The sequence below is a fragment of the Castor canadensis genome, chromosome 17, assembly GCF_047511655.1.
Source record: "Castor canadensis chromosome 17, mCasCan1.hap1v2, whole genome shotgun sequence".
Taxonomy (NCBI): domain Eukaryota; kingdom Metazoa; phylum Chordata; class Mammalia; order Rodentia; family Castoridae; genus Castor; species Castor canadensis.
The window spans coordinates 47953300-48530015 of record NC_133402.1 but is presented as its reverse complement, the minus strand read 5'-3'; the positions used below and the strand labels follow the sequence as shown (position 1 = coordinate 48530015).

The 576716-nt window shown below is 41.5% G+C and overlaps 7 protein-coding genes, 6 non-coding genes and 7 pseudogenes across 35 annotated transcripts; 8 read left to right on the top strand and 12 right to left on the bottom strand.

Moving 5' to 3' along the window:
* Positions 1–3540: 3540 nt before the first annotated feature.
* Positions 3541–5711, bottom strand: Camp (cathelicidin antimicrobial peptide). Its single transcript, XM_020183496.2, has 4 exons — positions 5399–5711; positions 4728–4835; positions 4515–4589; positions 3541–3731 (listed from the first exon to the last, which is right to left on the bottom strand). Exons 1-4 carry the CDS (start codon positions 5594–5596, stop codon positions 3594–3596), a joined length of 519 nt encoding a protein of 172 aa, XP_020039085.2. The 5' UTR covers positions 5597–5711; the 3' UTR covers positions 3541–3593.
* A 12430-nt stretch (positions 5712–18141) lies between these two features.
* LOC141418744 (U1 spliceosomal RNA) lies at positions 18142–18305 on the top strand. Its single transcript, XR_012443388.1, has one exon. It is a non-coding gene; the product is annotated as a U1 spliceosomal RNA (small nuclear RNA).
* A 23752-nt stretch (positions 18306–42057) lies between these two features.
* Cdc25a (cell division cycle 25A) lies at positions 42058–62849 on the top strand. 5 transcript variants are annotated; one of them, XM_020183488.2, is made up of 15 exons: positions 42060–42671; positions 43525–43601; positions 45475–45517; positions 45604–45640; positions 46876–46974; positions 49598–49717; positions 50071–50205; positions 50666–50740; positions 53273–53446; positions 55063–55161; positions 56782–56844; positions 56941–57039; positions 58600–58730; positions 60449–60560; positions 60814–62818. In XM_020183488.2, exons 1-15 carry the CDS (start codon positions 42502–42504, stop codon positions 60952–60954), a joined length of 1575 nt encoding a protein of 524 aa, XP_020039077.2. In that variant the 5' UTR covers positions 42060–42501; the 3' UTR covers positions 60955–62818. The 5 variants fall into 5 exon arrangements, with proteins under 5 accessions (XP_073915008.1, XP_020039079.2, XP_020039078.2 ...); XM_020183487.2 differs by having other exon boundaries at positions 46873–46974; XM_074058907.1 differs by lacking the exon at positions 60449–60560 and having other exon boundaries at positions 42058–42671; positions 46873–46974; positions 60814–62849.
* On the bottom strand, positions 48675–48950 carry LOC109703098 (barrier-to-autointegration factor pseudogene; annotated as a pseudogene).
* Positions 62850–66493: 3644 nt separating the features above from the next.
* LOC109703099 (small ribosomal subunit protein uS15 pseudogene) lies at positions 66494–66986 on the top strand (annotated as a pseudogene).
* A 5243-nt stretch (positions 66987–72229) lies between these two features.
* On the bottom strand, positions 72230–72330 carry LOC141418668 (U6 spliceosomal RNA; annotated as a pseudogene).
* A 29355-nt stretch (positions 72331–101685) lies between these two features.
* On the top strand, positions 101686–269558 carry Map4 (microtubule associated protein 4). Its single transcript, XM_074060345.1, is given in 23 exon segments — positions 101686–101789; positions 154365–154597; positions 168656–168724; positions 202458–202580; positions 217329–217442; positions 218958–219092; positions 219744–220760; positions 221394–221504; positions 222873–225045; positions 225047–225087; positions 225090–226208; positions 229730–229759; positions 246667–246773; positions 247714–247929; positions 252051–252234; positions 252888–252947; positions 253028–253320; positions 255798–255911; positions 258286–258378; positions 264833–264914; positions 266766–266878; positions 269001–269190; positions 269315–269558. Coding segments are annotated over 22 exon segments (6606 nt in total). The 5' UTR covers positions 101686–101789; positions 154365–154383; the 3' UTR covers positions 269323–269558.
* On the bottom strand, positions 114798–114923 carry LOC141418732 (U6atac minor spliceosomal RNA). The gene has a single exon (XR_012443378.1). It is a non-coding gene; the product is annotated as a U6atac minor spliceosomal RNA (small nuclear RNA).
* LOC109699207 (large ribosomal subunit protein eL6 pseudogene) lies at positions 197080–197951 on the bottom strand (annotated as a pseudogene).
* On the bottom strand, positions 203192–203600 carry LOC141418632 (ubiquitin-conjugating enzyme E2 C pseudogene; annotated as a pseudogene).
* On the bottom strand, positions 256907–257025 carry LOC141418718 (small nucleolar RNA SNORA51; annotated as a pseudogene).
* A 2409-nt stretch (positions 269559–271967) lies between the features above and the next one.
* Positions 271968–304591, bottom strand: Dhx30 (DExH-box helicase 30). Of its 15 annotated transcripts, none has more exons than XM_074060354.1 (24): positions 304439–304591; positions 302304–302426; positions 301327–301433; positions 300906–300994; positions 300175–300229; positions 292917–293012; positions 285435–285565; positions 284429–284539; positions 280214–280512; positions 279607–279727; positions 278781–278930; positions 276237–276389; positions 275120–275956; positions 274803–274878; positions 274613–274717; positions 274255–274430; positions 273791–273997; positions 273619–273700; positions 273354–273547; positions 273079–273238; positions 272814–272971; positions 272613–272716; positions 272397–272536; positions 271968–272291 (listed from the first exon to the last, which is right to left on the bottom strand). In XM_074060354.1, the coding sequence occupies exons 5-24, from the start codon at positions 300200–300202 to the stop codon at positions 272038–272040; spliced, it is 3582 nt and encodes a 1193-aa protein (XP_073916455.1). In that variant the 5' UTR covers positions 300203–300229; positions 300906–300994; positions 301327–301433; positions 302304–302426; positions 304439–304591; the 3' UTR covers positions 271968–272037. The 15 variants fall into 15 exon arrangements, with proteins under 15 accessions (XP_073916455.1, XP_073916447.1, XP_073916448.1 ...); XM_074060346.1 differs by lacking the exon at positions 300906–300994 and adding an exon at positions 291805–291833; XM_074060347.1 differs by lacking the exon at positions 300906–300994 and adding an exon at positions 291805–291833 and having other exon boundaries at positions 302304–302398.
* LOC141418648 (U6 spliceosomal RNA) lies at positions 284205–284311 on the top strand. The gene has a single exon (XR_012443315.1). It is a non-coding gene; the product is annotated as a U6 spliceosomal RNA (small nuclear RNA).
* Positions 304592–304760: 169 nt separating the features above from the next.
* Smarcc1 (SWI/SNF related BAF chromatin remodeling complex subunit C1) lies at positions 304761–495958 on the top strand. 3 transcript variants are annotated; one of them, XM_074060362.1, is made up of 28 exons: positions 304761–305071; positions 330010–330129; positions 347794–347879; positions 352933–353014; positions 354516–354608; positions 358811–358880; positions 388135–388204; positions 393841–393916; positions 395690–395815; positions 397474–397595; positions 400608–400732; positions 401756–401815; positions 407039–407076; positions 411199–411320; positions 412676–412747; positions 415807–415920; positions 417118–417271; positions 418376–418489; positions 423637–423696; positions 430405–430663; positions 431614–431775; positions 452850–452905; positions 454487–454601; positions 456606–456760; positions 468670–468804; positions 479062–479323; positions 490992–491168; positions 493500–495958. In XM_074060362.1, exons 1-28 carry the CDS (start codon positions 304976–304978, stop codon positions 493592–493594), a joined length of 3216 nt encoding a protein of 1071 aa, XP_073916463.1. In that variant the 5' UTR covers positions 304761–304975; the 3' UTR covers positions 493595–495958. The 3 variants fall into 3 exon arrangements, with proteins under 3 accessions (XP_073916463.1, XP_073916462.1, XP_073916461.1); XM_074060361.1 differs by lacking the exon at positions 304761–305071 and adding an exon at positions 323089–323337 and having other exon boundaries at positions 456609–456760; XM_074060360.1 differs by lacking the exon at positions 304761–305071 and adding an exon at positions 323092–323337.
* On the bottom strand, positions 316953–317054 carry LOC141418736 (small nucleolar RNA U13). Its single transcript, XR_012443382.1, has one exon. It is a non-coding gene; the product is annotated as a small nucleolar RNA U13 (small nucleolar RNA).
* LOC141418683 (small nucleolar RNA SNORD28) lies at positions 348683–348757 on the bottom strand. Its single transcript, XR_012443341.1, has one exon. It is a non-coding gene; the product is annotated as a small nucleolar RNA SNORD28 (small nucleolar RNA).
* LOC141418661 (U6 spliceosomal RNA) lies at positions 440850–440957 on the bottom strand. The gene has a single exon (XR_012443327.1). It is a non-coding gene; the product is annotated as a U6 spliceosomal RNA (small nuclear RNA).
* Positions 495959–502007: 6049 nt separating the features above from the next.
* Positions 502008–516886, top strand: Cspg5 (chondroitin sulfate proteoglycan 5). Of its 2 annotated transcripts, none has more exons than XM_074059033.1 (5): positions 502008–502231; positions 502878–503988; positions 507218–507406; positions 509378–509534; positions 516372–516886. In XM_074059033.1, the coding sequence occupies exons 1-5, from the start codon at positions 502135–502137 to the stop codon at positions 516531–516533; spliced, it is 1716 nt and encodes a 571-aa protein (XP_073915134.1). In that variant the 5' UTR covers positions 502008–502134; the 3' UTR covers positions 516534–516886. The 2 variants fall into 2 exon arrangements, with proteins under 2 accessions (XP_073915134.1, XP_020019243.2); XM_020163654.2 differs by having other exon boundaries at positions 502014–502231; positions 509378–509453.
* A 23021-nt stretch (positions 516887–539907) lies between these two features.
* Positions 539908–540429, bottom strand: LOC109686377 (ferritin light chain pseudogene; annotated as a pseudogene).
* Positions 540430–562776: 22347 nt separating this feature from the next.
* On the top strand, positions 562777–575779 carry Elp6 (elongator acetyltransferase complex subunit 6). Of its 2 annotated transcripts, XM_020163381.2 has the most exons (7): positions 562777–562932; positions 563972–564050; positions 565562–565632; positions 567879–567997; positions 570124–570325; positions 572115–572261; positions 573315–575779. In XM_020163381.2, exons 1-7 carry the CDS (start codon positions 562879–562881, stop codon positions 573441–573443), a joined length of 801 nt encoding a protein of 266 aa, XP_020018970.1. In that variant the 5' UTR covers positions 562777–562878; the 3' UTR covers positions 573444–575779. The 2 variants fall into 2 exon arrangements, with proteins under 2 accessions (XP_020018970.1, XP_073916562.1); XM_074060461.1 differs by lacking the exons at positions 562777–562932; positions 563972–564050; positions 565562–565632 and adding an exon at positions 565687–566053.
* Positions 575780–576716: the final 937 nt, after the last annotated feature.

Genomic DNA, 576716 nt, shown 5'->3' with positions numbered 1-576716 from the left:
GGACAGAGGGAGCCTGGAGGATGCCTCCCCATACCACTGCTAACCTTTTTTATTTATTTATTTATTTATTTATTGAGGCAGGATCTTCCTATGTAAACCCAGTGGTCTCAAACTCAAAATCCTCCTGCCTCAGCCTGGGAACAGGGTTGCACCGCACCACACCTGGCAGTGCTGACCTTTTTTTTTTTTTTCCCAATAGTACTGGGGTTTGAACTCAGGGCTTCATGCTTGCAATGCGGGCGCTTTGTCACTTGAGCCACTCTGCCAGCCCTGTTTTGTGTTGGGTATTTTCAAAATAAGGTCTCTCTAACTATTTGCCCAAGCTGGCTTTGAACCACAATCTTCCTGATCTCTGCCTTTTAAGTAGCTAGAATTAAAGGCATGAGCCACCAGCACCAGGCAATGCTGACCTTTTAATGGTCAGATGGGGATGGTCTAGTGGGGAGGTAGGGAGCGACCTCTGGACAATGGCCAGGTTTATACTACAGAGAAGTCTGGTCTCGAGAATGATGAAGCAGCTTATTTAGCTGGTCTACTTTGATGAGTTCTCCATCCCTGCCCTGACAGATATCCCCTGGCACTATATCCTGAGAGTGAACCACACTAACTCATCTCCTTTGAGCTCCTCATCCTCTCCAATTCAGGTTCAGGCCTTACAGTGTCCTTTACCTTCTCAGATGTCTCTGTCTGAGAGGAGCAGAGGTCAGAGTCTCACAGAACTTTTTGTTACCTGTCATGCTTGCTGCTTCTTTCTGGCAGAACTGGGGTGTGAGGTCAGTGTCTTGCTCTTACTAGGCAGGTGCTCTACCACTTTAGTCTCTCCCCCAAACCTCTCTCCACTCCCCCCAGCCCTTTTTGCTTTAGATATTTTTCAAATAGGGTCTCATGTTTATACCCAGGCCAGCCTGGACCTTGCTCCTCCTATTTATCCTTCCTACCTAGCTAGGATAACAGGTGTAAACCGCCATGCTCAACCTTATAGTGGTTAAAATGGGTGTCATGAGATTTTTCCCTGGCTGGTCTCAATCCTCCCAACTCAGTCTCTCCAGCACCTAGGACTGCAGGCTCTCAGGCTTGCTTCTGTTTGGTGAGCAGGTGTGTTTGATTTCAGGCAGTTTAGAGGAACCCACCACACTCCCCACTTCATATCCTCACAGATTGAGATAAAGGAAACCTAGGAGGACGTGTTGTGTCAGAGCCAAATTTTAAGTTTTCCAGAATTTTTTTAGAGCTGGGTGCTAAGTTCTTGGTGACTGGAAATTGACCATGGTGGGGGGGTAGTATTTATACCAGGAAAATTTGCAGATTCTACAAAGCAGCTCCACACCCCTGCCCAGACTGAGAGAAGAATCACTCATAGAAAAACAAGGGGCTTTGCTGATGGGAAATTTTAGATTTTCTCCCTGAATTTCTCATTCTGGTAGCATGGCAACTGTCTATACTCCCAGCACAGCCTTACTCTTTGATATTCTATATGGACATTGACCAGATGACCCTCAGCAAGTACGAAGCCATCAACATACATACCTGGCCACGGATACCATAAACGAATGAATGATTCCATCTTTGCCATCTCACCTTCAATCATGGTGCTATAATTGGCCCTTGGCAAAGAGGTCTGCAGGCCTTGTCAGTGCCCTCTAAAACCTGAAGCTCTGGATGGTGAGTTCCACAGGCAAGTGGTGCCAATGGTGTTATGCGAATGCAGAGGAGGGAACCCCAACCCAGCATGGGGGAAAAGAGGGTATTCCAGGGACAGAAAACAGCATAAGTAAACACAGGGTAGACATGGTGGATGAGAGAAGTGACACTCTGTTTAGTATCCAAGGTAGGCATGCAAAGGTTGCTCCTGAAGAGCAATAAGAAACAAGCCATAGTCTAGCAAAAGGAGATTAGATCCTATTGGACATAGCTTAACCAGATCAATGGGTGGGGGGAGAAGATGGGGAGGGAGAGCAGCAAAGATGTGTCCCCAGGTTAGTGGTCAAAAGGGAAGGAGGGAAGATAGACTAGAGGGAGAGTTAGCCCAGAGGCTGACAGAGTGTAGGCTGACTGGAATGGGATTGTCCTAGAGAGGAAGAGTCAGGCTGTCTCTGAAGGTGGTGGTTGCCCAGTGATGGTCATGAATGGGGCAGATTCCTGGTGTGGTATGAGATGAGGGTGGAGGGAAGATGGCAAGTTCAGTTTTGAACACAGTAACTCTGAAGTGCCAGTGGGATGTGGGGGAAAAAAAAAGTTCCCTGAAGGTCACCTCCTTTGAGGTCTGTAGAGTTAGTTTGTGGGGCTCTACAGAGGGGACAAGGTACTTCAGGTCAGTATCAAGAGGGCAGAGGAAAGAAAAGTCTAGAAGTTTGGGAGCTTGTGACTGTGTGGCCCCAAGCAAGTGAATTGACCTTTCTGGCTCTTAGCTTCCCCTTCTGTGAATTGGGAACAACATTGTTCTTACTGAGTATCTTAGTGAGGTTGACCTAGAAGTAGGCCTAAGGCAAGGAGTCAAAATGGAGTATTTTATTTGGGAAGTGACTACAGAAAGCCCCAGCAAAAGTATAGCAAAGTGAGTACAGGGCAAGAAGGAATTGGAAAAGGATGTGTTCAAGAACAGAGCATTGCTATGGGCAGCAGGAGCACAACCCAGCTTCGGACACTGGGCAATGAAAACCTGCCCTCAGAGAGGGTTTGCACAAGGGGCAAAGAAGACAAGATATTTCTACCAACTCCTACCCACTCTTGGTTGAGGCTGCTCCCTGAAGTGCGACCTTCCTAGTATTTCTAGTCTTTAACCCCATAGCAAAGAGCTGCAGATAATTCCAGTCGACTACAGAATAGCCAGTGGACAGGACACCAATGTGTCTGAAACACCTGTGCAACAGAGATGGGACCAGGCTGTCACTCTGCATGTCTCTCCTAGCCAGAGCTCCTAATCCACTGAGCAGGATTCTTGTGTTTAAGGGTACAAACTTTTGGTACCATTTTATCCCTAGTCACCAGACCACAATTTAAATCTGCTACCCAGCCAAAGAAACAATGTTGTGTCCCAATGCCAAAAGGAAAATGAGAGGTAAGATTTTCAAGAGGAAGTAGAACTTTATGGGAATTGTGCCAGCAGGCCAACCATCCCATGAACATCCAGCTACTCAGAAAGTCAGATTGTGTCTCTGTGAATGTAACAAAACACCTGGCCCCTCCCTTTAATGTCACCTGTGTGAGCAGGAGCAGCCCCACAGCATCACCACCACCACTACATTCAGGAGATTTCAAGTGTGTGCAAAGAACCTGGAGACACCCCTGAGAATGGAAACACTGTCCTGGACCTCTTGGCCTGCTGCTGCCTCTCCCCAATGCCTCCTGGATGGAGCAGCTGCCCCTACCCCAGTGTCTCTCCCTCTCTCTCTCTCTTTCTCTCTCCTCACACCACACACACACACACACACACACACACACACACACACACACACACATCACACATACTTGGACTCAAGTTGAAGACTTGGTCATGTTGAGAGGGAAGAGACAAGACAAGTGAGACAGAGGCCTTGGGAATTTGCTTTCACAGAGTTTATTCTTCAGAGTTCAGAAGCAGGGCAAGGTAGACCCTAGGACTCTTCCATGGGTGCAAGATTCTGAAAAAAATCCTTGATTTTCTGGCCAAGTCTCTCAAGCTTTTCACCAATCTTCTGCCCGCCTCTTTGGAGAAAGCTACCCAGCTGGGCAACTTTCTTGAAATGCTGGGGCTGTGTATCAGGAAGAAACAGGGTCCTTGTGGGGCTGGATCTGTGGTCAATCCAAGACCCCTCCCCACCTAGACCTCTCCTTCTGGGCACCACCAGGAGGTTTGTGGTCCCAATTCAGCCTCCACATGCTTTGGAGCATGTGTTGAATCCCTACACCCAATAAAAGGATGAAGAAACTGAGGCCTGTAGCGGGCAAGGGGCTCCCCAAAGTCCTGAGAGCTCATTACTCTAAGTCAGTGCCCTCAGTCATCACAGGAGTCAGAATCCCCAGGTGGGCTGGTTAAATAACACATTGCTAGGCCCTGTTCCAGAGTCTAATTCAGTAAATCTGAGTCAGGTCTGAGAATCTGCATTTCTAGCAAGTTCCCAGATAAGACCAAATTTCAAGAACCACTGTTCCAAAGTAATACTGAGCTGCCGGGCACCCGTCATCCTCGCTACTCAGGAGGCAGAGATCGGGAGGATTGTTGTTCGAAGCCACCCTGGGCAAATAGTTCCATGAGAACTTATCTTGAAAATCCCTTCACAAAAATAGGGCTGGTGGAGTGGTGGAGTGGCTCAAGGTGAAGGCCCTGAGTTCAAGCCCCAGTACCTCAAAAAAAAAACAAAAAAAGGAATACTGGGCCAGCACTGCACATGGGGTTCAGGCTGAGAGAGGAGCCCAGGGGAGGGGAAGAAGGAGCCCAGGAGAGAGAAAGGAGGCTTTCTCTGCCCTGGGTGAGGCAGGAGCTAATCAATCTACAAGATCTATTCAGCCCCTGCATCCTACAATAGCCCACTCACCACCACATCACAGGTGATGTCAAAGGAGCCCCTGGCCTGGTCGAGGGTCACTGTCCCCACACACCGTCTCACCAGCTGGGAAGAAGAAGCTCAAAGTCAAACCAGAACCCCTTTGCCATAACCCCCAATCCCCACCCCAGTGGATGGAAATGTTCCCCACTGTCCCTTTGTTTAGCTGTTCAGGCTGCACCACCCAGCCCCACTCAGCCTCACTCCATCCTTCTTGAAGTCACACTGCTGCAGTGGCTGCTGTGTTGTCTTGGGACACACTGTCTCCTTCACTGTGAACCTCACAGGCTTGGGGGTATCTGGGTCCTCATCCTGATCAGAGGAGGAATTGAGGAGAACAAGAATGACTCAGGTACATTCTTGCCTTCTCTGATGAGTCACCTTGACCCCCACTAAGACAACAGTCTTTCATCAGTGAGTGTGGACAGCCCTAAACAATCTCTAATGAGGACTGCCTCTACCTCTGGGATGAGGACAGGGAAATCAGGGACTTCCTGAGGAACCAGACACATCCATTGGAACCAGACACATCCAATGGAACCTGAAGGCTAAGCAGAGTTCTTCCTTGTGTTGGCATAACAAGGTATGGAAAAGACTTAGACTTAAAGCAGGGGAAGTCACCTCTTGTCCCTGAAGGTATCAAGTGTCCCTGCAGCCTTTGTGGGATGAGATTGAGAGCCACCTCTGCCATTGCTTAGATTCTAAGGATGAAAGCTGTCATGCTGGGATGGAACACAGTTCTAGGATGTTTGCCTGGAAGAGGAGGGCCACACTAAAGGGGGAAGTGCCTTCCTGGCAGAAGGTGTAGCAGGAGCACATTGTGACTAAATATGTCCAAGCTTGGTGGGAGCAGAGCCTGCCCTTCCCCAGCTCACCTCAGGGGGCCTGGATTCTAGAGTCAGGAGGCGGTAAAGATTGTCATCCAAGGATCTCTGGTTGAAGCCATCCACAGCACGGAGCACAGCCTCCTGGTAGCTGAGGGTTTGAGCAGTGGCTGGAGGTATCAGCAGGCCCAGCAGCAGCAGCAACAGTGACCACTGCCCCAGGAAGGGGCCATCCCTCTGAGTGTACATGGTCCCCAAGACTGCCTTCCCCAGCCACAGAAGCCTCCTTTATGTCCAGCCTGAGCCTGATGCAAACACTCAACCAGAGCCCTTCCTGATCCACCCTATCAGTGGATGTCAGTCAGGCTGTGGGCTGGGGCTTGCCTCAGCCCTTGTTGTTGCCTCATGAGAGGGTGGACAGTGAACGAGAGCTACCAGGTGTGAAAGATGAAGAAATAATTTCTCCATCTCCCTGAGATGGCCTTGACCTCTCCTGGACCCCCCAAGAGATTGTCATAGAGGATTACTCAAGAGGGTCAAGTTCCCCAAGACAGGAAGACAGCCAGCGCCTAGCCTATGTCCTTCTACTCTTTGAGAATCCAGGTGTGGAATTAGTGTTCACCACTAAAACTCCATCTTGAGGCACTGCCTGACCCTCAGTGGACACTCACTGAGTGAGTCTAGACCCAGTCCTTAGCCAGTTCAGAAACTTGGCTCATATGTTTTTCTCCCCTAGATTCTTCTCAGCTACCTTTCTCAGTGTAAAAATGTCCCCAACCCCTTATAGATATGGCCTTTGGCCCTGACTCCTCCCTGAGGAAAAGCCCTTTACTCTGGTTAAGCCAGTTTTTTCACTCTCTCTCCAAGGCTGGCCAATCATTCCTAGGTCCAGTGACCATTCTCAATTCTTGATTTAATACAGGTGCAAGTGACCATTCAAACCCCCATCTCCCCATATGCTGCCCTCCTAAGTCCCTGCCTCCATATCCTCCAAGTACCATCCTCTCAATTTGAAGCTTTGGGGAGTTGCCTTGGGCTGCTTTCCCTCAGTCTTCAGTCTTCTTGGGGACATCTCCTTTCAGGACATCAGTTACAATGAACAGATACCACCTGATTTGTGTCTCTAAGTTCAAGATCCCATGAATGCCCTTGGTTGTCCCCACTGGGCCCCATTGTCTTATCTGCTGGGTATACTCTGCATGAACTCTAAGCCAAAAGTCTGAAGAACAACCCACCTTCTCCTTTTTCCTCCTGGGGACACTCCCCTGCAACCTCTCCCACCACCCTTCCTGGTTCCTGCCACTTTCTCTCCATGAAGCACTGCCAAAACCTCCAGACTCCATCTTCCCCAGGTTCCAGACACCCCCAGGCCACAATCCACTCTCCACACCATTGTCCAGGAGCTCCTTTTGACCATTGGTTTGGCCATTTCGACTGCCTTTGGAAGCCCACACATACCCTGCCAAACATGAGGGCCTGTAGTCTTCTTGCTTCTGCACCATAGCTCTACACACCCCAGGAGCCAGATACACACCAATCACTTGGGCTCATTGACCCTCCTGCCCTTTCTCTGTACCCGGTCCCTCTGGCATGCCCTTTCATCAGTGAAGCTTTTCCTACCCTTCAACCAGATACAGCAACTCTTTTTCTTTGTTCTTACAGCCTCCAGAATGTCTCGATTGGATCTCCAGGCTAAGGTGGCTGGACTGGAAGTGGGGAGAACACAGTTGGAAGAGGGAATGGGTCAAAGGAATGAAGGGTCTAGAGACCCTAAGGTAAATTCTGGACCCAGCTCCTCTGTGGACTGGCCATATGGCCATGAGACCTGGGGTAACTCTTGGCTTCAGACTGTGTGGAACTCTTGAGGGCTTGGACAGGACACCCCCTGGAGGGTGGTGGCCTGGATAAATGTCACTGATTGCACAATCGGTCTTGGGAGGAGGAAGAAGAAGTGGGCTCCTCTGCAACTTAGTTTCACAGTCCAGGTGTTGCCCCAGTGGCCTCTTGGTCAAGCAGAACTTGCACATCAGGCCCTTTATAGCAGCTGGGGGAGGGATCTTCCAGGGACAAATGACCCCTTAGGGCTCTGCTGGTTCCTTTGCCTTCCTTACTAGCTTCAGGATCTCTCAGAAGTCAAACCAGGAGAGAAGATGTTCTCAATGTTAGTCCTCAGGCCAGGATGAGCCCTGCCCAGTTCTGCAGTCCCCTAGGTCAGATCCAACATCCTCTGGGCCCCTTCCTGCCTGCCTGAAGGGGTCCTTCTACCTCCTCCAGTGCTAGACTCTTCTCTGGCTTGGAATCAGCCAACGCCCCAGCAGTTGACACAAGTCCTGTGATACAAGTCAGAAGTCTGGCCTCAGGAGCATGTGCTTCTCTGTCTGGGCCATGGCATACAGTCCAGTCTTCCAGGTTCTAGGAGTGAGTCCTGTCCAGAGCAGGGTATATCTGAGTTGGCATCTATCACATAAAGTAATGAGGCTTATCAAACCCTTAGAACCCATAGCTGACTCTCCCTCTTAGCAAAGAAGGAGAAAGACTTGCACCACCTTGCCTTTTCATATGTCTCGCCCACTAACAGAGTAATTAGGGGATTCTGTGAGAGGGCAGAAATGGGTGGGGAAGCAGTGAAGCTTTTTCACATTGAGTCTTAAGAACTGAACAATTGTCCCTTCCTCCTCAACAATGATTATTCGCAAAGGCCTGGGTAACTACTGGCCCTCTGACTAGGTCTTTCTCTGAATCTGCAAGCCCCACCTTTCTAAGTAGGTCAGTCAATGGTCCCTTTCATCCTGTAGATCCAGAAGACACAACCTCTGCTCGGTATGATCAGGGAACCTGGGTCACTGAGGCTGCTGAACATTCTGGGAGATTTTCAATAGGTTAGTGAATGCCAGAGCCCTCCCCTCCACTATGAATCCCTCCCTCATAGGGGAACAAGGATCACCTTTGCCCCCTTCTCTAGGTTCCCTCCCTGGCTCCTCGTCTGTAGCCCTGGAGCCTAAAAAACAGTGGTTGTCCTGAGCGAGACACCTACCGCTGGGGCCTACTTGCCCAAGACAACTTCCATCAAGATGGCCAGATTATCTGAAAAGTATAATCTGGTGCATCCATCCCTTCAGAGAGCACTGGGAATGAAGTCCTGGGATGTGAATCCCAGAAACTGTACACAGCTTCGGTCTCTGTGGGCAAGCCACTATCCCTCTCTGTATCCAGATACAGAGTCTACAGTCAATATCACAAAGAGCCCAGGGTTTGGCAGTCTAAGAACTCAGGACCCCACTCCAGGCTGCATAGGTTCAGCTGTGATGTAACCAGCTATGTGGTCTTGGAACCATGACCTGCACTGCCTCTCAGTCTCATCATCTGAGGACAGGGATAGTAATTACAGAGCCCTGTTTATAGAATTGTTTTGTGAGCCAAATGTAACACGGCATGTGGTCAGTACATGTGAGTTGCTGTTTAAGTTGTTTGTTTGTTTTTTGGTGGGACTGGGGTTTGAACTCAGGGCTTCACTCTTGCAAAGTAGGCACTCACAAAACAGGCAGTCTATCACTTAAGCCACATCTCCAGTCCCTTTTGCTCTGATTATTTTTAGAGATGGGGTCTCTTGAACTATTTGCCTGGACTGGCCTTGAACCATGTTCCTCCTGATCTTAGCCTCCCAAGTAGCTAGGATTATCGGTGTGAGCCACCAGCACCCAGCTGTTTTAGTTGTTATTGTTAATACTTCAGGAGTAAAAATGGAGCCCTGGGGATAATGAAATTGGGGTGACTCAGCCATAAACTGATGTCCCTCAAGAAGTCATAATCCTCTAAAATGAGGGTTTTTACATAAGGTGATCCCTAAAAGTCTTTTGTATGCATTTTTACAGGATAAACCCAGACAAATAAGGCTCTAATGATGGAATTTCAAGGGCCAGTTTAAGTACAAATTTTATTATAGAATCCCAAATCGTAGTGGTATTTGGGGATAGAGGGTGGTAATAGCTCCTACATCCAACCACTACAGGAATCTTCCCACACCAAACTGAATAAAGGGACACTTAGACCCCTCCAGGGAGAGCAGGGAAGTAATCAGACATCCCAACTTGTTCATTAATTAGTTTTTCTTTTTTTTTTGTGGGGGTACTGGGGTTTGAACTCCAGGCCTCATGTTTTCTTGGCAGGTACTTTATCACTTAAGCCATTCCACCAGCCCTGTTTTGTGTTCAGTATTTTCAAGATAGGGTCTTTTTTTTTTTTTTTTTTGTGGTACTGGGGCTTGAAATCAAGACCTACACCTTGAGGCACTCCACCAGCCCTTTTTTGTGATGCGTTTTTTGAGATAGGGTCTTGAGAACTATTTGCCTGGGGCTGGCTTTGAATCTTGATCTCTGCCTCCTGAGTAGATAAGATTAAAGGAGTGAGCCACAGCACCTGACTTAATTAGCTTGTCTCTGAGGCCATGTTACTTAACCTCCCTGTTCCTCACTGTGCCATAAAATGGCACAATGAGATCTACCTGGAAAGCTGCAAGGACTACAGTGACAATGAGTATGTATGCAATACCTGACACATAGTACATGTACACAAAGCACCTGAGCAGACAGCCTGCCCCTGCAACAGACCCAAGGTGGACCCCTAACTCTGCAAAGCTGCTGAGTGAGAGTGTGCAGCAGCCTGGCACTGGCTGCACACTTGGCTCAACCTTTACTTCTGGCAAGTTGCCTCTTCTCATTAAGTCTCAGTTTTGTCGTGCAAAAATTGGGGACAATAACCCCACACCTGCCTCTCAGCAATGCTTTGGAATCAGATACATATTCAGAGACAGAAGTTTCCTTCTCTATTCCTGGGGTATGAAGCTGAGTGTGCCTACACCCTATGACCAACAGAGGGTGCCACCCTCAGGCTCTGCCCCGACTCTGAGCAATTCTTCCTTTCAGGCTTTCTGCTTCCTTTCACAGGCAGGACTATATTGCTAACAGACCTAGGGTGGGGAGGTCAACAAGCAACATCATTTTCCAGCTGCATAACTTTGAGCAAGTTGTTTTGGTTTCCTGGAAATATCCTTGTCTGTAGGATGGGAATGACATGCCTTACAGTGTTTGTGTGGGTGCAAATGAAATAGTGGGTGAGAAAGTGCAAGTCCACTGTCAAGATCTACGTTCCAGGGCATTTTTGTGAGTGAAGTCATGGTCAAGTCCCTTTGCTCTGCATTGCCTTTGCCCAACTGTCTCCCAACAGACACATAGGCACACATAAATGTTTGGGAACAGGTTTGGGAATGCCAACACCATCCACTGTTCCAGGCCCAATCACACTGTCACTCAGAATCAGTCTCTCTAGTAACTTAGCCCCAACATTGCCTCCAGACAGCATCCTCTGCAATTCAACCCCCAAATCAAGGAGATGGCTTACCAACCCCATTTTTAGTTTAGAGCTATGTTTATCTGTCAGGCTAGTCCCCAGGGTGCTTCCTCAGACAAGAGACATAAAAATCTTGACTGTTGGGCTAGGGATATATAGCTCAGTGGTTCAGCATTTGCTTCACATGCATGAGGCTCTGAGTTCAATTGCCAGTACCACAAAAAAAAAAAAGTCTTGGTTGTCTTCACACTAGAACTCCCAAAGTTATCCCTTCTGTCCAGGCTCTCAGTGAGGGGGCTACACCTCCTCCCCAGGCCAAGAGCTTCTCAAATATGACAATCTTGTCTGTCCCTCAGACAAAAGCAAGACCCTGCATTCCCTTTAGCACATAGCCTCCCCAGGAGTCAGGACCCTTTACCTCTTTGGGCTCCTCTTAGGACCTGGCACTGGGCTCTGCCCTCAGAATGATCCACATTGGTAAGGAGGGCTGCTATCAGGTAAAGACACAATCAGGAATCATTTGTCAAAAGAAAAAACACACCGTGTTGAGGTAATTTCTGGCAAATATGCCTTTGTTTTTCTGAAGTGATTTGGGGTTGGGGGGGAGCCTGAGATGTGGTCTCCAGGGAGGAAGAGGTTCTGTCCAGTCATAAGGTAGAGAACTGGGTATTGCACAGATGCTCTGGCTCACAGGACCCCCTGTCTGCCACTAGTGGTGGGGGGGTGCAGGGAGAGGGGGAAACTGTCAAAAACACAACTGTTCTCTCCTGGGGAGGACCAAGCCTGCTTCAGGAAGTTACTTGCTGTCCTGTCCAGGAATACCCACCAGGGCCAGGGATTCATCACTTAACCCATGTTTCCCAACCCTGAACTTTCAATTAATGAGAAAGACAAGACCTAAAGCTTTTTTTAATGATAAAACATATTAATGTTTTATTCACTCCAGCTTTAACAAATCTTAGAATTTATACAATTGAAGACATTCATTCTTTCCCCTCTCTTATTTTTTTTAAATTCTTATTATCATATTATTGTACTGGGGTTACATTGTGACATTTATAAAAGTACTTACAATATATCTAGTTAAATTCACCCTCTTGGAAGATTCCAAGATGGTGGCTAGAGGGAGGAAGCAGAAAGCGTGCTTCCTAAAGTAAAATCTTGGAGAGACACTGGAGATACACATTAGAGGAAAAACCACTGAGAAGAGGTAAAACTTTGACCCTTCCACACCCCCACCCCACGCATAGCATCCCCACTCCACATTAAACAGAGAAACCAGGAGGGCTCCCTCACAGCCGCCACATGCCAGTGCCCAAAACACTTGGGAAGACGCAGACCACAAGGTGAGCTAAGCAGCATGTGGTACTTCCACAGACAACCCTGGGCCAGATCAGCATAGCCCCCTGGACAGACCAACCCCCACCCAGGGAAAAAAGAAAAAAAACTGAATAATAAGCAATAACAACAAAAAAGACATGTAGCAAAGAGGGTGGGGCACCCTGAGCACCGAATGGGGGAGAGGGGCAACCCCTCATGGAGCTGTAAATAAACAAGCGGGCCAGAGAAGGCAGGAGCGGTGGCACACGCCCAGCAACCAGGAATGGGAACACTTGTAAAAGTGGTGGTGGGAGGAAAACTCCACAGGAGAGGAGGGAAGGCCCACTTCCCATGTGAACTGTAAATAAACATGCAGGCCTGAGAAAGTGGGTACAGTGTCACCTCCCCCAGTGTGCTTGGAAAGGGGAAAGCTTGTAGCAGTGGCAGTTGAGCCCAGGAGAACTCCAAGTAAACAAAGCCTGTGGGGCTAGGTGAGTGCTAAGCTCACTTCTGAGATCTGCATAAATAAAGCCTCCAGGAACAGCTGCCTGACAGCAGCAGGCAGGTGAGCCACAGCCTCAGATAGCCATTCACAGAACTGTCTCCAGACTTTTTTTTTTTTTCTTTCTCCCTTCCTTTGATGAGACAACAACCGAACTACACCTGCATGCTGAAAAACCTACTGAAACTGTATTGCATTTGAACTTGGGACACTTTGTGGTGTTTTTTGTTTTGTTTTGGTTGGTTTGGTTTATTGGTTGTTTTCCCCTTTGATGAGACAACGACAGAACTACTTCTGAGACACCATCTCCAGGACTGGAGACTGAGGGACTAACACCAAAATTATTAAGACTGAAACTTCACGAATAGCCAAGGCAATACTCAGTCAAAAGAACAATGCAGGAGGTATCACAATACCTGACTTCAAATTATATTACAAAGCAATAACAATAAAAACAGCATGGTACTGGCACAAAAACAGACATGAAGACCAGTGGAACAGAATAGAGGACCCGGATATGAAGCCACACAACTATAAGCAACTTATCTTTGACAAAGGAGCTAAAAATATACGATGGAGAAATAGCAGCCTCTTCAACAAAAACTGCTGGGAAAACTGGTTAGCAGTCTGCAAAAAACTGAAACTAGATCCATGTATATCACCCTATACCAAGATTAACTCAAAATGGATCAAGGATCTCAATATCAGACCCCAAACTCTTAAGTTGATACAAGAAAGAGTAGGAAATACTCTGGAGTTAGTAGGTATAGGTAAGAACTTTCTCAATGGAACCCCAGCAGCACAGCAACTAAGAGATAGCATAGATAAATGGGACCTCATAAAACTAAAAAGCTTCTGTTCATCAAAAGAAATGGTCTCTAACATCATTCTGAGTGAGGTTAGCCTGACCCAAAAGACCAAAAATCGTATGTTCTCCCTCATTTGTAGACATTAGATCAAGGGCAAACACAACAAGGGGATTGAACTTTGATCACAAGATAAAAGCGAGAGCACACAAGGGAGGGGTGAGGATAGGTAAGACACCTAAAAAATTAGCTAGCATTTGTTGCCCTCAACGCAGAGAAACTAAAGCAGATACCTTAAAGCAACTGAGGCCAATAGGAAAAGGGGACCAGGAACTAGAGAAAAGGTTAGATCAAAAAGAATTAACCTAGAAGGTAACACACATGCACAGGAAATTAATGTGAGTCAACTCCCTGTATAGCTATCCTTATCTCAACTAGCAAAAACCCTTGTTATTTCCTATTATTGCTTATACTCTCTCTACGACAAAATTAGAAATAAGGGCAAAATAGTTTCTGCTGGGTATTGAGGGGGTGGGGGGGAGAGGGAGGGGGCGGAGTGGGTGGTAAGGGAGGGGGTGGGGGCAGGGGGGAGAAATGACCCAAGCATTGTAATGCACATATGGATAATAAAAAAATAAAAAAATTAAATTAAAAAAAAAAAGAAATGGTCTCTAAACTGAAGAGACAACCCACAGAGTGAGAGAAAATATTTGCTAGCTATACAGCAAAGAACTGATGACCACAATATACAGGGAACTTAAAAAACTAAATTCTCCCAAAATTAATGAACCAATAAAGAAATGGGCATGTGAACTAAACAGAACTTTCTCAAAAGAAGAAATTCAAATAGCAGAAAAACACATGAAAAAATGCTCACCATCTCTAGCAATAAAGGAAATGCAAATTAAAACCACGCTAAGATTCCACCTCACCCCTGTTAGAATAGCCATCATCAGCAACACCACCAACAACAGGTGTTGGCGAGGATGCGGGGAAAAAGGAACCCTCTTACACTGCTGGTGGGAATGTAAACTAGTACAACCACTCTGGAAAAAAATTTGGAGGCTACTTAAAAAGCTAAACATTGATCTACCATATGATCCAGCAATACCAGCCCAACATAGTGGCTGCTTAACAACACCTTAAAAGGCAGTGGTGGGGAGGGGATGATGGCTCATGCCTGCCCATAATCTTAGCTACTTTAAAGGCTGACATCAGGAGAAATGTGGTTTGAGGCCAGCCCAGGTAAATAGATCATAAGACACCATCTCCAAAATAACCACAGCAAAAAATGGACTGGAGGTGTGCCTCAAGTGGTAGAGTACCTGCTTTGCAAAGAGAGAGACCCTGAGTTCAAATCCTAGTCCCACCAAAAAAAAAAAAAAAGGCAATAGGGACTGGAGGCATGGCTCAAGTGGAGGTCCTGCCTAGCAAGTGTGAGGTCCTGAGTTCAATATCCAGTACCATCAAAACAATAATACTAATTTTAAAAAAAAGCATTGAGGCTATATAAGAAGAGCAATGAGAGGTGGGAGCCAGCTGAAGAAGCCTCCAACACCAGGCCTTGTTTGGACCAGCAACTATGGTCTGATTCAGCAACTGTGGGTATCATGAAGCACCTCTGGAAAACACATAGTAGGCACTTCCTTGGTGGGATTTTATAACAAGAGCATTGCCCTGCCTACAGTAAGGGTACAGTTTCTGGGAACCCCAGAATCGTGGCTTATGAGGATCTATCCTCTACTCCCCATATCCATGATCACTTCTGCCACCCAGTGAGAATCTCTGCTTCCCTTAGATAACTGGGGAACAATCTTTCTTTGGCTGTAGGTGAGGTCAGTAACCTGTAGCACGGGCTGGAAGAGCTAAGGGCTTTGGAGGCCAGGCCCCTCTGAGTACCATTTTTGAGCTGGGGATGTGTCGTGGCAATTATTTCCTCTCCATCCTGAGGGCACACAGAGTCCTGAGGCCACCTCCTGAGTATTTTAGTCCTCTCTGTCTCTGATGTGAATTCTGAGGTCCTAAATAGGAAGAGGCTTGTGCCAAGGTCTCCAAATGAGTTCTGGGCAAGTGTCCGGCCATTTCTAATGCTGTTCAAGGAGCACATGACCGCAGCAGTTGGCCTTCTCAAGATCTGCATGTCTGTAGGGCTGTACATCTGAAAAAGGCTTAAGGGAGTTAGTTAAGGATTAGGCAAACAAAGAGCAATAGGAACAACCACCACCTAGAGCCTGTGGCCAAAAGACAGCACCAATTCTGGACACAAATTTCCCTTCCCTGAAAAAGGGCTGCAAGAGAGGAAGGCTGACTTGATCAGAATTCAGGAAGGGGTAGAAAGCCTGGGTAAAGCATTTGGAGCATGCGCCCACTAAATGCCCAGTAAGGGCATTGGGAAAGACTGAGATGCAAAGAGGTGTGAGTCTATGTCAGGGTCGGTGCAGAATAAAGAATACATAATCTTGACACTGGGTTATGGAGGGAAGAAAGGAGGCTCTGTTCCATGGCACTACCACCGGCTCTAGGCACTGAGCTCTGACCAGAACTGTCTATGGGGGAATGTGACCATGGGAAGCAGCTGATGCAAAAGAGGGGTGCACTTGGGTCTGTCAAGGGACAGTTGAAGGGTCAGGGTGCAGGGGGAGGAGGGGAGGCAATATCCAGAAAGAACACAGCCCCCTGTTCAGTCTCCTGCTCCCAGCCTTCCCCTCCAGCCCTGGTTTCAGGGAGTCTCACAGAATGATGTGACTATAGTCAGGACTGCCACTCCAATGCCTGTCACCTCAGTGGAGGCAGATGTTTGCTCCGAGATCAACTCCTTTGTTGTAACAACTTTATTGAGACACAGTTCACATACACAATGGGATACAGTGGGTCCCAGCTACTCAGAATGGAGGGTGGCTTGAGCCTAGGAATTCAAGACCAGCCTGGATAACATAGTGAGATCCTATTTTGAGAAAAAAAAAAAGGGGGCACCAGTGGCTCACACCTTTGATCCTAGGTATTTGGAATCCTGAGATCTGGAGGTTTGCCATTCAAGGCCAGCCTAGAAATAGAGTTCTTGAAACCCCCATCTCAACTGAAAAAAGCTGAATGTTGTGATGAACACCTAGCATCCCAGCTAGAAAGCATTAAATAGAAAGATCACCATCCAGGCTGGCCTGGACAAAAAGTGAGATCATATCTCAAAAATAACCAGAGAAAAAGAAAAGGCTGGGGCTAGAGACACATCTCAAGTCATACAGCACCTGCTTTCCAAGCATGAAGCCCTGAGTTCAAATTCTAGTCCCACCAAAAAATTAAATTAAATTCAAATAAGAAGCTCAATGTTTTTAGTATATTCAGAGATCTGTGTAATCATCACTATAATCAGTTTTAGAACATTTTCATTAACCAAAAAAGAAACACCCCCTCCTCACATTAATGATCACTCTTCTTTTCCTCCAAAACCCTACCCTCAGTCCTAGGCAACCACTAAATCTACTGTATGTCTCTATAGATTTGCCTGTTCTGGACATTTCATAAGAATGGAATCATACTGGTAGAGTGTCTCAAGTGGTAGAGCTCCTGCCTAGCAAGTGTGAGGCCCTGAGTTCAAACTCTAGTACCACCCAAAAAAATGGAATCATATCAGTATTCTCTTTCTTTTTATAGCTGAGTAATAGTCCACTGTATGAATATGCCACATTTTGCTTATCCATTCACCAACTGATGACATTTTACTTACACATTTTGGTTCTAATTGAAAAGGCTTTCATGCCTGCCACTTCTCCAGCTTTCACTCTAGGAGCAAAGTTTAACCTTCTAGCCAAGCACTGAAGATTGTCAGTTATCGCTTAAACTCTCCACCCATCTCATTTCCTGTTCCTTCACCATCATTAAAACAAAAAAAAAAAAGCATTATATTTCTGGATATGCCACACTAAGGTTTGGGTGTCCTAGATTTCCTATACCAGTTTAAATCCTATCCCTCTCTCAAGGTTAAACTAAATTCCATCTTCTCCAAGAAGCCCTCCTTAACCACCCCTAATCTAGAGTGAATTCTTCAGTCACTCCCTGGAGCCCTGAAGTCAATGTGACTTATGTTGGTACTTCATTTCTTTTTATAGCAGACTAACTGTGCTGCTCCTGGCCAGTCTCATCAGTGGTGACCATTGACACTTTATCGTTTCCCTAAGTCAAGGGGGAATAAAAAGGAGATGATTAGACTAGAATTAATTATTTGTACACTTAAAAATGAACAATGCAGCAGGACCAAGCATAATGGTGCACATCTGTAATCAGAGCTACCCAGGAAGTAGAGGTAGGAAGATCACAGTTCCAGGCCAGCCCAGGCAGTTAGTGTGAGACTGTCTGAAAAACAAACTGCAAGCAAAAAGACCAGGAGCGTGACTCAAGTGATAGAGTACTTGCCTGGCAAGCTCAAGGCACTGAGTTCAATTCCCAGTATTGTAGGAAAGATAAAAGGAAGGGAGGAAGGGAAGGAGGAAGGAAGGAAGGAAAGGAAGGAGAAAAAAAAAAAAAGGAGCCAGACATTGGTAGCTCAAGCCTATAATCCTAGCTACTTGGGAGGCCGAGATTGGGAGGATCTTGGTTGGAGGCCAGCCAGGCAAATAGTTTGCAAGACCACATCTCCTAACCAGAATGAGCAAGAGGTGTGACTCAAGCAGTAGAGTTCCTGCTTTGCAAGCACAAAGCCCACAGTTCAAACCTCAGTCCCACAAAAAAAAAAAAAGTCTAGCAGAGTGGCCAGTTAAGAGTGCTTGCCTAGAAAGTGTGAGGATCTGAGTTCAAATCCCAGTGCCGCAAAAAATAAAGAAAGTATACTTACCTGGCAGGGGAAATACCATGATCACGAAGGTGGTTTTCCCAGGGTGAGGCTTATCCATTGAACTCTGGATGTGCCGACCCCTGCGATTTCCCCAAATGTGGGAAACTCGGCTACATAGTCTGTGGTAGTGGGGAACAGCATCCGTGCTCTCCCCTTTAAAAAAATAAAAAAGAAAGAAAGAAAAAATTAAGAATTTATTTTAAAAAAAAGTCAGACGCTATAATACCAGCTACTCAGGAAACAAAGATCAGCAGGATCATGGTTTGAAACCAGCCCCAAGCAAATAGTTTGAGAGACTCTCTCTTGAAAAACCCTTCACAAAAAAGGGCTGGCAGACTGGCTCAAGGTGTAGACCCTGAGTTCAAACCCCAGTACAGAAAAAAAAGAAAGAAAGAAAAGTCAATGCTAGCTGCCAGAGTCTGCAGCAGGAAGATCATGAGTTTGAGGCCAGCCTGGGCAAAACAGTGAGACCCTGCCTCAAAAAAAAAAAAAACAAAAAAAAACTCAGATGGTAAATTTTATGTTATGTGTATTTTATCACAGTTTTAAAAAATTGGAGCTGGCAGAGTGGCTCAACTGGTAGAGTGCCTAGTAAGCATGAGCCCCTGAGTTCAAACCCCAATATCACCAAAAAAAATTGGGTTGGAGGTGTGGCTCAAATGGTAGAGTGCCTGCTTTGCAATCGCAAAGCCTTGAGTTCAAACTCCACTACCATTAAAAAAAAAAAAAGTTAGGTGCTGGTGATTCATGCCTATAATACTAGCTACTCAGGAGGCAGAGATCAGGAGCATCAAGGTATGAAATAGTTCGAGAGGCCCTATCTCAAAAAAACCCATCACAAAAAAGGGCTAGCAGAGTGACTCAAGTGGTAGAGCACCTACCTAGCAAGTATGAAGCTCTGAGTTCAAAGCCCAATACCAACAACAACAACAACAACAAAAATCAATAATATGAACTGAACATGGTGATATATGCCTCTAATTCCAGTTCTCAGGAGATTTGCAAGTTTGAGGTCAGTCTGGGCTACAAAGAAAAACCCTATCTCAAAAAAAAGGAATACACAGAGTTACTGGGTATTTGGTAACCCTGAACCCCTCCCTGTGCTTTCTGTGCATATGCTGAGCCTTCTCTCTGGAGTGCCCTTCTCCACCCTTCTACATGGTTGTCCCTGCTCCCCTGTATCCCTTGGAGTGTCCCCTAGGTCCTTAGACTGCTACTCCTTTGATGGGGGGATGCCTTCAATTCCCATTGCATTTGGCTTTCCACGATTTCTCCTAAGAGCCTGTCAGAGTGTGTGTTGGGGTTCTTTTCAGGAAAGAGACCACAGCACTTCACCCTACCCAGATGTGTCCTGTACTTCACATCTGGTCTGTGGGAAATCATCACATACCCTTTATCCCAATAGGTGCAGGGAGTAAGAACTGATTGTGTATGGTTCCTCTCCTTGTCCCTCCAAGTCTTATCTCCTGCCCACTAGACTCCTGGGAAAGAGACCTGGACCCCAGCCTGCTGTACCTCCAATTGTGGGGCACTTGATGAAAATGAGGCCCAAGGGTTAAATCGCTCAAATATGGTTCCCCATCCAGAACAAGGACTTGGACCCAATACCTCTCACCCACCTACCATGCTATCCTTATTATGGGGGACAAGAAAAGAACTTCAAGCCCTGCACTCCTGTCCTCTGAAGCAAACTGGGAAGGCAGACATGGGCTGCTGTGGGCGTGGACATTTTAGCAAGGGTCAGGACCCTTTACTAAGCCTCAGTTCCCTCTTACCCACTTAGCATTCCATGTGGCCCAGTGAGCTTGGGGAAAAACCAAGAGGCTGAGTATTCATTGCAACCCTAGCAGCCAAGCTGGGATTTTCCAGGGATGGGCCTAGATGGAGGAGACCAGCTGGTGGGAGAGCAACCCCAACCCACCCAAACAGGCATAAAACCAAGTAGTCCTTTGCAGTCAGGTGAGATGGTAGGCACCACAGTGGCCTGGCTCTACTGCTCCTGGGTCTGGCTAGGGCGGGACCTACTTCCTAGACCAAGAACAGGACACCAGCCTAAACGACATCAAAGCTCTGGATGTAATCATCAACAAATTTAACTAGCTTAATGAGAAATATGTCTTCTGTGTTCTGGAAGCCTAGTACCACCAAGACTGGGTGAGAGGCACAGCCCATCCTGGCCACAACATCCTAGAGGAAGGGCTGGTCTGGGCTGCCACCCTGATGGGCTAGAGGACTTTAGAAAGGCCCTCTTACCTCTTTGGACCTCAATGTCCCCATATCACAGATTACAGCAGCCATCTCCTTGGGCAGTGCTCTGTACTTTTCTGAAGGTTTCTCCCACTGGTGATAGGTGACATGGCATCTAGAAATAGCAGCAGACATAGGAATAATATACAGCTGGCCTCAAGACTTCTCTCTGCCATTCTTAGTTATGTGGCCTTAGATAATTTGCTCTCCTCTGGATCTCAGTTTGATCCTGTGGATGGTGGCAAGGATCTTCTCCAGGTCCTGCCTTCCCTACCTGCTGTGGGACAGGCTGAATGCAAGTTTAGAAAAAGACTTTATTATTATTATTATCATATTATTGTTGTACTGGAGGGTACATTGTGACATTTACACAATATGCTTACAATATATCTTAGGTAAATTCACCCCCTCCATCATTCTCCTTTATTCCCCCTTCCTCCACTCTTAGAATAGTTTCAACAGGTCTCATTTTTCCGTTTTCATGCATGAGTACATAATATTAACACCATATTCACCCTCCTACATGTTTCCTTATCAAAAAAAAGACATTAATTATACTGGAATTATTTGATTTTTTTTTTTTTTGTAAAAAGACTATATCCTTTAACACCACTTCTAATTTAAAAAGAGCTTGGCACTGGTGGCTCATGCCTGTAATCCTAGCTACTCAGGAGACAAGATCAGGAGGATCACAGGTCAAAGCCAGCCTAGGCAAAAAGTTCACAAGACCCTGTCTCAAAACACCCTTCACAAAAATAGGGCTGGTTGAGTGACTCAAGGTGAAAGCCCTGAATTCAAGCCCCAGTACTGCCGAAAAAAAGAATAATTCTAGCACTCAGGAGGCTGAGGCAGAAGAATCACACATGCTCACAACTTTTCACACATACATGGGGATGCGGGCTCATCCCCATGCACAGGCCAGTATAAAGCTCCCTCCTCCCACCCCCATCTTTCCATATCTGGCACCAAAGACACCTTCAGGGAAAATTCCAGATTCTTAGTGTTCCTCCCTAGGGGTATTGCATCATTAAAAAGACATTCCTTGCTGGCAATGAGGCTCAAGTGGTAGAGCGCCTACCTAGCAAGTGTGAGGCCCTTGGTTCAAACTCCATTACCCGACCCCTCCCAAAAAAAACCACATCTTGACAGGCATGGTGGTTCATACCTGTAATCCCAGCACTGGGGAGGCTGAGGCAAGAAGATCTCAAGTGCAAAGCCAATCTGAGCTTCATAAAAAAAAAGAAGCATATTTCTCAAATATTCTAATCAAGATTTATCTCTTGCACTGGGGATGTAGCTCAGTAGTAGAGTACTTGCCTAGCATGCTTGAGGCCCTGGGTTTGATCCCCAACACAGTCAAGAAAAAAAAGTTATCTCCCTTGATGCCACTGGATACAGTTGGACTGGACCAACACCAACAACCCTATGTTTCAGGAAGTGGGAGTCTCTCCAAATCATGGGAGAACTCTTCTAAACCTCCCGTGACAGGCCTGCTAGGAAACTGGAGGTAAACTTAGTGCCTCCCTCACTCTCGCCCAACCACTTACCCTGAACTTGCTAGTGATCATTAATTAGGATGAACACTATGCACCTTCCTGCTCTCCAGTCCTGGCTTCTCTGTGATTTCTCCAGCCTGGTCCAAGGCCCCATTGTGTACTGGAGGAACATCATTAACTTCCAGCCTTAACATAACACACTCCAGAAGGTACCTTGCTGCCCCAGCCTTGCCCCTCACCTTTCAGATTTCCTGTCCCTCTGATGAAAGCAAGGCAGGGAAAAGAGAGTAGAGGCCATAGGCCTGGGGAGGAGGCTACAGGATGAGCCCTAGGAAGGGGTTCCTCTCTGGTGAGACCTCCACTTAGCCAGTTCTCCTGCAAGCCACAGGCTTCCAGGGATTTCACCAGTTCCTCTCTGGTGCTTACTGTCTCCAGGAGGGTAAAGTACAGGGTCTAGAATTCATTCTCAGGTCCCTGTCTTGGTATAAGAGTTAGGAGGGGAAAAAAAAAAAGAGTTAGGAGGAAAGATCCAGCTCTGAGTTTGTCCCTCCCCACCAGTCTATGAGGACAGATGGGGAACCAATGTGTCTTTGCATCCATGTGCTAGCTTGGGTCTCCCCTGGGCAAGGTGACACCCTCCAAGAGACTAGTTAAAGCCTTTTCCAGGTCCTGCCTTTCAGGCTCTGCAAATCTACAAGTGCAACTCACCCTCACCTCTAGAAGCTGGAAGGACAGAAGTTCCAAGGCACCTACCTCTTCTGGTGGCTTTCTCCTCACCTAGACTGACTCCATCATTTTGCCCCCCTTTTCACATAACCTCTCTGCGTCTGTTTAACCACACTCTACCAACTATAGACTCCACTGAAAGGAGCTGGTAGTTCTTAGAAGACTAGAGCTGACAAGGACCAGGACAAGGGCTCTGAGGACCCCAGCCCAGACAATTCCAGCCTCAGAAGCCCAGCCAGCCCACACAGTTGCCATGTTTCAGGGCCTGCACCCTGAGGGCTCTTGCAGCAAGCAGGGCCTTTACCAGTGCTCACAGCATGTATAAGGAGCTACCACAGTGCAGTCCACAGGCCTGGGCCTTCCTTCTCATTCTTTACTCACCAACAGGAAGTGTCCACTGTCCTCTGGGGTGGAAAAAGCTGGGTGGGGTGTTAGTAAAGTGAGCCTCAGGCGCCAGGAAGCAATTATTCAGAACAACTGGTCAGAGTAAAGGAAAATCTTCAGAATAGTTCACTATATTTCACTGTAATTAACCCTGATTTCCTCAGATCTGCTCCCTTCTCCACAGAACATACAAACATCCCAGAAGGCATGGAACATGCCTTGGAGTCTGAACCCTAGGCTTAAAGGATTGGAAAGGGCCCAGCCCCAGTTCCCCAGAGGTCAAGAAAGCATATGTAGCCAGGCACCAGTGGCTCATGCTTGTAATCCTCTCAACTCAGGAGGCAGAGATCAGGAGGATTGCAGTTCGAAGCCAGCCCAAGCAAATAGTTTGCAAGACCCTATCTCAAAAACACCCATCACAAAAAAAGGGCCCGGGGGGAAAGGGAGAGAAATGACCCAAACATTGTATGCACATATGAATAAAAGAAAAAATAAAAAAATTTATAAAGGGCTCATGGAGTGGCTGAAGGTGTAGACCAAGTTCAAGCTCCAGTATCACAAAAAAAAAGAAAAGAAAAAAATGTATATGTGCTTCCCTGGACCCATGGTATCCAAGTTAGACCAAATTACCACTAGCCCTACACCTACTACATCCTAACAGAACCTAGCCAAGTACCTCTGGGCTCAAAGCAGTCACTCAGTCATAACTTTCAAGTGTCCATCTGTTCCCAACCCAGTAACCTGACCAGAAAGAGGATCAAGGATAATCAGAAATGCTCATCAAAATTGTCCACAGGAATAACTACAAGGGTACCCAATCAGAACAACTCACTTGAGCAAACAAAGCTAAACCTCACTGGGCCCTCTGCCCACACTGACCCCTGAAATTACTGGTGAGAGAGGATACTGCCTTCCTGGCGACAACTAGGAACAGGCCTAGAAGTGGCCACAGTTGCCCCTTGAGAGACCTCAGGCTAAGGAGATACACTAGACCCAGCTCAAGTTTAGGCCCAATCCAGTTCTCCTCAAATGTCTGACAGTCCCCAGGTGGCCCTCCCTCCCTGCTCTGAGTGTGCAGAAGGAAGGGAAGTACAGGCTGCACTCCGGAAACCACCAACTCAGCCTGAGGCTGGGGCAAAGACCATGCCCATTTCCTCCTGTTGTATTGGATTAGGCAGGTACTTCTCAGAGTGTGTTCCATTGAAGAGTAGTCTGGCAGGATTCTTGGTGAAAAGGGTTCCTCACTTAAGGAAGTATGTCAACATCTCTTGTTTCTTTGGGCCTCACAATACACAACTCATTAAAAGATCTGAGGAATGCTACAAAAAAGGAACCTGTTTCACTGTGATTAACCCTGATTTCCTCAAATCTGCTCCCTTCACCACAGAACATGTAAACATCTGAAAGGCCTAGAGCATGACTTAGAGTCTGGACCCTAGGCTCAAAGGATTGGAAGGGACCCAGCCCCAATTCCCTCTGGGCAGGCATTGGTCAGGATACAAAGTGGTAGGTCCTAGAAGCCCTTAATCCAACCCCCATCCTACCATCCCCCTGTACTCTCTCACACACCAACTTGCCTAATGTAGGCATTTGTTAACCAGCAATAGGCAGATGGTGAAAGAGGCTTTACCTCATCCAGGACAGGAGGGAGACCCAGGAGCAATGTCACCCACCCCCACCAATTGAGAAAGGCAAGGACAGGATGGTAACACCACAGGCCCATCTTTCCTCCCCCCAGCACGGTGTTTCTTCTTCTCTATGTGCATTGGAGGCAGAGGCACCGCACCTGAGTATACTCTATAAGGAAGGCTCAGTTGCTACTCAGGACCTTCAACTTCCAGGGGGAAGATCCCAGGAAACTACAAGAAAACTTGGTCCTTTAAAATAAAGTTCTCTCCCTATTCCAGAACCTACTGTGACTTCCTACTGCCCAGTGCCCTGTATTCACTACCACTGCTTCTGACCTAAGTCACTTCTGCCTAGGGGGGAATCACCTCTCCCAGAATATCCAGTGCTAGACACTCATTTGAGTAAGACACATGAAGATAGTGTCACATCCTCCATACTATTACATTACTGTGCAATACGGTGGGAGGACAGAGAGGATCAACAACCCTCACATTTCTCCAGTGTGCTTTATTCAAACTTTTGAAAAGCATTAATACTCTGTGCTTTGTTTTCTCTTGCTAATGCCTCTGAGGGGTGAACTGACCAGGAGCCATTTCCTAGAGGAGCAAAAATGAGACCAACAGTGGTCAAGAGACTGCCACATGAGATAAATGGCAGGAAGAGACTAACAACACAGGTGAGGTGCTCCTGGCCCTGAGCAGCCCCACCCTGTGAAAGACTCTAGAATCAGAACCTTATCCAGAGCATTTGGGTGTATCTGGTTTCTCATACTTAGCTTCCCGGCCTAAGTCCCTCTAATGACAGCTGTCTTCTGTTAACAGCTCTCCACATTTCTTCTTTGGAAGAGCATTCTCCTGGGAAAAGAGTGCCCTCTGGTGGCCTGATTGGGGGAAGAGTGCAAGAAAAAGTCCTCAACCTTCTCAGAAGAGAAAAGGGATCTCAGGAACCTTCTTTAACACCCTAAGCCATAAGTCAATCCATCTTCCATGGGGAGGGTGGAGGAGAAATGATGGCTTCTCAAAGGCCTTTTCTAAATCCACTGCCTTCAGGACAAAATTCAAATGGTTGGTTCTCATTGACTCCACTAACATTTCTCCAAGGCTGCTGCGCCATAGGAGCTCCCAGCTTCTCCAGAAAGCCCAAGGCTATTCTTTCCCCTCTATGCCTGGGCCAAAGGGCTCCCTCCATTGAAACCTCTCTACAGCATTTTTTTTGTTGTTGTTTTTGGAGGGAGAAGGAAAATTTGGAGAGTGGTGACCTCATGTAAAGATAAAAAATGTCTCTAGAAGCAAAGATAAAAAATGTCTCTAGAAAAGACTGGTCAAGTGTATCCGGCACTGCTAATGGTTGTTGGGCGCAGTGAGCCAAGGATCGCAAAATTGGCCTCAGCATTCAGCAAAATGAAGGCTGGAGAACTTGACAAAAGCTGTTACCATGGAGTAGGAGAGTGAATGTCTGAATGGAGTGAATTCAAGAGAAAATGAGAGGAGAGAAACTAGAGACAACTTTGTGCATGTGTGCCACGTGTGCTGGGGTCTGAATACATCCCTTAAGCATGCACTCATGCTATCACTGAGCTATAGGCAATTTTTTGAGGCATTTCACTGTGAAGGGAAGGAGCATGGCTGGCATCAAGGGAAGGATTTTATTGTAGTAGTTTTGGTCTTTGTGCTGGGGATGGAACCAGAACTCAGAGCCTCACACTTGCTAGGTAGGCACTCTACCACTTTAGTCAGTATGTTAGTGACCCAGTGTCTCAGGCATGCCAAGTACTTGTGCTGTACCACTGAATTACCCAGCCCTGTTTTATACATATACACATATACATGAGTGTGTGTGTGTGTATATATGTGTGTGTGTATGTGTGTGTGTGTGTGTATATTGTGTGGTACTGGGGTTTGAACTCAGGGCTTCTTGCTGGCAAAGCAGGCACTCTACTGCTTAAGTTACACCTCCAGTTCCCCAGCTCTGTTTTTTAAATTATAACAAACATTTCATTGAAATCATGAGTGTGTAGTTTAGTGAAGTTCCACAATTTGAATACACTCATATACTCAGCTCAAGAAACAAAACATATAAGAAACAGAACATGTCCTCCCCCAAGGTAACAGGAACCCTAACTTCTCTCTCACTAAGGATTATAAAGTAGGACTCAAACTGTGTTCTCTTCTGTCTCTGGCTTCTTATGTTCAAGATTATTTGTGAGACTCATCTATAGCATGGGGAGCAAGCCTTGCAACTTCATTATTGTATGGAAGAAACTTGATATTTATTTAGCCATTCTATTGTTGATAGGCATCTGGGTTGTTTTCTGTCTGATTGTTAACATTCTTGTAGGTGCTTCTTGGTACACTTATGAACTTTACTGTACCTTCTGTGCCATCTCTTCCCTTTCAAGAGTCTTCCTGTGACTCTTCTCACACATCACACCTCCCATCCACTCAACATAATTTCCCTGGTTGCCAATGACCTCCACTCAGTACCTTCAGTGACTCTTTTCAGTGTACCTCTGAGCAGTAAACTCAGACATTCCCTTCCTAGTGGCTTCTTCCCCAGCCCATTTCCTGGGCCTCTCCTGCTATATCCAGTCCTCATTGCTGGTGCTTCCCAGATCCAGTCTCCCAAAACTCAACTTTCTTTGTATATCCTCAGTCTTCTTGCTAATTGACCCCAAATCTCTGTCAGGATAGCAAACCCTAGACAATCCAAAAGTACAAAACTGAGCTCACCAGATCCTCCCAAGACCATGCCACCTATTGCTGTCTTTTTCTTTCTTTCTTTTTTTTTTTTTTTGTTGTTGTTGTTGTAGGTACTGGCGTTTGAACTCAGGGCCTCATGCTTGCTAGACAGGTGTTCTACCAACTTGAGCCACTTGCCAGCCCTTGCCACCTATTGCTGAAATGTTATCATCCACCCAGGTGTGTGAGTCACTATCTAGGAATCATTCTAGATTCTACCCTTTAACTCTCAGCTATCAAAAGTCAATGAAGTCTACCTCCATCATGGCTCCCAAGGTCACTCCTTTCCTCCTTGGAAAGGAGGCCTTGGTTCAGGATATCCCAAATTATTGGGATAATCTATTCCTGGTCCCTTAGACTTTCTCATTCTCCCTTACCCATGTACCTGTAGCAATTTTGAACCTGTTATCAACAAATTGAATCCTGTTATCAGTTATCTCCACAGCCTTGCCCACAAGACAAAGGCTACAAGTTAAAGGCCAAACATTTTGGCAAGCTCTAAGCCCTTCAAGAACTTGTTGCTTCCTCCCACTTGGGTCCCTCCCTACCACTCCCATGTACCCTGGAGCAACTCAGTAGTTCCCAGCCAGCACAGCTTTCTTTCTTTCTCTCTTATCTGCTGGCAGCTAAGGGCTCTTTCCTCTTCTTAGGGAGTACCTAACCTCTCCCACCCCAAGTGCCTCTTTTCCAGTGACCCACAACTTCCAGCTTCAGCAGCTTCCTTGGGGAAGTCCCTCCCCCTACCATCTCTCCACAAATGGCAACTGTTATCTTGGTGATGATTCCATTATTATAAGAATCATGATGCAGCTCATGCCTGTAATCATAGCTATTCAGGAGGCAGACATCAGGAGGATCACGATTCAAAGCCAGCCTGAGCAAATAGTTCTGCAAGACCCTATTTTGAAAAACCCTTCACAAAAATAGGACTGGTGGAGTGGCTCAAGGTGAAGGTCCTAAGTTCAAGCCATAATACCACAAAAAAAAAAAAAAGACTGACTAGAGGAGTGGCTCAAGTCCCAGTACCACAAAAAAAAAAAAAAAAAAAAAGAATCATGATGCTTAGTTGATGTGAAATTCCTGAGGGTAGAGAGTGTAGCATCTTTGCATCTTTATTTCAAGCACAGGTTTATTCTGGTTAGCATGAATTGGGCTGGGGTCATAATTCAGTGGTACAGCATGTGCTCAGCTTGCACAAGGCTCTGGGTTTTGCCCCAGACACCAAACCCAAACAAACAATAAACAATAAGAACTGAATTTGTTGAATAAACAAATAGGTAAATGGGAAATGGGGTTGCCGACATAAGTATTGAACTGCACAAAATAGAAGGAGAGGAAAGAATGTTATCAGAGATCTGCTAGGGCAAATACTTGAAACAGTGAGGGAGGACCACAGGCCTCATGAGAGAGCTAAATGGTGGGGGTGGAGGAGCAGGTGGGGAAAAAAGGGGAGGGTGACTTCTAGAGGGGGAGGGCTTTGTGGCTGGAGCTGGAGGCTGGTGAGTTCTAAAGGTGATAAAGCTGTAGAAAGTCCTTTTTCTTTTTCTTTTTTTTTTCAGTACTGAGGTTTGAATTCAGGGTCTTCACCTTGCTTTTTTGTGATTGTTTTTTTTCAAGATAGGATTTCATGGACTATTTGCCCAGGCTGGCTTCAAATCTTGATCCTCCTGATCTCTACCTCCTGAGTAGCTAGGATTACAGGCATAAGCCACCAGCTAGGAAGGTGCCTTTCTATGAAAGACCTGATATTGCAGCCAAATGTTTTGGGCTTCAGCCTGCCAGTCACTGCTTTTTAAAACAGATTGCAAGCAATCTTATATCAGCTTGAACATCTCATATCCAGAGGATTTTATTTCAAATGACAAAAAATAACATACAAAATAGTGTATTATATGTAGGTGTAAATTATGTGTTAATTTCTTTTTGCAGGAGCTAGTGGCTCACCCCTGTAATCCTAGCTACTCAGGAGGCAGAGATCAGGAGGATGGAGGTTCGTGAGACCCACCACCAAAAAGGACTGGCGGAGTGGCTCAAGTGGTAAGAATGCCTGCCTAGCAAGTGTGAGGCCGAGTTCAAAGCCCAGTGCTGCCAAATAAAGAAATTACCCACCACCAAAAAGGGCTAGTGTAGTGACTTAAGTGATAGCGTGCCTGCCTAGCAGGCATGAGGTCACCAGTACAAAAAAAAAAAAAAAAGCCCAGAGATCACAGGATTCTAATAAATACCCTGTATCTGTATTGGATTGTTCTGGGTAACAAGTTTTGTAGATAGCATTCTGAGCACAGGCTAAGTCTGCTTCGTGGTTAATTGTCTGTCTGTGATGCCTAGCAGAAGCCCCACTATTCTTTCACCAGAGCTTCCTGAACACTTTCTTCCACCCTACCTCCCGCCCCCCTGTACTTCTGCAGCCCTTATCTCATCAAACTCCTAAATTCCTTTCTCCAACTGGACTCTCCAGAACTCTACCCCATCATTTGAATCCACCTAGAATGGCAACTCCAACTCTATTTGCCTCAAATGGAAATACTCTTTCCAAACTTCCTACCCACCCTGTTCTCTGTGACAGGAAATAGCACCTCCATCCACCCCTTCTTCCTCTTTGCTGCCACTGCCACAGGATTCAGGTAAACTTCTGAGCACTGTCCCCCCAAGTGATCTTTCTAAATGCAAATCTGATCTCCTACCCTCTGTTAAAAGCCTTTTAAGCATCCCACTGCTTAAAGCAGGGGCTGCTACACATTTTGGAATAACCCAGGACCCACAAAACTACACATATCAAAATTTTTCACCAGTTGTGGTGATGGATCCCTGTAATCCCAGCACTTGGAGAGGACAAGGTAGGAGAATTGCAAATTCAAGGGCAGCCTGGACTACATATTGAGATCCTGTCTCAAAAAAATCTTTTTTCTGGCCCTTTTTTGTGTTGGGTATTTTTTGAGAGAGGGTCTCTTGAACTATTTGCCCAGAATCTTCCTGATCTCTGCCTTCCTAACAACTAGAATTACAAAGTGTGAGTCACTGGGGACAATCTCTGGGCTTTAATGGCCTTAAAAAGTCAGATAAGGGAGTGGGGATGTGGCTCAGTGGTTAAGTGTTTGCCTACCATGCATGAGGACTTGGGTTCAATCCCCTGTAACACACACACACACACACACACACACACACACACACACATACACACACAAAATGTCAAATAGTTCAATTGGCTCCAAAGCTTGCTGTGTTTTGAATAACCCAAAGAGCTTTCTGATCATGCAGATTCCAGGCAGGATCCTACACTAGCCCAAGAGGATCAACGTGTCTAAGGGAGAGAGACCAGAGCTGCACTATTTTGGGGGGGGGTAAGGGGTGGGATGGGGGTTTGAACTAAGGATTTCATGCTTGCAAAGCGTGCACTCTATTCCTTGAGCTACACCTCCAGCCCATTTTGACCTGGTTATTTTGAAGACGGGGTCTCCAGAACTGGCCTTGAACCACAATCCTCCTGATCTGCCTCCTGAGTAGCTAGGATTAACAGGGGTGAGCCACCAGTGCCCAGCCAAACATGTTGATCATTTGAGAAATATTTTGTCCCAAAACTATAATACAGGATTAACCTAAACTTGCCTAGTCTCCCCCAACCCCACTCCAAGGCTAAAGGCACCTACCAGCTGCCATACAGGAAATACTAGACCATGAAAGGAGTGAAAATAGGTGGCACCTGAGTTCCTGGAAGATTTCCACCTATTCCCAGAAAAGACATGAATGTTCATTCCCTTTATTCTCTCTCTCTCTCTCTTTCTCTTAATCCTCCCCCCCTTCCCTTCCATTCTTTGGCCACTAAATAAAGCCTTTCTTTACCCCCAATAATCCTCTATCAGACATTGGTTTTTTTTCCATGGGATATGGGGTGAGCTTCCAGACCTGGGTCTCAGGCAGGATAGATCAGGGAAAATGAGGCATGGGAAACAGCAGCCAGGGATTCACAGATACACATTGTACTAATAAATAGCTTGATTAAAAGATATTGCTTCCTTTGCCTTAAACTTCACAAGCTGCAACATTTAGTAAAAAGGAAATAAAAAAGGAAAAGAGAGCAGTTTTCTCTTTCTCTGACCTTGACTGCTTGCCCAAAAAATTAGTGTGCTCTGAGAACTCAGCAAGGATACGGGCTTTTTGGTTTTTTGCAGTACAGGGGTTTGAACTTAGGACCTCACACCTGCTAGGCAGGCACTTTACCATTTGAGCCACTCCACCAGCACTGTTCCTGGGATGGGTTTTTTTTCGAGATAGGGTATCAAGAACTATTTGTCTGGGGCTGACTTCAAACTGAGATCCTCCTGATCTCTGCCTCCTGAGTAGCTAGGATTACAGGTGTATCTCAAAGAAATAAACAACTGGAAAAATTACTCCTCTGGGCACAAGTATTTGCAAAGATGACACCTGCCTTAAAGGGAGCCTCCTTGAAGTCTCTTGGCCCAATTGATAAAAACATGCAACAGTAAAAATGATAAACTATACCAGGTGTCAGAACAAAAGGAAGCACTTCTTCTAAGGTAAATTTGGGCCAAATCCCCTAGCCCACATTTTCACCATAAATACTCCTGATGTTAGAGCACCCATTGCACCTGTTATCAGATTCACCCTCACTAGGCTGTGTAGTATATTTCTCTTTCTTTCTTTCTTTCCTTCCTTCCTTTCTTTTTTCTTTCTTTTTTTGTGGTACTGAGGTTTGAACACAGGGCCTCATGCTTGCTAGACAAGTGCTCTACTGTAGCAAGAAAGGGGAGACCAGAAAAGAAACAGACAGGCTGTGTTCCAATGACGAGACAGAGGGAGGGGATGGCAAAGCAGAGAGATAAAACTTAAAGAACTGAAACATAAAGGTCACATAGCACTGGGGAAATAAAATAGCCAATGAAGTCACATGCAGCCATATGTGGGTTGAGCTTTGCTTTTTGCTTCTGTAACCTGCTTGCAAGTGTATATAAGGTGAGACCCCTTTGTTCTCAGGGCTCAGCCTTTGGACACAAGTCTGCTGGGTCCATGCTGGCATAATAAACATTGCTTCCTGCTAATCTGCCTAAGAGACTCCTATCTCAGCTCATAATTTCCTGCAACATTACTTGAGGGATCATCCGGGATTACGGGAGATGGTGAATTATCCCTCCCTTGTCACCAGGGTGCATCCCCCAGACCACTGGGAGGAGATCCTACCAGGCACCAACGGACAGCTTGATCCAAAGGGGGGGACTCACCCAGCGAGTCAGGGTGAGGGCCTTAGATGTGCAAAGGAACCCACTGAGGCACAGGAACCAACTTAGGAGCACTGCTCTTCATACTGTAAGAACCCAGGTTTGAATTCAGGCCTGTCTCAGGAGGCAGAAGGGGAGTCTGATCACCTCCCAGAGACACTAGTAACTGCCTGTTGGGGTGAAATCGTGTCCCTGTGGTTTAGGGGACAGGGTGGAAGTATTGTGCCATTTGAGAGTGTATAAAAGTGTGAGCCTGAGATGCAGCCTAGCTGTGAAGTGAGTGAGGAGTCCCAATCCTGGGTTCTGTGGGGTTTATACGGACTCACTGGGGCCAAAGAGTTGCCTAAGTCCCCTCCAGGGGAGGAGCAGGAGACGGACAAAGTGAATGCTTTTCCAAAATCCCGCCCCCTCTGTGTCTGGTAACGGGAGGAGTTGGGTGGAAATCAGAGTAAAAACACTCTCTTGGAGTGTATGATTAATAACTTTAAAAAGGGGTTTAATGGAGACTATGGAGTTAAGTTAACTCCTAACAAGCTAAACATCTTTTGTAAAGTAGATTGGCCTGCTTTTGGTATAGGGTGGCCCCCTGAAGGGTCACTAGATAAAACTGTAATTAATAAAGTTTACAAAGTAATTGTAAAAAAAAAACCCTAACACCCAGGAAAATGAGAAAAGCCAAGAGGCTAAAACTGGTTTTCAAAAACCAGTCTCTGTTGTTTATTTAAACTCAGGTACCAATTTATTGGGTGGACTAAGGAAAAATTAGAGTCTTTCAGTCTTGATGGATAGCTTTGGTGCCCCAGTTTGCACATCTTCACCCAAAATGGGCATCCTGATGGAGGACTGAGGCTCAGCACTAACTGAGCTCTTACAAAAATTAACTCATAAAGGATGGACTTGCACTGATACATAAGATCTGATCTGATTTAAAAGAAAAGGAATGTTCCAAAAGGGTTGTGAATGTAGAAAGGGGGAAATAGAGGAATGGAAACAAAACTGGGATGAGGTCTTCATGGTTAAAAAAGAAAGGAAAGAGAAAAAATAAACTGTTATAAAATGTTTGGAGACAAAAAAGGATGAAAGGTTTAATACACTCCTTCGGTTGAGTTTTTATGTCTTAAAAATAAAAAGTAAATAGAAAACAATTTAGAATTATTAAAATATGCCAGAAACACTGAACTTGCTGGCACCTTTACATCTAGGGAGCATAAACAGGGAGAACCTACCAAAAAGGGTAAGAAAAAGAGCAACTTTGGCTGTTGCTAATATAAAAAAAAACAACAACAAAACTGTTCCAAAAGGTTGGTGCAGTAAACTTGGTCTGTTATTGAGACAGTCATGAGATGCTTATGTTTCCCTTGCTAATGGCTGGTCAGATTATGCATCCATCTCATGGTATGCTCACAGTGTGTGTATACATATAAACGTCTTGAAAACAGTTCTTATTATATAGTCAATGTAAAAATTATTATTCTGTTCTATTGCTACTTTTAAGAAAACAGGTTATTAAACTTATTTCAATCAGGTCTCACTAAAATGCAGGGATTTAGGGATTAACACTCCAGCTCAGACCAGAAGAGGGAAAAAAAAAAGAAAGGAAAAGAAAAGAGAAGAAATGAAAAGAAAAGGGGGGCCACAGGCTGCAACAAAAATCTTAGAATTTGGGTAGTTAAAGAAATGGCCTTCACATGTTTCATTCTGCCATAAATACAATCTAGAATTAAATTCTCTTTTATAATACATGGGTCTATTAACAAATGAGCTTTCTATAAATTGCTTTTATACATAAATAATTTCAAGGTTGCTTTCTTTCTTTTTTCATGCAAATGTAAGGCTCTAAGTTAAAAGGTTTTATGAGTTATTTTCAACAAATAACAAATATATAAAAGGTATTAAGGATATGGTTTTTAAAAAATAAAAGGTAAAAAAAAATAATACTTTTAGATTAAAAAAATGATAATGACAAGCTCCCCAGAGGGTACATATTACATTGTCACAAAAATATAGATGCTTATGTAAGTGATTAAGTTAACTAAAATCTAAGAGTTACATTAAAGGTTTTGTAAGTTCAAAATTTAATGTACTGATGTTAAACTAAAACTTAATTCTCTGAGCTCCTAACAACAAGGCAATCTTTAAACTATTGTGTTGTTCTTAATAACATTTACAAAAAAATTGTCTTAAAAATGGTTTTTGTTTTGTCAAGATAACTGTCAAAAATTTTTGGTGCTATAGGTCAATCCACAAATTTGTCAAGACAACAAGAGTTTATTAAAACACAAAAAAGACAAGAGGCAGCTGAGCACAGGGAGTGCTACTGCACTGATATAAAGATTGAGACAGATTTACTTAAGTAAAACAAAGCCAAACTACACCCTACAGATAGGATACCAAACAAATAAATAAATAAATGAAAACCTCAAAAAGGAGCTCTATACTGGAAGTCAAAACCTCCAATTTTTATTGGACTCAACAGAGTGGAGGTGTTAGTCCTAATCCTTTCACATGTTGGATGAAGGGAATTTTTGCCCTGGGATAGCCAGATTGGGCCTATTATTTTAGGAGGGGCTCCACTGACTACAGATTGGTGGGATCCTGCTGTATGTCATGAGCCATATGTAAATGTCAACAATCTGGGCTGTGATCCCTTATCAACATCTGAGCCATGATTCTTGGCTACTATGTTACCTAACCCCACACTTAGTCCCCATAAATATTTACCTGTGTTCTCTGGTGATTTTTGTTGGGGTTTTAATTACTAAGGTAACTGAGTCATATTCATTTAAGAGTTGGTTTATGTTGGGGCTAACAATGAGGACAGTAAGGACTAGACTCTCTCCCCCTTGCAGATGGCTTACCTTTATCTCCCTGGATAAATGCCAAGGACAGTTGAGCAGACAGTGACCTAACTACAACTTATCTTTCTTGGTTGCCCAGCAACAATATCCCTTAGTGCCCTTTCTGGTACTTTTCCACTAGCCCCCTATATCTAGCCCAAGCCTGTGTATGGCAATGGCTCTAGCTCTCTTGCTGGGGTCTCCCTTCACAGGACTCCTGCCTAAACAATAAACCCTGTACTGGTGTTTGAGCTATCTCTCTGCCTCTACCATACCTCTTATTTTCTAACAGTTTATATAAAAATTTCTATCTTGGGTGACTCTAATATAGTTGGTATCCTGTATGTGTCTGTGACTGGGCTATTTGAGGTCACTGACCTTGTTCTCCTCCCCCAACTGATAAAAATCTAAGGTTTTACTTCAAGAAACTAACTAAACTAATATGTACATATAACCTCTATAAAGTTGTGATGTTAGTTGTTGCTGGTTCCTATATTTATGTTTTTCAAGTATATCAAGCCTTCTAAAATACAAAATATAGATAACCATGGTAACAAAAAGTTAGTGGTACTGATATACTGTTCTATTAGTTGCTAAATTGTCCATCAAAATTTAACCATAACTCTTCTTTAAGTTTTTGTCATTGCAGTTCTGATTCTTCTGGGGCATTTACAATCAAGTCCATAAAAAATGACTCTAATAACTACTTATGTGTCAACCAGGTTAGCTTTTTAGACATCTGCTTTTGTTAGATTTTGTTTTGTATTATCCTTATCTAGAAGTCCGCTGCCTAAGAGCCACTCCTTCTAAGCCTCTTTGTCGCTTAAATTTGGCCAAAAAGGTCAAGTTGACACTGACTCCCACTTAATCTGTTCGTTATTTCCCCCTCAATGTGGGACCAAAACCAAACAAACAAATAAAATCCAGGAAATAACAACCAATCAAGAAAGATCTTCAGTCTATGGCCCTACCACCCTAAACGTGCCCCATCTCATCTGGTCTTGGAAGCTAAGCAGGGTCGGGTCTGGTTAGTACTTGGATGGAAGACAGATCTTCAGAAGAGACTGCTCAGAAACAAGCAGTTTGAAGACAAAGGGGGGAATGCCATCAAAGTTCCAATGGAGTCACTCATGCCAGACTTCTCAAAAATAACCAAGGCCAAGAGGATTAAAGAAATGGTTCTTATGTTTGTATGGCTATCTGGCATTAAAGCCCTTCTAGGCACAAACTCACATTTTTAGTCAGGGTCTTCTACTTAGAGACAAAATAACTATTTTTACTGACTCTAAACATGTCCTTTGATACTTAATGATGGTGGTTTTAACTTTTTTAAAAAACAACGCTTTTTCTTGGACATATATACTGATAATATATTGTTGCCATGTAAGTCTACTCAGTTAAAAAAAATTGTCTAGATAAAAAAATATATAAAATGTCCACCCATTAAAACCCCATTGGAGATGCCCTTTTGTTGTTAGTTTGTCTACTCCCACCACAGTTAAAGTAGCAGAGATGGCTCCTTGGATCCACCATACCCGAGTCAAACCAGCTTCTCTCCAATGGGAATGCATCCCTGATCCAGCTTCACTGTGTAGGATCATCCTCCGGAACCTGAGTACCCTCCCCCAGCAGGACTCCACTTCCCAGGAAACAACAGGGGACCAACAGGAAATGGCGGGATGACAGCCCTGCTTTAATCACACCTTGGAAGCCGACTAGTCTATACATGGCAGAAGCTTGAAGAATCGACTCTCCAGTGGGACAACCGGACTGTTTTTACACCAGTTATCTCACTGTGATGCATTGTCACCCCTTGTTTGTATCTGTTGCTGTAATTTTCACCATAATCTTTGCCATAGGTCTGGCAGAAACTGTTCCCACTGATTGGACTCCCGGTGAAAGGTTTTTATTTGCTCTCTTCTATCTCTTTTGGGAAGGATGCATAATTACTGTTTATTGTTACTGATGTGGTTTCCCTTTATGGCCTCAGAGCCCTCCTCCTGTGACCTACTCAGGCAGGAAATGTTGTCACAGAAGTTTTACAATGACACTGCCCAAGAGACCCAATGGTGGGGAACTCCAAACCACACAGAACCCTAGCCCCACCCACCGGCCAACTCTTCTAATCTCCAGAGAGCATGAAACAATCTTACGGCAAACATAGATTGGCAGGTGCCCAGGGAAGTGTATTGGATCTGTGGGAAGCAAGCTTATACAATGCTACCTAGCAGCTGGTTTGAATCTTGTATGCTAGGCTCAATCAGATCACCTTTCTTCTTGCTTCTCCTCAGACAAGGTGAAAAACTGGGAGTCCCCATATATAAAAAAAGATTAAGTAGACAAAAACAGGGTGCTTACAAATTGGCAATTAAAAAGATAACAAATGGCTTCCTGAGCAAATTATCCAGTACCTATGGTCCTGCCACCTGGGCAGAAGACAGGTCCTGGGGCTATCACACCCCTATATATGCTCAACCACATCATCAGACTGTAGGCTGTTGTTAAAATTATAACTAACAAAACTACAAAAGCTCTCAATTTTCTGGCAAAACAAAGCACCAAGATGCACAATGCCATCTATCAGAACTGCTTGGCTTTAGACTATTTGCTGGCCTCTGAAAGAGGAGTTTATAGAAAATTTAACTGAGCAACTGCTGCTTACAGATTGAGGATAAAGGAAAAGTCATAAAAGAGATCACAAACAAAATGAGAAAGTTTGCCCATGTCCCCGTCCAGTCTTGGAGAGGATGGGATCCCAATGACCTGTTTGGAGGATGGTTTTCTGCCTTAGGTGGATTCAAAACTCTAATAGGGGCTAATATGATGATAATAATAATAATAATAATATATAAATATAATAATAATCTGATAGGCCTAAGGAGCATGCTTAATACTGCCCTGTCTGGCTCCACTGGTGCTACGGTCTATCAAGACTATTATGGAGGCCGTTATAGAAAGAAAAACAGCTGCACATGTAATGATGCTATGAAAATACAAGCCCCTAGATCAAAATGATGCTCTTTGACCCTGAGTGGGTCAGAGCATTAAAGAGGGGAATAATGTAGCAAGAAAGGGAAGACCAGAAAAGAAACAGGCTGTGTTCTATGAGGAGACAGGAAGAGGGGATGGTAAAGCAGAGAGATAAAACTTAAAGAACTGAAACATGAAAGTCACATAGCACTGGGGAAATAAAATAGCCAGTGAAGTTACATGCAACCATATGTGGGTTGAGCTTTGCTTTTTGCTTCTGTAATCTGCTTGCAAGGTTATATAAGGTGAGACCCCTTTGTTCTCAGGGCTCAGACCCAGTCTGCTGGGTCTGTGCCGGCACAATAAACGTGGCTTCCTGCTAATCTGCCTAGAGACTCCTATCTCAGCTCATAATTTCCCACAACACTACCACTTGAGCCACTCTGCCAGCCCATGTTGGGTGTTTCAAGATAGGGTCTCTTGAACTATTTGTCCAGGCTGGCTTTGAACCGTGATCCTCCTGATCTCTGCCTCTTGAGCAGCACCCGCCTGTCTAGTATCTTTCTATCTTTCCTTTGCTTTACTAATAAATTTTCTTTGTCTCCACCTTGATATGTCCAACCAACAGCCAGCCTCATCGCCAGTTCTGGTAACAGGTCCAGTAACAGAATTAGAATTTGAGAACTGCTTTTTCTACTCCTTACCTTGTGAACATCTAGGGCAGTTGTTCAGCCTCTTGGACTACTCATTCATCATGGAAAGCTCTGGTGCTTCTGACCTTCCACTTAGTGCTAAACTGAAACCCAGTAATCTCCAGGGAAGCTGTGTTGCTTCCCATAACCAAGCAAAATAAATGAATCCTGTACCACAGAGTTGGATGAAAGGAGAACGAGCATGTATAAAAGATGTTGAATTAGAAGAGGAATGTTTCTTTTTCTACAGAAAATAAGTCTAATAAATTGATGGAGAAAATAAATGGGGGAGTTTGGATTTTTGGGGTTTTTTGTTTTAGCAAAGAGAATCCCTTCTTCAAAGAGAATACTATACAAGGCACTGCAAAAAGATAGAGCAGATTAAAAAGCTAAGCTTCAGTGATTGTTAGGGAGGAGCCAGGAGCCCTGCTGGGGTTCCTGGCTGTTTGAGAGGCAGAACTGTGATTCACCTCTCACACCACCCACAGGAAGGAACCAAGGCCTTCTTCTCTCCCTCTGCATCATCCCTTCTCAGTTCAAATCACCACCATCTCTTAATAGAACTACTGTAATCTCCTCCAAGTGCTTTCCCCATGTCTATCTTTGTTATCTAATCCATTCTGCACTCTGCAGCCAATGTTATCTTTTTAAAATATCAATGTAAACCTCTGAATTTTTTCCTAGTCCAAATTCCAAAATGTGGCCTATACGCTCTGTAGAATCTGGGCCCTGCCCTGCCTGCTTTTCCAACTTCCTCTCCACCTGTTGGCTGATACACACAGGGGACTACTTCCATCCTCAGGGCCTTTATTCCCTCTACCCAACACTCTTTGCTGTATCTCTTAAAGATTCATTCTCCTGGTCACTTCCTCAATGCTATCTGCATTTTGTAAGGCTATATTGTATTTACTTATTGGTAGAACTGGGGTTTGAACTGAGGGCTTAATGCTTGCAAAGCAGGAGCTTACAAAGCAAGCACTCTACTGCTTGAGTCACACTTTGAATTCATTGTGCTCTGGTTATTTTGGAGATGGGATCTATCAAACTTTTTGCTGGGGCTGGCCTCAAATCACTATCCTCCTGATCTCAACCTCCCAAGTAGCCAGGATTACAGGTGTGACCCATCCACCAGCCCCCAACAATCTTAAGGCTATACTTATTTTATATTATTTGTATAATACAAACTTTTGAAAACAAAGGTATTTTTGCTGCTGTTTTGACACAGGGCCTCGATACATAGTCCAGGCTGGCCTCAAACTCCCAATCCTGCCTCGGCATCCTAAGAAGTGCTGAGATTTATAGGCATAATATCACCACACCCGAAAGCAATGTTTTTAAAAGAAACATATAATGGTAGGCCCTAAATAGAGTTAGTGATCATAATCTCCACCAGGCATTTAAAGCCACCTAAAATACAATCTTGAGCAGAGTATGTTTGCCCCAAAAATGGTCTAAAAACAATTCCTTTTATAGCCTAGTCGCTATGATACTGGGACTTGAACTCAGGGCCTATACCTTGAGCCACTCAACTAGCCCTATTTGTGTTAGGTATTTTCGAGATAGGGTCTCAAGAACTATTTGCCCAGGCTGGCTTCAAACCATGATCCTCGTGATCTCTGCCTCTAAGTAGCTAGGATCACAAGCATGAGCCACCTGTGCCCACTTACCTGTCTTACTGTAGGAGGCACCACTGGTGCAAGGGCTATAAAAATAAATACAGTCTTTCTTATCTACATAATGAGTAAAAAAAAAAAAAAACAGTCATCTATAAAATGGGTACAACTGCTCTTCTGAGAGTTGTAAAGAATTAAATGAGTTAATGCAAAAAGTGTACTTGATTTGTTTTGTTTTGCAGTGCTAGGGCTTGAATTCAGGGCCTTCACCTTGAGCCACTCCACCAGCTCTTTTTTGTGATTTTTTTTTTTTTTTCGAGATAGGGTCTCTTGAACTATTATTCGCCTGGGCTGGCTTCAAACCACAAAACTCCTGATTTCTGCCTCCTAAGTAGCTAGGATTACAGACGAGAGCCACCAGCACCTGGCCAGAAAGTGCACTTGAAACAGTGTCTGGAGAATAGCCACTATATGTTAGCTATTACTTTATTTACTTGTACTGCACTCAAGGAGCTCCCAGTGGGGGTAAGAAAGGGTAGGAAAGAAGAAATGATTCTGAGAGTTTACAGTAAGAGTAAAGAATGGTTGAGTGCCGCTGTACAGGTCATATTGTAGGGCTCAGGTCTCATGTGATCAGTACAATCTGCAGAAGGTCAGTTAGCCCTGGTGGTCAGAAGTCCAGTCCTGAGGGGAACCTCATAAAATCAGCCTGGAGGCCTGGAGTGGAAAAGAGGAATCCATACCACTACAAGGTTAGAGGCAGAGCCAAGGCCTTCTCGGCTGAGCATGCTGATACACACCTGTGTAATCCCAGCACTGGGGAGGTGGGAGGATATCAAGTCCCAGGCCAGCCTGGACTGAGACATAGCAATACCCTGCCAAAAAAACAAAAATGAAAACATACGGCCTTCTCTAAACTCCACGTTCCCTCAGGATATGGTGCAGGAAAGGGTGTGCAACGCCAGGCAGCAGTGGCTCAACCAGGAAAGATAACTGGACAGGTGCACACAGTGGGAACTACGCTACCCAGCATGCAACGGGGTAAGAGGGGCCTTTCTCCCTCGTTCAGCGCCTCGCAGGTTCTCCTGGGAGTTTCATTGACCTCTAAGCCCTCTCTCATTTCGAGCCCCTCCCGTTTCCTCTAGGCCCCGCCCCCTTCCGTGAGCTTGCTGAAGCCCGCGAGCTGCTTCCTCCTTCCACTCTCATTGGTCCAGCCTATCTGCCACTCCAGAGCGAGAGAGAAGTTGCTTACTGATTGGCGAATTCTGTTTGGCGCCAACTAGGAAAGGGGGCGGGGCGGCGACGGTCCCTAGTGAGCAGCTATTACCGCGAAAGCCACTTGGGCTGAGACATTCGGGGAGGGAGGTGAGGGTGGGCTTGCTTCTTTGCGGTTCCGAGCTAAGCACGGACAGAGAGAAAAGTGTGGAGTGTGAGCCCAGGCCGTTGCCTGGAGGCTCCTTTCCGCTCCCCCTTCTCGGCCCGCCAAGTTTGTTTGGATTTAATCTTCAGGTTGCAGGCGCCCGCCCGCTCGCCCTCTGGCCTCGCGGGGGTGAGAGGGAAGCACCCGTGCAAGTGCCTGGCGCCTGGGGGGGGGGGGGGGGTTCCCGACACCCGCCCGTCCGCGCCGCTTGCCCGCGGCAGCCAGGTCCCTGAACCGCGGGGTCGTGTTTGTGTTTGACCCGCGGGCGCTGGCGGCGTGGCACGCGTCTGAGGCCGGTGCCGTCGGGGCGGGCGCGGCGGAGGCGGAGGAAGACGGAGCGGGAGCCCTGGAAAGCTAGGCGCCGCCATGGAACTGGGTCCGGAGCACCCGCACCGCCGCCGCCTGCTCTTTGCCTGCAGCTCCCCTCCCACGCCGCAGCCCACAGTGAAGGCTCTGTTTGGCGCGCCAGCTGCTGGGGGATTGTCCCCTGTCACTAACCTGACCGTCACCATGGACCAGCTGCAGGGGCTGGGCAGGTAAGGGGGGGATCAGCAGCTGTGCCCCAGGCTGCTGGCCTTCCTATCGGCCTCGGGGAGATCGGGCCGCGAGCAGGGTTAGCCCTGTTGGGCCGGATGCTCGGTTCCGAGGCGGCCGGGCCGGGGCCGCCATGTGCACCTATCCCCGGGGCGGAATGTTGGGCGGGAGAGGCGGTTCGGACCCTCCAGGACTGCCCTCAACCTGGGCCAGACCCAGTAGAGAGGCCCTGGGCTGTCCATCTTCGTCACACCCTTCAGATTGCTCTGTAGTCCTCGTCCCTATTCCGGGAAGCTCTTTGGAATCTGCCCCCATCCTTTGCTGAACCATCTTGGTTTCCTGTGAGCTTTGTTCCTCCTTGACAAAGGGACATGGCATTTTCCTCCCTGCATTTGTGCAAAGTCTGTAATCCCTTATCCTGCACTTCTGATGTCCTCCTCTCTGCTTCCCTGAAGCCAGATCATTTTACTTAACTTTCCATGCTGGAATGCTCCCTGAACTTTTCCTTAGAGCAAGATGCATCCACAGTGTTTCTAGAAAAGCTGCTTTTCAATCTTGGGCATCTCATTTTCTAACCACATGTCTGAATGTGTTTCCCAGCCTCCAAAAAAGGGGGACTCCTATCCAATTCACTTTTCACCCTTCTAGCATGGTACCTGGAACATATGCTCTCATTTCAGAAAGCATCCCAACATTTGCCATAATCATTATATCCTACATTGTGGCCTAGGGTAGGGTAGATGTCAAGGTGAGATCTATGGTGTGGCCTAGCTTCTTCATGGTCTGTCTCCTGTAAGTGACCTTTTCATTATGTCCTAGAAGTCTCTCATGTGGAAATATTTCTCTTGGTTTCAGTGAGTATGAGCCACCGCTGGAGGTGAGAAACAACAGCAGTCTGCAGAGAATGGGCTCCTCTGAATCAACTGACTCAGGTATTCTTTCAGTCTTCACCTTGAATCTCCAGTCTGCTGTGTGGAGAGCAGTACTGGGAGTTTCCTGAAATATGTCCTTTCACCTAGGAACTTGGTTTTGGTTAATAAGATAGGACACAGGAGTCATAGCATTAGGTGACAAACACCCTTAAGAACAGTAAAAAAGAGCCCTGTGGCAGTTTATGAGGAGAAGAAAATAAGGGTCAAGAGTCTGCAAGGAGGTGGCCTGTCCTTGCTGGTAAAGGAAAGTAGTAGAGTAAAATTCTACTATAAGTTGTACCACTATAAGTTGTGTTCAGAAAATGTGTGAGTTGGGCTCAAGTGGTAGAGAGCCAGCCTAGCAAGCATGAAATGCTTTGTATAAACCCCAGTACCACCAAAGAAAAGAGAAAATATTTGAATTAAAATAAGGGTCAGATAGCCAGGTGCCAGTGGCTCGTGCCTATAATCCTGGCTACTCAGGAAGAAGAGATCAGTAGGATCGTGGTTCAAAGCCAGCTCGGGCAAATAGTTTGGGAGACCCTATTTCGAAAAAACCCACCACAAAAATTGGGCTGTGGTATAGGCCCTGAGTTCAAATCCCAGCACTGCAAAAAAAAAAAAAGTACCCAACACAAAAAAGGAGTTGGTGGAGTGGCTCTAGTGGTAAGGTACCACCAATAAAAAGGGTGGTAGTCAAATAAGTAGAAGGAAATTTCAGTGATCACATTTCATTCTATTTCTTTTTTTTTTTTTTTTTTTTTTTATTCTCATTCTGTTTCTTAAGTTGCTCTTATTGTAGGGTTGCACAGATATGAGTACTTCCTTTAGGTTAGGAAACGATCAGAGCAAAAGTCTTAGAATGTAGTATGTATAGGCTTTTTGTTTTGTTTTTTTCCAGATAATTCCTTGCTATGTAGCCCAGGCTGACTTAGAAGTCAGCCTCTTAAGGGCTGGAATTAAAGATGTGCTGCCATGCCTGGCCTATTCCCAGTTTTTTTTGTTGTTGTTGTTTTTAACTCAGGTCCTCACACTTGCTAAGCAGGCGCTCTACCACTTGAGCCACTCCACCAGCCCTGTTTTGTGTTGGGTATTTTCAAGACAGGATTCCCCAGAACTGTTTGCCTGGGCTGGCTACCAACTGTGATACTCCCTTGATTTTGACCTCCTGAGTAACTAGGATTATAGGTGTGAGCCTCTGGTGCCTGGCCTATTACCAATTCTTAAGACTACTCAGTGCAGGGTACTGTGACCCTAGCAATCAGGAGGCTGAGGCAGGAGGATTGTGACTTTTAGGACAGCCTGGGCTGCAGTGGCACCCTGTCTCAAAAAAACAAAGTAAAAGGATTAGAGATAAAACTCTTCATTTGTGGCTATGTGGTAAGCAAGAATGTCAGTAGAATCTCTAATATCTAGCTTTCTTGAAGGCTGCATAAACATGGAGAAGTGTGAGCTAGGTGCTGGTGGGGCTGGACCATTCTAGTCTGGTATATAAATATTGCTGAGCAGTGTCACCTCCACTCTGCTGCCTTTGATGAGATGGGCACCTTACTTGGTATGATTTTGCTAACGGCTGCAAATATTTTGCATGCCACGTTAATAATGGTTGTACTTTTTACTATCTTAAATTAGGATATGATTTGACAAGATAAAATACTTAAAATCAAAGCTGTTCCAGGAAAATCTGGTATCCTTTTTGTTGTTGGAATTCACAAAAAGTTATGGGTCACCTAAATAATCAGTTTAACCCAGTCTTTCCTCAAATCTTGTTTCCTTTGATGGTATTTGCAAGTAGAAGAGACCCAGTGAATATACTTTGAAAATGTTATATATTTAACAACAAAAATAATATTTTGTGTATTATTTCCTGAGACTTTTTTTTAATTTCCCACAGGTTTCTGTCTGGATTCTCCTGGGCTATTGGACAGTAAAGAAAAGTATGTATTGACTGCTTTTCGATTTTGTATTTAGGAAAAAGCTCTTTACTTGCTTTCTCATTATTTACCTTCTGATCTCATTTCAGCCTCAAAAAACCCATGAGGAGAATAAATTCCCTGCCTGTAAGTTAGTTCCATTCTTTAATTAATTAATTTATTTATTTATTTAGTGGAGCTGGGGTTTGAGTTCAGGGCTGTGTACTCGAAAAGCAGGCACTCTACCACTTGAGCCACATTTTCAGTACTTCATTCTTTATTTTGAGCTAATGCTTTGTTATCTGTACCCCCCAGCTGCCAGCTTGATTGATTGGAGGCCTCAATTCAGGCGCTCTACCACTTGAGCCACACCCCCAGCCTGGAGGCCTCAATTAAGAAAGTAAAAATTGCTTTTCTGCAGTCTCATAAGCACTAAGACACTACCTAGAGCAGCTTCTACAGTGTTTGCTCTTGAGGACTTTGTGGACTTTGTCCTGTCTCTGTTAGTTTTGTGGGGGTTTTTGTTTGTTTGTTTTTGTTTTGAGCTCTACTGCTTGAGGCATAGCTCCAGTCCATTTTGCTCTGGTTATTTTGGAGCTGGGGGAGTCTCATGAACTGTTTGCCCTGGCTGGCCTTGAACCTCTGTCTTCCTGATCACAGCCTCTCAAGTAGTTAGGATTACGGTCATCATGCACCAGTGCCCAGCATCTATCAGTTTTCTCAAACCAGGGAGGATTCTTTTTATGCAGTGTTACTTGGGGATTGGTATGGCACTATAATAGCTCTTGTAGGCCTTATAAGATTACATGTAAAGCTGAGTAGTGGGAACTTCTATCCCGTGTTTTAGGAAGGTGTAGTCCTGGCCACTTTTACTGACCATCCACTACAGTGTGTGAGGAGCTACTGCCTCTATCCCCATTTCATTGCTTTAGTGTGTGTGTGTGTGTCTGTGTCTGTGTGTGTGTCTGTTGCTGGGATTTGAACTCAGGGCTTCACACTTGCTAAGCAGGTGCTCTACCACTTAAGCCCTGTTTTATGTTGAGTATTTTCAAGATAGGGTTATGAGGAACCTTTTGCCTGGGCTGTCTTCACTCCTAATCTCTGCACTTGAGTAGCTAGGGTTACAGGCATTAGCCACTGGGGCCCGGCCATTCCTCTGAGTTTTCACTGGATATAGTGGCTTACATCTGTAATCCTGTAAACAGTTGGGAGGCTGAGGTAGTGTCTCTAGTTCAAGTCTATTCTAGGCGACATAGTGAGACTGTCTCAGAACAAGCAAAAAGAACTTAGTTTTCCATTGTTGGTTGGTTGGTTGGTTTGTTTTTTTATTCTTAATGTACTCTATTTCTTTTTTTTTTTTTTTTTTTTCACTTCGATAGCAGAAGCTCTTGGGATGTAGTCCAGCTCTGAAGAGGAGCCATTCTGATTCTCTTGACCATGACATCTTTCAGCTCATCGACCAGGATGAAAACAAGGAAAATGTGAGTGTAGCATTTATGCACTAACTCAGCAAAGGTGAACCCTGCAGTGTCAGCAGCCTACAAGAAAAATGTGGGGCTGCTTTCTGAAGGACTAATCTTTCACCAAGATCATGCATGGTCTTTGGAATCAAAGAAACCTGAGTTTGAATCTTGCTTCTTTCTTGCTTTGTTACATTGACAAGTTATTTCTCTTCTTTGTTTCTTTTTTTATAAAACAAGAGTAGACTATCATTTAGGGCTATTGTGGGAATTAAAGATTATATGTATGTAGAATTTAAAATGGTACCTGACGGGTATATGTTCCTTAGATTGTAGCTCTCTACAGTAGTATATTCGTCAATGATTTATCTGGAAGAGTCTGCACAGACCTTTCTTTGTTCTGACCCTGGGATGAGTTGTAAGCTCATGAAAAGACTTCTTGGCAGTATTTGGCAAATTTGGGACACCAAGGTCTAGAGAACCTCAGTAGCTGAAATAGTGGTTTTGAGAATGGGCTGGTGGTCGTTCGTCTGGCCTGACTTTCTCTCAGACATAAGCAACCAAAACTGCTTGAATGAGTTGGCTTAACTTTTCCAGCCCTCTCTCACCTTTTTTTTGGTGAGGGGGGAGTAGGGGGCAATACTAGGGTTTGAATTCAGGCTACCAGGTAGGCACTTTACTGGTTGAGATACCTCCAGACCTCTGACTCAATTTTTATGTTTATTTTTTTCCCATTTGTCATTCTCTGATTGAGTGTAAAACTATCAGCCTCTATGAACTCAACTTGTGATTAAGCTTGACAACTTGACAGATGTCATGAGGGAGAATGTTGAAATGGATTCTCACCTTGAATGCTTGGAGCAGTGCATCAGCCTCTCTGTAGTGTTTTCTACAAGCCAGAACTAATTCTAAACCTGCCTTCTCCCAGGATTGCTTCCTGGAGCTAGGTTCTAAAGGGAAAACAGCATAAGTAAGGAACTCTCACTCTGAAGAGGTTTCCTGTTTGGCTTCAATATGTTGGGCACAACATTCAGCCAGAAAGGCCTAGTTTCCTTGGTCAAATGGAGACCCTCAAGTTGTAGCCAATGGTCAGATGACCTAATGCTCAAAAAGTACCTAGTGCTGGTGTATTTTTTGGTTTTGTTTTTTATTTTGATACTGGGGTTTGAACTCAGCACTGCCAGGCAGTTCACATCTGGCTGCTTTCACTCAACATTGTGTTTGTGAGAACGATTCATGTTGAGTAAACCCATAGGTGATTTTGTTCTATTCTGTTTTTTTGTCTGCTATTGGTAGGAAGAGGTGGAAAATATGAAAAGTGTGAACTGTCACAAGGTTGTAGTTTTTGTTTTTGTTTTCTTTGTTGTTATTTAGGCCACTGACTTTATTGATCTAAAAATTTACAAGGACAATGACTGCTCTGCTAAAAGAGACAAATGGCATCAAATAGACTGGGGGAGGAACGGTTGAACAGGACCTTGGAATCTACTCAGAAAGGCTGGTAATGGTCCCATGGAACTGGCAGGGGAAGGAGTTAGGGCAATTCATACAAGAGTGAGAATTCCAAAAATGTTGAAATGGTGTGGGGAGAGAACTCCCAAAAGACCCTGGAGTACATTGGAGGTGAATGTGACAACAGCAGTCTTTTCTTTGTAGAGGGCAGGAATGAGCCTCACTCAGCTGCAAACTCTGGAGGTTCAACATGAGGGGCTGAAGGCTCCCTAGAAAGCATCACAAGAGCATCACCACTCTCAAAGACACCCAAAGCAGTCCCAGGACTATTTGGTGTTGGTGCCACACTTGTTCTTCAGCCATTCCTGAAAGAGGTCTTCATCTTTTTTTAGCACCAGAAACTGACCAAGAATCACATAGGCCTTGTCAAAGCCCCTTTCCTCTGTCTTCTTGCCCAGGACTTTGCCAGTCCTAGCCAGGCTTCCTACTGGCTTTTCCTTCATGGGCTCTGCCATGAAGTGTCAGTGTTTTGGGGAGGTTGTCATCTTGATTGGTCTTAATCAGCAGCTCTGGCTCCCGTAATGGCTTCTCTTGCCACTCAGCTGCTCCTGCCAGTACCTCTAGCCACTAGAACTTTGTCACGAGGTTTTTATAATGGCATTGCTTTAAATTTTAGAAAACAGATGATTTAGCCTGTCATTCATAATGTGTTGTATATTTGTCAAATACTGTATTCTGAGGAAATAAGGGATGCTGAGAAAAAGATGGTGCTTAGTTTTTACTATGTTTTCAGTACTAGGGATTGAACCCAGGATTTTTATTTTGTTTTATTTTTCTTGCAGCACTGGGGTTTGAACTCAGGACCTAACGCTTACTAGGCAGGTGCTTTTACTGCTTGAGCCACTCTGTCAGCCTGAACCCAGGATCTTGTGCAGGCTAGGCAAGTGCTCTACCACTGAGCTACACTCTCCAGTCCTAGATGTTACTTTAGAAGTTAGCCGTTGACAATGTCGTAGAAATTCTTAGTTACACAGATCCAGTGTTGGAATTAGATCCGAAATAGGTATACTCTTAATTGAGAGAGTTAGAGGTGATTCGTGCCCACTCCCTTGCCTTTCTTCTCAAGTTATAGCTGAGGTCTAGAGCTAATTTTCATGAACAGTAGAGAATATCTCACATATATTGTCTTTAGGAGGCCTTTGAGTTTAAGAAGCCAGTAAGACCTGCATCTCGTGGCTGCTTGCACTCTCATGGACTTGAGGAGAGTAAAGATCTCTTTACACAGAGGCAGAACTCAGCCCCAGCTCGGATGGTATGTGCTCTGAGTTTAATGAGAGATTCCTATTAGGAAGAGAATTAAAAAGCACCCTCTTTAACCCACTGTCTGGAGAACAGATGGTGATATGTTAATGGGACTTGTGTAAGAAATAGTTGATTTATCAATTCTGGGGAAATAATCAGCTGACTTTGGTGAGATTGGGGTTTTATTCAGAGGGAGGGTCTCACCCTGGCTAGGCTTGCTAGACAGGCCCTTTACCTCTTGAGTCACTCTGCCAGGACAACAAACCATTTTTCTTTGATCAGTAGGTGCTAAAGTTTTACTTCATATTGGACTAGAGCTCTCATTTACTTAAAAGCCCTGAATTCTTCCTTTCTTCCTTTTAGCTTTCCTCAAATGAAAGAGATACCAGTGAACCAGGGAATTTTGTTCCTCTTTATATGCCCCAGTCACCTGTGACAGCCACTTTGTCTGATGAGGATGATGGCTTCATGGACCTTCTCGATGGAGAGAATCTGAAGGTATTGTGTGTGTGTGTGTGTGTGTGTTCATCTTCCTACCCACCTCTAGAGAAGTCAAGTAAAAAAAACCAGTTCCCCAGTTCAAGCCAGGGCTTGAGCTGGCTGATGCTTTTATTCATTTGGTGAGAATTTATTGATACTGCTCTTAGCCTGATTAAATCCTTGTTGGGGTAGAAGTGTTTCAAAATTAGATAGTATGATCCTTTTTATCTAGAAGGAGCTAGCAAGGATTTGGGGAATGGGTGAGGGGGCACTTTCTGGACTGGGGGTGTGACTCAAGTGGTAGAGCCCCTGCCTAGCAAAGACAAAGCCCTGAGTTCAAACTCTGGTACTACCTCTCAAAAAAAAAAAATCCTTCCTATCAGGCCTGTCTAATATTCTTCAGACAGAATTACATGTTGAACATTTAGACTAATGTTCTGTACTGGATTTATTTAAAAGCTATTTTTCTCTTTTTTAGAATGATGAGGAGACCCCATCATGCATGGCAAGCCTCTGGACAGCACCCCTTGTCATGAGAAGAACCACAAATGTTGTAAGTTATTCTGGTGTGTCTGGAGGGAGCCTTGAGTACTTGAACCTGAGCTAAGTATAATCACTGGTTTACTGGAAGAGCTGATGGAGTGGCTCAAGTGATAGAGCACCTGCCTAGCAAGCAGAAGGCCCTGAGTTCAAGCCCCAGTACTGAAAAAAAAGCCTAACTGGAATGATAAGACTTGGGGAGCTGGGTGCCAGTGGCTCTCGCCTGTAATCCTGCCTACTCAGGAGGCAGCGATCAGGAGGATTGCTGTTCGAAGCCAGCCTGGGCAAAATAGTTTGCCAGACCCTATCTCGAAAAAACCCATCACAAAAAAGGGCTGATAGAGTGGCTCAAGCAGTAAAAGCACCTGCCTAGCAAGCATGCCCTGAGTTCAAACCCCAGTGCCACAGGGAAAAAAAAAACACCTCATTCATGGGTTTTACTGGCACATTTATGGTTTTTTTTGGTTTGTTGTGCTAGGTGGAGGTACACTGTGGCATTTACAAAGGTTCTTATACCAAATATATAGTACTTGTTAGCCACTACCACCCTGCGCCCCCCCCACCCCGTTTTTTGTTTTTGTTTTTGTTTTTTAGTGTCTTATTTTGTAGCCCAGGTTGGCCCTCCAGTGCTAGAGGCGTGCTCCACTACACCAGTGATGTTTATTCTTAGTTGAAAGCACCTACCCCATCTGTATATACATTATAGACTCATGTTTCCAACATAGGGCTACTTTCAAACAAAGTTAGAAGGAAGGGTTTCTATATAGGTACACATTCTCATTTATACAGACATTTAAAGAATATTAGATATTATCATAACATAAGTTTCGGGTTATGCACTCGTGAGTATACATATAAGTTAATAGTTACTAACTATCAGTGACCTGAATTGTAAATGTAGGTCAAATCATTTACAGTGATTTGTAGGCCACTTATGGGTTATTGTAGATTAATGTGGATAGCTTTGAGAAAATAGTTGACCTAATAAGTGTTATTACTAAATTTACCAGGTCTTTTTTTTTTTTTTTTTGCAATGCTAGGGGGAGGTTGAACTCAGCCTTGCACATGTTAGGCAAACACTGTGCCACTGAGCTATAGCCCCAGCATTTCCAAGTCATTTTGAAAGACATAAAGTTATATACATGAGAACATTTGGGAAGTGGCTGTCAGTTTTATAAATTGGATTTAAAGATCATGAACAGAGTCTTGTGGGCCCTTAACAGTGGGAGATTTTTCTTTCACAAATGGTCACTGTAGACTCATCATTACGGGGAGCTGCATTGGGAAATACACCTCAGAAAAATAAAGAATCCCTCGTTCTGGGAGCAAACACTCAGCTGAGGAACATTTCAAAGAGAAGCCATTGAAATTTTATCATCAGTTTGAAAATGAGTGGTTTACTAAGGTATAAATGGACACTATAGAATGAAAAATCAGGCCAAGGCATGCTGAGTTGTGAACAGGCTGAGATGAGTTTAGAAAGCCTCTTCAATCCATCAGACTGGCTGCCATTGGACGGTGGGAAGTTACTCCTTAAAGACTGATTTGAGTAAAGAAAAGGATCTTGGAACAAAATTTCTTGTTTTTTTTTTTTTGGTGATACTGGGATAGGAAGACACCCTACCTCTTGAGCCACCCCTCCTCCCTGAACACAGTTTTGGATTGCACTTGCTATGCTGCACACTCCCAATTTACTGTCTTTTGGTGGTATTAGCATTTGAACTCAGGGCCTTGCACTTGGCTAGGCAGGTGCTGTACCACTTGAGCTATATCTCCAGTCCTTTTTTTTTTTTTTTTTTTTTTTTTTTTTTTCGTTACTGGGGTTTGAACTCAAGGCCTACACCTTGAGCCAATCCAGTCCTTTTCTGTGAAAAGTTTTTTGAGATAGGAAACTATTTGCCCAGTCTGGCTTAGAACCACAGTCCTACTGATTTCTGCCTCCTGAATAGCTAGGATTACAGGCATGAGCCACCAGTGCCCAGCTGTCTTTTTTTTTTTTGAGACAGGGTCTCACTATATAGCCCAGGCTGGCCTCAAACTCACAATACTCCTGCTTCAGCCTCCTCAGTGCTAAGATTACAGATGTATGCTTCCACACCTGGTTTAGACTGTCTTAAGGACAAGGTAACCTTAGTACTTCTGTTTTAAAGTAAAACCTGGCTACCTAGCATTTTTTCTGGGTTTAGGTATGGTATTAAAACCTGTTTAACTGCTTAAGCAAATTGTGTAGTTGATAAAATGGAAAGGAAGCAAGCCAAAAATGTATCTTCCTGTCTGGAAGGTGACAGCTATTTCTCCTGACTCTTAGGACCCTGTGTAGACAGTAAGCTTTTTGAGGGTATGGAATTTTCTCATCTCTTTGTAAAGTTTCTGAATACATATTCATCAAGTGTTCATTGTGCCATTCCCTTATGAGCTAGGTGACTCTACAATGTCTATTTCTTAATTTAGGATTGATCTTTAACTATCCCAGGAAGCCCTCTGTCTTAATTACCATTCAAATGAGCATATTTTAATAAAAAATGACTCTATCTTTTTCCCGAAGGGCAATGGATGTAGGCTGTTTGACTCCCCCTCTCCATGTAGCTCAAGCACTCGGTCAGTGTTGAAGAGAGCAGAACGATCTCAAGAGGAATCTCCACGCGGAAATATAAAGCGGAGGAAGAGCATGGTTGGGACTAGTCCTGGAGAGGCAGCTAATCAAGAGAAGACCCAGGAGGTTAGTTTTGCAGGTTCCCTTTTGTTTTGGGAAAGTGATAACTGTCTTTCAGTTCTAAAATTTCCATTCTGTGGCTCTTTGACTTTGCTGAGCCTGACTGTTTTTGTTTTAATTCTGTGTTTATTTCTGGCAGTAGTATCATCAAACACTGCTGTCATGCTATAACACTTACTAGTTTTAAAAGATTTTTGTTGATCATTTCAAATTTTCTTTTTTCTTTTTTTTAATTGTTGTACTGGGGATACATTGTGACATTTGCAAAAGTTCTTATAATACATCATAGTTGTATGTTGCGTATTTTTAAGATAGGGTCTTGCAATCTATTTGCCTGGAATGGCCTCAAACCTCAATCCTCCTGATCTCTGGCTCCTGAGTAGTTAGGATTACAGATAGTGCACGACTATTTTAGTTATTTTTGGATAGGGTTATTTTTGCTTGGGGCCAGTTTTCTCCCTCTTACAGGCATCTGGCCATATTGTCCTTTTTAATGTCCAAATTAAATTATCTTTTTTGATACCTGGCTGCCTTTTCAGGTTAACTATGTCCTTTTTTTTTTCGCTGTATTTTTCTTGTTTTTCTTTTGTTTTTGGTGGAGAGGGCAGAAGACAGGACTGGGGTTTGAACTCAGGGCTTCACAATTGCAAGGCAGGTACTCTTATTGCTTGAGCCAGATCTTCAGTCTAGCTATGTAATTTTTTATGAAAAAACTTCAGATTGACACTAAGTGGTTATTTACAGGTCCATTAATAGTTAACTATAAATATTCTTGTATAATTTTTTTCTGGCTTATACTTTGATTTTTCATGGGAGTAGAATTATTGAGTGGTAAGCTAAGTATATGGTTAGCTTTTGCAAAGATTGCTATATAGTTTTCCAAAATAGTTGTACACAGCAGTGTATGAGTGTCTATTCTTCACAGTTTGTTTTGTGGGGTTTTTTTGTGTGTGTGTGTGTGTGGTTTTTTGTTTTTGAGATAGGATTTCACTATGTAGCCCAGACTAACCTCCTGCTTCCAACTTACAGACATTAACCCACCACACTTGGCTCCTTACTGATATTTGATATTGTTTATCCCATTAATTTTTATCACTATTATGAGTATATGATATCTTTTATTTTTTTGGGACGGGGGTAATAGTTTTCTTTTGTGGTGCTTGGGATCAAAGCCATGGTCTTGCTCATGGTAGGCATTAAACTATATTCCCAACTATATTTTTCTTTTTGGTTATCTCATTTATGGGAGAACTTTTCATATACGAATCTTATTATTCCTTTTAACACTATGATGAATTTCTTGATTTTTAAATGTGTTGAAATTTATCAGTTAATATGTTCATAGTGAATTTTTAAAAGGGTTACCTTCTTTTTAGTCTCTTATAAAAAATGAAAAGGAAAAGGAAACAGTTTCAGAGCAATTTAATCAGATACCAGAATAATAATAGGATCCACATTCAATAACCCAGATTTGTTTCTTTACTTCTGATTCAAGCAAATAAGAAATCTTAACTTGCTAAATACAGGCATTAACATTTCAGTTCCCTCCTTCTGATATATTCCAGGTGACTGTTTTCAGAAGTTCTAGTCAGACCTCATTTTCTACTTTTGATTTGTTACAGATACTACACCAGTCTTTATCCCCAGCATCTTCCCCGAAAGGGATCATTGAGAACATCTTGGACAATGACCCAAGGGACCTCATAGGAGATTTCTCTAAGGTATTGCAAGCAGAGATACCCTAGTTAAGTGATACATGTGGGTGTGGATACCTAAAATCCTAGAACTCCCCTCATCCTTACTCCCTTCTCAATGTGCCTCCTGGGGTACTTCCAAGGGAACAGCTTAAAAATTTTAAAGACGGGGAAGCAAACATGTTTTTTCACAATTAGTTACTTTTTGGGCTCAGACTATAGATCTTGTTAATGCTGATAAGCAGTTTCAAGTAGGGAGCTGCCCACCAACCTTTGGCTCCAGCCCCAAAGACCAGGCTCTCTTGGATCTGGGTTTCTGATTATAAAAGTAGTATAAGAAGCAGAAATAAATATACAGCCTCACTACAAGAAAGTGAAAGATTATCTTACAGGTCCAGATTTGAGACTGAATTGCTCCATTTTTCAAGGAAGCATGGCCTTTAAAGGAAAAAGTTGAAGTACTTCTGTAGTAGACAAAGATTCTTAGTTGCTTCTAAAAGAATTTAGCATGTGGTTAGAGAGATAAGACATGTACCACATGGCAGATTAAATGTTAGTGAGGTGAAAGCAACAGGTGGTAAGAAATAAGTAGTAGTTTGTCAAAACTAGGAAATTGTGGAAGGTTTGGGGCTGGGCTGTTGTTGGTATTTTGGCCAGGTGGGTTTTAAGCAGCAGGGAATTTGAAGGGAAGAATAAGCAAAGAAAGACCCAGATGTGTCTTTACTTGTGAAACCTTCAGCTTGAAGGCTTAATATGACTGTTGGTTATGTTTGACCTGTGAGTAATGCTGCTATGTCCTCTTCCTCCTCAAGACTGGACTAAGTTTGGTGTTTTGTTTTGTTTTGTTTTGTTTTCACGTCCAGTGCCTAACACCAAGGTGAGCATAGCAAGTGCTCAGCAGATGAGTGAAATGTGTCCCCTTGTAGCCCAAACTAGCCTTTGGCTCTTGCCCCAGCCTCTTGAATGCTGGTATTATAAGCATGAACCACCACTCTTGGCTCTCTGTTTTTAAGTGCTATTCACAGCCTTGCTACTGAGTTGAGGTTTCCTGATAAAAGTAAGAGGAAACGGAAATTACTGATGTCTTTGTTCAAATCTGGCCTACTCAGGAGGATCACAAGTTCAAGACCAGCATGGCAGCTGAGTGCCAGGGCTTATGCCTTGTAATCGTAGCTATTTGGGAGATTGAGAGCAAGAAGGTTGTGGTTTGAGACCAGCACATGCAAACGGTTTGAGAGACTCCGTCTCCAAAATAAACAATCACCAAATCTGGCCTACTAGTTGGGTACACTTAGATAAGGTTCTTGGATAACATCTGAAAGAGGGGCTAATACACCGTATTGGTTTCTGTGAAAAGTACATGCTGGGATGTTAGTGAAGTGCCTAGAAGTGAGCATATACTAACTATTCAATTAATGTTTGGGTTTTTTGTTTGTTTTGATTTGGTTTTTTTGGGGGCAGTACTGGGATTTGAACTCAGGGCCTCAATCACTAGGCAGATGCTGTCTACCATTTGAACCACTACACCAGTTCTGTTTGTTTGTTTTAGCTGCTTCCTACCAGGCAGGCAAACAGTATAAATGTTATAGATTCCCTAAGTATCATTTTTTATTAATTATTTCTTCCTTTATTTTTCCCTTTTCAAAGGGCTATCTCTTTCATACAGTTGCTGGGAAGCATCAGGATTTAAAATACATTTCTCCAGAAATTGTAAGTCATTCCTCTATATAATTTACTATACATGGGGTTTTGAATATAGTTATTCCTATCAGCAAATGTTGATTTTCTTTTGTTCTCCCTGTACAGATAGCATCTGTTTTGAATGGGAAGTTTGCCCATCTCATTAAAGAGTTTGTTATCATTGACTGCCGATACCCATATGAATATGAAGGAGGCCACATCAAGGTATGGGTTCTTTTTTTTTTTTTTTTTTTTTTTTTTAAATTTTATTCTTTACATTTTTTTTTTATTACATATATAATTTCCCCACTATTTTTGTCGTAGTGTCAGCAACTTTATTTTTTTGGCAGTACTGGGGCTTGAACTCAGGACCTCATACATTACTAGGGAGGTACTCTACCACTTGAGCCACTCCACCAGCCCCAAGGTATGGGTTCTTGAGACTTTCTCCCTTGCAGGGCATAGAAGATCTGTGATTTTAAAGGGAGCAGGTAGGGATGCGAGCCTGTAACCAGATGTTCAAGAGGTGGAGACAGGAGGAGCTTAAATTTGAAGCTACCCGGCTAGGCAAAGTTAGGGAAACTTATCTCAAACAATATACAAAGAGGCTGAGGGCATGGCTCAAGGTAGAGTGCTTGCAAAGCCCTGAATTCAATCCCCAGTAAAAATTTAAAACAAGACAGTGGGTGTGAAAAGCACTTGACTTCTGATTCACTGAATGAATGTTCCCTGGTCTGCTCTAATATACCATTTTGGATGGTTTTGTCTTTCACACACTCACCATTATGAACATTTCTAGTTGGTACCCCCTGATGTTTAAGCTGTTCAGGAAACCAGAGAAAGTTCCTTGGTGCTTTCTTTCTTTTTTTTTTTTCCCCCCTGGTATTGGGCCTACATCTTGAGCCACTCCACCAGCCCTTTTCTGTGTTGGGTTTTTTCAAGATAGGGTCTCGGGAATTATTTACCCAGGCTGGCTTTGAACTGTGGTCCTTTTGATCTCTGCCTCCTGAGTAGCTAGGATTTCAGGCATGAGCCACTGGTCCCTGGCTGGCCCTCTGGTTTTTAAGAGGCTTAGATATAAGTGTTCGAATGCCCCAGGGCTCCTAGCTAGGAGAAGCCAATCTTGCAGTAGGCCCCAATATCTGTACCAGGCCTCCTTAATTTATAGTGCAGTCAAGCTGTATGATGAAGGGAATGTTTTTCTTGGAGTACAGGAACTGTTGGTGCCACATTAATCTTTTACCAATAAATTGTTTAAATACAATAAGAGGATGTTAGTGTTTGCCACTATCTTGTGCTTTTGAAAAACCCCACATTGACAAATACTACTCATAAAGCAGAATTTGAGGTGCCCAGTTCCAATCCCCATATGTGTTACTGCACAGTCAATTATGTAGTTCTAGGAAGCCCCACTGAGATACAGGGCCAGGTGTTCTACTGAACTGTTGTGCCAGGAACCTGCAAAATCACACACTGGTCTTATGGTCTTAAAAGATCACTTTTTGCAGTACTAGAGTTTGAACTCAGGCCTCTTGCTTGCCAGGCAGGTACTTTATCACTTGAGCCACTCCACCAGCCCTTTTTTGTGTTGGGTTTTTTCAGAGATAGGGTCTTGCAAACTATTTGCCCCAGCTAGAACTGTAATCCTCCTGGTCTCTGCCTCCAGAGTAGCTAGGATTATAGGCGTGAGCCATCAGCACCTGGCAAAGATCACTCTTTAAGCTCAAAGATCATTACTTCAACTATGACATTTGTAGGTGCTAAGGTTATCTGGTGCTTTCACAGGGTGCAGTGAACTTACACATGGAAGAAGAGGTTGAAGAGTTCTTACTGAAGAAGCCCATTGTATCCACTGATGACAAGCGTGTCATTGTTGTGTTTCACTGCGAGTTTTCTTCTGAGAGAGGCCCCCGCATGTGAGTGCTGCATAGAACAAAGCTCTAGGGCAGAAGCCCATGAAGCTTTTGTGGAACATGATGATGTGAACATGTTATGTGTAACATCTTGTACATCAAAGGTCATTTCCATGCAATTTGTAAATCTGTGATTTTTGTAAAATTATGATTTCATGCCTAAGTTATTTCTCCAAATTCTTACCCATTTAAGCAGCTGATTGATATTGTAAACTGCCTCCTGGACTGTAGTTTGTAGGTTTGACCTAAAAGTTAGAGTTGCAAAGGATTTTCAGGCTTCTCCAGTAGGCCCTGTCATTCATCGATGCCAATGTTGCCCATGCAGTATCGCCCATGGCTCTGGCTTTTGCTCCTGACTGGCTTACTTTATAGGAGTTGAACTCTGGCTGGTCTGAAGTGACATCCTTCAGGTACCATGTGTTGTTCTATAAATTATGCAAGTGCCAGAAAAGTGTTAAGTTCTCACTCCACAAAACTTGATGTGATGTGATAATGATGCTTTTAAAATACTTGGTAGGTGCCAGGCATGGTGGTACATGCCTATAATCCCAGTGCTTGGAAGGCAGAGGCAGGAGGATCACAATTTGAAGCCAGACTAAGCTACATAGCAAGACCCTGTCTCCAAGCAGGGGAAAGATGCTTGGTCAGGCACTGGTGGCTCACCCCTGTTCTTGGGAGGCTGAGCTGAGATCAGGAGGACTACAGTTTAAGGCCAGCCTGTGCAAATAGTTCTCGAGACCCTCCATCTCCAAAATAACAAGAGCTCAAGCAGTAAAAAGCACCTTCTTTGCAAGCACAAAGCCCAGTCTCTAACAAAAAAAAAAAAAGTGCTCGACAGGGGCTCATGTATAGCTCAGTGAGAGTGCTTGCCTAGCATGCAAGCTAGGTCCTGTGTTCAAATGATAGTACCATAAATACATAAGTACCATAAGTGTGTATGAACCTGGAACATGGCAGTCACCACTGAGGCAATATTTAAAAAGAAAGAAAGAAAAGAAAAGAAAATAGGGACAGGTGGTTAGAATGAGAGTGAGGTGGATCAGTTCATTTGGGATGGCCCCAAAGGCAGGGCCATAGTCTCATGCCACCTTGCAGAAGAAGAAATAGCCTCTTCTCCATACACTTCCTGATTTTATCACTTGTCACATTTGCATGCACATACTATATACACAGCTACAACAGGACCTTTATACACATGAGCATCTCTTTTAAGTCCTTCAAGCACCTATCCCCTAAGGAGAAGGACTTTGCCCTACTTTTTTTTTTTTTTGAGTGCTAGGGATCAACCCCATGCCCTTGTGTGGAAGGACTTCAGCTTTTATGCCAGTGTTTGGCTATGAGGCCACAAACAGATGAGGATAGTGGGGGGAGAGTATTCAGTATTCATTCCAGTCATAGAGTACAAGCATTACCTTCAGCAGTTAAGGAAGAATCCCACTTAGATAGAAGTAGGTGATTGAGGGATATTGGTGGAGAATGCAGGGCAAGGCAATCTGGTTCAGAGCTTTGTTGCAGTAATGAGTGGAGAGGCTAGCAAGGAGCAGGTACTAGGACTGTATCTCAGAAAGTAAAGCTGAAGAAGGCACCTTTTATTAACACTGATTTGTTTCTAAGTTGGGGAAAAAAGGTGTAAGGAATACTTAAACCACTACCTCTGCATTATCTTTGTTCTCTCTATTGGAAGAGATAAACTTGCTTTGGTCTTCCTTCCCCTTTACTAGGTGCCGATATGTGAGAGAAAGAGATCGACTTGGTAACGAATACCCCAAACTCCATTACCCTGAACTGTATGTCCTCAAGGGGGGATACAAGGAATTCTTCCTGAAATGCCAGGTGAGACAGGGGTCTCTGGAGAGCATGTTTCCATCTCCATGCTGGACCACTGGATCTACCTGGTGATCATAGCTCTTTCTTGGTACTAGTCTATGGATAAGATGGGTATTTGTTTTGTACAAAGAAGGTCCCTATAGAACCCATGGTGCATGTATGCATTGCTGCTCCTGGCCTTGCAGCCCTGGGCAGGAGGGAGTCAGATTTTGAGTGTGAGGCAGATGTGCCCTAACCTTATCTTTTCCTGTTCCTTTAGTCTCACTGTGAGCCCCCCAGCTACCGACCCATGCACCATGAGGACTTTAAAGAAGACCTAAAGAAATTCCGCACCAAAAGCCGGACCTGGGCAGGAGAAAAGAGCAAAAGGGAGATGTATAGTCGTCTGAAGAAGCTCTGATCGCAGTGGTGCCAGACAGCAGCCTGAAGGTCCCTCTTACCCCTCTTTGCTGCAGAAAAATTTGAGCAAAGAAGCCAACTGTGTGACATTTGGAGAGAAGGCCCTGGGCTTCCATGCCTTAAACCTACCTCCCACACTACCGGGTTGGAGCTCAGGGCATCCTACTGGCTGCACCTCTTATATCCTGGATGGCATTCTCCTTTCCCAGTAGGACTGTCTGCCAAGTCTGTGCCACAGCCCAGTTCCAAGTTCCATGTCAAGCTGTTAGGAGTCAGTTGGATAGAACAGCTGGGGCCTTATTGAGGGCCTAGAGAAGGCTGGAGGGGAAAGAAGCAACAGAGAAATGCTGCTGGCCAAATACCAAAGACAGCCTGGAAGGAATCATCTTCGTGGAATAACCTATAACTTTAATTTATTCAACTTCATCAATTATTTTATTTTTTTAACTCCTGGAGATTTTTACTTTACTGCTTCATTAAGTCAAAATACTGCCATTCTAGGTAGCATTTTATCATCCCAAGGACTACCTCTGCTTTTAATTTAAAAAAAAAAAAAAAAAGATGGTAGGGGATAAGAAAAGGCAAACCTATTTTGAGTTGGAAAAGGGAGCTAGGAGCTCTGTCACCCCCCAGGAGGTGTTGCATACTGGGGCTGCTGCTATTTAAAGTCATGGTCTGAGGTACTGATGGGAACCTGCACAGACTCGGGCTTGACTACAGGACATAAGCTAAACCTCCCAGACCTACCTCTCGCCATTGCAATCTATTTGGGGGGTGATGTGTCCTGTTCTTCCTCACTCCAGGTCCCTGTGATATTGGCTGGTGTAGGAATCATAGGAAAGCACTAAGGCAGCTTCCATTGGGCCACCCCCAGGCCAATGCTGGATTGTTGTAGTGTAGGTATCCCTGGGAGGGGGGTGGGAATGGGTGGACTCTGGGTTGGGGGAGGGGTGTGTCCACAAAGTGTCCTCCTTTATTACTCTGATGACTTTCAATTTTTAAAAAAAAAAAAGTCATTTTATGAGTCGAGTATCAAATCAGTGTTGGATGGGTCTCCTGAGGGTAGGGAGGGGGCAAGAAGCCCTGGACATTATAGAATATTTCTTAGGAGGAAGTATGGTGGATTTTGAAGGTAAAACTCTGGGTTTATCATGTTTTCATTTGAGGAACAGGGAGTAATGAATCATCACCATTTACCCCTTACCTAACCCAATGGAAGCGAGGGTCTCAAGGGAGCATAGCATGTCCCATCCAAGGAGGTGGGGCTGCCTTAATTGATTCTGTATATGCCTGTTTTGGTGCCTGCTCATCCCCACCCTCAGGCACCAGCCTCCTTACCATCGTTGCTCTATTGAGGTCTAGCCAGGTTTTTCTTACAAAAGAGTCTCCCCACTTTACTTCCTACTCTGGGGGTGGGGAAGGAATCAGTGATGCTGGAGATGGCTAGTTGCTATGTTGCAAGTTTGAGTTGAATTTGGCTATAAAACAATCTTGTTGGAAAATATGTGTGGAGCAGGGGAATGGGAGAGGGCCTCTTCACCCACACATGATGACATCCCAGTTGATCTCTGACCCTTTTTGTAGGGATTCTGTTGATTGCCTAAAGGGGGGTGGCTTTCAGACTGTACCAGCTTAGCTAGCATTATTAACCAGCTATTGCAGGCTCTGCAAATAAAAGTGATCTTGAACCTGTGATCTCTACCTCTTTCTTGTTTTGTTTTTTATGGTACTGGGCTTTGAACTCAGGGCCTCACTTGGCCACTTGAGCCATTCCACCAGCCTCTGCCTCTGTCTTGGTAGACTTAAAGGAAATTATGTTGCCCTTTGAGGTTCGGGTGCCAGGTGCTGGTGGCTCACACCTGTAATCCTAGCTACTCAGGAGACAGATCAGGAGGATCCATGGTTCAAAACCAGTCAGGGCAAATAGCTCCGTAAGACTTTATCTCAAAAAATCCAAAAAAGGGCTGGCAGAGTGGCTTAAGGTATAGGCCTTGAGTTCAGTCAAGCCCCCATACCGAAAAAAAAATGGTTCTGGGCCCACACTTGAATAAAAGTAGAGTCTGGGCAGACACATTTCCTCAAGAAGGCAAAGGCTGATACAGGCTGGCTTCAAGAATGACTAGAACAACCAAAAAGAGGATTCAGATTGATTGTTAAGGTGAAATGAGTATTATCAAAAGCTTGCCTGAAGCTGAGTGCTACCTAATCAGTCCAACCAGCTATGCTATAATTACAGCTACTTGAGAGGTTGGGCAGAAAGGTCTCCAGTTCAAGGTCAGCCTGGACACCTCAGCAAGCTCCTGTCTCCAAATAAGAATTTAACAAGATCTTAGGCTGTAGCTCAGCATTTCTCTAGCATACTCGAGGCCGGGTGTTTAATACCCAGTACCAGAAAGAAAAATTAATGAATCTTGGTTTAAAAAGGGGTGGGGGAAATAAGGAGGTCTTTGGACTCTTGCAACTTTTCGGTGAGTTTTTGAAAAAGTGGGTTGAGCTCTATGCTCCCTGGTGGACTGGGTGGGTCTGGATAGTCAGGGAATGCATGTGAGAGGTGCTCCAGGGAAATAAGTAGGCTGGTAGCGGCACCAAATGACCAGAAAGGGGCTGGGTGGAGCGAAGTAGCAGAACAGGCTAGAGGACAGGGAGAGAGAGGGTGCTGGCTCACAGGCCATGTGCCACGGGAAGAATCAATGATAAGGTAAAGCTTATCTCTGCTGCCCAAGCCAGGGAAGGAGAGGAGAGGCAGAAGCAGCCACCTGGGCAAGCCAAATGACACCTCTGTGATATGTGACTGTAACCTGGCTGGAAGTGGGGATTGTCTTGATGATTCTTAGACCTTAAGACCTTAGATCATCCAAGTGATTGTTGAGCAAAGTCCACTGCAGAGCCCCTTCCTGCACGCTCCCAGAACAGGGCAGGAAGTCCCTTCCAAGGACAGCCAGAAGGGGTAGCTCTTCATCAAGCCAAGTGCAGTCAGCCTCTGCCTACAGGCCCCTTTGTGTTCTCAGATTTTGTTCAGAGCGGGCTGCCCCTGGGGCTTGGGTGGGACTGCTGCTATAGCCATGTTAGGCCACCAGTTGGCGATGGTGCCCCATTATAGTCCCCTTAGACTTCCAGCAACTCTTCCCAGAACTGGTAACAGGAGCTCAGCTTCTACAGGAGTCCCACCACCCCTTTCCCAGCCCAGGCTTCCGGATGCATGCTTGTTGGTTTTTTGGGTTTTGTTTGGCAGTGCTTAGGGATAGAACCCAGGGCTCCAGACATGCTAACCAAGCACTGTGTCACTGAGCTACAGCCCCCAGTCCCTCTTGGTTTATTTGGAATGACACAGGGTGGTATCCACCTCAACCTTTTTAATGCCTAACCCTTTCTTTCCCAATGTGATTGTCCTGACCATTTAGGAGTGTAAGCTAGAAGGATCACGAGTTCAAAGCCAGCCCTGGCTATCATAGTAAAACCCTGCCTTGAAGAAAAAGGAGGAGAAATGGGAAGGAGAGGGGCAGGGCAAGGGGAAGGAACCTACAGTCTAATTCTGGCTCTGTCCTATCCATCTGTGTGACCCTAGGCAGATCACTTAACTTCTCTGGACTTCAGATTTCTTCTGTATAAAGGATAGACTTGGACAACATCCCCATCCCTCCATTCTAGAACTCCCCTCCTATTCCTGCACCACACATGTCCTATTGGACCTCCTCATCTTTGCTGATACCTCTGGTCAATGCCTTATTTTATTTATTATTTATTTATTTTTTTTTTTTTTTTTGTGGCCATACTGGGTGTTGAACTCAGGGCATTGTGCTTGCTGGGCAAGTGCTCTACCACGTGAGTCACACCCTCTAAAACCCCCTTCCTTTTTTGTGGTGCTATGGATTGACTCCCAGGTCTTGTGCAGATGCTCTTACCACTAAGCTACATTCCAGCCTCTTCTTTTTCCACAGAACTCTTTATTCATTCTTGTGAATTAATTAATTGAAATCTAAAACTAAATTGATGAATTAAACTACAGCCTAGATCTAACTAAAGAGAGAATTGATATACTGGACAAATACATAAAATTATTTAGGCCAAGTGCTGGTGGCTCATGCCTATAATACTAGCTACTCAGGAGGCAGAGATCAGAGAGATTGTGGTTTGAAGCCAGCCCAGCAAATAGTTCTAGAGACCTAATCTCAAAAATACCCAACACAAAAAAAAGATTTGTAGAGTGGCTCAAGTTGTAGGCCCTAAGTTCAAACCCCAGTACTTAAAGTATATATATATGAAGCTCTAAATCAAATTCAAGCCCCAAAAGGAAAGAATAGAGAAAACGGACGAAAGGTAATTTTTTTTTTTTGAGACTGTGTCTCCCTATGTATCCCAGGATGGCCTTGAACTCTCAAACCTCATTCCTCTGCCTCCCAAGTAATTAGATAACAGGCATGCACCACCACGCCTGGCCATTTTTGTTTTGTTTTCTTAAGTGCAAGTTAGGCAAGCACTCTATCACTGAGCAATGTCTCCAGCCCAGAAAGGTAATTTTTAAATAGAGACTGGGGAGGGGGTGGGGGCAGGGGGGAGAAATGACCCAAGCCTTGTATGCACATATGAATAATAAAAGAAAAAAAAAAGAATAGAGACTGGAGGTGTAACTCAGTGATGGAGTGTGGCCCTGGCATGTGTGAGGTTCTAGTTTGATCTACAGCACCACAAAATATGAAATAAAAATGTTTGATGAAAAACTTGAATCTACAAAATCAAGAAACCTCATTAATTGCAATCAAAGTAAATAAGAAATCCACAGCTGGGCATGAAATGAAAACAGAACATCAAAGACACACAGACATGTATCTGCTGCTCTGCAGCAGCCAGGGAAGACTGACTGTATGTGGGAACACACTCAAGTCTCACTGCACTCCTACCCTCTTCCCAAGTCATGTGAGCCATAATCCTCAGAGGAGAAAGCCCCTAGTGAATGTGGCAGTGGCTCATACCTGTAATTCTAGCTATCTGGGAGGCTGAGATAATTAGGAGAATTCTGGTTCCAGGACAGCCCAGGCAAATAGTTGTGAGACCCCATCTCCAAAATAACCAGAGCATGAAAGAGAGAGTAAGTAATGGGGAAAGGTAAGTTAATCTGATTAAAGCACAATATATACATGTCTGAAGGGCCAAGACAAAACCCCCTTGGACTATCACTATATACTTGAAAAAAAAAAAAATCAGGCACCGGTGGCTCACACCTGTAATCCTAGCTACTCAGGAGGCAGAGATCAGGAGGATCTCGGTTCAAAGCCAGCCCCAGGCAAATCGTTCGAGAGACCCTATCTCAAAAAAAACCCATCACAAAAAAGAGCTGGTGGAATGGCTCAAGGTGTAGGCCCTGAGTTCAAACCTCGGTGCCAAAAAAAAAAAAAAAATAGGAGGGTAAACCAGGTCTTGGGAGGTGGGGGGCCATTAGGAGGGGAGAAGGCATAGAGTAAATGAGGGTGAATATAGTGGTTGTATTTTGTATTCATGTATGAAAATAGAAGAGCTTTTTTTGTTGCCAGACCGCAGCCATCATGGGTCACATGCACACTCCCAGGAAGGGCCTGTCCCAGTCAGCTCTGCCCTATCTCCGGAGCATCCCCACCTGGCTGAAGTTGCAGATTTGCAAACTGGCCAAAAGGGGCCAGACTCCCTCGCAAATCGGTGTCATCCTCAGGGACTCACATGGAGTTTCGCAAGTACGTTTTGTGACAGGCAATAAAATCTTGAGAATCCTTAAGTCCAAAGGACTTGCTCCTGATCTTCCTGAGGATCTTTACCATTTAATTAAGAAAGCAGTTGCTGTCTGAAAGCATCTTGAGAGGAACAGAAAGGATAAAGATGCTAAATTCCGTCTGATTCTGATAGAGAGCCGAATTCACTGGTTGGCTCAATATTATAAGACCAAGCGGGTACTCACCCCCAATTGGAAATATGAATCATTCACAGCCTCTGCCCTAGTGGCATAAATTTGTCTTGTGTACCCAAGCAATAAAATAATTGTTTCAATAAAAGCATGCTTTATGTTTCTTTATCCAAAAACAAAAAGAAAATAGAAGAATGAATCCTGTTGAAATTGTTCTACCCCAACACTAGTGACTTATACCTGTAATCTCAGCCACTCAGGAGGCAGAGAACAGGGATATTGAGGTTCAAATCTAGGTTCCGAGAGATCCTATCTTGAAAATACCCAACACAAAAAAAGTACTTGTGAAATAGCTCAAGTGGTAGAGTGCCTGCCTAGCAAACCTGAGGCCCTGAGTTCAAACTCCAGTACTGCAAAAAAAAAAATTATTCTATGAAGGGGGAAGGAGGGAAAATTATGAAGGTGGTAAATCTAATTAAGATATATTGTAAGAAAATATGTAAATATCACAATGTATCCCTCTGTACAACTAATAAATGCTGATAAAAAATTAGAATCTTTACTCAGAACATAAAACCTTAAGAATCAACTATTCACAACCCAAAGTTGGTTAGCAGTAATTCACATAGTAGGATATAGTGGAAACCTCAGTACAACCAAAAAATTTTTTAAAAAATTACCTATGTAAAAAGAGTAAAAAGAGAATTTTTTTCTCTGACCATGGATAATTTACTAGCTCTAGGAAAAGTACCAAATGGTACATTCATTCATTGACTCACAAAAGATCAGCTGGTCAGTGCTTAGAAATCTTTTTCCATTTAGCAGCAATTACCCTTTGTGGTACTGAGGTTTGAACTCAGGGCCTTACGCTTGCTAGGCAGGTGCTCTACCACTTGAGCCACTCTGCCAGCCCTTTTTTGTGATGGGTTTTTTGAGGGTGGGTCTCTGGAACTATTTGCCCAGGCTGGCTTTGAACTTCAATCCTCCTGCTTTCTGCCTCCTGAGTAGCTAGAATTACAGGTGTGAGCCACTGGCACCCAGTTTACCTCCATTTTATGGACAGAAACACTCATTCTCATGACTGTGGCAGAGTTGCTTCTGGTTACTCAGCTAACAAGCAGCAGAGATGGAAGTAGATGTTTGACTTCAGTTCCAAGTACAAGGCTTTTTCCTGACCTTCTCCCACTTTCAAGTCACCTTCCTAAGAAGAGCACTAGACTAGTGAGAGTGCTCCTTGATTGACTAGTTCAATGTTGGAAGGGAATATTTTAGGGAGTCGGTGGAGGGCTTTGGAGTTAGGACTGGGACAAAGCCCTGTGCCAGTGCCAGGAAACTCCTGCTACCTCTAGAAAAGAAAAATGAGGGCCCAAGCAAGGTGCCGTGGCTCACACCTGTAATCCTAGCTACTTTGGGAGGCTGAGATTGGAAGGATCACAGTTGCAGGTTAACCAAGGCAAATAGTTAGCAAGAATCCATATCCAAAACAACCAGGACAAAAGGGATGGGCAGCTTGGTTCAAGTAGTAGAGTGCCTGCTTTGTAAGAGCAAAGCCTTGTATTCAGTCCTCCCCCACCCAAAAATAAAACAAAATTGGGGACTAAGCCTCACTGAACTCTGCCCTGGCCCCACCACCTCACTATTTCCCTGAAGGTAGGTGAGTGGAACCGGAAGGTTGGATGGTACGTGGAATTTTCAGAAATTCCAGAATGAGAAAACCCCAAGGCCTGAGCCCTGAGGATATAGGAGACAAGGAGGGAAGAGGCTCAAGGAATGGGTCTAGAAGGGAGAAACATCCCCTAAGGCCTGACCCAATGTCTCCTTTCTGCCACCCCCTCAAAGAACACAGTGATCCCTGAACAGTCAGAATATTATTTTTAGTGTCTTTCATAAGATTTTTTAAACCTGTTTTTGTCTTTTATTTCTGTTGAAATACTTGACAGAGATATTTCCTTACCCTAACATAAAGCAGCACAGGACAGAGGACAGAGCCTGTCATGGGCCAGCTTGCTGGGACTGAGGTAAGCTGCCCCCTCTGGGATCTAATTTTGTAGGGGCTTGTTTGTTTGAGACAGGATCTCAAACTATATAGCCAGGCCAGCCTGTAACTTGCTATGTAGTTTAGGCTGGCCTGTAGCTCGCAATCCTCCTGCCTCCACCTGGGATTATAAGCATGGACACCATGTCAAGCCTTCAGTTTTGAATTTGGGATTTCAACTTTTTGGTGTTTTTTTTTGGGCAGCACTGGGATTGGAACTCAGGGTCTCATGCTTGTTAGACAGGTGCTGTACTTCTTTGCTTGAGCCACTCTACCAGCCCTGGGGCTTCAATTTTTTGAACCCAGAAGTTGTCTCTGGATGACTCCATCCATGAATTCCCATGAGACTTAACTTCCTGGTTTATGGCTAAAAGACCCAGCTTTCTCTGCTTCCTGGCCTCATGAGGGGTCCTGAATAAACAGCTCTGAAGAAAGGGAGAGGTTGGGGGCCACTTGAATTAAGTTTGATGAGAAATTGTCTCTGCATCTGGGGAAAGGACACCTCCTGGTCACTCATGTTCCCTAAATGTCACATTGCCCCTTTGATCCAGCTGAGCATACCCCAGCATTCTTTTCTACTGAGCCCAGTTCTAGATGGGTTGATGTCCTGACTCAGCTGCTGTCCAGTCTCAGCTCTCCTAAATTTAGGACACACCCTGTCTCTCCTGTGCTCCCTGTCCCACACCTACCCTGTACCTAGAGGGCAAGAGGAGCAGGGCTGGTAGAAACCAAGGCACGTCACCTGCCTGGCATTTGTCATCACCCAAACAACTGGATGTGCAGAAAGAATGACAAGCCTTGGCATCTGCTGAGCTCCTCATGATAGGGAAGCTGGTCAGGCGGGACTGAAACAGGGTGTGGAGGCTGCCCTAGAAGCTTTAAAGCCTGCCCAGACATCTGGCTGGCTCAGGAGGGCCAGATGTGCTGACAAGCAGCACAAGCTCCTGAGCAGCTTGTGGTTACAGGATTTGGTGAACAATCGAACAGATGAAGAAATGGGTGGATGGAAACTTCAGATTTCTAATCCATCAAACACAGTATCTATAAGTACCAATAAGGTACTTAGCCCCATGGTAGTAAGTACTCAAAAAAATCCCAAGTATGATTACTATGAGCCCAACACATAGGCTAGGCAGATTCACTGTCTATTTCCTCCCATTACCCTCCACAAAACTACAAAAATAGCAGATAAAATCAAGAGAGCACCAAAAATCATGTCACTGACATCGTCATGAAACCCTACAGGGTAAATACCATTATTAAGCCATTTTGCAGATGAACAAATAGGTACACAGGAGCTGTGATTCACCACACCTGACAAGCTGAGGTGGAGGCACTCAATGACTGCCCATTCCACACTCCAGCTAAGGCAAAGCTGGTTCTCTGTCGCCTTCCCCCCACCCTTCTTGCCACCCACCACCTGGTCAGAGAAGCCTGCTGGGACAGGTATGAGAACCACCTTTTGGGAATGAAGAAACCAGGCACTGGGAGGTGATAGGTGGAGCCAGGAGCTGACATGCCTCCCTCTAAGTAGACTCCCCAGGTGGCTTCCCCTGGACCCTGTCCTCTACTTTCCCCTCCCTCCCCACTTTGGTCCTTGCAAGAACTCTCCCCTCAGAGGCTCCCGGGCTGGAGAGAATTCTAAGGAGAACTCACTCCTAGTGACACCATGGAAGTGAAGGCCCTTCTCTTCCAGATGACTTTGGTGAGCCAGAGACAGGAGACTCCTTCTGCAGGAGTTCGATCAAGGATGAAACCCAATGAAAAGAACTCTACAGAAAACTTCATTAATAGTGGTTTACTGAGCATCTTGTAGGCCACACCTCCAAGACCCACTGTCCAGGCCAAGAGGCAGGACCCTTAACGGGGAAATTTATTAATTAATTAGGTGTATTGGCCTTGGATAGTGTTAGGGTGGCTAGAGAGGAGATGAGGTATTGATTCTCTCTCTCTCTTTTTTTTTTGGTTTGCAGTACTGGGGTTTGAACTCAAGGCCTTCACCTTGAGCTACTTCTACTAGCCCTTTTTTGTGATGGATTTTTTTCAAGATAGGGTCTCAGGAACTATTTGCGTGGGCTGGCTTTGAACTGCCATCCTCCTGATCTCTACCTCCTGAGTAGCTAGGATTATAGGGGGTAAGCCACTGGTGCTGGTTCTTAAGATCAGAAAAGAGAACTGGGCACAGCAGTGTACATCTGTAGTCCCAGCTACTCAGGAGGATGAGGCAGGAGGATTACTTGAGTCCTGGAATTTGAGGCCAGCCTGTATAACACAGTGAGTCCCTGTCTCAAAAAAGAAAAAGGAAAAAAAAAAAGAAAGAAAGAGGGAGAGAAGGAGGGAGGGAAGGAAGGAAGGAAGGAAGGAAGGAAGGAAGGAAGGAGGGAGGGAAGGAGGGAGAGAGGGAGGAAGGAAAGGAAGGAAAGAAGATTTTAAAAAAGAATAGAAAACACATCAGAAAAAGAGTTCTTTAATAAACTCCGCACCTTGCTTCTTTCTGCAGAAGGGCATCCTCACTATTAAAGGGGTTACCGTGGTTATGCCAGGGTAACTCCTGTCCCACTCCCTGTTCACATGGTGCTGGTACCATGGAAGGACAACAGCTCTGTGTCCCCCTCTGTAAAAGGTACACATTGTGTGCTACAGGGAAAATGCTTGGAAGCGCCTGGAACCCAGAGCTGTCACTCCACGGCAGCTTATTTGTCATCACCAGGGTTGACTTCTCTCCCAAACACCAAGCTTTCCAATCTCCAAAGCAATTCAGTTTCTGTTTGAAGGTCACAGCAAGGTCTCATGTTCCTTTTTGCCCTGCTGGCCTTTCCTGTTTCTCTTCCTGTCTCCCTATTCATCCTCCGGTCCAGTGAGACTTCTCAGCATTCCTCAGCAACTTGGCTGTGACGGCTCTCTGACATGAATATGCCATTTATGCCCATGTACCCCAAACATGCTGTTCCCTCGTGTGAATAAACCTTTCCCTCCCTTCTCTGCACAGCAAACTCCTGCCAATCCTTTTTGTCTGGTTCAATCCTCTTCCTTCTCCAAAGCTTTCTCAGATTCTCCTGGGCAGTGTGACTGACTCCTTCCTCTGCTCTCTTGGAGCTGTCTATACAATTATTATTACTATTATTGTTATTATTATTATTGGTGCTGGCATTTGAACTCAGGGCTTCATGCTTTGCTAGGCAGCCGATCTATCACTTGAGCCACTTCACTAGCCCTATATTTATTTATGAAGGGTTTTTCAAGATAGGGTCAAGCAAACTATTTGCCAGGGCTGGCTTCAGGCCATGATCCTCCTGAGTAGCTAGGATTAGAGGTATAAGCCACCAGCGCCTGGCCCTTTTTTTTTTGTTGTGGCTATTTTAATTTACTTATTATATGGAATACTTCACAAATTTGTGTGTCATCCTTGTGTAAGGGGCCATGTTATTCTTCTCTGTATTGTTCCAAATTTCACTATTTGTCAAGTGCCAAAGCCAGCACTTGCATTGGTTAATTTTGAGGCAGGGTCTGCTGTTTGTCTGGGGTAGCCTGAAATTGTGATCCCCCTGATCTCAGCCTCTTGAGGAGCTAGGATTATAGGTGTGAGCCACTAGTGCCTGGCTCGTCCATACAATCATATGCTTTCTTTTTTCTGTCATTTCTGTCTGTGCATTTCTTTAACATTTCTGGCTCTCCTTACTCTCCATAGAGTTCACATTAGAAAAACTGAGGTTGGTAGAGCAGTTGTAACATGTTTTAGGCTATCAGACTATGGGGAACAGGCTTATCCCCTAGAACCTGCAGCTCTCCTGGGGTCTGTTTGTTGGAATGTTCAACATCAGACTCGATGACCCCTCCCAAAGTTGATGTCCAGGCACAAGCCACATCCTGCTCCTAAGTGTCCAGACTTCACTGCTCCTGGGGGCCAGCCCATGAATCCTGCCCGTACACTCGGGCGGGGTAGGCCCGGACATTGTGTGTCTCCATGCCTGTGCAGGACAAGGCAATATGTTCAGGACCAGCTCAAAGGCCAGGAATGTTTCTGAACAACTTTGGCCATCAGAAGTCTTGGATCCTGCTAGGTGGCATGGTTCAAGTGGGAGAGCAACTACTTAACCAGCTAGAGGGCCTGAGTTCAAACCCTAGTACCACTGGAAAAAAAAAAAGTAGAATTAGATCCTGGCTCTGAGGCCTCCACTCCCACCACCAGCAGCATTGGGACCCTGCTGGAAAGATTCCTTATTTTTGCCTTTAATTAAGGACAAATGTGTATAGGTCTCCCCATCCACCCCAATTCAGACCAGGGCACAGCATATCTAGTATTCTACATGGTCCCAAATAGATCCTTTGAACACTTTCCTATGCTGGGGACTTTCCCATTCTGAGTCTCACTTCCTCCAGGGAGAAGCTGACCCTTTATTCCCCAGCCTCTTTATAGCTGGTGCACCACCGATGCCCTAGGCCCTGCTCCATTGTTGACAGCTAAGAACCCGGGTGGACACGGCCATTATTCAGATACTATACTTTATTCTGGGCAGGCTCCTAGAAAAGAGATGAGTCAGAGCTGTCTCTGCCTTCCAGGATCCCACAAGGAGAGGAGGCAGCCACAAAAACAAGTACCTCTAATAGGCACTGAAGAAAACTCTACCATGAGGGGAGGTGTCCGGTGTTCTGGGAGCATCAATTATGGAGACTTGCAGGGAGGGGCCCCGTCTTACTCATTCATTAGTTATCCCATCCTCTGACAGTGAAGTGTCCTATAAAGTGAACTGGATTGAACATCAGAACCTAAGACTGAATGTGGTGATAGCACTTTTTAATTGGTACCATGGACAAATCAGCACATCCTCAAAGGTTTTGCTTTATTATCCCTGCACTGAAGGATGTGGGAAGACAAAACAAGGCAAAACACAAGTTTAAAAATGTCAAAAACTGACTGGGTGCCGGTGGCCCATGCCTGTAATCCTAGCTACTCAGGAGGCATCGATCAGGAGAATCATGGCTCAAAGCCTGCCTGGGCGAATAGTTCTCCAGACCCTATCTCAAAAACACGCATCACAAAAAGCGGGGAGCAGGGGCTGGTGGAGTGGCTCAAAATGTAGGCTCTGAGTTCGAGTGCCAGTACTGCAGAAAAAAATGGTCAAAAACTGTACAAATCTTCTCTTTCATTTTTTCTTTTTTTTAAGATTTGGATACCCTGTTGGCACTTAGAAGTTTCTGTCGAGTGGATGAATGACCAAGATGAATGACCAAAATGAATGGATAAACCAATGGACGAATGAATGAACAGTAGGCACTCAGAAAATGCTTTATCAAAAATAAAACACGAGCTGGGAGTCAGTAGCTCATGTTCTAATGGTAGCTACTTGGGAAGCTGAGATGGGGAGGATCGTGGTTTGGGGTCAGCCTAGGCAAATAGTTTGTGAGACCCTATCTTCAAAATAACCAGAGCAAATGGACTGGAGGTGTGACTGAAGTGGTAAAGTGCCTGCTTTGCAAGTGCTTGCTTTGCAAGTTCAAAGCCCTGAGTTCACGCCCCAATCCCACCAAAAAATAAATAAAACAAAACATGAACAAGAAAACTGCCACTTTAGGCACACTTCTTATCAGCTAATGAACTGAACTTCACATACGTTCCCTCAATCTTAGCAGTAATCTTATGAGATGATGGCTATCTATTTTATAAATGAGGAAACTCAAGTCAGAGATGGTAAACAATTTGCCAACGTCACACAGATAGCAGGTGGTAGGGCTGGGATTCACACACAGCAAGCCTTTATACTTGTCCACATGCTATAATCCTTTCCACACTATATGTATAGGCATATGGTTTTCTATTGTTGTTTTTGTTTATTGTTTGTTGTTTAATTTATTGTTTTTCATTTATTTATTTGTGGTACTGGGGTTTGAACTCAGGGCCTCAACCTTGATAAGCAGGCACTCTACTACTTGAGCCATTCCACCAGCCTTTTTTTGGGTTGGTTATTTTGGAGACAGGGTCTTTTGAACTATTTGCTTGCTCTGGCCTTGAACCACAATCCTCCTGATCTCTGCCTCCTGAGTAGTTAGGATTACATGCATGAGTCACTGGTGCCAGTTTTTCTTTCTTTCCTTTTTTGTGGTACTGGTTTGAACTCAAAGCCTACACCTTGAGCCACTCCACCAGCACCCCCCTTTTTCTTTGTGAAGGGTTTTTTTTGAGATAGGGTCTCTCACACTATTTGTCTGGGCTAGCTTTTACCACGATCCTCCTGATTTCTGCCTCCTAAGTAGCTAGGATTACAGGTGTGAGACCCTGGCACTCCACCTAGCTCCTGGCTTTGTTTTTTTGTTTTTATTTTTGTTAGGACTGGGGTTTGAACTCAAGAGCTTCATGCTTTCAAAGCAGGCATTCTACTGCTTGAGCCACACCTCTAATCTTTGTTTTTTGGTGCTGGGGATGGAACCCAGGATCTTGCACATACGAGGCAAGCGATCTACCAATGAGATACACCCTTAGCCCCAGGGATGTAATTTCAAACTAAGTCATCCAACCTGTTATTACTACATAAAGTGCAACTTATCTCTGGTGTATGGCCTCTGACTTGATGAATCTGGGGCACAAGTCCAGAGTGGCAGCCCCTGAGAGGTCTTTATTTCCATCTCACTGGTGCCATCTCTCCCTCTGTATTCCTCTGACCTGCATAGCCCAGATGGCCTCCACAGCAGGTAACCCCAACCTCTGCTATTGTCTCAGCTTTCCCAGGAGACAGGCAGGATGGACAGCATCACCCCAGGCATAGGTAAGGACCTGAGGTCATTGCTGCTGCATGTCTGCACAGAAACCTAGATCTTTGGATCTGAGGCCAGACCTCTTCTTCCAAATGACATGGCCTACGATCTGAGCTCAGAGATTCACTGAACTGAAGAGAGGAAACAGCCTCTGGCTTAGAGCAAAGGGTATTGGAGACTTTGTCTTTGCTTTATTGGCTCCTTTGGGCCTTACAAGGGACTGTGTTTAGTACAGGATAGAGCTTTGGTGGCCTTGTCATGTGTCCTTCCATAAGCCCCCATAGAAAGTCTTTGTAAGTTCAAGGTCAGCCTAGACTATATAGTGAGACCCAGTGACTTACGTGGGAGAGTGCCTGCCTAGTAAGTATGAGGCCCTGAGTTCAAAACCCAGTACCATCATGCATACAAAAAAAGGAGAGTATAGGTATTTTAGACATGAAGCCTGCCTACCCAGAGAAGCCAAATAACAGTAAAGCAAAGAATGGGGGGGAGTAGAAGAAGGCAGTATTTGGGTCCTGGGTTTGCTCTGACTCACTGTGCACATAGGCAGGATGCTAGTTTTTGACCAAACTGTCCCTACTCCAAAGGGACAACCCTGCCATAGTGATGAGGGATGAGAAGCCCAGGATTTTCAAGAGATCTGGGTCAATCCTGTTTTTATTCTTCTCCCTACTGGCCGCTTTGAGAAGTTTAATTTAACTGAAAGGCAAAGTCCTCTAAATCACCAGCTCTAAATCAAAGCATAATATTTAGGGCAATGAAGGGAAGGACCATGACAATGGGTGAGGTGGGGCTGTAGGATGACAGGGCCTGGGAGGGGATCTGGGTTTGACCTCAATCGGTTACCTGCTGTTGGGAGAAGCTAGAACTCCTATTAACTTTTTTTTTTTTAAGGTAGGCTGAAGATCAAGCCCAGAGCCCTCCTCTATGCTAGGGAAGTGCTCTACCACTAAGCTACCCTCCCACCATTAGCCCTTTCAAATTGATCCTTTGCCTAATACCTCCTAACAGACTGCAGACTGGGAGAGGAGGGCTAGACAATTATAACTTATCCTTTAAAATGGCATCTGAAAACATACATCCCCACAAAAACAGGTACATGAATTATTCATAGCAGCTTTGTTCCTAATACTAAAAACTGAAAGCAACTCAGGTATCTATCACTGGTGAGTGGATAAACAAACTGTGATAGATCCATACTGTGGACTATTATGCAACAGTAAATAGGAATGAATTACTAATACATTGATGAACCTTGAAAACATTATGCTGACTTAAAGACACCAAAGTCCGTATAGTGTAAGACCCTATGGGTATGAAATTTCTAGAAATAGGAAAACTTAGAGGCAGAAAATAGTTCAGAGGTTACCTGGATCTGGGAGTGGGATTGGGAGTTGATCAAAAGTGGACATAAAGGAAGTTTTTGGGGGGTCACAGGAATGTTCTACAACTGGATGCTGGTGATGGTTATATAGACAACTGCAAATTGACTAGGAATCATCAAACTGTACCCCTAAAATGGAGAAATTTTACAGTATGGAAATTATATGTCATTGAAGTTATTAAAACTATATGAAATCCTTCATATATAACAAGTCCATCACAGAACACTGTGGAGTGCCCTGCTGGGAGCAGAAGGTATATCTGACAGCTCTTTTACTTCCTCTCCACAGGGCCCTGAACACTTCCTCACACACAGGTTCTCAAAGTATTGGTCCCGGAGCACCACCCCCCAGGAGTTTGTTAGAAATGTTATCTGAGACCTGGCCTAGACCTGCTGAAACACCAGAGGTTCTGGTGGTGCAACCCAGAACACAATTGTGCATGACCCTGAGGGGTATCTGCCTAGGGCTCAAGTCTGAGAGCTGAGGTCTAATGGAAGAACAAGGTGTGGGTGGCAGGGTGCATTCTGTGATCAGAAGCCTCCCAAAGTCCTTGTGTCCCTCAGGGAAGAATCCCATAGCAGGACACATGAGTGTAAATGGAGTTTATTAAAAGTTAAGGAAGGAAAATACAAAAGAGAGCAGGTGGAATCTGGAGGCAGAGAGAGAGAGGAGAGAGAGAGAGAGAGAGAGAGAGAGAGAGAGAGAGAGAGAGCACTTCTCTTCTCCAGGTGCTTTTAAAACTTACAAAAAACAAAAACAAAAAAAAAAAAACCTTGCACTAAGGCCTGCACCAATGGCTCACCTGTAATCCTAGCTATTCAAGGCAGAAGAGATCAGGAGGATCACTGTTTGAAGCCAGCCCAGACAAATAGTTCATGAGACCTATCTCGAAAAAACCCACCACAAAAAAAGTGTTGGTAGAGTGGCTCAAGGTGTAAGCCTTGAATTCAAACCCCAGTACTGCAAAAACAAACAAACAAACAGAAAAAAAACCAAAAACTTACCCTAATCTATGTGAAGGGAGGAACCTGGTGATTCCCATCCAATAATCAATGACTGGAGGGGTATGAGTGGTTCCCGAGCCAGGTGAGGGTGGTCCCTGAGCCAGAGCCTGGTCAATTTGAAATGCAATATTTTTCTGAGCCCCGAACTTTCCCTAATTTTAGTCTTTCTCAAAGGGACATCAGGAAGATCAGTTATGTCATCACCTATTACGTGCAGCCACCTGGCATGGGCGAATCATATCGTCCTCACACTTACACTTGGGATGACCATTTTATTGGTCCCATTTTGTAGACAAGGAATCAGAGGTTCAGAGAAGCTCAAAGACTTGAAAACTCGAATCAAACTTTCAAGTTTCTGAGCCAAAGCACGCCAGCTCCATTACTGCAACATGAGCGACATTCCCAGTGCCTGGACACTTAGGGAGGGCACCATGGACTACAATAAGCACAGCTCCTTCAGGTTTTACCTTGGAACAAAATGTGGCTGGGTATTTTCCTCAAGGCTCAGACAGTGGCCTCTGTTTAAGGTTATATTGTTTACTCCAAAGGGATGAGGGGGTGGGGGACTTAGAACTAGCTGCTTGGACAGAAGCCCAGGAGGTTGTAGCTCAGTTCCTTGGAAGCCTGGAATGTGAAGGGTTGGGGACACAGGGAGTGTGGAACTCAGAGATCCTGGCCAGGGAGCCTGAGGGCTTCTGGGGACCCGGGAGGGCGGGTCTGTGGTTTCCAGATGCATGGATGACATAATGTCTGCCTGTTTTGCAGACACCAGTTCTGCTAGAGTGGCTCTTCCAAGTAGCAGGGCCACAGGCCCTGCCCTAGCTTTGGCCAACTGCTCAGGGAGTAAAAGCTTCCTCCTCAAGCTGTTCAGAAAACTGAGGCCCACCTGCTGGGGCTCCCTGCTTAATCCCAGGGCTGCTCAAATTTTGGGCTACCCCATGCGGGGGTCACTTCCTTTCATTATGCAACACCGATTGCTGCTGCGTGATTGCAGGCCTTGCGTGGCCCTCCTAGAAGCTCCCATCATGGTCATTGTTGACTGTCAGATTTAGTCAAATAGGGAAGCTCTTCTGGCTTGTGCAAGGCCAAGACCAGAATCCAGAAGCCCTGGCACTATTCAATAATACTCCCTATCATGAGTGTAGAGTTATCTTACAAAATGCTTGCATGCATTATTTCCTTTGACCTTCTCAGGAACTTTCTGAGACTGAAGGGTCATGACTGCTGTGTTTATGTATGAGCAATTTGGGGTTTATAGAGTTTAACTGACATGCTCAAGATCACCTACTAGTAAATGACACACTAGTGATCGTGATCAGATGCTGTGGCCCAGAATTGATTGCTTTGTGCCTCATTCCTGATAAAATGAGCAATGCCCCCATTCCCAGAAGCTGGAGAGGAGCCTCAGAGCAATCATATTACGGGTAGCCCTTCAGGTGCTGTCTTGGAACAAACTGGGTATTCTTGCTCCTTGGACAGACAGGGTCCTCTTCCATAACCTTCTCCAGCCTAAATTGGGCAATGAATCCTGAACTTGAGCAGGTGACAGGACAAGAACTGTTTGTGACCACTGAGGTCCACAGGCAGCTTGGAAATGGATATCTACTCCTGTCTGCTATGTTCTTTTACATCAGGGTTTTTTGGGGGTTTTTTCCACATGTTATAGATGACAAAATTCCATAATTCATCACACCCCATCTATTTGTTCCTTCTACAGAGCACAGAGCTAGAACATGACAGTGATGATAATGATGATACCACTTGCCAAGGACACACTGGGTCCTGGTGCTTTCATACAAATCACCTGAAGTCCTCTGCAATACATACTTCTCTCTCAGGGTTCTTTTGTTTTGTTGAGATAGCATCTCATTATGTAGGCCATACTGGTCTCAAACTTGTAATCCTCCTGTCTCAGCCCCACCCCCACCCCTGAGGGCTAGAATTACAGGCACACACCACCACACCAAGCTCCCTTCTGTACTGTTTTCAAGGAAGGATGCTAAACATATCTGTGAATCTCAGATCTGGGATAGGCAGGTACAGCATGATGCTTTTTGGGACCTCAGCCAAGTTCTCTGGGGTAGGGGCTTTGATTCATAAACCAGTTAGACATGCCCCTTGGCACTGGTTTTCTCACCTGGGTGCCCTGGAGAGCCAAACCCAGTTGTACACTCTTCTCTGTGAGCTTATGTTCTCTGAACATAAGTGCTGATTGTCTGGGATTCCCCACTGGTATCAGTACTGATCTCTGGCTGAGTTCTGGGGTGATGTGTGCCTGGGAAAATGCCCAGAGGTGGCTTTCACCCAGCTGGCTTAACCAGGGAGGGGAGTGCCCTATCTTGATACAGGAGTCAGATGTGTGCTCCTAGTCTCACATTCCAAGTTCATCTACTTGTCCCTTGTGATGGATTCCCAGGGTCAGGTCAGGGTGCTGACCAAAAGCTACCTTCCTTCTCTATCTAGGGAATTCACAGTCCATTCATTCCTTCTGCGCAAAGGAGAGATGGAGGCAAAGCCCTTTAGGTCTTTTCTTTCTTATTTTTTTTGGCAGTACTGGCATTTGAACTCAGGGCTTCATGCTTGCTAAGCAGGTGTTCTAACGCTTGAGCCATACCTCTAGCCCCCCCCAGCATTTTTGTTTGTTTATTTGCTTTTGGTGGGACAAGAGTTTGAACTCAGGGTTTCACACCTGCAAAGCAGGTGCTCTACCACTTAAGCCACCCCCGCCCCCCGTCCGTTTTCCTTTGGTTATTTTGGAGATAGGATCTCATGAACTATATTTGCCTGGGCTGGACTTGAACTGTGATCTTCCCTGTCTCAGTCTCCCAAATAGGAAGAATTACAATGAACCTGACTAAACAGATACTTAACTCAGTTTCCTAAATAATCCAAAGTATGATAAAATTAGCAGAAAACACAAACAATTATCTTGATAAATTATAAAATCCTTTAGGCCAGTTTTAGCAAATATTACTAAGAGCAGAATACTTTCAGAACAGATAATTAGGTGCTAGTTTTACATCAGTGCATTAATTTTTTTTAATTTTATTTTTTGGTGGTACTGGGGTTTGAAGTCAGGGCCTCATGCTTTCTAGGCAGGTGCTCTACCACTTGAGCCACTCTGCCATCAGTGCATTAAGTTTTGATCTTAGAAAAAAATTTTAGATAACTCTTATATTATAGCCATATTAATCACACACATAAACCTTTTAGAAGCACCATCTTTTCTATATATATTTATTATTTTTAATAAATATTGAAAGGTCTAAATTCAGATATTAGAACCAGAAAGTAAAAACTCAAAAACCGGACCAGCTAGTTTCCCTACCACCACCTTTTAGATGTTTTTTTTTTTTAATTTTTGGTGGTACAGGGATTTGAACTCAGAGCCTCATCCTTGCTAGGCAGGCACTCTACCACTTGAGCCACTATGCCAGCCCTTTTAGATGTTAAGATACAAGAACAAGGAGACATAAAGGGGTTATCTGGTTGGGTGTTGGTGGCTCATGCCTGTAATCCTAGATATTCAAGAGGCAGAGATCAGGAGGATTCCAGCATGGGAAAATAGTTCCACGAAATCATATCTTGAAAAAACCCATCACAAAAAAGGTCTGGTGGAATGGCTAAAGTTATAGGCCCTGAGTTCAAATCACAGCAATGCAAAAAACAAAAACAAACAAACAGAAAAACCAAAAAAAACTGGGCGGGGGGGGGGGAGTGAGTATCTGCATCTGTCTTCCCCTCTGAGATATTAAGAGTTGCAAGCCTCTTTCAGGGGGTAGAGAAACAGACAAATGGAAGACGTGTTTTATAAGAGAAAGTCCTAAAACTCACCTATTGTCCCTGTGTTTTGGATAGGCCTAGATCACATCTCCATGTTTTAAAATTTAAGCAGCACCCATCTTGGGCACCCATATCCATTGTCTAATGATTAGGGGCTACAAGATGACGTGACCAGTGTATTCTCCCAGCTCAGAAAGTATAAAGCTGTTGGGTGTCCATGGCTCATATCTGTAATCTTAGCTACTTGGGAGACTGAAATAGGAAGGATCATGTTTCAAGGCCAGCTTAGGCAAATAGTTCAAGAGACCCATCTCCAAAATAACCAGAGCAAAATGGACTGGAGGCATGATTCAAGCAGTAGAGGGCCTGCGAAGCTGTGAGTTCAAACCCCAGTTCCACCAAAAAAAAAAAAAGTATAAAGGCCACAGATAAAAACCAACATTTTGAGTCTTTACTCCCATTTCCTATGTGAGAAACAAGAAATATTTCTCCCTTCCTGCACCACTACTTCTTTCCGCTTTATAATAAATCTTTGCTAAAACTTCTCAAAAAACCAAAAACAAAACTTAGCCTGGCCATGGTAGTGCACAACTGTAATCCCAGCACTCAGGAGGTTGAGGCAGGAAGATCTCAAGTTCCAGGCTAGAACTACATAGTGAGACCCTGTCTCAAAATATGTAAATAAAACCCCAAACAAAACAAAACCAAACGAAAAACGCTTAGTGGCTCAATACAACAGCAAACATTTATCATCTCTTACAGTTTCTGTGGGCCAGGAATGTGGAGTCTCAAGAACTTCAGTCAGATGTTGGCTGGGGCTGCACCATCTGATGGCTTAACTAAGAACTAGGGATCCCCTTTCAAGGTGGCCCACTCACACAGCTGGCAAGTTGGTGCTGGCTTTGATGGCTACCTCACTTCTTCCAGAGAGACTCTTCCACAGAGCTGCTAAAGTGTCCTTATGACATGGTGACTGACTTCTCCAAGAGTGAGCCATCTGAGAGGAAGCAGCCAGAAGGGAGCTATAATCTTTTTTTATGGCCAAGCCTCCAAAGACATGTGTTAGCCTCTGGCACATTCTATACATTAGAAGTTTGGCTCAAATTCAAGGGGAAGGAAATTAGTCTCCACCTTTGAAAGGGAAAGATGTCAAAGAATTTATGGATGTATTTTAAATCCCACAGAAAGTGAGAGCAGAAAGGTTTGTCTGAACATGTCATGGGCTCTCAGAGCTGAGTGTGACTCCAGAGTCCAGCCTTCTTAATGTTCTGCTATAGAAGAATCAGAGGTAACTTGGACCAGGACAGGTCGCAAGCACACAATGCAAGAACATGACCCTCTCCCCCGCTCCCAGCCCCCCGCCAGGAAGGTGAGGGAAGGCCTCCTGGGGGTGGCATCTGAGCTGCAATCCCACAAATGTCAGGGAGCTAGGTATGGCAGGTACGCCTATAATTCCAGCTACTTGGAAGGCAGAGGTAGGATGATCCAGGTCTGAGAGGTAGCCCAGCAAAGCTAGCCTGGGCAAAGTTAGCTCAATGTGCTACCTGAAAAACAAATTAAAATCGAAAGGACTGGGGTATGGCTCTACTGTTAGAGCCTGCCTAGCAAGGGGGAGTCCCTGAACTCAATACCCAGTACAAAGAAAAGAAAGGGAAGGGAGAAAAGGAGGGAGGGAGGGATCAAGGAAGAGAGAGAGGGAGGGAGGAAAGAAAGATGCATGGTTTGGATGCTCTGTGAACACGTATGGGAGCTAAGATGTGGAAGAACCTCCACCAACCATAGGCGCAAATATTGTATCCACCCTACCTCTGGTGGGACCTTTGGATCCCACTCAGTGTTAATGTACAGCTTTTCAGATGGTGTGAATTTCCCCACAGGAAAGCTATGAGTTTCTTGGGTGGGTTTCGGTATCTCAAAGATTGTGTCTTTGAACTTCCTGAACACCCCCTCTCCCTCACCATTTTTGGGAGCTTCTCCCTATCATCTGTGCTCCTTCCTCTCTGGACATGCTTGTCCTGCATGTATCTTGGAGTTCTTCCATTTGTCTTTTTTTTGGCAGTACTGGGTGTGAACTCAGGGCCTCCCCCTTGCTAGGCAGGCCTCTACCACCCACACCTCCAGCCCAGCCTCTTATCTTTGAGAAAGCCTGGTAGACCCTCCTTGGCCTTGTTTTCTTTCCTCTTGCACCAGTCTCCCCATCTGTGCACCAGCACCTCTGTCAGACTCTCCCTAGCATGAATGTGTTTTACTTTGTTCTAAAAGCCCCTTAGGCCTATGTGGGATCTTGCTGTGGGGATGATATATTTTTAAAAATAGGGCTAGGAAGACACTGAGTTAACTGCTCCTTTTGACACCTTGGTTGTGAAGTTCTTGGATTTGGCTGTGTGACTTTGAGGAAGTTGTATAGCTTTTCTGAGCCTTCAGTTCCTGATCTGTCAAAGGGGAACTAAGTACAGCCTCATTATGAGGATGAAAGGTGATGGTGTGTGTAAGACTTTCAGCTCTTTATATAACTCAGGAAGGACTCAGATAATGGGGTATTTCTGTCCTGTCCTTGCAGGGCTGGGGTGAGAACTGGAAACAAGGTGTCGTAGCTACTGGATATAGTTGGGCTGTGATTATTGCGGGATCTTTGTGGGTAAATTATTACATGCTTCCTCTGAACTTAGAGAACTTCAGGGAAGGTGTGCAGGAAAGGAGCTCCTGTAGTGTGGCAAGCCCCAGGCTAGGCGCTTTCACAGGTTAAGTTCCTGTTCTTTGTCACAATCAAGGATGGTAGAAAGTGTTACCCCTTTCACACACTCAGCCCCTGAGGCTTCGAGTCCCTGACCTGTTGCTGGTGGAGTGGTTCAAGTGGTAGAATGCTTGTCTAGCAAGTTTGAGGCTCTGAGTTCAACTCCCCAGTACAGCAAAAAAAAAAAATTCAGAAACTCTGACCTGTTCCCTGTTCTACCAAACCCCAGCCAGGAACTGGGGCTGGTCACTATAATGACATCTTGATGGGGGAGGAAGAAGGTAAGACAGGTGGCTGGATAGGATGGAGTTAGGGCTCTGTAATCAAAGACTTCTGCAAATCAAGGAGAAAATGAACATTTGAAAGCCTGAGGCTGGTTTCTACAAGACAGTGTGGAAGAGGTCTTGAAATTGAAAGGAAGCCTAAGAACAATCAGGCCATGAGGAACCTGGGGTGCAGAGAGGGAAGGTGGCAAGAGCAGGCCTGGAAACGAGGTTTCCTAATTCCCAGAGTTCTTGTTCTTGAGTTGCATCTCTGGGTGATGGCTCAGGGCCAGAAGGGCGGTCCACAGACTGCCCACAGCTTCAAAAGGGAACAGGATGTCTTCGGGAAGATCAGAATCCCCAGAGAACTGGACATTAAAACAAACTGGAGATTAAAACAAATCTTGCTGATTTGCCTCTGGGAAGGTCATGTCATGACCATTTTTGTCACATAAATTGTCCCCATTGTCAGCTTGTTAATAAAAGCAACAGAGGTGGGAGTGTATGGTCCTGTAGTCCCAGGTCTTCAGGAGGCAGAGGCAAGAGGATTGCTTGAGGCCAGGAATTTGAGGCCAGCCTGGGCAACACAGCAAGACTTTGTTGAAATAAAGGAAGAAAGAAAGGAGGGAGGAAGGAAGGAAGGAAGGAAGGAAGGAAGGCTTTGCCATTTCCCCCTTTCTCTCCCTCCCTCCTCTACCCAGCCAGTCCTCACCCAGTTCTCTCTCTCTCTCTCTCTCTCTCTCTCTCTCTCTGAGGCTCCCTATGGTCGGCTAAATCACACCCAGATGCTCATATGTTTTCCAAGGCCTTCCAAGCCACAGCCTCCTCTCCTGACACTCCGCTTTTCAAAGTTTCTCTGCTCACTTATGGCTTCCCAGATGGGCCTGGCATTTTCATCTTGCTCTTGTTTTGTTTAAATAGAATATCCTTTCCCTCTTCCTCTGCCTTCAAAAGCTTAGCATTTCAGACCCAGTTCCTAGGACTCCTCCTCTGTGACTCTCTCCTTGACCTCCACTGCTGTCCCTCCCAGCAAAAATAATTACTGTTTGCAAGCTGGCTTTTTCTCTATCATACCATTCACCAAAGTCCAGTCTGAACTGTATAGTATTGTGTATGAATGTCTTTCCCTGTCAACTTATTCGGAAACATTTCAAATACTCAGCAAGGCTGAATTTTATAGTTCACACTCATATCTTTCATATCCACTCTAGCACCTTGTTTCTACTGTTAACTTTATCCTACTTGCTTTTGTTTTGTTTTGTTGTTGAGACAGGGTATCTCTATGTAGCCCAGGCTTGGTCAGAACTTGCTATGTAGCTGAGGCTGTCCTTGAACTGAACTCTTGATCCCCTGACTTGGCCTCCTGAATGCTGAATTACATGAGCATGGCACTATGCCCAGTTTATCCTACTTGTTTTTATCACATCTCTAACCATCTTTCCATGCTTCTATTCTTCTAATTTTTTGGGGAGGGGTGGATACTGGAGTTTGAACTCAGGGCCGTGCTTGCTAAAGCAGTACCACTTGGGCTGTAGCCCTTTTTGCTTTATTTTATTTTTTCAAACTTTTTAAAAATTATTGTTGTACTAGGAGCACATTGTGACATTTACAAAAGTTCTTACAATATAGCATAGTTGAATTCACCCCCTCCATCATTCTCCTTTATCCCCCTCCCCTATTCCTGGAATAGTTTCAACAAGTCACATTTTTCCACTTTCATACATGAGTATGTAATATTTCCTCTATATTCACCCTCCTACACCCTTTCCTTATATCCTCCCTCCTCCCACTGGTGCCAACCCCCAGACAAAACTCGTTTTACCTTCCTGTTCTCTGGCTTTAGTTTATTTTTCAGGTAGGGTCTCATGCTTTTTGCTTGGGATCAACCTTGGACCATAATCCTCCTATTTCTGCCTTCTGTATAGCTGAGATTATAGGCATGTTCCGTCACACCTAGCCCACTATCCTTCTATTAAGCCATATTATTTTTATATATGTCTAGGTAAATTATAGATATCAATATATTTCTTTCTAAATACTTCTAGAGGCATATCATTACTCAGAGTTCAATATTTATGTATTTTTTTCTATTTGATGAGAAATTTATATACAATGAAATACACAAATCTTTAGCATATATTTGCTGATATTTTGAGGCGTTTTAGGGATAGAACCCATGGCTTTGGACATGCTAAGCACATGTTTAATCACTGAGCTACATTTCCAATTTGCTGAATTTTGAGAAGGATAGGCACTTGTGCAATTAAATCGTTGTCGGCTTATAGAACTTTATTGTCATCCAGAAAGTTCCCTTCTCCGTTAATCCCCTCCCCTGCCTCTGTTTTAGGCAACTCCCCTAATGATTTTCCTATTCTAGAACATCATACAAAGGAAACCATGAGGTAGGTTCTCTTGTGTAGGTTCCCTCCCTCCTTCCTTCCTTGGCAGTACTGGGGCCTGATCTCAGGACATAGCATGCTCTAGGCAGGCACTCTACCACTTGAGCCATGCTCCCAGCTCTTTTTGCTTTAGTTATTTTTTGAATAACATCTGAATTTTTGCCCAAGTTGGAATGGACCATAATACTATTTATGCATCTTGTGTAGCTAGAATCACAGGTTTGCCCCACCATATCCAGATTTTTTTGGTTAAGAGTCTTGAGAACTTTTTACCTGGGCTGGCCTCAAATCTTTTTTTTTTTCAGCACTGGGGCTTGAACTCAGGGCCTACACCTCAAGCCACTCCATCAGCCATTTTTTTTTTTTTTGTGATGGGTTTTTTTCGAGATAGGGTCTGGAGAACTATTTGCCTGGGCTGTCTTTGAACTGTGATCCTCCTCATCTCTGCCTCCTGAATAGCTAGGATTACAGGCATGAGCCACAGGCACCCAGCTTTTTTTTTTTTTTTAGTCAACTGTATTTTTATTTATTTTTAGCAGTACTGAGGTTTGAACTCAGGACCTCATGCTTGCTAGGCAGGTGCTCTACCACTTGAGCCACTCCATCATGAGCTGGCCTCAAATCATGATCTTCCCAATCTCCAACTCCTGAATATAGCTAGGTTTATAGGAGTAAGAAATCACACTTGGCTTCTTGCATACATTTCTTTCATTTAAACAATGGAAAGGGTAAATCTAACTAAGATGTATTGTAAGCACATATATAAATATCACAATGGATCTTCCTGTACAACTATTGTATTCTAATATAAAAGAAGAAAAATATTTCTTTCATTCAGCATATCATTCAGATTCAGACATATTATTGCATAAATCAGTAAATGTTCCTTTTTACTGCTGAGTACTATTCCATTGTTTGAACCTACTATGACTTATTCATTCATCTGTTGATGGACACCTGGGCTGTTTCCAGTTTGTTAGTATTTAGAATAATATTGAGTCCAGTGCTGGTGGCTCATGCCTGTAATCCTAGCTACTCAGGAGGGAGAGATCAGGAGGATGGTAGTTCGAAGCCAGCCCGGATAAATAGTTCTCCAGACTCTATCTCAAAAATACCCAACACAAAGAAGGGCTGGCCAAGTGGCTCAAGTGGTAGAGTGCCTGCCTAGCAAGCATGAAGCTTGGAGTTTAAGCACCAGACCACAGCTAATAATAATTAATAATAATAATGTGGGCCAGTGTCGTGGTGCATGTCTGTAATCCCAGCACTCTGGAAAGTGAGGTGGAAGGACATCAAGTATGAGGCCAATCTGGGATACATAATGAGATCCTATCTCAGAAAACAAAACAAAGCAGCAACAAAAAAAGAAAGAAAGCAAGAAAGAAAGGGAAAATGTTTTTTACTGGGCATACAGTTTGTGGTAGAGTGCGTGTCTATCATGGAGAAGCCCTGGTTTGATCTTCAGTACTGGGAAGAAAAAAAGAATAACATTGTTATGAGCATTTTTTTGGTGGGACTGGAGTTTTAACTCAGGACTTCACCCTTCTACCACTTGGGCCACACCTCCAGTCCATTTTGCTCTGGTTGTTTTGAAGATGAGTTTTCCTGAACTATTTACCCTGGCTGGCCTTGAACCATGATCCTTCTGATGCAGACACCTGAGTAGCTAGGATTACAGGTTGAGCCACCAGAGCCCTGACTGTTATAACATTTTTTTTTACGGTACTGGGGTTTGAACTCAGGGCCTATACCTTGAGCCACTCCACCAGCCCTCCTGGTCTCTGCCTCCTGAGTAGCAAAGATTACAAGTGTGAGGCACCAGCACCTCCCACTTGTGAGGTGTTATGAACATTCTTGAACAAATCTTTGTGTACGTGTATGTTTTTAGTTCTCTTGGGTTAATACCTCTAAGTGAAATTCAATTTGTCCTTCTGTTCCTCATTGAATTCTGAGCTTTTTGAAGGATGATTTATTTTGTCTCCAACTGCAAGCACAGGGCCTTGGTTCATGGTAGGCTGTGGGTGAACATCTGCTGAAACGAAACACAATTTGAGCACCACAAAATATTCCCACATTCTATATAATATATGCTTTTCATTTAGAATGCCACGAGCCTACCAGATACGAGTATTGCTCCTCCTAAATCTTCCCAGGAGCCCGCGAGGTAAGATTATCCCACATTTCAAGTTAGGAGACAGAGGCCAAGAGAAGCAAGATGATCTGTTGAAGATCACCCTGCAGACAAGGGAAAGAGGCAGAATTTGAGACTGAAGCTGTATGTCTGTGAAGCTCCTGCCTTTTCCTCTCTGCTGCTTGATTCTCTGAAGGTCGAAGCTCCTTATGCTGTGGTCATTGGAGTGACTGATGAGACAGGTCACCCTTTACCTGCTCTCCAGGTCTAGGGAAGGCAAGCTATCTCCCTTAGCCTCCTTATTGCCTTTAAACAAGAAAGGCTGTTTTCTGTTAGAGCTCCAGATCTCACTTACCTTGGGAGAGGTCAAAATCGTACCCCTTGACAAAGGAAAGATGCACTTCACATCACAGGCTGAGCGTTAACGGGTGAATGTGGAGGGAGAGGTAGAATGGAAAACTCATTGCTGTGGAACCATAACAGTAAAGATTGGTTAGGAGACAATCATCAATGAATACTAGCTATGGCTAGGGGAGATGTGTGTGTGTGTGCGTGTGTGTGTGCGTGTGTGTATTTTGTTTGTTTTTGAGACAGGGTCTTGTTGTGTAGCACATGCTGGCCTCTAACTTGCAGTCCTCTTGCCTCTGCCTCCCCAGAGGTGGAATTACAGGTATGACCCACCATGCCCAGCTCTCTAGGGGATTTGGTTTATTTTTGGTGGTATTAGTGTTTGAACTCAAACCTTGTGCTTGCTAGACAGAGACTCTACCACTTGAGCCACCCCTCCAGTCCTTTTTACCCTGGTTATTTTGGAGCTAGGGTCTTACTTTTTTCCCAGGCCAGCCTAGATTGTAATTCTCCTATTTTATACTTCTTACTATAGCTGGGATTACAGATATGCTCACCATACCCAGCTTTTTTCCATTGAGATAGGTCTTGCAAACATTTTCACCTGGGCTAGTCTGGCACTACAATCCTCTGATCTTAGCCTCTCTAGGGAATATTTTTATGTGGAGCAGGATATAAGCATGTATTAAAGTGTCTGTTCATAGATTGTGTGTTAGATGCAAGGAAAAACACAGACATAATGTAGAGGAGAAATCAGAAAGCACTTTGACTTGATGGTTAAAATTAACATCACCAGAGAGGAGTTGATGGGTACCACGTGCCACCCAGTATGCCATGAAAGGGACATGGTATCCTTTGTGCAGTATTCTTTTTTTTTTTAATTATTTATTTGCTTTGTTGAGACAGAGTCTCACTGTGTAGGTCAGGCTGGCCTCGAACTCTGCATCCTTCTGCTTTAGTCTCCTGAGTACTGGGATTGTAAATGTGTGCTACCACACTGGGCTAATTTTTTTTTTTTGGTGGTACTGGGGTTCAAACTCAGGGCTTCACACTTGCTAGGCAGGTGCTGTACCATTGAGCCACTCCTCTAGCCCCTGTGCAGTATTCTTACTAGGATACATAATTCAAATATAACCACAAAAAAATCAGACATCTCAAATGACACACTTTAATAAAAAGTGAGGGAGATGTATTATTCAAAAACATCAATGTCAGGCTGGGTATGGTGGTGCAAATCTGTAATCCCATATACTTGGGAGGCAGAGATTGGGAGGATCAAAGGTTGAGGCCAGCCTGGGCAAAAATGTTAGGGAAACCTCATCTCAGACAATAAGCTGGCATGGTGGTGCATCTTTCTAATCCCAGTTATTTGGGAGGTGTAGGTAGGGGGATCATCAGGCAAAAATTTGAGACCCTATCTGAAAAATAAAGCAAAAGAGGGCTGGGGGGTGGGGCTGGCAGGGTGGCTTAAGTGGTAGAGTGCCTGCCTAGCAAGTATGAGCCCTGAGTTCAAATCCCAGTACTGCCAAACAAACAAAACCCATGTCAATGTCAGTGCACACACTGTAACCCCAGCACTTAGGGGGCTAGGGCAGGTGCATCTCAAGTTTGAGGGCAGCTTGGGCTCCATGGAGGGACTATATCAAAAGAAAATAAAGCTGGGCCATGGTGGCTCATGCTTGTAATCCTAGCTATCAGGAGGCAGAGATCAGGAGGTTCAAAGTTCAAAGTTACCCCCAGGCAAATAGTTCTGGAGACTTTATCTTGAAAAAGTCATCCCAAAAAAAAGGGCCTGTGGAATGGTTTAAGTGGTAAAGAGTGCCCACCTAGCCTGAGGGCTCGAGTTCAAACCCTAGTGCCACCAGGAAAAAAAAAGTAAATAAAATAAAATATAAAACAAAACAACCCCCCCAAACCAAAAGTGTCAATACCTTAAAAGAGATACACACCCACAAATGAAAATAAAAGGCTGTGAAAATGTTCTACCTTGACCGTAACTAAAGAGACATGAAAACTGAATGCAATATTCAGTCCTGGAGGAGAAAATAAAATGCTATAAGGGATAGAATCGGGTCATTTGACAAAATTAGAATGTAAGCAATTGATTAGATAGAATTCTCTGAACTGCGATCCTCCTGATCTCTGCCTCCCAAGTAACTAGGAATATAGGCGTGATCTACCAGTGCCCGGCTTGAGGTTGATATCTGTATTGTGATTATTAAAGAATGCATCCTGAAATATTTAGAAGTAGAAAGCCTAATGTATGTGAGCTACACCTACATGTGCTCCAAAAATGTTTCCAAAAATATTTTCTGTGTGTGAAATATGTATACAAGCACATTAATTAAGCAATGGGCAAAATGTTAAAAATAGGTGAATCTTGGTAAAGGATATAGGAGAGTCCTACACACTTTTTATTTTTGCAGCTTTTCAATACATTTGAAATTATTTCCAAATAAAAAAGCTTAAAAATTGCTTCCCTGCAAGTTCCCTGAATTCTAATTGAGTCAGCATGAACTGTGCCCACAGAAATTCCATGAATATGTGCAGCTCTTTCCTAAATATAAGTTACTTTGCCTGACCTGCCAAATGTTTGATTTCAAGCTAAGTGAAAGTGCCAAGGAGCTAAGGCAAGCATCTTTTAAAAGAATCCCTTCATTTTCATTTCTTCTTAGAAAGTCTGCCTAGAGTTGTTCTCCTCAGAGACTTACTGAATTAGCAAAAGTTGCTTTTTGGCTTCTAAGCGACCATGGCAAACTCTGAACAAAGGGTTTTGGTTCTGCTTCCCTCTCTCCTAATGTGCTGTATGATGTTGGCCTCCTTATATGTGGATAAAGGACCAATCAGAGCAGAGGTTGCAAATTGGCAAACCAACAGCTGCCAGTCCACAGATGTGCATAGCTTATTGTTTTTTAATGCTCTGTTAGTTACTGACACCCAACAATCAGGATTTTCATGTCAAAATTTGGCTGTCTTGAGCCGGATGCCTGTTGCTCATGCCTGTAATCCTAGCTACTCTGGAGGCAGGGGTCAAGAGGATCACAGTTCAATCCCAGCCAAAGAAAATAGATCACAAAACCCTATCTCATTAATACCCAACACAAGTAGGGCTGGCGAAGTGGTTCAAGTGGTACAGTTCCTGCTAGCAAGCATGAGGTCCTGAGTTTAAACACCAGTGCCTCCACCACCACCAAAAAAAAAAAAAAAAAAAATTGGCTGTCTTCTCTAACCACATTGGTCCCACATTCCTAGTGACTGGCAGCAAATAGCCAGAGTAGGGATATGTGCCTTTCTGCTTCACACTGTCCGCACCCTGCCATTTAATATTATGATCAATGAGCTTGTTCACTTATACTTTTTGCTTGGCCTCTGGACTGGAAGACCTCAAAGGATCTTCCAGCTCATGTCATCTCTGACTGACTCATTACTTCAGATACTAAACAAGAGATTAGATGGAAGCTGGGCACTGGTTGCTCACACTTATAATCCTAGGTACTCAAAAGGCAGAGATCAGGAGGACCAAGGTTTAAGGCCAACCTGGGGAAATAGTTCTTGACATCCTATCTTGAAAACACCCAACCCTAAAAAGGGCTGGTGGAGTGGCTCAAGTGTTAGAGTGCCTGCCTAGGAAGGATGAGGCCTTCAATTCAAATTCAAATCCCAATACCACCACCAAAAAAAAAAAAAAAAAAAAAAAAGGATTGTATGGAGCTAAAAGTGAGGTGCAGAGCCAATAACGACCAAGATACCAAGATGAGTGCTGTCTTGTCTTGATTGATTCTGGCTTTAGATGCTAATATGCCCAGTGGCAATCTGGAGAATGTGGAATCAGAATTGGGAAGAAACTAGGAGGTTTTAATGGGAATGGCAAGTTCAGAACAGAAGACAGAAAAAGAGCTGGGGAAAGCAGGTGTCTTCTGAGCATGAGAACTGTGGGCATCACTGTGAACAGTCTTAGAATCATAGCTGAGAGAAGTTATGGTTTATAACCAAGAAGTGAACCTTGGAAAGAAAATGAAAAGAGAACAAACAAACAAACAAATGCAGGTGTAGTGGAAAGAGCACTGAGCAAGCTGCCAAAAAAAAAAAGAAAAAAGGTTTCTAGTTCTTTTTTTTTATTGTTTTATTATTCATATGTGCATACAAGGCGGTTTCTAGTTCTTGATCTACCATTTACTCCTTGCTAGATCTTGAGCACAGCACTTCATAGCCCTGAATTTATTTCTTCAACTTCAGAATAGGGATGGTAATATGAGCCCAGCATATCTCAGAATTATAGAAGGCTTAATCTGCTATTCCAGTGAGCAAAACACTTAGCGACCAGAGACATACTATCACAGTGTGAGATGAAATTCAGGAGTAATCTAGTCTTAGAATGGCTTTTGAGGGTCTGCACCCTCCCATTTGAGATCCCAAGAGGAGAAATCACATAGTAAGTTAGGGGCAGAGGTGGGCACAGCCCTCCATTATTTTAAAAGTAGAGACAACACCCCACCCCATCCCTGCTTGAGTTATTTCTAGAGGATAATAAATGAATGGAAGAATGCTGGGGGGATGAAGGTTTTGTATGTGCGTTGTCACATCCACTCAGAGGGTACAGTCCTGAAATCACAGGAACAAGGAAACATTTGGTGGACCTTGAAAGAAGCAGTCTTCTTTCAAGGGAAAAGAAGACCTGTGAACAATGAGTGAGAGCACAGAAAGCAAGAGATAAGAAGAGACCATCTTGTTTTACTTCCCCTGAGAGAGATGAGGAACCTGAAGCCCAGAGATGGGAGATAGCTTGTCTGAGGCCACATAGCTTGTTCCAGGCAGAGCTCAGACTATAATGGGATTTCTTAACTTGCAATTCAGGACCTTTGCTCCATGAATCAACTGGGATTGCATTTAGCTGCAATGATAGAGATTAGTGTTGATTTACACCATTAATAAACTATAGGGATTTATTGGGCTGGGGGTGTTGCTCAATGATAGAGCATTTGCCCAGCATGTGTGAAGCTCTAGATTTGACACCCAGGGCCACACAACACACACACACACTCGGCGGGGGCGGGGTTGGGGGTAATTGGATTTGTGGACTAATGTAAGAAGTAGGGTTTACTTTTCTTACTTTACAGGAAGCTCAGAGGCAGACAGTCAAAGAGCAGCTGCTGCCCATTTTCCTACTCTTCTGTAGATTTTGTCCTCACTGTTTTAAAATGGCTGTTTTACCACAATGCTTTAAGTATTGTGTCCATATTCCAGGCAGGTGGAGGAAAGGCAGCTGAGTTTGTCTTTTTAGTAAGGCTTTCTGAAAGTGCCATCCAGTGAGACCCAGTCACTCCAGCTGGAACAAATTCTGGGCTGATAAATGTGGGTTTTGGGGCAGTGCTGGGTTTTGAACTCAGGGTCTACACCTTGAGCCATTTCTCAGCCCTTTTTGTGTTAGGTATTTTTGAGATAGGGTCTCTCGAACCATTTGCCTGGGTTGGCTTTGAACCTCAGTACTCTTGATGTCTGCTTCCTGAGTAGCTAGAATTACAGGTGTGAGCCACTGGCGCCCAGCTGGACTGGTGAACGTTTTAAGTGTTCAGTCACTAAAGTAAAAGAGCAGGGAGCATATGGGTCATCACCCCTTCCTGTTTGCTGCAATGTCATGCTATACCATTTTGAAGATGAACGAAGGAGCTGAAGATGTGGCATAGTGGTAAGGCATGTGCTTAGCATGTGAGAGGTCCTGTCTCAATCCCCAGCACTGCAAAAATAAATAAATAAATAAGTGATGAGTATACTGAGTACCCACATGAGTGTCAAAAAGGGATCAAACCTGAATAGTACCAGTGTTGATGGAAACTTTTTTTTCTTTTGGTGGTACTAGGGTTTGAACTCAGGGTCTTACACTTGCTAGGCAGGCACTCTATCACTTGTGCCACTCTGCCAGCCCTGTTTTGTCTTGGGTATTTTTGAGACAGGATCTCTCGAACTATTTGCCCAGGCTGGCTTCAAAGATCCTGATTTCTGCCTCCTGAATGTCCAGGATTATAGGTGTGAGCCATTGGAGCCTGGCTGAAGACATTTCTCCTTTGGGCAGTATTGGGGTTTGAACTCAGGATTAATATAGTGGCTATCACTTGGGTCACACTCCCAGCCCTTGATGGAAACATTTCTAAGGCAAAAGGACCATCTGCTAGGCCTGAGGGAAGAAGGAAAGAATAATTGCAAATGACATCTTAACCTTGGATACACATAACATGGTGATTCTATAAATTTAAGGAATGCACGATTCTGGCATTTTTGAGTGTAAGAAAACCAGTTTGGGTGTGGATTTTGTATCTTCCTGTGGGTCTCTGATGAGCCACAGTTATGTTACCTGAAAAATACATGTTTGGGCTATATAACTTCAAAAGATCCTTCTGGCTCTTGAATTCTATTACTCTATTCTGTTCAAATTCAAATTCATGTCATTTTATTTCCCTATATAAATTCTAACATAAATTGGGTGCTGGTGGCTCACACCTGTAATCCTAGCTACTTTGGAGGCAACAATTAGGAGGATCTTGGTTTGAAGTTAGCCTGGGCAAATACTTCGAGAGACCCTATTTGAAAAATACCCAACACAAAAAAGGGCTTGGTGGAGTGGGTCAAGTGGTAGCTCACCTGTTTAGCATTCCTGAAGCTCTGGATTCAATCCCCAGTACCACAAAAGGAAAAATAAATAAATAAAAGTAAAGTCTAATAAAAAAGATTTTGAAGTAGAGTCGCTCTGTAGCAAAGGCTGGTCTTGAACTCATGTATAGTGATATCACCTAGTTATAGAGCTTTTTCCCATCTATTACATTTTCTAACTGATGATTATTGCTATATAAGAATGCTATTCCTTTTCAGTATCCAGTATTTTTTTTTTCTTTCTCTTTAGGAGAGCAATTACTTAGCAAAGCAGGACAAAAGGGAGAAATAGGAAGGGAAAGAACACATGACATGCAGAGGGTGGAGACATATTGAGAGGTAAAAATGCCCTCTAGGCTAAACTGAGGAATCTGGTTTATACTTTTCCTAGGTAAGTGGTCGTGTCACGCTTGTATCCAGTAATCTTTTTTTTTGGAGGTAGTAGGGTTTGAACTCAGGGTCTCATACTGGGTAGGCTTACTAGGCAGGCACTCTACCACTTGAGCCACTCTGCCAGCCCCCTTTTGTATTATTTATTTATTTATTTATTTTGAGATAGGGTCTCAGAAATATTTGCCTCAGGCTGGTTTTGAACTGTGATCCTCTTGATCTCTGCCTCTTGAGTATTAGGATTACAGATGTGAGCCACCTGCGTTCAGCTGTATTCAGAACTCTATTGCTAGTTCTAATAGTTTGTAGATCTCAAATCATTTTTTTTTAGAGGGTCTTGTGATATACCCCAGGCTGGACTCAAACTCCAGATCCTGCTTTAGCATCCCCAGTGCTGGGATTATAGGTGTGCACCAGCACTCAGCTTATTGTGAACCTGAACTGCCTCAAGAATATATTCATATACATAGGACTGGATATCTGCTAAGATCTTTTCCAACTCTGAGGTGCTAAGGTTCTATGTTTTTCATTCTTGGCACCCTGGAACAGAAGGAATATTCTTATCCACTGAAGGTGAGGAAACATAATGAATCTATACTTTGAGCTACAACCTATTAGGACAGATCCATTTATTTACTTATTTTTGTTATTACTGGGGTGTAAACCCAGGGCTTTGCACTTGATAGGCAGGCACTCTATCACTTGAGCCATATTGCCAGCTCAAGGACAGATCCATATTTACACAAATAATTACTACATACGTGTTGAATGTTGTAATAGAGGGCCATGAAGGCAGGAAGGTATCTATGAATGGTGAGGGGACAGTGCAGAAGGTTGTGTGGCTTGGACTGAAGTAGGGAAAGAAGAGGGCTTGGAAAAAGCTGTGGCAGTGCACAGAAAAGAAAAAAAGGGATTGAACCTGAATAGTGTCCATGTGGAGAGGTTTCTGAGGTAGAAGGAGCATTTGTTGGGGCTGAGGGAAGAAAGAAGAAATGACAGAGAAGGACTACTGGGACTCTAGTTAGGGTTAGGGTAAGGGTTAGGGTTGCAGGATACTCACACGTTTGTTTCCCTAGCCATCTGACTACTAAGGAGCTCAAAGCCATTAGTATTCATGAAATCTGGGACAGGCCTTAAAAGCTGGCTACTCAAGGCAGCAGGCGAGTCAAAGTAACTTCTTTTTAAGCTTCTGTGTTTTCCCACAAGAGTAAAAGTCATGATTAGAGAAAATCTGGAACTTGGTGTGAAAGTAATGTTAATTTTGCCAGAATATGATTTTTTTTTTTTTTGGTGGTACTGGGGTTTGAACTCAAGGCTACTCTTACCACTTGAGCCACACTTCTCTCCCCACTTCCCTGCTTTGGAGAGAGTCTTGCTATCTGGCTATGTAGTTCAGGGTGGCCTCAAACTTGCTATGTAGCCTAGGCTGGCCTTGAAGTTGCTATCATACTGCCTCTGCCTCCTGAGTATTGGGATTACAGATACACACCACCTTGCTCAGCTAGGAAATCTATTTTTTTATATTTTGTATATTTTAATTTTGTTTATTTCTGGCAGTAGTGGGGTTTGAACTCAGGGCCTGATGCTTGCTAGGCAGGTGCTTTTACCACTTGAGCCACTCCACCAGCCCAAGAAATCTATTTGATATAGCTTTGTACAAGAGCTTAACTTGCTGTGTGGAGTACCTGATGTCCAGGTACTACTTCATGCTTGTTCGGTGAATGACAAAGGTAGTTTCTCTTTCTTTCCCCTAGGAGTCAAGTGACAGGGAAAACTCTGGGCATTTGGCCTAGGATACTTGCCTCATTAAATAACTGGTATATAACCTAGATCTGTCATTTCAGTTCTTTGGGGTTATTCTAAAGTTCCTTCCAGGGTTCCCAATTCATAATCTATACTAATATATACCTTTTCTACTTATCTTTTTACTTTTTTTTTTTTTTTTTGACATGGCCTGGCTATGTAGCCTAGGTTGGCTTCATACTTGAAATTCTGCCTCAACCCTCTCAAGTGATGGTTTTACAGGAGGGTACCACCATGCCTGGCTCCTTTTACTCTTAATACTTTAATATTTGTATAGGCTCTCAACACTTTATAGTCTCTATATTAATAGTAAACCGTGTATTTGCTTAGCACGAGCCACCAATCTATGTTCTTCACCCTTACTAACACACTTGATCCACATAATTACCCTAATGAGGTGGATACCATTATTATCTCTATTTTACAGCTGAAGAAACTGAAGTACAGAGAGATTATATTTCACAAACTCACATAATTTGTGAGCTTTTTTTTTTTGGTGGTGGTACTGGGGTTTGAACTGAGAGCTGTGCACTTGCTAGGCAGGAGCTCTACTACTTAAGCCAAATCCCTAGCCCAAAGTTGTAAAGGAATCTGGGGGCAGAGTCCATTTGAAATACCTATGTTATCTCTAGGTCATCCTACTAATGACTCTGTAAGCGTGACTATTATTTAATTTTTATAAATGAGGCAATTGAAGCTCAATTTCCCCAAGGTTACATAGCTAAAAAGCAGCAGAGTTGGACTTATTAACCAAGTTGTGTTCTTTCTGGTAGTCACTCTAGAGGCTGAGTGTGTAGTCCTAGTATCAGGCTACTTGAACTAAAGCCCCAATAGCCAAATACTGGCTTGCTGACATTTGGCAGGACTGATGAGGAGACAGGGAACTATTATTAGCAAGTAGTAGAAGGACCAAAACTGGCACTGTTGGCTCATGCCTGCCTGTAATCCTAGCTACTCAGGATGCAGTGATCAAGAGGCTCTTGATTCAAAGCCATCCCGGGTAAACAGTTTTTAAGACCTATTTTGAAAATACCCAGCACAAAAAAAGGGCTTGTGAAGTGGCTCACTTGGTAGAGCACCTGCCTAGCAAATGTGAGGCCCTGAGTTCAAATCCCAGTGCTCCCCCCCCAAAAAAAGAAAAAAAGAAAAAAAGAAAAAAAGGGACCAGACTAATAAAGGAAGTAAAAACTTAAAAATCAGAGCAGCTAACTCTGCTCCTATTACCTTTTACTTGTTAAGTTGCAGGAATAGAGAGACATAGTAGCCATGTACAAGTGGCTCACGCCTATAATCCTAACTACTCAGGAGGCAGAGATCAGGATTACAGTTGAAGCTAGTCTGGACAAATAGTTGTAAAGGCCCTATCTGGAAAATATCCAACACACAAAAAAGGTGCTAGTAGAGCACTTGCATAGCAATCTTGAGGCCCTGAGTTCAAACCCTAGTACCACCACCACACAAAAAAAAAAGGAATAGGGAGGCATAAAAGGGCTATCTGCAACTGCCTTTCCCTTTGAGATGTTAAGTTATAAGGCTCCTTAAATGAGTAGCAAGACAGAGAAATGAAAGGTATGTCTGGCAAAAATAACTCCTAAAGACTTACCTATTGTTGAATTTTGGGTAGGCCTAGATCACATCTCCATGTTTTAGAATAATAAATAACACCCATCTTGGGCACCCAGAACCATTGTCTAATGATTTGGGGCTGCAAGATAAGAGCTGCAAGACAGACATGTCCCTTCAAGATAGATCAGAAAGTATAAGGGCCACAGATAAAAACACTATTTTGAGTCCTTACTCCCATTTCCTGCATGGGGAGTAGGAAATGTTTCTCCTTTCCCCCCTTCTTCTACTTTGTCCTGTCATATTAAAATAAATCCTTGCTAATCTTTGATCTTGTTGTGAGACACCCTGAGATTCTGCATGGAAACTGGGAAGCTGAGGGAACCCTCTCACTGGTGACAATCAGGTAAGTTACTTAACTTTTGTTTCCTCATTTGTAAAATGGGAATGATAATATATTACCAACCATGAAGGACTGTTGTGATGAGCAAATAAGTTAGTGTCACCTACCTGGAACATAGCACTCAATTCTGGACCAGGGCTAGACAATATCAGTAGGTAAACAGTAATTTTAAGTTTTCTAGCAGTTGCATTTAAAAAAGCTAAAAACCCCCCTACGAAGTTATTTTAAATATATTTTCTGTAACCAAATATATCCCAAACTAATCAATTTTACCAATTATCTCGCTTGTGATCAATTAAAAATTATCAATGAAATATTCTTTATTCTTTTTCTGTACTAAATCTCGGAATTCCAGTGTGTAATCTACACTTTCAGTACATTTCAATTTGGACCAGCCACGTTTACAGAATGGCTGGTGGAGCTGCGCAGAGGCCCCCCTAGTCGCGTCCTCTTGTCCCCACGGGGCTCTTTCCAGTCCGCAATTGGCCCGAGTCCGGGCCCCGCCCCTCGCCCCTCCCAGATTACGTCATAGAGCCCACCAGCGGGGCCAGAGGGGCTGTGCCGGGCCCAGGCCGCGTGCTCTTGACACTCTCATCTTCCCCACTCTAGGCACCCAAGCTCTAAGAGGAAGCGGCAGTCATCACAGATTAGCTAAGGTGACCCGTGGGCCCGCCGTTCGCTCTGGCATTCGCAAACGGGAGGCGGCCGTCTAGGCCCCCACGCGCACCTCGCCCCCAACGGCCCGCCGCTCGCGCCGCTTCCACACAGAGGTCGTGGCGCCGGGGCCGATATCCATTAGCTCGCGGAAGCCTTCAGCCCGCCCCTTCGCTTCGCCTATTGGTTAGAGCGGCAGCGCCCGCTGGGTAGGCGGCGGCGTCCCTCCCTCGCGCCGGCCTTCAAGAGGGCGACGAGGAAGCGGCCACCTCCCTGTGCCCCGCCCCTCGGGCTTGTTCTCGGGCTCCCGGCTCCTCCCGACTTCTCCAGGCCCTCTCTCGGCTCCCTCCGGCTCCAGCTCGGCGGCTGCGGGTAAGTGCCGGCACAAGTCGGCAGAATCGGAGGGGTGGGGTCTCTCCTGTCCTGGGGGTTGCCTGAGCCTCGCCCCGTGGTGGTCCGGGGCTCTGCAGGGCCCGCCCGAGGCGGGGAAGGGCGGTGGCCGACTGCCTGCGGGACGCGGGGGCGGCCGCCAGAGGGGGCCGGGTGGGGGGCTCCGGGAGTGACTTTCGGAATTTTCAGGGCGCTCTTTGGAGGGGTCCTAGGAGTGAGGCGGGCGGAGAGGTCCTGTGTCGGGGAGCCTGGGACAGCGGGGCCGAGCGGCACGCCTCAGGCTGGTCAGGATGGGTTGAACCCGGGGGAGTGAGGGTCGGCTGCAGCCTGGGGGCCTGGGTGGGGCTCGGCTCGTTTACTGAGGCTTCAGGGGGGCGTCATTTGATGTGGGACTTAGAGGAGCCTTCCAGTGGCCAGTCGGGTTATATGGGTGGGGCCGAGGGGGTGGTCTGGAGGCCCGGCCCAAGCCGGGTCTCTCCCTGCGTGCGTGGGCCCTGGCGGTGCGGGTACTTCAGCACGTCCTGAGTCTGGCGGCGGGAGTGCGAGGGGTCGAGTGAAGGGATGTTGTCGGGGGTGGGAGGAGGTAGGGACAGGGACTAGGAGCGGCGGTTAGAAACGTTACTCCGAAACAGGGATTGTGGTTTAGCACATGGAACAGGCTCGCTTTTGACGTGTTGCCTGATCTCCGCTTTCGTGAAATTGTCCCGTGGGGGAGTTTTAGGGGTTTTGCTTACCTGCGGGGAACGGGTAAATTTAAACGCATTTGCTGTTTTGGGGAGAGGCAGTGACTGCCCGTAGGGTTGTGTTTTATGACCCGGACCCGGGGAGAAGCATGTACTTGTAGGGAAGGTTAGTGTTACCCAGCTTTCTACTGGAAACCCCCATTTCTTCTTTTCCTCTGCTGGTCCAGTTACAATATTGCTCCCCAGGGCCTCTCCATTCTCCCTCCCTGGCTGCATTGCATTGCAGTGTTTCTTGCTCCCTGTGCCTCCCGCCCATTTCCCTGCTGCTGCGCTTTTGGCAACTGCCTCTGCTCTTTCCCAGGGATGGTTGTGGCATTGCATCAGGGGATATTTGTGCTTGTAATTTGCTCACTCAGCCCGGGAGGAGGGAGAATAGGAGGCTGCAGAGATGGGGTGGGGGGAGCGCCATCAGCTTGGCTGGGTAGGCAGAGCAGTGGGTGTGGTGAGGGGAAATACAGCTGCTCTCGGCCTATAGGGTAACACTGCCCAGTCATCAGCGGGTTGATTCAGAGAACAGCAAGAGCAGCAGCTATTTTTATAAATCAGTTGTGAATCCAGGCTGCGCACATGGATTTAGAGTGAACAGTTGTCGTGCTCTGACTATTAGTGTTTGGTAGACAACAGTATTAGTGTTGCTAAGGGAGAGACTCCATCTGTACAGTGCAGCAGGTATTTTACTTGCTTTTCTCAATTCCCTACAATGGGGCTCTCTTAAAGTGATGTCTGTTAACTTTTTTTTTTCCCTGAGGCACTGGGATTGGAACCCAGGACCTTACACTAGCTAGGCAGGTGCTTTACCATTTGAGCCACTTTGCCAGCAAGGTGATATCTTTTAAATTAATGTTTGTTTGCTGGGCCATTCTACTTCCTTAGAAGTAAAGTATTTTTACCTAGGTTATACTCTTCTTTTGGCTTAAAAATAATAAAGCTGTTGCTTTTTATTGTCTGCCATCTCCCACACATCGGTTTTCATTAAGATTGGCCAGAATAAAGAAGCCACACAGAAGGCAGGTGTAGTGGTGTATGCATATAATCCCAGCACTTGGGAGGCAGGATGATGGTGAGTTTAAAGCCAACTTGGGTTATATAGTGAGACCCTGCCTCATAAACAAAAAGTTAAACAAATAGTGTGGCAGAAATGTTGTATCTAAATGAAGGCCTCTCTGACCCCTCAGGTAGAAACTTAAGAATCTTGGGTTTACATTTGATTCTAGTGCTTGGGGATACATTTATACAAAGTAAACTCACCAGAGACTGAAATGAGATAAATTTTTTTATGTCAAAAAAAATGGTGCCATGTATACAACTGAATTGAATTATCCCCTGGGCAGGACACCTCCAGTGTTCCTGACAGCCTAATCGTAATAAGAAGATAGTTTATTATAGAATTGGAATGAAGGGCACTGAATGTTCTTGGGCGATGTTTTATTCAAATTACAGAAGCCTATTGTAAGAACATACGTACTGGTCTGGGGATGTAGCTCAGTGGTTGAGTGTTTGCCTAGCATGCATGAGGCCCAGATTCGATCCACCAACTGAAGGGGGAAAAAAACCAAGAACAAGAAAAACCCAAACATACTAATGTTGGAAAGTGCTGGTTTGTGTGATACATTTTCCCATTCTTTTTTTTTTGGTAATGTCTTCATAGGTCATCCCAGCATCCTTGTGTTAAAATTCTCCAATATACAAATAAGATTGCATTTTTATTTTTTGTGGTACTGGGGTTTGTTTGTTTTTTGATGGTACTGTGGGTTGAACACAAGACCCAGCCTGCCCTCTACTACTTGAGCCATGCCCCCAGCCCTTTTTGCTTAAGGTATTTTTGTTTATTGGTTGGTTGGTTGATGGGGTTGGGATTTGAACTTAGGCCTTCACACTTACAAAGCAAGTGCTCTACTACTTGAACCATGCTTCCAGTCCTGGTACTGGGGTTTGAACTCAAGGACTCACACTTGGTAGGTAGGCGCTCTACCACTTAAGCCTCTCTGCCAGCCCTACAAGGATTGCATTTTTAGAAGTCATTCTCCATTGTTTGCTGAAATTTAAGGAAGCACCTGGAATTTTTAAATTCTTTTTTTTGTGTTTTTTTTTTTTTTTTTTTTTTTTGGCAGTACTGGGGTTTGAACTCAGGCCTACACCGTTTTTTTGGCAGTACTCGGGTTTGAACTCAGGGCCTACTCCACCAACCCTTTTTTGTAATAGTTTTTTCTGAGATAGGGTCTTTCGAACTATTTGCCAGGCTGGCTTCGAACTATGATTCTCCTGATCTCTGCCTCCTGAGTAGCTAGGGAGTCCAGGCATGAGCCACCAGCGCCTGGCTTTAATAAATACTTATGAGACTATACAGAGATTTGAGTTCACCTTAAAGTTTCATACACTCATTTTAGCAGTCATCAATGATTTTTGCCTGCAGTGGTAGTTATTGTGTTCTAATGATGATTTTCTATTTTCTTACTTTGATCTGCTTTTATTATTTGTAATTCTTCTATAAGGTGGATTTTTGCAGCTCCCACTTATTTATTAAATAGTATGGACTCTTAAATGCTTTTTTTAAAAATCATTTTTACATTTACTTACATGTGTATACATTATTTGGGCCACCTCACCCCCCCAAAATACTTTTTACCTTTGGTTATAATCCAATCAAATTGTTCCATTTTTGACCATTTTAACATTGGCACTTATATTATTTCGTGTTCTTTGTTTATTAGGACTTTTTACTTTCCGAGACTGTTAAAATGCTCCAGTCTCATCTTGTATTTTCCCTTCCCCAGCCCTAAACTCAACCATTTCTCCGAAGAGTGTTAGTTCCTTTACTGTGGTTTGAACTCAGGGGACTCAAGCTTGCTCAGAAAGTACTCTACTACTAGAGTCAAACCCTGTGCCCTTTTTACTTAATTCTTTTTCAGGCAGGGTCTCACATTTTTGCTTGGGGTCAGCCTCAAACCCTTCCTCACCTTCTCTTATGGGCAGGCAATAAGAGGCAGTAGCATGAGTAGGGTAGGAGCACAGGGCAGCCTCTGCCTTCATGGGAGAGGTACTGCCAATGGAATTGTGTCTCTGCATGAAGAGGCCTGGTGGTCCATGGTGGCAGTGCCTGGGGAATTTCCCTCTCCCTTTGTTGTTTGTTGAAGTCCTGGAGATGATTGCAGTTGTGAAGCCAGAATTTTGAACCCTAGGTCCAAACTCCTGGGATTCCACATGTCAGGTCTGGCCACCCACCCCATATGCCAAATAAAGAGACATGATGAAGGGTAGAGAAAAGAGATTTATTACACAACTTTGGACATGACTTGGGAAGAGGTATAGTAAGCATTCAACCCATCTTCAGCCATCTTCCTGGTACAGACATGAGCTTTAGCTTTAAATAGACAAAGAATTAGGGCAGGGAACAAAAGGTGTGCATAGTTAAACAGTCCCAGACACAGGTGTGTTCCAATACTATCTCAGTCCTTGTTTGTGGTGAGTTTTATTATTGTCAACATTTGAGGGTAGCAAACGGGTTCCCAAGACATGATTACTGCTGCTCCAGGGTGGAGCCTCATTATTGTAGGTAGTTGTACTTATTTGGAGGGGTGGTCTGTCCTGGAAGGCTCTGCTGTTCCTTAGGGGTTGTTTCAGTCCCTTGTCATAACGATGTTATCAATTATTCCTGTCCTTTTTTAATGCGGTACTGGGGTTTGAACTCAGGGCCTACACCTTGACCCACTCCACCAGCCCTTTTTTTGTGAAGGGGTTTTTCAAGATAGGGTCTCTTGAAGTATTTGCCTGGGCTGACTTTGAACTTTGATTCTCCTGATCTCTGTCTCCTGAGTAGCTAGGATTGTAGGTGTGAGCCACCAGCACCTGGCATCCTGTCCTTCCTTAATTCCAAGGTAACTGCATGAGAGAATGGCTCAGAGCAAAGGACAGTAGGTACAAAATGGAGACAGAGATGCCAAGCTTTTCTTTTGATTTTAGTTAATTCGTGGGCCCAAGTAAGGAGTCACACCTCTTGGAGTTGCAGGAGTCTGGCCCAGGGTGGGAACATGGCTGTTTCTCATCTTTCCTGGGGCACCCCACAAGATTTTTTCAAAGGACTTTTAGATGGAATATAGTGATGAAAGCCAGACAAAGGCAAAAACAAAACACAAAAGCAAAAAGACAGATAGGGCTGGTGGAGTGGCTCAAGTGGTAGAGCCCCACACCTAGCAAGCATGAGACCCTGAATTCAAATCCCAGGACTGCCAAAACAAAACAAAAAAACCCCCCACAAACAAATGGGAATTTACTTCCAGTGCCAAGGCTACAGACAGGAGTCTTTAACAGAAGCCAGAATGGGACACAAGATCCTTCCAAAATTAAATGGGGGGTGATTCCCAAGTGCCACTTATCCTGAATCTGCCACCCGTAAATTGGCACCAACAGATGTCCCAGTTTTGCAGGACCAGATAGAGGTCTCAAATAGGACCTTCTCAGATAGGCAGGGTCAGATTTGGGGTGCATGCCTTTGGCAGTTTTAGTCCCAGTAGTTAGGATTTTCCACAAATAAAACATAACAGAGGGCTGGCAGAGTGGTTCACGTGGTAGAGGGCTTACCTAGCAAGCAGGAGGCTCAGAGTTCAAACTCTTGTACCGTCCAAAAGCAAAACAAAACAGCCATGCGCTGGTGGCTCACTTTTGTAATCCTAGCTACTCAGGAGGCAGAGATCAGGATGATCAATTTGAAGCCAGCCCAAAGGCATATAGTTCTGGAGACTCTATCTCATAAAAACCCAATACAAAACAGGGCTGGTGGAGTGCCTCAAGTGATAGAGCACCTGCCTAGCAAGCCTAGCAAGTGTGAGGCCCTGAGTTCAAGTCCCAGTACCAACAAAACAAAACCCAAACATAATTACCTTGTTTCCTCCATGTATCTTACGTCTCTTCTGAGCTAATTGCCCCCAGAAAACAGAAAAAGGGAGGGCAAGGCCAGAGGTGCACTTGTTCATTCTGTGACAGTCCCAGTCACAATTATGTTCCAGTGGTCATAGGTGGTAGCCACAAGTGGTCTGGCCTGTCAGCTCATGATTGGTCAAGTTAGGCCTTGTTAGAAGAGTCATTGACACCTGGCAGGTGGTTTGGTTCTTTCTGGATTTCAAGATGGCTGCAAAGTGACTGCAAGATAGAATAGTTCAGAGGAAGGGACACAGGCATGAAATGGAATCCGGGTTCCTAGCTTTTATCCTGCCTTCAATTAATTCGTGGGCTCAAGAAAGGAGTCAGTGTTCCTCAGCAAAAGTAGCTTTTAAGCACTTCTTGTGTTTCCTTTCTTTCTTGCCCTGTGTATGCTAGGCAAATGCTCTGCCACTGAGCTATATCACTAGCCCCCTTGGGAATTTTAAATTATTCTTTTCCACTCAAGTGTATGTGTGTGTGGGTGAAGTCATTTGCCTCTGGCCAAAAAGGAAGTGACTATAGCTGGAATTGATGAACTGTTCTTACTCCTGGTCCTATGCTTGTTCCCAAAGTAGTCTCTTCATATCAAGGCTCTAACAAGTCAATCTTTGTCCCCTCTTTTTTTTTTTTTTTTTTTTGGTGTTGCTGGGGTTTGAACTCAAGGTCTCAGGTTTGCTAAGCAGGCGCGCTACCAGTTGGAACACTCCACCAGCACTCTTTGTCCCCTCTTGATGAGATTTTTCTTTTGGAAACATGGTAGCCCAGTCTGGCCTTGAACACTTTTGATCCTTCTGTTTCAGCCTCCATGTGCTAGGAGTATAGGCAATGCCCACTGGAGACGTTCTTTTTAATTAAACAAGTTGCTGGCATTGAGAGCAAGAATACTTCCCTTCCCTCCTCCTTCCTTCCCTCCCTTTCTCCTTCTCTTCCTCCCTCCCTCCCTCCCTGTCTCTCTTCCTTCCTTCCTTCTTCCTAGGTTTGAACTTTGCTGCTTGAGCCATATCTCCAGTCCATTTGTTCTCTTTGTTTTGGGGATGGGACCTCATGAAGTATCTGCCTGGGCTTTCCTTGAACCACATTCCTCCTGATTTCAACCTCCCAAATAGTTAGGATCACATTTTTTCTTTTCTTTTCTTTCTTTCTTTCTTCTTCTTTTTCTTTTTTTTTTTTTGTGGTACTGGAGTTTGAACTCAGGATCTCATGCTTGCTAGGCCTACCACACGAGTCACTCTGCCAGCCCTTTTTTGCGAAGGGTATTTTTGAGATAAGGCTCCAGGCTGTCCTTGAACCTTGATTCTCTTATCTCTGCCTCCTGAGTAGCATTACAGACAATGAGCCACCTTCACCCAGCTTTTATTTTCTTTTGAATTAATGATTCTATTCTCTTTTGCTTATGTTGTTGCTGAGAAGTTATCCTTGGTGTTACTTTATGTCAGGTGTTCTGTACCATTCACTGATTTCCTCAAGCTGTGTAACTTGAGGGTCTTTGGCTTTCTAGCTTATGAGCCCCTATCTTTAAAAAAGTAAACAGAGCAAATGGACTGAGGTGTGACTCAAGTGGTAGAGCTCCTGCTTTGCAAGCATGAAGCCCTGAGTTTGAACTCCCAGTTCCACCAAAAAGGAAAAAAAAGAAAAAAATCCTCAGGGCATTCATCACTGTATATTATTCCTGAGGTCCTTCAGTGCTTAGCTGTTCTGCTTTTTCATCACATTTCAATCTTATGTTTGTTTTATATACTGGGATTACTTCTATCATGGTCTGCTAAAAGTAATATTTTGAAATATACATATGTGCACATATATTCTAGGTATTTTCTGTGACTATGCACATATATTTTTGTTAAAACAAGAACCATATATACTACTTACGAACTTTCAATATATTGTAAGCATCATTCTTTGACAATAAATACATATATAAAACACTACCATTTTTTTGTGGTATCAATTAAGTCACACATTTAGGAGTCTTTGTTATTCCCGGAGAGATAGTTCAAATGCTGTTACAAGTGAATCTCAGCATTTAGACATTAGTTTTTACTAAATGGAGAAGTAAACCAGAATTAGCTACTATCTTCAGTGTTACTTATGTTTGGGTAGGTCTTTGAACTTTAAAGTTTAGAAGTAAAATAAAAATGAAAGTGTTCACATGGCTTAACAAAATCCTATTAAAATTATTCTTTTTAAATTAAAATTCTTGTTCATATTTTCCATAATGTTGTAAGAGGGGTTATGCTTTTCAGAAGAAAAGCTGAGATAATTATGGCTTTCTTGTTTGTTCTTGAAGGAAGGAAGAGATGCTAGTTGTTTGATTCAATGAACCCTAGCATTAGTTTTTGCTAGAATTTGCAAAACATAAACCAAAATGATTCAAACCTTTTCCACAGTAGCTTTTTTTCTAATTGCTGTGTAATGTACTTCCAGATGTTCAGATTTATTAGGAAATCTAGATTTTCATATTTAGAATTTTTAATATTGGCTGTCTAGATTTATGTAGTAGGTCTAATTAAATATTACTACTCAGTTTTATTGTACTTTGCATAATCTTTTTCTTAGTATGTTGTAGATAGCTGTAGTGTAATTCAAATAGAAGCCAATAATTATAAATCACTTTATAAATGACCATAGCTCTAGAGGCATATAATACTTGAAGTTTTAATTTCTGTTTCTTGAAAATGAAAGCACATGTCATTTGTTTAGGAAGGTATTTTTCAACATAACATAGAGTTGAAATATGTTATTAGACATTTGAAATGTTATTGAACGTATTTTTTTTGGTTGTACTGGGATTTGAACTCAGGGCCTCATGCTGGCTAGGCAGGCACTTGAGCCACTTCACAGCCCTATTTTGTGTTGAGTGTTTTTGAGATAGGTTTTCTTGAGCTGTTTGCCTGGGCTGGCTTGGAACCTCGATCCTCCTGATATCTGCCTCCTCAGTAGCTAGGATTATAGGCGTGAGCCATTGGTGCTCAGCTCATATTTTTAAACTTAATAGTAATTGCATTTATTACTTTTTCCTTTGTAAAGGTAACAATGCTATGAAACCATTTAAATAATTAGAATAAAGGGGAAAATTACCAAGTTACCTGCTCCATAGTCTTTTACAAGCAGTTACCATTGAGAGGTGCTCCTTGGACAGTCTGCATTTTTCAGTTTGAGGTAATCATCACTATCTGGCAGTGTATCCTAGATATTCTAGACTAGCATCATTGGGATCACCTGGAGGGTTTTTTTTTTTTTTTTTTAGAATAGTTTGTCTTTCCACCTTTGACTCTGACTTAGTAGATCTGAGGTGGAATCTGAATTTGATTTTTTTTTTTTTTTTTTTTTTTTTAGTACTCAGTTTAAATTTGGGGCTTTAAGTTTGCTAGGTAGGTACTCTACTATTCGAGCCATTCCCCACCCTGATTTTTTTTTTTTTTTTAATTTTGGAGATGTAGGAATTGAACCAAGGGCCTCATGCAAGTGCTCTACTACTGATTTACATCCTCACCCTCCCCTCTGAATTTTTTAAAAATAGTACTAAGATTATCTTTTTTTTTTTCTGGTTTCGGGTTTGAACTCAGGGCCTCATGCTTGCTAGGCAGGCACTCTACCACTTAAGCCACTCCACCAGCTAAAAAGTACTATTAATGAGATATATAGTTCAGCAATTTAAAGCGTATTGTTCAGTGGTTTTTAGTATTTTTACAGTTGCATAATCATCACTGAAATCAGTTTTTACAACATTTTCATTAACCCTTCCCCCAGAAGAAACTCTTTGTCTCCTTTTCTATTTCCCCCAACATTCCATCTCTCTTTACTATCAGCCTCAGATTTTTATGGTCTGTAGTAGTGGTTCTCAGTTTGCTACAGTATAGTAGGATGTACTTAGTGAAAGGTGATCCCTAGCCCAAAGCTTGATTATGTGTTTTCTGAATGCACAAGGTATGTTGTGGTTTGCCTAGCAACTAGAAGGTCTTGGGTTCCATTCCCAACACCACAAAAATAAAATAATCTAAGTAAAAGTTTAGAAGATATGTGGTGGTAGGTTGAATTAAAATGATTCTTGTTTATTTTTTAATTGGTCATTATCTAGATTGGTAGACTTTACGTATCTTTTTAAAAGTGTTTCCTTCCCTCATTCCCTACCCTGCCAAAAACCTATAATAACATAAAAGAATGTGCCTTGGAGTATGATTTTATGGTTTATTTCAAAGAAGTTTTTTAATGGAAATTATTTGAAAAATCTCAGTAGTCCTAGAAGTAAATTTAGAGGCTGGTTGTGGCATGGCCTACTTGGAGAGGATTTGTGAGTTTGAGTGTTGTTTTGTGTTTGAAATTGAATGCTTTTCAGAGATGATGCTATTTAGTAATACCAACGTGATTCAAGATGTTGATCTTTCTGTCTCTCACCTCTCCATTCTTTGTCAATTTTCGTATTGTATAATGTTATTTATGTTAGGAGGTACGAGGTATTAAAGAAAGGTAAAAGTCATCATTTTTTTTTTTTGGGGGGTGGTGTGGATCAAACCCAGAGCCTTGTGCATGTTAGACAAGTGCTCCAAAACTGAGCTACATCTCTAGTCCTATCCCTTGTTCCTTTTATGTATATTATTGAGAAAAATCAGATACATAGTTTGTGGATGCAGTAACAGGGCTTCTTTTCCCCCAGTACTGGGCTTTGAACTTGGGGCCTACACCTTCAACCACTCCCCCAACCCTTTTTGTGTTGGTTTTTTTTGAGATGAGGTCTCATGATCTATTTGACACTGAAGTGAGATCCTCCTGATCTCTGCCTCCTGAGTAGCTAGGATTATAGGTGTGAGCCATCAGTGCTGTCTGCAATGCTTCTTTTAAAAAATTTTTTTTATTATTGTCATACTGGAGGTACATTGTGACATTTACAAAAGTGCTTACAATGTATCTTAGTTAAATTCACCCCTTTTATCATTCTCCTTTATCTCCCCAACAAGACTTCTTGTAGGGGAATTGTAGTGACTTATTGAAGTAAATTTTACAGTTGAACCTATTGTTAGAAACCTAAATGTAAAAATAAATAAATAAATAAATAAATGTGAACCTTTCCAAATTAAAAAGAAAGTTAAGCTGGGTGTCACCTGTAATCCTAGGTACTCAGGAGGCACAGATCAGGAGGATCACAGTTTGAAGTCAGATAGTTCTTGAAACTATCTCGAAAATATCCAACACAAAAAAGGACTGGCACAATGGCTCAAGTGGCTGAGGGTCTGTCTACTGCCTAGCAAATATGAGGCCCTGAGTTCAAGACCCAGTACTGCCAAAAAAAAAAAAAAAAGTTGTAACATCATATGGTAGTTTGTTTTTGTTTTTAAGTTGATGATAGGGGCCTGGGTTCTATCCCCAGCACTACAGATAAAAGGGTAATTATTACTTGAGTTAGATAACACAAAGAAAATCAAATAGTTATAGGAAAATTATATAAACAGAACCTTTCTTCATTGTGAAAATAGTATCTCATTGTTTAATTTGTATTAACATGAGAGAAGCTAAATATCTTTTTTTTTTTTTTTTGTTACTGGGATTTGAATTCAGGACGTGGGCTTGCCAGGGGAGTACTCTGCTAGCACTTGTGGTACACTTCCAGCCCCTGAACATCTTTTCATATATTTATTAGTCATTCAAATGTCTTTTTTTTTTTTTTTGTGGCCCTGGGGCTTGAACACAGGTCCTTGAATTTGCTAGGCAGGCACTCTACCACTTGAGCCACTCTGCCAGTGCATTTTCTTGATAGGTTTTTTCAAGATAGTATCTCAGGAACTATTTGCCTGGACTGGCTTCAAACTGTGATCCTCTTTATCTCTACCCCCTGAGTAACTAAGATCACAGGCATGAGCCATTCATTGGCACTCAGCTCATTCAAATTTCTATGAAGAGTTTGTGTCCTGGGTTCATTTTTCTCTTGATTTGTTGGTAGTTTTTCTATTTGTTTGTGAGAGCTCTTAGTTTATTATAGAAATTAGCCAATTGTGTATTATATGTAATATAGATATTTTCCCTATCTTTTGCCTTTTGACTTTTCTTACAGAATTTTTTTTTTTTTTTTTGCAAAGGAACAGCAGAGTTTTATTGAGTGAGAGAGAATGAAAGCAGGAAAGTATACTCCCTAAGGAAGAGGGAGAGTAGGCTCTGAGCAAGATGGCTTAGAAAGCAGTACCTGTAGCTCAAGAGCCACTTGTGAAATTTTTTTTTACATGAAAGTTTTTTATTTTTACATAGTCAAATTTATTACTATTTTGCTTTGACTTCAGGGCTTTTGACCTAATCAAGTAACCTGATTATTCCACTTGCCGAGAGTATGTGTTCCTGAGAGCCTTTTATTTTTGGGGGTGGTGCTGGGGTTTGAACTTAGGGCCTCACGCTTGCTAGGCAGGTGATCTACCTTTTGAGTCACTCTACCAGCCTTATTTTGTGGGTTTTTTTTTTTTTTGAGATAGAGTCTTTTGAACTATTTTCCCTGGCTGGCTTTGAACTGCAATCCTCCTGATCTATGCCTCCTGAGTAGCTAGGATTACAGGTGTGAGCCACTGGCGCCTGGCCCCTGAGAACTTTCTTGATAGACTTTGTGGTTGGGAAATTTAGTAAGACTTAGTTAGGAATAAAGAATTTTACAATGAAGAAAGGGTACAAAGAGTCATTAAGTAAATGATAGGTACCTCTTGCTTTTTACCATTGTGTAATGTTTCTCAGTGAAATCTGAAAGTGGATCCCAGTGAAATCTGAAAAATGAATCCACAAATGCTCTTATTTTTTAACTTTTTATTTGGAAATAATTATGGACTCAAATGAAGTTGAAAATAGTATAGAATCCCATGTACCATTTACCCAGCTTTTCACAATAGTGAATTTTACATCTCTGTAGTACAATATCAAAACCAGAAAATGGACATGGGCACATAACTACTAGACTGTAGATCTTATTCAGATTTCACTTTTTTAGCCTGCATTCATGTGTGTCGTATGTGTAGTTTTATGTACTTTTATTCCATGTCTAGATTCCTGTAGCCACCACGACAATTAAGATAAAGAACTATTCTGCTATCTTTTCCATGTTCACAATCCCTTCCCCATCCTTATCCCTCTCCTTTGATGAATACTGATCTAGTCTCCATCTCTGTAGTTTTGTTATTTCAAGAATGTCATAGAAGGAGAATCTTATTGTATATGAACTTTTGAGATTAGCTTTATTAAGCATAATATTCTCTTAGTCCATTCAAATTATTGCATGTATAATAATTTGTTCCTTTTTGTTACTAATTACTATTTAGTGGCATAGATATCACATGTTTAGCTTTATAAAAACAAAACAAACAAAAACACACGCTTCATTGCTTGAACCACACTTCCAGTACTTTTGCTGTGGTTATTTTGGAGTTACTTGATTAGTTCAAAATTTCATTCTTTATAACTGAATAAAATTCCATTGTATATAAATACCACATTTTCTTAATCCATTCATCAGTTTTTAAAAAATTTTTTTTCTTTTTTAATCCATTCTTCAGTTGTGGGACATCTTGCCTGTTTCCATAGCTTAGCTATTGTTAATAATACAGCAGTGAACATGGGTGTGGAGGTGTCTTTATTTTAACCTGATTTACATTTCTTCAGGTACAAAAAAAACAATGGTTAAATGCCACAAAGTTGATGGCACCACCTTAACGTTATGTGTGTTTTTAGTCCCAAGGGCCTCTTCTATCCTTGTCAAGGGGAGTTCTAACCTTCTCGCCTTTCATACAACACAAGTCTTCATAATCTTAATTTCCTTTTTTCTTTTAGAGATTGTGTCTCTCCACTTAACTCAGGCTGGCCTCAGACATATAAACCTTCCTCATCCTCCTTAGTGGATAATCATAATAATCTTTCTATGAAGACATCTTCCTTATCTTAATAATGGGGTGAATCCTAGCTACATGGGATTATGAGGATTGTGGTTTGAAGCCACACAGGGCAAATAGTTTGTAAGACCCTATCTTGAAAATACCCAACATAAGAAAGGGCTGGTAGAGTGAGTCCAGTGGTAGAGCACCTGCCTTGGAAGCGTGAGACCCTCAGCTCATGCCCCAGTTCCGCCAACACCCGGCCCCTAAAACCAAACCAAACCAAACCAAAAAACTGGTGTGGTAGAGGTTAGAAAAAGTGAATACCCAAGGTTTTTCCAACAAAAGGATAGGTTCCAATCTATGTCTATTTGATAATAAATTGTGTGTTTTGCAAGTGCCATGCAGCCATGTCTGGCAATTCTTTTCAGGCTTTTACTTGGTTTTTAAATACTAGAAGTTAATAAATATGAGATAGTAGTTTTACTTTTGATTAGGAGGCCCAAATCCAGAGCCAAGTACGTGAGATTGTAATACAAGAAGGCTGTGGTTGGTTCATTATCTGTGGTTTTCTTACATTGGTGTAATGGGAGATTATCAGTGTGATCATGATCATTACAGTTCTACATCCTATTTTCGTTTCAGAGTTAATATTGTCTGCTGTTTTTTGTTCTTGTTTTCCTTTTCTATTTCCTTTTATCTTTTATGCTTTCTCTGTTTTTGAAAGACAGAAAAAGCAGGGATGTGTTGTTGAAGAACTAGCATTTTTTTAAAATAAATATTTGTGAAGCTGATGACCAGGCTTTGCTGGGAGTTTTCTCTTGTTGACAAGTTCAAGAGAGAGCCTGCCTAGCAAGCATAATAAGGCCCTGAGTTCAAACCCCAGTACCTCCAAATTAAAAGAACAAGTTCAAGAGAGAGCATCATTCCACATGAAATTTTATTTTGAAAATGAATACAGTGAGAATCTGAGAAAATAACAAAACACCGAGAAAATAAAATTAGGGAACAAAACACTAACCTACTTCCAAGAAATTGTGATTACTCATTGAAATATAGTAATAATCAAGGTTTTGGGATGATGTTCAGTGGTAGAATGCTCACCTGGCATGCACAAGGCATTTGCATTTGATCCCCAGCACTGAAAAAAAGAAAAAAGTTGAAGAGTATGTTTTGTATTGTCATTGTGTTGATTTACCATAAGTTAGTTTCCTTTTCACAGTTGAGTCATATTTCCACCTCTTAGACTATTATCTATGTTTTCTTATTTTGTCAGTTTCATTTGATCTTCTAAAATGTTAGCTGTCTTTTAGCAGTGTGTGGTGATGGATGCCCTGTAATCCCAGCACTTGGGAGGTTCAGACAGGAGGACTCCAGTTCAGGCCAGCCTGAGATATGTGTTAAAACTTTTCAGTTCAGAACAAAATAAAACTAAACTAAAAAAGTAGCCATCTTCCAACTCCTTTTTTCAGTTCTGGGGTTTGAAATCATGGCTTCACCCTTGCTAGGCAGGTACTCTACCACTTGAACCACTCCGCCAGCCCGTCTTTCTAACTTCTAATAAGTTAAATAAGTTGGGCCAGGATACCTTACCACATGAATTCCGCTCTCACCCTGCTTAGTATTTCACGCACTGTTTGGGCTACCATGACTTCCTCTCTATCCCTAAAAGAGGACTATGACTTACTGTGCCTACTCTACCCTTATCTTATGGCTTTAGGCAGAATTGTTTGGGAAGGCGATTTTCTTTTTTATTTTTTTCTGGTACTGGGGTTTGAACTTGGGGCCTACACCTCAAGTCACTCCCATCTCTTTTTTGTGACCGGTTTTTTCAGATAGGGTCTTGAGAACTGTTTGACTGGGCTGGCTTCAAACTGCAATCCTTCTGATCTCTGCCTCCTGAGTAGTTAGAATTATAGGCATGAGGCACTGGTGTCCGGCTGGGATTTTCTTTTAGGGAGCTGATTCTGGTGACCATATGGAGAACTTGGTGAGAGGTGAGAGACGGTTTTCTGAGTCTGAGGAGTCCATGTGAGGGAAGAGGGTTTGAATCAAGACCTGTGAAATGGATAAGCAAGATGAGGCACTCCACAGATGATGATGGTGATGATGGTAATTATTTAGTAGACTCTTGGTGTGTGCTAGAAATAATTATTCTCCATGGATTATCTCATTTAACCTTTGTAGCAACTTCATGATTGCAGGTCTTAACATACTTATTTTATAGATGAGGGAAAATCCTAGAGAGGTTATGTGACAACCAGGGTTACCTAGTTTCATAGGAAAAGCCAGAATGAGAAGTCAGGCAGTTTGATTTTAGAAACTGTGTTCTTGACCATATGCTAGTTTGAAGGCTTTTTCTAGCTGTTCAATAGTGAAACAGTGGCACCTTCTGAAGTTATATGTAAATATTACTTGAAGTTTTGAAGTTGTCAGATAGACCATGAAAAGATGGTCAGCGATCATGTATTTCAAGGATCCACATACACTCAGTGGTTAGATTAGATTCCCTTGAAAGAGGTTTTTTTGGTGGTACTGGGGTTTGAACTCAGGACTTTGCACTAGTACTGGTCTTTGAACTCAAGGCCTTGCACTGGCTAGGTAGGTACTCTACCACTTAAGCCATTTACCCAGTACTGGAAAAAAAAGAAAGTCCCCTTCCCAAAAGAGTTGCTTTAGTAATTTTTTCGAATAGGGTCTCTTGTTTTTGTCCAGGTCGGCCTGGATCACAGTCCTTCTATTTATGCTTCTCAGGTACCTTTGATGACATGTGCATGCTGCCACGCCCAGCTTTTATTGGTTGAGATGGGTTTCTTGAGAACTTTTGCCCAGGTTGGCTTCGTACTGCAGTCCTTCCTATCTCTGCCTCCCCAGGAGCTAGAATTACAAGTGTGATCCACTGAGCCCAGCACTGAAGGAGCCTTTTAAGTGCCATGACTTTATGATTTGATAAAAAAGGAGTCTTTTTTTTTTTTTTTTTTTTTTATGGTACTGGGATTTGAACTCAGGGTCACGTGCTTGCTAGGAGCCACTCCACCAACTCTAACAAGGAGTCTTTATGTGGTTCAGATATGTACAAATTTTACTTAGCATGGTTTAGTTGGATAACAACCTCCTAGTTACATGGTTTAAATTTTACAAAGTATATTGGCTATGATGAATTGCATGAAGTAAAAAATTGCTAGTTCTTTTGTTCACAAAGTTTTACATAAATGAAAGATGTATATTAAGTGATCATTTAGTTCACTTCTGTCAATGGCTGTCTGTGACTGGTCACTATATGTCTGTTACTCAGTTCATGAATAGGCAGCAAAGCATGCAGATGTGTTCACTCTTCTTCCAGTGATAAACCCATTTGATGATCTATAAAAATGGATAGCTAAAAGGCAGAGTTGACCTACAAAGATAAAAGTGTATGCATCCAGCATTTGGGAGGCTCAAGCATGAGGATCACGAATTTGAAGCTATCCTGGGCTACACAGTGAGTTCAGTCAGCCTGTGCTTTGTAGTGAGACCCTGTCTCAGAAAACAAAAGAAAATAAAAGGTAAAAGTTCCTCAAAAACCCAAAAGTAAAGCTCAAATTACAAGTGAATGGATTTACAGAAGAAACAGTTTACTGGGGGAATGCTGATGCTGCCACACCATTCAAAAGATAATATGTAGCCAAAAAAACTTAGTGAAGATGAGCTTATCTCTATAAATGAGGAAAGTGTGACCTGGTCAAAAACATGAAGATGTTCCAGAGGAAGTGATGCTGGCAAGAAGTTTTACATTAAAAGAACTCTTGAAAGTACAAACTAAAATTTTGGAAGGTGTTCCAAACTTAGAAAGAATTGTGACAGTTTGCTAAGCCATAGAAAAAGATACCAACTCATCTTGAATTGTAGGATGAGAAGGCAAGCACTGTTCAAACTATTCCTGTTTTTTTTTTTTTTTTTGTCTTTTCAGATAGAGTTTCGTTGTGTAACCCAAACTGTCCTCAAATTCTCTATCCTCCTGCTTTTGCCTCTCAAGTGCTGTGAGATTACAGGCATGCAGGATCACACATAGGCTACTTTTATTTTGTATAAAGAAATTAAACAGTGTAGTTTTCAGTATTTCTAATGTACTACAGTGTACTAAGTACTGGTTTCTTTGGATTTTCCTATATAATTATAACTGCTCTAGTCAATGTAAGGGAAGCTTTATTGAAGTCCCAAGGAAATAGGACCTGGTCAGGAGGTCACCCATCAGTGGACAGAGGAACCAGCGGAGGGGTTACTTGACCTTCTTGGGGGCAGAGGTTGTTGGCAGGCTCAGGCATGAGGATCACGAATTTGAAGCTGTCCTGGGCTACACAGTGAGTTCAGTCAGCCTGTGCCACATTTCTTGTGGCAGTTGGCAGATCATCTTGTTGCAGTTCTATTTTGGGGAAAGCTGGTGCAGGTGGAGCACCAAGTGTAGTCTGGACTGTTTTCTGGATGTAGTCACAGAGTGTAGCTTTCCTCCAGTTGTTTGCCAGTAAATATCAGACTCTACTGATCAGGTGGGATGCCCTTCTTGTCTTTGATTTTTACCTTTACATTCTCCATGGGATCACTGGGTATTCAATCCTGAGGGTGATATTCTTGCCCATAAGCATGTTCATGAAGACCTGCATCTCTGCATCTGTCCCCACACTCTCTGGCACTGACCTGCTTGGCCATCTGGCTGAAGAGAAAAAGCTGGGTACAAATTTTTGTATAGATAGATGTTTTCATTTCTCTTGAGTATATACATTGGAGTGGAATGTCTGAGTCATGGCGACTCCTGTGTTTGACCTTGTGAGGAATTGGCAGACTTCCAAAGTAGCTGTATCTTTTTATGTTCTCATTAGTAGTGTATGAGGGTTCCAGTTCCCTTATCTTTGAAAACACTTACTGATTTTTTTTCTTTTTTCTTTTTTTTTGGTGGTATTGAGGTTTGAATTCAGAGTTTTGTGCTTTGCAAAGCAGGTACCTTGCTGTTTGTGCCACACTTCCAGTTCACTTTTGGTCTGGTTATTTTGGAGGATGGGTCTTGTGAACTATGCCTGGGCAGGCCTCCAACCTCCATCCTTCCAGTCTCAGCCTCCCAAGTAGCTAGGATTACAGGCGTGAGCCATGGGCAGCCTGCCATTTGCTTTATGTTTATACTAGCACTGTGTACCATATTGTCTTGATTGTTGTGGCTTTATAATATGTTGAAATCTGGACATGTGAGCCCTCCAATTTTGTTCTTACTTCAAGTTTTGTCTTGGCTATTTTGAGTCTTTTGAATTTCCATATGAATTTTAGCAGTAGCTTTTCAATTTCTGCAAAGAAACTAGCTGGAATTTTGGTAGAAATTTCATTGTCTTTATGAAGTCTTTGGAAAGTATTGTCATCTCATTGTTAAGTAGTCATGATCCATGAACTTGGGGGATATCTTTTCCAATTGTTTAGATCTTCTTTACTTTCTTTCAGCAGTGGTTTGTGTTTTACACAGTATAAATTGCACTGCACTTCTTTTGTTAAATTCTCAGCCTCAGTCTCTTAGAGTAGCTGGGATTATAGGTGTCCTCTCCCTGCCTCCTCCCTCTTTCTCTTTTAGTGGTGTCTGGCTGAGTTACCTGGGCTCAGCTTGAATTCCTGAGTTCAAGTGATCTGCCTCATCCTCTTTAAGTATGAGATTATAGTGTGCTACTGGGCCCAGCTCAAAAATTGTTTTCTTAAATCCATTTTGAATTCATTTTTGTTTGATGCTCTTTAATACTGATTTTGCTTAATTTAAAGAATTGGTTCTTAAAGAACCAAGAGCTTTTTTTTTTTAATGCCATACTGGGGCTTGAACTCAGGGCCTTCACCTTGAACCCTTCACCAGCCCTTTTTTGTGAAGGGTTTTTTGAGATTTTGAGATACGGTCTTGCGAGCTATTTGCTTGGGCTGGATTCGAACGGAGATCCTCCTGATCTCTGTCTCCTAAGTAGCTAGGATAACAGGCTTGAGTCCCAGCAAGAACCAAGAGTTTATAATGGCTTATAATGACATGTAGTGGAGGCTTGTATTGTAGGGTGCTCTTAGGGAAGATTTATTTCAGCAATGACTCAAGAATTTTGGGGTCAGATTCTGAGCTGCTAATGATTGTTTTTGAGCTACAATCCTCTTGTATGTCAGGATTCCAAACTGATGAATACATATGTCACTTGTATGATAAAAGTGACTATTTTTCAAAAGCCCTTTCAGTTATAAAGCAAATGACTTGGTAACAAAAATGCCTTTCATTCATATCATTCTCTGTTTTCTGGGGCTAAGGACTATAAGTTAAGAGGAACAGTTAGATTTTGGTGGTTTACCAAGTTGTTTTGGTGGAAGTCTATAAAAGAATTGTTGAGCCAAACAGCTTGAAGATCTATTAGCAGGGCAGAATCCTCTTTCAAACACTTTGGCTAACCTTCAATTTAGTATAAGAGTAGTTCAAGCTGTGACTTCTGAGATTAAATCATAGAAGCAACTATTGATAAGGAGAGTTTTATCATCTATATCAGAACCAGTTGGGCTACTTTGAAATGCAGATCCCTGTGCCCCTCCCTAGATTTACCAAATCTGATTCTGGAAGTAGGAATCTGTAATATACTTTAAACCACCTTCCTAGGGTTGTCTACATTACAGTTTGAAAACTACTTTTGTTTATTTTGATATCTATAATGTGCTTATTAGGATTTTTTTTAACTCTTAATTTAGGGTGCTTTTTTTAACTCTTAATTTAGGATACTTTCAGTGCTGCTTCTATCTTTGAAAGAGAGCATCCTTCTGTAAGCTTGCTTTTGTCCTGCAGGTTGGCAGGGGAAAGAGGAGTAGCCAACATACAAAACTACTGCTTGTATGCGACCAAAGACAATAGTTATTTTATAGCGTCCTGGGAAGAGCACAGCCATGAAGTAGGAATTGGGGCTCTGCATCAGGCACTTCTTAGGTTTTCTGTTTTCCTTTGGAGAGAGATGAAAGACTGTGAGAAGCATGTTTTTAGGAGGTTGTAAACACTGGAAAACTAAAAACTACTTTTATTTTTGTTGTGTTGGTGATTGAACCCAGGGCCTTGCACATAGTAGGTAAACCACCAGTGAGCTACAAACTTAGTCCTTGATTTTTTTGAGACAGAGTCATGATTTGTAGCTCATGCTGGCCTTGAACTCACAATCCTCCTGCCTTGCCTCACAAGTACTAGGATTAGTGGCTTGTGCCACCATGGCCGACTGAAAACTATTTTTTTTTTTTTAATATCTTTCTATTAAGTTTTTTTTTTTTTACCTTTTTTACCAGAACTGAAAATTTCAAATTGTGGGTCACAGCCAACTCTAGAAAAAAAACTAAACAAAACAAACTGGCAAGGTGGTGCACCTCTGAAATTCCAGTACTCAGGAAACTGAGGTGGGAGGATCAAGAGTTTGAGACAAGGCTGGCCTGCAGTGAAAGACCCTGTCTCAAACAAACAGAACACTAGGCTGGAGGAGTGGCTCAAGTTAGAGTGAAGCCCTGAGTTCAAATTCTGGTACTGCTTCCCCCACCGCACCCCACCCCCCCAAAAAAAAGACAAGAGGCTGTATTAGAACAAATGTAGCTAACATAAGAGTGGTTGGGGCTGGGGGTATAGCTCAGTGGTTGAGTATTTGCCTACCATGCACAAGGCCTTGAGTTCAATCCTTAGTAACACACACACACACACACACACACACCCCACTACCACCACCACCAACACACACACACACACACACACACCCCACTACCACCACCACCAACACACACACACACACACACACACACACACACACACACACACACACACACACACACACACACACCCCACTACCACCACCACCACCAAAAACCAATTTTCAAATACTTTACAACTTTCTTTTCTTTTGCACCTTCTCAAGACTGACCTCAACTGCCTTTATCATGGTGAAAGCCTTTATGACCTGCAGAAAACGCTTTATGATGTGTGCTTACACTGTTTTTATGACTTATGCCTATATGTGTCTATTCTATAAACTGTGAACTCAATAGTAAGGGTTTTTAGAGTGATCTTTGGGTGCTTACCAGTATGTGTTTTAGTTCTGGGAGCATGGTAGTTGTAAAATAAAATGTGTGAATGAATGAAGCAAAGAAAAGTGTGCTGTGTCTTTCTAATTCTTAGGTCTTCAGTTTTTTTCTTTTGATCATACCCATGGTATGTGTCTACACACTCACACACACATTTTATATCATTACCCATACACATGCATACATACTCATGCAATAGAATTTTCATGAATCAATACTTAATTGTCACTGTGAAATGCACTGATATCTTCTACTCCATTCTCTTCTTGAGTTGGGTTTTTTTTTTTTTTTTTTGTGCTCTACCCCTGAGCCACTCCACCAGCCCTGTTTTGTGTTGAGTATTCTGAAGATAGGGTCTTGTGAACTATTTGCCCAGGCTGGCTTTGAACCTCAATCTTCCTGATCTCTGCCTCCTGAATAGCTAGGATTATAGGCGTGAACCACCAGCACCCAGCATCACAATAATGATAATGTATATATTTTTTAGCATTAAACAAGTTTGAAAGTTCTTCATTTTGTTCATTTGTGTTTTATTTTTGTTTGTTTGCTTTTGGTGTCACTAGGATTTTTGAACTAAGGGCCTCAAATGTGCTCTTAACTGCTTATGCCCACATTTTGTTCACTTGTAACCAGACACCAAAGAAGGGGAAAACTCTGTAAAATAAGTGAATTTTAAAAAAATGTTTACTGTGTAAGCAGTGTTTTTCCTATGCTTTCTTTTCCTTTTCTTTGCCAAAGCAGTAAAAACAGATCAGGTTTCCTGGGTTATCACAGCTTGTAACAAAAAGCTTTTTGATAAAGTTGAGTAGTTGGGTTAATAGGATGAGATCATTCTTTTCTAAGTAGTGTGCAATGTTCTAAGTATTTGTTGAGACAAAAACATGCCAGATAGGCTAACTACACAATAGGCTTGACTTTGTGGTTATGTTTAGGGCAGTAGTGTGGGTTTTCTGTGTGATAGAATACTACTGATATGTGGAAGAAGGTGAAAGGTACTTGGCACAGTACATGGGCACTCTGGCTGGCCACGTGTAGAAAGAGATTAGGATGATAAAGGGGCTCAGGATACACCTAAGGTTGGAACATAGGTTTTGGCCATCATATCTTAAGATGAATTAAATGAAAACTGAGTGGCTCTTCTACATTTAGACCAACGCATTGCTAATTCAGAATTATTAAGGACTCTTGGAAACTAGGGAGAAATGTATGTTTTAAAAATGGTAGATTAAATGTTATGTAGATTTTATCTCAATTAAAAAATTATTAAAGAAAAGTGAGAAGAAAACTAATATTCTCATTTTTCTACTTGTATAGTGTTAAATTGGACTCTTATGAGCTTTAACCAGGGTTTCTGTAGTAACCAATAATTAAATAGAAAAGAATCCATATGATGTGAGCATGCTAGCTGGAAAAGGATAGGATAGCTATTTGGTGCTATATCCAGTAGGTATTTATAACTGGACTTTTACCCCTGAGAAAACTAAAGCATTATAACTCAAGGTAGGAACTGATCAGAATTATAATACTTTCTATCTTACTCTGCTCCCTGATTTGGAATACAGGACAGAAAGGAAATCCTAATTTTAGTTGAGAATCAAGGATGACCTTGGACAAATCTCTTTTGTTAAGTTCTTGTCCCTCTTACTTATAAAACAAAGAAGTTGGATTTAGATGCCCTTTCCAGAGTTTTGTGATTTGTTTGGAAATGCAAGGCTCACATTGCTAGGGATTTTTTTGATTGTTGTTATTGTTTATTTGTTATTGTTGTCTGTAAATGTATTAGAGTTGGTTACTCTAATAAATGTTCTATTGCTGTGAAATATACTGTCCTTTTCTCTAGATTTGTTTCCGAATACTTGTCCTGGGGATAGTGTGGACAGTTTGTTTTTCTGGATTTCAGAAATTTCTATAAATAAGGCCTCGGGTTCTTTTTTTTTTTTTTTTTAATGCTTAGACAGTGTTAAATACTGAAATAGCACTAGCCTGAAGTATTTGATTGAGTAGATGCTCTGACCTCTTTAGAGGCACACATTCTATTTTCAGAAATAGACAATTTGCCAATTATATATCAGTTTTTTTTTTTATGTAAGTATGCCAGTCTAAAGACTTTATTTATTTTTTTTGGTGTTGCCACCAGTGCTCTGTACAAAGGAAACAAAGTTTTCATATATTCTTGAGAATATAACTTAATGAGCCAGACGCTGGTGGCTCACGCCTGTAATCCTAGCTGCTCAGGAGGAAGAGATCAGGAGGATCGCAGTTCAAAGCCAGCCCACGCAAATAGTTCCTAAAACCCTATCTTGAAAAAAACCCATCACAAAAAAAGGCTGGTGGAGTGGCTCAAGGTGTAGGTCCTGAGTTCAAGTCCCAGTACTGAAAAAAAAATATATATATAAGTTAATGAACTTGGTGCCAGTGGCTCATGCCTGTAATCTTAGCTATTTGGGAGGGTGAAATTAGGAGGATCAAGGTTTGAGGTCAGCCTGGGGAAATAGTTTGTGAGACCCCTATCTCCAGAATAACCAGAGGAAGGCGGATTGCAGGTATGCCTCAAGCAGTAGAACACCTCCTTTGCAAATGCAAAGCCCTGAGTTCAAACCCCACTCCTGCCTCTCCCCCCTCACTCCCCCAAAAAAGAAAAAGGAATATAGTTAATGATTTACCAGGCATGGTGTCACATATCTGTAATCCTAGCACTTTGGAGGCAGGACAGGAGTATCTCAAAGTTTCAGGCCAGCATTGGGCTACATAGTGAACTTGGGCTACATAGTGAATCCCTATCTCAAACAAAGAAAACCCCAAAACAATTTGCATCTTAGTGTTGCTTTTGTAGTAAAGCATCTTGATGTAATGTTTCATAAGAATCATACATCTGTCTGGAAGACCAATCTAAATTCCTGTTTTTAAAATATTGCCAAGTATTTTATAGAAACCTTTTTATTTAAGTGGAATGTGAGCATTACTGATACAGTTTCTTGTGGGAATGCCTATTTACAAGTAATTTTAGGTTTTGAGAACCTGACATGGCAGACTTAATCTTAAATCCTTAATTAAAAGGAAGTCTAAACTCACGGAATAATAGAGAAGCAGGACTTAAATTTGCATAGCAATAATTTTGGCCAAAATATTTGACTAAATAATCCTGATTCTCATCCTATTTTTCATTAACTGAAATTGTGTAGCTTCTTTATAAGTAAAGCACATTGAGCCAGGTGCCGGTGGCTCACGCCTGAAGTCCTAGCTACATCAGGAGGATCAAGGTTCGAAGCCAGCCCAGGCAAATAGTTTGAGAGACCTTATCTTGAAAACACTCAACACGAAACAGGGCTGGTGGAGTGGCTGAAGCGGTAGAATGCCTGTCTAGGAAGCATGAGGTCCTGAGTTCAAACCCCAGTACCCTCTTCCCCCAATAAGTAACAAATATCTATAAAGTATCCAGGAGAAGTGTATGTATATAAGTATATATAGTTTTTTGGGTTTTTTTTTTTTTTGTTGTTGTTCTAAAGGTAACAGTTAAAGAACCTTTCTCTCAGCATACTATTTTTTTTTGGAAACAATATGAGCCAAACTTATATTGGGGCATGCCCATAGTTGCAGCTGCTCGGGAGGTGGAGATAGGAGGATCATGGTTGAAGGCCCAGGCAAATCTTAGTGAGACCCTATCTCAAAAAACTTGCACAAGCTGGTTGTTGTGGTTCATATCTATAATTCCAGCTACTTGGAAGTCAGAGATGGGAGAATCACAGTTCAAGACCCTATGAAAAACAAATCAGGGCTGGAGGTGCTCCTCAAGCAATTGAGCACCTGCTTTGCAAGTATGAAACCTTGAGTTCAATTCTAGTCCCACCAAAAACAAAACGAAAAAACCCAAAGCAAAAAGGACTGGGAGCATGAATTGAGTGGTATAGTGCCTGCCTAGCATACTGGAGGCCCTGAGTTCAATCCTCTGTACTGCCAAAAAAAATTATAAAAAAGTAGAAAAAAGAAATGTGTGTTCATACCTTACATACCTAATAAAAATTAGTACTAGTTTTGAACTCAGTGCTTGGCACTTACTGTCAGGTCAAGCCATATGAAACTACAGTTTCTGTATGTAAAAAATAGTCAAATAACAATGATTTTTTTATGGTTCTAGTCAATGCTCAAATTTTATTGACTGGAACTTAGTCAAATGACAAAATGTTAGCTGAAAAAGAACTTCATGGATAATTCTTTTTGTTTTATAAGCAAAGTGAGGTGATAGCCTGACATTAAATTCATCTTATGGCAGAATTAAAGAGAGAGCAGATGATCTGTTAGTGGTGATTATTTTAAATCTGACTTGAGTTATATTAGTCCTCTCTTATCTATGAGGATAAGTTCTGGCACTCCCAGTGGATGCCTGAAATTATAAGTAGTACTAAATCCTATACACTGAGGTTTTTTTTTTCTAAGTACATACATAGCTATGATAAAATTTAACTTATGAATTAGACACAATAAAAGATTAACAAAGTAACTAATAATAGAATAGAATAATTCTAACAATATTCTGTAGTAAAATTTCCAGCATCAGTACTGTTGTGTTTTTGGTGTTATTAAATAAGGATATCCTGAACATAATCATTACAAGTATTATGATGCCAAGTCAGCCAGTATGACAACTTAGAGGTCTCCTAAGTGACATAAGGGTAGAGTAAGCTGGACAAAGAGATGAATTATGAATTATGTTCCTGTCAGGATGGAGCAGAATGGCATGAGATTTCATCATGCTCATCATTGTGCTCAATTTAAGACTAATGAATTGTTCATTTCTGGAATTTTCCATTTAATATTTTCAGACTGGCTAACTGAAACAGCAGAGAGAGAAACTACAGATAAGGGGAGAGTGCTGTATTGTTAACAGCTTGGGATTTTTTTTTCCTTCTGTAGAAAGAAAAGCATAATAGAAACTATATTTGACCTAATAGACCTAAACGCCCATGGTACTGTTCCGTAGAAATGATCGCAAACACCGTCTTCTCATGGTATATTTATATAATCTACTTTAAAAATACTTAGAAAATAAGGAAGGTAGTGGAATAATAATTTATAAATCTTTCGTGGTATAGAAAGTTCAGCCATATTTTTTTGATACAAGTCAGAATGTGTCAGTCACAACACTTGGGATAGATGTCTTAGATTTTTGCAGCATTTTTGTAGAAATTTAAGGTATGGTTTTATAGAAACTATCTTGCTCCCTTTTATGGTCTTGTAATGGATGTTGAGATAATAGTTTTTATTTCTAACCTTGGCATGGATTTCTTTTTAAAGTTTCTTCATTAGAAAGTTAGAAGACCTGGTTCTCTTTATCAACTAGTATAATTTTTAGAATGCTGGTTTCTTTTTAATCAGTTTCCTTATTTGTAAATGAGAGTGTTAGCTGTGTAAGATGTCTGTATTAGGTTAACTAATGCTATCTTTTAAAACATATCTAGCATTTCAGTAGACTTAACACAATAAAGGTTTCCTCCTCTTTCCATCCCCCTCGTTTTTTTTTTGAGACAGGATTTCACTGTATAGCTCAGGCTTGGATTTGTGATCCTTTTGCTTAGCCCCTTGAGTGCTGGAATTATGGGCATATACCACCACGCTTGACTTTAAAGGTTTATTTCTTGCTCAGATCATACTGTTGAGTTGTTTGGCCTGTGACCTCCATGTGATTGAGGAATTTCATATCTTTATTTCTGATGTCTTTAAGTTTTCCACTGGATCCTTTGTATTTAGTTGGTTGACAGCAAACAGTACCAGGAAAGAGTCTCTTAAAAAATGTTTTGATGTGACTGGGTGTGGTGGTACATGTTCGTAATCCCAGCTACTTGGGAGGCTGAGGAAGGAGGATGGCAAGTCCAAGGCTACCCTGGGCAACTTATTGAGACACTGTCTCAAAATTAAACAGGGGGGTGGGATAGGGATGGAACTCAATGATAGGCTGCTTGCCTTGCCTGGCAAGGCCCTGGGTTCAGTGCTTAGCACGCCAAAAAAAAATTTTTTAAGGTGGGTGAAGCATATTAGTTCAGCTTACATTGCATTATGTAGAACCTAGTTACATGGTCTCAACTTCTAACTCCAAGGGAGGAGGAAATGTCTTTGAGTATCAGGAAGAAGAAACAGGATTGGTTATGTCTTTGTACATTTTTCATTCTGTATGTGACACCAAAATCCTTCTCCTGTTGCATATTGCTTTCTTCTAGCTTTTTGGAATGCTCAGTACATAATTGTTATCTGTAGTTACACTGTACAATAGCACCCCAGTGGTTCCTGCTTAGGAGTTTTCTCCTTCAAATGAGACCATGTCTCTCTCTGTCCACCTAGACACAGTTACTAACATCTCTCATTTTTAAAAAATTTTTTGTTAGTGTATATTAATTGAACAAAGGGATTTCATTGTGATATGTCTATACATGCATATAATGTGCTTTGATCAAATTTACCCCCTTAGTTACAAATTTCTTGATAATGATTTTAGTTTGGAAGTCAGAGCATTTCTGGCGGTTGCTGTATTTAGGAGACCTCCCTTCAGATGATTATATTATTCTTATTTGTGGTTTTATTTGAGGCTTAAACTTCTCTTTTATCTCATTATGTCTTGCTTATTTTTGAATGATTAAGATGCATGTATTGCAAAAATCTTCCAGTGCTTGTGTAAAAAATACAATAGAATATTGAACACAGCCAACATCAGAGCCACATAGTCATTGTCCACCCATGTTCAGTCTATCAGCCCACTAGCTAAAGGGAGAACAGACAAACCTTGTATTATCTTTTTTAAAGGTCAGCACATGTAGACTTTCAGACCAATAGAGAAACGCATTCCAGTGAGTGAGGAGGCAAAGTTCGCTTTGTCTTCTTCCCACTTAAAATTAAACTTGGTCAGCAAAAGTCTTTAAGTTGATTTCAATTGCTGTTTTAGAGTCATCTCCATCCTTTTCCTTCTTTCCTCTTTTTCCTCTGTGATACATTATACACATTCTTTAGTACATGAGTACAAAACATGGATCCACTCTGTGTTAGTAAATAGCCAAATTATTAAGTACATTCTTCTTAAAATATGTAATTCGCTCAAAATAATGCCACAGTTCAGTTTGTATTTTATTTGGATTAGTACTTTCTTGTGTAGTTCCTCTCCCAAAAAACCAGCTTCTCCATTTTTAATTACCCTTCCCCTTGTCCCCTACATACAATATGCCATCTGCCCTACTTGTCGTTCAGCTTTTCAATTTACACTGTTGAAAGGTTAATTTTGGTCAGAGTTGTTTCTGGATCTAGAATGTTATCATCTTGCAATTTTATTTCTCATATAGGATAATGGTATTATTTCTTAGATATTTGGCTTTCCTAGAATACTGCATTCATTTGTCATTTTCTTGGAGTTCATACTGAAATTTATTTTCAGAAAGGGTACCTGGAAAAGAAACTTTTTGGATTTATTGTGTGTTTGAATATCCCACTTCCATCTTCATTTGATAGATCAGTAGGGTATTAAAAGCTAGTTTCAAAGTAAGTTTTCTTGCTGGGTGTCAGTGACTCACTTCTGTAATCCTAGCTCCTTGGGAGGCTGAGATCAGGAGGATGGTGTTTCAAGCTCAGTTTGGGCAAATACTTAGTAAGACCCCATCTCCAAAATAACCACTGTAAAATGAACTGGAGGCAGGGCTCAAGTGGTAGAGTGCCTGCTTTGCAAGCATGAAGCTCAAACTCCAGTTTTCCCCACCCCCCACCAAAATTTTTTTCTCTTTGTTTTTGTTTGTTTTTTTCATGCTGGGTATTGAACCTAAGTTCCCTTGCATTGCTAAGCATGTGCTCTACCACTGAGCTACACCCCAAAGCCTCGTCTCAGTTTTAAAGGCTTCACTCCATTGTTTTATACAATCCAGAAAACTAGAAAAAAGAAGCCAGTCTGTTTCTTCTCTTAACATGATAGGTACTGCTTAAAGGAGTTCTTGTTTTTCTTTTCCCTTTCCCATCCTTATCTTTCCACTGTCTCTCTCTTGCCTGTCCCCTCAATAACCATCCCCCACATCACAAAAATATTCTCCGTATTATCTTCTAGAAGCTTTATCGTTTTACCTTTCACATTTAGGCCTGCCATCTACCTACAATTTACTTTGTATACATACTGTGAGGTAAAACTCAAAATATCCAATTGGCCTAGCAGCACCTGTCACCACTACGCTCAGTGTCACATTTATCATATATTACGTGATCTGTCCCCTAAAGATTCACATGTTAGAGGGTTGGTCTTCAGTGTGAGAGGTGGTGAGTCCTTTAAGAGGTGGGGCCTAGTGGATGGTCTTACTGGCCCCTCATTCTGGCTCTGGCTCCCTTTCTTGCCACGTGATCTCTTTCTTAACTCACACATGTACCCACCATGATGCCATCTGCTATGATATGACCCAGCTAAGAGAGTCTTCACCAGAGGCTCAGTTGATGGGGCCACATGATCTTGGACTTTCAGTCTCCAAAATTGTAAACTAAACCATTTTCTTTATAAAGTACCATCACTTGCGCAAAAATCTCTTAGGCTCTACGTCTAGTAAACTCGATCCAAAACACCTACTCTCCTGACAGGAAGAACTTGAGCCTTTCTAGTGTTAAGTTGTAGAACTGCTTCATGTTTCTTCATTTCAGTGAATGGATTATCTTGAATGGATTTATTTACCTTGAATGGATTATATAGATTGTTATGTATCAATTGTGAGTGTCCTTCAGAATCACCTTTTTGTGGTGGTACTGGGGTTTGAATTCAGGGCCTGGCGCATCCAGCCCCAGAATCAACTTTTTTCTTTTTCTTTCTTCCCCCCTTTTTTTTTTTTTTTGGTGGGACTGGGGTTTGAACTCAGGGTTTCATGCTTGCAAAGCAGGTGCTATTCTGCTTGAGCCACACCTCCAGTCCATTTTGCTCTGGTTATTTTGGAGATGGGGTCTTAAGAACTATTTGGCTTGGCTTTCCTGGAACCTCGAGTGCCCAACTCAACTTTTAAAACTGAAAGAGCTGGGGATGTAGCTCAGTGGTAGATTTGCTAGCATAGCATGCAAAAGGTCCTGGTTTGATCTCTAGTACCACTTATGAAACAAAAATAGCAATAAAAACTGAGATTGCTCAGCTGTGTCCTTGAATAATTATGTATGATTCAATTGTAATTCCACTGGAATAAAATATTATATAGTTATTAATATATTACATATAAAATAAGAGTACATTTACTAATTTTTCACTGCTGTCTAAAAGGCTCCTTTCACTTTTCTCTGTGTTGAATTTTCACGTAATGTTATTTTTACTTCTAGAGTTCCCCTCCCCCCATCTGAAAACATCTGTAAGGTATTACTGTGTTAGTGGAAGGTATAAAATTTATACCTTCTCTATTCTGCTCAGGAGAGCTGAGACTACTTTATTTCAGTGCTCATTCTGTGCTTGGAACCAACAGCCATGAGAGTTCTTCCAGGTGGGCAATTATCAACTCTAGTAAGAGAAGGCTAGCACACCTAGCAGGATAAATGTACATTTACTGAGTACCTTTGAGGTTTCATGTTTTTATATTTAGATGCTCAGAATAAAGTTTGAGAAGGATTTTGTCTTTGTTATCTAGGAACTCAGGTCCAAGCAGGGATCTGGGAAGAACACATCTTGTAAATTAATACCTACAGAATTGTCAGTATAAACCCCTATTTCCTAATTCTACCTGCCACTTTGCTTCTTTTTTTTTGGTGGTACTGGGGTTCAAAATCAGGACCTAGGCACTACTACTTGAGCCACATCTCTATCTAGTCCCACTTTAGTTCATTTTACTGCCATCTTTTTTTTTTAACAAGTATGCCGGTGCCATTTATTTGGTCCATAAGTACAGTATAATTTGTTATTTGAGTTTTATAAAACATGAAACATAAATAACCTGAAACTGTTAATGGTACACAGAAATTGGCTTCTTACACAGACATACCAGTACTTCCATCTTCTGTAATAAAAGAGTGAAGCTTCACTTTGCTTGATGAAGAGACTTTCTTTTTGTCAGTATTGGGGTTTGAACTCAGGGCCTCATGCTTACTAGGCAGGCATTCTACCACCTGAGCCATTTCTCCAGCCCATGAGACACTTGTATTAAATAAAATTGAATATGAATACTCTACATCGAATCATTTTCTTTTTCTTCAATATTGGGGATTGACATCAGGGCCTCATACTTGGAAGGCAGATGCAGTATCACTTGAGCTATTCTGTTAGCCATTTTTGTGTTGGTTATCTTTGAGATAGGGTCTTGTTTTTATGCCTTGACTGGCCTGGACCATGATCCTCCTATTTGTGCTTCCCTCACACAGCTCGGGGTGACAAATGCATGCCATCACGACCAGCCATTGGTTGAGATGGAGTCTCAGAAGTTTTTGCCCAGGTTGGCCTCAAACAGTGGCTCTCCCAATCTTTATTTCCCAAGTAGCTAGGATTATATGTACCTGACCTTTAAATAATCTTAAAATGACATAATATATATATTATTCCTTAATAGATGTGTGAGCTGATAACATAAAGGTTTAACAATTTTTTGTTTAATGTTGTACTTTTCTAAATGCGGAGAGCTATTTTAATGCTTTGCCTGATAATGATAAGATGACCAGCATGGAGAGCTGCTTTGTGTTTTTACTCCCTGTTGACTTTCTTTCCATAGTTGTAGACAACATGATTGCTTTGGTGCAAACTATGTTTTGAAAGTGGGAGATTCTTAATTAGTGATGATCCTTCAGCCTTGAATCTGCTTATTCTTTTTCTGGTTCTGAAGAGTTTTTGTAGCTGTGGAATCTCTGATTAATTTCAAACTAGATTTGCTTTTTAATTAACTTTCTTCATACCACTGTAGAACTGTTTGTTTAGCTAGCCCTTTTGTTGGTTTTTGTTAATTTGGCTCATCTGTATAAAATAATCTAAAGCAGGGAAGGTGTACATATCGTTTAGACATAGTCCTTACCCTTTGGAACCTAGCTGTTATATACAACCAACTACAGTACAGACAGACTATGTTATTATAGTGCAAGTACAGATACTGTATTAGTTCTGAATAGCAGCAGGAGAACAGCAGGAGAAAGGAATCAGAAAAGGAAATAGATAGTTGGTGTGGATCTTGGTTTCAAGCCTGACAAATGGGGAGGAAGAGAAGAGAAATGCAAGTGTGGAGAGCAGTATGAGCAGTGTATACAGTGGTAATGTAAGAAACTCCATGCCGAAAGCTATTGATGTTTGGGATTGGTAATGAGAGACTGGGCCCTCCAGGGACATGTAACCTTGATGTCACACTAAAGAGTTTGGATTAAAACAAAACAAAAATAAGAAACAAGCAAAAAACTCCAAAAAACTGGCTGTGGATCCTTTTAAATCAGTTGATGTTCTCCTGATGATGTTCAGGTCAGAACTCTTCCTAACTGCCTCTGTTCCTTTTTTTTTTCTTCAGTGCTGGGCTAGAACCCAAGACTTTGCACATGTTAGATAAGCATCTTCTCACTAAGCCATATCCCCAGCTGGCTCCATCCTTAAAGAAGAAGTAGCTGGGCGCTGGTGGCTCACGCCTATAATCCTGGCTACTCAGGAGGCAGAGATCAGGAGGATCGATGTTCGAAGCCAGTCCAGGCAAATAGTTTGTGGGACCCTATCTTGAGAATACCTAACACAAAAAGGGCTGGTGGAGTGGCTCAAGGTGTAGGCCCTGGGTTCAAGCCCCTGTACTGCAAAAAAAAAAAAAAGGAAAGAAAGAAAAGAAAAAAAAGTAAAGTAGGCATAGTGATAGGAGATAGATAGCTGGGCATAAGCTGGTATACTTTAAAAGGTATTTGGGAATATAGTGATGTCATTGTGTCAGATAAAAACAGAAACTATTAAACTACAAGGTTTTGTTTATTTTGTCTTGCTTCTGTTTCTGGTGTTTTGTAGCTCCTCTTGATCTATAGACCTAGCCTCATTTGTAAGTGACTTGTTCTTTGGCTGTCATTTTTGTTACTTGTTAAAAATATGAGAGGATTAAATCCTAGGTCATCTGATAAATCCTAGGTCATCTGAACTGGTGTCCTTAGTTATCTGAAATGGTTAGAAATAATTTCTGGATCGGTATAGGTTAATGGTGAATGTTTTTCTACGTTAATTAGAGGGAGGAAGGATAAGTGTAATAGAAAAGTTTTTTTTTAAATGCTTTCTTTATAAAACATCGAGGGGTCAAGGTTTAGTATTACTGAGACTTAAGATTCATTTTATTTTTATTGAGATAAAATTGAGTATTCACTTTTAAAGATGGTTATAACAGAAATGTAAGTGCTGTGTCATTGTCATCTCTTGTTTTGATCCATGTAACCATACTCAGCAGACATGCTCTCTGGATCACATGGCTAGCAGAGGGAGGGGAGGTATCTAGTATAGATTATTCTTTCTGGAAAAGTAGAGTTAATTCATTTGATTAGAAATGTGGCAGGCTGGTGACTGCTTATAGATCCAAAATACGTTCAGTCATGACTGAATTCAAGTTACCTGGATAATTCCTGTAAGTAAGTAAGCTAGACTTTGAGCTTTGTGGCACAAGGTTTTGTGTATATTAATATGTGTGTGCATGTGTTTGCAGTTTTCCTATTTAGAGGATAGGGCTAAAATAGCAGTGAGAAAAGGAAAGTTTTGTTTTGGGGACTAAATAGGAGGGAAATACAACTTCTTTAACCTGTATCAGTGTGTTCTCTCAAGTAGGAATTTAGCTGGGTGACAGCCTCAGCTATTCTAGTAATCAAGGGCTCTGTCCTGTTGCTAATCCTGTAATGAACAGGACAAATGGTGGTTATGAACAGAACCCTGTCAAACCTGGAAATCCCATCAGTTCATATTAGTACAGCTGCTGTTCTTATAGTGTTATAGGGGGGAGCACATGGCATGAAAAATTAATATATGTTTGGGAGGGGGGTGCTGAATTTATTGCTTAGGATGGTCACGATCCTGCTGGATTTGTCAATTGACATTTGCAAGTCTCTTGAGGAGAAGTAGGAGAAATTCACGTTTGCCTCAGGGATCATATTTGCCTGTGAACTGTATAAATTGATAACTGATTCCACTAAAGATCCTTGCTAAAAGAATGTAGATTCTTCTAGAGATTTGGTGAAATCAAGGTTTGAATGAAATCAAGGTTTTCTAGCTAAATGAATAAAAAATAACAGTCACCAGACAAATAAGGTTTAGCTTGATAGGTAATAGGCCTCTGAAAGAAATTCATTAAAAGCAAATCTGAAGCTGCGTGCCAGTGGCTCATCCTAGCTACTCAGGAGGATTGAGGTTTGAAGCCAGCCCAGGCAAATAGTTCTCGAGACCCTATCTTGAAAAAACTCATCACAAGAAAAGGGTTGGTGGAGTGGCTCAAGGTGTCAGGCCCTGGGTTCAAACCCCAGTCCTGTAAAAACAAAACAAAACAACCCGCTTCCCCCCCCTCCCCTGATCTGAAAGCTTGCTAGACAAACTAAAAAAATCTGATGCTGAATATAAAATCATGATGATGTAGGCTATACCTTTTAACCTGACAGATTATCACTGGTCTCTGGGATTGGTTGGGACTCCTGAGGAACGAGCACTGCATTTTGACCACAGCATTTTCGCTGATATCCTAGGATAATAGCTTAGTGTTGGCTTTAGAATTCTCTTGTAATTTCGTTCAATCATGGGGGAAGAAAAAGGAGGAAAATGCCAACCTGGGTATCTATAGCTCTTTTCCTTGTCCATAATAGCTCCCCATTCCTCTAGAAAGACACAGGCTATCAGTCATAGAGAAAATTTGAGTATCCCATCTTTAGTAATAATTATTAAAAGTTAAGCTGGACATGGTGTTGTCCCACCTGCTTGAGAGGCTGAGGCAGAAGGAGCTCTTAAACTAAGAAATTCTAGAGCAGCCTGGGCAGCATAGTAAGATTCCATTTCAAAAAAAATTTGTTTTATTCAGTTAATTGTTTGGAATTTATAATGCATTCGTTACAAATGATAATTTTATTTCTAAACTAATCCAGGGTAACAGAAGAAATCTTCCTTTTCAATATGACAGGAGATGATTTTTTTCTTTTTTTTTTTTTGGGTGGTTTTGGAGTTTGACTCAGGACTTCACACTTGCTATGAAGTCATTCTACCACTTAAGCCATATCCTCAGCCCAAGAGACAAAATTGTGAAAGATGACCTGCTTTGTTCTCTGAAACATTCTATATTGCTAAATTAATTTTCTCCCTTTCACACTAAAACCAAAAATTCAGACACTTTCAGTGGAACCTGTTGTTCTGGGATGAGGAGGAAAGCTATTTGGTAAGAAGTTAATTCACAAAAAGGTATGAACAATGGTCCTTCCAGGAGTGTGTCTCTTAGCACCGAAATATAATAAAATAGGATTCTGTACTTTTTTCTTTTCTTTTTTTGGGGGACAGTGTTAATATATTGCCCAAACTGGCCTAGAGAGATCTGTATCACCATGTGCAGCTAATATTCTGTACTTCTTTGTTTTTGTTGTTTTTTTGAGACAGGGTCTTACTACATAGCCCGAGACTGGCCTGGAATTTGCTATATAGCTCAGGCTGGCCTCTATCTTGTCATCCTACTGTCTCAGCCTCCCAAGTAAGTGTTAGAATTATAGGCATGTGCCATTATGCTCAGCTGGGTTCTGTACTTTTAAAAAGAAGAGAATGCTGCAGGGTGCTGGTGGCTCACATTTGTGATCCTAGCTACTTGGGAGGCAGAGATCAAGAGGATTGCAGTCCGAAGTGAGCCCAGGCAAATAGTTCAAGAGCCCCTGTCTTGAAAATACTCAACACAAAAAGGGCTGGTGGAGTGGCTCAAGTGGTAGAGTGCCTGCCTAGCAAGTCTGAGGCCCTGAGTTCAAACCCCAGTACTGTCCAAAAAAAAAAAAAAAAAAGAGAGTGCTGACTGCTGCAAAGGAACCTTGTTAGAAATTTGACTAATGTGACAGTGAATGAGAATATTATAGTGGTTAGAAAAAAGTTTGAATATGGTGGTGGGTGGGCATTATTAGGTGCCTGTTCTTGCTTCTTAAAAACTTGGGGAGTTTCTTTTCTTTAGCTCCACAGCAGCAGCTTTCAAAGGGTAATTAGGAAAGACCGAGTCAGCCACTGGCCATTTGTAGACTATATTGCTAATGAGCACAGACCTTGAGTGAGTGATCATAGATGAGACTGACCACAGTTTTCAGGGGATTTCCTAGAGCTTTGAAGTTGCCCCAACTAATTAAATTAGATTTGGGCCAGGCTCAGTGGCTCATGGCCTGTTATTTCAGCTACTTGGAAGGCTGAGATCAGGAGACTTGTGATTTGAGGCTAGCCCTTGAAAAAAGTTAGTATGACCCTCTCTCAACAAAGAAGCTGGATGTGGTGGGGACATGCACCTATTTATGCAAATAGGGTAATCCCAGTACCTGAGAAGCAATAGATAGGAGGGTTGAGGTCTAAGGTCATACTGGGCAAAAAGCTCAAGACCCTATCTGAAAGATAATGTAAAGCAAAAAAGGATAAAGTGTGGCTCACGTGGTACAGTGCCTTCCTGGTAAGTGTGTGGCCCTGAATTCAAAACCCTAATACTGCTTAAAAAAATTAAAATTAGATAGGAGCATTATTTCACCTGTATAGACCTTGAACGTGAAAAACATTTTTAATTCAGTAATTAATCCCAGAGTTAGTAAACCACACAACAAAGAAAATGGTTATGACCTCATCATATATTCTTGCTTAGTATTTATGAGCACATAGCTATTAATAGTCAATAGTGAGATGTAAGAGGCTGAGATTTTGTTCTGTGCTTCATCATCGTGTCATGTAGTTTTCTGTTGCCTTAGACCCATTTTCAAAACCTTTCTGACCAGATAATTTTGCTTGAAGCATGTGAAAGATTAGATGTCTGAAGTGCTATGCTTGAAAACCTTGTGTTCTCCTGGTGTCTGGTTAGATAATATGTGGCTTATTTCCTGGCAGAGTGGTATCAAGTCTCTGTTGATGTTAGCAAGAACTGGGTGGAGTTTCCCAAACTCCAGTCAGATTGGCTCAAGCAGAGCACAGGGCACTGGCGATTTTGTTTTCAGTCCCAAAAAAGCTTTTGTCATACATATGAATATTTTTTTAAATTTGAGCTAGGGTTTCATTATGTAGTCCTGGTGGGACTTAGAGTGCTCTATATTCCTGCCTCAGCCTCCTGAGTGCAGATTTATAGGTATGAGCCAACTACCCCTAGCTTAAGCCTTTGCCTTTTAATAAATCTGAAAACAACTATAATTGAGTACTAAATATATAAAATAATAGTTGCACTTACCCACATTGAGGGTTTGTATGAGGTTTGTTTATTTTTTAATAGCTAACTAAAGTGATGAAACTGAATTTTAAGTAGTTCATAGAATAAATAACCTGAGGAATCATTTAACAACATTCTCATTTTACAGATTAGGGAATTTAGCCCTGGAGGGTGACTCATTCAAGGCCACAGTGAGTGTCAAATTAAACTAGTGGTACAGTGAAGCCTAGGAAAGCTGTATCCAGCTTTCACATTCTCTTGTTCCTGCTTACAAATCCGTTTATATTTATGCAAATAGGATAATGATAAAGGGTCTATGAAAGATAATTTTTTAAAAGTAGAACTTCTCGTTTACATGGATATAATTTTTAAAAAATCTTCCTGAGATCCAGGTTTGAAAATAATACTGTGTCATATCTTTTTGTCCATAAAATATGTAACAATAGAACACTTAAAGAATAGATCATACTTGTACGTGTTTTAGAATAGAATAACCGAAAAAAAATTAGGTCGTCTCATTTATTTGAAAACTGAATCTTTCTGACTTTCAAAAGCAGGTGCTTTCACTTCCATCACACTAGTATTGGTCTTTTTTTTTTTTTGCGGTACCGGTGCTTAAACTTAGGGTCTACACCTTGAGCCACTCCACCAACCCTTTTTGTGTGACGTATTTTAGAGATAAGGTCTCGTGAACTATTTTTACCTGGGCTGGCTTTGAACCACATTCCTCCTGATCTCTGCCTCCTGAGTAGCTAGGATGACAAACATGAGCCACTGGCCTCCACCTTAGCATTGCTTTTATATACTCATTTTCCATAAAGTAGTTTGTCTGTGTGTGTTTTAAATCATACATCTGTGGTGACAAGCAAAGAATAGGCAAACTGTTGAGATGCAGGTTCTGGGTTGTTGGCTAGAAGAGCTTATAGCCAAGCAACCTTCTTAACTTTCCAATTTTATAGTTTTCTGTAAGTTTTATCTCTCAGGCTAAATCTAAGATACTGTTCATATTTAATGAACCACATGTCAGCCCAAGAGGTGGTCTGGGAATGTGTGATGGTCCATAGATACTTAAAATATATGGGTGTTTTTGTCTGTATATGTAACTGTATTCTAAATCAGGAAACATTTGAGTAGATTGCATTATATAACAGTCATCATTATGTATTTCTTGGGGAAAAATGATCTATTGAGCTTTCATTGTATGTTATCAAGGATAACGAAGATGTCTTTTCAAGTTTCTTTGGCCATGAAACTTTAATTAATAGACAGCATTTATTATTTTTAGTTCGTAACAGTTCTCAGTGGCAATAATACCATAGTTAGAAGAGGGGAAAAATCAAACCCAGGGTGGTGATGATAGCCTATAATCCCAACACTTGGCAGTTTGAGGTAGGAGGATTCCAAGTTTGAGGCCAGCCTGAGCCACATAGTGAGACCCTACTCACCTGCCACCCCAGGAACCACCCCCCCAAAAAATTAAACCAAAAACAAAAGGAGAAACAAACAAAACAACAAAAGAAAAGCAGTTATCTTTCCCTTGGCATTAGAATTTGTCAAGCTTAGCCTGTAATTCCTCCCAGAATTTGGGTGGGATTTGAGTGCACCACCACCTGGCTTTAAAAAAAAACCTTTTTTTTTTGGGGGGGTGCTGTACTGAGGTTTAAATTCAGGGCTTTATGCTTGCTAGGCAGCCACTCCCCTGCCCTAAAAAAAAAACAAAAACAACAACCAAACACTTAATGAGTTATTTTTTAGCATTTTCCCTGGCAGAATTTAGAGTTACAATAATGTAATAATAAGTGGTAGTCTGGCTAATCAAAGAACAGGGCTTCCTACCATACCCACCTGTTGTAAATGTTTTGGGTTTTGTGTGTGTGTGCTCGCGCGTGTGTGTGCAAACTAGGGATTGAACCTAAGGCTGCATGCATGATAAGCAGTCAGTCTATCACTGAACTGTACCCCTAGCCTCACAAACTGAAACTATATACGCTTAAACAATCCCTCCTCTCCTCTCTGGAAACCACTATTTCATTTTCTAACTGTGATTTCAGCTACTCTAAATTACTATATAAGTGAAACCATATGGTATTTATTTTAGTTCTTAAGGTTCATCCATGTTGTAGCATATTGGAGACTATCTTCTCGTTTGTGTGCGTGTATGTGTGTGTGCACACGCGCTCACACTTGACACTAGCAATTGAACCCAGGGCCTTATGCATGAAGGCAGGTGCTCTACCTCTTGAGCGATACCTACAGTACTTTTGTTTGTGTTTTGCTTCTAGGATAGAGTCTTGCTAACTTTGCCCTGGCTGACTTCAAACTAAGGATCCTCCTGCCTCTCTCTGCCTCTTGAATAGCTGGAATTACAGATGTGTACCACCATGCCTGGCTTTTTGGTTTTTTGGAGGCACTGAGGATTGAACTCAGGACCTCATACTTGCTAGGCAGGGACTCTACCTCTTGAGCCACACCATCCCTTTTTGTGTTGGTTATTTTTTTTTCTTTTTTTTTCATTTTTCTTTTATTATTCATATGTGCATACAAGGCTTGGTTCATTTCTCCCCCCTGCCCCCACCCCCTCCCTTACCACCCACTCCACCCCCTCCCGCTCCCCCCCCTCAATACCCAGCAGAAACTATTTTGCCTTTATCTCTAATTTTGTTGTAGAGAGAGTATAAGCAATAATAGGAAGGAACAAGGGGTTTTGCTGGTTGAGATAAGGATAGCTATACAGGGCATTGACTCATTGATTTCCTGTGCGTGGGTGTTACCTTCTAGGTTAATTCTTTTTGATCTAACCTTTTCTCTAGTTCCTGGTCCCCTTTTCCTATTGGCCTCAGTTGCTTTAAGGTATCTGCTTTAGTTTCTCTGCGTTAAGGGCAACAAATGCTAGCTAGTTTTTTAGGTGTCTTACCTATCCTCACCCCTCCCTTATGTGCTCTCGCTTTTATCATGTGCTCATAGTCCAATCCCCTTGTTGTGTTTGCCCTTGATCTAATGTCCACATATGAGGGAGAACATACGATTTTTGGTCTTTTGGGCCAGGCTAACCTCACTCAGAATGATGTTCTCCAATTCCATCCATTTACCAGCAAATGATAACATTTCGTTCTTCTTCATGGCTGCATAAAATTCCATTGTGTATAGATACCACATTTTCTTAATCCATTCGTCAGTGGTGGGGCATCTTGGCTGTTTCCATAACTTGGCTATTGTGAATAGTGCCGCAATAAACATGGGTGTGCAGGTGCCTCTGGAGTAACAACAGTCTTTTGGGTATATTCCCAAGAGGGTATTGCTGAATCAAATGGTAGATCGATGTCTAGCTTTTTAAGTAGCCTCGAAATTTTTTTCCAGAGTGGTTGTACTAGTCTACATTCCCATGTGTTGGTTATTTTTGAGATGTGGTCTCACTTTATATGCCTGGGCCAGCCTGGACAATGATCTTCCTATTTGTGTCTCTTTGGATAGTTAGGAAGACAGGCACCTCCCACTTTTGCTCTGGCAGGCCTCAACCTTCATTCTTCCAGTCTCTGTGAAGTAGCTAAGATTACAGGCTTGAGCTACTGTGCTCAGTCTAATATCCTTCCTTTTAACGGTGAATAATATTCCATTGTGTGAACATATATCCTGTAATGTTTATTCATTTTTTATGTTTATCCATTTATTCATAGATGAACCCTTGGGTTGTTAGAATGATGTTGTAAACATGGGTATACAAATCTTTAAAAGCTTGTTTCATTTCTTTTAGGTATATGCCCTATAATGGAATGGCTTTATTATGTAATGATTCTACCTTTAATTTCTTGTTTTTTTTGGGTACTGGGGCTTGAACTTAGGGCCTATACCTTTAGCCACTCTACCAGCTCTTTTTTGTGATGAGTTTTTTTGAGATACAGTCTCGTGAATGATTTGCCCAGGCTGGCTTCGAACTGCAACCCTCCTGATTTCTGCCTCCTGAGTAGCTAGGATTACAGGCATGAGGAACCACTATACTGTTTTCTACAGTAGCTGTACCATTTTATATTTTCACCAACTATTCACAGGGTTGCCATTTCTCTGTATATATAATAGAATATATTGTATTGCATTATATGACATTATATTATAAAATAAGAGTGGATTTCCACCAAGTATGGTAGCTTATGCCTATAATCCTAGTCACTTGGCAGGTGGATATCAAGAGGATGAAGGTTCGAGGCTAGATCAAATAAAAAGTTCTTGAGACCCCTGTCTTAACCAATAAAAGCCGAGCATGGTGGTATATACCTGTTGATCCAGCTGGGTGGGAGAGTAAATAGGAGGATGAAGGTCCAGGCAATCTTGGGCATAAACTCGTGACACTATTTGAAAAATAACAAAAGCAAAAACGGCTGGGGGTGTGGATCAAGTGGTAGAGCATCTGTTTGGCAAGCATAAGGCCCAGTAATCCCCCGCTAAAAATAAAAAAGGGTTTCTTAAAGGTATCGTGTAGGTGGATCTTCCAGTCTGTCTTTTAACTCAGTTATATTTTGTGTGATTATTGATATGATTGAATTTAAATTTGTTGTCTTAGTTTTCCATCTTTATTTTTTTCTGTCTGCCTTTGGACTAATTTAATATTTTTAGAAGTCCTTCTTATCTCCAGTATTGACTTATTGGTTCCACATAAAAATGAGATCTGCACTGTTTTCTGTATCCAAACTATAGCATCCATAGGTGCTTAGGTTGTTTAATTGTCTTGTCTGTTCTGAATAATATTGTAATGCATATGGGAGCACAGATATCTCTTGATATTTTTGAGACCTAAATGAATTTAACCAAATTGCAACTACAGTACTACAATGACAAGTTTATAGCTTCAAAGCACAAAAAACTTAGTTTTTGAAAAAGTGAAGCTATAATCACTTCAGAAAATTGATGTTTAGCTCTTTTTATTTTTCATTAAATATTGGTAGTTTAACATCTGTATGGGTGAAGCAAGCTTTATTGTTTCAAGATACTTGATGTGAAAAACGATATGGCTTAGGAATTCATTGGTATAATTGTAGGAAATTTAAATCATATTTGTTTTATTTAAACATTTTTTTGAGGCACGGGGGTCTTGCTATAAGTTGTATAGGCTAGTCTTGAATCCACCATTCTCATGTCTCAGCCTCCTGAGTAGCTGGGATTGCCAGCATGCTGGTTCACATTTGTTTTAAGAGAATAATTATGTGTGCATGTTAGGACCATCTAGAATTTGAAACTGTATCATTTAAAATCTTACTTTGTGGTGCTATGGGTTGAACCCAGGTCCCATACATACCAGGCAAGTGATCTACCACTGAAGTAACACCCCCATTGCATCCCATCATTTAAAATCTTTCACTGTCTCTCTATATCTTAACAAATCTTACTTTATTTTTTCATACACAATATAAAAAATATTTGGTGAATGTTTTCACCAAACTTCATATAATTATGGAAAAACTCCCTTTAGCGTTCCTTGTGCTGGAAAAATTAACTTTTTCTGTTTAAGTGGTTGCCTAGAGGAAGTAGGTTTTATATAGTAGAATGTAGTAGTCTATCCTAGTTAGTCAGTACAGTGAGATTAGTATCTCAGCACTTAAGAAGCCCCTATACTACCTTTCATACTTTCTACATTGAAACATATAGCAAAACCTTTTAGGTGTTGAATTTGGGTATTGGGGTAGGAATGGCTTCTTTTTTTTTTTTTAGGGTTCTGGGAGTATTTGCTGGGAAACACATTTTGTAGTTGTTGTGTCCTCGCATCTTGGTTCAATAGGAAACTAAAACAAAGTAATGAATCAAAAAATGTTCTGTGAAAGGGCCAGCCTTGAGAGAGTTGCACAAGTGCTAGAGTACCTGCCTAGCAAGCATGAGGCCCTGAGTTCAAACCCTAGTACTGCCCCTTCCCCCACAAAAAAAAGTTCTGTGATTTTCATATTTGTAGCACAGAAGGATAGTATAAATGAAAGACAGGATTGTGTGGAGATAAAGATGATGATAGAATAATTGTATTTCTTAAGTACATTTTTGGGGGATGTAGGAAATGAAGAAGAGTTTAAAAGGAAATCCTAGCTTGAATCATACATAGTTATTTTTCCTTTTTTAAAATCTAGGTTGGGACAAGACTATATCCATTAGTTGAGGTTCTTCAGTTGTAAACAACAGAAATAGATTGTCTAATCAATAAAGAAAGATTTATGACTGAGTCCCTCATTTTTCCTTGAGGAAAAACAAAGCCAGGATAACTGATCAGCTGTTATTCATGAGCCTTCCTTCCAGAGTATAGTTCCAAAATGATCTAGATCAAATCATTTTTTTTCCTGTTTTTCTGATTGCTACAACTCTAGTCATGTACCTAAACCTGTGGGAATGGAGATTGCTTTGTAGGGGGCTTTGAGGAAGAATAAATTGCTGGGCGAATTAAACAGTAGATGTTGTACTATGCAATTGAAGATTGCTGTTTGACTTAAAATTTACCCAGCCAGCAATTCTATCTCATATGTCAATTTATCCTTATATGAGTCTCTTGGAGTTTTTATTTTAAATTAGACTCTTTGAAAGCAGGAATAGTACTCTGCATACTTTGTAAGTACTAACTAGGTGCTCAATTTATAGCAGGCCCTTTGGTTCTTTTTTTTTTTTTTTTTTTTTTTTTTGGTGTTTCTAGGGTTTGAACTTAGGGCCTCACACTTGCTAGGCAGGCACTTTACTACTTGAGCCACTCTGTCAGTCCTTTTTCGTGTTGGGTATTTTTGAGATAGAGTCTTGCAAACTGTTTGCCCAGGCTGGGTTCAAATAGAGATCCTCCTGATCTCTGCCTTCTGAGTAGCTAGGATTGCCAATTGACATTGGCTCCTTTGGATTTTTTTTTTTTTTTTTTTTTTTTTTTTTTTGTGATTGCTTTGAATCTGTAGTTCAGATTGAGGAAAATTTTTTTTTCATTTTTCTTTTATTATTCATATGTGCATACAAGGCTTGGTTCATTTCTCCCCCCTGCCCCCACCCCCTTCCTTACCACCCACTCCACCCCCTCCCGCTCTCCCCCCTCAATACCCAGCAGAAACTATTTTGCCTTTATCTCTAATTTTGTTGTAGAGAGAGTATAAGCAATAATAGGAAGGAACAAGGGGTTTTGCTGGTTGAGATAAGGATAGCTATACAGGGCATTGACTCATTGATTTCCTGTGCGTGGGTGTTACCTTCTAGGTTAATTCTTTTTGATCTAACCTTTTCTCTAGTTCCTGGTCCCCTTTTCCTATTGGCCTCAGTTGCTTTAAGGTATCTGCTTTAGTTTCTCTGCGTTAAGGGCAACAAATGCTAGCTAGTTTTTTAGGTGTCTTACCTATCCTCACCCCTCCCTTATGTGCTCTCGCTTTTATCATGTGCTCATAGTCCAATCCCCTTGTTGTGTTTGCCCTTGATCTAATGTCCACATATGAGGGAGAACATACGATTTTTGGTCTTTTGGGCCAGGCTAACCTCACTCAGAATGATGTTCTCCAATTCCATCCATTTACCAGCAAATGATAACATTTCGTTCTTCTTCATGGCTGCATAAAATTCCATTGTGTATAGATACCACATTTTCTTAATCCATTCGTCAGTGGTGGGGCATCTTGGCTGTTTCCATAACTTGGCTATTGTGAATAGTGCCGCAATAAACATGGATGTGCAGGTGCCTCTGGAGTAACAGTCTTTTGGGTATATCCCCAAGAGTGGTATTGCTGGATCAAATGGTAGATCGATGTCCAGCTTTTTAAGTTAGCCTCCAAATTTTTTTCCAGAGTGGTTGTACTAGTCTACATTCCCACCAACAGTGTAAGAGGGTTCCTTTTTCCCCACATCCTCGCCAACACCTGTTGTTGGTGGTGTTGCTGATGATGGCTATTCTAACAGGGGTGAGGTGGAATCTTAGTGTGGTTTTAATTTGCATTTCCTTTATTGCTAGAGATGGTGAGCATTTTTTCATGTGTTTTCTGGCCATTTGAATTTCTTCTTTTGAGAAAGTTCTGTGTAGTTCACATGCCCATTTCTTTATTGGTTCATTAGTTTTGGGAGAATTTAGTTTTTTAAGTTCCCTGTATATTCTGGTTATCAGTCCTTTGTCTGATGTATAATTGGCAAATATTTTCTCCCACTCTGTGGGTGTTCTCTTCAGTTTAGAGACCATTTCTTTTGATGAACAGAAGCTTTTTAGTTTTATGATGTCCCATTTATCTATGCTATCTCTTAGTTGCTGTGCTGCTGGGGTTTCATTGAGAAAGTTCTTACCTATACCTACTAACTCCAGAGTATTTCCTACTCTTTCTTGTATCAACTTAAGAGTTTGGAGTCTGATATTAAGATCCTTGATCCATTTTGAGTTAATCTTGGTATAGGGTGATATACATGGATCTAGTTTCAGTTTTTTGCAGACTGCTAACCAGTTTTCCCAGCAGTTTTTGTTGAAGAGGCTGCTATTTCTCCATCGTATATTTTTAGCTCCTTTGTCAAAGATAAGTTGCTCATAGTTGTGTGGCTTCATATCTGGATCCTCTATTCTGTTCCACTGGTCTTCATGTCTGTTTTTGTGCCAGTACCATGCTGTTTTTATTGTTACTGCTTTGTAATATAGTTTGAAGTCAGGTATTGTGATACCTCCTGCATTGTTCTTTTGACTGAGTATTGCCTTGGCTATTCGTGGCCTCTTGTGTTTCCATATAAATTTCACAGTAGATTTTTCAATCTCTTTAATGAATGTCATTGGAATTTTGATGGGAATTGCATTAAACATGTAGATTACTTTGGGGAGTATCGACATTTTTACTATGTTGATTCTACCAATCCATGAGCATGGGAGATCTCTCCACTTTCTATAGTCTTCCTCAATCTCTTTCTTCAGAAGTGTATAGTTTTCCTTGTAGAGGTCTTTCACATCTTTTGTTAGGTTTACACCTAGGTATTTGATTTTTTTTGAGGCTATTGTAAATGGAATTGTTTTCATATATTCTTTTTCCGTTTGCTCATTGTTAGTGTATAGAAATGCTAATGATTTTTCTATGTTGATTTTATATCCTGCTACCTTGCTATAGCTATTGATGATGTCTAGAAGCTTCTGAGTAGAGTGTTTTGGGTCTTTAAGGTATAGGATCATGTCGTCTGCAAATAGGGATATTTTGACAGTTTCTTTACCTATTTGTATTCCTTTTATTCCTTCTTCTTGCCTAATTGCTCTGGCTAGGAATTCCAGTACTATGTTGAATAGGAGTGGAGATAGTGGGCATCCTTGTCTGGTTCCTGATTTTAGAGGGAACGGTTTTAATTTTTCTCCATTAAGTATAATGCTGGCTGTAGGTTTGTCATATATAGCTTTTATAATGTTGAGGAACTTTCCTTCTATTCCTAGTTTTCTTAGAGCTTTTATCATGAAATGATGTTGGATCTTATCAAAGGCTTTTTCTGCATCTATTGAGATGATCAAGTGGTTTTTGTCTTTGCTTCTGTTAATGTGGTTTATTACGTTTATTGATTTTCGTATGTTGAACCACCCCTGCATCCCTGGGATGAAGCCTACCTGGTCGTGGTGAATAATCTTTTTGATGTGTTGCTGAATTCGATTTGCCATTATTTTGTTGAGGATTTTTGCATCAATGTTCATTAAGGAGATTGGCCTATAGTTCTCCTTTTTGGAGGTGTCTTTGCCTGGTTTTGGGATAAGTGTAATACTGGCTTCATAAAATGTGTTTGGCAGTTTTCCTTCCCTTTCTATTTCATGGAACAGTTTAAGGAGGGTTGGTATCAGTTCTTCTTTAAAGGTCTGATAGAATTCAGCAGAGAATCCATCAGGTCCTGGACTTTTCTTTTTGGGGAGACTCTTGATTGCTGCTTCAATTTCATTTTGTGTTATAGGTCTATTCAGGTGATTAATTTCCTCTTGGTTCAGTTTTGGATGATCATATGTATCTAGAAATCTGTCCATTTCTTTTAGATTTTCAAATTTATTTGAATATAGGTTCTCAAAGTAGTCTCTGATGATTTCCTGGACTTCCATGGTGTTTGTTGTTATCTCCCCTTTTGCATTCCTGATTCTACTAATTTGGGTTTTTTCTCTCCTCATTTTAGTCAGGTTTGCCAGGGGTCTATCGATCTTGTTTATTTTTTCAAAGAACCAACTTTTTGTTTCATTAATTCTTTGTATGGTTTTTTTGGTTTCTATTTCGTTGATTTCAGCTCTTATTTTTATTATTTCTCTCCTTCTATTTGTTTTGGGATTTGCTTGTTCTTGTTTTTCTAGGAGTTTGAGATGTATCATTAGGTCATTGATTTGGGATCTTTCAATCTTTTTAATATATGCACTCATGGCTATAAACTTTCCTCTCAAGACTGCCTTAGCTGTGTCCCATAGGTTCCGGTAGGTTGTGTTTTCATTTTCATTGACTTCTAGGAACTTTTTAATTTCCTCTTTTATTGCATCGATGATCCAGTCTTCATTAAGTAATGAGTTATTTAGTTTCCAGCTGTTTGCATGTTTTTTGTCTTTACTTTTGTTGTTGAGTTCTACTTTTACTGCATTGTGGTCAGATAGTATGCATGGTATTATTTCTGTTTTCTTATATTTGCTGAGGCTTGCTTTGTGCCCTAGGATATGATCTATTTTGGAGAAGGTTCCATGGGCTGCTGAGAAGAATGTATATTGTGTAGAGGTTGGATGAAATGTTCTGTAGACATCTACTAGGTCCACTTGATCTATTGCATATTTTAGATCTTGGATTTCTTTATTGAGTTTTTGTTTGGATGACCTATCTATTGATGATAATGGAGTGTTAAAGTCTCCCACAACCACTGTGTTGGCGTTTATATATGCTTTTAGGTCTTTCAGGGTATGTTTGATGAAATTGGGTGCGTTGACATTGGGTGCGTACAGGTTGATGATTATTATTTCCTTTTGGTCTATTTCCCCTTTAATTAGTATGGAATGTCCTTCTTTATCTCGTTTGATCAATGTAGGTTTGAAGTCTACTTTGTCAGAGATAAGTATTGCTACTCCTGCTTGTTTTCGGGGGCCATTGGCTTGGTAAATCTTCTTCCAGCCTTTCATCCTAAGCATATGCTTATTTCTGTCGGTGAGATGAGTCTCCTGTAAGCAACAAATTGTTGGATCTTCTTTTTTAATCCATTTTGTCAAACGGTGTCTTTTGATGGGTGAATTAAGTCCATTAACATTAAGTGTTAGTACTGATAGGTATGTGGTGATTCCTGCCATTTAGTTATCTTAGTTGTTTGAAGGTTTGATTGTGTGTACCAACTTGAAGTTACTCTGTACTGTCTTGCTTTTTCTTACCCTGTGGTTTGGTGCTGCCTGCCTTTTCATGGTTAAGTTGGGTGTCACTTTCTGTGTGCAGGATCCCTTGCAGAATCTTTTGTAATGGTGGCTTTGTGGTCACATATTGTTTTAGTTTCTGCTTATCATGGAAGACTTTTATTGCTCCATCTATTTTGAATGATAGTTTTGCTGGGTAGAGCATCCTAGGGTTGAAGTTATTTTCATTCAGTGCCCAGAAGATCTCACCCCATGCTCTTCTTGCTTTTAATGTTTCTGTTGAGAAGTCTGCTGTGATTTTGATGGGTTTACCTTTGTATGTTACTTGTTTTTTCTCTCTCACAGCCTTCAATATTCTTTCCTTAGTTTCTAAACTTGTTGTTTTAATGATGATATGTCGTGGGGTAGTTCTATTTTGATCTGGTCTGTTGGTGTTCTGGAGGCCTCTTGCATCTGTATGGGAATATCTTTCTCTAGATTTGGGAAATTTTCCATTATTATTTTGTTAAATATATTACGCATTCCCTTCGCTTGCACCTCTTCTCCTTCGATGCCCATGATTCTCAAGTTTGGTCTTTTGATGGAGTCGGTGAGTTCTTGCATTTTCTTTTAAGAACTATTTTCCTAATAGTTCTTTGGTTTTTCCTTTAATTACTATTTCATCTTCAAGTTCTGAGATTCTGTCTTCTGTTTGTTCTATTCTGCTGGATTGGCTTTCCGTTTTGTTTTGCAGTTCTGTTTCGTCCTTTTTTCTGAGGTTTTCCATATCCTGGCTGTTTTCCTCTTTAATGTTGTCTATTTTTGTCCTGAGTTCATTTATCTGTTTATTCATCGTTTTCTCTCTTTCACTTTGGTTTTTATACAGTGTTTCTATGGTTTCCTTTATCTCTTCTTTTGCTTTTTCAAATTCTCTATTTTTGTTGTCTTGGAACTTCTTGAGTGTCTCCTGTACATTTTGGTTGACCCTATCCAGTATCATCTCTATAAATTTCTCATTGAGTACCTGTAGTATTTCTTCTTTTAAATTATTCTTGTGGGCTTCATTGGGTTCTTTGGCATAGTTTATCTTCATTTTGTTGGAGTCTGGATCTGAGTACCTGTTTTCTTCATTCCCCTCTGGTTCCTGTACTAATTTTTTGCTGTGGGGAAACTGGTTTCCCTGTTTTTTCTGTCTTCCCGTCATTGTCTTTGGTGTTGTTACTGTCCCTGTACTGTGTGCAATTAAGTATTTTCTGGCTTGTAATAATAACAATGGTAATATTTAGAATGGAAGGGTGAGCTGAGATGGAAAGCAAGAAGTTAAAGGAAAGGGAAAAACAAATACACAGACAAGAAGGAGAAAACAGAACAAGGAATCAGACAAGAAAGTTTCACAGGTATAAACAGGGAGCGATAGTGTACTAATTGACAGTAAGCTGAACAGACATTAGAGAGAGAGAGAGGATTGAAAATAAAAAAATAAAGGTAAGAATAAAAATAAAAAATAAGTAAATGAAAGAAAAATCTATTTATAAAAATGTATTAAAGTAAAATGAAAAAATAGAAAATTTTAAAAAACCAAAAAACCTCCAAGTTCAAATGCAGTGAAGTCTCAGTCTCCAATCCTGGTGATGGTGCCTCAGATGTTGTTCTGTAGTTGTCTCATCAAAGAGGACACACAAAGTAGAACAAAACTACACACACCCACACAAAAAAAACCCCACCAAATGTCCCAAGTTCAAATGCAATACAGTTTCAGTAAGTTTTTCAGCTTGCAGGTGTAATTCGGTTGTTCTCTCATCAAAGGTAGGGAGAAAAAGAGGGAAAAAAAAGAGTCTGGAGACAGTTCTGAGAATGGTATCTGCAGCTGTGGCTTGCCTGCCTGCTGCTGTCAGCCTGCTGTTGCTGGAGGTGTTATTTATGCAGATCTCTGGGGTGAGCTTAGCACTCACCTGGCCCTGCAGGCTTTGTTTGCTCAGATTTCTCCTGTGCATGAGCCTCTGCTACAAGCTTTCCTCTTTCCAAGCACTGGGAAAGGTGACACTGCACCTGCGTTCTCAGGCCTGCGTGTTTATTTACAGTTCATGTGGGAGGTGGGTCTTCCCCCCTCTCCTGTGCAGTTCTCCTCCTACCTCCACTTTCACAAGCTTTCCTGCTCCTGATTACTGTGCGGTGCTGCTGCTCCTGCCAGCTGCCATGTTTGTTTACAGTTCATGTGGGAAGTGGGTCTTCCCTCCTCTCCTGTAGAGTTTTCCTCCCTCCGCCACTCTCACCAGCTTTCCCGCTCCTGGTTTCTGGGTGCATGCCCCTGCTCTCGCCAGAGGCTCTCCGGCCCACCCGGCTTGTTTATTTACAGTCCTGGGAAGGGTTCCCTTCCCCCAATCTTCAGCGCTCAGGGCGCCCCACCCTCTTTCCCACGTGTCTTTATTGTTCTTATTGCTTATTAGTCAGTTTCTCTTTTTTCCCCCGGTGGAGGTCAGTCTGTCCAGGGGGCTATGCTGCTATGGCCTAGGCTTGTCTGTGGGAGTACCGTGGTACCGCAAAGCTCACCTGGTCCCTGTCTTCCCAAGCCGTCTGGGTGCCGGCGACTGGCAGCCTGGGGGCCCTCCTTGTTTCTCCATTTAACGTGAAGTGGAGATTTTCTGCGCCGGCTGGAGGTGTGGAGGGGTCAAAGTTATGCCTTTTCTCGGTGATTATGCCTGCAAAGTGTGTCTCCAGCGTCTCTCCAAGATTTCACTATAGGAGGCTCGCTTTCTGCTTCCTACCTCTAGCCGCCATCTTGGAATTCCTCTCCTTTGGATTTTTTTACTACATTATTTTTAAATTAATTAGTTAATTTTTTTTTTTTGTGGTGCTTGGGTTTGAACTCAGGGCCTATACCTTGAGCCACCCCATCAGCCCTTTTCTGTGAAGCGTTTATTTTTGAGATAGGGTCTTGTGGAATCAGGATCCTCCTGATCTCTGCCTTCTAAGTAGCTAGGATTATAGGCATGAGCCACCGGCGCCTGGCTACTGCATTATTTTGATATTTTCTAGACTAGTTACTTACAGTTTTGCCTATAGTATATTGTTTAAAAATTTAAAAATTAAGAGCGTGGAATTCTGTAAAATTGGTAATTTGCATGGCCATCCCTGCTGTATAATTCAAGGAACGTTATATTTTTTTCATGTCACCAGTGCTAAGTGTTGTAGTTTGGTGACTGGGCTATCCTCAAGTGATTCATAAAGCAGTACTCATTCCATGATAAGGCCCATACTCACAGTGTTCAGTCAAGAAAGATGATTTTTATTTGCCTAATAGTAATGTAATCTGATTTTATGGGAATATTCTAATTTGACCTCTTTATGACTTGGAAATGAAGACACACGGCTTAGGTGAAAGAGTATGATACTTGAAATCAAAAGTCCTGATTTGGATCTTACTATAACTTTGGATAAGTTGATTTTTTTTTTGTACTTTTTTTTTCTTATTTCATAAAAAGAACAAAATAGCTTTTGTTTTGTCTACTTCCCAGAGATGTGAGAAAAAAAGTGAATAGTTGTTTCTGAGCTTTTGTTTTCTCACTTTGCAAACAAGGAGTACTCTTCTGGCTCCAAAATTTTAAATTTTGGTTCTTTTTTTTTTTAAAATAACTGATGAGAGTTTATAAAGATATTTTTCCATTTTTCCATTTGCAGTGCTTATCAATTGAAACATCTCTTTTCCTTTTAATAGGAAGTTGCAGTGGTGCAAAATGGCTGACCTCAGTCTTGCAGATGCATTGACAGAGCCATCTCCAGAAATTGAGGAAGAGATAAAGCGGGACTTCATTGCCACACTGGAGGCAGAGCCTTTTGATGATGTTGTGGGGGAAACTGTTGGGAAGACAGACTATATTCCTCTTCTGGATGTTGACGAGAAAGCTGAGTCAAAAAAGAAACCTTGCTCCGATACTAGCCATGTTGAAGGTAAGTATTTAAGCCAGACTGGATATACACTTCAAAAAGTAGATTGGGGATTATGCTTTGTGTCATAATCTTAGAAACCCTGAGGAAACTGAGATTTTTAGTATAGGCTAATAACTGTTTAAATTTATTGGAAACTAAGGAAATAGACTAATCACCCATTAGTTGAATATGTGTTTATGAAGCTTTTAATTTTGATTACCTTCTTAATTCCTAAATTACAATGTCTACTGTACCTCTTATTGAAAGTCCCTTTTTGTAAAGTTAGATACATAAAATTCTGTGCTTACAGTTGAACGAAAAGACCCTGTTTTTTGGGTCAGGGTCATGCCAGGTCAGGATTAAAGCATGGATTAAAGTAATTAAAAGAAGATTGATTTTTTTGTTTTATATATTCTTGGATCAGGTGTACTAATGTTTAGTTGAGAATTTTTGCATTTATATTCATGAGGGAATATTGGTCTTTAGTAGACTGGTAATGTCTTTGGATTGGGGTCATGCTGTCTATAAATGAGCTAGGCCAGACTTGGTGGCACATACTTATAGTCTTACGGAGGATCACTGCTTAGGCTAGCCAGGGTAAAAAAGTTAAGGAGACCCTATCTCAAAAACCAACTGACAAGTGGCAGAGCATTTGTTTAGCATGTGAGAAGCCCAGAGTTCAATCCCTAGTACCCCAACTATAAAAAAAAAAGGGTGGGGGGAAGGTTCAGAAAATGTTCCTTCTGTTTTCTATAATAGTTTGTGTAGAATTGATCACTTTTCTTAATTTTAATGTTTGATAAAATTCATCAAATGAAGCCATCTCCACCTAGTTTTCTTTGTCAAGATTTAAGTTTGATAATGAAACTTCTTTAAGAAATAATAGGACTATTCAGGTTATCTATTTCTTCTCCAAGCAAGTTTTTATAATTTGTTTATTTCAAGGAATTCATTGGTCCATTTCCTCTCAAATTGTCAAATTAATGGAGACAAAATTGCAATATTCTTCTCTCTCTTTTTTTTTTTTTGATACTGGGGTTTGAACTCAGGGCCTCACACTTGCTAGAGCCACTCCACCAGCCCTTTTTTTGTGATGGGTATTTTTGAGATTGGGTTTTCCAAACTATTTTCCTGGGCTGGTTTCAAACCTCAATCCTGATGATCTCTGTCTCCCGAGTAACTAGGATTACAGGCTTGAGCCACTGATGCCTGGTTTATTATTCATTCTTTTAATGTCTATAGGATCTCTTGTAATGTCCCTTCTTTCATTCCTTATATTGGGAATTTGTATTTTTTTCCCTGGTAAATTAGATAGAGGTCTTCTCTATTTTACTGATCTTTTTAAAGCTCTGAGTTGTGGGTTCATTACTTTTTTTTTTTTTTTTCCCCCAGTACTGAACTCAGGGCCTACATCTTGAGCCACTCCACCAGCCCTTTTTTGTGATGGTATTTTCTAGATTTGGGTCTCTAGAACTATTTGCCTGGGCTGGCTTGGAACCACAATCCTCCTGATCTCTGCCTCCTGAGTGGCTAGGATTATAGGCGTGAGCCACCGGAACCTAGCCCATTACTTTTTTTTTTTTTTTAGGGTACAGGTAATTTTATTTATTTTTATTTTGGATTTTTTTTTTTTGAGATAGGATTTCATTATATAGCCCAGGATGGCCTCAAACTCTGTTTTTTTTCCTTTTTCTTTTATTATTCATATGTACATACAAGGCTTAAACCTAGCCCATTACTTTTTTTTTAATTGTCTTTTTTTTTTTTTTAAATCTGTTACTGAGGTTTAAACTCTGGGCCTCACACTTACAGGCAGGCATTCTACCACTTTAGCCATCCTGCCAGCCTCTGTTTTCATCTTTTGCTCATATCTTTATCATTTCCTTTTTTTGTTTCAGTTGAATTGCTCATTCTAGTTACATATAATGACAGCTTAGATAATTGAGTCGATAATTGTTTCTTTCCTAACATAAACCTTTAATGTTATAATTTACCTTTTTTAGCCATGTCCTGTGGATTTTGATATGCTGTTTTTATTTTCATTTAATTAAAATATATTCTAATCTCCCTGTGAATTTCTGTTTGACCAATGTGTTATTAGAAGTATATTACTTAATTTGTAATATTTGGAGTTGGACTTGAACTCAGGGCCTCGCTCTTGCTAGGCAGGTGCTCTACCACTTGAGCCACTCCACAGCCCTGTTTTGTGATGAGTTGTTTTTTGTTTTTTTGTTTTTTTTTTTTTCAAGATAGAATCTCATGTATCCTGAGTAGCTAGGATTATAGGCGCAAGTAAGTCATCTGTGCCTGGCTCCAGATAACTTTCTACAATTTATTTTCAGTTTAGTTTTGTTCTGGTCAGAAGACATTCTTCACAATTTCAATTCATTTTAATTTGTCAAGGAATGTTTTGTGACACGTGTGTGGACAGTGTTCTGTGAGCACTTGAAATAATGTGTATTATGCTACTTATGGGTAGAGTATTCTGTTTTTGACAAATAAATCTAGGTGGATGATAGTGTTGTTCACTTTTTCTATATTTCTTACTGCTTGTTTGATGTTTTGAGACAGGGTCTTCTTACTGTGTCAGGCTAGACATGAACTTGTTATGTAGCCCAGGCTATCCTCTAACTCATAATCCTCCTTGCCTGAGCCTCCCGAGTGCTGGGAATACAGGCATGTACCACCAATCCCAGCCGTGTTGAGTTAATCCAAAAGCAAGCAGAAAATGAAAAAAAAAAAATGGAATAAAGAACATACTGACCGTAGACCAGTGGCTCATGCCTATAATCCTAGCTACTCAGGAGGCAGAGATCAGGAGGATTAATTTGAAGCCAGGCCAGGCAAATAATTCTTGAGACCCTATCTCAAAAAAAATTCTTCACAAAAAAAGACTGGTGGAGTGGCTCAAGATTTAGACCTAGCTATATGATTTCTCTAAGAAAACCACAGTTATTAATGGGTACAGACTATAAGAATGGAGACAGTGAACATTAGTGTTCATGCAAACACTAATGGAAGCCAGGGTGGCTATATTAATAAGAGAAAAGAAACTTCAGGATAAACAATATTACCAAGAATAAAAAGGATATTACATAATGATAAAAGGGTCAATTACAGAAGACATAGCACACGGACTAGAGATATAGCTCAGAAGTGTTATATTTGCCTAGCATTTGTAAGACTCCAGGTTCAAAAAAAAAAAAAAAAAGACAAAACAATTAATGTATATATACAGCATTTATTTTTGTGACAGGAAATCTTCAAAATACGTCAAATAAAAATTGATGAACTTGAAGGAGAGTAAAACATATTCTTTCTCTCCCTCTAGTTGCCTTCAAGATTTTATCTTTATCTTTGATTTTTATTAGTCTACACAGGTTGTGTTTATATAGTTTTTTTTTCTGCTTGTACTCTAAGCTTATTTATTTTGGCAGGACTGGAGTTTTATCTCAGGGTGTCATGCTTGCTAAGCAGGTGCTCTATTCTTTGAGCCACTCTGCCAGCCTCTCTGAGTTTCTTAATCTGTGCTTTGGTGTGGTTCATTAAGATTGGGAAATTTTTGGCTGCTATCTTTTGAAGCATTTGTACTGCTTCATACTATCTTCTTGTTGGATTCTGATTTTTTTTGGTTATGTATTGTCCCATCATCACTGGATGCTCTGTTCACTTTGTGTTTCATTTGAGGGGCTTGTTTTTGTTAAAAATGTTAAAAAAAAATTTCTTCTTTCTTTTCCTGGTAGTGCTGGGTTTGTTTGTTTGTTTATATTATTGTTGTGCTGGGGGTACAGTGAGACATTTACAAAAGTTTTTACATCACAAGTGAATTCACCCCCTCCATCATTCTCCTTTATCTCCCCTCCTCCAATTGGGGCACTTTTCTTGTGACATATCTTTAAGTTTCCTGATTCTTTTCCTGGTTGTGTAAAAAAAGTAATGATGTGCTTTCCAAGTATTTTTTTCTTTTCTTTTCTTTTCTTTTTTGGGGGTGGGAGGGTGGGATTGAAGTTTGAACTCAGGGCTTCCTGCTTGTAAAGCAGGCACTCTATTGCTTGAGTTATTCATCTGGGCTGGCCTCAAACTGTAATTCTCTTGATCTCAGCCTCCCAAGCAGCTAAGAGCTACTGGCACCTGGCCAGTGTTTTCTACTTTCGATTTGTATCATTTTTGACTAATTCTTGTAATTTCCATCTTTCTGATGAATTTCCCATCTTTTTTGTGTGCTTTCACCTTTTTTACTATAGATTTTTAACATATTTAGCATAGTTATTTGGAGCTGGGGATGTACTTCAGTGGTAGAGCATGTTCCTAGCATGTGATGCCCTCGCCACAAAAAATTCATAGTTTCTGTGTCGTAATTTGAAAGTCTTTGTCACCTCTCAGCCCAGTTGCTTGCTTCCTCTCTTTCTCTCTCTCTCTCTCTCTCTCTCTCTCTCTCTCTGTCTCTCCCTCTCTCCCTCCGTCCCTCCCTCCCTCCCTCCTCCACCTCTTTCATCCTCCTTCCTCTTTAAAAGAAGTACCTGACTATGTAACCCAGGCTGGTCTCAGACTCACTATTTATCCCCGTCTATCCTCGAACTTGGCATCCTTCTGCCTTTCCCTCCTTATTGCTTGTATTATAGGCAGTGTGCCACCACACCTGGCTGCTTTGTGTCTCCCCCCCCCCCCTTTTCTAATGTTCTGTATTTATTTACTCATGTAAAAAATATGCCTAACACAGGGCATGTCTCATGAGTTGAATCAATTTAAAGGAGGAGCTGAACTAGTTTTGTGTTTTGTTTTTCTATGATTACCTTCAGTGTACTACCTGTCTTCTAATCCTTGTGTTTGGAGTGGAGACTGTGGCACTGGAAGGTTTTTTTCTTCAGAAGTTTTTTTTGCTTGTTTGGTATTTTTATTTACTTATTTTTTTGTTGTTTTGTAGTGCTGGGAATCAAATCCAAGGCCCCAGGCCTTTGGAAAGTTTTTCTTTAATATTCTTGCTCTATTCTTAGCTTTTGGCCTTTCCTGTGTACTTGTGCCTCTTGAGGGTTCTTTCTCCATGTTTTTGTCTCTCCTTTATTAGAAGACTGCTAGCCTGGCAGGTTTTGTTTTGCTTCATTCATGTGCCATTATCTCATGGTTGGTTCAGTCTTTCTTAGTGATACTATTCCTGTCACAGAGTAGCGTCTGTTCATGGTATTGAGATGGAATCCTAACCTGGGACTTTCTCTACTTTTTTTCCCTGCTGCAGTAGGGCACAGTTCTTCACCTGTGCCTTAGGCTGATAGGGTTTGGTCCTCCTTTATCAGAGGCTTGAGAGTTTTGTTCCTTAGGGGATAAAGGTCTCACTGATGCCTTTCCTTTAGTGTAGCTTTCTCAAGGTCTACACCATCCAATGTGCACTACTGGTTTTCTACCTTGTCTTGAGGGTTTTTTTTTTTAGTGTGCATTTGGTGAAGACAGTCCTCCTACAAGTGAGTGTGAATCCCTTTTTGTCCCTTTGACTGACTAACTTAAAAGTAAAGGAAACTTAGTAGGAAGAAAGGAAATGGTGAGTTTTTGCTGAAGTAACTGTAGCTGTGTCTAGGATCCTCCTTCCATCCCCATTAATGACCCTCATTACTTATAGATGAAGGAAGCTTGCTTCTTTTCATTCTCCCTTTCCTTTAGCTGTGTATTGCTTCTACCATCTGGGACTGAGCCTGAGTAGTTAAAGACAAAGAAGTAGTAGTAATGGATTTTCTTTTACTTCATCTTGACCCAAGAGAAGAAAGTTTGGTTTTTTTTTTTTTTTTCTTTTCTTTTTCCTTTTTCCTTTCTTGTTGTTAACAGGGCTGGGAATTGAACCCAGGGCCTTTTGTGTGCTAGACTGAGCTAAACCCCCAGCCCTGGTACAAATGTTTTTTTAGAAACTTTTTTTAAATACAAATTATTGAATCTTAACATGTAAATAACTTGTCATTTAAAGTTCATTAACTAAGGAAGGTTTCTCCAGAAATTAATAACAGTGGTTATTCTGGGAAAAAGAACTGGCTAGCTGGCATATAGGACTTGAGAGAAGACTTTTAAAATTTTTACTGAATATTCTTTTGGACCAATTGGAGTTTTATGTATGCATTTAGTTGAACCTGTTCAGAAAGAACAATAGTTTATATGTACAATATTATTAAATTGTTAAGTTGCTATTTTTTTTTTCCATGCCAGCTTCCTAAACACTGCTTGTAGAAGGCTCACCTAGGCGCTGGGCACTGGTGACTCATGTCTGTCATCCTGACTACTCTTGTAGTAGAGGATTGTGATTCTAAGTGACCCCAGCACATAGTTCATGAGACCCTATCTCAAAAATATCCAACACAAAAATAGGGCTGGTGCAGAGGCTCAAGTGGTAGAGCACCTGCCTAGCAAGTATGAGGTCTTGAGTTCAAACTCCAGTACTATCATAAAAAAAAGGCTTGCCTAAGAATAAGAGAGAGAAGTGGAGATTGAAACCGGAGTTTTGGAGCTAAGGCTGAAAGTCCTGAGATTCCACATACCAGGTTTGGCCTCACCCCTGTTCGCCAAATAAAGAGGCATGATGAAGGCAGAGAAAGGAGATTTATTACACGGCTTGGGATATGCCCTGGGAAGAGGCAGAGTAAGTAACTTGGGGTATAGACATACAGGTTTAAATAGTTGGGGGAATACATGTAGTCATTATGATAATGGATCTGGGTGGCTAAGATGGTTGCTAAAGAGAGGTGTCATTCAGGTCTGTTGAAATCACAGGGATAATAGGTGTGTTTTAGGATTTCCTTTTGCTAGACATGATTTCCTCTCTCCCCTCCCCTCCTTATTAGGGAGTAGGTAGGTAGTCTTTAGGTGTGCTTTAGTCTTTCGGTGTGCTAATAATGCTAACTACCCATTCCCTAAAAGATTTCAGGGTCTCTAGTCCTTCAGTGGGGAATGTTGGGGAGGGGAAATCATGTCTAGTAAAGGGAAGTCCTAAAGCACACCTAAGGACTACCTACCTATTCCCCTCCCCTCCCCTCCCTTTCCCTATCCCCTCTTCCATCCCCTCCCCAACATTCCCACTGAAGGACTAGAGACCCTGAAATCTTTTAGGGAATGAGTAGTTAGTCTTTTTGGAAATAGGTAGTTAGTCTTTGGCTACTTCCTGCTGGTATGAGGCAGAGGCCTAGGTCAGGAATCTCTTGTCTTTGTTCTCTGTAGGTGGAGACAGCTAGATTCCCAGGTCATGAATGCTCCAGGGGATCCCTGTAGAAAGGGGAATATCCTTTGGAGATCATAACCACCAGTAGTTGTGTTTAAGGAGGAGGAGCCAAGGTCTATTTCCTTTAATTTTTATATGCCCACCCTCATTGCCTTCAATTTGAAAATGAGGGGTGAGAAAGCAGGGCTGTCTTTATGTCTTTTTTCACAAAGTAGGAAAATTGCTCTTTCCTCTGAGTATAATTTCTGCTCCAATCCTGGAATCACCAGTTTCCCCAAGAAGCCCTATTTTTGTAAAAGTGTGATATGGTATTTCAAGCTCATAAAGTGTGTTTGATGCTACTGGGTTTGTCATTGCTTTCAGGACTTTTCTGTGTACATATTATATTCTTTCCCTTTTTATTCCTAAACTGTCCTAATAGCCAATGTCTGGGAATAAAACTGTTGTTAACTATTTCTAAAATGCCTGTCATCTTGAAAACACAATTCTCAAATTCATTTTCAGAATATACTACTTGAATTTTTTTTTTTGCTTCAGAAATAATCTCTTCTTAATAATTATTCATTGTCAGCATTCTATGACCCTGTTTTCTCAGTGAGAGAGACAAAAGACAGAACCTTTCAGATATGAATAACAAAGCAATAATTCTGTGATTCTTCTTTTAAATGAACATCTAGCACATTGTTGACCTTCATACACAAACAACTGGCAAATTTGTGGGCAAGTTACTTGAATTTTTCTGTACTCTGTGCTTAGTCCTATTTGTAAGATTAAGAGAATGTTTTTTTTTTTTTTTTCCCCTAACATTTTAGGATGTCTTTGAGGCTAAAATCTTATTTCTGTAGAGTAAGAAAGTAACCTAGGACAGTGGTTCTCAAAGTATGGTACCTCAACCAGCAAAGCCAGTTCATGTGGTGGGTTTGTTCAAAGTGTAATTCTTAGCTCCACACAGAATCACACACACTGGGGGTGAGGTCTTCCAGTATGTTTTAACAGATACTCACAGATGTGTATGTGCATCTGCGATTGAGAAACGTTAATACATGTGACAGGGCCTAAATTAGTCCTAAAAAGGATGATAACTAGATGTATTGCAGAATTTCTTTGTTCAGCTGACTGTGTGGGCCCTTTTTTGGAATATTGCCACCAACCCAATGGGCCACCAGAGGGCAGTGTTGGCATGAGTCTTGATTTAATGAAGAAAAAGGTACCCTTGAGTTAAGACTGCTGAATACCTGTGTGTCCTACCACCCCTTTTGCCCAAAGCTGACTCACTGTGGTTCTCTTCCTCACACTACACATGCCTCTCAGCTTTTTGCTACTTTTCTTTCCTTTCAGGTTTATTTGCCAGCTGTGGGAATCTGAAATCTCTTGGAGAAGGGATTTTTTAAAAAAGCAATTTTGAGACTTGGAGGTATGTCTCAAGCGTTAGAGCACCTGCTTTGTAAAAAGTGCAAAGCCCTGGGTTTAAACCCCAGTACCACACACACACACACACACACACACACACAAAAGTGACTATCCGGATTTCTCAGAGAACATGGTTAATTTTTTAAAAAGTGTGTCTTGTTTTGAGTGCTATATGCTGTATCTGAGAAAATTTTTCATTTCATGAAATGAGGGTTCCTTGGGAAGTTAATCATTGAAAGAAGACAGTATAGCATCTTTTGAGTTAGGACTTACCCAGTAATGTGCAATGTTCCAGTGCTAAGAGCTTAACAAATCTTACCTGGAAGATAATTTGGCAAGCCTTTTTCCTATTCTGAAACCTAATTTTTTTTTTTTTTTGGTGGGGTGAGTTGGGGTTTGAAATCAGGGCCTCATGCTTACTAGGCAGACACCCTACCACTTGAATCACTCTGCTAGTCCTTTTTTGTGTTGAGTATTTTCTAAGTAGGTCTCCCAAACTATTTGCCCCCACTGGCCTTGAATTATGATCCTCCTGAGTAGGTGGGATTACAGATGTGAGCCACCAGCATCTGGCAGCATTTTTAATTATAACATTTTGTTTTTGTTTTTGATTTTTTTCAGAAAAGGTCACACTGTATAGCCTAAGCTCGTCTTGAACAAACTTTGTAGCCTGGACTGGCCTTGAACTCATGATTTTCCTGCTACAGCCTCCTTAGTGCTGAGATTATAAGCATGAGCCACCATGCCTGCCTTAGTCTATAATAAATTAACAAACTTACTAGTGACTGATTTACAGTTAACAATGAAAATAACAACAGTGAACATTTAGCACTATAAAATTGACAGAGTACTTCTCCTGTGTTACTGGATTTAGTCCCACTTTGCAGGTAAGACTTAGAAAAACTTAGAAGTTGCATTTGATCAGTTAGTCAATGGCAGAAGCACAGCTTCTATACCCATATCTTCTCATTTTAAACTCCATGTTCTTTTTTTTTTTTTGAATTATGATACACTAATAATATGAGAGGATTTCATTGTAATAATTCCACATGTGCATACAGTATACCTAGAACAAGTTTACCCCCTCCATTATATTTCCATTCCCCCTTTGTTCCTCAGTCCTGGGGTTTTTTTTTTTTTGTTGTTGTTGTTTTGTTTTGTTTTTGTGGTACTGGGGTTTGAATTCAGGGCCTACACCTTGAACCACTCCACCATCCCTATTTTTGTGATGAGTATTTTTGAGATAGGGTCTCAAAAACTTTGCTAGGACTGGTTTTGAACTGGGATCCTTCTGATCTCTGCCTTCTGAGGAAGTAGGATTACAGGTGTGAGCCACTGGTGTCTGGCTACCTGACCCCTTTTTCAAACAGTGAAATCCCATGTTCTTTCTATGAAACCATCCAGTTTTTATGAATGCATGCTTTCTGCTTAGTTTATTATTTTGTAGGTACTGTACATGGTAACTAAAGGTTAGTTTATTTAATTCAAAAGGTGGAATTATTATATTAACATGTTTGGGAAATTTAAATGTTGTTTTTCAATAAAGAGCACAGACTTGAGGGAGTATAATTCTCATGAGTTTGTAAAGTCTTCATAATGAAGCTGTTTGTTGTCTCACACTGAAACTTTTGGATTACTTCTACTTCTTTACTGTTACATTCCAGCAAATACAGAAGGTACAGATTAATTCAAAGTTTACCAGCAACCTGAAGTAAGAAACCAAAGGTTGGAGTACCAGGTAAACAGGAGAAGTGACAGGAGTCACTCGTTCAAGTGGTAAATGATTTTGCTAGCAAGTACTAGACCCTGAGTTCAAACCCCAGTGACAGAAGTAACAGGAGAGAAACACGGAGAGGCAGATGAATAGTATTGTGCAGTCTTAAATTTAAAATGAAGAGTTTTAAATTAAGTTTAAAATGAGAAGATACGGGCTTAGAGGCTGTGCTTCTGCCATTGACTAACTGATCAAATGCAACTTCTAAGTTTTTCTAAGTCTTACCTGCAAAGTGGGACTAAATCCAGTAACACAGAAGTACTCTGTCAATTTTACAGTGCTAAATGTTCACTGTTATTTTTCTCATTGTTAACTGTAAATCAGTCACTAGTAGGTTTGTTAATTTGTCTGGAGAACCACCAGGGTATTGGGAAACATGGCCAGATCTGCATTAAAGAGAGCTCATGTGGTAGATGTGCAGTTATTGCTTATTAAATGGAATTGAATTAATTTTGCTTGTTAAACTGAACTAATTTTGTTCAGGCTTAGCTTGTGTTAATGTACAGACTAACAATCAGTTGAGTCTACACAGCATAATGGTAGGTAAGCATTAAATGTCTAATCCTAAACTCTCTTTATAGTCTCAGTAACGTTATTTGAGAAAGTTTATATCTATGCATAAAGCAATCTGTGTGGCATTTTTGCAAGAATAGTTTTTTTTTTTTTTCTGACTCTGATTTGAAAATAGAGTTGGTTTGCCAAATCCATGGGTTCCATATTCATAGGATGTCTTCCCTTGGATACCAAGGAAGAATGACTGTAAACGCTTATCTCTTAATTAATAGTTTCCTTTTGGAAAAGAAAAGGAAAAAAATAGTATTAGCAATTACAATTCATAGTAATAGTTCCCTAGTATAAAAGGAAAGCAGGGATCTCTTAAGAAGGGGTTAATTTTCAGGTTATTAGAGATGCTTAGGGCAAAGATATAAAAAAAAATATATATATATGTATTGCCCATCCTTCTCTGCTGTTGACACACGTGCGGCCTTTTGCCATCTTTATTCACTTTTTTTTTTTTTTTTTTTTGTGGTACTGGGGTTTAAACTCAGGTCCTACACCTTGAACCATTCCACTAGACCTTTTTTGTAATGGTTTTTTTTGAGATAGGGTCTTGCTAACTATTTGCCCTGGCTGGCTTGGAATCGCGATCCTCCTGATCTCTGCTTCCTGAGTAGCTAGGATTACAGGTGTGAGTCACCAGCACCCAGCTTTTATTTATTCTTAAATTCTTTAACATGGGCTAGTGGAGTGGCTTAAGTGGTTGAGAGTGCAAGACCCAGAGTTCAACCCCCTAGTACTGGAGCAGGGGAGGGGGGACCTCTTTAATGTGCTCAAAACAGGACTTGAAGTATTTCCAACGCCCCCTGCATCCCATTCATTAGCAATTGCCAGTGGTATTTGGTATATATTGTTCCATATTTATCTTGGTATGTTCTCACATCAGTATATGAAGTACTGGTTAATTTCTCCTAATGGCTGCATACTATTTTTACAAAATAGTGAATCTTTTGGTGTGTATTTGTTTTTAAGTAATGCCTTGCTTGGAGTATAGTTCAAGTGGTAGATGACTTTTCTAGCAAGCACTAGACAAACCCCTGAGTTCAAACCCCCCAGTACTTTACTTACCTTCCCCTAAAAAAGACAGACGAAATAATGACATAAAATTTACATTTGTTTACATTCTACTTATATTCATCTATGTGTGTGAACTAAATACAAAACATGGATTGAGTTAAAAGGGCATTTCCAAATTTGGTACACTAACAAATTGTCACCTAAAAAGTTTGCTCCAATTTATTTCCCCTAAACAGCGTGTGGGAATATGTTTTCCTACCCTTTGTCAATACTGGCTAGTATCGAATTATAAGATGATTTACCACTCTCATGGCCAAAGATACCATTTTTTATTATAATTTCCATTTGCTTGTAACCTGCATTTTAAAGTGAGTCAGATACTAAAAAATATATAGTCTTTCTTGAGCTAGGAAAGATAAATCTTAAAAGCTTATTATTATGTGACAATAAAAGAGAATTTATGCCAAATGTGGGATGGAACATATTTTGGCATCTCTCTGGATAAGTAAAGTACATTATGTGAAGACTTAGCAAGGTACATGTTACAGAGTAGATATTTAATGAAAGTGTCTGTCTCTGTTTCTTTTTTACCTTTTATCCCCTTCTTCCAATTAATTGATAACTTTATTTGGTTCCTTTATGTGCTTCTTTTTGGTTGCTCCTCTGAGATAACAGAGTCAATGGTCTTCTCAATGAGACATTTAATGTCCTGCATTTGTGGGGGCCAGAAGATTAGACAGCATTTGTTGTTAACTTCTAAGATAAAATCTTGCATTTTATATTTTAGTAGTATATTTTAGTCTAGTTTTTTCACATGTCATATGAAAAATGTTTCAGAGAGTCTTGAGAATTACTCACTGGAAACTCTCTTAGCTGACTGTAGAGCTAGGCAGATTGCTGACATGTTAAATATAGTTAGAGCTGGTCAGAAAAAGTTGAACTTCTTGAAATTGATTTACATATTCAATGCAATTGAAAATAAGATCTCATCAAGATTGTTTTGTATAAATCAGCATTTGATTCTAAAATTAATACAGAAAAGCAAAGAAATATGGAAATGTCACAATGTAACCCATGTGCAACTATTATAAACTAATAAAAATGTTTAATGAAAAAGGGAATGAAACAATTTTGAAAAAGACCCAGGTTGAAGGGCTGAAATTATCTTAATTTGACTTTGCCTTTCTCTTTATTTATTCTTTTTTTTTTTTTTTTGGCAGTACTGGAGTTTGAACTCAGGACCTCGTGCTTGCTAGGCAGGTACTATTACCATTTGAGCCACTCTGCCAGCCCTGTATTTTGATTTTTATACAAATAGTGTAATCTATTTGTGGTACTGGCAAAATGGCTAGACTTACAGAAATCCTATAACATAATGTGGTCAGTTGATTTTCCAGAGAGTTGCACATTTGCACAGGCAATTGAATAGAATAAGAATAATCTTTTTTTTTTATTTTATTCATATGTACATACAATGTTTGGGTCATTTCCCGCCCCCCACCTTTACCCCCTTCCCCTCCCTTACCCCTCACTACCTGGCAGAAACTATTTTGCCCTTATCTCTAATTTTGTTGAAGAGAGAGTATAAGCAATAATAGGAAGGACCAAGGGTTTTTGCTAGTTGAGATAAGAATAGCTATATAGGGAGTTGACTTGCATTGATTTCCTGTGCATGTGTGTTACCTTTTAAGTTAATTCTTCTTGAACTAACTTTTTCTCTAGTTCCTGGTCCCCTTCTCCTATTGGCCTCAGTTGCTTTAAAGTATCTGCTTTAGTTTCTCTGCGTTGAGGGCAACAAGTAGGATAATCTTTTTAACAAATAGTGCTGAACGTTGAGGTATCCATGTACAAAAATGTAAACTAATACTTCTATCTTACACCATATAATAGTGCTTAACTCCAAATATATTGTACTGATACTTAACAGCTTGGTTGGGATAGGAATTAACAATTCAAATCTATTTCTTTGTTTCTTTTTATCGAAACTGTACATTTTGAAAAGTTTCTATGTGGTTTAAGCTAGTACTATGAAGAATGACAGAATTTTTTCCAGTAACACAGTTGTTGGATCTATTTTTCATTTTTCTAATTGTTTTATAGTGCTTAATTATTCTTATAATTATTGCAGGTACTCCATCTTCTAAACCAGCAGTTCTAGCCAATGGTGATCATGGAATAGAAGGGAATAATACTACAGGTAAGTGGTTCCTAGGATCCCCCAAATGTGTAAGTGAAACACTCACAGCATCTTGGTAAGCTCCTTTGAGGAGCACATTGGGTTTTATTTTGTGTGTTTTTGAACCTATATAAACCCAAGGCATCTGCCACATTATCTCCTAACAACACAAAGGGAAGAATGAGTTTCTTTGATATTCTTTGAATACTTATTGGAACTGTACCACACAAGAATTGGATCGTATTGAAAGTACTGTTAACAGATGCAGAGTAGTCATCAAATTGTTATATTGGAGGCATTTAACCTTCAAGTTCTTCAAGTAGGTGTCTTCCCTGAGTGCACACTGCACATAGTTTGCTTTCCAAAACTCAATATTAGGAAAACTGTGCAATAAATTATAAGTGTTTTCCTTTGTTTTTTTGCCCTCAGCCTATTTGTTTCTTTATTTTTCCCGTGTTGGTTTTGAAATTTGTCTCTAATTCCTAACCTACTACTAGGACTTTGATATTTTTCAGCACTGAGTTCTCATAGGTTCTCACCTTATAACCAGAACTAATCCCTTGCTTCAGTGTCTTTGTGAGCAAAATTCCAAAAGCTGTTGCTGGCGGGGAATGTGCTATATATAAATCTATTCTTAGGTAGCTTATGTGAGTCATGTGTTGTGTTTTAATTAATAACTGTACTTAATTTGCAGTTGTGATCAGACTGATCCAAATGAATTGGCTCAAGCACATTGTTTTCTGCAGCAGAATGTGCTCTTAACTCTGGAATATTACATTTGATTCACAGTATTGCACTGGAGCCAAGCACAAGAAATGTCCTGTTTCTGTGTTTTAGTTCTTGCATAAATACTTCAGTCATAAAAGGCCTTCTCCACCAAAGGATTTCTTAGTTTCTAAGGTTTCTCAAAAGCCTCTGTTAGCACTAGCAGTTATTCAAGAATTTACTCTTTATTCTGTGACCTTAAGAAATGTTGCACATATTATAGTAGCTCAGTTATTGATGCTAAGTTCTCTTTGTTGTGAATATTAGCCATACCCAGCAAACTCATCAATTATATACTCTTTTCCTTAAAAACTAGGAAAAAAACCCCAAAACATCAAAACAACAAAATACAGAAGTGCCACCTTATCACACAGTTTTGTGAACTGACACTTTTTTTTTTTGATAATCAGAGTCATATTCAGTATTGATTGTTTTTAACCCTGCTTTGAAAGCAAGATGCTCCATTTGTTTTGCAAATATTCCTGTGATTAAAGGAGAAGAGGCTCAAACAAGAACTTTTAAACAATGAATAAACTTGACTTTCTTAAACCAGGATTCAGTGCCAGGGGCCATTTGATTAGCCCACTGGAAAGAGTGGATGCTGTTTTCACCCAGGAAAGAAACACTTACCAAAATTAGGTGAGGTTTGTTCTCCACCAGGATTCCAAGTCTGACCAGAAGAGACTTAATGCAGCACATTCCCCACTGACAACTCTTAATAGCTCAAGGGGGCGGGGTGTGGGGGGTGCTGGGAATGAGGGAGAGAGAAAGCTTGCAGCCTGGCCCTTACTTTTTCACAACTTTTAGTTCCCTAGCGACAAAAAGGAACTCTACCCAGTGGCATTATTAGAGTAGGTTTTTCTGCTCTTGGACATCCTTCCACCCTTAGATAGAATGTAGTTTTCACACCTTTGTTATTTGGGTTCTTAATTTGACTTCTTAACTGTATTAAAGCAGGTGTCTTAATGAAACTGCATGTTTGATTAAAGGAGGGAGGAAATTGGGAGGGAGAAAAGTTTTGGGAGTATGTTGTGACTTGATTCTAATTTGACTATCACCAACTACAGCATCTAGCTCAGTGTCACTTTGAAACACTTTCTGTTTTAATTTCCTTGTAAAAGTATCTGTAGACTTGAGAGCAGACCAGCTCCACTAATAGCATATAAAAGGTTTATGAGCATCTCGCTATGTTGAACTTACTATTTACTAATGACCTTTGCTTTTCCGCCCTTTCCTTCCCCTTCCTACTTCTTCCTCCCTTTCTATTTTTCTTCTCCTAGAAGCCTAGCGTGTCTCTCAACACTGGGGCTGCTGCAACACTAGACCAGTGATATTTCCTAAGCACCGTTATACTTCTAAAATCTTCAGCATTTTGCAGCTTTGCTTTTCCTTCCTGGACACGATGTAAAAGAAGCTGAGGGTAGTTCTTCGGGGCCTATTTCTGCTGATGCCTGAGCAAATCACCTGCTTCTTGTGTTCTGCAGGGCTTGATGGAACCTCCTTTCCCTTTGTGAGCACAATGTGCAAGATGAATTTAAAAAATTTTAGTCTTTTTATAAATGTCATCTGATGTCTTTTATTTTTTAAAATTCATTTTATCATTTAATTCAATCTCACATTTTTTTTTCTTTAAACATTTTTAGTTGACCTTTTTCATTTGGTTTTGAATATTCAGGATGTTGTAACGCCAAATGAGAACATGTGCTTTCATAAAGGGGTTGAGGCCACCAGTGCTGCAGTGAATTTCCCTTTCCTGTCCTTCCTCTTTCTCCCTCTGTGAGCTTGCTTTTAATGAGGTTAATCTATCTGACTACCTAGATTTCTCTCTACCTTACTAAGATCTGCACAATAGCTATTTTAAAGTTTTCTAGTTTAGAGTAGCTCTAATTAAACTTTTTTCTCCAAATTAAATCATTCTTTTTTATTTGCAAGTTGGGCTAAATTGTTTTTATTATGAAACTGTTATCTATTTGTCTAGGCTTAGATACTTCTGAAAATTTGACAACCCAATTGTTGTGTATTCATTTTTATAACCAAAGTCAGTTATTGAACATGGTCATAAACTATCAAAAAAATGAGAGCTTAAATAAAATGGAAGTTATAATATTCTTGAATCCTGTATTGTTAGAATATAAAGATGTTGGTAAGGATAAAAAGAAGCTTCTGTAATAACGGAATGAAACTAAATTGCAACACATATAAAACTACAGTTGGGGGGCTGGCTCAATCAGTAGTGGCTGCCTGGCAGAAAGGCCCTGAATTCAAAGTCCAGCAATATTCCCTGCCCCCCTCCCCGAAAAAAAATTTCATGGAGAAATAAAAAAACAACTAATAATTTAGTAGGTTTCTTATGAAAACAAATTTTGTGTGTGTTGGGCATTGAACCTAGGCCATCTGTCAGTCATATGCTCTACCACTGAGCTACACCTTCGCCCCCTTTTTTGTTTTGAGATTGTCTTGCTATTTTGTCCAGGCTGGCCTTGAACTTCTGGCCCTGTGCCAGTGGCTCACACCTGTAATTCTGACTAATTGGGAGGCTGAGATCAGGAGGATCACAGTTTGAGGCCAGCCCAGGCAAATAGTTCAAAAGACCCCATCTCCAGAATAACCAAAGCAAAATGAACTGGATGTGTCATTCAAGCAGTATAGCACCCGCTTGCAAGTGTGGAGCCCTGAGTTCAGACCTCATACTGATTATTCAGGATTTTTTTGCTGTTGTTGTTTCTAAGGTACTGTTTCAAATTAAAAGAAATAATAGTTTCCATATTCTGAGGGAGGTTGCAGTACATATTGTTTTGATCCTCTGGTACAAATCTACTTTTAAAAGCTGGACGTGGTGGCACAATGCCTATAATTTCAGCACCCTAGAAGCAGAGGCAGAAGGATTGTGAGTTTGAGGCCAGCTTGGACTACATAGAAAGACCCTGTCTCAAAAGAACAACAACGACAAAAGACTCCATTAATTTTGAAAAGTAAAATTAGAATATCATGAAAGTTTAAAAGTCCCTGCAGTGATTTCTGGAATTTAGGAAACATTCCCTCTTCTATGAGGGATCTAGTCACAGGGCTGATGGTGTTTCTGCCAAGTACTTCATTATGGGTTCTAGACAGAAGACAGGGAGGCACATTTAGGAGAGAGGCACATTTAGGAGAGTAGTTTGAGCTTATATTATAAGCAACTGTTAAAATATGAGAACTCCTACCATAGGAAAGCACACCATCAAATAGAACACAACTCTTTTCCTTTGGTGTACAGTTGTTTAATAGATTGTTTGCAGGGGAGGAGGGTGACGGCCAAGGAATGTTTTAAACCTGGTAGTTAGTACTTTTTAATACTGAGTATGGCATCTTTCTTTTTTTTCAAACCCATCTCTGTAGATAGTCCAAGTAAGCCTGGGTGCAACTCTTAACCACTCATGTTTCATGATTTACATTCCACTTTTATTTCCATTTTGTTATGTTTATTTTTGTTTGAAATTTGCTTATTTATGTATTTTCTTTATAAATTTATGGAATTGTTGAAATTTTCTACTAAGAGCCAGCTAAAATTTGGTATCATTTGTTAGCTTGTTTCATTTGGATGTTTAACTTGGAAAAAAATAATGTAACGTTTTACATATAGCTTCTTATGAAGTAGCCAGTCCCATTTACAAAGAAGTGAAAAAACAACAACAACAAAAAGCCTTATGTATTGCCATGATGGTCACATGTCACTTGTCATGGGTGAGGCAACCAGACTGGACAGGGCTGTTCTGTTGATATGTGATGTTTCCCATATTCTTCTCTCTCTTTCTCTGTCCTCTTTTCTTCCTCCATGCTAAGATGAAGAAGTTTGTTTTGAAAAATATTTTTATAACTTCATTTATACATCTAAGTTTGTATTTTTGTGACTTTAGACTTTAATACTTTGTATAATGGGACATTTTACTGTGATCATTGTGCTAAATAAATGACACTAATAAACATCTTACATTAACACCATACAACCTGGATTTTGGTTTGGGTCTTAATTACTGAGGTATAATGTAAGTAAGACATAGGTTTGGTTAATAGATTCTTGAGACCTGAGTTATCAGTCTATTAAAGCTTCTAATTCTACCATAATAATTCCATAATTGTGTGGACTATTTACTTTTGGCCAGGCACTTTCACTCATGTTGTTGTTTTACTCTCAGTGTAAATTCTCTTTTATCCAGAGTCTGGAAGAGTTAAGAAACTCAAATGACTGTCGATGTTTAATAGCATCTGGTAAGAAAGACAGTTGGTAGAACGGGAAAAAGGCCTTTTAAAGGGCAGTTTCCATGGCATATCAACTTTCAGATACTTTCTAATACTGCATGTATGTTTACTTTAGTTCAGTTAAAATTCATATCCATAGTCTTGTTGAAGTGCCTTCTGATTTGTCAAATAAAATTTGCTATATTAAATAACATTTAATTTTGTAACTTTATTATTTGATATTCCAGAATGTTCTCTCTGGGAAGAATTCAGTAGAATGCCCAGTTCCTATTCTAAGTTAATGTTTCTTTACAATAGATAGGTTTGCAAATGCAGTATGTTACTGAATTAAGACACTGAAAAAGAGCCCCAGGTATGGTGGCTTATAACTGTAATCCCAGCAGCTGGTAGTGCGAAGCATCATGAGTCTGAAGGTAGCTAGGGTGTCCATAGCAAGGTCCTATCTCAAAAAAGAAAAGAAAGCTCAATGTAATGTTCTGTGCTTCCTTTTTTGTTTTGTTGGGCTTTTTGTTTTTTGTGGGTTTTTTTGGTGGCATTAGGGCTTGAACTCTGGGCTTCATGCTTGCTAGGCAGGTACTCTACCCGTTGAGCCACACTCCCAGTCCTTTTTGCTTCAGTTGTTTTTCAGATAAGGTCTAGCATTTATTCTCATGCAGGCCTGGACTGTGCTCCTGCTGTCTAAGTTTCCCTTATAGCTGGGATAACAGGTGTGCACTGTCATGGCTGTCATGGCAGCCTTTTTTAGTAGTTTAGTTAGATAGGGTCTCCAGAGCTTTTAGCCATGGCTGGCTTTGAACTGCAATGCTCTGTAGCTAGTATTATAGGTGTGAGCCAGAGTGCATGGCCTTATGCTTCTTTTTATTTAAATAAAACAAAACAATTCAATATTCCTAGGTTTGAAGCAGAAGAATTTAAATACGTTATAGAGTAATTCATAGTCCTGAGTTTCTTTTAGGTACCCTAGCGTTAAAGCTACTGGCAATGGGACAAATCTTGGATTTTGTTTGTATATTTATTTAGAGACAGTCTCTGTGTAGCTGAGGCTAGCCTAAACCTTATGATTCTCCGTCAGCTTTCCAAGTGCTGGGAATATAAGCATGTGCCACCATGCCTGGTGTACATTTTCTTATCAAAGATCTTAAGGTCAACTTATCCTTTTTATTTTTTGTTGTAATTTAGGTAGTTGCATCTATAAATTTGTTCCTAAGCACTGCATTCATAAATTTTATTTATCTCAAAAGTATTTTCTAATTTCCTGTGTGAGTTCCTTTCCCTATTGGTTGTTTGGGTTGTATTAATTTCTCATTTATGATTTTCCTAAGCTACTGTCTGCTGTTACTTTCTAATTTCATCTCATTGTTTGAAGAGAGTACTTTGTGTGATTTCTGTAAGATGTTATTTTTGGTTTATAGTTTTGTTTAGGTCTTCAGTTCCCTTGTTGGTACTGTAGTGACTAGTTGCTCTATCCATTATTGGAAATGAAGTAATGAAGTCTGCATCAATTCTAGAATTATCTATTTCTTCCTTCATTTCTGTTAACTACTTGTTTCCCATATTTGAAGGCTCTCATCTTAATGTTTTTCAGGATTATTGTGAATAGAAAACTCTTTCATGCTTTTTTACATTGTTCAGGGATTAATTCCTTGTTTAAAAATGCTGGGATGTGGGTAGAAAGGATGTAACACAAGTAATTAATACAACTATGAGCTTCTGAAAGATGCTTCCAAAATGACAGTGAAATGCTTTCACTGTTAGGAAGATTTAATAATCTTTTTTTAAAGGGTGATTTTCCCTTAAAATCCCAATAAGCTTTTTGGCAAAAAAGAAAAGGAAAAATTCATCATAAAATTCATGTGTAATCTCAAGGGGCCCTGTGTAGTGAAAACAATCTTGAAAAATATCAAAGTTGAAAGTCTCATACTTGCTGATTTGTAAAATTTACTACAATGCTAAAAGTAATCAAAACACTGTGGTACTGACAGAAAGAAAAGAATAGAGAGCACAGAAGTAAAAACTTGCATATATGGATGACTTTACACAAGGGAAACGATGATTCAGTGGGGAAAGTAATCTTTTCAACAAATGAGGTTGGGATAGTTGGGTATTCACATACAAAAGAATAAAGGTAGACCCTTACTGTATATCATAAGCAAAAATTAACTTAAAAATGGGTCAAAGACCAGCTAGGCATGGTGGGAAAGACCTGTGGTCCCAACATTTGGGGATGCTGAAGTTATAGGATTGAGACGTCGAGGCCAACTTGGGCTACAAATTAAGAGACCTTGTCTTAAAGTGGAAAGAAGAAAGATCAAAGACCTGAACAAATAGTTATATCTGTAAATTTCTTAGAAGAAAATATATGAGAAAAGCTTTAGGAGATTTAATTTGGCAATGTTTTCTTGGACAGCGGAAGCATAAACAACAAAAGAAAAAACTATGATAAGTGGTTAATATCCAAAATATATTAAGAACTCCTACAGCTCAACAGTAAAAAACCTTGTTCAAAAAATTAGCAAATGGCTCACACCTGTAATCCTAGCTACCCAGGAGGCAGAGATCAGGAGGATTGTGGTTTGAAGCCAGCCTGGGAAAATAGTTCATGAGACCCTATCTCAAAAAAACTCATAACAAAAAAGGGCTGGTGGAGTGGCTCAAGGTGTTGGTCCTGAGTTCAAACCCCAGTACCACAAAAAATAAAGACTTGAATAAACATTTCTTCAAAGAAGATACACAGATGGCCAAAAAGGAACACTAAAAGATGTTCGGCTTCACTAATCATTATGTAAATGTAACTCAAAAGTACAGTCAGATACTACTTCGTATTCATCATGATGGCCAGTTTAAAACAAGGACAAAGACAAGGACAAGGACAGTGGCTCATGACTGTAATCCCAGCTACTTAGGAGGCAGAGATTGGGAGAATTACAGTTCAAGGCCATCCTGGACAAAAAGGTGAGAGACCGCATCTCAACTAATAGCTGAATATGGTGGTGCACACCTGTCATCCCAGCTGTGAAAGAAACATAAATAGGATTACAGTCCAGTTTAGTCTGAGCATAAACACAAGACTCTGTCCCAAAAATAATAACAAGCACAAGTGATTGAGTACCTGCCAAGCAAGTGCAAGGCCCTGAGTTCAACCTCCACTACCACAAAAAAACTAAAAGGGGCTGGAAGAATGGCACAAGTGGCAAGAGCACTTGCCTGGCAAGCATAAGGCCCTGAGTTAAACCACAGTGCTGGCTCCCCCCCCCCCATCCCCTAGTAAAAGGACATCCTTTGGCAAAGATGTGAGAAGAGATTGGGCATTTTGTGCACTGTTGATGGGAATATAAATGCTGAGCCAGGTACCAGTGTCACACACACTTATGAATCTAAGACAGGAAGATCTTGAGTTTGAGGGCCAGCCTGGGCAAAAGTAAGACCATGTCTCACACACACACACACACACACTTACCATGTGATCCATCAGTTTGGCTTTTGGTTATATTTCCAAAGGAATTAAAAGCAGTGACTTGAAAAGGTCTTTGTTCACCCATATTTGTACAAGTGTTAGCCAAAAGGCAGAAGTAATCAAAGTGTCCCATGAGTGCATGAATTGGTAAGCAAAATGTACATTCTTAGAATGGAATGTTATGCAGCTTTAAAAAGGAAATTCTCACTTGCTACAACATGGATGAACCTTCCATTTATTAGAGTTATCTAAGAAGAGCAAAATTAATAGAAACAAAGAGGAGAACGATGATTCCAGGGACTGTAGAAAGGTTTAGGGAGTTAAGGTATATGTAAGCACATTTGTAAAAACCACAACATACCCCCCAGTACAACTATTAAATGCTAATAAAAGAAAAGGCTTATGGGGAGTTAATGGGTACAAAAATTTAGTTTTGCAAACAAAGTTGCAGTGAAATGCATAAATATGTAAACACTATTTCAGTGCTTTACAGTTACAAGAAACATTTTGTAAGAGCACATTAAATTCTGTGAAGAGGTTTGGTGAGAACTAGGGAAAGTTAAAATTAGAAATTGAAATTTCCATTTGAATGTAGAATTGGTATTTCAAATTTGAGATGTCCTAAACTGAACTGGTAACCACAAGACACACACGAAACACCTCTCCCCATCTCACTACATGGAAATTCTGCCCTTCTAGTTGCTCAAGCTAAAAGGTTTGGCTTCTCTTATTTATCAGAAATACAGGTGTGTAACCTGACTACAACACTGGTGTCTTGCTGATTGGAGCCACCACCACTCACTTTGACTACTATAATTACCTCCTAAATTAGTCTTCTAGTTTCTATTTGCTTTCTTTCTGCAGTGTATTCTCGAAAACATCCACAATGGCCCTGTACATAGATCATCTATCTTATTCATTTGCTCAGAACTCTTCTGTGGTTTCCCATCTCAAAGGAAAAACCACAGTTCTTATCAAATACTACAAGGGCCTGCAATATCCCTGTCATCTCTCTTGAACACATTTTGTAGTCCTCCCGTCTGCTTTCTTTGTTTCATTGATGTACTTGCTATTGCTCCTTAAACATGTCCAATGGGCCCCTGCTTCTCGCTCTAATGCTAAGTTTTCTATGCCTGAATATTCTGTATATCCCTCTAAAATACTCATGATTCAGTATCTTCTCATTGAGTCCTCTGACTAACCTAAAATTGTACCCTGTTTTTTTGTGCTTCTGTGTGTTCTGATTTTCTGCATGGCATCGTCACTTTCTGATAATTTGCAAAAATTATATTATTTGTTGAAAGAAGATAGATTATAGGAATCAGTATTATGAGAGGGACAGGGGTTTTGTTTTGCCTTAGCATATAGAACAGTGCATGACTTAGAATAGGTGTTCTGTAGCTGTTGACTCAGTCTTTTGGGGGCCAGTACTGGGGTTTGAACTTAGGGCCTCATGTTTGCTAGGTGGGCACTCTAACACTTGAGTCATGCCCCCCCAAATTCCCTTACTAGAGCTTGAATTTAGAGCTTCATGCTTTTCAAATAGGCACTCTACCACTTGAGTCACACACTTCCATCTCTTTTGCTCTGGTTATTTTGCCTGGGCTGACCTGGACCATGATTCTCCTATTTTAAACTTCCTGCCCTTGCTGGGATGACAGTCATGCACTATCACACCCAGCTTTTCTCCTTTGAGATGGGGTCTCACAAACTTTTGCCCAGGCTAGCCTGGTCAGTCTTTCTCCCTCCCAGTAGTTGGCATGAGCCACCATGCCTGGCCTTTAAATGCCTTTTTCTTCTTAACAAATTTGAGGAAAATGTGTAATTTGAGGAAACTGTGGAAAGAGCAGGCCTAGCTGTAGAAAGCTTTGGTCTTTTCATAGCAAATTATTTGTCCTCTTTGATCCTAAATTCGTTCTACACACACATAAAACTAGCTAATAAACTGGGCATTGGTGGCTCACACCTGTAATCCTAGCTACTTGGGAGGCAGAGATCTGGAGGATTGTGGTTCAAAGCCAGCCTGGGGAAATAGTTTGCAAGACCCTATCTTAAAAACACCCTTCATGAAAAAGGGCTGGTGGAGTGGCTTAAAGTGTAGACTCTGAGTTCAAACTCCAGTACTGCCAAGGGACATAAAATGAGAATGAAACATGCAAAACTGTGTAAGTTACAAGTTTAAATATTAACATTAGGCTCCTCAGAAGTCTTCATTGAAGAGTTGTGCATACTAATTGACAAGTTAACATTTCTAGTCTTCAGTTTGCCGTGTAAAGAGGCATGTGTTCTGCCGTTGCTCCTGCTGCTGCTAGCAATTCTGAACAACAAAGATACAGTATGTTCTCTTGTTCTTTAGATTGTTTTTTTTTTGGTGGTATTGGTGTTTGAACTGAAGGCCTCACGCTTGCTAGGCAAGGTGCACTATCATTTGAGCCACTCCACCAACCCTGTGTTGGGTATTTTTGAGATAGGGTCTTGCAAAAGGTCTCTTGAACCGTTTGCCGGGGCTGACTTGGAACCACAGTACTTCTGATCTCTGCCTCTTAAGAAGGTAGGATAATAGGCGTGAGCTTCTAGTGGCTGGCTCTTCAGACTGTCTTTTAAAGATTAACATGTACCTTTTAATTAATTTTCTTTGGATTAAAAATCTTGAGTTTTTTTTTCTCCCCATGTTCTTTTATGTAGATTTAAGCCATTTTGGTGGGGGGCAGTGTGGTCCTGGAATTTGGTCCAGGGCTTCATGCTTGCAAAGCAGTGCTGTACCACTTTAGCCATACCTCTAGTCCATTTTTCTCTGGTTGTTTTAGAGATGGGGTCTCACGAAGTATTTGCCCCAGCTGGCTTAAACTGCAATCCTCCCTATCTCAGCCTCCCTGGTAGCTAGGATTATAGGCGTGAGGCACTGGCACCCAGTTTATTTGCACTCAGCCAGGAACTAATCAAAAGAAGGTACATGTAATTTGCTGAGACAGAGTACAGAAGAAAGAACAAATTTGGAACAGTGCCCAGCTTCCCTAAAGCTGGCTTCATTATCTTGGAAATCTCCAGAAGATGTTGGCTAAGTTGCTACAGGCCAAGGTAGACAAACAAGAAGTTGTAACAGGGAATTTTCCTGGAAAGATGTCCACAATAGAGCCCATTTAAGCATAGGGGGAACACCATTGGATATTCTTCACATCAGAAGAGTAAAATGGAAGCAAGAAAATAGAAAAGCTCACTGAAATCAGGAAGAGAAGGCCCTTCCTGCAGTACCATCTGTTAAGCTTAATATCATGCCAGCTGCTGGTGAAGAAAAAATGTTTATAGCATTCATCTTCATTATTACAAGCAAGGTAATGAGTGTATTTGGAGGTGGGAGTCAATAAAATTAATGGCTTTTTGGCTACTTAGTTTCCATATGCTCTTTTAGATACTCATTGAATTCCTATATAACAATAAAACTACTTTTAGCCTTCTACCTAGATACAGGATAAAATTATCTGTCATACAATAAGAAAGCTCTTACTGTTTCATTAAAATGAAGATAGGCTCAAGTCACTGAAGGAATTGTCTCCATTGCTGGCTATATTTATCACTCCTCTAATTAAAGTTTCACTGAATATTCTGTTACCAAGAGAATAATTATAAAGCTAGCCTTCAACAACTCATAATAATGGGAAGAAGGACAGAAGAAAATGTTGGAGTATACAAATAAACACTATAAGAAGGAGAAAATATATAAAGCTCTATCACAGTTCTCATTTGTGTAATTAGTCACAAGGTCATTGTTGATACCAGTGGCCTATTTTTTTTTTTTAATTATCCTTTTAAATTTCCTTTGCCTGCAGGAGGAACTTTGGTTGGTTGGTTGGTTGAATTTATTTGTTGAAATGACCTAAACTTTCACTCCTTCATTAGTGTAACCTTTTTCTCCCCCTGATCCCTGTAATTATTTTTTATTTGGCAGTACTGGGGTTTGAACTCAGGGCTTCATGTTTGGATCTACCACTTGAGCCACACTCCCATCTCTCCTTTAATCTTTATTTTTTGCATGGAAGTGTTAAGAGGTGCCTCAGACAATCCCCTGGGTTCCATACATAGTCTTCCTTGCTTTCATTATACAGCAGCAAGCCAATTTCCTCTTGATAACTGGACTCAGTTATTCCAGCCCATATGGTGCAGCCTAATGGTTCAGTGGCATAAGAAGTCCAAATAGACCGGGTGGCAGTCAGATCTTTTTATTTAATTGAACCATTAATTGAGTGGGCTGGTAGAGGTATTTCCTCCTTGGAGACTGAAACCTCCAAATCTGCAAAACTCAGTTGTCAAAGTGGAAATAAATTTTTGTGGGACTGAAGTTTGAACTCAGGGCTTTGAGCGTGCTAAGCAGGGTCTCTACTGCTTGAGCCACACTTCCAGTCCATTCTGCTCTGGTTAATTTTGGAGATGGCGGGGAATTTCACAAACTGTTTGCCCAGGCTGGCCTCGAACCATGATCCTCCCCAATCTCAGCCTCCCCAAGTAGCTAGAATTATAGGCATGAGTCACTGGGATCTGGTAAGCAAAATTTTTGTGAGTGGATTATTGGATATAATAGTGAGTAGAGGGGCTTGGGACATAGCTCATGGGTATGAACTTAGCATGGGCATGGACCTGAGTTCAATCACCAGCACCAAAAAAAAAGGTGGAACCATTTATTTCTATTCCTTGTTTCCTGGACCTGTATATTCTGATTGGGGGGAAGGGGGAGGGAAGACAGCACCTTATGAGGAACTCTGATTCAAGAATTGTTCCATCCTGTCAAAGTAACTGAAATAAGAGTCTTTAGTAAGCAGTTCACCCTCTTAATTAATTAGGCTAGCCATTCTAGGTGATGGGGTGTGATGAGACTAGTTAATTCCTTGGGCATGAGCTCAATTCTTCACTTCTTTGCTGTGAAATTACTCCCTTGGTCAGAAGCAAAGCTATATGAAATGTCATGATTGTGGTTCAGGCATTCTGAATGTCCCGTGGGTGGTGGTGCTTGCAGAGGCATTGTACGTCAAAGAAGGCAAAATTTTTTTGGGGGTTGGGCAGTATTGGGTCTTGAGGGCTTCATGCTTGCTAGACAGGGCTCTACCATTTGAGCCACTCCACCAGTCCTTTTTTGTGTTGGGTATTTTCAAGATAGGGTCTCTCGAACTGTTTGGGGTGGTTTTGAACTTTAATCCTTCTGATCGCTGCCTCTCAAGTAGCTAGGATTACAGGTCGTTCATACCACTGGTGCATGATTGAGAAGGCAAGTTCTATATCCAGAATATATTTTGTTCTAATAAGGACAGATCTGTGTCCATATTCCCACCTGTACATGATGGAAGGTGTCTCGTGTGTCAACTTACCACCAGTTGTCTAGGTAGTATCTCTGGGGTATGGTGCCATATTGGAGTCTTATTGGTCTATGCTATTGTCACTTGACAGTAGCTTTATCCAAGATGAGTTGAAGCAACTTACTCACTTGGAAAACAATTTTCATGTGCTTCAAACCTTGAATCTCTAGACACTGATAGAAGGATCCCTGAATTTTTGTGCTGTTTATCTCCTATCCTCTAATTTGTATATGTATACTAGAGCAACTCAAATATTTGCTACTTCCTGTTCAGCAAACCCAATTAGTGCAGTGTCAATATAGTGGACTAGAATGGTGTTTTTAGAATGTTGTAGTATTCAAGACCAGCGGGCTATGTTATGATAAGAGAATTAATGTAACTCCCAGGCAAGATTCATAGGCATGTAAAAGGCAGATAAAAGCAAAGTGTTTTTGGTAGTATTTATAAATTGTTATGGGGGAAAAGGTATTTACTCAAGTTAATAGCAGTATATCAAGTGACCCATGCTAAAAATGTTATGTTTGGGGCATCATCTATAATTGAAATCATTACCTGATTAAGTTTGTTATAGTCCACAGTCATTCTCTAAGATCCACCTCACTTTTGCACAGGCCAACCTAGTACATTGAATGGGGACATGATAGGTATCACCATTCCTATTTCTTTCAAGTATTTGATGATGACATTAATCTCTTTAATTCTTACAGTTATGGTTATTGCTTCTGACATAATATCTTTGTAGGAAGCAGAAGTTCTGGGGACTCACACTTAGCCATTTAATGGCTTATCAGTTGTACCAGAAAGCCAATTTGACCATTCTGCCAATAGCCAAGTGTGTCTATTCCAGTTCATTCAGGAACTGAGGAAATAACTACAAAATAAAAATCCATTATACAACTGACTCCAGTGTGATTTGGATTTGAGCTAAGCATTCCATCTGTTACCTAAGCACTGTAAACCTTCACTTTGACTAGTCATTTTCGTACCCCCTGGAATTATTAATTCTTGGAGAGTTCTGGTTCTGTGAACTACCTTCCCTTTCCTTCCCTTCCCTTTCCTTTTCCTTCTACTTCCCTTTCCCTCCCATTCCCTCCCCCCCCTCCCTCTCCCTCTCTTTATTTTCTTTCCTTTCCTTTTTTTTGTTGCGATACAGGAGCTTGAACTCAGGACCTATGCCTTGAACTACTCCACCAGCCTCTTTTTGTGTGATGGATTTTTTTCAAGATAGGGTATTGAGTACTGTTTGCCCAGGCTGGCTTTGAACCATGATCCTCCTGATCCTCTGCTTCCTGAGTAGCTAGGATTACAAACGGGAGCCACCACTCCCCGGCTAACATTTCCTTTTCTTAATCCACAGTCACCCAAGTATATAGCTTTTGGGGAAGTTTGGGAGAGGATTTATACTATATACTTGTGAAGACTGTACAGGTCTTTCATCAAGAGGACCTGGGTTTACTAATTGCCTTTGGTCTGGAAACTAGAGAGAAGTCTTGATTATCAAGTCAGGTTTTTACTATAACTGGAAGTTTTTTTCTTTTTTAGTTGTAGAGATTAATTTGCCTTTTTGTAGGCTGCCTGTGGAATACTATTGCTAAAGGTCCTGGTGGGGGCTCTACCAGTGGTAGGAGACCCTGAGTTCAGTCTCCAATACTGGATCTGGGGGAACAAAAACCAAAGATCCTGGTGGGTCAAGGCATTGTGATAAACTTTTGATGTTTTTCTAATAACTGTCTTTGACTTCGGTGATTAAGTGCTGTCACTTAATCTTCACTGCTCTAGGATCCCATCACTCCTGTTGAAATCTGAGACTCCCATTTAAGTGATGGCATCGCCTGTGTTCATACTGGAATTTGTGAGAAACCTATAATATTTGCTTCTGGCATGTTAGTTAAATTTTGCTAATCCCAGTCTAGGAAGACAGGTTACACCCTGCAAGGAGAGCCACCACAGAGTTTTTCAAGAATGAAGATGCTACTGAGCACCAGTGGATCACACCTGTAATCCTAGCTACTTGGGAGGCTGAGTTCAGGAGGATCAAGATTCAAGGCTACCCAGGGCAAATAGTTCATGAGACCTCCATCTCCAAAACAACTAGAACGAAAATGGCCTAGAGGTGTGGCTCCAGCAGCACAGTGCCTGCTTTGTGAGTGTGAAGCCTTGAATTCAAACCCCAGACCCACCAAAACAAAAGTAGGAAGTACTGATGTATTTCTCACTGCCTGAGTAAGAGGAGTGTTTCTAGACCTTCTTCTGTAAAATAGTTCATATATGAAAAATCCACATCTGTAATCCTAGCTACCCAGGAGGTGGAGATTGGGAGGATCACAGTTCAAGGCCAGCCCCCTGTAAAAAGTTCACAAGATCCTATCTCAACCAATGAAGAGCTGGGTGTGGTGGTGCAAGTCTGTCATCTCAGCTAACCAGGAAGCATAAATAGGAGGATCACAGTCCAGGCCTGCACAACCATAAATGCAAAACTCTTTTAGAAGAATATCTAAGGCAAAAAGGGCTGGGGGAGTTGTACAAGCGGTAGAATGTGTAGTGAATGTAAGTCCCCGAGCTCAAACCCCCCAGTGTTCTCCCCACTGCCCATTCCCCCCAAAAGTCCATTTCAACATTTCTGTCTCCCCAAGATTTTAGATTCCCTCCTCTATATCTTGCCAGGAAACCTTTGGCATCTCTAACTCATTAAATATAGTTAATTTTTGAGTCCAAATTTCATCCAGCCTTATGAGTAAACTGTTAGAGTCATCTACAGCTGCATAAAGGTAACACATTCAATTGGAATCTCAATTAAGTACAACCATGTTAAGTTAGGACCACCATAGCATTATATTCCTCCCTCTTTGGTCCAAGATCCTCAGAGCATACTCCCATACTTATTCCTCACGTTTTTGCCAATATGCTATGACTTGAGTCTTCTGTTGTTTTTGGTTTGTGAGTTATTTTTTTCTGGATGCTAATATATTTCTGTCTCCTTAGGCTTTACTTAATTGTGTTGCTACTTAGGCATGCCACAGATTACTGGTGTCCCATTTCCCATTAGCCAGGTGTTTAGCACTGCACTTTAGCCCAAGAGCTTAACCAAACCAATTCCTACATCTCATGACTATAAGTCTGTTCTGGAAACAGACTACTTTTGGTTCCAATTCTGTGTATGGGTCCAGTTTGAAAGCAGAGTTACTGTAATTTGAACAAGGGAAACTTAATATAAAGAATTAGTAACTAGTGTTAGATAATTACTAAGAGAGAAAGAACTCAAGAATTTAAGAGAATCAGATATAGGAAGCAACTACTACTCTGAAGTAAAGAATGTGAACAAGAGAGAGCCTTGAAAGCGAGTCCTCACCAAGTTGAGATTCATAAATCTTTGAAGAAGGAAAAGCTGTATGTTGAGACTGCCAAGTGAGAAGAGTGCTTATTGAGGTACCCACAAAACTCTTTTGGAAGCTCTCTAAGTGATGCCGATGAAACTCACTGGCAAGTTGGCTGTTGACAGCAGAACTCACCTGAGGCCATTTATGGGGTGCCTCTGAAACTTGTGAAGGTGAACAGCAGACCATGATGGATATGAGAAGAGAACTAAATACAGTGGAGCTGGAAAAAATATCCTTCTCTATAGTATTCTTCTAGTGCTCACCACTAGAAAAACACTTAAGGGTCATTATTATAAGGAGATCAGTTAAGGGTAGATTTGGAGCTGAAAGGCAAAACAATAATTGATACATGACCCTCTTTTAAGTACTGTTCTAGAATGGGACACAATTACCAGATAGAGTTTAGCTGACATAAATATAGAAGGATATCACCCCTCTCATTCCTGATACTCTGTTGAAGTTGATTACTTAGAATGTAAGGTCTCTCAGGGTGGAAATTCTAGTCTATTTTATTTACTTTTTATCCCTAGAATCAAAGGGAACCTTCCCATAGTATAGTACTTAAGTGATAATTGAAATAAAAGGAGTTCAAGATAACATTAAATTGGTGTCCATTATGTTTGAGTCATTCAACATAGTTAAAAACTGCAATTTGAGGTCAGACTGATGGATTAATGTAAAATTCTGAATGGTTTAGATAAATGATAACTTCATTCATTTGGTTTAAAGAAAATGAATCATCTGCTAGAGTACTGCTAGGCCCTTCTTCTTAAGATTTAATATGTGTTTGCATATGTTGTTATCATCCCCTTCTGGTCATGATCATGACCAGTGTGTATAAAAAGCCATAGCTATTGTGTTTCTATAGCATTTTTTCAGAGCAGAGAGAAAAGGGATTAAAACGAAAATCCCACCTTGGCTGAATACTTCTCTTTGCTGCCTTGGGTGGAAGTCCAGCTCTGCAGGAGGAAGATGAAGGGATATAAAGGGGGTGGGAAATAATCCCCTCCAAGGCTCATTCACCTGCTGATAAACTTATCATAATCAGAGAGAACCAGAAACAGGAAAAGAGTAAATGTTTAGACATTAATTTCCTTTTTGAGTCTTGTATGTTTTAGTGTCCCAGTAATCCTCTATAATGAGAATATTAAATATTCTTGGATAATATGCCTGATTTTGGAGAGTAGTTTTTCTTCTTTGGTTCAGAGCTGAATATCAGTTATTCATAGTTGCCTGGAATAAATTGATAGACTGAATAGATGCCAGCAAATATAGGATATGGACACAAATGCCATTATTAAATGTTCACATATGGTTTCTACCACAGTTGAATTTTGATTATAGCTACCTTAAATAATTTTTTTATCATTACATTAGATTTTATTGTGCATGGGAGTAAATCTAAAAAATATTTAAATATCCTCACAAAAAATAAAACATTTACCAAGAGGTAAATGATTATACCAATGGAGAGATTAGCCATTGCTGATGGATTGGAAGACCTGATGTTGTAAAGACATAAATTTTTCCTGATTTCTTTGTGTATATAATGCAATTACAACCCCAAACTTGACAAAGTATTTTTTAAAATTTTTAAATTTTAAACTAGTATTTAAAAAATTTTTTAATTCATTTATTCATATGTGAATACATACTAATTTTTCTGATATTAAAACAAAAACCTCTTAACTTCTAACATACTTTAAATACTTTTGTGTTGTAACCTGTTTAACAGAATGTAAAAAACATGGTTCATTATAAGTTATTGACATATTAAGGGAATATTTCATTCATTTTTTATGTGAAAAAAAAAAAAAAACCCCTAGTTTTCTAGTTTCCTGTAATTAGGGTAGATATACTTCATGTCACAGGTATGACTATTCTGTTTCATTATGTCTGTTACTCTGACCTAATTTTTTTTTTTTTTAAGTACTAGGAATTGAAGTCAGGGTCTCAGTGCCCTACAACTTGCATAACACATTCCTGTCCCTGCCTCAAGTCCTTTTGCTTTTAGTTTGTATTTCAGATAGAATCTCACCCTAACTTTTGGCTAGTTTGCCTAGAACCCTGATCCTCTTGTCTCTGCCTTCCAAGTAGCTGGGATTACAGGCATGCACCACCATATCCTGATGTGACCTCACATCAGGGGGAGAGGGAGAGGGTGGAGGTGGTGGGGGCAGGGGGGAGAAATGAACCAAGCCTTGTATGCACATATGAATAATAAAAGAAAGAAAGAAGTCAGTCTGAAAGGGCTGCATCCTATATGATTCCAACTATACAATGTTCTGGAAAGGCAAAAGTACAGAGATAGTAAGATGGTAAAATGATCAGTGATTGCCAGGGGTTTGAGAAAAGGAAGGGATAAATAGGTGGAGCACAGAGAAAAAAAAAAAATAGTTACTTTTTTTTTTTGGTGGTGGTATTGGGATTTGAACTCAGGGCCTAACACTTGCGAGGCCTACACAGGTGCTCTACCACTTGAGCCACTCTGCCAGTCCTTTTTTGTGTTGGGCATTTTCGACATAGGGTCTCACAAAATACTTGTTTGGGCTGGCTTTGAACTGAGGTCCTCCTGATCTCTGCCAAGTAGTTAGGATTTATGGGTGTGAGCCACCTGCACCTGGCTATTTTATTCTTAAGTGTCTCAGCCTATTCTAAAAATCAGGCAAACTTAAGTCTTTGGATGAACTGTTTTAGTTTAATGTAAATTTCTTTCTTTCTTTCTTTTTTTAAAGTAAGGCTGGGGTTTGAATTCAGGCTTCATGCAGGTGCTCAGCTGCTTGAACCATGTCTCCAGTCCATTTTGCTCTGGTTATTTTGGAGATGGAGTCTCACGAACTTTATTTGCCCAGGCTGGCTTTGAACTACAATCCTTCTGATCTCTGCCTCTTGAGTAGGTAGGATTACAGGTGTAAGCCACCAGCACCTGGCTGTAAATTTCTATTGTGTAATACTGCTATATTTTTTAGACAAAGTAAATTGCACCCTGGTTAAAATATTTTTATATTCAGCAGAAGTAAAATATGAATAAAATTCAGTGGAACAAAAAAGTACTACAAAAATGGTTTTAGTTAGTAATTGTATCTATAAGTAAAACCTACAAGAGTACCAGCCAGTGTTTTTATCTCCAGGTGATATTTTCCCCTCCAAATTACAATTGTTTACTCAACAACCATTTGGTAGGCACCAGCTAGGTATCTGGAGAGAGATGTGGTGCAGGGAATGCTAAATGGCAAGGCCCAATCCTTCTCAAGTGGCTCAACACAGAATAGATGAATAATATATCTTATATTCAAGTGCAGCATAGGCTGTGATGGTAGCACTGAGGAAGGAGTTACTGAGTTTAAAAGGGTTGTCACATGCAAATATGTCCTGGTGGGGTTATCATGAAAAACATGAGCAAACCTTGGGCAGTTAAAATGAGGGAAACTAAAGTATTACAGGTAAAAGCAGCATATTATGTGGTCTTCTAGAACATTCCAGAAACAAACATGCTGGTTTTACAGTTAATCAAAAGGAAACTTTTTTGTTGTTTATATGAGTTATATCTATCAATATTAGTCAAATTAAAAGTGAGAGATTAGTTGTTTGTGTTTATGAATGTCTGTAATTCTAGCACCCAGGAGGTGGAGACAGGAGGAACTCAGTTTGGGACCAAGCCAGGTAAAAGTTATCTCAAAAAATTAGAAAGAAAAGCACTGAGAGCATAGCTCAAGTGATGGATCACTTGCCTAGCAAGTGAGGCCCCAGGTTCAATCCCTGATATTGCCAAAAAATAAATAAAAGAGAGAGAGAAAAACAGAGACTTTTTTATGGTACTGGGATTTGAACTTGGCCTTCACCTTGAGCCACTTCAGCAGCTCTTTTTTAGATGGATTTTTCAAGATAGGGTTTCTTTCAAATTACTTGCTTGGGGCTGAGTAGATTACTATTATGCCTACATATATTCTGAATGCTGTTCCTGCAGGAGCATTTACCTGCCTTTGCTGTGGAATTTTAAGAACGAAATCTAGGTTGGCAGCCATGAATGAAGATGTGGGAGCAAGCCTCTGTCAAACCAGCTTATTAACAATATTGATAGCTGGAGGCTGGCTGTCTGAACTTGGCTCCTGAGAGATCAGATCTTAGTGCCTTTCTGGAAAGCAATAATTAGCAAACTTCTACATCTGAAAATCACTCTTGGATGTTTCTTCTCCAGAAGATGTGAGGAAATTGTACTTACTTCTCTGATTAAAAACTATTTCTTGGGCTGGCATAGTGGCTCAAGTTATAAAGTGCCTGCCTACTAAGCATGAAGCCCTGAGTTCAAACCCTAGTACTGCCAAAAAAGATATTCTTTCCAAAGAGTAGGAACTAGCAGAATCATGAAGCCCTTTAAATTTTTATTTATTTTAATAATTTTTGGTATAACTGGGGTTTGAAAAAGAGCTCTACCGCTTGAGCCACACTTCCAGTCCATTTTCCTCTGGTTGTTTTGGAGATGAGATCTCATGAACTATTTTCCCAGGCTGATTGTGGTTCGATGCCATGACAGGCAACAAAAGTGAGCGATCTCAAAAATACCCAATACAAAAAAGGGCTTGTGGAGTGGATCAAGTAATAGAGCACTTGCCTAGCAAGCATAAGGTCCTGAGTTCTACCCCCAGTACTTCCAAAGAAAAAAAAAATTAAAAAAATACATTTGTTAATTGATACAAATATCTGAAGAGAGTGAGATCTGAATTATAATTACAATAGAATGAAACATTAATATCCCTGTCCTCATCTAGTCAGGCAGTTTTAGACAGCTTCATTTTAAAGTAAGCTTTTTATGTTAGTACCAAGTATTTAATACCTACTTTTTAGTTAACTTTGAATATCACATTAACCTTAATTATAATAGCACTTTAGGAACCAGTCTGAAGATTTTTACAAAAACACACACACACATACAAAAAGAAGTTTAAAGTTAGGCATTCCCCCCTGCCCCACCAACAAAAAAAAAAAATTTAATTTAAGCACACATAAGATGAGCTGGAATTCCAGGAGCAAATTAAGCTTTGCCCAGTACTGTTTTAGAACTCATTTTGTTAAAGATTTATTTTGACAGATTAAGTAAAAGTAAATCTCTAATTTGCCAACAACCTTTAGAATTTTAACCTCTATTAAGTCAATCATAAACAAAAGACAGACAGACATACAAAACTGGCACATAAAAACAATTAAATCGGGCTCAAGTGATAGAGTGCCTGCCTAGCAAGCATGAGGACCTGAGTTCAAACTGCCAAAAAAAAAAAAAAAAAACCAACCCACTAAGCCACAGGCTTGAGTTTGAATTTTCTTAAGTAGGCTTTTATTTTTATGCAAATCACAACAGATCTCCTTAAGCCTCCTGTTTTAGTATATAACATCCATTTCCTTTAAAGACCCCCACAGAATCCAAATTTCCCTGTTAGACAAACTGCAGAAACTCAAATCAGTGTAAAAGAGACTCAGAACACCAAAGTTGCATTTGGGGGAGTCTTTTAAAGTCTCAATTTTGTTGCGTTTTAAGTTAAGTTTGGTGGTACATTATTTTTTTAATCTCCCCTGAAGTTTTAACATTCATTTGTATCCTTAGCCCAGAAAGTAGCACTCAGAAAATCCTAAGAAAGAACCATCACCAGGACTTTTGTGTTTTTTTTGTGGTACTGGGGCTTGAACTCGACCTACACCTTGAGCCACCGGCACCTGGCTCAGGTCTGTCTCTCCCTCCTTTCTCTCTCTCTCCCTCTCTCTCTCTCTTTCTCTTTTCCTTTCCTTCTTTCCTTCCCCCCCCCCCACCCCCCACATAGGACTCCAGTGGGTTTTGTCATTTACAATGTTGACTCTCCCTTCAACAGATAAGTTTCTAGGGATCAGGTATTTTGCTTATGTAACAAAAGTTTTAAGGGTGTTTTTTAAAAAAAAACAACAACAAAGGTGTTTTAAATATAAAATAATTCCAATTTCTTTAGTTTAAAATATAATCCATTTTTGTAGGCCTGAACTTGAAGTTCACAGATTTATGTAGAAATATTTATAGGAAAAAAAAATCCACATACTGTTACCAGACTGAATGATCTAAGAAGACACTAGTTCAGAAGATCCTAAGTTCTTGTGTCACCTGAACGGAGAACTTGACAAAGATACAAATTGCAAAACAGTAGCAAAATTTTATTGAGAGAAAAGGAAAGGAAGAGGAGGAGGAAGCACAGTAAGAGAAAAGGCAGTGGGCTCTTGCCAGGTGGCACAGAAGCATTGATCTCTTTATTTTTTTTTGGTGTCAGTGGGGTTTGAACATTCATGCTCCCTAGGCAGGCCCTCTTAATGCTTGAGTCATTCCACCAGCCCTGGTTTTTTTTTTTTTTTTCCTTTCCGAAATAGGCTCTCACAAACTATTTGCTGGGCTGGCTTTGAACCATGATCCTCCTGATCTCTGCCCCCCCAAATAGCTAGGATTACAGGTGTGAGCCACTGGCTTGATCTCTTTGTTTAAAGACCAATTTATAAATTGTAAGGCCAGAAAAATCTGGGCAGTTCTTAGGGAGGTGCTAGAGTGGCTGGCAGGTTTAATTTACACAGCCTTATCACATAACATGGGGTATTCTGCACAAGTACTTATGCCAATTTCCAGGCCTTTAATTTTATGTATGCGGTGCCAACAATGTCCAGTATTCATAAGGTTGTAGAGGACTTTGCCTGAGAGGTTAAATTGGGGGCAGACCTCCCTTTTACTAGGCAGACCCAGCTTAGAGGTGCCCCTTTGGACACTATCTTGCAAAGATATTTCTAATTACCAGGGTATTTACAAATTTGAGGGAACTTATTGCTCAGGGTAGTACTGGGGGAGTAGTTAAAAAAAAAAAAAAAAGACTAGCATGGGGATATCTGTTTCCTTAAGAGAAAGGAGTCCCATGGTAAGTTATTTTCCCTGTTGCTAGCCTGCCTCAACACCTAAGATCATCTCTGGAGATGTTCCAAGGGATTCAAAATTGGGGAAAAAATATTTTGTTTTATTCCTCTTCTCTAAGCCAGTTCATGTAGGTGAAATCAGATTTAAATGATTCTGTGAAACGTGAAGTTGCAAACTTCATGTAGAAAATCTTACCTAGAGCCAGCCTGATGAGTTGACAGTCCTGCCACTTCACTTGAATTTTGCCCTGAAGTTAGTAGTAGTTGGATTTGTTAAGTTTTCTGTGACTGAACCTTCTCTACCTCGCAGGTATATCTTCTTTTAAGTTCCAATCTGTTTTCCCAGCAGAAAGGCAGTAGAGAAACTAAAAAATGTTATTACTATAGTAAGTCAGTCTCTCAAAACTTCCCTTAGGGCCTCATGCTTGCTCAGCAGATGCTCTGCCCCTTGAGCCACTCCAGCAGCCCTTTTCTGTGTTGGGTATTTTTGAGATAGGGTCTCTGCAAACTACTTGCCTGAGCTTTGAACCTAGGTCCTCCCAATCTCTGTCAGGTAGCCACTGGCACCTGGTAAGTACTGGAGTTTTGAATGCAGGGGCCCATGGTTACTAGGCAAGTACTCTGCCACTTGAGCCATATCTGCCAAGCTTCTTTTATCACCTGCCTTCCACACTGTGGTTTTAAAGTTTTGTTTTTTTTGCAGTACTGGTTGAACTTGGGGCCTGGCATTTGCTAGGCAGGTACTGTGCCACACCTCCAGTCCCCTTCTACACTCTTTTCATCCTCTTCAAATATTTATAAATATGAAAGTGTATACTGAAAGCAACTTGAAATTTAGAGTCCAAAAAAACTACTCTGGTAATTTCCATACCATAAAATTTAAAATTCACCCATCATAAGAGTAGGGGTAAATTTTATTATTTTTTATAAATTTACAGAGCTGTATAGTCATCACCATAAGCCGTGTGTGTGTGTGTGTGTGTGTGTGTGTGTGTGTACACATACGTACGTCCTGGGGTTTGAACTCAGGGCTTCACACTTGGCTAGGCAGGTGCTCTACCACTTGAGCCATGCCTCCAGCCATAAGCTTTTTTTTCTTTTTGGTGGAATTAGAGTTAGAACTTGGTTTTACGTTTGCAAAGCAGGCACTCTACTGCTTGAGCCACCCATCCAATCTGTTTTGCTCTGGTTACTTTGGAGATGGGGCCTTGAGAACTATTTGCTCCAGCTGATCTCAAACCTCGGCCCTCCCAATCTCAGCCTCTCATGTTTACAGGTGTGAGCCATCTGTGCCTGGCAGTCGTAATCTTTGGGGTTTTTTTTTTTTATGGTATTGGGTTTTGAACTCAGGGCTTCTAGGCGGGCATTCTACAACTTGAGCCACTCTCCCAGCTTCTTTTCATGTTGAGTATTTTTTAAGGTAGGGTCTCAAGAACTATTTGCTTGGGCTGCCTTGAACTTGAGTAGCTAGGATTACAGGCATGAGTAGCCAACACCTGACCATAATATACTTTAGAACTTTCTTTTTTATTACCCCCCAAATTCTTTCGATCTCTTTACAAAGTCACTTGCCATTACAATCAATAGCCTCAAGAAACCACTGATCTGCTTCATAGGGTTTCTCTTTTATAAACCATATGAATGGAATGAAACAAACCCAAACTTTTCTGTCTTGCTTTCCTCATTTAGCACAATAGTTTTGAGGTTCATCCATGTTGTAGTTATCAGCATTTCATTTCCATTTGCAGATAATACTGTACTTTTTAGCTAGTAGGCATAATGCTGCTGTGATTATTCATGTATTAATCTTTATATACTTATGTGCTTTTATTTTTCTCGGACAAACACCTAATGTGAAACTGCTAGGTTATATGGTATGCTACATTTAACATTTTAAGAAACTGGGAGGAAAGTGTGGGCTGGGATCTGCTGCCTACACCCTGCCCTGGTGCCCATGGAGCCTTGCCTACTGGAGTCTGGGCAGTTGAGAGCAGGTGCTGCCTGAATCGTGGGCATGGGTTCTGCTCTGCTCTCAGTGAGTTAATTCACAGAGAAATATGAATGGATAATAACAGAAAATGGAATTGGTATACTTGGAATCAGCAGTTTTGCGCAGCAAAGTTTGAGATACTGTTTAATCTGCCTGAAGTTGGAACAAAATTGAAACAAGTTGAGTTTGTTGCTTTGAAAAGTACACTGCCAGTGAAATTTATTAGGGGAAGTAACTGAAATTAATGAAGTATTTGTACGAAATCCAGAGCTTGTCAACAAATCTTGTTTGGAAGATGGTTGGCTGATGAAGATGATACTGAGTAACCCTTCAGAACTAGATGAACTAATGAATGAAGAAGTGTAAGAGAAAAATCTATGTAAAATCTATTGAGGAGTGAGAATGGGAATGCCCAAATAAACTAGTGGGAAGTAACTTACTCCAGCATTGTTGTCTTAATTTGGTAGTGGATAGAAGACTTAAAATAACAAAATTTAGCAACACTGATAGAAAAGAAACTATTTTCAACATTTCAGAAGATACCTATAACTTCCTAGTGAATATTCATCTTTTTTGCAATACCTTAGTGATTTTTAGACTAGGTTGTGGTGCTCAGAGTTCATGAAATTATCCATGGTGAAAAACTAGTTATAAAAATGATAAATTTTTTCCTGATGGGGTAGCTCAAGTGGTAGAAGGCCTGTCTAGTAAGCACAAGGTCCTGCATTCAACCCAGAGTACTACCCAAAAAAATTATATATTTCAAGGATTTAATTATTACTGTTGTCATTAGCTATGTATAATACTGTAACTTGCTTCTATCCATCCCTGGATTTGGGCCAAAATACCCAATGACCTTCCCACTGGAAATAACTGGGAATGGAGGAAAGTGTAAGTTGAAGAACAATACTAGCCGGCCACCAGTGGCTCGTGCCTATAATCCTAGCTACTTGGGAGGCTGAGATGGAGAGGATTGTAGTTTGAGGGCAGCCCAGGCAAATAGTTTGGTAGATCCCATCTCCAAAATAACTAGAGCAAAATGGACTAGAGGTGTGGGGCTCAAGTGGTAAGAGTGCTTGCTTTGCAAACCTGAAGCCTTGAGTTCCAACCCCAAACCCCAGTTGTACAAAAAAAAAAAGAAAAAGAACAATATTATCTTAATTTTACAATATACTGTTATTTGCTTATGCTATTTTTATACAGTTAAGTATCATCTTTGCAGCAGAGTAAGAAACAAATAAATACTGAACTTATTCATTAAAAAAGAAGTAACTGTCAAAGTCAAAAAGATAAAGCTTACATTTTTGAACAAGAGTGCCAGAACAACAAGGGAAGAATAGTCTTTTCAATAAATGTTACTGGGAACTGAGGCCAACAGGAAAAGGGGATAGGAACTAGAGAAAAGGTTAGATCAAAAAGAATTAACCTAGAAGGTAACACACACGCACAGGAAATTAATGTGTCAACTCCCTGTACAGCTATCCTTATCTCAACCAGGAACACTTGTTCCTTCCTATTATTGCCTATACTCTCTCTTCAACAAAATTAGAGATAAGGGCAAAATAGTTTATGCTGGGTATTGAGGGGGTTGGGGGGAGAGAGAGTGGGTGGTAAGGGAGGGGGTGGGGGCAAGGGGGAGAAATAACCCAAGCCTCGTATGCACATAAGAATAATAAAACAATAAAAAAAATTCAAATGTAAAAAAACATTTCAAGATGATGAGGACAATATGAACAGTGTGGATATTAGATTATGTATGAAAGTGTTAGTTGTGTTGGATGTGATAATGAAATTGTGGTTATACTAAAAAATAATCCTTGTCTGTTAGAGGCACATTACCAAACACATTATGTTGAACAATTTAATTTGTTCATTAAAATGAACAGTTAAATGTAAAAAAAAAATAAATGTTGCTGGGACAACTGACACCCTGTTAAAAAATTAACTCAAAATGTATCACCAGCCTAAAAGCAAGAAGTAAAATAAAACTTTTAGAAGAAAGCATAGACATAAATTTTTGTGAATTTGGATTACCCAGTGTTTTCTTAGATATGACACCAAAAGCATAACAAAAGAAAAGTAGATAAACTGTACTAAATATAAGTTGAAAACTTCCTTACAACATAGACACCATCAAGAAAGTGAATCTTGATCTGGTAGAGCAGTTCAGGTGGTAGAGCAGTTTTCTAGCTTATGCTAGGCCCTGAGTTCAATCTCCATTATTGCCAAAGGAAAGAAGGAAAGGAGAGAGCAAGGGAATATTCTTTTTTTTTTTTTTCTCATCTACCAGTTATTTAGGTTCTTGGTAAGAAGTCTAGAACACTAGTTTGTAGATAAATACCATTTGTTAGGGCAAAGACAGACCACATGTCGCCTTGGAGCTGGGGAATAGCTTTGAAATTTGGTAAAATTTGTGAGTCCACAGCTTTCTGATCATCCTTGCATTGCTTATATTTTTCTTTCTCCATGTCAAAGATTTCACCTGCTTGGTGTCTTGAGCTTCTTCAGCTTCGTCTTGAAGTATTAGTTGAGGTGTTTAGGGATTTTCACATTGCCTATAGTAATTTTTGTGGAAGTGGCATTGACAAATTTCTGGTGTATTCTACACAGAGGAACTCAATTGAGGGAAAGAAGTTCAGTTACAAGCAGCAAGCCACTGCTTAGCTGCTTCAGGAAACCCACTCTCTTCCTTGTGTGGCACCTAGTGAGGATGATCAGGATGGTTCCCAGAGTGCAGCTTTTCACATGCTCCCTGAAAGCTTTTATTGCCGTGGTGCAACAGCTTCCTTGACCCGTCTTCACTGGGATAATATCTAGGCATTTTGCAAAGCTTATCTACTCAGGTACCGCCATCTTGTCACCACAATCTTTTTTCTTTTCAACCATGGATTTAGCAGTGGAATACTTCCTCTTGTACATTGTCTTCCTGGAATACATAGTAGATACGAAGTATCTGTCGATTTCTCTAACCTAGGATTGGGTTTAGCTGTAGTGGGGCTTCCTTTTCTTAGACCTTTTAGCTTTAGGGGTACTCTTCTGAACCTTGCCATTGCCAGCAGTCTTTTTGGCTTTATGTTTCTTTTCCTTAGTGTCTGACTTCTCAGCTTTTTCACCTGTCATCTTGAAAGATGGGAAAAGGGAATACTGTTATTTTAATAACAACAAAATAGCCTAATTAAAAATAGGTGAAGAGTGTAATAAAGCATACAAATGACTAGTAAACACATGAAAAGATGCTTATTTAAAGTTAACTTACAGTAGAGATACCAGCATACCTATGTTCACTATGGTGCTATTCACAATGTCCAAGTTCTGCAATCAGTGTAGGTACCCATCAATGAATGCTTAGATAAAATGTGGTTGATCTACCCAATACAATATTATTCAGCCATAAAGAAGAAAATCCTGTTTGCAAGAAAATGCAAAGAACTGGAGATAATAATGATAAAGGAAATAAGCCATTTATGGATAAGTATCACGTTTTCTCTCATGTGGAATCTAGGAGGAGAAGATGACATAAAATTGAAAGAAGGGACTATAAGGGCAGAGAAAAGGGGGAGAAGACAAAGAGGGTAATGGGGTGAATATGATCAAAGTCTGTTTTATGCATATATGAAAATGTCAATGAAACCCATTATTTTATACAGTTAAAATAAATAAAATGTGTTTTAAAAGATGCTTAATAAAACCTAAGGAGGTAATACTTCACATCAACATCTAGCATCTAGGCTAAAATAACAAAGATAATAGAGCACCTGCCTAACAAGCATAATAAGGCCCTGAGTTCAACCCCCCATTTTGCCAAAATAAAGTAGAACAACAAAAAACAAAAAAGATAATAGGTGAACCTCAGTACCACAAGAAGAAGAAGTAGTATTGGGCTGGTAGAGTGGCTCAAATGGTAAGAGTGGCTGCCTAGCAAGCATAAGGGTCTGATTTCAAACCCCAGAACTGCCAAGAATGAATGAATGGATGAATGACAGGTATTGCTGAAGATATGGAGAAAGTAGAGCCCCTATGCATTGTTGTTGGGTTTGTAAATTCAATAGCATTTTATGAAAACTATTAACAGTTCCTCAGAATGTTACACAAAGAATTATATTTCCCAGAAGTTCTACTCCTATGTATTTACAATACACGTCCACATAAAAACTTGAAAGTTCCTAACATTATTCATACTAGCCAAAAAGTGGGAACGAGTATATTTATACAAAAGAATATTACTTGGCCATAAAAAAGAATGAAGGCCCTGCATCCCAGCTGATTGGCAAACCAAGATCCAGAGGACTACATTATCACACGCGAGTCCCTATCTGAAAAATAATTAAGTCAAAAAGGGTTGGAGGTATGTCTCAAGTGGTAGAATGCTTGCCTACCAAGCACAAGGCACTGAGTTCAAACCACCCCCCTCCAAAAATAAAAAAAAAGAATGAGGCAGAACCTGGAAAATAACAAGCAAAATGAAAGAAGCTTATCACACAAAAAACAAAACAAAAAAAATCCCAAACACATAGAGCAATACATTTCTAATAAGAAATATCAAAAACAGACAAATCCATAAAAACCAAAAGTAAGTTAGTGGTTGCCAGAGCCTGTGGAGAAATGGGGAATAGGAAGGCTTATGGCAAATAAAATGTTCCAAAATGAGATGTTAGTCATGGTTTGCATATAGCTTTGTGAATATACCAAAACCCACTGAATTGTACATTTTAAAGGGGTGAATTTTATGGTGTGAATTATTCCTCAGTAAATTTGTTTTTAACAAAAAGGAAATGGTCAAACTGTCTTCCAAATTTGCTGTACCATTTTATATTCTCATGAATGTAGGAAATTCCAAGTTTTTCCACTTCCTTACAAACTTCTGATATTATCAGTCTTATTTATTTACTTATTTACTCACTCATTTATTATTTATCCATTTATTTATTTTAGCAGTATTGGAGTTTGAGTTCAGGGACCCGTGCTTGCTAGGCAGGTGCTCTGTCACTTCAGCCACTCTACCAGCCCCTATTACCAGTCTTAGTGATTAAAGATTTTTTTTTTTCTGGTGTTGGGTATTGAACCCAGAGCCTTGGACCTGTTTGGCAAGAGCTCTGCCATTGAGTTACACCCTAGCTAATTACAGACATTTTAATGATGATGTAGTGGCACCTGATTATAATTTAATTTACATTGTCCTGAGACTTAATGACCGCCTCTTTTATGTAGATATTGCCCATTGTATATTTTTGGTGAACTATCTATTGAAATATTTTGCCCATTTTTAAATTGAGTTATAACTGTAAGAGGTTTTAACCTCTTCTACTACAAGTCTTTTTTATTAGATTTATGATTTGCAGGTATTTTCTCCAAGTCTGTGTCCTCTTTGTTTCATTTTCTTAGTGACTAGTATCTTTGAAAAATGAAAATTTTAAATTTTGATGATGTCCAAATTACCTAGTTTTTATTCTGAGTAGTGTTTTTAATGAGAAGCTCAAGAAATCTTTACCTAATTCAGAGGTCTCAGAGATTTTCTCCTGTTGTATTTTACAATTTTTTTTAAAATTTAAATCTTATATTTAGGACTCTGATCTATTTGGAGTTAACTTTTACATACAGTATAAGTTAAAGGTCTGATCATTCTGTATTATTTGTTGAAAATCTCCTTTCACTGTTTAATTATGTTGGCACCTTGTTGAAAACCAGTTAATCATAACTACCTAGGTTTCTTTCTGGTTTTCTATTCCATTTATCTAAGTATGTGATCAATACCACAGTGAGTTGATACACTTACAGTAACTTTTTAAATCAGCTAATATGAGTCCTCTAACTTTGTTTTTCTCAAATTTGTTTTGACTATTGTATTTTAAAATTTTTATGCAAATTATGGAATGAATTTGTTGATTTCTATTTTAATTGCCTTGAATCTACTGGTCAGTTTGAAAATTGCCTTCTAAAAAAAGTACTGTGTCTTCCTGTCCTAAAATGGAATGTCTAGCTTTTTTTTTTTTTTTTGTCATTTGTTTGTTTGGTTGGTTTTGTTTTGTTTTGTTTTGTTTGAGATAGGGCCTTGCTATGTGGACCAAGGTGGCCTTGAACTCAAGATCCTCTTGCCTCAGCTTCCCAAGTGGTAGGATTATAGGTGTATGCCACAATTTACAAAAGCAAGGCCTGGCTTTTTTAATTTTTGGGGCTGTACTAGAGTTTGAACTCTGGGCTTGTCAGGCAGTTGCTTCACTACTTGAGCCATGACTCCAGACCTTCTTTTTTTCTTTTATTATTCATATGTGCATACAAGGCTTGGGTCATTCCCCCCCCCCCCGCCCCCACACCCTCCCTTACCACCCACTCCACCCCCTCCCTCTCCCCCCCACCCCCTCAATACCCAGCAGAAACTATTTTGTCCTTATTTCTAATTTTGTTGTAGAGAGAGTATAAGCAATAATAGGAAGGAACAAGGGTTTTTGCTGGTTGAGATAAGGGTAGCTATACAGGGCATTGACTCACATTGATTTCCTGTGCATGTGTGTTACCTTCTAGGTTAATTCTTTTTGATCTAACCTTTTCTCTAGTTCCTGGTCCCCTTTTCCTATTGGCCTCAGTTGCTTTTAAGGTATCTGCTTTAGTTTCTCTGCGTTAAGGGCAGCAAATGCTAGCTAATTTTTTAGGTGTCTTACCGATCCTCACCCCTCCCTTGTGTGCTCTCGCTTTTATCATGTTCTCAAAGTCCAATCCCATTGTTGCGTTTACCCTTGATCTAATGTCCACATATGAGGGAGAACATACGATTTCTGGTCTTTTGGGCCAGGCTAACCTCACTCAGAATGATGTTCTCCAATTCCATCCATTTACCAGTGAATGATAACATTTCGTTCTTCTTCATGGCTGCATAAAATTCCATTGTGTATAGATACCACATTTTCTTAATCTATTCATCAGTGCTGGGGCATCTTGGCTGTTTCCATAACTTGGCTATTGTGAATAGTGCCACAATAAATATGGGTGTGCAGGTGCCTCTGGGGTAACCTGTGTCACAGTCTTTTGGGTATATCCCCAAGAGTGGTATTGCTGGAGGAAATGGTAGATCGATGTCCAGCTTTTTAAGTAGCCTCCAAATTTTTTTCCAGAGTGGTTGTACTAGTTTACATTCCCACCAACAGTGTATGAGGGTTCCTTTTTCCCCCGAATCCTCGCCAACACCTGTTGTTGTTGGTGTTGCTGATGATGGCTATTCTAACAGGGGTGAGGTGGAATCTTAATGTGGTTTTAATTTGCATTTCCTTTATTGCTAGGGATAGTGAGCATTTTTTCATGTGTTTTTCTGGCCATTTGAATTTCTTCTTTTGAGAAAGTTCTGTTTAGTTCACTTGCCCATTTCTTTATTGGTTCATTAATTTTGACTCCAGCCCTTTTTACTCTGGTTATTTTGGAAATAGGTTCTCACTTTTGTCCAGGCCAGCTTGTACCATGATATCCTCCTAGCCATAGTTGGGATAACAGATGAATGCCACCTTACCTGGTTTAATAACATATTCTTCCATTACTTTACTTCCTTCTGTCATAAAAAAAAAAGTTTTCATAAAAGGCAGTAGCTAGGTGTGATTGTTATATTGTACTAGTTGTAGCACTTTGTAGAAAGTCAACTTTTGTGCAGGAGAAAACAATGGTAATTTGTTTTTGTCTCTGTCTTAAGGGTCTCCAACTGAATTCTTTGAAGAGAAAATAGCCTACCAGGAGTATCAGAATAGCCAGAACTGGCCAGAAGATACAAACTTTTGTTTCCAACCTCAGCAAGTAGTAAATCCTGTCCAGACTGGTAAGTGCAGGCTTGTGTGTGACTGCTAAATGTGAGCTATGATATATACATGAAAAAGATAACAACCACCACTGAGATAAAACATGCTAGCCTACATTTGACTTACAAAGTACAACAAAGGTGGATTTCTTATGAGCATTCACTTGACCCTTGATTTCTATTTGTCCTTTCTTCAGAGGCGCTTAATGACCTGCAGTTTTTTCCTTTTTAAAACCCGTTTTGAATAAATTATCTAAAATCCTAGACATTAAAAACTAAAGGATGAGTAGTATCTTAGAACTGTAATTCCTCCAGAAGGAATTATTAGAGTAATAATAATGCCATTTGTTTGGTACCAACTCTATGCCAGGCACAGTGCTAGAGCCTTTAGATACATATTATCTATGTTTCTAACCTAACTGCCAAACATATATTATTATTTTGTTCTTACAAAAATAGCCAAGACATTATTTGTGTAATTTACATTGCAAGGGTTCAACCAGATACTTAATTTAAAACAGAAACAGCAAAAATAACACCACAGCTCAAGATAAGAATCCTATATAGAAATCAACCAAAAGTCTATCTAAGGAAAAAATAAAGACAACACAGGAGAGGCTGGACAGTCTGGGTCAGGGCTTCTGGCCGGAGACCTGCTTTGAGTAGGTTCCTTGCAGGTATTTGTTAAAAGCTGTGAGGTTTTTCTGAGAGCTCTGCAGCATGTGTGTTGAAAGGACTATTGATACTAGGTTCTCCTAGCAGGCTGTAGATGGAGAGCAGGATGGTCCTGACATTATAGGGCAGAACACTCATCCTTGAGGATATCCAGAAAGATGTTACCCTGGGTGTCCACATTGGGATGGTAGCAGGGCATGAGGAACTTCACTGTGGATGCATTGTCAGGGTAGCCGCTGGGGAACTTTAGGGAGAGCTTATACCTCAGATCTTGATGTACTGTATCAACTGTCCTTACCCTTTGAAAAGGTTGTCTGATTCAGGGAAAGCAGGGATTCCTTTGTCACCAGACATCATGAGGGTCATCAGCCCCTGCTTAGTCTCTTGCTGCAGGCCATGGGTGGCATCCCCACTTGGCTGGCTTCATTATGGACAGCAACATAGTTTTCAGAGGCCATTGGGGTGACTCTGGCAAGGAGACAGGAACTCCTAGGACACGGCTGCAATTGTGGGTTATATTCTTATTCTTGCTTGTCAGAACACTATCCCATGCTCAGTTTCTATGAAGAACTAACAACAGTCTTTCGCCCTTCCCCCTCTCTCCCCTGACATGGACCTGGACATGGTAGGAGGAATGAATTGCAGAAGTGTTTCAAAGGAGTAGCATATTAGTTTGGTTTTGAGAGCTCAAGTTACTTGTTTCTATTTATATATGGCTTCTTTTGGACCCTCTAATTTTTTTTTTTTTTCAAGTGGGAATGGGGTTTGAACTCAGTCAGGGCTTTGCCCTTGCAAAGCAGGTGATCTACCATTTGAGCCCCACCTCCAGTCCAATTTGCTGTGGTTACTTTGAGATGGGGTCTCGTGATCCTGATCTCAGCATCCCAAGTAGCTAGAATTATAGGCATGAGCCAGCTGGGCCATCTAATTTGTAATGTGCTCATAGTTGGTTCCAAATGACCTACCATTTTCCAGTTACTGGCTTTCTTAGTAATTAAGAAAAAAGAAGAGGAGGAAGAAAAGAAAAAAAGAATAAGGTTTATCAAGGTACAGTTCAAGTATCATTCAATAATTCACCCATCTGGATTGTAACAAATTGAGTGGAATTCAGTGTATTTGCAGATATATACAACCATTGCCAGAGTAAATTTTATAATACTTTAATCACCACAAAAGGAATCTCTTTGTCACTGCAGTAGCATCATCTCTGTCCTAAGCAATCAATAGTCTGTTACATAAATTTCTTTATTCTGTACATTTTGTATAAATGGATTCATATAGTATGTGGTCTTTTTGTAACTGGCTTTTTTTTTCACTTAGCATAATGCTTTAAAGGTTCATGTGGTTATGACATATATCAGGACCTGTTTTATTTTTTTGCAGTGCTGTGGGTTGAACTCAGGGTCTCACATTTACAAGCACTCTACCACTTAACCTGCTCCCTATCCCATTTTTTTTCTTTATAGTTCCATTGTATAGCTATGCCATCAGCTGGTGTACATTTGGGTTGTTTTCATTTTTTCAGCTGTTGTGAATAATGCTCTTGTAAACATTTATGTTTAGCAGATATATAAACTGCAATTGCTGATCATAGTTACTCTATGTTTAATTGTTTGAGAAACTTCCTGCCTGTTTTCCAAAGCAATTGCATCGTTTTACGTTCTCACCAGTCATGTGAGGTTTATAAATCTTCCACATTCTCATTTGTACATTTTTTAAAAAAAATTATAGCTCAACATAGTGGGCTTGAAATGGCATCTTGTTATTTTTGTTTGAATTTATATAGTAACCAATGATGTGGAGTATCTTTTCATCTTTTCATGTGCTTATTATTGGCCATTTCTTGGAGAAATATACATTTAGAGTCTTTGACCATTTTTCATTTTGTCTCTTTGTTAATTGTGGTCTTAAGAGGTTTTTGTTTTGTTTTGTTTTAGCAGAGATTCATTTAGTAAAGCAGGGCAAAGCAAGGAGAAATAAGTACCCTCTGACACACAGGTGGGAGCAAGAGGCTCCCTCTAAGAGTTTTTTGTGTTTTGCAAACTAGAACTTTATCAGATTTATGATTTGCAAATACTTTGATGAAGCCCAGTTTATCCATTTTTTATTTTATAGCTTGTGTTGTTGTGGAAATATTGTCCGATGAGAAACCAAGCAACACTCAGAGAAGTAGGAGAACCCAGACTTTATTTTATGCCAGCAGTTCCAGATGAGTTCATACTCAAAATTCTTGGCTTCTAGCAGTGAAATCACAGGATTCTTAAAGGGCAGTCCAGGGGATAAGGTTACAGGGAACTGCTGGTTGCTAATAGGTGGGCTCACACTGGGGTTAGGGACCCCAATTGTTTAGGTAGGAGCAGCAGGGGGGCCTGTTTCTGAAAGTCTGCTTATAGATGAAGACAAAAGGCAGAAATGTGTGGTCGTCTCCACATGTGGCCTTTTATCTTGGCCTGGGACTCATTGTATGGCTTAACTAGCAATTTCTCATGTCCCATAACTTGCTTTGAGGCAATTTTCCTGTTCATGTCCCCCTTTTAATGCTTTTCCTACTTGTGGATAAGCATTGACCCTAGGTTCCTGGGACTCTATCAGTTTCCTCCTGTCCCAAGGGTCTGTATTGAGTCACCAAGAGCTATAACTTTATTGCCTCCATTTGCGAGCTAATGAAGTGAGTTATGGCATTGAGAATGCAAGGGCTGAATACCAGTGCCATAGGAGCATGAAAAGAGGACCAGCTAAGGGGAGTAGCCATGAGGCCCAATTCCAGATGCTGCTTCATCTGTCCCAGGAATTTGCTAATTCCTATCTCCTACATGTGACCCGGTCCTATAATTGTTGAGCCATATCTCTGACTATTCCTGACTGATTCACATAAAAGCAACATTCTTCATTTAGGAAATGACAGAGCCCCCGTTTTTCAGTAGTGAATAAATCCAACCCAGTCTGATCTTGGAGGACCACTGATGCTAGGGAGTCCAGCTGGTGCTGCCTGCATGGTCACTGTGGACTTAGCCGCTTGTTCTATGTCATTTGTTAGATCCGCAGATAATTGATTATAGTAGGAGGCTGAGGAGGCAATTCCTCCTATGCCCGTTTCCATCCCAGCTATTATCCTGAAGGGGGCGGTGTTTATAGCGTTCCCTCCCATGTGAGTGAGGTTTTCTCTCTCGTTCCTTGGTTATTACTGGACTTAACTGGGCTTAACTGGGGACAACTGGAGATTTTAGAAAAGACCCAGGATAGACAAACAGAAAGTTGGGGTCAGGTTTGTTGTACACTCGGCTGGAGATGCACAACCCTCATTGCTTCTCTTCTCTGTGTTGATTCTTTAAGGCCTTTCTCCTTGTGGTTCTTTAAAACCTTGCTTCTAAAGTCTTCTTTAAAACTTTGCTTAAAACCTGGTTCCTTAGGCTCCCACTGTCCCATGTTTGCTCTTAGCTTATCTTTAGCTTAATTGCTCTTAAGTCTTTTGCCCCCAGGCATGCATTGTCCCATCTCTCTTTAGCTCTCTTAAAGCCTTGTGCTCAAACTTGCAAACAGCTGTGCCTACAGCCTGCATATGCCTAACTCTTAAGGTCTTGGTCCTTAGACTTGCACTGTGCACTGTCCCGTGTTCTCTTTGGCTTTTCTTTAGCTTTAGCTTTCCTGAGGCCTATGTATGAAGTTCTTTCTCAGCTTTGCTTTCTGAAGCTTATGTTAAAGTTCTCAGTGCAGACTCTATCAATCCCTCTTTAGCATTTTCTCTTCAACAGTTCTTTTCCCTTCAACAATTTTTCCCTTTTCCCTTTAGCCTTTTCCTTTCAGCAATTTTTCCCTTCAATAATTCTTTTCCCTTCCAAAAGCTTCCCATACCAAAAGGCCCAAAGTGAAAGCTTCTTCCCAATATTCAAAGGCAAAAAGCCCCTCAAAGCAAAAAGCCAAAAGCCAAGCAAAAGGTCCAAAAGCCATAAAGCCCCAAAAGACAAAGGCCCCTCTTCCTCCTTCAGGGGTCTTTTATAGCAGCAAACAGGGTGGAGTTTCAGGGAGGGGAGTGACATTGCAACAGGAGAAACCTGCATTTAGTGGCCAGGTACTGTGCCTATAGGTAAAAGCCATTAACTGCATCTCACCTTGTTCTAGTTCTCATAGGCTTTAATCTGCTCCCAGCATTATCCCTAATCCAATTAGTAAAGGAATGAATTGGATAGTTCTCTTTGACAGTGTGTGGGCCATCAGAGGTATGGGAGGGTCTGATTGTTAGGCACTTTCTTTACCTGAGGAGTGAGGAGTGCTAATATGCAAATGTCCTTCCAGTTACCTGGCAGGCACTGATAAGCAAGAGTCCTGCATACAAAGAAGGTTAAGGGGCTGCTGTACCATGGTCTGTCCACTGTATATCTAATGGCAGTGGCTGTGCAGTTTTGGATTTGGGCACATTGGCTAGCAGCCAGTTCCCCTACTGGATAGTATCCTCTTGAATTGTATATACAATTAGGGGCCCTCTGAGATAGCTGTATATTGCTTACTTTGGGTTTTGTGCTGGTAGCGTTGGGAGTAGCATCATGCATGCTTTGCTTAAGGGGACTCACCAGGGCCACTATTATAGTGGAGGGGACCTGAGGACAGGTAGGGCCAACAATCACCTGTCAGTGATGGGTTCATAAGATAAAGGAGGCAGTGAGTTGCATTTAACAGCTTGTACAGTTGGGGTTCCAAGTTAAGAGTTCCCAGTCCCGGAAGGAAGCCTCAGTGGGGGGTCATGGTAGTGGCAGATCAATGTCTTTTACAGGCTTAGCTTACCGTCTTTCGATGGCTTCTCTGTATCTGTGGCTTTTCCCTTTGTAGACTGATGTCTCGAGCAGGCGACGGTGTAAAGTTGATCATCAGTCAGACGATAAATAAATTAACGTAGGCAGGAACTAAATTGCTCATACACACACTTTATTGCAGGGAGTGACAACCTAACACCTGATAGTGCTTCAGCCCTGCAAGGTGAACTTAGTCCATTGGCAGCTGGTTCCAAACTGGTCCTGGCTAGTTCTCAGTCTGTATACGCCTCCAGGATGCCCAGGGAATCTGACGGGACGTGCAGAAGGTCCAGGTCCACCTCGTCCGGGTCTGCTCTTGACCGATGTGATGTGCATTATCAATTGGGAAGAAGTGGTGATGTCTCCTGGGGAGTGGAGTTTAAGTATTCATAGAGGAGTGGTTTATCGGAGCCAGCTTAGGGTTGGTTCATTTGCGTATTGGCACCAGCTTAAGGTTGGCTGATTTGCATATTGGGCACCACATGGTATGTGTTTACATCATAGGGCTTTCAAGTGCACACAATATTATTGTCATATATGTTTTACAGTGTATTATATTTTTATATAATTTCAATATGCTTAATACAAATCAAACACAATACTCATAACAACTGATATGGGGATGGGGTGGTTGGGGAGGGTGCCCAGACATAATGAACTTTATTTCCTCCCCCTGTCATTTCATTGTTCCATGCCTTTAAGGGGGGGTCCCTGTCTTTCATCCAGCAAACCGTGTGCCCTATAGTGCCTTTGTTCTTGCAGGAACCCGTCAGGCCTGTCAGTTTTCTCTTATAATAAATTGTCCCTCCTCTGGTACATTCAGAAATTGATGTTCTGCATGTGGGTGACAGGTGAAGGCATTTTGTAGGTTTCCTTGGAAGGAGAGAGGTTTTACACAAGCCGAGCAGTCATCCCGGTCTCTAGATGGGACAACCTTAAAATGCAATAGAGTCAGAGGCAAAAACACATCAGAGACCTCATGCCTGAGAGTGGGGTCTGGGTTACAGATAGCACCGAACATCAGTAAGGCTTCCTACTATGAGGAGATAACAGGTGGCCAGCAGTAGTCTTTGGCCTATGTTCCAATCTTGGGGAGCAGTGATGGCCAGTCCTACTGAGAACAGTGTTGCAACAGTGCTAATCAGCAGGATGGGGTAAGGGTGGCAGAAAGGAGAATACATTTATATCCTGCTGTTGGAATTGATAACCCTCCAGTGCCAAAAACAGACACACAAGAGACAGAAAATCTTGATGAGGCAATTTCTCTAGATCAAGAAGGTGCAAGCATGTGCTCACTCCCGCTAAGCAACATGCAAGCACAAAATGGCTGACAGTGACTCCTCCTTATATCCCTGATGCAGTTGTACCTGCCCCTCACCTGGGATTTGTCCAGGTCAAAGGTTAACAGTTTTTCCCCGATTGGCTAAAAGGCTTGGGGGATGGGTTAGGGCATGCAGATTGGCGGGCAATGGAGTTGCACAGGAATCTGGAATAAGAAGCAAGGACCCTTTAAACATGCCAAGTCATTTAAGATGGCAACCTGAGGAATTTTTAAGTAATCTAAGAGGGTAACAAATACTTTGATAGAAAAGATCATTTTTCTTACACTGGTGGGCGAATTCTCAGGCTTCTGCTGTATGTTGACTAACCAGCTTCCGGGAGGTGGCTGGTGTAGGGCTGGAGCTCTCTTGGGTGATGGCGTGCTGTTGTGATGTTCTCTGGAACCTTAATTTGAGGTTCCAGGGTCACAGACAGCCTGCCAATCATTTGGGTCTTCAGGGGCTGCTGCCTTCTTTATCTGGGAGTGATGAATCCAGGGAGTGATACCTGTAACTTACCAGCCGTGGGAGTTGCTAATATTACTAGATAGGGGACCCGTCCAACTGCGTTGGAGTGGTTCCTTTTTCCAATCTTTTACCCATACCATATACCCGGGTTGGTGGGGATGGCCCAGTTACCCATGGGAATTGGGGTCCTTTTGAAGACTTCCCAGGAGATGTGGCATAGGGTTTTTCCTAGGGCCTGGAGATGTTGGGACATGTCTAGATTTCCAATTTGCCTGAGGTCCCCTCTGAGCCTGTTTATTATGGGAGGGGGTCTGCCATAGAGAATCACAAAAGGCAAATAGCCAGAGGGTCTAGGGGTACAGCGTGCCCCACACAGGGCCATTGGTAGCATGTGTCTATCCAGGTGGATTATGTTTCTTGGCAGAGTTTGGCTAGGGTAATTTTGAGGGTCCAATTCATGCGCTCTACTTTCCCTGAACTCTGAGGCCTGTACGCTGTATGGAGCTTCCATTTTATTTTCAAAATTTTAGCCAGGCCTTGGACTATTTCCACCAGGAAGGCAGTCCATTGTCTGATCCAATAGAAAGGGGCAGCCCATTTCTGGGGATAATTTCTCTTAAAAGGGCCTTTACTACGTCTCGTGCCTTTTCTGTGCAACCCACCTAAGTGCAGACAAGGACCAAGAGGTACAGGTATCCTCAACAGGGCTTGACCTCTATGAAGTCCATTCCCAGGTCCTCAAAAGGCATGTTGCCCATTATTTGTATCCCAAGGCTTCGCTTAGGCCCTTGACTTGCATTGTTTTGTGCACATGTAATGCACCTAGCACTTATTTGGGCACACAGGGTGGGGAGCTTGGAAATGAAATAGTATTTGTCCAGCAGTTTTTCCAGGGCCATTTTCCCCAAGTGTGTTAGCTCTTGTTGTTTTACCAGACAGGCTGCTCAGTAATGGGGACAGGCAACTTCTACCAGCCCCGCTTTTCTTTTATTCTTTTTTCATCTTTTGCCCATTGTTCTTCCTCCTTAGTGTAATTTAGGGTGGGAGGCAGCTCCAGAACCAACAAAAGTTTGGTGGTTTGCTCCGGCACTCCAGGGGAGCTTAGCTCTTCTGTCCTCCTTGCTGCCTGGTCAGCTAGGCGGTTCCCTCTACTGACATAGCCTGTGCCCTTTTGGTGGCCTCTGCTGTGAATAATAGCCACCTGAGACAGTTCCCAGTGGCTTCCAGCAGTTGGAGGATTTCTTCTTTGTTCTTAATCCTTTTCCCTCTCCCATCAGCAGTCCTCTTTCCTTATATATTGCTCTGTGCACATGCAGGGTGGCAAAGGCATACTTAGATTCTGAGTAGATGTTCACCTACTTTCCCTTTCCATATTGTTATGCCTGGACCAATGCCCATACCCAAAGTTCAGCTCGCTGTGTAGACCATCCTTGTGGTAGGGCTTCAGTCTGTACGATGTCATTAGCAGTGGTGACTGCAAACCTGGCCTTTTGCTGTCCTCCCTGGACAAAGCTGCTTCTATCCATGAAGAGTTTGAGTGCTAGATCTGAGAGGGGGTGATGTCTGTTAGATCCAGCCTGCTGCAGTACACTTCATCCATTACTTCTTCGCAGTCGTGATCTGGGGGCCTTCCTCTATTGGTAGGAAAGTGGCAGGATTTAAAGTTCGTACAGTTTGAAGTCTGACTCGAGGATTCTCACATAGCAGTCCTTGGTAATGGGCCATTCTGGAACTGGACAACCATTTATGATCCTGCCCATTCATTAGGGCCACAACTGCATGAGGGACCTTAACATTAAGGTCCTGTCCCAGGGTGAGCTTGTTGGCCTCCCTGATTAGGGTTCTGTGGCAGCCAAGGCTCGAAGACATGGAGGCTACCAGGTCCAACCGCTTCAACAGGTAAGCCACTGGCCGCTGCCATGAACCCACCGTTTTGGTGAGGACCCTCAGAGCTGTGTGATTTTTCTCACAGATGGAAGAGATTGAATGGTTGCATTACATCCGGCAGCCCTAGCACAGGGGCACTGGTTAACAGTCTCTTTATCTCCTGGAAGGCCCTTTCTTGCTTTGGTCCCCAGTTTAGAGGGTCCTTTCTGGAGCCTGCTGTGGCCTTGTGAAGTGGTTTGGCCAGGATCGAATATCCAGGTATCCAGATGAGACAGAATCTGTGGTTCGGGTTGCCATCCTGTCTTCTTTCCTGCATCAATCTTGTTAGGTTCCAAAGCTAGTCCTCTGCAGCAGGGGCATTTATTCTTCCAGTGGCCAATCTCCTTGCAATAGACACATTGATCTTGTTGGAGTGGGATCCTTCCATTGGGTCTCCCCTTCCACGGCGGAGCTGACTGCTTGGGGAATGGCTTCCCCATTGCTGCAGCCAATAAGGACACCTTGGCTTTCGTCCTTTTATCGACCTCTCATTTTTCTTCATGGTCCCAGTTCACAAAGACTTTATTTGCCACTTCTAATAGCTGGGTAGCATTCATTCCAGTGAAGCTTTCAAGTTTCTGAAGTTTCTTGTGAATGTCAGCATGTGATTGGGCCACAAATGCTGTATTGACCATCCACTGGTTTCCTGGCAGTTCTGGATCAAAGTGGGTGTACACCCTGAAGGCCTTGCAGAGTCTCATAAAAATCAGTTGGTGATTCCTTTGGCTTCTGGATAACTGCTGCAGTTTTCGACATGTTAGTTGGCTTCTTAGCTCCAGCCCTGAGCCTGTGTAGGAGGGTTACACGACATTGAGTGAGGACTCCTCATCATCCTTCTGTATTGAAGTCCCAGGTAGGCTGAGCATCAGGGGCTGCCTCTCTTGTCCAGGCTTCTGCATCGAGCGTTCCTGCTGTGGCCTGCCCTTGGAGCCAGCCGTGAGCCTCCATCAGGATTCACTATAGCTCTTCTGTGTTGAAAAATGTCAGGTGGATCTGTTGGCAGTCATCCCAGGTAGGTTGATGGGTCTGAAATATGGATTCTAGGAGGTTGATCATGGCCTGGGGCTTTTCTGAATAAGACGGTTTGTGGTTCCTCCAATTTAAGAGGTCAGTTGTTCTGAAAGGCTGGTAATAGAGGATAGAGGTCTGGGCTGAACCGTGCCATCAGCACCAATCTACTGGGGCCCTTGCATCTCGTAGAGCAGCATTTGCAAGGCCCTGGCCTGAGGGGCTGGCACCTGGGACTAGTGCAGGTGGCAGCTCAGGGGCTAAAGTCTCGGACTCCAAGCCAGGGATGGGTGTGGGACATTGCTGGGGCTGGGAGGCTGCTGATGGGATTGAGGGGGACTCACTGAAGGTAATGGACTGTCTGGGAGAGGTGGCACTGGCTGCTCTGATGGTGGCAGTGCACCGAGAATGTATGGCGGGGGCACAGGTGGTTCATCTTTTGGGTCCCCTTGCAGAACAGGCTTGGTCATCTTCTCTTTAGGCTTCATTACCTGGGCCCCTTAAACTCTGCTCCGTCCCTTTTTGTTTGCACAGAATCGGACCCAAGTGGGCATGGTCTGAGCCACCTGAAGCCAGGAGTTAATGTAGGGGAACTGATCGGGGTGTCCAGGGGTTCCAGTTATGACCAGATAAATGGCCCTGACAGTTGGAAAATCTAGGGTACCTTCAGGGGGCCAGCTGACCCCAAAAGTGGGCTACTCCAACTCATACAGCGTGCACAGCCTTCTGGGAGACATTTTGATCCCATAATCTCTCGAGAATCCCTTCTTAAAATGTTTAAGCACAAAACTATAGGATTGTGGGTTTTGAGGCACTTCCACCCCTGGCAGTTAGAGGTGTCCTCTATATCCACCCTATGTATTTGTGGTGTGGTGCAAAGACAAGGGAGGGTGCCCCTTCAAGAGAAGAGACCAATCAGATGTCTGACTGGCTGCATCCTGAAGGAACTTAGGTGCCTCTTAGTATCAATGGCTGGGTCAGCCTTGTGACTCTAGATCAGGTTGCCCTGATGCCACCCTAAGCTGTATGAGGATCACTGTGGAACTGCAAGACAAACCCGCCTGGGACTCCATAGTCTTTCATCCGTGGAGCCACAGACTGGAGCCTAAAGTGAGGATGAATCAGGCCGCTCATTCACATCAGAAGTTACTACAGTTTTACAGTTATTACAGTCAGGGAAGTCCCTGACCTGTGGAATTCCTCTTGGAGATTCCCAGGAGTTGATCCTTCCATCCAGTGGGACAGACCTGACTGAGGGCTGACTTTCCTCCAGGGGCTTACCAAGTCCAGAAGAAATTGCGTCCACTTCTCTTTGGAGTCCAGTCGGGCAAGAGTACTCAGAGGGTTGGAACTCCGGGGCAAAGGAGGACCTGAAATACCATCGGGTGGCATGCAGCCTCGGTGGTCCCGAGTTCCTGTCTACTCCAGTGCAGGTCAGCCTCCAGCCAGTGGCTTAAGGGGCCAAAATGGTTGCAATCTCACTGGGTCCTCCAGAAACGTTGTGGCAATATTGTCCAACGAGAAACCAAGCAACACTCAGAGAAGTAGGAGAACCCAGACTTTATTTTATGCCAGCAGTCCCAGATGAGCTCATATTCAAAATTCTGGGCCTCCAGCAGTTAAATCAGAGGATTCTTAAAGGGCAGTGCAGGGGATCAGGTTACAGGGAACATGCTGATTGCTAATAGGTGGACTCACTCTGGGGTTAGGGACCCTGGTTGTTTAGATGGAAGGGGGGGGGCTGTTTCCGGAAGGTCTGCTTACAAAGTGAGACAAAGAAAGGTGGGAATGAGCCTCAGGGGATCTATAGCAGAAAGTCTGTTTGCAGAAGAAGACAAAGAAAAGGCGGGAATGTGTGGTTATCTTGTCCCTGGACTCATTTTATGGCTTAACTAGCAATTTCTCATGTCCCATAACCTGCTTTGAGGCACTTTTTCTGTTCAGTGTTTTTTCTGTCATATCTATGAATCAGTGGCCAAAACCAAGTTCATGAAGGTATATCTGTTTTGTTTTACAAATGTTACAGTTTTAGCTCTTGCATTTAGACCTTTGATCTATTTTGAGTAGATTTTTGTATATAATAAATATAGGGCTCATACATTGTCTCTCACATGTTCCCTTGCTTGCTCTCTTCTCTTTTTCCCATATTTGAATTCAAGGTTTTGGGCTTTGCTGAACCACTTGAGCCACACTCCTCCAGCCCAGGGGATTCATTCTTTTGCATGTGGATACCCATTGTTCTAGCTCCATTTTTTGAAAAGACTATTCTTTCCCCTTTGAATGATGTTGGCATTCTTACTGAATAATCTGTTAACCATAGACACGTGGTTTTCTCCTCCCAACTTTTAATTATATTCCATTGGTTTTTATGCCTATCCTTATGCTTGTATAGTTCACCCTTTATACCCAATAGGTTTCATATACAAGGAATCAACCATCATGGAACAGAAATCTTCAGGGGGGAAAATTGCTTTGTACTGAACATGTACAGGATTGTTTTCTTGTCATTAGTACCTAAACAATACATTGTAACAGCTGTTTACATAGCATTTACATTGTAAAAGGTATTATAAGCAATGCAGAGATGATTTAAAGTATACAGTTGGATGTGCATAGGTTGTATGCAAATTCAACCCCATTTTATATGAGGGAATAAGCATCCAAGGGTTTTATAGTCTGCATGGAGAGGGATATGGTTCCTGTAACCAATTCCCCCTGTGAATATCAATGGACACCTATATTACATTGTTATGATTACTGTTGCTTTTACTTAGTTTTGCAACTGGGAAATGTGAGTCTCCTTTGTTCTTTTACCAAGTACTCTATTTTGAGTACTTTGTAATTACTTGGGAATTTTAGAAGCAGCTTGTCAGTGTCTACAAAGAAGCCAGCTGGGATTTCTGATAGAAACTGCATTGAATCTGGATCAATTTGAGGAGTATTGCCTGTGCATGAACATGTAATATTTTCCTCATTTATTTATTCTTTATTCTTTCAAAATATTTTGTGATTTCCAGAGTGTAAGCTTTATGTGACCTTTGTTAAATTTATTCCTAACATTTTGTTACTTTTGATTCTGTGAATAGATTTGTATTCTTAACTTCATTTTCAGATTCTTTAAAAATATTTTAAAATTGGCATACATTAATAGTACAAGGAGGATTTCATTGTAATAATTTCATACATTTTCAGATTTTTTCTTTGACTGGAAATTTTTCCTTTATTGTAGGAATTTTCCAATATTTCTACAATGCATGTGGCTTTTGATGATCATCAGGGGAAGCAGAGCCCATCCTGGTGTCCTTTGGAGGGTAGACACCCAAAATCAGGAATGGGAATAGGAAGCCAAGTTGGGGGGTTGTTGCAGTCTCGGATATAAACTGTTGAGAGAAGGGACCAAAGTAAGAGAGGGATTGAGAGAAGGAACCAAGGTAGGAGAGGATTTTTATTATTTTTGTTGTATCTTTCAACCTTGATGAACTCATTAGTTCCAACAGTATTTTAGTGGTTTCCTTAGGATTCTCTGTACAAAAGATCATGTCATCTACAGATACATAGTAGTCCCCCTTTATATACAGTTTCAACTATCTTTAGTCAACTATGGTTTGAAAATGTCAAATGGAAAATTATAGAAATAAGCAATAGATATTAGCTATTTTAGTGGGTTTTTTATTTGTTTTTTGTGGTTGCTAGGCAGGTACTCTACCACTTGAGTCATGCCCCTGGCCCCACTATCTTATACTTTGTTGTTATAATTGTTCTATCTATGATTATTGTTTAATTTCTTACTGTGCCTAATTTCTCTCTTGCCTGAATGCAAGAGAGAGAGTGATCCTTCTCTCTCTGCTTTTTAACTGTCTGGGATTACAGGCAAGCACCATCATGCACGGCCTGTTTTTGTTGTTGTGTTGGTATTTTGAGGCAGAGTCTCACTGTATGGCTCAGACTGGTCTCAAACTTGCAGTCCTCTGGAGTGCTTGATTACAAGCCTGTGCCACTACATCCAGCATAGTATTTGTTTGTTTTGGGGGGACTAGGGTTTGAACTCAGGACTTTCTGCTTGCAAAACAGTGTTTGAGCCACACCTTGAGTTCATTTTGCCGTGGTTATTTTGGAGATGGAGTCTTATGAACCATTTGCCTGGACTGCAAACTATTTGCCTGGGCTGGCCTTGAGCTGAGAATCCTCCCGAGTAGTAGGATTACAGGCGACCAGCTGTTGGTTTGTATTTTAAATATCTTAAAATGAATGTCTATTATGTAAGCATATATCGATATTTTTATTTTCTCTGTTATGTTAGAGTTGAGCATTAGTTTTCCTTTCACTTTTAAACATTAGCTGTCAGATTTAGGTAATAAAACTTAAAATAATGAAGAGTTTTATATTATTAATGCAAAACAAATGAATTAGTGAACTTTTTTTTATTCCCTACCATGTTTAGTCACATATTATTTCAACTTCCTTAACTTACTATTGTATTGACAACACAAATGTAACTAATCAGTTTTTATCCTTGGCTAATAAGAAATGTTAGTCTTTCTAATTGCATTCACTGGGAATGACTTTTTGACTACTTTTTATTCCAGATCCCTTTCAGATACACCACGATGATAGCTTGACAGATTTGCTCTTTCTCTCCGGTGGAAATACAAATGCTTCAACATTCATAGAGCAAAATGATCCCATGGAAGACAGTTATGGTATGGCTTTAGTTAGATTTATTTTTTAGGGAAGGAAAATAATTTTTCTTCTACCAGTATAGATTCATTGTTTGGGGCCCATATAACAACAGACAACTGGTAAAGAGAGAAATTAAGTTTTAATTTGTATATTTTATATATACACAGGAGGCATTCAGGTAAGTAATACTTATTTTTAAAGACATGACTTTAGAATTCTGTCTTATAGCATCTTCAACAAAGAACAATAAACTGTTTTGGAAAGTAGCAACATAGACGAAAAGGACTGTTTAGAGTCTCTAGTGGCAAATTAGAGAATCCAGGGATTGCTGACGTCTTCTTATAGAAACCTTGAGTTCTATAACCCAGGGCCAAATTCTGTGTCCACATTTTACTTACTTATGGCCTGAAGCAAATTACTTCCTTCCTAAACTTTGATTTTTTTTTTTTTAATGTATAAAAATGGAGCCAGGACTAATTCCTACCTTAGAGATGTAGTGATGATTAAATAAAACTATATTAAATACTTAATGGTATTAAGTATTTAATATAGTCTAGTACATAGTAAACATTGAACAGATCTTCATTACCAATAAATAATATCCTTATCTTAACCTGTTGTATCTTTCTGCTTTCTTTGATCAAACAACCTCTGTCCTTAAAACTGACCACCGTTTCTGCTACTGCTTCTCCTTTGAAGCCTTCTGTGATACTCTGGTACTCATAGTTCCTAATGAATTCCGATAGCACTTATTTTCTACTATACTATCCATTATTTGATATGTGTCTTCTCTTCACTCTCTAACCTAATTGTAACAGTTTTGCTGGACATGATGGCACATGCCTACACTCCAGCTCCTTGGGAGACAGATCACTTGAGAGCAGGAGGTTAAGGCTAGCCTGGGCAACATAGTGAGACCATGTGTCCTTTAAAAAATAAGTAAAAGTCATAATGATTTCAATTTCAGAGACAGTCTGATATTAAACTCCTATTGCGTCTGGCATAAGGCAGCATAATAATCCTCTTACATTTCCCTAGTTATTAATAATTTACAAACCCATTTTCATAAAAGCATGTTTTAATCTAATTTTGTAGATGAATTAAGGTTCATGGGAATTTACTACACACTATTATTGCATTGGTTGATATTTTGAATTTAATACTCTGTAGAAAGTAGCCAATAAGTGTTGGTTAATGTCACCACCAGGATAAGGTGATGATATCCTGCCTGTTAGCAAGTACCCCAAACCTGAAGATTGTTAGCAGTATTTCCTGTAAAACTTCAGAGCTTTCTTTTTTTTATTAATCCTTTGGTCTGTGTCTTAGCAACAGACCAAATATGCAGGTTATTTAAAATACCAAATTCCCTTTCTCCAGTGTTGACCAAGTTTTAAAAATATGTTTGTGTTTCGGGGCTGGTGGAATGATTCAAGTGGTAGAGTGCCTGTCTAGCAAGTGTAAGGCTCTGAGTTTAAACCCCAGTACTGTTCTCTCCCCGCCACCACCAATATAATGTGTTTGTGTTTCAATATTAGGTATGTCTTCCTGTGACACATTTGATCCCACAGCTGTTGTACCTCAGGAACGGTCTTTGGAAGTCCCAAACTCTCCACACGCAGAATCCTTTATTTCCCCAGAGGCCATTGCAGAACCTTCACAACTGACAGCAGGTAAATTATTTAAGCCCAGTTTATCAGTTACTAGTTATAGTATCAATAAGCAATATATAATTAGATCATTTTTAGTAGCTTATAGCACATACAGATAAAAATTTCAGATATGACACATTTTTATTCATTTATTTATTTGTTAGTTATATCATAGCTGCAGTAATGAGATTGTAGTTGAAATACAAATGAAATCCCCTTGAATTTAATGCACATTTTGAATTCTGGGATTTTTTTTCTTAAGAATGATCAACTGTTCCACAGATTCCCTTTATAATACTAATTATGTATCTTGGTTTTCCTTAAGCCTGTATTTTCTCTCCTTTGCCTTTTCTCTTCTATCACTTGTCCTTTTAGTAGCATATACTTTATTATTCCAATTGTTAGGAGTATTAAAGAGTAGTCAGCATACATTAATTTGACCTTTTTTTTCTTTTTTTTTTTTTTTTTCTGTGCTAATGCAGTTGGAACTCAGGGCTTCATACTTAACAAGGCAGGCGTCGAATCCTCAACAGTCTTTTTAATTACGTTAATTCGGTCTTATAGTCATAAAACCCAAATATTCTTGTGCCCCAAGAAAGTAAATTTCAAATGCAGAGGTACAAAGTAAAAAATGATGGATTCTAAATTTTTAACTTGCTTTCTTACACCTAGCCAAAGAAGTAGAATTGACATCAGGAGAAGAGCAATCACCAACAAAAGCACTGGAAATAATGATGGAACAGAACACTAATGATATGGTACCTTCAAGACAAACCGAGGTGGCCCCAGCCAAGGATATGGCACCTGCCACAGAAACAGAGATGACGTGGGCTAAAGATAAGGAACAACCCATCGAATCAGATGTGACACTGGCCAAGGACATGATACTGCCCATAGAAACAAAGGTGGCTCCTATTAAGGATGTCATACTGCCTACGGGAACAGGTGTTTCTTTGGCCAAGGATGTGGTACTGCCTACAGAAATAGAGGTAGCCCCAGGCAAGGATGTGGCACAGTTGAAAGAAACAGAGAGAACACCTCCTATACAAATGGATTTAGCCCCACATGAGGACATGGTGCCACCCAAAGAAATAGAAATAGTCCCAGCCTTGGGTATGGAACCACTCTCAGAAATAGAGGTGGCACTTCCGAAGTACACTGCATCATCTGCAAAAATATCCTCAGTTGAGGAGATTGCCTTGTCCTCAGAAACAGAGGTGACCCTGGAGAGAGATACGACACTGCCCCTAGACACCATGGTCTTAACCAAAGATGTATCACTGCCCTCAGAAACAGAGAGGGCCCTGGTCAAGGACATGACACCACCCCCAGAAACAGAAATGGCCCTGGGCAAGGATGTCACTACACCTCCAGAAACAAAGATGGCCCTGGGCAAGAATGTGACCCCTCTTTCAGAAAAAGAAGTAGCTTCAGTCAAGGACATGACTCTGCCTCCAGAAACAGAGGTTGCCCAGGTGAAGGATGCGTCTCTGACCCCTGAAACAGAGGTGACCCTGGCCAACAATACAGTTCCAGCCAAGAATGTTGCACTATCCTCAGAAACAGAGATGGCACCAACTGTAATTAAAGACATGGAAATTGCACAGCTTGAAGAAGGGAAAAGTGAGGATCCCCAGGTGGAATCTCTCCAGCATGAGGGGCAGTCAACTTCTTGTATCATGTCACCAGGTATGGGCTTCTGCTTTCTATCAGCATTTCTGTCTACCAAGGTAAGAGTCTCCAGAAGACATCATGACATGTAAAATACAGTCTCACTGTGCTTTGCAAGTCTATTCATATACCTCCTCTCTTAGTCAGCTTCACGTTCTTTCACCTTCTCATACCTTGTCCATCCTCATTCTCTGATGATCTTCCTGTTTTTTCTTCCAAATAATGAAGCAATAAAATAGAACGTCTACAACCTTCTGTTACCTCATCTACCCAATGACTTGTATCTGTATTTATAGACTCTGCTTTCTCTCCTGTTTCTATGAGTAAAGTGTTCTTACTCCTCAGTAAGGCCAATCTCTCCTCTCATTTTGCATTAAGTTCCATCTCTTTTTTCCTACTCAAGTAAATTGCCACTCACCAATTTAATCCCCTTTCCATTGAATTGTTCCCATCAACTTAGAAACATTTGTTATTTTTCTCATCTGAAAACTGAAACTCTCCTGACTTTTATCTTCCAACTACCTCTCACTTTTCTCTGCCTCTTATTGAAGAATTCTCAAAAACTGTTCCCATCTCCAGTTCCTGGTAAGTAGAAAAATAGCTGAAATAGTGTGTCTCTGAAACTTATGTAATTTTTACTCTTACCTTTAGAACCAGGCCAAAAGTACAACTTGCCAACAGATGAAGATTTTGTCTTAGAGAAATTAGAGCAAAGGAAACCACTCAGCAGTCAGTCTTCTAAACTTTCTTCAGAGGCCTCAGGTAAGCTAGAAACACAAAATGGACTATTGGAAACAATAGTTTACTAGAAGCAATGGGGTGATGATTATAGACACTGTCCCTTGTTGTATGCTGATAATTTATGAAGCTAATTTTCTTTCTTTAGTGGATTCCATTTTGTTTAGACAGAAAATGAATTTGTTACATATTTTTAAATTAGTACTACATTAACTGAGAACCCTAAATTTTGATCTAGTTCAGTTGTTCACTATCCTATGTGGTTTTAGGCATGCTACTTGCCTATATCTCAGTTTTCTAAGCTACTGTAAGCTCAGATGGAACATCTCAATTTTTTGAGAGATGCTATAATTAACCCGAGATACTAAAAAAAGGTGGGATTTAGAGTACATTGGAGGGATAATAATAACAAAACTAGTACTGTTTAAGCATTTTAAAGTTCTTTGAAATCAGTTTATTGAATTAAATTTGACAGGAACTGCTATAGACCTGCTCTTTTTTTTTGGAGACAGTCTCATTCTGTAACTTAGACTGACTTCAAACTTACAATCCTCCTGCTTTCACCTCCTAAGTGATGGGGATTACAGGTGTGTACCATCACACCTGGGTTAAACCTGCTTTTTCTTCTTTTTTTTCCTTCTCCCATTACTAGTGGTACTGGAGTTTAGACCTGCTCTTAATGAGACTCTTTTCGGGGCTTTGTTTCTATATTGTACTATTTCCTGAAACTTTTCCTAGGGTGCTCATTCTAATTGTTGAAATCAGTTAACCACTTAACATTAACTATATTTCTCTGCCTTTTAGAAAGTACATTTTGGAACAGAACATTGAAATCTAACACATTTGTCTTTCAGAATGTGCTTTGATTCTGGAATGATGAAAAAATTTCTTGGGCCAAAATACTAATTCAGTTTTGGTGTTTTTAAGTAGCATAAGTCTGGCCTTCTGGTCTTTTTCCCAGAATCAATCTGGTTAGTTTGACAAGGATTATTATAATAGTTGGATAAACTCTTAGAATTACAAATTTCTGTCCAAAATCACCAAAAAGAGATAAGCCCTCAGAGATTACCATCTTGTTGTAGAATTGGGAATTAATGTGCCTATTGAAAATAATGACAAGCTTAAATAAATCAAATGAGATTTATAGGTATTAAGTGCTTATAGTTTAGAATGTTTAAAATATTTCACTAAATTTATCTGAGGTGATGATGAACTTCAATAAACCCAGTTAAGAGTGAGAAATGTTCTGGAAGAAAGAGTTTTCCTAAACAAATTAGTATATGAATTCATGAGAATAGACTACTTAAATGAGTGACTAAATGAACTTTTTTGTTTTTAGAAACAATAACAGAGTTTATTATTTGGGATTTTAGCCAACTTCATGTATTGCAGGTACCACTTGCACACAAGGCAAACAAGTTTGCAGATCCAGTGACCACAGGTCAGCTCGGTCCAAGCCTGCCAGGGTCCCTCCTGAACTGCTGGGAGGCTCTCCTCCTTGGAAGACTCTTGATCCCAGGCTGGACCCCTGCCCTTTGTCTCAGTTGGGTTGGGTCTCTGGTTCATCTTCCTATGATGAGCCTGGAAACCAAAGGAAAAGTATTCGTGCTAACTTCCTTGAACCCCAGAGAGATCATGGCAGGGAGACCTGGGATATAGAAAGCATGCCAGTAATAATGAAGAAGAAGAAAAAGAAACCAAAGCAAAAGCGATATCCTCAACCCCGGGCTGGCAAACCTTGGGATGAGGACAATGCAGATGAGCCTAAAGGTCATCTCTTTGCAGCTGGCACCCACAAATTAGATGTCCTTCCCAGCCAGCCTATCACTGTGGGCACTGAATTTGGACTTGTATCCAGAGACAACTTGAAAAGCAAATGTGTAGATGATTCCAGAGCAGCCAAACTGGTGGGTGAGAACTTCACCTCAGAGAGTCTCAGCCTTCCTTCAAGTACAGCAGAACCTCCAAAAACTATAATGAATTGTCCATCCAAGGTGAGAGTACAGGAAGAGGGCAAAGGTAAAAAGCCAATGCCCCAGAGCTACGATAAGAAATTGATACAACAAGGTGAATACATATTACAGCATGCATCTTACCTGAATACTCCTGTGGACACAAGCCTTCCCAGTCTGAAAGAACCCCTCATAGAAGATTCTGCACACAAAGTGGAATCTCCTTTGGAAATCATTCCCAAAGAGGGTTGTTCTATCTTGGAACAAAAGGTTAATGGTGGAGATTCAAAGCCCACAGCAGCAAAAGAACTGACTAATTTGATACCTATTTCAACAGTCAGTAATCTATTGGAAAATAACCTAAAGGAAGGGAATGATGAAAGTAAAATGACTAAACTGCAGAATGTCAAGCAGAAAGAATATCCTGAAAATATTAAGGAGGTTAAACAACTGAAGAAGGAAGCATTTCCCAAGCAAAGAGAAGAAATCAACCTATTTGCTTCTGAACAGCTGAAGGGCAAGGTGTTAATGCAAACCCCTGAGCTAGGAAGTGAGCCATTTAAGAGAATGATGGGTGATGGCAAAGTCAGAAAGGGAAGGGGAAGTTCTGGGAAACTGAGAGTGAGTTCTGGGAAGGTAAGAGTGAAATCTGATATGCCCTTTCATCTGGACAGTGAGAAGGATGGAACGACTGTTCTTATGCCAAGTGAGCCGTTCCCTAAAACTGAAATAGTGACTGCTGAGGATAAAAGAAAGGAGCTGGAGTTGGATTCTTTAAAGCAATCAGGGACTATCACTAATCTCACTGAGGTGGTGGTGATGGGGGAGGCTGAAGAGATGATTGACCCTAGGATTGGAAGCACATTTCAGGAATTCATTCCTTTGGAAAATGCATCAAGTTTGTCTCAGACTTCTGCTACGACAGAAAAAGGAGCTATTGTTAAAAATATGGGTGTCAGTAGCCAGAGCAAGGAGGGAAAGTGTCCTTGGATAAATCATGAGTCAACACCCTGGATTTCTGAAAAGCCTAAAAAGAGAGGCAATGAAGGCAAAAACAAAAAGTTAAAAAACAATTATCCCATACAACCTGCTAAAATGGCAGACAAGGAGGAAATCCTCAACCCACCATTTGTAGAGCAGGATGATGGTACTGGTAGTATTTCCCATAAAAACAGGGAATTAGGAGTGATTTTTCCCAAAATGCATGATCTTTTGTTCTCACGTACATCAGATGTACCCACAGTGGAAGTAAATGACAGAAGAAATAAAAATGTTGAGGTTAATTCTGTTGAGCTTGGTGCTCTGAAGGGGGACAAAACAAACACAGTGAAGGATTCTACTGTTACTGAACCAACTGTCAAGGTGACAGATGTGAGCTGCCAAGACCAAATCCAGGGTGCAGAATTTGTTCCCTCTGTATTATCTGAGGAGAACAAGACAGATTTAGCCAAGGGACACACTGCAGGGACTGATAAACCAAATAAAAGGAGTAGTGATGGAAAATGTAAAAAGGCTAAAAATAGTTTTTCCGAGAAGCACATTCTGGAGAATAAGACAGATGCAGCAAAAATACATGTTCCCATGGAAACCACAGGGGACCACAGAATTGAAGGAATGGGCTATGTGGACGAAAATAGAAATATTACAATTACCTGCCTGAGAACACTGTCACAGCAGATGAATAAGTCAGCTCCTTTAGAGGCTATGGAATCAGTAGCCTGTGAAAAACTGCCCACTCCTACTCCTCAAGTAGTAAAAGAAGGTGATGCCTTACCAGACACTTTGACAAAAAGCGGGCAAGAAAGAGCCCCAGCCCAGATTTCTAAGTTACTAGTGGATACCTGCAGCGAAAATGGAATCCCAAAGCAAGAAAACCTTGAGGCTCCCTGTGTTGCTATACCCTCCACAAGCACAGAAGGAATTGCTTTGACTTTTACAGCAGCTAGAGTATCAGCTGATAGGCATGGAGATCACTTAAGATCTCTTAAGAGTAAAGGTGAGTTTGCTGTTCCCAGGAAAAATGAAGGAGGGATTGATAAAGGGCATGTGGTAGGAGAATCTGAGTCAGGGCACTGTGATACCTCTAAGCATTCAGTACAGCAAATCACAGAACTATCAAACAGGCACATTCTTCCTGGAGTGCCTGCAGAAGACCACAGCCTGCTAGGAGAGGTCCTAGAAGCACATGGAAATAGAGGTGATTTCCCAGCATCTCCAGTAAATAAAGGGGAGACTGAGAAAGGCCTTGCTCCAGCTCACAATCCTGATTTATTAGAAGATAAAGCACAAAAGCTCAGTTTCTGTGAAAGCCAAAATACCAAAGACAGAGATTCCAAGGGCCTAAATATTTTGAGTACAGAGGTAGATACAACTCTTTTCCCTCCAAAAAGTGAAAAGAATAAATTAAAAGAAATTAGTTTGGCTTGTCCAGTCACAAAATTGGAATGTGTTTCTGTGCTGACACCAGAACTCCAATCTGATTTCTCATGTGGCAAAGTTGAAATTCCTCCTTCAGGGGTGGTAGATAAATTAGTAATGACTGCTTCCAAGGATCTTCAACTCCCAGAACTCAAAGATAACATCGTGGAAGCACCTCAGAAAATGACAGAAAAATCTGAAGCAAAGGTACAGAGTGAAAGGAAGAAGGAAAATAAAAGCAGAATGGCTGAACCGTTGAAAGGCTACATGAGACCTACCAAGTCTCGAGGACTTACTCCACTTTTGCCGAAGTCTATAAGCCAGGAAGGCGAGAGATCCAAGCAACTGAAGTCTAGTGGTATGAACCTGCTGTGGGGAAATGTGTGTGCTTGTGGCATCAAAAAGGCGAAAAGCTTGTGCCTTGGTTCTATCCATACTCTAATCATCCTTGTTAATCATTGGTTTGTTGTCATGAAAACCTGTAACTTTACTTATGTACCCTGTGCCCAGCTTCAAGAGGCTGATGATTTGGTTGCATGTTTTTTTATCCAGCACTGAGCCTTGAATTTTAAGGGAAGTCTATCACCATCCGTTACTCTTTTTTTAATTGTGCTGCCTTTGTGTAAAGTTTACAGCAGTAATTTTAATCATTTATTATGAGAATTCACAGGAGGAGAAAATATTCTTGTGTTTAGCTGAGTATGTGAGGGGTTTTTTGGTTTGGATTTTTTTTTTTTTTTTTTTTTTTTTTTTTTTTTTTTAGTGGTACTGGGTACAGGGCCTACCATTTGCTAGTCAGTCGCTCTACCACTTGAACTACTCCCCTGTCCCTTTTTGATGTAGTTATTTATTTTTTTCTGATAGAGTCTCACTCTTCTTGCCCTGGCAGACCTGGACTATGATCCTCTTATTTACACTCTGCTTTTTAGACCTCCCGTATAGTTGGGATGACAGGCATGTCCCACTACACTTAGCAGTTTCATTGAAATGAAAGTCTGTATAACTTGGTCTGAAACCAGGATCCTCCCAATCTCTGCCTCCCAAGTGGCTAGAATTATAGGAGTGAGCCACCATGCCCAGCCAGGGTGTTTTTTTTTGTTGTTTTTTTTTTTAGTTGCTTTAATATATAAGTAGCTTGTACTGGTGGGACTAAAATCCAAATTGCTTTTAGATGAAATAAAAATGATTTTCCTTCGGAGGAAACTAGCATTAGTAGGCACTGATTTTGTTTCTGGTGTTGGGAAATGATCTCTCAACGATGCAGGCACATTTTCTGACCAGTTTGCTGCTCTCAGCCATTGGCCAATAGATGGCATACTGGTTAGAGTACTGAGGATAGTTTTGGCCCATGTTGGAGAATTTTTTTCCCTCTAAGAAGGACACAATCATGGCTTCCCTGAGCCTAAAATTTTGTGTGTGTGTGTGTGTGTGGTGCTGGGGTTTGAACTCAGGACCTACACTTGTGCCACTCCATCAGCCCTTTTTGTGTGTGTGTGTGTGTGTGTGTGTGTGTGTGTGTGTGAGAGAGAGAGAGAGAGAGAGAGAGAGAGAGAGATGGTTGTTTTCAAGGTAGTGTCTCGCAAACTATTTGCCCAGGCTGGCTTCGAACTGCAGTCCTCCTGGTCTCTGCCTCCTGAGTATCTAGGATTACAGGCGTGAGCCACCAGCACCTGGCTAACATTTTCTTTTTTTGTGATTCTGGGACCGTTAAAACCCAGGGTCTTAAACAAGTGTTCTACCACTGAGCTCAATCCCCAGCCCATGATGCTCTTTCTTAATCACCAGCTTGCATGATGCATCTACTAACTTCAGAAATTTATAATGGCAAAAAATACAAAGCAGTTGATCTTAGTAACCAAAGAAGCCAGTCAGACTTTTTGCAGAGGCTTCATTGTGTAGGTTTTTGTTCTGCATGGTATGGTTTCTTTTGGGGGAAAGCTTGTGCTATTGCATGAATTTGTACCAGTAAAAAATATTTGCTGTGTGAGTAAAGGATGCTAAAGGTGGCAATTTGCATATGATATTCTCATCTTTTCTGCTTTTGTTTTCCTTCTAGTAGCTACCCTATTATCCAGGCAAAAAATGAAGTACAGTAGTGCATAGAGGGCACCTCACATTCACATTCTTAGCCTTGGTTTCTAGGCCAGTTCTTTAGTTTCAGCAGTAATCAAAAGAGTAACATGTAAATTTTATGAAGACTTAGACCATATTTCCAAAGAATTGTAGAGGATTTGGTTTTTTGGGGAAGCAGGCGGTGCTATAGAGTTTTATGGAACATGCCTTGGTCAGGCCAGACTCAGAGTCTATGTATTATGAATTGAGGGGAGCATAATATGTTTTGGATACAATTTATTGTTCCTTCTCTAGATGGTACCACAGATTTTCCTTCAGAACAACATGTACTTTTTTAAACAGTTAAAAAAATTTTTTACTTATTTTTTGAATAAACATTCTTATTGTACAGAGAAATACACATTAAAATATAAGTGTGCCTCCCTCCATTAAGCCCTTTCCTGTTTTCCCTCTTCAAAGGCAACCAATTTTAATAGTTTTGTAAACATTCTTCCAAAAAATTTATGTATACATATTTCCTGATTTTTTTTATAAATGAGACATGACATACATACTGATAGCTACTTTGCTTTTTAAAACTTAACAGTTTTTAAAGAGATCCTTACAAATCAAGCACAGAGAAAGCAGCCCCATTCTTTTTGATAGGTGTATAGTATTCCATAGTATGAATATACCCTAATGCACTGTACTACTTCTTATAATCTTTTTTCTATATATTTGGGAATGCATTCAGGGCCTCATGCTTGGTAGGCAGGCACGCTTACTGCTTGAACCACTCCATCAACCTGTACTACTTCTTTATTGATGAATATTTAGTTGTTTTCTATTTTTTTATTAGAAATGAGCTGCATAAACTATTCTTATATTTACAGAATGCCATACTTGTGTAAATACATCTGAATAATTAAAAAGGGTTCCAGAGTAGAAGCTCTGGATTGAAGAAAAGATGTTCATAATTTTGGAAGGTGTTGCCAAATCGCTTCCCATAGAGCCACAGAGATTTGCCAGAGTTACACTCCACCATCAGCACAGTGTACTGATTTGATATGTGAAAAGTTATTTCTCAAGATCAGTTTATTTTGTTTTATTTAATGATAAAATGTATTGCTGAGTATATAAAACCCATCTCCATTCTGTGTTTATAAAAATATTTTCTATTAATTTTTAACTTTGCACATTTTAAGTCCATTATCCATCTAGAATTTCCTTGTTAGAGGGTTTTGTTTTTTGTATGCTTTGTTTATATAATGTGAGCTAGAGTTACTTGATCATCTCAGTATCATTTGTGTAACTTATCTCCCAGTGAAATACCATCCATGTTATGTTTGTTGTGTTTCTGGACCATCTTTGTGATTCATTGATATTTCAGGCTTCAGTAACACCATGTGGCTTAATATTCTATTTTAATGTGTAATAGGACAAACACCACCTCTTGCCCTGTTGCTCTTTTTCAGTTTTTTTTTTTTTTTGACTATTACTGCTTTTTTATTATTACATATATACTTGAGAATATGCTTGTATAATTTTATAAAAGTAAAAGTAACCCACTCTATTTTTCTTGGAATCACTACATTTCTAGATTATCCTAGGGAGGGTTGATATTTTTTATTTTCAGTTTGTCTGTTCATCAATATAATATGGACTGACAGAATGGCTCAAGTGGTAGAGCACCTGCCTTGCAAGCACAAGGCTCTGAGTTCAAACCGCAGTACCACCAAGAAAAAAAAAAGCGAATCACCATAATGTATCTTTCATGTTTTCAAGTGTTAATCCATCAACAATGTTTTTTATATTTTCTTCATGCAGATACTGTCCAGGCAGCAGGTGAATGTGCAGGTACAGAGCTACACATTGGGGTTAGCAGGTTGGGGCTCTAAGGCAAGGTACTAGTAGAACTGGAAGCATAGGGATTTGTGATATGGGACTAGGCAGGATAACCCCTCATGCTCATCCACCCTTGGTTCATATAGGCACTGACATTTTATGCATGACTGATACTAGATGTGACCCTTATTAAATTTTATCTTTGCTCCTTATTTTGAATCATTCATGTTAACTGTCCTTAGACTACCACTACCCTAGATTATCACCTATTTTGTCCTCATTTGTCCTGTGGTCAGATGGTATTACTTATGGTTTCCACTAAAGATATCAATGATGTCAATAAAAATAATACTACTTATCATATACTTAGTGAATATTATGTGTCTGGTTATCCATAGATAGCAGCTATTTCTCTCTACTTCATACACACAGACACTAATGATACTTTGAAGGATTCTCTCCATTTTATAGGAGGCCCTCAAGACTAAGGTCATACAGATAGAGAGGTAGCAGAGCTAGAATTTGTACCCAAGTCTTTTTGACTATAGGTTCATGCTTTCTTCATTCTTACCTTAGAAGAACCTTCCAGAAGTTTTAGTTGCTGCCAAAGAAAAAGGTTGACAATTAGTAACTATATATTTTTGTTTTAGTAGCTAAGCATTAGCTAAATTCTTCCAGCTGAAGAAATAAAGACGTATCTGAGGTCATAAATTGTGAGCAGTTAATTTAGGATTAGGATCTAGGTCTTTTGGCTCTAACATTTTATTCTCCATACAAAGCCTGTGTTTGATTTATTCATGTATTCTTACTATGTAACACAGAGCTTTACATATATGTGATGCTTAAAGACATTTTTGAATAATAGATTAATTATCTTTTGCTGTTCTTAACCTGTTTGGAAGTAGAGAAAGTAAATATATTACTAAAGTCGCTTCTAGCTTACTGTTTTCTCTCCTGTTAAAGTTTCATGCTACCCTCATCCTTGGGAAAACTTTAGCAGAAGGTTTTTCTGTTGTTTTTGTTTTTGTTTTTTTGCATGTTGTTGTAGGCAAGGAAATTAATGACTTACTTTAGGATGTCTGAGCTCATCTTACCAGAAAAAAGACTTTATGAGGGACTGTTTTGTGTAAAGAGGAAGCAGAAGTTTGAAAAGACATTCCATATTGAATTCTAGTATCTGCTCTTTTTTAGTTGTTCTCCTGAAAACCACGAAGAGCTGTGTGTGACAGGGCACTTGGGTACTGTTACTGCGAAGGGAACAGTTTGGAGTCTCTATAGATGAGTGTTTCCTTTGCCATACTGAAGCCTTTTTATCTGGCTTTGTTTCTTTTTCTTCAGTTTGCTTGAGCTCATCAACTGTCTTCTAGCAGCTGGGAATGTCAATTTCTGGTAGGAAATTCTCTTGGTGTGAAATGAAGTAATATATAAACCCAGAATCCTAACAGTTTCAAGGACCTTGTACACAAATAAAATATGTGTACATATTTTGCATATATTTTCATGAAAAAATCATTTGTAATCTTAGAAGAAGTTGCTACTATTTTACAACTGGAAAAGTCCCTTTTGATAATATCTTTTCTTACCAGGGTGCCATTTGTGAAATGTCTTTCCTCATTGCTTTCTCCCACTTGCCTTCTCATTCTGACTTTTTCTTACGAGCATATTAATTAAATTTATTGGGATTCCATATGTCGCATAGCTAAAAATAGCTACCATTTATTGAAATTTACTATATGCCCAACACTGTTTCTAAACTCCTTTAACCCTCAAGCAATCTTGTGTGTCCAGTGCTACTATTACCTTGTTTGAGAGAGAATATCTATTTATCTATTTATTTTTTTATTTTTTTTGCGGTACTAGGGCTTGAACTCAGGGCCTTCACCTTGAGCCACTCCACCAGCCCTATTTTTGTGAAGGGTTTTTTGAGATAGGGTCTCTTAAAGTATTTGTCCAGGCTGACTTCGAACCGTGATTCTCCTGATCTCTGTCTCCTGAGTAGCTAGGATTACATGCGTGAGCCAGTGGCACCCGGCCTCTAAATATTTTTTTTGAATATTGGTTCAAACTAGTGGTTATCCTGCATTTGTCTGTCTGTGTATGTATGTATTTTGAGGGATGGCTAGTGATTGAACCTAAGGCCTCACACACATGCACTCTACCACTGAGTGACTTATCCTAGTGTGTGTGTGTGTGTGTGTGTGTGTGTGTGTGTGTGTGTGTGTGTGTGTGTGTGTGTGTGTGTTGGGGATCAAAACTAGGGCCTTACATATGCTAAGGCAAGCCCTCTTCCTGAGCTCCACCTCTAGCCCCTTAATGCCCTGCTTTTAAAAGGATGGTCTTCCCTTCACATTCTTTCACCCCTCATTTTTATTCTCTGGCTGTCAAAGCATTAGGGGATTTGGGAAACAAATGATAAATAATTTAGTTGCTGTATTTAATCTCTGTAGATGTGTTCACTTCTTTAAAATATGAAGGTAACAGTAAAAGAACTTTCCATTCTTATTTTCATCTGTGACAACTCCACTAATGGCAAATCATCTTATTTGTGAACAGATTGAAATTGTTACTCTTTACAATGTTTAGCCATGATGATAATTTGTGTTAAGTTTAGACAAAAATCTAGTTGTATAAGCATTGTCCCTACCTTGTGACCAGACAAGCCCTTGGAGGCTTGACATATTATTATATGTCTGATAAAAGAGTCTTAGAAACTACCTTCTGATCAGGTACACAGAAATATATGTACTTTCATCAGACTTAAACAAAATGAAATGGAACCTGAATCTTTAGCCCAAAAGACATTCTAAATCTCTAGTTCTTAGGAGATACCGAAGACAGGTTTAATGATGAGAAGGATCAGGTCAAATGATACAGTGGCAATATAAAAGATCTACTCAATGGATCAGACCTATATCATTTGCTCCTTATCATATCTTTTATGAAAGCCCATTTACTGTATGTTAGGCACTGTGCTGGTCACCCACATGGCTGAAATGGACAGGTTCCTATCCTGGAAATGCCCCCAGGAGAGGCATAAAAATAACATAAAAAATTACCATGTAGTTTCCAAGTCCTAGGAAGGGGAAGAGTTTTGGATCATGGAAACCTTGACTTGCAAATAACGGGCATGAGGCATGATTTGGACTTTTGGGCATTTAGTTCACTCATTCATTTAACAGATACCAAGTAGGTTATTCCCATACTCTAAAAGTTGATAGTAAAAGATAGTCTCTACTCTTTGAAGGATTCCAGACAAGGGGAAATAAGCACATAAATAGATAACTTTAGTGAGAATAAAAGTGTGATGTTACGGGGTATGAATGCTTCTGGAAGTGTGGCTAAGAGTTTGCTTAGCACAGTAGGGCAAAGCACTGTAGGTACTATCTTGTGTAATGGCATAGTGACGTGCAGTTGCATGGAATATTTGAGGAATAACAAACATTGTGGCTTGGCATGTAAATCATTAGGGAAACTGAAATCTTTTAAGGAATACAGAAAGTTTTTTTTATTTTTTGACAGTACTGGGGTTTAAACTCAGGGCTTCACACTTGCTAAGCAGGTAGTCTGCTGCTTGAGCCACACCTCCAGCCTGTGAAGTCTTTTGAGATGAGATTAGGGAAAAGAAGATAAACTTCTAAAGACTTGTGAACATCCTGCATGCCTCCACAGATAGGATCTTAGATTTATGGTAGAAGTCACTGGGAGGAACAATTGTATTTCTACCTAGTATTAATTGTATAATTTTCTTTTTCTTTTTTTGGGGGGGTGGAGGGTGGGGAGGTATTGGGAGTTGAATTCAGGGCCTCGTGCTTGCTAGGCAGGCACTCTACCACTTGAACCACTCCTCCAGCCAGATGATTTTGTTTTCTATTGTGAGAATTTTCTATTGTGAGGATAGTGCTATGCTTAAAATAATAAAGGCCTGTAATTTCCAAGTTATACTTCTTGAATTTTTCATTTACAAACGTTTTAATGGGTTCACATAAATCAGACTAACTTCAGTATTTTCAGTCTGTTTCATTCCCAGTTTTTGAAAGTTAATCAGAGAGAATTATGGTGTTCTTGAACATATACTAAGAAATGTTTCTAAAATTCAGTAGACTATGGTTTTGAAAAATATGTAAAACATAATCATTTACTTTCATGTGAGAAAACATTGTAAGTTCTCAGACTTCAGCTTATGTAGTAAAGAGTGTCATCAGTCATGTAATTAGTAGAATTATTTACTTTCATTTTAATGACAGTTTATTACAGTTGTTTCTTGCAGACAATAATAGAAACAGTGGGTCAATCTGGAAAGTAGTGTCGCTTTGGTAACTGATAAAAAAATGCAACAAAACAGTCATGGAGCTTATAAAAACCAAGGCCCTGAGCAGGTTAAATACTAGCTCCAGGTACAAGGCAAAAAACCAGAAACATCTGTCAGTACATACGTGGGAATCAGAAGCCTACAGACTGTGCCAAAGCCCTTGGAGTCTTTAACATGTGATTACATGTCTTAGAAACTATCTTTTGATCATGTAGAAATCCATGTGCTTTCATCATACTTTAACAGAATAAAATGGAACCTCAAAATCTTTAACCCAAGGGACATTCTGAATCACCACCTCTTGGGGAGGAATTGACAGCTTTATGATGGCAAGGATTAGGTCAAATGATATAGACTCAATGCAGAACAGATTTTTTCCTGTCCTGGGGTCTCAACTGAGGAATTTGTGCTTGCTTGAACCACCTCCAGCCCTCTGGAACAGATCTTTTATATGAGCCTAATTACTATGGTGTTAGGCATGGTATTTGACATGACATGTCATCCACATGACAGAAATGAACGGGTCATATGCCTGTATTCTAGATGCTCCCAGGAAAGTAATAAAAATAAAACATTACCATGTAGTTTTTAAATCCTAGAAAGGTGAAGAGTTTTGTAAAAACAAGGATTCACTTTGGGGGGAGGGAGTCTGGAAGACTCCACATAAGGGCATTTAAGTGAGTTCTGAATGCATATGAATAGACTCTAGAGGTAAGGAATACCATTGTTAGCAGAGGCTAGAATTGAAGTCTTTCTGGTTCATAAGTATGTTTCTTTTTACCTGGCCAGACTTATCCTTTTAAGGCTTTGTGCTGTCTACCAACTCAATATAATATTGCAGTGACTGGGAAGATCCTTGCTGTAGCTATTTCCTGTGGGTAAAAGTACATTCCTGAGCCAGATGATTCTGAATTGACTTATACTGAGAAGACCATCCTCAGTAGCAATTACTCCATACTAGGTTGTCCCCATTGTTTACTATCTAGATAACATTCACCTCGTTTGAAGAAGAACACATCCACTAATATTGTTCTATATGATCTTGGAATGTATTGCAAAGGCAATAGTGTCATCTAACTATGAGCCACTCTGGCCCTCACCCTCTATAGAGCTTCTGGATTTCCACTTTTTTCTCAGTGAAGCAGGCCCTACCTGCCACCTCAGAGCCTGGAGGGAAATTCTCAGTATTGTGCTCTATGAAAGGAGGTTAACATAAGTCTGTGTTCTCAGGGTTGGGGCTCAGGTGGTAGAGCCTAGCAAGCACAACTCCCTGAATTCAAACTCCAGTACCACCCAAAGAAAAAAAGAAAAATCTGTTCTCTTGAGAATGCACAATATTAACAGAAGATTGCTAATGAATGTCACTCACACCTTACTCATTCTTTTCATAATTAAAATAAACCATGATCATGCTTGAAGAATAAACACTGAAACTAAATGCATTGCTTCTTTTTGTTTGTTTTTGGTTTTTTTTTTCATAGTAAGTGAATTTATTAGCTTTTATCTACTAAACAGCAACTTTCAACAATGCCAGAAATTACTGGATACAAAAAAAACACTCCTAAAAGTGTTCCTACACATTTTTTTTCTTCTAAGACTTATTTTATTTTTTATTGTTTTATTATTCATATGTGCATACAATTTGTTTTTGTTCTTTTTGAGACAGGGGCTCATGAGGTAGGCCAAACTGACCTCAAACTTGTGAGCTTCCTGCCTAAGCCTGCCAAGTGCTGGGATTACAGCACCATCACACCCAGCCTGCATTGCTTCTTATTCTTCCTTATTTCAAATTCTTTTTTAACCCCAAACACATATACACATATACATGCAAACTGTATGTTAACTTGGGAGAATTAATTTATTTATTGGTGGGCCTGGGATTTGAACTCAGGATGGGCTTTGCTGTTTGAGCCCACCTCCAGCACAGCTTCGGAGTTATTAATTGATCACAAAATACAATTACGAATTAAACCTTGAAGCACTTTTCCTCACTGATAAAAACAGAGACCTTAAAACCTGGCAGAGATGGGCACTGGTGGCTCATGCATGTAATCCTAGCTACTCAGGAGGCAGAGATCAGGAGGATCGTAGTTTGAAGCCAACCTGGGCAAATAGTTCATGAGACTCTTATCTCAAAAAAAAAAAAAGAAAAAATCACACAAAAAGGGCTGGTGGAGTGGCTTAAGTGCTTAGCAATCATGAGTTCAACCCCCAGTACCATCAAAAACAAACAAACAAACAAACCACCCCAGAAACATTAAAATGGAGAGTCAGGTATGATAGTACAGGCCTGTAATCCAAACATTCAGGAGGCTGAGGCAGGAGAACAGTGAGTTCTAGGTCAGCCTGGACTACGTAGTGAGATCCTGTCTAAAAAGTGAATAATAAATTAGGAAAAGGAATGGTTTTTTTTTTTTTTGTCTTTTTCTTTTGGTGCTAGGGATTGAGCCCAGGATTTCACACATTGCTAGGCAAGTGCTCTACATAAGCTACATCACCAGCCCAGGATGTGTAAGATTTGAAGGTAACAGAGACTTGGAATTCTAGTTATTGCCTTTGCCTTAAAAAAAAAAAGAAAAAAGAAACATAAAGCCCCCCAAAAATTAGTGGGGAAAGTCTAGGTAGACTGGCTAGAGCTAAAAGTAATTTAGCTATCAGGAGCAAGTTTCCATTCTTGTTTACATAAGCATTTTGTGCCTCTTCAGAATATGAGGAATATGAGGGTCAACTCAGATTGCACTTTCTTCAGGTGTACTGCTACATGCCTCAGTCATGCCTCTGCTAAAAGGCAGCACCCTTTCATGAGGCAGGATGGTTACTGAACTTGTGCTAGAAATCCAAATTAAAATCATACTATAAATTGGACATAGTAGCAGCCCTGTGATACCTTGAATGTGTCTTTGAATCTTTTTTATTGAGATGTGAGAAAATGTTAAAACTGTAAAACTGGGATGCCCCTTAAAGATTTCCCTCATTTTACAGATGAAAAAGCGAAAGCTGGGAGTGGTTAAATGAATTGCTCAGAATCTTTATTAAGTGGCACAAAGAGATTTGACAATCTGGTCTTCTGACTCCAAGCTGAACTCTCATTTTCCCCACAAAGCAAAGCTAGAAGGTATTGGTAGATGGAAGGGTTATGCGTGTGTCTTTGGGGAAAGGTGAATAGTTCTTGATTGGAAGGGGTTGTTGAATCTTACCTGACATCTAAGGTAATTTCCAAACTTTTGCCTTTGGTGTATTTGAACTGTATGGTGTTACGATACCTTCCCCATCTGTAGAATTTCACAATTTTCATTTTATATTGTACAGATTTAAATTATATTACTCAGATGTAATATATGTACTAGAAAGTAAGGAAACCAGAATTCATCTGTGTGTCATTACCAAGGCCTTTCTGTACCCAAGGCTCTCCTCTGATTTTTTCCTATTACTTATTAGAATCATGACCCTCCTGGTACCCCCTTCATTTCTTTACACATTGGTTGGTTGCTAACACTCAAGTTGGGAGCTTGAGTAAATTATATCAGTGGTATAAAGTAGTTAGAGAAGCCTTGGGGACAGAATTTCCAATTTAAAGAAAGTTTTCCTGGTTTGGATCTCAGAAATCTTTTCATGTTTTAAACTAAAGATGGAACAAATATTTAAAGCTGTAATCAGATCATTCCAGTTGATGACAAATGGCTTATAAATAAAACAAACTAGGGCTGGAGGTATGAAGCCAAAGAATGCCTGTCTAGCAAGTACAAAGCCCTGAGTTTAACCCCAGTACCTGCCCCCAACCCCCCACCAAAGAAAAAAAAACTGAACTACTTTTTTTTTTTGAGCTAGGGTTCAACTATGTTTCCTATGCTGGGCTCAAGTGATTCTTCTGCCTCATCCTCCAGAGTAGCTGGGACTACAAGCCAGTGCCACCACCTTTCTTTTCTTTTGTTCCTCTTGGAAAAACATTCTTGGTATTCTTGATAGAACATGTCATAATATCCTGTGTTAGTATAGGTAGTGACTTAAAGGCTAAACAACAAAAATCAACCTCGTTCAAAGTAGAATATGACTTATCCTCACAGCGTAACTTTTTTTCCAGGTATTTATTTATAAATCATTCAGTTCTGAATGTGCAATTCGTATGCTTACAGCCTAGGACAACAAAGGACCATGTGGCACTAAATAGGGACAGTGGGCTCTAGCGTATGGGAAAAACTCCAAGCTACAGATAGGTCTCTGCATTCTATACGACAGGAGAAAAACCGTCCTCAGTGTTTGCAGAGCTCAGTAGACTTGAAAAGAGAAAGGCTGGTGCAGGAAGGAGTGATCCAGCTCATGAAGAGGAACCAAGCAAGAGCAGGTTCAGGTGTTGTCTATAATTAGAGAAGGGTCCAATAATGTACTTTATAATTGGAATATATGTCCCCAAAGTCCTATTCACTGACGTCTTTAAATGAACCCTTTATTAAGCTCTTTTGTAGTGCAGAACTACAAACAGAGCTCTCAGGGATTTGGGGACCTCATCCAAGTCACTTTTCGAGTGAATTTGACAAGTTGCTATGACAGCAAACCTACTCTCCTTCTAAATACTGAATGTCTGCAATTTTGATATTACATTAAGGTGTTTTTTTAAGTGAAAATTTGAGCAATTTCCTGGAGTCATTCTTCAGGGATTAAAAGTGGGATTGGCAAATGAGTCTTGCTTATTTTTAAATAGTTTTTTGAGTGGGTGAATGTGGAACGGTAGGCATAGTATCAGGTAAATGAATGTGTGGGTTCACATGTCTCTATATCAGTGAATGAAAGCTGAAATAATTACTATCCTCAGTGTCTGGGTTGGCACCATAAGGTATTTTAAATTGCAGGTCTAACGTGCTAGTTAACAGGAAATTACATTTTCAGATTAACAGCTGCAGAAAACGGCATGTTCCTGTTTTCTTTCTCTTTCATTCTTCCTTCCTTTCAGACCTGGTAAATACTTTCAGCATCCAACTACTTAAGGAGAGGGGATTGGGAGAAAGACAGGTTTTACCATGAATTCTGGGGACTTGTTGTGATGTCACTGCAAGCTCTGTGTGTGATCGGAGGTGGTGTTAGAGCTCCAGGAGCTAGAGGGGGGAGAGCAGTGAAAGAGACGATGTCGCTCTCAGACAAGCAGCCAGCCTCTCTCACTGCTACATACAGTCAGTTGTATAAGGGCAAGCCTACAGAGTGCCAAATGGACTCATCAAAAGAAATCCGGCAAGCTGGATTCCAGTGGCAGAGAACAGAGGGCAAAGTGAATGAAATCGGGCTGAATATCAGCATGGACAGGCAGCTGAAAGACGGGTTTGTGAAGAATGCCAGTTTCCTGGAGCAGAATAAGCTCTGCTTTTTTGAGGGGAAGCTAGACAAAGAAGTCGTCATTGAATTGCAGGATAAGGAGTATCAAGCAACCTCCGGTCACCTTGAAAGCAGGTATGTGATTTCAGAAACCTGCCATCCCTTAGAGGGGAACTCAGTACATCAGAAGATAACTGAGTTCCATCTGGGACTCATAGAGGGGCCAGACAAAAACAAAGCCACTTTAGTTCAGGGGAATGTGGAAGGACAGAATGGACTAGAGACCAACAGCCAGCCAGATCTGGATTTTCCTAAGACTGCTGACATCCCCACCCAGTATGATAAGGAGCAGGAAACCAGTGTTTGGAACCCCAACTTTCATCCAGTGGCTCAGGACTCAAGGGAAGCAAATCCAGGAAGGGAAGAGAATGGCCTGGCCCCTGGCTGTCCAGTGATTGGAGTGGTGAATGATAACTCTATACAGCTTAAATGTGAATCCCCACTACTGGTGGCTATCACCCACCCAGCCCCCACTATTGAGCATTCATCAACTGCCATTCTCCCAGTCACTATGGTGGAGTTCACTCAGGAATATTTGAATACGGGCTCTCACATTAGTGGCCAGCGTAAGGAACTGGAGAAATTGAGTTCTACTGAGGAGGGGGCTATGCTTGACCAAGCCTCCCAGCAGAAAAAGGCAATGCGCCGGGCCCTATCTGAATGTTCTCACCTTTCCGTTCCCCTAGCTCTCAACCTTGCAGATAAGTATCCTGAGCCCCCTGTCCGAGAAGAACTTCCTTTTGGCTTACTGTCTCCAATCAGTAGCCCAGTACCTAGCCCTATGCCCAGGAATCTGGGAGCTTCTGCTATAAGGTGCTCCATGACAGTGGCTGATGAACAGACAGCTAGCTGCAAATTGAGTTCTGGGGAATTGCCCATCCTGTCTACTAAAGAGGTACCTCTCACTTGTGAGGAACCAGTAGCCAAGAAGAAAGAAGAATTAACCCACTTCGGCAACAGCAGCAGCAGCTCTGGGAACAAAGTACTCGGTACTGCTGGGTTATACCTCCATAGTAAGCTGGAGCAGATTCCTGAAGGAAGCAGAGAAAAAGGACAGAAAGATATTAATGAGACAAGAGTTAATTCATGCTTCCTGGTCTGCCAGGGAAGTGAGAAACAACCAGGACAGACAGCTCTGGCAGGGAAGAAAGAAATTGAGGTTACTGCAAGCCAGAGCATTCCATCGTTGCTGTGTGAAGAGGCTCCACGTGATGGTATGTTTCTAAATTTTGCCTCCATTGGGAACAAGCAGACAGCAAGAAAGGAGCCAAAGTGATAGATTAACAACAGGAGTGTCAGGCAGCTTGTTTCTGCTGGAGTCTGTGACTATCTGGGAAAAGCTTAATTTCCTTGCTTTGGAAGCTTGCTGGGAATGAGACAAGAAAGAGAATAAAGTGAATCTGGCTGGGTCAAGCTGAATGTCTGCTGGCATGACAGCATAGATTGAGGATGTGGCTTGATTGGGTTGGTGAGGTATGGGGTCTGGAGTAGTGGACATAAAAATTAGAGCCCCTTCTTTGACCTCATGTCATCATGTCCACCCCATCCCCCATCCTCCCATCCCCTCAGCTCCTGTTGGTTTGAACCAGATGATTCCTGAGCTCTAAACCATTCCATCACACTTGATTTATTTTCCATGCTTGAAAAATCTATGACTTTGCAGATCCACAATGAGTTTATCAGCACTGACCTCCTCTCGTTAAGTTGTGCTGTCTGGGTGGAAGCTTGTTTCTGTTTTCCTTTTGGGAACATTTTACTTTTGTTCAAGCTGAAAAAGAGCCTTTTAGAGTTGGCTATTTAATAGTCTTTTCCTGTTTGTCATGTTTGACCCAATCTTGATGCTAGTTTTCTCTTTCTATGTGTGTGTTGTGAGGATTTGTGGTGCACAGGAGAAAAAAGGGAAAGCAAAGAGGGGAGATACTTGCAACCTAATAAACAACTAAGTGCTGGCGTTCTTTGTGACTGCCTTCTGTCTCTTCCTGACCCTTTCCCCATCCCCATTCCCATCCCCCATCTCCCATCCCCATCCCCCACCTCCCAGGGCTGGTATTGGTGGTGGTCTAAAAAGTCTTTTTCTCAGCATCCAGTTTGAGCACAAAGTACCATTAACAAGCTTGTTAATGGGGATTTAAAGCAGGTGTTTTATTTGTTTTAAAAAGTAAGTTTCTTTTCTTGGGTCTGTTTTCTCTATTGCTTCCAATACATTTTTATGAAACTTTTTGCCTTTTCTTTTCTCTGAGAAAGAAAAGTGCTCTTCTAGGTGAGTAGTAAGTGGAATAGGATGTTGATGACTGGAAGTTTTTGGATTTTTTTGGAGATAGTGTTTCTTATAACTCTAAAATCATAAGAATTCAGCTGTACTGTGCTGTTTTGTACTTCTAGCAGTGGTAGACCTGCAAGGTTCTCAGGGACAGGCTTTTGTCATTTTTCTGTTGACCCCTAGTACCATGTACTGTTGCTGCAATGAAGATTTGTTGGGGGAGGGGTTGTTCTTTTCAGTTACTGGGGATCAAATCCAGGGTCTCACATAATGCTAGGCAAGTGCTTTAATACTGAGCTGCATCCGAACTCAGTATTATTTTGAGAAATGGTTTCATTTAAGTTGCCCAGGCTGGCTCAAACTAGCAATCCTCCTTTTTCAGCCACCCGAGTAACTGGGATTACAGTCAGGAACCACCAACCCCAACAAGATGATGGATAGGTAGTAACCATTGAAGACTTTTATTGTTTGAAAACAGGTTCATTCTAGTTCACACTAACAGAAAACCATGCTGATAGAAAAAAATTCCAGATGATTGACAAATTCATTCATCTGATAAATTCTGAATGCTGACTCTGCTAAACAAGATATAAACTATACAAAAAACTTTCATGTGTCATACCTATCATTTGCCAGTCGCTTTCTAGGCACTGAAAATTGTCCTTGTCCTAAAACAACTTACCATCTAGCTGGGGGGCTGAAATAGTAAAAGGGTTATAAATCATGAAACTTTTTTGGGGAGGCAATACTGGAATTTGAACTCAGTGCTTCATGCAAGTGCTCTACCACTTGAGCCACACCTCCAGTCTTTTTTCTTTTTTCTTTTCTTTTCTTTTTTTTTTTTTTTGAGGTACTGGGGTTTGAGCTCAGGGCCTCATGCTTAATAAGCAGGTGCTCTCCCACTTGAGCCATGCTGTCAGCCCCAGTCATTTGCTGTTAGTCATGTTGCTCAGGGCCAGCCTCCCGCCATGATCCTCCTACCTATGCCTCCACATGGCTGGGATTATAGCTGTGTACCACCATAACTGAACCTCATGAAACTTTTTTGAAGGAGGTAGCATTTGAGCTGGCCCTTGAAAATCTGTGATGCCCAGTAATACAGAGAGAGCCTTCCAGGCAATGAAACTCTTATAAGTAAAGGTTTGAAAGCTTAGATAGCTCACATTAGGTAAAAGAATAATGACTGGTCTTTATGGGACATTCCTTTAAGAGTTCTTAGATTGCAAAGAAAAGAAAATATACTCAGAGGAACTAGAATTTATTTAAGGAAAAAAAAAGTATTAGGCCAAGTGGTGGTTTGTACATGTAATCCCTGCACCGGCCAGACAGAGACAGGAGGATCACAATTTCTAGTCCATCTTGGGCTACGTAGCGAGACCCTGGCTCAAAGACAAGTACTAAACATTTATTGATAGCATATACAAGAATCTCAGAGAATCCAATTCCAGGAAGTACATCAAGGCTGTAGCTATCATGTGTGTCTCTCTTGGGATCTCTGCTTTTTCCTGCACATATGCTCTATTCTTTTCCCTTCTGGAAACTTGCTTTTTTTCTCTGTCATCTCTTATGTTCTTACTTCCTTTGTGACTGTGTTCTTTCCAGAACAGAGCAATATTGGGTTGCCATCATTCGGGCTCTGTGGCCAACTTTGTGCTGCTGTATATCACAGAGACCCAAGATTGCTTGACTACAATTTTCATGTCTTAATGTACTTTAGAGAGTAAGCAAGTAAACCCATATAATTGGCCCAGTTTGATCTAATCAATTTTGTGTACCAAGTATCCACCATTCCATTCACTTAGTAGCTTCTGTAGAGAAGAGTATGGGTTGAGCAAACATTCCAAAGCCATCCGTACAAACATTAGAAGGAACATCTGCCTGGTGCTGGTGGCTCACACCTGTAATCCTAGTTACTCATGAGGCAGAGATAAGGAGGATTGCGGTTCAAAGCCAGCCTGGGCAAATAGTTTGCAAGACCCTATTTCAAAAAGGCTGGTGGAGTGGTTCAAGGTGTAGGCTCTGAGTTCAAATTCCAGTACCACAAAAAAAAGGAACACCTGGAAAGTTGTTTGGTGTTCTATCTTGCCAAGTTTCAAATACCCCAATGAGAAATTTAAACTTCATTACTTATTACCATGTTTAAAAAAACTGATGACTATCTATGACAGAAAATAAAGTAGATCAAGGTTCTCGTTTGGAAAACTCATCTGTTCTAGTAGATAGGATGAACTGGGATTGGAAAATGGATGTATTAAGGGTGGGAGAAGATAATCCTGTGGTTTTGAGCTTGCTTTTCCCACTAGGTAGTAATACAAATATTAGAAATATTACCTACAACATAGAGAAGAAAGGGTTGCAAGAACGGAAGGAAGAAAGAAAGGAAAGGAAGGCTTTTTCTATTGCCAAAGGACTAGGACATGGGAAGTTCAGCAAAAACCTATTAGTGAATGCTAATTCCCTACCCATACTCAGCAGTGAGCTCAGTTGGCCTGTAGGTATACTGTCAGTTGAACCCAGGAGGACCTACCTATTGTCTGCTTCACACTCAGCAGGAACTATAAGCCTGATTTACTCAAACTGGGAGCAACAGCAAGGCTCATCCCTACCAGGTAATAGCACCAGTGGCACCTATAGGCCTGGTGTCTTACAGACCCTCTACCCAGTGTGGAGACCTAACTAGGTTTTCTCATCTCCTTCTCCCTAGCAGCATAAAGCAGCCCAGGTAGGTACTTCCCATCCACAGCACCCCTGGTAGTATTCAAACAGTAAGCCTGTCCACTCCAAGCAGCCAGAGAACAAGCCAGGGGAAGCTTTGTCCCTCCAGTGGGTACATCATCATTTAGTTCTTAGTGGGGTGGCCCAGGAAAGTGCTTTCATCCCTTTCAGGCAGTAGCAGCAGGGACTGAGAGCTTCAAAAGAGCCAGAAGAACACAGCAGGTCAGAATCCCATTGCAAGGTCTCTCAACACTGAATTTTCATTGGAACTACAGCCAGAACCTATGTATCTAATATAAACAGAGTGGCCCACTGAAGTACACAAATTAAAATTTTAAAGCAGCCGTCATTTAATTGCTTTAAGCAGTTACAAATTTTCTTGAAACAAGTGAAAAACTAGCTGGGTGCTTGGTGGCCCATGCCTGTAATCTTAGCTACTCAGGAGACAGAAATCAGGAAAATTTCAGTTCAGGACCAGCCCAGGCAGAAACAAGACCCTATTCTCAAAAATACCCAAAACAAGCTGGGCGCCTATGGCTCATTCTTGTAATCCTAGCTACTTGGGAGGCTACAATCGGGAGGATCAACGTTTGAAGCCAACCCGGGCAAATAGTTTGCAAGGCCCCATCTCCAAAATAACCACTGTAAAATGAACTGGAGGTGAGGCTCACACAGTAGAGGACCTGCTTTGCAAGTGCAAAGCCCTGAGTTCAAAACCCCAGTCCCACAGAAAACAAAAAAGTTATTTCAGGCTGGACTCAGTGCTGTATGTTTATTTCCCACTTAAACAGGGAAGCACAAATAGGAGGATCACCATCCAAGCCAGCTGGGCATAAAGCGAGATCCAAAACTAACCAATGCAAAAAGGGCTGGTGGAGTGGCTCAACTAGTAGAGCAATTGCCTAGCAAGCACAAGACCCTGAGTTCAATCCTCAGTAAACACAAGTTGTGTCATTCGTTTGCTTTTAGAAACAATTCTGTGGCAAAAAAAACAATCTTGAGTGTTTGTCAGTTTGCAAGTATATGAATATACCTCTAAAACAAACTTCTAAAAATTGAGATTCTGAAACTTTCTTTTTTTGGTGAGACTGGGATTTGAACTCAGGACTTTGTGTTTACAAAGCAGACACTCTACCACTTGAGCTACAGCTCCAGCCTGGAAAGTGAAATTCTGAACTAGAATTTATCTGCATCCAAAATTTTCAGAGCCTTTGCTAAACTTCTATGCTGGTTTACATACCTATCAACAGTGTATTTCTTCATCTTGTCCCCACAGTTATTTTCAAATTTTAGGGCTTGACAATATGTTAGGTTAAAAATAGCATTTCAATCTTGTTTAATTTTCTTTTTCTCCCATCATACCTAAGATTAGATATATTTTCATATTTCCAAAGGCAATTTATATTTAAACTGTGTTCATATTCTTCAGATCACTTTTTTTCTCATGGGTTGTTGGCGTTACTTATTTGTAGAAGTGATTTATATAATAAATTCTTTGTCTTTGATATGTGCTTCAAATACTTTCTTTTTGGCATTTGCCTTTTGACTTTTTGTTTTTTTCTTTAGTCACACTATCTTACTGTCTCTGGATTTTTTGCCAGTTAGAAAGACCTTCCCCCATATATTTACAAATTTCATAATTAAAAAAAAATTTCTTTTCATAGTGTTTTAATGCTTTCAGGCATAGCCCTATTAAAATCTGGAGTAGCCCCTGGACATAGAGGAGTCTATGCTGCTTTATTTCTGGCCCAGGGTCTGGTTATCTGGGTCGCTGCTAAAACTAGAGCAAGTTACTCTCATACATAAAGTAGTTTTTTTTTAAACAAGAAAAGGAAGTAAGGAGAGGACATTGGATGATCTTCTGGCTCTTACCCCATCTCTCACCAACAGTTGTTCCAAGAGATTGACTCTGGTAGAAGAGGTTTTTGTCCCCTGTGTACTCCGGAAGCTAATGGTTGGGAATAGAACTGCTTTGCTGGTCTCAAGGGAATGAAAAACAAACTTTCTTTCCACCGATCATTAGTGCAAATACCACTTAGATTGCTTGTCCATAGGGACAAGTGCTCAGAATCTCTGGAATCTAAATCTGTCCTCTGTCACAGCAAGAACTTGCCACATTTCAGTAGCATAGCCCTGTGTTTTTTGTTTTTGTTTTTGTTTTTTTCCAGAAAGAAGTGCTATTTAGTGGTCTGTCTCTGCTAAGCCTTGCATTTTCAAAATGGGTATAAAGTACATTTACTTAAGAGTGATTCTCATTCCCTCCATCCTTAGGAATTGTCAGACCAGAAGAAGGAAATACTGCTGTGAGTGTGACCGGAAATGACATTACTACCCCTCCAAATAAGGAGCTCCCACCAAGCCCAGAGAAGAAAACAAAGGTAAGTGCTATAATGGTGGTTATCTTCTGCTATAATTTTTCAAAACAAAACTTTCTGCTATGAATCATTAATGCAATTTCCTTTTTCTGAGCTATTTTGTGAGTCTTTGCTCAAGTTTGGATGTACTTAGAAAATATCTTATATTTCAGTTTTACCATAGGGGCCTAACCCAAACATTAAGATTCTTGCCTTTGACCCTTTTATCTTGTATATCTATAAAAAATATTCTATAGAGATTGTTTCTGCTTTTAACGACAACAAAAAAGCACAGCGGTATTCTTAATCTGTGTTCATAAAAAGGAAATGCAGATTTTTTAAAAGTAGATCATAACTGAAGACTGGGATATAGTGATCTTGCCTCATCATGATAAGGGTGTAATAAAAGCAGGGCATGGTGGTGTGTGCCTATAATGTCAGCAATTTTGGAACCTGAGGTTGGAGGCCAATCTGGAGATCCATCTCAAAAAAAACCACAAATACATGAAAGATCCAGATAATAATGACTTAATCCCTTGCTGATGATTATTGGAGGCACCAAAAGCAGCTAATAATATAAAGCTATTACTGAATTTAAATGTTATGTGCCAAACTGTTGGAATTTGAGGCACTATAATTAAGAAATGATTCCCACAGGGCTGGGGGTATAACTCAGTAATAGAATGTGTACTTAGCATGTGTGAGGCCCTGGGTTCAATCCCCAGCACCAAAAAGAAAGTAAAAATTAAAAATACCCAATTTTCTTCATCTCTATCCTGGTGTCATTCTACTGTTTTCTGAGCTCAGAAGAAAGGATTGCTAATTTTTAGTTGCATCAGTCCTCGTGGCTTATAATTTTGCTTTGAATTGTTCAATTTATACTTTTTTATTTGTTTTTATTCGTCTGTGTGTTTGATGTTATTCTTTAAAAAATAAAAATAAAAAAACAACAATCAACCTAAAGCCTTTGGCCACCACTCAACCTGCAAAGACTTCAACATCGAAAGCCAAAACACAGTCCACTTCTCTCCCTAAGCAGCCAGCTCTCACCACCTCTGGTGGGCCGAATAAAAAACCCATGAGCCTTGCTTCAGGTTTAGTACCAGCTGCCCCACCCAAACGCCCAGCTGCTGCCACTGCCAGGTCTTCCATCTTACCTGCAAGAGACATAAAGCCAAAGGTAAGTAGTCACCCAGGGAAAAGTGTTCCTCTTGAGTATCATATAGATAGGCTCTTATGCTACCAGATGAAGGTCTCAGGCTGGTGGCATTGGGGAAAGCCAAGGGGAAAGTGGGAAGCATGCTTTGAAGATCAGTGTGGGGGCCCCTGAAGCAACCATGACCTTTCAAAACCTTTTTCTCTTCTGGGGGCAGTGTCTACAGGTATGGTACTCATTTCTTCTCCCTGTCTATTCCCTTTACACTTGGCTGCCATCTGCAGAGTTGCATTACCAGCAAGGTCTCAGGAATAGTTCTCTGAGCAGGCATAAGGATGAGGGATGTAGGAGAGAAGCCTGTGGTGAGAGTCCTTTAATTGCATTTTCAGAAACCCTTTCATCCTGGGAGCCCCTCTGAAGCAACACTCAGAATGGTCTAGTGTTTGACATAGTGTTGTAGGCCTTCTTACATATAGTCTCTTACAAAACTAGGGTGTCACAAACTCCTGGCAATAGAATTGTTTACCATTATACCAAGAAGGTTGGAAAAGCCCCCAAACCTGCAGGTGTTGTGTGCGCAAGCTGACTTCAAGGGCTTTGTGCTGTGAGACCTAGAATCCTTATGAAATTGTCCAAAACAAAAAAACTTGTCAACAGGGTCTGTGGTGGTTCCATGTGTGCTAAATGTGTTCACGACAGGACAAAGCGTGCTTTCTTTATTGAGGAGCAGAAAATAGTTGTGAAAGTGTTGAAGGCACAAGCACAGTCAGAAAGCTAAATAAGAACATGAAGCTTTTTTTTTTTTTTTTTTTTGCTTTCCTAGCATGCATGAGCTCTATTTGAAATCTCCAGCACAGCAAGGGAAGAAAAATTGTTGGATATGCATAAAATATTTTCAGTAATAAAATATCAAAATGTAAAACAAACCAGTAATAACAAAAATCCTTGTGTTCTTTTTACCTTTCCTTGCCTTGGTTAGAGACAGCATTTCATCTTCTTTTTGATTCCTCCTTTCTCTGCACTACTAACTTATCTTACCTATTTATGCCTTTCTTAACTGGTTTCCCCCACTCTGCATACCAACCAGATAATTATACTTTTTCAGTATAGTTCTCACCTTACATTCAGTTATTTGCCTTTCTCTTTATCCTGCAGAAAAGAATTTTACCTATACTTTGGTGACAGACTGAATCTTCCAGCTGATCTCAGCATGTTCCAGCATCATGTGACAACTCACTTTGCTTTTTGGCATTAGTCTACTTCTCATTGGGCTATTTCTGATCTTTTCTATCTTTCTAGGTCACCCACACTTACTTTTTTTTTTTAGCAGCACTGGGGTTTGAACTCAAGACCTTATGTTTGCCTAGGCAGTCTGACTGCTTGAGCCACTCTGCCAGCCCATTTTTTGTGATTTTTTTTTTTTTTTTCAAGATAGGGTCTTGTGCACTATTTACCTAGCTTTGAATCTTGATCCTCCTGATCTCTGCCACCTGAGTAGCTAGTATTACAAGCATGAGTCACTGGCACCCAGCTTCACCCACTCTTTTGTTTACTGCCCAGAAATTGGTCACATACAGAGCCCCATTAGTGGTGGGGGGGGAGGGGAAGGTGGTCCAAACAATGTATACGTATGTATGTAAATGTAAAAACGATTAAAAAAATGTTTTTAAAAGAGCCCCATTAGCTTTATAGTGTTGTTGCAGGAGGAGAGGATGGGAGGAGACTATAACTGCCTTCCTCAGCATCTTGCTTTATTTTAGAAGGGCCTTAGGTTAGCCTAGTGGTACTCTTTAGATTCAGTGTGGGAAATGATTTCCCATGTGTGACATGTTAGTATTCTAATTTAATTTAAGCTGTTGGAACCTAGTACAATTGTACTCTAGGTTGAAACCCTGTTCAAGAAACTGAGAAATCCTGTCATAGACTAGGAATGATAATATCTCCTAAAGCTTTCTCTTTAAGCCTCATTTATCCAGGCTGTTTTTCTAGATCTTTAGAAAACAATTTATTTGAGTAAGAGGGCAGAGAGAAGGTGACTGGAGCCATGGCAGTAGGTTCTCCCTGAGGCTCATTCAGCAGTGGCTCCTGGGAAGGAAGAGAAGAATATAGGGAGGAGGGAAGGTGTCTAATGAAGTTTCACTCTATACTAATAAAAATGAAGTGCATGGCACTACACATTAACTCCTTAAATTCTCTCAATCATCCATAATAAAGGTATTATTGCCTTCATTTTATAGTTCTTCAGAACTTCCTAAAGTCCATGCTGATTGGTGACAAAAAGAGGACTGAGCCTGGGCTTAACTCCCGTGGTAAAGCATGGGTCCCCCGCCAGACTGTTTTATTATGCACCTGTTTTGCATTGCAGCTTTTAGACAGGCATTTTAAGTTTGAGAGGGCTGATCTAAAGAGGTGACCAACAACCATTAATCCCAGAAAATAGGACACTGAGTCATGTGAGTTCAAGGCCAGCCTGGGTTATATAGCAAAGGGAGGGGGAAGAGAAGTAACCTGAATTATAAGTATTCCTATTATTTGTCTTTCAAATAAGAGATTGATGGAAACATGAGAAATTGATACAAACTAAAATCTAATAAAAGCACTTTTGGACTGGGGATGTAGCTCAGTGGTTGAGTGTTTGCCTAGCATGTACAAGGCCCTGGGTTCGATCCCAGTACTGCAAAAAAAAAAAAAAAAAATCCCTTTTGCCCTTATTTTGGTAGAAACAAAGAGGGAGGAAAACCTATTCAGGAAACTAAGTAAATCTCTGGTTCTGGCAGAAGATAAAATATAAATTGAGGAACAGCAAAATAATTACAGTCCTAAGAATAGGTTGGTCTTGCAGCTTGCTGAGTCCAAGAACCTAATGTCTAAGGGATGTCATATCCTTTAGAAATTTCTATCCCAAATAACATTTACTAACTTAATTTTATCATTATTACTCTTACTAGCAAAATAATAAGAGTACATTAGATTGTTCTGAATCACAGTCATAATATTAAATGTTTGGTTTGATACTCTAATTTTAGAACAGAGAGGGAACCACTCTACACAAAATTCTACAATGTGTACTTGAAAGGGCTTATAGCAGAACCAACCACCCTGATTCTGATCTTCTGGTTCTTCATACTAAGGGCTTCCATTTGTGAAAACAGGCATTAGCCTGCATTGGCAGAGTTAGACTTAGATGCCAGGCCTTAATTTCTAAGCACCTTTCTAGTTTACTTTGTATTTAGCCAATTCTCATCTTCACCAACATCCTGCCCCCTCTAGGTCCTTTCTCTTAAAGTATAAGAGCAGGGCCCACTGTGTCTGTTGTTTGGCTTCTTCTCTTCAGTAGCATGGTACATTTGCTTATCAAAACAGTATCTTTATTTCCTTTCCTGTAGAAGTCAGGATAAACTGATGCTTTTCCTTCCTAACTAGTGATGATGTTCCCAGCCTCCATGTAACAGAAACTATGCATAATGCACCGGAGAGATTTTTTTCCTTCTGCTTCCTGCTCCCAGCTATACCAGTGCTTCTCATTCCCTTTGTTGGTCAGGGCTGCCCCTTGTTGTTGTCTTTGTGCTGTCAGAGACCTCATGTCTTCTCTTCCCCCACATTGCATATTCTAATATCTTTATCCAGATAAGGAAATAATGCTCAGAGGGGCTTGGTAATTTGCCCAAAAACATACTGTTGAAGGGTAGAATAGGGCCCAGGTAGAATACTGACCCAGATTTGGCCAGTAGCCTCTTCATCAGCAACAGCCCTATCCTGTTCAGTATTTTCTAAGTGCATGTTAGCCAAAAGGACAATTGAACTTATCCAAACGTCATTTTTAGTTTCTGGTTTGTTTATGTGTATGTTTATTCTGTCTGATCAAATGTATCCCAAGGCAAACATACACTGTGGTGTGATATACCTTCCAGGGCTATTCATTCACACTGGATTGAAGTTGATTCTGTGTTTCCTAACCTTAGATCACACAGCATCCAGTGTGGCCAGTTTCTTGCTTTATCTGGAAAACTTTGATCTTAGCCATATATTTTCCTGTCAGTAGCTGCTGAGCCCCCATTACCCCCTGTTCTCCGTGGGTGGTTATATAGAATCTTTCTGGGGCTATTGCTGATCTGTACCTCTTACTTCCACTTTCCTATTTCTAGCCCATTGCAGATGCAAAGATTCCTGAGAAGCGGACCTCACCATCCAAGCCCACATCTGCCCCAGCCCTCAGACCTGGACCCAAGAGCAGCTCGACTGTCCCAAAAGGTGCATCACCTGCCACTCTTGTCTCCACTGGGCCAAACAGTAGAAGCCCCCCCACACCCCTGCCCAAGAGACCCACCAGTGAGTATCACCTATCCTTACTTCCCATAGGAATCAGTGGGGAGAGAATGGGGCCTTGGCTTTGCTCCAGCCAGCCAGCATTACCAATAGCTGTGCATACCTCCTTATGTACTAGTTCTTAGTGGGATACACTACACAGTGGCAATCTAGTGAGCTTAATATTTAACAAGCCTTCATCTCCATGTGATCTTAGCAGTTGTTTATATTCAGAAAAATCTGAGTGAAAGGAACTCTTGAATTCTCAGGTAGAATATATTACTCCTTTCTTAGTGACTCCACAGCTCTGTGGACTTTGTGTCCACAATAAGAAATGGGAAGTTCAGGCTAGGGGCCTTAGCTCAGTGGTAGCTCAGCACTGCCAAAAAAAAAAGAAAGAAGCAATTCAGTTTCCTAGGCATATATGACAAGCTACTTCTAAGGCCATTCAGAAGACATTATCAGGACTGTAGAGAAGAACAAAAGGTAGTGTGCCTTGTGTGCTATGTAAAGGTACAGTCTGTGGCTATCTCATTTTCTACTCTGTCTTAGAAATGAGCATAGTCCCTGATTCAAAATGGACATTCAGTAATTGTTAAATGAATGATGACTCTCAGCACTGAATGAGCCATTCTGTAGGTCAGCTTGTTAAACATTATATTAATTTGTTTGTACAGCCATCAAGACTGAGGGAAAATCTACAGATATAAAGAAGATGACTGCAAAGTCTGCACCAGGTAATACCCCACCCCCGTTATGAAACCCTAACTTGAACCCTAACTCTTCCATGGCTTTAAGGCTCTCTTCTACCTTATAGCTGACTTGAGTCGCTCAAAGAGCACCTCCACCAGTTCTGTGAAGAAAAACACCACTCCCAGTGGGGCAACACCCCCAGCAGGGGTGGCTCCCATTCGAGTCAAGCCCACATCCACACCTCCTCGGCCCTCTGTGACTGCTGCTGTGGAAAAGAAGCCTATCTCAGCCAAAGTCAGCTCCTCTGCCCCCAGGCTAAGCCGACTGGCTACCAATGCCTCTGCCCCTGATCTGAAGAATGTCCGTTCCAAGGTCGGATCCACAGAAAACATCAAGCATCAGCCTGGAGGAGGCCGGGTGAGTCCTCCGGAAGGACTCCAGAGCTTGGGGTCTTTGGCATGGTAGCCCTCCTTCTCCCGTGCCACATCCAACCACCAAAAGAGTAAGGCTATTAGAACATTGTATTCCACTTAGGCTTTGTAGTGGGCTTTGCTTCTCTGCAGCCCTGAAGGGGTGAACTGGGCTCTGAGCTTTCTCTTCCGTCTCAATCAGAGGTGGCTTCTGTTCGTTCGTTCTTTGGGTTTTTTTTTTTTAAGATGGGTGGGGCAGTTCTGGGGTTTGAACTTCCCTTTGAGCTTATTTGGCAGGCACTTCCCACTTGAGCCACATGGCTTCTGTATATGTTGGAGTTCCGTTTTACGTTTTTGTTTGGAGGTTCAAAAGGAATAGAGGAGGCTTCAGAAATACTGGGTGTTTTAATTAACCTCTGAGGATGAGAGACACTTTTTCATGAACCCAGTTACTCATGAATGAACCCAGTTACAATGAATGCCAGACTAAGCAAAAGGCGCAACACCTATTAGTTACACAGCCAATGGCTTGGGTAGGTTCTGTCTGAAAGAGGACTGGGGTGTCCTCTTGTGGCCAAGATGAGTTGTGCTGTAAGCCTCTGGCTTTCCTAAACAATAGGACTACACTGGAGTGTAATTAGGGACAAAAGTACAAGCAGACCACAGTGCTTCACTTTAAGGATGTTCTGGTTACATGAGTCCAGAATTATGTGTTAAGTGTTAGCAACTATGGAGAACTCTGTGAAAAAGGCAATGGCAAAAGTCCATCTGAGCCGGGCATTGATTGCTCTTGCCTATTCAGCAGGCAGAGATCAGGATAATCACAGTTCTAAGGCAGCCCATGCAAATAGTTCACAAGACCCTATCTTGAAACTACTGATCTCAGAAAAGGGCTGATGAGTACCTGAAGTGGTAGAGTGCTTGCCTAGCAAGTGCAAGGCCCTGAGTCCAAACCCCAGTACCACCAAAAAAAGAAAAAAAAAAAAGCCCATCTGATCTTGAGCTGGGTGTGGTGGCATAAACCTGTAACCCCAACACTTGGGAGGCAGATATAGGATTGTGAATTCATGGCCAGCCTGGACTACCCAGAAAGCTCAAGGTGAGCCTGGACTATTTCAAAGATTTTCTTAAAATAAATTCCAGTGGCTCACGCCTGTAATCCTAGCTATTCAGGAGGCTCTCAGTTTGAAGCCAGTCCGGGCAAATAGTTCATGAGACCCTATCTCGAAAATACCTAACACAAAAAGGGCTTGTGGAGTGGCTCAAGGTAAAGGTCCTGAGTTCAAGCCCCAGTACTGAAAAAAAAAAAAAAAAAAAGAATAAAAATGCAGTGGCTCACACCCATAATCCTAGCTACTCGAGAGGCAGGAATCAGAAGGATTGCAGTTTGAAGCTAGCCTGGGCAGAGAAAAAAACAATCCTGACTCTATCTTAAAAATACCCAATTAAAAAAACTGCTGTGTAGTGGCCCAAGTGGTTTATACATATATATATATATATATATATATATATATATATATATGTATATATAAAATTGCATGCCAGGCACAGTGGCTCATACCTGTAATCTCAGCTACTTGAAAGACTGAGACTGGGAGGATCACAGTTTGAGAACAGTCCTGGCAAATAGTTTGTAACACCCCATCTCCAAAATAGAGCAAAATGGGGGTTTGGCTCAAGCAGTAGAGTGCCTGCTTCGCAAGTGTGAAGCCCTGAATTCAAACCCCAGTTAAACACACACACACTCCATCTGAAAGGGCTAGTGAAATGGCTCAAGTGGTAGAGAGCCTACCTAGCAAGCATTAGGCCTTGAATTAAAATGCAGTACTACAAAAAAGACAAAAATGTCGCAGAGTCCTAGTATATTTGAAAGACACTGGCAAACTGGGATCATTCTGGAATAAGGATTGCTTTTGGTAAACAGTGGCAAACCTGGCACGCCCCGCCCAGCCTCATGCCTAGATGGCCCTTCTCTTCCCTTTTGGTGTTCTTAGGCTTTCATACTACAAAAATTAAGGAGGTCTTGAGTAACTTGAGCTAGTGATTGGATTATTTTCTGTTCTAATATACCTGAAGTGTATCACACCAAAGAGTGTTGTCACCAGTTGTGGCTCCCTATGACCGTTGGCAGTGCGCTTGGACATATCAAAGCATTAGAGTTGAGGGGCATTCTGACTAGAAAATAACAACCATACACACATACAGAACAACTCATTTGGTCTTCTTAGTTTTTCTCCATAAATGGTGTCTTAATCTCTTCATTGTGTCTCAAGACTTTGGCCTGCAGTTCTCCCTGTGTTGTACTTATGGAATGTCTGGCTTGGTCTACACAGGGAAGTGTGTTTTTTTCCTAGGAGCAAAGGTGACTTGCTTCTGCCTGGGGGCCTGGCCTGGATTTGAGTTCTCTACTGCCGCCTTTCTTTCTTGACATTTGGGCTCTCATCCTCTTGGTTTGAAATTTGCCCTTCCTTTATCTCCATCCAGGCCAAAGTAGAGAAAAAAACAGAGGCAGCTGCTACAGCTGGAAAGCCCGAAACTAATGCAGTCACTAAAACAGCCGGCCCCATTGCAAGTGCACAGAAACCGCCTGCTGGGAAAGTGAGTTTTATTTAGACTTACCTCTGGGAGGTAAAAAATGGTAAAATTTTTCTTCCAGCCTGAGTCACTTTCCCTTCTATTCTACCTTTTTCCTTATCCATAACTGGTTTCTACTTCTTCTCCCATGTTCCCTCCTCTGTTTAATGACTCAGCCATCAGAAAAATTATGTATCAACCCTGAACACTAACAGAGTTGGGAACCCCATTAGTCCTTTAGGGACTATTTACTCAGCTAGATAAAAGGAATTCAAAAGTTTGAGTCACTTCCTTCACACTGACCTTGATTTGAAACCAACCTGGCATGCCTGCAAATATCCAGGTTCTTCCTCATAAAATTGTAATCTTCCAACATCTAAACCTTTGTAGCACCTGTCCTGTAGCTTGAACTACAAGGCCTTTTTCATAAAGCTGCTGGGTATGGAGATAGCTTTGTCTGTCTTGGTTCCCCAGGTCACCTCATAACTAAATGTTAAAATACTTATCCCTGATAGAAACCCACTTAGTACAGGGAATGCAGTATCTCCTGGAGTGCAGAAGTAAACTGAAATCTTAGGTTCCTGCCCCTTGCCTCCACATCCTGGAAGCAGACCCCTCCTGCCTGCTTTGGGCCACCTTCATTCCTTAGCTGTGGCAGGCAGCTGCCAGAAAAGCTTGAGCTCCAGTCCTTAGGAACCAGAAAGGAAGTCAGCCCAAGGATATCCCACAGTGGGGCATGAGAGGGAATGAACAAAGCAGCAGCATGGCTTCTGGGTCACTACTGGAGAATTTGTAGGTCCCTGCTTCAGAGAAATGCTCTTTAGGAAGTGGTATACTAAGCTGTGAAGAAGGCAAGAAATGTGAAGGGTACACAATGAATTAAATGGGTCAGAGTTGCTAGGGGCAGGTTTCTGTATTCTGTGAGCAGCTCTGTAGTTTAAGCGTTGCATCATTTGTGAAGCGTCTCCAATACTGAAGCAAAGGAAGGAAGCTGACAAGTATTTCCCCACACGTACCGCTCATGTCTTCCCATTCACAGTATAGACCAGGCACAGAGCCTGGGCTGAGGTGTATATATGGAATAGGTTTACTTTGTCTCCTGTATATGAACACAACCTGTGGTAAGCACCAGGAGGCCCAGTATTCTTCTTAAGAAGGCCCAAGAAGAATTCTTAGCTTCAGTCTCTCAGAGCCAGAGCCTTTGTATTACTCAGTTCCAGGGAGAGCCATTCATATACAATTCAGTGTGATTGTGCCCCCAGAACTGTGCATCATTGAAACCTGCCTTAAGCCTGTACTCCTTACACATGAAACTCACAAGGCACAGGATTAAGCATCTGGAGAATTCAAGAAGGTATTTTATCCTAGAATTGAAAACAAGTTTATGCTGGGCACCGGTGGCTCACACATGTAATCCTAGCCACTGAAGAGGCAGAGATTAGGAGGATCATGGTTCAAAGCCAGCCTAGGTAAATAGTTCATGAGACCCTGTCTCAAAAAAAAAAAGGGCTGGTAGAATGGCTCAAGTGGTAGAGCACCTGTCTAGCAAGCATGAGGCCCTGAGTACAAACCTTAGCATCACAAAAAACAAAGTCTAAACTTAAGCTAGGCATAGTGTTGTACACCTTTAATACTCATGAAACTAAGACAAGAGGATTTCAAGTTCAAGTCCAGGCAGGGCTATATAGCAAGACCCAGTCTACAGAAAAATAAAAAATAACAGCAACAAAAAAACTCTAGGCGTAAACCTCTATTTTACTGTGCTTTCTCCAGTCCTCTGACAGATGGGCTAAATGTGGACGCTGCTGAGACTGTGGCCTGTGCTCTGCCTGGTGTCCAGGATTCAATATCCATTTGCTTTTTTATATAAGCAATGTTTCTTCCTTCCTGTTAGTATCCAGTCTGTGTCCTGTTAGCCAACTGCCCAATGTTTCTCAAAGAACCTTTGTTTCAAAGGGTGAACCTGGCTGTAGCAATTCCAGACCCCAGATTTAATGGATGAAGACAGGTCCAGAGGATAAAGGCCCTTGCAGAGAGAAGCCAAAGACACTGCCCAGTTTGTGGGGAAAAGGCAGGGCAAGAAGGTGGGGCTTGGCTTGAGTGGACATCAGTGGCCTGCAAGGATGTAACACTTGTGTAACAACCACTTCTATTGTATTGTTTGTTCATGTTTTTAATCCCTTTCTTGCTCTTTCAAATTCCTTTTCCTTTGGTTTTTCACCCTTGTTCTGCTGAAGGTGAGGGCAGAGATTTAACAAAACACTTTGTTGGTCATTGTGATCATGTGTACTCACTGCCTGCCCTGTGTCAGTTCTAACCAGCCCTCTCCCTTTGTGTGTTTTTTTGTTTTGTTTTGTTTTTGTTTTTGTTTTTTTTTTTCTGTTCTCTAACGTTCCAGGTCCAGATAGTCTCCAAAAAAGTGAGCTACAGCCATATTCAGTCCAAGTGTGGTTCCAAGGACAATATTAAGCATGTCCCTGGAGGTGGTAATGTAAGTATAAGCTTTGGCCAGTTGGCATCTGAGGCAACTGTGGTAAACCCTGGGGAGAGGACCACATTCCCATAGGACAAGACTACGTCCACCTGAGCTGGGGCTTTCTCCAAGAAGCAGTCCAGTCAACAGAGGGGAAACCTGTATGCTCAAATGTGTTCGGACTGGGGGTCCTGGTGTGCCCCTGAACCACAGTTGATGATACCCGTGTAGTCCCTTTTCACCCCCATGAACAGGAGTTTCTGGGTTTACCTGTGTTAAAGACCTGGTCTGAGGGCATCAGGCCAGTTGTGTGTCTTACATCCATATCTAGGATAACTACACCTGTCTACATGCCCATTCAGTTCCTGGGGGAGTCTCCGCTCTGAGATAGATATCCACATCCTCCCAAGGCCCATCCTTGAAACTTGATCATTATATGGCTAGAGAATTCATCAGCCTCTTTGCTGTAGCCTTCCTCTACTTTCCTCTTCATCTTTTACTCTTCCTTCTTGCTTTTTTTCCTTTGTATTCTCCATTCCCTACCACTTTCTCCCTTTCCCTTTCTAATCTTTTTCCCCAATTTTTCCCCTTTTTAAGTCCCTTCTTCCTTTTAGTCCCTTTCCCCTCCTTTTTGTCTACTCCCCTCTTCCATCTCAATACTATTTTTGATCATTCTGGGTCAGCTCTGCTATCTGTATTAGGGACACAGGTGATTTCTGCTCCCAGGGAAACATGCTGGTCTAGGGAAAGACTGGGAAAAGTGTTAACTGTCATTTTTTAAGTTTACATGTAATAGTTGTACTGGGACATCACATTGTGATCTTTACATATGTGCTTACACTATGTCGTCTTAGATTCACCCCCTTCATCATTTCCCTCATCCCCCCTTCTCACTTCTTAGAACAATATCAGTAAGTTTCATTGTTCTCTTTTCATACATGAATACAAAATACATTCATCATATTCACCCTTTTTCACTCTTTTTACCCTACCAGTACATACCCCCAGACGAGACCTGTTCATCTTCCTGTCCTTCATTTTTTTTAAGTACGTTTTGATTGTTCACTGGGGTTTCACCTTGGTATTTCAGGCATGTATATATTGTACTTTAATCAGATTAATCCCTTCTATTACTTTCTTTGTCACTCTGCTCCCCTATTATTCAACAGTTTATAGTATATAGTATATTACAGTATAATGCCCAGGCAAGCAAGACTCTACAGAGCTATTGTTCCAGAGAAATGTCACAGGGCTGTCTAGATAGAGCTCTTGCCCACACTACTTCTCTCCAGTGACCTCCAGCCTTACCTCCCACCCTCCAGCAAGAGAGAATGGCCTGTCTTTGTTTCTCTTGGGTTCAGTTCATTTCTTTGTTCCTTAACTGGATTAAGTCCCATTCCATTTTCTCATTTTCTCACTCTGCATCCCTGTTCCCTGGGGTACTCAATGCCTTTCTGTCCATGGCCTACAGACATTACCCAACAGTTTTGTTTTGAGGAACGGGGCCATAGAGTTTCTCCTTGACCCACCCAGCTCCCTTCCTGGTCTGGGTAGACTCAGCCTCCTTTTGTATTCAGGTAGAGTATGCCCAGCAAGCTGGTGCTTGGCCACACATTAGGTAAGCCAGAGTGGGGTCAGCTGCAGTGGGTTAAACTTTGAAAGTCAGTATGTGCTTGAGGTTCCAGCCTATGGGCTCAGGTAGTCACTACCCTTAGTAGCTTTTCCTCTGGGGTTCTTGGCTTGGACAGAAACAGTTTCAAGGAAATTGAGTCACTTGTGTGTTTGACAGAGAAATTCATTCATGTGTTTTGTGCAGTGTCTATAAGAGCTTTGAACACAGATATCAGTTATTCATCATCTATTGTGATCTTTCCATGCTGCATACACATGACTTCAAACAAGATTTTCTTTTTTAAGAGGATTCCTTAAGCAGATTAGGAAACTGCTTCTATGCAGTGTGTCTATCTAGATGGGAAGGTAAGGGTAAATAGCAACTGACCACAGGCTGGATTGAGGTGCCTTAGTTCCTTCCATAGTCTCTATCCATCCATAATGTCATCACAAGTAAATATGCTGCTTAAAAGAGCAGGTCCACCATCTTCACACACATAAATGCACATGCTCTCTGGAGTTACTGCTGGGATGAGAGGCTTGGAGAAGGTTCTCAAAATTCCCCCCAGCACCACACAAACAAACCCCTGTTGAGACACAGAAGACATCAGGTAGAGAAGGAAGTGATGGACTAGGTTCCATTACACCCTTTATGTGGGGTTGGGGGAAATAAATGCTCAAACCTGTTCTCAGCATATTTCAATTGCATGTGTTGGTACCTGCAGAAGGTCTGCTACAGGTCCTCACAGAACAGTGGGGCAGCCTGTGGAAACAGAGTGGTGAGGTACAGTGGCTGCTGTGGTTAGTTGTATGTCAAGATGTCCCTTCAAGAGACAGTCATGGCTTTTGCTGGCTAACAGGCTTCACTGAGGAGGAGATATTTGGACCAGCCTGTGAAGGAAGCTTACATCCTAGGCAGTGCCTAGAGGTTGGAGCACAGAGTGGAGGCCAGTAGTGAGGGGAAGAAATGTGGGGAAAATCTTTTGGAAGCAGTCTGTAGACTCCTGTACGTACCAGCTAAAGTGGAGAGAACTGTGTCTTATAGGTAGTAGGCCTTGTTAAGTGGGTGAGCTCTGTTAAGATTTTTTTAAACTTTTTACTATGGAAATTTTAAAGCATTCAAAAATAGAAAAGAAATAAAATGCACTTTGATATACCAGTTTTGTTTACTGTCTCCATAGCCCCGGTAATTTATATGCCTACCCCAGTCTTAAATACTTCACTCATCTGAAAATGTTTCAGTATATAAATTTAAAAGATAAGCATTCTTTTAAAATATCTATAATTTGGTGCTTTATGTATATTAATAAGTATCCATCTCTTTTAAGATTCTTCCAAGCCAGGCATGGAGGCTCATGCCTATAATCCCAGCTACTCAAAAGGTGTAGATCAGGAGGATCATGGTTCAAGACCAGCCCACGCAAAAGTTAACAAGACCCTGTCTCAACCAATAGCTGGACATGGTGGCACATGTCTTTCATTTCAGCTACAGGGGAGTCATAGATAGAAGGACTATGGTCCAGGCCAGCCTGTGCCAAAATGCAAGACCCTACCTCAAAAATAACTAAACCAAAGAGGGCTGGAGTTGTGGGTCAAGTTGTAGTAGCGTACTTAGCAAACTGAAGACCCTGAGTTCATACCCCAGTACCCCCACCCACACATACACACAAAAAAAAAAAAGAAGAAGAAGAAGACATGGAAGCTTCAAGGATGACTCCACATCTTGGCAAGAGCCCAGACTTTAAAAAGTGGCCTAGTTAAAAAAAAAAAAAAAAAAAAAAAGGTCAAAAAAAAAAAAAAAGTGGCCTAGTGACCTGTTAACTTACCACAAGTGATCTCAGAGATGGGGTGGAGGATGGATGGGGTGGAGTGCCTTAGGACACATGGCAGGTTGATTTAAGCAATTGCCAGTTTCTTGGCTGGGAAAGTACACTTCCCTAAGTTCCCTGCACTTAGTAGGCTGAGGCAAGAGGATCACTTGTGCCCAGCTGTTCAAATGAGCAACATAGCAATAAAACTAAAATGAGATAAAAGTAAAAGATGCCTATGTTCCCCTCTATGAAGAATAAGAATGGGGACAGGCAATGTGGGTGTGAGGCCTCATTGCCCTTTTTTGGTGGCACTGGAGTTTGAACTCAGGTCCTCACACTTGCTAGGCACTTGAGCCATTCCAACAGCCCTTTTTCATGTTAGTTTTTGTTTGTTTTGTTTTTTGAGGTAGGGTCTTGTGAACTGTTTGCCTGGGTTGGCATCAAACTGCATTCCTCCTGGTCTTTGCCTCCCAAGTAGCTAGGATTACAAGCATGAGCTAGTGGTGCCTGGTGGCCCTCTGTTCTTAAGTTGGCCATTTCTCACCCTTACATACCTGTTTTAACCTCAGATAAAAACACTTACTGCTGTGATTGGCCCACCAACTCAATTGCTGGGAAGTTCCCCCTCCCATCAATATATTTTAGGAGGTATCTAAAATGTGTCATAAATTCCTTCTATGTTGGAGATAAATATCTGTAAAATAAACCATAGCCTGAGGAGAAAAAGAAGAAATTGTTGCTATCTAGGCAAAATCACAGCCTTTTTGGAAAGGTGAGGAAAGTATAGAGTGTGTGTTTTCACAGTGGAGCAGTTTCTGTTTAGTTCATGATAGTGTCCCTTCAAGAGAGAATGTGAGGAAGTTACTGCACCATGTGTGGTTTTGAAGAAGGTGGCCTTGAAGGAGAGGGAAGAGAACATAATATCTACTCTGGGGGAACAGCATGAGCAGAGCTCTAGAAGCAAGGGTGACAATGTCTCAGGCATGCTGACCAATATGTGTAGTACAGGCCTCAGGCTGTGGGTAGAAGTACAGAAATATGGAAGATAGTACATCTGTCCTCTCAGACATAGTATAGACCATGTTTGTTAACTTGACACTGAAGAAAAGAAGATAAAGACAGGGACTGGGAAGGTAGTTTAACAGAACGTTAAAGCAAAATGGTGTGGCATCTATTAGCAGGGCCCATTAGGCCACTGCATGAAAGAGCTGATTGTGTTATAAAGCCAGGCTCTGGCACAGTGCCAAAGAGAGCTCAGCCATTCCTGAAACCCTAGAATTCGCATCCAGGAACCCAGAGGGTACTCAAAGTCTGAAGATAATTATTTTCTATACTGATTTAAAGTTGTGTCATCATCTTGATATTGAGATGTTACCAAGGCTTGTGGAGGACAGATGTTAATGGAAATGTATTGGCCACCTTAAAAGCAGGACCAAGTATAAAAGAGACCCAAGCCAGTCTCTAATCCAGGGCCTATCTATACTGTGATTCATTTGGGATAAATAATCTTGTTAGTTAGCTCATTCTGTTGATTGTTCACCAAATAGTATGTTCGCTAAGTGAGAGTCCCTCTTGAGGAGGCTGTAGGGAGGATGGAAGCAGATGAGGCATGGGCACTGCGGAAATAGCACTCCAGGCTGCTGGGAATAGGCCCTGGCCACACACACTTGCCCTGCAGTACTTTTCTATTGCCTGGTGAAAACGGGGTAATGTATTTGGAGAGTGAAGCGGGCATATCTGTCATACAGTGCATAGCAAGCATGTGAAAAAGGTTAACTAACCATGATAATAATGATAATAAAGGAGTCAGGCATAGTGGTACACACTGTAATCCCAGCACTCTGAGGACTGAGGCAGGAGGATCAGAGTTTGAGGCCAGCCTAGGCTGTATAACATGTTCCAGGTCAGCCTATGTAACAACATATGAAGACACCATCTCAAAACCTAATAATAATCCCCCACCACCACCACCACTACCAAAGCAGCCACATTTTTATCTTACAAAGTACCAAAGCTTTTTCTTGAATGAGAATATCCAGTCTGCTGGGAAGATACAGTATGACGGTCACATGTAGGCTCTCTGGTAGAGAGGTATTAGTAGTGGCATTTCTGGAAAGTGGATTGGCATCAACTCAAAAACAACATAAACAGAAAAACCTGAAAACCATCTGTCTTTATCCTGATGACTGAACTTTTGGGCATATTGCCTAAGTGAGGCACTCGTATAACCACTTTTATCTACAAAGATATTTAGTGCTGTCATGTTTATAGAGGCAAAGAGTAGGAAATTATCTAAATGTTGAACATTAGGAATGGTGTTAGATTTATATGAGATAGATTATTTTGTGGTCCTTTCTTTATATTTCCTATTTTTCATGGGAAACTGGTTGAAGTCAGCAGAAGTACAAAGTCATACATATTGCTGAACTGCCAGCCACAGGGCGAAAGGTATTGAGAAGAACTTGAAGAACTTGAAGGGAATATGCCAAAATATTTCCATGTGTCTCTGGGTAAGGAAGTAACAGGCAAGATTTTGAGGTGGAACAAAAGGGACACTTCAGTTGTAGCCTTGATATTGGCTTTTGGACCCAGCACAATGGGAAAACAGCTGTGTGGAAGAAAAGGCAGGAAGAAGAGGAATAGTGGTTTAGTTGCCTGGGAGGTGAGGTCAGTGGTAAACAGCAGGACCAGAATAGAACTAGGGCCCTTTGAAGCACTTTGGGAAGTATCCTGACCTTGAACAGACTGACATAGGGGCTTATACTGGGTAAGAAAAACTTGATCCAGAGAGTATACAAGTACTTTGGCCCTGACAGTGTACTCTCTTTCTGTGGCATAATTTATTTCCTTCCTTCCTTCCTTCCCTCCTTCCTTCCTTCCTCCCTCCCTCCCTCCCGTCCCTCTTTATTTCTTGACAGGGCCTTGCTTTGTAGCCCAGGCTGGCTTTGAAATTGAAATGGTCCTGCCCCAGCCTCCCGAGTGCTGAGCTTTTAGGCATGTGCCACCACAAACAGCTCTGAAGCATAATTTCTGCCTCCTCTTCTCCTTAGGTTCAGATTCAGAACAAAAAAGTGGACATCTCCAAGGTCTCCTCCAAGTGTGGGTCCAAAGCTAACATTAAGCACAAACCTGGTGAGTGGTACCTCCTTCACCCACTAGGACTCCCCAGTCAGATGGTCCTGCTGTGAACCAGCTGGGCAGCCCTCTGAGGGGCGGGGGGGGATGGAGGGTGGGGGGAGGTGGCCCAAACAATGTATACACATGTAAGTAAATGTAAAAATGACAAAAATAAAAGAAAAAATTTAAAAGTATATTGTATATTAAAGAACAGGGGAAATACCAAAAAACTCAGAGCCACCTTCCTCCAGGGCATGAGGTAGAAACAACCAGTTTTCAATCCCTGTAGAGAAGGTGATCCCACTTAGAAGAAGAACAATTTGTAAAAGCTTCCATTTGCATAACTGTTTCTTTGGTGATTCTCATATCCTGTCTCCATCAATCTGTGTGCCTTGTGCCTAGCACTGTTGACCTAGGCCTAGGGGAGAGGTACATACTAGGCTGGGGACCTGGGTCAGCCTGTCAGATGAATATTCCAGGAGCTAATGCTGAATAAATGATGAAACGTCATGGTTCATCTGCCCCTGTAAAATCCAGGAGCAAAAGATACTCCCCAGCAGGGAGCAGCAATAAGGAGCTCTGACAGAGGAGGGGAAGGGGGTTCAGCAAGGTTGCCTGGCCCAAGGACGTGGATCCTGCAACTGCTGCAATGCCTTTTCCTTCTGTCAGCTTGGTTGACAGATGCCTCTGAGCAGAGCTTGGGTATTAGCCTTGGCTGTCACCTAACAGCCTCATGAATCCTGGTTCCTGGTCCATAGTGGACTTTGGGGGTAAGGAAGTCTTATTGTAGCAGTAGGCACACTGAGTAGCAGAGCTGACATCTCACAAGGTCAGCCACCCAGGCCAGTTACGATGAAGTCCCTACCTTCTCAGCAGAGTGAATCCATTTTAGTGTGTTCTGTTTTAGAAGATCAAAACAGTTTGGTCTACAATTAACCTTCATTATTTTTTTTATCTGAAAAAAATCATTTCTTGTGAGCTACTTCCTTTCCTAATGACACTTAAGTGATTTGAGGTCTAGTTTTTGCCAGGGCTAGCACTTCAATGGAGAGAACACCTGGAGAGTCTGGCAGGAAGCTGGATGTCAAGGTTTGCCTTGTGGGCTGAGCAGAGATGGAAGAGGGAGAGAAGGGCTCAAAGGGATGAAGCTCCTGAGTGTATCCCTCCCTGATCTTGTGTCTCAGTCTGGTCAGTGAACTCTGAGCCTTGTTTTGTGTACATATCATCTTCACTCCCACACAAGCCCCAGGGCTCTAGTTCCTGGGGCTAGGCTTGGTCCCTAACTACCCTTTCTCATCTTCCACTCCCAAGGCACTCTCCTTTTCACTGTTTCTTCTTTTTACTACAGAGCTTAGACAGGCGATATTCGTATCCTGTTCCTGTAGATTAAAGCAAATCACTTCTCTTTCCCAGCATCAGTTTTAGCAACTGTGAAAAGATCTTGACCCTAACAGAGCACTTATGAGAACTCAGAGGGACCGTGCCCACCCAACCCAGTTAGCTCAAGGGAGTAACCACCCCACCAAGAGAATCAGAAGCAGCTGGCACTTTAAAAGTTTCGCCCGCAAAGCGATAGGCTATAGCCTAAAATGATAGTGAGGACAGCCTTCCCTTCCCATGAAGGTGTTCCCATCGTCAGTGTCTTGGCCTCACTTTGATAAACATAGCCTTATTGTGACAAGTTTGTTCACTATGCCATCTCATTTGTCTTCAGATCTATACTGTAGCAGATCTCATTTTCCTTGTTTCTAGATGAAACACATAGCCAGTCCTTAAACAAGCTCAGGTTCCTGTTCCTGGCTCCTGACTTTGCCTGGAAGAGAATTTCTCTGGCACCCTCACTGACCAATTCCTTTTTGGTTCCAGGCGGAGGAGATGTCAAGATCGAAAGTCAAAAGTTGAACTTCAAGGAGAAGGCCCAGGCCAAGGTGGGATCCCTTGATAACGTGGGCCACCTCCCTGCAGGAGGAGCTGTGAAGGTACTGAGTGGGTAACCAAGGAGACACAGGTGGGGTGGTTTGGGGACTATGCAGCTGGGGTCAGGGACCTGGCAGGTAGGCACCTGTCACCGCCCCTCAGTCTCTTCAGGAGTCACATCTTCACCCACACCATTGCTGTTTTCCCATCATCCACCATCAGTCCTGAGTGAGGCAGGAGAGATGAAGAGCCCAAGCCTAGTCACCTGGCAGCTGGTGGCAGAACCTTGCTTCTGAGAGCGGTGACCTGCCTTATTGAGCCCATCCTAGGCATTTTCCAAGGGTCTCTGGCCTGGGCCACAGATCACAAAGCAAGCAAGAGTTCTGCACAACACCCAGTTCCCAACTGTCTTACTGAGACAGCTTACCAGATTTTTGTGTGTGTGTGTGTGTGGTATTTGGGTTGCAACCCAGGGCCACATGCATGCATGCATACTAGGCAAGCACTCTTACCACTGAGCTACACTCTAGCCAGTATACCACATTTTCATCTATCAGCAGCAGTAGATCTGCTGTGGCCTCAGGACTCTGCCTTTGGAGGGCCTGCTTGTGACTCACCATGCCCTGGGCTGTGGAGAGAGCCTGAGTGGCAGAGCTCCACACTGGCTGGGCCTCCACCCTTCCATCTTCTCTCCTCCCTCCCTCCTTCCACAGTAATGTGAGACCTTTTGTGTGCCAAGATACTGTTTGTCCTTCGTTCCATGTCATGGTTGGGTGGGGAGACCTGTGGGGGCAGCATCTTATAGTCTTACAGGACACGGCTGCTGCTTAGGACAAGGTGAGCAAGGGGACTGCCCCCAGAACAGGTGCTCTGGCCCTTCCCTGTGCATCTGCTCACCCAGTGCTGGACAGTTTCCAGCCTATCCTTTTGTCCCATCCTCTGATTCCAGCCCTGGTCAACTTGAGAAGACATTTTGGGGATCTTTGCTATCATAGTTTCTCAATTAATGCTCCCCACACCTTGTGAGGGTGCCATTCTTTAACCTGGCTCAATGGGACATTACAGGTTTGGTCTCTTGTTCAGTTGTCACGTGATACGTGCAGACCAGGTTTTCACACCTAGGCTTTTTTGATCCCAAGTCTCTTGTAGTCTTGTATTTTTTTTCTTCATTTTCATTACCTCCCTTTATTTATTTTATTTTATTTATTTACTTTTGCAGTACTGGGGTTTAAACTCAGGGCCTACTTGAGCCATTCCACCAGCTTTCTTTTGTGATGGCTTTTTTTGACATAGGGTCTTTCGAACTATTTGCCCAGGGCTGACTTCAAACCACAGTCCTCCTGATCTCTGCCTTTTGAATAGCTAGGATTAGCCACTGGCACCTGGCTTCTCTTTATTTCTTATTTTTTGTAATACACCAGTCTTGCACTATCCTGCCCAGCAATGGATAAAAAAAAACATTGAGAAGTCTCCATTGTTACTTATTGGGCATTCTGGGACCTGGGAGTTCTAACTCACAGAAGACCTTCTGCTGTTATACCCTCTTTTCTCCTTGACCCACGCTTCATGTTCACTGTCCTCCAAATATCCTCCTCTTGTAAAGCCCTCCAGGCCCTAAAGTCTTCCTGGATATCTTTTTGCCTCCTCTGTGTCCCTGGGCCTCAGAATGGCACCCAGTACAGAAGAAGCTGTAGTTTCAGGAGGACATTACCACATGAATGAGCAAGCATAGTACTCCATGAGTTTCCAAGGAACCCTCTTTGAGCATGTGCTGTATAGCATATGCTCTCAGAGGTAACAAGTAGCAATCCCCACTTCCCAGCAAACATCTTTAGCTTGCTCTTAAGGCTTATTGCTGTTTGTCACTATTTATTTATCATAGCCACTTTTTATTTGGTGAGGGCCGGCACTTCTTACCTCAGAAAAGTTTTCCAAAAATTTCCATGGCGGGGGGGGGGGGCTCTCAGATATGTCACTCATCCAGCTGCTCCAGATCTTTGAGCATCTGTGTCCCAGGTGGGGTTGGGGTAAGGCATCCAGTTTAGATTCTCCAGGTGAGGGTTCATTGAGCCAGTGGATGCTGGGGCCATGGGTGGGGGGCTACATGTGAAACCCACCACCGTCACCCCATCCCACTCCCTCCCCAACTGATCCTGCACTGTCTCCCCCACTGTTTCATTGTAGACTGAGGGCGGTGGCAGCGAGGCCCCTCCGTGTCCAGGCTCCCCCGCTGGGGAGGAGCCGGCCATCTCTGAGGCAGCGCCTGAAGCTGGCGCCCCTACTTCAGCCAGTGGTCTCAGTGGCCACACCACCCTGTCAGGGGGTGGTGACCAAAGGGAGGCTCAGACCTTGGACAGCCAGATCCAGGAGACAAGTAAGTGGCTGGGCTTGGCCTGAGGACCAGCCAGGGGCCCTGCCACTGGCTGAAAATTGAAACTCCTTTGTTTTTTGACTAGAGTGTGGCCTAAATTTTAACAAAGTAACCTTTTATTTTCCAGGCATCTAATGATGACATTCTGGTCTCGTCTTCCGTCTCCCCTGTGTTCCCTCTCGTCTTCTCCATTACCCTTTCCCTTCCCTCCTCCCGTGTCACTGCAGATTGAGAGCTACAGGCTGACGTTCCGGGCAAATGCCAGGGCCCGCACCGACCATGGGGCTGACATTGTTTCCAGGCCTCCCCACTTCCCTGGCAGCCTAAGCTCGGGCTCCCGGGCCCTTGTCTCCCTTTCCCGGGCTGTCCACTAGACCTGTGAGCACTTGGGTGCTGGGAATCCCCCTAGGCTCCCTTCCCTCCTGTCCTGCGCTGTTCAGGGCAGCGGCAGTCCCCCCATGCCTCCTTCCACACCCTCCCAGAGCCCAGCTTCCGGCTTTGCTACTGTCCCATCGCTGCACCACTGCTCCCTGGAGAAGGTTAGGAGGAGAATGGAGTGGGTTAGAATCTTGTGGTCTCCTGGAAGGGAGATCTGAATTCCAACCTCCTCTTTGTTTGGTTCTTTTTGGGCCAAACCCAAAAGAAACTGACATATCCTCTCCTCTTCCCTTGATCAACCTGGTAGAAGAGTAGAAGTGGATTCCATGTGATGACTGGGCACTGACTGCATCCCCTAAAGCCTGCTAAGCTACTGCCGCTAATTCACCCAACAATGGCACTCACCATGCAAGTGGTGCCAGGCCCTCTTGCTGCCTCACCCCAAGTTAGTTAGGGGTCAGTGCTGCCAGTCCTGCTGCTTACCTATCTAGCTGCCATCACATTTTTCTTATTTTATTACCCATTTTTCCCCCTAATAACCTATGAATTGGTGGAGTAGTTGGCAGGTTAAAGCCATGTCTAAAAGAGAGTCCTCAGTAGGTGTTAAAAGGAAACAGGGAGGGGAGATTGTAAGGTGTTGGTGCTGCCCCTGCCTTGGGCAGCTTGAGGTCCTGGAGATGCTGTGAGTGGGGAAGCAAGGTATGGGGCTGCAGCTTTGTAAGCAGACATTATAAGGCTGGTCAGTGTGGACTGGTTATGTTGGCATTTTGTGTGTGTGCTGCTTTCTTTTCTAACCAAGAGGCTGGTTTTGGAGTCTGTCTCATTCCCTGGGATCCGGTGGTCAGCCATGCAATACAAAGCCAGGGCTGGAGAAACAGGAAAGGGCCATGGAGGTCAAAACTCTTCAGACCTCCACCTACAGGCCTAGGCACTCAAGCCCTCATACCCAGTGGAGGCTGAGAGGTCCAGAACTTGTGTGGATCGTGGGGAATCAGGTCTGGAAATTTAAAAAGGCCTGAGAGGCCTTCCCTTCTAGTCTGACTGGAGAGGAGTGGGAGATGCCAGCCTGTGAAGGGGTGGCCATCCCAGATAGTTCTGCTCATGGGATGGCTGCAGTGATGAGAAATCCCGGGAATTTTATTGACACAAAGATTCTTATTGCACTTGTATTTTTTGTATTAAAGTTGCATGGTTTCTAATAAAGGATTAAAACGTAAGTTTGTAGTGAAATGGCCTGGAGTTCCCAGGGGCTCCTCTGGAGGGGCATTTTCTGCTGAGCAGACTTGCCTCTTGGAGGCTGGCCCAGACTTGCCCTCCACCTCTGCTGTTGGCATCCCTTGGACCTGGAGAAGGTAGAAGGCTTCACTTTGTTCAGATCTGATCTCCACATGGAGGGCATCCGTAGGTCTGAAGGTCTTTCCCATTTCTGAAGCAGCAGTTTGTTTGGGGAGGTTTGATATTACACCCACAAACATGTACTAGGAAATTGTAGGGACCTCATGGAGAAAGCTCTCCCTGAACCAGGGTGCAGCTTTCTTCCCAGAATGGCTGCCAGATAATCTAACTACAGTACCAGGGCCTTAGACACCAGGTTTTGTCAGCAAGAGGAAGAGACAAGATGAAATTGGGCATAGTACCTATTACCCTCCTGGGGCTGCAAGTATGCTGATTGACATCAGGCCCTTTAGCTCCTTTGGCCAAGGGTTGGCGAGTTCTCTAGGTGGGCCATGTGGTTAGTGTTTTCAAGAATTGTTTGGTTCCAGCACCCTTCAAGGGTTCCACAAGCCAGAGAACCTGAGGTTGGCCTGACAGATGGGGACCACAGGCCCCTGTGTGATGTGTACTACTTTGCAGCCATTTGGGAGTGGGACAGTACTGTACTTTCCAATTTGCTCATGTCCTGGCCATTACCCATGTCTGTGATTCTGTTGTACTGATTTCAAGAGTAAATAAAGCTACCTGATGTCCCACCACGCAGGTCCTGCATTGCTTCTGTTATCTGTCCCCATATCCAGCTCATCCCTTTGCATTCAGGGACCTGGTTATTACCACTGGGCACTCAGTGCCCTGTACACTCACTGAGCTCAGAGTTTGTGGATGCAAGCCCTTGGTCAATATTTGCTGTTCAAGGATAGTGACCTTGTGTGGGCACCAACAGGAGCTGTTTGGCAATACTAGAGCTTGTTGGCAGCACTGGTGGCTCACTATTGGGAGAGGAAAGGTGATTTCAACTTGTGTCCCCTAAGACTTGTGCCACAGCCAGAGCTTACTCCACCCCCAGCAGTAATAAGCATCTCAGTCTCCCTTCTATACCTTCAACTCTTCCCCTTGATTTAGGGATTATATATGGTCCAGAGTGCTGAGGCTCTGAAAGAGGAGCCCCTAATGGATAGCAATGCTCACAAGGGATAAATAGAACTTTATTTTAAATAAACATTTGCACTCTGTACACAGCCCCAGCGGAAGAGGGGCTCAGTCATCAGCTGTCTTGCGCACATCAAAGCTGCCACAGGGTCCTCGCAGCAGCTCCGCCAGCAGCGCAAGCAGCTGCCCGTGCTCCTGCTGCACACTGAGGGGGAGTGCAGCCAGCTCACTGCGGAGGCTCCGCTCCACCATGCGGCCCAGGGCCCGCCGCAGCTCCCTCAGCAGCCGTACAGTTCGTGAGTCACCCTCCAGCCGCAGCAGGTCACTATCACTCAGTGAAATGGTGGCACGACGCCCATCGTCTGGAGGAAGGGAAAAAGACAGTGGGGAATAGATGGGAAGCCAGGCCCCCAAGGACATGAAACAGCTTTCACAACACTGGGTGCAAAAGGTCTGCAGGTACCCACCACGGATGTGGACGTCCCCATCAGTCAGGAGCAGCACAGCTAGTGGGTGCACCTGGGAGGAGTCCCGTACGAAGACGCTACCATTGGACTTGACAGCCATAAAATACGTTAGCCATCGGCTCCGTAACCGTGTGGCCTCCCTAGGGAACACAGAACTAGGTTGAAGCCACTCCCTGGGCCTTCACTGCCGCCCTGTGCAGTCCTACTTGCCCCCACCTGTTAATAGTTGACTTGTGCAGTAGGATGTTGCCAGATTTGGTCCTATATGTGACACTGTTGGGTTTGAACTTCCCTTGCCGGGTCACCTTGCCCTGCCTCACCTGCAGGGATGAGAAAAGGTTGGGTAGGGTTGAGCAAGAAGCTGGAAGATGGAGAAGGAAGCTGAGAGCTTGCAGCCCCCACTCTTGGAGAAAGCACCTGGATGAGGTTGGGGTAGAGGCCAGCCATTAGCACACCCTTCACCAGCTCCTCTTCCTCGCTGTACTCGTTGCACTGAGCAGAGGGTAGTGTGCAGTCCGAGGGCTTCCCCACCAGGAAAGCCTCATAAATGTTCTCTGAGAACTGTTTGATGAGCCCTGAAGAGGCAAAGTGCAGTGAACAGAAGCCCCAGCCACAAAGCTGGGGGATCAGAGGAGCCTTGGGTAGGAAAGACAGAAGGGGTCAAGAAACCAGGTGGGCTAACCATGGATGAAGCGCAGGCTGGGTGCATAGAGCAGGTTTTCCTCCAGGTAGTTCTCCCGGGAGGTTCTGTCCTGCCAACGCAGCACCTCCTCCCAGCCGGCCACAGCCCGCACAAAGGCCAGGTGGTCACTGCCACTGTCATGGCTCAACAGTGCCTTCACCTGGGAGAGAGAATGCACTAGGGTCACAGGAGGGGCTCAAAGTCCCCTCAGGAAAGTACATGGTGAAGGGCTGGACAAGACAGCCAGAAGGCTATAAAAAGGAACTGGGTCTGACCTTGTCCACCTCTGCCCTGTTCTGCAGGCTACTGCTGAAGGGGTCCCGGGTGAGACAGGAAACAACCACCAGCAGCGGGTGTAGGCAACGGAAGATGGCAGCCAGCACTATGGCCTTGGCTAGCCGGGGATCAGTGGAGATGTGGGCCAGGCGCTGCCCTAGGGTAGTCAGGTACTCCCGCTGGTCCAGCACACCTGCAACAGCTCAGCTGTCAGTCCCACCCATGAGCCATTCCATGGCCCAACCCCACAAGGCCTCCACTCACCAATCTCTTGGAGCAAGATCACGGCCTCATCTACTGCCTTGATGTTTGGACTGTCCACGGCCTTGGAGAGGAACTCCACTGCCTACAGCAAGAAGCCAGAGCCCCCCATGAGCCCATGTCCCACCTGCCTCTTCCAGAGGACAGCCCTTGCCCAGCCCTGCCTGTGCCGCACCGTCTTTTCAGGCATGTGGATTTTGGCTTGCAGCACCAGGTTCTCAAGAGGCGTGCGCAGGATCTCTGGCACTTGGAAAGGAACCATTTTCTCCAGCCGGCTCCGTGGGAACAAGTGGTAGGCAAAACCTGACTGGCAGCGGCCTGCCCGGCCCCGGCGCTGGATCACATTTGCTCTTGATACCCACACCGTCTCCAGGCAGGACACCTGGGGGAGGGGGCAGGTGAATAGCCACACAAGACAGCTGAAAGGGTCCAGTGAGGCAAGAAACAACCATCAGCAGTGGGCCTTAAGAGTTTCCCCACTTCTCAACCCCTCAATGCCACCCACAACAGGGACACAGATCCCACAAGCCTGGCCTTCTCAGCACAAATAGTAGGTCCCAGGCAGACTGGGAGTAGGGACCAACTCAGAACTGTAGACCTTTCCCCAGAGGCTCACTGGGCCCAAGAGAGAGGTGCCACCTTGGTCTTCAGGTCGTAGCGTTCCTCCTTGTGTAGCCCACTATCCACAACATGCACAATGTCATTGACTGTGATGGAGGTCTCAGCGATATTGGTGGCCAAGACAATCTTGCGCACTCCAGCCGGGGGCTGCTGGAATATGGCCTTCTGGTCCATCATGGGGATGTTGGAGTGCACTGGTGGGCAGCAATATGCAGAATGGTTATGGGCACTGATCTTACCAGAACACCTCTTGGGCTGAGAGCAGGTGCAGCTTGCTCAGAATCCTGCACCACTTGATTCCCATTTAGGTCAATCCCCACAAGAAAGGGCAATACTTGTTTCTGGGGCCCATCCCTCTACATACCCAGGCTCTCACCTGGTAGGATGAGGTACTTGCTCTCATGCATGCCCAGAGCCTCCTGGAGGCGTTGCTGCACTCCTTTGATCTCCTGCCAACCAGGCAGGAAGCACAGGATCCCACCTGTAAAGGAGCCCTGCATCGGTAAGCCAGATGCTCCAGCATGTGGGCACTGGACTACGAAAGGCTGGGCAGGGGAAGCACCCACCTGGTTCCCCACGGGCATCAATGTGCAGAACCAGATCAGTCACGAGGTCCAAATCAAGTGCGCATTCATCCTCAGACTAGGGTGGGGGAAGAGAGCCCCAGGGTGAGGGGTTGTGCACAGGACATGGTCACAGTGACACAAGTGATGCAGAGCCACTTGACATGTCAACTCCAACCCTAACATACTTTATACCCAGTTTTTATCAAGGAAACAGGCTTGGGAGGGCTTGTTTGGCTGCCAAACCACAGGGACGGGGAGGAGGCAATCCAGAAGAAAGGCCAGGAGCCCTGGGTGGGACGGAGTGGGATGTCTCTCACCTCATGGTGCCGGTGCCGGTGTGGGTACTGGTGTTTGCCCAGTTTGGCCAGGATGTCCTCCAGGTAGTGCTCTTTGACAGGATACATGAAACCAGGCACCTTGATGACAGGGCAGCCACCAAAGTAGCGGGAGAAGCGCTCATTATCACCTGTAGCACTCATGAGCACCAGACGCAGGGATGGGTTGAGTCGCTGCAGGCCCTTGAGCAGAATCAGCAGGAAGTCTGTGTTCACATCCCGCTCATGGACCTCGTCCACAATGACATGGCTGACACCCTCCAGGCTGGGGTTGCTCTGCAGCTTCCGCAGCAGGATGCCCACAGTGCAGAAGAGCAACGCTCCACCTCGGGCTGGGGGCTTGCTTTCCAAGCGCACCTGGAAGCCCACGTTCCGGCGCAAGGAAGGTCCCAGTTCATGGCTGACCCGCTGTGCCACAGACACAGCTGAGATGCGGCGAGGTTGGGTGATAATCACATTGCAGCGGGCACCCCGGCCCTCAGTCACATAGCGCTCCAGCAGCAGCTGGGGGATACGCGTGGTCTTCCCACAACCTGTGTCCCCAGAGATGACCACCACTGGATGCTGCTCAATAGCATTGAGGATAGTGTCCCGATGTGGGTCCACAGGTAGCTGCGGGGCCTCCTGCCAGATTGGCCCTCGCCGCCGCCACAGCTCTAGCAGGTTCTGGCTTAGGCGCACCTCCTCTGTTTCACACAGGGGCATATAGGGCTTGCCTGTGATAGGGTCACTCAGGGGCCCTGAGTCTTTGCCCAAGGGCAAGATGTCATCACTCTGCAACCGGAGTTCTGGAGAGATCCATGAACTGTCCACGGGGTACTATGAGATGAGGAGGCAAGCAAAATGGTGAAAGAAAAATACCATCTTTCTCCTTCATGCATGCAGTCAGCCCTCACTTGGGTCATATGTTAGGGCCCAACCCACAGAAGAGAGGACTGGGGCCATGACTGCCCTGAGACCCTCATGGTCTGCTTGAGGCAGGGGAAATGTTCTCAGGCTCCATCCTTAGTGGGAAAAAACAGGGAGTTATTACAGGTGGAGGCCTTCAGACTAGAGAAGATGGAGGCAGACAGATGGGGGAACTTGTGGGCCCTCTTACATGGTTCAGGAAGGTCTCTATCTTGCGGAGGATGGGCTCAGGCACCTGGATGGTACACGGCCGCCGCTGGGTCTCACCCAACTCACGCAAAGAAGCCAGGTTATACATGGCATGGGTAAGTGGCTCGTTGTTTCTGTCCACCAGGCCCAGGCTCTGTAGAGGGGACATGTATGGCATGGTCTATGTTCCTTGACCCAGACAGGCTCAGGAGCTCTAAGAGAGAGGATGTGCAAAGCAACCTCTTCTTTTTTCCTAAGAGATTTTGACATGAGAAAAATGTCAGTCTCTCCAAAATAGTAATTTAAAAAGTTAGCTAGTTAAAATTAATTCAAGAAGAACTAAGCCAACTGAGTGCAGGTGGCTCATGTCTGTAATCCTAGCTACTTGGGAGGCTGAGATCAAGACTCAAGGCCAGCCAAAGCAAATAGTTCATGAGACCCCCATCTCCAAACTAACCAGAGGAGCAAAATGGGATGGCGGTGTGGCTTAAGCGGTAAAGTGCCTGCTTTGCAAAATGTGAAGTCCTGAGCTCAAAACACAGTCTCATTAAAAAAAAAAAAAGCTAAACTGCCAGTGCCAGTGGCTCATGCCTATCCTAGCTACTCAGGAGGACTGAGGTTTGAGGCCAGCCCAGGCTAAAGGAAGATCCTATCTCAAAAAATACCCAACATAATAGGGCTCACCAGTGGCTCAAGTGGTAGAGCACTTGCCTAGCAAGTGTGAGGCCCTGAGTTCAAACCCTAGTACCGCCAAGAAAAAGAAGTGCTAAACCTACTGGGAACTTAGCTTAGTGGTAGAAAGTTTGCTTAGTATGTGCAAGGCCCTGGGTGCAATCTCCACTAACACGCACAGGCTAAACCTGACAGGTCATACTAGAATATGCCCAGCCCAGGCACGGTGCCCCTGAGGAGAAACCTCTTCCTATGCAATCTCATTCATTCAATTCATTGTACTGGGGTTTGAACTCAAGGCTTCATGTTGCTAGGCAGGCACTCTACCACTTGAGCCACTCTGCCAGCTCCCTGTGCAAGCTCATTTCCACAAGTTCTCAACACATACCTTGAGACCAGACAGGTCAGGCCCTTGATAACTCCACCACCCACAAGTCTACAGACTCTCCCCTGTGCTGCCTCACCAAAGCCTTCCCACCAAGTCCTTAGTTCCCACTGCCACCCCACCTCCTAGCCTTTACACGGCCTGTCCTGTGACCTCATCATACACAAGAAGTACACAGAACGTCATGTCAATGTAACTTGACAAACGATTTAAAGGAAAACACTGTATCTCGTTTCCTTAAACATTCCTACAGCCACCTCAAGAGATAAATCAACAATCTCACTCCTGAGGTACATGTAAAAGCAGACCTTTTCCTTAGCCTTGTTCCTATCATCTGTAATGCCTGCATTCCCCACTGGGCAAGCACTCCCCACTACACACCATCCCCTGCCTCCCACCTTACTGACACCATGAACTCTTAAGGACTTCATGAACAAGGATGAAGTCACTGGACCACGAGAGGTGCCAGCACCTTGTCTTGCTACAGGAAAGGACTTCCAATCTCTCAGGTCTGCATGGGTTTTACCCGGCAGCTTCTTATGGTGGTCATCCAGCTTCTCTCAACACTAGAAGACTGGAAGACTGCTCCTTTTCAAACAGCTTCTCCCACACAAGCAAGTTCTGCAGAGAGCGCTAATTCTGCTTTCTGAAGCCAGAGGCAGCAAGCACATCCATACACTCTTACATATCACCACCTACCTGCATCCCTATTACAGGTTCTCAGTGTCTCTCACCATCAGTTGGCTCTAAAATCAAATTCCTAGAGCCAAACTTAACCAAAGGTGGTATACCTGACCTCTCAAGAGTAAAGCAGAGGGCTGGGGATGTGGCTCAAGTGGTAAAGCACCTGCCTAGCAAGTGAGGGACCAAGTTCAAACCCCAGTACCTGAAGGAAAAAAAAAAAAGGAAAACAGAGTTTATCTCCTCTCATATTCTGCAAACTAAACCTCCACTGTCATGACTTCAGATGACTGATTCCTCGGTCAGGTGCAATGTTAAAATTTCACAACTGTGGCATCAGCTAACTCCAGAGCTGCTTCAATGGAACTGCCAGCTATAGACCACATTGTCATCACTTTGATGTCATTTTCTTCCTCAATCTTCATCCCAGACACACATCAGATTACTGGTTTGGCCATAAAGCCAGTTTAGCAGGATCTCACTAGACACAACTCTGCCTCTCAGGCACCACTCCTCCCAACTTTGTGCCCATCAGAATGGTGAGATCTCTTTCAAGCTTCACCTGGTTCTGGCCAAGTGCTGAAAAGGCTGAGCTTATAGACAAAGTACCTCCTCAGGGAGCTCTGGGAAAGTCATGGAAACAGCACCACAGATAAAAACAAGGCTGGGCCATGGGATCCTTTTGTGCCAGACCAAAGGCCTGGTGTGGTGAATTTTATTTCCTAGAAAAGTAGACCGATTTGCAACGAGCAGAGAGAAGCTCCAAGACAACCTCATGCATCATACCAGGGACATTCCTGAACTCACCTTCAGTTTCTTGCAGGCCAAGGCTGCCGCCTTATTCTCAGCCTCTGCTTTGCGGCGCCCTTTTGCAACAAAGGTCATGGGACAGGGCCAGAGCAGAGTAAGTGTAGACAACTTGGTCTTGGTGCCTACAGTATGGAACTGCATGAGGTTCTGCACAGAAAGTAAGCAAGAAGGTTACAAAAAGATGGAGTGAAAGGAGATTTCAGAGATGGAATTAGCGAGATCTTTGCAGGTGCCAAACACCAGACACACCAGAAGGGGCACTGTACAGCAGGTCTAATGCGTTTGAGGTACCCTACTCCTGGGCTTGCTTCTCCTGCTACACTCAACTTCTATAGCAGAAGCCGGTGTTTGGGCAATGCCACTGCCTCTAGCACCTTCAGGAAATCTGGGAGCTAAATCTGTCAGCATAAGCCAAAAACCAGGCACATCTTGGGGAGCAAAAAGGCTTACACCTGGAGAAGTCCTGCTTCCCCAACACTGCTTGACATGGTAACAATGATGAAATTCATACTTCAGCAAGAGAGCCACCCATACTCCCTACCCCTCCACTCTCAACCTGTGAACAGATTTGGGTTTTATACTCCACATTCCCCCGCCTGCATTCAATGCTCCTGTACTGTGCTTTCCTTTCTGTCTCTGCTGCTTCACCCTCTCCACCCCTCAAGGATCCTATGTCCCTCCAGCTAGTCTAGGAGTGAGCCAAGGGAACAGGTACCTGCAGCCCTCCCACACCCCTGTGGCTTCCCTCCTGCCTAGTCTTGGGAGGAGGCAGCCATGTACAAGTGAGCTGCTGAAGCTCACACTTCCAGGAGACCCAACTTACCTTAGCCGTGGAGGAGGACGTTGCAATCTGAATCACCTTGGCCAAAAGGTTCTTGGGAAGTGGGAACTGGGTCAGAGCCCTAACAGCACTGTCATCATCTGTCATTTCAAAGGAACCTCCCCTGGGAAGACCAAAAGTTTGAGTGAAAAAGTTTGCTCTCTTCCTGGGCCAAGAGCCTTGAGGCTCTGAGATTCCAGGGCAGGGACAGAGTTGGTGTGGCAGGTAGCCAGGAGGCATGAAAAGATGGGAAGCTGGGCTCTGTTGCTACACCTGTGCTCTCTCACAGTCACAACACAGAGCCCACACTCCCTCAGCTTTCCCTGAAAGAGAAGAGTAGAAGGCAGGAGCAGGCAGAGTGTTTGCTGAGCCCCTGCAGGACCAGGTGTGAACTACAGCAAGTTCATGCTGCTACTGCAGAAGCCCAGCCACAGCACAAGACCATAGCTGCCATAGTCCCTCACAAACAGGCAGACACACCAGTGAGTGACACAAAATGTCAGATGAAATATGAGGCAGAGCCTTCCCACCTTAGAAGGCTCAAGGGAAGATCCACCCATCCCATCAAGGTGCACCCAGCTTCCCCTGTATCCCTCTGCCACAGCTATACCTTGAGTCCCTGAGTGGGGTATGAGAGTCCTGCTGGGTCATGGACAGGAACTCAGTAACATCAATGGTCCCCTCTTCTAGCTCTTCCTCCTCATCCTCTTCTTCCTCTCGGCCCAAGGAGCGGGGAAGGCCAGGTCCTCCTGACCGAATGCTCTCAGGATTCAGCTGCCGCCAGGAATTGGGGGGCATGGTTGGTTCTGGGCGCCACCAGCTGTCAGCTGGAGAGCCAAAGCGATCAGCTAGCACTCGGTATTTGGCTGCGTCAAACAGCTCATTCCGGGGACCCAGTAGACCCCAGCCCTAAGGGGAAAATGACATTATGAAGATCATACCACATTCTGCTGTGAAGCCACACTTTTCCACTGTCTATATACCTTCGCCCCTCATCCAAAAATGGGAATAAATAAACACTTAAAAATATCCAGCTTTAAAAGAAAAAAAGCCTAGCTTTGGCCTGGCACCAACAACTTAGGAGGCTAAGATGTGGAGGATCATGGTTCAAAGCCAGCCCAGCCAAACAGTTTCTAAAACCTATCTCCAAAAATAATTTGAGTAACTAGGACTTGAACTATGACTCAAGCAGTAGAGAGCCTGCTTTGCAAGCATGAAGCCTTGAGTTCAAAATCCAGCCCCTCCCCAAAAAGAGCCTAACTTTGGCTGGACATGGTGATACACACCTGTAAATCCTCTGCTACTTGGAAAGCAGAGACAGGAGAATCATGGTTCCAGTCCAGCCTCACAAAAGTTAGCTCAAGATCCTACCTGGCTTTTTTGTTGTTTGTTTTCCCCCCAGTACTGGGGTTTGAAGTCAGGGCTTTGTGCTTGCTAGGCAGGTGCTCTACAGCTTGAGCCATGCCTCCAACCCTCGAGACCCTATCAATAAAAACAAACTTAAAGCAAAAGGACTGAAGAGATGGCTGAAGTGATCAATGCTTGCCTAGCAAGCTCAAGGCCCTTCGTTCAATCCCCAGTAGTGCAAAAGAAAAAAAAAAGCCTCACTTTGACAGATGAAAATGACAAGATAAATCCTAGTACCTCTCAAACAAAAATAATAAAACAAAAGGCAATAGGGCAACAGAAGATGCAGTCATATCTAGGAAGGTTCAGTAAGTACAGCAATTAGGAATTAAGTTGCCCACAAATCAAACTGATACAATTTGTAACAGAAGCACAGGATGCTATGTTGGAAATACATTCTACAGAAATAACTTGATAGGCTGGCAGAGTAGTTCAAATGGTAGAATTCTTGCCTTGCTAGTGCAAGGCCTTAAGTTCAACCCTCGGTACCACCAAAAAAAAAAAAACAAAAACACCAAAAAAACTTGGAATGTTTGAAGTCATTTATACAAAAATATTCAGTAAAATTAAAGGATATAAAATCAACAAATGAAAATAAGTTGCATTTCTCTTTATACAAGTAACAGTCTATCCAATAAACAAATCAAGAAAATAATACCATTTATGATAGCACTGGAAAGAAATACTTAGGAAGAAGTCTAACTCGAGGTGAAATCCATGCATATTGAATGCTATAAAACACTGATGAAAGAAATGGAAGATAAATACAGGATTAATGCAATTCCTAGCAAAATTCCAGTGGTATTTTTAAAAAAAGAAAAACAGAAAAAACAATTCTAAAATTCACATGGAGTCACATAAGCCTGAAACAGTCAAAATAATCATAGGAAAGAAAAATGAAGCTGGGTGCTGGTGGCTCACACCTGTAATTCTAGCTACTCATGAGGCAGAGATCAGGAGGATCTCGTTTGAAGTTAGCCCAGACAAATAGTTCAAGAGACCCTATCTCGAAAAAAATCTATCATGAAAAAGGGCTGGTAGAGTAGCTCAAGGTGTAGGCCCTGAGTTCAAACACTTGTACCACAAAAAAAAAAGTATGGTCTCAAATAAAAACAATCACACTGACCAGCACAGTAGAATACAAAGCCCAGAAATAAACTTAAGTCAAACAATATATATAGGGCACTAAGAAAAACACAACAGGAAAAGATAGTCTCTTCAATGAATGGTACAGGGGAAAACTGGATATCTACATGCAAGAGAATGCAATTCAACCCTCACCTTAGGTCATATGCAAAAATCAACTCAAAATCGATTAGACGTATACCTAAGGCATGAAACCACAAAACTTCAAAAACAAAAGTATGAGGGAAAAAGCTTCTTGACAATGACTTCTTGTATATTTCACCAGAAGCTCAGGTAAGGGCTGGAGATACGTAGCTCAAGAGAGCACTTGCCTAGCATGAGGGAGGCCATGAGTTCAATCACGACAAAACAAAGCAAGCAAGCTTGGGCAACAAAAGCAAAAACAAATTACTTATAGTTCTACTTGGACTGTATCAAACTAAGAAACTTCTGTACAGTAAATGAAACAATCCATTAAATGAAAACAGACCAGGAATTAGAAGAAAATATAGGGGAACAACGTATCTGATGAGAGATTAATATTCAAAATAAGTAAGGAATACATATCTGAATAGAAAAAATACAAATAACCCATTTTTTAAAAAGTGGGCAGAACTAGGGATCTTACAGCTCAGAGCAGAGCACTTGCTAAGCATGTGTAAGGTACTGGGCTTGGCACCAAAAAAGTATTTAAGCAAAAAATCTAAATAGACATTTTTTTCTGAAAAAGACAAACTGCCAATGGGTATACAAAAAAGGTGGCCAGCATCACTCAGCATCAAATAGATGCAAATCAAAACCACAATAAGATATCACCTCACACCTGTGAGCACGGCTCTTATCAGAAGACAAAAAAGAACAGGTGTAGCTGGGCACCAGTGGCTCACATTTACAATCGTAGCTATTCAGGAGGCAGAGATCAGGAGAATCAAGGTTCGAAGCCAGACCCTATCTCGAAAATACCTAACACAAAAAGGGCTGGTGGAGTGGCTCAAGGTGTAGGCCCTGAGTTCAATTCTCTAGTACCACCATAATAAATAAATGATAGAAAAGAAGAAAGAAAAAAAAGGGCTGGCAGTGTCACATAAGGCCCTAAGTTTAAACCCCAGTACTGTCAAATAAATAAATAAGAAGAATGAAGAAAAAAGGAACCCATGTCTACTGCTAACGAAAATGTACATTAGTATAGTCACTAATGGGAAATACAGAGGTCCCTCAAAAGATTAAACACTGTATAGCAATATTGCTTCTGGGTAGAAAACCAATGAAATGAAATCAGCTCCTAATAGAGAAATCTACATTCTCATGTACACTGCAGCATTACTCAGTCTAATATGCACCTATAACCCCAGGATCTGAGAGGCTGGGGGCTGGGGCAGAAAGACTGCAAATTCAAGGCAACCCCAGACTGCATAGGAGACCTTCTCTTTAATAAAGGACTGGAGGTGTGGCTCAAGCAGTAGAACACCTGTTTTGCAAGCTTGAAACCTTGAGTTCAAATACCAGTCCCACCCAAAAAAAAAAAAAAAGCCGATGACCGCCCCACCATTTGCTAGAAGACATGCTGAAATGAGACACAGAAAGAAAACTATTACATGATCTCTCTTACGAGCACAATCTATAAAAATTCAAGTACATAAAAACAGAGGAGAAAAGGGATGAAGAGATGTAGATGAAAGGACACAAATTTACAGATAGGCAGGATGTCATGTAGAGTCATCCAGGGACTGAGAAAGATACCTGCCAGGCCCAAAGCCTTCTGGCACTCAAGCAGGGTGACTTACGCCCGACCACTGGGAGGCAACTATCATACTTCCATTACAAGGAAGAGAAGACTTTGTGGCCATGGGAAAAAATCCATATGAAATAACAGGAAAAGAAAACAGAAAACAAAATAGATATCCATCATGCTATATACAGAGTAATTTTTCATAAAAGGTACTCTGTAGTTTTTGAAACCAGAGAAGATAAGTAATGATGGTCAGATTATCAGGGAAGGAGATAACAAAGGAGGGAGGGAACCAAAAGTGGAGAGTGCTCAGACAAGTCAATGACTAAAGATTATTATCATGCTCACTTCGGCAGCACGTATACTAAAACTGGAATGATACAGAGAAGATTAGCATGGCCCTTGTGCAAGGATGACACATAAATTTGTGAAACATTCCATATTTAAAAAAGAAAAAAAAAGACCGTTATCAGTATCTACCAAGCTGTCCTGAAACCAAGAATCTACCAGAGCAAGAGTTTCCCAGGAGAGAGTTCTGCATGGCTTTCACCAGAGGAAGATCACCTTGAACAGCTGGCAGGCTGCAGCTGCAGCCTGACGCTCAGCGTCAATCTTCTTGCTGCCATAGCCTTCTACCTCCACACTCTTGGGCCACTTTATGTGCAGGGTGACTTTCTGGAAAGAGAAGAGAGAATCAGACAACTGGCCTCTCCAGAATACAAAACTGTTGCAAATCACAGGGACAATCGACAGCAACATGGCCCTCACAGAAGCAATGTGCTAGGCTCTGGGCTGAGAGTTCGGGACAGAACGCTAACCCCATCATTACTTCCTTATAAGACTCTAATCCTCTCACCCTCAATCCATTTGTTCCACAAGTTCTTTAGCTTCTTTAAGGTACCATGTTCTGGCCAGAGGGCATATTAGGACCCATCTTTATCTTTAAAAACATCTTCACTCAGAATGGTTTGCTTACATGCCTTTGTGGGACCCAGAATCTATATGGAAGACTGAGGCCGGGTGCTGGTGGCTCACTCCTGTAATCCTAGCTACTCAGGAGGCAGAGATCAGGAGGATCAAGGTTCAAAGCCAGCCCCAGGCAAATAAGTTCAGAAGACCCTACCTTGGAAAAAAACAACACAAAACAGGGCTGGTGGAGTGGCTCAAGTGGTAGAGCTCCTGCCTAGGAAGTGTGAGACCCTGAGTTCAAACCCCAGTACTGCCAAAAAAAAAAAGTAAAGAAAAACTTAGGATCTATAAGAATCCAGAATCATTATCCCCTCTAACCCCCTGGAGTCCTAAGTAGTCAACGACAAGAAAAAAACAGGGAGCAGTGTAACAGCCTGTCTTAGACAAGATGAAAACACTTCTCATCTTCCTTGTGCTCCCTCCCTTTCCCTAAATCAGGCATGTATATTTTCTGGCACTTCTTCAAACTTAGTTTTGTTCTGACATTCTCCGACGACCATTTTAATTATGGAAAACACTCCTTAACAAGAGACCTGAGGAGAAAAGGAAGCCAGTCTCCTCTGAGTCAGGACAGTGCTTCCCTAACCACCAGCAGACTTACCTTTTTCTTCGGTCCATTTGTGTGCACGTAAACTAGTTTGTCTTTTGCATGTGAGATGCCAAGGGCTCTTCCAATCACACTGTTGAGAAGGTTTTTAGGCTGTGGGAATTCTTTTAATAGGTCCCTAGAAGCTAAGAAAATAAGAACAAAAGCATTACAAGTTTTATTTTTCTTTAAAAAAAAAAAAAAAACTTCAAGAGATATGTATCAAAGAAACCCTGGGCAGGATTCTCAGGGTGTTGGCTTATGACTCCAAACCACCCAGGAACACCCTGGAAAAAGAGAAGAGAATGGGGCCACACTGACTTGCACGACCACCTTCTGAAGGGCCAAACACCCACACATCAAAAAAAGGAACCAGCCAGCATCCTCTTCCCAGCCAAGCTTCTGATTTCATACATCAGCTACAAAAGCCTGAATAGTCACTAAATCCCCCAAGTCTGATGTCTGAAAGAAGGCATGTAACAACAAAAAGTCCTCCACACATAATCAGGGACCCTCCTACAGTAAGACACACAAATGAGAGGACTGGTCCATGTAAGTCAGTGATGAGATCCAGATTCTAAATACCAAGCCTCAGCTCTCAACCACACCTGAACACTGCAAAAGACCACTCCAAAGCCATGGAAAGACTTCTACAGCAGAGACACAGGCATGAGCTATTCCTTTCCTGATTTCACTGGCAAAATGGTTAGAAGAGCCAGGCGCTGGTGGCTCACACCTGTAATCCTAGCTAGTAAGGAGGCAGAGATCAAGAGGATCTCAGTTCGAAGCCAAGCTGGGCAAATAGTTTGTGAGACCCTATCTCAAAAAAAAAAAAAAAAAAAAAAAAAGGGAGGGGGGGGAGGCTGGTGGAGTGGCTCAAGGAGGTGTAACCCCTGAGTTCAAGCCCCAATGCCACAAAAAAAAAAAAGGGGTGGATAGAAGGATGCATCAGCTACCATGAGGAATATCTCACTTCTTTCACTTCTTCTCTGCTTCAATCCTAGAGCAAAGAGCTGAGACATCCACCTAGAGGCAGCCTGTGTCAGACAAAGGGCTTAGGTGAACCACAAAGAGACCTACTGGGAGCAGCTAGTTACAAAAGGAAGTGCCAAAAGCACCAGAATGGCCCTTCAACAGATGCAATCAGAGACCCACAGAGGAGATGTGAGTGTGAGGGCCTTTTCATTTACCAACTGCTGCCTCTGGCATTATTATTCAACTTTAAGCAACTCTAAAATGGAACTTAGTAAGAGCTGTATACAACACATGTGCACTTGCTTCACCATAATCACCTGGGAAGTGATTTCACAGCACTGGACACCTTGTTCCCCATAGGGCACCTAAGAATGGTGGTGATGTTCCAGTAGGCTCTGTATTTTGAAAATGCTCTTTCAGGAGTTCTGATGTAACCCTGCTGCCAGGTTTGTAACTGTGTTTCCTTGGAAAAAACTCCTGTGTCAACTAGTTAGGAAAGAGTGTCCTGCCTGGCCCTGTCTTCTTCTAAATGCTATCTTACACAGAAATTAAGAATCAAATAGTTAATAAGCAGGAGCTAAGTAGACTTGGGGGGCTGGGGAAGTGATCCCAGAGAGACCCACAGATATGCACTGAGATGCCTTCCAGATCTTATAAGGCAGGTGAAAGCTAGCAAGCTCCTGCTACCTACTCTTGATGGGCAGGGATGTGCTCACCAGTTCCATTCCCTGCACTTCTCAGGAGGCACAAAGCTGCAGTCCAGCAGAAGAGTCACTCCATCTTTACTTGAGATTCTGAAATCCCATTTGGGCCTATTTCTCACAATGGTGAGGACCATAACCTTAATTTAATGCTCTAACCCCTGGCCACCTATCCTAGAAGTTGTACGTTTACCTGTTTTTGTTTTTTTTGCCCCCTACTCCCTAGAGGTCCCGCACTTCTCAACTATTCCTGCCAGGTGCAGGTGCTCTGAGGTGGGGGTGGGGATGGGAGGGAGGCGCTACGAAGGCCTGTGTCACGCTGAGCATTACAACATCACCGGGACGGGATCTACCTGCCAGGCCGGACCCATTCCGAGCTCCTAGCTTGTCATTCCCGGGAATCGAGGGCGTCGCAGCCCATCCGCCCTCCGCCACCGCCCTCACCGTTCACCATGCTTCCGTCGCCTTCCCTGGGCTCACCAGGAGCCACCTCTGACTCGGCCTCAGCGGCCTCTTTGGTGCCGTCGGGGCGGACGAAGCTTGATGAGAGGCCGCGCGACCGTCTCTGTCGCCCGGCAGCGCGGGGATCCGGCGGCCGCAGGCGCAGAGAGACGCCTACCGCCATCGCCATGAGCCTCCTGGCAGCCGCCATCGCGCTCCCGCCGGCCCCCGCGGCCCCAGAGCGGGATAGGGACCCGCAGAGCAGCCAGCCTAGCGCCGGGCTCCCCCTGCTGGCCGGAGGGATCCGACGCCGAGCAGAGTGTGACTGGGAAGGCGCAGCTCTGGCCTCCCGTACATCCAAACCCACAGATTAGGTTCTGGATTTCAAGTAGGAAAAGCGGGGTATAGTGCTAGGTCTCTGCTCAACGTGCATCCAAGGAAATGAACCAAGTTCCCTCCATTTACAATGGTCCTACCCATTGTAAATTCCTCTCACATGGAAGACCCCACTATGGAGTGTAAAAAACTGCTATACCGGGCACCCCCATCTCTTAATGGCTTACAAAGTAAACCTGCTAAAGAATCTGAAACCAGGGCAGGGTAAACCTCTTGAACATATGCAGACCAGATTTAATCCTCTTGGCTGGAAGCAAAGCTGAAAACACCTAACTTTGGACACAGTGCCAACAACTGAGCTCACATGGCAATGATAGTTCGATTCTATTCTTCCTAACTTGTTTGAAAATCAGATGTGATTCCATTTCCAAATTACTGTACCTGGATTTTATTCCTCTTCTGGTTGTTATGGTCGCGAGGAGCAGGGCTTTGGGTCTGTATGTTGTAGACAATGACAGCACAGAGAAAAGTCTCAAGGACTCAGTGCCTTGGAGGAAGGCCTTAGTCAACTGTTGGTAGTTCAGGTGGGGGTAAAATGGGCAGATAGGAAATTTGTTCGTTTTGTAATTTTAGATGAGAGTTCAATGGAAAGCTTGTTAAAGCACATTACAGAACTTTACCCTCAGCTTCTTACTCATTAGGTCTGGAACCACACTCTTTATTAAGCCTATGCAAAAAACATATTGGATATAAGTTGTAATACTTGGGCTTAGTCTCACTCAACTCTATCACTTGCCAACTGAGAATCTTGAGCAATTTCATCAACTGGAAAAGTTGTGATGTGACTGTGGTTAGGATCAAATAAGAATATCCTGAAGAAGGCTTTGCATAGTACTCTGCAAAGCAGAGACATCCCTGCACTTGGGCTGGGGACATGGCTCAAGTGGTACAGCACCTGCCTAGCAAGCATGAGGCCCTGAGTTCAAACACCAGTACTACCGAGAGAGAGAGAGAAAGAGAGAGAGAGAGAGAGAGAGAGAGAGAGAGAGAGAGAGAGAAGTTCTGAGATGACAGGGGACAGGTCCTTTACAGGACATACCCAAGTGGGGTCATACAGCTTCAACTTCATCCCCTCCATTTACTCCTCAGTGACTGTATATCAAGAAAGGGGCAAGAGGGAAGTTGGCTTTGGCAGCAATTATCTAACACAACAATTGTCACAAGGGGTCGCCACCATCTGTATCAGACACTCCCACCCAGATCAAATCATCCATATCAGAGCAGAACATTATTCTCTAAGGGCTCTGCATTTGACCACGTGGCTCATTAATTTGCCAAAAGCCTACGTATCCATCCAGCTGCAGGAATCGTCCTCAAGGACTGTTAACAGCTCAAATTCCCTCAAGAGAATCTGTACTTTTACCAAGCCAGGGAGCAGCAACAGTAGCTGAGAACAAACTTTACCAACTGTGGTGTCTGAAAGGTGAAGTAAACAAGAACCTAGACACAAAGACCCCCCACCTGGAAAGTGAACCTGGGACCTTCATGAAGCCCTCAGTACTGAACTCTGCTCAAACAATCACTTAACCTACGGCTGAAATGCCATGATTTCTTGGATTTGCTTCCAAAAGGGCAAAATGAACAAACACAAAGAATGATGGGCCATAAGTTGTTCACTGTTCAACCTGGTTGATAGTACAAGTATATGGGGGTTCATTATACCATCTTATTTATTTTAGAAAACATGTTAGAATAGACGTTTGAAATTTCATGTTTAAAAAGATTTTATTCAGACTGGCGGAGTGGCTCAAAGGGTAGAACATCTGCCTAACAAGCATGAGGCCCCGAGTTCAAACCCCAGTACCACAAAAAAAAAAAAAAAAAAAAAAAAAGATTATATTCTAATAACTGGAGTCACCTTGAGGAAATATTTCACCTCAACAAACTTCACTTGATTCTTATAAAATCAGGCCTCTCTTTAGACCAGCTCTCCTAGTGCTGTAATCTTTGCCCCATTGGTCCAGAGCAGAGATTGGCAAAATATAGCCTAGAGACCAAATCCAGCCTACTGCCTGCTATTACAAAGCTTTAATGGAACACGGTTGTGCTTATTTGCTTGTGTATTATCTATGACTGCTTTCATGCTATAATGGCAGAGTTAAATCCAAAAGAAAGCACATGGCCTGCAAAATATATTTGCCATCTGATTCACAAAAAAAGTTTGCCAGGCTGGCAGAATGACTCAAGTGTAAGAGCACCTGCCTAGTGAGTGTGAGGCCCTGACCTCAAACCCCAATACCACACAAAAAAAAATAAAAATAAATTAAATTAAAAAAAAAAAAAAAGAAAAGAAAAGGAAGTCGGGCAACACCTATAATCCTAGCTACCCAGGAGGCAGAGATCAGGAGGATCTCGGTTTGAAGTCAGCCCAGGGCAAATAATTTGCGAGACCCTATCCTGAAAAAAACCCTTCACAAAAAAGGGCTGGTGGACTGGCTCAAGGTGTAAGCCCTGAGTTCAAATCCCAGCACCACAAAAAAAAAAAAAACAAGTTTGCCAAGCTCAGGTGTGTGTGCCTCCCCACTCTTTCTCTCCTTAGGAAAGAAAAAGGTTTCTCCTTTGCTTGTGAAAAAGCAAGGAAGTTCTGAAAACAGAAAGGGTTTTACCAGCTCAGACAGTTCTGTCTGCTTCTGTATCAGTCATGGTATCTGGTACTTTAGGTGCTAAATAACATGGAATGAAAGTGCAAAGGATCTTAATACATAGGTGGATGTTTTAGGAACCAAAGGTTTAACCAAAAATTTTTTTTTTTGGTGGTACTGGGGTTTGAACTCAGGGCTTTGAGCTTACTAGGCAGGTGCTCTACCACTTGAGCCATGCTCCCAGCTCAGGGACCTAAACTTTAAAAGACCCCAAGGAAAAACAAGTGGAGGAAACTGAAGATAGTTCAGGCTTTGTGGCAGACCACAGAACTTTTGGAGAGAACAGGGGAAGGACCACCAGAAACCAGGCATCTCAGTCAACATACAGGAACTTACTCAGTTAGATACTTCATGTTTGATTTCAAACCTCAGTCCCACCAAGAAAAAAAAAAGGAGTCACATTTGTATGAGGGAATGATGAACAGGAAGGAGCAGATTGTGGCTCCCAGAATCCCAATAGAGGGAAGTGTCACCGAAGTCTCAGATCTGGGTAGGCAGGGAAAATGAACAGGGGACACACAGAAGTGGATTCTTGATTTATTCACTATGATTTTGGAAGGAGGCCCTGGAAGAGGTTGGTGGTAGAGTAGGGGGTAGATTGGGAAAGGAAGTGATCTTTTTTTTCCAGTTCCAAATCTGACTATGATGGACTCGATGTACAATGTAAGTGGGCACCATTCCAAGGACCGTTTTCCTTACTTGAACACTAGAGAGACTATTTCCACCACACACCTTCTTAGGGGCAAAAAGAACCTAGGGAATTAAAAAAATGTCATTGCCACATGTGGTACCATGAGTTTGTAATCCCAGCTACTCAAGAAGCTAAGGCAGGAGGATCACTTGAGCCCAGGAGTTCAAAGCCAGTCTGGACCCCATAGTCTCAAAAACAAAAAAAAAAAGAAAGCAATGGCAGAAAGGCCTATCATATGCAGGATAAGATTTATGTTGCTTCTACTTAGGAGAAACAGAAAGCCAAGAAGCACACCCCATGCCTTATGGAGTCACAGCTATAAGGAGAGACACTTGGGCCCAAGGGCCCATACTCCTCTGGCAAAGGGAGCATGCAGCACCTATGGGCCTCCCCACAGGGCAGCTACCCATGCCACGAGCACATCATGCTCCTCAGCACCTGCTCAAGGAGGCACTAGCCTAGTTACTACCATGATTAATCCCAACTAATCATCTTCAAGCTTAGCCAAAAGCACATCTCACACTCTCAGAGCCACTCACCTGCCATGTTGGAAATGTTAACGTTCAGCCTTTTCGAGTTACAGGGCATTTTAAGAAAAGAAAAAAAAAAAAAAAAAAGGGCAATCAACTCTTGATTTGGCAATGGTAGGGGATGGCATTTCTTTAAAACCTAAGTTAAGTGATCAGAGGGGCTAGAAGTACATATTTCTACTACACTGCTGGCGGCGGTAGTCAAGGCCACTGCAGCAGGACGGCAGTGCACTGGAAACTGCCTAGAAAGATGGCAGTAGCAGATGCCACAGAAACTGAGGTGGTCTGTGCTCCCGGTAATGTTCCTAAGCTCTTAACCTTCAAAGCACTTTACAGACAGACCGTAGGGTAGAGTAGACAGGCTGTCTCCAGAAGAGGCAAAGATTCTATGATCTAAAATAGCGCTCTTTCTGCTAAGCAGAGGGATATAAACAGGCAGAAAAGAACAGCTGGCAAGACAAAAGGCCACAAGGGCACTGGCCTTGGCAGACTTAGAAAAGATCTAAGTCTGAGGAAAGAGGAAAGATGCTTACACACAGAAAGGTTTCCCTGAGTCCTATTACTGGCCTTGGTCCTGGATACAGTGGTACCTGAAGTGAGCTGTCACTAATCTCAGTTCTCTAACATTCTCTATCAAAAGGATAGTCCACCTTGCCAAAGGACTGACAGGCAGATTTTAATGTCAGTAAAGTGCTTTGAGGTGCTGGGGGGAGATTGGGAAGTAATTTACAGGGCATCCCCAAAGGATCCAAGGTGAAGGACCCTGGGCTGAATCGGGGCTCTCTGTTCTGGCCCTGCTACAAGTACCTGCCCTCTCTGAGCCACTACAGCCAGGGACTTCCTAGAAGCCTAGAAGTTCTTCATACTGGAACTGAATACATACCTAGACTGAGTAGTCTCAGGCTTTATTCCAGGCCACACAAGTAGCCTAAGGAGAATATAGGGTCCAAGTCATGTAACCAAGGATTGTGAAAAACCCAGAGCTTTCCATCTCTGTTAAGCCCACCCCTCCTCACACACGTTCTGAAGGCCCATGGCCCTGATACCAGGGCTCCCACTGCCACCCACCTCCCCAAAGACACTGGACCAAGCTGTTGCTGGAGGCAAGGCTCCACCCTTACCTCGAGAGATGGTCCCTCCAGGGGCAGGATTGACACACATGGGTGGAAGGCGGGGTGGGGGAAGTTTGCACTGACGTTGCCTGTGCTGGGCCCGATCTGGGGAAAGAGAGAGGGTATCAGGGCGATGTGTTCTCACCCTTCATGTTACAGATCTCTAACTGACTCACCCCAGAGCATCCATGAGGAGCTCTAGGCAGCAGGGATGCTGGGTGGTATTGGGAGTCAGTCATAGGTTCTAAGGAGCAGTGGCAGCAATACCACATAGAAAAAGAGCAATTGTCTTCTACAGGTATAATTCTTGACAATTCCTGTTCCCTCAGCTATCCTCTATGAGTTTAACATGCATCCTATATGCTTCTGTATAGTCTTCTGAATTATGAAAACAAGCTAGTGCAACTAAAATTAGGATATTCCTTTGAGTCTTCCATGGGAAGGTACAAAATGCATGCGTTAAAGAAGGCCTAAGCATCATTCTCATTCTCTCTCTAGAGAAGACAGGCTTTCCAGTGTATTCCTTTCCTAGTAAACTTTACTATCACTTTCACTATGACAACAACAAAAAAAAGGAAGAAAGAAAAAAGAAGTCCTAAGGTCTTTTAAACCACCAAAATGCTGAATGTATCAGAGATACTGGGTATGGTGGGAGACACCTCTAATCCCAGCACTCAGGAGGCTGAGGCAGGAGTTCAGCCAGTTCAATGCCAGCCTGATGAAAGAGAAACAAGAGAGAGAAACAGAGATAATGAGAGAAAGAGAGAGAGAGAAACAGAGAGACAGAGAGAGAGAGAAGAAAATAGCAAGAGAATCACTAGTGTGGACAGAAAAGATGCATGAGCTCTTTGCTCCTTTTGCCTCAATGGTTTCAATATACTATTATGAGATAGGAGAGGAACAGGGAGAGACCGCCATACACAGGACACTTGAGAAACCAAATGTTTTGCTACAACATTACCCACTTTAAGCGGGGTGCTGGTGGCTCATGCCTGTAATCCTAGCAACTCAGGAGGCAGAGATCAGGAGGATTGCAGTTCGAAGCCAGCTTGGGCAAACAGTTCGCGAGATCCTATCTCAAAAAAACCCACCACAAAAAAAGGGCCGGTGGAATGGCTCAAGTTCAAATCCCAGGACCAAAACAACAGCAGTAACAACTTTTTTTTGGAGGGGAGAATGGTACTGGGGTTTGAACTCGGGGCCTCACACTTGCTAGGCAGGCACTTAACCACTTTAACTACTCCACCAGTCCTGTTTTGTGTTTGGTATTTTTGAGATAGGGTCTGGCAAACTGTTTGCCCAGGTTGGTTTTGAAGCACTATCCTCCTGCTGTCTGCATCTGGAGTAACTAGGATTTACAGGTGTAAGCTACCTGTGCCAGGCTAATGATGCCCACTTTAAAATGTAAATTGGCTCACATACAGTTGATAAGTAAAGAAATGATAGGAGTAAAATATACAAACTCTTGGTTCTAATGTGATTTTTCTAAGGCAAGGGAATGAAAAAGGCAGAATTATAATCTTCAGGAAAAGAAGAACCCTTTCAGCTAAATATATACAGATATCTATAGCTATCTGTCTAGATAGATGAATATTTTGCTGTTGTTGTTATTAGTACTGGGGTTTGAACTCAGGGCCTTGTACTTGGTAGGCAAGTGTTCTCCTATTTGAGCCATGCCTCCAGCCCATATTTTATTTTTTTGCACTACAACTGAGTGCCTACAGAGAATCAATGTAGTAGCCACAGAGTGTTAACTATACAATTTCTTCAAATTTCAGTTTGGGAAAATTTTCTTAATGAAATGTAAGATAAAACAGGGTGGGGTGGGGAAGTAAGAACCTGCACTCCCAGCTGTAGATGCTCCTTCCCAGCAGTCCCACAGGCTCAGAGCTCCACGTCTACCTGCACTACCAGCCCTGTTCTCATCAGAATATTCTTGGTATATTTTTAGCATAGTGCTGCACTTCCTGCACGTGGTTCAAAGCATTCCCAGGTACCAATAATTATTTTTATTTTTCTCATACTCTGTTCATAAAGTTGCAGTTGTGCCAGGCCCAGGTGGCTCACGCCTATAATCCTAGCTACTTAAGAGGAAGAAATGAGGAGGATCAAAGTTTGAAGCCAGCCCAGATAAATAGTTGGAGAGACCCTATCTCGAAAAAACCCATCACAAAAAAGGGCTGGTGGAGTAGCTCAAGGTATAGGCCCTGAGTTTAAGCCCCAGGGGGGAAAAAAAAAGATGTAATAGGTGCATACTTTTTTAGGAAGCATATATAGTGATGAGTTGGGATTGTAGTGGTAGAGTTGCTTACCTAGCATGCATGAGGCCTGCGTTTGATCCCAGCAGGGGGGAAAAAGAAAGAAAGAGACAGAGACAAAAAGAAGGGAGGAGGGAGAGAGAGAAAGAGGAAGCAAGGGGAGAAAGGGGAAGAGGGGAGAAAGAAAAGAAAAAGATCGAGAGAAAGAAAGAAAGGAAAGGAAAGAAAAGAAGACTTACAGGGCTGGACGTGCGGCTCAAGAGATAGAGCACCTGCCTAGCAAGCATGAGGCCCTGAGTTCACACTCCAGTACTGTCAAAAAAACCCCACATATATATACATACACACACACACATATATGTATAAATACATAAATATATATGTATTCATATGTATATATACACATATATATATTTATATATTGTGTGTAGTGTTATGGAAGAAATGCCTGTAGGATCTTCTGGAACTCAGTGCCTAGGATAAAGGTTTACTTCAGAATTAATTCCAGTTCTAGGACTAAGGTTTAGCTCAAGTGGTTGAGTGCCTGCTTTTCAAGCATGAAGCCCTAAGTTCAAACTCCAGTCACACACACACACACAAATAAGATCCACAGTTCCAGTCCTGCCTTGAGCTAACATTGCAAACAACAAGCTGAACTTCTCCATTCCTGTTTGAAGAGAGTTCTCATTCATACTCAGGGATTCTAGATTTAAGCAGAGGAGAAAGAATATGAAGCATATGAGGCATTTTAAGTCTTTTTTTTTTTTTTTTTTTGGTACTGGAGTTTGAACTCAGGGCCTATACCCCAGCTACGCCACCCGCCCTTTTTTGTGTGGGTTTTTTGGAGATAGGGTCTCACAAACTATTTGCCTGGGCTGGCTTCAAACCAAGGTCCTCCTGATCTTTGCCTTCTGAGTAGCTAGGATTACAGATGTGAGCCACCGGGTGCCTGGCTTGTTTTAATTTGTTTTGTCTTTGTTTTTGTTTTTTGAAACAGGGTCTCACTACATAACCCAGGCTGGCCATGAACTCACAATGTAGCATGAGCTGGAATCAAACTTGTGGTCCTCCTGCCTCAGCCTCCCGTGTGCTAGGATTCCAGGTGTGCACCACCACACCCAGTTGTTCTTTAAAGTGTCATCCTAACTGTAAAAGACTCAGCTTGCTTTCTGTGTCCTGATTCTGATGGTATTATAGTTAGAAGATCAGATACCTGTGTCAAGTTGCTGAACATGACAGTAATAGGTAACTTACCAGGCATGTGAGTATCCTAGATAGGAAGTGTGTCAGCAGCTCTATTGAACTATATAATAAGAAAGATGGTGGACAGCCACAGACCCAGAGGACTACTATCCACATGCGACATGGAACTGCTATAGCTATGTCCATCACAATGATCAAAGGTCCCAGCCCACTGAGAATGTAGCTCCTACGTACCAGGGAGCATCTCTGAAATACAGCTGTCTTCACCCATGTGTCTCATACATACATAGCAGGTACTTAACCACGTAGCCTCACAGCACAATGCATGCTAAGGCCAGGTTGGACTTTCCAGCAAATCATTGGCTACAAGGATGCACCTCAAATAAACCCACTTATTCACATTTATCAAGAGTTTGGGGGCCAAACTGGGCCCTGGTGGCTCACACCTGTAATTCTGGCTATTGGAGGGGCAGAAATGGGGAGGGTAGTGGTTCAAGGCCAGCCTGAGCAAACTGTTCATGAGACAACTATCTCCAAAATAACCAAAGCAAAATGGACTGGAGGTATGGCCCCAAGCGGAAGAGTGCCTGCTTTACAAATGAGAAGCCCTGAGTTCAAACCCCTGAGTTCAAACTACCAAACGAGAAAAAAAAAAGTTTGGGAGCTGGAGGTATGGCTTAAGTGGTAGAACACTTTCCTAGCAAGTGCAAGATCCCGAGTTCAAAAACCCAGTACTGGCCAGGCACCAGTGGTTTATACCTACAATCCTACCTACTCAGGAGGCAGAGATCAGAAGGATAGTAGTTTGAAGCCAGCCTGGGCAAAAAAGTTCTCGAGACCCTATCTCAAAAAAACTCATCACAGAAAAGGGCTGGAAGAGTGGTTCAAGCAGTAAGAGTGCCTGCCTAGCAAGCATGAGGCCCTCAGTTCAAACCCTATGCTGCCAAAAAAAACCCAAAAAAGCAGTACTTCCAAATAAACAAAAAAAAAAGCTTGGCATGCCCAAGATGAAGGGCTGGACAAAGACCATAGTCAGGTGCTTTTCCTACATCATCTCTAATATCTTCACTATACCCCTGAAGACATGACCTAACAAATATCAGGCAAGTTAGCATCTTGCTAGTCTTAGTGAGAACCAGATTCGAACCCTAGTCAGTCTGACCTGAGAGTCCCAAGCTTTTATCACATTACATTCCCTCTCAAGATTCAAGAGACTTTATGAAATTTATAATCTCATATAAGGAATAAAGAAACATGTAAAAAGAAAAATCCAGGCCTAAGGGAATGGCTGAAGTGGTAGAGTGCCTGCCTAGTAAGTGTCTCCACAAGAGACAACAATAAAAATGTCAAGTTTACACACAACCAACTGCCAAGGTCATGATGCAAACTGTAAGTGTTATCAAAATTCAGAAGATAGGAAAGAAGAAAGGAAAGTCTTAAGAGCCAAGAAATCATGAAAAGATACATTTTCCAAAGGAAAATATTCAAGGCAATGACGGCTTTCTGATTAATGGTTTTCCCTGAAATCTTCAAGCATAAAATGATTTTTTAGTAATCAATACTTGTGTGGATAGCAAGACCCAAAATCAGACTGTATTATGCCCTGAAGCTACTTAACAATAATGTGGATTGGGAGTTTACAAGGGTTCAGGCCCTGTTCTAAGCTCCTTATACATATTAACTCATCTGATCCTTGGAACAGTCCTACAAGACAGGTACTACAATTTCACACACTCAAATCATGAGAAAATGGGGCACAGAGAGGTTCAGTGTCCTGCCCAAGCCTTTGAACTAGTGAGGGACAGAGCTGTGATATGCACCAGACATTGAGATCTAGAGCTGCTACTCAGTAAGGTTACTTTGCCTCCCATAAAATTGAGCACTAGGGCTAGCGGAGTGACTCAAGTGGGAGAGGCCTGCCTAGCAAGCATGATACCCTGAGTTCAAACCGCAGTACCACCAAACCAAACAAAACAAAACTGAGCACTAGAACACTAATGATATCGCCCCTGATACAAAGTCTATGAGCCAAATCTAGACCATACCTATTGGCCTGGTCTAGAAAGTCAAATCACAACCTTGTAAAGAGACTTTGCCCCAGTGCTCTCTCACCTGGAGCATCTCCTTATTGTGTCAGAGAGTTAAATAATGTGAGGCTCAGTAGGGCACCAGTGGCTCATGCATGTAATCCTAGCTACTTAGGAGGCAAAGATCAGGGGCTGATAGAGTGGCTCAAGTGGTAGAGTGCTTGCCACTAACTCAAGCATGAGGCACTGAGTTCAAACTCCAGTACTGCCAAAAAAAATTAATTACAAAATAACGGCAGACTCTCCATCTCTTTATAAAACCCATATTATTCTTTCAGATACTCCCGCCATGAGAGAACCTATTATCACCCATCTTTTACAAAACAGCCCACTGGTTAGTAAGTAAACACAAAGTAATTAAGTGATACTTAAGTTTTTTGGCTAAAAAAAAAAAAATGTGCTGCCCGCATTAATCTCAACTTCAATTTTTCCATTTTTAGTTGCCAAAAAAGAAAAGAAAAACAGGATAACTGAATTATTTTTTTCAAGCACAATGAAACAGATGGAATGACTAAAGACAAATGAAAAGGTAGGAAAAGAGCCGGGAGCTGGTGTCTCATGCCTGTTATTCTAGCTACTCAGGAGGCAGAGATCAGGAGGATCTTGCTTCAGAGCCAGCCCCAGGCAAATAGTTCAGAAGACCCTATCTGGGGGGCGGAAACTCACAAAATAGGGCTGGGGAAGTGGTTCAAGCGGTAAGAGCACCTGTCTAGCAAGCAGGAGGCCCTGAATTCCAACCTTAGTACTGCCAAAAAAGAAAAAAAAGCTGAAAAAGTTGCTCTGAGCCCTGGTATATCCAGCCCTCCTTCTGATCCCATTCAGAGGGATCAGAAGGCACAGGGGCACGATTTGGCCAGATGTTCCCAGGCCTCTAGGAACATAATGTGGAGGGGAGACATAACTGGGAGGATCTATTTAAACAACAGTTATGGAAATTCTGTTCTGGTTCCCCATTTATTTGTATTACACATTCAGACAGGAACCTCAGGGTCAGCTTCAATATAAGCTATAGGCCTTTATTCCCTTGAAGGAGAAAAGACATGTTCCTGTCTAAAACATACAAACTCCTCAGGATCTGGCTCCTGAAGTTCTCTTCAGCCAAATCACTTCCCGAACTCTGTTCTATAGTCCTGTCACAGCTCAATTCTGCCATTGCTTATGCAACCCCTTCACCTTAAGAGCTACAGACCACTAATTTTAAGACTTGCCACAGTTCATATGAACACTAATATAATAACTTGATACAATTCATTCAATTCACTGAGGCTTACCATATGCAAAATGTTGTGCCAGGTACTATGGGTGATAAGAGAGTACCACAAGTCCTGGCTGCAGGGAGTTTTCAACAGACTAAATGCAAGAAAACAGAGATATGGTGCTAAGGAAGGTTGAAGAAAGACTACATTTGGTCAACAGAATCAAAAAAGGTTCATGGGAAAGATGGTATAAAACAGGAGCCTAGAAAACAGGCAGGATTTTGATAAGCAGCAAATATGTGGGAGAGGGCATTCAGGGAGAAAGTGGCAAACATATGTAAAGGAGAGGGCAAGGGGTGGCACAGGATACAAGCCCATGCAAAGGAAGGTTAGGAAAAGGGCTTTGGCAAGTCACCTCAAGAGGGACAAAAAACTACACACTGGTGAGGGACGTTCACAGCTTCCACAGCTGCCCATAATAGGGAGGAAGAGTGTGAGGTCATAAGCACAGTTACATTCTTACCTTTTCTGAATGAGTCCAGGCTGAACATTTCTAGCCAGGAGGGAAAGCTGGAATCCTGAGGGGGATCAAAAGGCAATGGTTAATATTCATAGTCCAAAAACCCATAAAGAAGACTTCAATAACACAAAGAAAGCTGCACAGAAGATGAGAAAAATGAAGCTCTTCACTAGTGAGCCCCACTGCTGCTCCCCAGTCTTAAGCACGGGAAGACCAGCTCCGCTCTAGAGTAATTACGTGTCCTTGCTTCTTTCTAACTGAGAGCTTTCTTCTTTTCGCTGTCCTAAAACTCCCTGAGCCCTGTTAAACAGAAAGGGATGCATTTCGTCACAACAGACATATAGTTTCACTTCATCACAATACTTGCAGATTTCCTTGGGACTTCCAAGAGGAAAATAAATTCTACATTGACCTTCTGCCTCACATGACATCAGGAAATGGGACTGAGGATTCCTAAGGACAAACTAGATTACTGGGCTTTCAAAAACCTAGTTGAGACCTTGACTGATGGATTAAAGGAGTAACTCTATAAAAACTCAAAAAGATTTTCATAGTGGAGTCTCTATGAAATATCAAATTACAAATTTATAATTTATCATTATTAATAACATAATCTTAATAACTAATTATAAATATTAAATTGGCATAACTATTGGCCAAATGTTTGGGTGCTTTTTTTTTGAGACAGGTTCTCACGATAAAGTCCAGCTGGACTTGTGACCCTCCTGCCTCACCTTTGCAAGTGCTGGGATTAGAGATGTGCACCACAATGCCCAGAGTTTTGGTGCATTTTACTTATGAGTACAGTTAACCAAAAATATACCTAGAGAAGAAAAGAAAAAAAAAATAACACCTCTGATTTAACAATTTTGTTTTGAAAAAAATACACTCAGCCTTATATGTGTTTTTTTTTAATTGTTTTATTATTCATATGTGCATACAATGCTTGGGTCATTTCTCCCCCCTTACCCCCCTTATATATGTTTTTAATGTGGTACTCCTGGATTAGGTGCAGTAACTTTTAGTGGCCTTAGTTTTAAAACATTAGGTGTTATGTTCAACATCAGTAGGAGTCTAATGGGGGTCTACATGCCTGCTCCTGACTGCTATTCCCTCTCTCTCAAATCACAGGGAGGTGGGGAGTGGAGGGCTAACCTGGGGCGGAATCTTTCAGGTCCATAGCAGGTCTGCCCTGATGGCCTCCTCTCCCCCAGGGATGCCGGAAATTTCAGCCGATAAGATATGGTAGCTCAGAGAGAAAACTTCAATACAATATCAACGATGATACAATTTACTTTAAGAAGTCACATTCTATAAATTCCTTCTACCAAATTAAAATTAAAAGGAATTTTTTTTTGGATTTTGGATTCTAATTGCAAAGAAAACCTGAGTATTTTAAAATATAAAACAATTTAAGAGATTAAAAAAACAATACTTTCTTGCTAAGAAATTTTAAGTTAATTTGCTTGTAAATAGACTCTGAATTTTGCTTTCTAAAAGTCTGATTTCCTCAATGTCAATCAAGGTTCATAAACCACTATCTTCTCCCCTAGTCTAGATCACATAAAGGTATTTTACAGAGCTCTAGCACACTTCATAGAGCTATAAAAGATGTTTAAAAAAAGGAAAAAGAAAAAAAACCCAAAACATTGTGTGATTCAGTCTCTCTTACAAAAATTAGAGATAAGTAAAATGCTATTATGTCAAGATTTTTTTTTTTCTTTTGCAGTACTGGGGCTTAAACTCAGGGACATGAATTCACCTTGAGCCACTCCACCAGCCCAAGTTTTTGTGATGGGTTTTTTGAGATAGGGTCTCGCGAACTATTTGTCTGGGTTGGCTTCAAACTGCGATCCTCCTGATCTCTGCCTCCTGAGTAGCTAGGATTACAGGCGTGAGCCACCAGCGCCCAGCATGTCAAGATTTTTTTAACATAATGAAATACAACTTAACTTCAGGTAGACTGACTATGAAATAATTCCAAGACAGAGATTCCATAATCAAGAATGACACTCCTCTTCCAAGTCAGCCACAAATGAAACTAACACAGTAACACATACATGCCTCTTACTTTACAGTGTGACTGAGCATAAGATTCACCACTGCTCTGGAGCATGACTAAATTAACTTACCTTATAAAAGCAGTAACAGGCTCAGATATTGTAGGCTTTTGAACTGGAGCTGAATTCTCTCCCTGCTATTCCTCATCCCGAGGCTGGGCCTCCTCCTGGGAAGTACAATGTGGGGTCACTAGACTGGTGACCCCAACAGGGAAGCAAAGTTGTACTAATCATAGAAATTCATTTACTAACTCTACAGGAACAAGTTCTATTAGTGGCATGAAACACACACCGAACACAATGGCTTCACTTCAAGACCTGTCATGACTCATTCTAGAATCAAGAATGTGAGCTGTACTCTGGAGGCAGAAATCAGGAGGATCTCAGGTCAAGGCCAGCCTGGGGAAATAGTTCTCAAGACCCTATTTCAAAAATACCCAACACAAAAAAGGGCTAGCAAAGTGGTTCAAGTGGTCAAATGCCTGCTTTCAAACCCCAGTACTGCCAAAGAAAAGAAAAAAAAAAAAAAAAGAATGTAAGCTGTCGTATACCAGCACTGCAAGACACCAAAAAGGAAATGTCAAGGTAAAGGTGGGCTTGTAGACCTGAGAAGCATTTTTCCAAGCCCAAGGCAAAACATACTTCACTTTTCTAACCCCATAATGGTTATAATATAAACCTACCTAAAGTAGATAAACAGGCTGTAATAATCTTCCAGACTGGGAAAATAACAGTAAACTCAATGTTGAGTACCATTTTTACAGTTCACTAAGTACTTCATAAACTATCCCATTTAATTCATGCAACTACCTTGTGAGGTAGAAATTATCTTTTCCAGAGATGGAAATGGAAACACAGGTTATACAACTTACCTAAGATTCCATAGCTGACTCAGAGCAGAATGAAAATCTGCAAATTAGTGTTCTGACTCAAAAGCTATTCCACACTTACACTATACTACTTTTCTTATTTCCAGCATATCAAGCTGTAGCCTAAATGCACCCTGGTTCATTCCTTAAGATAACATCTTACACTGACATCTTTAAAGGTTTTGAAAGGGTTAGAACAAGGATCCAACAGCTCATAAAACTTTGGACCACAACTACATACATTAAAATACATGAAGAGTATCTTTTGGGGATATGGGAACAACCTACACAGCAGAAAATGCAGCAAAGTATGTTAATGCACAAAAGCACTATTACAAATTCCAAATACTATATATGGCAGAAAAGAGTACTCCCTTCTGGAAAGGCCAACACTCGAGATTTAAGTGTAAAATAACAAGATATAGTCAAGACCCAATGGCAGACGGGTCATTGCCTTCCAAGAAACAGCAAAACAAACCATCAGGTAACGTCTCTGGCCAGTAGGCTGCAACCAAAAACAGGTTGAGAGCCTGCAAATGGCCAGCTACAATCTACCTGCTACGGTATGTGGCAAGCCCCCCATGGACTGGGGTTATAAAGTGGGACAGACTCTCTGCCTTGCAAAATCGTAACTTTAAGGGACCAATGTCGCTGCTAGAGGACTAGCTAGAAAGCATGCTGACGCCATACTCCAGGCTTGGGAGGTCTCAGGACCCCTGGGAGTCCAGTTCACTGCAAACAAAGGACCCAACATGCATTAGGTCTTTCCCTGCAAAATGGGGCAAGTCACCACTAGCAAACAAAGAACACCTCACCCCTTGGCCTCCCCCAGTGACAAGGTCGGTGCAACAGGGGGCAAAACCAGGGGGGCCAAAATGCATCAGGCCTCCCTCTGGACGAACGCTCCAGGCCTCACAAGGGGGAGGACGGGCAGACAAAGGTCTCAGGGCACTTGGAAGACTTCCTCCAGGCCCTGCCTTGGGGAAACCGAGCATCCCCTAAGGCGAAGGCGTCGTTGCGCCAATGAACCGGCCTCTAAGGCGGCTTCGGCAGAGCCCCTTGGCAGCGAGGCCCGCCCCGGCGGACCGGTCTGGCCCCCGCCCCCGCCCCGGCTCCATGGCAACGGCAGGCCTAGGCCTGGCTGCCCACGGCTCGGCCCGGCCAGCCTCCTAAGCAGGCCTAGGATGCCCGGCCTGCTCCTCGGGCCCACCAGCTTCACTGCCCCACTCTCTGCCAGGCCGGCGACCGGACCCGGGCCCCTTCCTCGCGCCGACCACCCCCGGCCGCAGCAGGGCAGTCCAGGGGACACGAAAGGGGAAAATAAAAAGCCCAATTCACCTGTTGTTACAGATGTGAAACAAGCCTTGGTGCACGGCGCATGAGCCGCGGGCCCCCCCAACCACCGCCGGACTACAACTCCCACCAGCGGCGGCGCGGCCCCTTCCGGGTACCGTAGCGGAAGTCCCGCCGGCCGCCCGGACACTCCACGCCCCGCCTCCAATGCGCGACACCAGTTCTCAGCGGGTCGCGAGGCGGGTTCCCTGCCAGGGTTCTCTGTGGCCGCCCGGGGTAGGTGGTACGGGGCGGCCAGCCTGCGGCTAGACCCCCCCGCACAGGCCCTAGGGGCGCGGCGGGAGGAGGAGGGACTTCCGGATAGCGGAGGAGGAACTTCCGGCAGAGTCGGCGTGGGAGCGCGCTGGCAGCTTTGGGGATCTGTGAGAGAAACGCCTCGGACGGTGGGTGAGGGCTTTCCTCTGTAGCTGCTCTCACGACGACTTAGCCTCCAATTGACTGTGTGAGAGCCTAAGGGCCTTTGTGCCTACTGCGTGCGCGGGTGCGAGTAAATGGGTCGGAACCGGGAACGATGTTCAGCCGATGCTCAAGGATTCCTCCCACCATCCCCCGGCACAGATCGTTGCTGCGCCTCTTCTCTACTGCATCTGCCCTCCGGTCTATTGCTTTTTTAGGGAGGTGAGCATATTTGCCTCACAAGTTTGTAAAGTGTACACTGAGAAAAGGACAAAGTGGCACTTGCTGGTCTCAGGGAGATAGCGAGTTGCAGTTGCTGTGCGAGTTTGGAGGTCCTGCCTGGGCCACATCACCTCTTAGAACAGAGGTTTGAACTCAGGGCCTTGCTCTTGCTAGGCAGGTGCTCTATCCCTTGAGCCATGTCTCCATCCCCCAAATATTTTTTAAATATTTAGCGTTTCCCGACATTTTCCTTTCCAATCAACTAAGTATTTATTAGCCCCGTGCTTTGGCTTATGTTTGTAATCCCAGCGCTCAAGATGCTGAGGGAGAAGGATTGGAAGTTCAAAGTCACCCTGGGCTACATGGCAAGACCCGGTCTTGAAGATGAAAAAAGTAGTTTATTTATCATGTATTTATTTATTTAGCTTGCTAGGTTGGAGGTCTGCTGCTTGAGCCACACCTCCAGTCCCATGCAATTTTTTTTTTTGAGGCAGCCAGGTGCCAGTGGCTCACACCTCTAATCCTAGCGACTTGGGAGGCTGAAATCAGGAGGATTGTGATTTGAGGCCACCCCAGACAACTAGTTCATGAGACTCCATCTCCAAAATAACCAGAGCAAAATGGACTGGAGGTGTGGCTGAAGTGTTAGAGCACCTGCTTTGCAAGTACAAAGCCCTGAGTTCAAAACTTCGTCCCGCCTCCAAAAAAAAATTGAAACAGGCTGGTCTGGAGCTCACTATCCAGGCTGGCCTCTAGTTCACAATCCTGTCTCTGCCTCCTAAGTGTTGGGGTTACAGGTTTATGCCACCACATGCAGCTAGTCTGTAGTTTTATAGCCCATAATCATGTTACCTAATCAAGGTAACATAGGGTACCAGGGAAAAATGCCACCATGTAATGTGGTTAATGGGCTGAGAGAAATAGGGACCACTACAAGAGCACAAAAGGCAAATAAACTCTTGAGCTGTTGACCAGTCACTCCTTAAAAGCAAGATATGTGTTTTCTTCTGCCTCCATCCTTGTACTCTCAACAGCTTTGTCATAAAACAGTAAATTAGAGCCTGGTACGGGTGACTCATACCTGTAATTTTAGCTGCTTGGGAGGCGGAAATCAGGAGGATTGACATTTGAGGCCAAACCTGGCAAATAGTTTGTGACACCCTGTCTTGAAAATACCCAACACAAAAAAGGACTGGTGGAATGGTTCAAGTGGTAGAGTACCCGAGTTCAAACCCCAGTACCACACACACCACAAAAAAAAAAAAAACAACCCACTAGATTAGGCCAGAATGTTTACAGACTAGGAGCCCTTTGTGATTAGATCAAGCTAAAACTGGAGGGGTTCAAGATAGGTACATAAATGACAAAGACAAGGGGAAATTGTTACCAAGGAAAATCCTCAGTGCGTTCCTACAATCAACTCAGATGTTAGACAACCTGTCAGAGCCAAATCACAGCATTTAGTATTAGCTGACCTAAAAAGTCACTGGTTTTGGAAGGCACACAGCTAAGGAATAAATTTCTAGTTTCCTATTAGCTTTGCTACAGATAACATCTGATGTATGGGCTACGATAGCAGTTGCCCAGGTTACTGTGCAAGAATTCAAAGACTTATTTTGCCAAAAACACTTGCCAGATGTGGTATACATCTGTAATCTCAGCTCCCAGCTCTCTGGAGGCAGAGACAGGAAGATTTTGAGTTCAAAGCCAGCCTGGGCTACATAGCAAGAGCCTATCTCAACAAACAATCAAACAAAAACATTAAAAACAAAACAAAAGCCAGGCACCTGTGGCTCACACCTTTATTCCTAACTACTCAGGAGGATAGAGGTTTGAAGCCAGCCCCAGCAAATATTTTGAGAGACCCTATCTCGAAAATACCCATCATAAAAAGGGCTGATGGAGTGGCTCAAGGTGAAGGCCCTGAGTTCAAACCCCAGTACTGTAAAAAAAAAAAAAAAAAAGCTTGCTGCTTTCTTTGTTCAAGCAAGCAGCCTGGTCACCTCTGGTCAATGATAGCTCCCATCAGCTACACTCATCCAGCGTTAGCTGATGTCCCAAGAAAGTAGCCTTTACTCTCTTGTTGACAATATATGGCTTGGTCTCATTTCTGCTGTTTTCATAATATAAGGTCTTGCCATCCATTAATAGGTGTAGGAATGCTGCTTGCAATTTGGAATTTAAATGGGGCACCATAACTTAAAAGAGACTGAAAGAAAACTAAAACTTGCCCATACATGAAGATATAGTTTATATGAAGTTGTATACTTGGAGACACAGGTTTGTAGTTCAAACCTAAATCTAGCTACTTTTGTGGCTTAGTACCTATATGTCCTGTAACATTTTTTTTACTTTTATTTGCTTGTTTGTTTATTTACTTATTTATTTTGTGATACTGAGGTTTGAACTCAGGGCTTCACACTTGCTAGGCAGGTACTCTATAACTTTAGTCATTCTATCAACCTGCCTATCACAAATTTCATTGTGGGAGCAGAATATCAGGTCCCTAATGTAAGAATTGTTTCTGGCTGGGGTTCCTGGAGGATGAAGTAGAAGTTAGCAAAAAAATTATTGGGCCAGGTGCCAGTGCCTGTAATCCTAGCTATTCAAGAGGCAGAGATCAGGCCAGGATTGCAGTTCAAAGCCAGCCTGGGCAAATAATTCAAGACACCCTGTCTTGAAAAACCCTATCACAATGGGGGAAGGGGGAAGAAATGACTCAAACATTGTATGCATATATGAATAAAAAATAATAATAATAATAAAGAAAGAAAGAAAAAAACCCTATCACAAAAAAATTGGACTGGTGGAGTGACTCAAGGTGAAAGCCCTAATTTCAAGGCCCAGTACCGCAAAAAGAATAAAAAAACATCATTAGGGAGGAGCTGGAGTGTAGATCAGTAGAAGAGTGTTTGCTTAGTATGCACAAGTCTCTGGGTTCAGTCTTTAGCATTACAAAAGTAAATGGGGGGGAGAGCTAATTGTATGGAGAAAAATTTTTATATTCACGAGAAGCTTATAGGGCTGGTGGAGTGACTCAAGTGGAAGAGTACGTGGCTAGTAAGTGTGAGGCCCTGAGTTCAAACCCCAATACCGCCAAAAAAAAAAAAAAAAACATTACCAAGAGAGGAATTCACTACAATTGAAATAAAAATAATGGATTTGAAAGTAACTTTAAAGTAAGTATGTTTAGAATATTCAGGTACAAAAGAAGGCTAAAAATAAGGAACTATGAAATAAACATAGGCAGAAATGAAAGTAACAGGTAAATATTTAAAGAACAAATTAAAAACCACTGAAAATTTAGAGCACCTGCTTTGCAAGCATGAAGAAGTCCTAAATTCAAACCTCATTCCCACCAAAAAAACACCGAAAGTTTAAAATATAGTTTTTTGTTTGTTTTAGTTGTTTTTTATTTTGTTTATTTTGGCATTACTGGGGTTTGAACTCAGGCCCTTAAACTTGCTAGGCAAGTGCTCCACCACTTGAGCCACATACCCCCTATCATTGCCTTAGTTTCTTTTCAGATAGGGTCTCTCACTTTTTCCCTGGACCAGCTTGGACCTTGATCCTCTTACCTATGCCTCTCCATAGCTGAGGTCATAGGTACACCACCACACTAGACTTGTTTGCAGAGATGGGGTCATGATAACTTTTTGCTTGGGTGAGCCTTGAACTATGATCCTTCCAATCTCTGCCTTCCAAGCAGCTGGGATTATAGCCACTGTGCCCAGCTTTAAAATATATGTATTGAATGTAGTTGCTTAGTATACATACTTACTTTTCAACAGATGCCATGATCTCTAGATGGATCTTAGTAGAAACATGTTTAGTGAATTGAAAGGTTATATTTTGGTAAATAACTCATTACTAAGGGAAAAATAGGAAATAATAAAGGAGGGCTGGAGGTGTGGCTGAAGCAGTAAGAGTGCCTGCCTAACAAACGTGAGGCCCTGAATTCAAACCTGAGTGCTACCAGGGAAGAAATAATAAAGAAATCTGGCCAGGCACAGGTAACTCATGCCGGCTACTTGGGAAAAAGTGATCAGTAAGATTGTGATTTGAATATAGCAAGTCTTTGAAAGACTCCCATCTCCAAAATAACCATAGCAAAACAGACTGAAGGTGTGTCAAGTGGTAAAGTGCCTGCTCTGCAAGCATGAATCTCTGAGTTCAAACCCCAGGTCCCCCCCTCACAAATAATAACGGATTTCTTTTTGAGGTACTAGAGGTTGAACTCCGGGCCTTCACCTTGATCCACTCCCATCAGCCCTATTTTTGTGAAGAGTTTTTCAAGATAAGGGCTCACGAAACTATTTGCCTGGGGCTGGCTGGTGCTGGGCAATAATAATGAATTATTAAATAAAAATTATTGCAATGCTTTAGACAATAAGGAGCAGAGCCCTCAACTCACTCAAAACTGGCTTAAAATACAAGGAAATGTCTGGGTGCTGGTGCTCAAGCTTCTACTCCTAGCTTCTTAGGAGGCAGAGATCAGTAGGATCAAGTTCCAAGCTGGCCTTGGTAAAAAGTCTGAGAGATCCTATCTTGAAAAAACCCATCACAAAAAAAAGGGCTGGTGAAGTGGCTGAAGATATAGGCCCTGAGTTCAAACCCAAATACCACCAAAGAAAGAAAAGAAAATACCCAATACAAAAAAGGGCTTGGGGGGGTGGTTGAGGGGGAGAGACAATGGGGGCAATGTAAATAACGTACAATATAAGTCTAGTCAGAATTGTCACTACAGATCCCCCCAGTATAATGAATATAGCCTAATAAAAAATTATTTAAAAAAAAAAAGGGCTGGTGGAGTGACTCAATTGGTAGAGCCACTGCCTAGCAAGTATGAAACCCTGAATTTAAAACTCAGTACTAGCCGGCACCAGTGGCTCACGCCTATAATCCTAGCTACTCAGGAGGCAGAGATCAGGAGGATCGAGGTTCAAAGCCAGCCTGTGCAAATAGTTTCGAGAGACCCTATCTTGAAAAACCCTTCACAAAAATAGAGCTGGTGGAGTGGCTCAAGGTGAAGGCCCTGAGTTCAAGCCCCAGTACTGCCAAAAAAAAAAAAAAAAGGAAAATACAAGGAAATGTACTTTTTTTTCCAGTTTTTTTATATTTGTTTATTTTATCTGCTCACATAGAATGAGAATGCATATTTTTGTGAATTTACATTTACTTGGTGTTCTAAAATATTTTTGCATTTCAAATGATTAAATATTTGGGTTTACTGTTTTATTGCATCTATTAAAATACAAATATTTATTTCAGTGTTATATGGCAGAGTAACAACCCCAGTTGTTTTATTCCGGTGATTAATAGCTATATCCACACATTGTTCAAACTGGAAGAGTGTTAGCTCTGGATGCACATTAGAACCATCCAGGGAGTTTGTTTGTTTATTTGTTTGTTTTTGTGGTGCTGGGGATAAAAGATCCCCAGGCCTTATACATGCTAGGCAAGCACTCTACCACTGAGCTACATCCCTGGACCTAGTTTTGATTTTAAAAACACTTGGGGTGGCAGGCATTGTGTAACACATCTGGAATCCCAGCACTAGGGAGGCTGAGGTGAGAAGATCCTGAGCTCAGGAGTTTGAGATCAGCCTAAGCAACATAGTGAGACCATTAAGAAAAAAGAAGAAAAAAGAAACAACCTTGGACTGGAGGTGTAGCTCAGTGACAGAGAGCTCACATAGCCTGTTTGTGGCTGTGGGGTGGATCCCCAGCAACCCAAACACAAAACACAAAAAAACAACTTGATGCCTTTACCCACCACATCTCGGTTAACTCAGTCTCCCCCCAAGGATCGGATAAGCAGAGGTGTGACCCAAGTGACTGGGATTCTGGCCCAAGGTAAAAGAACTAGAGTTCACCAGAATTGGTATGCTCTGAACCCTGTAAAACTAGAAACAGGGAGAGCCTAGCACTAATCTGGGCTATTTTGTACTCTAAAAATATGTATTGTCTCACATAGTAGGAAGCCCTCAAGTAGGGTAGATCTTAGAATTGATTGATTGGGAAGGGGGAGGGTGCTCGATGATATTAATGGCCCAGTCTCTCTGTTTTCTGTCTTCAGAATGCATCTCATCTCCAGGTTTCAAGCAAGATGACTTTAACAGTTCTCATAAAAATCTTGAGACCACCTCATTTATCACTGACTACAATTGGTTCTTACTTTGTGATTTCCTCACAACATATTGGTGTAGAATCAACCCTAGAGCAATTCTGTACTCCCTGACTCAGGAGCAAAAGTCAGGTCTTATTCAGAAGAAGAATAAAAATACTACCTGAGTTCAAACCTCAATACCGTTAAAAAAAAAAAAAAGACACTAACAACTCAGGATTACTCAGTATTTTCTTAGAGGGAATTTTATTTAGAGTATACAAAAATGATATTAATTGAATAGAAGGCAGTAGAGGAGAAAAGCAAAGAAACATGGGGACTGGGTTTATAGCTCAAGTGGTAGAATGCCTGCTTAGCAAGCACAAAGCCCTGGGCTCAAACCCTAGTAAAAGCACACAAAAAGAAAAAATTACAAAAATGATAAGATGTTTGTGATCACAATGCATCAAAGCATAATTATGAACCAGGCACAGTGATGGGCATGTATAGTCCCCAATTAGCTACTCAGGTGGCTGAGGCCAGAAGATTGCTTGAGCCCAGGAGTTCAAAGTCAGCCTTGGGCAACATAGATTTTGTCTCAAGAAAAAAAATCATGATGATTGATCATGATCTATGATTATGATCCATAATGATAATGATCTATGACCATAATGAATTAAAAGGTTTAAACTTACATATTTATTCCCTTCACATCAGGAAACAGTGACCAGGTTTTTGAATGGGAAATGTAATTCTACTAACCACTTGGGGGCAGCAGCGTTAATTAGCGTATTTCTTTCACCAAAGGGCTTGCTGTGCTTTGGTCACATCCCTGGAAATCTCTGATCCCTTTCTTTTGTTTATGGGGTACTAGGACTTGAACTCAGGGCCTACATCTTGGCCCACTCCACCAGCTCTTTTTTGTGAAGGGTTTTCCCGAGATAGGGTCTCACAAACTATTTGCCCAGGATGGCTTTGGTCCTTGATCCTCCTGCTCACTGCCTCCTGAGTAGCTAGGATTACAGGTGTGAGCTCAGTCCCTTTCTTTTACAGGTGGCAACAGATCTTCCATCTAAGGAAGTTTTTTTTTTTTTTTCTCCCCAGTATGGAGAATTGAACCCAGTGGCTCATGCATACTAGGCAAGCGCTATACCACTTGAACTATGTCCCAAGTCCTTTTGTTTGTATTTTTGTATTTTGAGACAGGTTTTCTGTACCTTTGCCCAGGCTAGTCTTGAACTCTCAGTCCTCCTGCCAAGTGCTGGGATTACAATTGTGTACCACCAGGGATGGCTTCATCCAAGTTTTTTTTTTTCTTTTTTTTTTTTTTTTTTTGGTGCGACTGGGTTCAAAGGAACTTAGGGCTTTGCACTTGCAAAGCAGGGCATATCTACAGGTCATTTTGCTCTGGCTATTTTGGAGATTGGGTCTCTCAAACTATTTTCCCATTCTGGCCGAACTGTGTTGCTTCCAATCTCAGCCTCCCAAGGAGGTAGGATTGCAGGTGTTTGCCACTGGTACCTGCCTTTGGCTCGAAATTTTTTTTTTTTTAATTTATGGCACTTAGAATTTCAACAATCCCTAATAGTTGCCAAGAATATACTTCACAGAAAAAAGAAAAAAAAAAGAATATACTTCACTACCGACTAGATCTTCTAGGAAGAGAATTTGGAGACCAATTTTTTTCTTTTTTTTTGGTATTACTGGGGTTTGAACACTTGCTAGGCAGGCAGGCACTCTACTGCTTGAGTCTCGCCACCAGCCTTTTTTTGTGTTAGGTTTTTTTTTTTTCTTTTGCGGTATTGGGGCTTGAATTCAGGGCCTCAACCTTGCTAGGCAGGTGCTCTACCATTTGAGCCACTTTGCCAGCCCTTTTGGGGGATGGGCTTTTCAAGATAGGTTCTGGAGAACTATTTGCCTGGGCTGGCTTCGAATGATGATTTTCCTGATCAGCTAGGATTATAGGCATGAACCACTGCTACCCAGTTCATTATCAACTCACCGCAATTTTCTTATATGTTACTAGCCTACATACCTCATGTTTCTGTAATCGTGCACCTGTGGATGGAAATTTGAATAATTAAATTAATGAAAGTTGGTGGCATGCCTCAAGTGATAGAGCATCTTCCTAGCAAGGCAAGGCCCTGAGTTCAAACCCTAGTACTGTCAATAAATAAATAAACAAAAAGTCCATTTACTGCAGAGAACCATTTCACAGGCAGATTTAGAGAACAAAAACATTCAAGAAATTCTAGAACTACTCCTCTTTGTCGATGCAACCTATAATAGAAACTGGCAAACAGTTTTTGTTTGGTCACCTTGAACCTGAATAACCTTCTTGAATTCAGGATGTCTGATCACAGTTCTATCTTGGGCAAATTTCTTTTTGAAAGCTTTCACAATTTTCTTTTTGTGGTAAAAACCCAGAATGCCCTGAACAGTGGTCAATGTGTCTCTGTGCTGTTCCATTGCTGAATTTTTTTTTTTGTGATACTGGAGTTTGAATTCAGACCTGTTAGCAGGCACTCATCCACTTGAGCCATTCCATCAGCCCTCTGTTGCTGTATTCTATGACTGTAATCCTCAGTTCCTGTCAGAGTTATGTCCACCCTTGGTTGCATCAGCAAAGGGTTGGAAAGATTGGAGGTTCTGAACAGTGGACATGGGACACTAGAGGGAAGCCAGCAAGGGGGTGAAAGTCCTGCAGTGCCTGCCATGAACAACAGTGTCAGGATACTGCAGTGGTGAAAGAACAGAAATGAGTAGATTCCCAGGGTTGGGACTCTTCAGAGCAATAGTCAGGGAGGGGATGGAGGAAGGTGACAAATCTTGATGAGAATTGCGTAGATGTTCTGTGAATATGCTTGCTATAGCTACAGTATAAGAATTTCAGCAGGACATATGCAACTAGAGAGCCTTCAAGGGACCTCAGGATAAAAGATGCTAAAGGTCTTCTGCAAAAGATGTTAAATGTCTTCCATGCTTATGACTCTTTCTAGCTAACTGTTAAAGTAGAAAACCACTGACATTCATACCCTTGAAGGTGTGTTACCAGATAGTATTCTGGGTTTTTTGTTTTGATTTGGTTTTTGGTGGTACTGGGGTTTGAACTCATAGCCTCATGTTTGCTAGGCAGGTGCTATACCACAAGAGCCCCAGCCCCCAGATAGGACTCTTTATGCTTCCTCACCCCCTATCTCTTTTATTTTCTCCAAAACTTACTGGACCTTGCCTACACCCCTGCTAGAAGAAGTAGAAACAAGCAAGGATTCATAAGTAGAAGCACCCTTACCCTCTTATCAGTTGCCCAAGACAGCTAAGACTATTTCTTCTCTCTCCCAATTTTGTCATTTCACCTTTACTACATCATTGTTTTCATGTTTACTACAGGAATCCTATGGCAGAGGCTGTTTGCCAAGAATCATTTACTGCAACTAATATTCAGTTACTCAGTCTTAAGTTTGCAACTGGCAATTATTTTAAACTTATATTTAAATAGGCAGTGGTTCACTTTAACTTGATATATCTGACCCTGTCATATAAGGGTATAATAATTTCAGCATCACCTATTGCTAGGGCCACAATAGACGCTTAGTAATTTTATGGAATAAGTATGAATTGGCTTTTCTTTCCAGCTTGACTGGAAAAGGATAGAGCTTTTTTGAGGGGGGGTATGGGGTTTGAACTGAGGTCCTCACACTTGCTAGGCAGGTGCTCTACCGTTTCAGCCATTCCACCAGCCCTTTCTTGTGCTAGGTATTTTTGAGATCGGGTCTTGCATACTATTTGCCTGGGCTGGTTTCAAGCCATGATCCTCCTGATCTCTACCTACTGAGTGGCTAGGATTACAGGCATGAGCCAGTGGTGCTAGGCTAGAGTAGAACTTTTAAGTTGAGCTATAAAATCCACCATTTGTTAAATCACTTCTCAAAAATTTAACTGTATCAATTTAAGGTTTAAAAACCAATAGTGAACTCTTGGAATTTCTACCGTGAGTATGAATCATTCATATGAGGGAAAACAAATGAAAATATGAAGTACTATTTTATTTACTTATTTATTTATTGGTGGTACTTGAGTTTGAATTCAGGGTCTCAAGCATGCTAGGCAGGCGATCTACCACTTTAGCCATGCTCCCAACCCTATTTTATTTTATTTTATTTTTTTTATAAATCTTTTGATGGCACCGGGGTTTGAATTCAGGGTCTTGTGCTTGCACTCTACCAAGTAAGCTATGCCTCCAGCTCTTTTATTTTTTGAGGCAGAGTCTTGCTATGTTGTTAAGGCTGATATGGGACTCCTGAGCCCAAGTGATCCTTCTGCTTTAGCCTTGCAAGTAGCCAGGACTATAGATATGCACCACTGTGAAGCTGGCCTCAAACTTCCATTCTCCATCTCTGCCTCCTGAGTAGCTGGGATTGCAGTTGTGCCCCACCATGCTCAGTCTTGGAGAAAGATATTTTGAAAGCATGTAAATATTTCATTCCTCTACAAAATTTTACCTACTACTTTTATCATATGTGAAATTTTTTTTTCAGTGCTGGGGTTATAACCCAGGACCTAGCACATTCTAGGCAAATACTGTACCACTGAGCTACAACTGTAGTTATTTGAATTGGTTTTATCTGAATCAATTGTTACTGTGAAGTTTGCCAAAGAAAATAATGATTTTCTTCTCTTTCTTTTTTTGGGGGGGCTAGAGGGAAGGGAAGAAAGATTGGGGTTGAACTCAAGGTGTCATGTTCCAGGCAAGTGCTCTACCACTTGAGCCACTCCCTTACCCGTCTATATTGTTTGTGTTTGTGTGTGTACATATACACACAATTGGTTGTGGTGGTGGTACTAGGGTTTGAACTCAGTACCTACACCTTGAACCACTCTGCCAGCCCTTTTTTTGTGCTGGGGTTTTTCAAGATAGGGTCTGGAGAACTATTTGCCAGGGCTGGCTTTGAACCATGATCCTCCTGATCTCCACTTCCTGAGTAACTAGGATTACAGGCATGAACCACTGGAGCCTGGCCCGTGGATTCTTATTTTATTTTGTGGATTGTGATCCATTATCATCATCATTTATTTATTTGATATTTAAATAGTAGGGCAGTTCATAAGGGAGACTGACTTGTTGCTTCTGCATTGGTTAGGATGAGTAGTACTAAAAGGTTCTATGCAAATACAGGCCTGAGGGTTGGCTGAGGGTCAGGAGTTGAAAGTCAAGTTTTTAACATTCATTCATTTCAATTCATTTCAGAATGTATTTTTAATACATTCTGGAATGTGAGACAGTCTTTTGTTGGTTTTGATCCCATACTTGTTGACTGATCAACCTTTCTTTTCTCTTCCATCCTTTACCCTTTGGCCTTGATAAATAAGTTTAGGACATCTCAGAAATTTTCTTCTTTCACAACTTACATTATTATTATTATTACAAATTTAAATTATATATGCATATATATAAAATTTTATTTTTTTGGTGGGGCTAGGATTTGAACTCATGGCTTTAGACTTGCAAAACAGATGCTCTACCACTTGAATCATGCCTCTGGTCCATTTTGTTCTGGTTATTTTGGAGAGAGGAGCCTCACAAACAGTTTCCCCAGAGTTGGCTTTGAACCACAATCCTCCCAATCTCAGCCTCCCAAGTAGGTAGGATTAATTACATGTGGGTGAGCCATTGGAGCCTGGATAAATTCTATATTTTTAAAACTCTACAAGACATCTGATACAGAAAAAGTTAATTCTGGGATATCCTAAATTGTCCTTTTCATTTTTCTTCTCACATCAGATGGGTAATGTGCCAATGTCATAACAAGGTTTGAGGGAAGCACATGTCATACAAAAGGTTGAACGTTCAATCATGCTTTATAAACCAAAAAAGGATCAAAGAGATTTTTGTTTGTTTGAACTCAGGCCTTCCCACTTGCAAAGCAGGTGCTCTACCACTTGAACAAATATATCCTGTCCATTTTGGTCTGGTTATTTTCGAAACTGGGTCTCCTGAACTATTTGCCCACTCTGGTCTCAAACTGGGATCCTCCTGATCTCAGCCTCCCAAGTGGCTATGATTACAGGTGTGAACCACCAGCACCTGGCTCATTGATTGTGTTGCTATGTTTAATCCACTGCCAATTAAATCCACTTGTCTTCTAGTTTCATTTACATTTTCCATTTAGTGTTTCTTTTCTTTTGTGAGCTGGGGCTTGAACTCAGGGCCTACATTTTGATCCCTTTTTTGTGATGGGTTTTTTTTTTTCATAACTATTTACCTGAGTTGGTTTTGAATGGTGATCCTCCTGATCTCTGCCTTCTAAGAAGCTAGAATTGCAGGCATGAACCACCAGGGCCGGGCTCTGGTGTTTCTTTCAAATCTGCTGTCCACTTCTTAAAGTTTTCCAATTTTTCAAACTTGTACGTAACCTTGTTTTTAAAATTTATTTATTAATTTATTTGAGACAGGGCCTTGGTAGGTAGCCCAGGCTGGCTTGAAACTTAAGCTCTTTTTGTCTCTGCCTTTCAACTTCTGGGACTACAAGTTTGTGCCACTAGATCTAATCTACATTTAACTGGCCCCCCCCCCCAGATCCTGGTTTGGTAGGTGTTCTACCACTTAAACCATACCCCAGTCCTGTTTTAACTTTAGTTATTTTTCCAATAGGATTTCCTATTTTTTGTCCAGAGGCAGTTTCAACAGAGATTTTCTTACCTGCTTGCTGCATCACAAATGCATACCACCATGCCTGGTATTTTTTGTAGAGCTGGGATCTTCAAACCTCTGCCCCTTCCCACCCAAACACTAGGCTCTAAGTATCAACCTCCAGATCTTCACTTCCTGAGTAGCTGGGATTACAATTGTGAGCCACTGTGCCTGGCTATATTTAACTTTTGTGTTTTTTTTTGGTGGCACTGGAGTTTGAACTCAAGGCCTCATGCTTTTTAGGTAGGTGCTCTTACCAGTTGAGTCACTCTGCCAGCTGTTTTTTGTGATGGGTTCTTTTGAGCTAGGTTAACTATTTGCCACCAGCGCCTGGCATAAGGCATGATTCTACCAGTTTTTGAGGTGTTCCGTATTTAATTAGTGTGGGCACTGCAGTTATTTTCAGTTTTTGTCTGAAGTCATTATTTGGATCTTTCCAATAAGATTTTTCCTCCTAGGACCAGAGGTGTGGTGCAAGTGGTATAGTACCTGCTTTGAAGGCACAAATCCCTTAGTTCAAAAAAATAATAATAATAATGTCAAAATTAGCTGGGCACTGGTGGCTCATGCCTGTAATCCCAGCTACTCAGGAGGCAGAGATCAGGAGGATCGAAGTTCAAAGCCAGCCCAGGCAAATAGTTCTCGACGAAGACCCTATCTGGAAAAAACCCATCACAGAAAAGGGCTGGTGGAATGGCTCAAGGTGTAGGCCCTGAGTTCAAGCTCCAGTACTGCCATAAAAAAAAAATAGGTTTTCTCCTACATGGAAGTTATGAACACACATCCTTCACAAACATGTTTCAGCTCCTTTCAGCTTGCCGGCAGTCAGGACACCAGTTCTTCTCTTCAGAGTCCTTAGAACTGCTAAAGTAGGTGGCAATGGTCTTTGTTGTGGTGCTGCTTTACAGCTCTGTTGAATTCCTCAAAACTGGACATGCTCACCTCCTCTTGGAGTACCATGGGGACGCAGGAACCTCAGGTCCTGCAGCCACCAGGCGGGCCCCATGTCACCTTTTCATTTTCGCAGACAGAAGCCTGGTGTTGTGACAGACATTTGTGATTCCAGCATTGTAGTGGCTGAGGAAGGAAGAAACTTGAGGCTGACTTGGGCTACATAGCAAGACCCCATCTGAAAATAAAAATTAAAGTGGGATTCTGGCTGGTGACTGACACTTGTAATTCTAGATATTTGGGAGACTAAAATCAGGAAGATTGCAATTCAAGGCCTGCCCCAGCAAATAGTTCTTGAGACCCCAATCTCCAGGTAACCAGAACAAAATGGACTGGAGGCATGGGTTAAGCAATAGAATGCCTCATTTGCAAATGCAAAGTCCTTGAGTTCAAACCCCAGTTCCACCAAAAAAAAAAAAAAAAAAAAGCCAGGGTTGAATAGTTGCAAGGTGACCATATGGCCTGCCTGCCTAAAAACATTTGCTGTCTGGCCCTTTATAGAAAGTACTGGTAACCCTACACTTTCCTACATCATAGCATACCCTTTTTGATATACTTCCCAGAAACAAAAATGCTAATGACTGTAATTTAGACTGGTAAACAGTCATGTAGTTTTTCTCAGAACTGAAGAACCAAATCAACTTTTTACCCATAAATCCGTGAAAATAGACCACTATGTAAATTTAATATAAAATTTGAAAAGTCTTTCATTTTTGCAAATTCTTGGGTTTTTTTTAAATTTTATCATTTTTACATCTACTTACATGTGTATACATTATTTGGGCCACCTCCCTGCCACCCGCCACCCGCCACCCTCCATTTTTGCAAATTCTGAAAAGGTTTGAACTTAGGCTCTATCACTTGAGCCATGCCCCAGCTCTGCCCCAATTTACATAGAGTGAAACAAAACATTCTACACTATTCCATAAATTGGTATACAAGCACAGTGTAAAGCAAATCGTTATCCAACTGTGCTTATTCCCATCATGCCAGAAAGTTTTATGTCCCTTTTCCTTCCTCAAGGCAACTAGACGTTATAGTTTATGTTCTATAATTTCACGTTAAATCAGATGGTATGCACTCTTTTGGATAACATTTCACTTTGTATAATTTTTGTGAAATTGATCCACAATGTTACATATACCAAGTTTATTCCATTGGGTTATTAATTGGTCAATTGGGTTATTGGCCTTTTTTTTTTTTTTGGTAGTATGGAGTTTGAACTCAGGGCCTCATGTTTGCTAGGCAGACACTCTTATCACCTGAGCCACTCTGCCAGCCCTTTTTTTGTGTTGGGCATTTTATTTTTCCCCTAGATCTGGAGCTTGTACTGGTCTAGTTCTTGCTAGGCAGGTGCTTTACCACTTGAACCACTTCACCAACCCTGTGTTGGGTATTTTTGAGGTAGGGTCTTGAAAACTATTTGCCTGGGCTGGCCTTGAATAGATCCTCCTGATCTCTGCCTCCTGAGTAGGCTTGAGCCCCTGGCACCCCGCCAGATTTTTAGATTTCTTAAAAAATGAGGCAATATAGTTTTCCAAGTTGAGTTAAAAAGGTGGAATTTCATTGCCTGGGAGGAAATAATTTCCCTCTCCATGGCTCCAGGCAAATGAAATACCTTTCTGAACTTTTTCAGTGCACTTTCCTTGTTCTAGTCACGTTATTAACAGAAAGCACATGTATTTGGGAAAATGGGTAGCAGTACTTCAGGGTCTAATTCCTTTGGTTACTTAACCTCTCTGAGCCTCATTTTCCTTCTTTTTTTGATGGTACTGGGGTTTGAACTCAGGGCTTACTACATAGGTGCTCCACTGTGCCAGCCCTTCATTTTTTTTCTTTTTTGCAGTATTTGGGTTTGAACTCAGGGCCTTCACTTTGAGCCACTCCACCAGCACTTTTTGTGTGATGGGTTTTTCAAGATAGGGTGTCATGAACTATTTGCCCAGGGTTGGCATTGAACCGTGATCCTCCTGGGTATAGGTGCTGTGAGTCACCAGCACCTGGCTGTGTTGAGAATTTTTGAGATATTGTCTTGGGAGCTACCTTCCCAGGTTGGCCTTGAGCTGTGATTCTCCTTATCTCTGCCTCCCCAGTAGCTAGGATTACAGGGTGAGCCACTGGCACCGGGTTCATTTGCCTTTTCTGCAGTAGGATAGGTGTACTTATACAGCATGCCACATTAAGTCCTGCATAAGCACCAGCTATTATCATTACTTCTAGTCTAAGCTCTTAGAGGGCATGATCCATATCTTATATTTTATTTTCAACTGTTTTGTTTAATCAGGTCACTCTTACCTCCCTCAATCTATTCTCCATGGTGTTTCAGTTATCTTTCTAATAAATAAAATTGATCTTTTCTTTTTTAAGATTATGTGTGATATTTATTCAGGATTTTGTTTTCAGCTCATGAGAAGCTGTTGCCTTCCTTCTGCCTCTTTCCAACCCCCTTTGGCTTTGCTCAAGGCTCCTGCAATTCCAGTTTCCTGCAGGGCCTCTGTCTGCAAGGTGATCAGCTCCATGAGAGCAGTGAAGGTCTTGAATGTTGTCTCACTCATGCAGGAGGAGTGCCAGACTGGAAGCTCTGGTCTTCTCTTCTCACACTGCAATGGACACATCTTTCCTTAGTGTCTTCTGTTTCTTCTAACTTCAGAGCTCTTCCTTGTCAGTAAATAGAAAGCAGTTTCAATTGAAGATAGATTTAGGGTCCTGCACCAAGCCCATAAAATGCCCTTCATCAGTTATGGTCTTGTCAGTTACACATCTGAACTAGCAGTTGATGAGGTATTTTAGGGCTGAGGCCAAAATAGGGTGAAGGGGTGCCAGAATGCAATCCAATCGGTGGGAGTTGCTAGATCAGTGTTGGAGAAATGTAACTCACATGGAGAATCACCAAGTTCTAGAAGAACTTGGGCCCTCATTTTTGGTGAAGTGTTTGAGAAAGGCAGCCCACAAAGACTATTAAAAGGCAGAACTTTGCAACTCTCCTTCCATAGAATTAGCTTCTCTAGTCTCCATCTCATATACTTGTCTCCCTCTTACAGAGAACAAAAACGATCATGTCATTTCCTCAGTTATAGCTGGTTCCCCAGTGCATACAGGCCAAGTTAAAATTCACTGCCACACTAAAGTTACATTCCCACTGGGGATGTAGCTCAGTGGTTAAGTGTTTGCCTAACATGCATGAGGCCGTAGGTTCGACCTCCAATACCGCAAAAAAAAAAAAAAGTATCTCCGCTTCTATCCTTGGATTTAAGGATCCTTTCACCAAACATTCTTTCACTGTTCAATGCCTTAGTTTCATTTCTGTGTCCTGAATGCTCTTTCCTCTATGATCATGCTATTCACTTTGAAAAGGTGGAAAATGCATCAGACTTTCTCACAAGCAATTAAGTCACTTGATGCTCCGGGATCATATGGCATTATGGCCATAGCTCCACTATGTCCACCTTAATAATATAAATTCTGCCTGTATGTAGGCCATTCATCAAATATTTATTGAACATGTGTTAGATAACAGGTCCCATTCCCAGCGCCGAGGATACACTTGTATTCACAAGATGCTAGGTCGCGGTGAAAACTACGCAGAAATTGTCGAGTGGGGGTGATTAGATTGTACAGTTAGGGATCGGCTTTCCAAAAAACTTTTAAGCTATTAATCTGAGAGCGTCTCGCTTGTGAAAGCAGAAGGGAGAACCTGCCGAGATCGCGGGTACAGCTGGTGCAAGTGCCCTGAGACAAGCAGCAGCTGCTGCGGCTGGAGCCAGGAAAGGTGGAGGGCTTGTGAACCCCAAACTACAAGCTTGGGCGCCCCAGTGCTTGTAGGTGTAGATGGTTTAAGCAATCAAGGGCTGGCGCAGGATCCGACCCCGCGTGCGGGCCCTCCACCAGCGCTTGACACCCCAAACGGGCTTTCCCTTCCGTACTTCCCACACCAGGCCTTTTTTTTTCCGCCGGCGGCAAAAGACACAGAACTTCCTTGCGGTTGTAGGTGGCCTAATGATCTACTACAGGAAGGTCGGGAAAGAGCCAGACGCTCAGAGCCAACGATAAACTCCTGTAAGTCCTCCCAGTCCGCCAAGGCGGGCGGAAGAGGCGGGTAGCCGGCACGTGTGCTGCGCATGCGCACACGCCAGCTCGTGTCGGTTTCGGCGCCGATAGGGGGCGGGGCCGGGCGTCCGCGCCGGAAGGGGGTTGGTTGGGCGGGGCTGGGAGGCGGTGGTGGTGGTGGTAGTGGTGGCGGCGGCAGCTACGCGCGCGCGCGCCGGTGCGAACGGGAAACGCCGCGAGGGTCTGGGCGGGCTGGGCGTGAGGACGACGGACGGTGACGATGGCCGCAGCGGCAGGCGGCGGGCCAGGGGCGACAGCGGGTGCCGTGAGCGCAGGGGGCGCGGCGGCGGCCGCGGGCCTGGCCATTTATCGGCGGAAAGACGGGGGCCCCGCGAGCAAGTTTTGGGAGAGCCCGGACACTGTGTCCCAGTTGGATTCGGTGCGGGTCTGGCTGGGCAAGCACTACAAGAAGGTAGGTTCGCGCGATCGTGGAGGCCGGGAGGCCACGCGATGGGAGCGGGAGGGGGCTGCTGGCTTCACGGGTCGCCCCTCCCCCCCCCGGCGCGCGCCACGAGGGACAACAAAGGCAGGCACCCGGCCCGCCACGCCCCCGCGGTCTGCCTAGGCGCCCTTGAGCGTGGATAGGGGTCTCGGGCCTCTCTCCTCAGAGCCCACGCACACGGGTGGAAGCTCCTGCTCGCTCGCTATGCGGGAGCAGGTGGAGCTCAGCAAACCCGCAAGGCGTAAATCTTGCCCTTTTGTTAGCCGCATTAGGTGTGTGAACCAAGATCGCTAAACGCTGAGCCAGCGTGGTAAAAGCGGCTTCAAGTTTTGTTTGAGACTAGTCTTTTCCAAGTCCTTAGGTAACGAAGATTTTGATACCTGTTGTTGATTAGTGAAGGGACTACGGCGATTGTCCTTAGTAGTTAATTACAGTAGGGTTATATCATGCATTACAGTATTGTTGAGACTACAGGACTATTGAAAACGACGTTTTTTTCACTTCATTGTACTTTTGGTGAGGTATGGTACGAGAGTTTATTGTCTCTAGTACCTATTGTGTTCTTCAGTGATGTCTTCCCTGAGAACCCAGTTTATGCTACAGCATCTCGCTTTATTTCACCTTTATTTTCTTGTAATGTTTACGACTTATAAAAATCTTTTCATTTACTTGTTCTGCTTTGTAATGTAAATCCTGCTGAATCAGTGGCTTTTTAAAGTTTGGCTTAACCCCTTGATTATCAGGAGTGATTTCTTAAGATGTATAATTAAGGTGACAGTCAAAAACAGTGCTCTGCCCCATTCGCAAATTTCAGTTCTATATTTCCTCCTTTGAAGACTATAGAACTGGGATGAGTTTGTTTTGTTTTGTTTTGTTTTAATTGTTGTACTGGGGCACATTGTGACATTTACAAAAGTTTTTGCAATATATTATAGTTGAATTCACCCCCTCCATCAGGGACATGAGCTTTGTCAGTTCTGTTCACTATGTGTTCTGGAATGGGGTTGGTACCTGGTGCTTAGTAAATATTTGTTCAGTGAAGGAAAAGATAAACTAGTCTAGGAGCCTTTTTGTTTTCAGTGAAGTATGTTAGTGTTTGACAGTTGTTAGGTATGGACAGGGATCTTGGTTCCTTTGATAATACACTGTGATGCTTTCAGGCATGAGCAGTCCTTATCAGAAGTTTGAGGAAGTGAGAAATTATATTTTTAGGTGCTTTGACTTTATTGCCTGCCTTGAAATCACATCTGGGACTGCACATTTTTCCCATCTCCATGTAGGTTGACAAGATCATCGCGATAAATTGGCCACTTTTGTGTAGACAATAGAGCTTCTGAAGTGGTTAAGGGAATTGGATGCTGTGAAAGTATTTTTAACTCGTATAAATAAGCTGCCTTAAGCCAATGCTTTGGATAGTATTCAGTGAGTCTGGTTTTTGGTTTTTTTTCTGGTCTGGGGATTGAACCCAGGGCCTTGTGCATGCAAAGCACATGTTGTACCAGCAAGGTACATCCCCACCCCAATTGAAGGCTTTAACAAAGAAAAAAAATAATCAGGAAGCAAATTCCTTTGAATATCAAAGAAGAGAGTAGAGAAAGGCAAATAGTTGTCATGTCTGCCTTTCCCAGCTCTTAGTATGCATTGGTTTGAGTCCAACTTTTTTTCTTTCTGTTTAGTAAAAATGGTAGTAAAGTCTATTAGGAAAGGAATTTATTATGACAGCATAAAAGTGGGGGGAAATGTAGGAAATGGGATTAAAGATTCCTGGGTCCAGTTTTTAAGAGTGGTTTTTTGGCTTGGATAATATTTAAGGGATTTGCTTGGGTAGGTGGTATAGGTGTCTATGGGGCCACTGAAGCATTTGTTTCAGTGTTGAGGACTCTGTTAATGTTGACTGTTGACTCTGTCCTTGAGACTTTAAAAACAAAGGATTGACTTACATTCTGCTGGTGTGCACTAAGCATTTCTATTGCATTTAATACTGCATTTTAGAACAGCTTCAAATTTCAGCAATTACATGAAATGACATTTCTAGTCACATTTTTATTTTTTATTCATTTTTTTTCCTGGCAGTACTAGAATTTTGAACTCAGAACCTTAATTTGCTAGGAAGGTGCTCTTATCACCTGAGCTGTGCTGCCAGCTTTTTATCTTTTTTTGGGGGAGGGGGAACTGAGATTTGAACTCAGGGTTCACGCTTGCTAAGCAGGTGCTCTACTATTTGAGCCACTTCACCAACTCTTTTTTGGTTGGGTACTTTTTTTTTGGTGGTACTGGGGCTTGATCTCAGGGCCTTGACCTTGAGCCACTCTACCAGCTCAATTTTTTGTGATATGGTTTTTCAAGACAGGGTGTTGCGGCGAACTGTTTGCCTGGGCTGACTTCAGACTGCCATCCTCCTGATCTCTGCCTCCTGAGTAGCTAGGATTGCAGGCATGAGCCACTTGTGCCCAGCTGGTTGGGTGTTTTTTTGAGATAGGGTCTCTTGAACTATTTGCAGGGACTGGCTTCGAACATCGATCCGCCTGAGATTACAGGCATGAGCTACCAGTGCCCAGTTTGCTCTGGTTATTTTGGAGTTGGGGTCTGCAGAACTATTTCCCTTGTCTGGTCTTGAACTTCAGACCTCCTGTTCTGAGCCTTCTTAAGTAGCTGGGATTACAGTTTATTAATTCAGTGAACAACCGAATATGCTAAGTACATAAGCATAGCCTGACCTGGGAGTGTAGCTCAGTGGTAGAACTGAGTGTGCATAGGTCCCGAATTCAATCCCTAGCACCAAAGAGCAGAAGATTCACTTAAAATCCCCACAGCATTCCTGACAGACATTATTTTATTTTACAAATGAAAGGAATCTGAGATTCCTGAGATTTAAGAACATCTTTAAGTTAGTTGTAGTTAAAAGATTCAATTACCTGCCTGGTTCCAAAGACCTATATATAATTATTAAAAGAAATTTTTTTCAATGATAGGAATGGAATCCAGGGCTTCACATGCTAGACAAGTGTTCTACCATTTAGCTACATTCCACTTCTTTTTTTTTTTTTTTTTTAACACATAATCTTTTTTATCAGAACTCACTCTGTAGTGGAGAAGACCATACACCTACTTATAAAACAAGATGATTTCAAAATATAACATAACTTTCTTGTGTTATTTTCTAAATGTCCTTAGTAGGTGTTCAGGAAATATTTGTTGGATTAATGAACAGATTAATCTAGCAATTTATTCATTTTGTCTTTGTTGATAAATTTGGCTAAGCAACAGTGACGAGTAAAGTACTTTTTTGACTGGGATGAGCTTCAGGTAGGCCAAGGGAGTCTAAAGGAGGTGACCGCCAAAGGTAAAAGGAAACTGAAGACAGGAGGGCTAATTGCTTTCAAGGTTTCCTTAAGTCCTGTAGCAATGCAGAGGTATGTTCATCTCGTATCTAAGCTTCCTTCTGGGTTTTATTGGGTACATGTCTTCTTAATTTTGATAAAGATGAGAACTGTACTTTTGCACATAGCTTCTGAGTGTTTTTGTTGTTGTTTTTTTTGGTGGCACTGGGGTTTGAACTCAAGACCTCATGCTTGCTAAGCAGGTGCATTTACCACTTGAGGCACTTCCCTGAGTGTTTTTTATTTATTTATTTTTAGTGAAGGTCAGTTCAAGAGCCTTCTTCCAAAAGTGAGGAAAGGGTCTGAGCTGAGGTCTGAGACTCCTCAGAGCTGAGGTGAGGTCACACTGAGCATCTGCAGTCCAGGGAATCCACTGATTAAGAATACTGAGAAGAGGTCATCTGAGGGCAACCAGCTGTCATGAAGCGGGGAGTAGTTATGTAGAGTTGAGGTTGAGGGTGGGGCCTTTAGGTTAGGACTCTTGGGACTCCTGTGACTGGCTGGGAAGTCCCGGACCAGTGGGTCTGAGTGGTTTTCAGGTGATAAAAATCCATACTTGCCTTCTTTGTTCTCAAGTTGATACGAACTGAAACCTTGGAGGGGAAGTGTATCTGTAAGTTATTAAGCGCCTATGTCAGTTTCTTCCCAAAGTTTGGCTTATTCTTTTTTGTTGCTATTTGAGATGGGGGTCTCACTTATGCTGCACAGGGTGGCCTCAAATTTCTGGGCTCAAGTGATCCTCCTGCCGCAGCCTCCAGTGTAGCTGGGACCGCATGGCTGTGTCACCATGCCTAACTATTTGGCTGCTGCTGCTTTTTTGTTTTTGAGACAGGTACCTGCTATGTATCCCAGGTTGGCCTAGAATTCTTCATCCCTCCATCCTCCTACCTCACTCTCCCTAATTCTGAGATTATAGGTATAATAGGGCTTCTCACTTTTTAGGCAGGTGCTCTTATCACTTGAGTCATTGCACCAGCCCTTTTTTGTGTTGGGTGTTTTCCAGATAGGGTCTCCTGAACTATTTTCCCCTGCTGTCCTTTAACCAAGATTCTATCTCTGCCTCCTGAGTAGCTAGGATTACAGGTGTGAGCCACTGGTACCCTTTTGATACTTTATTAATGTTCTTTAGATACACAGATTTATCAGTAAAACTTTGTAAACATACCTTCCTGATTTTGGGGGGGTTTTTTACTCACTTTATTCCCCCCTTTTTAAAAAATTATTCATTTATTCACATGTGCATGTGTTGTTTGGGTCATTTCTCCCACTTCCCCTGCCCCCTCCCCCCCCTTCCTGATTTTCTTGACAGGAATTTTGTTTTGTTTTGTTTTTGGTGGTACTGAGGTTTGAACTGAGAGCCTTGCACTTACCAGGCATTTGCTTTACCACTTAAGCCCTTCCTGATTTTTTTTTTCTTGTTTTTGGTGAAATAATACTAAATAATACTATTTAACATTTATGGTAGCGGTTTCATTTTTAGTGGAAAGCAGTGCACCTCAACAAATAAAATTTGGGAGGGTACTCCGCTTGAAGAAGGATTGTTCTTTTTATATTATGCTGTGTCTTTGGCATTACTACAAATTGGGAATCATTCAACTTAAAGTACAGTAATAGTAGGTAACTGCAACTGAAGCATTTTGTGATACACTAGTCACTTAAAAAATATGTATTGGAGGTGTAACTCAGGTGGTAGAGTGTCTGCCCCAGTACTGCCAAAAAAGAAAGAACCCATTTATTTTGAGGTGTGGTAGTGTTCACCTGTAATCCCAGGACTTGGGAGACTGGGACTAATTTTGAGGCCAACCTGGACTACATAGTGAGACTCAAAAAACCCAGCACACAACAGACTATTTATTGTAGGCTGAACGTGTATAGCCTAGTTGTAGAGTGCGTACTTAGCACGTGGAAGGCTCTGAGTTCAGTTTTCAGCACCCCAAAAAAAATGTTGTAAGAGAAATACCAAATAATCTTGAAATGTTACAAGGTACATGGAAAGAAGTTTGTTTGCTGTAGGAAGAAAAATTAAGAAATTAAGTTGTTCATTTTATGAAACCAAACAAAAAATACAACCTTATTTTCAGCTCAAAATTGGGGCTATTTATTTATTTACTTATTTGTGGAACTAGGGTTTAACTCAGTGCTTTGTGCTTGCAAAGCAGGTGCTCTAACACTTGAGCCACACCTCCGGTCCCAAAATCTTATTATTTATTTTTTTGGTAGTACTGGGGTTTGAACTCAGGGCCTCATGCTTGCTGGGCTCTACCACTTGAGCCACTCTACCAGCCCTGATTTTTTTGTGTTGGGTTTTTTCGAGATACAGTCTCTTGCTTGGACTGGCTTCAAACTCAATCTTCCTGATCTCTGCCTCCTGAGTAGCTAGGGTTACAGGCATCAGCTACTGGTGCCTGTTTTCAAAACTGGAGATTTAAAACTTTTTTTTATTGAATATGTTGGCCTCTTACAGTGATCTTGAACATTTAATGCCAAATTAAACTTTTTTTTTTTTTATGTACTGGGGTTTGAACACAGTTTGCTAGACAGGTGCTCTACACCTTGAGCCACTCTGTCATCCTTAAACTTTTACATTTAACTGACTAATTAATGCTTTCCCTGTCATGTCAGCCATTATCTTTCCTTGCTGTGAAGCTACCTTCTGTCGTTACCACTCGTTTGGCTTTTGACATTCTTTACATCAGCATGGTTCCCTTTTAATTTTTTTTTTTTTCTTTCTGGGTGGGATTGGAGTTCAAACTCAGGACTTTGTGCATGCACAGTGGGCACTGTACCACAGGTTCTCTCACTCTCCTTTTTTTTTTGGAGTAACAAAAAGCACCTGACATATGGCATGAAATTTGTCATCTCAACTATTTTTAGGCATGCACATAACTTTATTTTTTAGTGGGACTGGGGTTTGAATACATGGCTTCCTGCTTGCAAATCAGGTGCTCTACCCCTTGAGCTATACTTCTACTCCATTTTGCTTTGGTTATTTTAGAGATAGGTTTTGCAAATTATTTGGCTGGATTGGCCTCTAACCTCTGTCTTCCTGATCTCAGTCTCCCAAATAGCTAGGATTATAGGTGTGAGCCACTGGTACCTGGCACATGTATTTGTTTTGATAAGTTCCTTTCCAGCAGAGAACATGTCTCAGACACCTATAAATTTGCCACAGTGCCAATGCTCAGTAGGTGGTAGGAGATAAGCCAACTTTTTCTTCTGCACCAGTTGTGTCAAATTTTGAGTTCTTGTCTTTATCTTACAGTACGTTCATGCAGATGCTCCTACCAATAAGACGCTAGCTGGACTGGTGGTACAGCTTCTCCAGTTCCAGGAAGATGCCTTTGGGAAGCATGTCACCAACCCGGCCTTCACCAAACTTCCTGTAAGTTCATCAGTGTATTATGTGGGCATCTTCAGTTTCTGTACTCTTAAGGTTCAGTGAAAGGCTCATTTCCCTTGCTGCTTCACAGTTTCAGCTAAAAAAAATTACTGCTTTTTAACTGTAGGACATTTTTTTTCATTAAAAAAATGGTTTAAGGTAACATTTACCTTAAACACTATAATAATCATTATGAAGGCTTAATATTTTGCTATTATACCTCCCTCCAGTTTCTGTTAGACCATCTACTCCATTCTTTCTCCTGATTCAGGTCTTGGGCTAGAGTACTAGTTTGTGAACTTTTTTTTTTGTTTTTTTTTTTTTTGTTTAAGTCATAGGGTCTTGCTATGTTACCCAGGCTGGTCTCGGACTACTGGGCTCAAGTGACCTTCTTGCTTCAGCCTCTTGAACAGTTGGAGCTATAGGTGTGTACCACCATACCCAGCTTTTTTTTTTTTTGTAGTACTGGGGTTTGAACTCATGGCCTACACCTGGAGCCTCTCCACCAGCTCCCCCCTGCTTGCCCATTTTTTTGTGATGTGGTGGGTTTTGCCTCATGCTTGCTAGGCAGGTGCTCTACCACATGAGCTACTCAGCCAGCCTTATTTTGTGTTTTGTTTTTAAAGATAGGGCCTTGCTAACTATTTGCCGAGGCTGACTTTGAACCAGGATCCTCCTGATCTCTGCCTCCTGACTAGCTAGGATTATAGGCGTGAGCCACTGGTGCCTGGCTCATACCCAGCTATTTTACAGAATTTTTTTTTTTTTTTTTTGGCAGTACTGGGGTTTGAACTCAGAGCCTCCTGCTTGCTAGGCAGGCCCAAGCTGGCTAGGCAAGTGCTCTGTCATTTAGCTACATCCCAGCTCAACATTTGATTTTAATAAAAAAATTTAGTATGGTGTTGATTTCCCTGAAATAGTTTTTTTTCAGGAGGGGCATGGGGTGATACTGGGGTTTGAACTCAGGGTCTGAAGCTTGATAGGCAGGTGCTATACTGCTTGAGCCATGTCTTCAGCCCTAAATATTTTTTTCCTTTTTTTTTTCCTGGACCACAGTTTGAATTCAGGGCACAGGGCGTTGTACTTGCAAAGCAGGTGCTCTACCCCTTGAGCCATACCTCCAGTCCATTTTGCTCTGGTTATTTAGGAGATGGGGGTCTCAGGAACCTTGATCCTACTGCTTTCGGCCTCCCAAGTGGCTAGGATCATAGGTGTGAGCCACCAGTGCCTAGCCCAAAACATTTTCTTTTAATAAAAAAGTGTTGGTGGGCTGATGGGTCAAAGTGGTATATCACTTGCCTGGAAAGTGTGAGGCCCTGTGTTTAAACACAAACTACAAAAAAAAAAAAATTCTACAAAATAGCTGGGTGTGAGCCAGGCTCTGGTGGCTCACACCTATAATCCCAGGCAAATTGTTTGTTAGACCTTATTTTTGAAGAAAAAAACCACAAACGAGGACTGGTGTAGTAGCTCATGTGGTACATTGGGTTGACTTTAGGCACATATTTAGTAGAAAACCAGATGTTGGAGTTCTGGAGGAAAGGTTGCATTAGAGGCAGAGGTTAAGGAGTTACTCAGTTAAGCCATAGTTGAGACTCATGATCATTCTATTTTGATTTAGTTCTTAGCTTAACTAAAAAATCTATGATAAGGTGATTTTTTTAATATGCCCTCTGGTCTCAAGTTTGGCCTGAGGGATACGAAGGTCACCAAGAATAATTTAGAGGTTGCCAATGACTTGTTAAAAAGTGTTTTCAAGTCTGACCGAGAACTCTAACATTTAGGGGCAAAAAATCTTTATTATATAATTTATATTAAATGTATATATTAGCATTGTCATAAAGTAGATGCATATAATTTATAAATTTTACATATTAACTTCACATGCTTATTCATCTTCTTGCCTGTATCTTGAACCACTCCATCAGCCCTTTTTTGTGATGGGTTTTTTTCAAGATAGGGTCTCATGAACTGTGTGCCTGGGCTGGCTTTGAGCAGCTAGGATTACAGGCATGAGCCACCAGCACCTGACATAATGTTATGGTTGGGAGATGCATAGTAAGATAAATACTGACCTCCACTTCATAGTGGTTCTTTTTTTCTTTTTTGCAGCACTGGGGTTTAAACTCAGGGCCCCATGCTTGCTAGGCAAGTGCTCTGCCACGTGAACCACTCTGCCAGCCTTGTTCATTTTTTTTGAGACAGGGTCTTACTGTGTAGCCCAGGCTGGTCTCAATCTTGATTTTCCTGCTCCATCTTCCCAAGTGCTGGAATTACAGGTATGTACTATTATACTTGGCTTGCTTATTTTTTATTAATGTGAAGTACTCAACTGAGATAGTACATTTCATTTTCTGACCTATTTGACTTTTTCTGTCTGCCATCTGACTGAGGTTTTATGGCAACTTACTAGTTTAAAATTACTTGAAAGTAAAAAAACAGCATAAAGAATAGCATAAAGAACTTTTGTTTTCCCTTAATTCAGTATCCCTGTTATTAATGTTTTACAAATTCACTTTATTTGTATGTATCGGTACATATTTCTCCCTCTTTTTTTTTTTGTGGGGGGGGTGTGGGACTGAGATTTTTTTTTTTGGGTGAAGCATGGGCTTCACACTTGCAGAACAGGCACTCTACCGTTTGAGGCATACCTCCAGTCCATTTTATTCTGGTTATTTTTGTGATGGGGGTCTCAAACTATTTGCCCTGGGTTGAAATCTTGATCCTCCCAATTTCAGACCCCAAGTTGCTGGGATTACAGGCATGAGGCACCAAGGCCTGGCCATATTTATTTTTAATTGAATCATTTGAAACTTTGTTCTAAACATTTGAGTATTTATTTTCTATTATCTTAACATTTGAGCTGGATTAGAATTATCAAATTAGGAACTGGGGAAGTTTTAAATTATTTTAATTAGTGCAATATAGTATATATTTCATTTAATCAAGTACACAATTTAGAGTAAAATGTACATACAGCTTTATTGAATAAAGTATTTTATATGATGATTTAAGTTGTATTTGTATTTCTATTTAGGAACATGTTTTCCAAAATGACATTTATAGGAGGCTTTATGCATGGGATATTTAACTCCTGGGAATTAGACCTTTATTTACTTCCAGTTTTTAAAGATTAGAGAAGAATATTTTTAGGCATAAGCCATAATTAAAAATAATTCATGGCTTAGTGCCAGTAGGATCAGATGTACTTCTCTTCCTCTCAAAATAGTGTTCAGCATTTTCCCAAATGAAAGGGATTGATACCATGTTTAATAGTGTAAAACAAAATTGTATGAGAGAGACAGTTAGCAAAAGCAAATACTATTTTAGTGAAATATATAACTTTACCTGAATAAATAGTACTGGTATAAGAATTATTGGGCTGATTTTTAAAATCAAAGTGAAACTTTATGTTGGCATATTAACATTCTAAGTCCTTGCTGGGTTATATGGAAATTCTTCCCATTGCTACCTGGCGATGGAAAGATTTAGAAAAAGACTTTCATAAGGCTAAAAATATATTGTATATACAAACATGAACTGAAGCAAAAAATTTTCACTTGTAGTATTACAAGTCTCAGGCTTGGGATGTAACTCAAGTGGGATGTGAGTGCCAAGCATAGGCCATGAGTTCAAACCCTGGTAGTGCTCACATACACACACACATAAACACCCCCAACACTAATTCTCACTTTTCCAAGTCCCTTCAAGGATTATTACAATAATAGGGGTAGATCGTAAGCATTCATGTTTAAGAAATAAAGCTTATTTGAAACCTAGACTACTGGAAGATCAAGTCAGTTAAAAGTAACTGGAGGGCCCAGGGTGTTGCTTAATGTTATAGTGCTTGCCTAGTTTGTACCAGGGCCCTGGGATCAATCCCTAGAATCACAAAAAAAAAAATCCCAAAACATAAAGCTGAAGGATTTAAATATGTTTATGAAATGTCCAAGATGATTTCCTGTTTCTTTTTTTTATTTGCAGTGCTGGAGAGTAATCCCAGAACCTTAGCATGCTAGGAAAATACTCTTCCACTGAGCTACATCCCCAGCCCACGATATTCAAGATTTTAAATTTGTAAAAATAGAAATGGTTAAAAAAATTAATCATTGAGTTTGCAACTAGAGGAAAAGTGTAGCAATTTTTGCTATCCTGACTCTGCCATTGTATGAATTTTGATAGTTCTTAGGGTGGTTTTTTTTTTTTTTTTTTTTTTGGCAGTACTGAGATTTGAACTTAGTGCCTTACACTTGCTAGGCAGGTGCTCTACCAACTTGAGCCACTCTGCCAGCCCTCCATGCAATTTTTTATTTCATTACCAACCACTGTGCTGCATTCAAGCAATAGTACACAAACTGGGAATTCAGGTATTTAACAGTTTGAGGCTTATCATACATTTAAGACTTAAATTTGAAAAAAAAGTTAAAACAAAAGACCTCCAAACCCATATCCCCAGCCAATGCAAGTATAACAATTTTAAGCATCTATCTCTAGAACCTTCCACTTTCTGTGTGGAACCTTCTGTTTTCTGTGTGGTTCTTATCTTTTCCAGCGTCAGTTTTTTTTTTTTTTTTTTCTTCGTTTCTCTGTTTTATCTTTTCCCTGCGGGAACCTCCTCAGACTTGGGTTATAGTTTTAGAGCAGTTGATATTTGATTCCCTCTTCTGTGACTCATTCTTTGTCTTAGCATTCCCTTATGGTTTTTCTCCTGGGCACAGAATATAGCTGGGTAAGATGGTGGTAAATCTAAATCAGTGAGATGACAGATCATGCTTTTTTTTTTTTGATTTCTTGGCATTTCAGGGGTTTGTTTGAACTCAGGGCCACATGCTTGCTAGGCAGGCACTCTATCACTTGAGCCACTCTGCTAGCCCTCTTATTTTGTTTTTGTATCCAGGGCCTTTAGTATGTACTGCATGTTCTCTACCAGTGAGCTACATCCCATCCCAGTTCATGAACCTATAACTATTTATTCTGTACCTCTGCAGTGCCATTTTAATTAATTTCATGAGTAGAGGCTTTTTTGGACCACTTAGGTGACGGTGATATGTATTTGGATTACAAGTCTACCAGAGAGCCACCAGCTAGATGATGGTTATAGCTTGTCAAGGATAATTTTTGTTTGTTTTTTGGGGTACTGGGTTTTAAACTTAGCGCTTTGTACTTGCTAAGCAGGCACTTTACTTTTAAGCCATGCCTCCAGACCTCAGGAATAATTTTTGTTTGCTAGTTTGTTTCCATAACTGTTTTCAGTACCCAGGTAACTTTTCTTGCAGTTGTGTGGGATGATGGGGTTGTGTGGATTTACTTTCAAGTTGCTCTTTAAGTTCCCAACTCTATGGGATGTGTGAGTGTCTACTTTGACTTTGTACTCTTCTGCTGTACTCTTGCTCCTTAATGAGACTAAAAAAAGAATCTCAAGTTACTAGGTTGGCACATTTCATTGGGGTGAAAGCAGCTTCAGTGTTCTTTTCACCTCTTTGGCATTTTGGCACTTTTTAGTTTTTGTTTTGATTTTGTTTTTTTTTGATAAGCTCTTGCTACATTGTTTAGGTAGACTTTGGTAAGTACCCAGTTCTTGGGCTCAAGTGGTGCTGCTGGCTCTGCCTCCCTAGAAGCTAAGACTTACAGGTACATGCCACCATGTCTGTTTATTTTTGTTAGAAGATGGTTTCTGTATTTTATCCAGCATTTTCAGTTTGTTTCAGATGGATGTTTGGTCCAGACACTTAGTCCATCATGTCTTCTACAACTACTCCTTTTTCTTTTTAAGCATCACTTTAGAGCTGGAGGCATGTCTCAAGTGGTAGAGCACCTGCCTAGCAACTAAACTTGACCCTGAATTCAAGCTCCAGTACCACAAAGAAAGGGATCAGAGATTGTTGTTGTTGTTGTTGGTGGCACTTTTTTTGGTTAGTACTGCGGTTTGAACTCAGGGCCTCATGTTTGCCAGGTACAGTGCCTACTCTACTACTTCAGCCACTTCACCAGTCCTGTTTTATGTTAAGTATTTTGAAGACAGGGTCTCTCAAACTATTTGCCCAAGCTGGCTTTGATCCGTCTGATCTTTGTCTCTTCAGTAGCTGGGATTACAGGCAAGTGACATTGGCATCCAGTGGTATTGGGGTTTTGAACTCAGGGCCTTGAGCTTTCTACTCCAGCCACACCCTGAGCCTCCCCCTATTTAGTTATTTTTCATATAGGGTCTTGACTTTTTTTTTGTGCTACTGGGGTTTGAACTCAGGGACTACAACTTGAGCTACTCCACCAGCCCTTTTTTAGTGAAGGGTTTTTCTTTATAAATTTTTTTAATTAGGATATATTCATCATACAGGGAGGGATTCATAGGGACAATTCTGATTAGACTTACATTGTACATTAGTTACATTGTTCCCATTGTCTCTCCCCCTCAACCCCTTCCCCACCCCACTTAAAGCAATTGCAAAAGAGTGAAGGGTTGTTTTCAAGATAGGGTTTCTCAAACTGTTTGCCTAGGCCGGCTTCGAACTGTGGTCCTCCTGGCTGTCTGCCTCCTGAGTACCTAGGATTACAGGTGTGAACCTGGTTTGGATCTTGATCTTTTTGCCTGACTGGCTCTGAACTATGATCCTCCTATCTATGCTTCTCAGGTAGTCAAGGCCTGACTTTTTGTTCTTTGGAGGGGTGGGGTGGGACTGGGTTTGAAGTCAGAGCTTTGTACCTGCATTACTTGAGCCACGCCTCCTCTCCTGTTGCTATGGTTATTCTGGAGATGGGGTCTCAAGACCTATTTACTGGGGCTGGCCTGGACCTGGGATCCTCCCCGTCTCTGTCTTCCACATAGCTAGGATTATAGAAGTGAGCCACTGGTACCCAGCTGGGTTTTTCTTTAAGATAGGGTCTTGAACTTTTTTGGCTGGGTTGAATTGTGATCTTTTCTCTGCCTCTCAAGTAGCTAGGATTTTAGGCCTGAGCCACTGCCTGGCAAAATACTGTTTTTATTTTATTTTATTATTATTTATTTATTTATTTTGCGATACTGGGGCTTGAACTCAAGGCCTACACCTTGAGCCACTCCACCAGCCCTATTTTTGTGGTGGGTGATAGGGTTTTGTAGGGTTTTTTGAACCATTTGCCCGGGCTGGCTTCGAACCTTGATCCTCCTGATCTCTGCCTCCTGAGTTGCTAGGATTACAGGCATGAGCCACCCCAGTGCCTGGCCTGAAATACAGTCTTTTATCTTAATTAGAAGTCTTGATTAAGTTTAAAAGCAGTTGATCTTACCTTAAATAAACCTTCTTCCTTTCCTTCCTTCTCTTTCTTTCTCCCTCCCTCCCTCCTTTTTCTTAGTTTTTCTTTGTTCAGGTTTGAATCCAGAACCCCATGATCATTTTAAAACTGAAATAGTTCCCAGTTTGTGGACACTAGGTGTTGGAAGAAAATCCCTTGGCTGGGAGCTAAAGAGTCATGTCTTAGCACTCTTGTAATCTTGTGGGAAAGCACTTGTCCTGTTCTCTAATTTCTGAGAAAATGTTCCTTGTGCTACTAATCCCAGGAGTAGTTGTGAAAATCACTAAATGTATGATAATGAAATCTCTTTGAGAATAGTATAGAGAAATAGTTTATAGAGATGTCAAGTTTTATCAAGTGAATATTGGTAAGACTTGCTTTAGTTTCTTTGGTCTTCCTTAACTTCATGTGTTTTGTGTGTGTTTATGGATTGATGTGCCTTTGCTATGATGTTGGTAATGATTACAAAGACAGAGTAGAGGCTATAAATAGTAAGCTAATGAACTTAATTTGTATGACAGAGCTTTTCTTCATAGATCAACAGAATAGATCAGCTTTTCTTAATAAATCAGTGGTACTGGGATTTGAACTCAGTGTGCTAGGCAAGCACTCTGCCACTTGAATCATGCCTCTTGCAGTTCTGTCTTATTTTAAAGCAATTAGGAGAACTTACTGAAATGATTGTTATTTCTTAAAAGGTTTATTGGGGAGATTTATGCACCTATTTTAAGGACACTGCCACCCATTTTTTGGAATTTGTTTTCAAATATTATAGGAATTTACCTCAGTTTTTTTTTAAGGGGGGTACTCAGGATTGAACCCAGGTCCTCGACCATTCTAGGTGCGGACTCTACCACTTCAGCCATGCCTCTAGCCCTTTTGTTTGGATTTTTGTTTATTTTTGAGATGGGGTCATCCCTAACTTTGTTCCAGCTAGTCTTGAACGGGGCTGGCCTGGAACTCTCAATCCTTCTGCCTCTGCCTCCCCAGTAGCTGGGAGTACAGGCATGTGCCACCAGGTCCATCTTAAATTGGGCACTTGGGGTTTTTTTTGTTTTTCATTGTAATTTTTTGGTGGGATTGGGGTTTGAACTCAGGGTCTCACACTTAAAAAGCAGGCATTCTACTGCTTGAGCCACATCTCCAGTCCATTTTGTTGTAGTCACTTTGGAAATGGGGTCTTGCAAACTGTTTTTCCAGGTTGGCCTCAAACTTCTATCCTCCTTATTTCAGCCTCCCAAGAAGCTAGGATTTGTAGCTGTAAACCACCAGCACCCAGCTTGAATCAGTTTTTTATGTGTATCTTTGGTGGGATAACTATAAATACTTACAGAATAAAATATGTTGTGTGGTACATGACTGTAATCCTAGTGCTTGGAAGGTGGAAGCAGAAGGAGAGTTCTAGGCCAATCTGGGCTGCCTTAGTAATACACAGCCTAGTGACAATAGTGATCTCACAAAGCCAAAAGCCAAAGAAATAAAATGTTTGTTAAAGTCAGTTCTAATAAGCGAGGTAGTGTGATTGAACTGGATTAGTACTATTTTGGGACATTCTAAATGAGTCACAGTCCGTAGACTGACACTTTGGAATTTCTACCCAGTGTGACTGACTTCACGGCAGGGATTCTCTTAAACTGGCTTAGTCTAGTATAATGCAAGGCATGGGTGGTGGAGGATTTTTATTTCTCTCATCTGTTTTCTTTATTTGATTCAAAGCCATTTGGAAAATGAAGTTATGCAAATTGGCTTTTACTTGTTAGAAAAGGAGTTGGACTTGATGATTGATTTTACAGTTGTTTCTTAGAAAGTACTGTGGGGCTAGGAATAGGAAGGGGAAAAGTAAATGGGAAGCCCTAAGAGGAATCAGTTGTCTTCAAGCTTCACTTGAGATAATTTTCACTCAAAAAGGCTTCCTTTTTGAGTTTTCTGCACCTTTCAGGTTCTGTAGAAAATAAATTTTGAAAACTGTTGCATTTGTTGACCATTATCATCTCTCCAACTCTTAAGTATTTTATGATATGTAGCTGGGAATGGTATTGTTTTGCCAAAGTGCTAATTCTAGGGCTTTCTGGAATGGGTGAGGGAAAGAGTAAAGAACTTAGAGGAAGAACCACAAGTCTTAGTCACCACAGGGGTAGTACTGCACTCTTGGAGTCTTTTGAGTGGTTCGGTGTCCATGGGGTCCAATGTAGCAAGAACGGTGTAGCTATAGAGACTTTAGAACAAGAACATTTATTGTCTTAGCAAATTCAGTGATCAAACTTAGGATTCTTGACTTTGATGCAGTACCATTATCTACTATATAATGTATCTTCATGGTTCATCTGTTGTCTTTAAAATGTCCTTTATATAGCCTGGAGCAAGTGGCTCATGCCTGTAATCCCAGCTACTCAGGAGACAGGATCAGGGTTTGAAGCTAGCCTGGGCAAATAGTTTGAGAGACCCTATCTCGAAAAAACCCTTTATGGAAAAAGGGCTGATGGAGTGGCGCAAGGTGTAGGCCCTGAGTTCAGGCCCTAGTGCTTCAAAAAAAAAAAAAAGTCCTCTATAAGAGCCAGGGGTGGTTATGCACACCTGTATTCCCAGTGATCCCAGCATTTGGGAGGTAGAGGCAGGAGGTTCAAGGCCAGCCTGGTTTACATGGTGACCATGTCTCAAAAAATAAAAAAACTTAAAAAAAATCCTTGTTAAGATCCAAACCAAGATTACATTTTATTTTGTTAGTCTTTTTTTGAGAAGGGACTTTTTTTTTGACAAAAAAAAAGGGGGTTGAACTCAGGACTTCACACTTATTAGGCAGGTGCTCTAACACTTGAGTCATGTCTCTGGCCCCTTTTGCTCTGGTTATTTTGGAGATGAGGTTTCTCTCACTTTTTGCCCAGGGCAGCCTGGATTTTGGTCCTCCTATTTTACACTTTCTATCATATCTCAGATTGCAGGCATGCACCCCTGTGCCCAGGTGGGTTTTTTTGTAAGAATTTTACATATATACATATATAATATATGTATATAATTTTACGTATCTATGTAGCATACATATATATATGTAAAATTCTTACATTTTATTGCCTGTAGTAATTTGTTGTTACTTTTTTTTGTTGTGGTACTGGGATTTGAATACAGGGCCTACACATTGAGCCATTCCTCCAGCCCGGGCCTTTTGGATTATTTCTATTATAGAGATGTGCTGCTGTGAATATTTTTGTGTGTGTACTTTTTATAAACATAAATATTTCTGTTGGCTGTTTTTCTGAGAGTAGGTCATAGGGTATGTGTGTTCAGCTGTAGTGGATTCTGCCAAGATTCCAGAGTGTTGTCCACATGCAGTGTACAAAGAGTACCAATTTTCTTCTTTCTTATCAATACTTAGAACTTTTGTCTTTAATTTTTGTTTTTTAGTGGATTTATAGTGATAATTGAGGATTTTTTTGTAACTGCTGATAACTAATGAAGTTGAATACTTTTTCCTGTTTGTTGACAATTTGACTATAGTGAAGTACTTTTTCAGATCTTTTGCCTTTTTTTTTTTTTTTTGCAGTTCTGGGGCTTGAACTCGGGACCTACACCTTGAGCCATTCCACCTTTTTTTTTTTTTTTTTTTTTTTGTGAAGGGTGTTTTGAGAACTATTTGCCTGGGCTGGCTTCAAACTGAGTTTCTCCTGAGTAGTTAGGATTATAGTTGTGAGCCACTAGCATCAAACTTTGCCTGTTTTTTATTTGTTTATATAGCTTTATCTCTTTTTTTTTTGGGCGGGGGGAGGGATGGGTTTGTACTGGAGTTTGAACTCTGGACTTCACTCTTCTAGACAGGCTTTCTACCACTTGAGCCTGGCCTCTAGCCCTCATTTTTTTTTTTTTTTTGTGGGGCTGGGATTTGAATTCAGGACTTTGCACTTACAAAGGAGGCACTCTACTGCTTGAGCTACACCTCCAGTCTGTTTTCCTCTGGTCATCTTAGAGATGAGGTCTCATGGACTTTTTGCCTGGGCTTGCTTCAAACTGCGATTCTCCCAATCTCAGCTTCTCAAGCAGCTAGGATTATAGGCGTGATAACAATGAAGTTGAATACTATTTCCTGTTTGTTGACAATTTGACTATCCATTTTAGTGAAGTACTTTTTCAGATCTTTGGTCTTTTTTTTTTTGACAGTACTGGAGCTTGAATTAAGGGCCTCAGTCTTGCTGGGCAGATGCTCTACCACTTGAGTCACTCTGCTAGTCCTGTTTTGGGCTGGGTATTTTCATGATTGGCTCTTGAAAACTATTTGCTGAGGCTACTTTCAAACTGTGGTCTTCCTGATCTCCTTCAGCTTGAATTATAGACATGAGCCATTGGCACTCAGCTCCATTAAGAATTTTGTGTAACAAAAGAAAAGACAAGGCTCATTTGGCCCATGGGCAATAATTTGCCAGTCCCTGATACAGAGAAATTCATGTAATTTTTTTTATTGTTAATCCTATTTGTGCTCTATACAAGAATCTTTGTTTAAAGACATGAACATATTCTACTGCGTTCTTCGAGATGCTTTATTGTTTTACTTTGCACATTAATGTTTTTGTAATTGTATGTAAGTGTAAATATATATGCATATGTATACACACACACATATTTTGCACTACTGGGCTTTGAACTCAGGGCCTTGTGCTTGGTAGGCAGGATCTCCACCACTTGAACACACTTGCAGCCCTATTTTATGTATTTTTAATATGTTCCTCAGGACTGTTGTGTTTCACGAAACTGAGGATTTATATGCTTTACAAGTTCGGGGAAATTTTAACTTTTGTCTGTTTGTACATGTTTAATCTCACATAAGTTGACTCTTGGTGCTTTTTATTTTATTTGAATGTTATTTGTCGCTTGAGTTATGTGTCTGCTTCAAACATCTTTGATCATTTTTATATATTATTTTTTGTCATCTGAATATTTTGGATTCTAACTTTATGTTGTTAGTCTGTTAATTATGGTTTGTTGGTTTTTTTCTCTCTAGTATTGGGGTTTGACCTCAGAGCCTCCTGCTTGCTAGGCAGGCACTCCTATCACTTGAGCCGCTCTGCTAGTTGTTGAGTATTTTTGAGATAGGGTCTCTCAAATTATTTGCCTGGGATGACTTTGAACCATGTCCTGATCTGTGCTTCCTGAGTAGCTAAGATTGTAGTCACTGGCCACTGGCACTTGGCTTATATTTTTTTTTTCTTGGCATGTTTGAAATTTGGTAATCCAGTTGTCTTAGACTAAGGTGTACTTATTATTATTTTTTTTTTTTCAGCAACTCAAGTCTTATTACACTGCTTAGTCCCCTATAACTCCTGGGCCCCGATGATTCTTCAGCCTCATCTCCCCAGATACTGTCTACTGTCTGGGACCACAGGTTGTCCACCAGTCTGTGTTAGTTCTTTTAGGCACTTCAGAGGACCTGCCAAAGTTAGCAGTTCTTTTTTTCTTGGAGTTTGAACTTAGGACTTTGTGCTTGCAAGGCAAGCACTCTGCCACTTGAGCCCCACCCCCCACTCCATTTTGTTTTAGTGTCTTTTATTCAGGATCTTGTATTTTTGCCAGGTGTTGACCTCAGACAGTGATCCTTCAGCCTAAGGCCTTCCAGGTAGCTGGGATTACAGGCAGTTACCACCATGCCTGGTTAGGACCAGTTCTTAGGTCATTTTGGCATGGGGTTTCTTGACTTAGTGTTTGGTGTTAAATTTCCAAAACTTTTTCCTCTTTTATTATTGGCAGGGCACATACTTGTTTTTTTGCATGTTTTTTCCCTAATGGTGATACCTCTTGAAACTTGGCTTTGTATGTATGGGTGATGGGTCATTGCCACAGTTCTAATTCCTTCCTTGTTTCAGTCTACATTTTTATTTTCTAGTACTGCCACTTATTTTTAGGCTCAACATGGCATTATGAATGTGGATACTCTGCAGATAACAATGTACACTAGCCTTCTCCTTTTCATCAGTTGTTAGCACTACCTTGTCTTTAACAAGTAAGTGAAAATATTACCAAATGAGGCCTGTTTTGCCTGCTTTGCAAATGGTTTTACAGAGGAGAAAGATTTTATTCAGGAGGCTGTCAGCATGATGACCTGGTAGTTCTAAGTGGCAACTCTGACTTCCTAAGTATAGGGTTTTGTGGCATTTCTTAATGAAAGGGTGTTCTGAGGTGTGGTGAAAGGTGATTTTTTTTTCTTTTTTAAAATTTTATTTATTTACTTTTGCAGTAGTGTGATTTGAACTCAGGCCCTTACACTTGCCAGGCAGGTGCTCTGCCACTTGAGCCACACCCCTCAACTGGGAAAGGTGATTGGTTGGGGTCAGAGAGTAATGAAATGATTGGCAGTCTGCACGTGCATAGTCAGACTTCATGGCTGTTCATAGGATGTGTGTGCAGAAAGTGGGAGTGTTTCCTGCCCTTTGATGTCAAAGGTTTCAACCCAAAAAAGTTCCTGAGAAACAACTTAGGCAAATTTTATCTAGCATACTTAGCATTGAGGCCCATATTATCAGGAAAGCTTATGGAATTATATCACTCAGCTAGGTAACCTCAAAAATTGGTGGTCAAAGCAAGTAACTGAAACCAAGAACCTAGAGGGTTTATTTGGGATTTCCCTCTGGTTCAAAGGCATTAAGAAATGAGGACAACATGGCATAAATTTAAAGAACTTTATTGTAGATTTATCTTCTTCCTTTTTCTTGGTTGTACTAGGGTTTGAACTTGGTCTCATACCTACCAGGCAGCTGCTCTGCCACTTGAGCCAAGTCCCCAGCCCTAGGTTGTTTTTTTTTTTTTTGGTGGTGCTGGAGTTTGAACTCAGGTCTTCATGCTTGCTAGGCAGGTGATCTACCACTTGAGCCATTCTGCCAGTCCCCCAGACCTAGATTTAGCTTTTCTGTTTCATTCAGTTCAGAAGGATTCTATTTAGACTATGGATAGAGTTGACTACTTACATACAACCAAAATAGTATTAAACTTCCAATTTAGCTAGACAATGATAGACCAGCTTATTAAAAGTAATGAGGCTGTGCAGCCGTTAGAGATGTGCCAGAGACGCTTAATTGAGAAGTGCAACTGCTAAGATACTTCGGCAAGGCAGCACCTCTCTGGCTCTGTACTGCTTAAGAATTGCTACTCTATTGCCTTTTTCTTTTGGCGGTACCAGAATTTGAACTCAGGGTCTCATACTTGCCAGGCAGATGCTCTATCACTTGAGCTATTCCACCAGCCCCCTGTTGCCCTTTCATTCTTCATGTTTTCCAGTAGAAATCATGAAAACTTTAGTGTAACATTCCATGCTTTTCTTTTTAGGGAATACTTAAGAACATGAGCTCTTTGTCATGTTAGCCTCCTCCAGTGTGAATGAGGGCAAGGCCTCTTCTTCTTGGGAGTGGATGGGATGGAGTACAGGCCCAGTGGGAGTCTCTGAAAAGTCTCTTGTCTCTGTCTCTAGCTTTGCATTCTCTGACTCTGGTTGACCACTTTGTATGTGGCTGATTCTGATATTGAGCTTGCTATGGGGACCTAATCCCAAATTTATTAGTATATACTAATTATACAGTACACTGTTTCATTGTCATATTTCTATACTTGCAGGGCTCGTGGAGTGGCTCAAGCAGTAAAGCATCTGCATAGCAAGTGTGAGGCCCTCAGTTCAAACCCTGGTATCACCCCCCCCCCCAAAAAAAAAGTAAAAGAAGAAAGTTTTAAAAGAGCTGGAGGTATGGCTAAAGTGGTAGAGTGCCTGCCTAGCAAGCATAAGTCCATGAGTTCAAACCCCCAGTACCGCCAAAAAGAAAAAAAAAGATGCAGAATCCATACTTGCTTATAGTAATTTAATCGTATTAATTCCCCCTTTTTCTTTTAAAATTATTCCTCTTCTATTTTTGTGTGCTTTGTGTTATTTGTGGTGGTTTCTGTTGTTGTTTGTTTGTTTTGGTAGGACTGGAGTTTGAACTCAGGGCGAGCACTCTTCTGCTTGAACTGTACCTCCAGTCCATTTTCTTCTGGTTATCTTGGAGATGGGGACTCTTGAACTATTTGCCTGGGCTGGCCTTGAACTCTGTGATCCTCCCAATCTCAGCCTGCCAAGTAGCTTGGATTACAGTTGTGAGCCACTGTCACCAGGCTATATTGTCTGGTTTTTGAGGTGGGATGTCCTTAAGTTGCCTAGGCTGGTCTCCAGGGCTCAAGCCTTCTTTCCACCTCATCCTCTTGAGCGACTGGGTTGGAATATAGATGCTTGTTACCACACTTCAGTTGCTCTCTTCTCTCCCCCTGACCTTTTTTTCTGTTGTGGTGCTGGGGTTTGAACTCAGTGCTTGCTAGGCCGGTGCTCTTAACAGTTGAGCTTCATCTCTAATTCTTCTTCTTGAGATCTCTCTTGTTTGCACAGGTCCTACCTTGGACAGTGATCCTCTTACCTATGTTTCCTGATTAGTTGGGATTATAGGTGTGACCACCATACCTGGTTATTGATAGAGATGGCATCTTGAGAACTTTTTGCCTGGACTGGCCTCAAGCTGCAGTCCTCCTGGTCTCTACCTCCCACATAGTTGTGGTTGCAGATGGAAGCCACTATTCCTGGCTTTATTTATTTATTTTTTGGGCGCAGTACTAGGGTTTGAAGTCAGGGCCTCACATAGGCACTCTAGCTCTTGAGCCGCTCTACCAGCCCTCACACACCTCCCCCCCTTTTTTCTTTTGAAACAATGTCTCATTGTATAGCCCAGGGTGGCCTCAAACTTGCTGTCCTCCTTCTGCCTCCCTTGTGCTGGAATGAGAGCATGTGCCATTATGCCCAGCAGAAGAGTTCATTTTAGTGACCTTGCATGATTGTATTCTTTAACATTTCCTTTATTTTTCCAGTGGAATAGCACTTCCCTAACATGTGCAAGGCCCTGGGCTCATTGCACAGTACTGTAAAAGAAGCAAAACCTGCCATTTCCATTGTGGGGAAAATGTACTCCATATTTCTCCCACAGTACAGTTCATAGGCATGGAGCACACTCATATTGTTGTGCACCTGTCATCACCATCCATCTCTAAAACCTTTTCATTTCTCCAAACTGAAACTCGGTATATTAAGTCCCATTCTTCCCCTCCCTCATGTCCATGACAGCTATCATTTTGCTTTTCGGCTCTTTTCTTTGTTTTTTTGTTTTGTTTTGTTTTGTTTGTGGTATTACTGGGGTTTGAACTCAGGGCCTTGTGCTTACTAGGCATGTGCTCTGCCACTTGTCGCTCTTCTTAAATGTTCGCTATTGTGTGGTGTATTATTCTGTGATAGCTTTCTAAGAAAAGCATGCATGATGTATTTCTAATAACATGACTTCATAGCATTTATTGTTTATTTATTTGTGGGAGGAACATACTGGTGTTTTGAATTCTGGACCTTGCACTTGCTAGGCAGGCACTGTTAACATTTGAGCCATTCCTCCAGCTCTTTTTTGCTTTAGTTATTTTTCTGGTAAAGTGTTGGATTTTTGACCATGGCTGACCTTGGACTGCAATCATCTTACTTAATGCCTGTATTGTTTGGATTACAGATGGGTACTACCATACTCAGCTTATTTGTTGAGATGGGGTCTTACTGACTTTATGGCCTATTGACTGTGAGCTGCTACAGCTGACCTTATTTAACTCTTTTTTTTTCTTTTTTTTTTTTTTGCGGTACTGGTGTTTGAACTCAGGGCCTACACTTTGAACTACTCCACCAGCTGTTTTTTTGCGAATTGCAGTCCTCCTGATCTCTGCCTCTTTGGTCGCTAGGATTTTTTTTTTAAGTCTTTGTTTTTCTTTTTTCTTTATTTTCTTGGTGGCACTGGGGCTTGAACTCAGGTCCTCATGCTTGTTAGGCAGGCACTCTTAATGCTTTAGCCACTCTGCCAGTCTAGATTTTGGTTTTAGTACAGTTTAATATAGTTATGCCTGTGTATCTTAGTGATCATTAAAATATCCTAATAATACCATTTGGTTATAATTTTTCTAAAATTTAGAGTTAAGAACTCATATAAGAAAAGCTTGGTAAACTAACATTTCTTATTCTATAGCAAAACAATTGTTGGAAACTGTGTGTAACTGGAATTTTGTAAGTTTTAACCAGTCAAATTTACCTTGGAATTTTTTATAAATCACTATATTTTTTCTATTAGTGTTTCCCTTGAAACACTTTGATATATCATGTTGCATACTGTTTATTTGAAGAGTATTCTGTTAATGGAGTTTAAAGGCATGTTTTTAATCCATTTTTAGAAAAATTTCTTTCTACTTGTTTAAGAAAGTCCTTGAACTTTTAAAATTAGCAGTCATTTAAATCTTTACATTTATAAAACTTAAAATTCATACATGAATAATTTTTATAAGAACCTTTATTTTTTCTCAATGTGTACTTTGAATTATTTTTAGGCAAAATGTTTCATGGATTTCAAAGCTGGAGGCACCTTGTGTCACATTCTTGGGGCGGCTTATAAGTACAAAAATGAACAAGGGTGGTAAGTTTTTATATTTATTTCTATGTTTTGACATGGCATGTAAGTTACTTAATAATACTCCTTTGTGTAGTATTAGAATTCTGTTAACATATTATGATTAAGTGTAAGGTAAGTTGTGTTTTATCAAGAGTCCTAGTTTACTTTATTCCTGTATTCAAGAAAAATGTCAAGCTGCCAGAGTGGCTCAAGTGGTAGAATGCCTGCCTAGCAAACATGAGGCCCTGAGTCAAACTCCAGTACCATCACCACCAAAAGAAAAACATCAAACACCTATTGTATTTATTAGGTAAATTATTAATCTTTTGTCTAGCCTCAGGCAAGTCCTGTATATGATTGTATTTATATAACACACAGGTATCCATTATTAGCAAATGAGATGGTAGATTCACCATGAATCTTGTGAGGTACATTATATATGAAGTTGATAGATAGTAGTTAAAGAGTTCCAGTGAGATGGGTCTCAAAAGACCCATATACACTTGCCATCCTCACAATGTAGATAAACGGAATCTGGCTCAGAGAAGTACCTGTGTCTAGCTTGTGAGACTGAAGATAGGCTGAGAATCCTCAGGCTTTTACTGTTTGGCTCCCTTCACTCTTCCTTTTCCCTTTTCTAGCCCTGTCTTTCTTGGTGCTATTTCTTCTTTTACTTTCTTGAATTTGGGACTTCCATCCTAATATGGAAAGTTAATGTTTAATGATTATGGTTCTGAGTCCCAGGTTGGTAAGGGTGCACCTTCACAGAACAGTAGGGTAGAGGGGACTGGAGTTTGTTGGCTTAAAGGTTTTATTATTATTATTACTGCCATCAGAACCCTTAACATGCTATTATTATCATACCCTAGAGAACATCAGCTTTTTAATTCAAATCATCTAACTTGAAGTTTTTTTTTTTAAATCACTTTAGTTGTGTTGTCTCTGTGCAGTTTATAATCTTAGCATCTTTCCAGGGGAACATACATGATGTAATTTGTGTATTTTAGTTTACTTTTACCTTAAAAAGGTTTTCTTTTCTTTTCTTTTTCTCCTGTTACTCTTTTTACAGTGCTTATCTAACCTGGGGTCTTGCATATGCTAGGCAAGTGCTCTATCTTTGAGCTACAGTCCAGGCCCTGTGTATTTTAGTTCATAAAACTAAAACTAACCAACCCAGTACTTTATGGCTAGGAAATGCAGATACATGTTCAGATCAGCTCTCAGACAAGTTTATAACTGATTTTTTTATAGCAAGCAAAGTGATGTAGGCACATTTGTGTTTGCTAGAACTTTTATTTTTAATAAGGGTAGTGTTTAATGGGTATTGGTTGACAAATGGTAAGCATGAGAGTTTGTTGTTATTTGAGATACCTTTGTGTTTTCCACCTCCATGTTTAGCTCTGGTGTTGTACCTCTCACCAAAGTGTTCCCTGATCAAGCTCCTTAGCATGTGTGAGTACTGCCAGATGTGGTCTGTACCCTATCATTAGCTCCAGATTCCCAGGTGGACTCTTCTTTGCTTGTTTTCTTTTCTTTTGGTGGTACTAGGGTTTGATCTCAGGGTCTCACACTTGCTAAAACAAGCGCTCTGTCACTTGAACCACCCACCAGCCCTATTTTTGTATTGCGTATTTTTGAGATAGGGTCTCACGAACTACTTGCCTGGGCTAACCTTGAACCACGATCCTCCTAATCTCTGCCTCCTGAGTAGCTAGGATTACAAGCGTGAGCCACTGGAGCCTGCTGTATTCTTTTTTTGAAGTACTGGAGTTTGAACTCAGGGTCTTCATCTTGAAGCCACTCCACCATCCCTATTTTTATGATGGGGTCTTTTGAGATATGGTCTCGCGAACTGTCCAGGCTGACTTCTAACCTAGATCCTCCTAATCTCTGCCTCCTGAGTAACTAGGATTACAGGCGTGAGCCACTGGCACCCAGCTGTATTCTCATTTTTTTAAGGCTTACTCTTGCAACATCTGGGCAGCAGAAAAGGGTATCTCCTTTTCTCCTTGCTGATTCAAAAAGTGAACTGAACAGCATGGTTATATAGCCAGGAAAGAAGTGTGACATACAAATTTGGCATTGTAATTATCACAGATCACAGCATAGCTTCCAGTTTTACCAGTCTCAGGCTGTCTATAAGAACTAATCACAAACTTTCTGCTGAGTTGTGGTGGGGAGTTCCTGTGGTCCTCCTGCCACAGCTGCAGGATGAACAGCTGAAGTTTGTCCTGGAGTGATAACTTTCCAAGGCTGGTTGTGGTGTGGTCTTTTTTTTTTTCTTTTAATTTTTATTTTGTTCATATGTGCATAAAATATTTGGGTCATTTCTCCCCCCTTCCCCCCGCCCCCTCCCTTATACCCCCCTGTGGTGTGGTCTTGACTGAAGGAAGGCCTTCTGGTTTTGGTTGTAGTTATTTATCCTTGTAGGTGGTGTGTTGCTTCTTCATGATGTCCCAGAAGTGGAGCTGGAAGAGTGGTTCAAGTGCATGCCTAACAAGTGCAAGGCCATGAGTTCTAACCCCAATACCACCAAAAAAAAAAAAAAAAAAAGTCCCAGAAATGTTCAAAGCCAAGCAGACCCATTACCTAAAGCGGGGCTGCATGGTTTAAAGCTCCCTACTCAAATCACTTGTGTACAAGGGAAGTATCTGACAGCTGTCAATTAAAAGGTGAAATTGGCCTGACACTTCAACAGCTTAGCTTATTTGAAGGAAAAGTATACATTAAGGGGTGCTTACAATAAAGATCTGTCATTAACATTAACATTCTTACGATTGATTAACAGTGCTCAACTTCTAGCAAGTGGCCCTAGAAGTTGGGTCCCTCTAACTGTCTTTTTGCATTTATTAATTCTACAAAGGGGTTTCATTGTGATGTTTCGGTACCCTCTAATCTAGCTTAAAAATTCTGTGTAAAAGTTTAAGTGAAGATAAGATTACCATGGACAGAGGGCCTAAATCCCATTTTTAAAGCTGTAACAACTCTTCTAAATTACCTATTTTTGTGGGGGTTTTTTTTTGACCCTTTGCTTTATTTTTTGATTGCAATTTAGGAAATACTTCAATCTTGTCTTAGGACAGTAATAAAAATGTCATAACGTATATTAGTCCTTAGTGATAATAAGTATTTATTTAGTAGTTTTCTTATAAAGCCACATATTCTGCTAGCAAGTAGAGCTACATCGGAAAAAATTTTAAAGACTGGTGCTTTTCCCCTAGGCATCCAATGAATTGTCCCACTAACAAGATAGTTTTGTAATGAGGCTTTAACAGCGGTATGCACAGAACATATTAATAACACAAAAGAAGATAAGAATAGCTTCCCTAAGGAAGTAACTTGTAGGCTAAATGTGAATGAATGAGTGGTGACATCCTAGAAAAGCTACAAAATTTAGAAAGAAATCATTAGAGGTTTGGGAACCATTTCCAGAATAAAAAAGATAGAACGTATGTTAAGAGCATGAGTCCTGCTGGGCGCCAGTGACTCACACCTGTAATCCTAGCTACCCAGAAGGTAGAGATGAGGAGGATCTTGGTTCAAAGCCAGCCTGGGCAAATATTTCACAGTACCCTATCCGAAAAAAGAAAAACCCATCACAAGAAAGGGCTGGTGGAGTGGCTCAAGATATAGGTCCCGAGTTCAAGCCCCAGTATCGGAAAAAAAAAAAAAGAGTCCTGGACTGATACTAGCTAGTACATGGTAGTAATAACTGAAGAAATCATAACTAGGGGCTGGGGTTATAGCTCATTGGTGGTGTGCTTGCCTAGCATAAGTGAGGCCTTGGATACGGTCCCCAGCACCTCCAACCAAAAGCAAAATCAAACTGTACTTGATATTTATTGACCATAAATACTATGGTAAGCTCTTAACTTATATACCTGATTTAATTAAAATTGCAGTAGGTACTATACTGAAGAAATTGATCCTTGATTAGTTAGACTATGTAATGAACTTGATGTTAGAATTAGTACCCAGCCTACCTTGAGTCTGTAGCTCCATCACATCACTAAATTCTGCTCTCCTTGGATGTTTGTACTCAGTAATTAAAATGGAGCAAACCATAGTTGGTGTTGAGTGAAAAATGGGGCAAAAGAAGTATTTGACTTTGTAAAGATGTAACCATCAGAAATGCTCAGGAATAGGTCAAGACAACACCAGAATGCTATGCTTCATTAGTTACATAAAGAAATATGGGGAAAGATATCAAGTAAGGATAATTGGTAAATTTTTAGCACGTTTAGAAAAACATTAAGATCAATGATCAGTTTCTCCCAGAACATGGACATTACACTGTAACATTAACTCCTAAGAGAAAGGGGGAATCTTGAGATGAGATAGAAGAGGAATAATAAAATGACAAAAGTAACGTAAAGGGATTAAGGTGGTGTTGATGGAACCCTTGCAAGAACATGGTGAGTACTGTTTTTCTTCCTTTCCTTCCCTTCCCTTTTCCTTTTCCTTTCCCTTTCTCTTTTCCTTCCCCCTTCCCTTTCCCCTTCCTTCTTCTCTCTTCCTCCTCTCTCTCTTCCCCTGTGTCTTTTCCCTTCATTTTTTCTTTTTTCTTATTACTAGAATGCTCCACCACTCCTGGCTTGTTGGTTGAGATGGGGGGTCTTTATACAGGTTTTTGCTCAGGCTAGCCTTAAACTGCAGTTCTGTGGATCTCTTCCTTTTGAGTAGCCTGGCCTTTTTTCTTTTTTTATAATTTTGAGATAAAATCTCACTCTGTGGCCCAGGCTGACCTCGAACTTGCAATCCTCCTGTCTCAGCCTCCCAAGTGCTGGTATTATATGCTCCCACCTTACAACTGTTTTTCAAGGGGAGGTACCCAGGGCCTAGGGCATGCTAGGCAAGCACTCTAGTGAACTACACTCACAGCCCAGACAGAATATTTATTTCTACTTTTTCTGTTACTTTAGGGTTGAAAATGTCAGACATGCAGTATTTGTTAGTTGTGGGCAGGTATGTGGATAAAATAGAGAAGTGAATAGCAGGAGGTCATTTGTAGTGGTGAGGAGCAATCATCCTTTGGAAATTCTTTCATTATGGCTCAGGTACTTCTCTTTTCTTCTAGGCGGAGATTTGATCTACAGAATCCATCCCGAATGGATCGTAATGTTGAAATGTTTATGAACATTGAAAAAACATTGGTGCAGGTAAGTTGGTAGGTTATTAAAAAAATTTTAAAGTATACTTTCAGTTCTAAGGTTGGCTATATTGGATTGCCAAATGATAAAAGATTTTCTGGAATGTATTGCTTTTTATTATTCTTATGGGCGTTGGAGTAAGAACTATGACTGTTCTCGTCCTGATCTTAAATTAATGGTGAATAATCTGTGGTAATTTTCTTTATTAAATTCCCTCATTTATTATTTGGATCACTTTTATTTTATTTAATATAAACAGTTATCCTACTACCAATGTTATAGTCATTTTTTTGGATTTGTTCCATGGTTGTTCCATATGAATCTTACTTTCCTAAGTAGATTATAACCTGGAAGAGGGAATGCTTACTTTTCTTTCTTGTGTTTCCTAGTTTTTTATTTTTATTTTGTGTTTCTGGCGACTGGGCCTCATAAAGCACTCCCACTGAGCTATATTCCATCCTACTAGGCTAGTTTTTTGTGTTGTTGGTTTTTTTTTCACAGTACTGGGGCTTGAACTCAGAGTTTTCACCTTGAGCTGCTCTACCAGCTCTATTTTTGTGATGGGTGTTTTTGAGATAGGGTCTTGCAAACTCTTTGCCTGGCTGGCTTCAAACTGCGATACTCCTGATCTCTGCCTCCTGAGTCACTAGGATTATAGGTGTGAGCCATCGGCCTAGAATTTTTATTGGCTGGCAGTAATATTGTAGTGACCACTGAAGCAGCCTTCCTGGGGAAATGTAGCTGGCAAAAATTTAACTTGATATGTGAAAGTTTTCTACAGATTGTTAGGGAAATGATTGAATGTGGTTTGCTTATTTGTTGAGTTTTTGCCATTGTTTGAGGAGTTAATACATTTTATCATTGCTATTTTCAATATTAGAAATGGGAAGAAAGTGCTGTGTCTTTCCACAAGAATGGTAGCTGATACTATTGTTAGACTGTTAAGGAAAATTTAGGTAAAATTGAGGATTGGTCTGGCATGGTACCTTAGTAGAAAATTTGCTGAATTTCTTTTGGTCATGGTTCTCAACATTTTTTGTCCAAATACAACCAGTTGCAGAGAAGGGATCTGAAGGTGGTTTTTTTACGTGGCCTGCTGAAACCACCTAGGTTTTATTTTGAGATAAGACTTTCACACACTTTCAAAGTACAATCTTCCTGCCAGGTGCCAGTGGCTCAGGCCTATAATCCTAGCTACTCAGGGGCAGAGATCAGGAGGTTTGAGGCCATCTCAGGCAAATATTCAAGAGACTCCATCTCGAAAAAATCCAACACTAAAACAGGGTTGTAAATTGGCTCAAGTGGTAGAGCACCTTCCTAGCAAGCGTGAGGCTTTGAGTTCAAATCCCAGTACCACCAAAAACAAAAATAAACAAACAAAAAAAATTAAATCTTTCAATTGTAGTTAGTTTGAGTTTGAATATTAACTTCTGCCATTAGGGTTATGGATAAATATTACATTCAAAATCAGTAGAATTTCAAAGTCTTTTCTTTTTTTTTCTCTCCTCAGAACAATTGTCTGACCAGACCCAACATCTACCTCATTCCAGACATTGATCTAAAGTTGGCTAACAAATTGAAAGATATCATCAAGCGACATCAGGTAATAGACACAACCACATGCGAGTCATCGTGTAGTAATATACCTCTAATACATGTCAGATGTAATATATTTGGATTTTTGTTTTATGTTTGTATTAAAGGAACGTCTTCTTTTACAGTACCAGGTCTTTTTTTCCTCACCTCCTTGGTTTCCATTTACTTCTAGTTTTTAGCTTAGAGTAACGTTTAATAAAGTCACTGACATGTAGTCTTTCGGTGAACTTTGCTTATATGTAGTTAAGGAAATCAGTGCAGTCTACGTCACAGAAATCACAAGAAATCACAACAGTCAACTGTTGACTGGTGGACATGAAATATACTTTTGGTACCCCTCCCCCCACACACACTGAATTATGTATTGTCTTCACAGATATGTGTGTGTGTGTGTGTGTGTGTGTGTGTGTGTGCTGGTATCAAACTCAGGGCCTCACACATACTAGTCAAGTGCTCTACCACTGATCATAGATATGGTTTTTTAAAAAATTGCTGAAAAAAATTCTGCTTTCTAGCCAGGAATAGTGGTACATGTTTGCAGTCCCAGCTACTGGTAGCCTAAGGTGGGAAGATCACTTGGGCCCACAAATTTGAAATTAACTTATAGTATAGCAAGACTCTGTCTCAAAAAAAAAGTAAAAACATCTTTCCTCCTAAGTATATATTGTCTTAAGCTCACATAATACTGCCACCTGTTGACATCCTTCCTCTGACTTCATTTTAGGTTGAGACTGTAGGTTTTTTTTGGACGAAGGTTTTTGATTACATGTGGATAAACTACTAGGGAAAAGACAGTTTTCTGAGACATCATTTTTGTTACAAAGTTTTACTGATTCCCTAAGGTTGGTGGAGAAGCCTCATAAAATATCTTTTTTCTGCTGCAGAAGAGATTGCCAGTTGACATATCTTTTCTGTTCTAGTAGGAAATGTTTCTAAAACTACTTAGAATTACAGATTTTACACTGTCTTTTTCTTACATATGACATCCTTGCCATAGACAGAAAGGTAGTACAGTTGTGTTGTTGGATGAAGCAATGGGAAGTTCATTTCTTTGCATCATAACTTTCAAAAAATCACTTAACCTTCTTTTATATCTAGATTTTTTTTTTGGTGGGGGGAGGGATTGGGGTTTGAACTCAGGGCTTTGTGCTTGCAAAGCAGGTGCTCTACTGCTTGAAGCATACCTCCAGTATATTTTGCTGTGGTTATTTTGGCATTGGGAAGCTCATGAACTGTAAGCCAGGCTGGCTTTAAATCATAATCCTCCCTAATAGTTAGGATTACAGGCATGAGCCACAGGCATCCTGTTTTCATTTCTTTTTCTTTTTTTTTTTTTTTTTGCAGTAATAGAGTTTGACCATAGGACTCAGCGCTTACTAGGCAGGCACTCTACCACTTGAGCCATTCCAGGCCTGCTTTTTTGTTAGCTGTTTTCAACATAGGGTCTCTCGAACTATTTGTCTGGGCTGGCTTCAAATCTCCATCCTCCTGATCTCTGCCTCCTGAGTAGCTAACATTACAGGTGTGAGCCTTTGACATCCAACTGTTCTTTTATCTTTTTAAGTATCTGTTTATTGGAGTGACTGTCAAGTGTAGTTTAATTAAATGTGGACTGTTTAAAAGGGCAGAAATAGAATAAATTAACCTGCAGATTCTTGCTGTCAAACTGAAATCGCTTCACATTTATTCAGGAAAAGGCTTATATATTTTTGTACAGTTTGTGGTAACTATTTAGCTATAAAATTCTCCTAAGAAGCATGACCTAGAGATACTATTCAGAGCAATATAACAGTATGGCTAGGCTAGTTTCATAGAATCTTTCCCTATCCCATCCCCATCTCCCTCGCCCCCGCAATGTGTGCATGTGTGGTTCTCCCATTGAGGTACATTCCAGTCATAGTTTCATAGTCTCTTAGGGAAGTGACCTTAAAGAGTTAATGATAACAGTACCATTATTGAATACTGGTCAGGATTTTATTTCAGCATTTTAGATGCATTAACAACTTATACTGATCGAGCACTTGTGGTATGCCTGATACTACTTTTAGTTCATTGTATCTTTTAACATCTAACAATTCTTATGGTAAAGCCATTACGCTATTCCATTTCACAGAAGACACATGCACATAATAACTTACCCATGCCATGAAAGTAAATGATAGAGCTGAGATTCATACTTAAGACTGATGGGCTCCACTAGCCAAGGTCCTGAACATGTGCTATTCTGTCTTATCACCTCACACTCACTGGATATTGATAACCCTTTCCCACCTCTGGAGATGTATCAAAAATGTTTTCTATCTGTCCAGTGAATGAGAATTCCTTATCTTAAGAAGCAATTAACTGTAGCTCTTCATTTTTTAATTGTAGAGTTTTCCCCAGATAAAGCATCATTGTTTGTTTGTCTAATTGTAGTAATTAGTTAATACTTATTGTCAAAGTGAAAATTCAGAGAATGCATTAAGGTGCTACTTACAGACACCTAAAAAATTAGCTAGCATTTGTTGCCCTTAATGCAGAGAAACTAAAGCAGATACCTTAAAAGCAACTGAGGCCAATAGGAGAAGGAGACCAGGAACTAGAGAAAAGGTTAGATCAAAAAGAATTAACCTAGAAGGTAACACACACGCACAGGAAATCAATGTGAGTCAACTCTCTGTATAGCTATCCTTATCTCAACCAGCAAAAAGCCTTGTTCCTTCCTATTATTGCTTATACTCTCTCTACAACAAAAATAGAGATAAGGGCAAAATAGTTTCTGCTGGGTATTGAGGGGGTGGGGGGAGGGGGAGAGGGAGGGGGTGGTAAGGGAGGGGGTGGGGGCAGGGGGAAGAAATGACTCAAGCCTTGTATGCACATATGAATAATTAAAAAAAAAAAAGGTGCTACTTATAACAGGATTGCAAGAGTTTTCATTGTTTTAATTGTTTCTAGAATGAACACTTTTTGTTCTAAATGGCTTCCACATGGTGTTCTAGACTATATACAATATTCTAGCTTTGGCCTAGCAATAACTTAACTTGATTTTTTTTCTTTGCTGCATATAGTATTATTAACTTCAGTTCTTACTAGTATTTCTCTAGCACCGTACACACACACACTCACATACCCACACATACATGTACACTAGTCATTTCAAATGTTCCATTCTATATATATGAGGTATATACATGTACCTCAATTTTATCACTCAGTGTTATAAACATGCATTGATTCACATCAGTTAATAATGTTAATTTGTGCCCTGCTGGTGGTGCATGCCTATAATCCCAGCACTGGGGAGGTTGAGGAAAGATTATGAGTTTGAGTCCATCCTGTGTCAAAAAAGAAAATCCGTCACAAATTATCATTTTTTTCTGTTGTACCACCATACCTGACTTTTGTGATGGAGTTGGAGGAATTTTAAGAGTTAGAGTGACCAATATTACTGATAAAGATAAGCAGAGAGAGAATAGCAAAGAATTAGCTAAGGAGTAAAGCAGAACATCCCTAATCCGAAACATCTTCAGTGTCAGTACTCATAAGGTTTTGTATTTTGGTGCATTTTGGGTTCTTGGGTTTAGGGAAGCCATCTGGTGAAGTCTATGCAAATATTCTAAAATCTGAAAATCTCAGAAATTGGAAATACTTCAGGTTCCAAGCATTTTGTTCTTTTTCTTTCTTTCTTTTTTTTTGGGGGGGGGGCGGGGAACAGGAGGGAGGCAGTATTGGGGTTTAACAGGGCCTCACACTTGCTTAGCAGTCACTCTTCCACTTGAGCCACTCCACCAGCCCTTTTTTGTGGTGGGTTTTTATCAAGGTAGGGTCTCGTCATTTATTTGCCCTGCCTGGCCTCAAACCAAGATCTTTCTGAACAATGTCTCCTGAGTAGCTAGGATTATAGGCATGAGCCACTGGTGCCCAGCTCTATTTTTCTTTTCCTTTTTTGAGACATGCCTCCCTATGTATCAGAGGCCTGTCCAGGCTGCTCTGGAACTCTTCATACTCTGTCTTCTGAATGCTTGGGATACAGGTGTGGGTCACCTTGCTTGGCTTAAGACAGTAGTTTTTGTAAATCACTACCCCTTTCCTTGAGTAAAAATAAACATAAGTAAATATATTAGTCTTAAAATATAATGCTGTATAATTTGTATAGAATTTGTATCTAACATCCAATAGTTTGCTTGCCGTGTGCTTTATTTTTATGCTATTTGTATTTTTGCTTTCCAGGGGACATTTACTGATGAGAAGTCAAAAGCTTCCCACCACATTTATCCATTTCCTTCCTCACAGGAGGATGGTAAGTTAATTTTTGGTTGAGAATTGATAAACACATACATACCATAGGTTTTTATAACATATTAAAAGAAGTTTAAACAGTATCACCACCCTCCCCCAACCTTTTTTTTTTTTCTTTGAGACAGGGTCTTACTGTGTATCCAGGTGGCCTGGAACATGTTATATAGCCCATGTTGTCCTTAAAGTCATGATTCTTTTGCTTCAGCCTCCTATGTGCTGGGATTATAGGTGTGCACCACAATACCCAGCTTATAGCTAGCTTTTAAAAAGTAACTATAAAAATTCCACAGATGTTTCAGATACATAGTTCTCTATTTCTTTAATGACTTTACTCCCCTTTCTTTCTTAAATCTAAGTCTAAGAAACTGTTGCCCAGTTTTCCTCATTCTGCCTAAGTTTTCCAAGCAAATTTATTTTGGACTGTATAACTTTATAACCATTAGACTTTTTTTCAGGGGTGATTATTACTTTGTTGGTAAGTCTAAAGCATCCCTTATATATTAACTTTTTAAATGTTTGCTATGTCTCTTCTCTTTTGCAACCTAAGAGATGGTGCAGAATAGAGGAACATCTTGAGGGAAGAAGAGAGTTTACTAGCTTTCAGAGTACAATAGCCAAATAGTAGTTTGAAATTACACTGGTTTGATTTCTAATGTCTAATTCTACTATTTTGAAAGAATAGTGGGCAGGGTTTATCAGACTTATATGAACTGACTTATGCTAACTATTCTAAAGATGAAGTAAGTTGCAATACATAATTTAATTTAGAATGAGAAATAGCTCTGTAGGGATGCAGCAGTGAACTCTTCTGATAAGTAGAACATATCCCTCTGCAGGACCTCCATTTTTCTCCTGTAGAGAGATATATCAAATTATAAAAATTGTCAAGTTATAATTTGATAATTACAGAATTGTCAGATAATGCCAAATTTGGCTAATAATCCTTTATGGAGTATTTCTCTTGACCAGTGCAGTTATGCTAAAAGTATACTTGAAAATTAAGAAGTATATTGATGCTGGATGTGATGGCTATGCCTATAATTGGGAATTGGGGATAGGAGGATAGTGGTTCAAGGCCAGCCTTGGAAAAGTTAGAGAGACTATTTCAAAGAACAAGTTGATCATGGTGTGGTGCACTGCTGTAATCCTAGCTATGCAGGAGGTGTAATGAGGAGGATAACAGTTTGAGGCTTGGGCAAAAGCATGAGACCCTCTTTTGAAAAATAACAACAAAGCAAAATGGGCTGGGGGTCTGGCTCAAGTAGTCAAGTGCTTGCTTGCTAAGTGCAAGGTTCTGAGTTTAAATCCCTAGTACCACCAAAAAACCCCTAAAAAATATATTGCTGATTAACCAATGGGTCAAAGAAGAACTTACAGTCAAAATGGAAAATCTTTGGGATGTAATAATAATAATAAAGCAAATAATATTAAAATAACATTAGAAGTTATTTTAGAACAGTAGAAGCTGTGCTTTGAGGGGCATTTAATTTTTAAATTTTTTGTGACAAGGTCTCATATAGCCCATGCTGGCCTTGAACTCACAGTACTCCTTCCTCAGCACTCCCAAGTGCTGAGATTACAGGCATGTTCTACTATGCATACTTTTGAGGGGCATTTTTATCTTTAAATGCATGTATTAGGACTGAAGAGAGGCTGAGAATCAGTTTTCCAGTCACAAAATTACAAATTAAATCTGAAGAATAAAAGCAATTATAATATATAAATTAGCTGGGCACTGGTGGCTCACACCTATAATCCTAACTACTCAGGAGGCAGTGATCTGGAGAACTATGGTTCGAATCGAAGCCAGCCTAAAGTGAACTAAACAAATTTCTCAAAAGAAGAAATTCAAATGGCCAAAAAACACATGAAAATATCCTCACCATCTCTAGCAATAAAGGAAATGCAAATTAAAACCACACTAGGATTCCACCTCACCCGTTAGAATAGCCATCATTAGCAACACCACTAACAACAGGTGTTGGTGAGGATGTGGGAAAAAGGAACCCTCTTACACTCCTGGTGGGAATGTAACTAGTACAACCACTCTGGAAAAAAATTTGGAGGCTACTTAAAAATCTAAACATTGATCTACCAATACCACTCTTGGGGATATACCCAAAAGAATGTGACACAGGTTACTCCAGAGGCACCTGCACACCCATGTTTATTACAGCACTATTCACAGTAGCCAAGTTACGGAAACAGCCAAGATGCCCCACTACTGACGAATGGATCAAGAAAATTTGGTATCTATACACAATGGAATTTTATGCAGCCATGAAGAAGAACAAAATGTTATCATTCGCTGGTAAATGGATGGAATTGGAGAACATCATTCTGAGTGAGGTTAGCCTGACCCAAAAGACCAAAAGTCGTATGTTTTCCCTTATATGGGGACATTAGATCAAGGGCAAACACAACAAGGGGATTGGACTTTGATCACATGATAAAGCAATAGCACACAAGGGAGGTATGAGGATAGGTAAGACACCTAAAAAACTAGATAGTATTTGTTGCCCTTAACGCAGAGAAACTAAAGCAGATACCTTAAAGCAAATGAGGCCCATAGGAGAAGGGAACCAGGAACTAGAGAAAAGATTAGCTCAAGAAGAATTAACCTAGAAGGTAACACACATGCACAGGAAATCAATGCGAGTCAACTCCCTGTATAGCTATCCTTTTCTTGACTAGCAAAAACCCTTGGTCCTTCCTATTATACTCTCTCTTCAACAAAATTAGAGATAAGGGCAAAATAGTTTCTGCCGGGTATCGAGGGGGTGGGGGAGAGAGGGAGTGGGTGGGGGCAGGGGAGAGAAATGACCCAAACATTGTATGCACAAATAGCTCACAAGGCCCTGCCTCAAAAAAAAACCCATCAGAAAAAAGAGCTGATGTAGTGACTCAAGGTGTAGGATCTGAGTTCAAAACCAGTACTGAAAAAAAACTTAAAAAAAAAAGGAAAACAGAAATTAATGAATCAGTAACATACACTAGTAATGGGTCAGAGGAGTGTCTGAAGTGATAGAGCACATTCCTAGCAAGTATGAGGCCCTGAGTTCAAATGCCTCTAAAAAAGAAAAAGAAAAGAAAAAAAGTAGGATGCTCAACAATGATGTGAAATTGTTCATAGAAAATACTAGTAAGGTTTTGAAAATCCTGCTGTCAATAAGCAAGGAAAAAAAGAAGGATCAAAATAATGGCAAGAATGAAAGGAGACATTTTTACCGATCATATAGACAATCTAAAAAATGATCATAAGCATTTGGGGAAGGAGGTATGATTGCTTTTGTTTGGTATTAAGTCTAAGAAACTATTGCCCAATCTTTTTATAAAGTGAGAAAAATCACTCTGTATCTAGTGTTTATTAATTGCTATTTTTGTAGTTAAATTCTTTTTTTTAAACTTTTATCCATTAGGTATTAGCAACTGGTTTCCACTAGAAGGAGGTGATGTATATATAAGTGTACAGTCGTTTTATGTTAGACTACTAATTCTGTTCCTTACTCTGTATCTGCAGTATGGGTGGTATAAAACTTTAGGTTATGTATTTTTTGAAAGAATTGCATTTTATGTATGATTTGAGTTGTATTTGTTAGAGTTTTGTCTTTTTGTTTAATACAACCTAGTTTTGCTGTGGTATTGCTATCAAGTAGTCACAGTAATTATTGGGAGGTAACACAAAAATTCAACTTTTAATATATTTGAAGTTTTTTGTTTTTATTTTTGTGTTTTTGCCATTCTGGGGTTTGAACTCAGGGCTTCATGCTTGGTAGGCAAGCACTGTGTCACTTTTCAAGTTTTTCTTGAGACATGGTCTCCCTATCTACTCTGTGGGCCAGACTGCCCTAGAACTCACTACATAGTATGGGTTGGCCTCAAACTTGGGATCCTTGTGTCATAGCCTTGCATGTACTTGAATTTGAGGCATGTCTTCCCAAACCTGGTTTGAAAGTTATTTTTTTAATATGAAGCATGATTGGGTGTACCTGTAAATTTATTTTGTAATAATTGGGTGTCATTGACTCTGCTGATTCTTTGTTGGGGCACTTACATGTACATATTTCAGATAGATGAGTACGTAGTGATAATACCAACAGTATCACATTTAAGGCCATGTTTTAAAACCCTTGATAACACATTATATCTTTTATGAGGGTAACAAAATTTAAAATTACCAAATGATATTTAATGGCCCGTAAGGTATTAGAGTTCGTGTATGGCACAAGTATACGAGAGGTAAAAAATAAGCAAAAACATACATGTAATAAGCTGTGAAATAATGTATTTGAGATAAAGAATATGGCAGTTTGGCTATATGTCTCAGGAGTTAAAGGTGGAAAGGAATACGTGATGTGAATTCTGTCAAAAGAACTTTGTGTTTATTTGATGAATGAGGGAGAAGATACACAACATTAATAATTTTGTTGAAAAGAAATGTGCAGCTGTGGCTATTTTAAGACCATTTGTCATGGGTTAAGGGAATATACTACAGGGAGTGAACTTGTGTAATGTTCACCTCTCGAATTATGGTTTGTACAAGTAATGTATGCTAATAAAAATTATTTAGTTTTTTTAAAAGAAAATTTGTCTCAGAGCCCATTTCTGGAATATAGGATATAAAAAGACCAATGAGATACAAAAACCCATTAGGAATCTCTGAATTAGATTGCTGAATGAGGGAGAATTTTATCATTGTATGGAATGAACCCAGATACCAGGAGAACAAAAGGAGGAGAGTCATCTGTGAAGACAGTATGGTTCAGATCTTAAAATTCATGGGAAAATAAGGACAGGAGAGCTTTTCAAGATGTAGTCAGTGAGCTGTAGAATTATTCTATAAAGAAATCAAAATGAAGGCTTGGCTACTAAGGAGGCAGAGAATCACTACTCAAGACCAGCCTGGGCAAAAAGTTCTTGGGATCCCATCTCAACCAACATGCTGGGCATGGTACACTGGAAGCCATAAGTAAGAGGATCACAGTCTAGGCCAACCCAGGCAAAAGGGTGGGATTTTCTGAAAACTAACTACACAAAAAGTGGTAGGGGAGGCTTAAGTGGGAGAGCAAGTACAAGGCCCTGAGTTCAAACCTCAGTACTTAAAAAAAAAAAAAAAAACCTAAAATGAGGCCTGAGAAAATTCATTTGAATTTGTTCTGAAATAATGGATAACCTTTGTGAATGAAATTTCAGTAACTCATAAGTAAAAGCAAGTTGTGAAATTGGTGAAAAATCACACATTTTTAGAATTTATAGAAAGGAAAGGAAAGTGTAGCATGCTTCCTAGTATGAGGGCCAGGCACATTTTCTAGGGTGTAGCTTTTTTGTTTTTTTTTATCAGAGGTCGGAAAGATTTTATTTGTACAGAATTTAGTTGGAGAAAAGAGAAGAGAAAGCTAGGGTGTAGCTTTAAAGTTGATTTTGTGCAGAGCAAACATAAAACAAATCATATAACATAGCTGTGACGTGGAAAGGATAGAAGGATTATTTTAAGCGCATACATGGAAGTACTAATTTTAGGAGAAAGAAGATGGACTTATATATGAGACTAACTAAGAAAATCAAAATATTAATTAGAAGGGGGAAGCAGCTTAACTATAACTCAAAATGAATTATTTGGATGAATAAAATAGAATGGAGTTCTTTTTAGCTTTATCCATATTATAATATGAATAAAGACAAATGCTGTATGATCCCATATGTATCTGATATCTAAAATAGTGAAATTCAGAGACAAAGTAGAATTTGGGTTCCTGGGGACTTAGGGGAGGAATAGGGAAATGTGGCATTGTTATTTAATGAGTATAGAGTTTTCATTTTGTAAGTGTTGGGGAGATTGGATCTATAACAATGGGGATTTAAATAACACTACAGAACTATTGTTAGGACCCGGAATCCTATTCCCCCGAGAGACAGAGAGCCAGGTGTGAATGCAATCAACAAAGCAGAGTTTATTGGGCTGGCTAGCCAGGGTCGAGCTCCCACACGGACACGCAGGACCGGTTAGGAAAACACGACTGCATATTTTCGTTATCAACATTGGGCAAGCAGGCAGAGCACATCTTGCGCGTACCTCACATCTTGCACGTACTTCACATCTTGCATGTACCACCCGCTCACATTCCCCACATTCTATATGCCCTAACTGAGCCTTGCCGCATTGCTTATCTTATCTACATGGGATGTTTGGTACTGGTTTCTCCAACAAGGGGGTTGGGGCCCGCTGAGACCTCCTATTCCTTTCATTCCCCCCTTTTCTTACGGCCTAAATTGAGGAATCATTCTCAAGGGGATGAAGAGCCTGATATTGTTGGCGGAGGACCAGAAGTTGGATAGTATTAATTCGACTTTTGACAAAAGTCATAAGTCGGTTTAGAATCCAGGGTCCTATGGTAACAAGTAATAGGATGATTATTATTGGCCCTGCCAATGCAGATAAAAGGGTAGCCAACCATGGGGACTGGTTAAACCAAGACTCGAACCAGCTTTCCCCGGCCTCTCTTTCTCGTTTTCTTTGTTCCAGGCTCTTTCAAAGTTTAGACATGGAGTCACGAACAACTCCGGTATGATCAGCGTAAAAACAACATTCTTCCCCTAGAGCAACACATAGTCCCCACTTTTGGAGGAACAACAAGTCCAGACCTCGTCGGTTTTGAAGTACTACCTCAGACAGGGAAGTGAGGGATTTTTCTAGGTGGCTAATGGAGGTTTCTATTCTCTCTATATCTTCGTCTATGGCTGCACGCAGCGAAGACATCCCTTTCTGCTGGGTGGCCAAAGAAGCTATGCCGGTTCCTGCTCCCGCTAACCCTAGGCTGAGTAGGGTAGCAATAGTTACTGTGGAAATAGGTTCTCTCTTTTTCCTTTTTTCAACCATTTTTGTATTCCAGTATGAATATAGACTCTCTTCCGAATGATAGAGGATGCGGGGCAGCACAGTCACTATAACACAGAATTCTTTAGAGCTGTTAAACACCTTAGTTGATAGGCACGGGGTGAGTCCGGACCGCGAGCATAGCCACCACCCATTGTCCTTTGGAATTACCCATTTAATAGCATTTTCCCAGGTAGAACTGGCGTTAATAACAGTACATAAGTCCCGTCTGTTCTTTGGCACTTTTCCTAAGCAGGTTCCTTGGCCGCTTACCTGCTGTATGGTCAGACCTCTCTTACGGTCTCCCCAGGAACATTGAGTAGGGTTTTCCTCAGATGAGGTATCGTGAGTGGTGTTTAGCCCTATTGCCTCATAGAATGGGGGCCTCACATCATAACATAACCAACAGGAGTTAGTCATGTTAGGGTTGGTGTGGTTTAACGTCAGGAAGGCAGCACCCACTAGCTCCCAGAGGGGGTCTTTAGATCCGGTCATGAGACTGGGCCTCACCAGGGGAGGGCTGGTTTCTGATGGTCTTGGAGTTGTAACATTAGCCTGGGCTACGGTTGAGGGAAGGTGATGAGCTGTGGAAGGTCGGGGAGGTGGCTTTACATAGGGTGGCCTAAGTACCTTATTAGGGCCTATTGTTAGAGTAGAGACTGGTTGTTGCACACGCCGCAAAGTAAAAAGGGCTCCTGGATGATTTGTTTTGTAGAGTCTGACTCCCCAGGATTTACCCAATTCCCAATTCGTTGCCTTTTTTCCTAAATCAGTGAAATTTATCATAATGGGATTACAATTGGGGGGAGTTGGGCATCCCTTATTTATAGGTCTAGGTTGGTGGTATGTAATGCCAGATTGAGAGACTCTACTTAATTGAATAAGGTCCCCCTGTTTGGGGGGTGGCCACCATATATCCCCTGAGCTCTCACAACCCCATGACTTACAATAATAGTCTGCGATTCCTCCACATTTTTTTCTGTGGTTGGGTTGGGGAGCGGGGCAGACATAGAAGTAACTTTGGCGCAAATCCCATTGTCCCCTGCCAGTGAATAAGGCCCTTAAGTCAAAGTATAATTCTGGGAACCAGGTGCTGGGAGGGGTCACCTTGGAGGTCTGGTTAAGAATGTCTCCTGTGGATACATCTACAATCATCCAGGTCAGGTTAAAAGGTTGATGTGGATTTGTATGCCCCCAGCAAGTGGTGGACAGGGTTAGAAAAAGGAATAAAGTTACCGAGGTCCAGTATGAAGTTTGAGTTTGAAAAAATTTTCCTTGTGGTGGGACACCCTTCTTGTTGGCAGGAAGCCTTTCTTCATAGCTACCGGATCTGCCGGTCTGATGTGGGTGTAGTGGACCCAGGTGATAATCCCATTCTAGGAGGGCTGCGGAGCATCTGGAGTGTTCTCGTTTTTCAGAGCATCCCGTATCAGCCGGAGCTTGAGTGGGTTTGTTGGATGCTTCCATGCGGACCAATTTTCCTGTTTTTTCTCCGGAGGGTGAGCCCGTCTTACATGGGAATGGTGTACCCATGCTGCAATCCCGTCGACCTCGAGGGCGGTAGGGGTAGTAAACAGTACAACATAAGGTCCTTTCCATCTAGGCTCTAGGGTTTTGGACTGATGCCTTTTAACCCATACCATGTCACCCGGGACTATGCCATGTTCCGGAGCCGGGTCCCTCTTAACAGCGTGGTATGCTTGAATTAAGGGCCAAATCCGTTGTTGCACTTTAGCTAAAGCCTGCAACATGGTCAGGTAATTTGGGGCCAGATCACCTAGTTCTGGGCTTAAGGTCCTCTGAATGATGGGGGGTGGAGCCCCATACAGGATCTCAAAGGGAGTTAGCCCATGGACATAGGGGGAGTTCCGGACTCGGAAGATGGCCAAGGGAAGGAGCGTCACCCAATCACCGCCAGTCTCCAGGGCCAATTTGGCTAAAGTCTCCTTTAGTGTCCTATTCATCCTTTCTACTTGCCCTGAGCTCTGGGGGTTATATTCACAATGTAGCTTCCAATTGGCCCCCATAGTCTGGGCTAGTCCCTGCAGGACTTTACTAACAAAAGCCGGACCGTTATCTGACCCAATTGCCTCGGGCACCCCATATCTGGGTATGATTTCCTCTAGCAAAGCTTTTGCCACTACCTGACTCGTCTCCTTCTTTGTAGGAAAAGCCTCCACCCAGCCTGAAAAGGTATCTATGAATACCAGCAAATATTTGTACCCAAACTTTCCCGGTTTTACCTCAGTAAAATCCACTTCCCAACTTCTTCCCGGAGCCCTCCCCCGTTCCCGAGTACCTGTATGGTGCCCTTCCCTTCGTCCTGGTTTCATGATTGTGCAGCTGGCACAATCTTCCACAATTTGGCGGACTGCTATGGTCTGGTTCGGAAATCGGAGCTGCGCAGATGTCAACAAGTCTAGTAATTTTCTCCGCCCCAAATGGGTGGACTTATGTAAGTTAGCGAACAGGAATCGTCCGAGTTTTTCAGGCAGAATTAACTTGCCTTCCAAGTCGCTTTTCCATCCGTCTTCCCCTTCTCTAAAGGGGGAGTGGGCTCTCATCCAAGTGAAATCCTCTGTGGAGTATTCTGGTGGGGGGGGGTAGAGGAGGGAGCTCTGGGACTGGCACGTCTATCGCCGCAACCATGGAAGGTTGCCCTGTCTCCATGGGAGGACTCACCATTGCTACTCTCTTTGCTTCTTGATCTGCTCTGTTGTTACCGACAGCTTCCGGCGTCTTGGCAGACTGTTGGCCTGGGACATACATCACTGCCACTGCCTTCGGTTTTTCCACTGCCATTAATAGACGCTGGACTTCGGCTAGGTTCTTTAGATGTTTTCCTTCTGCTGTGCGGAATCCTCTTTCGCGATAGATAGCCCCGTGGACATGGATGGTACCGAAAGCATAGCGGCTATCGGTGTAGATATTGACTCGCTTTCCTTTTGCCCTCTCCAGGGCCTCTGCCAAGGCAATTAATTCCGCTTTTTGGGCTGATGTTCCGGGTGGGAGGGCGCTGCTCCATACCGTATTTCCTTCTTGGTCGACTACAGCTGCCCCTGCCCTTCGGGCTCCATCTTGGAAAAAACTGCTTCCATCCGTGTACCGGTTTAATTTGCAGCCGGACAGGGGGGTATCCTTTAGGTCAGCCCGTACCTGTGTAACTTCGGAGAGGAATTCTTTGCAGTTATGGACAGGTGTCTGCAGTTCCGGGTTAGGCAACAAGGTGGCAGGGTTCAGGATTACGGGATCTGTGAATGTGATCCGAGGGGAATCCAACAAGAGCCCCTGGTAGTGGGTGAGCCTGGCATTCGTCATCCATTTCCCAGGGGGTTGTTTAAGGATTCCCTCCACCGGGTGAGGGGCCGTTACCCAGAGGGCCTGTCCAAAGGTTAGTTTATCGGCTTCTCTCACCAGCACGACAATGGCCGCTATGATGCGGAGGCAGGGGGGCCATCCTGCCGCTACCGCGTCTAATTTCTTGGAAAAGTATGCCACTGGTCTCTTCCAGGGACCTAGCTGTTGGGTCAAGACTCCTTTGGCTACCCCCTTTTTCTCATCTACAAACAGAGTGAATGGTCTTGTAGGATCTGGCAAGGCTAAGGCAGGGGCCTGCAAAAGAGCGTCTTTTAGCTGATCAAAGGCCTGTTGTTCTCTCTCTCCCCAACTCCAATCTGGAGCTTCTTTGGTGGCCTCATATAGGGGTCTGGCTATTTCCACAAATCCTGGAATCCAGAGTCTACAGAACCCCGCGGAGCCCAGGAATTCTCTCACCCCCCTAGTGGATGTCGGGGATGGGATAGCCAGAATAGTCTGTTTCATGGCATCAGTCAGCCATCTTGCCCCATCTGCAATCCGATAACCCAAATATGTCACTGACCTTTTACAGATGTGAGTTTTCTTGGCACTTGCCCGATACCCCAGCTCACCTAATTCCATTAGCAGGTGTTCAGTAGCCTTGATGCACTCCTCTCGGGTTTCCGCCGCTAACAGTAAGTCATCAACATACTGTAATAGAGTGACTCGTGGGTGGCTCCGACGAAAAGGTTCCAGGTCCTGGCTCAGGGCCTCATTAAACAGGGTGGGAGAGTTTTTAAATCCTTGCGGCAGTCTGGTCCAAGTGAGCTGTCCGGATTGGCCCCCATCTTCTTGCCATTCGAAAGCAAATAGCGGCTGACTAATTTCTGACAATGGAATGCTGAAGAAAGCATCTTTCAAATCAAGGGTTGTATACCATACTTGCGAGGGGGGTAGGTGGCTGAGCAAGGTATAGGGATTCGGAACGGTGGGATGAATGTCCTCCGTCCGCTCGTTTACCTTTCGTAGGTCTTGCACAGGCCTATAGTCCCCGCTTCCCGGCTTTCGGACGGGGAGCAGAGGAGTATTCCAGGCAGACTGACAAGGCCGCAGTACTCCTTCCTTTATTAGCGTGTGGATATGAGGGGCTATGCCTCTTCGGGCCTCCTCAGGCATAGGATACTGTTTCACCCGAATGGGGAGAGCAGAAGCCTTCAATTGTATAACTACGGGCGGGAGGTGTTTGGCGAGGCCGGTTCCCGCAGTCTCTGCCCAGGCCGTGGGAAATCTTTTTACCCAATGAGTCATGTCCCCTCCTGGTTCCTGTTGACTCTCAAACAGATGATGCTCGTCAGCCAATGATAGGGACAAGACATGAATCGGGCTCCCTTCTTGATCAGTCACAATTATTCCATCTGGTTCAAAATGGATATGGGCCCCTATTTTGGTGAGTAGGTCCCGTCCCAGCAGGGGAGCGGGGCTCTCAGGGACGACCAAGAAGGAGTGTGTGACCTGGTGTTTTCCTAAGATCACCTTTCTTTTGGTAGTCCATGTACATAACTGCGTACCGGTGGCCCCCTGAACAACACTTGTTCGTGCCTTGTTCAAAGGTCCATGTGCCTTGTTTAAAACCGAATATTGGGCGCCGGTATCCACCATGAACCCCATCGGCTTCTCCTCCACATGCATTGTTACCCAGGACTCGGGGAGGGGGGTCTGAGCCCCGTCTCCTTCAGTCCTCTTCTCCGGCTAGGAGGACTCTAGCCTGCTCTACTGCTCGTTCCCTTTCCCTGTTTTCCCCCCCGGTCTCCTTCCAAACCCTCTTCTTCCCTTTAACTTAGGACATTCTCTCTTCCAATGCCCCGTTTCCTTACAGTAAAAACAGTGTTCCTTATCCGGGGTCCTGGCGTGGCCCCCTCCCCTGGGTTGGTCCCGGACACCCGCTAGGAAAATACGAGCCATTTCTCTCTGTTGCTTTCGGTTTTCCTTAGCCTGGAACTCCCGGTCCTCCTTTCTCAATTTCTCCTGGGCCTCCCTGTCTTCCTTTCTCTGTCTTTCCTCCCTTTCTTCTGGAGTTTCCCTAGCGGTAAAGACATTTTCCGCTACCTGCAGCATTTCCCTTATAGTCATCTCCCCTAAGTTTTCCTGTTTATTGAGTTTTCTCCTAATGTCTGGAGCTGCCTGATTAATGAATGAGAGTACCACAGCAGACCGGTGGAGGTCCGCCTCAGGGTCAATAGGGGTGTACTGACGGTATGCCTCATAGAGGCGCTCTAAGAAACTGGCTGGGCTTTCGTTTTCCCTTTGAACGACTGCTTTCACTTTTGCAAAATTGGTGGGCCTTCTGGCGGCCGCTCGGAGACCAGCCATAAGAGTCTGGCGGTAGATCCGAAGACGCTCCCTACCTTCTGCGGTCCCGAAATCCCAATCAGGGCGGCGTAGGGGAAAAGCCTCGTCTATGGCCGGTTGGAGAGTTGTGGGTCTCCCATTATCCCCCAAGACGTTCTTCCTCGCTTCGTTGAGGATGCGCTCTCGTTCCTCCGTCGTAAAAAGAGTATTGAGGAGCTGATGACAGTCATCCCAAGTGGGACGGTGTGTATGCATGATGGACTCCAAGAGATCTATGAGACACTTGGGGTCTTCAGAAAAGGGCGGGTTCTGCGTCCTCCAGTTATATAGATCACTGGAGGAGAAGGGCCAGTACTGAAACTGTTGCCCTCCTCCCGGTCCCCCTTGACCCACCATCCGGACTGGAAGTGTAGGGACAGTTTCCTCCCCCTGTGTTGATGAGGGGGGCCCGTCTTCCCCCTCCCTTTCCCGGATCCCTCGGGGGCGAAGTCTTCGACCCATTCCTCCTCCTGCTGCCAGTCCTGTTGAGGAGGATGAGGAAATTTCCTCCTCCGGGGCACTGGCTTGGCCAGGGGGAGTCACGTATGGAGGCGGCCGATCTTCCTCTGCCCCTGCGAGGGATGGGTAAAGGGGGGAACTCTCTGGTAAGACCGGAGATGGTGAAGGAGATGCCCAAATTTGAGGACCGGTCAAGGTGGGAAGAGGAAGTTTTTCCTCCTCCTTTTTTTTTTTTTTTTTTTAATTTTCAAAAAAAAAATTTTTTTTTTCATTTTTCTTTTATTATTCATATGTGCATACAAGGCTTGGTTCATTTCTCCCCCCTGCCCCCACCCCCTCCCTTACCACCCACTCCACCCCCTCCCGCTCCCCCCCCTCAATACCCAGCAGAAACTATTTTGTCCTTATCTCTAATTTTGTTGTAGAGAGAGTATAAGCAATAATAGGAAGGAACAAGGGTTTTTGCTGGTTGAGATAAGGATAGCTATACAGGGCATTGACTCACATTGATTTCCTGTGCGTGGGTGTTACCTTCTAGGTTAATTCTTTTTGATCTAACCTTTTCTCTAGTTCCTGGTCCCCTTTTCCTATTGGCCTCAGTTGCTTTAAGGTATCTGCTTTAGTTTCTCTGCATTAAGGGCAACAAATGCTAGCTAGTTTTTTAGGTGTCTTACCTATCCTCACCCCTCCCTTGTGTGCTCTCGCTTTATCATGTGCTCATAGTCCAATCCCCTTGTTGTGTTTGCCCTTGATCTAATGTCCACATATGAGGGAGAACATACGATTTTTGGACTTTTGGGCCAGGCTAACCTCACTCAGAATGATGTTCTCCAATTCCATCCATTTACCAGCGAATGATAACATTTCGTTTTTCTTCATGGCTGCATAAAATTCCATTGTGTATAGATACCACATTTTCTTAATCCATTCGTCTGTGGTGGGGCATCATGGCTGTTTCCATAACTTGGCTATTGTGAATAGTGCTGCAATAAACATGGATGTGCAAGTGCCTCTGGAGTAACAGTCTTTTGGGTATATCCCCAAGAGTGGTATTGCTGGATCAAATGGTAGATCGATGTCCAGCTTTTTAAGTAGCCTCCAAATTTTTTTCCAGAGTGGTTGTACTAGTCTACATTCCCACCAACAGTGTAAGAGGGTTCCTTTTTCCCCGCATCCTCGCCAACACCTGTTGTTGGTGGTGTTGCTGATGATGGCTATTCTAACAGGGGTGAGGTGGAATCTTAGTGTGGTTTTAATTTGCATTTCCTTTATTGCTAGAGATGGTGAGCATTTTTTCATGTGTTTTCTGGCCATTTGAATTTCTTCTTTTGAGAAAGTTCTGTGTAGTTCACATGCCCATTTCTTTATTGGTTCATTAGTTTTGGGAGAATTTAGTTTTTTAAGTTCCCTATATATTCTGGTTATCAGTCCTTTGTCTGATGTATAATTGGCAAATATTTTCTCCCACTCTGTGGGTGTTCTCTTCAGTTTAGAGACCATTTCTTTTGATGAACAGAAGCTTTTTAGTTTTATGATGTCCCATTTATCTATGCTATCTCTTAGTTGCTGTGCTGCTGGGGTTTCATTGAGAAAGTTCTTACCTATACCTACTAACTCCAGAGTATTTCCTACTCTTTCTTGTATCAACTTAAGAGTTTGGGGTCTGATATTAAGATCCTTGATCCATTTTGAGTTAATCTTGGTATAGGGTGATATACATGGATCTAGTTTCAGTTTTTTGCAGACTGCTAACCAGTTTTCCCAGCAGTTTTTGTTGAAGAGGCTGCTATTTCTCCATCGTATATTTTTAGCTCCTTTGTCAAAGATAAGTTGCTCATAGTTGTGTGGCTTCATATCTGGATCCTCTATTCTGTTCCACTGGTCTTCATGTCTGTTTTTGTGCCAGTACCATGCTGTTTTTATTGTTACTGCTTTGTAATATAGTTTGAAGTCAGGTATTGTGATACCTCCTGCATTGTTCTTTTGACTGAGTATTGCCTTGGCTATTCGTGGCCTCTTGTGTTTCCATATAAATTTCACAGTAGATTTTTCAATCTCTTTAATGAATGTCATTGGAATTTTGATGGGAATTGCATTAAACATGTAGATTACTTTGGGGAGTATCGACATTTTTACTATGTTGATTCTACCAATCCATGAGCATGGGAGATCTCTCCACTTTCTATAGTCTTCCTCAATCTCTTTCTTCAGAAGTGTATAGTTTTCCTTGTAGAGGTCTTTCACATCTTTTGTTAGGTTTACACCTAGGTATTTGATTTTTTTTGAGGCTATTGTAAATGGAATTGTTTTCATACATTCTTTTTCCATTTGCTCATTGTTAGTGTATAGAAATGCTAATGATTTTTCTATGTTGATTTTATATCCTGCTACTTTGCTATAGCTATTGATGATGTCTAGAAGCTTCTGAGTAGAGTTTTTTGGGTCTTTAAGGTATAGGATCATGTCATCTGCAAATAGGGATATTTTGACAGTTTCTTTACCTATTTGTATTCCTTTTATTCCTTCTTCTTGCCTAATTGCTCTGGCTAGGAATTCCAGTACTATGTTGAATAGGAGTGGAGATAGTGGGCATCCTTGTCTGGTTCCTGATTTTAGAGGGAACGGTTTTAATTTTTCTCCATTAAGTATAATGCTGGCTGTAGGTTTGTCATATATAGCTTTTATAATGTTGAGGAACTTTCCTTCTATCCTAGTTTTCTTAGAGCTTTTATCATGAAATGATGTTGGATCTTATCAAAGGCTTTTTCTGCATCTATTGAGATGATCAAGTGGTTTTTGTCTTTGCTTCTGTTAATGTGGTTTATTACGTTTATTGATTTTCGTATGTTGAACCACCCCTGCATCCCTGGGATGAAGCCTACCTGGTCGTGGTGAATAATCTTTTTGATGTGTTGCTGAATTCGATTTGCCATTATTTTGTTGAGGATTTTTGCATCAATGTTCATTAAGGAGATTGGCCTATAGTTCTCCTTTTTGGAGGTGTCTTTGCCTGGTTTTGGGATAAGTGTAATAGTGGCTTCATAAAATGTGTTTGGCAGTTTTCCTTCCCTTTCTATTTCATGGAACAGTTTAAGGAGGGTTGGTATCAGTTCTTCTTTAAAGGTCTGATAGAATTCAGCAGAGAATCCATCAGGTCCTGGACTTTTCTTTTTGGGGAGACTCTTGATTGCTGCTTCAATTTCATTTTGTGTTATAGGTCTCTTCAGGTGATTAATTTCCTCTTGGTTCAGTTTTGGATGATCATATGTATCTAGAAATCTGTCCATTTCTTTTAGATTTTCAAATTTATTTGAATATAGGTTCTCAAAGTAGTCTCTGATGATTTCCTGGACTTCCATGGTGTTTGTTGTTATCTCCCCTTTTGCATTCCTGATTCTACTAATTTGGGTTTTTTCTCTCCTCATTTTAGTCAGGTTTGCCAGGGGTCTATCGATCTTGTTTATTTTTTCAAAGAACCAACTTTTTGTTTCATTAATTCTTTGTATGGTTTTTTTGGTTTCTATTTCGTTGATTTCAGCTCTTATTTTTATTATTTCTCTCCTTCTATTTGTTTTGGGATTTGCTTGTTCTTGTTTTTCTAGGAGTTTGAGATGTATCATTAGGTCATTGATTTGGGATCTTTCAATCTTTTTAATATATGCACTCATGGCTATAAACTTTCCTCTCAAGACTGCCTTAGCTGTGTCCCATAGGTTCCGGTAGGTTGTGTTTTCATTTTCATTGACTTCTAGGAACTTTTTAATTTCCTCTTTTATTGCATCGATGATCCAGTCTTCATTAAGTAATGAGTTATTTAGTTTCCAGCTGTTTGCATGTTTTTTGTCTTTACTTTTGTTGTTGAGTTCTACTTTTACTGCATTGTGGTCAGATAGTATGCATGGTATTATTTCTGTTTTCTTATATTTGCTGAGGCTTGCTTTGTGCCCTAGGATATGATCTATTTTGGAGAAGGTTCCATGGGCTGCTGAGAAGAATGTATATTGTGTAGAGGTTGGATGAAATGTTCTGTAGACATCTACTAGGTCCACTTGATCTATTGCATATTTTAGATCTTGGATTTCTTTATTGAGTTTTTGTTTGGATGACCTATCTATTGATGCTAATGGAGTGTTAAAGTCTCCCACAACCACTGTGTTGGCGTTTATATATGCTTTTAGGTCTTTCAGGGTATGTTTGATGAAATCGGGTGCGTTGACATTGGGTGCATACAGATTGATGATTATTATTTTCTTTTGGTCTATTTCCCCTTTTATTAGTATGGAATGTCCTTCTTTATCTCGTTTGATCAATGTAGGTTTGAAGTCTACTTTGTCAGAGATAAGTATTGCTACTCCTGCTTGTTTTCGCGGGCCATTGGCTTGGTAAATCTTCTTCCAGCCTTTCATCCTAAGCATATGCTTATTTCTGTCGGTGAGATGAGTCTCCTGTAAGCAACAAATTGTTGGATCTTCTTTTTTAATCCATTTTGTCAAACGGTGTCTTTTGATGGGTGAATTAAGTCCATTAACATTAAGTGTTAGTACTGATAGGTATGTGGTGATTCCTGCCATTTAGTTATCTTAGTTGTTTGAAGGTTTGATTGTGTGTACCTAACTTGATGTTACTCTCTACTGTCTTGCTTTTTCTTATCCTGTGGTTTGGTGCTGCCTGCCTTTTCATGGTTAAGTTGGGTGTCACTTTCTGTGTGCAGGATCCCTTGCAGAATCTTTTGTAATGGTGGCTTTGTGGTCACATATTGTTTTAGTTTCTGCTTATCATGGAAGACTTTTATTGCTCCATCTATTTTGAATGATAGCTTTGCTGGGTAGAGTATCCTGGGGTTGAAGTTATTTTCATTCAGTGCCCGGAAGATCTCACCCCACGCTCTTCTTGCTTTTAATGTTTCTGTTGAGAAGTCTGCTGTGATTTTGATGGGTTTACCTGTGTATGTTATTTGTTTTTTCTCTCTTGCAGCCTTCAATATTCTTTCCTTAGTTTCTGAACTTGTTGTTTTAATGATGATATGTCATGGAGTAGTTCTATTTTGATCTGGTCTGTTTGGTGTCCTGGAGGCCTCTTGCATTTGTATGGGAATATCTTTCTCTAGATTTGGGAAATTTTCCGTTATTATTTTGTTGAATATATTACGCATTCCCTTCGCTTGCACCTCTTCTCCTTCTTCGATGCCCATGATTCTCAAGTTTGGTCTTTTGATGGAGTCAGTGAGTTCTTGCATTTTCTTTTCACAGGTCTTGAGTTGTTTAATTAATAGTTCTTCAGTTTTTCCTTTAATTACCATTTCATCTTCAAGTTCTGAGATTCTGTCTTCTGTTTGTTCTATTCTGCTGGATTGGCCTTCCGTTTTGTTTTGCAGTTCTGTTTCGTTCTTTTTTCTGAGGTTTTCCATATCCTGGCTGTTTTCTTCTTTCTTGTTGTCTATTTTTGTCCTGAGTTCATTTATCCATTTATTCATTGTGTTCTCTCTTTCACTTTGGTGTTTATACAGTGCTTCTATGGTTTCCTTTATTTCTTCTTTTGCTTTTTCAAATTCTCTATTTTTATTGTCTTCGAATTTCTTGAGTGTCTCCTGTACATTTTGGTTGACCCTATCCAGTATCATCTCTATAAAATTCTCATTGAGTACTTGTAGTATGTCTTCTTTTAAATTATTCTTGTAGGCTTCATTGGGTCCTTTGGCATAGTTTATCTTCATTTTGTTGGAGTCTGGCTCTGAGTTTCTGTTCTCTTCATTCCCCTCTGGTTCCTGTACTAATTTTTTGCTGTGGGGAAACTGGTTTCCTTGTTTTTTCTGTCTTCCTGTCATTGTCCTTGGTGTTGTTACTGTCCCTGTACTGTGTGTAATTAAGTATTTTCTAGCTTGTAATAATAACAATGGTTATATTGAGAATGGAAGAGTGAGCTGAGATGGAAAGCAAGAAGTTAAAGAAAAGGGGAAAACAAATATACAGACAAGAGGGAGAAAGCAGAACAAGGTATCAGACAAGAGAGTTTCAAAGGTATAAACAGGGAGTGTTAGTGTACTAATTGACAGTAAGCTGAACAGACAATAGAGTGACAGAGAGAGGATTGAAAATCAAAGATAAAAAAAATAAAAAATAAGCATATGAAAGTAATACCTATTTATAAAAATGAATTAAAATAAAATGGAAAATAGAAAATTAAAAAAAAAAAAAAAACCAAAAAACTTCCAAGTTTATGTGCAATGCAATTTCAGTCTTAATAATTTGGATGTCCGTCTCAATCTCCAGTCCTGGAGTTGGTGCCTCAGATGTTGTTCTGTAGTTGTCTCATCAAAGGGGATGCATAAAGTAGAACAAAACTACACTCACACACACACAGAAGAAAAAAAAAAAAAAAAAAGCCCCACCAAGTGTCCCCAGTTCAAATGCAATACAGTTTCAGTAAGTTTTTCGGCTTGCAGGTGTAATTCGGTTGTTCTCTCATCAAAGGTAGGGATAAAAAGAAAAAAAAGCGTCTGGAGGCAGTTCTGAGAGTGGTATCTGCAACTGTGGCTTGCCTGCCTGGTGCTCTCAGCCTGTAGCTGGTGGTGTTATCTATGCAGATCTCTGGGGTGAGCTTAGCACTCACCTGGTCCCACAGGCTTTGTTTGCTCAGAGTTCTCCTGTGCGGAGGCCTCTGCCACAGGCTTTCCCCTTTCCAAGCACTGCGAAAGGTGACACTGCCCTGCGTTGTCAGGCCTGCGTGTTTATTTACAGCTCACGTGGGAAGTGGGTCTTCCCTCCTCTCACAAGCGTCCCCGCTCCTGGTTGCTGGGCACGCCCCGCTCCAGCCAGAGCCTCTCCAGCCCGCCCGGCTCGTTTATTTACAGTCACGGGAAGGGTTCCCTTCCCCCAATCTTCAGCGCTCAGGGCGCCCCACCCTCTTTCCAGCGTCTTAACTGTTCTTATTGCTTAGTACTCAGTTTCTCTTTTTTTCCCTGGTGGAGGTCAGTCTGTCCAGGGGGCTATGCTGCTCTGGCCCAGGCTTGTCTGTGGGGGAACCGCACTACCGCGAAGCTCACCTGGTCTGCGTCTTCCTGAGCCGTATGGGCGCCGGCCACTGGCGGCCCCGGGGGCCCGCCTCGGTTCTCCGTTTAACGTGAAGTGGAGATTCTCTGCTCCGGCTCTAGCCGCCATCTTGGAATTCCCCTTTCCTCCTCCTTTATGACCAAGGCGGGCGTGACTGGGGTTTTAGCCCCGGGGGCCGAACTGGAGGGGTGGGTCAGAAAAACTGTTAACCAAGGGGGAGGGTTCCTCACCAGATCCTCCCAAACCAAAATGTAAGGAACTTGGTCTGGATGGCCTGGATTGTCTGGCTGAAAAATGACTGCTTTAACCTTAGTGATCAGGTCTAGGGAGAGGGAACCTTGAATGGGCCACCCGACTCCAAAGGTGGGCCACTCTGCAGAACAAAAGGTGTCGAACTTACCTTTCTTGATGACCAACCCGCATTTAAGGCCGTTTCTTTAACTTCTGGAAAGTGAGAAAGGATCAGAGACTTTGGGGTTGTTTGTCCCTGTCCCATTGTGGAAGGAGACTCAAACACCAAGAGAGATAGAACAAAAAGGGTAAAGGCAACAATAATTCCACACACACACAACACTCTTCAGCACTCGCTCGGACCGGTCCTTCTCTCACACTGGTGCGCACCCCATTCAACCTCCTCACCGTCCAACTGGGACATCAGGCCGAAAGGCGTCCACTTGACGGGTGGTCGGTCGACTAGCTCAATTAGTTCTTCACCTGGCGCCAGGGTTCCTAAAATGCTCGAGCCCAAATGAGAGGAAAGCCTCTCCCAATAGGACCCTGTGGTCCTCCTTGCGAGATTCCCAGAATGAATCTCCCTGGGGATTGGCCGAATCCCCGCCGCGGCCCAAATGGAACACTCAAGTTCCTCCAAATGAGGGTCTGGGATCCCCTCCCAACGCCTAGGACTTGGGATGGCCCCTGCTTTCTCGCAGGCAGGTTCTGTCTCTCGAGAAAATGAAATCTCGGTGGAACCTCCAAATGTTAGGACCCGGAATCCTATTCCCCCGAGAGACAGAGAGCCAGGCGTGAATGCAATCAACAAAGCAGAGTTTATTTGGCTGGCTAGCCAGGGTCGAGCTCCCACACGGACACGCAGGACCGGTTAGGAAAACACGACCCTGAGCCTCTTTAGGGGAAATCTTACATAGACCGCGGTGGCGTGCATATTTTCGTTATCAACATTGGGCAAGCAGGCAGAGCACATCTTGCGCGTACCTCACATCTTGCACGTACTTCACATCTTGCATGTACCCCCCGCTCACATTCCCCACATTCTATATGCCCTAACTGAGCCCTGCCGCATTGCTTATCTTATCTACATGGGATGTTTGGTACTGGTTTCTCCAACAAGGGGGTTGGGGCCCACTGAGACCTCCTATTCCTTTCACTATATGGTTTAAAATGGGTAAGGGGGTAAATTTTATATTTGACTGCAAGTAATAAAACAATTATTAACAGAATTAAGCAAAAATAGTAATGGTGAAACAATTCAAATAAAAGGAAAAGTCTTACACTAAGATGTTCTACAGTTGTGCTTCCCCAAGGTGAAGTATTTTTGACTTTTCTTTTGGATTACGGTTGCTCATCTGGTAAAGTCTGTGCCCATATTTCAAAATCTGAAACGTTCTGGATCCAAGCATTTCAGATACGAGATATTCAACCTATGCTACTTTGAACTAACTATAACCACCATGCCCAGCCTTCTAACAGTTTGTGTATATGATCATTAGTTTTCTTCACATATGATCATGTTTTCTATAAGATAAATTTACATTTTTCCCATTCAATTTTATTATTTCCCTTCCCCTCAATCTCTCCCATTCTCTATTTTGTTGATGACAAGTGGCAGAGTTGTCATCCTTGTTCCTTGCCTTATAAGGGAGGACTTTTTTTTTTAAGCTTTCAACTTTTTGCTATCTAGTGTATTGTTAGTTGTGGCACTTTATTACGTCTAGGTGATTTTTTTCTGCTTTAGTTTAGTGGTTTTTGGTATCATGAAAGGGTACTGACTTGTCAAATACATTTTCTGTACTTCTTCAGGTAATAATGTGTTGTCCTTTATTCTATTGATGTGGTGTAGCACATTTATTTTCATATGTAAAAGGATTCTTGCATTCCAGAAATACATTCCACGAATCCATTTAAAATGTCTATTTGTTTATATTTAAAATTTTTCGAGATAATTAGTTTGCTGTTTTGCCTTAGCTGGTCTTAAACTGTGTATTTAAGTGATCCTTCCTGTACCTTCAGATTTCCAGAACTATAAGTAACCTCCACTATGCATGTCTGGCCCTATAATTTTTTTCCTTTTTATTTTTTTAATGACAGGGCTTTGCACTGTAGCTCAGGCTATACTCCAGGCCATTTTGCTGTGGTTATTTTGCAGATGGGATCTCATGAACTATTTTCTCTGGCTGGCCTCCAACCACAGTCCTCTTGATTTCAGCCGCGTGACCCACCAGTGCCTCAGAATAATTTTTCTTTTTGTTTCTTTCTTTCTTTTTTGCCATACTGGAGTTTGAACTCAAGGCCTCACACTTGATAAGCAGGTACTCTACCACTTGACCCACCTGCCAGCCCTTTTTTGTGTTGCCTATTTTTGAGATAGGGTCTCATGAGCTATTTGCCTGGGCTGTCGTTGAACCAATGATCTTCCCGATCTCTGCCTCCTGAGTAGCTCAGATTAACATGTGTGAAGTGTTGGCACCTGATATTTCAGTAGTATTTCATCAAACAAGGGTTTGAATTCAGGGCCTACACCTCGAGCCACTCCACTAGCCCTTTTTTGTGTCTCTGAAACTATTTGCCCAGGCTGGCTTTGAACCACGATCCTCCTGATCTTCTCCCCCCCCCCCCCCCAATAAGTTAGGATTAAAGGCATGAGCCACCAGCATCTGGTCTTCCATCCTTTCACTTTTAGCCTCTATATATCCTTGTATCTAAAATGAACTTTTTGTTTTGTTTTGTTTTAAATTCCCTTTATTTCTATATGGCTTACATGTAAATCTTTTTTGAAATGGATATGAAGTTACAAGTGCATATTTTTTTCAGTCCCTTTGTGATTTTCTGTCTTCAGTGACAGGTTTGCAACTGCCTTTTGTCATGTATGGTGGCTGGGGTCAGTGGCCTTCATCCACTGGAGCCCTTCGCTGGCGAGCAGATCTTATCCTGTGTGGAGAGGCTGATGGGTCTTATTCAGTTTCAGACCCTGAATGCTTGTGGTCTCCCTCCTGGGATCCTGTGTCTTCCACCAGTTCCCATAGAAACTTGAATTTAAATGAAAATAGATCCTATACAAAATACTAGCTGCACACCATCAGAAGCAGGACAATCAGTAGGGGTGTGTGGGGGAGAGGTTTGCCTCTGGGCGCCAAGCAGGAGTGCTGGGCAAGTGCAGGCTGGGCAGCATTAGTGCCCCTCGAGGGGCAGCGCCAAAATGAATCTTTCATAGATAGCATGAAGTTAAATTTTTTTTATGCATTCAAGTATTATGATTTTTGATTGTGGTTTTCATTTACATTTAAAATAGCTAATGATAGAAAACGATTTAATATTGCCATTTTGTTAATTGCTTCTGTTTATCTTACAGCTATTTTACCTCTCATTTCCTCTTGCTACCTTCTTGTTTTGTTAATTTTTTGGAGTGAATTGATTAGTTTTCCTTATTTTGTCTTGTGCATCTTCTGTAGGTATTTTCCTTATGGTTACCAGGTGTATTACAAAAATCCTATTAATGTATTTGAAACTGAGAACTTTGATTGCATACATAATTTTTCCTTCTTTTCCCTCCACTTCATGTAATCACTGTTACAATTATTTTTTTTATGTTTTGTTTTCATTAATACCATTTTGGTTATTTTTTATGCTGTTATCTTTGAAATTTTACACTAAAATTTAAACTGATTATTATCATTATAGTATTCCGTAGTTATATAATAGCTTTTATACTTTTGTATGCTTTCATGTTACTGACTAGTGTCTTTTCCTGTCAATTTGAAGGACTCCTTTTAGCAATACTAGTAAAAGAGGTCTTGTGGTGGTGAACTCCCTCAGCTTTTGATTATCTGGCAGAGTCTTTATTTCTCTGTAATTTTTCAAGGATAGCACTGCCTGATACAGTATTTTTGATGGTGGTTTTTTTCTTCGAGCCAATCCTCCACCCCCATGATGGTACTTGGGATTGAATCAAGGGCTTTGCATATGACCTACCATTGAGCTAAATTCCAGCCTATCTTCCAGCACTTTGAATATTCTTTCTCCCTTTTTGCCTATATGTATATGGCTCTCTTACACATGAAGAGTTCTTGGTGTTTCAAAGATGTCTTTTTGTCTTTGACTTTCCACACATTTGTGTCTTAGTGTGGTCTCTTGGATTTCTTCATAGTTGGAATCCCCTTTGAGCTTCTCAGAATTGAATATCTATTTCCTTCCTCAGATTTGGGAAGTTTTCAGCCATTAATTTTTCAGACAAGCTCTTTGATCCCATCCTTCTCTTTTTCTTTTTCTACTCTTTTATTATGTGGTCTGCTTGATAGGCTTCCTTCATTTTTCTTCTTTTTTTTTTCTTTTAGTCCCTCTGACTCTGACATTTCAAATGGCCTGTCTTCAATTTCTCTCATTCTTCTGCTTAAGAAAATCTATTTTTGAACTCTTAATGAATTTTGCAACTCAATGATTATTTTTTTCTGCTCCATAATTTGTTAGGCTTTGTCTATCTCTTGTTTATATTCTGTTTTTTTCCTCATGTTTTCTTTTTCTGCTTTTTGCTTAGTAACAATGTTCTTTTCTATCCCACTAACGTTCTTTAAAATGCCTTCTTTGAACTCTTGTCAGGGAATTCAAAGATTTTTGTTTAACACACACACACACACACACACACACACACACACACACACACACAGAGTTCACACATTTGCCCTGTTTTGTATCTTTGAAAAATTCACCCCTCCCCGAGTTTGTGTGAAGTGGCTTTGTACAGGGGAAAAGGCTTTATCAGTCATCCTGTTTAGTAATTCTAGGATCCTTCACATCTTTCCTGTTTATGCATTTTTCCAGTCTTGTGCACATAATCTGTTAAATCTCATGATTTGCCAAGTTTTTTCAGCAGTTTATAGTCTTTTTCTTCCTCTGGTGTATCTGTCTGCTATACTGCAGGATCTCCGGTGCTACAGCATTCTACTGGCTTCCCTTTTTTTTGTTCTCCTTGATTCTCAGACATCCAAAGTACGCTGATTTCCCTTTAGTGCTCCAAAGTTAGGGGAAACTGAAACTAGTTCCTTAGGCAGTCCCCCTAAAAGCTGGAACATGCATGTCTTCTGTTCTTTTCCTTCCAAAGAAAGAAACTCCTAGCTTGTTTAGCTCTTCTGCTAAGGGGAAGGGCTATTGTGGTTGATGTGAAGTAGCTTTTTGTAACCTAGTTCAGTGTGGCTGTTCTTTTTTTACTTTTCTTTGTTTACTTTTTATTCTGGAAATAAAGTTTCCTTAATGTAGCCAAGGCTGGCCTGAACCTCAGGATCTTCTTGCCTCAGATTCTCAAATGCTGGAATTACAGGCATGTACCACCACTTCCAGATACTCAGGTATCCTGAGTCTTAATTATTTTCTTGAGTTCTCTGGAATTTTGGACCATATGTTATTTGTTACATTGGTGTGTCTGTTGGGTTGCTTGTTCTGGGGTTTCCTGTTCCTTTGTTTTCCTGATGTTACTCATTGGAACTTCATTCCTTTTTATGACCAATAATATTCTATATAGGGGCTATTCCACACTTTGTTTTTCCATGTAAAAGTTGATGGATATTTATCAGTAATGCTGGTATGATCACTAGTATAAAAATTATCTTGTTGGACAAGATAATTCCTTCTCTTGTGTATATACCTAGGTGTGATATTACTGAGTCATGTTGTAATTCTATATTTAACATTTTAACTATTTTATGAATTGTAACACTTTACAGTCCCCATCAGCATTGTATTGAAGATTTCAATTTCTCTACATCCTCAGCTGCACTTGTTATCACTTGTCTTTTATATTAGCCAGTGTCATGTGTGTTAAGTACTATCTCTGGTTTTCGTTTGAATTTCTCTTGCTATTCATGATGCTTGGCAACTTTTCATATGCCTTGTGGTCATTTATAGTTCAGATCCTTTTTGCCTGTTTTAAGCCAATTTTTGTCTTTTCTTTGTCGAATGCTTTCTTTTTGAGGCAAAGTTGAACTTTTGCTCCATCTGCCTCTTGTCTCCTGGAGATTCTGGGATCACAGGAATATGCTTCCATGTCTGCCCATTTCTTTGGTTCTTAGTGTTTTGTTTCATTTAGTTTTGCTTTTAAACATTCTGTTAGGCATCCATTCATCACTTATATTAACTGTATATTCCTAATTACTATATCCTTGATTCTCTGGCACTTGGGGGCATGGGGAAAGACTGCCTGTCTTATTTCTAAAGATAGTAACAACTTGCTTACAAGCACATCTTTTGTATGCATACCAATAATACCAAGTGTGTAGACTCACCATCTTTTTATGTAGTTCTCATTTACCAAGCCAGATTTCCCATTTCTTGGGTCATCTTAGTGCCAGGCAATTAGAGGTTTCTTTTATGTTCCATAGCCTGCCTAAATTATTCAAACTAGCCAGCCAGTATGCTCAGTTCTGCCTTCCGTATGAAAACCCTAATTAAGGCTTTGGCATAGGCTCTCCTCACTGATCATTCCGATGCTTCTCTTGTTGCCCTGAATGGTGTGTTGTGTCCCTTTCTCTTGGGAAATATAAGCAATAATATAAATTCTTCTGTGGTTTTGGTTTCTCTCAGTTGTTAATTATGTCTTTATAAATTAAATCCTGGGTTTGTTAATTAATGTTGCATAGCCATGATCAAGTACTTGATAGAAACAACTTGAGATAGTTAGACCCTGTCTCAAAAAATGACCAGGTTCTACAGAGGTAGCTCAGTGGTAGAGTGCTTGCCTAGCAGGTACAAGGCTCTGCATTCAATACCAGTGTTGCAAAAATAAACAAAAAGAAGTAAAGGAGAAGAGATTATAAGGGCTCATGGTTTCAGGGTGTATTCATTCCATGTCAGTTAGCCCCATGCACTTGGGTAGAACACATTGGTGGGAGTGTGTGGCAGAGGAGGTTCTTACCTCACCGTAGACAGAAAATAGAGGAATATAGAAAGAAGCCAGGGCAAGATAGACTCTAAGGACACACAGCCAGTGTGACATATGTCCTCCAAGTAGGCCCTACCTCCTACTTTTCACATCCTAGTAATGACATCTTAGTATGAACCCATCAAGGGATCTATCTGTTCACTAGATCAGCACTTTCATGGCATCTCAAACATACCAAAAGGTGTGATTTACTAATCCTCAAGGCGTTTCTCAGTATAGTTGATGAAGATTAACCATCACACTGCATATAAATGTGGAACATCTGGAAAGATGTAAGTTTGCATGCCTTAAACCTTTAATTATTTCTGCTGCTAGGAAATTTTTAAAGGGAATTGCTGCCAAAATTTCTTTCTCTCAAAGTCATCCGTGATTAAGATCGTTATCCTTTTTTCTTTTCCTCCTATACGCACTGAATCTTTCAAGGTAGGTTCAGTTTTCCAGAAGGCAACTTACAGAGCCAGAATAGTCAGACAAGATAGGTGCTTAAATCAGTTTTTTGTCACTATGACACAGTACTTCAATACCTGAGATAATCCACTAAAGAGGAAAATTTATTTCAGCTTACAGTTTTGGGGGTTGTAGCCCATGGTCATTTGACCAACTGCTTCTGGATCTTATGTGACACAGTATATCATGATGGGAACAGCACATGGAGGAGGGACCTGCTTGCCTCATGAAGGCTGGGAAGCAAAAGAAAGAGAAAGAGGAGGAGCTAGGTTCCGAATAATTTCCTTCAAGGGCATTACCCCATGTGACCAGAAGACTTCCAGATAGGTCCTATCAAAAGCGTCCACCAACTCCGAATACTGCCTCCACATGGGCCTTCAGGAGTTATTTATCCAAACGATAGCAATAGATTAGTTCATCTAGTATAGATTTTAAAAAGTCTTCTGATCCTTCTCTTCCTTTTTTCAGAATTTGGCCATGTTGGGAGGTCTGGTTAAAGACTTGAACTACCATTCTAATTATTAACAAATTTTCTAAGCTTAAATCCATACTGCCAAAGAAGCCATGATTTCCAATGTTGAAATGCAGTTAATTTAACTGTGGTTGAAATCAATAAGTATCATTTCATTATGTAAATTTGCATCTGTCTTTGGAAAGGGAACCTGAAAGAAATATCTACAACATACAATCATAGTGCTTGTGCTGTTTGTTTGGTTTCTTTTTGGTGCTGGTGAATGAACCCAGCTTCTTACATGCTTAGGTAGGCAGCCACTCTCCGGCTAAGCTACACCCCCAGGCTGAGTATTTGTACTATTGCTGAGAGGGCTAGATTAACATATGAAGAAATTAAAAAATGTGATGTGAAGGTTTTCTCTTTTTTTTGGGGGGGGGGGCGCGGGTATTTGTTTTGTGGTGGTTAGTGCTTTGTACATGGTTGTCAAGAACTTTACCACTGAGCTACATTCCCCATCCCATCATCATCATCATCATCATTATTATTACTGGTACTTGGGATGGAATGGGACCTTGTACATGTTAAGTAAGAGCTATGTCAGTGAGCTGTATCTCCAGTCCTTGATGTAGCACTATAGGGCACCAGAGAGGTTGAATTTGGAAGAAGCAGAGTAGTCAGCCAAGTACTTCATCTAGGTGATGAGGCATGATTTATATCTTGAAATGTATAATTAATACAAAGCTCACAGAAAAGGGATGGGAGGTTTTATGCAAGAAATGAATAATATGGTCATTGTGACTTGAGAGAAAGAAAAAAGAGAGGGGCAGGCAGGTGAATGTGAAGGGGGGTAATTTCCTTTAGTTGAATGTGAAGGGGGTAATTTCCTTTAGTTGACATTTGGTTTTGTCGAGAGTGATAGGTCATAAACCTGAAGTCTTGCAAGTCTGAATATGCAAGCTGAGAAATTTCCTTTTAATCTGGTGGATGGCTTTTATTTTAAAAAAATCATTCCCCACTTCCCCCACGCTCTTGTGCATGTGCACTCTCTCATTAGTGAACCAAAAACTCGTAGTACAAATTAAGGCTAAATTATAGTTTAAATTTTTTTTTCTTTTTCAGAAGAATGGTTGAGACCAGTGATGAGAAAAGACAAGCAGGTGTTAGTGCACTGGGGCTTTTACCCAGACAGGTAATTTTTAAAAGCATTAATTATTTTAATGGTAACATATTTATGTTTTGCATTGTGGTAATTCAGTATATGCCTAGAACATGTAAGATGAGGGTCAGTTAGCATTTCTGTCTCTAAACATAAAAATGTTTTTCATTAACATGCAGTTTGTATGCATTTATGAGGTACATATATTACAATATTTTAATGCATGTGTACAGTATCTACTGATCGAATCTGGGTAATTAATATTTCCATCTCTGTGTTTATAGCCTTTGAGCACCTCTCATCAGTCAGGTATAAAGATTTATGTCAAGGGCTTGGGGGCATTACTGAAGAGGTAGCGCCGCTGCCTAACAAGCTCAAGGCCCTGAGTTCGTGCTCCCGTAGCCCCCCTCCCTCTAAAAAATACATGCATATGGATACACATCTACTCCCACCATACCATTTGAACTTCACCCTTTCCTTTTAGCCTATGAATTAAAAAATCTTTATTTAACCTTTTATTTTTTCTTTTGGTGGGACTGAGGTTCAAACTCATGGCTTCGTGCTTGAAAAGTAGGGACTCTACTGCTTGAGCCAAACCTGCAGTGCCTCTTTTCTTGATTTAAAAAAAAAAAAAAAAAAAAAAAGCCAAAACAAGTCATTTACCAAGGTATAGCTTTATTTATTTATGTAGTACTGGGACTTGAACTCAAGGCCTTTACCTTGGGCCACTCCACTAGCCCTATTTTTGTAAAGGGTTTTTCAAGATACGATCTTGTGAACTATTTGCTGGGGCTGGCATCAAACTGCGATCTTCCTGATCTCTGCCTCCTGAGTAGCTAGGATTGCAGGCATGAGCCACTGTTACCCGGCTAGTTTTATTTTTTGAATAGTGGCATCTTTGTTGATTTGTGTTAGTATTCTTACTTTTTGGAATCTTTTGTTTTTGGTTTTCTTTGAAAACAGGGTCTCACTACATAGCCCAGGCTTGCCTTGAACTTGTGATCCTCCTGCCTCAGGCTTTTGTTACCCTGCCTGGCATTGGGTCTACTGAATACTTTCTTATGTAAGTTAGGTAATTTAGTGACGTCAGATGGCATATTAGACTTTTTTTTGTCACTGTGACAAATAGCTGAGAAAGACAGTTTAAAGGAGAACAGATTTATTTTGGCTCACAGTTTCAGAAATTTCAGTCCATGATTGCTTGGCTTCATTGCTGTAGGACTCTGGTAACGCAGAGCTTCATGGTGGAGAGGGTATAGTGAGCATGCTGCTCACTCCATGATGGTAAAGAGGAAGAAGAGAGACAGAGGCAGACAGAAGAGGCCAGGGACAAGAACCCTACTTCCTCCAGATAGACCAGACCTCCTGTGAATTTATGAATGAGTTAATCCATCTTTGCTGTCATGATCCAATCACCTCTCAAAGATTGGACACACCGCTGTGGCCAAGCCTTCATATCTAACCCATAACATTTCCCCCTGGCCTCCAAAGTTAATTTTCATTTATAATGAAAAACATTTTTAGCCCATCTCCAAGAGTCCCCATAATCTTAACAGTTCCAACATTGTTAGAAGTTCAGTTCCAAAGTCTCTTCTAAGACTAAAGACAAACTCTCAGCTGTGAACACCTATAAAATTCAAAAAGCAAGTTATACGCTTCCAAAATACTACAGCACAGGGTCAACATTCCAAAAGGAAGGAATGGGGTCAGAGAAAGGATGGATGAGATAAAAACAAGATCATGACTCTGCAGAGCAATCCTTGAATCCTGCAGCTGCAAGCCCAGCATTGGGGCATTTGGTGGTGGGAGGTACACTCTAAGGGGCTTGAGCAGCCCCACCCCTTCATTCTGGCTGCATCCCACATGGCCTCTCTCCTGGACTGACCCTGCTCATTGTCTGTGCCTTTCCTCCACACAGTCCATGTTCCTGTCATCTCCAAATCCCTGGGTATTCATTACATCTTTGCCTTCACTCTCACAGCTTCACACATTTCCCTTTCAGTTGGATATCTATTTCTTGTCCCTGGTACACATTGCCTGCCTCATAAGCTTAACTTCGAAATCGAGGGGAAAGACTCTGTGACCCCATAACTCTTGCATTCTGAATGCATGCAAAATCAGCACCTTGTGGATGCCACTGTTTTCTGCCAGTGAGAGCAGTAGCTGGGACCATGGCTACAGCAACTTAGCAGTGTCTGACCAACTAGCTGAGCATGATGTAATGAATCCTGTCAAAACAACTTCCTTTGCAGCCCTAATGGAGCAGACATCCTTGTGTGCTCCCTTCTCAGGGGAAAGACTGTCTGTTTTGTTTTAGTTACTTTGGTGATAGGGTCTTGTATTTTTGCTCAGGCTGGTCTGGACTACGATTCTTCTGTTTATACTACTCCGGTAATTGGGTTGACAGATATATACCACCTCACCTAGCTATTGGTTGAGATGGGGTCTCTTTTCTCTTTTTTTTTTCTTTTTGTAGTGTTGGGTTTTCAACTCAGAGAAGGGATCTCTTTGCCTGGGCTGGATGCGCACCATTCCGTTTCAATCCTTCCATTCTCTATCTCCTGAGTATGTTGGATTACAGGTGTGAGCCAATGTGCCCAGCAAGGGAAAGTCTTTTATTTATTTGTTTGTTTTTAGTTTTTTTATTTTTTTTTGACAGGACTGGTGTTTGAACTTAGGCTTCACATTTGCAAATAGATGCTCTATTGCTTGAGGCACACCTCCAGTCCATCTTGCTGTGGTTATTTTGGAGATAGGCTCTCTCTTACTATTTGCCTGGGCTGGCCTCAAACCTCGATCCTCTCAAGTAGCTAGGATTATAGGCATGAGCCTCTTCACAGGCAAGGTAAAGTCTTTTAAATGAATCTACTTTTTTTTTTTTTTTTTTTTTTGTGGTAGGGGGTTTAAACTCAGGACTTACACCTTGAGCCACTCCACCAACCCAGGCTGGCTTTGAACCATGATGCTCCTGATCTCTACTTCCTGAGTAGTTCGGAATACAGACCAGCTGAATCTACGCTTTTACACCCTGGGTGGGTCTGGCCAATTTCTGAGATGCCCTCAAGAAATCTCATGTGTTATCCCAGTGCAGTTTGCTTGATTTCTTTTTAAAGGCATTCATGTCTTTAATACTCACTGTCCCCCTTGTCCACACTTTAAATGTTCTCTTTTTGTGGCCAAAATGCATGTTTTTAATCTCTTTATCCTCTGCTTTTTCTCCTGTTTTCACTATAAACCTGGCTAGCTGGGCACCAAGTGGCTTATGCCTGTAATCCTAGGTGGCAGAGATTAGGAGGATCAAGGTTGGAAGCCAGCCCAGACAATTAGTTCAAGAGACCCTATATTGAGAAAACCTGTCACAAAAGAAGGACTGATGGAGTGGCTCAAGGTGTAGGCCTGGAGTTCAAACCCCAGTACTGCAAAAAAACCCAAAAACACCTGGCTAAAAGCAGCCAGCAAGACCCATGGGACAGACTGAATGCTGAGCTGTGTTGGAATTTCCTCTGCCATATTAGTGTGCCACTGTTTTTTTTTTTCCTTTTGGATAGTACTACCATTTGAACTCAGGGATTCCCACTTGAGCCACACCTCCAGCCCAGTCTGTCACCTTTAAATTCAGCCTCATGCAGAGTTTCCGTATGGATAAAACAGAGATAAATTCTTTTCCAGAACCAAATATAGCTGGCTTCTCATCCAATTCCCAATAGAGTTCTAGTTCCCCTTCTGAATTCTCTTGACCACAGTCTTTGTGTTCCACATTCCTATCAGCATTCTGGCTTTAAAGCCCCTGCCAGAATTGCTCATTAATCTCTGATTATATCATTCTTTGGCTTCTCTGATCCTACAGTTCCATACTTTCCCAAATCCCTCTCAGAGGCTGAACCACATGATCAGGGAAAACAAAGCAACAGTCAGCTACTAATGTCTGTGTTAGGCAGACATTAACAATTTAATGAAGAAAAGATTTATTTTGGCTCATGGTTTCAGTCTATGGTCACTTGGCACCATTGCTGTGGGCCTGTGGTAAGGCAAAGCATCGTGGCAGACTGAGTGTAGTGGTGTGGAGTTGTTTACTTCATGGTGGCCCAGAAGTAGAGAAAGGGAGAGACCAGAAGGGGCCATAGACAAGATACTTTTTGAAGGCACACCCCTAATGAGCTTCCTACTACTAGGCTCCTACCTCCTAATACCCTATTCAATTATGAATTTATGAATGAATTAATGCATAGATGAAGTTAGCACCCCTATGATCCAGTCACTTCTTAGTGATTGGATTCGCAAGCTGGGGACCAGACCTTAACATATTTGGGGCAGGAGGGATTGGGAAACACTTCATATCCAAAGCATAATACAAGTTGTTTGTTTGTGTTTTGGTGGGATTGGAGTTTGAACTCAGGGCTTCAAGGTTGCAAAGTGGTGCTCTTCCGCTTGAGCCACACCTCTAGTCCAATCCATGTTTTTTGTTTATCTCAAAAAACTGATCATTTGCCGAAGTAGTATTTCAGTATGGTATTAGGCTGGTGATTTGGATTTGCTTCTTCCAAAAAGTCAATTTTCTCCTTAATATTTATGACTGGTTAGTTTTGGTTTTTCAAAACTATGCATAGTAAACAATTATGGATAAAATTATTTCATGTTTAATATACAGCATTTCTTCTTGTCACAAATTTATCTGCCTAGTGTTTTTGTTGTTGTTGCTGTTATTTTTTCCCAGACTGGTCTGTACTCATATTTTTTATCAGCCTCCCAAATGCTGAGATTACAAGCAGGTGTCACAACATCTGCTTCAAACATTGCATTTATTTTTATTGTTTTTTCCTCCTGCCCTCCCCCCCCACCCCAAACTAACCTTTCTCTCTTTGGAAGCACAGAGGTTGTTTGTGTGAAAAAATTCACTCCTGGGAGAACAGTGGCAGAATTAGGGAAAGCGTTGAGGATGAGGGATTAGAAGTGCACTCTGGATATACTTTGGAGGATGGACTGGTAAAATTAGCTGGTGGTTTGATAATACAGGATGTGCTTTACAGTGAAGTCAGGCAGGCTTTTTAGGGTTTTGACCTGCATGATTGAGAATATGTACTTGTCATTTACCGTGATGAGGTTGGAATACATTGTTGTGGCCAGGATGGCAGTTCACGGTAAGCTTTTGAGTGTGTTAGGTTTGAAACATCTGTTAGGTTTCTAAGTTCAGAATTCAGAGAAGGCAAACAGAAGATTTCAGGATCTTAGCATATATTTGAAGTCATAGGATTGAATGAGGTCATCAGGAAAAGTATTGTGTTCGAAAAATTGAGCCCTAGGGCCTTGCCTTATTGAAGAACCTTGCTGTAAAAAATAGAAACTGGTAATGGAGAATGAAAAGACAGGCTACTCACGAGAAGGAACAAGCACCAGGTAATAGTAAATGTCTGGAAGGCTATGTTATGGGAGTTTTTGGGCAAAAGGCATTATTAATTTAGAATTCTGTTGAACTTTGTCTTGATCAGTATGAAGGTTACTAGTGGTCTCTGCAGAACAGTTTTCTTGGCAGAGTGGTAAAGATGAAAGTGTCTGGAAACTTGCTATTCCTATATGCTAATAATCTTTCTGAAATACATTCTTACTGTTTGATAAACTTTTCTAATGAGTGAACTTAGATTCTAATTTGCTTGTCTTTTTTCACTATATAGCTATGATACTTGGGTCCATAGTAATGATGTTGATGCTGAAATTGAAGATCCTCCAATTCCAGAAAAGCCATGGAAGGTAAATAGATATTTTCTTTTCATGGTACTGATGTTTGAACTCAGGACCTCAGGCTTGATACGCAGACATCGACCACTTGAGCCACTATGCCAGCCCTGTTTTGTGTTGGGTATTTTCGAGATAGGGTCCATGAACTATTTGCCTAGGCTGGCCTCAAATTGTGATCCTCCTGATCTCTGCCTCCTGAGTAGCTAGGATTACAGGTGGCAAGAATCTCTCTCTCTCTCTCTCTCTCTCTTTTTTTTTTTGGTGTGGTACTGGGGTTTGAACTCAGGGCCTCATGCTTGCTATATGATTCTCATTGCCTCTGTGACTTGACATCCACCTGTGCTATGTTTTGGTTTCTGTATGTATTTGAATTAAACATATACATTTAATGTTATTTAGCTAATGTTTTGCTTTTGAGATCCTAAGCAGTTCATGTCCCTTTCTTTCTTTCTTTCTTTTTTTTGTATTAAACTTTCTAGGCTATTTCATTGTGTACTTAAATTTAAGAGTATTTTGTCTTTAAATTTTGTTTCTCTCAAGTTCTTCTATTTTTCTCTTGATACATTCTTGCCATTAAAGTATAGTTCATCTCCCCCTCCACACACATTCCTTCTTTGAGAAATATTGTTGGATAAAATGGAATATTAGAGAAATTAGGTCTCTGTGGTTTAAATTGTTATCTATATGTATACAGAGTATGTAATATCCAGTGGGCTCTTTATTAGTTCTCTGTCTAAAGAATTAACTAAGCCATGGGAAGTGGCCAAATAAAGGACTGGGAAGAAACCAGCTTCTAACTCCCACCTCCTACCTTCACCTGAACTGCTGCAATAACTGAAAGGTCTCCATAGAACACCATGTGTACTTGATCACTCTAGGTTATAAGTCTTATTATGTACATGTGTTTATTTGTTATCATTTAGAGGTGTTTTTTGGGAGGGGCAGTACTGGAGTTTGAACTCAGTGCCTCAAGCTTGCTAGGCAGGTGCTCTACCACTTGAGCCACTCAGCCAGCCCTAGAGATCTTTTTGTAGTTGTGTTTCTTTGTTTTCATGTTTTGAGACAGAGCCTGTATATATGGGCCTGTCTGGTCTGGAACTTGTGATCCTCCTGCCTCAGCCTCCTTAGTGCTGGGGTTTTTGGTTTGCCTGCTGGAGTGTTCTTGATTGCCTAAAGCTACAGACATCCTTTATGCTTAAGGCAATGGTAGTTTTGACCTCTGTGGTATTGAAGTTTGTTTTTGTTTTGGTTTGGTTTTTTTGGTGAGATTGTTTGAGCTCAGAGCTTCACTCTTCAAAAAAAAAAAAGTCCTCTACTTCTCCAGTCCCATTTTTGCTTTGGTTAATTTGGAGATGGGAGTCTGTTGAACTATTTTCCTGGGCTGGCTATCAACCATGATTCTCCAGATCTCAGCCTCCCAAGCAGCGAGGATTACAGTTGTAAGCCACTGTGTATTTTTGTTTGTTTTGTTTTTTTTTTTAAGTCAGTGATTGTCAGAAACATGATGACATGATCGCTGAATTTGAGGGCCTTAGCTAGCAAAATGTTAGTCTAATCTAAATCAGCGATGCTTTTTTAAATCCTTTTTACCTAGTAAAATACAATGGGATAAAAATTAGAAAATGTTAAGTTGTAGTTCAGATGTCATTATTAGTAGTATGTTCTTAATCTGTTTTATATAATTGGATCTTTGAAAATAATTAGTTTCTATCCTTCTGAATACTTCAGAAGCACCTGACTGATTTTATTACTTATGTTGATATTCATTCTTTGATGGGGCTTTAGGTTCATGTGAAATGGATTTTGGACACTGATACATTCAATGAGTGGATGAATGAGGAGGATTATGAAGTAGATGAGAACAGGAAACCAGTTAGCTTTCGTCAGCGAATTTCAACAAGGAATGAAGAGGTATTTCATTTGGCACTATTTCTTACCACTAGGTGTTTTTTCTTCCTTGCCCCTAAAGGTCTTCACGTTTTCATTGGTAAACTATCACATACACAACAAGGTGTATCAAGCATTATTGACATGTAAAAGATACTAAGAGGCTGTAACAACCATCTTAGAGCCTTGCATGCCCCCCTCAGAAAGAAAAGTGAAAATCTCAAGGCAGTCATTAAGATTTAAAGTAGCCCATGGAGTATGGCAGTGGTACTGCTGATTTTGTCCACTACATCTGAATTTTTAATTTTGTATTCCAAATATCACAGCAGAATTTAGTTTAGTTGATGGTTTTCTTTGGGAAAACTCACTTTTTGTTCAGTATCTTAATAACTTTGTTAATGTATATACAGCTTAAAGGTCTCGAGTTAAAGTTCAGTCCTTTTTAAGGGTGGGGGGCTTGGCATTAAATAGTCTTTAATAGTCTAAGACATCTAAATATTTAAATATTTACCCATAATTCCTTATAAGTCAGAGATTGTGAGGTAGGTGTATCATTTGAAGAACAGGTGAAACCAAGAAGAAAGCTTCGTGTTGCTGTTGTGTTTCTGACAGCCTAATGAAGACACCTATGATTCTGAAGTCATTTTCACTGGGGACACGTAAATTGTTTGCTTTTCATTTTATATTTTTTGTAGGGCACGTGTGCTGACAAACACATTTATTTTATTTATCTATTTTTTAATTTATTATTTTTTTTTTTGGCTGTACTGGGATTTGAACTAAGGGCTTCACGCTTGCTAGGCAGGCGCTCTACCACTTGAGCCACTCTACCAGCCAAAACACATTTATTTTGATAAAGGGTCTGGTTGTGTAGTCAGTGGTGGCTTTGAACTTGAAATCCTCCTGTCTCAGCCTCCCTATAGGGGTATGCCACTGAGGCATACATTTTTTTAAACCATTAACATAGAAAATGTAGATATTTTATTTATTTATGTTTTCATTCCTGTGCCTTTACTGCTAAAACTTCTTTGTCATACTTTGTACATTATTTGTAAGAAAATATTTTAAATTTGGGTCTTTGTCATAATCTTTGTTTTTAGTTTGTCCCTCTTTTTTTTGAATTTGAGTCTTAGGATTTTTTTTTTTCCACTTTTAATTTCCCTTGGCATAAATCCTTATATATTTGTTTGCCTTTAATGCTTGCTTTTCTTTTTCCTTTGTTTGATTGTTCTGGGAGTAGAACCCAGATCCTTCCACATACTGTGGAAGCCCTCTACCACTGAGCCAATATCCCTTGAACAAAGCAGTTTCTGTAACAGTATATTTTCACAGGGTCATTTGGGTTGTCTTTATTTCATTAGTTAATGCAGTGTTTTATACTTTTCTAGTAGTTACTGAAAATGCTTTTCCCATCTAGATGCACAAAATGTGAGCACTAACAGTTTCTACTTTTGCAGGATTTGAGCACTTCTCTGGTTTGAGTATCTGGGATTGTGTTGAGTGTTACATTGATGATGCATCAACTACAAGTTCAGGAAAGTTTCCTCATTCCTAGAGGACTTGGATGCTTAATGTTACTCCATTCATTTGCTCTGTAATAGTGGGTTTAGTGCTACCTTTGTTTATGGAACCTGAGGAGAAGCAAAGTTGGCTAATATTTATTTCCATTTACTTCTTCCTAGCCAGTTAGAAGTCCAGAGAGAAGAGATAGGAAAGCATCAGCTAATGCTCGAAAGAGGAAACATTCCCCTTCTCCTCCCCCTCCCACAACCACAGAGTCACGGAAGAAGAGTGGAAAGAAAGGGTATGAACAGCAACATGTTTGAGAATGTAGTAAAACAAACTCCAAGGGACTTTCTGGGTTTTTACAGTGACATTAGAAGCAAGTTTTAGTGAAAGTAACTCATAGATTGACCTGTTTGGAAGCATTTTTCTTTGATAGCTTGTCTTAAGGGAAGCTTATTATATTTCTACAAATGCATATTGAATGCAGCCTGTTTTTTGTATGTAAGTGTGTATTGAGAAATATAGCTGGTAAGGAGTTGAAGAAATTTATATCCACCATAGTGCATTTCTGATTTGACCACTTGTCTCATTTGTGATCAACTTATGAAAGAGATGAACGTTTTATGTTCTGCAAAGCATAGCAGCATAGGGCCTTGTTCAGAGCAGTATGTTTCTACTTAACAAGTGGTTTCTATCAAATACATTGTAGGAATTCAATGAGCTTTTAAAGTTTTTGCACAATGTCTGAAATGCATAATTTAATAAGTGGTAATTTATTGTTGTAAACAGATGCTTGATAATTTCAGGTTTGCCTAGATTAAAATATCTTTTATGTAGTTTCTTAGAGTTTATGGGTTTGTATTAATGAAAAAAAATGACAGTTTTCCAAAAATTGATTATTTTTCTGTATATTAATATGTATTGAGAAATGTATTTCTGGTAATAGTAAATTTGTTAAATTTTTCATTGAGGAGCGTATAAAAATGTACTTTGCATCTTCTGTCTTGCAGTTTCCTTACACAGAGTTTTCTTTCCAGCAGTTCTACCTAAATTATTAGATTTAGGTATTCTATTCTTCATCATGCATAGAAGCCTTTATAGAAGTTTAAAAGTCTCTTAGTTTAATATGTAATGATAAAGATCCAGTCACAATCATAAAATGATTTTTTTGGTGGGGGGGGTGGGACTTGGGTTTGAATTTAGAGCTTCTTGCATGCAAACCAGTCTTTTTATTACATGAGCCACACCTCTAGTCCATTTTTGCTCAGGTCAGTTTGGAGATGGGGTCTTTTGAATTATTTGCCTCGGTTGGCCTCAAATCTGGATCCTCCTGATCTCAGACTCCCAAATAGCTAGGGTTACAGATGTGAACCATAGGCGTCTGGGGTAATGGGCAGCACTCATGGCCTCACACTTGCTAGGCAGGTGCTCTACCAGTTGAGCCACTCCACCAGCCAAATTTTTTTATTTTTGAAAATCACATGTGCTGCAACATAAAAATTAAAATCTTTAGTAAAAACAGATTTTTTTCTCAGGGTGTAACCTTTTTAAATTTCTAATCTGAATCTTGCTGGTGAGAAATCTCAGGCATATCTGAGATCTGTTCATTTTCCCAGTGTTTTAGCGTCTAAAATGAGTTGCGCTGCTAACCCCCCTCATCAGCCAAAATGCAGTGGCAGCATACCTGTGGTTGTTGAACCAAAATGTAGCTTTTGCCCTCAATCCTGAGGATAAAGCCTGCTAATTGAATTTATTGTGTGTGTGCGTGTACTTTAATTGAATACACTTTGCTTTATTTTCAAGGAGGGCTGGGAGCATAACTCAGTGGTAGACCATGTGCTTAGTATGGGTTCGGTCCCCAGCACTGAAAAAAATCTTGTTTTCATTGCAATCCTGTAGCTAATGAAAACATGTTAAAATCTTTTCCTGATGTGTAATTTATTCATCTTCTCTGCTTTTTCTTCCCTTAAGTTTTTTTATTTTTAACTTTTTGCAGTACTTGGGTTTGGACTCAGGGCCTACTCCTTGAGTCACTCCATCAGCCCTTTTGTGTGATGAGTTTTTTCAAGATACAGTCCCACAAACTGTATCTTGCCCAGGTTGGCTTTGAACTGAGATCTTCCTCATCTCTGAGTAGCTAGGATTATAGGCATGAGCCACCAGCACCTGGTCCCTTAAACTTTTTTTTTTTTTAATTTCCCTTCCAGTTTTAGGTTTATAAGTTTTTTTATAATTCTGATTTTGAATTTGAAAAAAGTTTTACCTTACATACCTCATTCTAACATATACCAATATGTTGCCCCTCAAGGGGTTTTGAGCATTCTCTCTGCAGTGTGAAACTCAGGCTGGCCCACCATGCTGTCTCTGTCACCTCTTTCTTCATTTCCATTCTCACTTCACGATGTACTGTAGATTACTGTTATATTCCCACGCAAGTTATTTTAGTTTTAAATTTTTTGCTCATGCCTTTAGACTTTACTCTATCCTGAAATGTAACTGAATTCTTAGCAAATTACTACACACTCTCAAGGTCAGCTTATCTGTCATTTTCAATCTTTACTCTTTTCCTCTGGTATGTTTTCGTGGCCCCATTATTTATTTCTGTCTATTTTTCAGTATTGAAATATAATACTTTTTTACTTTATTTCTCTGCATTGGTATGTATCCCATTATGTGAGCTAGGTAGTGATTTCTGCCCTCTATCCCTCTAATTTCTTATGAAATTAAATCAATCTCATTTTTGTTTGAACCCTCTGGCATGTATTAGCTTAAAAATAATGGCTTACTACATTGTCAGAGTAAGAACAGCAATTTTTTTTAAAAAAGTATACTACACTATTCTACTTTGAGGTTCCTCATATTTGGATCATACAAATAGCTAGGAAAATAAGAACTGCCCAAATCTTTGAGAAAAATTTCTCATATAAGTGATTGTTCATAGAAAAGATGCAATATTTGCTTAGCAGATGTTCTTTTACTACACTAATTTAAGTTCCCTTTAGGATACTGTCCACAATTTGAGTAGTAGGATTTCTTTGCGTATTTCTTACACCCAATAACTTTATTTTTATTTTTTGCCTGCCTAGAATGTGATTTGAATAAAGTGTCTATTTTGTTTAATTTACAAATTGTCTTTAAAAGTGATTCTGGGGCTAGCAAAATGGCTCAAGCAGTAGAGTCAAACTCCAGTACCAAAAAGAAAAAGAAAAGTGATTTTGAGTATAAAGTCTTAATGATAATTAGGTAAGAATCTCAGAAATTGTTTGTTATAAGTACCTTGTTTATGTTTTATATACCTTGTGTGTTTCAGCCAAGCTAGTCTTTATGGGAAGCGCAGAAGTCAAAAAGAAGAAGATGAGCAAGAAGATCTTACCAAGGACATGGAAGACCCAACACCTGTACCCAATATAGAGGAAGTGGTACTTCCCAAAAATGGTTTGTATTTTTGTGTGTGTGAGAGAATGAGTGCTAGACGTGATTTCATCATGAGGTGATTAATTTCCTGCTCTGGGCCTGTTGTTGTCAATCTTAAGTTCAACTTTTAAAAATTTCCCTCTTTCCAACTTAGTCATAGTAATTGGCTATTTGTTTATTGAGAAAACATAACTGTCATCAAATAGTTACCTAAATTTACTAGTGCTTAAAAATGAGTGAATTTTAGTCCTAGCAGAATTAATATGGAAAATGGGAATACATATTTATGTACAATTTAAAACTGTTTATCTCTCCAGGCATTAGTTTATGTGAATTCAGATTTAAAATCCTCCAGTATTGAATTTTATAGGTTAAGTGTGGTATACCTGAATTATTTATTAGTGATGTAACTGCTGGCCTAATGTCTCTTCAGTGTATTGAAGCTCAAAGTGTGCTTTAAATATTCATAATTAAAAAATAATTGACCATCACATGTTTGTGCTCTCTGTGAGTTTATGATGAGATTTTCAGTAAATTTCAACAGAGTCCAAAAGGAAAAGACATCATAGGCATTTATTAATCATTATCCACCTTTATGGTGGTGGTAGCACATAAATAAGGCACCACATATGCCAAATGGTAAATTTTATAGTTCTCATACTAGTCACTCTGCTTTATAGAGTAATATTTTATTAGGGGCTAACCTGGTACTTTAAAATCTAGGAGGTAGAAAGTCATCAAAGTTAATAGTTTTTTGGGTTTTTTTTTTTTTTCATTCTGTGGACATGAAATTATAAGAGAATATAGAATTTCTGTTTTATTTATTTCTAATAAGATGTATTGCTACTTTGGTAATCCCAGAATGTAGTCTGTTGAGTGTTAATGTTTTATAGTGAGCTTGTGGGTTTTATATAAAGGTGAGTGGTCAATTTTATTTGAATTGCAAAGAGGTACATGTATATCTTAATCATGACCTATTATGTTAAAACCAGGAGAATTTTTCCTTATAACACCAACGATTATGCTGTTCTCTTTTTCTTCTAGTAAACCCGAAGAAAGACAGTGAAAATACACCTGTTAAAGGAGGAACTGTAGCAGATTTAGGTAAACACAACAAATGCAGTTGTATGTTGTCTTTTGAATATATCCCCTCCTCACACTGTCGTTTCTTTAATAAAATTGGTTGCTTTCTGTTGTTGTGTTTTTCACCACTAGATATTCACTGGCTGCCTTCAGCACTATAATAACTTGGTTTGTTCCATGTTCACAAAGATTATTTCCTATTGTTTCAATTCTCAGTGATCACCTCATTTCAGGGTATAGTGTTTTTCTACAAACTAGCAAAGTGGTGATGTTTTACTTGAACCTGAATATCTGAGATTTAAAGAAACAATTCTAATTGAAATACCTTTTCTAGTCTCCTTGGAACTTGTATAACTTACGTACAAATTGATTTTGCATCTCTAGAACAGAAATCTTTTGACTGTTCATACTTGGTAAGCCAAAGTAAAGGTCCTAAGCAAAATACAAAATGAGAATTACTCCATCCTTTTGCAGTCCTGTTGTCTCCTTATATTCATGGGAGTAGATTCCTGGACCCCACATGGATACCAAAATCTGCAATGTAATATCTAATACAATGTAATGCCACGTAAATAGCTGTAATATTGTACTGATTAAGGAATCATTACAATTAAAAAGTCTGTACATGTTGACCATAGACATTGTTTTTCCTAAGCTGAACACTGGGATAGCAGGCCAACTTTATTTTCAAGTCATATAGTAAATTTTCACAAGTAAAGTGTAATTCTTAGGTGATTTTTTGTTTGTTTGTTTTATCAGGAAGGTAGAAAAGAGGAAAGCAGTGTTTTGTTCCACTTTTTAAAATACAGGAACAGTTTTAAACATCTTTCTTCCTGAGAGTTAATAGGCAGTATAATAATCTGAAATATGTCTCTTCAGTTGTAAAAATCAAAGGAAAATACAGTATATTCAGTACACTAAATTTTTGACTTTATAAAAGATTAGACCTAAGAAAGATTTTCAAGATCTTCCCATGTTTAAAATGAAAATTCTTTTATTTTCTACTGACGAAATTGTTTTTGATTGTTGGTGGCAGATATGAATGAGTGTTCGGGAGAGTTTTTCAATTTCATTTTTATTAAAGGCATCCTTTATTTCTTGACTTTTGGCCTGACATTGCCTATCAGTGGATGGATCTCTTTTTATGTTAAAAGCAGAAACAAAATCATTTTTTTGTGGGTGGCGGGGGGAGGTAGGACATTATTGAGGTTTAAACTCGGTTCTTGTTAGGCAGTTGCTCTACCAAATGAGCTGAGTCCCTAATTCTTTTTGCATTAGTTATTTTGCAGATCGCACCTCAAGTTTTTGTTCAAGCTGACCATGGACTATGATTTTTCTACCTCTGCCTCGTGCACTGTTGGAATTATAGATGTGTGCCAGCTAGCTTTTTTTTTTTTTTTCCTTAAGAGAGAGGTGTCCTCTCCCCCCATACTAGCCTCAAACTTTGATCCTTCCATCTCTGCCTCCTCCATAACTGAAACTGAAGATGTGTTCCACCATACCTATCCCTCAGAAAATTTTCATCATAACAGTTAATATAAAGGAGAGGTATTAGGTGAACAAAATGAAAAAGAAAAATTACTGTAAAAAATGCTTTTAGCATAATTGTTTTAAAATTATTAACAGAATATAAATCTTGAATAACTGTTGATAGTTTACATCCTCCACAATTTATGTTGCCTCTAATAAGCTGATACTTAGCTAAGAGGCCAAGAAAGCAAAAAACTAATTAGAAGCAGTCTTTTATATTCCCAGTAAAATTGACAGTATGAAAGATTAGGAAGACTTCATACTCTTCACCAGGAAAATTTGCTAACCAAAATGGTAGTTTATGTTTTTTAAGTAAATTTCTTGAAAATGAAATAGTGCATAGTTTTTAAAAAATGGAAAATTTTCCTTATAAATGAGGTAAGGCAATCATTTGGAGTAGTAGGCTTATAGCAGACTTTAATGACAGACTCAAATGGTAGAAGCCAGTTTTAAGGTGGATGTTTCAACTGGAAGAAAGTTTTTGGTACTAGTTTTAAGAGATGTGCCGGGCACCAGAGGCTCACTCCTGTTATCCTAGCTATTTTGGAGGCTGTGATCAGGAGGATTGCAGTTCAAGGTCAGCCTGGGCAAATAGTTCACATCTCCAAAATAACCAGAGCAAAATTGACTAGAGGTGTGGCTCAAGTAGAGATCACCCACTTTGCAAGTGTGAAGCTCTGAGTTCAAACTCCCGTCCCACCAAAAAAGAAAAAGAGAGAGATTCCCTTCGTGTTTTTTGAACAGTTTCTAAGGTGCAGCTTAGGAGTGATGTGGCTGAAAATGGTATTGTTATAACTGGAGAGTTAAGGTCTTCAGATTTTGAAATTCTTGTCCCCGGCCTTTAATTTCTGCCAAGGGCAGTGTGATCTGTCAACTGTAAATTACTGTTTTTACAGCTGTATACTGTTTTAGCTGATCTATATTCTGCCTTCTGTCACCTTGCTAAATATGCTGATGCCTTCCTTTCATCCCTTGAGGTAGCTGAAAATCTAGGGAATCGGTTGGGAGCATATTTTCCCATGTATATCAGGAGGAGACAGGAACATTCATTAAATGTTACCATTTAGGAACAGTAAGAAGGATGTCTCCCCTACTTTTGTATTATCAAAAGTTGATTTTTGTCAGGTGCCAAAACTACCTGAAGGATAGGCACTTGTCATACAGTGAACTTTTTTTTGTGGATTTGGAATCCAACACAGAGCCTCAGACATGCTAAGTAAGCACCCTTCCTCTGAGCCATACTTAAATTATATTTTTTGTTATATTAATAGCATCTGGTAAGAAACCATTATCCAGTGCCCAGTGAATCAAACATTTGTTTTTGACAGCCTTACCTAGATTCCTTTGTTAGTCACTTGCTAGGAAAAAACATTGTCCCTTTTCAGAACTGGGTGGCTACTGTTGATAATTGGTACCACATTTTTCTATACCTTGAATCCCATAATACTGTTAGCAGATATTTGTTGCTTCAGCATCAAGCATTTGCCCATTTCTGTGCTCTTCAATACTTGCCAGGATCAGTCTACATATGTTAACACTTCACTACTAAACTACTTACTGCTATTTTATTGATGGAAAAAAACCTATTTTATTGATAGAAAATAGAGTTTAGAGAGGTTCAGAAACTCTTTCCATGTACTCTGCTATTAAGGGGCACAAGCAATTTTTGGGTTGTGATGTGTGTTTACTGCCTGTGCTTTGTAGTATTGTACTCTGTTGTGAAAAGTCCTCCTTTCTATCAGCCTCTATTCATGACCACAGTGGACATATTTCAGTTACATGAAGTCTCCAAGCCCATCCCCCTGGATGCAATCCTTATCTGGAATGTTTCTCATGTCTTTCTCATATCCAACATTTTTTTTGTTGTTTTTATTGTATGCTTAGCATGTTTCAGACTCTGAAACATTTTGTTACATCCCATGGATGTCAGTTTCATAAAGGTAGGTGCCTTTTCTACTTCATCAGTGTCCTTAGCATTTGGACAATGGCTGACAACATTGTAAGTTCTCTATAAAATTTTGTTAAATGATTGAGTGCTAGTCTTTTACTGCCTGTTAAAATATTGCTCATCTTTTTATATTCTCTAAAATAGAGATTACCAAACTTTTCTTCTAAAAATCATCACAGTACATACTTCAGACATTCTGTGCTGCATGGTCTCTGACACAACTATCCAACATTGACATTTTAGCTGAAAAGTACATACATATATGCATGTATATTATGTGTATGTGTGTGTATACATACACATAAGGATATATACATATATATCCTTATTCCATATTCCAATAAAACTTTGACTTAATGAAACTGTAGTTTGATCTTAGGGCTTTGGGCTTGCTAGGCAGGCACTCTACCACTTGGGCCACATCTTGGGTATCACAAAATATTCTTGATTTTCTGGTCAGCCATTTAAAAATGTAAAAAAATTTCACTCACAGATTTGTTGAGGGTCCCCAAGACCACCCCAAGGTTTTCAGACTCTCTAGAAGGTCTAATGGAATTTGGCAAATAATTTGGCTTGTGGCTAACATGCATAGTAGGTTCATAGAAAGAGTAAATACAAGTGGAGTCTGGGTGCAGGCTTCTTCATACTTCCCCCTCACTTAAGGATTCACAGTGTGCTCCTACCCCAGCACACACATACAGTGTTTCTGCATTGGGAAACCTGTTAAGTAGTTAAACTCAGAGTTTTACTGCAGGACTGTACATGTAGGTACTCTGTATGTAGTGCATACCAAAATTCTAGAGTCCTAGAAGGGAAGCAAGTGTTTGTTGTTTGACTGCATTCTTTGTATAAATACTTTAGCCACAGGATACCACCCTCATAAGTTAACTGTTGACTGTTCCAATAGATTTCCACATTCCATGATAGGAGGCAGTGGGCTAAGATTCCTGATCTCTGATCTAACCAGCTTTAAATTTTATTGTCAAATACCAGATTTCTTGGGAATATTTGCTGAGAGAGTAAGTGAATAAGAGAATGACTTCCCCATGTTCTTGTAACTTTATAATGCCTTAGTGACAGGGGTCATGTTTCTAAGAAGAAAAGTAAGTGTTATGGTCACTTAATAATATAGCTATTTGTGCTGTAACGTCACATCTCCTTTGCACATTGGCACTTTTACTTTTCACTGTGGGAATGAACTGCTTACATTAAATTTTGCTTGGGTTTTTTACTTTATTTGACATTATTTCCTTTTCTTCTTTACTCTTTCTTTTGTTTTGGTGTGGTTTTTGGCAGTACTGGAGCTTGAACTCAGGGCCTACACCTTGAGGCATTTCACTAGCCCTTTTTTATGATGGCTTTTTCGAGCCTGGGCTGGCTTCAAACCTCAGTGTTCCTGATCTCTGCTTCCTGAGTAGCTAGGATTATAGGCAGAACTGGCTCCTGGCTCATTCTTTATTCACTTCCTCTGGTATCCAGAATACTGTTACTTTGTTGACATCCTCAGGAGACAAGAGTTTTAATCAAATCCCTTATGTGAAATTTAGTAATATCACTATGATAGTATCTCAAGTAATAATTATAAACTCCCCATTTGTTGGAAATTTTACATTACCCATGTTTTTGGTTTCTGTTGCCTTTGTGTTTCTGAGTAAATTTATAATTAACTGAATTATTTAGGATGATTTTGCTTTAATAATTTATTTCATTACTTTTGTCTGTCTAATATGAGGTTTCATAGCTAAAAGCTTCTTTTGATTTTGCAGATGAGCAGGATGAAGAAGCAGTCACAACAGGAGGAAAGGTAAAATTTTTTTAGGCCTGGGGTGAGAGAACTTTCCTGTATAATGAGCAGAAGAATTGAATTGGAATAGAAATGTCCTTAGAAATCTTTTTTGAGGTCTCCCTGCACCCTTTTTCTTTCTTTTTTACTTTTGAGGTAGGGTGTCCCTTTGTTGTCCAGGTTGGCCTCTTCACTGCTAGATTAATGTGATCCTCCTATCTCAGGTTCCTGAATAGTTTAAACTACAGGTACAGCTGAATTTTCTCCAAGTAGTTGTCTTTCTTGGTCCCCAAAATGTTACAGAAAAGACTCCTACATCTTTCCAGGTAATGTCCCTGATAATGGTATAATCTCTGTTTCCTTAGTCTCCTTTTTGCTCAGCTGACCACCTTATTACAGCTATTATCTGATGAGAAAGAGAACAGAACCCAATGCCTTCCCTTGATATCTCTCACTTTTCTGTTAGTGCAGCTTTAATCCGTCATTAATGGAGAGTAGAAATCATGCCCTCAAACTTTCTTGACTCTTAAAATCACCTCCTTCTATTTCATTAATTCTGTTGTAGCTATACACCATTGATTATGTTGTTGGAAGGTGGTGGATTTAAAACAGGCATTTATTTTTTGTATAAAAATGAATGTTTTAGTCAAGCTGTCTTGCTTGACTGTGTTAAATAAGTGTAATTAACTCCTAAAATTCTCAAAATAATTTTCGTAATTTGCTTAATGTTTTTTCAGCTGTCATTGAAATGCTCCAAATTAAATAGACATTTAATATCATTTTATGTTCGAGGAATGTACATAGCCATGATAGAACTTTCACTGAAAGTGTTTAAACAAACTCTTAACGGATGCAGTTCTTCACTTACATTATTCTTATGATTTGTTTTCTTTCAAATCAAACCATTGTTTTTATGCCAAGTGTAGGAGCAGTCTTGAGTCACATAATACGACTTAAATTTGAAAGAGTTAGCTTCTCTCAGACCTGCCCCTCAGTATCATCCTTCATGTTGTTTCTGGATTCAGGTCATTAAAACTTACACTATTGATGTGGTTAATTACAGTGTCAGCTTTTTCCTGGTTTCTCTGAGTAAAGGAAACTTTTCGTCAAAATTTATAAAACCTGTACCTCAAAAACACATTGGTAAGGGACCATACGTGGTAGTGCACACTTGTAATCCCACTTAATGAGGAGGCAGAAGTAAGAGGACCACAGTCATGAGGCTGGCCTGGGGTAGAAGTGCTAAAAAAAAAAAAAAAAAAACTAATAGAAAAAGGGCTGGGAGCATGGCTCAAGTGATAAAACGCTTCTAAGTGCACATCCTTGAGTTCAAACCTCAGTATCACCAAAAATAAAAATAATAAAAAGTAAAATTCAGGGCTGGAGGTGTGGCTCAAGCAGTAGATTGTCTGCCTAGCAGGCAGGAAGGCCTGAGTTCAAACCCCAGTACCTCTGGGGGGTTTGGGGGTGGGAGAGAAAGTGTGGCCATTAAAGAAAAAAGTTTTACTTTGCAAACTCGAAGCCTTGAGCTCAAACTCCAGTCCCACCAAAAAAGAAAAAAAAATCCCGTAAAAAATATATATTAACCGGGCTGGGGATATAGCTCTGTGGTTTAATGTTTGCCTCACATGCATGAGGCCCTGAGTTCAATCCCCAGTACCACAGAATATGTGTATATATAGATATAGATATATTTTAACCAAATTGAAACAGAAACGTTAGTGCTGAGAATATTTTTTGCAAGCTTCTCTGATTGGATTCTGTCACCAGTATTGCCAGATGTTTTTCAGCATCTTATAAATAGCAAAGTCCTTCATGCTTTCATATGTTAAAAGTTTTCATTTTTTGGATCTTAAGGAAACTATGATCTTAAGTTTATAGGTAGTGACACTAGATCTTAACCTCAAATAATACAGGAAATTTAGATTGAATTGATTTAAAGGTAGAAATTAAACTTTATGTTAATTATTATGAAAGAATATGGACTCAAAATTGATCTGGTTTCTTATACGACAAGAATTTCTTGTCAGCTTGCCAGTGGTTCATGCCTGTAATCCTAGCTACTTGGGAGACTGAAATAGGATTGCCATTAGAAGCCAACCCAGCCAAAAAGTTAATGAGACCGTGTCAGCCAATCACTGGGCGTAGTGGTATGCACCTGTCATCTCAAGTTAAAGAGGGGGCAGAGAGAGGTTCAGATGGGGGGATCAAGGTTTCAGGACAACCTAGGCAAAAAAAAAATTAGTGAGACTCCCAATTCAATGGAAAAAGTTGAGTGTGGTGGTATGCACCTGTCATCCCTTGAGGGCAGGAAACATAAAATAGGAAGACTTAGGTCCAGGGTAAAACGCAAACTTTATCTCCAAAATAACCAGAGCAAAAAAGGCCTGGAGGTGTGGCTCAAGTGGTAGACCATCTGTCTAGCAAGCATGAAGCCCTGCGTTTAAACCCCAGTACTTGAAAAAAAAAAAAAAAAACCACTTAATTTTTTCTGTAGTATTCAGATAAAAATGTTTATGCTAATTATAAATAATCAAACATTCTGTGTTTGGTATAATTTCTTTAAATGTTTTGAAAGCGCTCCAAAAAAGGCAGAAATTAAAGGAAACTGACGAGATCTGAATATCCTATGTAGTGTAATCTTTGATTGAGAAAAATATATAAAAAATTTCTGGGACCTGTGGATCCATTTGAGTATAAATTGTATATTTAAGGTTCTTGCTAGGGCTAGAATTTCTTTATTTTCTTCTCTTTGGGGCGGGGGAGGGAGAGGAGGTGGGTACTGGGTATTGAACTCATGCCCTTGTACTTAAATATGCTAGCCCTCTACTGCTAGAGCTCCAGCCCTTCTTGCTTTAGTTATTTTTCGGCTAGGGTCTTAAACATTTTGTCCAGGGCAGCTTCTCACTGTAGTTGTCCTACTTCTGCAGCTACGTATGTGCCCCACCCCTTCTTCGCCCTGGAATTTGCAGGCATGTACCATCACAAGTGGCTTGTTTGTTAGGATACAGCCTTGCTACCTTTTTTGCCCGTGCTGTCCTCGAATCTTGCAGTCCTGTCAGTGTGTCCTGAGTAGTTTGGATTATATGTATGCACCATCATGCCCAACAAGAAATATTTTTTAAAGCATTTATTACTACTGTTGATTGATACCATATGTTTTTGTGTTTTGATCTGAAGGAATGATTTTGGAATTATTGTATTAGGAAAACCATGTTTTTAGGTGGACTCACTTGCAAAACTCCCATAAATCACATACAAATGAGAGCTAAATTTAAGTAGTAGTTGGCTATATAATATAGCTGGACTTCTTGAATTTATATTTTGTTTATAACTTATTAACTGTATGTTTCATCCCCTAACCTACCAAAATATACTACCTGCTATTGTTATTGGATAAATAGTGCACCTAGGGCTGTTTTAGATACTCAGTGCTTAATATTTGAAGTAGAGGCAGTCTTGTCATTAGTCTTTATTTGTATCCTTGGCCTCTTTATAGATAATATTAGAACCAGTAATTTAGATTTGTGACCTGTGATTAGATACAGAGAAGCTATTTTGGAAAGAGATTTGTGCTGTCATTGTGAATTGTTGACCGTATAGAAACAGCCTTTATTCAGTTAACTAATTCATCTTGTTACTAAAACTTAACTGAGTCTTACCCATTCATCTGTTTAAAAAGAGGAATAAAATCCACATGTCAGCTGACTACTTTGTACATTAAAACTATGAATTTTTTGTTGTTGTTTTTGAGGGAGGATGGTACTGTGATTTGAACTCAGGGCCTTGAGCTTGTTAGGCAGGTGCTTGACCCATGACCTCAGCCCTTGAAAAATTTTTAAACATTGTCCTTAGCTGGGCCCTGGTGGTTTACACCCTAATCTTAGCGACTCAGGAGGCAGGATTAGGAAGATCCTAGTTTAAAGTCAGTGGGCTGACTTTCAAGACCCTATCTTGAGAATACCCAACCCAAAACAGGGCTGGCAGAGTGGGGTCAAGTGGTAGAGTGTCTGCCTAGCAAGTGTGAGGCCCTGAGTTCAAGTCTCGGCTCTGCCCCAAAAAATTGCCCTTAAAATTCATGTCAGAAGTATTCTTTGTTTGTATAGTTGTCTGTTTCTCTGAACTTTGGCTTCTTTTGTATAGGAGGATGAAGATCCTAGCAAAGGTGATCAGAGTCGGTCAGTTGACTCTGGTGAAGACAATGTGACAGAGCAGACCAATCATATTATTATTCCCAGCTATGCATCATGGTTTGACTACAACTGGTAAGTAGGCTTCTTCTTCTGCAATCATAGTACCTGACGAGTGGCAATACTTTCTTTTGTCTGAATCTGGCTCCAGACTAAGATTTCCTGATGTACACCTCAAGATTAGCTGGGATTACAGGCATGAGCCAGAATCCCCAGCCACAATGTAAAAAAAATTTTTTTTTGAATGTTTCTCAAAAATCCTTAAGGCCCCATGCATGGTAGGCTTGCATTCCATCCAGCCCCAGATGCAATATTTTTTTCCTGAATATTTCCAATAAGTGTTTGGTTCAGTCCATGGATGCACAACCCAGGAAAGTGGAAGGCCAACTGTTTATAGACCATCAATTTGATGTTTTCCATGTAACTGATTCTTAACATGTTGTGTATCTGGAACACATTCTAAAAAACTAAAATGTCATTTTGGAAAAAAATAAAACATTGATTAGGATTCGTATCAAAAAATTTGTGCTATATGCACATTTGTTTCACTTTCATATATGTTAGGTCTTCTTGTTTTATATGAACTCTACTGTGCTTCTGATCTGTAACATTTTATAAAATTATTAGACATCTTTATATAATGATAAAATTCTGTGCTCTTTTTAAAAGCAGTTGGTCATCAGAATAAAAAATAACATTTCAGCACAGTGTTTTTGAGGGCTGAACAAAAATACATTGATATTGAGGTGCTGAGTAGCCGAATATTATAAATTCCATTATCTTTTGTCTGGTCATTTCATCAGTTGGTTTGCTGTAATGTATATTCTGATTTTTTTAATTTTTTATCATTTTTTGTGGGGAGAAGGGGAAGTACCAGGGTTTGAACTCAGGCCCTCACACTTGCTAAGACAAGTGCTCTGCCACTTGAAACATTCTACCAACCCTATTTCGTCTTGCATATTTTTGAGATTGGTTCTCACGAACTGTTTGCTTGGGCTGACCTCAAACCATGATCCTCCTGATCTCTGCCTACTGAGTAGCTAGGATTACGGGTGTGAGCCACTGGAACCTGGCTATATTCTGATTTTTTTTAAGGCAAAACTTTTCTCTTATGAATTTTTATCTAGTCATGGTATATTATAACAAGAAAGTAATAAAATACATAGCCATAGTATTGGTAGAAGTTTTTGAGTGTGGTCATGGAAATATAAAAACTAAAGCACGAATATGAGAATGGGAAAGCTGTTTTTTAACTTTTTATATCTTGTTAATACAACGGAATTTCTCCAGTCCAATTAATTTTGGGAAACAGTGCTCTAGTGTTGAATATATCGGTTTCAACTTGAAAATTGAACAAAACCTAGCTCAAATTTTAAGATTTTACTTTTTCAAAGAAAATTCTCATTCCTCCTTTTTTTCCCTCCTTTCAGTATTCATGTGATTGAGCGGCGTGCTCTTCCTGAGTTTTTCAATGGAAAAAACAAATCCAAGACTCCAGAAATGTGAGCCTACTGTTTTAGAAAACTTGTTTATTTATGTGTTCATTGTAGGGATTCTTTTTTTTTTTTTTTAAGTTAAAAAATTTTAATTGCAGTAAAATACATATAAACATAAAGCTTATTATCTTAACCATTTCTTTTTTTATTGTTTTATTATTCATATGTGCATACAAGGCTTGGGTCATTTCTCCCCCCTGCCCCCACCCCCTCGCTTACCACCCACTCTGCCCCCTCCCTCTCCCCCCTCCCCCTCGATACCTGGCAGAAACTATTTTGCCCTTATCTCTAATTTTGTTGAAGAGAGAGTATAAGCAATAATAGGAAGGAACAAGGGGTTTTGCTGGTTGAGATAAGGATAGCTATACAGGGAGTTGACTCACATTGATTTCCTGTGCGTGTGTGTTACCTTCTAGGTTAATTCTTTTTGATCTAACCTTTTCTCTAGTTCCTGGTCCCTTTCTCCTATTGGCCTCAGTTGCTTTTAAGGTATCTGCTTTAGTTTCTCTGCGTTGAGGGCAAAAAATGCTAGCTAATTTTTTAGGTGTCTTACCTATCCTCATATCTCCCTTGTGTGCTCTCGCTTTTATCATGTGCTCAAAGTCCGATCCCCTTGTTGTGTTTGCCCTTTATTTAATGTCCACATATGAGAGAGAACATATGATTTTTGGTCTTTTGGGCCAGGCTAACCTCACTCAGAATGATGTTCTCCAATTCCATCCATTTACCAGCAAATGATAACATTTCGTTCTTCTTTATGGCTGCGTAAAATTCCATTGTGTATAGATACCACATTTTCTTAATCCATTCTTCAGTGGTGGGGTATCTTGGCTGTTTCCATAACTTGGCTATTGTGAATAGTGCCGCAATAAACATGGGTGTGCAGGTGCCTCTGGAGAAACCTGTGTCACAGTCTTTTTAGTATATCCCCAAGAGTGGTATTGCTGGATCAAATGGTCGATCAATGTTTCACTTTTTAAGAAGCCTCCAAATTTTTTTTCAGAGTGGTTGTACTAGTTTACATTCCCACCACATTGTAGGGATTCTTAAAGTACATTTATCAGTATGCTGTTGCTGGTATTTGGAAGTTACCTTCCACTGAGAATATTGTCCATCTCTCATTTTCAAACATTCCTTACATCAGATGAAATTATATTGTTTTTCTTTGGTCCTAAGTCTTGAACTGTATACACTTTGGCTCTTACAGTTGAAGTTTTGAGTTTGGTAACAAGTGTTCAATTTAGGTTTCTCCTATAGCTCTCAATTTACATATGCATGTGTGTTATGGATTGTATATATTCATATACAATAATTCAGGAGAATATGGATCCTTTACTTTATCTCCCTGAAGAATGCTTACTAACTAGAAGCATGTTAGATGTGTCGAATACAGCTGCATGTGAGTTGAGCTTAATTGCATAAGGCATTGTACTTCTGTGTTCAAAGTAGAAATAATTTCTGGGGAGGCAGAGGTTTCACCAGGAAGTATTTTTGTCTTTTCCTTGTGACCTGTCAGCATATGCTTCTGGAAACCCTTGCCCCCGATAGTCTTTAATCTGTCATCTGTTACATACATATGACTGCAGAAATAAATGTCTAATTCTTAAAACAGTTAACAAAGAACTGACTTTCATACTACTCACATAAAACTCATGGGTTAGCACAGGCAGTTAATGATAAATGTATTTTGTTGGCAGTTTGTCCATGGTAGTTTGAGATTCTAATTTTTTTTTTTTTTTTTGCTATACCAGGGCTTGAACTCAGGGCCTACACCTTGAGCCACTCCACCAGCCCCTTTTTGTGATGGGTTTTTTGAGATAGGGTCTTGTGAACTATTTGCCTGAGCTGGATTTAAACCTCTATGCTTCTGATCAGCTAAGATTACAGGCGTGATCACCGACGCCCTGCAAGCGAGATTTTAATTTTTAAAGTCAGAGATAATTTTAGTCTTCCCATAACAGTACTGTAAGGAGTTACCTGAATCCAGAATAACAGATTTGGTGTAAGCTCTGACAGTTTTTCCACTTATGCTGACATAGAGTATTCTTTCAGCTAATTGCCTATTCTCAGCATTTGTGAATTTCTAAGGGTTCTGGTAGTCTTCTCTATAAGAGCGTGATTTTTCATGTTAGCCTATTTCACTTTGTAAACTCATCTTTTTAGTTTTTGTGTATCCTCCTGTTCTTATTCGGGAACCTTTTGAGCAGTGTAGTGTTTCTACTGTAATGTAGCTCCCCTCTGGTTTGCCAGGCTTTTGTTTTACTTCTGTGCCAAGAAAGTTGCTAAAGTTGCTATGTTTCAAACTCCTTAACACTCTTGTGTTTTGTGGTAGACATGCTTGGGTACATTGTGGAACCTGCTATGGTACCCAGTCTCTCTTTTTCTCTCATTTTTGGTATGTTTTTGTCTTAACTGCTGAATTTGGCATCATGGTTTCTACTTGTTGCATAGCTAAGTCTCCCTGAAAGAACTGCATGAGAGGTGCTATTGTGATTCTAAACAACTGTAGAATTTAGATTGAGTAGAAGTTAACTTCAAACCATGAATTCCATAGCCAACACACTGTAGGTACTGAATTCTGTTTCTATCACTTAATCAACCCTTGGTGATTTTGGTAACCATTCTGCTTCAGTTTCCTCATATGTAAATCAATGATAACAGACTCCATGTTATAATTTTGAGCATTAATGGAGATACTGCATTGGCAGTGTTTGGCACACAGTAACTACAAAGTAGTGAAGGGGATAGCTACATATTAGCTTCAGATCTGTAAGCCACCAAGGTTTTATCCATTCTCCTCCATGAACAAGTTTATTTTTGTGACTACATTAAGTACCAAGTTACTCTATTTTATTTGTTACTATACATTTGTAAAGAATTGTTTCACTTATTAGGGGTTCTGAATTCACTTTAACTTGAATACTCAAACAGTATCACTGTGTCTTTTGCACTGTTTAATTTTATTTTTATATGGTTGTGAGGAATGCAAAGAAGTTTGGTTTTATGAGTTTCTATTTCTGAAAGAATGTATGTTTAACTTACGAATTTTGTTATTGCTTTTTTAGATACTTGGCATATCGAAATTTTATGATTGACACATACCGTCTAAACCCCCAAGAGTATTTAACCAGTACTGCTTGTCGGAGGAACTTGACTGGAGATGTGTGTGCTGTGATGAGGTAAAATGTTGGACTGTTGCCCAGATATTTCACTACAGGTGGTTACTGATACATTGTTTATTATTTGACTTGTTAACCTGGATTTGGTGCAGGGGGGCTGGGGAGGCGCTGTGTGCTTGCAAAGCAGGTGCTGTGTCACTTGACCACACCTCCAGTACATTTTTCTCTGGTCATTTTAGAGATGACATCTCCTGAATTGTTTGCCCAGGCTCTCCTTGAACTGTAATCCTCCCAATTTTAGCCTCCCAAGTGGCTAGGATTAAGGTGTGAGCCACCAGCACCTGGATGATTTCTTGATGAATAAAATATCTAACTGTTACACATTACATTTGTATGTTTTCAATACTTTTAATATTCTATGCAGTTTTCTAGATTTCATAGTATATATATATATACATTTTTTTTTCATAGTCAAGTCCTAAACTGATTATAGAGATTTGGGTGTGGAATACCTGTACTCTGTTCTATAACAGAGAAAACCAAAATGTGGATTTTTCTTCTGTGAATTTGGTCTAAGTTTGAATTATTTCATCATGACCTAAATGAGTACTTAGTTTTTCATTTCTGTGACTAAACTGTTAGACTTTGTATTAGGTTTTGAGGTTCTGTGTTAATTTTATTTTGGGTTTGTAGAAATTATTATACTTGTCAGGTACTTGGCGATTTTCAGCTTTCAGAGATCAAGTCTTCTGTTACTGCTAATACTTTCTTCTTCCTCCTTGTCATCCTCCTTTCTTTTTTCTCCTTTCTTTCTCCTTTTTTCTTGTGACAGTACTGGGGGTTCAACTCTGGGCCTTACGCTTGCTAGGCAGATACTCTATCACTTGAACTATGTCCCAAAGTCTGAGTCTGTCCTTTTTTTTCTCCCCTCCCTTCCCCTACTTTTTTTTTGTAACCTCTCTCCCAGAGCTTTACACCTCCAAAACAGGTGCTCTACTGCTTGAACCACTCCTCCAGTCTATTATCTGGTTATTTTGGTCTTGTGAACCCAGTGCGCAGTCTGGCCTCCAAACATGATCCTCCTAATCTCAGCCTCCCAGGACGCTGGAATTGTAGGCATAAGCCACTGGCACCTGGCTAAGGAAGCAGTTTCTGTGACTAATGAGTTTCTGTGACTGATTAATTTTGTAATGTTGGTTGTAGAGATGAGATCAATCTCTAGATACTAATTTTCAGAACTTTGTTTTTTTTTTTTAGGGTTCATGCCTTCTTAGAGCAGTGGGGGCTTGTTAATTACCAAGTTGATCCAGAAAGTCGACCCATGGCAATGGGACCTCCTCCTACTCCTCATTTCAATGTATTAGCAGATACCCCTTCTGGGCTTGTGCCTCTGCATCTTCGTTCGCCTCAGGTAAATTAATGCTCACATTTCTTCAGGCCTAGGTGGTAGGAAACAATCAGTTTGAATTATTTCCATTTAGTCTTAATTATTACTGTAATATGATAGTACTATTAATGCTATTTCTTAGGTGGTATTTTGCAGTTTATTTTTTTGATAGTACTAGGGTTTGAACTCAGGTTACCTCATGCTTGCTAGGTAGATGCTTCACTGCTTGAGCCACTCTGCCAGCCCTTTTTTGTGTTGAGTAGTTTTGAGATACAGTCTCATGAACTATTTTCCCTGCCTGGTTTCAAACTTTGATCCTCCTGATCTCTGCCTCTCAAGTAGTTAGGATTGGCACCTGGCAGTTTTTTGTTTTTCTTAAAGTAAATGTTTGAATCCATAACAATATATAATGCTTAAGGTAATGCTATCCCAAGAATTATAAGATATTTTCTTATCTTATGAAATTACAGATTTGTATTCATGCTCTTAACCTCTTTCTCTTTCTGCCATCAAAGTCACTAATAAAAATGCAAGCAAGACAAAGTTCATTCAGCCTATATTCTAGAAATGTGAATTTTTTATTTTCTTTTTTTAGATGAACATTTTTATTAGTGTATGTTAATTATGCATGGTAAAAGGTTTCATTATGTCATTTAGGGACACCCTCCCCCCACCTGCCCCCCTCCCACACACACTGGGGACTGAACTCAGGGCTTCATGCTTGAGCCACTCCTCCAGTCTAGCAGATTTAAAAGTCTTCAGAAATTGTCCTAAGCTTTGGAAAGTGCAGGTCCATTACAAAGATTATATAAAAGAAATTACAAATAGCATTAAGTTGGGATAACATGAACCTAAGGTATAAATTTCCTTCCATTGTGAAATGGAAGATCAAAAGTTGAAGAAAACCTCTTGTCCGTCTTCTCCTTTATTTTAAGGAGCACCAAATATGTTTCTTACATGTTGAATTTTTATTAGAAGTATAGCATGAAGGTGTATTTTTACTTCTTTTTTTGGATAGAAAATTCACCAGGAGTGATTCATCTGCCAGTTATAAGTAATTTGAAAAAAATTCTCTCTCTTGACTTCAAGCAGATTAATATAGTCATTTGTCATTTATTTGGTTCATAGGTCCCAGCTGCTCAGCAGATGTTAAATTTTCCTGAAAAGAACAAGGAAAAACCAATTGATTTACAGAACTTTGGTCTTCGTACTGACATTTACTCCAAGAAAACATTAGCAAAGGTAAGGATGTTTTTTTCTAAACATATTTGGACTATAATCCAGCATATTGTCTTTTTCCTTCTAAGATATATCATTTTCAGTATGACATAAAGTTTACTTCCTATGGTGAGCGGAAATGAGCTTTTCTACTGAAATCTGATGGCATTTTGTAAAACAATTACATATTTCCCTACACCACTCACGTCAATATGATTAGCAGATAGGTATTTAAAAATAACTATGATCACTACTTTTTTTTTTTTTGACCACTACTTTTAGAGAATGAAGAATTTGAGCACAATATGAATAATGAATATTCTAGAATTAAAATGTATACCTGTTAACAATAGACTAGACAAAGCAGAAGACAGGTTAGTGTACTCAACAAGTTAGTAAGTATATTCACTGAACCCACCTGGAAATACTGAAGCACTAAGAGAAAAATACAGCGGATAGTGTTTGGGAAGGGATAGGACAGAGAGAACACAATGATACACACTCAGAAAACTTAATGTATATCATTAGAGAAGAGAAAGAATGGAGGATCAGTGATAATTTGAATACATTATAGCTAAAACTTTCCCAGAACTAATAAAAAGTTATTAACTCAGAAATTAAAAAGAACAGTTATAAATTTGGATATAAGATTCATGTTAAGTATAGTTTTGACATTGTTGGAACTTGCTACATCTACATGAATGAATAAAGAATGCCAGAAAAGTCAGCATGTGAGTCAGTATAAAAGTTATTTTTTTGCTTATTTTTAGTTAATAATTATTTTTTTTACCAGTGTTGGGACTCAGACCCAGTGTGTTGACTTTCTTACATGTGACATGAAGTGCTAAAATAGTATTTGAAGATACACTGTGACAAGTTAGAAATGAGCATTATTAATCTTAGCACAACTTTTTTAAAAGGTATAACTAGTTAGAAAATAATAGAGATAAAAAGCACAATAATTTGTAAGGAAGGAAAAAAAGCTACATGAGGATGGACTATGGAGAATACAAGGAATGTATGGGAAGAGAGAAAACAAATAGCAATATAATAGGTTCACATCTGACCCTAGTGATAATAATAATATTACATGTAAGTGGTTTCAGTACTCTACTTAAACTCCAGAAATTGTCATATTGGTTTTTAAAAAAAAAAAAGTGATGCAGAGAAACTAAAGCAGATACTTTAAAGTGACAGAGGTCAATAGAAGGGGACCAGGAACAGTTTGAGAAGAATTAACTTAGAAGGTAACACACATGTACAGGAAAGCAATGCGAGTCAACTCCTTATCTCAACTAGCAAAAACCCTTGGTCCTTCCTATTATTGCTTATACTCTGTCTTCAACAAAATTAGAGATAAGGGCAAAATAGTTTCTGCCAAGTAGCGAGGGGATGGGGGGGAGAAGAAGGGGGCGGGGGGGGGGTGGGAGTAAGGAATGGGTTGGAGGGAAGCGGGGAGAAATGACCCAAACATATTATAAAAGAAACAAAAATCAATGACAAGAATATGTTGTCTATAAATAATCACTTTAAATATAAAGACATAGCTTAAAAGTAAAAGAAGAGAAGAATACATGCCTTGCCAACACTAATCAAAAGATAGCCAGTCGTTATATTAATGTTGGTAAAAGTAGAAGTCAGAAAAATTATTTTAACACATTTAGCCAGACATTTCATGATGATAAAGGAGTTAATTAATCAAAAAGACATGATATTCCTAAGTATATATATGTACCTATTTAAAAAACATCAAAATACTTAAAGCAAAAAAAAAAAAATAGAATTGAAAAGAGAAGTGGACAAATGCATCATGATAGGTGGAGATTTCAGTAATCCTTTCTTAATCATTGGTAGAACCAGTCATTAAGATTGTAAAACTCTGCTGGGCACTGGTGGCTCATGTCTGTAATCTGAGCTATTTGGGTGGCTGAGATTGAGGGATCAGGGTTCGAAGTCATCCTGGGCAAATAGTGTATGAGACCCCATCTCCAAATGGATTGAGGTGCTGTTCAAGCAGTAGAGTGCCATACCTGTTTTGTACGCCCAAATATCTGAGTTCAGATCCCAAATCCTATGTGTATATATGGTTTACAACAACACTATATCAACCAACATGAACTATTTATTTTATAAAAACTTTTTTGGTAAAATTGTAAAGGGCACATTCCCAGGAAACATTCACCATAATAGACACAATTGTGAGCCACAAAATGAATCCTCATAAATTAAAAAGGCTTCAAATCATATAGTGTGACTGTATAATTTTTATACCTACAAAATAAAAGCACTTGACTGATCATGAGAAATGACATTAGAAGCTGCAAACAGATAAACAGTAGAGAAAATTAATGCAATAGTTCTATGGTAAGATCAGTAAGGTTGATAAATTTCCATCTAGAATGATTTAGAAGAAAAAACACAAATTACTTATCAGTTATTAGGGTGTATCAATACCGATTCTGCATACATTAGACAATAAAGAATATAACTAGTAACTTGAGGGTTAAACACTTCACATTTGGATGAAGTGGACAAATCCATTAGAGAGACAAAATATGAAAGTCTTCTTAGAATGAAATGTGCTGAATTAAGTTCTTTAAAGAGGTTAGGCTTAGCTGGGCACCAGTGGCTCACGCCTGTAATCCTAGCTACTCAGGAGACAGAGATCAGGAGGATTGCAGTTTGAATCAACTCCCAGGCAATTCGAGACCTTATCTCGAAAATATCTGACAAAAAAGTCTGGTGGAGTGGCTCAAGCAGTAGAGTGCCCACCAAGCAAACATGACACCTTGAGTTTAAGCCCAGTACTACCATTAAAAAAAAAAAAAAGTCAGGCCTAGTCTCTGGAACCAGTATTACCTCTTTTCGAAAAAGATTCTTTCTCTTCATTATGATTAAGTTAAAGATGTTGAAGATGGGGGGGATGATTTTATAGTAGATTCCTGAGTGGGCCCTTGATGTTGTCACAAGTGTCCTTACAAAAGAAAGGTAAAATGATATTTGACAGAAGAAAAGGCATATGACTTCAGAGGCAGAGATTGAAATGTGATAGCTAAAAGCAAAAGAACCCTGTGACAGCCACAGTGTATAGTAAAGGAAAGGGGGATGGGTTTTCCTGTGAAGCATCTACTGGCAGTGCAGCCCTGATGGCCCTGTTAGCACATTAGTTTTGTCCCAATGATAAAGATTTTGGACCTGCAGCCAGCAGAACTGTAAAGAAAGGGAATTAATCACGTTAAGCCACCTATTTTAGGGTAATTTGTTACAGCAACTCTACGAAACTAAGACACCTGAATGGCCTTATCTAATATATCAGTGTGTAGTTAAACATGTTCCCTAAACAAAATTCCGGGTCCAGATGATTCTCCTGATAACCTTGTACCAAATATTTAGGGAAGAAATAATAACTATGTACATGCACTCTTATAGAAATTAAAATTGCTGGGAGTACTGCTAAAGCTAAATATATAGGTATCCTGTTATTCAGAGATACACATCTGATATACTTGGGTATGTAAACAAGATAAATTATTTTAATATATAAAAGAATGTGCTGGAATATCCATAAAATCTTGTGCAAGATATACAAAGTATAAACAACCCAAGCATCTGTAAAGAATATGATTTGTGGTTTGTTCAAACAATGTAATATTATTTAAAAATGAAAAAGGAATAATGTACTTTTCATTACAAGAATGTGGTTGAATCTCACTGTCCTAATATTGAGAAGTAAGCCATATCCCACCTACTATATAAGATTTTCCTGAAAGACAATTCAGATCTGAGAAAAAGTAGCCAGTGGTAAGAATATTCAGAATAGTGTTGTATTCTTGTGTGTGTGGCTGGCTACAATTTGAGGTTTGAAGGAAGGAGTCTTTTGTGTTTTGATTTGTACTACATAGATATATAAGTAAGTGAAGTTACATAGAGCTTTATACTAAAATTTGGGGATTTTATTATATACATTATACCCTCAAAAGTACAAAATTAAAAAATCATACAGAAACCCCAGCAAACACTTCATGGACTCTGATGAGGCTCTATGTGCTCTTCCTTGAGCACTGGGAGGAGAAAATACACTGCCTTAAGGTAAGCATGGGAATAGAGAAAAATTTCTTACTCTTTGTTCCTAAGAAATGGGGAAATCATTAGTGAGAACCTACTCAGTTCATATATTGTCCATGTCTATGTTGCATAGATTTTAGCCATAGTTCGTTTCTTCGGAACTCGGATGAAATGTTAATGAATTTTGTTCCTCTTGGGCCACAGATCTGATTGATGGTTCACTCTGATTCTGGTTTATTAAAAAGAGGAGCATTTGGTTGTTTTAAAGTAATCCTCAGTGGATCTGAACACTGTATTGTGAATCACAGGTGCATGCATCTTTTCTTATCATAAACTCATACTTAACATCTGGGGGTCACCCCATGGTAGAGTGCTTGCTTATCATGTGGAACACCAACAAAACCAAAAACATACTTTTGCACTTTAATTCTCTAATACTCAATTTTAATTCCTGATTCTCTAGTTATAAGACTATGTTCTTGGTACTTGTATTTTTTTTTCTAAATAATCATATTTCAGAATGGTATGGATTGAATGCTCCTGCAACCTAGAAAATCATAATTTAATCTTTAACTGCTGTATATAGACCAAATGCACAGAGGACTAATCATCTAAATTGGCAAGCTTAATTGACATACGGCAATCATGGACTATAGTCATGGATTGTAGTATTACAATAATGCTTACAAAGTATAGAGTATTGAGAGAGGTATAATATAAAATGTATATTTTGTATTAGTCACATTTACAACATATCAACAATATCACAGATCCAGTCCTCTAATAGATCTGTGAATGGAGCAGGGTCTACAGCTTGAATATGAATAAGTTGGTACATTGTTGCTTTTATATAGCAGAAATTTTGTAACTTGCAAAAGGTATTTGTATCAAAGTAATTGAGATAATAAATCCAAATAGTAAATGAATCCTTTGTTTACAGCAAGAAATCTTGGAACACATTTGAAGTTCCTGAAATGTTTTATTTATTGAGAGACTTTCCTTTGTGGTTTGCATAAAATAGTTCCCTGTGTTGAAAAAGAAATTCTTCTGAGCTCCATCAATATTCATTCTTTATTAGTAAGTGATTTCTGGTTTTGTTTCTTTAGAGTAAAGGTGCTAGTGCTGGAAGAGAGTGGACAGAACAGGAAACCCTTCTACTCCTGGAGGTAAGCTGACTAATTATCTACATAGAAGATTTATTTAGTCACTCATTCATTTATTTATTTGGCTTTAGTGGGGTTTGAACTCAGGGCCTGTGTTTTCTAGGTAGGCACTTGAGCCACATACCCAGCCTTCTTATGGCATTCAAGTAAAAAAGTATCTACTTGAAAAAAAAAAAAAAAAGAAAAGAAAGAAAGAAAAAAAATCTACTAGAGCTAAAGTCTCAAACATTTGTTTGGGTGCTGGTGGCTCATACATGTAATCCTAACTACTGAGGAGGCTGAGATTGGGGGGATCATTGTTCAAGGCCTGCCCATGTAAACAGTTAGCATGACTTAATTGCAGCAGAAAAAAGCTGGGCATGGTGGTGCACGCCTGTCATCCCAGGTATAGCAGGAAGCATAAAATAGGAGGATTGTGGTACAGGGCCACACTGGGCAAAAAGCAAGAGGCTGTCTCCCAACTAACCAGAGCAAAATAGGCTGTAGGCATGGCTCAGGCACTGCCTAACAAGTGTCAAAACCTAAGTTCAAACCCCAGTACTGTGTGATTCCCTCCCCTGTCATCTTGTCCATTCTCCCCCTCACATACACATAATAAATAAAAGACTAACATTCATGCAAGTGCTTCTCATTTAGACAGCCCTCATGTTTTGATTGTGGATATTTAATCTTTTCCTCTACCTCCCATTTCACACTATGAAATATTTAGAAAACAATTTTTTTTGCTTACAATTTCAGTAGGGAAATGTTTAAGTGATGCTGGCGTATTTTATTGTTGTAAGGGCGTAACAGTGAAGAACAAAGTACCTTCTAAGACAGTTTGCTTGGAATTGTTACTGCTGTGTTATGCTAAGATGCCTCCATTACTTTTGTATCGTCAGAAATGTCAACACAATGAAAATGGCATTAATGTCTTATCATTGTCATGAAAATTATTTGTCCTCATAGCCCTCCTGAAAGAGTCAGGTGCTTCACCAGTCCTCAGATGACCCTTTGAGATATAGTGGCCTTTCAATTTCTTGATTTTTGTACTTATTTGATTTCTCCAGTTGCAACAGCTGGGATTCCCTTAGAAGCTTTAGTGGTTCCTTAAACAATTTCCGCTTCTTTTTTATGTTTCCTTTCTACTTTTTTTTGTACTTTTTCTCTCCATTCTGTCATCTCCTCCCTCCACTCACCACCTCATTTTTCTCTGTCTCTCTCAGCATCAAAAATTCAAAAAGCTATCTTACAGGATTTTTCTTCCTCTTTTATTTTATTCTTATTTGCCCATTCAATGATATGCAGATAGTGGTTGTTACCTATTTCAGGATTATTTTGTTTATCAGTTATCTGCTATGTAGGTTACTTTAAAAAAAAAACAGTGTTCTAAATACTTACAAGGGAATATAACTTGTTTTTGTATTGCTGTTTTGGAATCTTTTGGGGTTCAGTTGTACAATGACTGGAAACAACAACAATTCTTATGCACATCAGTGTTCTAAATTTTCTCCTATTCTACATTTAAGATTAATGACTAGTAAATACGGAGTGAGGTAAGAATGACTGAGCTACTGTTTACCTTGGATATAGTCAAGAAACCTGCAATAAATTTGAATAATAGTTTATTTTCATTCCTACAGGTGGAATCTGTGCTGTGGTTAGTTTTTCTTTTAAATAGGCAATTGTGTCAATACGTATTGTTTGCCCTTACACAACGAGATGTAAAAAGCTTCTTAACAGTATTGTTTAGCACTAACATCTTCCATTTATAGTTTATTTAGAGCAATTAATAGCTTAAAAGCCAGGTGTTGTGGTGAACTTCTGATATCCTGGCACTTGGGAGGCAGAGGCAGGAGAATCCAAGATTCAGAGCCGGCCTGAACTACATACTGAGACCCGTCTCGAAAAACCAGAAAAATAGTAACTTCGGAACATGAAACCTGTGGAAAATTTTAAATGAATTCATGATCAAAACAAATTTACATTTCTCCCTAATTGATAAGTCTTGTAGACTCGTTGAAGTTTGTTTCTGAAAACATCATGCCATTTATATATCGTTATATCTATGTATCATGCCATGTGACAAATATATCACACAGGCAGTATTCTAAATATTTTTGATTATTCTTGAGACTGCACACATATCATATACTAACATTTAAAAGTTTTATTTTTACCTGGGCACTGGTGGCTCAAGCCTATACTCTTAGCTCCTTAGCAGGCAGAGATAAGGAGGATTGCATGGGCAACTGAAGACAGCATGGGCAAATAGTTCATGAGACTCTATCTTAAAAAAACCCATCACAAAAAAAGGGCTGGTGGAGTGGCGCAACTGGTAGAGAGTCTGCCTGGCAAGCATGAAGCCCATGAAGCCCTGAGTTCAAACCCCAGTACTGAAAAAAAAAAACCATGTAAAAGCACAGTTCTTAAGTGAGTCTTTAGTCACGTTCTCTTAAGTGTTATTACAAATATTGGCAGCATATTTCCAATTTCTAAAGTAACAAAATGTTATTTTAAATATGTGGCATACATACATTGGACAAAGGAATGTAGCTTGAAAAAGATCATTGATAGAAATGAAGAATAATCTAAGCTTCTATGTTAGCTTTTAAAGAAAATTATCTTACAAAATGAAGATGTTGAAGACCTCTTTGAATGAGACATCTGTTTAAATTTTTTTCTCTTTTTTTGTTGTTATGTTGGGTGGGGGTACATTGTGGCATTTACAGAAGTTCTTACAATATATCAAATATATCATCATACTTAAATTCATCCCTTCTACCATTCTCCTTTATCCCTCCCTCCCCTCTTTCCTAGACCATAAAACATTTTTTTTAAAAGCATGAGCTCAAGGCTAACGTGAGCTGGATACTGAGATCCCATCTCTATAAACAAAAGGTGTTTCTTTTGAAAAAGCTTCATCAAAACAATCCATAAAGGCTAGCTCCAAAGCAGCGGTTTAAACTTGCATTGACAGTCAGAGTATTGGAATGAAAAAGAGTAGTAGCACTGCTCTATTCCATAGCGATTGATTTTTTTTTTTTAAAGTACTATTCACACCACTGATTACAGGATTCTTTTAAATCCACAACAGATAACAGAATCCTTGATCATTTATACTTGTACCTTGGCTTGAAATTACAAGACTTGAATCTGTGAGCTTGTTGGTTCTCCTTGTTAACATTAGTCTTTATCCTGTATGCCTTTCTTTCTCTTGCCATAATTAATAGACATAAAATCATATGCTTTCCCAAAAAATTCCTAAGACGTATTAATGGTTCTTTATCATAGGAAAAGCTCCTCACGTTTTTTTATGGTGCCTAAATTATAGAAATAGTAGCATTACAAGGTCTCAGTAAGAAGCATCAAATATTTTCTCATAGTATGTTTGGCATACCTTTTCTTTATAAGCAAACCAGGAAGTAGTTTGAACTAATTTTGAACTGTAGGGTATAGATGAATAGGTATTCTACTTGAAAGCTTACTTTTAGTAGAAGCTTCCCTCCACCCCTCTTTCAGTGCTGTGTATTGAACCTACTTCATGCTCTTCTTTTTTTAATTAGTAGAAGCCCTTTTTACATTTGAGTATCAGGGTTGGGGATATTCAGATGTGGTAGCATGCTTGCCTCTCAGGTATAAGGCACTGGGTTGAATCCTTAGTACCACATGTAGTGAAAATAATGCTCCTACTTTTGAGTACCATAGAAAAGCCAGTTGCCTTTCCTTGTTTACTCTATGTATTAGGTAACATGTTTCAGGCACTGTGGCATACACTGCAGATTGAAGTGAATATGTTATAATACCCTTAAGGAATTGATAAGCAAGTAACAGATAAAATGCAAAATTTGAATTCAAGTTCATGACTACAAGAATGTCCAGAGAACAGACACATACAGAACAATTTCTGTGCCAGTGAACTGTGTGGATAAGATAAAATGGACAGCTTCCTGGGAATGGATGCACTGTTTAATACATGGTATTTCTAGTACAGAATAAGCTGTACAGGGGCACAATGCTAGCACTAGTGTTGTGAGGTCTGGGTATGGGTATTCTGGAATTTAATGAGGAGGGAGTGGGGTGCAACAGGTAGAGTTCTCATCATGTTTGGCCTTAGTTCCATAAGGTAAAGTTGAATAGTGAAATCATTTTCAGCAGGAAAGAGTTTTTTTGATGCATACTTCAGTCTAGCAACACAGAGAAGGATTTATTTAAATGGAGAAATACGCAGGTTCAAAGAATCCAAGTATGTAATGAAGATTTGATCCTGGGTTATGGTAGAAGAAACTAAGGGGCTTTGTAGTGTTCTAAAACACCTACTACAAAGGCCTCTACATATGATACCCTTACCCCTACCTCCTTCTTGACCAGCCTTTCATCATGTTCTCTCTTGAAAACATCTTTTCAGCTTGTTCTGTTATGTTACAGTTAGTGCCTAGGCTCAAACATTGTTTTTTAGCCGTATGTTTTTCTGGATTTGAACACTTGCTTGAATTTAGTATCTGGAAGGGTTCTCTAACTCCAACTTTATTCTGGAAAAAACAAACATGTTGAACTTCCTTGTTTTTTGCTGGAGAAAGGAAAATTAATAAAGACACTTAAATAACAGGTTCATTGGAAAAGGTTATGAGAGAGCATGCCCTGTCAATACTGAGAAATTTTTAAGGCTACCCCAGTAGAGATATTTCTGGCTCCAAGGACTTTGCTGACATAGATGCATTTTTCCTTTTTCTTTCAAGTTGAGTCTTTTCTTTCTAAGTAGTTAACCTCTAGAACTACATGAAGTCACTGAACATCCATAGGAAACCTAGAATTACCTCCATTAACAAAGGCTTTAGTGAGTAAAACTATTCACTGACTTGGTTTTGGAGGAATCTTCTTCCACTCCAGGTAGAACAAAAGCCTGGAGCAGTATTTGGAGCCTGGTGTTAAGAATTGTTAGGCAAGTAAACACGAAGAGGACTGTTAATGTAGGAGCTCATCTCAGAGCAAATTAAACCTAGCTCCAGAGCTAGGTTTTTTGTTTGTAGTACTATTGACATCTGGGCCAGATAACTTTTTGTGGAGGTAGTTCTTTTTGCATTGTAGACTATTTAACAGCATTTGTGGTCTTTACTCAACTAGCTGCCAGTAGGATATTTCCAGTTGTGTCAGCACAAATATCTCAACATTGTGAAAATCTCCAAAGAGCACAGTTGCCCCTGGTTCAGAACCAGTGCCATAGAACTGGGAGAGTAGTTGGTGGTAGAGCACTTGCCGGAGTTCCTAGACCCAATCCCAAGAATCACCAAGAAAGAAGCAAAATAACTCCCCCCACCCCAAAAACACCAAACAAACGAGAAACGTGATCCTAGAGAGAATGGTATGAGAGTACTAACTTTAGTTAGCCACTAAAATCATTTTTTCCTGTTAATTTCTCGAATTTTAAAATATCATCTATTTCTGGCTTTTTTTTCCTACTCCCTTGGAGATTTATCTTGATGTTTTTATTGGAATCCCTTCGAGCATTTTCTACAAGTTTTAAAGTTAGAGATTTATATGCTTTATAAATGTTGCAGTTTATTAATTTCTACACAAAATAAGACCTGCTTAGAGTTTGATAAGGATTGTAATGAGTCTGTAATTTACCTTGGAATGAATTGATAACTTACTTGGAGTTGGATTCACAATTTCATTATGAATCACAATGAAAACTCTTTACATAATTAGTGTATGCTAATAAAAATTGATAGTAGTGAGACTTTTTATGAATTAATGCTAATATCTCTTCATTTACTTAGGACTTTGAACTTTCACCATGTTTTTTTTCCAACATGTTGATCTTATAATTTTTTTATTATTTTTATATATAGAAATAATAATTTTGTAGAGGGTTTTTTGGTTTTTGTTTTTAAGTAGTACCGGGGTTTGAACTTAGGACCTTGTGCTCGCTAGGCGGGCACTCTAAATGAGCTACACTTGAATCCCTTTTTTTGCTGCAGTTATTTTTTTATCCTGTGCTGGCTTTGGTACTATGATCCTCCTACATATGCCTCTCTCACTGCTGGAATTGTAACTGTGAGCCAACCATGCCTAGCTTGTTTTTTGAGATGGGAATCTCACTAAGTTTTTGCCCGACTGGCCTCCAAACATGATCCTCCTGATCTCCACCTCCCAAGTTTCTGGGATTACAGGTGGGAGCCACCACGCCTGGCCGTAGTTGACTTTTTTTGTTGCTCTTCTATCCTGGGATTTTGCTTAAGTATTTAGTTTTGGTACCCTTTTTTTGTGGTTTCCTTAGAATTTCTATAAAATAATCATGTCTGTATTAGTAAATGACATTTTTGTAATGTCTGTCTTCTATTTATTTTTCTTGCCTGGTTGAGAACTTAATAGAAGGAAAACTGTCAAATCTACCTATTTGTTTTTTGTACAATATAGTCATTTGTATTAGTATTTTGTATTTGCGAAATAGCGTCTCACCATGTAGCTCATGCTGTCCTTGAACTCAATATGTAGCCAAAGCTAGCTTGATTTCTCAAATCTTTTCTGCCTCAGCCTCCTCAATGTTGGGATTACTCTCCTGGGGTAGAGACTAAGGCAAGAGATTTGGTAGCTTGAGGCCATCCTGGACTACATGGTAAAGGAGACTGTCATTTAAAAAAAAAAAAAAAGTCATGGGTTTCTAATTGCATTGTATATTATTTATTATCTGATACTTAAAGTCCTGGTTTTTGTTTTTTTCAATTTTAGGCCCTGGAGATGTATAAGGATGATTGGAACAAAGTGTCAGAGCACGTTGGTAGTCGCACTCAAGATGAATGCATTCTCCACTTTTTGAGGCTTCCCATCGAGGACCCGTACCTTGAGAACTCGGATGCTTCCCTTGGGCCACTGGCCTACCAGCCTGTCCCTTTCAGCCAGTCAGGAAACCCGGTCATGAGTACTGTTGCTTTTTTGGCATCTGTGGTAGATCCTCGTGTGGCATCTGCTGCAGCAAAAGCGGCTTTGGGTATGGACTCCATCTCTTCAATAACAAAATTTTAATTTATCTCAAGTTTAAATATTACCTGCTGTCACATTTTTTTCTCATATAAATAAAAAGAATCAGACATTTCCCCTAAAGATACCATGTGCCTAATAAGAAGTATTATAACATTTTAAAATAAAGCATTTATAATAGTTTGTAAATTAAAAGTTTTATAAATAATTGGAGAAACTGCTAGCCATGGTAGCGAACACATAATCCCAGCACTTGGGAAACTCAAAGATCACGAGTTTGAGGCCAATCTAGGCTACATAGCAAGATTCTGTCTCAAAAAATAAAACAAAGTTGGAGGACCAAAAGAGTTTTTTGTTTTCTGTTTTATTTATTATTGTTGTACTGGGGGTACATTGTGACATTAGTAAAAGTTCTTACCACATATCATAGTTGAATTCACCCCTCCCTCGTTACTGTAATAGTTTCAACATGTCTCATTTTTCCATTTTCATACATGACGAAAATAGTTTTTTATGGTATATTTGTGATTCATTTTGAATTTCATGGAACTGAGAAGGAAGATATTTAATATTCTTGATTGTATTAATTATGACTAGAATTTTCTTATACTTATAAGACTCTTTCTTGGTTTTATGATTGTTTAATCCTTGATGTTTTCCTGATCATCAGTCTAGCCCACAGACAGTTAAATCTGAACTGTAGTTTTTGGTTGTTACTGGTAGAACTTTGAGGATTTTGTCCTTATACATAGCATGGAACTATGGCATGCAGTATGAAAAGCTAGAGTCAGAATTTTGTTACTGTTTATCTTATTTTATCTTCTCATTTTGCTGATAAAGTGATTCAGCCTGAAGGAAGTTACCACACCCGAGGGAATAATACTTTGTCATATCTTAGTGGTCTTATATTTAAGCAAGTATTTATGTACACTGAGGTCGCTGTTTTCATTTTTCAATCAGAGGAGTTTTCTCGTGTCCGGGAGGAGGTACCACTGGAACTGGTTGAAGCTCATGTCAAGAAAGTACAAGAAGCAGCAAGAGCATCTGGCAAGGTGGATCCTACCTATGGCTTGGAAAGCAGCTGTATTGCCGGCACAGGGCCTGATGAGCCAGAAAAGATTGGTGAGTCACTGCTGCATGTTAGAACAAGGATAATATATGTATTTATTACTAAAATACTTGGGGTGGCTTGCACTCATGTGAATACAATGATCAATATAAATGTGTCTAAGATTCATATTTTTTTTTCTTAAATTGTTTGGGTTTTTGTTTTTGTTTGGCTTTTTGAGACAGGGTATGGCTGTGTAACTTCAGCTGGCCTCAATCTTGTGATCCTCCTGCCTCAGCCTCTGGAGTGCTGGTATTACAGGTTCATGCCATCAATTTAAATTTTGTTTTTGGGGGTACTGAACTAAGGGCTTTGCACTTGCAAGGCAGGCACTGTACTGCTTGATCCATGCCTCTAGTATTAAATTTGTTTTTTGTTTTTTTATGGTAGCTAAAACTAAAAAAACTCTCATAACAGATAACGGTATTACATTTATGAAGTATTTGATGGCGGTTTGTGGATTTTGGTTTTGAGCAAATGGAGAGAAGATTACAAAAGGGATTTTGTTAATTTTGGTTTTCTAACTTAGGTAAAATTTCTATCCCATAAAATTCCCCACTTTAACTTTACACTTCAAAGTTAATAATCCAATAGCTTGTAATGTAGTCACAATACTGTACATCCAGCACCATTACCACTTTTCAGAAGGTTTTCATTACCATAAAAGGAATTCCCAACTTCTAAAAATGTGTCTGTTTATTTTTAGAGTCTTGCTACAAAACCCCATGCTGATCTTGAATTTGCAACCCCCCTGCCTCAACTTCCCAAATGTGTGCATTTTAGGAATGCACCATCAGACCCATCTTCAAACTCACTTAGCATAACGTTATCAAGGTCCATGTAGAAGTGTGAATCAGTACTTCATTCTTTTCTGTGCTGAGTAATATTCTTTTGGGTGGCTTTAACTATTTTTTGTTTCTCCATTTATCAGTTCATGGATGTTTGCATTGCTGAACATTCATAATACAAGCTTTTTGTGAACAGAGGCTTTTCACTTCCCTTGGATGTATGTCTAGGAGTAGAATTGCTGAGTCATACTGTAATTATATGTCTCATTTTTTCTGGAACTTACCATTTATGTTCCCACTAGTACAGTATGAAGGTTCTAATTTCTCTACATTGTCACCAATACTTGCTTTATGTTTTCTTTTTTCATTTACCATCCTGTTGTTTTGAAGTGGTATCCATGCTATTGGATTAGGTTTCCTAGTGTTTTCCTGAAGGTTTTTCTATCTATTCTTATAAGAAATATTTCTCTCTAGTTTTCTTTACTCATAATATCTTTGTCTAGTTTTAGTATCTGGGTAATACTAATGTCAAAGAAGAAGTAATTCTGTTTTTTGGGAGAAAGAATTGGAGAAGCATTGTTGTTCATAATTAAATAACCACTTATAAAGTGATCAGTCTTGGGATTTGCTTAGTTTCTTGGTTACTGATTCAGTTTCTCTATTGAGGTATTTTATTTTGTATTGACTCTTTTGATAATTCATGTCTTTCTAGGAATTTGTTCATTTCATGTTATCTAATTAGTTGTCAGAAACAAAGCAGACCCAAAAACTCAGAATAAGGGAAAAGAAGAAACAGCTCAAATTGCCCATCAGCTAGCTAAATGAGCATGTGAGAAAAATGTCATATATCCTTATAATGGAGTATTATTTGACTAAGAAATGAATGAAATGTTAACCAGGCACCTGTGGCTCACGCCTGTAATCCTAGCTATTCACAGGCAGAGATGAGGAGGATCACAGTTCAAAGCCAGCCCAGGCAAATAGTTCTCAAGACCCTATTTTGAAAATACCCTTCACAAAAAAAGGGCTGGGAGAGGGTTCAAGGTGTAGGCCCTGAGTTCAAGTCCCAGTACCACACACACAACACACAAAAAGAATGAAATGTTGATATATGCTATATCATGAATGAACTTTGAAAACAAGATAAAGCCAGGCATGATAATACATGCCAATAATTCTTAGTTACTGGAAAGGCTGTGTTAGTGGGATTGTGAGTTTGAGGCTATCTTTGGCAACATAGTGAAGCCCTATCTCAAATAAATACCAAAGAAACACCTATTGTAAGGAAAATAAACAACATGCTGTAAAACTGTATTCACATGAATTATCCTGAATAGGCAAATCTATAGAAACAGTGTATTAATGGTTACTTAAAGCTAGTATGATAGAGGATTGGGGGATGATGTACTAAAGGGTACTTCTTTGAGGTGATTAAATGTTTTATTACCCTGGTAATAAAATGTACTCATTAAGTGGGTATATTCTGTCTTATATGAATTATATTTCATTTAGTCTGTTTTAATAGATCACAGTGTTCTCATAATTGTCAATAGTCATGTCTTCATTTTTATTCCTGATTTTAGTAATTTGATTCACCCACTTTTAAAAAGCAATCCAGTAAAGGTTTGTTAATGTCATTTATCTCTTCAACTAACCAGATTTTGGTTTATTCAGTCTCTATTCTTTTTCCATTGTCTATTATCTCCATGCTGATCTTTATCATTCTCTTTCTTTGGATTAATTGGGTTAAGTAAGTTTTTATATTTTTTTTCAAAATACTTCCAGTTTCTTCTTTGATCCTGTGGTTGTTTAAGAGTATATTACTGTTAATTTTTACAGGTTTATGAATTTCCTTCTGTTTTCAGATTTTCCTCTGTTAATTTCTAATTACATCTCATTATATGCAGAGAGGATAGAAGTGATTTGAGTATTTTAAAAATAATCAAGGCATATTTTGCCTAATGTGTTCTATCATGGAGAATGTTCTTCAAGCACTTGAGAAAAATGCTCAGTCTGTTACTTTTGGATGAATTGTTCAATTTATCTACCTCCTTTCTTATTTTCTGTGTAGTTCTCTCTTATTGACAGTGGGGTGTTGAAATTTTCACCTGTGACTGCTCTAGCTGTTTCTTCCTTCAGTTCTTCCTGGTTTTGCTTTACTTATTTGGAGACTCTTATTATTATTTTTTGCATATGTGTTTATAATTATTGTATCCCTTTGATTGATTGACCCTTTATATAATTTTCCTTTTTCTCTTAATGTGTTTTTTCTTTTTGTTTTAGACAGGTTCTTGGTGTATAACCCAGGCTGTCTGGAACACTATGTAGACCAGTCTGGCCTGGAGTTTGTGACCCTCCTTCCTCTACCTCCCAAGTGCTAGGATTATAATAAGTTTGTATTACCTTTTCTTACAAATGATCCATCCTTCCTGCCTGCCTCCTTCCCTTTTTTAAATGATTTCTCATGCTTCCCCCTCCACCCTCTTTTTTTTTTTTTTCCAGTGTTGGGGATTGAACCCAGGGCCTTGTATGTGCTTGGCAAGTGCTGTACCACTGAACTGTATCCCCAGCCCTGTTGTAACTTACTTTTTTTCTTCCTTGTTTTGGTGGTACTGTGGTTAGGTTGCTTGGCAGGTGCTCTACTACTTGAGCCATGCCCACAGTCCTTTTTGGTTTACTTGCCCCCCCCCAACCTCCCCACCCTGCTTTATTTTTTTTAAATAGGGTCTCATGTTTGTTCCTGAGCCAGCCTGGACTGCAGTTCTCCTATTTATACCTCAGACAGCTAGGAGCCAGATGTCACTCCACCATACACAGCCTTCATTTCTTGAGATGGGTTCTCAAGAACTTTTACCTAGGGTTAATGTTGAACCTCTGGCCTTGATCCGAGAACCTCATCTCTGCCTCCCAAGTAACTACGATTATAGGCAAGAACCACTGCTCTCTTCTCTCATAACTTTTGAAACAGGTTTTGGCTGTATCGTCCAAGCTGACTTTGAACTTGTAGTCCTCCTGCTTCACCCTCTCCAACTATTGGGATTGCAGGCATGAACCACCACATCCAGTTTTTGTACCTTTAAAAAAAAATTTTTTTTTTTGTTTTTGTCAAACTATTTTATCTGAAATTAGAATACCACTTCAGCCATCTTTTGCTTGCTCTTTGCGTGGATATCTTTTTCTATAGTTACTTTCCATTTCTCTTTTTTTTTTGTGGGGGGGAGTCTTAAGTGGATCTCTTACAGAGATCTCTTATCAACATCATTTGTTAGATTTAAGTAGTGTGGAGACCTAGCTTCTGTCTTTGTTTCTACCCTGCATAGCCACAGAACTCTAAAAAGCTACTCACTTGGTCTGGTGGAATAGCTCAAGTGGTAAAACACTCGTGTAGCAAGAGTGAGGCCCTGAGTTCAACACCTAGTACTGCAAAAATAAAGGGGGGAGGGCATTGCTGTTTACCTTTGCTCTCTCTGAATTATCTCATCTGTAAAATGGGAGGGATGCTTATTATGTACTCTGTATTGTATTATTTAGCCTTTCCATTCTGTGATACTGCATAGGTGATGTTTTTGCCAAAAAGGACTTATTTTCACACCATACAAAAAATATTCTTTTATGTATAGTTTATTAGTGCTTCATTCCCTCAGTTGCTACAGTATCATTTTTTCATGTGGGGACTGTTTTAGACTAACATTTGTTCTTGTCAAATATAACAAATTTGTATAGCTATGTAGCTGTGTTTCAAATAACAGTAATTTTCTTCTTGCCTTCATTTCTTCTTTTCTTTTCTATTTGGGGTACTGTGTTCAAAATCAGAGCCTTGTATAAGCTAGGCAAGTGATCTGCCACTGAGCTGCATCCCTAGCCTTTTATTTATTCTTAGAGAATAAAGATAATGTGGAGTAAAAGTTAAAATTTCTAGCCAGTGCCCATATGGATCATATCATCTTACTTCTGATTGATCTTTTCCTGGTGACTTTGAGTAAATGTTAATGAAATCTCTTCTGGCCTGAAATCTAAGTTCCCTTGAGTTTGCAAAGGACCCACCTCTGTTCTCTCTGCTTTCTTAAAAGTTTAAATCTAGCATTCTCATTTTCCAGATACAGAAACAGATTTTCAGATTAATCAAACTTCTTGCTCCAGGCCTCATTGAAATTATTTTGCTCTAATGTTCTTAATATTGCTCTAACAGTTAATATTCATAACTGTTGGTTATGGATATAAGCCTTTGATTTAAAAAGCAATTTTAGCAACATATAGCTATTAATTTGTTTGAAATTTCACTTATTTTCATTTTTTACATTTACAGTAAATCAGCAGACTAAGCCACATCTTTTGTTGCTTTTTGTCAGTTCTGTATTCTTAATCTCAATTTCCCAACATTTTTCTTTCTCTTTGTTTTATTTGTAGGATCTTTTGGTTCTCTGTGGTCATAGACTCGAAAAGAGTTGGCAAAGCCTTCTTATTCATTCAAGGAAGTTTCCGTACTTTGTAAAATGTAGAACATGCTTTTACATGTACAACTTGAAAAAGATTTTTAGAAGATGATACCATAGCTAATAAATAGCTTGGAAATTTAGCCATTTTCTCCATTTTCTACTTTGGCCCACTAAACTTCAAAATACAGAAGACAAAAATACCTAGTTAGCTTAGACCTAGTAGTGCCTGAGTCTCCTAATTCATTAGTGAATGTCTGAAGTTTTTTTGTTTGTTTTTAGTGAGGATGGGATTTGAACTTAGGACTTTTATGAATGACAGTGTACAAGCTTTAGAGTAGAAGTCTTTTGAAGCATTTGAGGCTAGAGTTGCTGATGTTTTTTGGATGATAGAACCCACTTGAGCCATACCCCTGAGCCTTTTTGTTTTGTATTTTGTGTTTGAGGGAGGGTCTTGTTTAATTTAATCTCAGACTTGAGATCCTCCTGTCTCCATTTCCCAAGTAGCTAAGATTAAGGGTGTGTGCCACCACACCTATTTCAAGGGCTGATATTTCACTCGTAGTTTCTGGAAATATAGTATTTGTTACCCTCCCCTCATTGTGGTGTGTATTCACTAGTTGCAGCAATAGAGTTTGAGTACCTTTTTAATTTAATAAGGGCTAAAGGAAATTCCACAATAATACAAGTATTACTGAATGAGTTGTGAACAGGTTTCTATAACTAATGCTGGCCTATTTTAGTGAATGTGATTTATATTGGACTGTGACTAATGAAATAAATTGGGAAACAGCAAATGTTTCTACTTTGGAAAGGGGTCAGCCAAATTGTGATGTGAAGTCAACCACGTACTTTGTAACATTTCGTATGACAAAACAGAACCTTATCGCATAGCAGATTGATTTGAAGTAGAATGATGAAGGATTTTAGCAAGATAATAATGTACTTGGGTGGTAGGTTTATGGTAGTATTTATAGTAATACTTAATTTACTGTGTTATATAGGTTATTTCATATATATCAGTAGTTAAATTATAATATGGGAAAACATATGCTTCCATATAAAATATTAGACTTGTTTCAATTCCTGTCACTGACCTGGTTTTTTGATGTATACAGCATATAATTTTATTTTAATCTGTCATCATCTTTCTGTGCAGTGGCACACCAAAACCTCTTACCTTTTTTGGACAGGAAGGGTACTTCTTGATCTAACTGCAACCAATCATTCCCCATCCTTTCATCTCACATTCTTGCCCCAGCCTCTGGTAACCACCATACCTTTTTATATTCCACATATAGTGAGATTATGCAATATTTGTTTTTCTGTGCCAGTTTATTTTACTAATGTACTGGGTCAAATGGTAGAGTACCTGCCTAGCAAACATGAGGCTCTCTGTTCAAGTCCTAGTGCCACAAAAAAAAAAAAAAACAAAAAGAGGAGAAAAAAAAAAGTTATTGATCAAGATCTGATTCCTCTAAATTTGTATGCTCTTTTTCTTTTTGTGTGCAGAGACCATTCTTAGGTATTACAAAACGTTGATATTTGGCACCATTTTTGTTGTTGTTGTTGTTGTTTTTGTGGTGATAAGGATTGAACCTGGGACTTTGTGCATGCTAGGAAAGCCCTCTACCACTGAGGTACATCCCTGTCCCCTTGGCAACTTTTTTACTTAAGCAAAAGTATTGGTTAAAATACTAGAAGATCTTTATTTTATTTTATTTTTTTTTCAGTTATTTAACTTTTATTTATACTGTATATATTTTCCTGTCTAGCATATCAGTTTTATTTGAGGAGAAGGGATCACATGGATGTTTTCCTGCATCCATGTTTGTGTACATATTCTTTTTTTTTTTTTTTCATTTTTTTCATTTTTATTATTTTTATTTTTTTTTTCATTTTTCTTTTATTATTCATATGTGCATACAAGGCTTGGTTCATTTCTCCCCCCTAGAAGATCTTTAATAAGCCTGTTTTTTCCACTCAGAGGAGAAGGTGAAAAAAGATAAGAAATAAAAAGAGAGATAAAATATATATATATTCTCTGATGTACTTTTAAACCAACATTTCTTACTGAGTACCCATATTTGGCTCACATTCTATAGGGGTTTTTCTAATTCATCATTTGAGTTTATTTTCAGAACAACCTTTAGCAAATAGTGTTGTATTTGTTGTGAAAGCAGAAAACGGGCATTTGATGTTACATAGGTGTGCTTAACCTGTTTTCACTGTAGCAGGCTGCCAAAAGTAAAATACATACATGTTTGTGCAGTTTTCATTCATTCACAAAGATCTTTAAAGACCTAAAAGCTCCAAAGTATTATTCTGTGTTATGTACAGTGGGAAATACAATAGAAGAGGACCTGGGCTCTTCTGAGAACAGGTTCTGTTTGCATAGCAGGCACATGCACCAGGTTTCGTGGCTGTGGTTGCTTCATTCATGTGCAGTTTTAGGTTGACAAAACCACATCAAAATTCAGTTAGTGTGATTCAGTAGAGGAGTTTATGCCAGAGAAGCTGGACTGTGTGTGTGTGTGTGTGTGTGTGTGTGTGTGTGTGTGTGTGTGTGTGTGTGTGTTGCTGGGGTTTGAACTCAGGACCTATACCTTGAACCACTCCATTCTTTTTTGTGATGGGTTTTTTCAAGATAGGGTCTCATGAACTATTTGCACAGGCTGACTTTGAACCAAGATCCTCCTGATGTTCTCTGTCTCCTGATTGGGTAGGATTACAGGTGTGAGTCACCGATGCCTTGCTAGACATTTTAAATTTTAACTCCTAAGGATAAGTGAAGCAGTAAATGTATCCTATTGTCACATAACATTCTAAGTTCATAGTAGACCAAAATACCTGCCCTTATAGACTGTATATTTTATAATTATAAGATGAACACCAGTCTAATCCAATAAATGAAACTTTGAATGTGCAAATTAGTTTTAAATTTATAGAAAGAGTATGTTGGCTGTTAAGTGCTATGGTGAAAAATAAAGCAGGGATCAGGAGGGTAAGGATGAAATTTGGCTAAGTGTCAGTGGCTCACATCTGTAATTCTAGCTACTTGGGAGTCTGAGATCAGGAGGATCGAGTTTGAGGCCAACTTGGGCAAATAGTTTGTGAGTCCCCATCTCCAGAATAACTAGTGCAGAAAGGACTGGAGATGTGGCTCAAGTGATCAGGTGCCTGCTTTGTAAGTACAAAATTCTGAGTTCAAATACTAGTCCCATCTAAAAAAAAAATAAATAAATAATAAATAAATAATGGGGAGGGCTGTATGTAAAGTGTGGCAATTAAAATTTTAAATGGTCAGGTGATGTCTCACTGAGAAAGTGATACTTTAACAAAGGTGTAAGTGATGTGAGCAAGTGAGTCATGTAGACACCTCGTCTTTGGGAGCAGCCATTATGAAAGCCCCTGGAAGGATCTAACTAAGATAGTTGATGAAACACCAAGAAGGTACAAGTACCTGGATTGGCAGAGATGGGACTCCATATCAAGACTTTTTGTGTGGCGTTGGCAGAGTGGCCCACACACTTTGAGTGCCTGTCTGGCAAACAGTGCCGCCAAAAAAAAAATTTTTTTTTAAAGACCCTTTGTAGGTCATTTTATTATTTAATTTATGTTTTTTCAAGACTAAGACAAATTTTATTTATTACTGAAATAATTTCAAACTTAGTTGCAAAAATAATACAAAGTATTCTTGTTTCCTTTGCTCAGTTTCCCAGAATTTTACCGTGTTTGCTTTTCATTCTCTCCCTTTTTCTCTCACCCTTTCACACATACAAATATACAGAATTATTTCTCTGTACTACCTCAGAGTAAGTCATGCTCATAATGTCTCTTTTCCCATGTCAGGTGTACAATTCCTAGAAAAATATGGAATGCTTCACGAATTTGCATGTCATCCTAACACAAGGGCCATGTTAATCGTCTCTGTCTCTGTATCATTTTAATTTTATGTGCTGCTGAAGCCAGCACTGTGGGTCATTTTTGAAATTTTAATGTTTGTCCCTAGCAGGCTGGAGCCAAGGATCAGTTTGAGCAAAGGAGTGTTTGGGGTGTGGCCTGTATTTTTAAGTTTCCTTCTAACTATTGACTTACTGTAATTTATGTAATATATGTGAATATAGAAGAACATTTTCCTTACTGAATCACTAAAGCTTTTATTTAAAAGCTTTATTAGGAAGCCAGATGTATTGGCACACATCTTTGTAATCCCAGCACTTGGAACACTAAGGCAGCAGAATTAAGAGTTTGAGGACATTCTGGACTACACAGTGAGATCCTGTCTCAAACAAAAACAGAATAAATCAAAGTTTAATTATGACCTGAGATGTAGCCTGGTGGTAGAATACTTACCTGGCATGTGTGTGAGTCTAAATTCAGCCCCTAGCACTGCTGAAAAGAATAAAAAGGGTTGTTTTGTTTTGTTTTGTTTTTAGTGGTACTAGAGTTTGAGAGGGCTTTTTGGGTTTTGTTTTTTTGATTTTTTTGTTTGTTTTTGGGGGGAAGGGTTGGCAGTACCGGGGCTTGAACTCAGGGCCTTATGCTTGCTAGCCTTCCTAGGCAGGCACTGTACCACTTGAGCCACTCTACCAGCCTGGTACTAGAGTTTGAACTCAAGGTCTCATGATTCCTGGGCAGGCGCTTTATCACTTGAGCCACTCACCATTTTGTGTTGGGTATTTTCCAAATAGGGTGTCTCAAACTATTTTCCCAAAATGGCTTTGAACTGTAATTCTCCTGAAAGATTGCTAGAATAGTATAGTGAAATCCCTTACAACTACCTGTTAGGTTCAGTTTTACCAAGTGTATATTTACTTAATTTTAGATGCTGAGGATTAAGTCCAAGGTCTTGTGTATGCTTAGGACACACTCTACCCTTTGAGTTATACTCCCAGTCAATTGTCTGGCTAGCTAAATAAATGGGTTAAAAAATATTTAAAAGTAAGTTGTAGACTGCATGATTCTTTGTATCCCAAATAATTCACTATGCATTTTCCAAGGATAAGGAAAGTTTCCTACATTACCTGTCATACAGTGAATCACTCTTTAAAGACAAAGTTCTCCACCAGGAGTATAGCCTGGCATAGTGGCTCACAGCTATAATCCTAGCTCCTCAAAAAGTTAGCAACGCCCCATCTCAGCCAATAAAATAAAAGCTGAGTGTGGTGGTGATCCCCTGTCATTCCCAACAACTTAAGTAGGAAGTCAGTCCAGGCTGATTTGGACATAAATATGAGACTCTGTTCCAAAAATAACTGAACCAAAAAGGGCTGGGGGAGTAGTTCAAGTGGTAAAACACCTACCTCAGTACTGCCAGTAAAAACAAACTTTGGAATAAGCATGCGCATTGAAGAAACTGTCAAACTTTTTATTGTATTTTCTGTTTTCAAATATTGATTTTTCTTCAGAGTCAATTTCCTGTCAGTATCTTAATTCTCACTTAGAAATTTGATGTTGAATTGTGTTTTCCTTACAATTGATAATGCTTTTGGATAAATTGAATCACAAATAGATGATCAGAAAATATTCTTTCATAACATTTAGCATACTGTCCACTGAACTTCTTAACAAACTGTGGGATACATGATTCCAAAGAATACATCTTGAGTTAGTCAACAGTTGTGTGCAGAGGATCCCAAGTAATCATTCCTAGTTCTCAAGTTTGTTCAGAGCTGATCTCTAATCTATCATGGATTGAGAAGAGACTCCTAACAATAATAATATTGAAAAGCTCTGTTCTAGCAACATAAAGCTCAAGCATGATGTTAGAATTTTGCCTCAGATAAAATTCATAGCTTATAAATAGCCTCACTATTCTTGCCACGAGGGTTTCCATAGTATTTTTGAAATCGAGCACTTCTAAAACACTGAAAATATACTAGACCAGTGAACCTCCAAAATCAGTAAAACAATATTTGATTATCAGACTTCAGTCTTACGGAGTGGGCTTCTATTGTCCGTTTGTTACTGTTGTGTTAAAAGGGCTCTTTCAGATTTACTTTAAAAGATTTTGGGGACTTACACTTCCAGAAGCTCATATTTGGACATATAACTTCTAAAGACTGGCTAGGATTTAAGTGACTTTTCCAGTGACTTATACTTTCTGGAAGAAATTGGCTTTCATTATATAATATATGGTTGTCTGCTTTTTGAGGACTGTTTTAGGAAATGAGACATTTTGTTACTTGATGGATACCTCTTGCCATGAGTAATGCATGTCATGTAAGACACAGATAATAACCTAATAATCGTGGCTGCGTTTTATGCTAATTTTCACATACATGAAAATATTATTGCAGTGTTTGAGGGTTTGGGGTTGCAATGAAAGCATAGTATTAATTATTCAAGGAGCACTGTACACAGGAAGTACTATAATAGCACAAATATTACGTGTAATTTTAGAATGAAGACTTTACAAATAAAGTGAGCTTTGAAGTGAATGTTGGGAAAGAAGTTCAGAATGTCACTTAACAGACTTTAGCAAGTATTCTGTTATATAGAACACAAAAAACAAAGGGAAGGTTATTCAGAGGTTGGGAACTAAACGCTTGGCTATAATACAATACAATACAATACAATACAATGTTTAAATTGGGTTGTGGAAAAAAGTAGCTTGGTTATAGAAAAAGTATTGGAAGGCTTATGAGTGAGCACTGTGTATTGTGGAATGCTTGAACTTTAATATAGGGCATGATGTAAACCATCTCTCATTACCAGGTTCCTGGCATGCACCTCGTTCTCTTCCTCCCTGACTAGACAGATTTGATTATATTAGCAGTTCTCCAACTCTTAGTGTCAGTTTCTCCTTTATACTCATTAAAATGGTGAGGTGAGATGCCCAAGATGCTTCAATTTGTATGGTTCATGTGTGTTGATACTTTCATTTTAGAAATCTGACCTTTTTTTTTTGACTTACTGGGGTTTGGACTCAGGGCCTGCACCTTGAGCCACTTCATTGGCCCTTCCTTTTTAGTAAAAGTCTTCCGCTGAGACAAGGGCTGGTGAACTGTGCCCAGGGTGTCTTCAAACTGCAGGCCTCCTGAGTAACTAAGAGTACAGGCGTGAGCCACTGGTGCCCGGCTTAGAAATCTGACCTTCTAAAAGTAGTAACGAGCGCATTCTTTTTTGCTGTCAGAACTCTGTGACTTCATTACGCACCAGATAGCGTCTAACTTGTGAGACTCCATATTTGAGAGAAAGGTAGCGGAAAGATAACACTTTTAAGTTATTATCAGAGTTATTTTAACGTTGGAGACCCCTGTACACTGCCTCTGAAGAGTATTCAGTTTAAAGGGAGATATTGTAAGTAAATAAATCAAGTAAGTAAGCAAGCTATAAATAGAGGCACATGAAGAGAAACACAATTATTTCACCTCAGTCAGTTAGGGTGGACTTTACAAAAGAGGGACCCTTTTATACAGAAATGAAAAAGGAAAACAGAACGAATACAGATGGCATAATCTTGAACAAATACCAAGAGGTATGGGAAGAGCAGGTACTGTGGTCAAGTGCAGCGCTAGAAATGGACAAAGGATTGGTTTTTAAAGGACTTTTACCTTATAGATGTCAGGAAGTGATCAAAAAATTGAAATAGCCTGATTCAGTTTCTTTTATAAAATAAGTGCTGGCAGTTTACAAACGAAGTGCAGAGTTGCTATTAAATTATAGCTCCTTTTCAGGGACCATCATTATTTATAATAATACTTTTATTAAAGGTAGCTATTTTATAAGCATGTGGTTCTCTCTTCCAATCTAACTTTCCCATTTCCTTTACCCCTTTACGAAGTCATCTAGACCTCTCCTTATTGTGGTTTTGCTGACCATATTTTGGCATCTGCCTTCCTAGTTTATGGCAAATGCCTTCTTGTGTTAGATGCAATTTTAAAACAACTTACTCTAAATGTTTTCTTTAGTTCTATATACGTGAGCCAGATTACCCATCTGCAAAGGATTCTCAGCCTTCTGATTTATCAATACCAACAAGGTGATAATCAGATGCATGAAAGATTGCAGCCTCGTAAGAGTTTATACTTCAAGTGGTTGTGCTCCTGTCTAACAAGTGCAAGGCCCTGAGTTCAAACCTCTGTAGTGTCAAAAAAAAAAAAGTTTATAATTCCTACTAAAATTCAGACCAAGGAGAAGCTATGTCTTCTTTTTATTCCAAGAAGATATCTAAAAGAAGCTTAGAAAGTATGGTTTATAGAATAGGAATCATTTTACACGCTCTACTGCATAGCATCATCTTAGTAGCCTGAGCACTTGTCTCTGGGTTTTTCCACTTACAGAGAGTCTGTCTTTAATGGCACCACCATCATCATATGAATAGATATTAATATTATGTAATTGTTCATTTTGGATTCACTGCTAATTAAAGAGTTGATAACAAAATTTGACTTGCCTTACCTTAAAGAAAGTGTGTAAGCTTTTTGAAATGTGGAACTATGTAGTCTTTTGAAAAGCAGATATCTTTGCAAAAAAAAAAATGTATCTATATATGTAAAAATTGCATTTCTCCCACATAACACTTTCTAGGTCTATAATTAACCTGTTTCGGCCAAGGTAGCCTAATGCATATTCGATTAAAAGTAACCTGTAAGTCTTTTGGTTTGTTTTAAACCCCATCTGCATTTCATTTCCTATTTAGGTGTTTGTTTGTTTGTTTTTCAGATATTATCATTTTTGTGTTTTATTGTATCTGAATGTAAGTTATATCTGAACTCAGGAGTTTAGAACATTGTCAGTAATTAGATTCACTCTGTTCTTCCCTTATCTCATTCTGTCACCTTCCCACGTTAGCAGTAGGAATCCTAAATTTTGAATATCATTCTAAATACTTCTTAAATGACTTATCACAAACACAGATGCACTTACCCAACATATGTTAGGTGGAATTTTGCTTGTTTTTTATTTTTATAAAACATAGTATATTTAGACTTTTGAGATTTGGCTTTTTCATTAATTTCACTAATATTCTGTTTTTCAAGATTTATCCCTATGGCAACAAGTCTGTGTAGCCAATTTTTTTTGTTCTGTATTTGTTTTTTGAGATAAGGTCTTGCTATGTAGCCCAGGCAGCTGGCCTCAAACTCCCTATTTTCATGCTTCAGTGTCCCTAGTGCTGGGATTACAAATGTGGACAAGTGTGCCTGGCCTGTGTAGATGTTTAATTTCACTCCTATAAAGTATTTTGTTGTGTGAATATAATCCAGTTTAATTATCTATTATTGAATGGGCAGTTTGGGTCATTTCTTATGTTGTCTACTTCAAGCATCTATGTGCAGTCTTAGGCCTCACAGCACATAAATATAGTAGGGCTAGACATGTGGTGGATGGACCAGCTGACAAATCAAAATATGGAATTTGTATCACTAAGCTTACTGTTTAGTGCAGTTTTCAGTTTTTCATCAGATCAATTTCTTAGTAAACTATTGAACGTTCTTGAACACTGAACCTTGAACATCATTGTTCAATTTGGTTTTTTGGTATAGACTAGCCCTACAGTTAGCCATGTTTTAAGAAATCCCCCAATGGAACCCCATCAGCACAACAACTAAGAGATAGCATAGATAAAAGGGACTTCATAAAACTACAAAGCTTCTGCTCATCAAAAGAAATGGTCTCTAAACTGAAGAGAACACCCACAGAGTGGGAGAAAATATTTGCCAGCTACACATCAGACAAAGAACTGATAACCAGAACATATAGGGAACTTAAAAAACTAAATTCTCGCAAAACTAATGAACCAATAAAGAAATGGGCAAGTGAACTAAACAGAACTTTCTCAAAAGAAGAAATTCAAGTGGCCAAAAAACACATGAAAATGCTCACCATCTCTAGCAATAAAGGAAATGCAAATTAAATCCACATTAAGATTCCACCTCACCCCTGTTAGAATAGCCATCGTTAGCAACACCACCAACAACAGGTGCTGGCGAGGATGCGGGGTGGGGGGGGTGGAAGGAACCCTCTTACACTGTTGGTGGGAATGTAAACTAGTACAACCACTCTGGAAAAAAATTTGGAGGCTACTTAAAAAGCTAAACATTGATCTTCCATTTGATCCAGCAATACCAATCCTGAAGATATACCCAAAAGACTGTGACACAGGTTACTCCAGAGGCAACTGCACACCCATGTTTATTGCAGCACTATTCACAATAGCCAAGTTATGGAAACAGCCAGGATGCCCCACTACTGACGAATGGATCAAGAAAATGTGGTATCTATACACAATGGAATTTTATGCAGCCATAAAGAAGAACGAAATGTTATCATTCGCTGGTAAATGGATGGAATTGGAGAACATCATTCTGAGTGAGGTTAGCCTGGCCCAAAAGACCAAAAATCGTATGTTCTCCCTCATATGCGGACATTAAATCAAGGGCAAACACAACAAGGGGATTGAACTTTGATCACAAGATAAAAGCGAGTGCACACAAGGGAGATGTGAGGATAGGTAAGACACCTAAAAAATTAGCTAGCATTTGATGCCCTCAACGGAGAGAAACTAAAGCAGATACCTTAAAAGCAACTGAGGCCAATAGGAAAGGGGACCAGGAACTAGAGAAAAGGTTAGATCAAGAAGAATTAACTTAGAAGGTAACACACATGCACAGGAAATCAATGTGAGTCAACTCCCTGTATAGTTATCCTTATCTCAACTAGCAAAAACCCTTGTTCTTTCCTATTATTCTTATACTCTCTCTTCAACAAAATTAGAGATAAGGGCAAAATAGTTTCTACCAGGTAACAAGGGGGTAGGGGGGCAGGGTGGGTGGTAAGGGAGGGAGTGGGGGTAAGGGGGAGAAATGACCCAAGCATTGTATGCACATATGAATAAAAAAAAAAAAAAAAAAAGAAATCCCAGTTTTTCCCAAAGTGTGCTGCCAGATTTTACTTCAACCCTGAGCACTGCATCCAGCATATTCTGCTTGCACCCCAGCTAGACCCCCCCACAGGTACAAAATGACAAGTCCTGTGTCTTCAGTTATATGTCTCCGATAACTATTATAAGTTTTATATGTGCTTTATTTATTAGTCACTCTTGCTCTTGTTCACTTTTCTATGGTGTTTTTTCCTTTATGAATCTTATGTGCTAATCTTCTACTAAATACTATATTACTACATGTGTTTTCTCCCATTTGTTACTTATTTCTTATTTCTGTTTGGAGTCTTAATAAAGAGAAGTCTTTGATTCTAAGAGTTAATTTTGTCCTTTTTTTTCCCCCTGTAATCCCTTTTTTTAATTAAGACATTGTTCAGGTTTTATTTTTTGCACATTACATTGATCTCACTTCCATTGTTCCATTATTTTGTCATAGTGTGTTCTTGATATATACTATTTTATTTTTTTCGGATATTTAAGAGTCTTTCCTTTTATGATTATAAAGGAGACTTTGCCTAGTGGCTTCTAGTATTCCTTATCTGGAATATTACAATACTTCCTGTCTTTGTTCATCTTACGAATCCAGTTTTATAATATTTGGACTGATAGAATGAGTTAAGTATTCCCTCTTTTTCTGTTCTCTGGAAAATTTTATATATGAGATTGTAATCATCGTTTCCAAAAAAGTTTGGTAAAATTCCCCGGTAAATATCTGAACCTATGTTGTTTTTAAGTTTTTAATTTATCCAGTTTTTATAACTTACGAGACTACTTAGGCCAGGATCTGATGGCTCATGCCTGTAATCCTAACTACTGAGGAGGCAGAGATCAGGAGGATCGTGGTTGGGAGCCAGCTTGGGTAAATAGTTTGTGACACCCTATCTCAAAAATACCTCAAAAAAGGGCTGGTAGATTGACTCAAGTGGTGGAGCGCCTGCCTAGTAGCATGAGACCTTGAGTTCAAACCCCAGTACTGCTAAGAAAAAGACTACTCAGAATTTCTTTTTCTTCTTGAATCAGTTGAGTTAAATATATTTTGTAGAAAGGTAATGTGTCACTTAAGGTTGGAGTTAACTAATTCCATCCTTCATAAGTGATATCATTGTTATATAATCTTATAGGACCATCACCATAAATGCAGTCCATCATTGACCAAAACACCATTATATTGTGCTTAATTTGACAATCATCTTTCAGTTTTACTTTAAAGAAAATTTTTCAGAGTACTTTGTTTTTACTTTCCTTTTTACCTGCTGTATCTATACTGATGGCCTATCTACTATCTACTATTCCCAATATAATTAGTCATCTCTTTTTTTTTTTTAAACATTTTTCTTAGTATATAATAGTTGTACAGGAGATTGTGCCATCTCTTTTTCTTATTCAGTGACATCAGAAATTTATCAGTTTTACCAATTACTTTAACAACATTGGGGTATATTGATTCTATTGTATGTATTTTTGTAACTTGTATTTTTGTTTATTTGCTTGCTTTCTATCTTCTTCCCCTCTTTATCTCCTATATTCTGTTATTGTTAGCCTCCTTTCTTGCTATAGCTCATGAAGTTTGAATCTTTCTTTTTTAATATAAGCCTGTGGCTATACAAATCTCTTTAAGCACTACTATTGGTTTCCATAATTAAATTTCTAAGCACAAGGAAATTTATCTTTATATTAAAACACCTAATAATTTCATTGCATTTTGATGAGAATTTTATCTGTTATGGTAGTTTTTTGAAATTTGTGAAAAGTCACTTTACAACCTAATTTATAAATAGTGTTTTTATATGTTCCATGTGATCTTGAAATTAATGTGTAATATTCTCTCATTCTTGAGTATAAAATGTTATACATACACATTAGGACCATCTTGCTATGTTCACACTTACTGCATATCTTATTAAGAGATAGGTTCAGTTTTTCCATTTTCGTGTATGTTTTCATTTTCTCTCTGCCATTGTCAGTTTTACTGTATAATAACATGACATTTTATTAATTTCCTTCAAAATACAAAAATCTGTAATTTTCTTGTGAATGAGATTTTTCTTCCTTGGATTGGTACCCTCAGCTTCTAATGATGCTCTTTCTAAAATTATTACTTAATTAATTTATTTATTGCAGTTTCAACTCAGGACTTTGTGTTAATAGTTTCATGGGAAGGCTAACATTCCCTGGATTCAATTTTATTTGCTTGAATTCACTTTTCCCTACTTCCATATTTCTCATCTTCCTTTTCTATATATGGATCATAGTTCTTTCTTCACCTGGGTTCATCTACTGATTGACCTGGCTTCATTTCCAAAAAGTTTTCTTTGGTCCTCCCTCCATTCTTTTCTTCTCTTCTCTCTCTTTTTTTTTTTTTTTTTTTTTTTGTTGTTGTTGTTTTTTGCTTTTGGTGGTACTAGAGTTTGAACTCAGGGCCTTACACTAGCTAGAGTAGTGCTCTACCACTTGAGCCACACTCACAGCCTTTTTTGCTTTAGTTATTTTTTTGAAACAGCATCTAGTATATATATGCCTAGGCTAGCCAGGACCATGAGTCTCCTGTGTACACTTCTCATGTAATTGGGGGTGACAAGCATGTGTCAGATGAGATGGGATATTGCTAATGTTTTCCCTAGGTTGATCTCCACCCTTGAGTAGCTGGGATTACAGGTGTGGGCTCCTGAGACCAGTTACATGAGCATTTTCTAAGCAGATGTGGCATGGGAGGTGCGGTACTAGTACATGAACAGAGAAGGGCATTTTAAGGAAACAAAAAGACACAGAATGTGAGGGAAATGCAAGTCAAGAAATTGATAAGCACTATCTAATAAAGTGCCCTGAGGTCTGGAGGCATGGCTCAAGTGGTAGGTCACATTTTTCTTTTTTCTTTTTTCTTTTTTTTTGACTGTACTGGGGTTTGAACTCAAGGCCTTGCACCTTGCACTTGCCAGGTAGTCATGTGTTCTACCACTTGAGTCATACCTCCAGCAATAGATCATGTGCTCAGCAAACGTGAAGTCCTAAATTCAAATCCCACTACAACACACCCTCACCCCCAAAAAAAGTACACCAAATGTGTTGTTAAGGGAGTCTTATCTTGTAGATAAGAACATAGGATTTGTTTTTGGAAAGAAGGTCTCCATATGTTGCCTCGGTGGCCTAGAACTCCTGGTCCTCCTGCCCCTGCTACCTGAGTGCCTAGCTCAATGACTTTGAAAACAAGAATTTTTTATGTTAGAATTTTATAAAGGGCTTAGGCAGGAGGATCATGAGTTAAAGGCCAGTCTCAGCTATAAGGTGAGAGACCTTGTCATTAAAAGAAATATTTTATACAGAAAAAAAGATATTCAAAGGTAATGAATGTTCTATTTTTAAATAAATAAAAGTATTCAAGTATCCTGTAACTTCAAATTTTGTATTATCATCTTGTGAATGATAGTATTTATCGCCAGCACGCGTATTTAAGCATCTTTAAACAAACCTATTTAGAAATAGCAGTGGTAAGACTAGGAAAATTGTCCTCTAGTTCTTAAATGAGATTTCTTGAAACTGTCTTGTTTCCAGATTATGACTGAATAGCAAATGCAGAAGACATGGTATTTTGGGACACCATGAATGTTACTTCACCTAAGGAACCGAGCCTTTAAGGACTAAAACCTACCAAAAAATACCATGACCCTAAAGTACCAGAAGTGGGACAAGAGCATGCAAAAAAGGAAAACTCTGATCTAAACTTGGGGCAGAATCATAGATAGATGCTTGATGAGACCAAGAAATTAGCTGTAGATTAACTAGATCTAGGACAGGGAAGAAAACCTTCAGATTCCTGTACAAGGCTGGCCGCAAAAGTGGCCTATGAGCTCCCAAGCCAGTGGCAACTCCTAGTTATCAGAAGAAGCAGATGAAAATTCTCTGTAGAATAGTTTTTTCACCCGAATTTCGTTCAAGGGAATGTCCAAGAACAAGTTCACAACAAGCAAACACCAAAAGAGGTAGTCACGGATAGATCTTGAATATAGAATAGCCATAGATGCAACACATAACAGAAGATAGAATCAAAGATCATCAACAAGAGAATGAATATTAGAGATGTTGAGAAGTTTATCTGATATTCAAGGGTGTACTGGGCATGGTGTTTCATGCCTATAATCCTAGCACCCAGGAGGTGGAGGCAAGAGGATCATTTATGAGCTTGAGGCCAGCCTGGACTACATAGCAAGACCGTCTCCTCCCCTCCCCAATCCCCGAAAACAACAATAAAAAAGCAGTTCACAAGACTCCATCTCAACCAATAAAAGCTGGATATGCCTGTCCTCCCAGCTAAACAGAAAGCATAAATGGGAGGATCCTGGTCCAGGCTAACCCAAGCATAAATGAGATTCTGTTGGAAAAATTACTAAGTAAAGATGACTGGAGGTGTGGCTGAAGTGGTAGAATGCCTGCCTAGCAAGTGTAATGCCATGAGTTCAAAGGAAGGAGGTGGAGAGATAGGGGAAGAAGGGAGGAAGGAAGGCAGGAGCTCATGTAATCATTTATCCTTTGACGAAGAGAAGTAATCATGCCCCCTGTGTTTCCCAAATCCTCTCATATTTATGGCTATGTGCCTCTGATGCACTGTGGTAGACTTGTTTGTATATGTCCAATTGATCCAAAATGTGATGCTCTTGAGTTTCAGTGAATATCAGACTCCAGTACCTGACTCAAAGTATGTGTTCTTTAAATGTCTGTTAAATATTAATGAATTATTTGGTTTTCTTTTTTTAAGCCTTAAAGGAAGGTTGTTATTGTACCTGCTTCCTGTCTTCTTTCACCTATCCCAAGTTAACTACTGTCAATATTCCCAACATAATTGATTACTTTCATCTATTTTTGACTTTATAATAAAGTATATGTATTTTCTTGTGACTGATTTGTCAACCTTATTGTTTGTGATACTGTGTGTATTTCAGACACTCTCATCTTGTTCCGTATTGTTTTTACTTTTTTATTTCTAGAAGGATCTGAAGAGGAAAAGATGGAAACAGACCCAGATGGTCAGCAGCCTGAGAAGGTAAAGCTATTTCAGTTTTCTCAGAACAGAAGAACTTCATTATGCCTGTTCAGCACAATAGTTCAGAGTTTTTTCGCAATGATCATTTGAGTACCTTTTCCAGAACTGTCAATGCTTCTCTATCAGCCACTTGAATTTTGTTATTTGAAGTCTATTTCTCACACAGCCTTATGTAGTACATTTTCAATTCATTTACTAAAGATTTACTCATACCCTATCATCTTTTGTACCTCTTTCGGTCACAATGGGAAATAAGAATACAAAGTGTATGGTTATTGTGAATACTGATTGTAGGGCCTGGGTCCTGACCTTGTGCCAGAAGAGAATTACAGAATATTAACTGATTTTTTAGGAGAACTGTCAGCAGGAGAAGAGTTAGAAAAGAATCAATAAGCAGCTCACATATGAGGTAGGTTTTAAAGAATAGCTAAAAGCATAAAGACTGAAATGGAAGGTAGGGAATCAAAGATTTCCAACTGGTAGGGAAAGAGAGACGTTAAACCCTCATGCCACTGTGTGGGCAGCATTGAGTGCCCAGTATGTTATTGACTAAGTCCCTGTTGATAAGAGACTCTAAATGTAAGTTTGACTGCACAGCCTCTTCAAGGACAGTCTGGATCTTTGTATTCCTCAAACTGTACAGAACATCATGAGTATTCAGGCACTATTTTGAGTGAATGTTATGTAAGCAAGATTTAAGGTCTTGATTACATGGAGTATTCTAAAACTGCATATATATATAATATGAAAAGAGTATGAGTAATAATAATGAAATTGATTTCAAATCTTGCAGTGTTCCAAATACTGTGCTTTGTATTTTACATTTATGATTTCATTTCATTCTTAAAGCAGCCTGAAGTCAAGGATAGTCTCCCTATTTTGTAGACAGTGTTCTTTAATTTGTCCAAATCATGAAAATTTCAAAGTTACCAAATGATAAAATGTTGACCTGAGGAAGTAAAGTTTTCAATCACCAGAGTATGATCACTGTTGCTGTGTTACGACTCTTTGTAAACCCATCAGTAAGTAGCTAGATTAAAGTTTGTCAGTTTTTTAATTTGGCAGCATTTCATTTTGTTTCTTTGTTGATAATGTGAAATTTCAGCTGTCTTAAAATAACTAATCATGGACTAGTTGGCTTAAGCAGTAGAGTACCTGGTTCTCAATTCCAAAGCCCTGAGTTCAAACCATAGTCCAACCAAAAAAGAAGAAGAAGAAGAAGAAATAAAGTAACTAGTCAGTAATTAATTTAAGTATCTTTATTGATCAATAAATAATACCAGTTAATTCCTCCAGCATTCCTTTGGGCATTGTAATGCTGGCCTTCATAGAAGAGACTGCAAAGAGTGCAGGAGCTATGTGCTTTGGAGGTGTATTATCTTAATACCTTAAGTGTTGAGGTGGTAAAAATGATTCCTCTGCATTTATTAGTTTCTTTTCCATCTCTTCTGTACAGAGCCCTTCTGAATTTAATCCACTTGTTGATAAAAATTTTGGACCCTTTTCTTAGCATAAGAATTTCACTCCTAAAAGTATTGTGTTTTGCTTGCTCCTTATTCTTTTGTTTTATACTCATTTCAGGGAGAAAACAAAGTGGAAAATGAAACAGATGAAGGCGATAAAGCACAAGATGGAGAAAATGAGAAAAATAATGAGAAGGAGCATGATAGTGAAGTTAGTGAAGATATCAAATCAGGTAACTTGATAGGAAGATCCTTAGATTCATTACTGTAAAGAAGCACTGGAGAAATACTAATTTGTTGTGTGGAAACATTTCCTCATTTATTTGGGCTTTGTTTTTTAATGTAATAAAGAATACACATTCAGGTTTCATTTAGTAGCCTTGTTCCAGTGTTGATTCTGCTAGCTACATTTTGCCTCTTTGTTTCCAATCCTATATAGAGATGAACAAGTTAATTCAACATGATTAAAGTCCTGTAAGTATTTCTATCCATATGTAAACTTGGACCGTTAGCTGACCCTCATAGTGGCCTTTAGAATGGGAAACCTGATAACCATGCCTGCTTATCTGATATATGCGTCTGTAAGTGTACCCTGGGCCAAAGAGGATGAATCCAAACTTCAGATAGTGTGAGACCAGAGCAGCTCCCCATATGTACTGTACTACCTCTTCAGTCTAAATATGTTAATAAGGCTCAGCATAGTGACTCACAACTATATTCCCAACTACTTCCAGCTGCTCAGGCAGAGATCAAGTGAGTGGTTACTTACAATGGGCTTTTCATTCATTCACAATACAGCTGTTCCATTATATTGGCTGGGACAAGGGTGTTTATCTCTTTCTGAACAATAGGATAGTGGACACAATACAATTTGCAAAAGATGCATATGTCTATCTGAAGACTCTCAAGATTTTGTTCCCAAAATGGAAGTGGTTTACAGTTTCAGGATTGCTACATTTGGTTTTGTTGAGAAGGTTCTCAGTTTAAGAAACTTGTTTATTCACCAGGACTGGCCATAGTACGAGCAACTATTTGCTACTCAGTTTAGTCACTAATATTTGCAAAGATAGCTGGGAAAAATGCATATACTACAAGCCTGCAAATTTATGAAGCAGTCAAGACATTGTGGACAAAAGGCAACAAAAAATAATCTTTCCCTGAACCTAAAGACAAAACTTAGTTTAGGAAGCTCTGATGAAATAGAAATATCTGCAAAGACAATACAAATTCTGAAACAAACACCAAATCAGAATCTACCTCAGACCCAAACTCTACCCAAGAATTGTGTAAGTCTGACTCTCCAGAGCTGTTACATAGTTTATGCCTGATCCTAAGCTTGTGAATTACCATCCTAACAGTCCAGTCCAGAAGATGTAAATATATACAGCACTAGAAGCTGAAACAGACTATGTAGGGAGACTGCATAAGGAACCACCAGTGTGAAACTGCAAATAGTTACGAAAAATCATGTAAAGGGTAACTAAAATAGAGTATAACAAAGTCTTCTCCAATACCTTCAAATGTACATTTCATCAGCGACATGTGATTAAAACACAAATTGTGAAGCAATCCAAACAATATATCTGCTTGATCATTCAACACAAGTAGAAGTATTAGGAAGCATCTGATGACTTTCAAGGGCATTTAAAGCAAAACAGAATGAAAACATGAACACCATTGAAACTACAGTCCAAAAATATGTGTATATACCTATATATATGCAGTATGCATCTGCTGTGCTTTTCCAAGTTAATGTCAGTTAAATTAGAATGGTGAATGGAAAGCTGTGTTCAAGTCCCATCAGTGTGTGTTCCTCAGACACCTATTATTTTATTGTCTCTGTCAGTTGCTGACCTAGCCAGTTGTGTCCATCTCAGGCTTGTGAAAGTATTATTCTCAGTGTCTGATTCCCTCCAGATCTAGGGTTTCCAGAGCATTCCATTAACTAATGAGCAAATATGTGGGTCTTAGGCTACATTCCCTAGTTTTCCTTTGTATCCGAGGGAACTGCACACACAGCTTAGAGAAGTGAAAGCAAGACAGTGTACCACTTCAAAAATGTTCCATAAATAGAGGTATTTTTAAATGCATTCAGTAATTAAACAAAATTCTTAAAGATGAAAAAGACATTGAGATTGCTTTGTAACGTCAGCCCTAGTTTGTCATGTGGCAAAGGTGAAAGGTGAGATGGGTTTTGACTTGGGCACAATTGTAATAAAATTTTCTGATATTTTCAGAAGAAAAGGAGACTGAAGAGAACAAGGAACTTACTGATACATGTAAAGAAAGAGAAAGTGACACTGGGAAGAAGAAAGTAGAACATGAAATCTCTGAAGGAAACGTTGCCACCGCCGCAGCAGCTGCTCTCGCCTCCGCCGCTACCAAAGCCAAGGTTTGCCCCTTACATCCCCTTTCCTGTGCTCTCTTAAGCCATGAATGGTCTTATTGTTTTTAGTTAATTGGGAATATTTAATATAAAGGGCCTTGCTCCCAATAGGAGTTGACTATTTGCTTGAATGACATTTCTAGGTTAAAAAAATCCTCAGACAAGAGGCAATGGTAGGAAGAATAGACCCGGTCTTAATGGTTACCTTTTTTCATTCCATTCACTGTATCATTTAGCCTTGTGAACACTATAGAAATTAAAGGCAAATTTTGAGGTCTGTGTAAGGGACAGATTGTCTTTTTTTTTTTTTTTTTTTTTTTTAATTTGCCTACATAACTTTTCTTGGACCATTATCCCAATAATTTCTACCATATTAAATTATTTATGATTTTTAAGACAAAATCTGTTTCCTTTTATAAATACTTCACCCTGATATTACAGACTGAAAGGGAAGAGGGGACCTAAAATAGCTCTTCTTGAATTTGCCAGCTTTTCTGGGGGTGGTTTTTCTATTTATAACATAGTATCGACTGCACAGCATATTTAAGAAGACAAGAAAATGTTATTTTCCCACTTAGTGTTAGTTTAGCATTTTAAACCATTTCAAACACAAATACATAAAATTTTTAAAAATCTTTTTACTCATTCTACCTCATCAGTAGTTTTCTTTCTTTATAGATTATCATGATTTAGAAGCAGTGATTACTAGAACATTCCTAATCATTTTATCTTAAGCTGTTCTTTACCCATTGGTAAAGATTCTCAACTGAAACCACAAAACCACTGTTTTGAGTTTCGTCCCATCTGACTTAAGTCCAGATGGTCTTGAGAGGTCTTTTTTTTGGGGTGGGGGGTGCAGTACTGGTGTTTGAACTCAGGGCCTACACCTTGAGCCACTTCACCAGCCCTTTTTTTTTTTTGTGAAGGGTTTTTTCGAGATAGGGTCTCGCGAACTATTAGCCTGGGCTGGCTTCAAACCGCAGTCCTCCTGATCTCTGCCTTCTGAGTAGCTAGAATTATAGGCATGAGCCACCGGCACCCAGCTGAGATATCTTTATAGGTCACAGTAATATCAGGTAGATATTCCAGCCGGTTGTTGTTTATACATTAGCATTAGGTCTTGCATGTTCATACTCAACCAGTCTTCTAAAGATATCTCTGATTTATATTGTTTCCTATCTCAAGCTCAGCATCATCCCACCCCCACCCACTCTAGAGAGTTTTAAGGTAGACTCACGTATACCTGAGTGCTCATGAGGTGCCAGTTTGATTGTTAGTTCCCATTGGTTTGGCTTTGTCTTTCTCTGCCAATTGGGATTATTTGGTCATCTTCTTGCCTCTGACGTGTTCAAGTTCTTATTAGTACTGTCATCAGGGATCTTAGAGACCTTAAGGATTCTCTTGGGCATACTCTGTTGTCATAAATGAGGAAACAGATGCTGCTGGGCTTCCTTCCTTTCTCAGTCTTCGAATCTGCAAATTTAGGTGATCTTTGATTCCTGTGGTTCTTTCATTTTTCCTGGCTATTCAGGCATCAAATCCTTCTTGGCCCTTTAGTTCATCTGCTAATGCTCAGCTCTTCTCATCAGTCTCTCTTCATTTTTGGCTTGTTTCCACCACCTCATTCCCTATCCCACAACAAAAGTAATCCTTGAAGGATAACTTGTATTCACATAAATGGACAGATAAGCCTAGAGCCTAGTGAATTTTTGACAAACAGTGCCTACCTATATAAACAGCACTCACTTTCAGAAACAATGTTATACCACCCTCCAAAAGCTTCCTTATTTTCCTTTACAACTATTGCACCTACACCCAGGAGTGTTAGGAGACCAGCCTGTCTCTTAACAACATGGATTAGTTTCTGCTTTCTTTTCATATAAATGGAATCCTACAGTATGCACACAAATCTTTTAAAAGAAAATTCCTCATAATGAAATAAGGATTAATACTGTTGAATTATTTTTCTTTTATTGCCTCCTTATCTCTTAATCTTCAATTTCAAACTCTTAAGTAGGGAATTCAGAATCTTTTCATGATTGGGACCCTTCTTAGTTCTCAAACCTCTTTTCTTACCTGCCTTCCTGAACTGTTTTATTTCTTGCAGTTCTGATAAACAGATTCCACTGTCTTTTTATTTCCAGCTAAGCGTTTCTGGACACTTTCTTCACAAAGTGTGGTCCTTTCACTCTTTCTATTATTCTCCCCTTTATGCCTCTGTGCTGTGGCTTTACTATATGTTGCATAAGAAGGAAGGAATTAACTTCCTTAACTACCTTAAGAAATTTTTATGAATGCTTAATGATGTTTTTCTCAACTTCAGAGCTGTTAATATGGATAATTTTGGGCTCAAAAATGTGTCTGATATGTACTATTGTCCATTTCACCACTATTTGCTTCACTGTAGAGAAACCACTTTTATGGATCATTAAATCTGGCTCTTTGCTCTTCCATGCAAAGTTTACAAGACAGTCCAAAGCGCACTTTTTTCCCAGGTCACCAAATTTTCACTCCCTCATCATCAAACTCTTTATTTCTAAAACTAGGTGGTTATATTTTCATTCGTAAAACATCTGTTTCCATCTGATTTGTGAAAGTAGTAGTACAAATGTTCATGCTGTGTGACTTGGCACTTGTGAGCTAGTTCCACTTACAGCTGGATCTGATACATTTTGCAGCATGTAATCCTTTTTGTGCTACACGGTAATCAGGGAGTAAGGAATTCACTTAAATTACTGTAATTAGTATAGCTTATCTAGACAATTCAAGTCTCTCTTACACTCATTTTGTTTTTCTGTGTCTATAAACAGCTTTATTATTAAGAGTGTTTCACCCTCTGACATGGAGTGGTAATTAGAGCCTCTAGATCTAGCTCCTCAACAGATGAGGTGCTGTGCTTTCTGGCTTCTCCCCATCCTTGCCATAGGAGAGACTCTACATTTGTGAAATGCACCTACTGACAAGCTGTGAATTACCCCACCTGCAGAAGGATTGTACAGGTGTCAGCCAGGAGCACCACTGTCTAGGTGCACTGGATTTCTTTCTACTAGATGTTTAGGCTTAGAGAGAGAAGGAAGAACTGAAAACTATTGCTGAAAGAAACTAGAACATGTTCTCTCCCCCGCCCCTCTTTCTCTCTCTCTCTCTTTCTCTCCCTCTCTCTCTCTCTCTCTCTCTCTCTCTGTCTGCAGTATTGTATTTAGTTCTTCTAAGAAAGCAGAGATTACATTCTCTTAAAGCCACAGACATTCCCCCAGATTTATTCACAAACCACTCCATATCCGTTCTCCCTAAAATGGCAAAAGTAGGTTTGTGTTCATGGTAACTGAATATTAGTTCTGAGGCAACAGGAAGACATTTTCTTACATATTAGAAATATATCACAAGTTAAACATTTATGTCTGAAATTCCTTCTTAAGCTAGGAAAGTGCTGCTATTTGTTTCACAGGTAAATGTTAGTTAAAATTGATTCACAGTAACCATGTTCAGTATGAATATCATTTTTACTTGCTAACACTGTAGATAGAGAGAAGACATAACAAGAAATTGGCCTGTTTGCTTTTTTTGCCTCCATTGGTCCTGTTCATTCTCATCCCTATGTGACTAGGTAGAACCTACTTGTTCTACTGGTTGGAATCCATGTATTGTAATATAAAGTTTACCTTAACCCAATTCCAACAAAGTTACTACCTTCTCAACAGAAATCACCTCAGGTTGGTTTTTTCCCACATTCCATGTATCTTCTGTGCCACATTCCCAGGCCTGATCATTCTTTTCAGGTGTTACAAAGCCAATATGTGAGTCTTCTTTCCATGGGAAATTTAGCCTTAAGTTGGGCATGATGGTTCATGCCTATAATCACAACACTTGCCAAGGCAGGGTCACAAGTTCAAGGCCAACCTGGGCTATATAGCAAGAACCTGTTTCAAAAATCAAAGAAAAAAGGGCTAGTTGTGGTAGTATACACCTGTAATACCACCTAGCAGGAGGCAGAGATGGGAGTATCACCATTCAGGGTCAGCCCGGACAAAACTAGTTAGCTAGACCCTTTCAAATAAGCCAGGCTAGAGGAGTGGCTCAAGTGATAACAGCATCTCCCTAGCAAGCACAAGGCCCTCAGTTCAGGTGCCAGTGTGAGGGTTAGAAAAACAAAACAAAAACAACCCACAATATGGATGTCGTTTTTCATGCCTGTAATCCCTGCTCCATGGTAGGAATAAGTAGGAGGGTCATGATCTGAGGCCAGACCTGGGCAAAAAAAAAACAAAACAAGAACTTCTATCTGAAAAGATAAAGTAAAAATAAAAAGGGATGCGGGCGTGACTGAAGTAGTCGGATGCTAGCCTAGGAAGCACAAGGCCTGACTTTGCTGCTGAGTGCCTTTCTTAGCACACTTTATGCTTGTTGCAGTCCTCTTTTTCAGTTTGTTTTCTCACCACTTCAGTTCAAATGGTATAGTTTCTTTTTTCATTCTTTTCTCCGGGGCGGGAGTGGTGGTGGTACTAGGGTTTGAACTCAGATGCTCATACTTCCTAGGCTGGCGCTCTACCACTTTAGCCACTCTGCAAGCCCTTTTTTGTGTTGAGTGTTTTTCAGATAAGTCCTCACGAACTGTTTGCCCTGGCTGATATAGAATGTTGGTCCTCCTCATCACTGCCTCCCAAGTTGCTAGAATTACAGCTGTGAGCCACCAGCACCTGGCTAGGTATTATTTCTTAAAAACTTTGTGAGATTTTGGGCCGTAGGCATGACTTAACACTAGATTGCTTACCTAGCAAGCACAGGGCCCTGAGTTCAAGCACACACACACCAAGGGAAAAAAAGATAAACTCTGACCTGTTGAATTTTTAGAGTAGGAGATATGACTCAAGTGGTAGAGTGCTTGCCAAGGAAGTGGAAGTCCCTGAGTTTGAATCCCAGCATCCCACCCTCAAAAGATCTATTTAAGCAGGGTGTGGTAACACATGCTTATAACTCCCAGCACTTGGGAGGCTAAAGGGAAGGACTGAGTTCAAGACCAGCCTGGACTATATAAGGAGACTGGCTCCAAAACAAAAAGTAAGAATGCCTGTTTCTGTTTAAAATGTACTCTCAATCTGGACATGATGGTACACTCCTGTAATCCCAGCACTTGGGAAACTAAATTGGGATTGTGATTTCTAGGACATTCTAGACTACATATCAAGACCTTCTCTCAAAAAACCAAGGGCTGCATGTGTAACTTAGTGGTAGAGCACTTGCCTCGCCTATGAACGGCTCTAGTCACACCTATATTTTCTTTCTAAGCAGTTCCTTTTTATATCTTTTTGTCCAGGTAAAAGATTTGTTTGTCCAGGTGGTAGGAGATTTTTCACTCCCGTAAGTGGTAATGTAAGTTGAAAATTGACATAGAAAAAAACATTTATACCAAAGGAAAATGACCAGGAACCAACATTTCAGGGCATTGGTACCAACTGGGCAGATAACAAAAGAAGAAGAAGTCATTCCTGAGAAGTGATAGACCTTTGGCTAGGCAGTTGTAGGATGAGTCGAGCATTCCAGCACACATGGACTGAGAATTCCAGAAGGAAAAGGGAGTGAGTGTAAAAGAGATAATAAGAAGAACTAGTGTCCGTGAGTGAAAACTTTCCACATTTGATGGATAGCATGAACTGGGCTCCCAAGAAGCTCCGAAAAAGAATGTAGGTTGCATCTCTTAAAAACACTCAGGGGGCCCTCCTGTCTAGTAGAGAGAGTCTGAGAGGAACACCCCCAAAGATTCCTAGAAGCCCTGATGTGCATGCTCTTTAATAGGTGGGATGGTCTACCTTGACCCGTTTACTCTAATCTCATGCTTTGATGGTAGTACTCTGGATTTGATCCTTGTCCCAAAGCCTTTCTTAGTTTCAGCCACTTGCTGAAGAACTAGATATAAGAAACGGGTTTTTTGTTTGTTTTTGTTCTTGTTTATAAAACCTGCTCCTTCAAATTTCCTCTAAGTTCTGCCTAAGAACCCAGTATTTCCTTTTTTAGCTCTTCTTTATTTTAGCTGCTTAGAATCAAATAGAAAAAGAATTTTTTCATTCTGCATGGAAATGCCCTGGCCATGTATCCAGTGAGTTCATTAATTAGCCTTTGTATTTTCCACATCACGAGAGGTGGCATTGTTTTCAAACTGCTACTACATCATAAACATCCACTTCTTTCCACTCTATACTAGTTTTTCTTACTCTGTCCTGTACGCTCTTCAAGGTTTTCTTGAGGTTCTTCCAGCTTGTGCCAACTATGGTCCTAAAATTAAAGTCATTCTTTAGGTTTTTGTTAGAAGCATATCCCATTTCCAGACACCATATTCTTTTCCATTAGCAAAACTTAGTGGTTTATAAAATAACTATTTTATTAAATCTCAAGATGTTTTGAAATTTGAACACCAAACAGCTAGGCAGTTCTGTTCCGTGTGTTATCAGTTGAGTCACATAGTGGTGTTCACCACATAGGTAGCTTCATCTAGAAGGTCCAAGAGCACTTCATTGACAGCCTAGTCCTTGGCAGACATAGCCAGTTCCTTTTCTCCCTGGATGTAGGTTCAGGTCTCTCCAGGAAGGTGATCATCGTGGAGGCTTGGGACAGGAACCAATAGATCAACATTCCTAGAGCCAGTATTTTCCACTGTGCCAAGGCAGTTAGAGAGCTTGCCCAAACCCTGTCTTCTATGGGAATTTATGGCTATCTTAACCTACCAGAAGTCCATTCTAAGAATTCCCTAGGAAAGTATCCATTGGCTTGTCAGTTGTTCTGAATAGGTATTGAGAAATAACTAAAAGGCCTTTGGATTTGGGATTTAAATTTTTTCTTCCAATTCTATCACTTTTTACTCTCTTTAAATTTTTTTGAATTAGCATACATTAATTGTATGCTAATTGTGATAATTTCATATATGCATGCACTATACCTTGAAAAATTCACCTCTCCATTATATTTCCATTCCCCCCTTCCTCCTTTCCCGCCTTTTAGTCTCTTGTTCTTAGACAGATTATGTAGCTTCTCTGAACTGATACCATTTTGTTTGAATCAGTGATGTTTTCTTGTCTGCCTTCATGACTAGATTGTTAGAAGAATTTATTAAGAATTAAGAAATTATTAAGCATTTTGTAAGCTGGAAAGTATTATACGTTATTCATTAAGCTGAATTTAAGTGCCTTTTATGTGCTAGATACTAAAAACTGGGTTAACTTTGATTCCTAAAATGGTAGGACTCATCCATCCCTGGTATGGATGGCTTAGAAGCTTATGATCAACCTTTTAATCCCTAATCTTACTTTGGGGGTGGAGGGACACGACACAGATGACCGTGTATTCAGTCAGTGAATAGCTAGTTTTTTTAACAGCATTTGACATAGCCTACCACTTCATTCTCCTTTTTTTGTCTTTTTCTTTTTTTTTAATATATTTTTCTTATCATTATTGTTACACTGGGGGTACATTGTGACATTTATCAAAGTGCTTAGAATATTCTTAGTTAAATTCACCCCCTCCATCATCTCCTTTATCTCCCTCTTCCCCTATTCTTAGAATAGTTTCAACAGGTCTCATTTTCCCATTTTCATACATAATATTTCCACCATATTCGCTCTTCTGAACCCTGTCCTTATATCCTCTCCCTTCCCACTGGATGAACCCACAGATAGGATGGACCTGTTTTACCTTCCCATCCTCCATTTTTGAGAAAAGACATTTTTGTTTGTTTAAGATAGCCGTACAGGGCGTTTCATTATGACAGTTCCATATATATATGACATTTCTCATATATATATTTGGGATTATTATATATTGCATATATAATATATATGTTGCATATATGTGTCTATATAATATACATGTATATATAGAATATAACAATCCCAAATTGTTAACCCTGAATCTTAAGGCTCATTTGAGTTGAACCATTAAACTATACATTTACTTGTGAAGGAACAGAAAAAGAACTAAAGAATATGCATAAAATTCCTTGGGGAATGAGCCTATAAGGTGAAATGTAATTACAGATTATGTGCTGTTTTTGGAATGAACAAGTGCTTTTTTTGTTATACACACATACTCTTTGCAACACCTATTCTACTTTTATACATTTGAATTTGACACAAGCTATGGTTATAAGTAGACTGATACCTGAGTGACTCCAATAAGCTTTTACAACAGATGTTTGATGTTTTTTAGTTTTATTTTCTGATACTGCAGAGTGGTTCTTGAGTTTATTGAACTGCTTCATTTCTTAGATGTAGAAACAGACCCAAAGCAGTTAACTAGTGTAAAGTCACATGACTTTTGTTATTGTTGTTGTTGTTGTTGTTGCACTGGAGTTTGAATTTGGCCTATACCTTGAGCCACTCCACCAGCCCTTTTTTGTGATAGGTTTTTCTTTGAGATAAGGTCTCATAAAGTATTTTGCTGGACTGGCTTTGAACCACAGTCCTCCTGATCTATAACTCCTGAGTAGCTAGGATTACAGGCACGAGCCACTGGCGCTTGGCTTATTCATTCTTTTCTTTTTTGGGCAGGGGGGAGGGACAGCATTGAGGTTTGAACTCGGGCTTCATACTTGCTAAGCAAGCACTCTTACCACTTGAGCCACTCCACCTGCACTCCACGCAGGCATTAGCAGTGACTTCTGCCACTTTAAGAGAAACAAAAGTGAGAGGAATACTGGACAAGAAAAACTCTTCTTCAAGAGTTTTTTTTCTCAGCCAGACATTGTGGCTCACATATACATAGTACATCACCATGTCGCTGCCTATAATCCCAGCAGCATTTGGGAGGCTGAGGCAGGCAGAAAGATTGAGTTTGAGGCCAGCCTGGGATACATGGTGAGTTTACAATGTTTTGACCGCTTCTGCTTTGTTTGTTTGTTTTTGTTTTATTTTTTTGTGTATAGTGCAGTTGAGCTGGGGGTGGGGGCGGGCTGAACTCAGGTGGATTTTGGCAATTGCTAGGCAGGCACGGTAACACTTGAGCCATTGCTATCACTTTTGAACTGTATTTTAGTGGATGTAGAATTATAAGCCTGGGCACTGTTTTCTTTTAATACTTAAAAAATGCTGTCCCATGTTCATTTTTACTGTTGATAAGCCATCTCTCAGTCTTCTAGAGGTCACAGAAAGTAAAGTAATTTCCACCATTATCTTTGTCTTTTTTGAGTACTGTGTATTTTATACCTTAGTGTGGGTTTGGGGGTTTTTTTTGGCAGGGGGAGTGCTGGGATTTGAGCTCAGGGTCTACATCTTGAGCCACTTCCGAGATAGGGTCTCATGAACTATTTGCTGGCTGGCTTTGAACCACAATCCTCCTGATTTCTGCTTCCTGAGTAGCTAGGATTGCAGGCATAAGCCACCGGCTCCCAGTTGTTTTGTTTTGAAAGTGGATCTCTCTATATATAGCCCACGCTGGCCTTGAACTCCTCAAACTCAGGTCCTCTTACTTTAACCTCTCCTATGCTGGGATGTGCGTCACCATGCTCTGCTCTGTTTTTGTTTGTTTGTTTGTCTTTAGAATTGAGATCCTTGTTTCTCTGAATGGATTTGGTATGTATGGTCTGTGCCATTTTTGGGTCTGCTTTTTTATCAAGCACCAGATATGTAGAAAAATGCTCCCAGTAATGATTAAGTACTCTGTATATACAGTTCCACTTTCCTCTGTGGTGTAAATAGACTTGAGAAGGAAACATAAGTGAATTAAAACTCATATCAACTTTGGTGAGCTGTGTACTTCTAGATCACCCCTGTTGCACCAGTGTGACTTGGTACTTTCAGTTGAGACCTGACCTGACATTCTTACTTTCATCAGTGAAGAGATCACTGGACCTTCTGTTCTTCCATAATCCTAACTCCTTTTCCTCCTGCCTTATGCATACTCAGAATTAGCCAGGTCATATCCAGCTTTGTGTTTAAAGTCCTAAAAGTGTCCACTAATCAACATGAGCTGTATCATGAGTTACTCATTTTGATACACATCTCCTCAGATACATGATTTGCACATATTTCCTCAGTCTGTGGGCTATATAGATTATATAGAGAGAGATAAGTATTTTTTCTCCTTTTTGTGTTACTGGGAATTGAACCCAGGGCCTCCCGCATGCTAATGTGAGCCTTTTACCACTAAGCTACGCCTTCAGCTATATGTTTTCTTAATGATACAAATAAGACATTTTTCTTTTGTTTTTGGTGCTGAGGGCCTTGAACGTTTCAAGCACATGTGCTACCTCAAAACTACACCCCTAGTCTTGATACAGATGTTTTTAATTTTGATGAAGTCCAGCTTGCTCAGTCTTGTATCACTTATGCTTTTAGTGTCAGATCCAAGAAATTCTTTATTCAACCTAAGATCATTTAGATTTCCTCTTTTATTTTAGGAATTATTTTTATTGTAAATTCTTAATACTGAGATCTGTGGTCCATAGAATTAATTTGTGTATATGGTGCAAGTTAGGAATACAAATTTGTTTTTTTTGCATTTAGATAGTCAGTTGCTCCAGGACCATTTTTTGACCCATCCTCAACCCACTTTTAAATTTCATTATGGTAGTATTGGGGTATAGTGGCGGGGGGAGGGTGTATGTGTGTTGTGCACAGACAAAATAGCATAATGAATTTCTGTGAACTCATCATCCACCTTCACTTAGACATTGCCATTCCTGTTTTGTTTGTTCCTATTTGGATTAAATACCTTGCTATGTCCCCTTAAGAACTCATTCTTAAGAACTTCATTCTTAGGTTGAGTGTATTATTTTTGGATCTCATGGCCTCTATATGTTGTTCTTATATTTTCCTATGTTAGCTTCAATACGTTCTTCATTAACACATGCAGCAAGTAAACTTTTTTTTTTTTTTTTTTTTTTTTGTAATATGGGGTGTGAACTTAGGACCTCATGCTGTCTAGGCAGGCATTCTACCACTTGCGCATGCCTCCAACCCTTTTCCCTTTTTGCTTTAGTTCTTTTTTGAATAATGTCTCCTATTTATGCCAAAGCCTGCCTGGGTCGAGATCCTCCTATTTTTAGCTTCTCAGATAGCTGAGATGACAGGCATATACCATCATGCCCCACCTTTTATTGGTTAAGATGGGGACTCATGAATTTTTGCCTTAGCTGGCCTCAAATCTTGATCCTTCTGATTTCTGCCTTCCCAGTAGCTTGGATTACTGGCTTGAACCACCACATCTGGCGAGGAAGTAAACTTTTTGTGTAGTTGATTTCAGAAATGTCTTTATACTCTCATGTACATGTACATGAAATCTTAGTTTGAAATTAATTATCCCTCAGAATTGGGAAAGCATTTTACTGCTTGAGCCACTCAGCCAGCCCGCCTTTAATCCTTTAAAAGCAGTTTTCTCTATAAGGACTAGAAATTCAGGAAGTTGTTTTTTGTTGTTGTTTATCTTGTTTGTTTTTGCAGTACTGGGTTTGAACTCAGGGCATTGAGCTTGCTAGGAAGATGTTCTGCCACTTGAGCCACACCTCCAGCTCTTTTTTGTTTTGTTTCGTTTTGTTTTTAATAATTTCTTTTTCTGGCATATTTTATCTATTAACTTTTATTTTTTTAATGTTTCATTTCCTTCAATAATACTACTACAGTGATTCTTTAGACTCTGTGTGTGGGTGGGTGTGTTGGTTTTTTGTTTTGTTTTGTTTTGTTTTGTTTTTTGGTGGTACTGGGGTTTGAACTTATGTTTTCAAGCTTGCTAGTCAAGCACCCTGCTACATGAGCCAAGCCTCCAGCCCTGACAGTTGTTATTTTTAATGGAAATAAATGTTTGGTACAAACACACAAAGTGGACATCTCAGGCAAGTTGTTAATTATGTATTTCCCACTTTGAATACCAACTTCAGTATACTCTTAAGTTTTTTAAGTAGTTACTTAAATAATTTTATATTTTACCCTTAGCATCTGGCTGCCGTGGAGGAGAGAAAGATCAAGTCCCTAGTAGCTCTCCTGGTTGAGACACAAATGAAGAAACTAGAGATCAAACTTCGACATTTTGAAGAACTGGAAACTATCATGGACAGAGAGAAAGAAGCTGTAAGTAAAGGGAATTCTATAGTGGTGTTTTGACAATCCCTGACCACTTTTCAAAAATACAAATTAGGTAGAATAAATGCTGGCCTAATCTTTTGGTCTATGTAATAGTTCTTCTGTCATTCTGTCTGACTTATTCTTCCCAAAGGTTATTAGCCATTAATTATAACTGGCTAAAATGAAGTATTCTGTATTTTGGTTTCTTCAGCGCTTATATTCTTTGGCCTTTTACTAAAACTAAGTATTCTAAATCTCAGCTTCTTGTACCACTTGGCTATGCAGCTATATGACATTAAACTATTCTCTCTACAAAAGTTGAATCTTAGATTCATTACCTACTTGTTTCCAACAAAGTAGTATTAATATTTTATCTCATTCAGGGATTTTCTTGATTTCCCCTTATCTTCAGTATAAAAGTTTGAAAATAGAAAGTAATCTCATCTTGAGTTAAGAGCCTAGTTTTCTATGAGCCTAGTTTTCAGCTTCAGATCTGAGCTTGGACTTTCTCCTCCCTTCTTTCCTTCTCTGTGTTGAATAGTAGCTGGAATTAGGACTATGCTGATCCTCATAAAGCAGCATTCTCTGAAGCATAAACTTTTTTGATAATGCAGGACATGGCCCAAACAGGACCAAGAACATGGCTAAAAATGAGAAAGAATATCATGCAAAGTAAGAAATTTAGAAACAGAAGAACATTTGCTTTTCTCACAAGAATGTTTGGAGAAACAGGGATTAAGCTCTTAGGGGAATTTTTTTTTTTTTTTTTTTTTTTTTGCTTTGTTTTGCTTGTTTTTATTGTGGTTTTTGGTAGTGTTGGGAATTGAACCCAGGGCCTCATGGTTACAAGAAAAGACTGAACTACACCCCAGCTTTTTTTTGGATTATGTAGTCTTCCTTTATTGCCCAGACTACTCCTGAATTTCTGGCCTCAAGTAATCCTCCTATCTTAGCCTCCTGAGTATCTGGGACTATAGTCAAGCACCACTACACTTGACTTCAACTTAATGTTGAATTTTAATTAGAACACACAAAACATTTTATAAGGTAGTCTCTGAATAAAACAGCACAGCTAAAATGGGAAAATGCCAGTTCTGTCCAATGCACAAGGCTGAATTCTTTGGTGGTTGGCTGGCCTTTTCTTAATTAGCATTTGATATCTGCTATATTTATAGCAAGAATATTTGTTCAGGGCAGTCCCTTGTACTGCCCAATGAATGTCAACAGCTCAGCTGTATGAATTACTTACTACTATATAAAAAGTTTTCCCAGCCAGGCACAGTGGCTCATGCCTGTAATCCCAGCTACTTGGGAGTCAGAGATCTAGAAGATTGTTTAAGGCCAGCCTGGGCAAATACTTACCAAAACACTATTTTAATATGACAAACTAAGTCTGTTGTCCTAGCTACTAGTTATAGGTAGGAAGATCAGGGTCTGAGGCCAGCACCAGACAAAAATCAAGATTTGGGTTATTTTTCAAGTAGAAAGGGTTGGAGATATGGCTTAAGTGGTAAAGTTCTCATCTAGCAAACATAAGGCCCTGAGCTCAAACTCTAGTGCCACCAAAAAATAAAAATTTTTAAAAGTTACCACAAAAGTTTAGTGACTAAAAAGGCATTTATTATCTCACATGGATTCTGAATAATTCAAAAGAACAAAAGTGTGAAGAAGCATCCATAAGGGAAACCACAATGTCTTTGGACAGATACTATCACTTCTCTTGTGTACTCTCAATCACATGGGCCAAGCCTGACTCTAGAGGTAGGGAATCAGGGTTCACAGCAAATGGTGCACATGTTAGGAAGCTGGACTGTTGGAGGCCAGCTTAGAGATTGGCTCTTGCCACAATGAAAATGGGTCATTTGAACTCAAAGTGTCACCTGTTCATTTTATGCACAATTAAGACCTCTGTTTTTCTCCACCCCTGCACTAGCATCCTGTGCTTTGCTTTGGCAAGCAAAGTCATGACTGTTTTTCCTACATATGATTTCTGCACAGAAATGTTGTAAAGATTACATCAAAAACGTATGGCATGTGCCAGGCATAGTGTCTAGCACATAATTAATGTTTGATAAATATATGCCCTCCTTTATGCTAAAATATATTCAATTATGTATGAAATTTTTAGTATTTATATGCTGTTGCTGGCTTTGTGAACACTTATGTGGTCAGTCACTGTGCTAAGACACTGTACAGATATTACGGTTTTGTCTCCTCCTTATGAGGAAACTATCAACAAGAAAATACTGATTACTTTCATTCTCCTTGTTTAAGAATCCAGCAGGGGTGCTGGATGTCAATATAGATCATTCCTTTGTTAGCCCTTCTTACAGACAAGACTGGAGCTTATACAGGTAAGTTAATGAGCCTCTGGCGCACAGCTCCTAAATGACAGAGCCGAGTGTCAAACTCATGTTTGCTCAGCTCTTAGTACTTTAGAATTTATAAATAAATGAGCCATTGTTACCTCATTTTTTTTCATTTTTATTAGCATACATTCATTGTACAGGGGGGATTTGTTGTAAACAATTCTGAATAGCCTTACATTAGATCGCCCCCTCCATTCTCCGACCCCCACCACCTCCTTCCCATCTCAGTTAATGCAATAGTGAAGAGGAAGAGATATCAAATACTGAATTCCAAAAAATAATAGTAAGAATGATTAATGAGCTCAAAGAAAAGACTCAAAGCCACTGACTGAACTTAAAGAGGACATGAATAAATAACTAAAAGAGCTCAAAGAGAATTCATACAAACATAAATGAAGAAGACCATGCAGAATAGGAAAGAGGAAATCAATAAAGATACACAAATCCAGAAAAATAACCAGTTTGAAATGAACAGCTCAATATCCCAAATAAAAATTTCAATCAAAAACTTAGCAGAGTTGAGCAAGTTTAGATAATAGAGTATAAGGAACAGAAGACAAAGTAGAGAAATTGGATCAAACAGTTGTTATCTCATCTTAACCTAGAGATTCTGCATTGTACCGAGTTCTGTCATTCTACTTTTATAAATCAAGAGAGCTAATACTGTAGAAAGTGAGAGATGAGCTGGTCTTTGAGCCTCCTAGTTCACCACCTGGTTCTCTTAAGCCTGCCATACTGCCTTGGTTCACTTCAGAGTATACTCCTGTTACCTTTAAGGGAAATTTTTTCTTTTAATTATACAATTGGTTTTATTTAAATTGCAATGTTTTTAAAATATTTTTTATTTTCAGAACTAGATACAAAGTTTCTTTTTTCCCCCCTCTAGTTACTGAAAATTAGAGGGTTTTTTTTGAGTCTTAAGTATTTAGTAATTAAGAATATGGTTGTAAAACTCTTAAATCTTTCATAGGTATCATGAGTTCAGCCATAATTAGTGCTCAGTAGCTATTATCTCAGTGTTGTCAATATAGGGCTATTAGGGAATTCACAGCATCTGTCAGAGAGATGGCATGACAGAATTATCAATGGTAGTTCAGGGGAGGATGCCAAACTGGCAGGAAAGTCTGCTGAACTGAGTAGCCATTGGTGCCAGGCACATGGCACACACAGCAGTCAGATCGGGTTTCAGATGTGGGCTGTTCAGAGGACTAGAGCTATCTGGAAAGAACTTGAGTACCTGGACCATGCCTGATTGGGTATTCACAACTGAATATTTTAAAAAGAAATATTTTGAAACTGGGCGCCAGTGGTTCACACCTGTAATCCTAACTACTTAGGAGGCAGGGATCAGGAGGATCACGGTTCAAAGCCAAGCTGGGCAAATAGTTCGTGAGACCCTATCTCAAAAAAACCCATCACAAAAAAGGGCTGGTGGAGTGGCTCAAGGTATAGGCCAATTCAAACCCCAGTACCACAAAAGAAAAAAAACCCACTTTGAAAGTCAGTCATCAGTGGCTTTTTGCCTGTAATCCTAGCTAGTTGGGAGGCTAAGATTAGAAGGATCGCAGTCCAGGCCAACCTGGGCAAAAGGTGAGACCCTATCTCCAAAATAACCAAAGCAAAAAGGTTTAGAGGTGTGTCTTAAGTAGTAGAGTCCTGAGTTCAAACCCCAGAACCATTTAAAAAAAACTTTTGTGGCTGGTGTTTTAGCTTGTGGACTTAAGTGTTTTCTGAGTCTCTGAAGTTCTCCTGGCTAAAAATTGAAATGTGTTTCTACAGAAAAGAAAGACATTGGAGAAAAACTAAGCTGTAAGAAGCCCAGTCCCTATGCTTCAAGAAGTTAGGCATTGACACATTAAGGGATCAAATTCTATAAGATAAGAGAGCTGTGAAAATTCAGAGAAGGAGGTTGTTATGGCAGTTCAGATTATCAAGGAAAGCTTTCTGGAGGAGGAGGGATTGATCTGATTCTGTGAATGACCCAAATCCTGAAATACAAATAGAAAATCATGATTGCTTAGAAAACTGTAGTCAGCTTGCCCTTGATGGCTTTTGCAGTAGAGATGACAGGTTAAGTCATATGTTCCTTCATTGGATATTTATACTCCAAGATGGTTAGGTACTCAGGATACTGTTGTGTATAAAACCCATCAAACCTTCTCTGCCTTGGTGGAGCTTAAATAATTAGAAATAATGAACAGGTTAAGGAAGTTACGAGGTGCCGTGTGCTTTGCGTACCTATGAGAATGTTATGGGCTGGGTCAAGGGAGATTAGAAATGGCAGAGGAGGGATTTCAGTTTGAACTGATATCACCAATTTAGTCCTTATTAAAATCTTGACAGTTGATAGGCAAGAGCTGGGAATGGTTGTTGTAGAGGACTTAGGTGGGACCATGACTGACATGTTAGGGAACTAGGGAGTAATAGAATGACCTGGAGCAAAAATGAATCATGGGAGTTCAGAAGATAAAGTCAGAGGGAGAATGCCAGATTCCTTTAAGCCACCCAGAGGACTTTTACTTCATTCTGATAGAAATGTGGGTTCCAGGGTGTAGCTCAGTGGTAGAGCCTGTTCTTAGTAAGTCCCTGGATTTGATCCACTAGCACAAAACTAAAACCTTCTTTGGGGGTGGGGATGATCATTACTGGAATTTTAACTCGGGACGTCATGCTTGCTAGGTAGCAACTCTGCTACTTGAGCCATCCTTCCAGTCCTTTTTATTCTGGTTATTTTGGATAGTCTTACTTTGCCCAGGTCAGCCTGAACCACAGTCTTCCTGTTTTACACTTCCCACCCTTACTGGGATGACAGGCACACCCCCCACACCCAGCTTTTTTCCATTGAGATGGAGGGGGTCCCACAAATTTTTTGACCCAGGCTGGCCTTGAACCCAAGGCCTCCTGATCTCAGCATCCCAAGTAGCTAGGATTAGAGGCATGAGCCACTGGTACCCAGCTTCTAGTACCATACAGTTTAAAGAAAGAAAGAAATGTGGATTGGTTTCTGGGCCTTGAGTTGAGGAATAGTGTGATCTTTCTTACAATTTAAGAAGGATGGGTCTGTCTGCTGTGTTGTAGACTGATATTAAAGTCAGATAAGGAGACAGTGAAAAGAGTGTTGGGGTACCCATGAGAGGTGATAGTAACTTAGACTGAGTGTCAGCCTTAGAAATGAAAGATGTGGTCAAGTTCTGGGTCATGTTCTGGATAGATTTTGATAGTAGTGCTAACAGGATATCCTCAAAAAGATTTGTTGAACTCTACAACAGAAAAAGTAAATTTCATACTGTTCCAGGGGAATTATATTTACCTTTGTTTTTTGCATTTTTGTGATAATTCATTTCTGTTGCCTGTCATATAATTGAATCTATTGTTAAATATGCATCATTACATTATAGGTTTTTGGGGGGTTTTTGTTTGTTTTCTAGTGGCACTGGGGTTTGAACTCAGGGCTTCACACTTGCTAGGAAGGCATTCTACCACGTGAGCCACTCCACCAGCCTTGTTTTGTGTTGCATATTTTTGAGATAGGGTCTTGTGAACTATTTGCCCAGGCTGGCTTCAAACCTCAATCCTCCTGATCTCTGCCTCCTGACAAGCTAGGATTACAGGTGTGAACCGCCAGTGCCCAGCTGTAGATTTTTTTTTTTTAAATACCCAGTAACAAGTTCAGTTCTGAAGTACAGAAACACATGGCCTCATGAAGGAAGCATGTTGCAACAAAAATATAATGACCAGTCATCATAATGCTGCAAGCTTTGGGTTCCTACCACCATGAGCACATACAGAAGTAGCAAAATATAGTTGTGCTTTTTTTTTCTCTCGTGTAATAAGGAATGGATATGTCTGTTTTAGGCTTGGTTTTTCTTCAGTGCATGTCTCTCACTGATACCAAAAACTGAAAAGGAAGGGATGTTTATTAACTTTAGTTCTAAGGCCAAGTAGTTAGAGCTTATTGTCTCAGCTGATATTTCAGTCCTTGGCAGTGTGGATAGATTTTTGTGTCCCCCGCCATCTTTTCCTCTTTCTCACCCCTCCTCCCTGCTTTATGCAAATAGAAGTTGGGAGAAGAGCTTTGTGTGAACTTCAGCTGCAGTTGCAGCTGTGTCTGCATTCAGTGTCTTAGTATTGAAAAGTGCTCTGTTGATAGGTTCCGTTTGGATGTAGAGGAACACACAAGGAGAGGAAGGCAGGGTTTGAATGCTATGGGGGGAGCTTCAGAGCAGTTGCTGGCTGCTTTGTATGAAATGGGTTCCATGAATCTAGTTTGGAGTTGTGAAGAAAGCTAGCAGGTTTATTAACACCTTATTTACATGAGTAGTTAACACTGTTCATTTTAGATTTTAAACTTGATCCACAGTCCTAGAACTGGGGAAGGAAGAGAATAAAATCAGGATGTCTATATGATACAGCTTGGGAAGTTTTTTTACTTTTGTTGTTTGATTACAAGAATATTATTTATGGTGTAAAACATTAACATAATAAATCTCTCATCACTTTATAGAGATAATCACTGTTTGGTGTTTATCAGAACATTTTGTTCATACATGAACATAAATTTTTTATTTGCTTGGGATTATAATATAAATATTTTTGTTTTAACTTGCTTTTTTCCCCACTCAATGAATCTGGTATAACTGTATATCAAAAATAATGCTTTATAGTCAGGCACTGGTGTCTCACACCTGTAATCTTAGGTATTCAGGAGGCAGAGATGAATCATGGTTCACAGCCAACCTGGCCAAACAGTACTCGAGGCCCTATCTCAAAAATACCCAAAACAAAACATGACTGGCAAAGTGGTTCAAGTGGTAGTGTGCCTGCCTAGCAAATGTGAGGCCAGGAGTTCAAACCTCAATACCACCAAAAAAAAAAAAAAAAACCTTAATATCTTTATACATACATACATAAGTTTTCTAGGACAACTTTCCAGATGTCAAATCACTGGGTCAGTAATTAAATGCTTTTCACCCCAAAATTCCTAGTTCATATTCTTTGTGGTTGCCACAAAAGAAAATGTAGTTTTCAACTAGATTCAACAAAAATAAGGTGTCCAGAACAAGAGAGGTATTTTGTTTGTGTGATGAGGCCAGGATGTGGCCACAAGCTCTTGCTTCTGCCCCAGAGCAGAGATGGCCCTCCTAGAGCCAACTAGGAGCCTGCCATCTGAGCATTGCTGTCACCTCAGGGGACCTGTTTGTCCCATATTAGAGCTTTAGGTTAAAACTGGATTCTCTTCCAGGTATATATGAGTATTTAATCACTTATCCTTTTTAATTCTTATAATTACTTACCTTTAATTACATTCAGTGTTTTAAAGTGAAACCTGGAGTTCAGAAATAAATATGATAATAGAGCACAGTTCGTATTGTAGACAGTAAAATTTGTTACTTTCACTCTCTAACTATAGGTGATAAGATTCGCCCTCAAAGAAGGACTAGTTTGATTTTAAAAAGTACTGAGCTCGGTAATTCAGAGAACAAAACTTCCCTTCAGAGATGGAAAAATATCTCTAGAAGCAACTCACCTTCTGTATAAAGCAGACTTTGACCTAACTTCTGTAGTTTTTACACAACTGCAGACTTTAATCAAACTGTCCACATCATAGTAACTCAACAAGAATATAAGTAAGACATTCATTTCTGGCAACCTCTTAAGTCTAACCTCAGTAAATTCTTACAGAGTCCTAAATTTCCTAGAAAAAATATTTAACAGAAAACAAAACCAAGTTTCAGTAGTCAGAATCTTTAGGTGCTTTTTTTTTTTTTTTTTTAATCATTTTGCCTTCTAAAGGTTATCTCCCTGGTTAGTCTTCTTGCAGAAATGTACTTCCAGATGATTCTCTTGTCATTTACATTTTACAACTCCCTTCCCATTGTGGAAACAAAAAAATTGAACCAGGCTAGACTTTATCCTCCTTCTATCACCCTACCTAGAAAATGAAGCGTCTCCACCACCTACTGAAACCATAGTTAGAATCCTGTCTCATTCTACAAGCCAACTAGCCAAAGCCAAGGTGTAAGCTTTAATATCTGTTCCCTCTGTTTGTTTTCCTTCCCATCTGCTCTTGGCTCTTCTGTTCATACTGTGGCCCATGCCACCTATTAGGGAATTTCCCTAGTTGCTTCTCACTCCACTCTACTCCACGATTTATCCCCAGAAAATTCTCTGTTAAGAACCCAGGTTTTTAGGCTAATTCTTAGGCTTATTCCATCTACTTTTTGCTAATTATCCACAGAACTAACTGCTTCCAAAAGCTAAAATGTTACATTTCCCTAACCTATGAAATGCCCCAGAATAATGTTGCAACAGAAATAAGATGTGAGGTATAATAAAAATATTTCTGACAGCCATGTTAAAAAAAATTTGAAGCAACTGGAATTATAATAATTTAATTTATACAGAATACTAATTATATATATAATCAAAGTGAAAAACAAAATTAAGTCTTCATATTTAGTGTGAATTTTGCACCAATAGCACAATTTACTTCATTTTTAAATTTTATTTATTTATTTATTTATTTTTGCAGTACTGGGGCTTGAACTCAGAGCCTACACCTTGAGCCACTCCACCAGCCCTTTTTTGTGAAGAGTTTTTCGAGATAGGTTCTCACGAACTATTTGCCCCGGGCTGGCTTCGAACCACGATCTTCCTGATCTCTGCCTCCTGAGTAGCTAGAATTACAGGCATGAACCTCCAGCACCCAGCAGATCTCACTTCATATTGACCACAATTCAAATGCTCTGCTAATTAGGTGCATATCACTTGTGACTGTGTTGGACAGTACAACACTAGAGAAGGAGTCCTAGTGACATAGATCTTGCTATGAGAAATGATGGGATAATGACACTACTGAAAAGAAACAAATCTGTTAACCTCCTTATGGTTACAATCATTGCACTACACACTTCCAGAGATCTAGATTTTTATTTTTCTTCATATTCAGGTTGATTTTATTTAGGCAGCTAAAATATTCTGTAAGTGTATCACCCAGTGTAATTTTGGATACTTATAAGCCAAAGTTCTTCATAGAGAAATGTGTGGCATATGGCTTTGCAGGTAAGGCCACATCAGCTCATCCAGGGGATGTAACTCTGCTGTTGCATTCTAAAATACACAGTAACCAAAAAGATCACATCCCAAAGAGAACACCTTGTAAAGTTGTGTGTACTTGAAATGTTGGCATCTGATGAACCAGTAAAGGGTCAAGAGGGGGCTGGTGGAGTGGCTCAAGTGGTAAAGCACCTGCCTAGCAAACATAAGGCCCTGAGTTCAAACCCCAGTACCACAAAAAAATTTTTTTAAAGTGGGGGTGTGGGGGATCAAGATGGACTCATATTACTAGAAGAAGTTTCAGGTAGTCTTATAGAGTATTTTAAAATATGTGAAGGTGAACTCAAGTGCAATGGCATGTGCTGAGGTAGGAAGATCACTTGAACCCAGGAAAGAGATAGAGGCCACCTGGGCAATTTAGCAAGATGCTGTCTCAAAAAACGGTTCTGAAGGCCTCCCAAAGAAGATTACATCTAATCCATAGAACAATAGCCCCACTTACTGACGTTTGCAAGATGTAACACTGAGAAGACCTTGGCATCAGTAACAGGTATCCAAATGGAAATATACTATTAAAGAAATAAAGTGAGCTGGAGGCATGGCTCAAGTGGTAAAGCACTTGCCTAGCAGTATAAGACCCTGAGTTGAAACCTCACTACTACCAAGGGAAAAAAGAAAGAAAGAATGCCTCATTTTTCTCATTGCAGATGTTGTAGGAGGCAAGGTGGCTACATCCCCATGATGTACAGTGAACTCAGGCATTAAGGAGATGTCGTGTGTTATCCAATCCAGAGAGCCTGTCCAAGTATCATTTGTCTTCCCTTAACTTTTGTTACAGCTGGAACAACAGAGACAGCAGTTGCTTACAGAACGCCAGAACTTCCACATGGAACAGCTGAAATATGCTGAATTACGAGCCCGACAACAAATGGAACAGCAGCAACATAGCCAAAATCCTCAGCAGGCACACCAGCACCCAGGAGGACCTGGCCTTGCCCCTCTTGGAGCAGCAGGGCACCCAGGCATGATGCCTCATCAGCAGCCCCCTCCTTACCCTCTGATGCACCACCAGATGCCACCACCTCATCCTCCCCAGCCAGGTGAGAGGAAGCTTTGATTACAGAAAAGTCTTGTGGCCATCCTCAAGGGGTTAACCGTGCAGGTGCTGGTTTCTTAACAAAGTGTGTTTAGATTTTCCACTGTCATCTAGAAAATCAAGGCAAGTAAGTTCTGGTTTTATCACCATGTAAATCTGCTTTGTTCTCTTTCCACAGTCCTCTTGGTTTGATGCTTTTTCCTTGAGGAGGTTGGCAGCTAAATGGCCAGTATATCTCAAGAGTTTTACAAAAATTTATCCTAAGGTTGTATGTACTTTTTTATTTAGAGAAATTTTCAGAGGTAAATAGGATAAGACTATAATGAACTTTTCATGACTCAGCTTTCTGCCATTTTTTAACTTTTTGTTAGGAAAATCTTCAACTATAGACAAAACAAGAATGAATAGTTGTGATAATTCCCCCTTATACTAACTTCAAAATTATTGACATTATTAATGATTTATTTTTATCTGTTCTTTCTTACTTTGGAGAGGGAGATAAGACTTCAGAATGTATCTTCATCTCCAACCAGTGGGAATCTTATTCTTACTCTTTTTTTTTGGCACTAGATTTTGAACTCAGGGCCTCTTCCTTGCTAGTCAGGCACTCTGCCAGCCCTAATTTGTTTGAATCAGTATTCAAAGAAGAGCCACACACCATATTTATGTCCCTTAACACATAAAGTTCACCTTTTTTTTTCAAATTGCATTTACGTGTTAAAGAAACCACACTGTGGCCATGCCTGATTGTATCCTCAATGTGTGCAGTGTTAGGCTGAGGGTGTGACTCAGTGGTAGAGTACTTGCCTAGCATGTGTGAGGGTTCAGTCCTCCATACCAAATATTTTTTTAAATGTGCATAGTGTCGTGTCATTTGTCCTTCTGCCTCTCCCTCCCTTGCACACATGTCCCATAAACCAGAGGATTGCTTTTGGCTTATCAGGTTCACTTTTTGAGAGAAGGTACAGCAGTCTCTTTTTGTGACATTAAGATTGGCCCATTGTGTCTGGGTACAGTGGCCATTGCCATAATTCCAGCTACTTGGAAGGTGGAAATTGGGAAGGTTGTGGTTCAAGGCCAGTCTAGGAAAATTTAGTGATACCCATCTCAGTGAGCCAGGTATGGTGACACACACCAGTGATCCCAAGAACATGGAGCACTAGGTATGGGGGACTGTAGGTGGGAAGATTGTGGTCTGCTTGAGCCCCACCTCCAGCCCATTTTGCTGGGCATGTGCTCTACCATTTGAGCAATGCCTTCAGCCCTTTATGCTTCAGTTATTTAGGGAATAAGGTCTCGCATTTTTGCCTGGGCTAGCCTGAACCTTCATCCTCCTATTTATGTTTCCTTTGTAGCTGGGATGACAGGCTTATATCATCACACCCCACTATCGGTTGAGATGGAGTCTCACTAACTTCCTGCTCTGGCTAGCTTTGAACTACAGTCCTGCCATTCTCCACCTCTCAGGTAGCCAGGATTACACTTAAATCCTTTATTCACAACCCAAAACATGTTTTAAGCAATAGGATTTTTTGTTGTTTTGGAGTTTTTTTTTGCTTTACCCAAAAACAGACTTTGTGGAAGTACTCATTTTCACACACACGCCCCAGTAGAATCTGCTATCATCATCAGACTTGCCACTTGATATAAATAATGTTTATGGGAATAGTCTTAACAATCTGACGTGTTCACAGTACTGGATCCTTTCTTCTTCACTTTTCTCTGTCCACTTGAACAGATATTAAATTCTCAGTATAGGACCTCATTTTCTGCAGAGTTAAGCTTTCAAAAGGTAAAAATGCTTAACAGTTTTTCAAAAGCAGTTATTTAAAAGTTCAGTTCCTGAACTGGGAATAGTCACTCTTTGCCTGCAGCCCCAGCTACTCAGAAGGCTGATGCAGAATTGTATGAGCCCAGGTGTTCACAGTCACCATTGGCAGCATAATAAGACCCCATCTCATAAATATATATATAAGTTCAAGATTTTTACCTAAAATACTCAGGTAAGTGTTTAGGAAGTTCACTATGGCTGCTTTGTTTTTATTTCTTTTTTTTTTTTTTTTCCCCCATACGAGTGTTTGAATTCAGGCCCTCAAACTTGCTAGGCAGGCACTCTACCAGCTTGAGCCAGCCCTTTTTTGGTTTAGTTATTTTTCAGATAGGTTTCATGCTTTTTCTCTCTGCATGCCTCAGACTATGATCCTCCTACCTATGCCTCCCAGTAGCTGGGATTACGGGTGTGAACCACCATGTTCTGTTGCAATGGAGTCTTACTAACATTTTGCCTGGGTTGACCTCCAACCAGAATTCTCTTGGATCTCCTGCATCCCAAGTAGCTCGGATTATAGGCATTGCCCCCTCCATATCCAGCAGTATTTGGTTCTTGTTGGTGATAAAGTGTCAGTTGGGGTTCACAGAGAGCATCTAAGGAGCTCTAACTGAGCTGTGGACAACAAGCTGAAAGATAAATCTTGTTATTACCTAAATTATGTCCTGGTGAGCTGGATCATGAGTTCAGGTCAGCCTAGGCTATATAGCAAATTTCTTGAGCAACAGAATGAAATGTTTTCTGGGGGGTGGGGGGTTGGGCAAAATTCCATTCTGATGGTAACAGGTTCAAGTTAGGATGTCTGGCCCTTCACTCCCATCATTTTACTTCCTTCTTGTTATCTTCACTTTATAGTTGGAGACCTGATGCATGGCAAGGCCACATAACCTTTTTACTGGTGGAGCCAGGATACATACTGAGCTCCATCTGATTTCATAGTGAAACCAGTCCACTGTTTTGCCTCCTGTGACAGTGCCAAGAGGGAATTCACAGCAGATTCAGATACAGCTATTTTCCTTTGTGGCAGTGCCAGCAAATGAGTGGATAAAAATAGCCTTTGAAGAGAAGTAGGTCATTTTTCTCTTCACTTTCTCACCAAAGTAGGCTTTATACACTGAATTTATATTGGAAAGGATCATTCAGTGCAAGGTACAGGGTCTTTTCTAACCTATGGCAGGATTTTTTTACTACATTTGAAATAGACATATATAAAAATGTACAAATCATAAATCTTTGCTTGTTGAGTTTTAACAGAGACTATACCTGTGTAACCACATTCAGAGATGCCCATCATGCTCCCCAGTCTCCCCATTTTGCAAGGAATAACTCTTCTGACTTCAGCACCATTGCTTTTCAGTGTTGTCTAGGTGGAATCATAGTGAATTTTTGTTTGCCTGGCTTCTTTCACTCAACATCATATATGTGAGATGCATCCACATTGTGAGTGGTTGTACATTTGTTCCTTCTGTTTGCTGTGTAGTGTTCTACTGTGTGACTGAACCCCAACTTACTAGTCCATTCTCCTGTTTAATTATTATTACTAGTTAGAGTATCTGTGAACATGCATGAGTATGTCTTTTGGTAGACATATGTGTACATTTCTTTGTTTATGTCCCTAAGGAATAGAATTAGGATATGCACATGTCCACATCAATAGATCCTGCCAGAATGTTTCCAGAAGGTTACGCCTGTTATCACTCCAATAGGATGTAAGAATTCTAGCAACTCAAGATAATCATCTTTCTTAATTGCCCCTTTTATGGGTTGTTTTGGAGTTTGAATGTAAAATTAGTATGTTGAGAATAAAATTGCACTATTTTAAAGTTGCCTTAATTTTGTCAGTTAAGAAATAGCTAGTGTTAATGGAATTTTATGCAGCCATGAAGAAGAACGAAATGTTATCATTCGCTGGTAAATGGATGGAATTGGAGAACATCATTCTGAGTGAGGTTAGCCTGGCCCAAAAGACCAAAAATCGTATGTTCTCCCTCATATGTGGACATTAGATCAAGGGCAAACACAACAAGGGGATTGGACTATGAGCACATGATAAAAGCGAGAGCACACAAGGGAGGGGTGAGGATAGGTAAGACACTTAAAAAACTAGCTAGCATTTGTTGCCCTTAATGCAGAGAAACTAAAGCAGATACCTTAAAGCAACTGAGGCCAATAGGAAAAGGGGACCAGGAACTAGAGAAAAGGTTAGATCAAAAAGAATTAACCTAGAAGGTAACACCCACGCACAGGAAATCAATGTGAGTCAATGTCCTGTATAGCTATCCTTATCTCAACCAGCAAAACCCCTTGTTCCTTCCTATTATTGCTTATACTCTCTCTACAACAAAATTAGAGATAAGGGCAAAATAGTTTCTGCTGGGTATTGAGGGGGTGGGGGGGAGAGGGAGGGGGCTGGAGTGGGTGGTAAGGGAGGGGGTGGGGGCAGGGGGGAGAAATGAACCAAGCCTTGTATGTACATATGAATAATAAAAGAAAAAAAAAACAAGAAATAGCTAGTGTTAACATGTAAGTATATATGGTACACCATATTCTAGCATCAGCTAAGGTACTTCCAAATCAAGGCAGGTGCAGCAGGCCATAATGTTTGGTGTAAAGAACATCCTTTGTCTCCTATTTGCCACAGATGTAAGTTAAGAACTATGAGCAGCTCCTTCCAACTAATGCTTTCTACTTTGAGAAAAGCTCATAGGTCACAGCATTTATATTAGGAACTGAGGATTATTATCCAGGTCATTTGGCTAGCTTTTTAGTATTTGGCCAGAACTTACAATGTATGAAGAGGCAGGAAAAATTAGCCTCTGAAGGATAGCATGGTTGGGGAAAAGGTAGGAAGAAGATCAAAGCAGCCACGCGACAGTGCCTCATGCCCGTAATCATAGCTACTTGGGAGGCAGAGATCAGGAGGATTGTAGTTCGAGACCAGCCTGGGCAAATAGTTCAAGAGACCCCCATCTACAAAATATCCAGAGCAAAAAGGACTGAAGGTGTGGCTCAAGCAGTGGAGCGCCTTCTTTGCAGGAACAAAGAGTTCAAACCCCAGTCCCACCAAAAAGGAGGAAAAGAGAGTTAAAGCAGATTTATTATTATGAGTGGTTAATTTGTCCAGCTTTTTGTCTTCTTAGAGTTTATGTGAGCATGTAATTTTTATCTGCAAAACTGTCCATCAGTTATTAGTAGAGTCCATTAAAATAGCATCTCAGTAGCCAAGCATTGATGGTTCACTCCTGTAATCCTAGCTACTCAGGAGGCAGAGATCAGGAGGATTGCAGTTCAAAGCCAGCCCGAGTAAATAGTTCATGAGACCCTATCTTGAAAAAACCCTTCACAAATAAAAGGGCTGGCACAGTGGCCCAAGGTGAAGGCCCTGAGTTTGAACTCCAGTACCACCAAAAAAAAAATAGTATCTCAATGTTGTAAAGCCCATCACGGATGGGCTTGGGCATCAGAATAGCTAATATAAATTGGCATCTATACATTCCATTTAGTTTCTCTCTCTGACTCTACAGTCTATCCTCTTGTTTCCCCATACCTTACCTGTAATTTATTCAAGTGCTTAGAATTTTCACACACGAAGTAATATATGCATTCCTCTATCTCTCCTCCTCGGCTTTTATTTGGGTGTACTCCTAACTCACCCAGGAAGTCCAGCTTTTTTATAGATTTTGTCAATGTCTCTGGTGAAGTGTCCCAAGTTAGTTTGTTCCCACCAAACAAAAGGCTAGGGAATTGTATTTAGTAGAATGTTTTCTGCTGTACAGTTAGCACATCCTTTTTAGATCACCTTTATGTTTTGCTAAACTTGATAAAATACACAGCACTGCATTTCATCCCGTTTCATCTTGTAAATGAAATGAAATAGTATCAAATGATTCCTAAAGACTTACCAGTTCTCCTTGTAAGACTGTCATTGTAGATGGTACAAGATGAATAGTCATTATAACAATCAGTTCTTGAGCATTATCTCTTGACCACGCATTGGGCTACCGTATCCATGAAAGCACATGGAAGACCACAAAGGAGAGTGGCCTGGGTGATGACTGCTGCTTCTTGAGGTATCCTTTAGTGAGTGATGAGGCCACCTCTGACTGCTGAGAGTCTCCTTGAAAGTGTGGTGGTCAGGATGCCATGGGCCTTGGCACATGTTCAAAGGAAGGTTACCTACCATTGAGCTCAGTCAAAAATAAACTACAAAAGCCTAGTGTGCAAAGGGTACTGGTAAGCTGTGTCTTGCATGTGTGTTTTTGCTAAATGAAGCTGTCTTGATTAATCTTCAGTCCTCATGTGTCTCAAGCTCCTGCATTCGGAAGTAGTTGTGTGTGAGAAGCAGAGGGAAAAGGGCATGTTGGTTTGAATATTTTAATTTCCTCATTATTCATAATGTAAGAATTTTGAGAAGTACCAAGAAAATCAGAATAGAAATCGACCTGATTTGATGAATCATGATAAGATGTTATTTCAATGATAAAAGAAAAACATTTATACTAGTCAATAAATATGAGTTGAAGGACATTTCAACCAAGGCATTAGGTACTTCGCTTTTGTTTTGTTTAGAAGCAGGGTGTCACTGTGTAGTCCAGTCTGGCCTCGAACTCATGATCCTCCTTCCTCAGCCTCCCAAGTAGCTGAGATACAGGCATGCACCACCATGCCAGGCTCAGACACTTGGCTTTTTAAGTCCTTTAGTTAGACCTGCTTCCATAACCCTACCTATGGGAAATAGTACTCAGGAAAAGATTATAACCAGTCATCACTTCCTAGCCCATGCCATGGACTTGACTCCACACTGAAAAGGGAGAAGGAATAATTCATCTCGCTAAGTTTTTGTTATCTGTGGTACCTCTGGTCCTGCTTGCATCACGTGATAGTAAGGCTGCCATGCAGCTTTCCGGAGTAGCAGGTTACCCTCAAAGAGAGAACAGTGAAGGCCCAGTCCTTAACAAAGAGCGTCTGTAGCAGGCGCCCTCAGGAAGCTGCTGTAGGGAAGAACAGTCTGGGCTTCCCCTCACTTGGCCCTGATTGTGTTATTTCCGTTCTCCTGGGGACTCAGCCAGAGGGTGTCTGTACACAGTTAGAAATGGATAGATAAAATGTGCTCAAGACTAGATATTCACAGGTTCCTTTTCCCAGCTTCATTTTCTCTTCCCACCTCCCTCTTTCTTCCCAAAGAATAAAAATAAAATCCTTAACTAGCAGCTAACATCTCATTAGACATGATAGGTGTAAGGCTTTAGTAAAAGATTTAATAAATCTGAGGAAATGTGAGGGATTTTTCTACTAGCTAAACCTAATTTTAGCAAATCTTTCCATTTTGCAGGCTTTCAGATGCTTGTATGTAGGTCAGACTACCACAATTGGATGCCTTGCTACTGCTGTTTTGAAACCACATTTCTCTCACCTCCCACCTCTCCCTATCTACCAGGAAAGGAAATACCTGAATTTTTTAAAAATGGAAAACACACAACCTTTACTTTGTTTGATAAGGTCTCCTTTTAGGCATTTCAGGTTTGTGTGGGCCATACTTCTTCATGCTAGTAAGTATTAGTAGAATGTCAGACATCATCATTCATAAAAGTTGTGATGCCTGTATCTCACACCACAAAAACCACAAGGATCTTTAGATTTCAGATGGACAAGGATTGACTTTACAAGAAACTGATTTTTGTCTTCCCTCCTGTCCTCTTAATTTCTCTTATATTTCAAATTTGATTAATTTGATTCTTAGAAATCATCTTTTACAAAAGGAAAGATCTCCTTTAAAATGAGTGGAGTAAAGGAAAAAAGAATAAGCCTCAGGGTCAGAAAACCCTAGGTTTGTCTCTCGGCTCCTTCTCTCTTTTTTGGTGTTTTTTGTTTGTTTGTTTGTTTGTTTGTGGTGCTGGAGTTTGAACTCAGGGCCTATACCTTGAGCCACTCCACCAGCCCTTTTTTGAGATTGGTCTTTTTGAGATAGGATCTCACAAATTATTTGCCTGGCCACCAGTGCCTTTTTTTTTTTTTTTTAAGACAGCTTCACTAGGCTGTCTTCAAACTCTTAACACTCCTGCCTTAACCTCCTTAGTACTGGAATTACAGGCATGTGTCTCCTCACCCACCTTTCATTCTCTTACTTACTGTAACTTTAGGCCAAATTATATAGCCCTTGTGAGGCTTGCTTTTCTTATCTTAACTCTGGGCCTTTACTATCAGTAAGATAATTGTCATGTTTCCTGGTGAATGGTGGACCCTCACTCAGCAGTATTCTCATCTTTGTTGTCTGTTCTGTAAATCCACTGGCCCACTGCTTAGTTCTGTGAGTTGTGTACATGTGACACCAGTAACCTCTGGGCAACACAGGAACATCACTTGCTCTTACAGTACTCCTGGCTTGCCTGAGAGATGTGTCTGTGCGTGGTCCAGAGGCAAAACTAATTGTTTCTTCGTCTCTCCCTTTTGCTACCACCTCTTCCAAGGAGCCATTGTCCTCTCATACCTTTAATGCACAGCCCCTGTCTGTGACAGTAGGATAGAGAAATTTTGGGGAAAGGCTTCAAATTTTACAGTAAGCAAAAGGAAATGATTTTTTTTTCTTTGTCTTTCTGAGCTGTTGGTCTTACAGACTTAAGAAACTATCCCATCTTATCACCATAAAGATGTAGGGAAATAGGCAAATGGGCCACCAGCAGTGAGCAGATAGATTTGGAAATAGCACTGGTTGGCCTAAGAGCAAGAGCCTGTAGTTATATCCCCAGTGCATGATGGATAGGCATCAGCTCTTGGGTCTGTGTCGTGTTGATCTGCCAGAGATACTTCTGTCTGCCAGATTGTTGCTTGAATAGCTCTTTTCTCTGCTGGAACACACACTCTGATCTATTGCTTCAGATAATTATTTTTGTGAGGAGCTCAGCATGGAGCAAATATTTGATCGATTAGTTTGGTGACAGCAAGATTTGTATCACTTAGTCTCTGAGCACCTCTTGGAAGAGTGCTGGAATTTTATTCATAGGATTATACTATGTTTATAAGTACCATCTCTGGAGCCCAAGTGCCCAGATCCGATCCAAGCATCCGCATTTCCATGCTTTATGATGTTGGGTGAGACTGATCTTCTGATCTTTATGTCTTTCTCGTTCTCCTGTAGGGTCAAAAGAGTTCACTTTTTTTTTTTTTTTTGGTGGTACTGGGGTTTAAACTCAGGCCCTACTCCTTGAGCCACTCCACTAGCCTTTTTTTGTGATGGGTTTTTTCAAGATAGGGTCTCAAAAACTATTTGCCTGGGCTGGCTTTGAACCATGATCCTCTTGATCTCTGCCTTTTGAGTACCTAGGATTACAGACGTGAGCCACTGGCACCCAGCTATAAAGCACTTAAGTAAAATGCCCACAACAAAATAGGTGTTTCTTCACATAGTTATCCTAAGACTGGCATAATAAATTAGCACATATTTGGTGACTTAAAACAATAGAAATTTATTCTTATTCTTCTGGGGACTTAGAAATCTGATGCCCAGTCAGGCCATTTTACTTACTAGGAATCTAGGGGATGATGTGTTCCTTGTCCTTGCAGCTTCTGGTCATGCATGGCATGTACCTAGTTGGGGGCCACCATCCCACGTGCTACAGGTTCAATACCCCTTATCCAAAATATTTGAGATCAGAAGTGTTTCAAATTATGGCATTGTTTGGAGTTTGAAATTTTTGAATTTCAGATTTTTAGGTTAGGGATGCTCAACTATTAAGTTGTATAAGTTGCTAAATGTATGGGTTTTTTATTTTAAAAATGAATTATTGCAGGAAGTAGCAATCTTAAAACTATGATATAGTAAAGGAAAAAACATAATACCTGCAATAGATGTGCATACCTTTGGGGGTTTTTTGTTTTTTTGTTTTTTTTTTAATGTTAGGATTACATTAATACCTTTCTCATGAACTATTTCATTTGAGCACAGAGGAATATAGTGGGAAGAGAACTGGACTTAAGGATTAGAAGATTTAGATCTACTTTATGATTTCCCCTTCCTAGTTCTGTGACTATAAAGAAGTTTTGGGACTATTCCAAACTTCTTTTTACTCTGTATAAAATGAAAATATTTGCTCTGCCTCTTACCAGTGTATTAGAGGAGCCAGTGACATGATAAGGTACTATATAAAGTCAAACAGTTCCCCTGATCGCACTGTACACCCTGTAGTTCAGGGCGGCTGTTGAGCTTGTCTCAGTGTAAGCTCAGGACATCCTGAATAACTTACCCACAAACACACATTGAGGGTAGAGTAAAGCAGAAGTGGGATTGAGGCTGTTTAGTTTCTACCTTAATTCATCAGTAGTTCCCTGTTGAAAGTGGTCTGCCTAACTATTCACTGGTAGGGGGTCCATTAGTTAGTTAGTCAGGGATTCAGCAATCCACACTTTATCCTAGACACCAGAGTATAAAAATTCTGTCCTGTGGGAAGTGATTGGAGCTGAACAGTTGTATATCACGTCACTTATTTATCCACACACCTAGAATATTCTTCTTTATTTCTTTATCCCTTACCCGATACTGGCTCTGGCTTCTTTTAAAGGTATGCTTCATAGCTCTCCTGTCAGATTTCAAGAAACAGAAACCTGTGAAAAGCTGGCATAATATTCTTCCTCACTTGCGTAAAACTGTCCAAGCTGAACTTGGTGATAGGAAGCAGCATAGCCTTGGCAGACATTTGTTGTTTACTTCTTCTAATTCTTATCTTCCCTTTAATTGCAAGAAGACCACTAACTGTCTTTTGTCTCCAAAACAGTGTACTTCTGAGTTCAAAAGTAGACCTCTTGCTTACATTGTAACTGTCTTCATATTACAGTGGCAGAGTTAAATAGTTGTGACAGAGACTGTATGGCTGACAGAGTCTAAAATATTTACAGTTAGAATCTTTAAAGAAAAAGTTTGCTCACACCTGCAATCCTAACTACTCAAGAGGATCATAACTCAAAGCCAGCCCGACAAATAGTTCATAAGACCCCAATCTCCAAAAACTCAACTTAAAACAGGGATAGCAGAGTGGCTCAAATGGTAGAGCACCTGCCTAGCAGGTATGAGGCTCTGCGTTCAAACTCCAGTACCACCAAAGAGAAAAGAAAAGGAAAGGTTTTCTGAAAGTTCTAAAGGTTCAGTAAGATATTGAATGCAAGAGGTATTTTGTGCTTGTCTCTAGGGCCTCGTGTTGTAAATTTGAAAACACTGATGATGTCTGTCTTTCACATACCCACACACACACACCCCCACCCCATGATTCTTGCATTCCAGTGCTTCATGATGTTTGCCACGGGAAGATATTTTTTTATGTGAATAGAACTTTAGAATTCAAATCAGACTCCTTTTTTAATGATGATTTCTATACCCTTTCACCCACACCTCTCCTCTCAAACCCTGTATACAAAGGACAATCTGGATGGACTGAGCTGTGGTCCTTAAACTGTACACCAACTTCCTGTTAAATTCCTTCTCTCCATTCCCTGTGGTGTGTGTTTGGTTTTGTGTGTCCTCAGTATGACATTTGACGATCCCCTGGTCACTCAAACTAACCAGAATGAATATTTTCTTTTAGGGATACTTTTTTTTATAATTTGCTTCTTAACAACTACCTGCCCATCAGGTTTTAGAATAGCCAGTGAGTCCACTGATCTCCCTTATTAGATGCCCCACAAATAAATGAATGAACAGATAAAAAGCTGGCCATAGAGGTGACTACAGACCATTGCTCTGATGGTATTTGAAATTCTTTGGAAGGCTGAGTATTGTCTATATTTAATAGTCATGGACAATGAGTTGATCCCTTTCTTCTGCTCATTCCTTGTATATTTAAATCTCCCTCCACAGGCCAGATACCAGGTCCAGGTTCCATGATGCCGGGGCAGCCCATGCCAGGCCGCATGATTCCCACCATCACAGCCAATGTTCATCCCACTGGAAGTGGCCCTGCCCCTCCTGGTATGCCTCCAATGCCCGGAAACATCTTAGGACCCCGGGTACCCCTTGCAGCACCAAATGGCATGTGTAAGTAGCATAGTGGAAAGACACATTACCCCCGTTGAATGGCCGGGGGTGCCGTATGGCAGGTCTGTGGACAGTACAGTATGTTACAATGGGTTCCAGAGGATCAGTTTTTGGTCTCTGCTTTTCAGCACCCTTGACAAGTGTGAAATCCTTCCATATAGTCAAGCTGCACCTCAGCACTGAGGACTTGGGGGAGGCCGGTAAGGCATTCCTGTCCCACTTCTGTTTAAATCTGTCTCATTTAAATCAGCAGATATGCATAGACACGGCTTATTTTCTCTACAGGAGCCTTTATGCATACAAGGTTCAAAGTGATGAGTATAAAGAAAAAAAATAGTAAGGCTGGGAGCTTGGCTCAATCAAAGACCGGGTTCAAACCCCGGCACTACAGTAAAAATTAAGAACAAAAAAAAAAAAAATAGAAGCCACTTTAGAGCAAAAATAACAACTGTATTTCTTGTAGATATTCTTGGCATATTGGTAGCAACTTTATAGACTAAGGTGGGGAGTATTCAGGGGCTGTGTTTAGAAAGGAATACTGGGAAGTCCCCAAGACCAACTTAGTGGATGCAACACTGGTGCTGCTCAGCAGAATCTGTCTGACACTGTGTGCAGAGGCCAGGTCATTTCTCCAGTAAGCCCTAACTCTGCCCCAGCCCTGGCCTTAACAGTGTTGCTTCAGGGGCTCTGGTCTGCCCTTTACATCTGTAGACCAGCTCAGTGAGAAGGATCCTGCAGTGTATCCAGTAGTATTGACCAGAACCATAGCCATGTCTGTTTATTTAGAAATTCACATATGTAGCAAGAACTTAGCTTCCAGTCAAGTCAAAAAGAATAAGAAATAAGATTCCCTAGCCTGCAAGAGCTTTTGTTGGGAAAACAGCCCCCTAACACACACTAATGCAGTACTGGAGTTTGAATTCAAGATTTCATGCCTGCAAGGCAGAGGTTCTATTACTTGAGCCATACCTCTAGCCCGGGAAAACATATGAAAAGTTGGGTGACATTTACTAAAAGGTATAGGAGACTACAAAGTGCCTTGAATGCGCTGTAGTTCTCTGGGAGACTGCCAGGGCAGTAAGAGAGGCTTTGTGGACATTCCCCACTGGATTCCCAGGAGCTCGGACACTGTAGATGCGTGGAAGAAAGGCATGGTTTAGCTGAGTATATAGCATCATGCCTGTAGGGAAAAAAATGATATCCCTCAAGCCAGTGGTGAGAGATTATGGTACAGTGGGTACCTCTTTTCCTTGTCAAGAAAATGCTTGGCAAGCCACCTTCCAGGCAAAGAAACTGGCCTTCCAAGGGAATTCACCATTTTGCCATCTCTAGTGCAGAGATCATGTCACTGTTATATCTAGCTGGTCTCTCGCAGTTTGTGACTTTAGGATTCCATCCTAAATGGTACTCTGTCATCAAGGAGGCTTTTGGAATTCTGAACTGCTACCATGACACTCAGGTACTGGGAAGGCCATGCTCACAAATTGCTTCCCCTCGTCACACCTTGGTTTCCTCCACTGAAAGATAACACAAGGGATTTAAATCACTGGGCTTTAGGTTTGATAAAAACCTCTTGGTTGGGTGAATTGACTCATGAGCACAGCTTTACTTTAATTGTTTGTTTCATATGTTTTCATCTCTTTCAAGATCTTGAGGCTTTTAAATCCCTGGATAAAATAATCTCTAGGGTTCCTTTGTACACTAAAGCAGCTAAAGTTGAAATAGGAAAGAACTCCACACACTCTTACTAATTGTTCCCTTCAGGACCTGACCTAGTTTTGCCAAAAATCCAAGGACTGCAGTTCAGGAGCTGTGAGGACCTCTCAAGACTTTCAGCTTGGCAGCAGCTGCCTCAGTGAAGTTCTCTGGCCCTTGTAGAAACAGTTAATAAGCAAAAAGTTACTGATAGTCTATTTTGTGCCTAGCTAGACTACACACTGTGGAAGAAAGAAAAATAAAAGACACAGAACTTGCCCAGGAAGTAGCTTATTATAAAATTGAAGAAATAAAATTAGTAAGGAGAACCATTAGAATACAATAAAATCAAAATACAAGTAGGTTTCAAAGGGTCTGGAGTAATTCTTGGAAGGAGTGGGCCTTAGAGGAGTTTAGGAATCTCCCAATCTGCGCTTCTTGGGTTAAGCTAAGAACATGAGCAGCGACTGGATGATGGGTGTGGATTAAACCACATACACCTCACCGGCAGCAGTGTCTGATAGGCCACGTTGCTTGCCTACACAAATTAACTTCCTCTGTTCTTTTTCACTGAATGGCCTCTTTGCAAAGCCTCTGTGTTTCCAGCAATGACGAGTACCTTGGATGTATTTGCAGATCCTCCTCCACCTCAGCAGCAGCCACCACCGCCACCTGCAGATGGGGTCCCACCGCCTCCTGCTCCAGGCCCACCAGCTTCGGCCACTCCTTAGCCTGAAAGATGCAGGGAGCCTCCACGCCCACCACAAGCTGGAGTGGGGATGACAGGACTTGTGTGTCTCAGATTTCTTGGGTTTCTTTCAGGACTTTTCTTCTCACATCCCAAGCATGTGTCCTAAGTCTCCCGACTCCTCTTGCCACCCTCTCCATGCTCTGACATCTTTTGTGTTAGATCCTCAGCTGACACTCAGTGGGGGGAGCTTGTGGTGACAGTGTGCTCTAGCCATCCTAAAAATAACCTCCATCTCCCCTTTCCTGGTGTGGCAGGTGTTGGCAGTTTATCTTCAGGTACTGTCAACATTGGTGTTCCATGTCTTTATCACTTTTTCTCTCCTGAAGTTTTTTGCTTTGTCTTATGCCTCTATGGATAATCCTGTATAATTACTTTCTTTTTCCCTGTTGTTATGACGATTTCAAAGAAGAGCATCCTAAGTTAACAGGAACCAAAAGAAATAGTGATAGGCAGAAAGAGATAGCCACAGGGGACACACCTTAAGGCATTATAAGTGACCTTATTCTGCTTATCTGAGCTAAGAATGGTGCTGCTGGTGAAGTTTCCTAAGACTTGTCATGCATAAATGCACCAAAATTAATAGAGGGGAAGGAGGGGGTGCCCCCATTGATTTTATTCCCTGGTGAGGATTGTGAAGGCCTCCATCCTGCCTGGCAAAACATACCACTTTAACTAGTAACTCTAACGTGGTAGAGGATAGCACAAACATTAGAACAAATCCACTTCTTCCCCAGGTCCACTGGTTTTGGTTTTCTGTGTAGATGATTTGCTGGATTGGAAGTTGGTGTTTTGTTTTTCTGAGGGCAGTGTGAGCTTTGAGGGTTGGAATTTGGGGAAGCATTCCTTAGTTCCCTACTGGCCAGGAAAGTTAAAGGGGTCTAGGGCAGCGGGCCCTCCCCCCATGAATCTAGCCTACTGTTTACTTGCTTTGTATGGATGCTTTTTCCCCCCTCCCTCTTTAAAAAAAAAAAAGGAAAAGGAAAAAACCCTTAAAAAAAAAAAGTAAGTAGATAATGCTAAACATTTTAGCTCATGGAACTTGGTTAGGATGGCTGGGGGTGTAAGTCCCTAAACTACCTCTTGCAGCAGCCAGGGTGAATGGAGTTTCTAGAATCGGTACTTTGGGTTCAGGATGGGATTGGAAAAGCGGGCAGGGTCATCAGCCTTTCATACCTTCTCCCTTCCCTTTCTGAGATCTCACATTCCATCTGTCACAGGGTTGTCCAGGACATGCTGAGGGTACCAACGACCTCACGTGGCTCCAGAGCAGCATGCGTTAGCATTTGGGGTGCTCAGGCTAAGAGGGTGTGATGCCACTCCAGAGGAAGAGCCACAAAAATGCCTTAATTTGAGCCCATATCTATCCCTGCCAATGAGTGATTTGAGAGTTCTTGGTTTTGTCTTGTCTTTCTTTCCTCCCTCCCATCCCTCCATCTTTCTTTCCTCCCTCCCATCCTTCCATGAGTAGTGAAAAGGTGTTTGGGGCAGAGCTTGGTTTCCAAAGCGCCTGGCTTCTTCACTTCCCATTCTCAGTGGCAGTTTCATTATTTAGAATGCGAGGTAGGACATCTTTTGGGTATCTTTTTCTATGTTTTCTAAAGCTTTACATATAAGAGGGTGTTAGGGAACTTTTTCCCTTAATATCAGAAAGCTAAAAATAAAACCACAATTAATTTGCCTTTCAAACCCTCAGGTTGGCCTCTAACCTGGTGGCCCTGATCACTTACAGAATACTAGAATACTGGAACCAAGGACACCTTGTTTCTTTTGTGTGTTCTGGACTCTTGGGGTAGAAATGGAAATGAGCTTTTTTTCCTACTGGAGTTTACTTCTGATGCATTTGCCTCAAAAAGACCCCAGTGCCTTTTGACAATGGCCAGGGTTTTCCCTACTTCCCTCCAGCCTCTCCCAAAGCAAACTCACTCCAAATGCTCACCTTTTCCCCTGGAGTCCTAGAAGGAGAATGGAATTCTGGTTCATACTGTGGTCCCTTGTAACCTCAGGTCTTTAATCTGATCACTTTCAAATTTAAGAGATCCAGGTGGGAATATTTTTACAATGCTGGTAATCTACACAATACCTGAATTCAACATTGTTATGTTTTAGCATAAGTAATGACTTTTTCTTTTCATGTCTTTAATCTGGTTTCATTCCTGTAATACAACCACACAATTTTGTGGGGGTGGGGAGGTGGGGAATAATACGTGGTTTTTGTACAAACACATTTCTCTGTGTGTTATTTTGAAAAAAATGAGGGGAGAGAGTTTTGAGAGATTGGAGAAGATGGATGAAAGTGGCTTAATCTCCCTCTGTTTTGTTGAATAAATGAAATACCATTTCTGGATTCCAGTTCCATTCTCTGCATTCATACACAATTTCATTTTATATCACATAAAGAACCTAGATGTTCTGCCCCACCTGGTCACCTTCATCCATGACTCAGACCACCTCACCGACCTTTGTCATGCTTCAGGAAAATGCAGCTGAGTGTGTCTCACCCACTGTTACTTACTTGGTCAAAGTGAAGAAAGATGAATGGAAGTTCTCCAGAAAGAGTATCCACCACCTGGTGTCTCTAACGGGAGCAGTAGTCTTGCTTAATGAGCTGGAGAATTTTTATCAAGATGCAGTTTAGACACCCCCAAGATGGAAGCACTCCTTGAGGGCAGAAGGTTCTGTGAATTTAACATACTCCAAGGACAGATTTTGAGCATCCATAGGTGCAAGCCCTATGCAGAAAGAAACCTTTTTATTTTTGAAGATGATTGTGAATCCAGTGAAGCAAAAGAAGAGGATTCTCTGCCATGAAATGAACACCCAGCTCCTCACAAAAGGGTGCCTCTAGTAAAGAACTAAAACTGGTTCTTACGTAGTTCGTGTACTTTCTAGAGGGTCAAGGAAGTTAATCCTTAAGCCACACTTATTAAAGACCAGTTTATAAACTTGAGTATGAGTTATTTTTAGAGCATAACAACATATGCACTCAACCAGTCTTCCATAGGCTGCTCAGATCTTTAGTGTGGGGTAATTCCCCAAAGTTAATTAACAATAGTAATTTTCAAACTGTAGAGTAGGATCACCAGTAACATACAAGCTGCTGGGTTCTGTTCTCAGCTGCTGACTTAGTGGGTCTGAAGTGAGTTCCATTGTCTTGCATTTTTAACAAATTCCCAGAGGATACTGACGCAGCTGGTTAAGTAGGGTGTGTAGTACAGCAAGTTCTCTATAGGTCCCACTGTGAGACCTTACATCTAAACAACATTTGAGATCCTGTTATGTGCCAGGCATTGAACTTTGCCTACAGTGAAGTCACAGGCCACTTATGTTCCAGCGGGGTAGAAGATACCAAGCCATACATACTTAATAATAAATATTAACATTTCAAATAATGCAAGATCTTCATGAAGTGAAACAATGTAATCAAGTTTCTTGAGGCCAGTTATGGTAGCATATAGCCATGTGATAGGCTGAGTGGCTGAAGTGGGATTGTGAATTCTAAGCCAACATGAACCACGTTGTGAGATTGTGTCTCAAAAATTAAGGAAAAAAAAATAGGTGTTTAGGTGCTTCCTGGAGACAACCCGGTGGGTGATCTCCCATAATCATAATTTTTGTCATGGTGGTATGGTATCCTGACTGGTTGACCATTCATTCCAAGGACTCCTCCATGTGAATAACCAGGGCATCCTTCCATCTGGTTACACAATTCTAGCTCATGAGAACTCTGCCTCTGGTTATCATAAAACCCCTGCTTTCTGTTGTTCCAGGAGTGTGTTCTATTGCTCACATTGAAGAGGTTTCTTCCTAGAAACTCTTGAAGTACCTTGATTACTATCAATGGATTATTCCCCTTTTTTGTTTTTCTTAAGTGCTGGGGCTTGAACTCAGAGCCTACATGTTGAGCCACTCCACCAGACCTTTTTTGTGAAGGGTTTTTTCAATATAGGCTCTCCGGAACTATTTGCCCAGGCTGGCTTCAAACCACAATACTCCCGATCTCTGCCTCCTGGGTAACTAGGATTACAGGTGTGAACCACCAGCACCTGGCAGATTACCGCCACCTAAAGAGGTCATCATTCAGAATGGGAGGCAAATGTATGCTAGTGGAGGAAGTGCTGCCCTCTTTCAAGCCCAGGACTCTCAATGTTGGATTTCCTTATGAACATCCCATATTCAACTTTATTCCCTGAGGCTCATTTTCACTCTGGTTATTATTTTTATCTTAAACTTGGGACAGCATTGAGGAAAGACTGACACACATAAAGGATTGCTAAAGGGAGAAAATTCAATGAGTCAACCCAGAGGCTCCAGAACCAATTATAGCAAACTCTCTGGTACCAACCTGCCCTATTCTGATTCTTACAGGGATCCCAAGGGTTAAGAGGTCCTTTTCTGGTCCCTCCTCCTCCTGATCTGCCTTACAGAATTTGAGCTATCATTACTAGCACTGTTACTCGAGGCCTTTCCATGCCCTTCCAACTCCATGGAGAACAGCCAGGTGAGTGATTCTGGCAGCAGCCTTATGCTTCCAGGGAAATAACTAGAACCTGCCCTGAAGGTATAATTTTTGCAGACCTTAGCAGAATAGCCATGCCTTAATACAGTGCAGTGACTACCACTTACTGACAATGACAAAGGAAAAAGGCCTCCCACTCTGGCAACCTACCATCTACATGCCCTTGCTACCAGCTGGTCTTGTAGAAGGAGTTAAAAAGCAGTCAGGGATGGTAATAGTCCCTTTGTTTTCTGTGGATTGTCCTTGACACTGACAGGTTTCCCATGGCCATCAAGATTGATCCCTTACTCCAGTGAGCTTATTCTGCAGTAGCTACAGGATCCCTGAGATGCTTTTAGGTCCCCTTACTGAGGCAGTGACTGTCCTCTGTAAACAGTCTAGTTGTGGCTGTCAGTGTTGGTTTGTCTAGGAAGCTTTCTCCCAGTTGGGTTGACATTGGAATTAGGGGTAGAAATTCAAGAGGCTTTTCTAATCTGATGGCAAACCCACTGCCTGGACAAGATGACCACCCCAGGTTGGGATAATCCTTTTCTGATATGATAGCCCTTGTTCAAAAACCCAGAGTTGCCTGCAATGAGGAGACTAGTCAGCACAAAGAACTCAGGCTTCAGACCACCTAGCCCTTGCCTTCTTCCTGGGAATGGTATAAGTAGGCCTATTGCCAGCAGCTTGTAGCCAGAAGTGGTCACAGAGCTGATTGTCCTTAGGACCTTGAATCTGGTCTTGTTCCTGTTAAAGAAATCATAGCATTAACTCTCAATGCCCAAGTAAAAGGAGGGAGATGTCAGGGAGGTGGGAATGGAGCTTCTATTGATGCCCTACCTCTGCATCCTGATTCCCCTTGTGAGATTAAGAAACAATATTGCCAGATGTTGGTGACTCATGCCTATAATGCTAGTTACTTCAGAGGCTGAAATTGGGAGAATTGCAGTTCCAAGTCCAGCCTGGGCAATTAGTTACAAGACCTCATCTCCAAAACTAACCAAAGCAAAAATGGACTAGAGGGTGTGGCTCAAGTGGTAGAGCGCCTATTTAGCAAGTGCAAAGCCCTGACTTCAAACCCCAATCCCACCACAAAAAAAAAGGGTAAAGGGTTTGAAATCAGGATCTTCATGTCTGAGCCTTACCACTTCTTTAGCATGATTGTGGGCAATATTGCTATCTGTTAGTTTATAGATCGAACCGATAAGACATTTGTTGCATAGTTGAAAAATAAGACAAATTCAAACATTAGGAAATAAGTGAAAATCTCAATGCGTGAGTGGTTAAAACTGAAGACCTACAAGCCAGAAAATGATTTCCTGTCCAGACTATGCAAACTGGTTTGCCTCTGTGGCAATTGGAGCAGCTTCTGCTCTGCACAGGAGCTTCCTGGTGAAGACAGTGCCTTTCCATCCGCAGGGATGCAGGCAGCAGCCATAGCAATGGTCCTTGTGCCTGCCTTCGCTCTGGAGGTAAGTTGCCAAACCCAGTAGGAAACACATGAAGAAACCATTGCTGAACACATCACTGATGCCCACATGTGTGTACTGTAAATGGAGGAAGGGATATGGGTGTAAGCTATAGAGAATGATCAGTCTCTCATTCTCCATTCCCTGCATCCTTTGTCTCTTTAGCCTCCCCAAGCCCTTCTGCCAAGAAAAAATAAAATTATATATATATATATAAAACCTTCACTTGACACTGTGGTTGCCAAACATTTTCATATATGAGACTAAGGAGACTGATCTCCAAATTCTTCCCATCACACACCGCATAAATGAGCTTATTCCTCCATTTTGTGGGTGTCACCCAGCCAACAATCCTGGAACTGCTGTTGATATCTCCTGGGAGGATTAGAATGAAACAGAATGGCAACGGTTGACTTGAAATCCCAAATTGAAGCTGGAAGTGTAGCTCGTTGGCACAGCACTTTCTCCAATGCTCAAGGCCATGAGTTCAATCCTCAATACCCCTACCCGCCCCAAAAAAAAACCCAACTGAAGAAAGTGGTAACAGAATTTGTCTCCAGAGAAGGAAGGAAGATGGATGAAGGAGATTTCAATATTTTGTGCCATATGTTTGTTTTACTGAATGAAAATTGAATTTAAAAGAATAGTTAACAAAATACATTAAAGATGGGAAACACAAGGTAGAGAAGATAGAATTTTAACGTGAGTGGGAGAAGGCCCGCTCTTCACACCATGTCTCGGACATGGAGGGATCTATCCCTGATACCTTATACAGACTGTAGGAAGGAGAGGAGGTAGGCCCATCCACCAACATCCACTTTGGACAACCACCACCCAAGAATGCAGGAGACAAAAGCAGAGAGACTATATATACTACAAGGTGACACAGGTAAAGTGTAGACAAGGGAAACAGGGTTAAAGATAAGGCCAAAACCCTACCTGGCTCTCTGTTTAGACCAGCATGTATTTCACACTGGTATTTCACTGTCCCTGAATACAGTTTGACACCATGGAAAGAGCCACAGAAAACTACTTTTGCCAAAAGATCCAGACTCAGGTTCTAGGGCAGGTGTGAATAGCTGGCATTCCTTTACTGATGCCTTCTACAAAGCCTACCTCCTTGCCTAACACTGATCAGGAAGTGTCTTAACAGTCCGGACCTGGTGAGCTGGCCTCGCCGAGGTAGGGTGATCGAAAATGAGCTTTTCTACCCTGGGAAGTTTGCCTTGTCTGGAGGAGAGGGAACACTAGGCTGGGCAAGTAGCCTGCAGCTGTTCTGGCATACTGAATCTTTGAACCAAGGCAGCCCCACCAGGAGACACATAAGAGATTAGGAGATGGAATGTCCATCTTGGTCACCTATTTCGTCTATCACAAATGAGAGCATCTCTCAGCACCATGTCCTTGAGTCAATAACACATAAAGAAGCAGACTGTCGGTTTTGGGGGAAATAAAGGTGACTAGCCTGCATGCAGCTCTGCCTCCCCACTAAAGGGCTTCCGGAGTGAACGGGTTCCCCCACACACACCCAGATTAATGTCTGGCCCTTCATCTGCGTGTGCCTGGGCAGTGATCTTGGTTTACCCAGGAACTTGAGCTTTTGTGGCCCAGGACACCCGGGGAACGATGCATCCCGGGAAGGTAGAAAGGGATCCCAATTAAAGGTCGCTCCCCATGCTATCCCAAGAAGGCTTGGAAGGTGAAGCCTAGGAAGGGTCTTACTCATTGCCCCGTGCTGCATGATGCGTTCGTCGGACCTGGCTGTGAGAGATCTGAGCTAGTGGCTTTGGCTGCAGACGGATTAGGTCTGATCCGATTAGAGCCTGAGCCGTCGTATTCGCCCCCTTGCCAGGCTATGCCAACATACGCCCAACCTCGTGGAGACCTGGAGACCTCCCTGGGAACCTTCCCTTCCCGGAACACCGGGTTGGCACAGAAACCCGGGTGTCTCTGTGCGCCCCGGAGGCATGGTCGTTTCCACTTTGGGGGTTCAGGCTTTCGCACCCTGCAGCCCTTCCGGGCCTCGCCCCGAGCCTGCGGGTGTCTGAGCCCGCAACGTCCCCGCCTCCGTGCTCCTTGCGTGGCGGGTGGGTTCCTCCGGGGTCCCCGGCCCAGATGAGCTCTTGACCGGGAGGGCAGGATCGCAGCCCCGCCCCGTGGGACTCCCGCCTGTGCACCTGTCTACTATCGCAGCGCGCGGCGCTCTGCGCCTGCCCCCGCGCGCTCCACGTCCGTTTGTCTCCGCGTCCCGAGCGAGGGGTCTGTCTGCACCCCAGGCAGGCGGCCTGAGAGGGGCCGGCGTCAGCGCTACGTGCGGCGGGGCGGGCGGGGTGGGGGCGGCGCTGAGCGCCGCGGCAGCAGCGGCGGCGCGGGAGGCGGGGAGGCGCCGCGCGCGGGGGACAGCGGCGGACGGCGGCGGCGGCGGCATGCGGCTGCTCGCGCTGCCCACGGTGGGCTAAGGCGGCCGCAGCACAGGCGGGAGGCGCGGCGGCCGAGCAAGCCGAGGGTGCAGCCAGCCGGGCGGACCGCAGACAGCGGCCGGGGCACCGCACCATGGGCCGTGCCGGGGGCGGGGGCCCGGGCCGGGGGCCGCCGCCACTGCTTCTGCTTCTGGGGACCACGCTGATCCTGACTGCCGGGGCCGTTCCGGGTAGGTACCGACTGAGACCGGGACCCCAGTAACCCTCGCACCACCTCCTCGGGCCGGGGTCCCTCTGGCTTCAGGTACAGGTGGAGTCCACGAGCTGTGGCAAGGGGGCGGGGCACCGCCTGGCCCGCCACCCGGGATCCGGGTGGGGGAAGGGGCGCGAGAGAAGGGGGGCTCCTGGGTGGGGTGGGCAGACTGGTGGAGGGCAGCCCGGACTCCGGCGCGCCAACACCGGGCGGGCTGGGGTGGGGGATGAAATGTCCTGGGGTGGGGGCGGGGCCTTCCACGGGGGCGGGGCCCTACAGTGAGACTTTGGGGCGGGGCCTTGAAATGGGGCGGAGCCCTGAGGGTAAGAGTTCAGGATGGGAGCGAGTTAGAGGCAGCCCTGGCCTAGCCTCTCAGACTGTGGGTGCAAGTCGGTGGTGGGCGGGAACGGGAAACCTTGAGCAGGGTGCATTCCCCTGGCTTGGGAGGCGGGCTTGGGGGCGGGACTTAAAGAGTGGGGCGTGGCCCTGAGAAACACTGAAGCAACATCCTAGAGGGGATCCTCGTCTAAGGGAGCGAGCCATAGCTGGGCGGGTTGGGATCACACACACACACCCCAGCCCTGCGCCACCTTGACGCCCCGCCCTTGCCCTTCCGCCCACAGCGCGCGAGTCGGGCAGCGCGATTGAGGCCGAGGAGCTGAAGAGCGGCCTGGCATGGGAGCCTCGTGCCAACTACACGCGGGAGGAGGCTGGCCTGCCAGTGACTGGGGAAGATGAGACCTCGTGGACAGCTACTGGCAGCGAGGTGACCGCTGTGGGTCATGGGGTCGGGCCAGAGGAGGTACTGGAGGCATCTGCTGCAGTGACGGGCACCGCCTGGCTAGAGGCAGACAGCCCAGGTCTGGGTGGAGTGACCGCAGAGGCCGGCAGTGGTGATGCCCAGGCCCTTCCCGCTACACTTCAGGCTCCTGATGATGCCCTAGGGCAGTCTACAATGCCACCTGCCACTCCTGAGGCTACTGAAGCCAGCGGACCACCCTCCCCTATTATTGATGACAAGCTGAACTCAGGCTCTGAACTCCCCAAGGAAAGCCCCTTGGAGGTTTGGCTGAACCTGGGAGGCAGCACACCTGACCCTCAAGAGCCAGAGCCCACTTACCCCCTTAAAGGCACACTAGAGCCCCAGCTGGCCTCAGATATAATCGACATCGACTACTTTGAAGGACTAGATGGTGAGGGTCATGGTGCAGACCTGGGGAACTTCCCAGGATCACCTGGAACCTCAGAGAACCACCCTGATACTGAGGGAGAGACCCCTTCCTGGAGCCTCCTTGACTTATATGATGACTTCACCCCCTTTGATGAATCTGATTTTTACCCTACCACATCTTTCTATGATGACTTGGAGGAAGAGGAGGAGGAAGATGATGATGACAAGGATGCAGTGGGAGGTGGAGACCTGGAAGATGAAAATGACCTTCTTCTGCCCTCTAAGAAGCCTGGTATGGGGCCTGGAACAGGCCAGCCCACCAGTCAGTGGCATGCTATCCCTCCACAACATACTCTAGGGATGGTTCCTGGCAGCAGCATAGCCCTCAGGCCCCGCCCAGGAGAACCAGGCAGGGATCTGGCCTCAAGTGAAAATGGCACTGAGTGTCGCAGTGGCTTTGTGCGGCATAATGGCTCTTGCCGGTCAGTGTGCGACCTGTTCCCAAGTTACTGTCACAACGGCGGCCAGTGTTACCTGGTGGAGAACATAGGGGCCTTCTGCAGGTAAGGATGTGGCAGGCAAGTGGACAGGGGCTTGTAGTAGAGCACATAAAGAGTATAGATGGGTAGACTCAGCCAAGAGGGAGATGTGGAGGCACAACTTCCAAGCAGTTGTACATTCAAAGGATTCCAAGGTCAAGAAAGATTCACTCAGAGCCAAGTATGGTGATACACATCTATAATCCCGGCACAGGGGAGATAAAGGCGGGAGGATCATTAGCTTCAGGCCAGCCTGGGCTACATAACAAGACCCTGTCTCATCACCAGGAGATTTTCTTCAGGAATAAGATTTTGTAGCCAGATGCTGGTGGCTCATGCCTATAATCCTAGCTACTCAGGAGGCAGAGATCAAGGAGGATCGCAGTTTGAAGCCAGTCCAGGCAAATAGTTCAAGAAACCCTCACAGAAAAAAACATCACAAATGTAGGGCTGGTGGAGTGGCTCAAGGTGTAGGCCCTGAGTTCAAACTCCAGTTTGAACAAAAAACAATAAAAAACAAAAATAAATAAAAATAAAAAAGAAGTCCTCAAAACATTTGTGTGTCCCACCCAAACCACTCAATTTTAAAGGCAAAGTGAAGGGACTTCTCTGAGGGTTTTGGAAAGAGGGCTTTTTTGGGACTGTGAGCGGTTTTTGCTGGAGAGCGCTGGCTGTACTAGTAAAGAGGACTGGCCTGGAAACCTGCTCTGGAGGAGAAGAGCTGCTGAGTGTTCCCTCCAAACATGTATAAGGGCCCAATTTCCATGAAGCAGATGTAGGCCTGTAAAGTCAAAAAGACAACACTGGGAGCCAGCCCAAAGCCTTGCAGTGGGGAATCTTTCTTGACTTGATGGTGGCTTTTTTTTTTTTTTTTCTCTCTCTCCCTCAACTGATACTTGTCTTCTTTGGATACCAAATCCATTATGCTCTCAAAGATTCAGAGAATTTAGGTATCTCTGAGGACATAGCCTACAGCCACCATCCCACACCACATCAGTGATTACTAGCATTACAGAGAGGTACTTACCTACTTGAGAGCTCACTGCCTTATTCTAGAAGAGTCACAAGTCACAGATGATACATGTGGTTCTTTATAGGCACTGAAGCACAGCACTCAGACCCCTCTGAGTCTTGTGTGCACTGATCCCGGGAGAAGCACTTCTGTTACCTGGGGTCTCCTTTAAGAGTGTCATTCTCAATGCTTCTTGTTCTTTTTGGACTTTGTGAAGACAAGTTTCTTAGGGTTTGATGTTCTGATAGAATAACATATAGAAAGTAGTGAATGGAGCTGGGAGCATTGCTTCATCGGTAGAGTGCTTGCTTAGCAAGCATGAGACCCCTAGTTCAAACCCTAGTACTGCCAAAAAAATATGCTGGAGGTATTGCTCAAGTTGCACAGTGTCTGCTTAGTAAGTACAAGACCCTGACTTTGAACCCAGTACTGCCAAAAGAAAGAAAGAGAGAGAGTGAAAAAGAAAAAGAAAGTAGTTGTGCCCTTGGCATTGAAGCTTGAGTTCCAGTTCTGTTCTATGAAGTTCTTTTCTATAAATGGTCATGACACTAGGGTCATTCATATAGGATGTGACCTCACAGTTCTGGTTGTAGTAAAGTACCAAGAGTAGGTACTTTAAAGAAATTATGGTGATCAGATCTTATCAGTCAGGTAAGGGCTTTAGAAATATAGGGAAATTCTGTGGTTTTGCTCTTCAAACTTTAGTTTGGGGGAAATGAGTTCAGCCTGGAGCTGTGGAATCTATGTGAAATACCATCTTTCATCCTGTTGGAGGCCTGGCATTTTCACCTTCAAAGTGAGCTTCCATCAGAGTGTGAAACTTTACAGCCCTTGCTGGCTCTGTCTTGCTGTAGAAGCACCCAGAACCTCCTGGACCTCTTAGGGAATTCCCAAGTTAGAGGAGTAAGACCGTCCTCCTCACTAAGCTGCATGTGCATGAGCTCACTATAGTTCCTGCCTCAGAACGGGTGGCTTCACATGCCCACTCCAGTCCCCTTGCTTAGCCTCCATCCCTGGATCACACTCAGACCTCCCTACCAGGCTCCTGTTCTGGCTGTGTATACCCAGATCTGACCGTGGCTTGAAAACTGTTTTGCATTCCACTCACAGGAGACTGCTGAGCCTTTAGTTGCAGACTGCAGTGTGCCTTTGTCTCTGTCACCCTGAACAACTGCAGGGAAATGATCAGAGCTGTGACAGAACTTCTCTAGAACACCGGGTTACAGGGTCCCACTTAGAGGGGTCTGCATTCCTTGGCAACCTCAAACAGATAGTGCCCCGCCCCATAACTGCAGGGGTTCAGTTGAAAGCCAAAGAAGAATTCCTTCTCAACCATGTCTCCCCACCCTATTCTGGATGCAGAGCAGCCAATTCTCTGCACATAATTTCCTCATCTCTGGGCCCCTCTCTCTAGTCTGTCATTCACCCTGAGGTTCATGTCCTCCCTCCTTTGCCTGCCTCTGTATCCTTCCACATCTTTCCTCTTTGAAGCAGTCTGGTTCCCATGGAAACAGCAATGTCATTGGAAGAGTTGGAGCCTGGGAATGTCCCCAAGGGCAGGAGAAAGTCACTCAATAAAAGGACTAAAACCCACCCAGAGGGTTGATTCTCACTATGCTTTCATGACAGTTCTCATAGTAATAGGAAGCTTTAGGAGCTGAACTTTGGGGGCTGTAAGGATAAGAAGAGAATGTACATCCATCTTTGTGTTTGTCCTTGTCTGAAAGATCTTTATTTTTCAGTGTCTGATTATCCACATGAACTAGATGGGATACGAAGCAGCAAGACAGGCAAGATAGGCTTTCATGTGCAGGGAAGATCTTGTGCTTTATCACCATAGCTTTATTCTTGGGTCTTCTCCTCATCTGTCTTTCACCCAGAGAGAGCCAGGGCAGGCAGAGGCCTGTGATTGTCCTTCTTGAGTCTGCAAGACAGAAGACTAGGATTCCCAACCCTCTTCAGTCACTTAACAGTCATGTAACTTAGAGCTGTTCACTCTTTTTCTGTGCCTTGGTTACCTCTTGTATATCATGGACCTCAGATCTGCCTGGCTTGCCTCATAGAATGACTGTAAAGATAGGAATACTGACTGTGAGGGCTGTCCAGTTGGAGGCATTGTGGATCTCCTAGGCAGTTACAGGAGCAGGCTGTTGGGATGAGTGCTGGGCTCAGGGCCCAGGCCCTCTCTGTGGCTGAGGCTGCCCTCTCTGTCTCCTCGGTCTCACGCTGTTGCTGATGCAGGTGCAACACACAGGACTACATCTGGCACAAGGGGATGCGCTGTGAGTCCATCATCACAGACTTCCAGGTGATGTGCGTGGCCATCGGCTCAGCCGCTCTTGTGCTGCTCCTGCTCTTCATGATGACAGTGTGCTTTGCCAAGAAGCTCTACCTGCTCAAGACAGAGAACACCAAGCTGCGGAGGACCAAGTGAGTCTTTGTCACCCGGCCTCACTGTGGGAGGCCCCTGATCCAGGGATATTGTTATGAGGATTTCTAGAACCTCCTCTCCATCCCTCTCTTTTTGTTCATGTTGAAGACTCACCCAAGCTTATCTATTCATATAGCGTGTGCTGGAATTGCAGAGAGTTGAAGCCCCAGTGGCCCACTGCAGCTAGCCAGCCACATTCCCAGCATCCCAACCCAGATAAAGTACACATAGCATGTCCCAGCCCTTATCCCCAAGCAGTTCCTGCACTCGGTCTGCCTGCCCTTCCTGACTGCACCCGTTCCGTGGTCTTTGATGGCCAGTGGTGAGAATTTCACTCAAAATCAGCATGGAGTAACTCCATCCTCCTCAAATCTGCTGTCATCCAGTACCAGTTCCTCCTCAGGAGAGGCTGAGGAAAGAGAAGAAAGAGCTTTTAAAAGCTGGTCAGGAGGGCTGGTACAGTGCCTGGTTAGCAAGAGTGAGGTCCTAAGTTCAAACCCCAGTACCACCAAAAAAAAAAAAAAAAAAAAAAAGCTGATCAGGGCCAATGGAGTGGCTTGAGAGATAGAGTGCTGTCTAGCAAGCATAAGGCCCTGAGTTCAATCTCAGTACGAAAAAAAAAAAGCTGGTCAACCTCTGATCCAAACAGAAGTGCAAGAAACTTAATGAGATTCTGTTTACCTCTCCTGAGTAGAATTGGGTTGGGGGGGCAAGGTGAACTTCCTCTGCTGTGGATTTTAAGGGCCACATGGGGATACAGAATCTCATTTCAGCTCTTCTTTAGCAGACCAGTGCCCTAAGTACATGTGAAAATCAACACATGTTGACGATTAAGTCAGTGCCTTGAACACTCAATGTGACCTTATGCATTGTGAGAGGATCATTCTCACCACTAAGCTACCACTTTTTAAAGTGTCACCAGAGTCACAAAAGGAGGAGACTGGACCTCTGCTTCCTTGGGACCCAAGAGACAATTTATGCAGAAGTGGCCCCACTTCTCTTTGAGCCTCTTGCCCATTAATCCCTCTGGCCTGAGGCTCCCTCCAGAGAATGTGACTAAAGGACTTTCCCTGGGTCCTGGGAAAAAGACAAAACACCATCTGTTGCTCCTGCTCTGGGTAGACACTCATGCAATGTGCAGACACCAGCCGCTCTGCAGCCTTTTAGCTAACGGCCATGGGGCTGGAAGGGCCTCTCCATTGTGCCTGTGCATTCAAGCAGGGGTGTATCTGTGCACATGACCACGATAGAGAGACACAGGCCAGGACCCTTGGTTCCTCATCTCATGCCTGCATCAAGGGGGTGGTAGTACAAAAGGCAGGGAGATGGGACCACCTAAGTCAGGGCAGCTGCTGGGGTGGAGGGATCAGAGTGAGGGAAAAACTGCCAGGGGAGTGGAGAAGCAAGAACTGTGGCCAGAGGCAGGTCCTCGATCTAGGTCCTCCCCTTTTTCTGCAGAGGTGGCTCCCTCATTTTTCTGCAGGCTCCTTTCCTGAGCCTGGTTACTGCTCTGAGGATGCTACATATGTTCAGTGCACCACAGATACTGCTGCAATTTATTGATTCTAAGATCCATATTTTTCCTCACATATTAACATTTCTGAAATTGGATTGTGTCTCACAATCGCTGGCATCTTATAATCACTGTTGGCCAGATGGCAGTCTTGATGCAGTTGTAATTGCCTGGCATGCACAAACACGGTCATAGCTGTTCATATCATTGTCAGCGCTTTATCTAAAGTCCAAATGAGCTACTTCAAGTGTATAATAAAACCCAAGGTGATAAGAAAGTATTGGATCATGGTTTGAGTGACAGAATTTTTTTTCTTAATGGTCCGTCAAATTGTGGTACACCTTATTCCAAGCCATACCATTTGATGAAATGCAGTATTTGACCCATGCAGCTGAGGTGTTACATTTGCCCATAATCATTTCACTTACATTTTCCCTTCTCTATTCTGTCCTACCAGCAAATTCCGGACCCCATCTGAGCTCCACAACGATAACTTCTCCCTCTCCACCATTGCGGAGGGCTCTCACCCAAACGTAAGGAAACTTTGCGACACTCCCCGTATCTCCTCCCCCCATGCCCGTGCCTTGGCTCACTATGATAACGTTGTCTGTCAGGTAACTTGTCTTCTTCACATCTCCCCTTATGCATGCCTCTGCCCCAGGACCAGGCCTTTGGGTTATTTCACATTGTGATGTCTCTAGACAGCTTAGGAGGTCAGTTTAGGACAATCAGGTGGGGCAGTGAAGGTAGGAATAGCACTTGATGAGGCATCACCTCTTTGACAAGCAGAGGTACAGGTAGGAGAGAACTCGTTCTAGGTTGAGTGGTGAGTTTTAGCTTCATCTATGTGACAGAAATCTGATTATTGTCTTTTACTTTCCATATCAACTAGAAAGGCTCTCTCTTTTCTTTGCTGGGGGAATTCCTGATGGTCATGGAAGCCAATGACAATTGCTTCATTGGGATAGGTGAAAAAAACCCTCAGTCCTGATGCTGTTTAAGGACCCTAACAACTGGCAGACTTATACACAACTTGTTAGGGCTGGTGGACCATAAAGCTAGGAGTAATTCTGTCCTTAGGAGGATGGGCTCATAAAATATCAATTGAAACCCAGTAAAAGGTCCCACCTGACCATGTTCTGAAGATACTGGACGAGTGACTGAACTAGCCTTATCAGTAAAATACTGAGTACTGTCAGAGAATTTTGAAAATAAAGTAGAAGCCCCAAATTATGTCACCTCCAAAAATCCAAGAATTATACACATAATGCAGACTCTATACCTCAAGGTAAATGTATCATTATACCAATAAGGGAACTAGTCTGAGGCTCTTCTGACTGGAACAATGGAGTTTAAGTAGAATTTGAAGTTAGAACTAACTTCTCAGTTCTGACTGAGAGTCAGAACTTATTGAGGCCTTAACAATCTAAACCAGTGCTGTCCAGTGGGACTCCCTGTGACTTCACAGATCTAGATATGTTATCAGTGGGGAAACTATAGCCCCAGAGGGGAAAGAGATAATAATAGTAAATATGACTTTATTCACCAAGCCCTAGAAAAGTAAAACCTGTCCTGGTGGAGGAGGAAGAAGGAAAAGGGCCAAATTAAATATGGAATAAGGGCTGATGGAGTGGCTCAAGTGTAGAGCACCTGTCCAGCAAGCTGGCCCTGAGTTCAACTCCAGTACTGCCAAAAAATAAAAAAATAAAATAAAATAAATAAAAAAATAGGGCTGCAACTGTGGCTCAAGTGGTGTAGTACTTGCCTAGCAAGCGCAAAACCTTGAGTTCAAACCCAAGCACCGCAAAAACAAATAAATAGATATAAATAAATAAATAACTATGGAATGAAAGAGGTACACTTAGGACAATTTTTAAGTCTTTAATATAAAAGATATAAAACAGGTTATTTTACTTGGTATACACAAGATTTTAATAAATTCAAGATTTACATAATAACTAAAGAAATAAGATGTCTGTCTGAGCTAGGCATGGTGGCTCAAGCCTGTAATCCTAGCGACTTGGGAGGCGGGGATTGGAAGGATCAAGGTTCAAGACCAGTCCAGGCAAAAAGCTCAAAAGACCCCCATCTCTCTAAAAAAGCTGAGTGTGGTGGCATGCACCTGTCATCCTAGCTACTTGGGAAGCATAAATAAGAGAATGGAGATCCAGGCTGGCCTGGACATTAAAACAAAAATAACTAAAGAAAAAAGGGTGGGGCATGATTCAAATGATAGAGGGCCTGCCTAGCAAGTACGAGGCCCTGAGATCAAATCTCAGTATCACCAAAAAATTAAAAAAAAAAAAAAAGAAAGAAGATGTCTGATAAGCTTTAAGATGGATAACCACATTAATCAAACCTCAAAGTGCAAAAGTGTGGGCACCCTGAGGACAGGACAGACTCTTTCTTGCTCATCTCAATATACTACTTCCCATCATCCAGCCTGTTGCACACTGTGCAGTCTGCATCTATCGATAACTTGAAAACCATGGCCTACACAGGTTCCTCTTTTGGACCTGCCATCTTGTACATGTAGGACAGCAGGTCTGACCAGTACGGATTTCCTATAGTCCATGGTAGTTGTTCCTGCCTGACAGAGTGCAAGGGTCCCTAAGAAAGTTCCTGACTCATTCACTTCTGGCACTGTAGCAATAGATGCCTTGCCCCTTCACAAAGGGAGGGTAAGAAAGTAGCTCATCTTGGAGTTGCTTGTTTGGGTGAGCTGGTGCAGCAGCCTCCTGCTCTTGGCTGAGCTGGCCTTATGGAGAGTGGGGCATCTGCACATGAACGCTACTGCCAACCGAGTCCAGAGTGTGGCAGGACTTGGAAACGTAGTAGAGCATGGTCAGCCACAGTGGAATCTTCCTGAGTAGGCCTGTGGGGTTGGCATTCCTCAGGGAAGGGGCAGGACCAAGGGGTGGTAGTCTCCTAGCTTCTTTTGGATCTTGAGTGTCATTCCCAGCTGGCATCCTTCCCTCAGCTTGTGCCCAAGGGCATCATCCTCTCCTCTCTGTAAAGTGAGGGCTGACTGTCCTGCCCCACAAAAATGCATTGGTGAATTTCTGCCTTCATCTAATTCTCTCCACCCAGCCAACAAGTCAGAGTCAAGGTCTTATGAACAGGGCTGGATAAAACAGTTGCCATTTGGACTGGGGCTATAGCTCAGTGGTAGAGTACTTGTTTATCAAGTGCAAGGCCCTAGATTCAATCCCCACCAGTGGAAATAAAAAAAGGACACTTGCTACTTCATTGTGAAGCAAAGCCCTATTGCTACAGCCGCCATTCTGACCACTGCTGTATGCCAGAAGGGAAACAAGGAACTGCTGGTTACCCTCTCCCTTCCTCTCTCCTTTACCTTTAAGTTCAGTGTTGGTATCAATATTCCTTAAAAATTTTAGAGGGGTTATTTCTTTTATATAAGTCAAGTAAATTAAGTGGATCATTTTCCTACCTCATTGCAATAAGCTTTACCAGCCACAGTATGAAAAGATTTCAGACTGAAAAAAAAAAAAAAAAATCTGCTGCTTTTGGGTCTGGCTGGTTTCTGTGTCAGTGCCCCTCCAGTGTTCCTCTGCCCTGAGTGAGGCACTTAGCTGATGGGCCACAGGCTGAATCTGTGTGTAAGTCTTCTGTGTGCTGAACAGCCCATCCTGGAAGGGAACATAAGGAGGCTGGAGAGTGTACAGGAAGCTGGACCTGCTCCAGGTGCACCAAGCGAATGAAGTCACCTGAAACCCACAGGCAGACTGCCCAGCCCTGAGCTGCACTGTTGTTCCTCATGGCAGTGCTGTCAAGGGAATGTGGGAGATGACTTGGTCCTCCCATGCTCTGACAGTCTTTCCAGGAGTTCAATTTATTTCTAGGACTTCATGGGGCCCCTTTGTGCTTTTTTCCCATTTAAATCTTTCTTACTTTCCAGACTTTGCCTTGCATGTGTGAGGTCACACACCTACTGGCTGCCTCCTTTCCATAGACTTTTGCATCTGAACACAAGGGGGCGGTCCAGTTCTGAATCCACATTACCCCTGGATCAAAGGTGTCCATATTGCTTGGCTGAGCTCTGGGAACAGCAGGGTCCACAGTGGTTCCCAGGACTTACGCAGATGTCGGTCCCTCTCCCTCCTGACCAGGTACATCTGCCAAGCCAAAGGCAGATGGGCCTTCTGCTGTGGGATGCAGTGACCTTGGGTTTAATAGGCTCAATTCCATTAGAAACACTGAGCTCAGGGAGCTCTGTCTTGGCTTTAGACACGTAGCCAAGTGGGAGGCCTTTAGCTTGTCCAAGAGCCTTGTTTGGATAACTGTTTCTCACTTTTAGGATCTGTTTCTCCTCTTGGCCCATAGGGAAGTTTTTTCATCTGTCCAAATCCCATGAGCCTTAAGGGCCAGGTTTAATATGGGCTTCCCCTTTGTGACATCACAACCCTATAAGGAGTCACTCAATGCACTTTCTCTCAAATGGTAAGGATATTCCTGTGCCTCTGTATGAGGCACAAAGAGCATGTGATGTGGGGTTAGTGGGGAGGTACCTTGAAACACATGAAAGCAAGTTTATCCTTGAAGGGGAAGGTGAGTATAGGCCCCCTCATCCTTTTCCATGCTTTGGTGTGATTCAAAGTCCTTCCTACCTATGATCATTAATGATTCAACTGAAGCTTCCATGTCCAGAAACACAGGCAATAAAAAGTACCCATCTACCCTATCCTAATTCCCTCTCCATAAAACATACACATACGATGGAGATGCAGCTTCATGGTACAGCATGTGTTTAACATGCACAAGACCATGGGTTCAATCCCTAGTACCCAAAACAGAAAACCCACAAAAAATGAAATACAGTCACACATATACAGACACACACACACACACGCTGTACCTGAAACATAAATAGGATTTTGCTATACATATGTCCTACCCCTTAATTTTTTTTCCAGTACTGGAGATTGAACCCAGGGCCTCATGCTTGTGTTCTTATCATTTGAGCCACACCCCAGCCCTTTTGTTTTCAGTTCACTTTTGACATAGCAGCTAACTAACTTTGTCTGGGCTAGCCTCATCTCAATATCCTCCTGCCTTTGCCTCTCAAGTAGCTGGGATTAGAGGTATGCATCACCACACCTGGCAATTTTTATAACTTACTGTAGCATAGAAGTCTTTCCATCTCAGCACGTATAGTTTCTGTCCCTGCATGGTTTCTTCTGACTCACTCTGGGTAGTGACTGTCGATGTCAGATACCCACGAATGCTTTGCACAGCTGCCATACCTGAAATCTGCCTCCGAATCCTAGGAAGTTCTTCTTTTGGAAATGGGAAACTTGTATCCCCTCCTTGTCTATAAATCATATCTGAAATCTACAAAACTCTATCAAATCTCTGCTCAGGCTGGGCCTTTGAGTGAAGCTGGGGACAAAATGCAAGTGACAGTGCTTCCTGTGCACATGGAACTTTTGAACTACTATACTGTGTGTACAGGGTCCAAGGCAAGCCTGGGGACTTTCCCTACTTACTTGGTTTTTTTGTTTGTTTTTGTTTTGTTTTGTTCTTTTGGGGTTTTTGGAGGGTTTTTTTTGTGGTACTGGGGCTTGAACTCAGGGCCTACACCTTGAGCCACACCACCAGCCCTTTTTTGTGATGGAAATTTTCAAGATAGGTTCGAACTGTGAGTCTCCTGATCTCTGCCTTCTGAGTAGCTGGGACTGCAGGCATGGGCCGCTGGCACCCCAGCATCCTACTTACTTTCTAACCCATCACTACTATAACCTACTAGTGTTAGGGGTCAATGCAGCAGCAGACAGAATAGACCAAGAGCTCCCCAGGGTTTTAATTAAGGAGGATGCCCTGATCCTTAACTCGATTATTATCTTGAATTTTGGAAGTGGTGAAAGCAAGAAAAATACAGGCTTGGTGGCTCACACCTATAATCCCAGTACTCAGGAAGTGGAAGCAGGAGGATCATGAGTTTGAGGCCAGCCTATGCTACATAACAAGACCCTGTCTAGGAGCCCATGGCTCATGCCTGTAATCTTAGCTACTTGGAAGTTGAGATAGGGAGGATCGAAGTTCAAAGCCAACCTGGGCAAATAGTTCATGAGACTCCCATCTTCAAAATAAGCAGAGTAAAATGGACTGGAGGTGGAGCACCTGCTTTGCAAGAACAAAGCTCTGAATTCAAACCTCAGTCCCAAACACAAAAAAAAAAATAAGAAGAATAAGAATGGTCTGAGATAGCTGGTCAGATTGAGACATTCTCCAACTTTTTTGCCACCCATGACTTTGCCTCTTTGATCAGCTGAGTTCTGAGTACTTACAACAGCTATTTGGAGCAACAACGAAAGAACTGAGGCCTACACAATCACACTGGGTATGACCCCTTCTCATGTCCTAACAGGTAGGACTTGCCATAAAAGCCCTCTGAGTGCCCAGAATGTCAAATCGCAGGACTGTGCTAGTGAGGGCTTCCTGAAAACCTTTAAGGTATAAATTCAGCTCAGGTTCAGGAGTTTGTCTTGGGGCTGTAGGAGGGCACAAGTGTACCTCAGAAGTGGGTATGGCTGGGTGTGGTAGTGCACAGCTGTGATTCTAGTTACTCTGGATGATCATAGTTCAAGGCCAGTCCAGGTAAAAGTTAGTGAAACCTTATCTCAAAAAACAAGCTGGACTTGGTGAGGCATGTCTATAATCCCAGCTACTTAGGAGGCACAGGTAGGATTGCAGTCTGAAACCAGCCCAGCACAAAAGCATGAGACCCTATCTGAAAAAATGAAGAAAGAAGGGCTGCGTGTTTGGCTCAAGTGGAAGCCCTGAGTTCAAACCCCAGTTCTGTTTAAAAAAAAAAGTATGTCGTGAATTTGCTGCTTGAATCTGGTCTGAGACAGACTGGCAGGCCACCAAGATGGCTGAAGTCATTGGGACCTTGACAGGGGCAGTAGTTTTTCAGTTATCATCTTCAGCACGTACAGTTGTGACAGCGGGGAAGCCTCACATATCTTTAGCCTTCGGTCAGAGGACATATACTTGCTGAGGGGTAGGTGTGCATCTGACCATAGTCCTGTGGGTGACCCATGGCTTATGCTGACAAGCTGTGTTCCCTCACCAAGACGTTCCTGTGACAGCAGAGTCATCAACATGAGGCTTTTGAGGCACCTGAGCCAAATATTGTAAGAGCCAGTTTTCTCCTCAGTCTCTGTCCAGAGAAAACGTGGCTGGCCCCAGTTTTATAGGCATATATGATCTGATTACCTGTGAGTCTCTGGCTGTTGCTTTTGTAAGAATTAGTTCCTAAAAGATTGCTGCTAAGTTGTTACTTCAGTTCCTTTGGGCTCATTTAAGTCCTAGAGGTTTTTCTCCTTTGTTAAGCTGTGCTCCTTTCATCCGGGTAGGAAAACTCGAGATGATTGATTACTCTACCCATTGTCTTCTTCCCCATCCCCCTCAACTTTTTCCTCTTCCAGGATGATCCTAGTGCTCCCCACAAAATCCAAGAAGTCCTGAAGTCCTGCCTGAAAGAGGAGGAGTCCTTTAACATCCAGAACTCCATGTCACCCAAACTTGAGGGTGGCAAAGGTGACCAGGCTGACTTGGAGGTGAACTGTGTCCAGAATAACTTAACATAAACAGAGCAAGAAGAGAGGAAATGGGGGGCGGGGGTAGGGAAAGAAGGTGATCTCCTCTGGTACAGAGTCTATTTCTTGTAACCATTTGTTAAACTCTTTTTCCTTTTCTGATCTCATGGCATGCTTTGATGTATTTTGTACAGGAGGGGGAGACACTTAAAATAAGAAACTGAACAGAATTGCATACATTGGATTGTTTTGTCTGTGCTGTCTGTACATTGCTTCTGCTGCTGTGATTTCTAAACCTACGCTGTTATTCAACTGACCTTTTTTTTTTTTGTACTTTGACCCACCTTTTTTTGGAATACCAGTAAAAATACAAAGTTCTTGAAATAAAACTTTTTAAAAAGCTATCCATTTTCTTCATGTCATGGTGTCCACTCCCTACCTGTTGTGCTCAGTTTTAATTGAAGTCTTACCTTCATTGAAGAAGTATATATAAACCCGTTGGAAATCTCAGAATTGGTCTGTGTGTCAGCATCAGCTGCCATAACAAAACAGGACGGTGTGCCTTAACAACAGGAATTTATTCTATCACAGTTTGGGAAGCTGGAAGTCCAAGGTCACAGTTCAAACAGGGTTGGTTTCTGATGAGGTCTTTCCCTGGCCTGCACACAGTCACCTTCTTGCATGTCCTCAGTGACACAGACCATGTATGTGTGCATGTACAAAAAGAGGGAGATCACTTTTTTTTCTTTTAGACTCAGGGACTTACACATGATAGGCAAACACTCTTATGCTTGAGCCATGCTGCAGTGCTTTTGTTTTGTATTTTGTTTTTTTGAGATAAGGTCTTTCTAACTTTGCCCAGGCTAGTCTCAAATTCGTGATCCTCCTGCCTCAGCTTCCAGAGTAGCTGGGATTACAGATGTATACCACCATGCCCTGCTTCTTCCTATTCTTATATGGACATTGATCCTATTGGATTAGGGCTCTCTCTGATCACCGCATTTAACGTTAACTGTCTCCATAAAGACTTTGTCTCCAACTACAGTCATATTGAAGGTTGAGACTTCAAAGTATGAATCTTTTTTTGGTTGAAGGGGTGGGACACAATTCAGTCCAGAGCATTCTGTCTCATCTACTATTAAGAATGCTTTCAGAGCTGAGTGCTGGTGGCTCACACCTGTAATCCTAGCTACTCAGGAGGCAGAGATCAGAAAGATCAAGGTTCAAAGCCAGCCCAGGCAAATAGTTCATGAGACCCTATCTTGAAAATACCTAACACAAAAAGGGCTAGTGGAGTGGCTCAAGGTGTAGGCCCTGAGTTCAAGCCCCAGTACTAAAAATAAAATATTTTCAGAGGCTGGTGGAATGGCTCAAGCAGTAAGAGCACCTGCCTTGCAAGTGTAAGGCCAAAAAAAAAAAAGAATACTCTTTCAGGAATAGTAGAGTGTTTGCCTAGCATGTGTGAGACCTTGGTTTCAATCCCCAGTACTATGGAGAAGGGGGAAAAAGAAAATACTCTTTCACCCAGACATGATGGTGCATACCTGTAATTCCAGCACTTAGGAGGTGGAAGCAGGAGGATCACAAATTTCAGACAAGCCTGGGCTATATAGTGAAACCCTGTCTCAAAAAAACAAAAGTGAATACTCTTTCATTCTTTCACAAGTATTTATTATTTACTTATTTGTATTTTTTGGTGGTACTGGGGTTTGAACTCAGGGCCTTGCTTACCAAGCAAGCATGCTACCACTTAAGCCACATTCCCAGCCCTTCATTCTTTCCTAAATATTTATTAAGTACTTATTCTGACCCAGGTACTGTGCCCCATGTAAGGAATACTACACGAATAAGATAGACCCCAACCTCAATACAGTGTGTCAGTACTGCAATAGAGGTGTGTACAAAGTGAAGAAGAGATTAAAAGTGGATTTTGAAGGATGTATTTTTCATGATAAAACGGAAGAAGAGGGCCTTCAAGGCAGCCGTGGGGTACTCAGGAAAGCAGTGCTGTGTGACCAGAGATGTATGTGAGAGGCAGAGATCCAAGGAGATGGGACTGAGAGGGCCATTTGTGTCCAATGGCAAAGGGCCTGGAATTCTGGTGAGCACAGTGCTAAGGCAATCAGATGTTTCCTAAATGCTAACTGGAGACAGCGGTGAAGGCCAACTGAAGGTGGGTGTTGTGGCAATCCAGGCACCGAATAGAGATGTATTCAAATAGATCAGGCTTACTGACAAGTGTGGAAGTTTTCTGGAACTTTCTGCCTATGCTAATTCCAGCTACTAAAAACCCCTGAAGTGCAGTTCTGTTGCCTGATTTCTGCTGGTTCTCTCTGATTTATGTTCTCATGTGCTTTTTTAAAAATTTCATGCTAGATATTGTATTTGAAAAAAATATTAGAATATTTTTAGAGCTGGGATGATTTCTACCTCTAGGGAAGGTTTTTGATTGCTTTTGTCAGGTGCCGAGGGCACTAGGATTCTCAGCCACATGAATCCAGATCCAAGGTTGGAGGTTTAGGCCAGTGAAACCAATCTCAGACCTGTCAGCCTATGCAAGGGCTGGTTTCTTCTGACTCATCTTTTTTTTTTTGGTGGTACTGGGTTTGAACTCAGGGCTTCATGCTTGCTAGGCAGGCACTCTACCACTTGAGGAATGCTTCCAGCTGTTTTTGCTATTGTTATTTTAGAGATAGGGTCTCACTTTTTGTCCAGGCCAACCTGGACCATGGTCCTCCTATTTTAAGCTCCCCACCCTTGCTGGATGATAGACATTCACCACCATGCTCATCCTTTTTTCCATTGAGATGGAGCCTTGCAAACTTTTTTGTTCAAGCTGGCCTGGAACTGCAACCTCCCATGTAACTTGGGATGACAGGTGCGAGGCACTGTGCCCAGCTATTGGTTAAGATGAAGTCTCTGGAACTATTTGCCTGGGCTGGTCTATAATTATGATATTCCCAATCTCAGCCTCCCAAGAAACTAGGATTACAGGCATGAGCCACTGGTACCTGGCTTCTTCTGGCTCATCTTTAACCTTAGGACACCGTCCTATGGGGTCACAGCCCACTTTTAGTAGGGTACTAAATTCCAAGTCTACTCCGCATACCTCCCCATGCAAGACTTTCAGAAACACTTCTGGTTCTCAGTCACCTTATCTGAATGGGCAATGCCTCCAGAGGACAAATGGCCCTGATTGTTGGGCTCCTCTGTCTACTCTGGATGTCAACTGAGTACCTCCATAATATCTTGTTAGCTCTTTGATGCTTGTTGGATGTTTGTACCACTCTTTGGCTGTCCTTAGAGGTGGAGTTGGTCCACTTTACCTGGTCTCCTATTGACCAATGACAGACATCCTCTGTTTCCATCTTGGACTCTCACCCAGATGGTGTTCAACACAGTCTGCCCTTTGCTGTTGAATAGGGGTACATAGCGGGATGTGTTTTATGGTTTTCTGCCCATATCTCTGATCCAGTCTGGGGGCTTTGGCATGGTTTGCTTAGGACTTCTTGTATTCTCTGAACTAGGGATCCTGTGCTTCAAGGATAGGCACTTCTGGATTCTTTCACCAGGAGGTCCAATCGAGAGGAATTGTATTTTAAAAAAGTGCTTTTTAAGTTCTAAATTCCACCCAGACATAAGGGTTTGTTAGTACTGTGCTTCCCTGGGTTTTTCTCACTCGGGTATGAAATGTGTGTCAAAGCCCTGGCTCTGTTTCCCCCACACAGCACACTCAGGAGGGATAGGAAAGCCCAGACTAGGAGACAGTCCTATTCAGTTTTGTCACCAGAGTCATTGTCCCAAAGAAGGAAGGAAATGAAGTGTTGGAGGATGTATTGATTTCTATCCAGGCCTGTCATCTTTCCTGGCAGAATGTTTGTGCTGCTTCTCTGGGGACCCGTCTACTCCCCACTTCTCTGGCAGTGATGGCCTAACTCTTAGGACAGTCCCCCTTCATCCAGCACTTTCAGACAAGTGTGCCTTTCTCTCTGCTCTTTCCACCTCACACCACAGTCTGTCCTAAGTCTTCCTCTCTACAAAAAGGATAAGCTGATGATATGGGAGACTTAGATATCCTGGAGGGGAAATCACTTGTCTGTGAAGCTTTCAGCACTGGGGCCATCTCACTTGGGAGAGGTTTGTGTGCAACATTGAGCCATCTGTCTACACAAAGCATGACTTTTTATGTGTACTGCACCTGTGTTCATTTTCTGGGATTGCTGTAACAAACCACCATGAACTGAATGGCTTAAAACAACAGAAATTTGTTCTTCACAGTTCTAGAGGCTGGAAGTCTGAGATTAAGGTGCCAGCAGGTCATGCTCCCTGATGGCATTTTCTAGGGACAAACCCTTCCTGGCTTCTGGCGGCTGGTGGCAACCCATGGGATCTTCGGCTATATCACTCTGATTTCTGCCTCTGCCTTCATGGGGCCATCTTCCCTCTATGTATGTCTGTATCTCTGTGTCTTCATGTGGCCTTCTCATAAAGACACCAAGGAGCACCCTGATCATCTTAACATGGTTACAACAACAAAGACGTTATTTCCAACAATGTCCCGTTCACAAGTTGTGGGTGTTAGAAATTCAATAAATCTTATTTCAAACTATAAGAGTGTCCCTCAGCCAATCGCCAGTGGTTCACACCTGTAATCCTAGCTACTCAGGAAGCAGAGATCAGGAGGATCACGGTTCGAAGCCACCCTGGGCAAATAGTTCCTAAGACCCTATCTCAAAAAAACCCTTCATAAAAAAGGGCTGGCGGAGTGACTCAAGGTGTGGGCCCTGACTTCAAACCCTAGTATTGCAAAAAAAAAAAAAAAAAGTGTCTCTGAAGCACCCTAACAGCAGGTCAATCACAATACAATTACTACACAATCACAACTTCTCGAGTCTGTGATCTGCTTGCGATCACAAGGCAAGCAGATAATTTGAATTCTGAAGGATAGCAAGCGACTTCACGGAGAGCTAGACATAGAGCTGCTTTGTGTGTGGCAGGACCAGGGACTGGAGGCAGCACATTAGAGCAGGATGAAGACCCTTAAATGTGAACAAGTTGGTGACAGTAGAGCATGACAACTGGGCATTCCTGGGAGCTCCAAGCACAGGGTTGTCTGTAGCCATTCGCTAGTTTTCTTCTACCAGGCTCCACTGAGTGCTCAGGAGAAAAACTGGAATGCGGGAGACATGAAACCTGAGTGCACTCGGTGGTGTGCACAGAGCCAACCATCACCTGCTTCCCAAACTCTTCTAGAAACTAAGCAAGAAGTCTTAATCCAATGGTGGAAGGATAAGCAGCTCTCCACCCACTGTCCCACCCTGGCTTCCTTTGAGCGGGGAGAAAGCCTTACTCCAAGACTGCAAGTGCTGCTGGAGAGGGGAGGCAGGACTTCCTTCTCCCCTCAGTGCCAAGCAAATGCACACATGCTGTCCCTAAGGGAGGGGCCAAAGCCAAAGGGCATGCCCCTGGAGAAAGAGTGGAAAACCTTGGGCCCAGCACTGATCCAGAGCAGAAGTCGGCTCCCTTACTAAGGGAGGGTCAGCAAACTCTCCCACCAGGACTCTGGATATAAGGGAACCCTTGGCCATGAAAGAAAGGAAGGGCACAAAAGTTAGGAAAGCCCTACCCTAGGACTCAGGTGCATAACATCTGCTGAGACTTCCAGTGGCCCAGGAAAACATCTGGGCTCACCCCTCCACAGGACCAGCTCTGAGTATCCAGCAGTGGCAGTTTACTCCTAGAGGAGTGGGGAAGCAGGAAAAGAAACCCTCCATCCCTGAGGTTCAGACATTCAGGACCTACTAAAGGGGAATGTAGAACAGAGTCACTGAGAATAACAGCCCAGCACCTTGGACGTTGCAGTAATCCCAAGGTAGGAGCAGCTGGCTATTGTAGGAATTATAGCAATAACAAAACTCAAACCCAACTCTACTACCAACTAGATGAACTCAATCCCTTACATTGAGAGCAAACAGAAAAAGAGATATGCCCATCTCTGGACATAAATACAATTCACCCAAGCTCTACTGTTCTTTTACACACAGCATCTGGTATAAATTCAAAATTCATGAGACAGCTGGGTGCCAGTGGCTCACACTGTAATCCTAGCTACTCAGGAGGCAGACATCAGGAAGATCATGGTTCCAAGCCAAAATAGTTTGCAAGACCCTAACTTGAAAAAACCCAACACAAAAGGGGCTGGTGGGGTGGCTCAAGGTATAGGCCCTGAGTTCAAGCCCCAGTACTGTTAAAAAAAAAAATTCATGAGACAAGCAGAAAAGAAACACCAAGTGACAAAGGGGACAAAACAACCAGATCCAGAGATGACACAGAAATTAATGTTAAGGAGTCTAATAAAAAAGATTAACAATATGCATAGAAAGATGGAGAATTTGAGCAGAGAGATGAAAACTAGAAAAGAAAGGCATGAAAATGACAGAAATGAATAACAAAAAGGTCACCACAAAATCAAAGATAAAGAATTCCTTCAGGCTAAGGGTGAAGTTCAGTGGTTCAGTGCTTGCTTAGCATGCATGAGGCCATGGGTTCAATACCCCACACTGAAAAAAAAGAGGGTTAAAAAAAAAAAAAAGGACTCGTGGAGTGGCTCAAGTGGTAGAGTGCCTACCTAGCAAGTACAGGCCCTGAGTTCAAGCCCCAGTACTACCAAAAAATAAAACACAAAAATGTAAAAACCCCTTTGTTGGAATGCCTTACACTTTCTGCAGAACAGAAACTAAGATAATCTGGTACAGTTAGTCACAAATGCAGTTCTTGAGTTTTTTGCCAATATAAATGACATGTCTAAAACCTGTCTTCTTTGTAGCAACCAGGCTCTGCAACACTGTGAGGCTGAGTTCACAAATCTGTTGTAGCCTGAAGCTTCCCTGTCACTTCTTTGGTGTTCCTCTTCAGCTAAGCTTTGTTTCCTGGTACAAATCAAGTCCTTCTGCCACTGGAACTGCCATAGCCACATTGCTTTTGTGATTTAGCAAAGTATTTGCCCTCCATCACCATGGGGCCAGAGTTTCTGTCCCCAAAAGTTTTCTCCCTCCCTGGGTTCAAAATCTGAAGATGATTTTATTTAACAAAATAATTGTAGCCTCCGCCATTTCCAGAATGGCTTCCATTATTACCAAGTCCATTGTATTCATCTATATGTCATCATATCTGTCACCACCAGAGCTGCCTCTAAAGTCACCAAGACTACTGAAGTTTCTTCCATGAGCAAAGGTGTCACTGTCTTCAGAGCCACCTCCATGACAGTCTTATCTACAGAATCATGGTCACCAAATGTCACAAAAGCAAAGCCACTTCCTCAATCAGTAATGATTTTAGTTAGTTCAAGTTTCCCATACTGTTCAAAATAGTCTATTAGCTGATGTTCTCCCGTGCCACCAACAAATAACAGTTCAGTGGGACCCTATCTCTGAGACATTTCTGAGTCAGCCCTCTTTGGTTCCCCAGCTTTTCTAGCCTCCTTGTGGGGCCTTATATTCATGGCTGCATCCACCTCTTCTCCACAGGGGCACAAGTGACAAACCCAAAACCCCTGGAGTACTTGGTGTTTGGATCTCTCTTTACCACACAGTCTGTGAGAGTCCCCGTTACTCAGAATGGCTCCTCAGACTCTCATCAGTTGTTTCAAAGCCCTACAATCTGACCAGGAGCTTCCTCGGCTACGGGGCCTCTTTAGGAAACTCTGACTTAGACATGCTGGGGTGGGAAGAGACTTTAACACAGCAGAAAGGGGTAAGCTAACATGTATCTTCTCAGTAGTTTTTTTTTTTTTCCTCAAAAGTAAGAAGTGAGGAACAATAGGTTTTTTTTAATAGCAGCCTATTGAGATATAATCCACATGCCATCTAATTCATCCACCTACCATAGTTTTTAGTATATTCATAGAGTTGTGTAACAAACACTACCATCAGTTCTGAAACATTTTTGTCACCACAAGAAAGAAACTCCCACTCATTCTGCTTTTCCACTTGCCCCCTAGCCCCTGACAGAATTCACTCTTTTTGGGTTTCCTTATTCTGGATATTTTATATAAATGGAATCAAAACCTATGTAGCGTTTTTGTGCCTGACTTCGTTCGCTCACCACAATATTGCCAAGGTCGTGACGTGGATCAGGACCTCATTCCATCATTTGTACAGATACAATGCATTTTGTTTATCCATTCATCAGTTGGATGTTTGAGTTGCTTCCACTTTTTGGCTATTATGAAAAATGCTGCTGAACATTCATGTCCAAGTTTTTATTTGTTTTGTTTGTGATGTTGGGGACTAAACCCAGGGCTTCATCCATGCTAGCAAGTGTTCCACTGAAGTATATCCCTAGTCACCATGTCAAGGTTTTTGTGTAATGTTTTAATATCTCTTGGGTGTGGGCAGTTATTGCATCCCATGTCAACCCTATGTTTAACTTTTTTTCAGTATTTTTACTAGCATACATTAGTTGCACAGGGGAAGTTGTCATGATAGTTCTATATATACTTACAATGTGCATTGGTTAGGTTCACACCCCACCATCACTCTCCCTCACCCTTCCTCTCTACATTAAACTATTTCAACAGGTTTCACTGCTCTATTTTCATGCAAGTATATGAAGTACACTGACAATATTCACCCTCTCCATTCACACGCCCTACCCACTTGTATCAATTCACTAACAAACCTGTTTTGTACTCCTGTACTTCATTTTTAAGTGGATATTCATTATTCAGATGGTTTTCACCATGGCATTTCACCCATAAATATATTGTACTTTAATCAGATTAACCACCTCTATTACTCTCCCTTACCCTTTCCTCCTACTCTCTATTATTCAACAGCTTTCAGTGTTTCATTCTGCTATCTTCCTACGCAGACACAATGTATTTCAATATTATTCACTTTCTGTCATTCATTTTTCCTCTCCCTCTTCCCCCCAGTCTCCTTAAACAATCCCCACTATTACAAACATGTATACACAATAAATAAACATATTTGTATTTTTATCTTTTGGATCTATCTTCTACATATGAGAGAAAACATGAGACCTTTGTCTTTCTGACTCTGGCTTACTTCACTTAACATGATGACCTCCAGTTCTACCCATTTACCTGCAAACAACATAATTTCATTCTTTTTTTTTTTTTCTTCGATATTGGGGTTAAACTCAGGGCCTACACCTTGAACCACTCTACCAGTCCTTTTTTGTGAAGGGCTTTTTCGAGATAGGATCTTGGGAACTATTTGCCCAGGCTGGCTTTGAACTGCAGTCTTCCTGATTTCTGCCTCTTGAGTAGCTAGGATTACAGGTGTGAGCCACTGGCGCTGGGCTCATTCTTCTTTGTGGATGAATAATACTCCATGGTGTATATATACCACATTCTCTTAATCCAGTCATCAATTGTAGGGCATCTGGGCTGTTTCCAGAGCTTGGCTATTGTGAATAGTGCTACAATAAACATGGTTATGCAAAAGTCTTTATTGTATCTTGACTTACCATCTCCAGATATTGGTATTACTAGATTGTATAGTAGTTCTCATTTTAGTTTTTTGAAGAACTTCTATACTGCTTTCCATAGTGGTTGTACTAATTTACATTACCACCAACAGTGTATGAGGGCTCCTTTTTCCCCTTGCATCCTCATCAACATTTGTTGTTTGTGTTCTTGATGATAACCATTCTGACTGGAGTGGGGTGAAATCTCAATGTAGTTTTGATTTCCATTTTTTTTTAGGGCCAGGAATGTTGATGTGTTTATGTATTTACTTATTATACTTCTTCCTTTGAGCATTGTCTGTTCAGTGCATTTGCCCATCTCTTCATTGGGTTGTTGGTTCTTTGGAAGCTTAATTTTTTGAGCCCCCTATAAGTTCTGGTTATTAACCCTCATCATATGTATAGCTGGCAAAGATTTTCTCCCATTCTGTGAGCTGTCTCTTTAGTCTAGTGTCTGTTTCCTTTGCTATGAAGAAGCTTTTTAGTTTGATGCAATCCCATTTGTCAGTCCTTTCTCTTAATTGCTAAGCTATTCAGAAAGCTATTGCCTATGCCTATACGTGCCAGTGTTTTCCCTATTCTTTCCTGTAGTAGTTTATAAGTTTCAGGTCTTACATTGAGATCTTTGATTCACCTTGAATTGATATTAGTACTGGGTGAGAGACAGAGCTCTAATTTTAGTCTTCTACATGTGGCTATTCAGTTTTCCCAGCATCCATGTTAACTTTTGAGTAATTCCCAGATGGTTTTCCAAAGTGCTGGCACTATTTTATATTCCTACCAGCACTGTATGAAGAAAGTTCTAATTTCTTCACATACCAAGCAACACTTCTTATCTGTCTCTTTCATTTTTTATTTTAATTTTTTATTGGCAGTAGTGAGGTTTGAACTTAGGCCCTTGAACTTGCTAGGCAAGTGCTCTACCACTTGAGCCACACCCCCAGCCCTTTTCATCTTAGTGTTTTTCTGATAGGGTCTTGCTTTTTCCCTGGGCCACCCTGGACCATGACCCTCCTATTTGCATTTCCCTCACAGTTGAAACAACAGGCACACACCACCACTCTCAGCTTTTATTGGCTGAGATGGGGGTCTCCCAGATTTTTCACCCCTCTGACCTTGAACTGATTCTTCTGATCTCCACCTCCCAAGTAGTTAGGATTACAGGCTTGAGCCACCATACCTGGCCCTTATTTTTGTTTTGTGACTGAAACATTTAATATGTTGCTAATAGATTTGGATTTAGATATCTATATTGCTATACTCTTTATCTCTATGTTTCTAATTATCTTCTTTCTTGCCATATTTTAAATCAATCTTTTCAACTCCAATATTTAAATTCTTTTGCATCAAAATACTCTATACTGCTATCCAATACCTAATAAAATCTTTTAAAATAATCTCCTTTGAAAATCCATGTGTAACATTGGAGTTTCAAGTCTTCTTCATTGCCCAGTTTACAAGATAAGAAATTATTATTTTGGGACTGGGAATGTAGCTCAGTGGTAGAGAGCTTGCCTAGCACGCACAAGACCTGGGTTCAATCCCCAGCACCACAAAGGCAAGAGAAGAAATGATGATTTTATCATTCTGTTCTCCACCATCATTTTGAAAGTTCCCAAATGTCTTTCTGTTCCCTCAGTGATTTGCCTAGGACAGATCGTTTGTGATGAGGACAGATCATTTGTGATGAGTGGAGTGTCCTATAGTTATGCTGTCCATTGTAGTTGCCACCAGCCATCTATAGCTTGCAATGTGACATATGTAACTCAGGAACTGAAAGTTTTTTGAGACAGGGCATCACTCGCTAACCCAGGCCGGCCTCAACTCCTCCTCCTGCCTCAGCCTTCTGAGTGCCAGGATTATAGATGTGTACCACCATGCCTGGTCCTGAATTTTTAATTTTATTTAATCTTACTTCATTTAAATTTAAACACCCACATGTGGCTGTTGGCTATGATATTGTTCTTATCAATATCAGTATCAATATCTAATATTGACATTATTATTATCCCCCCCCAATAATGCAAGAACCTTAGAACATTAACTCATCAACTCCTCTCCTGATATACATATACAGTATGTATTTTAGGACTGGAGGGGTGGCTGAAGCAGTAGAGCTCCCGCTTTGCAAGTGTGAAGCCCTGAGTTCAAACCCCAGTCTCACCAAAAAGGGGGAGGGGCAGAATAATTCTATGGATTCTTCTATATCTATTTGGTATGCTTCTAAATACCAAAATTCTTTTGGTATTTGAAATTCCAAAAGACATTACTGTTATTGTAAATGATGTAAACAGTGTCCCCTTTGCTCACTCCATTCTACAAGCTACTTTGGTCTTCCTCATGTTCCTTGGATAAAAGCTAATTTTTACCTCAGAGTCCTTCCCACATATAATTAAATGGAATAGCTCCTTCTCACCATTCAGATCTCGCTGAGTGAAGACATTCCTTGCCATATGCTGGTGGCTCACGCCTGTAATCCTAGCTACTCAGGAGGCAGAAATCAGGAGGATCGAGGTTTGAAGCCGGGCTGGACAAATAGTTCACAAGACCCTACCTTGAAAAAAGCCCATCACAAAAAAGGGTGGAATGGCACATGGTGTAGCCCCTGAGTACAAATCCCAGTACTGAAAAAAAAAAAAATGAGGACTTTCTTTATACTGTGTGGCAGAACTTGTTGATTATCTAACTGAATGCTGTCCGATTCTTAAGAGTCTGATTTTTTTGTTTTTTGGGGTTTTTTTCATTATCGATCCTTTTTTGAAAGCCGCTGTGTTTCAGAGTGGGTTCTGTTGGTAAGCCAATCAAGGTGATCCCTGTCCCTTGCCAGTGACTGGTCTTAGGCAGGATCATGTGTCGTTGCTCAGGTAAATGAGGTGTGAAGGGAAGTGGAGTGGAGGAATTCTGGGAGAATGTTCCTATCACCAGGAAGAAATGGGCTCTTCTCCAGTGAGCATGTCATTGTGTGGATGTGATGCTTGGCACTGCAGCAGCCATCTTAAGACTATGGGGGAAGCACTAAAGTGGGGACCAAGAGGAAGACTGCGGAAGAGAAAGATGGAAATACCTGGCTCTTCAAAGACCTCGCTGGGCACCTGAACCGACCAGGTCTGGAGCTGTCCCATCTCCAGGTTTCTTAATTCCTGAAGCCAAAACAATCCTGATTTTTACCTTCCCTAAAGTACCTTTCTCCATCCCCCACCACACACACACACACACACACACACACACACACACACACTACCTCCTATTTAGGTTCTTCATAGTATTTATCACTACTGGAAAATGTTTTTTTAATTTAATATATATTTATATGGTGTTTACTATATGCCAAGTACTTCACAATTATTAACTCCATTTTTTTTTGCAGTACTTGGACTTGAACTCAGGGCCTACACCATGAGCCACTCCACCTCTCTTTTTCATGATGGATTTTTTCAAGATAAGGTCTCTTGAACTATTTGCCTGGGCTGGCTTTGAACCACTCTTGTTCTACAGATGGAGAAACAGAAACCCTGGGGCAATCCTCCTGATCTCTGCCTCCTGAGCTACTAGCATTACAGCTATGAGCCACCGGCGCCTGACTGTTAACTCCTTTAATTCTTAAAATTACCCTGAATGATAAATACTTTTATTATTTCCATTTTACAGAGGAGAAAGTCCAGGCATACTGAAATATTTCCTCATGAGCTGGGCATAGTGCTCATTTTCTTTTTACTTTTTCTTATAGTTTTACTTGCTTTCCCTTCCATAGAATATAGATTCTTGAGAGCAGAGATCCTGACTGTCTTGTTCACTATGTGACCCCAGGGCTCTCAGTAAGCAGCAAACCTTGTGGGATGGATGGATGGATGAATGGATGAATGGATGAATGGATGGACGGATGGATGGATGGATAGGTGGATGGATGGATGGAATGGATGGATGGATGGATGGATGGATGGATGGAATGGATAGATGGATAGATGGATGGGTGGGTGGAAGGAAGAAGAGCAGACAGTCATTTCCTTGTTTCCATTCATGGTTCCTGTTCTAGAAGAGGGCTGAACCTTCCTTGGGATGTGCTGATGGGGACCTGTAGAGTAAGCCCCTTTCTGGATCCCTGGTGATAACCTTCTGTGCGGCCCCAGAGGCCTGTGCAGAGGTCTCAGGAGCCCTCAAGAGCATGGCCCTTTGTTTGGGTTTGCCCTCTCGGAGCCCAGTGCTGCTGACACTGGCTCCCTCGCCCCTTCTCTGCAGATGAAAAGGAGTTGCCCTCCGCCCTCCTTGGCAGTGCATGTGCTCATTTGAAGTTCCTGAGGCCAGGCCAAGTAGGCAGCCCCAGCTGCCACCATTAATCACACAGCTACTGTGGCCTGCCCATGTGGTTGGCTTTGAGGGTTGGCCAGAGCCTCTGGTGGGAACTGCTCACTGCTCTAATTGGGCCTCTCTTGGGAGGTGGTAGGCCCTGAATCTCACTTGTCTTTACTCTGGCGTTAGCTTCACCCTCTCAAGGAGGACAGCAGGCTTCCTGGTACAGCAGGCTCTGCAGCCAGCCAGGGCAGAAGTTCACTCTTGTTCTACAGATGGAGAAACAGAAACCCTGGGGCAGTCTGGGTCCCTGCCCAAGGCCACAACAAGGCTGAGCTAGGTTGCCCAGAGTAACCATCAGTAAGTAAGCCGAGTGACATGGCTCTGCTCCCCACTCTGCTGGCAACTGGAATGAGTTCCCACAGGAAAAAAGGACCTTCCCTCTGCTCCCATGGCCACTCAGGCCCTACCAAACACCAGGCACAGGACTCTGGCTTCTGATGTTCATGAAGAAGTGTCTGTGTGAGAACTATCACACACCACAAAAACCCTGTCAAAAGTGCATTGCAAAGGGCTGACAGGGACAAACTCAGGTGCACTCTGAAGCCCAATGGTTGCCAAGTACCATTAGGATTTCTCTGCCCTTGCCTTGATTTACCCTTCTGGAAAATGGAAAGAGTTTCAGATGCATGATGTCAGAGACCAGGGTAGCCTTGTCTGGTCCTCTGTCTGTGACTGAAATCATTCCTATGAAATCCCAAGATCACAAGCCTGGTACAGTTAGACTTCCTCCAGCAAGATGACCCTCCCATCATAGTCCATTCTCCCTTTTCTTCTTTCCACTGACCCCACCTTTTTATTAGGTGGGTCATTTTTCTATTGAGCCTTCCTGCCTCCCTGAGTCACCCCTCTGGTCCTAGCTCTACTGTCTGAGCACTTAAAATGGATTAATGTCTCTCTCTCTCTCTTTTTTTTCTTTCATGGTCTTTTCAAGACCAAAAGACACCAGACAGCAATTGCTGAACTTTTTCTTCTCTTTGCTGAATGTCTTCAGTGCTTAAGCTATCCCACAAGGGACAGCTGTCCTGGCCCCTTGTATCCTGGCTGATCTTCTCAGACTCTGGGTAAGTTCAAAAGGGGTCACTGTACTCTAGGTGTTTTCTGAACTCAGAGCAGCACACATGGCTCATGTGCCCCAGGCCCACCCCAACTTTCACAGGGCAGGGCTGGAGTACATATGGAGGCCCATGTCTGGAAGTTCACAAGTAGTGACTGGAGTTAACAAACCATTCACTGAGCAAACTTCTAGTAAAAACTTCATATTGTTATATGACTTGGAAAGCTAAAGTTTGAACTTAAATCTTCTGGGCTCCTTGGAGTTTCAGAATGTGATACAACTTGGAGAGCAGCCCTACTGCCCCCCACCCACCCCAGCCTGGTCTACTTCCCTTACCTCTGGCTCCACCTGCAAATGAGATAGTTCAGGAATTCACACGTGGACAGCTGAGTCCACACATTTCTTCCAGTCTGTTCATGTCTTCCTGGCCTCCTCTTAGCCCCCATCCTTAGGAAAACGGCTTGGGGCCTTTGGGGCAAAAGATTCTGGGGCTCCCAGGTGGCTAAGGTGGTTAGCAAGAGAAGGGTATAGGTTGGAGGGAGCATGTCCCTCAGCTCTGAGGACCCCCTTGCCCCATGAAAAGAGTCAGGGTCTTTCTTGTCTAAGTCTGAGGGCCTCATTTACTTGCCAGCATTACGGGTCCTTCCATTGAGTCTTCCTGAGCTGATACCCATATGATCCCCAATGTCATTTTTCTGATAGAAATATTATTCTATTTTTATAGTGGGGCTTAGGGCCAAAGGCTGGAACTTGACCTTTATGAAAACTGAGTGTTGTATTTCTAATCTACTAAGATACTTTCAAGTCCCAGACCATCCTCCAAAATCACCTATGAGCTAACTATTAGTGCCACTGCCACCTGTACCTCTGTTGAGTTTGTCATTTGCATCCCCAACCAAGCCTCAGTCCCAGAGCCTGGCATCACATTCCTCTCTGGCTGTGTTGGTCCCAAGGTGCATGCAGTTAGTGGTGCTAAAAGCAAGCTAATGATGACAGGAAGGGTGGGGAGCAGGGAGTGTGAAAAGCACTTTGTAAACTGTGAAGCTCCTGTTTGTTTTCTAAGTTGCTGGTTGACTCTTTCTCAGCCCATTGGCTGAGCAGGGCTTCAGATGTGAATCTCCCTGCGTGGCACTTCAGGCTGCCACAGGGGTCACACAGCACCCCCTGTCTCCCCACCATTGCTTGAGCTTCAGCTGGCACAGATCCAACCACAGGCTACGCTTCCAGAATCATTTGCCTAAATGATCCCAAGCCTGCCTTCCTAGGGATGAGGTCCGAGAGCAGGCCAAGGTGGGGTGAACATAACTGGGACATGTGAGCTCAGGTGTTCATATGTGGACCCTCCATGCCCTGAGTCCATCCATGTGGTATATGCTGAGATGCTCCACCCAGGTCCTCTTTAAGGAAGAGTTGATGCCCCAGCCACAGGGAACACAGTCAGCAAACAGGCTAGCGCAGACAGCCCTGCAGGGACTGCTCAGCAGCAGAGCTGACATACTGAAGTGACCCCTTCCCAGAGGGGCCCACATCCAGTGACTGATCCAAATGGGAGTACAAAAGCCAAGCCATCTTGGCCCAGGCCAGACAACCCTGATGTCCTGTGATTGTGACTGGGCTGCATCATATCTTTTTGTTTTGGGTGGTGGGTAGTGGTACTGGGGCTTGAACTCAGGACTTTGTACTTGCTAAGCAGACATTCTACCATTTGAGACATGCCCCCCAACCCTGCATCATATATATATATATATATATATATATATATATATATATATGATATATTTATCTTTTTTTCTTTTTTTTGGCAGTAGTGGGTTTTAAACTCACACTTACTAGGCAGGTGCTCTACCACTTAAGCCACTTCGCCAGCCCTTTTTTTTTGCACTGGGTATTTCTCAAGATGGGGTTTCACACCTGTTATCCTAGCTACTCAGGAGGCAGAGATCAGGAGGATCATGGTTCAAAGCCAGCCCGGGCAAATAGTTTACAAGATCCCATCTCAGAAAAACACAAAAAACAAGGCTGGTAGAGTGGCTTAATGTATAGGCCCTGAATTCAATCCCCAGTACCACCAAAAAAAAAAAAAAAAGATGGGGGTCTCACAAACTATTCACCCAGGCTGGCCTTGAGCAGCGATCCTCCCTATCTCAGCCTTCTGAGTAGCTAGGATTACAGGCATGAGCCACCAGTGCCCAGCTTGGTTTTCTTCCTTCCCTCCTTCCTTCTTTCTTTCCTCTCATTCTCCTTCCTTTTTTTTTTTTTGCAGTACTGAGTTTGAACTCAGGGCCTCACATTTGCTAGGCAGGCTATACCACTTGAACCATGACCCTGGCTCCTTTTTCTGGTTTTCAAAAGGAAGAATCTGAAACTGAAGGTCATCAAGTTTGCATCACGGGGAGTGACTACTGCACAGAGCCACCAGCTCAAGACATCATCATACTTCCTTATCCCTTACCCATCTTATCTAGTCATTCAAATAGATTCATCCAGGCAGGATCTCTATGCTTTTATTAATCCTTTAGTGAAAGAAATTTTGAAATTTCTATTTTGAAAATCTCTTCTTTATGCTTATTTTCTGATTTTTGCATTGGAGTAGTTATCTTCCTTATTGTGTTTCCCATTCAGATTCTGAGAAATGAATCTATGTGGGGTGAATGAATAAATGAATAAATGAATGAATGAATAGGAGTGTGAAGTGCTGTGATCAGATATGAGAAGTGTCAAATATGATGAGAAATCTTCGGAGAGGTATTTTTTCAGTTCTGAGCCACAGCTGTGTACTATGTCAGATCATGGTGTGACATGTGGCAAAATTCACATGAATTTTGCATCTCACTTCATGACTATGATTGTTTTCGTTTTAAAACACTGACTTATATGGTGTTTACTTGTTAAATTCTTAACTTCTCTCCCTCTAAATATATAAGTAAAACTGGTGTCGAGCCTGTCTCCTGGTGTTCTGAAGGCCTATTTCCTGGAGTACCTGTGCCCCATCTCAGATGCAAAGCCTATGGTACAGAGTTCACATTTCAGCGTGAACATGTGCCATTGCCAGCTGTTCTTCCCAGAGCCTCAGGATGCTGGCCTCTGGCTGCTGCTCCTTTCTCTTGAAATGTCCTTCTCCTCCCCTCCCATCCTGACCCCATTCCCTGTCGCCTGCTTACTCTTCAACATCTGAGTTATGCCCAGCTTCCCAAGGTTCTAGTCTGCTGATATGTCTCCATGTAACCATACTAGAGCTGTGGTACTCTTGCTGCCTACAGAGGTGTCTGTCCCTCCACTGATCTGATGGGGCTTGCCATCAGAGCTGGTACTGTCTCTTAGCTTCCTAAAGGGACTTAAGAGCCAAGAGAGACTTCAACTACCCAACCAAGATTCCCTTATTGCTTAAGAACAATCTAGGCTTCCAGAAAAGAGAGGCAGAACTCTGGGCTGGGCCACATTGGGCATAGTCAGGGCTCTGAACTGGCTCTCATGACAGGACAAGTCTTCAGACTTTCCTGAGCCCTGTCCAGAGTTTGCAGTCTGACTGCCTCATCCTCAGAGGTAGAGTGAAGATTGCGTGGTTACTTGGCCAAGACAGCAGCCCTTTGTGATGAGATGCGGTTGGCACCAGAGTGTGGGACAAGGGACAGGCTGGCAGGAAATCAGAGCGGTCCTTCTGCCACTGGCTCTGGCTTTCCGCTGGTGATATGTAAGAGGATTAGGGCTCAGAACTCTGGACAAGGGCCTTTTATTCTCAGTGCTGAGTTTTCACTGGCCTACAAAGACCCAGAGACAGGAACAAAAGGTGAGTCTAGTGCTTGTGATGGGTGGGGGCCTCTACCCCCACCACAGCTGCCTGTGGCAGTGTTCCAGGGTTCACGGGGACATTCCCACCCTGCCTTAGAGACCTGAAGCCACTCACCGGCTGGCACAGAGGATTTTTCGAGTCGGTAGTGCCTTACAAGGGAATCAGAGTCCTGGAATGTTGGGGGGGGCAGGGAAAGAGTCATGTAGCCACTTTGCCCATCTTCTGTGAGAATGTACTTGCATGAGAGGATGTAATGTGCCCAGGATACTCAGTGAGGGAGGACCTGAGCTGGGACTAGAACAAGAAATTTGAGGCACATAAATTTCCTGAAGCTGGCCTTGTCCTTCACAAGGTGCTGAGGCTGATTTATTCCCACCATGGGTAGGTTTTGCTTGCTGCAGAATCTCTTATTACTGGAAATGAGTACATCCTGTACTCATTTGGGTCAGACTTCTTTCTCTCAGCATAATGGTTTGGGGTGTTGGATATATCAGTAGTTCATTCCTTTTTATTGCTGAGTATATCCCACAGTTTGTTATCTATTCAACAAGTGATGAGCATTTGATTTATTTCCACTTTTTGTCAAAGAAAGGTTATGAAGATTTGCATACTTTTTTTTTTTTTTTTGCATTACTGGGTTTGAACTCAGGGCCTACACCTTGAGCCATTCCACTAGTCCTTTTTTTGTGATGGGTTTTTTCGAGGTAGGGTCTCACAATCTATTTGCCCAGCCTGGCTTTGAACTGAGATCCTCCTGAACTGGCCTCCTGGGTAGCTAAGATTACAGGCATGAGCCACGGGCACCTGGCCAAATATTTTTTTGTTGTTGTTGGTACTGAGGTTTGAACTCAGATTCCTACCACTTGAGCCATGCCTCCAGCCCTTTTTACTTTGGTTATTTTTCAAACAGGTTCTCACTTTTGTGCCTGGACTGACCTGGACTGTGATCCTGCTATCTATACTTTCCTCATAGATAAGATGATAGGCATGTACCACTATACCCAGCCATTAGTTGAGATGGGGTTTCATAAACTTCTTGCCCAGGCTGGTCTTAAACTGTGATCCTCCTGATCTCTGTCTCCCAAGTAGCTAGGATTACAGCTGTAAGCCATCATGCCTGGCTAGCAATCTTATTTATTTATATTTTTTTGCATACTGGGGCTTGAACTCAAGGGCCTTCACCTTGAGCCACCCCACCAGCCCCCCTTTTTTAGTGATAGATTTTTTTCAAGATAGGGTCATGCAAACTATTTGTCTGGGATGGCTTTGAACTGTGATCCTCCTGATCTCTGCCAACTGAGTAACTAGGATTACAGACATGAGCCACTGGTGCCCAGCTTATCAATCTTATTTATGTAAGAGCTAGGGCTGTAAATCAGCACTAGGGCACTAGCCTAGCATGTGAGAGGCCTTGGGTTCAATCCTCAGTACTGGAAAAAAAATAATGGAAAGCGTGGTGAATAATGTGGCAATTTTTGCTAATGAAATATAAACATCTTCCACATTTGTTTCAGTTTTTCTTTTAAGAAAAAATAGGGCTGGGGGTACAGCTCAGTGGTAAAGTTCATGCTGAGTCAGCACCAAGAAAAAAAAAAAGAAAAATAGAGGAGAGAAGGAAGGAAGGGAGGAAGACATTGAAATACATATGTAGTTTAGTCCCTGGTATATGCTTCCACTCTCTCCCTCCCCAGATGTTAGCAGTGATTCTTCCCATCTACAGAGTTATCAAATCCTGAGCACATACTTCATGCAAAACAGCAGCATATACATCAGGAGTTGCGCAATGAACCTGAGAGGCAAATATAAGAGGTTCAGAGTGTATAAGAAATAACCCCCAAACTTAGTACCCACAGTAATCCTTTATACCTGTCTTTGTCTGTGGTCAGAGATTTAGGAGCATCTTGGGCAAGCCATTCCAACCCAAGAGTCACTCATGAGGCTGTGGTCAGAAGTGATTGGGGCTCGAATCATCACTTGAAGCCTCCTTCACTCACTTGTCTGGGGTTGGTGTAGGTGAGAGCCAAATAAATGGAGATGGGCACCCCTGGAGCTCCTTGGTATCTCTCTTGTCTCTCCATGGTCTTTCCACTTGATCTCTCCAGCAGAGCAGATTCAAGGCAGCCAGACCTCTTACTTGTACAGCCATCAGGGCTCTAAAGGAACACGTCTGAGAAAAAACCAGGAAGAAACAAATTGCCTTTCATGGTCCAATTGGAAATCACATAGTGTTACTTTTGTCATGCTTTTGGTGAAAGGAATAGTAGAATTTTGTTTCAGTTCAAGGGAAGGAAATGTAGACACACATACCTCTATCTCTCAATGTCACATAGGAAGAACATGTAGAATGGTATAGATTCTGAACCCATTCAGCACATACAATCTGTTGCAGAAGATACTATTTGTAAAAAGTGCTAAAGGTGAGGACTAGGTGATCCAGTACAGATTATGTACTCAAGAGAAAAGCATTCCAGACAGAGGGAACAAGTAAAAGTTGGTGGTAGGTAACTACCTGGCCTGTTCAAGAACCAGCAAGGAGGCAATAGGGCTGGAGAGGAGTGAGTGTTGTGAAATCTAGTAGAAAGATGAAGTCAAAAACATAACCAGGATTTTTAGGTCACTCTAAGAACCTCAGCTTTTCTCAGAAAAAGGTAGGATCCCTGGGAGGGGTTCATAGCCGAAGGGTATTATGGACTGAATGGGACAATGGGAGAAGGAGGGTTGATTTGAAGCCCACTGCATTTATGCAGGCTTGAGAGGTTGAAGACTCAGAGTTAACTGGGAGTCATGGGGCTGGTGGGAAGTAGGCAGGCTCTGGACATGTGGTGAAGGTTGAAACAACAGATTTTGCTGACAGTTCCAATGTGGGAATGAGAAGGTGAGTGGAGGGTGACTTGACTTCAATGCTGGAGGGACAGAATTGGGGAAGACAGTAGAAAAAACAGATCAGAATAGATGATCATGAGTTGATTGCTGATACCCATTTGGCATCCAACTAGAGATATCACTGGCAGAGCTTAGAGAGAAGTAGGCACTGAAAATGTAACTCGGAATGTGGATTTATTGTATTACAAATTCTTACCCAGGCATTTAGGCAAGAAAATAAAAAGCATTCAGATTGGAAAGGAAGAAGTAAAAGCATATTAGTCATGACATGAACTTTGATGATGTAATATAGAAATATAGAAAATGCTAAAGAATACACACACAACTGTTAGAGCTAATGAATGAGTTTAGTAAAGTGGCAAGACATAGGATTAATATACAAATATCAGTTGTATTTCTACATGCAAGCAGTGAACTATCTTAAAATAGAAAAAATAATTTCATTAACTCTTATTTGTTGCTGATGAGAATGAACACTGGTACAACCAGTACCAGTACTGGTACAGCTTTTGTTTTGTTTTTGAGACAGGGTCTTGCTATGTAGCCCAGGCTGGCCTGAAACTCACTGTATAGCCAAGCTGGGCTTGAACTCACAATCTGCCTGCCTCAGCCTCTGGTTTTATGGGATTACAGATGTGCACCACGACAGTCAGCTCTCATGTTTGACAGTTTCTAATAAAACTTAACATCCTTTCACCATATGGTCCAGCAAACATGCTCCTGGATGTTTACAGCTGCTTTGTTCATAATTGCCAAAACTTGGAAGGAACCAAGATGTTCTTTAGTAGGTTTGATTAAAGAAATTGTAATACAGCTAGACAATGGAATATTATTCAATGCTAAAAGGAAATGTGGTATCATGCCACAAAAGATATGGGGGAACCTTAAAATGTATATTATTAAGCAAAAGATACCAATCTGAAAAGAGTACATGTTGCATGATTCCAACTTTATGACATTCTAGAGTAACTATGAAGATAGGAGAATAGTCAGTGATTGCCAGGGATTTGGTGAAAGGGAGAAGTAAGTGGAACACATGACTTTTAGAACACTGAAACTATTTTGTATGATTCCGCAATGCTGGATACATGTCATTATACATTTATAAGACACATGGCATGTACAACACTAAGAGTTAATTATCTTAATATAAATATGAATTTTGAGTGATAATGATGTGTTGTTTCATCACACACACATGCATACACACACATCACACAATGAATGTTTGTTTATCAACTGTAACAAATGTACCACTCTGGAGTGTAACATTAATAGTGGTTGGGGGGGGATGCTGCACATGCATGTGGAGAGTGAATAATGAGAAATCCCTGTTTATGCATTTTCCACTAAATTTTGTGAACTAAAACTGCTCCAAAAATTATATATACTTGAGCTGGTGGTGTGGCTCAAGTGGTAGAGCACCCACCTAGCAAGTGCAAGGCCTTGAATTCAAACCCCAGTACCACAAAAAAAAAAAAAAAAAAATATATATATATATATATATATACACATACACACACACACATACGGTCACAAACCACATGTTTTCATCAAAAGCAGATACATATATGACATCATCTAGTGATAGTGTAACCTTCTTAACTTGTGTAAGTATACTGTATAATGTTCTCACCATGATGAAATCACCTAACAATGCATTTCTTAGAACTTCCTTCCTTCCTTCCTCCCTTCCTCCCTTCCTCCCTTCCTCCCTCCCTCCCTTCCTTCCTTTTTGCATACAAACCTTTATTTCCATTTGATACAAAACTTGGGAGGCGCTCCGGGGCAGTTAAGAGGCTGCCTAGTAGAGGGGCTCTGGTGATGCCCTCCAAGGCTGGGCGGACACTGCCTAGTCATGCTCGAGGGTCAGATGCCCAGCCCGGCCTGGGGACCCCCAGCCAGTGGAGGTTAGTCAAATGATCGCCCATCTTCTTGATGAGCTTCACCTCTTCCTCTAGTAAGTGGTTCTCCAGGATGTCACAGAGGTGGGGGTGGGAGTGCCGGCCAAGCCCAGGGCACAGAGATCCAGAGTGGCTTGGTTCAGGCTCTTCTCCAGGGTTAAGGCGGCCTCCATGGTGTCCACAGTTTTCCCCACTCATCTTGCAAAGGCTTCTGCATGTCCTGGAAGATCCCGTGGCCACCAGGCTTGGTTCTGAATCTTCAGAGATGCTGGGCACCCTGGCGCTTCTCCTCTGCCAACTCCTGGCAGAAGTGGCCCTCGCCCGCCCTCCAGAGCCACATCGTCACCATCGAAATAAGCAGCCCAGAGAGAGGTAGGTGTAGGAGGCCCGCAGATGCAAACTGACCAGGCGGTTGACACCAGCCTCCACCTTGGTGGAATAATTCTGACCAATGTGCGAGGTTGTGGTTGGTCGTCAATACGGAGGTAACCACACACACACACACACACACACACACACACAAAACGGTGTTGGCTGGGTGAGATGGTCCCAGAGGTGGTGACTGGAGAGAAGAGTCCAAAGAAGTTGGTGGCTGAAAGAGAGGGAGTCACAGTGTCTGTTCCTTCCAAACACTGTTGAAGCAAGAAGCAGATCCGCAGGATCTCCAGGCACGCTCCGATCATGTTTCTATAGTTAAGTGACGCATGACTATATTTCCATTACAACAGCATCAAAAAATAAGACGTTCTTTTTTATTTTTAATTATTTGAAAATACTTAAGGAAACTGTCAAAATATCCCTATTTGCAGACGACATGATCCTATACCTTAAAGACCCAAAACACTCTACTCAGAAGCTTCTAGACATCATCAATAGCTATAGCAAGGTAGCAGGATATAAAATCAACATAGAAGAATCATTAGCATTTCTATACACTAACAATGAGCAAACTGAAAAAGAATGTATGAAAAAAATTCCATTTACAATAGCCTCAAAAAAAATCAAATACCTAGGTGTAAATCTAACAAAAGATGTGAAAGACCTCTACAAGGAAAACTATACACTTCTGAAGAAAGAGATTGAGGAAGACTATAGAAAGTGGAGAGATCTCCCATGCTCATGGATTGGTAGAATCAACATAGTAAAAATGTCGATACTCCCAAAAGTAATCTACATGTTTAATGCAATTCCTATCAAAATTCCAATGACATTCATTAAAGAGATTGAAAAATCTACCGTTAAATTTATATGGAAACACAAGAGGCCACAAATAGCCAAGGCAATACTCAGTCAAAAGAACAATGCTGGAGGTATCACAATACCTGACTTCAAACTATATTACAAAGCAATAACAATAAAAACGGCATGGTACTGGCACAAAAACAGACATGAAGACCAGTGGAACAGAATAGAGGACCCAGATATGAAGCCACACAACTATAAGCAACTTATCTTTGACAAAGGAGCTAAAAATATACGATGGAGAAATAGCAGCCTCTTCAACAAAAACTGCTGGGAAAACTGGTTAGCAGTCTGCAAAAAACTGAAACTAGATCCATGTATATCACCCTATACCAAGATTAACTCAAAATGGATCAAGGATCTTAATATCAGACCCCAAACTCTTAAGTTGATACAAGAAAGAGTAGGAAATACTCTGGAGTTAGTAGGTATAGGTAAGAACTTTCTCAATGAAACCCCAGCAGCACAGCAACTAAGAGATAGCATAGATAAATGGGATTTCATAAAACTAAAAAGCTTCTGTTCATCAAAAGAAATGGTCTCTAAACTGAAGAGAACACCCACAGAGTGGGAGAAAATATTTGCCAACTATACATCAGACAAAGGACTGATAACCAGAATATACAGGGAACTTAAAAAACTAAATTCTCCCAAAACTAATGAGCCAATAAAGAAATGGGCAAATGAACTAAACAGAACTTTCTCAAAAGAAGAAATTCAAATGGCCAGAAAACACATGAAAAAATGTTCATCATCTCTAGCAATAAAGGAAATGCAAATTAAAACCACGCTAAGATTCCACCTCACCCCTGTTAGAATAGCCATCATCAGCAACACCACCAACAACAGGTGTTGGCGAGGATGCGGGGAAAAAGGAACCCTCTTACACTGTTGGTGGGAATGTAGACTAGTACAACCACTCTGGAAAAAAATTTGGAGGCTACTTAAAAAGCTGGACATCGATCTACCATTTGATCCAGCAATACCACTCTTGGGGATATACCCAAAAGACTGTTACTCCAGAGGCACCTGCACATCCATGTTTATTGCGGCACTATTCACAATAGTCAAGTTATGGAAACAGCCAAGATGCCCCACCACTGACGAATGGATTAAGAAAATGTGGTATCTATACACATGGAATTCTATGCAGCCGTGAAGAAGAACGAAATGTTATCATTCACTGGTAAATGGATGGAATTGAAGAACATCATTCTGAGTGAGGTTAGCCTGGCCCAAAAGACCAAAAATCGTATGTTCTCCCTCATATGTGGACATTAGATCAAGAGCAAACACAACAAGGGGATTGGACTATGAGCACATGATAAAAGCAAGAGCACACAAGGAAGGGGTGAGGATAGGTAAGACACCTAAAAAACTAGCTAGCATTTGTTGCCCTTAACGCAGAGAAACTAAAGCAGATACCTTAAAGCAACTGAGGCCAATAGGAAAAGGGGAACAGGTACTAGAGAAAAGGTTAGATCAAAAAGAATTAACCTAGAAGGTAACACCCACGCACAGGAAATCAATGTGAGTCAATGCCCTGTATAGCTATCCTTATCTCAACCAGCAAAAACCCTTGTTCCTTCCTATTATTGCTTATACTCTCTCTACAACAAAATTAGAAATAAGGGCAAAATAGTTTCTGCTGGGTATTGGGGAGGGGGGAGAGGGAGGGGGCGGAGTGGGTGGTAAGGGAGGGGGTGGGGGCAGGGGGGAGAAATGAACCAAGCCTTGTATGCACATATGAATAATAAAAGAAAAATGAAAAAAAAAAAAAGACTGAAAAAAAAAGAAAATACTTAAGGAATGGAGGCATGACTCAAGTGGTACAGTGCCTGCCTCGCAAGCACAAGGCTCTGAGTTCAAACTCCAGTACCACACACACAAAAAATTAGGAATATAAATTTAACAAAGCCAATGCAAGGCTTTTACACTGAAAACAAGAAACAATGTTGAAAGAAATTAAAGAGCTGAGTAATGTAACTATAGCCTGTTAGGTCCCTGGCATTCTTGGGGCAGACAGAAGGTCCCGAGGCTAGCACCAAAACCAGACCCCCTGATTTATGACCACTTGTTTCTCCCTGCCTGATTGTTTCTCGGCTTGCAAAACAACTCAGGAACTTCCAGTTACTCAACTAGCCAGGCATGTCGATGTGTTCCATCTGGTGGTCACAGATAATCAGAGACCAGACTCTCCCTCCCCCATGGCTTGGCCCCTCCTACAAAGCCCACTACCCAATTCAGCCAAGCCACTTCACTCTGAACCCGAGAGTGACAGCCCTGCAGTCTGGATTCCTAATAAAGCTTTCTTTTCCGTACATGGCGTAGTCTTAATTCGGCAGTACCTTACATCTGGTGCCGAAACCTGGCAGAGGTTAACAGGATTCTCTGGCCTGGGGCTGGTCCCTTGGCCTTTGTGTCCTGCCCTCTCCCGAACCCAGACTGCTGAATTGACCCCATGTGCCTCCGGACTGTGGATTTCAGACCTTACGGCTTTCCCATCTATCATTAGCCTTTCTCTTCCACTGCTCTCCATATGACCTACTCCTCTCCTTAGGCTCGGTGTCTCCTTGGGGCGGCCTGCTCTGTCTGGTCTGGTAGTCATGGCGCCATGCCAGGTATGCCTCCTATGCCCACTGGGGTGCCCCTCCGCTTAGCACAGGGTACCTGGCTAACCAGTTGGGCATTCTCTACAAACCACCTGCCCTTGGCAACCCATTCAGGTGGCACACCCCCTCCCTCTCAGTCTCTCTCTCTCTCTCTCTCTCTCTCTTGCTCTCCCTCTTGCTCTCCTTCTCTGTTTTCCTTTCCTCCACCCAAGGTGAGAGCTCGACAGTCCCTCCAGCTTACTGTGACCAAATGGCAACCGGATGATTCTGCTCTCCTTGACAGAGTCACATAAGGGAAACTAGATCTTGACCTAGGTCTATATTGGCCTGAAGGGTAAACTCACCAAGGCACCTCTCTGTCTCTCTCTCTCTCTCTCTCTCTCTCTCTCTCTCTCTCTCCTTCTACATTATGGAGACCTCCCACTCTACATTAGATGTGTCCACTGGGATGCCTTCTCTGCACCCTTCCCCTTGGTCTCCAAGACAATATACAACCTAAGCAACTGATTTTCACACACTTCTAGGTCTTGACAATTTCTGCTATCACAATGGCAAGTGATCTGAAATTCCATTCATCCAAGCTTTCCTCTCTCTGCTCTTGACCCTCCCTGCTCCAATCTTGTAACACTGTTAAAATCCTCTTTGCCAGCGACAAACCCCCTTCAAAATCTGTGTCTCTCCCTCCCACTGAACTTTTACTTGTGACCTCATGAGCTCTGTCTGCCCACCTCCCAACTCCTCCTGCCAGTCCTCTACATCAATCTCTTCTCCCACTTTATCCTCCCATGATTCAGACCCCCCTTCTTCCACCCCTGCTGGCTCTCCCAAACATCTGACACCCTATTCCCCTCCTACAGTGGTCACAATATCCCATCTTCCTAAAACATACGTGGGGACTAAAGCTCCTCATTGACAAACTCCTAGCCAAGAAGATTCTTAAGCCCACCCATTCCCCATGTAACACCCCCATTCTTCCTGTTGGCTCATACAGACTGGTTCAGGACCTAAGAGTTGTTAACTCGGCTGTGCTTCCCACCCATCCTGTGGTACCCAACCCATATACACTATTATCTCGTATTCCTTCAGACACCTCCTATTTTTCTGTCCTTGATCTTAAGGATGCTTTCTTCACTATCCCCCCTTCACCCTGACTGTCACAATCTCTTTGCATTTACGTGGGAGGACCCAGCCTTGGGGCTAGCACAACAGCTAACCTGGATGGTCCTTCCCAGGGGCTTCAGGGATAGCCTCCACTTCTTTGGCCAGGCTCTGGCACAGGACTTATCCTCACTTAACCTTCAACCCAGTACTCTGTCCAATATGTTGATGATCTTCTCTGCAGCCCAACCCTTACCCACTCTCAGGACCACACTGCCTTACTACTTAACTTCCTAGCACAGAAGGGCTATCGAGTTTCACCTTCCAAGGCTCAGCTTCCCCTACCACAGGTTAAATACCTGGGGGTCCTTCTAACACCGACCTCCAGACAGATTACAGTAGACCAGAAGGCCCACATCAGGTCATTGATGGCCCCTCTACTGAAGGGGAAGGACTTTCCTTCCCAGGTCTGGCTGCTCTCTCAGGACATGGGTTCCCAATTTTGCTCTTGGCCCAGCCTCTCTATGAGGCCGCAAGGGGCCCTAACTGAACCCCTTGACCCAGCCAAACCCATTAAGACTCCCTTTCTCAAACTCCAACAAGCCCTCCTCCAGGCCCCAGCTCTCTCTCTTCCAAATCAAGATGACCCTTTCAAGCTATATGTCACTGAGAGAGGAGGGATGGCCTTGGGAGTGTTAGGACAGATGAAGGGTCCCACCTTCGCCCCTGTAGCCTACTTATCTAAACAGCTTGACCCTGTTGTCTATGGCTGGCAGCCCTGCCTGTGTGCCTTGGCTGCGGCAGCCCTATTAACTCAGGAATCCTCCAAACTCACTTTTGGGAAGCCCACCACTGTCCTGTCCCCCCACTGTCCCGTCCCCCCACCAGCTGACTGACCTCTTGTCTCACCGCTGCCTTTCCAACCTGTCCCCCTCAACACTACAACTCTCCCACCTCACTTTTCTAGAAAACCCCGATGTCACTTTACAAGCCTGCCCTCCCCTTAATCCTGCCACCCTACTTCCTGACGTCACACCCCTGGAACACTCTTGCCTGGAATCCTCAGAGACTCTAACTTACTGTCAGCTACACCTGTCAAGCTCACCTCTGCCCAACCCAGACATTTCTTGGTTCATGCATGGCAGTTCCTCACTGGACTCCACAGGCAGGAGGTGAGCAGGCTGTGCCATAGTGTCCCTCACAGAGGTTATCGAATCCAGTCCTCTCCCATGGGGTGCCACCTCTCAAAAGGCAGAACTGATTGCTCTAACCAGAGCCCTCACCTTAGCTGAGGGTAAGACAGCCAACATCTTTCATGACTCTAAATATGCCTACCACATTGTACACCATCACGCTGCTGTCTGGGAGGAAAGGGGCCTTCTCACCACAAAGGGCACGCCCATCACCAATGGGTCTCTAATTCTTAAACTGCTAAAAGCCTTCTACCTTCCCACAAAAGTAGCAATAACCCATTGTAAGGGACACCAACCAGAAACTACAGAGACTGCCCAGGGCAATGCCTTTGCAAAAAGGGCTAGTGCACAGATTCCCCTCACTGCACTTTTTATTACTACTCCTAAGATCAACCCTACCTATACATCAGAAGAGCAAAATCAAGGATGGTTCCTTTTAAATGGAAAACATGTTCTCCCCAACACACAAGCAGAGGGGGTTCTAAGGGCCATTCACAAAACCCGTCATATTGGCGCTAAGCCCCTTCTCCACTCTCTTCAGCCTTTATTCTTCCAGCCTTCCCTCCTTCTCTCATAAGAAAGGTTACCCAAGAGTGCCCCACCTGTGCCCAGGTTTCCCCCAGGGTGGGCTGAGACCACCCCCTTCCTTCTCTGCTCACCAGCTCCGGGGCTCCATACCAGGGGAAGACTGGCAGATTGATTTTACCCATATGCCAGCTCATAAAAAAATTAAATATTTATTGACCTTGGTTGACACTTTTCTGGATGGGTTGGGGCTTTTCCTACTACAGGCAAGTCAGCAGACATAGTATATACTCACTTAATCGATGACATTATTCCCCGCTTTGGATTGCCTTGGACTTTACAATCTGATAATGGTCCAGCTTTCATTTCAAAGGTGACTCAAATTGTCTCCTCTACCCTGGGAGTGGCCTGGAACTTGCACATCCCTTATCATCCTCAATCATCAGGAAAAGTGGAGAGAATAAATGGAATAATAAAAAAACATCTAAAAAAGCTCTCTATTGAGCTCCACTTACCCTGGACTCAGCTCTTGCCCTTAGCTTTGGCCTGCATCAGAGCCTCCCCCTGAAGCCCTTCCTTCTTGAGCCCCTTTGAAATAACGTGTGGCTGCCCATTTCTCTTAGGAAACTTGTCTCCAACAGACCCTGCTCCTCTGGCTGATTACCTGCCTTACCTTAACCTTCTCAGAGAGCATGCAGACCAGATCCTACTCCACCCCACAGAGGGCCCCATAACAACTTCTGTTAAACCAGGGGATATTGTTCTCCTCAAGGATCTTCAACCCTCTCCACTGGGACCTTGGTGGACCCGCCCTCATCTGGTCATCCTCACAATGCCCACCACTGTCAAGCTCAACGGGATCCCCCAGTGGCAGCACCTTTCAAGGATAAAACATTGCCCACCAACTTCAGGCTCTTCCACTACAGCAAAGGATGAGTACTCTTGTGTACCGCTGGCCCCACACAGTTACGCCTCTCCTGCAAACTCTCTCCCTCTTCCACTCCTGCATAAGCTCTCAGTCCTCATTTGGCTCTCAATCTGCTTTCCCTTCACAGCCCAGAAATCCTCCTCCTGTGACCCATGCATGCGCATTGCATGGGCAGGAAATATTGTTACTAAGACTTTACTGTTCCACACTTACTATTCCTGTGCAGGCTCTGTTATTGGGTCATGCACTCACAATCACACCATCTATCAGGTGTGTACCCATGATAATCAACTTACCTGCTTCAACCCATATATATATATATATATATATGCTCAACTGCATCATCAGGCTGCAGGATGTTGTTGAAATTATTACTAATGAGACTGCAAGAGCCCTCAATTTGCTGGCAAAACAAGGCACTAAGATGCGCAATGCTATCCATCAAAACTGCTTGGCTTTGGACTATTTACTAGCCTCTGAGGGAGGAGTTTGTGGAAAATTTAACCTGAGCAACTTCTGCCTGCAGATTGATGATGAAGGAAAAGCCATAGAGGAGATCACTGAGGGAATGACCAAAGCTTGCCCATGTCCCCATCCAGACTTGGAAAAGCTGGGATTCTAATAGCTTGTTTAGAATTAGAAACAATTCTAATTGTTTTCTGCCATAGGTGGATTTAAAACACTGGTGGGGGCAGTGGGCCTAATTCTGGGAGCATGCACAATACTTCCCTGCTTTCTTCCCTTGGTTATACGCTACTATAGAAAGAAAAACAGCTGCACATGTAATGATGCAATGGAAATACAAACCCTTAAACCAGGAAAATGCTCTTTAACCCTAGATGCCTCCAGGATCATTCAGGGAACTCAGCAGACAGACTTCCCACCAGATGCTACTACAACCTTCTCCAAAAAATTGGCCTTGTCTGCAGATGAAGCCTGGGAAAAACCATCAGCCTCCACTCCTGGGGACCTCACAAATTTCCAAATTCCAGCCAAACCTCCTTAATGATGCCCCCACTCAGCACAAAGCAGCTAGATCAATCAGCTCCCAAAATACCAACAAAAGTCTGGAATGTTAGGTCCCTGGCATTCTTGGGGCAGACAGAAGGTCCTGAGGCTAGCACCAAAACCAGACCCCCTGATTTATGACCACTCTTTCTCCCTGCCTGATTGTTTCTTTGCTTGTAAAACAACTTAGGAACTTCTAGTTACTCAACTAGCCAGGCATGTCCACCTGTTCCATCTGATGGTCACAGATAATCAGAGACCAGACTCTCTCTCCCTCCCCCATGGCTTGGCCCCTCCTATAAAGCCCACTACCCAATTCAGTCAAGCCACTTCACTCTGAACCCGAGAGTGACAGCCCTGCAGTCTGGATTCCTAATAAATCTTTCTTTTCCACATGTGGCGTGGTCTTTATTCAGCAGTACCTTACATAGCCCATGTTCCTTGATTAGAAGACAATATTGGTGATACCAATACTTCCCAAATTTATCTGAAGACTTACTGTATTTCTTATCAAAAATCCCAACTGTCTTCTTTGTAGGAATTGACAAGATATCCTAAAATTCATTTGAAATGTAAGGTAGCCAGAATGGCCAAAACAATCTTGAAAAGAAGAATCAGGTTAGAGGACTCACACTTCCTGATTTCAAAATGTTCTATAAGTATGCCTTCAAAAATAACAGAGTAAGGACATCCAAAAAAATTCTTCTCCATAAAAACAATAAAAATACTGGCAAAAAAATTACGGGTTTTTGGGTGGTGCCACATGCCTGTAATCCCAGCACTCAGTAGACTGAGGCAAGAAGATTGTGAGTTTGAGGGTGGCTTGGGTTACATAGTGAGATCAAGGTTAGCCTATGTTATATGTCTCAATAAACAAAAAAGCAAACAAACAAACAAAAATAGACTCAAATTACTGCCTGAAGTTACTTTTAGCTTAAAACAATTTCCTTTAGTATCTGTTGTAAGACAGGTCTGCTAGAAATAAAATCTGTTTTTGTTTATCTGGGAATGTTTTTATTCCTTTTGAAAGGTGCCTTTACGGAACATAGTTTTTTGTTTTTTGGATTTTTTGGTGGAACTCAGGGCTTCATGCCTACAAAGCAGGCACTCCACTGCTTGAGCCACACCTCCAGTCCATTTTGCTTTAGTTATTTTTGGGAGATGGGGGTCTTGTGAACTATTTGCCCAGGCTGACCTTAAACTGTGATCATCCTGATCTCAGCCTCCCAAATAATTAGGATTATAGAAGTAAGCCACTGGCACCTGGTTAGCATATAGGTTTTTTTTTTCTTTTTTAAAATTTTTTTTATTATTCACTTATTCACAAATGCATATATTGTTTGGGCCATTTCTTTCCCCTGCCCCCCCGCCCTCACCCTTTCCCCCCTCTCCCCCTCCCTTCCAGGCAGAACCTGTTCTGCCCTTATCTCCAATTTTGTTGAAGAGAGGAAATAAGCATAATAAGAAAGACAAAGGGTTTTTGCTAGTTGAGTTAAGGATAGCTATAAAAAAAGATTCCTAGCATTGCTTCCATGTACAAATGTGTTACAACCCAAGTTGATTCATCTCTAACTAATCTTTATACTGGTTCCTAACCTCTGTCACTTTAAGGTTCCTGTATTAGTTCTTATGGAGTGGGGACATCAAACGCTTTCATGTTTTGGATTTTCTACCTATTGCCATACCACTTGAATGTGCTCTCCCCTTGTCATGCGACCCAATTCCAACAACATTGCTGTATATTTTATTGATTTTTTTTCTAGGAGATTGGATTGGAAGCTCTTTGAGGAAGCTTTCCTACCATCATGTGGCCTCTTGTGTTTGTGATAATAAAAAACCAGCCATTGGGAGGACATGGTGGCATGTAACTATAGTCATAGCACTTGGGAGGATGAGACTACAGTATTGCTTGAGTCCAGGATTTAAATACCAGCCTGAGAACATAGTGAGACCCTGTTGAAAAAAAAAGCCAACTGTTAGTCTTATTTGCATTCACTTGTAAGTGATGAGCCATCTTTTTCTTTTGCTGATTTCAATGTTTTCTTCCTCTTTAGCTTTTAGTATTTTACTATTATGTTTGTGTTCTTTATCTTACTTAGAGCTCATAGAGCTTCCTGGATGTGTAGAATAATGGTTTTCAGCTTGCTAGGCAGGTGCTCTACCACTTGCGCCACACCTCAGCCCTAGGATTCTTTTTTAACTGTTTCCCTGACCACACCAGCTATGAACATCCACTAATTGCTGGCTGGTTACTGTTTTCAACAATTCCCTAGGAACTAAATTGCTCTGTGGGTAGTTTGAAAGATAGCTCTTAAGGCTAATGCATGAGATTTGTTCTGATCCCAGGATGGCACTTCTTAGCTGCATCTTTCCTTGGTTCTTTCTAGTAGTCTAGTTCACCTACAATTTAGCTTATACTAAACTCCTCTTAATTGCTTTTTACAACTTCCATTGTTTCTGAGAGTAAATTTAGGCTTGGACTTCTTCACACTCTATTGCAAATGAACAACTTGGAACTTTCTGTCTTTAGGAAAAACTTGGAACTGCCTGTCTTCTCTGAGACCCAGGCAAAATCTCTGAGCCATGGCTGGAGAGCTGGGATCCGGGACAATGGCATGTCTCTTGCTGAATGACACCTGTGCTCTAGGAGCTAGCTGGTCACTCAGTGGAGGGAGGAATTCAAGTCTTCTTGGCTTGCCGTTGCCTTATAAGCCAGAGTGAGGACTATAAGGGTCATAGTATTCTCAGTGGTACCACTCCCAAAGCAGGGCCTCTATCCCTGGAGTGAGGCTGTGGTAGACAAAGGAGTCACCATCTTGGCCACACTCATACAGAACTTAGCCTCAACAACTGATGGCATCCTGCCCTGTTGTGTGGATTTCCTGAGATGATGTAAAAGAAATAATCTGCCTCTGAACTGCCCAAAGGATGTTTCACACAAATCCAGCTTGGTGAATAAATGAGGTTATTAGGGGTTATTTATAAAGCAGAGGATAACTAAGGATGCCGGCATTCACCAAAATCACCAGAAGTCACCAACATGCCACCAAGCTTCTATTTTATATGGCTCTGTCTGTAGCAGAATTGGTACAAACCTGGACTCGGAGCACTATGTGGTACCAAAATGGCAGAAATTACTACAGGCTCAGATAACAGAAGACACAGGCAAAAACAGACTTTGAGAGGGTTATCTGTTTATACGTACTCCATCCTTGCCCTTAGCAGGGATTTTGCTGGTCTCAGCAAACACCGTCAGATCCTGAGAAGTATGGCTTTGTTTTACTGCAGTCCAGCATATAGAACAACTGCAAGATGGACTTACTGTAGCTAGGATTCAGAGGACTAGCCTTTCTACAATACCCCTCTTAGGAAGATAGTTCTCTGGCTGCTGGGAGGAGGGGAACCCTGTACTCTTGGCTCCACCAGTCTGGAGGGAAGGTTCCATCTCACTGAGCTCAGGGAAGAGAGAAGGAAGGGGCTTGGTTTAAATACTATAGTGTTTTTTTTTAATTAGTGTACATTAATTGTACAAAGGCATTTCACTGTGGTATTTTCATACATGTATATATTGTACTTTGATCAAATTAACCCTCCCATTATTATTTTTATGCATGTCCCCTCTCCCTCCTTTCTTACAGTTTTTAGTGAGTTTCATTATGCTGTTTTCATACACACACACACACACACACATATAGTACTTCAATATATATAGTATATATAGTAATATATGTTGCCATATATAATATATATTGCCTTATATATATTATATTTAATATAATATATAACCCCCCCATTAACTGTTCCTTTCCCTCTCCCTCTTCTATGGGTTCCCCTCAAACTAGTCCCACATTTACATTCATTATATATGTATACATATGTATATATATATATATATATATAATCCATATTCTGCATTTCATAAAGAACGTGGTATTTGTTTTCCTAAACCTGGCTTATTTTGCTTAATTTAATGATCTCCCACTCCCAGTTCCATCCATTTTTCCTGAAAACAACATAATTTCATTCTTTATGGTTGAATAATACTCCATTGTGTATGTGTATGTATTTGTTTCTTTATCCATTCATCTGTTGATGGACACCTAGGCTAATTACATAACTTATCTATTGTGAATAGAGCTGCAATAAACGTGGGTGTGCAAGTGTCTCTATTATATCCTGACTTACATGCCTTCAGGTATATGCCCAAAAGTGGTAAGTATCATAATTTTTATTGTTCTTACGAAGTTTTAGTAGGTCAAGTAATTGAATGAATGTTTCTTCATTTTGCTGAATGAACTTAGGACTATTTTGTTTTTTTGTGGCACTGGCATTTGAATGACTAGGTTAACTGAGTTAACCATGCAGACATGGAACCATTTGATTATTAAAAGTACTGGAATTTGGGGTTTAGATATTGCAAGATTTCAGATCACCAGGTGACTGTCCTGGGCCTGGAATTTATACGTATTTTTGTGGCACTGTAGTTCTTTCCTGTATGCAGAACACAAACTCCTACCCTCGTATTCAGTGATTTTCCTGGTCTTCCTCCCTGTCTTGGCCACTGTGGCCAGGTGTTAACCTGCTCTATCTTACCTGAAAGCAATTAGACTTTGACAGTGTTTTTGTTTGTTTGTTTATTTTAGTGGTACTGGGGTTTAAACCCAAGGCCTCATGTTTGCTATGCAGTTGCTCTATCACTTGAGCCACTCCACCAGCCCTGCAATTAGACTTTGAGTAGGAGAAGTTGTTGCATATTTGAAGATAGTCTGTCAGAAGTAACACAGGAACCAGGAATAGAAGGCCTGAGGCTTCTCAGTCCCTCCATTTCCCTGCCTCCTGGGGAAATCTGACCACTGGGTCCCTTGGACCATTTCCTGAGGATCTGTGCAGATCCTTGAGGGCTGCCACCCTGTCCCCTTCTTATCGAAATATCCAGAACCCTACAGCTCCCTTAACTGCTCCTAGGTGCAAGCACAACCTCAGCCTCCCAGTCTTTTAGCCCCTAATCAGAAGCCTGTGCAGATGGAGTCAGTCATGTCAGGGCTTAGAGTTGTTATGTGCCAGTTTAAAGTGTTTTGGACCGTTGTTGAGGGTCCTTGCCTTCACAGGCCAGAGAACTGGCTAGTGAGGCAGTTGATTGATGAGCCAAAGCCAGTATACAAAGTAGGATTTATTAGAGAGAAAGGAAAGGCTACAGCTAGAGCAGATTAGCAGAGCCTGGAAACTGGTAGCTCTCTGCTCAGGTGAGGGCTGGGGTTTTTATGATGTTTTTACTCTGGGTTTGGGTAAGGGTTAGGTGGGCTTTTTTCACTGGCCATGGATTCATGGGCTTTCTTAGATGAACTGGCTTATTTGCTCCTTATTGAGGGAGGGGAAACAAATGAGAGCATTTGGTTCATCAGCCCTGTGGCAAATCTATCAGACCAGGTATCCCCTCTTTAGGATGCAGAAATGCAGATTTACAACTCCTCAGGATGCAGGAATGATAGTGCTCTCCATGGGGGGAATGGGATACTCACTCATCTGCCTTAGGTCTCCAGACCCAATAGAGTGGTGGCAGTCTCACAATGCAGAAGGCCTTTCTGTATAACATATCACTATTATTATTATTACTTGCAGTACTGGGGTTTGAACTCAGGGCCTATATCTTGAGCCATTCCACTAGCCTTTTTTTTTTTTTCTTGCGAAGGGTTTTTTAAGATAGGGTCTCACAAACTATTCACCCAAGCTGGCTTCAAACAGCAATCCCCCTGATTCCTGCCTCCTGAGTAGCTAAGATTACAGGCGTGAGCCACCAGTGCCAGGCTCATATTGCTGTTCTTCAAAGTCCTCTGGCAGCTTCAGGCTCCACTTTCCTCAAGTACCTGTGGCCTTGAGGAAGGCTTCTCCTGCTTCTGCGTAGTCGACTCATTGCTTTATCTTTCAAGGTCTCATTCCCTCCCTGCATTCCCTGTCTACATACAGCGGCCACCCATTCTTCTCAGGGACCCAGGTGCAAGGTGAGATTTTTGTTTTTAATTTTTATTGTTTTATTATTCATATGTGCATACAAGGCTTGGGTCATTTCTCCCCCCTGCCCTCACCCCCTCCCTTACCACCCACCCCACTCCCTCCCTCTCCCCCCACCCCCTTGCTACCTGGCAGAAACTATTTTGCCCTTATTTCTAATTTTGTTGAAGAGAGAGTATAAGCAATAATAGGAAGGACCAAGGGTTTTTGCTGGTTGAGATAAGGATAGCTATACAGGGAGTTGACTCACATTAATTTCCTGTGTGTGTGTGTTACCTTCTAGGTTAATTCTTTTTGATCTAACCTTTTCTCTAGTTCCTGGTCCCCTTCTCCCATTGGCTTCAGTTGCTTTTAAGGTATCTGCTTTAGTTTCTCTGCATTGAGGGCAACAAATGCTAGCTAATTTTTTAGGTGTTTTATCTATGCAAGGTGAGATCTTTAAATAGTCACTTCTTTTCCTTGTGGCCTCATAAAACCCCAAAAGAGCAGCCTAGACCAAAGACTCACTTTATGTGGGAGTGGTATTGAGCATTCTGACAAGGGCCCTTGCTCTCCTTCCTCTTCAAAACGGAACAGCATACTGAACAGGTTATGGCCGAGGCTGAGCCTCCAAAGTTGGGGACTGATGTACATCTATTATATTGGGGGTAATAGGTCAAGGCCCAAGTGGGCAGGGAGAGGCCCTGTCTTGCCTGAGTAGGGCACATCTGGGGAGTTACTTCAGAGTTCAGCCAGCCTCCCAGAGTTAAAGGTCACCTTAGGGACTCTTTGGGATTGCAGAGAACTCACAGGTAAGGTCCAGAGAGACAGAGTGAAGATCCCCACCTCCCACTCTGACCCAGACTATTAAATGGGCACAAAGTTCCCAGGTGAGCTAGGACTTGTCCACCTCTGTGTCCTCCCAGGCCTCCAGCACATTAGTTCTATCCCATGCTCTCCTTTCTCTTAGCCCTCCAAGTTGTCACAGATGCCTCCCACTTTTTTTTTTTTTTTGCAGTACTAGGGTTTGAACTCAGGGTGTTCACCTTGAGCCACTTCACCAGTCCCATTTTTGTGAAGGGTTTTTCAATATAGGGTCTTATGGAACTATTTGCCCGGGTTAGCTTTGAACCACAGTCCTCCTGACCTCTGCCTCCTGAGTAGCTAGGATTATAGGTGTGAGCCACCAGTGCCCAGCCCTACTCCCACCTCTTTACCCCTTGCCCCAGGGTCCTGTCACTTCTCCAGCCTGGATAGCTTTTTAAAATTTCTCTCCCTGTCCTCACTGCCACACCTGGTTCAGCCCCTCTTGGCCTCCTGCTATACCCCTTCTAATACACCCAGTGTTTTGGTTGCTTTGGGGCCGTCTACAGTACATGCTTACTGCATCATTTTCTCCCAAAGCCCTCCCTTTCCCTCTGAGTGGTTACACCACCTCCCACTCTCCTGTGGTCTCATACTTGACTCCCTTAGTGCACTCAGCTTCTGACCTCAAGCATGAGGCTCCTCCAGTGGGGGTGACAGGTTCAGCAGATGGCTTCAGGGTATAGGCCATCGGCATAGGATTGACCCTTGACCAGGGGCAACAGAAGCTGATAGATAATTGTGCCAGTCACCTGTCCTGCAGGTGTACAGTTCTGGGAGACATTTGCTGGCTTTTCTCAGATCCCTGCAGACTCACACTTTGATCACACACCCCTACCCAGGCCTTTCCTATTTCTGCCTCAATCTCTGCTAGATTCCCTTCCAAGTAAAGTGACTTCCTCTCAGCTCAACCTTTTGGAGAAGCCAAGCTAAAAACACTCCTTTCATTTTCAGCAGTTCTCTCACAGCCTATCTTCCTCCAGCTATATCAAACTAACCACAGGTCTTCATGTCATCATTCATCACATTTTTTAGCACCTGTACTATCATAGGCATTCTAGGTGCTAGCAATACATGGATGAGGAAAAAGGACAAAAATTCCTGTCCTCACCCATCAGTGAGGAGGAGCACTGGGTAAATGAACTGGACAGCCAGTTAAGTTAGATGCTGATGATAAGTTCTATAGAGACAAAGAAAGCAGGGGATGCTGCAGGTAGTGCTGAGGTGTTATAGGTTTGGTTATAGATGAAGGCTGTCCTGGAAAGGGTGTGACCTTAGGTCACACTATGCAGCTAAGGAGAACCCTAGGGGAGTGAGAGCTGGAGGTTGTCTGGTGATGGCTTTTCCCCCAGGTGCCCTCTAAAGGAATCTGGTGAGGCAACCCCAACTCTCCCACTTGGGTGCACTAAGGGAGGGCCTCACGGAGCAGAGACTGAAGGAGCTCAAGGAGGCCAGTCCTGCAGATATCCGTGGAAGGATTTTCCGGGTAGAAATGCAGAGACCATGTGGTTGTATCTGAGGTGTGGGTGGAACCAGTGAGCAACAGGATAAGAGCTCAGGGCAGCTGAGACCATGAGACCCTGACGACCCTGGCTTTTACTATGAGAGGGACAGGAGGTATGGAGATCTGAGGGCAGTGGGGACATTCCTGAGGGAGACCTGGCACAGCAGTGTCCATGAGGAGCCTGCTATTGGTCTTTCTGAGAGCGGAGCAAAGGGTGAACTGCAGCAGGGGCTGTGGCTGGAGAGACTGAGACTATAAGGCAGGTTTTCCCTCTGTGGACCATGCTCTGCCCAAATGTTTGCAGCCACAGCTATTTAACCAACAGTTGGCTAAACATTCAGTGTGGTGTTTCGTGCCTATAATCCCAGAATTTAGTAGACAAAGGTAAAGGATCATAAGTTGGAGGCCAGCCTGGACTAGATAGTCAGACCCTTTTTAAAAAAACAAACCCAAAACTTGCTAGCCAGGCAGCATTAGCCAGTGTCTGCTGCCCTCTTGTGGGAGCGCAGGAGATGATGCAACTTGCTTCCTGCTCTTTTTCCTTTTGCCAGCTGTCTGTGTGTTCCATGGGCTCACCTTCAACTCCAGGTGATGAAAACTCCCCTCACAGATGGTAGAAGTGTCAGGTAAATTGAGGAAACAATTCATCAATTTAGAGACAAGAAAGCAAAGGGACCCTATGGTATTAGTGCAACAGTGTTTGCAGGCCCTGTATGTGTCTTAGCGATGGTTACCAGCATCTAGAAGAGAAGGAGGGGAGGAGGGCGTAACCAAGGCCGGGAGTTATAGAGTAAGTGCCATTGCCAGGAGGTGACCAACACAAACATAACTAGAGGTTTAGGCCAGAGAGGTCCAACTGCGGGGGTTCCAATGTGTTAGGTCTAGCCACTCGCCCCAATATGCCAAATAAAGCTATGAAGAGTGATGAAGGGCAGAGAAAGGAGACGACACGGCATAGACACACCTCTGAGAGGCAAAGTAAGCATCTCAGCCATCTTGCAGGGTACAGAGCTTTAGGGTTAAATAGAGGAAGAATCAGGGCAGGGGGCAAGGTATACATAACTCAGCAGTCACAGGCAGAGTGTGGCCTGGCTGTCACCAGTTGAGGGAAGCAATCTGGCTCCTATGAGATGATTATTCCTGCTCCAGGGTGCAGCCTCATCATTATAGGTAACTGTCAATTGATGGAGTGACTCTTCTGTTCCTTGGGGATATTTTTGGTATGGAAAGTTAACATCTTGTGTAAAGATGTGATTGATAGTCTTGTCTTTCCTGGAACCCAGGTGATTGCAGGAGAGAGATTCAGAATAAAGGAGACAGATGCAAAATGGAGGCAGGGATGCCAAGCTTTTCTCCTGCTTTTAATAAACTTGTGGGCCCAAATAAGGAATAAGTGTTTTTGTTTTTTGTTTGTTTGTTTTAGCAAAAGCAGCTTCTAAGTTCCTGTCATATGAAGACACCGAGGGTGAATACCAGGGCATGGCCATGGGTTCCTGCTAGGGAGGGAAGGGATTGGAACCTGAGTAAGGCCTGGAATATTCCCTGAGTTGGAAAGGCTGAGACTAAGAGTGCAGGGAAACCAAGGCAGCTAGAGTTCTTACGACAGAGGACCAGAAAGAAGAGTGTTGCATAGAGAGAACCTGGAAATCTGCAGAGGGTCACTTGAAGCATTCACATTCAGCACATGGGGGAGCTACCCAAGGCCGGGGAAAGAAGCATCCCCAAAAATAAGGTGCTCATGTCTGTCTGTAATCCCAACGACTCAGGTGGTAGACATATGAGGATTGAGGTTTGAGGCCAGTCTGAGCAAAAAGCAAAATTTATGTTTTCTTCCTTCCTTCCTTCCTTCTTTCCTTCCTTTCTTTTTTTTTTTTAATTGAGGTACTGGGGTTTAACTCAGGGCCCACATCTTGAGCCACTCTACCAGGCCTTTTTTGTAATAGGTTTTGTCAAGATAGGGTCTTGGGAACTATTTGCCCAGGCTGGCTTTGAACTGAGATCCTCCTGATCTCTGCCTCCTGAGTAGCTAGGATTACAGGCGTGAGCCACTGGCACCTGACAAGGAAGACTCCATTTCAACAAACCAGCTAGGCATGGTGGCACATGCATATAATCCCACCTACCCAGGAGGCATAGGAAAGAGGATCTCGGCCTGAGGGCAGCCTAGATTAAAAAATGTGAGATCCAATCTGAAAAATAAGTAAAGCAAAAATGGGTAGAGGTGTAGATTAAGTGATAGAGTGCCTGCCTAGCAAACAGAAGGTCCTGAGTTCAAACCCCAGTATACCAAAAAATAAATAGCTGGGTGCTGGTAGCTCATGTGTAATCCCAACTACTTGGGAGGCTGCGACAAGGAGGATCAAGGTTCAGGATCAGCCTGGGCAAATATTTCACAAGATCACATTTCCAAAATAATTAGAGCAAAATGGACTGGAGATGTGGCCCAAGCGATAGAGCGCCTACCTCACAAGTTTGAGGCCCTGAATTCAAACCCAGTCCCACCAAAAAAAATAAATAAATAAAATAAGGTGAGTAAAGTATGAAGAATAGAGAACTTTTTCAACTTGATAATGGGCAGCTATGAAAAGTTCATAAAAAATACCACTAATGTAATACCATATTTAATGGTTAAAACCTAATTCTTTTCCCCAAGATCAGAAGACAAGGATATCTGCTCTTACTACTGCCTGCTAATGCACTTAAGCAAGAATAAGTAAATACATAAATAAAAAGTAGTAAAAAGATTAGAAAGGAAGAAGTAAAACTGTCTTTACTCACTGACAGCATGATTATCTACATAGGAAATCCAATGGAATCTTTTAAATGCGACTAGAATTAATGAGTTTAGCAAGGATGCAGGATAAAATCAAAAGTCAATTTGGAGCTAGGGATGTGGCTTAGCATTATGTTTTTGTTTGTTTTTGGCGGCACTAGGGTTTGAACTCAGGGCCTCACATTTGCTAGGCAGGAACTCTTACCACTTCAGCCACTCTGCCAGCCCAGAATGTGGCTTAGTGATAGAGTGCTTGCCTAGCACACGTGAAACTCTGGGTTCAATCCCCAGCTGTGCAAAAAAAAAAAAAATCAACATAGAAAAAGATGTCCTACCTCCCATTCTAAATTATGAAACTGCCACTGAGAATGGGAAGTGAAGAAGCCAGGCGCTTTGGAAACCAAGCTCTGCCCCAAACACCTTTTTCACTTCTCATGGAAGGATGGGAGAGAGGAAAGAAAGATGGAGGGATGGGAGGGAGGAAAGAAAGACAAGACAAAACCAAGAACTCTCAAATCACTCATTGGCAGGGATAGATATGGGCTCAAATTAAGGCATTTTTGTGGCTCTTCCTCTGGAGTGGCATCACACCCTCTTAGCCTGAGCACCCCAAATGCTAACGCATGCTGCTCTGGAGCCACGTGAGGTCGTTGGTACCCTCAGCATGTCCTGGACAACCCTGTGACAGATGGAATGTGAGATCTCAGAAAGGGAAGGGAGAAGGTATGAGAGGCTGATGACCCTGCCCGCTTTTCCAATCCCATCCTGAACCCAAAGTACCGATTCTAGAAACTCCATTCACCCTGGCTGCTGCAAGAGGTAGTTTAGGGACTTACACCCCCAGCCATCCTAACCAAGTTCCATGAGCTAAAATGTTTAGCATTATCTACTTACTTTTTTTTTTAAGGGTTTTTTTCTTTTCCTTTTTTTTTTAAAGAGGGAGGGGGGGAAAAAGCATCCATACAAAGCAAGTAAACAGTAGGCTAGATTCATGGGGGGAGGGCCCGCTGCCCTAGACCCCTTTAACTTTCCTGGCCAGTAGGGAACTAAGGAATGCTTCCCCAAATTCCAACCCTCAAAGCTCACACTGCCCTCAGAAAAACAAAACACCAACTTCCAATCCAGCAAATCATCTACACAGAAAACCAGAATCAGTGGACCTGGGGAAGAAGTGGATTTGTTCTAATGTTTGTGCTATCCTCTACCACGTTAGAGTTACTAGTTAAAGTGGTATGTTTTGCCAGGCAGGATGGAGGCCTTCACAATCCTCACCAGGGAATAAAATCAATGGGGGCACCCCCTCCTTCCCCTCTATTAATTTTGGTGCATTTATGCATGACAAGTCTTAGGAAACTTCACCAGCAGCACCATTCTTAGCTCAGATAAGCAGAATAAGGTCACTTATAATGCCTTAAGGTGTGTCCCCTGTGGCTATCTCTTTCTGCCTATTTGGTTCCTGTTAACTTAGTTTTTTTTGGCGGCACTGGGGTTTGAACTCAGGGCCTCATGCTTGCTAGGCAGGCACTCTTACTGCTTGAGCCACACCTCCAACCTCTTCTTTGAAATCATCTTAACAACAGGGAAAAAGAAAGTAATTATACAGGATTATCCATAGAGGCATAAGACAAAGCAAAAAACTTCAGGAGAGAAAAAGTGATAAAGACATGGAACACCAATGTTGACAGTACCTGAAGATAAACTGCCAACACCTGCCACACCAGGAAAGGGGCGATGCAGGTTATTTTTAGGATGGCTAGAGCACACTGTCACCACAAGCTCCCCCCACTGAGTGTCAGCTGAGGATCTAACACAAAAGATGTCAGAGCATGGAGAGGGTGGCAAGAGGAGTCGGGAGACTTGGGACACATGCTTGGGATGTGAGAAGAAAAGTCCTGAAAGAAACCCAAGAAAGCTGAGACACACAAGTCCTGTCATCCCCACTCCAGCTTGTGGTGGGCGTGGAGGCTCCCTGCATCTTTCAGGCTAAGGAGTGGCCGAAGCTGGTGGGCCTGGAGCAGGAGGCGGTGGGACCCCATCTGCAGGTGGCGCGGTGGCTGCTGCTGAGGTGGAGGAGGATCTGCAAATACATCCAAGGTACTCGTCATTGCTGGAAACACAGAGGCTTTGCAAAGAGGCCATTCAGTGAAAAAGAACAGAGGAAGTTAATTTGTGTAGGCAAGCAACGTGGCCTATCAGACACTGCTGCCGGTGAGGTGTATGTGGTTTAATCCACACCCATCATCCAGTCGCTGCTCATGTTCTTAGCTTAACCCAAGAAGCGCAGATTGGGAGATTCCTAAACTCCTCTAAGGCCCACTCCTTCCAAGAATCACTCCAGACCCTTTGAAACCTTGTATTTTGATTTTATTGTATTCTAATGGTTCTTCTTACTAATTTTATTTGTATATATTGGCAACAATGTAAGAGAAATGGAAATCTTAAGAATACTACTTAGCATAAAATATGAAATAGGGTAAGTCTGACAAAGTTATGAGAGACAGGAATACTGGAAACCACAAAATACAGCTTAAGAGAAATTAATGAAGACCTAAATTAAGTGGAGAAAGAAAGTTTGTTCATATGTTGGAACAGTAAATCATAAAGATGCAGATCGAGCCGAGCGCCGGTAGCCCATGCCTGAAATCCTAGTTAGGCTGGATACAGAGATCAGGAAGTTCGCCGTTTAAAGCTAGCCTGGGAGCCGTGCGCCGGTGGCTCACGCTTGTAATCACATAGCTACACAGGAGGCAGAGATCAGGAGGATGGCGGTTGGAAGCCATCCCCGGGCAATTAATTCCGCGAGACCCTATCTCAAAACTACCTAACACAAAAAGAGCTGGTGGAGTGGCTCTAGCTAGCCTGGGCAAATAGTTTGCGAGATCCTATCTAAAAAAACCCATCACAAAAAAAGGCTGGTGCAGTGACTCTAGGTGTGGCACTGAGTTCAAGCTCCAGTACCGAGAGGAAAAAAAAAAAAAAAAAAAAAAAACCAGCTCGCTGTCTCCCGGGACTAGGCGCGCCGGCAGCGCCCCGCCCCCGACATAAGCGCCCCTCTGATTGGCTGAGGGAGTGGCGTTGCGCATGCGCACTCCTTCGGGTGACTAGTGAGGGTGTGCTTGACTCTCCGACCCCGTCTTCTATGCAGGAACCTAGTTTCTCATCTCGGGCGTTTGTCTCCGGAGCTTGGAATGTTCCCAGAACTCAATAACCTTCTCAACACCACCCCTGACAGAGTGGAGCAGGCAAGATGTAGCGCGAACCGGAAGGGGGCGGGCCCTGGGATGGTGGTGGAATACTACTTCCGGGATGCTGAGCGCAGGACCCGGGAAAGGAGCGACTGCAGGACCCGGGAAAGGAGCGACTGCAGTTTGCCCGGGCGTCTGGGCGTTGTGGTCTGGTGAGGGTTGGTGGAAACTTGGAGGCTTGGGCCCGAGAAAAGGGGCTTCTGGACGGTCTTGTAAGTTCTGAGGCCGTGCTTACCCTTAAATGTCTCTAGGAAGCAAGTCAGACTATTGGGTGCTGCGTGTATGCCCACCGAGGCGAAGTTAGACTTTTGGGCTGCAGGCGTGCCTCAAGTGGTAGTCTGCCTAGCAAGGGCAAAACCCTGTGTTCAAACTTAAGTACCTTTTATTTTTCTTTATTATTATTCTTTTTAATGAGTCCCGCATTGTAGCCCAGTCTGGCCAAGAACTCACGGTCCTACTCACTGCCTCGCCTCCCATTGTCTGGAAGACCATTTTTGATAGTCTCTTGCAAGCTTGACAGTCTTACCGTTTATCATTTGTTCAGGATCTAATTCTCCCCAAGACTGGTCCCTGAGTTACTAACGTGAGGAGTGGAGAAGAGAAGGAATTTTTTTTTTTGGTGGAACTGGGGTTTGAGCTCAGGGCTTCACACTTGCAAAGCAGGCGCTTCTACCGCTTGAGGTACACCTCCAGTACGTTTTTGCTTTGGTTATTATTATTATTTTTTGGAGAAGGGTCTCATGAACTATTACCTGAGCTGTCCCTGAACTGTGATTCTCCTATCTCAGCCTCCCAACTAGCTAGGATTACAGGCATGAACCACTGGAGTCCATCAAAAGAATACTCATAACTAATCATTGATTTTTTTTTTCCCCCATAACTTTTTTATTTGCTGTTTTCATTTTCAGGTAAATTTAGAGTTTATGACATTAAAAAATACACTCTCCAGATGTAGAAATTTACATAACTGACTAGATTTCTCCACTGGGCTAATTTTCCAGGGAGTCTAATTTACCCTTTTGTGTTCCTCTTTTAGGGGAAACTAACTGTTCTCTGTGATGCCAAGACAGATGGCAGTTTCCTTGTGCACCACTTTCTCTCCTTCTACCTCAAAGGTATGGGACTCACTGATGCTGTAGAAAAAGAAACACAAGGCCAAAAGAAAAGAAAAAAAAAAACCTTCAGGAAGCAAGAGGAAGAGGATTTTACTAGCCGTGGCTTTGGTGTTTGGGTAGCCAGGGAGGCAATAGATTATTTGGCCATTGTGTTCTCTCAACACTGCAAAGGTGGCATGTACCCACTGTATTCACATCTTACCTTCCCCTTTTCCAGCTGCTGTGCCACCACTACCTTACTGAGGTCCTTTTGTGGCCTACTGACATAGTCATTGCTTGTGTATCTTTAAGTCTCTGGACACTCAACTCCATTGACCCTTTGCTCTGGCTGTAGATGCTAACTAAGGAACATGGCCACTACAATTTACACTTGGAAACAGATTAGAAAAAGAAAATAGCTAAATTGGCAGGAAAGAAAAGACTCTTGAACTGAATAAACCTCTCTTCATTTTAAGTTTTTTAAAAAACTTAAAAAAGTATGTACTGTGCCAGGCCAGGATATGAGGTAGACTTTTGGCAGTCATGGTCATCCTAATTTACAACTTGGAAAGTGATTTTGTTTTTAGATCATGTGATTATCATCAAAGAAAAGAGAATATACAGATACATTGTTTGGATTAATAAGGTTTAGTCTAAACCTTATTGTGTTTCCTTTATTTCCTATTGGATATAAGGCTAGTTATTGTTCTCATTTCCTAATTATGATTTGATTTTTTTTTTTTTTTTTTTGGCAGCACTGAGGTTTGAACTCAGGGCTTCATGTTTGCTAGGCAGGCACTCTTATCACTTAAGCCACTCTGCCAGCCCTCTAATTATTATTTAATTTGTTTATTTTTGCAGTACTGGGGTTTGAACTCAGGGCCTACACCTTGAGCCACTCTACCAGCCCTTTTTTGTGTTGGTGTTTTTTGAGATAGGGTTTCAAGAGCTATTTGCCCAGGCTGGCTTTGAACAGAGATCCTCCTGATTTCTGCCTCCTAAGTAGCTAGGATTATAGGCATGAGTCACCAGTGCCAAGTTCTATTTATTATTTGATAATTAAGACCCCCCCTCCCCACATGAAGTCAAAATGATTTGCCAGAGTAGCTCCTCTATGATATGGTTACGCCCTATGAAATCCCAAGACTTATAACCAAATGATACATACCTTTATACTTCAGGTAACCAAGAACAGTCACTCCACTGATTGCTTTGTGTGGGTGGCTATAAGAGTAGTCAGTTGTTTCCCTGCATGTCAACAGTAAACACACAAAAAAACTGAAAAAAGATACAACTTATTTATAGCAGAACAAAAGTAAGTACCTAGTAATACATCTAACTGAAATACATCTCAGAATCAATGAAATAAACCATAACTGTTAAAGTGCATCTTAGACTCAAATTAGGTATGTCAGGATGTAAGGCCTCTAGTGTCTAGATCTGCCTCAGCACTTTTGTTTCTGGAGGAATGATGTGTATGAGATTGATAATAAGCAGTGGGTTTATTAAAATCAATTAATTTTGTTTTCTAGCTAATTGTAAAGTCTGCTTTGTGGCATTCATCCAGTCCTTTAGTCACTACAATATCGTGGGACAGAAGCTGGTAAATATTTTAGACTTCCCTGAGTGAGCGTATGTGCTGCGTATGTGTGAGCGTGTGTGGGCTAATGCTGGCCTTTTCTGTTTGGGTTGTGGGAGGGGCTTAGGAAATCTTAGGACCCTGAACCCCTTTTCTAAATGACTGAGGCAGCATCTCAGTGTGTTTTATTAATTGAGAGTTTATAAAACTAAACCTGTTGTTTGTAGATGTCAGTAATCAAACTCTTCTCTACTGATTATGGACAAGTAAGGATTGCTCCTCCTCATTGTGGGCTTTCATCTTGGTTCTGCTGGGTTGGAGGTCACAGCTTGATCTCTTGTCAGGTTGGATGCTTCTTATTGTTTCTCCTTAAGACTAAGATTGAGACCCAAATATGGGGAGAGTTACTTCTGTTGCCTGCCCCTTACTCATCAGATGCAGACAGGTAAGAATAAGAAAGCCAAGAGACTAGTGAACGTTCTCACCTGTGACCTGTAACCAGATGTACTTTTTTTTTTTTTAAACATGCCAGCCTTAAAGAGGGAGAGAACCAGTCCAGGCCATTTATCCAGTGAGCTTTAAAAAGTCTTACTATTAGGCCACATCACTGTCTCCTCTGTATTGGGGAGAAAGAAACAAATAAGGAGGTGAGAGAAAGGAAAACTTTTTTCCATCCTTTGCAGAGAAGGAAGAAGCTCCTGTGTTGTTGTTGAGGGCATGAGCTTGAGGGAGAACATGTGTCATTGCCCTAGCATCTGTGTTTCTGACTAAGAAAGCTGTGAATGCTCCTGTCTCAATTGGCCCCTTTTTCTTTTACCTTTGCATCATCACCAGCACAGCAGGCATGGCATACATAGTATTTGGCATGTGAAGCACTAGAGCATGAGTGTCTGTGCAGGGCACATTGTTGCACTTACTACAACAATAAGTTGCAGTACTCATTGTTGCCTTGTAATAGCCTGGTAATGAGCAAGAGCAAAGGTGATGATCAAGTTTTTTTCTCTGTCAGGGCAGCTGTTGGACCAGATAATGTTGGCTATTGGAGGACACTGGGCATTTGGTATATTAATGAGCAATTAAGACCTAGTCTAGGAGAATGGGGGATTTTAGAGTTCCATGTGATCTGTTTCTGTTGCATATTTACAGTGCATCATGAACCCTGAGTGTTGATTGAAATACAAACTCCAGGCCTGTCTTCATTCTGGTGGTCTGAAATCAGGCCTAGAGATTTTTGTTTTGTTTTGTGGTGCTGAGGATCAAACCCAAGGCCTTGTGTATGGTAGGCAACCACTCTACCACTGAGTTATACCCCAGCCCCCAATACTGGTTTTTAATTTACAATAGTAATATAAGTTTTCATTTTAAAATACATGTATTTATAAAACCAAGTACATTTAAGATCAGTAATAAGAAGAAGATACGTGAGTGGTCAACATCTAGAAAATGCTTGTGCAGGAGAAATGACCAGACTTTTGTCTTTGTCTGTCCCGTTCTGCATCTTTGGCATAAAACTTCAAGGTTGTTCTGAAGTTTTTGTTTTGTTTTTTGGTGGTACTGGGGTTCAAACCCAGGCTCTTGTGCTTGCTATGTAGGCACTCTACCTCTTGAGCCACACCCCCAGCCCTTTTTGCTTTATGTATTTTTGGAAATAGGTATTCACATTTATACCCAAGCTGGCCTGGGCTGCATTCCTCCTTTTTATGCTTCTTCTGTAGTTGGGATAACAGGCATGTACCACCATGCCCAGCTTTTATGGGTTGAGATGGAGTCTCATGAATTTTTTGCCCTGGCTGGCCTCAAACTGCAATTCTTCTGATCTCTGTCTCCTGAGTAGCTAGGATTATAGGTATGAGCCACTGTACCTGGCCTTTGTTCTGGGGTTTTAAAGAACACAACTTACAGACTGCAACTGTTAGATGGCTTGATATACAATAAGAACTCATTACAAGTAAATTCTCCATCCTGTGATCCCCAGCACTGCAAAAAAACCCAAAAAACAAAAATTGCATAATCATAAAAATGCATATACAAACAGAATGTGTATTTTTAAAAATGTGACAATTAAATAGAAATACATGTCTGAAAAAATGGAGATGGTGGGTTGGGAGCACCCAGGAGAAAGAAGACATGGGGCCATTTGAAGAGTAGACAGGTGCACATTTTCAGGGTTTGGAATGTGTCTTGCACCCTTTTGTGGGCTGCCCATCTAATATGTCTAATGGGTTTCCTTACAAGGCAAAGCAGCTCACTCCCTTCTTTGTCATGTTTAGGGTGTCAGCCTGACCGTGGCACGGGAACGTGGGCAGCTCGTGTTCCTGGAGGGTCTCAAGTCCTCTGTGGATATCTTCTTCCAGACTCAGGAGGAACCACACCCCCTGCAGTTTCTCAGGTCAGAATTGCACAGCTGGCAGGTGGAATTGTGTAACGGGTTATTGTGTGTAGTTCCTCCTGCTTGTTACGTGGGAGGGCAGAATTGGCGTCAGGTAATTGGGGTCAGATACTTCACCTAGTGTTTTAGCATTATCAGAAAGCCCTTGGCTCTCATCATGGGGCCAGATGTGTATAGTTGTCCTTAAAGCTATAAAAACCATCATTAGCTGGGACTACAGCAGAACAACATGGTTTTCTGATTGTCCAACCCAGGCTTAGAGCCCTGTCACACTCACCTCTGCTTTGTTTTTGGCTTCTTACAGAGATTGGCCATCTAAGGGCAATGGGCCAGCTACCTGTTTTTGTAAAGTTTTTTTGGAACACAGCCATGTTTGTTTGCATACTGTCCGTGGGTGTTTTGCTGTACAGCAACAGAATTGGTAGTTGAGACAGAGACCATATGACCTTTAAGCCTAAATGTTTACTATGTGGCCCTTTGTGGAAAAAAATTATCGTTATCTGGTTAGTATTTGTGGATCTGAAATGGGCTTCCCTACTCCTCCTTTCTGAGCATCAGCCCCAAACTTGGCTGTTATTCTTCATCTACCACAGAGGGGTCCGTACAGGAACTCTGCCCACTGCCTCTTTTTCCCACATACCTCATGCAATGACTAGAAGGCTGTGTTCTCTGATTGTGTGACACATTCCTTAGGACCTGTGACCACTTCTCTTCATCTAAACCTAGGGGCTGATCACACCTGATCCCAAGGTGTGGGGAGCTGTCCTTGTTAGTGGGGATAACCAAAAGCCGGGGGCTCACCCCTGGAGCATTAATCAGTAGGGCGGTTGCTCTGTGCACTGTGTGTTCCATTCCTCTACTGCTGGGAAATGACTGCTAGGGTATCCACTGGGAAAGACCAAGGTTGGGGGGGTCAGCTGGTGTCAGAAACAGATCAGATCTGTGGTGTGTACAAGCAGCCTGTAGACCATTGTCCCTTAGGACCAGGACACCTGAAATGCTGTTTAGCTTTTTAGTGTGTGTGGTACTGGGATTTGAACTCAGAGCCTGCCTGTGCTCTACCACTTGAACCCAGCCCTTTTTGCTTTAGTCTTTTGTTTTTTTAGTATTGGGGCTTGAACTCAGGGCCTATACTTTGAGCACTCCACCAGCCATTCTTACTGTGTGTGTTAGGTGTTTTCAAGATAGGGTCTTATGAACTATTTGCCTGGGATGGTTTTGAACCACAATCCTCCTGATCAGCTAGGATTACAGGCATGAGGCACTGGCACCCGCTATGTTGGTTATTTTTGAGATAGGGTCTTGTTTTTTTTTTTGCTCATGTTGGTCTCATACCGAAATCCTGATCTCTGCCTCCTGAGTAGCATGAACCACTGGCACCTGGTGTAGTCATTTTTTAAATAGGGTCTTAAGTTAATGCCTGGGCCAGCCTGGACCTTGATCCTCCTGTTTACACTTCCTGCATAGCTGGAGTGACAGGCATGCATCACCATGCCTAGCTTTTGCTGGTTGACAGGGAATCTCGTGAACTTCTTTGTCTTAGGCTGACCTCGAACCTCAGTCCTCCTGATCTCTACCTCCCAAGTAGTTAGGATTATAGGCATGAGCTACCTTGCTTGGCCCTGTTTAACTTTTCATAGCCATACATGACCCTCTGGGAAAGCTTCTCTTGCCTGCCCAATCTGAGTTAATCTTCTAGAAGCTGTAAACTCTTGGACTGAGAAGGTGCATGGGTTATTGCTCCCTCTCTCTCCCGCTCTCCCTTTTTGAGATAAGGTCTTTCTACATTGCCACAAACTCACTATCTTCCTGCTTTGGCCTCCAAAGTACCTGGTATTATAGGCATGCACACCCATACCCAGCTTGTATGGTGTCTTTTAAAGGCCCCAGAGTGTTCAGTTTTGTTTCCCCAGATTCTAGCACAGTACTTTGTACCTAGAAGTCTTCAGGAAATACTGAATTGGAGTAAAACAAATTCATGAACGTGTGTGCATCTTTTCTTTTCCAGATCACCCAGGACTATGATATAGTTCTTTGCCTCCCTCAAGCCCTTTCCTGGTGCCACTTGGTCCTAGATTAATATTTGTAGAGAGTAAGCTCCGGTTGTTTTTGTCCTTTGTCTCCAGGGAGGCCAGTGCTGGGAGCCTACAACCGCTGTATGAGTTTGTACGGGAGGCTCTGAAGCCCGTGGACCATGGGGAGGCTACATGGAGGTGCCCGGTGCTTCTGGTGGACGACCTCAGTGTGCTGCTGAGCTTGGGCTTGGGAGCTGTGGCCGTGCTGGACTTCATCCACTACTGCAGAGCTACTGTATGCTGGGAACTAAAGGTGCTGATGGAACTGCTCCCTTTGCTTCCACCTGGGACCTCTAAGAGCCCAGGCAGACCCAGACTCGCATGCTTACAATCTCTGTTTACTTGCTTGGGGTTTGGCTATCCTCTGGCAGGCCCTAAAGCCTTTTGGTTCACTCATTTTTCTCTGCCCTACTTACTGTTGCTAAAAAATAAATCCTTTATAATTAAAGGAAAGATCAGCACTGTGTTCAGTGAGGTTGGTCATGTGTGGCACTTCTGTAGTCCCAACCTGTGTGTCTTGGGATGAGTTACCATACTTCAGTGTATTTTGAAGGAGGGCTTAATAATGGAGGACTAATCCCAGAGCCTCATACTAATCTGCTTTTAAAATGATAAAGTGTAAGACAATTATGGGATGTAAGGTACTACCTTTATTATCAAATTATGAGACAAAACTAGAGTTTGCCATAATAGAGATTTTAACAATAAGAATGGACCCACCAATAAAATAGGAATGGCTGTGGTGCCTACCTCACTGGTACCTGACAGCAAGATTGTGATGAAGCTTGTAACATACCAAAGCATCCAGCACAGTGTCTGGCCCATGGTACTGCTCTTCAGTGGGTGATGGTGCAGCCTGTAGGAATCTGTGGACATTGGTGTGGGAAAACTGGGCCGAGAGTGTAGAGCGGTGAAAGAGATGAGTTGAATGAGTTAGCCAGGGGTGTGGATATCTGGCAAAGCATGTTTAGTCCATCTGTGTGCAGTCCTTCCTGGAAGCTGTGTTAGGGAACTTCTGAAGCTGTCCAGGCTACAGTCACAGTGCCAGGATCCAGGGCAATGCAGAGAGTGTGGAAAGAGGAGGAAATGTAAGGAGCTTGGAGGGCAGGAATGAAGTACGTAGAGCCATCTTCTGAAGTTTAGCTTGCTCTGTGACCTATTACCACTTGATATTTGCAAAAATACTTCCATTAGTTGAAAAAGTAAAAAATAAAAGTTAAAAAAAGTGACAATTTGGGATTGGAGGTGCATGGGCAAGTCCCTGCATCCAATCCCCAATACCAACAAAAAAGAAAAAAGTAGTTTAAAAAAAAAAAAAGAAGAGAGAAACAGTATAAAGGGTATGTTAGCAACAAAGTTAATTGTTTCCTTCCTCCAGTGCCTGTGCTCCTGGACAGTGCAGTTGTGAACATATTTGTATATGAATTCTTTTCCTGCATTTGCCTTCACATTGCTGGTAACCTGCCACCCACATTCTTTGATACTTCCTTTTTTTGGCGGTATTGGGGTTTGTTGAACTCAGGGCCTAGACCTTGAGCCACTCCACCAGACCTTTTTTGTGATAGGTTTTTTCAAGATAGTGTCTGGTGAACTATTTGCCCGGACTGGCTTCGAACCGTGATCCTCCTGAGTAGCTAGGATTACAGGCGTGAGCCAACTGTGCCTGGCTCAGGGTCCACATCTCTTATTCTTAATGTGGTGCCTATTAAAAAGTAAGTTCTCAGGAATTGGATGAATGTGGCACTTCTTATAACGTTCAGGAATTGAAGAGACTAATTGAACTGATTTTGAAGACCCTAGGGTGAGCTTAGATAAATTAAGCGAGGAGTTCAGGTTGGATTTGTTGGTGAAAGTGTCCAGTAGATTATTGGAACTAGGGGCCCAGAGCCCAGCAGAGTCCTTCCCACAAAGGGGCTGGTTGTAGCAGCAACAGGGAGGGTGATTGTGAGAGCATGTGCAGGAGTGGGAGGATGGAGACACTGAACCTGTGGTCCTGGTGTCCCTTTGGTAAGGCGCAGGTTTTCATCTTGTATCTGATGCAGGGAAATGTGGTGGCCCTTGTGCACGACAGGGGAGATGCTGAGGATGAGGAGAATGACATCCTGCTGAATGGCCTCAGCCATCAGAGCCACCTGATCCTGCGGGCTGAAGGCCTAGCCACAGGCTTCTGCAAGGATGTGCATGGGCAGGTATGCAGGAGCTGGGGCCCAGGGCTCTGCCTCTGAGTCCAGTCTGTATAGGGGAGAATGTCAGACCTGAGAGAGGGACATCCAGGCTTGGGACATTCCTACAGTGGAAGGGAAACTTAGGACATTATGTTTCTCAGCCTGTGCTTCGCCTCATAGACTAGGACACATTTTCCATGATAGTCCCATTTGTGACCAAAGCGCTCTTAGCAGACAGCTGTTTTGAGTAGATTGCAGGAACCATGCTATCAAATGACAGCAAACTTCCTCTGAAGTACTACAGCTTTGAGAATAAAGATATGGCCCAGCCATACCCATGGAGCAGGGTTGCTACTTCCCCCACTGCTACCTCTGCTCAAATGTTTGGAAAGAAGCCACTTCTACCACTCCCACAGGGCTGCTGTGGTTCTGTGCCTATTACATGTTCTCTTTTGAAGTCATCCAGGGGCCTCCACCACATCTTCCAGTTAACTTCATGTTGACCACTCTTGACCCAGAGAGGGTAGTTGGTTGGGAGTCTTGGCCTAGAGTCACTCAGATGCAAGTCTTGTAAATTAAGCAAAAGAGAAATATCAGGAATACTGTGATTGGGGTGCTGTGGTACAGTATGGGGAGAAGTTTCTGGCTGGGCAGCTGCATTCCCTCACAGGCTTATTCCCCAAGCATTTCAGTCAGCGGAAGAGCAGAATAAAGCATCCAGCCTCCCTGTGTGTTTGTTTTCAATATCAATGTAGCCAACAAGTACAAAACCATACAGAGAGGAAGAACAAAGGGAAAAATAAAATACTTTTGCAATTTTGCTCTGGGACTTTTTCTCCTCCTTTTTCTTTTCTGTAGTGAGTGAGCAAATATTTCTACTGTAATGGAGGGAGGAACCTTTATGTTTAGTTAGCTGGTAGTAAGTTTATTTTAGAAATCGGTCCCATTACTAGATGATGCATTTGACTGTAATCTCATGGAAGCCTCAATTGAAGGTCAAGAGAGGGCAGAGTGGGGTTTACAGTGGAGAGGTACTCAAGGTAGCCACCTCTCTTTCAATCTTCTCCCTCTTTGCAGCTGAGGATCCTGTGGAGGAGACCATCTCAGCCCACAGCCCAGCGGGATCGGAGCCTCACTTACCAGTACAAGATACAAGACAAGACTGTGTCCTTTTTTGCCAAAGGAATGTCTCCTGCTGTTCTGTGACTTGATTTGGGGGCTACTTTGGATAGTTTTTGGATGTGGAAGATAAAGCAGCCTAGCAGGAATGGCTTTATGTCTCTATAGCAGTATTTCAGGCTGGACTGGCAGCTCCTCTGTGAGCAGGGAAAGTTGAATGGTGGTGCGAGGTGTGTATACCTTTGTTCCCCTGAGCCCTGTTCAAAAAACACAGTGAGGAATCCATACCATGCCTCTGCTGAGAGAGGCAGGATGGTAAATCCCAGTGAAGGGGTTCTTTGCAGCCTTCCACGTAAATATGCTTTAGGCCCATCTGCCCATCTTTGGTTGGTGTGCCTTTCAGAGTGGGTAGAATGTATTAGCCAGGACATTGTCCTAGATGGCAGGCAGCCAGGATAACAACTAGGATAATGGTGACTGGAATAAACTGCATTCCCACATTGGGCATCTTGTGGGTTGTCTGTAGGGTTTCATCTCCATCCCTTGAAGTCCAGTGAGAAAATGGCTTGAAGAGGGTTGCAGCACATTTAAGGATTAGAGAAGGCTGTAGGTAATGGGGCCTGGCTCCAAAGTCTACCTTGCTGACCCACAGTCATAGAGACCAGAGGCAGGCATCCCACCCAAAGGTGTGAGCCTTCTACTTTTGTTTCTGCAGTGCCTGGCCTATACATCAGTCATAGTCATCAGGTACCAGGGCTTTGGTCACATGAGGTCCTGTGGAGGGACCCACAGGATGAGGCCTTGGTAAGGAACTGCTGCTTCTCTCTCCTTCAAGGAATGCTAATAAAGGGGGAGTCCTTGGCCTTGTGTTCTTTGATGACAACTGGACCCACTTAACCCTAGTGAAGGTCACCTCAGCAAACACACCAAGGGTATCCTTTTACAATGGATGCATTGTTTTTTGCTGATAAATTATGACCACAAAGACTTTTATCTTAAAAACAAATGAAGGGCTAGAGGCGTGGCTCCAGTAGTAGAGTGCTTGGTTTAGCAAATGCAAGACCCAGAGTTTGAACCTTAGTAACGAATTAAAAAAAAAAAAAAAACAGAACCACACACACACACTATTTTGCAGTGTACTAAGAAACTTTCATATCTGTTGTTTAACTTTTTTATATTTATAAAAGACTTTTTTACATTTGTCTTTTTTAAATGGGAAAATCTATCACCTTTCCCCTCAATTCAAACTGACTAGTGTGTCGTTTAACCCTGCTGAAACAGTACCTGCTTTTGTTTTCAAAATATTGTAGACATGATAGAATATTTGAAAATTATGAGTAGAAATAATGTAAGAGAGAATAGATATTATGGAATATAGCTGGGTGTGTTGGTACATGCATATAATCTCAGCACTTAGGAGGCTGAGGCAGAAGGATCTTGAATTTGAGGCCAGCCTATAGAGAGACCCTGTCTCAAAAAAAAAAGCCCGGGCAAATAGTCTGTAAGACCCTATCTGGAAAACACCCATCACAAAAAAGAGCTGGTGGAGTGGCTCAAGGTATAGGCCCTGAGTTCAAACCCAAGTTCTGCAAAAAAAATAATAATAATAATAAGGAAAAAAAAAAGAATCATTACATTCTTTTTCTTTCTTTTAAATTAATGCAACCTTCATTGGAGCTATATTTCTTCATGGGCAAGGCACCATTTTTTACATGATAGGAATGTTGCTGCTATTATATTTCTTCACTTAGTTTCTAAATGTTTCCACTAGCTTTTTTTTTTTTTTAATGTTTATGGCTATTCAGCATTTATGGTATTATATTTCTAATTTTCTTAGCTACTCTCTGTGCATGTAGGTACTGGTTTTGACTCTCAGGCTGTTAAGAGTTTTTTTGTTTTGTTTTTTGGCAGCCCTGGGATTTGAACTCAGGGCCTTGTGCTTGTCTATGCTGTTAAGAATTTTATATATTAAAAGAAAAGAGGACTGGTAGAGTGGCTCAAGTGGTAGAATGGCTGACTAGCAGTCGTGAGGCCCTCAGTTCAAACAACAGTACTGCAAAAAAAAGGAAAGGAAAGATAGTAAAAAAAAAAATGCCAGGTGCCAGTGGGTCACACCTGTAATCCTAACTACTTGGGAGGCTGAGATTGAGAGGCTCTCGATTCAAGGCCACCCTGGGCAACTAGTTCACAAGACACCATCTCAAAAATAACCAGAGCAAAAATGGACTGGAGGTGTGGCTTAAGTGGTAGAGCATCTGCTTTGCAAGTGTAAAATCCTGAGTTCAAACCCTAGTCCTACCATAAAAAAGAATTTCCTATATTAGGAGTCTTTACTCCCATTTCCTGCTCTGGGAGCAGGAACTGTTTCTCCCATTTTTTTCCTACTTTATCCTGTTAAACTAAAATCCTTGCTAAAACTTAAAAAAAAAGAATTTTATGTGTTACAGGGGCATGGCTCAAGTGGTAGAACACCTGCCTGGCATGTGAAAGATCCTGAATTCAAACCCCAGTGTACTCTCCCAAAAAAAAAAAAAAAAAGAATTTTGCATATTATACTTATTGGGGTGGGGACAAGTACATGTTTCTTTAGAATACTGACCAAATAGGTTACTTGTAGAGTTCATGGAACTGATGTTCTAATGGTGGAGACAGTCAACAAAACTGAGAAGAAGTATGTGTAGAATCAGACCAGGAGAAGTGTTAGAAATAAAGCAGGCCAATGAATGATAAGGGCTGATGGAATTTTAGAATCTACACCATGAAGTGGAATTGCTGAATTGATTACAGCAGAACTTGCACACTGTCAGGTTATTGCAGAGTGATGGAGCCAGTTGTAGGTTTTCCCCTATCAACCTTGGGTTTAACATATTTTTTATTGATTTAATAATGATGCAGAGTTGGGTGAAAACAGTCTTGAATTGTAATCATCCTGATCTCAGCCTCCTAAGTAGCTGGGATTACAGATACAAGTCACTGGCTCTGGGTAGTTACCTTTCTTTGTTATATCAGTTTTAGAATTTTTCTCTGAGTTTATTTGTTTTACTGAAAAAATATTTGTAGTCATATATACAATAAGAGATTTGTATCCAGAATATAGAAAGAACTCTTACAACTCAATAATAACACACATAACCCAGTTTAAAAACGGGCAAAGATTTGAATAGACATCTTACTAAAGCAGACATAGAAATGACTAATACACATTTAAAAAGATGCTTATGCCAGGCATGGTTGTGTATACCTATAATCCCAGCATTTAGTGGGCAGGCAGGCAGGAGGATTGCAGGTTCTAGTCCAGCCTGGCTTACATAGTGAGACCCTGTCTTAAAAAGAAAAGACTGGGGATGTGGCTCAGTGATT

Excerpts from the sequence above, each read along its gene's own strand:
- Dhx30 (XM_020183832.2), bottom strand. The coding sequence starts at position 287,747 with ATGGCGGCTGCCAGGAGGCTCATGGCGATGGCGGTAGGCGTCTCTCTG. Across the intron at positions 274,879-275,119 it reads ACCGGCACCGGCACCATGAG|TCTGAGGATGAATGCGCACT; the intron begins GTGAGAGACATC and ends CCCCCACCCTAG. Across the intron at positions 274,431-274,612 it reads CAAGTACCTCATCCTACCAG|TGCACTCCAACATCCCCATG; the intron begins GTGAGAGCCTGG and ends GCTGCCCACCAG.
- Smarcc1 (XM_074060360.1), top strand. The coding sequence starts at position 323,146 with ATGGCCGCAGCGGCAGGCGGCGGGCCAGGGGCGACAGCGGGTGCCGTG. Across the intron at positions 393,917-395,689 it reads TTCCAGAAAAGCCATGGAAG|GTTCATGTGAAATGGATTTT; the intron begins GTAAATAGATAT and ends ATGGGGCTTTAG. Across the intron at positions 407,077-411,198 it reads CAGTCACAACAGGAGGAAAG|GAGGATGAAGATCCTAGCAA; the intron begins GTAAAATTTTTT and ends TCTTTTGTATAG.
- Camp (XM_020183496.2), bottom strand. The coding sequence starts at position 5,596 with ATGTACACTCAGAGGGATGGCCCCTTCCTGGGGCAGTGGTCACTGTTG. Across the intron at positions 4,836-5,398 it reads TAGAATCCAGGCCCCCTGAG|GATGAGGACCCAGATACCCC; the intron begins GTGAGCTGGGGA and ends TCCTCTGATCAG. Across the intron at positions 4,590-4,727 it reads GTGACTTCAAGAAGGATGGA|CTGGTGAGACGGTGTGTGGG; the intron begins GTGAGGCTGAGT and ends TCTTCTTCCCAG.
- Cdc25a (XM_020183487.2), top strand. The coding sequence starts at position 42,502 with ATGGAACTGGGTCCGGAGCACCCGCACCGCCGCCGCCTGCTCTTTGCC. Across the intron at positions 55,162-56,781 it reads TCATAGGAGATTTCTCTAAG|GGCTATCTCTTTCATACAGT; the intron begins GTATTGCAAGCA and ends CCCTTTTCAAAG. Across the intron at positions 56,845-56,940 it reads AATACATTTCTCCAGAAATT|ATAGCATCTGTTTTGAATGG; the intron begins GTAAGTCATTCC and ends CTCCCTGTACAG.
- Cspg5 (XM_074059033.1), top strand. The coding sequence starts at position 502,135 with ATGGGCCGTGCCGGGGGCGGGGGCCCGGGCCGGGGGCCGCCGCCACTG. Across the intron at positions 502,232-502,877 it reads GACTGCCGGGGCCGTTCCGG|CGCGCGAGTCGGGCAGCGCG; the intron begins GTAGGTACCGAC and ends TTCCGCCCACAG. Across the intron at positions 509,535-516,371 it reads ATGATAACGTTGTCTGTCAG|GATGATCCTAGTGCTCCCCA; the intron begins GTAACTTGTCTT and ends TTCCTCTTCCAG.
- Elp6 (XM_020163381.2), top strand. The coding sequence starts at position 562,879 with ATGTTCCCAGAACTCAATAACCTTCTCAACACCACCCCTGACAGAGTG. Across the intron at positions 565,633-567,878 it reads ATATCGTGGGACAGAAGCTG|GGTGTCAGCCTGACCGTGGC; the intron begins GTAAATATTTTA and ends TGTCATGTTTAG. Across the intron at positions 572,262-573,314 it reads GCAAGGATGTGCATGGGCAG|CTGAGGATCCTGTGGAGGAG; the intron begins GTATGCAGGAGC and ends CCCTCTTTGCAG.